Source organism: Myotis yumanensis, unplaced genomic scaffold (genome assembly GCF_028538775.1).
Source record: "Myotis yumanensis isolate MYYU_CA2020_CCGP unplaced genomic scaffold, mMyoYum1.0.hap1 SCAF_18, whole genome shotgun sequence".
Lineage (NCBI taxonomy): Eukaryota > Metazoa > Chordata > Mammalia > Chiroptera > Vespertilionidae > Myotis > Myotis yumanensis.
Window position 1 is genome coordinate 22,901,467 of NW_027223769.1, and position 490,323 is coordinate 23,391,789.

Sequence of the window (490,323 nt, forward strand, 5' to 3'; positions counted from 1 at the left end):
GAGTTAAAGCTGGCCAAGAATAAAATAAAAAAAAGAGAAAAAAAAGGAGGGGTTGGGAGCTTCAGTCAACAATCGCCAGCCTGAAAGCAGCCCTCAGCCCCTCACCCAGACTGGCCAGGCACCCCAGTGGGGACCCCCACCCTGAAGGGTGTGTGACCAGCTGCAAACAGCCATCATCCCCTCATCCAGGCTGGCCAGGCACCCCAGTGGGGACCCCCACCCTGATCCAGGACACCCTTCAGGGCAAACCAGCCGGCCCCCAGGCCTCTATCCTATATAGTAAAAGGGTAATATGCCTCCCAGCACCGGGATCAGCAGAGCCTCGAGGCCTCCTGGCACCGGATCAGTGTGACAGGGGGCAGCGCCCAAACCCCCTGATCGCCCTGCGACTCTGTGTGTGACAGGGTAGAGCCATAACCTCCCCATCAGCCCTGCCCTGAGTGTGACAGTGGCAGCGCCCCAACCCCCTGATCGGCCCTGCTCTATGGGTGATAGAGGGCAGCGCCCCAACCCCCCCACCCCACCCCACGGGCCCTGCTCTGTGTGTGATGGGGTAGAGCCATAACCTCCCCATTGGCCCTGCCCTGAGTGTGACAGTGGTGGCGCCCCAACCCCCTGATCCACCCTGCTCTGTGTCTGACAGGGGGTGGTGCCCTAATTCCCCTATTGGCCCTACTCTGTGAGTGATAGGGGGGAGCTCCTCAACCCCCTGATCGGCTCTGCTCTGTGAGTGACAGGGGGGAGCTCCCCAACCCCCTGATGGGCCCTGCTCTGTGCATGACAGGGGGCAGCGCCCAACCCCCTGATTGTCCCTGCTCTGTGATTGACAGGGGGCAATGCTCCAACCCCCTGATCGACCCTGCTCTGTGCGTGACAGGGGGTGGCGCCGCAACCTCCCCATCAACCATGCCTTGAGTGTGACATGGGGCGGTGCCCCAACCCCCCAATCGGCCCTACCCTGAGTGTGACTGAGGGTGGCATCGCAACCTCTCGATCTGCCCTGCTCTGTGCATGACAGGGGGCGGCGCCCCAACTCCCCAATCAGCCCTGCTCAGAGCCCGACCAGGGGCTGCACCTAGGGATTGGGCCTGCCCTCTGCCACCCAGGAGCAGGCCTAAGCTAGCAGGTCATTATCTCCTGAGGGGTCCCAGACTGCGAGAGGGCACAGGCCGGGCTGAGGGACCCCACTCTTCCCCCCCCCCCCCCCCCGAGTGCACAAATTTTTGTGCACCGGGCCTCTAGTAGAATTATAATGTTGTACACCTGAAATTTATATAATATTACTATGCAATGTTTCCTCAGTAAAAAATCAAAAACTAGATGCTGTGGGACATTTATTCTTTTTAAACATTGAACCACGTGAATGCATTACTTATTCGTATTACTTGTTTAATAATTAAACAACAAAAAAATCTTGAGGAAACAAAGAAAAGAAGCTGATGTTCACTAGCTAAAGAAACTTGCTAAGTCACCGAGTCAATGTTAGGACACACAGTAGATTTGGGGCTTCTGACTCAAAAACCAATGCTTCCACCACTGGTAACCACAAAGCTGATCTCTTTTTCTATGAGTTTGGGCTTTTTCTTAGATTTCACATATAAGTGAGATCAAGCAGCCAACAAACAAACAAAAAAACCACACAAAAAATAAACAATAAACCCAGGGTTTGTCCCACAATGAAGGAAGTACATATTCAATAACATGAAGAAGAAAAAGATACATATTACCTTCAGATTTCCTAATACAGGTAAAATATTTAGTGTTCAAAAGAGTGTTTAAGCCAAAACCGGTTTGGCTCAGTGGATAGAGCGTCGGCCTGCGGACTGAAAGGTCCCAGGTTCGATTCCGGTCAAGGGCATGTACCTGGGTTGCGGGCACATCCCCAGTGGGAGATGTGCAGGAGGCAGCTGATCGATGTTTCTCTCTCATCGATGTTTCTAACTCTCTATCCCTCTCCCTTCCTCTCTGTAAAAAATCAATAAAATATATATATTTTTTAAAAAGAGTGTTTAAATGTAAGCATGTATGTATGTTTTCTGTGTGTGCATGTATGCTTGAGGGGAATTTGTGTTTCTACTTACTGGTATAATTATTAGTAAATATCTGTGTGCTAAGTGCTGGAGATTCAAACTAACACCAGAAACATCTCCTACCCTCAAGCACTTCCAGTCTAGTTAAGGAGGGAGGGTGACAGGACTGGGCACCATATGCTGAGGCAATAAATGCGATGTTATAGGCAATAAAGGAATCAGAGAAGATTGAGGTGGCCCTTGAACCTAGGGGTCAGGCCTGCCAGGCAGAGAGATATAAGGATCTTTCCGTCGGAAGGAAAGGGGTGAGTTTGAAGAGGTAGTTAGGGTCGGCATCCCAGGTTCAATTTGGATCTCATCATTATTGCAAGAGAGAATCTCTGACAGTTTTGAACAGAGTGATGACATGTGCTAAACTGAGTTTCAGTTCTTCCGTGGTGTTGAAGACAGATGGAAAAAAGTGGAGCTGAAGGAAGGGAGATTGTTAGGCCATTGCACTAGTCTAAGCATGAGGGGACCATCTGAATTAGAGAGTGGAGTTTGATTTCAACAAATATGTATTAAGCGCTAACTATGTGTCAGAAGCTCTCTTGTCTTACCAGCATATCAAGATTTATTATAAAGCTACTAGAGGCCCAGTGCACGAATTTGTGGATAGGTGGGGTTTCTCGGCCTGGCCGGCGATCGGGGCCCATCAGGGTCGTCTCACCCAGTCCCAATCAGCCAATTGGGGCCGGCTGAGGGGAGGGACCGAGGGCAGTTGGCCAGCCGAGGGAGGTTCGCTCTGGGAGCACACTAACCACCAGGGATAGCTCCTGCATTGAGCATCTGCCCCTTGGTGGTCAGTGTGCATCATAGCGACTGGTTAACCGGTCATTCGGTCGACCAGTTGTAGCAGTCGCTTAGGCTTTTATATATAGAGATAATATAAAAACAATGTAGTATTGGCAAAGAGAGAGACAAACCCAATCTTCACAACAGTATAGATGCCCCCAAACTCATATAACTATACATTTAAAAGGCCAAATTTTACTGTATATAAATTATATGTCCATAAAAGAACAGAATGACCTTATGTGTGGGGGGTCTATTTCTGGACTCTATTCTGTCCCATTAATATATGATAATGATTAATCTATTTGTTGGTTTTTCTGTGAGTACCACACTGTCTTGAATATGTAGTTTTCTATGTATTAACTTGTGAAGTCAGGAAGTATAAGTCCTGCAACTTTGTTGTTTCTCAATATTGCTTTGAACAGTCTAGGTCCTTTATATTTCCATATAAATTTTAGAAGTCATTCATCAATTTCTTTTCTTTTTGGTGAGAATATTTAAGCTATATTTTCTTAGTAACTTTCAATTATATAATAGTTTATCAATTTCTTTAAAAACTCTCAACAAACCTAGTGGTATTATAATTGGGATTGTGTTGAATTTGTAGATTAATTGGAAGATTTGAGGTCTTAATATTGAGTCATCTAATCCATGACCTTGGAACTTGATATAGCCATGAACTCTTTATTTAGCTATTCTTTAATTTCTCAGCTAGACATCTTGGATGTTTCACATTTATTTTCACATGTTATGCTTTTGACAATATTATAAGTGGAATTTAAAATTTTTCATTTCCCTTGCCCTGGCCAGTGTGGCTCAGTTGGTTGAGCATCATCCCATGCACCAAAGGGTCACTGGTTCAATTCCTGGTCAGATCAAACCCCCAGGTTGAGGGTTTGATCTCCTGCCTGTGGGAGGCAGCTGATCAGTGTTTCTTTCTCACATTGATGTTTCTCCCCCCCCCCCCTCTCTCTCTCTCTCCTGCTCCCTTCCTCACTCTCTAAAATCAATAAAATACATATTTAAAATAAAATTTTTATTTTCCATTTGTTTGCTGCTAGTAATTAAAATACAACTGGCTTTTGAATTTTGACCTTGGATCCTGTGAACTTGCTACATTCACTTATTAGTTCTAGTTGCTTTAAAATTATTTGAGATTTTTCTATGTAAATAGTCATATAATCTATAAGTCGAGGATATTTTAAGCCTTTGATTCTTCCCTGTATGCCTTTCATTTCTTTTGTTTTGCCTTGCATCACTGGTAGGACCTCTGATACAATGTTGAATATAAGTGATAAGAATGGGTGTCTTTGCCTTGTTTCCAGACTTAGGGCTAGGGATGTTCATACATCTTTCATGGGGTGTAAAACAGTATAGCCACTTAGAAGTTGATTTACAGTACAGTTTCTTGTAAATGGGATACTTGCATATCTTATGACCCAACAACTGCATACCTAGGTATATAGGCTATAGAAACTTTTCTTCATATGGATTAAAGAATTAAAAATAGCAAGTTAATTGTTGCACACGATACACACCATTCTTGTTGTTTTCCATTTACAATGTTCTGGAGGTTATTCCTATCAGTACACATAAATCGATCTCATCCTTTCTAATGGCTAGATAGTATTTAACTGTCTGAATACACCACTTAGTCCTCCCTAATGAGGAATATTTGGGTTGCTTCTAGTCTATAAACAAGATTGCCATTAATGTTTTATGCATACACCTTTATATAGTGTATCTTTTAAAATGTACATATATTTCTTATTGATTTCAGAGCGAAAGAGAGATGAAGAGCAAGAGAGAGAGAGAGAGAGAGAGAGAGAGAGGGAGAAACATCAGTGATGACAGAGAATCATCAACCAAGGATCAAGCCCACAACCCGGGCATGTGCCCTGACTGGGAATCGAACCATAACCTCCTATTCATAGGTCGACGCTCAACCACTGAGCCATGCCAGCCGGGCTATACTGTATCTTTTTTTTTTTAATATATTTTATTGATTTTTTACAGAGAGGAAGGGAGGAGAGATAGAGAGTTAGAAACATCGATGAGAGAGAAACATCAATCAGCTGCCTCCTGCACATCCCCCACTGGGGATGTGCCCGCAACCCAGGTACATGCCCTTGACCGGAATCGAACCTGGGACCCTTCAGTCCGCAGGCCGACGCTCTATCCACTGAGCCAAACCGGCTTCGGCTATACTGTATCTTTAATATCAAATATGAAATGACCTATGGCAAGAAATGTATTACAATCCTGAATCAATAGCTAAATTGCTGCCGAAACCGGTTTGGCTCAGTGGATAGAGCGTCAGCCTGCGGACTGAAAGGTCCCAGGTTCGATTCCGGTCAAGGGCATGTACCTGGGTTGCGGGCACATCCCCAGTGGGAGATGTGCAGGAGGCAGCTGATCAATGTTTCTAACTCTCTATCTCCCTTCCTCTCTGTAAAAAATCAATAAAATATATATTTTTTAAAAAATAGCTAAATTGCTTAGTTGACTTGAGACAATGGGAGTTTAAGGCAATGGTGAGAAATCCAAATGGGGGTGTCCCACAGATACTGTCAGCAGGAAGAACCTGAGGTGTCTACAGGTGTGTGTATTTGACTGCTTTTGCACATGCAACGTATTTGGAACAGAGTAGGTGTGGAATTGGTGTAAGGGTGACTATGTATTTGCCATTTCACCTAAAGCTTCCAGGCCTGTTGGGAAGCAGTTCCATAGCAGATGCATAAACTGAGCCCAACTCTTGCCTACTCCCTGAGGGTGAGCCAGGAGAGGCCTGGAAGAGAGAGAAGGGAGAGACAACTCTCCTGATTTGGGGCATTGCTATGTCCCCCAGAGCACTGGCCCCAGGAGAGCATAAACAAGGGTGGCCCTGAGAATACCCTTTCCTGACAGACTAAGGCCAGCTGGATGGGGCAGCCTCAGTACCAGGGCCCTTTCGCTCTGAAATCAATAAAAAATATATGTCTATTTTAAAAGATACACTATATAAAGGTGTATGCATTTTCCCTTCCATCTAGCATAACCACCGGGCTTTTCTCCTTTTGGTCCCTATTTTCCCCTGTGTAATGGAGACAGCATCCTCTGTTCTCTCCTGAGGGGTGAGTGAGGCCAGAGTGAGAGGCAGGTGAGGCAGGAGTCCTGGGTACAAAACCCAAGGGCATGCCAACCACCCTCCCCCCTCCGTAATCAAGATAAAGAATATTTTAATGCAGGATTTTAAAAATTCAAAATTAATGCAAAAAAAATCATAATGAACAAAATCCCAAAACTTTATATATTAAAAACAAGATCTCACTCTTCACTTTCACCATCCTGCCTCACTCACCTCATTAGTCCCAAATCCAATAAAAGTTTATTTGCAGAAACAGGTAGCTAGCCTGCAGGCTGTGGTTTGCCAATATGATTTAAAAAAAAAAGAAATGATTTATAATATATATTTTTATTGTGGTAAAATATACATATTACAGAGTTTACCATTTTAGTCATTTTAAAATTTACAGTCCAGTGGCATTAAGTACATTCATAGTGTTGTGCAACAGCGATTTTTTAAATATTACGTTAAAATGTTCTCTATTGCCCTGGCTGGTGTGGCGCGGCTGGTTGGAGCTCCCTCCTGCGCACTGCAGGTCGCCTAGGATTCTCGGTCAGGGCACAAAGCTAGGATGCAGGTTCGACTGCATGCGGAAGGCAACCCATCCATGTTTCGCTCTGCCTGTGTCTCTGTCTCTCTCTCTCTCTCTCCGTTCCCCTCTCTCTAAAATCAGTGGAAAACATATCCTCGGGTGAGGATTTTTTAAAAAGTTATAGATTGTCATTACTGAGTGTGGAGGCGTCCTCATAAATTGTGCGCCGGATGCCAGTGCCTCACTCGCCTTACTCTTTCTAGCCTTCGCCCTGACTCCGGCCTCCCCCCCCCCCCCCCCCCGCCCCCTCCCGAGCCTGAGGATGGAAAACTGCAATTTTCTCCCATAGAGCAACAGCAGAAGAGTTATCCCAGCGGCGATCAGGCCACCGGGAACGTCCGTCCAGTCACCGGAGACAGGAAGACTTGCGCCGTCTGTAGGTGCCCGCCCTCTTGGCTCTCTCCTCCTGCGACGGGACACACCTGGCGGGCGGGCGCGCCCTCTACCTGCGCGGGGCCACGGGGCTGGCGGCCGGCAGCGCCAGGCCCGCCCCGCTCGGGTCTAAGGCTTCCTGCCGGGCCAATGGGGACGGGGGACCCCTCTGGCTCGGGCCGTGTCCCACGGAGTGGCCAATGGGAGCGCGGCATGCAAATGAGCAGGTGCGGTGGCGGCCGGCCCGTCAGGGCGTCCGCGGCTCGGGGCATGTTAGAGGCGCGCTGGCGGCCGCCGAGCAGACGCCCGGGCTTCGAGCTGCGAGCTCCGGTCTCCCGCCATGGTCCCCGCTCCGCCCCCCGCCGCCTCCTTCTCACCCGCCGAGGTCCAGCAGCGCCTGGCGGCCGGCGCTTGCTGGGTCCGCTGCGGGGCTCGCCTCTACGACCTCACCGGCTTCTTGCGGCAGCACCCGGGGGGCGAGCAGCTGCTGCGGGCGCGGGCCGGCCAGGATGTTAGCAACGACCTGGACGGGCCTCCGCACCGGCACTCGGCCAACGCGCGCCGCTGGCTCGAGCAGTACTACGTGGGCGAGCTGCAAGGAGACCCCCAGGTACGGCGGGGCCCGGGGTCACAGACCCCTCCCCCCTCGTCTGTCCTCCCCCAACTCTCCACTCCGCGCCAGCAAGCCCCGTTCACCCGCCCTCTAGGAGGACTCAAGGTGACAACCTCCGCCCTCACCTCTGCTTCTCCTCCCTTCTCTCCAGCAAGCAAGTCAGTGCCCCTGACCTCCTCGCCAGGAGTTTGCCCTTCCTCTCCAGCCCTGAAACCCTGACCCTCTTCTATCTGCTGCTTCCCCACCACCCAATGACCCCCGCCTTCCTATCTGTTCTTCCCGCAGCCTCTGCCACCTGACAGCTTGGACCACCTTTTCTCAGCCACTCGTCTGCCCAGTCTTTCCTTCCTGTTCCCTTATTGGCCTCTCCCTGTTTGCAGCCGCTCTTTATTTCGGTTTGAGTAATAGCTTCCAAGCTTACCTGTTCTCCCTTCCCCATCTCACCCGACTCCTGCTCCTAAAAGGCACAGATTAGCCACCCTTCTCAGCTAGTCGGGATGCCCTGGTGCTGCCCCAGTCTTGCTCTAGGCCTCCTCTGGGTGGGTGGAAAGGTCAGAGCAGTGGCTGGGGCGGACTGTGTCCTCCCACCCCTCAAACTTCCCTTCATTCCTTGTCTTGCCTACTGGTTTGGGTGTCCAAAAGGGTGAAATGAAAGGGCTAAGCCAGTTTGCTGGGGAGAAGGGATTAGCTCTTTGCACTGCATGCTGCTGTGCTGTATAGGTTCGTGATGGTAATTAAGCTTCTAAGTGAGCCTGGAGTAGGTTTTATTATTCCCATTTTAGGATGCGGAAACTGAGGCTTCAGGTGGCTCTGTAATTTATCCAAGGCCAAATAGCTAGGTATCTGATTCCAAAAAGTGTATCTGATTCCCAAATTGATACTGCCTCCATTCCAGGGCTCCAGGCAGGCTCAGGCCAGAGGTCAAGCTGATTCCCTGGGCCTTCTCCAGGCCTGGCTGTAGGACTAGTGACATCATGCTTGGACCACCATGCTTGGACATAAAGCAATAGTTGTTCCCTCCTGCTAGCTCTTGCTTTCAAGATGGCCCCAGCAAGTGCTTTTAGATCTTTGGATGAAAGGACTTGCCTCTCACTGTTCCAGGTAGCTCCTCACTGAGCCATGTTGCCTAATTTTTCAATCATCTATTCACTCACTCACTTGATCCCTTAATAGTTGGCAGCACCGAGTGAGGCACTGGGGAGGCACCAATGGGTTAAACCAATACCGGTCTTTGTGGAGCTAACAGGCTAATGAGGAGGGGGAGGGATGTACTAATTGCACGGTGATTATTTAATTATCTGATGCTAGCAGATAATGAATCTGGAGGGGAGGGGTTCAAGGAGAGCTTTCTTGAGAAAGTGACATTTACACTGAGAGGGGAAGTGTGATGGGAAAAGCATTCCAGCCAGAGGGAACAGCACGTGTGAAGGCTCTGAAGGGTAAGGCCTTGGCAGAGTCAAGGGACAGAAATAAAATTAATGTGACCAAAGCTGATGGGCAAGGAGATGGAAGTGGGAGGAGGCCAGAGATCAGCTGGAGCCACATTCTCCGACCTAGGCTGTGGTCTTGGAACTTGATTCTAATAACAATGAGAAGCCAGGGAAGGGATTCAAGCATGGGCGTGGCATGGTCAGATTTGCATCTTTGGAAGAGCACCCTGGCTGCAGTGCCAGAAGAAATGGAGGGAGCCCAAGTAGTGTGAGGAGACCGGGCAGGGGGGCTGCTGCATAGCCCGAGGTGAGAGGTCATGGTAGCTGCCACTGTGGAGGCTGCGACTGAGGGGAGAGGGGGTTTGAATTTGGGAGATTTCATAGGTACAGTGCCAGGATTTGGCATTCTGCAGTGGGAGCCCAATTTAATCTTGGAAGTTGATGTTTAGTGCCAGGTCATGCTGAAGGGGCAGAAGGTTTAGCCATAGATATCACTAAACCTGAGTGCAGGAAATGAGAGGTTGGAACCAGAGGACTAGAGGCTTCTAGGCTTGTGATGGCACATGGGAGCCACCCTACGCTGTAGCTGTGTCTACAAACAGGCGCCTTAGGGTGCGGCTTCTCCTCCCTGTGCCATCTTGAGCATCACTCCTGGCCAGCTGCCCTAGACGGCTCCACCTTCCAGCTCTGCTGACTTGATTTTGCGTTGCTTTGCAACCCTCAGAGGTTGCACTCAGAGAATACTGAGACCAAATTTGTTTCCTACCCCTGCACTTGGCCTCAAGAGCCCCACTGTGACCATGTTGCAGGCATCCTTATATCTGCCCCAACCTGAGGATGTGGGAAGGAAGCTAAAAACTAACAACACACAAACCTGTGGCCCAAACTTGGCCAGCAGCCATACGCACCCAATACTCCAGTTGCTGTCAGCTTCTGTTACAGATGTCTATTCTAGAAACTAGTATAGGGTTGTCTTTAAATTGAGGGAGAGAAGTAATTCGAGGAGAAATCTTTCAGGGAGAAGCCCTCTTCTCAAGGCCTGAGTGGAGACAAGACATTTCTGTTCTTCTGTCTAGCTAAGCCCTTCTAGCAACCTCCTTGCCTTCTACACCTCCCTTCGCTCCTTCTGCTGGACCAGGAGGTGAGAGCCCAGCTCCTGTAATGTGAGGACCAAGAGGGGTGTTGATGGGGAAAGGGAGTGTCATGAACCCACTCTGTTGTTTGGGGCTCATTTCTGATTGCTGCCCCTCTAGAGGTCTTTGGGGGGAAGCTTCCTGGAGCTCTATGAAATCTCCAGGGAGAAGGCCTGGCCCCATTGGTTTCCCCTGTTCCCTACTTTGCCACACCCATCTGTGTACACACTTACACACACATTCACACTCACACGAAGGCACACACACAAAACAAGTCAAACTCGTTTGAGCCAGCATACTGTGGGGATGAGACAAGGTCTGCTGTTGTCTTGACCTTGGACTTGAGAAAGCGAAGCTGCCCACCATGAGCAAGTGAGAGTCCCTCTTCTCACCTTGGCCTTCAAGGGCCAGTAGGGTGTTTTCCCAACTGAAGCTCACGTTGTCAGTGGGGCATGAAGTTCATTTATTGAGCTGAAACAGGCATTTAAAAAAGAAAGAAAGAGGAAAGGAAAAAACTTTAGGTCTAAACCTCCCAAGACCATATGCACTGTTTCCCAGATTTGAATCAGCCAAGAATCACTGTTTCTATTTTTTCTGAATTGGCATACCACTTGAACTATTTATTCTATTTAACATTTATCAGTAACTAGACTCACCTTTTAGCTTACCATTTAGTCATTGTAGGCAATACCATCAGTGAAATCAGTTTTTACGCACTTTAAAATAAATATTGACCTATTAAAATAAGAAATGCTTGTCTTCGCCCTAACCGGTTTGGCTCAGTGGATAGAGCGTCGGCCTGTGGACTGAAAGGTCCCGGGTTCGATTCTGGTCAAGGGCATGTACCTTGGTTGCGGGCACATCCCCAGTGGGAGGTGTGCAGGAGGCAGCTGATCAATGTTTCTCTCTCATCGATGTTTCTAACTCTCTATCTCTCTCCCTTCCTCTCTGTAAAAAGTCAATAAAATATATTTTTTAAAAAATGCTTGTCCTCATACCCCTCTAAAATCATCTTGGGCACCATCAGTGGAGTATATATCACACTTTGGAAAATACGGAGCAGAGCTTCTTTTTAAAAAAATATTTTTTTAATTTCAGAGAGGAAGGAAGAGGGAGAGAGAGATAGAAACATCAATGATGAGAGAGAATCATTGATTGGCTACCTCTTGTACACTCCCCACTAGGGATTGAGCCCACAACCCGGGCATGTGCCCTTGATCGGAATCGAACCTGGGACCCTTTAGTCCACAGGTCGATGCTCTATCCACTGAGTCAAACTGGCTAGGGCTAGAGCAGAGCTTCTTAACCCTGGCGTCTGTGGATCATTTCTTGACATTGATGAAAGAGATGAAGTTGTGTTTAAGAAGGCACAGGTTGTGCATTTTTCTGGTGAGAGAGCTACAGCTTTCATCACAGTCCAGCCAGAATCCTTCCCTCACCAGAAGCTGGCCCCCAAGAGGATAGTGCCTGGGAAAGGGCGTCTCACACTTCCCCATCTCTCACACACCTCGAGCGTCTTCCCCTGGGCAAACATCTGACCACACCCCAGATAAAGCCCTCTGTTTGAGAAGACCCTGGAGGGAGGCCAGCCTCAGCTCCCCACTACTGCCGTTGGCTTCACCATGATGTCTCTGAGTGCCATGGCCGAAGCCCACAGGGTGCATCCACCTCTGAGTGGCTGAGAAGTCCACAGATTCTGCCAGTCTTTCGGGTCTGGCCATCCACAGCTTTAGGGCTTGAGTGACTACATGAAGATGGATGATAGGGAGGGGATCTAAGTGCCGGAAGACTCGGGGTTCCCACCCCACCCCAGGCTCCAGAACATCTTGAGCACAGCCCAACTTGGAAAGTTTGTCTGAGCTGAGAATTCAGTTTTCAAAAAATGAGTCTTGGGGAACTTGCCAGACTGCCCCCACCTGTAGAGCACTGAGGACGTGAGAAGCCTGCTAATGGGAGGGGCTTGAGATTTGCTTCACTTGTAAGAGGGCTTCTCCATTGAGCCTGCCTGGCCAATCAGCAATCACCACCCTTTGGTACCTGCCAGGGACTTCCAAGCTCTGGCCTGCTGTGGTGCCAGGTGAGTCTTGTCTGGAGGACGAGCCTAGGGCCAGCGGGTAGAGCATCCAGGGACCCAGGTAAACACAGGCTTCAAGAGTGCTGCCTAGTGTCACCTCAGAATTCAGTGAAAAGGGGGCTTCGAGACCCAGACTGGGGGGAAGATCAGAAATTAGGATCCTCTGAGGGAAATAAAAAGAAACAAACAAGAATCCCAGACATACCCGAGAGTCGTTATCTTTGGGAACATTCCAAGGAAAAAACCCAAACTGATACCTGAGGAGCATCCATCATCTTCCCCTCCTGTGTTTATTTTTCTTAAGACACACACTCATCGTTGTCCGCATGCTGTCTTCATTCACTTAGCCAGTGGTTCTCAACCTTGGCTGCACATTAGAATCACCTGGGAATCTTTTTAAAATCTTGATTTCTGGGCCTCATCCTCCAGAAATTCTGTTTCTTTGTTATGGGGTGGGGCCACAACATTAGTAACAAAGAAACAATTTCCGGAGGATGAGGCCCAGAAATCAGGATTTTAAAAAGATTCCCAGGTGATTCCAATGTGCAGCCAAGGTTGAGAACCACTGACTTACAAACGGGTAACAAGCACCCTGTTCCTCTGAAACCTACTCTGGTGCTGAAAGCGCCCTTAGCAGGGTCATTAGGACCTTCACCTCACTAAACCTGATAGTCAGTTCTCACCTGGCCTGGCAGCAGCTCTTGGCATGGTGGTCACTCCTTGATACACTTACCTCACTTGGCTCCTGGACACCACACCCTTTTGGTTTTGCGCCCGCTCTAGTTTTCTATCGCTGCTCTAACAAATTACCACAAATTCAGTGGCTTAACCCAAATGTGTTGTCTTCCAGTTCTGGAGGTCAGAGGTCAAAAATGAGTTGGCAGGGCAGCCTTCCTTCTGGAGACTCTAGGGAAGAATCTGTGTTCTTGCCTTTTCCAGCTTTGAGAGGCTGCCCCTTTTCCTTGGCTCATGGCCCCAGCCAGCAGTCGCATCACTGGGACCTCTGCTCTCCGGCTCTGACTGTCCTGCCTCCATCTTTCAGTTTTAAGGACCTTCATGGGTACACTGAGCCCACCCAGATAATCCAGGATAATCGCCCCATCTCAAAGTCCTTACCTTAATCACGCCTGCAAAGTCTCTTTTCCTATCTATGTGAAAGGCAACATATTCCCAGGTCCCAGGGACTGAGACACAGACTTTGGCGGGGCGTATCATTCCACCTACCTCATGGCCGATACTCCTGCTCACTACTCCTCAGTCGCCATCACTACTTTCTCTTGCTCTTCATTTCTAAGAAAAGTGCACAAAGCTGAGATGGAAGCACATGGTGTATGCTCTGCTGTACAGCTTCTTTCACTTGATACTATGGGAGATTCTGTGGTTTCTTTACTCTTGACAAAAAAAGTCTCCATTGCCTGTTCTGTCCTAGATAATTCACAGGCTATAGAAGGGGGAAATGGGGATAACTGGAAAGAGCAGAGCCCATGGATTGGCCAGACCACATGCCGACCTTCGTGAGCATTTTTAGTCTTCCCTCCAGGACATCTCTCCATTCCTACCCTAGTTTGGCCAGAGCACCATTATGCTCATTGTGGCAGCACTCCCTTAGGTAGGTCTCTTCCTGCCAATGCCTCCTGCACCCCACTGCCTGTGAACTTTTCTAGAGAACTTGATTATGTTACTGCAGTACTCCTAAGTCTTCAATGGCTCCCCATTGCCACATCCTGTAAGTTGAGTTGAAATGCTATTTCTTCCACAGATCCCTGCCTTACCTCTCCATCTAGAACTGGTTTTTCTCCTTCTCCCAAATTCTCATAGCACTTTACCTGTACCCACAATTATAGCGTTCATAATGTTCTTCCTCATTTATTGTATTTTCACTATGTGTCTTATCTTCTCTATTAACATACATTCTCGAAAGACTAGAATTGTCTGATTCATCTGGGTTTCTCTAGGACACACTTGCACACTGGTGCATGCCAACAGGAACTAATAAATGTTTGAATAAAAGAATTAATGGGCTGCTTGGAAAACTGAGGTGTATGCATGACTGAAAAGGAAAGTGGTAATATTGGCACACACAAGATACTTCAAGAAGTAAAATATAGAAGTATCTAGTTCCTTCTTCGTTAAAAGGGGTGGGAGATGATGGAAAGGATGGGAGGCCGTCAATCGAGACACTCATTTCTGCCTTTGCCCTCAGTTATTTGCCATCAGAGGGAGAGGGAGAGAGAGAGAGAGAGAGAGAGAGAGAGAGTTGGCAAAACATCTTCCATACCAGGCTGCTGCAGTTTACTCCTGCCCGTGGAGAAGGGTAGAAGTGAAGTTAACCAAAGAAAATACCAATCGAGAGCCCTCATTGCTCTCAGAGCTGTGACCAGTCCCCTTGTGGCTGTCCATCGCTGAATGCAAAGGCAGGAGCGGGGTTGCCTGACTTCCTGCTCTCTTTACTCCTTCCTGTGTCTTTTCATGCGAATCTCTCTACAGCACGTAGTCTTAGGACAGACCAACCTTCACCAATTGCCACTCATCTAAGATGGGCAGAAGGCTTCTAATGTCCGTTCTCCCCACCTGCTCTTGCTCACCAATGGAAAAAGAGCTTGGTCAGAAAAATAAAATTGGAGAACAACAAACTTGATGCTAGCAATACTTAGAAAGTTTAGCATTGAGAAATAGAACCCTCAGACTCGGTATGTTTTGTCATGAAGCATTGCCCCAAACATACTTATCCAAGTACTTAGTTTTCTTACCTTGATAATATATTGCCAGGCATTTAAGTAGCAGTACCAGATAAGCAAATTAGGGGGAATTTGTTTTAATATATTTGAACGCCAATGCATACAGAATGTCTTAAAGTCCTGTTATAGGAAAACTGATAGCCAGAAATTCTGTTGATGCAAATCCATGTGACTACACACTTAGAGTGAATTACACAGTCTATACAAACTTGATTGATAATTGCCTAAGTGAATTAGTCATAATTTCTCCTTTAAAAGGAATAGAATTTAAAAGGAGTAGAATTCTAGTTCTCTACATTTTTTTCTGTGGGCAGTAGAACCTTATTTTAAAATGGAAAAGTTGTTTTATTAATGTTTAATATGTATACATTGCTTATTATTGCATGAGGCTCAGATTTCCCATTGGAAAATGGAATCAGTGAATGTAGGGATCTCTAGGAAGGGCTAGTTTTAGTTTCATAGATTCCAAATGTTAATAGTCTATAATAACCTACTTAGTCACTAATAAGCAGTCTTATGTAATAATCAAAGTCTATGAAATGGGCATCATTTATCCACAAAGATTAAAGGAAGACCTCAAATTTTAAAGTCAATTCAAGGGCCAACTTGGAGACTGGCTGCCACAGAGGAATGGGCTGATTAAATACAGCTTCCATGATCCTGTATCCATCACTGTAAACCAGGGAAAAGGCCAGACCAACTTGATTTAGTGCAGTGATGGCGAACCTATGACGCGCGTGTCAGAGGTGACACTCGAACTCATTTTTTTGGTTGATTTTTCTTTGTTAAATGGCATTTAAATATATAAAATAAATATCAAAAATATAAATCTTTGTTTAACTATGGTTGCAAATATCAAAAAATTTCTATATGTGACACGGCACCAGAGTTAAGTTAGGGTTTTTCAAAATGCGGACACACCAAGCTCAAAAGGTTCGCCATCACTGATTTAGTGCTTGCTTTCTCTTGTCCCAGGCAGGACCCTTTGGAGTGCCACACGTAATGACTTGTGTGGGTTGGAGACAGGGTGCCATAAAATATTCAGTTGTTCCTTGAACCTAAGTGGTAAAGTCCTTGACTCTCAAGATAAAAGGTCACTTAAAGTGAATCTGCTTTAAATAAAGACCAAAATGTTATAGAAAATGGGGCAAGGGGTTGGAAGAAGGAAATTGATTATCTTTAAAAAGGAAACGAAAACTTTTTTTTTGTTTTTGTTTATTTTACTGTGGCAGAAAAATTCAGATGACAATTGCACGCCAATTCATAAGTTGAGCAAATAATGAATCAAGTAGTGTTTTTGTGCACATGTGGTTTTTCTGATAAAATTGTATAAAGCATAATGTGACATTCTCAACTTCTCATTGGCTATTCATAGCCTGATCATAAAGATTAGCAAGAGTAATCCAGCCGACATGGCTCAGTGGTTGAGTGTCTACCTATGAACCAGGAGGTCACAGTTCGATTCCTGGTTAGGGCACATGCCCCGGTTGGGGGCTCAATCCCCAATGGGGGGCATGCAGTAGGCAGCCGGTCAATAATTCCCTCTCATCATTGATGTTTCTATCTCTCTCTCCCTCTCCCTTCTTGTCTGAAATCAATAAAAAAAAAATTTTTTTTTTTAAAGATGAGCAAGAGCAGTTAAGGACTAAGGGTCTCTCTTGATCCTTTGATAAACAGGTCATTGTCTTTTGAAGGCTCTCCTTGGTGACTGCCTGTATTTCCGTTTTAACTTTGCCAGATCCTTATTTGGCAATGGAGTTGTGAGTAAAACAGTTTTCTATCGCTCTCACTGACTTCAGAAAATTTTCTGTATTTTTGCTTTGATTTTCAATTGTACTTTACAGTCCATTTGCATTTTGTTGCATTGATAGCAGCCCCAACCATCACTTTGCCTCGGTGGACTGAGGGGACTTGTTTGAGTAGGAATGAACAGTTGCATGCGAAGGTGATTTTTGCTGTCCTTTGCAACTCAAATCTTAAAGGACTCAGATCCAAGAACACTTGGATAGCAATGAGCCCCGGACAACTAGTAGTAACACACCTAAGTGTGTATAGCCATTAACATTTTACAAGTATGTTCCCATATATTTCTATTTTGAGCCCTTAAAGTAGGTGGGGTAGATGTCAGTTCTCCCATTTAATAGATGAGAAAACGGTAGCTCTGGGAGATCCTGGAGTGTGACTCTCCGGGTGCCCAATATTTCCATTGCATACCCATTAGGGACGAATCTTAGGCATGAGATTAAACCATGGGGTCTTTTGCTTCTTGATTTATTATCACTCTTTACATATAAAGGATGTTTTTTATATCCTTTTCCCCATCGTATGTATCACTATCTGTCCCCCAGTTTTCATTTATCTTTTGACTTCTTTAATGTTTTTCCCTCCATGTAAACCTTTAAATTTTCCATGCAGAAAAAGATACCAAGCTTTATCATTCTTAGAAAGACCACCTCTAGTTTAAGAATTTTATACATTAAAAACAAAATATTTTCATATACTAATAGTTTTATGCTTAATGTTTTATTGTTTGTTTTTGCTCAAATGTTTTGCCTACCTATGATTTTTTTGATATAAGGAACAAAATAGAGATTATTTTAGGTTTATATTTTTCTGAATGACCAACTGGTTATCCCAGTAGATTTATGAAATATTCTATTTTTCCCACTGATTTAAAAAACACACCCCCCACCCCCCCAAAAAAACACTTTCTCACACATCAATCATTCACAGATATATTTTGGTCTATTTTTGGACTCTATTCCTTCCCAATGAAATATTCATTTTTTAAAAATTAGGCTTTGACCATTAGGTTTTTCTCCTGTTCCATTCCAGCCAGGATTCTGCTCCATCTGCTGCGTGAGAGAAAGTAAAGGGCGCCACAGGAGCTGAGTGTCATTTCAGGGCCGTGTTGCTGGCCTTGGGGAAACACAGAGAGTGACTTTCAGGGCTGAGGCTGCCTACATGCCATGACCCTGCGGTCCTGTGGCTGGAACAGGGAGGAAGCAGCTCAGGGAAGCCCACGCAGGCGACAGGCCCCAGTCAGCAAGCTCATGGGAGGGTCCGAAGTGGGTGTCCAAGCGGTCATGGAATGGTAGGGATTTCAGCAGGGAATGCAGGCATGGGGAGGGGTGAGGAGGGAGCGTTTGGAAGCAGCCTTGCTGCTGGCACTCAGCATGCAGCGGGGCCTGTGTACCTTTCCTGCACTGTGTCCACAGCCTGTGGTTGGAGGAGGGGCCTGCAGGTCAAGTTCTCCGTGTGTGTGAACAGCCGGAGGCTAAGAGAGCAGGGAAGCAGCCGTGTCTGCTAACAGGGAACCTGCCACCTCTCTTGCAAAGCCCTGCAAATCTCAAACTTCTTGTTCCTCTGGCCAAGGGAACTGCACACTTATCCCCTCAGCTTCCTTTCATCGTAATGGCATGAGCAGCTTATTAAAACAGATCCTTGAGACCTGCTGGCATGATGAAAATGTCCTGCATCTTGATTTGGACATTGGCTATCAGGAAGCATATAATTGTGAAAACTTATCAAACTAGCTCTAACCGGTTTGGCTCAGTGGATAGAGTGTCGGCCTGCGCACTGAAAGGTCCCAGGTTCGATTCCGGTCAAGGGCATGTACCTTGGTTGTGGGCACATCCCCAGTGGGAGGTGTGCAGGAGGCAGCTGATCGGTGTTTCTCTCTCATCGATGTTTCTAACTTTCTATCCCTCTCCCTTCCTCTCTGTAAAAAATCAATAAAATATATATTTTTTAAAACTTATCAAACTATATGCACTTAAGACTAGTAATTTCCCCCCATCACCATTATCCCCTTGATGCCCAGATCCACTCCCAAACCCTCTCCACCCATAAAGACTGTAATTTTATGATACGAAAATTATACCCATTTTTTTAAATGAAAGCAAACACATTTAATACATATTAGTAATCACTCCTAAGGATGTGACCTCATGACTACTAGAGTTAGATGCTGGTATACACAAATCTTTAAAGATTTCTTTTAAAAAATTGTCAAATGTGAATGTTAGAACGTGATATTGGGGATACAGGTATTCAAGGCGAGGTTCTTTCAGCTTGACTGTACGTTTAAACTTTTTCATAATAAAACATGGGCGAGAATACCAAGTCGTTACATTGTGGACATCACTCCCAGATATGTTCTCAAAGGATGAGTGGAAAAATAAAGTCAAGCAAAGCCACAGCACTGTGAATGGGTATGTGCAACACGGCATCACATTTCCTGTGATACTGATTTGTTTCCTAGAGCAGCTGTAACCAAGTACCAGGAACTGGGCGGCTTAAAGCAACAGAACTCTGTTCTCTCACAGGTCTAGGCAGGGGTCCTCAAACTACGGCCCGCGGGCCACATGCAAATACAAATATTGTATTTGTTCCTGTTTTGTTTTTTTACTTCAAAATAAGATATGTGCAGTGTGCATAGGAATTTGTTCATAGTTTTTTTTTAAACTATAGTCCGGCCCTCCAACGGTCTGAGGGACAGTGAACTGGCCCCCTGTTTAAAAAGTTTGAGGACCCCTGGTAGAGTTTAGAAGTCTGGACTCAAGCTGTCAATAGGGTTGGTTGCTCCTGGAGGCTCTGAGGGAGAACCTGTTCCTTTAACAGGGCCAGCCATCCTTGGCTTATAGATACAGCACTTCAGTCTCTGCCTCCAGCTTCACGAAGGTGCCCTGGAAGCTGTGTTATGTGTCCAAAAAAAAAAACAAAAAAAACCCACAACTCTAATAGCCACATAGATTCCAATATTGAAGACGGTGTGAAACGTTTGATGTTTCACTTGAGTGGGGAAAAAACACATGTAACTAAACTGAAGAATTAATTAGACTAAGGATTGGTATGTTATATGTGTATAAATAGATTCTTGGGAACCTCCCCAAACCAGTAAGATCAGAATCTCTGGAAGCAAGACCCCAGAAATCTGTGTCTTTAACAAGCACTCTGTGGGACGCAGCAGCACACAGAGTTGACAATCCATTGTTCTAGAAGCTAAGGGCAGAGGGAAACTGAGATGGAAACTGGAGGCACCAAAAGTGGCTTGGTGGTCAGGTCTCTCGGGATTTCTAAAGATCAGAGTCCCAGTGTGGGGCTCGGGGTCCGAGCAGGTGTGCCACGGGCACTGAACGGGTAGCCCCCCGTCTCTCCCCGGCTCCCACCTGCAAGAGGAGGAGCCTGGGTCTAGCTCTGGGTCTGGCTCTGTCTCATTGGCTGTGTGACCTTGTGTGAGTCATTTAACCTCTCCCAGTTTTGGTTTCCTTCTTCTCTACAGGGTTTTGTGTGGCTACAGTGAGATCTGTAAAACAGAACATGTGTAGCTTACACTGAAACAGGATAATTACAAGCCCCTTCAGCCCTAGCTTCTGCTAAGAAAAGGTAGACTCTGTTAAGTGGTGAGGATGGATGTTTTCAGAACATCCATGTGCTCAGACCCTCTTGGACTCAGTGGTGACATTCCAGTTCCTCAGAGTTGCCCGGTCCCCAGCCTGGGCAGGCGGAGTCTGCATCGACCTGCTGCCCTCATTCCATCTTCACCTGGATAAATGCAGCCCTGGGGACACTCACCCTGGTCAGGGACAGACAGTCTCCAACAATGAGGCTGGCAGAGACACAAGTGGTGCCAGGGGCGTGCAGGGCTGCCACCGTCTCCCCACTGTTCCTCTCTCTATTCAGCTGCAAACATAGTGGATGCCTCTTCATGCCCAAACTGCTGTTGGTGCTGGGGATAAAACGACAATTGGTCACTGCCCTCATGGGACACACCTGTCAGTGGAGGGAGGGAGACAGATGGGACAACTGCAGGTGGTGTATATACATATATATATTGTCTGTGTGCATATATTATATGTAACAGAATAGATCATATATATTAGAATAGGGGCCTGTGACAGAGTGGCTTAATCTAATGGATGAAAAAGAGCTATCATAGAACTGGGTGAGAAATATTCCAGTTAGAGGGAACAGGAAATGCAAAGGCTCTGGATATGGCATTGGGAACCCCAAAGGAGGCTCTGGTATTATTGGAGGCTGTGGGTTAGGGGAGCATGGCGTGGATGAAGTGTGGCGGTAAGCAGAAGCCCTGCCTCAATAGGGCTCATGGGTCATTGCAGGCGGGGGAGGGGGTTGGATTTTATTCTGAAGGTGGGTTGGAGGATTTTAAGTGGAAGGCTGACAAAGTTCATCTATATTTTTAGTTCGTTCTGGCTGCCATGTGGAGAGTACATTGAAGGGGGTCAGGGTGGAAGTAGGAAGAGAACTAAGAGGCCATTACTCTTGTCCAGGTAGGAGGTAGCCTGGATGGGTGGCCATAGGGATGGAAAGAAGTGGATTGAAGTTGGAAATGTCTTGGAGGTAGAACCAACTTGCCAATGGATTAGATGTTGGGAATAAGGGGAAGAGATATTGTGATGCCAGGGTTTTGATCTGAGCAAGCTGATTTATGGAAATGATGAATACTGGGTTGGGAGCCCAGGTTTGGAATGGGGCAATGTTTGCTGCAGCCACATTAGGTTTGAGATACAAGGAAACACCCAGGTAGAGATTTCAAATAGGGGTTGAATATATGAGTCTAGAGCAGCCGTGGGCAAACTACGGCCCGAGGGCCGGATCCGGCCCGTTTGAAATGAATAAAACTAAAAAAAAAAAAGACCGTACCCTTTTATGTAATGATGGTTACTTTGAATTTATATTAGTTCACACAAACACTCCATCCATGCTTTTTTTCTGGCCCTCCGGTCCAGTTTAAGAACCCATTGTGGCCCTCGAGTCAAAAAGTTTGCCCACCCCTGGTCTAGAGCTATGGTTTCCAATATGGTAGCCACTAGAAACATGCAGCTATTTAAATTCAATTAAAGTTAAATAAAATAAAGTTCAGTTCCTCCGTCATACTAGCCCAGTGATGGCGAACCTATGACACGCGTGTCAGAGGTGACACACGAATTCATTTTTTTGGTTGATTTTTCTTTGTTAAATGGCATTTAAATATATAAAATAAGTATCAAAAATATAAGTCTTTGTTTTACTATGGTTGCAAATATCAAAAAATTTCTATATGTGACACGGCACCAGAGTTAAGTTAGGGTTTTTCAAAATGCTGACATGCTGAGCTCAAAAGGTTCGCCATCACTGTACTAGCCACATTCCAAGCGCTCAGTAGACACACGTGACAAGTGACTACTCTATTGGGCGGCACCGATAAGAACATGCCCATCATTGCAGGGAGTTCTGTTGCACAGAGATGGTCTAGAGCCGTGGCCCAGGGTCACAAAGCGTTTCTCTCTGGAATAATGCATCCTCATTGGGTGGCTCTGGTCCCGGAGGCTGGTGTCCCTGTGTCATTCACGTCATTGATGTCATCCACACTGGCTCCTTCTTTTCCTCTCTGCTTGCCCACACCAGATGGTGTGTTCAGTGATGTCCCTGACCTGTGGCCATGTCAGAGAGGCTCTGACCACCCGGAAGGACACTTGTCCTGGGTTTGTTCAAGGACATCATTCCCTGGAGCCGATGCTTATTACAGTGACAAGTATAAACATGGGGTTGAATGAGGATCAAACATGGGGATAGGTCAGGGGTGGGGAACCTTTGTTCTGCCAAGGACCATTTGGATATTTATAACATCATCCGCTTAATATAATTCACTGAATATAAATTTATGTGGCTATGAAATAAAGCTCCTAGATTTATTGAATTTTGAGTCCCGCCTGCGGTGCCTTGTCAGGGCCAGACCAAATGATTTCGTGGGCTGGACATTCCCAACCCCTGCTCTTGGCAATAGCTCACAGGAGACACCAGTTTAGGGCTAACTGTGTGGACTTGGCCAGTTTAAGAAATGGGCAATGGGTGTGGAAGTTTGTCAGGTTAAATAAGAGTGGGAAAAAAGGCACAGGCTTAGAGTCCAGCCGTCTCGTCTTCTAGAACTAACCATGCACTGAGGCCAGCCAGTCAACCACTATGAGCAGAAACATCCCCAACTATTTCTTTTTCAATCCTCACCTGATGATTTTTAAATTTTTATTGCTTTGACAAAGAGGGGCGGGGAGGGGACATCAATGTTAGAGAGAAACCTCGATCGGTTGCCTCCCGTACATGCCTTGACTGGGGATTGAACCCACAACCTAGGTATGTGCCCTGACTGGGAATCAAACCTGTCACATTTCGTTGTACAGATGGCATCTGACTTATATTGTTTTTGACTATATAGTCATTTGTCATTTTGTAAACAATGATCAGAACAATTATTTTCTTTTTTAAGTTATGAGAGTATAAAAGGAAAATTTAGGAATACTGTTTCTGGAATAGTGGCATATGAGGTCATTTGTAAATCAATGGTCTTGTTTTTCCTTTAAAGAACAGCAAAATACAGTATTTTGCGGGTAATTCTTCCAAATTGGAGTGTTATGTGATCGATCTGAAATGTGTTTTATTATGAAGGCTGGGTCAGGGAAGAGACCATCTACTTGAGGTGGCTTAAGTGTCTTTTCCTGTGGATAGCACATTCCATAAGCCTACCTGTGGTGCCTTGAGGTCTAAGTCCTGAGAGACCACCATCTGGAAATGCCCCATCGATTCTACAAAAGGATCAGTCCTGAGGAACTCGTTTCCTGCATGCTGCGGGGGCTGCTCATCATTGAAACTCTGGTCCCACCCCTCCTACCACTGCATTGCCAAGTGGGACTGGAAGGCAGGACCCAGGAGGTGAGCCCCAGAGAGCTCCCCGTGTCCACCAGACCAAGCCCAGGTCACCCCCCAACCCGGGGGCTCCCAGATGGGATTGACCGCTCAGGCTGCTCCAAATCCCAGAGTCAGGCATTTATTGGAAAAAAAAGCCATGTATACCCTTGGTCCTTGGTGGCCTCCTGGAAATGGTGCCCTCCTGTGAGGTTAGACTCAGCAGTGGTTCTCAACCTTCCTAATGCCTCGACCCTTTCATACAGTTCCTCATGTTGTGGTGACCCCCAATTTCATTGATGCAAATTGAACATAATTAAAGCATAGTGATTAATCACAAAAACAATATGTAATTATGTATGTGTTTTCCGATGGTCTTAGGCGACCCCTGTGAAAGGGTCGTTGGACCCCCAAAGGGGTCGAGGCCCTCAGGTTGAGAACCGCTGGGTTTGAGGCTGGAGAGGAAAGGACCGGTGTGGATGCAGATGGCCGGTCCATGGCAGGATCTGAGAGAGAATCACATCAACAGTCTGAAACCGTGTGGGCGCACTCTGGCGAGTTTTGAGTAATAATGTATTTTCAATCCACCGGCCCCCTTTTCTGATGTCCGGGACCTCCCACCTCTGCTGGCTTCTACTTCTGGTGACAAGGTTGCTGGTGATGTCATCCAGGGGGGCTCATTTCATGAGTCGAAGCAATGTCAGTTCCAAGGCAAACCGGGGTCAGGGCCCCAAGACTGACCTTCTTGTCCCCCTCCCGCATCCCCTAAGTAGGAGAAGGTGGTCACGCTTTGCCTTTCTTCTTCCTGCCATGAGTACTGGGATGGAGGCTGGCAGAGCTAGTAGCCTTGTAGCGACGGTGGGCAGGTGAGGAGTGGCTTGTCAGTTGCCGCATATGGCTTTTGTCTTTTTGTTTGTTTTGTTTTTTTGCACACAGGGTTTGTTTTAAATGTTTTAAGGATAGGATAGGCCAGTGGTCGGCAAACTGCGGCTCAGCAAAGCACGGCTCGTGAGCCACATGCGGCTCCCTGGCCCCTTGAGTGTGGCTCTTCCACAAAATACCGATTTCTGCTCATGGGCCACGAAGTTTCAATCGCACTGTACGTGCGCGCCCGCACGTGGTATTTTGTGGAAGAGCCACACTCAAGGGGCCAAAGAGCCGCATGTGGCTCGTGAGCCTCGGTTTGCCGACCACGGGGATAGGCCACAGGACCTGGCTGGGCCTGGCTTCTGATTTGGACCTCGTCAGGCAGAGGGCGGCTTATTGGAAACGGAAGCAAGGAGCTCCTGCTGTCTTCATTTAACCCCAAATTCCTGGCTGCGGATAACAGCCAGCTCTGAGGAGTTTGCTCCATGGGGGCCTCAGAGGTGGGGTCACACAGAGGCTTCTGGCCAAGGGAGGTTCTAGGGGCAGCTATGGCTCCAGCACCATCCTCTTCCTGCTCCTTCCCACCTGCCCAGGTCCTGTGCCACCCAGGCGTCCGGGACACCCAGCGTCCCCACCTTCCTCTGGGCCACCATGGGCTGGGGGCAGCTGGACACGGGGCCTGGGGCCCCATCTCATTTCAGAAAAGGGGTTTTCAGGCCAAACCCAGGCTTCGGCATAAAAGGCCATCTGTCCATCCCTCGGTGCCCAGCCCTGGCTCTCCCAAACAACATTCCTTTATGCTGGCTCCCCCGCCCCCCGCAGCCCCCGCCCCCCAGCACACTGCCTCCTTTCACCGCCTCTGTGGTCCGCTTGTTTGTTTGCCTTGCAGAGTGCAGGCTCTCTGTTGTTCTTCTCTTTTCTCTCCCCCTCATGTACCCTCCAAGCAAGCCCTCTGTGGGGACACAGGGTGTGGGCCCTGGAGGGGGGCTGGGGTCGAAGGCAGAGCCCAGGCCTGGGGCTTGGAGTACCTGGTGGTCCTCCAGAGGGGGCGGCGGAGGACGCAGGAGGTCTCAGCGGGACAGCACTGGAAGGCGCTTCCCGTCTGGCTCTCCCAGCCATCATCTGAGAGTCCTTGAATCAGTGACTTGGTCCCCCCGTGCCTCAGTTTCCCCATCTGTGGAACCCCCTCGGGGAGAACTGTGTTGATATCAATGAGATGCCAGGGTGGTCATGACACTCACCAGGGAGGTGGCACTTTGTCCCAGGAGCCACATGGCTGGAGCCAGGGGGTATAAAGTAAGCCAGGAGGCTAAAGAGGGCTGCGGTTTGCCTGACCCCCCAGTTCAGCCTCCTCCCTCCCACATGGGGACAACTGGGGAGGGACTTCTCAGGCCCTGCAGGAGGGGGGCAAGGCCACCTTGGCTCCAGGACAGGAGACAGTGGGCTGGGGAGGGGGGTCCTGGATGCCCCCGCAGGAGCAGCCTCTGCAGACCTGGTGGGATGGCTGTGCTGATGAGCAGGCCCCAGTTTCTGACACCCCTCAGCCTCCGAGGAGAGGAAATCCTGTCTCCACGTCTCCCTGGACGCCTCCCGTGGCTGAAGTCCTTCTCCCCCTGCGGCCCTGTCTTAATCCCGGGGAGACTGGGTCAGGCCTAGGTTCGTTTGTAGGGCTGCCATAACAGAGAGCCCCAAATTGGGTAGCTTAGGCATCAGAAATGGGTGTCACTGTCTGGAGGTGAGAAGTCTGAGACGAAGGTGTGGACAGGGATGGTTCCTCTGGGCTGCGAACCAGGATCTCATCCAGGCCTCTCCCCTCCCTCCCCCCTCCTCGGGCCGCTCTGCTAGAAATCCCTGGCGTTTCTTGGCTTGTAGCTGCATCACCAACCTCTGCCTTCATCTTCACATGCCTTCTCTGTGTGTCTGTGTCTACATGCCCCCTTTTTATACAGACACCAGTCACACTGGGTTAGGGCCCATCCTCATGACCTCGTCTAACCAATTACATCGGCAATGACCCTATTTCCAAACGAGGTCCCGGCATGAGGTACGGGGGCTAGGACTTCCACAGATGGATTTGGAGGGGAGGCCTCTACACTGGGAAGTGAGACCCTGGAGGTAACTTCTTCGGAGCATGGCCTGCGTCTCCACTGCGATTCCTTCCCCTTCGTGGATTTCGTCTCCTTTCCGGACACCCCAAGGGGACGAGACCCAGTAAAACTGGCAGCCGCCACCCACTTCTGCTCCCTGACCCCCTGCTTGTCTTGCAGCCAACCCTCTCCGCTAGACTGGAGGGAGGAGGAGGCCTGGGGTCCCCCTTCATTGGACCTTGCTGGGGCTCTGGTCCCCCTGGTACCGGCCTGTCACCCCCCCACCCTCACCCCCTAAGCGTCTGGGTACAGCTGACCCTGCACCTGGTTGGCCCATGTGGGTGCAGTCTGGGATTCCATCTTTGTTTCTCTGTACCAGCATCTCTAGAGAAAAAGTACTTTGTGGTTTTGTTTGTTTTTGTTTCTTGGTTGCCTCATGCGTTAAGGAAAATGAATGTGAGCATCTTTCCTTGTGGAGATGAAGACTATGCCTACATGTTTGCTATGCAAACAAAATGGGTCCATATTAGGCACCACACCCCACCTGCCTCACTCATTGGTGTCACCCGCCCAACCTCTGGGGACAGAGCAGGAACTTGGGGTGCCCCTGCCAGAGAGAAGTGCCTTCTCTTTCCAAGAGGAAGATCCTCAGGGCGCGCAACATGTTGGTAATGGAGCTTGGCCGGAAGCTTTGTCCTGAATTGCAGCGTCTAAGACTAGACCCTGACCTTGGACTCTTCCCCTGACTCAGGCGGCCCTGAGCGACAGGAGTGTTCCATGGACTGGCTGGACCTCAGGGAGCCGGCGGGGAACAGCTCCTGGGTGCTCTGAGTTTGGGTGTGAGGGTGCTGAATGCAGTGTGAGAGAGGCGTGCGGGGGGCCGGAGCCAGGAGAAGGGGCGGTGGTGTTAACAGAGCCATCTCCACGAGAGGAGAGCAGGGGCTTGGCTCATCTGAGAGGAAATAATACCATGTGACCAGCCAGGCGCTGGCATTGTGCAGGGAGAAGCCACAGTTGGCGTTCCTGTCTCTCTGGCTTGTCTCCCTGCGGCTTGGGCTGTGGCTGGGGTGGGGGTGGGGGTGGGGGTACCTACGGAGATCAATATGCCTTCCTCGCTGCCCCACCCCGTGGTCCAGCATGTCTGGTGGTTCTCAGTGCTGAATGGGCAGCACCTGCTTCCCAACCTCCCTCTGTCTCCTGGCACACGCAGGCATTGGCAGCTCTCCTCCTGCCTGTCCTGCCCACACTTCGGGGTCCTCTCCAGGGCTGGGTCCCCAGAGGTTAAACAGGCCACCATCTGCTCCTTAATGATAATTCAGCAAGTATTTGAGTGCTGATCTTGTGCAGCTCCTGGGGACCTCACAGCGGGGCCTCTACCCTCATGGAGCTGCTATTCCAGCTTGGGAGACACTCTCAGGGAAATGTGTAAGATGCTTTCAGCCTGAGCGCTCTCCTCCTAGTCTCACCACAGTCCTCCCAAACAGCTTCAGGCCAGACCACGCAAGGGCTCCTAGCCAAGTCCCAGCCTTCCTTCCCAGAGTGGAGGGGCCAGAGGGGCCAGGGCGAGGAGGGGTCTTCATCTCTGTTTTTTTGCTGTTTTTGTTTTTGTTTTGTTTTTTGCCCCAGAACAGGCTTCTGTCCCTCATGTGGACCCTCTAAGAAAACTGCCACCTGACACAGGTGGGTTGGACACCCCACCTGCAGCCACACCCATGAACACTTGGGCTGGCCATTCTTGTGAGAGCCAGTGTGTCTGACCACAGAATTATTCACTTCCCTTACCATGTGAGATTATTAAGCTGAAGGCATCACCCGGATTGATTCTCAAATACTGGAAAAGAGCACACGTCGTCTTCGCTTTCTGGTGCTTTCTGGGTTTTAAAGCTCCCTGTGGCTTGCTTCCAGGGTCAGGAGAGTCTTTTAAATAATGCATTGTGGAAGTTTCCAAGAAACTTTTTTCCAAGTTTAAAGTTGGAGTAGTACCCTGGTTCCCAGGAATGACCTTTACACACGTCTGATTCATGCATGGTGTTTGCTTGTGGAATTCAAGGGTGAGCCTGGCTCAACCATAAAATAAACACTGGGGTGTAGAAGCCTGGAAAACGTGGCCCAGATCCTGCGACTCCCAGGAGGACTTGGTTCCTGAGACTCCAGGTTCAGAGATGAGCAGCCCCTGAGTGGGAATGGGAGACCTTCTTCAGGAGGGTCTTTGTCCCGTCTGCATGGGGGGAAGGTGGTTGGGCCTTTTGAAAGCTCACGACTAGACGCAAGAAAAATAGTCAATGGAAGATGCGTCAGAGGACACTTCCTGGTACCTGAAGGCAGTTCTGCTAGTGGCAGCGCCGGCGTGCTGCCTGCTCTCGCTCTCCTTGAAGTCTCCTCCTGCATTGGAGGTGTGTGCAATCATGTGACGAACAGCCTGGGCTTCTGCCAGGGCGGGGTGTAGTCCCCATGAGGCCACCCCAAAAGCACCTTGTTTATATGGTCAGTCTGGGGATTTATTTGCCAAAAGCCTGTCACCCATGACATTACTGCCTGGTGGCTCTAGGACTTTTATATTGTGATTAAACCGGGGCAGCAGCAGGAGGGAGGAGAAGGACGGGAGAAAGTGACCCCGACTTGCCTCTCTTCCTCCCCTCTGTTCCTCGGTGGGCAGCGCCCCAATGGTGTTGGTCCACAAATACACAAAAATGTTTGCATGAGAATGTTTACTTGCACATGGTTAATTACAGAGGGGAAATGAAACAGCCTAAGTGTTCATCAGTAGGGGATTGGTGTCCATTCGGCAAAGCTCAGTGGTTAACTTCTGGACCAGGAGGTCACGGTTTGATTCCCAGGCAGGGCACATGCCCAGGTTTCAGGCTCGATCCTCAGTTGGGGGCGTGCAGGAGGCAGCCGATTAATGATTCTCTCTCATCATTGATGTTTTTCTCTCTCTCTCTCTCCCTCTCCCTTCCTCTCTGAAATAAATGAACAATATTTTTTAAAAAAAGATTTTTAAAAAGAAAGTGACAACTGTCTTGAGAGCATCCCTGACTGCTCTGATGGCAGCCTGCGAGCCGCTCCCCATCCTCCAGGGCCCTCACACCACCTGGAAACTTTCCAGTTGAAGGAAAAAACCTCAAAAGTATTGTTTCCATTTTTTAGCCAACATCTCTCTGCTAAGCTGGATTTTTAGTCATTTTTAAAGTCAAACCCTAGAACTGGAACAAAGGGAACGTTTGATCTACTTTCTGTTACCCCTCGATTAGAGATGAAAGATGCGCCAGAGGACTCCAACCACCTGGAACCAAAAATAAACAATTATGTACAGCTCATAGTCACAAAAGAAAATGTTAGAGTGTAATTCTTTTACATTGATATTTTTAAGTAGAATCTTTTTTTAAAAAATGTCAATGTAGAGTTGCCAACTGCCCTTCCTTAGGAAGGACCAACTTTTACTCTGAAAGTATGCGTTTCCTACCTATTTGGTATTAAAATTTCCTTTTATTTTTTTTTAAATCCTCACCCTAAGACATTTTTCATTGATGTTGAGAGAGAGACATCAACCGGTTGCTTCCTATACACCCCCCAACCAGGGATCGAACCCGAAACTTAGGTATGTGCCCTGACCACAAATCAAACCCACAACCTTCCATTGTACAGGACAGCCCTCCAGCCAAAGGAGCCACACTGGCCAGGGTGAAATTTCCTTTCTTTTATGAAATGCTGCTGATGGTAATTAGGAAATATTTTTATTTGGCAAAATAAAATGCCTGCAATCGCGTATCAGTCTAACGTACTTTTCGTCCTGCTCGTGCCTGTCCTGGGGACTCGGCCAAAGGGCACTGAGAATATATGGCCCAAATTATTGGAATTTTGACCCTTGTTCCTGGACACTGTCCTCTCCAGCCCAGAGGGATGTTCTAAGACGGCGTGTTCAGTATCCTGGGCCACCACTCTCCTCTAAGCAAACGCGCCCACCCATTTGTTTTCTATTTCCAAGGAGGGCCAAGCCCCAGCCGCCCAGCCCACAGCACTGCAGGAGTCCCTGGCTATCTTCAAAGGTCTAGCACTGAAACATGGTCCGCTCGGGGAAATATGAATGGAGCATTTCATAGCATCTGGAGCCTCTTCTAGGCACCTGGGAAAAGGACACAGTAGTTTCCCACCCTGTTGGAATCTAATGCCATTGGACAAACAGGATAACTACCGAAACGTCCAAAGACGACAAGAGGCAGGAAATCATAAACACCAACTGTCGCCATGAGACACGCGGAAAGTATGGTTTTCTGAAAGTTTGAAAATAAAGAGATGTGACTGGCCAGCATGGTTAGGGAAGAAGCGCACAGTGGTCGAGAGAATATTCTGGAGTCTAACCTCTCACTAGCTATGGCACTGCCCCAGGCATAGGTCTCCTCGTCTCTCAAGAATAATAATCTTGCCTCCTTCAGACAGTTGTTCTGAAGATTAAAGGGCTGGACACGGAGTAAGCATTCGGGAATATTGGGGATGTGCCCTAAACCGCTGTCATCATCCTGGACAGGGTGACATTTGAGAAGGGCAATGCAAGGCATGTTTAGAAGGTGGAAAACCTTTGCTGCTGGCTAGAGGGAAACGTGGTTAATCCAAAGGCTTAACAGGAGAAGCGTTTGGAAATGCAGGGGAAAGACTTTACATAGAGGAGGCTACAGGGAGCTGGGCTTCCTGTCCCTGCAGACCCCCCTTGCTGATCCCATTTTTCAGGCTTTCTCTGCTTCCCAGGGCCCACTGCCTCCCGTTCATCACCATCCGGGTGTCCCAATCTTCCTCGCACATCTTTTGTGGCCCTCCAGGGAGCAGGCCCTCCGGGGGCACACAGCTCTCCGCAGCACGCCAGCAGCAGCCGTCCATGAAATAAGCTTCAGCTGGCCATGTGCTAAGAGGGCCAATGGGAGCTCAGTTCCCATGGCCTGAAATGTGGCCTTCCATGCGAGGGAGGCGCGAGCCCATCTAGCACTGGTCCCATCACACCCGCTGGTCACACCCGCTTTGGAAGAGGAACGTGGACCACCCACTATGCTTAGAGACCCTGGTATGTCCTAACAGAGTCTTAGGGAAAAGCAGATGGCAGAGGGTGGGGGTCTCGGCTGCCCACAAATATGTACAGTCCTGCAGATGAAGGAGAAAGCGCCTGTGTGGTCCTAAACCAGTGGTTCTCAACCTTCCTAATGCCGCGACCCTTTAATACAGTTCCTCATGTTGTGGTGACCCCCCAACCATAAAATTATTTTCATTGCTACCTCATAACTGTAATTTTGCTGCTGTTATGAATCGTAATGTAAACATCTGATATGCAGGATGTATTTTCATTATTACAGATTGAACATAATTAAAGCATAGTGATTAATCACAAAAACAATATGTAATTATATATGTGTTTTCCGATGGTCTTAGGCAAACCCTGTGAAAGGGTTGTTCGACCCCCAAAGGGGACGCGACCCACAGGTTGGTGACCCACAGGTTGAGAACCGCTGTCCTAGAGGGAAAGAACCAGGAGTGGTCCCTGGAAACCCGAGGCCGCCAGCTGAGCCAAGGACTAATGCTCTCAGAAAACAGTCCAGACTGGAGGGAGCGGAGGAGTGGGCTGCACGGATGGGTGCTGTGCCCCGTGCCAGAGGCGACCACCTTTTCTGCTGCTTCCAGGGATTTGTTTAGGTGGATGTACCCCAAACAGCTCTGTGTCTGCCACTCAGGGGTGTCTGGAAAGTGTAGCACAGACAAAACCATGAAAAGATAAAAGATAAGGCACATGAGAACCCCTTCCCTGCAGGCCCCAAAGTGAGCCTTCCGTCTTGTTGAGATGGTACCCTGGGGTGTTCTGAGGGTGGGACAGAACTAGAAGTGGCAAGATTATTATATGACATTTATTTTGGATGCTGAGGGAGTTTCATTGTATAAAGTTCACTCTTCTTTGTCCTTAAGAGATCATCAGAGATACTTTTTTTAAAGAATGCAGGTATTAGCACGGGGACACAGATGAAAAATACTGAGATAGCCCTGGCCAATGTTGCAAAGTGGTTAGAGCGTCATCCCAAGAACTGAAGGGTCTCGGTTTGATTCCTGGTCAAGGGCACGTACCTGGGTTGCAGGTCCACTCCCTGCCCCTGATTGGGGCATGTTCAGGAGGCAACCAGTCGATGTGTCTTTCTCACATTGATCTCTCTCTCTCTCCCTCCTCCCTCCCTCCCTCCCTACTACTCTCTGAAAAGCAATGAAAAAAAAATATTCTCAGGTGAGGATTAAAAATAAAAATAATACCAGACCAAGGCAAGATGCCTTGATTTGGGTTACTGATGAGTTTCCCCAGAAAATGCCAGTATCACTGTCACCATCAGGTTCTCTTGGTTCATCTGGAAGCAAAAATGTAAGAATCGGGAGACCAAGATGGCGGCGTAGGTAAACACCGGAGACGGCTGCCGCAAACAACCATTTCAAAAATACAACTAAAAGACGGAACGGACATCACCCAGAACCACAGGAAGGCTGGCTGAAGAGAGACTCTACAACTAGGAGGAAAGAGAACAGCAAATCGAGGCTCAGAGGCGGCGCAGTGTGGAAAATACAAAGGTACCGAGGTGCGCGCGCAAAGCGGGCTGGTGGCTGAGGGCGCGGTTGTCGTTTTCTGTCGGGAGTGAGTCTCAGACTCTGGGCTCCGGATCCGGGCGAGTCTCTAGGGACCCAGACTCAAACGGGAGAAGCAGGATTATCCGGCATCAGTTGGAACCTGAGGGCAGCTTTCTCTCCGAGGTTTGCAGCGGCTGCCGGGGTTCTGAGAAGCAGAGCCTCTGGGAACAGGACTGAGCGCGGCCATAACTGCTCCCTCCGCCCGCCCTGTTGATTCCGCCCCGCCCAAACCCTGCGCACAGCCATTTGCCGATCGCCTCAGGCAAAGGCTGGACTAGCACCTCCCCAGAAGGCAGACGTTTTCCATACAGCTGATTCCTATAGCCAGTCGGCCTGGTGGTCAAATCCCTCTAGTGTTAACTACAACAATTAAGGCTTGGCTAGAACAAGACTGTGCACAGAGACCACAAAGGGGTGCACCAAGAAAGCATAAAAGATGCAGAGACAAAAAAACATGACAGAAATGGAGGATATGGAGCTAAGAATCGCAATTTTGAGGGCTTGCCATAAATTTGTGCAGAGCCTCACGAAAACTAATGAGACCCTCGATGCTACGATAAAGAAATTAGAAAGTAAGCATACACGGACTGAAATAAAGAATATTATACCCAATAGCAGACCAGAGGAGCACAATAATCAAACCAAAGATTCGACAGAAAACACCCAATTGGAAAAGCAAAATGAAAAAAGAATCCGAAAGTGTGAAGATAGTGTAAGGAGCCTCTGGGACAGCTTCAAGCGCACTAATATCAGAATTATTGGAGTGCCAGAAGATGAGAGACAGCAAGATATTGAAAACCTATTTCAAGAAATAATGGCAGAAAACTTCCCCCATCTGGAGAAAGAAATGGACTTACAGGTCCAAGAAGCGCAGAGAACCCCAAACAAAAGGAATCCAAAGAGGACCACACCAAGACACATCATCATTAAAATGCCAAGAGCAAAAGACAAAGAGAAAATCTTAAAAGCAGCAAGAGAAAGAGGCTCAATTACCTACAAGGGACTACCCATACGACTGTCAGCTGATTTCTCAACAGAAACTTTGCAGGCCAGAAGGGAATGGCAAGAAATATTCAAAGTGCTGAATACCAAGAACCTACAACCAAGATTACTTTATCCAGCAAAGCTATCATTCAGAATTGAAGGTCAGATAAAGAGCTTCACAGATAAGGAAAAGCTAAAGGAGTTCATCACCGCCAAACCAGTATTATATGAAATGCTGAAAGGTATCCTTTAAGAAGAGGAAGAAGAAGAAAAAGGTAAAGATACAAATTATGAACAACAAACATGCATCTATCAACAAATGAATCTAAGAATCAAGTGAATAAATAACCTGATGTACAGAATGAACTGGTGATTATAATAGAATCAGGGACATAGAAAGGGAACAGAATGACTATTCTTGGGGGGAAAAGGGGTGTGGGAGATGCGGGAAGTGACTGGACTAAAATCATGCACCTATGGATGAACACAGTGGGTGGGGAGTGAGGGTGGAGGGTGGGGTGGGAGCTGGAAGGAGGGGAGTTATGGGGGGAAAAAAGAGGAACAAATGTAATAATCTGAACAATAAAGATTTAATTAAAAAAAAAAATGTAAGAATCATGACAATAGACACCCCACTGGCTGCTCCTGGGTTCTTGCCAATATTCAGCTTCCAGGGCCTCGTCCGTGACCACCAGCATCATGGTGTCCTTCAGTCACAGGGACTCAGAGGGCAAATGGTCTCCCCACCCTTCCTGCGAGGAAGCATGAGTTTTAGCTACGTGCCAGCCTGCCCTCTCCAGCCACCCCGGTGACATCAGAGCCAGCTGGGACCATGTGATTTCCTAGCGCATTCTGTTACCTTCTGACTTTGCCTCTTCGCCGCTGTGATTTAACCTTGAGCCCATTTGGGCACTCCTCTGCCAGTTTCGCCGTGTGTGGCCACTGACCCACACATGGGAGTTCCTGGAGGGACCGTCTCCCTCGCTCTCGGCTGCCCCTCCTTCCTGTGGGCACATGGACCTAGCTGGCCCAGCCTGTGACCCATGGGCTCTGTGGAATTGCCAGGGAGGGTAGTCACTGGGCGTGCTTTCCTGTGACTCCCTCTGCCTGACACCTGCCACGGACAGGAGGGAGGATGGCAGGGACCTCCTTGCCCAGAACACTCCACTAATAGCTCATTTTCCTACAGTCTCTCTGCTGCTGCTCCCCACCCTCATCCCCACCCCCACCCCCGGATCTTTCTGCCTCTTGTTTTTGCAGAAAATTTTTTTTTAAAGGAGAAGAAAAATGCAGAGAATAATACCACGCACATCATTGTCTACCCGTGTTCAAAATGTTCTCAATATCCTTGGTCTCCGTCCACCCTGCCCCACCGTAGGCTCTCACCACTCCTGGCTGCCTGAACGTGGGGCAGCTGAGCTCTCTGCCCTCACCCACTGTGAGTCATCACCTAATCGCCGCGTCCCTCCTCTCTCCAGGGTTCCATGGAGAACGGGGCTGCAGTCTCTGCGGACACGCAGAAGACAGACCCAGCGATGGAGCCAAAGCTCAAAGTGGTAGACTGGGACAAGGTAACTGGCACAAGATGGGGTGGAATGGTGATCGGGGGCTCCCATGGCCGAGGAGAGGGTGTGTGCAGCCAAAGGCTGTAGTTATTTGTGATGTTTGCCCAGAAAGATGAGGCTGGAAAGCAGATGCCCTCTGCGTACAAGCATCGCCTGGGTAGCACGTGTGACCAAGGCTGTGACGGGTGCAGGAGAACTGTGCCTGAGGAGGTTTGTGCAGAGCCAAGCCCAAGCACCCGTGGGAGGGTCCCCATGGGCCCCTGACACCGAGAAGGGCACAGTGCAGGGTCGGCAGGCCCAGACAGCCAGCTTGACCAGTGCCCAGGCAGAGCTGCCCAGGCACCAGCAATCACTCGCAAGGGTCACCGGGGGCCCTGCTGTGGCAGCGGGGGCAGAGCGAACTACCTGCAGTGTTCGTCTGCAGAGCCCGACACCAAACCTGGCTTGGTGTTCAGAGGCCAGCATCTCGGGGGGGTTAGGCAGGCCCCCTTTGTTGGTCCCAGGTGGAAGGAACCTCTCCATGTGTGTGTGTTTGGGGGCGGGGGGGTGGGGCCGGGGGAGAGAAGCAGCGTGGCCTGGGGGCCCTGGAGGGAACCAGATGTAGGAGCCATTTCCCTCCAGCCTAGGTCATAGGACGGACCCAATGTCATTTTGCCATTTCTTCCTGAAAAAGACACAAGTGGGTTATCCATACGTGTCCCTGCCTGTGTTGGACCCCAGGTGAGAGACAAGCAGGACAGGCCCCTGAGCCAGGCAGCTCACAATCTGGTGGGAGGACAGACCCTCCCCGACCCTGTCAACAGTTAGTACAACTTGGGGAGTTTCGAGAAGCATGCCCAAGGGACACAGGTGAGCAGAGGAAAGGCGGGGCCTCCGGAAAGCTTACTGTTTGCCGGGCCCCTTGGGCCAGGACTCCTGAGGCCCTGACTCCAGGAACTCGGGGATGGTGTCTGTCACAGGGGAATTGCACCGCCTTTGAGGGAGCCGTCAGCCCACAGCAAGGACATGCGTGTGTGCTCTGTGGGAAGGGCTGGGACAGGTTGTTCCATGCCCATCCCCTTCCAGGGGCATGTAACCAAAAGGGAAAGAAGACCGGGGAGGAGAAGGCTAGCCGGACCCGACAGCAGGCCCCCAGGGAGCTTGCCGGAACCTGGTGGGCTGGCTCTGAGCCCCAGGTTGGCCACGAGTGCTCAGTGCCCAGGCCAGGGCTGAGGCTGGGGGTCTTGCTACAAACGGCTGACTTCTCTGGAAGTTTGGGGACTTAGGCTGGTTCTGCATGTGGACAGGACGGAGGGGAAGATGGCCAGCTTGAATGGTACAGAGACCCCAAAGCTGTGGAGTCAGGACCTCGCCCTGGGAGAGGAGGAGCTTCAGAGGGAGATGAGGAGGGTGGGGCTGAGGGCAGGACAGAGAAGGCGCTGCGGCAGTCAGCTCAGGGCTCAAGGCCAGGGGGCGGGACTAAAAGGAGCCATGAAGAGGGATCCTTGGCACCAGCATCTGTGGGCTTGGAAAGAAAATACTTTACCGAGGGAACTGACCAGGGTTGGTTAAGTATCCTGCTGCGGGGAAGGAGCCTCCCAGTCAACCTGGGCTGCAGGTCCAAGGCTGACCCCAGCCCCGTCACTGCATGGGGGTTTGGGTGGGTGGGGATCAGGGCCACCAAGGCCTGTTCCACCATCACCTGTGCCCCGACCTGAGCTGAGCGGATGAGGGTGCCTTCCCTCCCCCTCCTCCCCCAGGGCCTGCTCCTGGCTCCTTGCCAGCATGTTCAGACAGGTCACGCCTGACTCACCTTCCCGGCCTCTGTCATTCTTCCACACAACCTTCTGTCTTCCTCCCCTCTGGGCTGAGAGAGAGGGGGACAAGGGCTGGACCTAGAGAGGGTAAGGAGAACCACCCTAGCAAGGAGCTCCCAGTCCCCCCAAGAGACCCAGCCTGGGGAGCTGGGCTTCCCAGGAAGAGGGAACAGTGCTTTCCTTGCCTTTTTTTTTACTCATCTACCTCTAGGGCAAAGGGATTTGCCAAAGTTAACCCTTCCTGTTTTGCATTCAAGGGGAGCCCCTCTGGGCACTGCTGAGGAAGGGAGCCTTGGGCTCCCATGGCCACGCCTCCCCTAGGAGGTGGGACAGGGTGGGACAGGGTGGGCCATGCTGGAAAGAGCCAGGGGACCTGGGGTGCTGGGGCACAGGGAGGAGGTACAGCAGAAGGGCCAGGAAACCAGCCCAGGGGCCCCCCACCCTGCTTAGAGGTGTGGTATACTCTGATTTTCAGGTTCTGCATAGAAGGTTATTGGAACCATTTCTTTTTTAAAAATATATTTTTTATTGATTTCAGAGAGGAAGGGAGAGGGAGAGAGAGAGAAAAAAAAATCAATAATGAGAATCATTGATCAGCTGCCTCCTGCACACCCCCTACTGGGGATCGAGCCCACAACCTGGTGGGGAATCGAACCCTGATCTCCTGGTTCATGGGTCGAAGCTGAACCACTGAGCCACATCAGTTGGGCTGTTAGCACCATTTCTAAGCCACCCCTCCGATCACTCAGGCAGGCAGGATCCAGGCTTCCTTGTGGGATGAGAATCCAGGTTCTAGCCCCTCACCCTGCACTACAGCCCACACGTCTCCCCTTCCGGAGCCCAGCCTGCCTGGGGCTTGCCCAGTACAGGTGGCAGGAGCTTCCCACTGTTCCCGCTCTGGACACACCCGTCCCTTTTGTCCCACCCGCTCTTCTCACTGCCTCACTGTGTCGGGCACAGAGACCTCCCCTGGCAGCCTCCTCCATCTGCCCACTTTGGGGGCCAGCTTTCTGATGCCAATGAAACGGGTGTGATTTAAAGTGCTGGCAGAAGTCCCTGCGCCAATCCCTCTGGGCAGCAGAGTTGGGGCCGAATGAACATTTCTTTTACTGAGCTCTTTCCGTGTGCCCGACACTGCAGGCCGAGCACTTTAAACTTACGATCCAGTTATCTAATTTAATCCTGAAGAGATAAGATCTTCAGATCCCGATTTAACAATGAGGAGGAGCTTCGGTCTCCTGCCCAAAGTCACTCTGCGGGTACATTTAGCACAGCCAGTGCTTGCGGCTGAGCCCCTCCCCTGCGGGTGCCCCTCCACGGGTCCTGCCCACCTTGAGGCCTGTGCTTGGGAGAGAGGGTGGCAGAGGGAGGGAGGAGGCTGAGCAGGTCCCCGGAGGGAATTGTCTCCAAAGCTTTGCACATCCTCTTCCCCATCCCGCCCCTCAGGCTAAGCCAGCCTCCAGCAGAACCCGCCCGCCCTCCACTGGGTGGAAGCCACTTTCTTCCCTTAAGAGACAGGTAGACTCATCAGGCCAGGTGTGTCACAGAGCAAAATGCAGCCGTGGGCTCTCAAAGTCCCCTTGCCATATGCCATTCCTTAGCATCGGGCTGCTCCAGGTGTCCCCGGAGCCTGGCAGATGTTGATATTGGCCGCTTGGGTGAACCTTTTGGGACCCTCAGTTAAGTCGCTTCTCAGGAAAATAGCCCCTGGATCTGCACAAGGGCCCTCTTGGCCTGCCCACCTCTGGGCAGCCCTGGCTCACCTCCAGCATCACCCCTCCATGTCACCTTGGCCTCCTTTCTCCCCTTGACCTGCCCCAGAGAGATGCCCGTCTACCTGGCTGCCCGGAGGGATCCACAGCGAACTCCCCAAGGCTGTCCTTGCTGGGCCAGGGTCTTGAGTTTTCTCCCTGTTTGCTCCCTGTTCTAGAGACCCTGGCCCCTCTGCCAAAGAGCTCAGGAGTGCTCAAAAAATACCGCCCCCCCCCCCCCCCGCCTCCCCCAGGGAGAAACCAGGCAGGAGGGCTGGGCACCGCTCTCTGGTCCTGCGAGGGCGGTGGACGGGGCAGGCTCAAGTCGGAGATGCCACTGGGTGACCATAGGCAGCTATGTTCTGTCTCTCCCTCAGCAAGTGGGAGGAAGTTATTCCCCTCCCTACAGTGTGGGGTTGTCAGGAGGACCCAGAAAAGGGTACACAGGGTATCAGAAAGCGAACGGCCAGTGCAAGACCAGCCCACTTCTCTTTAGGGCTGGGGGATGGGGGGGTGCGGCTGGGGGCGGGGAGTGGGGCGGCAGAGCCACTTTGCTGTTCTGTCCCAAGCACTGAGGTCACACTGGCATTCTGCATGGTACGTGGCGATCCTCCCTCGAAGGGGGCTTTGACCCCTTCACCCCCTGCTCCCGGCCACTCTCAGCTCCCTGAACCCTCACAGGGGGAGCCTGAGGCCTCCTCCCAGCTACCCCATCGCCTGGGTACAGGGAGGAGGATGCTGGTCCAGAACCGCCCCTGTAAACTTGAACATAGGCAAGGAGCCACCTCTGCAAGGCCACCACGGGCCCCCGTGGACCCCCACACTGAACACCCCTGCTGGGTCCCTCACAGCCTCTGTGCTGGCTGACTTTCACCGCAGGGTCCTGAGCCAGCTGACAGGCCTGCTGGTTCTGGGTTACGATGCACTGAGGTGCAGGTCCCACCTTCAGCACCTGCAGCTGAGCGTCTGACCTGTCTCCTCATCTGTAAAGTGGGGTCATTGCAGGCCCTAGTTCTCCGCATCACGGCTCACAAAGGAGAGTGGCCGTGAAGTCTGAGCCCAGGGGGCTGTGACCAGGATGCAGGACACTGTGTCCTGGGATTCCTGTCCAGCTCCTTGTCCTCACTCCCCTCCCCATCAACCCCCACAGGTTGGAAGCCCATCGCAGCCTTCCTGGCTCAGAAAGCTGCCCCGGAGCTGTGAGCTCTGGGGTCTGGGCGGGCATTTCTCTAAACAATTGCCTCAGCCTGCGACTGTGGTCGTGGGAGGCGCTGCTGGCACAGAGCAGCTGCCCCCTCTCCCTGCATGTTCCCCTGCTGCAGAGCAGTGGGTACCAGCTCCTGCTCCTGCGCTGGGGCTGCCCTTGGAAAGAGCTCTGTGCCACCTGGCTCCGTGCTGTCCAGGAGGAGGGGCACCTGGGAAAGGGGGAGAGCGAAGGAGATCCCCTCCCCAGCCTGGCAGCACGCATGCCCTTCCACCCACCCTCTGGGCGGCAGGCTGCCCTTTCCCCCTGCCTGGCCCTGCTGCAGCTGCATTCCTGGCATAGCCGGGAGAGGCCGAGGCCCTCCCCCTCCCTCCGGGGCAGGGACAGAGCTGGGTGGGGGAGGGGAATGGGACACACACAGTTGGCACTAGGTGCTTTAGCCAAACTCTCCCTGGACTTGCATGTGTTTTGGGGGACCCAGCCTATTGCTTGGGGTCTAGCAGTTCACCAAAAGACCCCTCACCCTCACCTATGCAGTCCCGCTTTAGCTGGGCAACCCTGAGTGAATCGCTTGCCTTCTCTGAGCAACAGGTTCCACAGCTGTGTAAAGGAAGATTTGCTATTGTGAGGTTTGCTATGGAAGCCCCCAAATGGCTGAGAACTGGAGGTGTGCCCTATTCAGAACCCCACCCTCCCCAACCTGACCTCCTGCAGAGGCTGTCAGACCTTTGTGGATGCCTTTGATGCCTCCCCAGCCCCCCAAGCCTTAGGAAGTAGGGGTGGGAAGAAGGCAGGACCAGGCATCAACTTGGGAGGAAGAGAGCCATTTGTGGGAGGGTTAACCAAGGGGTCCTCTGCGAGGAAGTGAAATTTACCCCGAGACCCTCCCCACTCATGGGATCTGAGCTGTCGTTTTTTGCATCCTCCCTTCCCCTGATGAGTTTCCAGCCAGCCGCCACGTTGGAAATGACCAGCAAGTGAGAGATGTTGAGCATATTAGCACCCCGCTGAGACTTCCTCTTCAATAATCAGAACTGGAAGAGAATTGAGAAAAGACACCCATCAGTATTTGTACCACCTAAAGCGGGCTGAGCACACAGTGAACGCCCCAGCTCCTGGGAGACTGTGTGGAAGGGAAGGGGAGAAAGGGGGCTCCCACTTCAGGGCCAACCAACCCCCTCCCAAGAATCACGTAAGCACCCTGGGCCTCAGTGTCCCCATCCATAAAATGGGGAAGAGTCAGTAGGTGGACTTCTCTACTTACATGGAAGCTCATTTTACTTCCCCTGGAATAGTGGGCTGAGGCTACCATGATAGAAGTACAGGTGTTGGCCTTTGGGGACTGAGGGAGATGTTTGCAGAGTAAGAGTGAGCCTTCCGGGGAGTCCTCCAGGGTGGTGCTTTAGCCCTCGGAGTGCGGTGGCCCTTCCTGGGCACCAAGGAGCGCTAGCTCACAGAAGTGCACCAGGGGCTAGACACGGAGCCTGGGTATGAGGCCCTCCAAGGCCAGCGAGCTGGTCAGAAGCAGCCTCCGGACCAACGCTACACTGCGAGTCCGCCATTTGTATGGTGACTGCCTACTGGTCTGTTCACGGAGGATCCAAAGTCATGTACAAAGGTCAGATGGGCAATAGGGCATCAACTGAAAGACCCTGTGTTCCAAGGGGCTGCGGGCCCAGGGGTGGTGCTGGCTCTGTTCCCATCACCCCTGTATACAAACGCTTCTTCAGCAATCTAGCTTCAGCTCTCTACACCTGCTCTGTCCTCCCGTTCTGTTTCCCTCACAGGAGGGTGGAAGTTCCAGGCTGGAGTCCCTGTTTGCTGCCTGCCTAGACATTTTTCCTGGGTCTCAACTGAATCAAGTTTATGAATCCTATGCTGTTTCTACTTTCTATAAAATAAGGGCAAATTGAATCAACAGGTGAAAATTTGCCCAAACCATAGCAAGGCTCAGAGAGAGGCCTGACTGGCCACACGCACCCCTGTTCAATAGCTGGAAGCATTCATTGTCTAAGGCAGTTAATTCGAATGAAGTGTACAAATGAAAACCAGGCATGGAGTGCCATGTGTGACATACAAAAGTAGAACATACGAAAACCTGGGTTTTCATTTGAGAAAGATGGTAATAAGTTAAGGATGCGTATGATCATTTGTAGAGTAACAATGGGGGGGGGCACAAAAGGGCATAGCTAAAAAGTCAATAGAGGAGATAATATAGAATATTTTTAAATACTTCATTAATACAAACAAGGCAAAAAAAGAATAGAGGAGACAAACAGAAAACAAATAGCAAAATGGTGGTACTGCCGCAACATTAAATAAAAATGGATTAAACACTTCAAATAAAAGGCAGAGATTGACTAGATTAAAAAAAAAAAAAGCAAGACCCAAGAGATGCACGTTAAATGTAAAGATGTACATAGTTTGAAAGTAAGAGGTTGGTGGGGGGGATAAGGACACATATGTAATACCTTAATCAATAATAATTTAAAAAAAGGTAAAAGAATGGGGAAAGATAGACCGTGCCAAGCAAGCATAAGAAAGCCTGGTGTGGCTCTATTAAGATTCAGGACGAGGAGTATTACCAGGGACCAAGATGGCTGCTTCCCAATGATTACGGGGCCAATTCATCAAACAGACATACCTGGGTAACCTGGGGCAAGTTCCTCTGCTTCAGTCTCCCCTTCTTCAAGATGACAGTAATGACAGTACTTGCCTAGTTAGAGGTATGTTGAAGATCAAATAATTAGGTGTTTAGAATCATGCCTGCATGTAACAGTTGCTCTGAGTGTTCGCTCTCCATGGTGTTGCAATTGGGGCAAAACCTCAAATTCTCCCCATGACCCTGGCCTCCCTTCTTTTGAGGTGGGGCTCTGTAGGCTGCATAAGATAATGTGTAAACACAGAGCAATAGCTGGTTCCTCCAGTTTTTTGTGTGTGTTTTTTCCTGGTGGTGGTGGTGGTGGTGCTGGGTATGTGTGTGTAGAGACCTGAGGCAGAGGAATGGAAGGAATGAGACAGCAGCCACCCAGTAAATCCATTTCCTGCTAGACCCAGGGGAAAAAGTCAAGGAGATGTGGGGACTGGAGAAAGTCAAGCGACTCAGTGGGGCTTGGGTGGCTGCCTTGTTTCATGGGTGCTGGATGGGATGCTTCTGGGCTGACCAGAGTCCTCTTCCAGCCTGGGAAGCAGGGAGACAGCCAGCACCCTGGAACTGCCAAGTTCACATAACAGGAAACCACAACCATCTTTGGGCCTTTTCCTCTAGTTGCAGGCACAGAGAGACCGCTCAGTGACCTGCCCTGTTTGCTCAAGAGCCCTACATCCCCGCTCCAAGGCTGTGATGGCAGGGCTAGCTTCGCCTCCAGCGGGGCTGAAAGCTTTGGTGGGGCGGCCTGTGCAAGGATGAGAGTCCAGCCGCGGACGAGGAAGGCAGGTGGCGGAATCACGGTTGACTCTTTCTTCCGGGCTCGGGGCTCCTCCTCCGTGCATCTCCTTCTCCTCTCCTTTTCTTCCCTGACACCACCCCCTTCTCACCCGCAGTAGCCATCTAACTCCCTGGTACTGGAGATCTGTTGACATCCACTATGTGCCAAACACAGAACATATTCTGCCCTCTCTCTCTTACGGGTGGTGGGCACATCGGCTTTAGGACAAGAGAGCTGAGGGGCTCTGAGAGGCCCAGGATCCCAGAGCTGATAAATGGCAGAGCCAGGCTTTGAAAGTGGCCCCTCGCTACAACATCACTGTCCTTTACTGGTTTTGGTTTCCTGATTTTGGTTCAGATTAATCTACAATACATTGACTCATCATAAATCTTCAGGGGCTTCCCATTGCCTAGAACTGCAGCTTCCAAACTTGTTGATCTTACATCCCTATAAGTAAAACATTCAGAGCATATTTTCCATTATATTTCCATTTTAGTTATGTATAAGTTATTTGCATGTGCTAATGTACTAGTAAATGATGTGCATTGCCCAGGCCAACACCAAGAAGAAAGCCTCTGGTAGAGGAGAAAGGACTTGTTTCATTCCCAGCACAGAATGTATTGGCTCCTGTACTTACAGTGTCCTGGGAAGGCCTTCAAGCTTCAGGCATAGATGAATCTGGGTGCTCACGTGTCATCACCTGGATTTGGTGTCTTTAGATCCCGGATTGGCCACCTTCTGGATTAACTGAGTCCTCAGGCAGGCTCATGCCCGCCAACTTAGCCACTCCAGCAGGAAGAGAGAGTGTCTGATGGCTTATTGCGCCAGCTTAGGTCATGAGCCTGTCCTGGATCTCATTTCTCTGGCCAGGAGCTGAGATGAGTGGCTTGGTTAAGTCCTGAATCACTAAAGCGAGAGGGCAGGTAACCTTATACCGACCACATGAGGTAAAGGATGGTGACTGTGATACTATAACCAGGAGACGGGAGCATGAATGTGTGCAGGTATGAATATCAAGTGTCCACTGACTTTGTCTCCTGCAGGACCTGGTTGACTGGCAGAAGCCCCTACTGTGGCAGGTCGGCCACTTGGGCGAGAAGTACGATGAGTGGGTCCACCAGCCGGTGACCAGGCCCATCCGCCTCTTCTACTCAGACTTCATCGAGGCCCTCACCAAGACTGTCTGGTGAGCCCCGCACTGAGCCCGTGGTGGGCTGTCCCTCTCTTCTGATGGTATCAGGCAGATACAATAGGGGAGGGGCATTCTCCCCCAATCCGAGCCCAGAGCTGTTCTGTAAGCTCTCCGGGATAGTGGAACATGCCGTAGGTATAATCCATTCCTATGCGTGGTTTGTTCATTGAGTGAGTGACACACCGACATACAGCCAGAAACCACTCTGAATGCCACCCCTGTTCTATTCCAGATTCCTACGAAGGGTTTCCAGCCTCTAATGCCCATGGGAACAATTTTGCCTGCAATTAGCTCCTTTGCCACAAGAGGTCAGCATCTATTCAGCTGCACAGAGTCTGTAGCCACAGGGACACAGTTCTTTTCTGCCAATAACTCATTTCAGAGACTCACGCAGATAGACTCACGGCCTTCCTTCTGTTTTCTCCTTCCCACCCGCCCCAGCAGTGCCCCTTTGACCCCAGGTCTCCACATGCTGTCTACACGTGCTTTGGTACCATGTCATCCCCCCTCTAGTCAAGAGGTGTGTTGGGAAAGCTGGCCCCGGCGAGCCCCTGAGCATGTCTGTCTCTCACCCTGGTGGCCCTCCTGCAGGTACAGCGTCCCCGTCATCTGGATGCCCCTGATGCTGTACCTCAGTTGGTCCCACTACCGAACCCTCGCCCAGGGCGATGTCCGACTCTTCGCTTCCTTCACCACAGGTAACGCTGGTCCCTTCCTGGTCTGCTCCCATGGCTCCTGGAGGTGGGAGACCTTGGTGTTCCTTTCGGCACTAGGTTTCTGCAAAGACAGAACCCAAAACCATATCACAAACATTGTGAAGTGAGACCTTTCTGTAGAAATAGTCTTCCAAAGAAAAATGTTGTCAGACTCCCTCAGCCCCAATCCTGAATGGATTATAAGAAGAAGAAAAAAAGAGGAGGAAGAGGTGGAAGAGGAGGAGGAGGAGGAGGAAGAGGAGGAAGAAGAGGAGGAGGAGGAGGAGAACAGCAATGCATTAGCAGAAACTAAATAAAATCATTTGTCAGGAGACAGCAATAAAGAGGTTTATCACTGAGTCTAATACTAGAAAAGGTATGATCTGGGATTGTCAAGAAACTAAATGAAATCATTCACCACGTGGCACAGCTGAGAGCTAGACTCAGAATGGCCTGTGAACACAGCACAGCTTAGAACCTGGAAGAGAAAGATCTGGGAATGTCCTGCAGTGTGTCCTGAGCAAAGGCCCAGGCAGCAGAACCCCTGACTCGGAGTCACAGCCCCACTAACCTCTAATGAGCACTTTCTACGTGCCAAGCCTGCTGTCTTCCAGGGACCATCTTGGTTAACCCTCCCAACAGCCTCATGAGAAAGGGACTATCATCCTGCCCTTTCGAGGTGAGGAAACGGAGCCTCAGAGAAGTCGGACAAGCGACTCGGGGTCATGTGGCTAGGATGTAGATGCCAGGTGTCCCCCAGCTTCAGGGATCAGGGGACAGAGAGCAGGGCTGCCAATGAGCCTAGGGGACTGAGTCTCTCAGGACAGCCATGGGTTTGGGTGTGGCCACTTCTGTCAGCCTGCCTCCCAAGCTTGCCGCCTCCCTTGGGCCTCCAGGTCCATGCCGCCTGCCCTGGTGGTCTGATGTCCTAGCACAGCCTGCCTCAGGGCGGTGGCGGGAGGCTCAGATGGAGGCCAGTGAGGGTTCAGGCAGGAGAAGGGTACTGGGGTAGCTCAGGTGGGCTTTCCTTTCCCGACCACGTGTAATGTTCCTGACTCTGAGCCCTTGGAGCGCCCCCTCTCTGCCAGATGCAGGCTCCTTCTGCCCTCACTCTGAGCTTCTCTCCTGCCCACGGCTCCTGGGAGTGGCAAGCAGAGGACCTGAATGGTGTAGATGAGAGGGGCCATCGCTGCCATAGAGATGGGAGCCTCCGTTTTCCTGCCTGGACCAGGATGTGGTAGGGGATGAACAAGATGCAGGACGTTCCCCGGAGCCCAGAGCTGCTCCCGGTCACCAAGGGTTAACACACACGCCCCGAGAGCCAAGGCTACCCTTTTCTGCCCACGCTGAATAGCTCAGGCACAGCACAGGGCTTGTTGCTCAGAAAGCCTGCTCGCTGAATCGCCCACTGTCCGCCCAGGGCTCCCCTAACAATCAGCAACAGTGGCAGGGCCGCCGGGGCTGGCGGCCGGAGGGGGAAGGGGCTGCCGGAGCCTTGGCCCAGGTCCCTCTGCAGGATTCCTCTAGAGATGCCACTCGGTACCAGCTCCGGGGCAGATGCGCCAACAGGGATGATGCTGGGGTGAGGGAGTGGGCGGAGACTTGACCTATAGGAGGAGGCTCCTCTGCAAGACAGGGAGGGTGATCTGAGGGCTTGGTCAGAACTGCAGGCCTCCACAGAGAGCTGAGATGTGCTGTTTAATAAAGGTCCAGTGTAGAGCCCGTGACCATGATGGCAGTGTAAGATATGTGTCCACAGGCCTCCCTTACCTCCCTGCTCGCCAGGCAAGGCAGAGAAAGTAAGAGCCACCGAGCTAGGCCCACACAGCTGCTGGGCAAGGGGAGCACTAGCATCCATCCGTGCAGAAGAGTCAGGGAGCCGAGAAGCAGTGGAGGCTGAGCAGAGCCACCAGCTCACGGCTGAAATTCCTAGACGTGTGCATGAATGTGTTTGGAAAAGCAGAGGGGTTCTGCAGTTCAGGATGTGCCCATGTGCAGTGCCTGGAAGCAGGTTAAGTGAGTGCTAGGCCAGAACCACATGGCATGCTGGGTGGGCATGGGGGCCTCCATGAGGATTGTGTGGGGGGAGCCCAAATAAGGTCAAGGCAAAAGTCTGTGGCCTCCCCCTCTCTCCTTCCCTTCCTTCCACTCTCTCTAAAAGTCAATGGGAAAAATACCGGGGGGTGAGGATTAACAACAACAACAAAGAAATGAACAAAATGGAGAAAGGAGATAAGAGCCTCAAGGACTGCGGGCTGGCATGAGAGGGTGGGTGTTGGGAACCTCACACTGGACAGTTACATCTCCAGTCTTCTCACCTCCGTGCTAACCATCTTCAGTTTTTTTCACATCGTCCCCATAGGCTATGATTTCAAGTCGTGCCCATTGAAATTTCTCTGTGTGTTTTCCTGTCCCTCTTGCTCTCCAGTCCCTGGTGGTTCACATTTTCCATCAATGACTGCCCAGCTCTCCTGGCTTAATTGGGATCATTCTTCCCTCTCCCCCATGCCACCAAGGCAAGGGGTCTTAGCCATCTGGACTTAGTTACAGCAAAACATCACGGACCGGGTGACTTATAAACAGCAGAATGTGTTGCTCCCAGATCTAGAAGCTGGGAGCTCAGATCAGGGTGCCAGCCTGGTCAGGTAAGGGTCCTCTTCCAGGTCATAGACTTCTTGTGTCCTCACATGGACAAAAGCGACAGGGAGCTCTGTGGGCCCTCTTTATTTCTTTTTTCTTTTTATCCTCAACCAGGATATGCTTAGAGAGAAGAAGAGAGAGAGAGAGAGAGAGAGAGAGAGAGAGAGAGAGAGAGAGAAACATTGATGTGAGAGAGAGACATTGATTGGTTGCCTCCCATACATGCCCTGACCAGGTCGAACCCACAACCCAGGTATGTGCCCTGACTGGGGATTGAACCAGCAACATACCTTTCAGCACACAGGATGATGCTCAACCAACTGAGCCACTCCAGCCGGGCTGTGGGCCCTCTTTTATAAGGGCACTAATCCTATTCGTGAGGGCTTCACCCTCATGAGCTAATCACCTTCCAAAGGCTCCACCTCTTAATACCATTACTTTGGGGGTTAGCTTTCAACATAAAAATTTTGAAGAGACACATTCAGATCGTAGTATCAGGCCCATGTCCATCACCGGCCACAGCTGCTCCTCTTAGTCCCCGTAAGGAAGATCTCAGATCTCTGGTCAGTGACCCCACTGTTCCCTGAGAGGACCCCTCCAAGGCCAGCATAGGTCCTCACGGCCTCCTTCCCATTTGGACCCAAGAGCCCCAGCAGTGTGGCCTGACCCCATAGCTGCTGGACAGAGGCCTGCCGGTTCCCAAGGTGATGGGGGCGGGGGGTGGGGGTGAGATGGGCGTCTAGAGCCGCCAGGCATTGTTGCCTGCTGGGGCCATCCGCCCTGACCTTCCTCTCTCTTGCCGCCCTGCAGAGTACTCGGTAGCCATGCCTAAGTCCGTGTTCCCGGGCCTCTTCGTGCTGGGGATGCTCCTCTGGAGCCTAACAGAGTACCTCCTCCACCGCTTCCTGTTCCACATGAAGCCCCCCAGCAACAGCTATTACCTCATCACGCTGCACTTCATCATGCACGGCCAGCACCACAAGGTGAGCGGGGCGGGCTCCCACCCGGGGCCTTGCAGCTCTCCCCGATTCACAGGAGCCGCCCCTCTCTCTGGGAGTCAGGGGCTGGGAACAAGGGACATCAGGGCATTTGCTGTTGCTCGGAGGAAGGACTGGGGCCTAACCTGAACCGGGTGTGGACAGAGTGAGCGTGTGTGTCCGTGCCGTCATTACTGACACCGGGCACTCTGCAGGTACCTTCCGTGGACCGTCTTTAACCCTCACAGCAACTCGTTCTTTCACTCAACGAGTGTTCACCGCGTGCTCGCTCTGCGCCAGGCACTGCTGTAGACACCACTGAACAAAAGAGTCAACAACCACTGCCCGTGTGGAGCTTCCTTCTTCCCGTTCCACAGAGCAGCCAACGGGCTTAGGGAAATTAGGGAACTAGGAACTCGCCCAAGGCCACACCTGTCACTGCCAGGATCTTGTGCCTCCTTCTGTGGATTCCAGAGTCTGTGCTCCTGACCACCCACCACACTGGGGCTCTTCAAGGCCAATATCATGGCCCCGGTGGCAGGGACTGGAAGCCAGGTCTGCCCAGAGGAAGTTGCATCCCACTGTCCCTACCCCGTGCTTTTCTCAACCTATCCCAGGTGCCCATCTCTCTCTCCTTCTCTCCCTCCCTCCCAGAGCTGGCTCTCCAGCATACTGCTGGTCCTGCTGCTCCTGGTCTGCGGGAGAGAGACCCTCATCGGCATATCGCTCTATGACTGCTGCCTGCTCTCTCCCTTTTCTTCCAGCCCAGAGAGGGTCTGTCTTTCTCAGAATCCTCACCATCAGTTACTAAAATCTTACCTCTGTGCCAGGCCTTTGGCTTTTAAAGCTCCAGAGCCTAAGGCCTATTTCTCTTGTTGTTAAATGTGACAACAGCCCCTTGGAACAAAGAAGAGCCCCCGTTAGGAAGAAGGGTGGGGAGAAAGTATGCGAACACTTCCGGCATCACCCCACCATGTGAATCCACATTAGCCTCCGTCGTCGGCATGTTGCCCTCCCAGACAGCATCAGGCCCTGGTCTAAGTGCCCCACCTGGTCATCGGAGGTGGGGCTCCTCTCTAGCATCTAACAAATTCCAGAGCCAAAGTGGCCCCTTGAACATAAAGCGGGACTCGAAACCGTGAACATCCTGCCCAGCCACATCCACCCCCGTGTTCCTGCGCAGTGTTCCAGGTCCTAGCCTGGCTTGGAAACCGGGAACAGGACAGTCTCTCTAGGACTCTCCGGCATAGTGGCCTGCCTTCCCCAAAGCCGCTGAGAGTGCCAAGTCGACCCATGATAATCACTGCCCCTCCCTGGGACAGCGGCGCTGCTCCGCCCCATGCTCCGTGGGGAAGTCTCTGTTGTGGCTACAGGCAGGCCCCCAGCTGCATTCTGACACCTGAGCCTCTCCATCCACAGGCACCCTTCGACGAGTCCCGCCTGGTCTTCCCCCCTGCGCCAGCTTCGCTGGTGATTGCCTTCTTCTACACAGCCTTGCAGCTCCTCCTGCCCGAGGCGGTGGGGGGCACTGTGTTTGCGGGCGGCCTTCTGGGCTACGTCCTCTACGACATGACCCATTACTACTTGCACTTCGGCTCACCGCACAAGGGCTCCTACCTGTACAGCATGAAGGCCCACCACGTCAAGCATCACTTTGCACATCAGAAGTCAGGTAAGGCTCAGCCAACACCTCCCAGTCTCACTCATTTCATCAATTGCTTATTTGACAGCTACCACTAAGCCCCTACCAAGGGCCAGGCACTGTTCTGGGTTCTGGGGATCCACAGACAGCAAGGCAAGCCTGGGGCTCCCATCCTTCTCTCTGGTGTGGGGGGCAGAGCAGAGACAAACAAGGAAATCACTCAATAGTAAAAGATCACTTCAGACAACAATGAGTGCCACAAAGAAAGTAAAGCAAGATGATGTTAGAGTAACCATATAAGTCAGGGGAGGGGTCCAGCTCTGTCTAATAAAATATGCAAGTCACAGATGTAATTTTTAAATTTCTAGTGGCCACATGAGCCAGTAAAAATACATGGATGAAATTAATTTTAATAGCATATTTTATGAAGCCAAATACAACCACAACATTATCATGTCAACTTTTACTCAATGTAAAATATTGTTAATGAGATATTTTACTTTTTTTTTCTTATGTTAAGTCTTCTATGTCCAGTGCGTATCGTGCACTTACAACACATCTCAATTCAGGTGCTAAATTTTCATTGGAAATATTTAATCTGTGTTTAAAGTTCATAAAATTTACAGTAAAAATTTTTTAAAAAGTAGATTCACATACCCAAATTGCTCCGATATGCTTGAAAGATTTCCAGTAATGGAACTGAGTATACATTTTTGTTTTTGTTTTTTTTTAATACATTTTTATTGATTTCAGAGAGGAAGGAGAGGGAGAGAAACATCGATGATGAGAGAGAACCATTCATTGGCTGCCTCCTGCACGCCCCCTACTGGGGATCGAGCCTGCAACCCAGGCATGTGCCCTTGACCAGAATCGAACCCGGGACCCTTCAGTCTGCAGGCCAATGCTCTATCCACTGAGAAAAACTGGCTAGGGCGAGTATACCTTTTTAAATTGAAATGTAAGTTAATTAAAATTAAGTGAAATTGGAAATCTAGTCCCTTTGTAGCTCTAGCCACAGTTCCAGTGCTGAGCAGTCACGTGGGCTAGTGGCCACCATGTTGGTTGGCAGAGCACTAGGTCAAGTGGTCCAGGCAGACGTCACTGCGGAGATGTCGTTAGAGCTGAGACCTAAATCAAAAGGAGCCAGCACCCAACATCTGGGGAAAGAGCATCTCAGGAGCAACAGGTGCAAAGCCCTGAAGCAGGAACGGACTTGGCATCTTCACAGAGAAGGAGGAGGCTGAGGCAGGCAGGGGCCAGGCTCTCCCAGGGAGTCCTGGAGAGAAAGGATTTGGGGTGAGTCTACAGGCATCCTTGGGAAACTGGTACCCTGCTCTGACTTCCGCCAGGATGGCCCTGAGAGTTGGGAAGGCCAGCGGGGGCAGATGTGAAAATCTTCCCTGGCTCCCTTTCCAAGCAGATTTCTGCCCCTCCTTGGACAGTGCCTCACCTTCTCCCTATTCGTCTCCCTCTCTAGGATTTGGCATCAGCACTAAATTTTGGGATTACATTTTCCACACCCTTATGCCGGAAGAACCCCACCTGAAGATCCAGTGACAATTCCCTGCCCTACTGTGGCCCCTGTCCCACCCCCGCCCCATCCAGACCCTGCGAGAAGGTTTGCCTGGCCAGGCAGGATGGGCTTTGTCCAGCTCTTGGGCTTGGTGAAGGGTGCTGGGGAGACCCTAAAGACTGAGACTTCCCTCCCGACCTACCACAGGAGGGTCACGTCCACTTGGTGGCCACGTAGCCCTCGGGGACTAGCTCTTTCCTGCAGCATCCCAGCCTTCCCACCGGCACCTCTGCCCAGAATCAGCCCACAGGACTGCTTGAGGACCCGGCCAAGGGGAATGACAGCAACGGACCCCTGTGGCTTCCGGGCAGGTCTGTGATCCACCTGTGTCTTAGCACCTCGGGCTCCCTGGGAGCCACCCCCACAGCAAAGAGTGGGGTCTGCAGGGCCTCTGCCCTAGTGTCCCCACCTTCCCTTCCTGGGGGCGGTTTGATGGCTCTGGCTTTCTCCCGATGAGTGGAGAACACTGAGGTGGATGAAGGGCTCTCACAGGAAGAGACAGCATGATGCCTCCCACAGGCCATCCCGGATCCCAGGGCAGTGCCTCCGTCCACTGCCAATCACAGATGCCAGCTGTACCGCCAGGTGCCTCAGGCTGAGACACAGGCCCGGCCCTCACCTGCCTGTGCAGACGGGGCCGAGGCTAGCTGGCATTGGCCTCAAGGCTGGCGGGAGCCCGGGCCCCTTTCTTTAGGAACCACCAGCTGCTCTAGCTATCTCCCTGCCTTCAGAATCACAAAGCTTTGCTCCAAGGTCGGCTAAAGAGGCCTCTCTATGGGGGGGAGCCCCACCCCATTCCCAGCCATTCTTGACCTCCACCTGGCACAGGTGGGCCCCTGCCCCCCACTCAGGACCCTTCCAGCCAGTGCCTCCTTAGGCCCAGAAGGAGCCTTTATTCGGTGCCTTATCTCCCTCCCCATTGGCTTCCCCATCCAGCAGATGAGGTTCCAGCCCCTTTTCCTCATAACCAAAACCCTCGCTGCTCGTGAGAGGGTCTTATTTATAAACTATATAAATGCTCAAGTAGCTGCTCAGATCGCCCTTTCTAATTCTATGTGTTGAGCTTATGTAAACCTTTGGTCCTATTTTTGTTCCCTTCTTACCCACAAACCATTACTACTTGAAACGTTTAAAACACTCGATGAGCATAAAGGCTAAAGAGAAGCAGTTTGACCGCTCCTGTGATTTGTACTGTTTACTGCGGAGTTATTTAAAGATTTTGGAATAAATATACAAACTACAGTTGTGAAATAAAGGTGTAAATAAATTGTATATTTTGAAAAATAAAGACATTTAAAAAGAAACCAACAAAGAGCGGTTGCTGCTACTTGGTGTTCATTCGCCAGACTTCATCACGGAAGGTGGGGGGTGGGTACGGTCCGTCCAGCAGGGAAGGGTGTTTATCCCTGACTGGGTTGTGCAGACTTGCTTGGCCATGGTGACAATAAAAAGCTGAGCAACTCTTATTTTCTGACTTGGTTTTATTGCTGTTTTAAAATGATCTGCAGACAGCCTTCCCCCTTACTGCCTGCCCATGGGGTGGGCATTTGGGACGTGTGGGAGTGTCACCCCCATCAACCGCCTTGGCACAGCACTGGGGAGACGTCCCTCTGGAACTTATCAGACCCCAGCTGAGATTCCAGTTGACTTTCCTAAAACAAAGGAGGAAAACTCTAGCAACCAGCGCCCACGGTGGGAACTAGAGCATCAGGCCGGCTCAGTCTGGGTGAAACAGATTCTCAGGATGTCTTCCCAGCTGCACATCAGAGCCACCTGAGGAATCTGTTAGCCTACAGGTCCAAGGTTGCCACACCCAGAGTCTGATTCAGCGGGCCCGGTGGAGGTGGGCTCTGGATTTTCCTCCCCAAGGATGGGAAGCAGAAGTGGGAGCAGAGGCAGAGGCAGATGCAGATGTGAACTGATGTTGGCAAGGTTCTGGCAACATGGAGGGAGCCCCCGGCCTCGCTGCCTCTCCCTGCTCTGGCCTCACCGCCTCTCCCTGCTCCAGCAGCCATGTGGTGGCTTTGTCCCTGCAACTCCCAGCCTGGAGATAAAGGCCACCGGTCTGAGCCAGCCATCGCTCAAGCTCCTGGAATCTATGCCTGGAATCTATGCCTGGAACCAGGCTGCTCAAGGAGCAGAAGTCACAACCTCCATTTCCAGGCACTGGAAACCTGACTGTGGAGCATCACACCCAGGGGGAAGGAAGGAGGAAAAGGGAGGAGCAAAGGAAGAGATCGGTGAGTTGTAAATATGCAACTCCACCAGAGAAGAGTCTACGTTGAGCAAAAATTTAATTGGGGGAAAAAACTTATTGAAAAAAAACTAGTAACAAATGGCAAAAATCTAAGCGAGCTTGTAACATGGCAATGAGAAGATTTGGGAGGGGGGAATAGTATGAAACCTCCTACACACACACACACACACACACAGCTAAGCCAACCTAAATGAAAAGATCCACTCAGTGCACACTGGATGGATTCCCCCAGAGCTTCCTGTTGAGCCCACAGTAATTCTCCAGGGGGTTCCACAGGCCTGTGGAAGAGAGTAAACTCCACCTTACAGGAGAGAGGAATATAGGAAGTGCCACAGAGCCCTTCATCTCAAGCCAGTTGGCAACCGTAGTGCGGTCCATACTCTGTGACCATCTGGTAGAGCTGGAGAATTTTATCAACAAGTGCAAGAGACATAAGAATCAAAGATTAGATGCTAAAGCAAGCATGGGATATTATCAAAATGCCAGCGCATCTAGCATGATGGGAAAGCCTGAAACTTAGGGCACAGGATTGTTTATTTCTGTGGTGGGAGAAGACACAAAAACCATCAGGAAAGTTGAACGCTCCCTCAGGTAAAGGCCATTTGAATTCTGATCGGTGTAAAGTGACTCTCAATGATCCTCAGCAATGTACCTTACCTGACTCCCCAGCAACCACCAGCTGCCCTGGCAGAGGACAGGCCCATCGCCGTTGCACACGTTTCTTTCTGGCGTTGTACTTCCAGACATGCTTGCTGTCTTTGAGCATTTCCTGGCTGACCTGAAGAACTGCCCTCTTTACTGGACTTCGTTCCGCTTCTCCATTGGCTCTGGCCTCCGATCCCTGCCTTTGAACTTTGTACGATTTCTTATTGCGCCAGCACAATGCCCAACTTGTAACAGGTGCCAATAAATATTAGTCTTGCCTCTATCAGATCTCTGGCAGTTTACCATTATTCGGTCTTTGCTTCTCCACCTGTTCCCTGGCCTCTGCTGCCCTCTGGTGATAGCAGGAGGCTCTGCCTTCTTGTGACTGCCCTCATAGTGACTGTTTTGGGATCAGATGGCTGTGATTGTAAAATTCCAGCACTTTTCCACCTGACCCGTCTCTTGACTTACTGTTTTGTCTCATCTACAGTTTAGGCTTCTGAGAGGAAGCTGAGACTGGGTATATGAACTTTCCAGTTCTAACTTTCTATAACAATATGGTGGCTGCAAAAGATTGACTGGATCTTCTTTACAGTGAGGTGATAACAGCACCATGAGTAAAACTGATCTATTAGAGATGCTATAGGATGGATGTGAGATTTGGAAAATGCTAGGACTGTCATCTTCACTCCATCTCAGACACCTTGTAAGCTGGTACTGGGGGAAAAAAGAAGAAATGGTAAGAAAAAGAAGAAAAGAATCTTATTTTGGCAAAAGTATAAAGTGGGGATCATGTCTTCATTCAGGTTCCCTAAAAAGCAAAACCTAGAATGGGAACGTGGATGCAGGTAGTTTATTTGGGAGGCAATTGCAGAAATAAGGAGTGTGTGATTGGGAAGGATTAGAAAGGAAAGCAGGGCAGCCATGTAAGAATGAGGATGTCAGTTTCCCCTACGGACTCTGCAGGGGCATCCTGAGAAGCAGACAGAGACCTGCCAGAATGGTCCACCCAAAAGACAAGAGCCTGGAACATCTGTCCACCAGCTTCCTCTCGTGTGAGTTGAGGGTTGTCTTCATGGGTGTCAACTTACGGGCTGCCCTGGCTTTGACAAAGGTCTTGGAGCAAGAGCAGAAAGATGGCTGTGTGCACCTGAAGTGGACGCAGTCAGCACAAGCTGCACGTGAGCTTGCTAGGAACCACGCACCAGAACTATGGCTGAAATTAAAGCAGAACCTTCCACCACACCTGAGGTGAAGACCAGAGCTGGACAGAAGGGATATGACAAGGATCATCAGATGTGTCTGCTACACAGCCCACAGTTCTATATCCTCAAGGTAATACCAAACCAGAAATAACCCACCTTCCAGGGCACTGCAAGTAAGATTGCCTGCAGGGAGCAGAGAAAGGCTCTTTTGAGGACATAGAACCACCATAGCCCTCATGGAGGTCTAAGGCCTGAGTTCATGCAAACTGGTTAGTCTGAAACACCTTGAGTTAAAAATTTGCTGTAGCCTTGCTGGCATGCCCCAGTGACCGGCTGCTCCCTGCACGCCCCACATTGGGGATCGAGCCCACAACCCAGGAATGTGCCCTTGACTGGAATCGAACTTGGGATCCTTCAGTCCACAGGTGTCGGCTGAGCCAAACACATCTGATGATCCTTGTCATATCCCTTCTGTCCAGCTAGGGATATATATATAAAATATATATATATATTTTTTAACTTGGTGTAAGATGTTCCTGGCTGGTAACGTCACAAGGCTCTCAGAAGAAGCATTTACAAATGTCTGTGGAGAAATGCAACTTCAATCCAGCCCTCAAAATATTCCCATGGATAAGATTCCAAGGGCTATATGCTTACAATAAAAATAAAACAAAAAATAAAATAAAACAAGACACAAGGAAAGAAGGCACCATGAGTAAAAGCTGATGGAAACAACATGCAACAGAAAAGCACCCACAAAGACATCAGATATTGAAATGATGAGATGTGCTAGGTATCTCCCATTTGCCCTCCAGATTCATCCTCCATCTTCCCCCATCCCACTCAGTGCTCTGCGAGGCTGATCTGTGTTCTTTGGCTCATTGGCAGCCGGTTCTACACATACAGGCACTGGCAAGAGGTTGGCGGGATGGAGGAGCGTGAGGTGGGTCCAGGTGTTTATTCCCAGAGCTCTTTGATTTCTTTCAGCAATGTTTTCTGTGCAGGTCTTTTCACCTACTTATATTAATTCCTGAGTGTTTTTTATTCTTTTGGCTGCTATTGTAAATGGAATTGTTTTCTTAATTTCTTTTTTGTATTTTTCATTGCTGGTGTATAGAAACATTACTCATTTTTGTATGTTAATCGTGTATCTTGCAGCTCTGCTGAATTCATTTATTAACTACAATAAAAACTTTTGTGGTTTATTGCATTTTCTTCATACAAAATTATGGCATTCGCTAACAGATATTTTAATTTCTTATCCAACTTGGATGTCTTTTTTTTTTCTTGACTAATTAATTGCTCTGGCTGGAAGTTTCAGTAAATGTTGAATACCTATAAACAGACACAACTTTACTCCTCCCTTTCCCACTTGGATACCTCTCCTTTCCCATTTTGATACCTTTTCCTTTTGGATATCTTGCCTAATTGCTCTGGCTAGGACTCCCATACTATGTTGAACAGAAGTTGGGAGGGTGGGCATCCTTGCCTTATTCTTGATCTTGGAGGAAGAGTTTTCAGTTTTTCATCATTGAGTATGACATTAGCTGTGGCCTTGTCATATAGGTTCTTTATTATGTTTAGACAGTTTCCTCCTGCTCCTAGTTTGTTGAGAGTTTTGTCACGAAGGAGTGTTAAATCTTGTGAAGTGCTCTTTCTGCATTCTGTGTCCTAGTTACAGTACATCTCTGGGCCACTATATTCTTTCCTGAATCCCCAGCCCCAAGCCAAGTGCCTGTCACCAGTGAGAACAGCAGACCCTCCAATAACATAGACTTGTTCGATGTGGTTTTGTTATAACATGGATGTGAAGAAAAGAAAAGAAAAAGAAAACACTTCGCAGCCAGGGCCACTGTCTGTGTGGAGTTTGCACCATCTCCCCATGTCTGCAGGGCTTTTCTCTGGGGCCTCCAGTTTCCTCCCACATCCCAAACATGTGCACGTGAGGTGAGTTGTCCCCGTCTGGGTGAGTGTGGGGTGTGTGTGATGAAAGCACTTCCTGGCATCCTGTCCGGGGTGGGTCCTACCTTGCGCCCTGAGCTGCTGGGAGAGGCTTCAGCCACCTAGCCCTGAACTGGAATGAGCAGGTTGGAAAATACGATCCTGTTTTTTTTTAGTCTTTCTTACATGTACATGGAGTTCACATTTTTTCCAATGTTTACTATAAGTGTTTGGGGTGTTTATCAGAAGTTTGGTGATTTTTTGTGACCAGAAATATGCTGTAGAAACTTAACTCTTGTGCATACCATGTAGCCTGTGGTCAACTTGGTTTCCTCATATGAGGTTCCCCTTAAAGTCAGTCCAAGAACCTATAGGGAGCCTTAAGTGAGGACTTAGTGTGTTCTAGAAATAGTTACCGAGTGAATGCGGGAAGGAGGGGGAGGGTGGAAAGCGCGGGAGGAAACTGCCAGGAGGAAGGGAGGAGACTCCGCTCTGAACTTTCTAGAAAGGGGCTCTAGGATCCAGGGCACCTGAGCCGTGGGCTCAGACTGGTCAGACTTCACTGTCCACGTGCCAGCCCTGGGTCGGTGGCCTCTGGAGGGCGCAGGACCGAACGGTTCAGGCACAACCCCAACCCCAACGACAGACAGTCCTGCGGCGGGAAAAGGGAGCCGGAGCGCAGAGCAGGAGCGCAGAGCGCGGAGTCCTGGAGGGAAGCGGGCACCGGGAGACTCGGGACTCCCCTGTGGCCTCACGTCCACAGACTTCTCCGCTGGGCACAGGCAGCCTCTGCTTGGCGGGAGCGGGCCTCCTGGACTGTGCACCGGGCAGAGTGGACGCCTTCCGGAGGGACAAGGGTGAGTCTGGTGTGGTCTCTGGGCGGGGCGCGGTCCGCCTTGCGGGGGCAGGGGGCTGCGGTGGGGTCCCTGGGCCGGGAGGGGAGATGGGGGAGTAACCGAGAGTGGGGTGGCCCCCTGTTCGATTTCCCGGAACTCGGGTCCGGGTTAGTTTCATTTCCTGCGCTCTGATGGTAGAGCTGCCCGCGCGCGGGTCTCTGAATGACTCACTGCCTTCTGCCAAAGAAGAGGTGGAATGGATGGGGGTTGGAGGGCCCTGGGAACCCGCTCAGAGGAGCCGTCCCAGAAGCCCTGGACAGAGGAACTCCAGGCTGTCTGTGGGTAAATTGCCTAAGAAGCCTACTGAGTGATAATGCCCTCATCAGGAAAGGATGTCTGATACCTCTTTTTTTATTTTATTTTATTTTATTATTTTATTTATTTTGAGCAGAAAAGGAAATGCCATTAGATTACTTATGGATTTATATTGTTATACCACTTAAAGATTTTTTCACTTTTAAAAATAGTAAATTTTCCCTCTCCTTGTTAGCAGCTTTCCATATTATAAATAGCACTGCAATGAACATCTTAGTATATATCTTTCTATACACATACAAGCTTTTCTACAGCATAAGTTCCTAGAAATTCACATTGTTGAGTCAAAAATATGTATATACTTCTATTCCCTCTTATCCTTTTGATATCTTTATCAATGGTTAATAAGCCCTAAGCAGTTTCAGTTATTGCAGTTTTTAATAGATTTGCATCTTATAGGTAAGTCCTCTTATTTGTTTTTAAAAATCTGGTTATTCCTACCAATTTCCTCTTTGAAATTAACTTTAGGATCATTTCGTTTCAATACCAAACTATACCATTGGGAGTTTTGTTGGAATTGCTTTAAATTGGGTTTAAATTGGAGAAGGATTGTCTGGCCTGTCATTTTTAATCTTCACAGCCAGAGATATAACAGTTCTCTCCATTTTCTTTAAGCTTTGTTTTGTGTGATTTTTTTCATACCACATCATCACTTCTGTAAAATGTATTGTTTTAAATTGTCACTTTTATGAGTGGGGTATTTCCCCATTATCTTTTCTGATTAATTATTGTGGAGATGTAGCTTTTTTATGAAGTTGGTAATAGGCTAATTGGAGCTTGAAGCTATGAAACTGAAATCTGCAAGATTCCTTGAGCAACACTTTCACATCTGATTCTGTCTTCAGTGGACCAGAGAAAAGTGTAAAGCCCATTGCCCTCATGGGTGCCAAGAAATGGCTTTGAAGGCATTTGCTTAGCAACTGGGAGTAGCTGGGTACTATGCAATCCACTGAGTCTTTTTAGACATGCCTTCATACCTGTCATTTCCTTTGCCAGGTCCATATAACTTTAAGGCAAGAAAAACAAAAGTGTACCCACTGGTTGCTCAGTTGGTTTCACTTCCGCTAGTTTTTCATTCATCAGATTTGTGTGTCAAGCCAGATTTGTGTGTCAAGCCAATGCAATTCTCCAAACTGTTATCTGATCTTTAACATGGTGATAATCGGTGTCCCACCTATTTCATGGAGCTGCTGAGATTAACTGTTTAAAAGTACTTTGGAAACCATCACCATGGTCTTGTACTTATTTAAATGCAACTTCCCTGAGCCTAAGTATCTCCGACTATAAAACAGTGAACTCATGGTTCCAAAGTTCGTAGCATATACTAACTGAATAGGGAGATTTGTGATCATTGTTCTTATCATCACTCATCACTGAAACAGGTTGCCTTTAGTTACAAGTACAGCAAGCATGATGCAAACTGGCTTAAATAATAAGAAAGGTCATTGGTTCATGAAACATGTAGTTGAGAAATGGGGTAGACTTCAGGGTCAGTTCAAACCTTTGCATTTTCTTTCCTTTTCTTTGCATTCTGTCATTTGTAGGTTGCTCATCCCAAGGCTTTAGGATTGGGGCTCCATGCTTTCTCACTCATTCACCCATATTCAGATGAAAGAGAGAGGGAGGGGGAGAGAAATTAAGAGTTAGAAGCTGGCTTCCTGGGCTGTCTTAGGGGATCCAGGAATCTCCCCGGCAACCATTCCCCTCCACTCAAGTTAGCCCGCGTGCCCAATTTTGAATCAATCACTGTGAAAGGCTATTAGGAATTATCTGATGGCTTAGATCACGTTTTCTCAACCCCAGCACTATTGACCTTTTGGGCTGGATAATTCTTTGCTGTGGAGGGGTTGTCCTATGCATTATAGCACCCTAACATCTACCCACCAGATGTAAGTAGCAGTCACATTGCCAGAAGTCCTCTGGAGGCAAAATCATCTTTGGTTGAGAACCACTGGCTTAGATACATCAGGTTTCACCTCTAGAACCAGAAGTGGGGCCAGCTCCCTACACACTCATTGCTGAATGGGGGAGGAGCAATAGCCACTTAAAATCTGGGCAGTAATAGGAGGTAGGAAAATGGGTGCTGTGAGGGCAACACAGATGTTCACCACGATTCCTTTGGGCCTGGAAAACCCGAGTCTTTAGTGCAAATGCCTCTGAGGGAGCGGCACTTACATAATGAAGTCTTATTGGTGCATAGACAATGGGTAGGCTATAACAAATGTACAGCTTTCTAAAAACGCAGCAGAGAGAGCTGGGGACGAGCACTAGGGAGACAGGGATGCTCAAGCATTGGGAAAAGAGATAGAAAGGAAAAGCTGAGATTGACAGAAGCCAAGTTCTGTTACAATCCTGAGTATCCTTGGCCAACCGTGGCCAAGGTTGCAAATTGGGGCCTCATGGGCAATATCCAGTTGGCAGACATGTTTTATTTGACCCACACAGTTGGACTGCACATTTTTTTACTTGGTTGCAAGATTTTATATTTTTAAAAGTGAGAGAGAGAGAGAGAGAGAGAGAAATATCTATTTGTTGTTCCACTTATTTATGCATTCATTGGTTGCTTCTTGTATGTGCCCTGCCAGGAAATCGAACCTGCAACTTGATGTATTGGCACAACGCTATAACCAACTGAGCTACCTGGCCAGGGGTGGTTGCAAGATTTTAAATTGAGAGATTTAACATAAAAATCCAGATTTCTGTCTGCTCTTTCTTTTTTTTAAATATATTTTATTGATTTTTTACAGAGAAGAAGGGAGAGGGATAGAGAGTTTGAAACATCGATGAGAGAGAAACATTGATCAGCTGCCTCCTGCACACCCCCTACTGGGGATGTGCCCGCAACCAAGGTACATGCCCTTGACCGGAATCGAACCTGGGACCCTTCAGTCCGCAGGCCGATGCTCTATCCACTGAGCCAAACCGGTTAGGGCTCTGTCTGCTCTTTCAAAACTGGAAGGTCTTCCACCACTGGACCATTTATCCTTGCTGGCTAACCCTTGCCTTCTTTAGACAGGGCCTGAGATTTCCAACTCACCATCCTATCGTCACCCCTATACTTTGGCAGGATATTTTTGTTAGAATAGGCTAAACCAGCCGTGGGCAAACTACGGCCCGCGGGCCAGATCCGGCCTGTTTGAAATGAATAAAACTAAAAAAAAAAAAAAGACCGTACCCTTTTATGTAATGATGTTTACTTTGAATTTATATTAGTTCACACAAACACTCCATCCATGCTTTTGTTCCGGCCCTCTGGTCCAGTTTAAGAACCCATTGTGGCCCTCGAGTCAAAAAGTTTGCCCACCCCTGGGCTAAACTGATATAATGACCAGACACCAAAATATAGTGGCTCAAACACAACAGAAGTTTATTCCTCATTCACTTAACAGTCCGTGGCAGATGGTCCAGGTCTGTGAGCAGCCCTCCTCCAAGTGATGAATCAGGGATCCAGGATTCTTCCTTCTTGAGACTCCACCTTCTTTCTCGGGACTCCAACACCCCTAGGGCTGTGTCATCCTATGCATCCAGCTGATAGTGTGTAAAGGAGACAAACCCGCCTCAGCCCAAAGTAGCATATATCCTATCCACTCACACCCCATTGGCGAGAACTAGTCATATGGCCACATCAAGCCTCAAGGACGGCTGAGAGATATAGTCCTAGGTGAGCCAACACTTCCCAGCCACAGCTCTGTTATTATGGAAGGGCAGAACAGATATTGGTGGGCGTCAAGCCATCTCTACCTTATATGAAATTGTGGGGAGAATTCTTCAGCCATTTAAATCACAGACACCCCTGTAGCCCAGTCGTAAATATGCAGGAGATTTCTGGGACTTGAACAGATTGCATCAGTTTCTTCCAGGTATGGATATATTGAAGAACGTCATCTCCTGGGCCCAGTATGTGTACGAACTATGTGAAAAGATGCAACACTGCGAGGGACAGTACAAACGTCTAAGGAACCGCATCCACGGCCTGCTGCAGCCTCTGCAAGAGCTCCAGGCCCGAGGAGAGGGGAACCTGTCCCCTGGGATCATCACTGCCCTGAACAATTTCCAGGCTGCCCTCAAGGAAGCCAAGAAGAAGATAGATAAGTTTAGCGATAAGTCCTTTCTCCATAAGTTTCTAACATCAGGGAAGAACAAAGAACTCTTTACAGATGTGAACAATAGGCTGAACGATGTCTACCAGGAGCTCTCACTGGCGCTTCAGGTGTATCAGGGGGTGTCTATTTCAAGCATCAGCAAAGAAGCCTGGAAAAAAGAGGATCAGCAGGATGCAGAGCGAGATTGGCGAGTCTTCCAGAGTCTAACTGGTAAGGCTTCTTTTGTCATGGGGAGTAAATGGGGGCATTTTAGTCTCGTTTTGATTTACCAGAGAAGCAGGAAGGCTGAAGAGGTTTGAGCAGATATCATTCATGTGACTCAGAACTCCTAACATCCATAGGCCCAGATATGGTGGGGGGGGGAGACCTGGTGAAATTTGGGCAAGCCAGAGTAGGAGAGAGGTTGGGGGTGTTGATACTAATGTCTTCTTTGCTTCTTCATTCTCTTTGATGTAATACTTAGAATTCCAGAAGCTAATTCCTTCCAGCCTTACTTTTTCCAGGACCTTCTGTTAATATGTAAATTATCAGGAGGAAGAACTAACTAATTAACTAAGCAAACATGAATTGAGTATAGTCACGTGCCACTCAATGGCAGGGATACATTCAAAGAAATGTGTCATTCGGCGATTTCAGCGATGTGGGAACATCAGCGTGCACTTACACAAACCTAGATTGTCTAGCCTACTACACACCTGGGCTATACGTTATAAGCTATTGCTCCTAGGCCACAAGCCTGTACAACATTCGACTGTACAAACCAACTAAAGATTAAGTCAAGAGAATATGATGCAACCAGAAGACATAGTAAACATGAGATATATGAGGTTGCTGCTGGCATAATATTGCATACAGTTTTACAGTAAACTTTTTTTATAAGTAGAAAGAGTATACTCTAAAGTGACAATAAAAAGGATAGTATAGTAAATACATAACCCAGTAACCTAGTCACTTATTATCAAGTATTATGTACTGTACATAATTGTATGTGCTATACTTTTATACTTTTATAGCAAGGTAGTAGGTTTGCTGAGACCAGCATCACCACAAACACATAAGTAATCACTGTGGGACATCACTCGGTGATAGGAATTTTTCAGCTCCATTATAAGCTTATGGTCCACCTTCATATATGCAGTCCATCGCTGACCTCAACATTATGAAAAACACAACTGTACCTACTGTATGCCAGCTAGTGTTCTACGTTTCTGAGACATAACACAGAGAAAAGTAGACAAAATCTCTGCCCTCTTGAAACATAAAGTCTGCAGATAGAGGTCTAAGTCATTTTATTTAAAAGCAATGAAAGCCATAAGCAGGGCAATGAAATAGAAAGTGACAGCAGATGCAGACTGAGTGTTCAGGGAAAGCTTCTCTAACCGGTGGCATTGGAATGGACGCCTTGAATAATGAGAAGGAGCAAGCCATATGAAGATGAGGGAGAGGAGCATTCCCAGCAGAGAAAACAGGAGATGCAAAGGCCCTGAGATGGGGAATAAATGTGGCAAGTGCAAGGAACAACCAGAAGGCAGGATGGCTTTGGTGGGGTAGACATGGAAGAGAGTAGTATGAGATGGATGTGGAGAAGTAGGCCGGAAGATACAGGAGCAAGGTCGTATGGGGCCTTGAAGGCATTAAAAGAAATATAGGTTTTATTCTGAGTCATAGGAGCCAGGAAAGGGAGGTCTTAAACGTGGGCCTGTCATGATTTGACTTGTATTAAAGAACATCACTTGGGCCCTAACCGGTTTGGCTCAGTGGATAGAGCGTCGGCCTGCGGACTGAAAGGTCCCAGGTTCGATTCTGGTCAAGGGCATGTACCTTGGTTGCGGGCACATCCCCAGTAGGAGGTGTGCAGGAGGCAGCTGGTCGATGTTTCTAACTCTCTAACCTCTCCCTTCCTCTCTGTAAAAAATCAATAAAATATATTTAATAATAAAAAAAAAAGAACATCACTTGGGCTGCCATGTGGCAATGGACTGTAATGATACGTATTAGTCAGTTGCTATACTAATACTGCAATAACAAACCATCTCAAAATCCAGAGGCTTGAAACAATAGTCATTCATTCTCCTGCTCACAGATCTGTGGGTCCATTGGGATTCTTCTGATCTCAGGGGCCTAGGCTGTGCTGGGCTCCAGGCAGCAGGTCTAATTTAGATCTGTTTAACCTGTCTCATTCTGGAGCCGAGGTTGTAGGAGCAGTGAGTCCTTGGAGAATGTTCTTTTGGCAGAATTGCAAGAAGGCAAGCTCCACAGTACCAGCACGATTCAAGCCTCTACTTGTTTCCACTAATATTCAAAGCCATCGATGTAGCCAAGCCCAACATGAAGGGACAAGGAAATACAGTGTGCCCGCTATGAAGCTATAATAGTGTGGATGTATAAGACTATTACATAGGAGTGAAGAATTGGGACCAATCATTCAACATACCCCAGAAGGCAAGAGTGGAAATGTGAGCCTAGTTAAGAGCCACTTTGAGACTAGGTAGAAGATGACGGTGGCTTGAACTAGAGTGGCCCTTGAACTTGGTGGACTTAGTGGAGGACAAGGCCTTAGGGATGAAACATGGGCTAGGTTGGAATAGGGGGTGACAGTGGGGCCAGGGCCACCAGAAGAGGGAACAGAGCAGAAGGATGGAAACAAATGTGGCCTCTTTACCCTTTTGCAGATCTTGGTGATAGGAATTCTAAACTCTTCCCTTTTGTAAGGACTATGGGTGGAGAGAGAGGAAGTGAGGAGAGGGTAAAGGACATTTGAATGAACCTTCTGGGCACTGGAGCCCAGCAAAATCACTGTTCTGCCACCTTGATGTGGAAGGCGGTCCATCCCCAATCAGGTCAGCAGGAGACACTCAACCAGGTCAAACCGCGCCTGGAAGAGACCTGTGGGCAAAATGGGTTCTTTTCTGGACGAGGGAAAGTGAGACATCTGTAATCCTCCAACCAAACACCCAAGAAAGAGAAACAGAATCAGGGGTTGGGGGCCAAGGGAAAGAGGTGTGTGCAGGGGCCAACCCAACTGAAAGACAGGACTGGCCCCCAGCCTTCCTAATCTTCAGCACTCAAATTGGCCCACTTCCTGGGAAAGGTGGGGGGCATGTTTGTGTCATCAACTTGGAGGACAGGATTTACCTTCTGCTCTTGCTTTTCAGTTTTGTTTTGTTTTTTATTGCTTAAAATATTACAAAGAGTAGTACATTTGTCTCCTTTTTTTTCCCCCTTGACCTTCCCCCGGCCTCCCCTACCCCCCCAGTGTCTTGTGTCCATTGGTTATGCTTATGTGCATGCATACAAGTCCTTTGGTTGATCTCTTACCTCCCCAACCCTCCCCAGCCTTCCTGCTGTAGTTTGACAGTCTGTTTAATGCTGCTCTGCCTCTGTATCTATTTATGTTCATCAGTTTATAATGGTCTTTATTATTCATAAATGAGTGAGGCTTTTCAGTTTTTAACACTTGGAGTGGGGGAAACGAGTTAAGTCGGCTCGCGTGAATTGCGCGTACTCCGCGGGAGCCGTCTTAACTCGGTTCATATAGATTTGCGGTGGAATGCGGGAAACGTGTAAACTCGGGCCGATTGTAACTGCGTATTACCAAATATTTGTTTGTTTGCCGTTCACAAAGATACCTACCTGCGTATGCGAACCGTTTCATACCCATTGGGGTAATAGGTATCATAAAAATCCCTGATTTTGCGCGGGAAACCTAAATAATTGCCCGCGCCATCTTATATTTTGGCGGGAAATTCACCCCACACCGGAGTGTTAAAAACACTTTTATCAAGTAATACATTCACAAGGTACAAAAAGGGCCCAGCATGAGAAGTAAATGTCCTTCTCACCTTGACCTCACAGGAACTGTTTCCTCCCCAGACATAATCTTCTTTACCAGTTCGTTGAATAGCCTTCCAAATATTTAAGAATATAGATTTTTTAATCAATGTTACACTATCACTAGCATCCTAAACACACTGTTCTGCTTCTTGCTTTTCTCACTAAATCTTGAATATTCATCCATATTAATTTCCATAGAGTTGCCTCGTATTCCTTGGTATACATGGGCCAGATTTATTTATTTATTTATTTATTTATTTATTCATTTATTTTAAAATATATTTTATTGATTTTTTTTTTATAGAGAGGAAAGGAGAAGGATAGAGAGTTAGAAACATTGATGAGAGAGAGAGAAACATCAATCAGCTGCCTCCTGCACACCCCCTACTGGGGATGTTGCCCGCAACCAAGGTACATGCCCTTGACCGGAATCGAACCTGGGACCTTTCAGTCTGCAGGCCAACGCTCTATCCACTGAGCCAAACCGGTTAGGGCGGGCCACATATATTTAAACAACTCCCTATTGATGAACATTTGAGTTGTGCCCAGTTTTTCACAATTGTAAGTAGTCCTGCCTTAAGCATCTTTGCATATATTTCAGGATATCTTTAGGAACAATTCCTATAAGTGGGTCAAAGAGTATGAGCACTTTACTTTTTTTTTTTTTACAGATGTCCCCAGCCTCCTCCCCTCCCCCTGGAACTTAAAATTTTGATAGAGATTGCCAGATTGTCCTCCACAGAGGTTAGATCAATATCATTCCTACCAACTATGTATGAGATTGTGTTTCTCCACACTTTTCTTCATTAGCTTTAGCACTGAAGGTCCTATCAGTTTTTAAACGTATTTCTGATTATATAAATAAGGATAGATGAGATTATGCTATGGTGTAAAAAAAAAAAAACCACACAACAGTGTCTCAAAGAAAGAAAACTTTTTTTCTTATTTAGGCAAAGTCCAGGAGACTCCGAGGTAGGAGCTGTCCTTTCCAGGAACTTTCAAGGTTATGGCACTTTCGCATTAACACAAACTTCCTTCGCATTTCTTTCACTTCATTTCTTAGTCAAAGCGAGTGACACAGCCGTGCTTCAAAGGCATTCACTATGTGCTTAGAAGTAGAAAGACAAGCCCTAACCAGTTTGGCTCAGTGGATAGAGCGTCGGCCTGCAGACTCAAGGGTCCCAGGTTTGATTCTGGTCAAGGGCATGTACCTTGGTTGCAGGCACGTCCCTAATGGGGGGTGTGCAGGAGGCAGCTGCTCAATGTTTCTAACTCTCTACCCCTCTCCCTTCCTCTCTGTAAAAAATCAAGAAAATATTTTTTTTTAAAGAAGTAGAAAGATGAATATTCGTGAGCAGTAGTAGTAATCCCTACTGCAATGAATATGATAAGTTAAAGAAAATGGGACGTCGGTGTGCTTTTAATTCGCATTTCTATTTTTGAGTATTTGCTACTCTTTTTTCCTGCAGCAAGTGAAATTATCGAAGCTTCAGTGGAGCAAGTGAAAAATGAAGTGGGAAAAATCATGAGGCGCCGTGAGTTACCTGTGACCTGCTGCTTCTGACTGCCCCCAAACCAGAGTCATTTGTTCAGTAGGAACTCCAGTCTTCCCCCAGCCCACCACTGCCCATTTTCTAGGCTGGATGGTTGGAAACAGCCCACAGGTTTGCGGATGTGCTCATAACTTAGCCCAGGCTTCTGTCCATGGAGTAGCATTTGAAGGGAACCTCTTGACCCCCAAGATACCTTCTAGTACCGGTCTAAGCGCTGACAACTTCCTCTAGGCCATCGGTTCTCAACCTGTGGGTAGCGACCCCTTTGGGGGGTCGAACGACCCTTTCACAGGGTCGCCTAAGACCATCGGAAAACACATATATAATTACATATGGTTTTTGTGATTAATCACTATGCTTTAATTATGTTCAATTTGTAACAATGAACATACATCCTGCATATCAGATATTGACATGACGATTCATAACAGTAGCAAAATGACAGTTACGAAGCAGCAACGAAAATAATTGTATGGTTGGGGGTCACCGCAACATGAGGAACTGTATTAAAGGGTCGCGGCATTAGGAAGGTTGAGAACCACTGCTCTAGATAGTATCGAAGCTTCTTTTGCTGAATTCCCAAGAACAAATGCAAATCCAATTTAAAATACTCATTCATCACTCATTTGACCAATCTGTATCTGCTGTCAGAGCCTTGTACATAGAGCCAAGTCAGATGCAGAGAAAGACCCTGCCTTAGGGGAGCTCACAGCCACAGGGTAGGAGGGAGGGAGAGGAAAGAGAGTCGTGTGAACACATACCAGCAGTGGAGTCACTCAGCTTGAACTGTGTCTCTCACTATTAGAGCTGAAATGACTAAACAAGGTGCTAAATGTTCAAGTGCCGAGCTCAAGTGGCAGTAGGCGTAGGAAGGGCTCCAAAACGAGTGAGACGGGTTGAGATGGAGGTTTAGGCTGGAGAGACAGACAGGACTTGAAGAAGAGGGGCAGGAAGTGCATGACACATTTTTGTTAACCATCCAGCTGTGTCTCTACTGGTCCTTCAGAGGCTCTGGAACCTCTTCCCCAGGCTGAGTGAGTCAGAAGGTCCTGCCAGGGCCAGCTTTGGGTCATGGCATAAGGCTTCCCACTTACATGTTTACAGAGACACGTCTTCCCTTAGGACACCTTCCTCAGCTCTTTGACTCTATTTCCTTCTGTCCTACGGTCAGAATTACAGAAATCAATAAAGGCGGCCCTAGCAAATAAAATCACGGAGATTAAGAAGGAGGAGCTTTCTGATTGGATCTCTCTAAAGAAAAATGAATTCAGCGAAGTTTTTAAAGGAAAATATTACCAATCTCCAGTGGCCATAAAAGTATTCAACAACGTCCAGATCAGAAACCCTGGGTAAGTGCTTTTGTGTAGTTACTATCTCATGTATCATTTCACTTCCTCTCTAAAACTCCCCAAGGAGAGAGGCGTATTGTCTCCATTAGGTGGGAGAACGGGGCCCCAAAGGGTGAAATGACTTGCCCTCTACTCTTAAGGAGCAGAGAGCCTAGACTTTAAGTGCATGTCTTCCAACCTCAATTCTAGAAACTTCTCTCTTTTATTCATACATTTAGTTATTTAAAAATTTGTATTCCCTTCCGTTCCTATTTCTCGGTCCCCCATCCCCTCCACAGGCAATAAAGTGTGTTTTGTTTGTAGGTGTTCTTGTAAAATGTTTGTTGTTGTTATACGTGCGTGCATCTTTTATTTTCACAAGTGGTAGTGTTATATGTCTGTTGCGTACTGTTCTTACCTTTTCCACTCAGCATCAGGGAACTAGTACTGTACTTGTAGCCCTTTCCTTCTGACTGCTGTCTGCGGTGTAGACCCACATTTTACCTATTTTTCCAATGATGGAACCCAACCTGTTTCCAACGTTCCCCCACCAAAAATAATGCCACTATAAGTACCCCCTTTTTGGACCTGTATGAGAATTTTCTTTGGGCTGTGTTGCCAGGAGGGGAAGCAATGGGTCATAGAGGAATCAATGGGTCATGCTTATATGAAATTGACTATGTAGAATGGGTTGCAGGTGCCTATACTCTCCCAGCAATGTGTGAGAGCTCTGGAATTACATATCTCTACCAACTCTTAGTGTTATCCAGCTTTCTCATTTTTCTCATGCTTATGGTTATAAAGTAACATCCTATCGCTATTTTGATTTGCATTTCTGTTTACTAATGAATTTGAACATTTATTCATATGGCTTTTAGCTATTTGGGTTTCCGCTTCTCTATATTGCCCTTCTTTCTGTCACGGTTGCTGTTTTTGTCATGTCCATGTGTAGAAGATAAACATGTATATTGTGGCAATTAATCATTTCTAAGTTTGAGATATTGCAAAGGTCTTCTCGCATCATATTTTCTATACTTTAATTTTGCCAGTGGTGTCCATCAACAGACAGCTTAAATTTTGATGTTATTAATTCTACCAAAATGTTACCTTATTATGTATTTGTGCTCTTGAGGTGCCCTTCCACTCCCCTAGGCATTCCAGATTTCTTCTATTAACTTTGAGTTTTATTTCTCACATTAGGCTTTAATTCTCCTGGAATCCACCTTTGATATTATGTAAGGCCTAGTTTTATTTTTTATCTATACAATGAATCCATTTTCTCTACACCAGCTATTAAATGTTTTCCCCCATTGACTTGTGGTGCCACATTTGTTGTACGTTAAGTTTCTATTTAGACATGGATCTGGCTCTAACCTCTCTATTACATTCCACTGGTCAATTTGTCTTTGCACCAATAACACTGTTTTGTTTTTATTATGACTTTTTAGTAATTCTCAGTATCTAGTAAGGTAACACCCTCCATCTTGGCTCTTCTTTCTCAGGTTGACTAAGCTAAATAAATATCACATTCCTCAACATACACATTGAGATTTTGATTGGGATAGTATTTTTAATAACTTTATTGACACATCATTTACATACCATAAGATTCACCCATTTAAAGTGTATAACTTACTGGCTTTTAATATATTTACAGAGTTGTACAACCATTGCCATAAAGTGATTTTTAGGACATTTGCATAATCCCACAAGGAAACCCTAGACCCTTTAGCAGTCACTCCCCATATACTGCTACCCCCACCTTCTCTAGCCCTAGGCACCTACTAATCTACTTTCTGTCTCTATGGATTTGTGTGTTCTGGATATTGCACACATGGAATGATACGATATGTGGCCTTTTGTGTTTGACTCCTTTCACTTAGCATGATCTTTTCAAGGTAAATCTATGTTGTAGCATGTATTGTGCATGCTAATTCTACTGCTAAACACTGCCATCAGTAGCCAAGCTCATCTCACCCCAGGATGCTGACAATCCCCCACACATGCACAGATGGTCCCTACACTATATGTTCTCAGAGGGACCCTCCCATCTTGAAATCCTAATTGTCCCTTTCATCCTCATAGAAGAGTGAGGCATGTTTTCAATAATGAGGTCACAACCATGAAGAAATTTGATTCTCCTAACATCCTGCGTATATTTGGGATTTGCATTGATGAAACAGGTAAGGAGTGCTTCTGGGGTTGGGCCTTCTTTTGGGGGTCTGTCATATATCTTATAATGCATTGCATTTTTAAAGAAGAGCTGGAAGGGTGGGATCTATATAGTGTGATTATGATCAGTGTTCTTTTTTCTGCATCCCAAGATGCAGGTTCCCATATCCTTTCAGGAAACAAGGGCTTGAATTTGGCTTTATCCTGAGGGCCGATTTGCACTAATGTGGCCACCTCCTCTCCTCCCAGTCTACTGGGGATCTTGTTCAGATACTGGCCTGAGTGATGGAAGCATCTTGTTGCAATAAAACATGATAAAGCTGATTGATCAGTATAAGGAATCTACCCTGGATCATCATTAGTGTAGATCAAACCCCAAGACTCAATTAACCTGCCCCTTTATCAAGAACAAGGAATCTATCCTTGCTCATATCATTAGTGTAGATCAAACCTAAAAACTCAATTAACCTGCCCCTTGACCAAGAACCTCATGCGTCAGATTCTTTTTCATTTTAATTTTTTAATGTGGCTGCATTTTCCCTCATAGCATGGCCTCTCCTGTGGGTTATACATTGTTGCTCTTGTCTACAGAGGGGACAGAGCAACCCCTTTAAATGTTTTATTCCCCTTTAGACGTTTCCCTACAGCCTCCCTCAACTAAAGGAAAACTTCCAGTGATATCTGGTCTCCTGGGTGATGGCTGAGGTGACTGATTCATTCTTTGTGTGTTGGTTCTTGCATCTGAGGGTGTGAACAAAACAGAGCCTGCCCTCTGGGGCTTGAACTTGAGTGGGGGAGACATTACTCAAATAACTAAGAGAATGTATAATTCCGACATGCCAAATACGACGACGAAGAGGTATGGGAACTCTGTGGGTATTTGACCCATTCAGTGAGGTCAGGATGCAAACTGTGTGAGATGGGGTTAGAGGGTGGGGGAGAAGCAGTGCAGCGCTGATTTCTGTGTCTGTAGAGATAGGGGGAGATGGGCTGCAGAGCAGCAGCTCTGAGTGGGGCTGATCTTCTTTCCATCAGTGACCCCACCTCAATTCTCCATTGTCATGGAGTACTGTGAGCTCGGGACCCTCAGGGAACTGCTGGATCAGAAAAAGGACCTCACATTGGCGGAACGCATCGTCCTGGCCCTGGGGGCAGCCAATGGCTTATGCAGGTACCATATGGGTTGAAAGGATGCTGAGAAGAACAGAATGAGTCTTCCTTCCCTACTGATATCCCAGAGAGGATGAGAGAACAGGCCAGAAGCCCAAGATAGTCTCCCCTTCCTTAAGTTTTTGTTGTTGTTAATCCTCACCCGAGGATATTTTTCCACTGATTTTTAGAAAAAGTGGGAGGAGGAGAGACAAAGAGAGAGACACATCGATGTGAAAGCGACACATCAATTGGTTGCCTCCAGCACTTGCCCTGATCAGGGATTTAGCCCACAACCGAGGTACAAGGGGGAGAGGCATGGTACTGACCAGCCTCCTTGTTCCGGTAATAACTGTCAAGCCCCCCGGGAAGGTCTTGCAAAGGTCACTAACGCTCCCTGCCTTTGGTCATGTCAGGCTGCACCATTCCGAAGCCCCTGAACTCCATAGAAACATCAGCAGCAGGAGCTTCCTAGTAACTAACGGCTACCAAGTGAAGGTGAGTGTGGCCTTCCAGGGGGCTCTTTGAGTTCAACCTTGGTGACTGTTTGGTGCCGGGAGAGGGACACCTGTTGCCCAGAAAAGCTGTGCCTGCTTGTTTCTCTGCCTTAACCTTAGAACTGAACTCAAAACCCTTTCCCTGCCTGGACAGCTTTCCGGGTGCCCACCCTAGGTCAGACTCAATCCTGCCTGCTGTTAGGATGCCTGTCTTCACTCACCACCTACTTAGCAGGGACGGGCTAAGAGTCATTTCCCTTATTTTTTAAGAGACTGGGACGAAATGATTTTTAAAATATGTTTTTATTGATTTCAGAGAGAGGAAGGGAGAGGGAGAGAGAGATAGAAACATTGATGAAAGAGAAACATTGATCGGCTGCCTCCTGAACACCCCCTATTGGGGATCGAGCCTGTACCTGGGCATGTGTCCTGACCAGGAACTGAACCAGCCACCTCCTGGTGCATAGGATGAGGCCCAACCAACTGAGCCACACTGGCTGGGCGAGAGTCATTTCCCTTTAGATTTCTGGACACCACTTCTACATCCCCCCAATGCCCACTAGGGGATCTTCTCAGGCCCAACTAGGCATTCAGACTTACAGGACTGACATAGGCCACACTTGGCATTTGGAGTCACTTAGAAGGGTATCATGCAGGAAACATAGCTTGCCAGCACGGCAGCGTCAAATCTTTCTCTCCAGTGGCGTCCCCACGGCTGTCCCACAGTCACCCAGGAGGTGTTCTCTTTGCCCTTTCCCAGGTGCTAGAGAAAGAGGCTCCCCTCGGGTGAGTGTGGGGCCCTCTAGCCTTAGAAGCCTCATGACCCTCAGAAGTCACATTATAACAACTTCTGAGGCATATCTTCAAGTGTCCCCACGGAGGCATGTCAGTTATAAGATTCACCACATGCCCTAACCGGTTTGGCTCAGTGGATAGAGCGTCCGCCTGCGGACTGAAAGGTCCCAGGTTCGATTCCGGCCAAGGGCATGTACCTTGGTTGTGGGCACATCTTCAGTAGGAGGTGTGCAGGAGGCAGCTGATCGATGTTCCTCTCTCATCGATGTTTCTAACTCTCTATCCCTCTCCCTTCCTCTCTGTGAAAAATCAATAAATTAAAAAAAAAAAAAAAGATTCACCACAAAGCCCAGCATCCCTATCAGCTCTTTATAGTCTGCATACCCTGTCAATAAGCTTTACCTGTCAGTGATCATTTTTTGTCATCAACATATTACTTAGGAGCATAGGTGACAGTCTGCTTTTATCAGGTTCCCAAGGGACTGGAGCTAAAAAGTCGGATTCTAATAAGGAAGAGAAAGGGTTTAACTCAATGCCCATAATTCCCAAATGCTGAAAGAGTATTTTCTTTGTCATCCATAGATGGCTCTCTTTCTTCCAGCATTATGAGTTTCAGAGACAGCCCCCCAAAAACAGAAGTTAGTTCTTTTCTGCCATTCCTCCTCGTCGGTGTGATGTAAGTGCTCCCAAAGCACCATGACTATATCACTCAGGGTCCTCATCCCGCCTGACTGTAACATGTGCTCTTCAGCCTTTCCTCTCTGGTATCTAGCATGGTGCCAGATGTCAGAGGATGTTAGTGCTCAGTAAACATGTAATGGAAAGGGGATGAGCCCGGCCAGTGCTGCTCAGTGGTTGAGCGTGGACCCATGAACCAAGCGGTCACTGGTTCGATTCCCAGGCCAGGTACATGCCTGGGTTGCAGGCTCAATCCCCAGTTGGGTGTGTGCAGGAGGCAGCCGATCCATGTTTCTCTGTCATTGATATTTCTACCTCTCTATTCCTCTTCCATCCTCTCTCTCTAAAAAAGTCAATGAAAACGTATTTTTAAAAAGGGTGGGGGATAAGCCCTCTACATGTCTTATCCTTTTCCTCACCTTGCCCCTAGACTTGCATATCTGGCCAAGTTTGGGGGTGGCACACCTCTGCACAATGATGGTACTAATGACATGTGTACATGGAGAAAGGAGAATATCTGCTCCCATTAATCGTGTTGTGGCTTCTTTAAGAGCATGGCATTGGCCATGCAGGGTCAATGGGGGTAACTCAGAGCTGTCATGTAAAATCCAAAGCAACAGGCTGGCTGTTCTATAGGGTCAGATCAACAAAGAGGGTGCCCTATGCCATTTTTTCAACTGCTTCTGAGAGAAAGCAAGCCATGTGGTAGCTCTATGCACCTCTTCCACCCTCACTTAGTGGAGTTGAGTCCTCAACTGAGAAAGCACTGCATCTAATACAGTGATACTAGAACAGCTACAACTTACCAAGTCTTACAAGTGCTTTATAACCATTATCTCAGGTAATCCTCATTGCCCCATTTTACAGAGAAGAAACCTCTGTGTTTCTCTTGGTCAATACACCATAATAAATTAAACCCATAATGCCAGCCAGTATGGTTGCCACACGGAGAGAAGACATCACTGGAAATACATTTCAAAGGTAAAAGACTCTCCCCGACAATCATGTGTAGCACCAAGCCCTTGCCCACTACTCCCAACCCAAGATCCTGTTGTTTCTTTCTATCTCTAATTCACCTCTCTATCTAGCTTTCAGGATTTGAGTTGACCAAAACACAGACTTCCATCAGCAGAACAACTAAGAGAAAAAAAGAAGGGACAGTCAATTCCGCAGCATATATCTCACCTCAAAGACTGGAAAATGTGTACAATATATATGACATAGCAGCTGAAATATACAGGTATGTTCATGTTCTTGCTCAGACTCTAACTCAGATGAACAGGACAGGAAAGCCCAAGTCAAACTCCACATCCAAACACCATCATACCTCTACTCTGTTAAATGGAATTGGGTGGCAATCCAAAAACTCACTGAAGTTTCTAGAAATGGCTAAGAGGTGTGGGAAAACAGGAACATTCTGATTGTTCAGCTTCTCGGTTTTCTTTCAGCTTTGGAATTGTCCTCTGGGAAATCGTCACTGGGAAGACCCCATTTGAAGGTAACCAGGGTGAAGGTTGGCTCAGATGGTGCTGGGATTGGGTCCTTTTCCAGAAGACTAGAAATTCCCCATCAGTGCTGTCCTGGGTGTTTTGTTCTCCAATGTGGGCACTGCCTGGGCTGGTCATTGAAGTCATTGGAAGCTCTTGTTTCTTCAGTACTTAAAGTCCCTAAGTCTGATGCCAGCAATCCTCATCCAGAGAGATGTGTGAGTGCCAGAGCAATATTTCAGCCTCTCATCCTCTTGTTTCCATGCCAGGCTGTGATTCTAGGAAGATCCGCCAGCTGGTGGCTGAGGACCGGCACCAGGAGCCACTGGGTGAAGACTGCCCTTCACAGTTGAAGGAGATCATTGATAGTTGTCGGGCTCACGAGCCCTCCAGGCGGCCCTCTATTAAGGGTAAGGTCCTCTCTGATCCGAACAATGTGAGCCACACGTGTTAGTTCACATTTGTGAAAGATTTCCTTTATGTTCACAAGCAGGGGTGATTTTGCCCCTCGGGGGACATTTGGCAATGCCTAGAGATGTTTTTTGGTTGTTACAACTCAGGGACGATGGGTGGGGTAGATCATACTACTGGCATCTAGTAGATAGATACTACTCAACATCCTACAATGCAGAGGACAGCCTCCTACAACAAAGAATTCTACAGCCCAAATATCAATAGTACAGGACTTCAGAAACTGTGTTAAGGGACAGTGTTTAGTCTAAAGTAGGTTGGTGAGGTAGATTATTCCAGCTTATATTCACTATATTCATATTCTCTCATTCTCTCTCTCTCTCTCTCTCTCTCTCTCTCTCTCTCTCTCTCTCTCTCTCTCTCTCCTCTCCTCCCCCCTTCTTTCCTTCTTCCCTCTTCTAGGCTCCCTTGCATCTCAGGGTCAGCCTGGTATTAGAGAATCTAAAACTGAGACTAATTCGCACTAAGATGGGAGTTTACCCCTCCTTTGTATTTGAGAAGCTACTTGTATTTGAGAAGTTGACCAAGTAAGAAGGAACATCATATCACTAAGGCATGAATGCAGATGGTGGTTTAGGCTCCATCCAACCAGACCAAAGGGAGCGTAGTTTATGCACTGTTGTGCAGTGTAGAAACATTTTTGTGCTTCTAGCTTGGCTTTAAGCTCCCTTTTATTGTCTAACTTTCTGCTCATTCATTCACAGAAATCTCAGAGAAACTGTCTATCTTTTACAATGCTGAGGATTGAAACAGAAACTAAGGAGTCGCTGGACAAGAAACTGGAAGAGGCGAAAGCTGGGCATCTTTCTCTCTCCTATCCTCGGCGTGGCGGATTTTTTTTATTTATGGATTTATTTTAGTTATTTATGGATTCAGGGAGGCAGCACTTCTCTGTTACAAAGATAAAACAGTTCCAGTCATGCAGAGCACATCCCCCTCCAAACGATATTGTCAAAAGTATGTCTCTGATAGTAACTGTGATAGATGTTTTACAAAAACGTATCCCTCTCTGTATGGACTCCTCTTAGCACTGTGACTTTGCAGCTCCTCCCATGGCAAAGTGGAATCTACACATGAAACTAACATATTATTGTATGTCAATTATATTTCAATTGAAAAGAAATACTCTCTCTTACAAACTGAAAGGTTTATAGATAATGCAATGATATATCTGGAGTTTAATTTAAAATAATTCAGGGGGAGGGAAAATAATCTTACCTAATAATAGACAAACATGTAAATTGACTGTCCCTCCGCTCTGCTCACAAGCCAATCAGGAGAGTATGCAAATTAACCTAACAAATATGGCGGTTAATTTGCATACGTAGGTGCGAATTGGCGGAGTGGGACGGAGCAGCAAAGACTGAAGGCGGCTCCAGCCAGAGCGAAGGCCTGGGTCCTGTGTGCCAGAGGAAAACCGGTGCCAGCAGGCAGGAGAAGGGAAGGCCTATTGCATGAATCTCTTCATGCAACAGGCCTCTAGTTATAAAGAAAAAAGTAAAATAAGATTAGCTATGAGTTGCTAGTTGTTGAATCTTGATGACGGGTACATATGGGTGAATATGCTTAAAACTTTCCACAATAAAATGATTTTTTAAAAGGGAGAAAAAATAAAGCCTACTTCTCCACTACTTGAATCTAGGCTGGTATTGTGACTGGCTTTGGCCAATAAAATGTAAAAGCAATGGTGTGCCCATTCCAAGCCTAGGCATCAAGAGGCCTTATACACTTCCACTCCCTCTCTTGGACCCTGATCCAGACATGAACTGGGCTACTATGCTGGAGAATGAGAGATACATGGAGCAGAGACAACCTAACCCAGCTGTCCCAGTCAACACCAGAAGAACCACACAGCTGAACCAGACCAAACTGTCCATTCAGCCCTAGCCAGTTTGGCTCAGTGGATAGAGCGTCAGCCTGCAGACTGAAAGGTCCCAGGTTTGATTCTGGTCAAGGGCGCATGCCCGGGTTGCAGGTTCCAGTAGGGGGTGTGCAGAAGGCAGCCAATCTGATTCTCACCAATGATGTTTCTCTCTCTCCTTTCCTCTCTGAAATCAATAAAAATATTTTGTTTTTAAAAACTACCCATTCACAAAATTATGATCTAAATTATTGTTGTCTTAAGCCACTAAATTTTGGGATGATTTGTTACACAATGGTAGTAACTAAGCAAACACTGTTCAGTCTTCCTCTTGACCATTGAACAAAATACAAACTCCCCATTTGGGTACCCAGGGCCTGTATCTCTGACCCTAACCTTACTTCCTATATGAAGTTCCAGAGTTCTTCTACCAGATACTGCAAACTCTAATGCCTATAGTGTCTCAGAGGAAACCCCCATGAGTGTGCTAGCCTGAAGCGGGGTTCGGTGAACAGATGAGCATTGTTCAGGACAGCCGCTGCTCACTTCAGTGTTTCCAGAGCTTTCCAATTTGTCAAAAGAAGCTGGATATTCAGATTTCTCTGTAAGTTGTCATATTTTTAAATGTTGGCATCTCATCAAAAATTATTTTAATGCCATATAGGGCAAACAAAATATGTTAGTCTGGGAACTCCCATATTTAATCTCTGCTAGATTCAAACCTGTGTCTCCTGAACGTGGTCCTCTTGTTCTGGAATTTTATACTTTTGCTCATGGTGAATGCTTTACATAGCATACACTAACCCTACCTCTAAATACCTACCCCCCCCCCCCACCCCCCAGCGGGGCTGCCAGCAGACAGGGGACCAGGGGCCGTTCCCAGAGGGGCCAGGTGGGGGTGTGTAGCATGGGCCAAGACCTACCCCCATGCCCACCACTGCCTTGCGGCCCACAGTTCCTTTCAAAGTGCACGAATTCGTGCACTGGGCCCCGAGTGATTTTATAAATAAAAAGTGTAGAATAAACGTGGGCAGTTTGAGCATTTAAAATTATTCTTTTTTTTGCCGAAACCGGTTTGGCTCAGTGGATAGAGCGTCGGCCTGCGGACTGAAAGGTCCAAGGTTCGATTCCGGTCAAGGGCATGTACCTGGGTTGTGCGCACATCCCCAGTGGGGGATGTGCAGGAGGCAGCTGATCGATGTTTCTAACTCTCTATCTCTCTCCCTTCCTCTCTGTAAAAATTCAATAAAATATAAAAAAAAAAGATAAAAAAAATAATAATAAAATTATTCTTTTTTTTTAGAGTTTTTCTTTAGGTTCTATTTTCATCTTTAAAATCCTTCGTTGCCTTTACTGTACGGCTTACAACGAAAATTCTCCCTTGTATATTAGTTATTTGTACTCTGGCAGACCTACAGGCAGAAGTGGATTTATTGTGAAACTAATAAAGTTTAATCTCCAGGGTCCTTTACTTTGCACAGAATATCTTCCAAGGCCCTGTAATTCATTCCCCCCCCCCACACACACACCATTTATTTATGAAAATTTTCAAATACACAGAAAAATCAGTATAATTATACTCTGGACAACTATATGCCAACCACCTAAAACAGCCGTGGGCAAACTACGGCCCGCGGGCTGGATCCGGCCCATTTGAAATGAATAAAACTAAAAAAAAAAAAGACCGTACCCTTTTATGTAATGATGTTTACTTTGAATTTATATTAGTTCACACAAACACTCCATCCATGCTTTTGTTCCGGCCCTCCGGTCCAGTTTAAGAACCCATTGTGGCCCTCTAGTCAAAAAGTTTGCCCACCCGTGACCTAAAATCTACAGGTAACGATTTACTATATTTAGTTTATCACATACTTATCCATCTATCCGTGACTCTCTCTATCCATTAATCCATCCTCGTTTTTTATGCATTTGAAAGAAAATTTCAAGTATCAGTACACTTCATTCCAAAACACTTCAACATTTATATTAAACTTAAGTTTAATATTTGTTTACGGGGCTTAGGGGGATAAGCAGTTAATATTTCTATGTTGTGAAATGCACAAATCTTAAATATCCCATTCAATGAGTTTTGACAAATGCATACACATGAATAACACAAACCCCATCAAGATAATGAACATCATCATAATAATAAACCATACACATTTAAAGTGTGCAATTTGCCCTAACCGGTTTGGCTCAGTGGATAGAGCGTCGGCCTGTGGACTGAAAGGTCCCAAATTCGATTCCGGTCAAGGGCATGTACCTTGGTTGCGTGCACATCCCCAGTAGGAGGTGTGCAGGAAGCAGCTGATCGATGTTTCTAACTCTCTCTCCCTCTCTGTAGAAAATCAATAAAATATATGAAAAAAAATAAAGTGTGCAATTTGATACGTTTTTTAATGTAGATACGACCACAATCAAGATAATGAACATATCCATCAAGTCCTAAAGTTTTCTCATGCTCCTTTATAATCACTCCCTTCCACTCCTGATTGGTCACCACGGGGCAGTTCTGATTGGGCAGGGCAGGTCTTAGGCGCTCCCTCACAGTCATCTAGGAAGACTTAGCAAGCAGAGCCTAGTGCCAGCAGCTCTGCTTGGTATACGGAGCACCTGAGAAGCCCCTGCCAGCAAACAGTGGCTCAGCTCTTATTATTTGTAAAATGTGGGCCCTTGGTTGATCATGGGAGTCCATCTCAGCAGATACATTCCTTCTCGTGATTCACATCCAATGAATCTTCTTAAGTTCCACCAGCCAATAGAAAGGTTGGTATTTTTCACCCATAAAGCTTGGAATTTCACTCCTAAAGGGAACACAGCCAACACATTTCTTTCTAACTATATGTAACCTTTGAAAATTGGAGACAAGACTATATATTTCTGGCTTTGTTTGTTCTCTTCCTCTGAACATGGCCATTAGGTGGACATGAATGAATATGCTTTCGGAACCATCTAGTAACATTCTGTAGAGTTTTCACTAAGCAGCCGTTAGTGTTGTACACATTTCTTTAGCCATGCGCTATATTACCTATTCATTTTTTCATTTAAAATCGTTTCAAAGAATGTTCAGTATTTGACAATGTGCCTATGTATCCATTAACATGGGAAGTCACTCAGATATATTTTAAGATTAAAACAGAATCCCATCTCTTTCTAAATTTAACCAGATGAAGATTTTAAACAAATTTTATGATGACTTCTCTGGATAGAGTTTTCCATTTTTTGCCTCTATAATTTTCTAATTAAAAAATGTTCTGCCGAAACCGGTTTGGCTCAGTGGATAGCGAGTCGGCCTGTGGACTGAAGGGTCCCAGGTTCGATTCCGGTCAAGGGCATGTACCTGGGTTGCGGGCACATCCCCAGTGGGAGATGTGCAGGAGGCAGCTGATAGATGTTTCTATCTCATCGATGTTTCTATCTCTCTCTCTCCCTTCCTCTCTGTAAAAAATCAATAAAATATATATTTTTTAAAAATGTTCTAATTGTTTTACATTGAACAAGCAACTTACATTAACAGTGAGAATGACTCAAAATGTCTTACACTCTACTCTGTAACTTAATGTGTTTGCGAAAGAAAAATCCTTTCTCCTGGAGTAGCCAGGCTAAAAGCTATAGCAAGAAAAGGGGGAAAAGTAAAAAAATGCTAATGCTGGTTTTGCAGGAGAAAAATATTGTAATTATTTGTATTGGCCAAGATTTTCAATTACTTATGCTCTCATCTGCTACCAATTCCACTGAAAATTGGCAGCGGAGTAAATAAAATTCTGGCAATGTGCAGTCTGTGCCCAGGTGTAGATTTTAGCGAGATTTCATCTTTCAGGGAGATGTTTGAAAAATATTAGCTGTTTAAGTGATGTGACAATAGTTGAGTAGCAGGCAATTTACTGCAGTGATTTGGGATTTTAGAGATCAGGTAAGCAAATTCGCATGCGCTCTCCAAACCCAAGAGAGAATATATACGAACGGGATGGGGGGTAGGGGAACATTTTGAAATTATTGTTATTAGTTACCAGTCTTTGGATAAAGACAGCTCCTTTACTAAACAGGGAGAAGCAGCAGGAGCCACAGTTTTAATATTGTCATCTTCTCCTCAAAATGTACCGAGAACCTCCTTTCCTACAACTTTTCTTCCGCCAGAAAGTTCAATAGCGGCACAAGCCTTCCTCCGGCCCGTTTGGGGGCTGAACGCGAGGGGACGGGCCGTAGCTTTTAGCCAATGGGACGAGGTCTCCTCGCGCGCGGTCCCGCCTAGTCCGTTGGCGAAGGACCAGCCAATGAGAGCGCCGCTCTTTTAGCCAGCGGCGACCAAAGGAAGAAGAAGAGAGGGTATTGGTCGACGGCCGGGACTGCTGCCCAATAGGAGCAAGCCGCGCCCGCGATTTAGGCGGGCAGCTTGAGCGGCTGAGGCGGGGAGGTTGGAATCGGGAGACGTGAGTTCTGCGGAAGAAACGGACTGCGGCGGCCTCGCGAGCCCGACCGCGTCTTTCCGGCTGCAGGTGAGGAGGGCTCTTACCTTTCCCCGGGCCTTGCGCTTCTGTCTCCGGGATGACTTCCGAGCTTGGTCTCTGGATGCGGAACGTAGGGGCGCCCCAGTGGAACCCCGCGCACTGAGAAGGTTCGGCTGCTCTCCGCGGCCCCAACCGTCAGGGCCGAGGCGCCGGAATCCCGGCTGTTGCGGGGTTTCTGTGAGGCCCTCGGTCGGGGTGGGGGCGGGGAAGACAGGAAGTTCGAGCGGTTCCGGAAGTTACCGAGTTCGGAGGCGAGTTCGCTGCAGGTCGGAGTCTCCCCAGCCCGTCTCCCGGGAGCCGAGCCTGAAACTTCGGTTGCAAATAATTGTTCTCCGTTTGAGCACCGGTTAGTTGCGTCACTTCCGAGGTGACCGAAGAACCTGATTTTTAGTTTAATTTAGCTTAACCTCACTGCAACACTGCGGCGTACATGCTTTTATTATTCTTTTACAGGCGAACTAGTGAGGGGAAACCCGCCTAAGGCCCCACCGGTAGAGTAGGTGTCGGAGCAAGGATCTAAGCCAAGGTCGGCCTGCTGGCCTGACTCCCTGGCGCCTCTTCTTATTTTGTTAATTGGGGGCCATCTCGTCCCTGCTAGTTGTGGACACGGATTGAAATCTGAGTTACAAAGCTTGGTAAGATGACTAGTGGGAGGTTAACATTTTAAACTCCCAACTCTGATGGCACAAATAAATAGGAAATCAGTCAAGGTCAAGGTTGCTTAAGGCTTGGGGTGGTAGTAGGACGGGCTTTTGCTCTAGGCCAGAGGTTTTCAGCTGGTGTGTGTGTGTGTGTCAAGGATTTTTAAAGGATGCAATACCTGACTATTTAGTCAGGGGCACTGGCCTTTTTTCCCCTTAGATTGTCAAATTTATTTTTTCTAAATATATTTTTATTGATTTCAGAGAGGAAGGGAGAGAGATAGAAACACCAATAATAAGAGAGGATCATTGATCGGCTGCCTCCTGCACACCCCACACTGGGGAATCGAACCATGATCTCCTGGTTCATAGGTCGATGCTTAACCACTGAGCCATGCCGGCTGGGCTAGATTGTCAAGTTAAAAAAAAAAAAAAATGACAATGGCCAACACAACATAGGGGTGTACATATTCTTTAGAACTAGTGTTGTGGGAGGTTTTTCCTATATATACCCGTAAGTGGAATCCCTGGGTTATAAGGCAGTTCCTTTTTTAAATTTTTTTGAGGAGCCTCCATACTGTTTTCCATAGTGGCTACACTCATCTGCCTCTCATGCTGATTTAAGCCTTTCTGGCTTAAACCTCCCGTTTTCCCACAGCATAGTGTGGAATCAGCTTGCTTCTTAAGGCACATAATCCCCTCTCTTGAGTTTCATCTTTCAGCCCTACCCCATCACTTTGGGGGAACTGCACTTTTCTAAGTTATCTGTCAGTTCCACATTGCTAAATCTAATGACCGTCTTTTCCCCTTAGTAGCAGTGGACACACTGGAGCATTATCTCCCTGAAACATTCTTTCAAGAAATGCTATTCATGGTTTCCTCCTCCTTTATATTTTTGTTTTGGGGTTCTCTTTCTATAACTCTTATCCTTTTCATGTTAGTGTCTATAGTTTTAGTCCTTGGCCTGCTTTTCTTCTGTCTCTCTTCCTTCTTAGATCATTTAATCTCTCCCATGTCTCTTCTGAGGATTCTCAAAGCTATCTACTATTTTGTCAGTCTTCACCCAAGGATATTTTTTTCCATTGACTTTTTAGAGAGTGGAAGGGAAGGGGAGAGATAGAAACATTGATGTGAAAGAGATACATTAGTTGCCTCCCACACACACCCTGACCAGAGCCACCAGAAATCCTTCAGTCCTAGGACTGACTCCTGGGACTGATGCTCTAACCACTAAGCAAACTGGTTAGTATTTTTTTTAGAGAGAGAGAAAAGCATCGATCCTTGCCTCCTGCATTATCCCTACTGGGGCGGGGGGGGGGGGGGGGGGGGGTGAGCCCAAAACCTGGGCATGTGCCCTGACTGAGAATGGAATCTTCAACCTCTTGGTGCATGGGTTGACGCTCAACCATACTGGCAGGGCAAAGCTGTCCACTCTTTTCCATCTCCATTGCTGCCACTCTTGTCCAAGCCTTTGTAACCATTTGTTTGCACTCCCATAGTAGCTTATAAACTAGTCACCTGGTTTGCAATCTTGCTTCCCTAAAGCCCATTCCTAACACAAGAAGAAGCTCTCTAACAAGACCTTCAGCGATAGTGTCCTGCCCCATCAAGTTCATCCCATGTTGTCTGCTCTTCCTTACTGTACTCGTTACACTTGTCTGCTTGGTTTCTCAAATGCACTAAATCCATGCTTGCCAGGGACCTGTGTACTGATTTCCTTCTGATACTTCCTTGGCTCTTATATGGCCAACTTCGTTTAATCCTTTACTCCTCAGCTCAGTTTTATTCTTTCTGAGAGGCTTTCTCTTACTATTGTGTCTGAAATTATGCTTTTTGCCTCCGACTCTCAAAACCAAATATCACAATGTCTAATTTTCACATTTACTCTCCCATTTTCTAGAATGTAAACTCTTGTTATACAGCGTCTTGTCTGTGGGGTGTCTACGTAACAATGCTTAATAAATATTTGTTAAATGGAATTAGAGATGGGAAACAATGAAAAGGATGGAGTAAATAAAGGTTGCTTAACCTTTTTGGAGAAATTAAGTAATTTCTACTTAGTAATTGAATTAATTTGGTAAATGTCCATATTCAGGTCATGACAAAGAACCGCAAGAGGTCTGGGATATTACTTTCAGACTCGATAGTTCAATCCCCTTATTTCTATTTAAGAAGATCGTACTATGGTCACATGACTTCATGTTTTCAAAGGATGACCTGGACAACTGGTTGTGCTTGTTATGGGGGGAAAAAGTGGATGATTACCAAAACTCCTCTGACTTAACTAAAATCTTCTCAGTTTTGCCAGGAATGATCTTAAATAGAATTCTGCAAAACTAGATATGATTATATCAACTATATGACATGTTTTATCTATTTTTACTAATACCTTTTACAAATGCTGCTTCCTCAGTGATGGCTCAAGAAGCAATGGAATATGATGTTCAGATGCAGTTAGATCATAATGCTCTAGGACAACTTGCTCCAGCTGAACTTGTCAGCAGCCTACAGGGACCACCCTTACTTCAGCCTGCTCCTGCTGAAGGGGTCAGCAGCCAAGAGGGACCACATCTGCTGCAGCCTGCTCCTGCTGAAGTGGTCAGCAGCCAAGAGGGACCGCATCTGCTGCAGCCTGCTCCTGCTGAAGTGGTCAGCAGCCAAGGGGAACCACACCTGCTGCAGCCTGCTCCACAGGTGCCCATTGACCTGACAGAGGAAGTGGGAGAAGAGAATGTGGAGAACATCAATCCAGGAACTTCAGAGGAGCATAGGCAGGAATCTGATGCTAACCCCACCATCCGAGTGGCTTCATTGCACTCAGTGAGCAGCTTCATTAATGGGCTACAGAGACTTCATGGCATGCTAGAATTCCTGAGACCCCCTTCAGACTACAATGTGGGGCCAGTAAGAGCCAGGAGGAGGAGAGGGACTGCTTCACGCAGAGCGAGAACCGGAGGGTCTCAGAGGACGGACAGTGCCAGGTAAATAATAATGTGTGGACTATGGGATTAGTACCAGATTGGGAATTTTGAACTTGGGCTCTGGCCATAACCCCAATACTGCTTAAGATAAGATAGGCATTGTGACTTTTGGCAAGTCAGGTAACTTTTCTGAATCCCTATTTTCTCACAGGTCAGATGAAACTAAAAGTGTTTGCTTTATTTACCTAACAAAGTAATTGAGGGGGTATGTTATACTTAATTTTTTTTCTCTCTCTTTTTTTTATCCTTAGCTGAGGACATGATTAGAGAGAGGAAAGGGGATGGGGGTGAGAGAAAGAAACATGTGTCAGTTGCCTTTCCAATGTGCCCCAACTGGAGATGGAACCTGCAAGCCCTTTATGTGTCCTGGCCGGGGATTGAACCAGCAACCTTTTAGTGCACAGGACAGTGTTTAACCAACTGAGCCAGTCAAGGGATAAGTTATACTCAAATGCTTTGAAAACTGATGGTAGTTTATTGGCAATGACTTCTGTAGAGGCTGTTTTTTCTTTAGATTATTTGCATCTTGTATATAAATATGTGTGTGTGTGTGTGTATTTCTTAATTTGCATGTTTACTCCACTCACCCAATATCCATTGTTTATTGGCACTCTACATAGTGGTGAAGGCTAGATTTAGAGAATCCTTGTGAAAAGGAGAATGTGAATTAAGAGCTTATCTGATGGAGTGGGAAGCATTCCAGTCCTCACCTGAGACTATGTTGAAGAGTTGAAAAATTTTTTTCATAGTTTTTGGTTTGAATTTACCTCTTGAAGGGCTAAGCTGTCAAGTCTTGACAGGATTATTATAAAGAATAACAATTGTTTATGTCTTACCTGTTTTTAAAGTCCCCCTGCTTTATTTGAAAGACTTTATTTCATATTTGGTCTTTTAAATATTTTCATGTTGAAAGAGGTCGAATTCATTTTATGGAGTCCAAGAATTTTTGTTCAAGGTCTCATAGCTACCACACAGAAGTAGAGCTGGTAATGAACCTGGATTGGACTCATTTTCTACATAGACATGGAGGGAGCTCAATCCTTTTGTCTTAACACTATGAGAATAGTGAGATGGTACTAAAAAATAGTGGCTAGGCCATCTATTCTTACAAATGAGGAAGCTGATGGGATAATTTGTGATTTGTCTGAGGTAACTCTGGAATTGGGATTGTGCCTTCAGGATTCAGCATCCTTTTCCATGGATCCTGCTGATTACTGAAGCAGGGCCTGCTATTAATGTGGTTCTAGTCTGTAGGGCCTGGTCACTTCTGGATGTGACCCATCAAAGATGGTGGGTGTCTAGTTCTGTATTAAAGAAGAGTTACAAATGCATCCAACTCTGTTATTTTAAGGTGTCATTCCTTCAGATTATGAAGGCAAAAATAAGACTTCACACAGTTGTGTGATAGGTGACAGTACCTTGTAGTGCAGTTTGGGGCCTCTGCTGAAGTGAGTAAATGGGTTGAGACTTGAGAGTGGTGTCCCCAGGGACTGGCTCACCAAGAGGCCTCTCACAGTATTCTTCAGCCTTGGTTGTTCATGCACTCAGTTGAGTGATTGCTCTTGGTTGGGGACACTTGTGTTAACCACCTCACAGAATGACACTTATAAACCAGGTACCAGTTTACAGAGAGAAATAGCAACTCTACAGAGAATTATCTAGTTGGCATGTTCAGCATGATTCTCCTAGAAGATATTTACACACACAGGTCAAACAATAATTAGAAAATTGCCAACATATGTAGAATCTGTGCTCAGGTTACAGAATTTAGATGCTGAAAGATATTAATCAAACTATTTGACTGACAGTCACATGTTTGTCTCCATAAAGTGGAATAAACCTAAAAGGCCAAGGACTGTGTAGTTCAGTGTAAAGAACATGGATTCTGGAGCCAGATAAATGTGCATTAAAACTTTTTTGCCACTTTGATTAACTATTGTACTGAAGGTTCCAGGTTAGGCTGAGAGACACACACACACACACACACACACACACTAGATTAGAGAAACAAGGCATTTGTATTAGAAAGAAATGCCCTGGCTGGTTTGGCTCAGTGGATAGACCATCAGCCTGTGGACTGAAGGGACCCGGATTCGATTGTGGTCAAGGGCACATGCCTGGGTTGCGGGATCAATCCCCAGTAGGGGATGTGCAAGAGGCAGCCAATCAATGTTTCTCTCTCATCATTGATGTTTCTCTCTCTCCCTCACCCTTCCTCTCTGAAATCAATAAAAATAAGAAAAAGCCGAAACCGGTTTGGCTCAGTGGATAGAGCGTCGGCTTGCGGACTGAAAGGTCCCAGGTTCGATTCCGGTCAAGGGCATGAACCTGGGTTGTGGGCACATCCCCAGTAGGAGATGTGCAGGAGGCAGCTGATCGATGTTTCTCTCTGATCGATGTTTCTAACTCTCTATCTCTCTCCCTTCCTCTCTGTAAAAAATCAATAAAATATATTTTTTAAAAAATATATTTTTAAATAAATAATACTATAGCTATTTGCAGATGATATACTCCTTGTATTTATCATCAAGTTGTGAAAAAAGCCAGACCCAAGAGGCCACATATTATATGGTCCTATTCAAGAAAATACAGAATAAGCAAATCCATAGAAACAAAGTTAATTAGTGGTGCCACAGACTGCAGGGGAAGGAGAAAAGAAAATGACTGTTTATAGGTACACAGTTCATTTTAGAATCTTGTGGTTATGCTAAAAATCACTGGTTCTCAAATTGTGAATCAAAGGCTTCACAATTGCTACTACTCATTTTAATTTATTCACATTTCTTATAAGGGTGAATCTTCTATCTATGGAATGGGATACCAAATGTGTATTTTGTTTCATTTAATCATCCATTTTTTTAATAGAAGGCCCTAGTTAGTCATAAATTTTAGCAATCCTATGAGAAATCAAAAGTTTTCCGTATGAGCAATCTCCAATAATGTTTCTGGGTAATAATATAAAATCAGTTATTAAAACTTAAAGTAGGTCACCTTTCACTAATACTTTGTGATTATTAGCTTGGTAGTATGTTCTAAAGTTCAGAACATTTTTTAGGTTTTTAATATCAAATGTCATTATTAATGGGGTGGAGTATGGCTTGCCACCTTGGAAATAAGGAAAACCTATAAAAGTGGTTACAGTTAAAACTCAGCCAGCCAGAATGAATTGGAATGTTAAATCTGCTCCCAAACTCTCCTTATCTTGAGTTCTTTTTTGATATGTTGTGTTTTTAACCTTAACCAGATATTAAGCTTGAGAAGAAAAATAATCCTAATGTATAAAAAGCCAGGGGCCGTCACGACCGAAATAACCAGACGGACAACTGAACAGCAGGCTGCGTGGGGCGAACGGGCCGGCGAGGGGGTTAGTGAGGGACAACCAGACAACTGAACAGCTGGTTGCAGGGGCAACCAGGCTGGCAGGAGGGTTAGTGAGGGACAACTGAACAGCAGGCTGCGTGGGGCGACCAGGCTGGCGGGGGCTGGGGGGAGCAGTTAGGGGCAACCAGGCCAGCAGGCAGAGGCGGTTAGAGGTGATTAGGCTGATGGGGCAGTAAGGGGAAATCAGGCAGGCAGGCAGGTGAGCAGTTAGGAGCCAGCAGTCCCGGATTGTGAGAGGGGTGTGATCGGGCCTAAACTGGCAGACATCCCCTGAGGGGTCCCGGTTTGGAGAGGGTGCAGGCTGGGCTCAGGTAACAGCTACACACACACACACACACACACACACACACACACACTGCACGAATTTTGTGCACCGGACCTCCAGTCCTATATAATAAAAGCCTAATATGCTAAGTGTCCAGTCATCCGGTTGTCCATTCAACCAATCAAAGCGTAATATGCTAAGGCTGCTCAACCACTCACTATGACATACACTGACCACCAGGGGGCACAGTGGACCAGTAGGTGAGCTTGCTGCTGGGGTTTGGCCAATCGGGACTGAGCGAGGTGGGCCAGACATGCCCTGGAGCCCTCCTGCGGTCCTTCCCCAGCTGGCCAACCTCCCGCATCCCTCCCTGGTCCCCATTGTACACCAGTGGGGTCCCTCAGCCTGGCCTGGGCCCTCTTGCAATCCAGGACCCCTTGGGGGATGTCAGAGAGCTGGTTTCAGCCCTTTGGCAGAATGATTGGTTGCTAAGACACGCACTGACCACAAGAGGGCAGATGCTCAAGGCAGGAGCTGCCCCCTGATGGTCCCATAGGTGGAGTACCGCTCAGCCAGAAGCCTGACTCCATGTCCCTTGAGGGCTCCCGGACTGCGAGAGGGCACCGGCCAGGCTGAGGAACTTCCACCATGCCCCGCGCGCCCCCCCCCCCCCCCCCCCCAGTGCACAGATTTCGTGCACTGGGCCTCTAGTGTCTAAGAGCTGAAACAATGATGACTGAAGCCAGACTTCATTCTGTATCCCAAAAGACCTGATCTGCCTAACTGTAGCAGCAGAATCCATGAGACCATATTTGACCAACAGGGCCCTTTTTCTTCACACCCATTTTCTCTTCCCAACCCCCTAATATTGACAGACAGATTGCTGAGTCATATCCTTTAAAAGGTATTAACACATGGCCAAAGAGGCCAGTAAAGTAGAATTAGCTTTTAGTAGAAGAGTTAGGCTCCAGTGTGGGCTAATATAATTAAGTGGAAGAAAGTATACAGACCAGCCATCATCTGCCTAATTCTGCTATTTTGTTCAAAGGCAGCATTTAAGGGCCTGGAGATGGGTTCAAATGACTAGGATTTACCTCCAAATTACATTGGGTTATTTTTATGATGGTGGTCTATTGTACATTCTATTGCCTTTCTTTGTAAATAGGTCCAGAGCACCACCATTGGATGCTTACTTTCAAGTGAGCAGGAGCCAACCTTCTTTGCCAACTACTTCTCATGATTCAGGGGCTAGCAATCCTGTATCTGAAGACTTGCAGGTACCAAGTAGTTCTGATTCTGACAATGAAAGTTCCATAGAGTATGAAGAGGTGGTTGTGCAGGCAGAACCTGAAGCTGCCATTTTGGAAGGTGAGTGTTTATCCTGGTTTGGATTCACAAGGCTAATATATAGAAAGCTTAGACTCCAGCCCGGGTTGGTGTGGCTAAGTGGTTAGAGCATTGGCCCGTGTACCGAAGGGTCTTCAGTTCAATTCCCAGTTAAGGGCACATACCTGGTTTGCAGTTTGCACCCCTGGCTCTGATCAGGGCACCTGTGGGAGGCAACCGATTGGTGTTTCTCTCTGTCTCTCCCCCTCCTTCCTTTCCACACACTCTAAAAATCAATGGAAAAAATACCCTCTGGTGAGGATTAACAAAAAATGCTCAGACTTCAAAAGGCTAGAGTCTCTGGATACGTGTTTTGATACTTTTTCTTTTTCCCCGCAAATGCTGTAGATTTCTGCTTTATAGTGCAGCTTTCACTGGCCATAATTATATAGAGAGGATTTGATCTGACTTGCAATTTAATATGATTTGTGACCCAGTGAATCATTTATTTTGTAATCACATTTTATATTCCCTTTCATTTCCTTAGACATCTGAGAAGGAAGTAGATGTTTGTTTGTTTGTTTGTTTGTTTGTTTTTAAAGAAAAGCTTTGTAAATTTAGCACCCTATCTAGTCTTCTACTTTTTTTTTTTTTTTAAATATATTTTATTGATTTTTTACAGAGAAGAAGGAAGAGGGACAGAGAGTTAGAAACATCAATGAGAGAGATCGATCAGCTGCCTCCTGCACGCCCCCTACTGGGGATGTGCCCGCAACCAAGGTACATGCCCTTGACCGGAATCGAACCTGGGACTCTTGAGTCCGCAGGCCGACGCTCTATCCACTGAGCCAAACCGGTTCGGCAAGTCTTCTACTTTTTAAGTCCTAGTATAATGTTATGTATTGTGCAAGTGGAACTTTGTTTAGCAACTGGTGGGCAGAGACCCCAAAAACATAGATCTTGCTTACATTTAAAACCCTCTGATACCCCAGATTGTGGGCTTTTCCCACTAAATGGACCCAGGGCCTTTTGGAGAAATGGCTTTCTAGGTCTGGGATAGGAATCTCAAATATGAGTCTAGGGCAGTGGTTTTCAACCTTCCTAATGCCGAGACCCTTTAATATAGTTCCTCGTGTTGTGGTGATCCCCAACTTCATTGTTACAAATTGAACTTAATTAAGCATAGTGATTAATCACAAAAACAATATGTAATTATATGTGTGTTTTCCGATGATCTTAGGCAACTCCTGTGAAAGGGTCGTTCGACCCTCAAAGGGGTCGTGACCCACAGGTTGAGAACCACTGGTCTAGGGCATTTTATTAGGCTAGAAAGCAAGGAGACAATCTAAGTCTCATAGAGTTATGTCATAAGAACAACCTAGAAAGGGTTCTTAGTAACCTAAAATAAAATAGGACAGTTTGAGCATCAGAAAGAATAATGAGTGTGAATTTGGGTTTAAATAGGTTGAAATGCATTATATCTATGAAAATATATAAATTCATAATTATGTATTTTTTAAAAACCTCATTTATTACCCTGGACAGGTAGGTAGTTCAGTTGGTTGGAGTGTTGTTCCAATATACCAAGGTTGGCAGTTCCATCCCTGGTCAGGACACATACAAGAATCAACCAATGAATGTATAAATAAGTGGAACAACAAATTGATGTTTCTCTCTCTCAAAAAAAAAAAATCAATAAAAACAAACTCGTTTATCAGTCATTTTATTTTATTTTATTTTTTAAATTAAATCTTTATTGTTCAGATTACATTTGTTCCTCTTCCCCCCCCCATAACTCCCCTCCTTCCAGTTCCCGCCCCACCCTCCGCCCTCACTCCCCAGCCACTGTCCTCATCCATAGGTGCACGATTTTTGTCCAGTCTCTTCCCGCATCTCCCATTCCCCTTTCCCCAAGAATAATCAGTCCATTCCCTTTCTATGTCCCTGATTCTACTATAATCACCAGTTCATTCTGTACATCAGATTATTTATTCACTTGATTCTTAGATTCACTTGTTGATAGATGCATGTTTGTTGTTCACAATTTGTATCTTTACCTTTTTCTTCTTCCTCTTCTTAAAGGATACCTTTCAGTATTTCGTATAATACTGGTTTAGTGGTGATGAACTCCTTTAGCTTTTCCTTATCTGTGAAGCTCTTTATCTGACCTTCACTTCTGAATGATAGCTTTGCTGGATAAAGTAATCTTGGTTGTAGGTTCTTGGTATTCATCACTTTGAATATTTCTTGCCACTCTCTTCTGGCCTGCAAAGTTTCTGTTGAGAAATCAGCTGACAGTCGTATGGGTATTCCCGTGTAGGTAGTTGACTTTCTTTCTCTTGCTGCTTTTAAGATTCTCTCTTTGTCTTTTGCTCTTGGCATTTTAATTATGATGTGTCTTGGTATGGTCCTCTTTGGATTCCTTTTGTTTGGGGTTCTCTGCGCTTCTAGGACCTCCAAGTCCATTTCTTTCACCAGGTGGGGGAAGTTTTCTGCCATTATTTCTTCAAATAGGTTTTCAATATCTTGCTGTCTCTCATCTTCTGGCACTCCTATAATTCTGATATTAGTGCACTTGAAGCTGTCCCAGAGGCTCCTTACACTATCTTCACACTTTCGGATTCTTTTTTCATTTTGCTTTTCTGGTTGGGTGTTTTTTGCTTCTTCGCATTTCAGTTCTTTGGCTTGATTCTTGCACTCCTCTGGTCTGCTATTGGGTATAACATTCTTTATTTCAGTCCATGTATGCTTAATTTCTAGTTTCTTTATCGTAGCATCGAGGGTCTCATTAGTTTTCGTGAGGCTCTGCTCAAGTTTATTGCAAGCCCTCAAAATTGCGATTTTTAGCTCCATATCCTCCATTTCTGTCATGTTTTTTTGTCTCCGCATCTTTTATGCTTTCTTGGTGCACCCCCTTGTGGTCTTTGTGCGCAGTCTTGTTCTAGTTAAGCCTTAATTTTTGTAGTTAATGCTAGAGGGATTTGACCACCAGACCCACTGGCTGTGAGAATCAGCTGTGTGGAAAACTTCTGTCCTCTGGGGAGATGCTAATCTAGCCTTTGCCTGAGGCGATCCAGCAAATGGCTCTGCGCAGGGCTTGGGTGGGGCGGGGGGCGGGGGGAGCAGTTATGGCTGTTCTCAGTCCGTCCCCAGGGGCTCTGCCTCTCTGTCCCAGCAACCGCTGCAAACCTCGGAGGGACCGTAGCCAGACAGTCCCGCTTCTCCCTTTTGAGTCGGGGTCCCTAGAGACTCGCCCGGATCTGGAGCTCAGAGTCTGCGACTCCCTCCTGATTGAAAACTAAAACTGCGCCCTCAGCCACCAGCCCGCTTTGCGCGCGCACCCCCCCCCCCCCCCCCCATACCTTTAAATTTTCCACACTGCGCCTCCTCTGAGCCTCCTAATGCTGTTGTCTTTGCTTCTAGTTGAAGAGTCTCTCCTCAGCCAGCCTTCCTGTGGTTCTGGTTGATGTCCGTTCCGTCTTTTAGTTGTATTTTTGAAGTGGTTGTTTGCGGCAGCAGTCTCCGGTGTTTACCTATGCCGCCATCTTCGATTCTCCCAGTCATTTTATTTTAATAAATTATAAGAGCCCTAACTCATTAGTCTGAAAGCTGGAAAATAAAGGAGTAAACATTTATCCTACCTTTCTTTGTGTGAACTGTATTCAGTAAAACCAAATAATTGATGAAGGAAGTTTTATTGTTGTGTTTTTAAAGACTTTCTTTTAGAGTAGTTTAAAAGAAAGGTTCACAACAAAACAGAGCAAGATACAGAGATTTCTCATATACCCTCTATCTCTGAACATGCATTGCCTGCCTCTCCATTATCAGCATCATTCACCAGAATGATGCATTTGTTATATACATCATAATTACCTGAAGTCCATAGTTTACTTTAGGGTTCACTTTTGGTGTTATACATTTTATGGGTTTGGACAACCATCATAATATACAGAGCATTTTCACTGCCCTTAAAACTCTGTCATTTTATCCCTCCCACCCACGCCAAAAAGAAAGACTTTTAAAATAGAAGAATTGCCACTCTAGCTAGTTTGGCTCAGTGGATAGAGCAAACCTGCAGACTGAAAGGTCCCAGGTTTGATTGCCCAGGGTTATGGGCTCGATCCCCAGTAGGGGTCGTGCAGGAGGCAGCCGATCAATGATTCTCTCTCATCATTGGTTTCTTTTTCTTTTTTTCTGTCGGACTATCAATGTACATGTATACATTAAAAAATAAATGTATTTTTCTTTTTTTAAAAAAAAATTAAATCTTTATTGTTCAGATTATTACATTTGTTCCTCTTTTTTCCCCCATAACTCCCCTCCTCCCAGTTCCCACCCCTCACTCTCCACCCACTGTCCTCATCCATAGGTGCACGATTTTTGTCTAGTCTCTTCCCGCATCTCCCACACCCTTTTCCCCCCCCCCCAAGTCCATTCCCTTTCTGTGTCCCTGATTCTGTTATAATCACCAGTTCATTCTGTACATCAGATTATTTATTCACTTGATTCTTAGATTCGCTTGTTGATAGATGCATATTTGTTGTTCATAATTTGTATCTTTACCTTTTTCTTCTTCTTCCTCTTCTTAAAGGATACCTTTCAGCATTTCATATAATACTGGATTGGTGATGATGAACTCCTTTAGCTTTTCCTTATCTGTGAAGCTCTTTATCTGACCTTCACTTCTGAATGATAGCTTTGCTGGATAAAGTAATCTTGGTATTCATCACTTTGAATATTTCTTGCCACTCCCTTCTGGCCTGCAAAGTTTCTGTTGAGAAATCAGCTGACAGTCGTATGGGTATTCCCTTGTAGGTAATTGAGTCTCTTTCTCTTGCTGCTTTTAAGATTCTCTCTTTGTCTTTTGCTCTTGGCATTTTAATTATGATGTGTCTTGGTATGGTCCTCTTTGGATTCCTTTTGTTTGGGGTTCTCTGCGCTTCCTGGACCTGTAAGTCTATTTCTTTCACCAGGTAGGGGAAGTTTTCTGTCATTATTCAAATAGGTTTTCAATATCTTGCTGTCTCTCATCTTCTGGCACCCCTATAATTCTGATGTTGTACGCTTAAAGCTGTCCCAGAGGCTCCTTACACTATCTTCGTATTTTCAGATTCTTTTTTCATTTTGCTTTTCTGGTTGGGTGTTTTTTGCTTCTTCGCATTCCAAATCTTTGACTTGATTCTTGCGCTCCTCTGGTCTGCTGTTGGGTGTCTGTATAATATTCTTTATTTCAGTCAGTGTATGCTTAATTTCTAGTTGGTTCTTTATCACAACATCGAGGGTCTCATTAGATTTCTTGTAGATCTCATTAAGTTTATCGGCAGTTTCTAGAAAATTCTTGAAAGACCTTAAAAGTGTGGTATCACTGGGAGGAATTGACCTCCAGGCCAATTGGCTGTGCGAATCAGCTGTGTCTGCAGTGGGAGAACTTCTGTCCTCTAGGGAGGTGCTAATCTAGCCTTTGCCTGAGGCTATCCGGCAAATGCCTCTGTGCAGGGCTTGGGCAGGGCGGGTCCCAGGGGATCTACAGGGCAGGCGGAGTGAGCAGTTATGGCTGCTCTCAGTCCCGTCCCCAGGGGCTCTGCCTCTCAGAGTCCCAGCAACTGCTGCAAACCTTGGAGAGAAAGCTGCCTTTGAGTTCCGACCGAAGCCAGACAGTCCTGCTTCTCCCGGTTGAGTCTGGGTCCCTAGAGACTCGCCGGGATCTGGAGCTCAGAGTCTGAGGCTCCCTCCCGATTCAACAGACAACCGCGCTTCAGCCGCCAGCCCTCTCCACATGCACTCCGCACCTTAGTATTTTACTTCAGCACTGCGCCTCCTCTGAGTCTCGGTATGCTTTTCTCTTTCCTCCTAGTTGTAGAACTTCCACTGAGCCAGCCTTCCTGTGGTTCTGGGTGATGTCCGTTCCATCTTTTAGTTGTATTTTTGAAAGGGTTGTTCAAGGCAGCAAACTCCAGTGTTAACCTATGCCGCCAACTTGGTTTCTCTCGATGTTTCTATCTCTCTCTCCCCCTGTCCCTTCCTCTCTGAAATCAATTAAGATATATTTATAAATAAATAAATAGAAGAATTATCTAGTAATGGCAGAAATGATGGGGGGCGGGGATCATTTTGTGGCTCCTAATAAAACAATGTATTCAGGTAAAGATCATCAGTGGATTCTAAAGTCATTAGGGTGAAAGGTTAATGGAATTCTTTTTATAGAGACCAAGCTAAAATCTCCAGAACTAATGTGCCTCTTGATATGCTATAGTCAGAAATATCCACACCACTAAGAAGTATTGTTGCAAAACAAAAAACATGAATTTATTTAAGACTAGATATAATAACTAATTCACACAGTTTACAGAAAGGAGTAGAAGAACAAGGTAAGCAGTATCTCAAAGATGCAATCATTCAAATCTAAAATGTATGACATTTGGAACATCTACAAAAATACCTAAATGTATATAAAAATCTAGTTTTGTAAAGGGAAAATCTCAAATCAGTGGGGATAAGAGACTTAAATTCTTGTTAAAATTGGATATCTAACTGAAAAACATTAAAAGTGGATTCATTCCTTATACTGTAAACCAAGATATAGTAAGTGGATTGGAAATCTAAGGTAAAAAATGAAATCATTTTGGTATTAGAAGAGTATATGAGTGATAAAATCCAGGAGTAAGGAGTACTTCAAAATCTAGAAGCAATTTAAGAAAAATTACATGAAAAATTACTAAAAATTAAAAATCACCATTAATGAAGGTGTGAAAGATTGATGAAGACGCTGATAGTTTAGGGGTCGGACTGACAACACCTGAACCCAATATGAGCCTCCTGGTGTGCTATAATAAGAGATGCACAACCTAAGAAGTATCTTGCTGCCCCTCCTCTTCCCCAAAAACCAGAATTGAACCTACTGAAGCCTCTGCATCTGTCAGTTTATAGGAAATGTAAGCAGTGCCACAAGAAAACAGTCAAATCCAGGATGTAGCACTTTTTATAAGACAAATGACCAAACTCCCCCAATATATCAGTGACAAGGAGGAGATAAAAATGAGTAAAGGAAAATTGTTATGAAGGAAAGACAAAGACTTAAAGAGACATATGACAATCAAGCTCATTTTGGAAACCTTGTTTAAATCCTGGTTGGAATAAATTCACTGTAGTAAATACGGTTGGGAAATTTTGAATAGGAACTGAGTGCCTGGGTATTAAAAGGTATTAAAGGATTAGTGTTAATTTTATGAGGTACAATAATAATGTTATATAAAAGTAAATCCTTACCAGTTAGTGTTACAAAAGTTTTTACAAGTGAAATGATATTTAAGAGTTTGTTATTAAGTATTCCAAAAGAAAATAGGGCTAAGCTGGAGCAAGATTATAAAAATAATTGATTATTTTGAAATGGGGTGATGGGTACCTATGGATAGTTAAGCTGTTCTATTTTTTATATATGTTAGAAAATATCTAAAATACGTGGGGGAAATTCACTGATGCTGCTTGAGAAAATTGTTATCCCTTTTACACTAACACTACCAATTAGAAATGGTGAGTTCAGCCTCTCCTAGCCTCTGATACCTTATGACACATGTCTTCTTTTGTTATTACCTATTCTGCTATTTCTGGAAACAACTTGGCAGAACAACCAGGAGGTGATTCAGCAGAGCAAGAAGTTATATGTAGTGGTGGAAGAGACACATTCCCCAAGCAGGTAATATGAACTTTTTTTTAAATGAAAAGGAGACTGCAGGCTAAAATGAAAAACTTGCAGGCTTTATAGACAGGAGATCTAGGAGTAGATCTTATCTAAGTTAGTCATTTGTGTGACTTCTTTCTCTCAGTTTTAAAAAAGGATTAGCGGGTGGGGGGTGAAGATGTAAGGGTAACTTGTCCTGCCTAACTAACAAAGTTAAGTATCAGTTAAAATAATATATAGGAATGTAGTTTATGAACTATTTGGCAGAAGGTGATAAGTATGTGATAAGCAATTTTTAATTTAAAAAATAACAAATTGTACTTAATATAAATTATTTACATAATTGTGGACTTGGCCAATCCCAAAACATCATTGATCTGCTTGTTGCATATTTGTGTATGGTCTCTGTTTTTATTCTTCCCTCTAGAAAAAAAATTTTATGTACATGTGAATTTATGTGTAAAAATGTTTTAAATTTACCCAAATGGGTTTATATTATATCTTGTTTTTATTCTTTTCCCCATCAACTACATTTTGGAGAGCTTTCTATTAGCACATAAAGTTAAACCTTATTTTTATTAATCCCATCTAATAAAGAGGTGATATGCAAATTGACAATCACTTCAACACAAGATGGCCATCCCCATGTGGTCAAAGATGGTCGGCCGGGAAGGGAGGGCAGTTGGGGGTGATCAGGCCAGCAGGGGAGGGCAATTGGGGGTGATCAGGCTGGCAGGGGAGTGGTTAGGGCCAATCAGGCAGGCAGGTGAGCGGTTGGGAGCCAGCAGTCCTGGATTGTGAGAGGGATGTCCCAGATTGGAGAGGGTGCAGGCTGGGCTGAGGGACACACACCTTCCCTTCTCCTCCTCCCCCCATGCACGAATTTTGTGCACCAGACCTCTAGTAACTTAATAATAGTGTTCCATCATATAAATAAAATTTTAGTTAACTCTTCCCTTGTCATGTATACTATGATCGTTCCCTTTTCATTCTTTTTTGTTTATTTATATCCTCACTCAAGGATATACATATTGATTTTAGAGAGAGGGCAAGTGGGGGTGGGGACAGCGGGACTTGAGGGGTGACTTTGATGTAGGTGCCCTGACCATGAATCGAACCCGAAACCTTTCAGTATAAAAGTTGATGCCCCAACCAACTGAGCCACACTGGCCAAAGGCTCTTTCTAATATAAACCATGCTTCACTGAACATCCTTGTTGAAATGTGTTGGCAAATTTTGTCTGTATTCATGACATATAATCCTAGCAGAGAGATTGCTGTATCAAAGGAAAAATACGTATTTTAGTTTTAATAGATAATGCCAAATTGCCCTCTGGAAAATTTGTGCCAGGTTTCTACTTGCAGCAACAATATGTAAGCATGCCCATTTCTCTCTCACTCTCAACAGTGCTTGGTGTCATCAGATATTAATTTATACCACTTAATAGATTTAAAAATTTGCATTTTTTTAATTACAAGTGAACAATTATTGACTATTTGTAATTTTTTGTAAGCTGTTTGTAGTTTGTTTTTCTGGTATTTTTCTTTGATTCACAAGAACCAAGTACTTTATAACCACTTGAGTTGATTATGAAACCTTATTTTGGAAAAGTAACAAACTTACTATTTCCTGTTGGTTATCTGGGTAACTGCTGGTGTGTGTGTGTGTGTGTGTGTGTGTGTAGCCCTTTTTCTTCATTTGAATGAAAAAAAAATCCAAGAGTTTCATAAGTTCAAAGGGTACTAATATTTTTGTGCTTTATGTTGGATTTGACTAGATTGCGTTCTAAAAAGAATGACAAGTGATTCATAGGTGTTATAGTTTTTCTGCAATGTTTTCAATTGGGTTTGTATCATTTTTGTGTGGTTTTGTTAATTTGATAGTTGTGCATCCTCTTCAAGACTGATTTTGCATTTTCTCTCATTTGAATGTGTTCTGGTTTTCATCCAGCAGTCTCCCCAGAAGTCCAGTTCGCTGCTGCCTTCAGCTTCTACAGATGAGGAAGAAGAAGGGGACACTTGCACAATATGTTTAGAACAGTGGACTAATGCTGGGGATCACCGGCTTTCTGCTTTACGCTGTGGGCACCTCTTTGGGTTTAGGTGCATTTCTAAATGGCTCAAAGGACCGACACGAAAATGTCCCCAGGTAAGGACTGTAGATAGGGACTGTGCATGTGCACAGTCATGTTAAATCAGGAGGATTCCTGGAACTCGACTAATTGTGTCCTGTTGGGCTCTTTAGTGCAACAAGAAAGCCAAGCACAGTGACATTGTTGTCCTTTATGCCCGAACCCTGAGAGCTTTGGACACTAGTGAACATGAGCGCATGAAAAGGTAGGTAAAAAGAACCTGCCTAGCTGGAATGTTCCCTTTTGGTTCCTTGTAGAAATAGGTTGTATGAGTCACTCTTAGTGTTTCTGATGCTTTACTTGGGTTGTGACTGGGGATCTCTAGGGATTGCTAGCAGTCTGTTTCATATTGTGATTTATAATATATATCTGATCATCTTCTCAAAGAGGTCTGCATTGTTTGCTTTCCATACAGCATTAAAAATGAGGATTGAGATGACAAATAATTGTGGTTTCAGCTATACCTGAATTAGACTCCAATGAATTTTCAATTATACAAGTCAATACATAGGTTTTTAATTTTAGTTTGCCAATTTAAAAAAGCTTCTATTTGCCCTGACTGGTTTGGCTCGGTGAATAGAGCATCAGCCTGCAGACTCAAGGGTCCCGGGTTTGATTCCAGTCAAGGGCATGTACCTTGGTTGCGGGCACATACCCAGTAGGGAGTATGCAGGAGGTAGCTGATCGATACTTCTCTCTCATTGATGTTTCTAACCCTATCCCTCTACCTTCCTCTGTGTAAAAAATCAATAAAATGTATATATATATATTTTTTAAAAGCTTCTATTCTTGTAATATACAGAGTACTAACCAGTGTTGCAAAGAGACATGAAAGGGCACCAGGGAGAAGACTCTACCACTACTCCTTCTATGTGCTTGGCACCTCTTGTAAGCCTCTGCTTTCAGAGCCTGAGTGTTGTGTGTTAATTGGAACAGGTAGGTTCAAAAGGAATGGAGTAGCTGTTCCTTCTGCAGGAGCACTTAGGTATTCCCATGAAATTGGAATCAACTCTAAGACTTCAGCCTTTGGTAAATATGACCTGTGGAGATCAAGACCATGGTGTCTTAAGCCCTCTTGAAATGAAAAGCCAGAGAGAAACATGCAACTCTATAATACCTTATACCTGGCTTGGGCAGCAGATCCAAGCAGAAAGATATTCTGGGTTTTTTGGTAGCCTGTCCAGATTCTAACCTAGGGATTAGATTTACTGCCCGTCTCTGTTGCCATTTTTTGCTTATGGTGTTCCTAAAACCCTTGACCAGATCGAACCCGGGACCTTCCAGTCTGCAGTCCAGTGCTCTAGCCACTGAACCAAACCAGCTAGGGCCAGACTTAATTTTGCCAGTCTCATGGTGTGAGGTAGTATTTACTTAAGTTGCATTTCCTCAGTTACTAATGAACATACTCTTTGTGAATTGTGTTCATATCTTTTGCTCATTTCTTTTGAGCAAAACATTGTTTCTTACTAATTTACTAGAGGCCCAGTGCATGAAATTTGTGCAGGAAGGGAGGATCCCCTCAGCCCAGCCTGCACCCTCTCCAATCTGGGACCCCTTGGGGGATGTCCAACTGCCGGTAGTCGGACATCCCTCTCACAATCCTGGACAGCTGGCTCCTAATCACTCACCTGCCTGCCTGGTCGCCCCTAACTGCCCCCCTCACCCCCGTGCCAGCCTGATCACCCCTCACTGCCTCTGCGTGCCAGCCTGATCACCCCTAACTGCCCTCCCTGCTGGCCTGGTCGCTCCTAAATGCCCTTCCCCCTGCTGCCAGCCTGGTCACCCCTCACTGCCCCCCCTGCCAGCCTAATCACCCCCAACTGCGCCCCTCCCCACCCCCGCTGGCCTGGTCGCTCCTCACCACCCACACCACCACCCCACCCCACCCGCCGCCGTCCTGGTCACCCCTACTGAGGATTGAGTCCAAAACCCAGGCATGTGCCCTGACCGGGAATCAAACCGTGACCTCCTGGTTCATAGGTCAACAGTCAACCACTGAGCCACACCAGTTGGGCTATACTAATTTTTTGTTATTTGTATACATTGCAAATAATTCTCCAATATGTGGCTTGTCTCTAACTTGTTTATGGAATCTTCTTGAACATGAGCTTTTAATTTTAATGCGATTATCAGTCTCTTGTGCTTTTTTTGTCTTTACTGCTTTAAGGTCATAAAGATAGAATATCTTCTAAGGGTCTTTAAAAGTGTTAATACTTTATATAGGCTTTTAATCTATTTAAAATCTAATATTTGGATAACCACTTGTGACAGCATGCTATATTAATAAAAGAGTCATATGCTAATTAGACCGGACATCCTTCTGGATGACCTTCCCAACAAAGCCGGGGCTGTGAGGGAAGCACAAGTCCCGGGTGCCAGAGGGAAGCCTGTGCCGGCAGCTGGGGGAAGAAAGGCCTACTCTTGCACGAATTTTATGCATTGGGCCTCTAGTTATTAAATAATATGTTCTTTCTTATCAACTCTATCATAAATTAAGTTTCTGAGTATGAATGGACTACTCTTTTGTTCTGTGATCTGATTGTTATTTCTCCAATATATAATTTACTGTAGCTTTAAAATATGTTCTCCTACTTTGTTCCTTAAAATTGACTTTGTTGCCTACCTGGTATGCCTCAGTGGTTGAGCATTGACCCATGAACCAGGAGGTCATGGTTCGATTCCTGGTCAGGACACATGCTGGGGTTCTGGGCTCAATCCTCAGTAGGGGGCATGTTAGGAAGCAGCGGAGCAATGATTCTATCTCATCATTGATGTTTCTATCTCTTTTTCTCCCTCTACCTTCCTCTGTCTGAAATCAATAAAAACATCATTTTAAAATTGATTTTGCTATTCTTTTTTTTAAAATATATTTTATTGATTTTTTTACAGAGAGGAAGGGAGAGGGATAGAGAATTAGAAACATCGATGAGAGAGAATTATCGATCAGCTACCTCCTGCACACCCCCTACTGGGGACGTGCCTGCAACCAAGGTACATGCCCTTGACCAGAATCGAACCTGGGACCCTTCAGTCCCCAGGCCGACGCTCTATTCAGTGAGCCAAAGCAGCCAGGGCGATCTTGCTATTCTTGGCACTTTGCTCTTCCATATTAATTTTAAAATTAGTTTGCTAAGTTCCAGGAAAAGCCCTTTGATATCTTGATTAAAGTTGCATTAAATTTTTAGGGTAACTTGAGAAATGCCATCTTCATGATTTTAAGTCTTTCCAGCCATGATCATTACTATATAATATCTTTCCAATTACTCACTGTTTTCTTGTGTCTTTTACAAGTGTACTTTGCTTCATAAAGTTCTTACATACCCTCTAACTTTATTCCTAGGTTGCTATTGTTAAAATTGCTGTTGTGAAAGAATTTTATTATTATTAATTTACCCAATCAGTTATATGGTATATGGGGAATGTGATTGATCTCCTTTTCTTGATATTAATTCTAGCACCTTACTGGATTCTTAATAGTTTGTAGGTTCTCCTGAATTTTGCATGAAATAAATAGAGCAGCTTTATTCCTTTCTTTCCAATTTTCATCTTTTTTTCTATCCTGTGTCATTGAAGTGGAAATCTCTCCCTTTTTTTGTATTTCATATTTTCAAATTGTCTTTAGGTACATGAAAATTTATGATTTTTATTTTTGGTGAATGTGCCTTTCATTATGCATTGTTTATCTTTATGCTTATTCATGCTTTTTAATTCTAATTGGTCTTTTGTTAGCATTTTTCCTATTACATGCATCCGATGTTTTTTACTTCAGCCTCTTTTTTGTAGTATTTTCTGAGTATCTAATCTTGTAGCTTGTTTTTTCTTTTACTCCAACAGATAACCTTAGTCTTTTAACGTGTCATTTTACACTTTCATAATTGGCTCTAATCAAGCAGTGAGCTTAGTTCTGATCCCTCATTTTGCATTTGTAGTCCCCATTGCTTAAGGAGCCAAAACTCCTGGTCATCACTGCCTACCTTAACACCAAACCTAGTAGGCTCATTAGTTTAGCCGTGCATGCTACATTTCTGTATTGTTTCTGGATTTGAGATTTTTCTCTTGTTATATTTTATTCAGTCATGACATATTTACAGCAAAGTGTTTGTATCATAGCATGAACTTACTATGCTACCTTGATGGGAAGTCTTCAGTAGCTTCCTAATTTCTACCTCTTGCTGGCTTTCCCCTCTAGTACCTTACTACAGGAGCAGATGTTAAGGAAGCAGGCAGAGTTAGAAACAGCACAGTGCCGCCTCCGACTTCAAGTCCTCACTGAGGAATGCACTAAGCTTCATAATCGTGTCAAGGTAAGTTTGCCCTTTCTAATCCAAATAACTTTTGGTATAGGAATTGAAAGGGAATCTAAATATTACTAAGGTTCATCTCAGATACAAATATGATTTATCAAAATTTTCAGCAAGTAAACATGACTAACTTTATTTTTGATTAAAGCATTTGTCCAAAGCTTACATGCTTTATCTTCCAAGATCAGACGAGATCCGGCGTGTTCAGGGTGTATGGCCGTAGACCAAAGCTTACATGCTTTATGATTAATTCTACTGCAATCTGAATTTTTAAAAAGATTAAACCAGATAATGCAAAACATAAGTTCTTTCATCTTCCTGCATCTACCAATAAAATGATGTTTTAAACAAAAACAATTTTCAACCCTGTTGTTTATGATTCTGTGCTCTCATTTTTTTCATTTGCTTGTTGTAACACTGCAAAAACTACAGCAATTCTCTAGGAGTTGTGTTAACATTTTCATATAATGGATAAGAAACCTTCTTATGCCAGGCTGGTGTGGCTCAGTGGTTGAGTGTAGACCCAGGAACTATAAGAGTCATCTGTTCCATTCCTTTTCAGGGCACATGCCCAGGTGGTGGGCTCAATCCCTGGTGGGGAGCGTGCAGGAGGCAGCCAATTGTTAATGTTTCTCATCTGTGTTTCTATCTCTATTCCTCTTTCTTCCTCTCTCTCTAAAAATCAATAAGAACATATTTTTAAAAAATTAAAAAGAAACCTCCTTGTATTAGATCAAGGAATTTTGCATAAGGGGAATAACAATCAAAAAAGCTACACGTGGCTCTGGCCAGTTAGCTCAGTTATTTAGAGCATCATCCCAACACACCAAGGTTGTAGGTTTGATCCCTTGTCAGGGTACATACTAGAATCAACAAATGAGTGCATGAATAAGAAGTGGTACAACAAATTGATCTCTCTCTCTCATCAATAAAGATTAAAAATTTTTTTTAAACAAAACAATACTAAACAAAAAAGCTTCACATTTATAAAATCTTTTTCATTTTAGGACTTGCAAAAACTTATTCTGCAACATCGGGATCAGATCTTACTGAACTCCCAAGGACAATTCCTAAGCGGCTCACCCTCCAAACGGCCTGAGCACAAGTACTATTTCCAGAAGACCTTCACAGTGTCTGAGAGTGGAAACTGCCGAATTATGACCTACTGTGATGCTCTGAACTGCCTGGTGGTGTCACAACCTTCTCCTCAAGCTACCTTTGTTCCAGGTGAACAGTCTAGAACAGTGGTTCTCAACCTTCTGGACCTTTAAATACAGTTCCTCATGTTGTGACCCAACCATAAAATTATTTTCGTTGCTACTTCGTAACTGTAATGTTGCTACTGTTATGAATCGTAATGTCAATATCTGATATGCAGGATGGTCTTAGGCGACCCCTGTGAAAGGGTTGTTCGACCGCCAAAGGGGTCTCGACCCACAATTGAGAACCGCTGGTCTAGAACAAGCATGTCAAACTTGAGGCCCACAACAAATACTCATTAACAATTACTCATTTATTTCAGCCCTTTGTATTTAGCATGTCTCTATTGAAATAAACCCACGTTTCTATAAAAATTGAAGCTTTTGGTTTTTTGCAGCCCACATAAACTTAAATCTTGTGTATTTGGTCCGTGTTAGCCTTTGAGTTTGACATGCTTAGTCTAGAACCTCAGTTTTCATGTACATTATTGAACTCCATTTATTTCTCCTCTCTTTTTGGAATATCCAGTGTTCTTGTATCCAGAACACTGTCCACAGCCGATCAAATCAGCTTTTCTTAGTCAGTTTCCTGCTCATATAGATACTTCAGGGTGCTGCAAAAATGTCTTTACTGTGTGTTAACTTCCTTCTGTAAATTCATCAAGAGAGCAGAAATACTGAAAATCCATGATAAAGTAAAGAGAAGATGAGGTACTTGGAAATGTGCATTATTAGTACAGTCCAAGAAGTACTGTATGTCCCACCAAAGTTATAGGTGCATTTTAGATTGGAAATATTTGGAAAAAAAACAAAACACTACCCTGAGGACTAATTCAAATTAAAACAAGATTTAATACTTATTTTTAGGTTTATTCAAATTGACAGATTCCTGCCTGGCTGGTCTGGCTCGGAAAATGAGAGTCAACCTTGAACTAGGAGGTCACGGTTCTGTTCCTGGTCAGGGCACATGCCTGGGTTGTGGGCTCAATCAATGATTCTCTTTCTTCACTGATACTTCTATCTCTCTCTCCCTTCCTCTCTGTAACCAATAAAAAATGTATATTTTTAAAAACTCATTGAACTTAGCATGAGTTTATTTTAGGGGGAGAAATGACAAATTCCAAATAAAGGAATTTTGGAATACATTTATTATTTTATTAATACTATACTAATCTTCACGTTTTGTGCTTTTTAAAAAAAATATGTTTTTATTGATTTCAGAGAAGAAGGGAGAGGAGGAGAGATAGAAACATCAGTGATGAGAGAGAATCGTTGATTGGCTGCTTCCTGCATACCCCACACTGGGGATCAAGCCTTCAACCTGCTCGTATGCCCTGACCGGGAATCGAACTATGACCTCCTGGTTCATAGGTCTGTGCTCAGCCACTGAGCCATGCCAGCTGGGCCGTTTGTGCTTTTTAAGCTTAATTTTACGTTGTCTTAATGTTGAAAACCAAATCTCTTTACATGACAAATTAAATCTTTACTAAATGTTGTAGATATTTCTATTGTCTTCATCATATGCTTTCTGCCAACTGTCAGGTCCCTTTGCTTCAGCCTGATATCTTCTGTTTCCCCACTTAGAAATTCCATCAAATGCATCAAAACTATATCCCTAAACTTAAGTGTATACAGGATAGGGAATGGAATTCCTACATTATCGTATATTTTTCTATTCACTGATACTAGCTATGAGTTAAGAAGCTATCAGGAGACTTGAATTGAGGGGAAAGTAAAAGGATTGTTTATAGTGTTCCTATATTCCATCCAGATTTTTATATATTTTTTTTTAATATATTTCTTTATTGATTTCAGAGAGGAAGGGAAAGGGAGAGAAGGAGCGAAACATCAATGATGAGAAAGAATCATTGATCAGCTACCTCCTATACGCTCCCTACTGGGGATCGAGCCTGCAACCCAGGCATGTGCCCTTGGTCAGAATTGAAACCAGGACCCTTCAGTCCACTGAGCCAAACTGGCTAGGGCCAGATTTTTAATTAAAAGATGTATCATCAGCCGAAACCGGTTTGGCTCAGTGGATAGAGCGTCAGCCTGCGGACTGAAAGGTCCCAGGTTCGATTCCGGTCAAGGGCATGTACCTGGGTTGCGGGCACATCCCCAGTAGGAGATGTGCAGGAGGCAGCTGGTCGATGTTTCTCTCTCATCGATGTTTCTAACTCTCTATCTCTCTCCCTTCCTCTCTGTAAAAAATCAATAAAATATATTTTAAAAAATAAATAAATAAAAATAAAAGATGTATCATCAATTAAACTCTTCCCCACAAGCTAGAAAAAATTTGTTCCTTTTTAAAATTTTTTTTATTTGATGTATCTGTTCCACTCTGCACAGCTAGCTCTTCTTGATAGCCTGCTGGTTCTAACTTTTTGTTTCCCTTGTTGACTTAATCAAGTAGGCAAGTATTCATGTTTCCTTGTTGATTTAAAGCTCATAGTTTCCCTCTTTGTCTCACTGGCTCTCCTAATTCTGTTTCAGGGAAAAACAATGAAATTTCTCCTATTTGGTTCTCTAGAGAAGCTTAAGTGTGATTCAAGGGTATTTTGACAAATTCTGTTAATGTATAATTAAAATAATAATAGATAGTAGCGCACCCTCCCTCTCCAGAGGGAGCATGCCTGCACCTTTCCCTTCCCCCTCTTCTTCCACAGGCAGGTAAGCTTTGCCTCTCTCTCTCAAAAACTTTATTAAAGTATAATTGATATACAGTAAACTGTACCTAGTTAAAGTATTCTATTGATGATTTCTTAATATATGTATATACCCTGAAACCATCTCCACAATCAAGATAGTGAATATCTGTATCACCCCAGAAGTTTTCTCGTGCTTTTATGTCATCTATCTTCCACTTGTCCCTTTCGAGGCATTCCCAGGCAACCACCGATTGACCTTCTGTCACTAGATTAGTATTCCTGTTCCCTTGTTGATTTAGTGCACTGAAGATTAGTGCACATGTTCTAGAATTTTATATAAATAGTCATAAATAGTATTGCTCTTTACTTTTTTTGGTCTGGCTTCATTCAGCATAAGATTTTTGAGGTTAATTTGTATTATAGTGTGTATTTCGTTTATTCCTTGTTATTGCTGGGTAATATGCCATTGTGTGTGTGTGTGTGTGTGTGTGTGTGTGTATAAAATGATTTATCATTTACCTGTTGATGGATATTTGAAATGGAATATTCCTTTTAAAAAATTTTTTTATTGCTTTCTGAGAGGAAGGATTGAGTCCACAACTTGGCCCTATGCCCTGACCAGAATTGAACCTTGACCGCTTGGTTCATAGGTCGATAACTCAACCACTGACACACACTGGCTGGGCTGGAATATATTTTTTATAATAAATTAAAACCACAGGAAATTTTTTTTTTTTTTTTTTAATATATTTCATTGACCTTCCACAGAGAGGAAGGAGAGGGATAGAGAGCCAGAAACATCAATGAGAGAGAAACATCGATCAGCTGCCTCCTGCACGCCACCCCACTGGGGATGTGCCCGCAACCAAGGTACATGCCCTTGACCGGAATCAAACCCGGGACCCCTGAGTCCGCAGGCCGACGCTCCATCCACTGAGCCAAACCGGCTCTGGCACACAGGAAATTTTTATTTTCTTTGTTTGACTAGCTTTTCCCCAGCAACTTACATGCCAAGAAAGGTAGACAAAGGAGCTGCTTGAAAAAGTTTGCTTTGCCCAAAGTTGACTATCAGTGACGTATCTCACTCTCCCTTGTCTTTGACAGGCTTTGGTGTTAAGATGTTCAGTACTGCCAACATGAAAAGCAATCAGTACATTCCCATGCATAGCAAACAGATCCGAGGACTGGCTTTTGACAATCAGTCCAAAGGCTTACTTCTCTCTGCTTCCCTAGATAACACGGTTAAACTGACCAGGTGAGTGCTTTGGGGAGGAAGATAGGACCTGGGTTGTTGAATGTTGAATAGCGTGGAAATTAATATTTGTGTTATGGTGACCTTAGCTTAGGGTTTTTGTTTTTATTTTGGTCTAAAGCATTGTCTTCTGAGACCTAGGTTTATTTAATTCAAACTGTATTGCTTTTAAAAGTGGACACAGCATGTAAAAAACCACTTATGTAATGTTCCATTTCTTTAAAATTATATGTTACAAAATACATCTTAATCCATGAAGATAAGAATAATGACAATATGGAGGCAGCCTTAATACCTGACACCATTGAGTTATCATACCAGCTTAAGACTGCTTATTGCTGGATCATTTTACCTAACAGAAATACTGGGAGCTCACTCTCCTTGGGTGCCATGATGACTTCTCTAATTGGTAACCCTCAGTTACTGCATTTTACTTTTTTTATTTCAGAGAAGAAGGAAGCGGGTGAGAGGTAGAAATATCAATGATGAGAATCATTAATCAGCCGCCTCCTGCACGCCCCCTACTAGGGATCGAGCCCACAACCTTGGCATGAGCCCTGACTGGGAATTGAACCGTGACCTCCTGGTTCATGGTTCATGGATTGATGCTCAACCACTGAGCAACACAGGCCGGGCTCAGTTACTGCATTTTATCTTTTACATGCTTTGTGAGTGCTGTGAACCAAATCTGAGAATGATCTGTGCCTTTATCTTTTAGAAATTATTCTGATTAGATATCTGATAGTTGGCTTCCTGTTTAATTCCTGCACCTAAATCTGAGGAACATCGTGATAGCGCTTTTCAAAAATGCTTCTGCTTAAATTTGCCCCAAAACTCAATGTATTATGTTTTGCATATGTATGTGCTGTGGGTTTTTTTTCTAGTAATGTTATAAAATTAGAATGGGGAGGGGTTAAATACCAAACTGTTATTAAATGACTCTCTAGATCAGTGGTTCTCAACCTGTGGGTCACAACCCCTTTGGGGGTCAAACGACCCTTTCACAGGGGTCGCCTAAGACCATTGGAAAACACATATATAATTACATATTGTTTTTGTGATTAATCACTATGCTTTAATTATGTTCAATTTGTAACAATGAAAATACATCCTGCATATCAGATATTTACATGACGATTCATAACAGTAGCAAAATTACAGTTAAGAAGTAACAACGAAAATAATTTTATGGTTGGGGGTCACCACAACATGAGGAACTGTATTAAAGGGTTGCGGCATTAGGAAGGTTCAGAATCACTGCTCTAGATGATATTTTCAACATGGAATATGATCACCTGTGTAATAAATAGGTAACTCTGGAGAAGGTAATGGAAATAAGATGGGAATGTACTTTGTATATGTCCCTTTAATTTACTCTTACTTCATTACAGCTCAGGAGGAACACGTGTGTCCCCCACCCCCCAAAAAAATATTTTGGAAGTAGGATTTATCTGGGCATTCCTTAGAGGAAATTGGAAATTCAAATAGTCTTAAATGTTTAGCATTGAGATGATGATCTTTACATCTTAGTTATATTTTTTATTTTTTTAATGCATAATTGTAAGAGTCTCTTATAACTTCACAGCCTGGAGACAAATACGGTGGTCCAGACTTATAATGCTGGACGTGCTGTCTGGAGCTGCTGCTGGTGTCTTGATGAAAACAATTACATCTACGCTGGACTGGTCAATGGTTCAGTTCTGGTATATGACCTTCGAAACACGAGTTGTTATGTCCAGGAATTAGTACCTCAAAAAGCCAGGTAGGGAGCCATTCACTTTTTTCCTGTGGGTAGCTTCTTTGGACAGTTATTGTATTAATTCTCCCTTTCCAAGAGTGTTTCACAGTTGATCACGATTCCTCACAGAGGGCAGTTCTCTCTGAGTCCACTGATTTATTCTCACTTAAATATCAGAAAGATCCTTAAAGTTTGTATTCATGATATTTCACATGGTAGAAAGCTCTGGTGCCAAGTATAACCAGCTTCATGGAATTACTCATTATCCAACATGGCAAAATGAAGTCAGATCTATGTTCAACACCCAGGTCCACTACATATGAGTGATCTCATTTAGCCTGTTGTGTTCTTCATCTATAAATTATGGTTAGCAAACACTTGCTTTTATAGCCACATGTCTAACACACGAAGAAAACAGTAAAAGGTAGCTCAATAAAAAGTGATTTAAAACTTCCCTAATGCACAATTAAACCAACTTGTTCTAAGGATACCATATTACTATGACTTATCATTTGTAATCCAATTACAGAGTTGGGAGGTTTATGAGGTCAGCTCAAGTTCTGAGGGTGGGTGGCCATCAGCATCACTGTGGATTTTCAGAATGTGTTGAGTACCATTTGGGCAGAATACTCCTGGACACAGAGTTTTCAAACCGAGAATGGGGTTTATGACCTGGGCCAAAATGAGAAGTGTCTTAAGAAAGAATTTCCCATTTCCAATTTGAATATATTTTAAAAGAGGGCAATAGGATCTAAATATAAAGATAGCACTACAATAATAATTATTTACTGAAACCTAGGTACAACACTTTGGGGTTTTCTTTTCATTTGGATGGGGTGGAATCATGCTTCAGTGGTGTGGTCTGTGGGCCTGAAGATGATTGATGTAAACTTACACAATTGTCAACCCCAGGCAAACAAGGTAACTGCCATTGATGTAGAGGACTACGTAGAGTAGACAATAAAATACAGCAAATGGCAAGGAAATAATATTTGTAAATATTGTTTATTTCTGTTTGAGTTTGCTTTGGTTAGCTTCATTGTAACAGGGAAATGAAATAAGGCAGGCAAAGTGATCGTTTTGGCAAGTTGAACAGAAACAAGTTCATAAAAACAATCTATAGGCTTATATTTCTGAGAGAAATCTTGACATAGTCCTGGATATATGCTTGCAAAAAGAGATTTAGAAAACCTATAAAGAAATAATTGTTTGAATTGACATTAGTTGCTTTAAGCTATATTTTAATTGAGAGGTCTGTCAGCTACAGCTTGGAAGCTTTATTTTATTTAGATGTATGAGCTGTGTTTCTTTTCTAACTTTATGTATGTGGCTAACTCTCTTTTCTTGTAATTGTGATCTTGTACTATTTAATTTCTTTGTCCATTTGTCTTCATTGCATTTAGAGCATGTGTTGTCTCTTCTGAAATTGGATATAGACTATTGTATGGATGGCCTTTTATTTCTACGGAGTGGGCTGGTCATTTTTATCAGATGTCAGGATAGTGACTCAGATGATTTTTAACCTATTTTATAGAGGTAGAAATGTGCTCAAGGAAGGGCTCCTGATAGTAGGGTCTGGAATAGTCCAAGTATTAGAATGTGAGGCATGGCTTCCTTTTTTTCCCTTCAGATGCCCACTGGTGTCCCTGTCATACATACCCAGAGCTGCCTCGGCTGTATTTCCATATGGTGGAGTGTTGGCTGGAACCTTGGAGAATGCTACCTTCTGGGAGCGAAAAACGGGCTCTTCTCATCAGCCTCACGTGCTGCCCATAGAGCCAGGGGGCTGCATAGACTTTCAGACAGAAAGCAGCACCCGACACTGTCTTGTGACCTACAGGCCTGGTGAGTTTTATGTCTTCTGCCTGCTCCTCACTTCACTTAAGAGAAAGGCCCCAGTGAAGGCAGCCATGTAGGGCTCTGACTAGGGCCTTAGCTGTTCCTTATTTGGGGCCAACAAAATTAAATGGAAAATAGATGAATACCCCTGGCTGGTCTGGCTCAGTGGATAGAGCGTTGGCCTGTGGACTGAAGGGTCCCGGGTTTGATTCTGGCCAAGGGCACATGCCTGGGTTGCGGGCTCGATCCCTAGTGGGGGGCATGCAGGAGGCAGCCAATCAATGATTCTCTCATATCATTGATGTTTGTATCTCTCTCTCCCTCTTCCTTCCTCTCTGAAATCAATAAAAATATATTTAAAAGAAAGAAAAGAAAATAGACGGCCCTAGCTGGTTTGGCTCACTGAATAGAGTGTCGGACTACGGACTGAAGGGTCCCAGGTTCGATTCCAGTCAAGGGCATGTACCTTGGTTGTGGGCACATCCCCAGTAGGGGGTGTGCAGGAGGCAGCTGATCAATGCTTCTCTCTTATTGATGTTTCTAACTCTATCCCTCTCCCTTCCTCTCTGTAAAAAATCAATAAAATACATTTTAAAAAAGAGAAAGAAAGAAAATAGACGAACAACCATTGTTGTGTGGGCCTAGCTAAATCAACTCACTGCCTCCAGAACCAAGTTGGAACCCCTGACAACCAACTCTACTTAAATTCATAGGTTCTTTTTAGCCTGAAAAGTATGAACCTACATTTTGGTGAGCTATACTGATGGTTAGGCAGATGTTTCATCAGATATAGTCACTAAGGTGCTATACTTCTGCTATTAGTGGCTATGTAGTCATTTACAATTTTGTTGGAGCTGTAGAGTTGCTTCAGAAGAGTCTTTTGGCCCTTTTGGTTCTTAGTCATCTCATGGGTCTCTTCTGACCCTTTTTGTTCTTAGTCATCTCATAGGTCTCTGTCTCCAAGAAAACTTGGGGGCTCTATTTTGTTCTCTAGTTTTCATTTGCCCCCCAGCAGAACTGTAGATATATGTTTCCTCTTCTATAATAACACATTTATAAAAATGTACAGTTCTGGGGCTAATAGAGTCCTCACTGGGGAAAGGGAAGAAAAATGTATTCAAAACTGTTAAGGAAGATAAAAACCCAAGCCGAGGTCTGCAGGATACAGTGATAGTACTAAAAAGGATAGATAGTCCATTCTCAAATTGTTTCCCTCATAGGCAAAACCTATGTAGATAACCTGCTTCATCCTAGGCTAGGGTTCTGAATTTCATTTGTGCTATATTATTTTTGTTGTTACTATGTGTTTGTTTGTTTTTTAACAACAGACTATTTCTGAATGTGTGTGTCTATGTTGTTTTGTTGGTTTTTGTTGTTAATCCTCACCAGAAGATTTTTTTTCCCCATTGATTTTTAGAGAGAGTGGAAGGGAGGGGGAGAGACAGAGGGAGAGAAACATCAGTGTGAGAGCAACACATCAATTGGTTGCCTCCTGCACGTGCCCCGACCAGGGTCAGTGATCGAACCTGCAACCAAGGTAAGTGCCCTTGACCAGAATGCAACCCTTCAGTCCACTGGCCAGAGCGCTAATCACTAATAAACCCACCTAGAGCTTACTGTTATGTTTGCTTTGTTAGCTATGCTTGATAGTTTAATAAATTGAGGCTTTTCCACTCAACTAGGTTGTAAGTGTCTGAGGTGCTTGGTTAATTTATTTGGACCATCTTCATGGAGCAATACATTTTTCTATCCCGTAGATAAAAATCACAACACCTTACGAAGTGTTCTGATGGAGATGTCCTACAAGCTGGATGACGCTGGAGAGCCAGTCTGCTCCTGCCATCCTGTACAGACATTCCTTGGGGGGCGCACTTGCAAACTACTGACCAAAAATGCTCTTTTCCAAAACCCAGAGAAGAGTGGCAGCATCCTGGTGTGTATTGGGGATGAAGCATCATATTCTGCCCTGGTGAGCCTTTTATATTTTTATAGAGAAATGTATAAAGCAAAAAGCCAAAGTTCTCCTTCATGATTATATACATCTGCATATGTGTGAGTGAGTATGTATGTTTGCTTAGTTTATTTTTCTTGTAAGTCACACTTTACTACTGCTTTCTATGGTTTGCTCTTTTTAACTTCCTGTCTTGGCTCTTTTCATTTCAATATCTGTAGACTCACTTCATTCTTTTTACATAAGCTAAAGTGTTACTTGGGCTGTGCTTTGAATCTAAATTTTAAAAAAAAACCCACTGCTGAAACCCCTATAAAATAATGATTCAGGCATCAGCTATATCAATAGATGAAAGGTTAGTGGGAAATTTCATAATGGGGGGAGGGGTCGGCCTGTTACCACCTGAACGTATCGATCAACCTTAGGTGGGTGAGCTTACCAGATAATGTCCCTCTTGATGTAAAGCAATATGAAGCAGAGGGCGCCTTCTGTGAGATGTTTTTGAACTTGAATCCAAGCCTTACCTAAGAATTTAAGGGATAAAAGGACATCAAATCAGAAAAAAAAAAAATAGGATCGGTGAAGCAGATATAGTAAAAGCTTAATCAGCTGTGTAATGGGTTTTAATACTTTAAATTTTTTATTTCTCAATAAAAAGTATTTAAAAGAAAAAGAAAATATCAATTAGAAGATGATAGGTTCCATGAAGACAGGAATAAGGATTTTGTCATATTGTTCCTATATTCCTAAAAGACTGCCAGCACATAGATTCAAGGGATGAATGCTAGCAAGGCTTGATTTTCAGATCTATGCACAGATAAACTAATTGTGGATTATAGTAGGTGATCATACTGCATCATATCAGGTGTGCTGATTTTATGCATCCCGATGAGGGGTAGGGGATTTGCTACCCAGGCAGTGCTCTCTTTGCATCTCTTTCAAAGTGGATGAGAAAGAGTCCCCTTGCTTAATTGAATGAGTTTTTACCTTTTATCTTTTTTTGTCTTCTATAGGTATGGGATGCTAGCAGCGGCTCCTTGCTGCAGGGTCTGCCGACTGATCAGCCTGTCTTGGACATCTGTCCATTTGAGGTGAACCATAGCAACCACGTGGCTACCTTAACAGAGAAGATGGTTCAAATCTATAAGTGGGAGTGACCATGGTCTTGAAACTTACATTGCATTGCCACTGATTAACGTTCAATGTTGTTTGCTAGCATCTAACAGCCTTGAGCAAGATCCCTCCTTATTGTCTGGCCTAGAACTTTTGGGAACATGATTCCTTTGGTTTAGTATGATTGTAAGACTCCAGGTTACTAAAACTACAGATTGTGTATTATGTCCATCAAAAGAGTAAGTGACTGTTATTGTCTACATTGTCCATTTCTTGGGTTAAAAGCCTTCATGAGTCTTTGTGGAGAATGGATACTTTCATTCAGACTGTTTGCTGGACCACAGAGAGTATCTTCCCAGCAGTCATTTAGGATATGATTGTGCACCAACCATGTTCTAGGCCCTGTTTGAGTGGTCTTGTCACATGGGCTATTTGGTTTGGGAATGCTTATGTCCCTAAAGGGACTAACCATTGGATGCAAGTGGATGCAGAATTTTTCAGTTGAACACAAGAGGGCATTATAGAACCTTGTGTAGGATTTTATCTATTTCTGACCTTGTGGGCTGACATTTTAGTAACTCAGTCTCATCCCCATAGAAGCGTGTGGTAGAGCACATCTGGTCTACTTTGTGGCAGCCACGGTTATGTTCCAGTTGTGCAGTTGCTAGAATATGAGCAAGCTCTATGATGGAGGCAGCTGTAATGAGCTATTGACAACTTTCCTAATGCTGAAGGCATTCAGCTCATTGCATTGTGAGAGCCAAGGAAAGAGGCCAGTTGTTGGAGCAGTGGGGAAGACATTTTTGTAGCCAGCCTAAGATCTCAGGGATAGTTTTATACAAACCAATGCTTTGAAGACCATTCCTTTTCCCTCTCATTAGGAAAAGATGAGCAAGCAATATGTTAAAGCTCTTGAATCTCTTAGTATCATATTAGGAGTAATGGGCTAACTTTGCAAAAGAGACTTACAAAAGAGAAGCTGCTCAGACTGCTGCTGAAAATAGGAGAAGGGCCTTTCACTTTCAGTTCTGAAAGTTCCCATCTGAATAAAGCCACCCCTTTGGAGTGAGAGGCTGTTCTTGAGCTTGTTTAGAATTCCCATGTAAAGCCTTCCCCATGTGAAAATGATGTCTGATTCCAAGTTTCATTCATATACATATATATATATCATATATATATATAGAAAATACATTTTTATTGATTTTTAGAGAGAGAGAGGAAAGGAGAGGGAGAGAGAGAGAAACATCTATGTAAAAGTGAAACATTGATCAGCTGCCTCCCGCAGGCCCCCCTTCTGGGGATCGAGCCACACCCTGGCTATGTGTCATGACCAGCAGTGGAACCTGCAATTCTTCTGTGCACAGGATGAAACCCAACCAACTGAGCTACACTGGCCAGGGCCCAAGTTTCTTTGATTTGCCTCTCTTCCTAAACTTTTCTAAGTGTTGGGGGAAATGATTATTCATTTTAACTCTGGATTGTCCACGTTTGAGTCCTGCACTTTTCTCCAGTAGAGGGCTCAGGAGTGTGATTTTTCTTAAAATAATTGTAGGAACGTTATTATTTTTATTTCAAAATAGTTCTGACCTGTCATCTCCTGAGCCATTTCCAGCATTTCTCACCAGGAAGGGGTTATTGCAGATTTCCCCAGAGTTCCAAATTCTACTTGTGCCTTTTAAAAATGGCGTCCTCCTATTTATTTAAAAAAAAAAAAAAAAAAAAAAAAGCCAGTTTCCAGGGTCTGGGAAAGACCCCACCCCCCCACCCCCTTTCCTCAGAGGATATACTCCTTTTGATATGTTGATGATTTGATTGCCCAGGCCTAAAGCTTCAGTGGCAGAATGGGATTTGAATTAAAAAGCAGAGCACATCTGGTTTCAGTAGATTGTCACTGAGAGGGATGCAGGTGGTCAGACCCTGTCTGCCTTTTGTCTTGGACAGCATTAGTATTTGAAGTACTCTCAAGGGATGCCGATTGATTGGCCTAAGCATAGGAACCAAGGGACTCATTACTAGGGAGGTTGGGTGAATCTCAACTCTTGCCAGTCCTTGGGTTCCTTCAGTAAATTTGTATGTTTTAGAAACAAATTCATGTGACTGGTTTCTCCAAAGGGAAAAACCTCACCTTTAGCCTCCCTGCCCCCCTGCACCTGGCAGGAGATTGCATTTGTTGATCCAGGCTCTGGTGTCCTGTATAGCGCCAGGCCCTGCCATGTTTCTTCATTCCTGTCTCTCAGGTTGTTTTCCCATTTGAGGATTTGGAGTTAAGCAAACTCAAAACATCTTGTTTTATATATCCTTGTACCTGCTTTGAAAACAGAGCAATGTTTGTGTTTTATATTTTATTGTTAATTTGAAAATAAAGAATTTGCTGTGTGTAACAGCTCCTGGTGTCTTTTGTCTTTTTGACTGTCAGAGGCAGGAACATGACTGCCTCTTGGGAGAATGCTGTGATCCCAGCCTGGTAGATTTCTTCATTTCATACAGTACAAGGTCTGAGTTACACAGTTTCCCTGGATCTGAAGTAAACATATTATTTAAATTGATGAGCTATTTGAACCTTTAGCTAGCAATTCTATTTTACTGTTGCTAGTAGGGAGCTGTGTGCTTGCCTCTTAAGAATCCCCCTTCACTGGTCTTTTGTTTATTCTGAGATCTAAGGGTCTAAATCCTGCAAACTGTATTTCCCAGACTCCCTTTGTCTGCTAGCTTCCTATTAGTTTCTTTGAAGCCAGGAGACTAATGTGGGGGAATATGAGAAGAAAGCTTTTCTGGTGGTGGCAGCAGCATTGGACAAGTATGGGCTCCTGGGTTCTGCTCACTACAGTTATGGCTACTTATCTCAGCTTCTTTGTTCTGTTCAGGAATTTCTATTGCCATAAATGATGGCGTGTAAGCATTAGACTGGAAAGGCTAAAAATGTTTTTCAGCTGAATAGCAAATGGAGTTTACTAGATTCCAGGAGGACTGAATCCATAGGTAAAGTTTACTGTTGTCTTGGAGCCTGGTGTTCCTTCAGAAAATGACAGAAGTAAACCCCAAATCACAAAAAAAAAAAAAAAAATACTGTTCATTGGTAATAATCTCTACTGTTTATCCCTTAATAGTTTACAAAGCCCTTTCCCAATATATTAATTTTTAAGCAATGTTATAGAATAAGTATTATTCTAATTTATAGGGGAAGAAATAGGTTAAAATATTAAAGGAAAATGACATTTAGGTATTTAATTTTACATATCCTTCCCACTTTATACTTTCCATTACTGTCAGCTAAGTAGGAATTGGGAAACCTGGGTAAAAGCTCACTTTCATTTTTTGATATCTCTGTCTCCAAAATAGCCTGGGATAATTTCCCATAACTTCTACATTTAAAATGAAAATAGCCTGCCTGGCCTGTGTGGCTCATGAACCAAGAGGTCTCTGGTTCAATTCCTGGTTAGAGCACATGCCTGGGTTGCAGGCTTGATCCCCGGGAAGGGGTGTGCAGGAGGCAGCTGATCAATGATGATGTTTCTGTCTCTTCCTTTCTCTCTAAAAATCAATAAAAACATATTTAAAAATGATAATGAAATTAAAATAGCCTGGCCAGAGTGGCTTAGTTTGTTGAGCATCACCCCTTGCACTCAAAGGTTGCTAGTTCAATTCCTGGTCAGGGCACAGGTTGTGGGTTCAATCCCTGGTTGGGGCGTGTACAGAAGGCAATCAGTTGATGTTTCCCTGTCTCCCCTTCCTCTCTCTAAGCATGTCTTCAGGTGAGGATTTAAAAATGAAATAAAAATAAAGCAGGTAATGATGCACATTATTGTGACTCTTAACACTCTTCCAAATGCCCTCATTTGTCTTGGATTTCTGGGTACTGAGGCTGGGAACATTACTCTTCAATGTGAGAGTCTGAGATGGTCTAGAGCAGGGGTCCTCAAACTTTTTTTTTTTTTTTTTTTTTACAGAGAGGAAGGGAGAAAGAGAGAGAGTTAGAAACATCGATGAGAGAGAACATCGATCAGCTGCCTCCCACACATCTCCTACTGGGGATGTGCCTGCAACCCAGGTACATGTCCTTGACCGGAATCGAACCCGGGACCTTTCAGTCTGCAGGCCGACGCTCTATCCACTGAGCCAAACCGGTTTCGGCCTCAAACTTTTTAAACGGGGCCAGTTCACTGTCCCTCAGACCGCTGGAGGGCCAGACTATAGTTTAAAAAAAAACTATGAACAAATTCCTATGCACACTGCACATAATCTTATTTTGTTTTTGTTTTTGTTTGTTTTTCACATATCTTATTTTGAAGTAAAAAAACAAAACGGGAACAAATACAATATTTGTATTTGCATGTGGCTTGCGGGCCGTAGTTTGAGGACCCCTGGTCTAGAGCTACCTGTTCAGTGCTCATCACAGGTCAGGCAAAGAGGTAGAACTGCTCTGGCTTGTTCCCAGATCCATGGAAACTAGGGAGTAGCTTAGTAACCCAACTTGTGTGGAGAAATAAATCTATGTGGTCATGAAAATATGCCTCAGATCTCCAACTGTGTGGAGTGTAATTGACCAATGTCCCAGTTGCTGTTCTCTGAAATCCATTGTGATCACTCTGAGGCCACACTCTCCAAGCCTTACTCCCAAGCAATGACTGAATGTAGCAGAGAAGTTAAAGCAGGCTTATTCCAGGAAAGCTCTCCTCTTAATAAGTCTTCCATAGCTAATCCTGTCTGAAGATTGCTTCTACAGAACCCAAAATAACCCACCAGAAGGCAAATAGTGGAGTAGATAATGAAACCCAGATAGTCTAGGCTGGTTTTCCTAACCACAGTGCTATCTCCAAGGCAGAAAATACATAGGAAGTGCTCAGAAGATAATCTATAATAATAAAAGCATAATATGCTAATTAGACCAGACGTCCTTCCAGGATGACACAGCCACTGGGGTTGTGAGGGAGGGACCCAGGCAGCTGCCGCCCACAGCTGCAACAGCCTACACTTGTACAAATTTCATGCATCAGGCCTTTAGTCCTATCTAATAATAGACAAAGATGGTAATTGACTGTACCTTCGCTATGCCTCCCATTGGCTAATCAGCATGATATGCAAGTTAGCCACCAACAAAGATGGCTAATTTGCATACTGTAGGCAGGGCGGGAGAACATGAGCCGCCATCCGGGCCCCGTGTGCAGCCCCGCCCCCAGCCAGGACCCCCGTGTGCCGCCTAAGCCCCGCGCCACCTAAGCCCCGCCACCAGCTGGGACCCTATGGCAATCCGAGAGCAGGAAAGTGCCGCCCCTGGGTTGCCATGGCGATCCAGCGATCGGTGAGCAGGAAAGTGTGGCCTGCAGGCAGCACCCAGCAAGGCCTGTTCCTGGGTCACCGTGGGAATCCCAAAGCAGGAAAGTGCGGCCTGCAGGCAGCACCCAGGAGGGCCTGCCCCCGGGTCTCTGCGGGGATCCAGCGATCCGTGAGCAGGAAAGCGCGGCCTGCAGGCAGCACCCCACCCTGGCCACAGCTCAAGGGAGAGTACAACACGCAGTGGAGGCCAGGAGCCTGAGAGATCAACACAGAGGGGCGCCTGCTCCAAGCCTCCACAGTGTGGCAGGGGGCAGGCCCCCAGCAGACACATACACACACACACACACACACACACACACACACACGGAGCGCCTGCTCTGAGCCTCCTACGCAGCTGGGGGCAGGCCCCCAGCGGGGACACACACACACACACACACACACACACACACACACACGGGACGCCTGCACCGAGCCTCTGCTGCCAGACTGTGGCAGTCAGTAGGACATCCACTGAGGGCTCCCGGACTGTGAGAGGGGCAGGCTGGGCTGAGGGAACCCCACCCCCCGTGCATAAATTTCGTGCACCAGGCCTCTAGTCCTATATAATAAAAGGCTAATATGCAAATCGACTGAACAGTGGAACAACCAGTCTCTATGACGCACACTGACCACAAGGGGGAAGATGCTCAATGAAGGAGCTGCCCCTTGGTGGTCAGTGCTCTCCCACAGCGGGAGCACCTCTCAGCCAGAAGCTGGGCTCATGGCTGGTGAGCACAGCGACAGTGGTAGGAGAGGCCCGTGGGGAGCGGGCCTAAGCCATCAGTCAGACATCACCCAAGGACTCCCAGACTGTGAGAGGGCACAGGCCAGGCTGAGGGACTCCCCCTCCCCCTGAGTGCATGAATTTTATGCACTGGACCTCTAGTTACTAAATAAATTAATATAAAAATGAGATATTGATAAAGGGTAAATTTTCCCAGGGAGGCTTCAAAATGTTGAGACTTTTGAGATAAGCATTAAAGGATAAATAATTTTAGGATGAAAGTGTTAGAACTTCATGGGTCAATGTTATTTCCAGTTTATCTTTTCATTAAAAGAATAAAGCATGGTTTTTAATGTTTTTATTTACCTTTTTGTTGAATTTTAGGAGCTCTTTATATATTCTGGATATTAACTTTTTATCAAATACATAATGTGAGAATATTTTCCCCCATTCTGTGGTTTGCATTTCCATTCTATCGATACTGTGTTTTGATGCATAAAAGTTTAAATTTTGATGAAGTCCAATTTATCTATTTTTTTTCTTTTGTTGCCTAATTGTCTTACAGCTTTAGTTCTCACCTCTAGGTCTTTGTTCCTTTTTCAGTTAATATTTGTTTATAAAGTGAGTTAAAAGTCCAACTTCATTTTTTTGCATGTGGGTATTGTCTTCCCAACATCATTTGTCAAAGAAACTGTCTTTTTACTTAAATGGTCTTGGCACCCTTATTGAGAATCATTTGTACATGTGAGTGTTTCTTTCTGGGCATTCTATTCTAGCCCATTCGTCTGTATGTCTTTCTGCCAGTACTACACTGTTTTGATTACTGTAACTTTGTAGTATATTTTCAAATCAGAAAGTGTGTGTCCTCATCTTTGTTCATTTTTTTCTGAGACTTTTTGGCTATTTTGGGCCTCTTAAGATTTCAAATGAATTTTAAGATGGGTTTTTTATTATACAAAAATATAATTGGGATTTTGATAGGGATTACACTGAATTTGTAGAGTGCTTTGGGAACTATTGATAACTTAACAATATTAAAGTCTTTCAGTTTACAAAGGTGTCATGTTTTTCTACTTATTTATGTCTTGCATTTCAGCACTGTTTTTCCTTAATATGTTTTTTATTGATTTTAGAAAGAGAGGAAGGGAGAGGGAGAGGGAGAGAAACATCAATCAGTTGTTGCCTCCTGCACACACTCCAACCAAGCATGGAACCCACAACCTGGGTATGTGCCCTGACTGGGAATTGAACCTGCGATCTTTCAGTGTATGGTATAACACTCAACCAACTGAACCACACTGGCCAGGGCCATCAATGTTTTATAGTATTGTGTACAAGTCTTTTGCCTCCTTTGTTACATTTATTCCTAAGTATTTTGTTCTTTTTTTAAAAAAATATATTGTTATTGATTTCAGAGAGGGAGGGAGAGATAGAAACATCAATGAGAGAGAATCATTGACAACCCCCCCACTGGGGATCAAGCCTGCAACCCGGCATGTGCCCTGACCAGAAATTGAACTGTGACCTCCTGGTTCACAAGTTGATGCTCAATCACTGAGCCATGCCAGCCGGGCAGTATTTTGTTCTTTTGATAGAATTGTTTCCTTAATTTTGTTTTGGATTATTCACTGCAGTGTATAGGAATGTCTTCATACATTGGATAAAAGATGCTTGCTAGGAGTCTGTATTATGTTTTAGCCTCAACCTTCATGTGACAGTGTTGTCTGGCCCCTGGCCAGGGGCTCCTGACTCAGACATTTCCTCCAGAGGAGAAGAGAGCTAGTGATTTCCACCATCCACCCAGAGGGGGAGGGAAGAACAAGAGCCTCTTCATGTCACTTTTTAAAAAATTGATCCATTGGTGAAATAAGCCAATCTGAGAAAGACAAATATCACATGATCTCACTTATTTATGGACTCTAATGAACAAAATGAATTGATCAACAAAATAAGACTCAAAGCATGGAGGCATGGAACAGACTAACATACCTTGATGTGGGGTTGGGAAAATGAGAAGAGATAAACCAAAGAACTTATATACTTATGTCCATAGCCCATGGACATAGGCAATAGGGTAGTGAAGACCTGGGGGGTTGGTAGGGGATGGAAGGAGGGAGCTAAAGGGGGGAAATGAGAGTGATCTATAAAATTATCAATAAAGTATCCCAGGTTCGATTCTGGTCAAGGGCACATGCCCAGGGTTGCGGGCTTGATCCCCAGTAGGGGGCATGCAGGAGGCAGCCAATCAATGATTCTCATCATTGATGTTTCTCTCTCTCCCTCTCCCTCTCTGAAATCAATAAAAATATATATTTTAAGTAAATAAAAAATCATTTTAATTGTCTTTCTTTTTCTTTTTTTTTTTTAGAGAGAGGAAAAGAAACATTGATTTTTGCTGTTCCACTTATTCATGCATTCATTGGTCGATTCTTTTTTAAAATATATTTTTATTTAAGTACAAATTCTTTGTATTTACCTACTTGGGGTTCACAGAACTTAATTATAGGTTGATATCTTTCATCAGTTTTGAGAAATTCAAAGCATTGTCTTTTCAAATATTGAGCTGAACCGTTATCTTCCTTCTCTCCTTTTGGGACATGAATTATACAGGGCGGGGCAAAAGGAGGCTTGCTATTGTCCATATAGAAAATAATACAATAATTAATAAGTAATAATACAAGAACAAATTCTGTGTTTCACATACTCACACCATAAACCTACTTTTGCCTCTATTTTTTTTCCTGTCCTTTTTTTTCTGTTTCCTTTTGGATGTTTTCTATTGACCTGTTTTTCTTCAGCAATTCTGTCCAGTGCTATAGAATGTTTGTTTACTCTGCCCAATTCATATGTTGAAATCCTGACCCCCAATGTTATGTTATTTGAGGGTAGGATCTTTGGGAGTGTGATCAGGTCATGAGGATGGAGCTCTTATGAATAGGATTGCTGCCCCTGGCATCCTTCCACCATGTGAGGTTACAGCAAGAAGACAGCTATGTATGGACCAGGAAGTGGGCTCTCACCAGACAGAAAATCTGCTGGCATCTTGATCTTGGATTTTCCAGCATCCAGAACTGTGAGAACTTAATTTCTATTGTTTATAAGTCACCCAGTCTATGGTGTTTTGTATAGCAACCCAAACAGACTAAGACGTCCAGTCTGTTGTTGGTCATCTAAGACATTTTAATTCAGTTCTAGATGTTTGTTTATTTGTATAGAATCTAATTTTCTGTTGACATTCTCTTATTTTTCATCTATTTTATCTTTTATTTTCTGTAACATATTAGTAACAATTATTTTTTTAATATATTTTATTGATTTTTTTACAGAGAGGAAGGGAGAGGGATAGAGAGCCAGAAACATCGATGAGAGAGAAACATTGATCAGCTGCCTCCTGCACTCCCCACTGGGTATGTGCCCGCAACCAAGGTACATGCCTTGACTGGAATCGAACCTGGGACCCCCTGAGTCCGCAGGCCGACGCTCTATCCGCTGAGTCAAACCAGTCAGGGCAGTAACAATTATTTTAAAGTCTCTATCTGATATGCCTAATATCTGAACCATAAGGAGTTTGTTTTTGTTGACTTTTTTCTTTTTGGTTTTGATTATTTAGTTCAAGTTTTGCTTTGTTTTTAGCATGCCTCATAATTTTTTAAAATATATTTTTTATTGATTTCAGAGAGGAAGAGAGAGACAGAAACATTAATGATGGAAAATAATTATTGATCAGCTGCCTCCTGCACTCCCCACACTGGGGATCCAGCCAGCAACCCAGACATATGCCCTGACTGGGAATTGAACTGTGACCTCTTGGTTCATAGTTCAATGCTCAAGCACTGAGCCATGCGGTGCAAGCATACTGGACGAAAGGGGCCATATGCTAACCTGACAATCACAGGGAAGGCCTGCATGGCAGTCTTGCAAACTCAAGACCTAAAGTAACCATAAAGGATGGTCTGAAATTAAACTTTAACTAAAAGCAGTTATGGTGGGTAGTTACTGTTAGGTCGAAAGGGGGTCCAGGAGCTGATGCATGCTTCCGCCAGGCAGATGGTAACGTAGATACTGGGCCCTTCCTAGAATCCGTAACAGGACATGCACCAGGTAAATGGTGACGCAGATACTGGTCCCGCCCTGGAATTCCTAACAGGTCAGCTATGAGACAGATGATGACACCTGGAAACTGCGATGACACCCGCAGCGGGAACTCCCACAGCTCATGCTCACCCACCCTCACTGAACAGCTGTATAAAAAAAGCGCCCCCCTCCCTGTTGGTGTGGATCCACGTGCCCTGTCTTTGGGGTTCGTGGGTCGCCCGAGATGCAGAATAAAACCTCTCCTTTCTTCCTTTTCTGATCAACTCTCTTTATTTCCTACGCCGCCTCCTGAGCCACCTTACCTAACAATTACATCCTAGGCCAGTATCTACACTGACAAGGTCAACCTTTACCTTAACTGAGCCTATTTGTCTTTTTGCATCTATAATAACATGCCCTTGAAATGTCTGGGTAACTTGTAACTTCCTTTTTCTGGACGGCTTGGGAGCACAACCTAATGTGCCTGGATGCCAGGACAGTTAACACATATATCTTCATTGTTATGTTAATTGTTCCTAAACCCACCTAAGGGTGTGTCTATCATTTTACTTTTTATCCAATCCCAGGGGTTTTCCCTTCCCCCTTTGCTTTCTCCTACCTCTCTAGCCTATCACCAATGGATTTCATGTAATCCACCTATGTCCCTTCCTTTGATTGCAATGTATAAATACAGATGAAACCCACCATTCTCCAGAGCATTATCTCAATCCATTGAGGTTCTGCTTCCTGACAATTGTCGATAGTTTGGCTCAAATAAACTCACAAAAATTCTTTACAGGTTTGAATGTTTTTATGTTAACAACTAGTGTCCTGGTGCACAGAATCGTGCACATTGAAAGGAAATTAATTAGAAGAAATATTTTTTAATATATTTTATTGATTTTACAGAGAGGAAGGCAGAGTAATAGAGAGCTAGAAACATCGATGAGAGAGAAACATCGATCAGCTGCCTCCTGCACACTCCCTAATGGGGATGTGCCTGCAACCCAGGTACATGCCCTTGACCGGACTCAAACCTGGGACCTTTCAGTCCACAGGCTGATGCTCTATCCACTGAGCCAAACCGGTCAGGGCTAGAAGAAATATTTTAATATTACTATTCACCATTTCTCTATAATAGAAGTGTCAACCAAAATCACGATTGACAATGACAGATCGAAACATACACGTTCGATTGGCACTAGCAAGAGCTTTATATGTATCGAGCATGCGCAAGTCAACTTAGCCTTTTATAGATATAGAATAAACTTGCTTAATTAGACTTCCTTTCTGATTTAGCTTAACTTTTTCCAGCCCAGTGAAGGACCCCTACTTCTCTTTCAGGTAATTGTCAACAACACAGCAATAAGTATCAACATGAAGCAGATTATTATTGTAGATCACACAGGGAGAACAAAGAGTAAAATATTTAACTGCAGCAGTGTTTGACTATATTCTGCACAGTGAGAAAACCTGCAGTCATTTTCAAGTTCCACCATTTCTTACTTCTTTTCAGTGAGGTCAAGTTTCTAAACTTTCTAAATCTCCATTTTCCAGCTAATGAAAAGAAAATAGAATTTCACTGAGTCTTCTACCTACCTACTTCAGGACTTCTGTGAGGATCAAATGAGATGAGGCGTGTGAAAACGCTTCACAGACATTTGGTTAAAGTGTAAAATGTTTGCACCTGGCCATAAAGCAAGTCGTATTCCTGGGCTGAAGAAACTGCAAGGAGGCTAGTCACTAGGAAGATGAAGCCAGGTGTTGCTATGTGATGTCATTACCCGGCACCCACAGCCACAATTTCTGGGCTGGGCGGGGCTGGGCTGTGGGCCACATTTTGCGCCAAGGGGTCTTGGCAGCATTGGCTCTGATTTGGTGGACTGTTGTTCCGGGGTGGTGGCAGGCCTGTGTCCCACTTGGGGGAAGTTGAGTATTGGTTTGTCGGCGCCGGGTCCGCGGTGCCGTTTCTTTTTAGATGGCCAGTGCATGTCATGGCAGCTCCTGTATTGAGCATCTGTCCCCTGGTGGTCAGTGTGTGTCATAGCTACTGGTCGAATAGTCGGACAAACACAGGCTTTTATATATATAGATACCTCATAATTTTTTATTCAATGCTGTACCATGCAGATTAAAAATTTTAGAGGCTTTGCATAATGGTATCTTTCTCTAAAAAGTTTTTTTAAATGTATTTTATTGATTTTCTACAGAGAGGAAGGGAGAGGGATAGAGAGTTAGAAACATCAATGAGACAGAAACATCAATCAGCTACCTCCTGCACACCCCCTACTGGGGATGTGCCCGCAACCAAGGTACATGCCATTTACTGGATTTGAACCTGGGACCCTTCAGTCTGCAGGCTGACACTCTATAGGCTCTAAAAAGGTTTTTTTTAAAAAGTTTATCTTTATTGTTGAAAGTATTACAGATGTCCCCTTCCCCGCCCCACCCCCACCCCCCACCCCTTGACCTCCTCCACCCTGCTCCCCCCACCAGGCTATCAACAAACTATTGTCTGTGTCCATGGATTATGTATATATGCATATAAGTTCTTTGGTTAATCTCTTTCTTTAAAAAGTTTTACTTCTTATAGCCAAAGTACTAGTGGGTCACCTTGACCCTACTGAGGCATATTTTAAACTTTATTAAAGTTGGTTTATGGTAGTTTTGCCCTTTCTTCAAGGGCAAGTTTCTTGTTCCTAGGCTATTGTCCTTTCTCCTAGAATTTGGCCTTTATTACTAGGGTGTAAACCTTCTGAGGCCTCAGTTAAAAACCCAGGTAGGCCTAGCTGGTTTGGTTGAGTGGATAGAGTGTCAGCCTGCAGACTGAAGGGTCCCAAGTTCAATTCTGGTCAAGGGCACATCCCCAGATTGAGGGCTCAGTCCCCAGTAGGGGGCATTCAGGAGGCAGCTGATTAATGATTCTCTCTCATCATTGATGTTTCTCTCTTTTCTTCTGCCTTCCTCTCTGAAATTAATAAAAACAAAACAAAAAAACACAGGTATTTGCCAAGGTCTCTACACCTCAGCAGGGTTTAACGCTAACTTGTATTTCCCTAGTACTTATGGGGCCACTGAAACCTCTTTGAAATTGTTGCTCTGTCAGCTATTATTTTCTTCTGGATCTGTTGGCTTCTCAACCTGTATATGCACAGCTTATGAGTCAGCCTGTGACTTGAGAGAAATTTGTTCAGATTTTTGGCTCTCTCTGTGGGTTCTTTCTCCAGTATTTTGACCCTTAAATCACAGCCACTTTGGGGTCTCTTGAACTCCTACCTGTGTATTTTAAGCTCATAAGATTGCTGCTAACGGCATGGGTTCAATTCTTCTGAGTCACCACTTGGAAAGTACACTCAGAAAACAATCTGGATTGGAGCTGCCCTGTATATTTTTCTTAAAGGTTATATGTAGCCCCTCATTTCCTAACTGCATTGGTTACTTTCTAATCCCTTCCAACGATAATTTATGTATCTTATCTAGCTTTTATGGTTTTTAGTGGAAATGAAAATTCTTAGGGTTAGAATCAGAAACCTCCCTAATGACATGTATATCTAGGGCCTCCAAGGCCCTATATGGTCTGACCCTTGACCAGTTCTCTTGACTCCTTTTAGTACCCTCTTTTCTCACTTCAACTCAGCCACTGAGACCTTCATGTTGAATACTTATTCCCACTTCAGGGCCTTGAACTTTTTTGTGAGCCTCTGTTTCTGGAATACTTCTGCTATGGTCTGAATTTTTTTTGTCCCCCCCTGCACCCCAAATTCATATGTTGAAATCCTAATACTCAATGTGATGGTATTAGGAGGAGATGGGGCCTTTTGGAGGTGTGGGATTATCATTCATATAAGAGACCCCACAGAGCTTCCTAGCCCCTTCCACTATATGAGGGCACAGTGAGAAGTTGGCAGTCTGCAATCTGGAAGAGGGTCTTTGCCACAAACCTACCAAGCTAGCACCCTGATCTCAGACTTTCAGCCTCCAGAACTGTGAGAAATGTTTATATTGTTTATAAGCCATCTGGACTGTGGTATTTTTGTTACAGCAGCCTAAACAGACTAAAACAACTTCAGACCTAGTTCTTTATGTAGTTGTTATCTTTATGCTCATTGGTTCACTGATAACTTGCTCATAGGCTCCTAGAGCCTTTCCCTAGCTGCCTTTATATAAAAGCCCCTCCCCAGCCAATAAAAGAAAATATCTTTTATTTTCTTCATAGCCCTTAACACTGTCTGAAATTATCTTGCTCTTTGATTACTGTCTTGTTGTTTATCATATAAGCCAGTTCTTAAGCAATGCCTTGGTGTGTAAAAAAAATGCTCAACCGATACCTATTGAATGAATTAGAAATGTGAAGATAAAAAAAACTAAGGGTACAATAAAGGGTAAAATGAATTCCTAGTCTGTGACAGAGGTAGTGTATTTTATCTTGAAAAGCCAACAAGGCCACAAGACCCAGATAGGTCACCCCTCTCCCCTCTGACTTGGGGGTTTGTGCCTTATGAGAGATCTAGGCTTGCTGTCACAGCCTGGCTGGCCAGGTTCCCAGATTTCTCATGATTTCTTGCTCCTTGGTCATTTGTGATTTCCAGATAGGCTCATATACGCCTTCCTATCTCCCAAGGCAATCTGTAGCTGGGCATAGGGTTTCCTTATTGCAGACTGAGAGATAGGCAACTGTTGGCTTCTCTTAGCAGATTGTCAATTTCTAGCCTTAAACTAGCTTGAAATAATCTCCCACTGTAAAAAAAATATATTTTATATTTTTATTGATTTCAGAGAGGGAGAGAGAGAGAATCATCAATGACAGAGAATCATTGATTGGCTACCTCCTGCACACCCCACACTGGGGATCAAGCCTGCAACCCAGGCATAAGTCATAGGTCAATGCTCAACTACTGAGCCATGCTGGTCCGGCATATCTCCCACTTTTGTCTGAGTACATGCAGATCCATCATTAAAAATTAATGGCCCCTGATGACTTTTAAAGAACTTCTGGTGATGCGTTTTCTATGCCTGATTGAGACTTACCCATGCCATGTATTTATTATTGAAAATGTACACTTATCTGGTCTCCCTGGGCTGCCTTAGTCAATCCTCAAGGTTAGCAGAAGTCTCAGGACCATTTTATGGAAGTAGCAGATGAGAGGTTGGTGGAGATGCCAACATGACCTTCTCAAAGATCAAAACCTGGAGTCAGCCTCAGTGGGCCCTTTGTATCCCCCATAATATTCAGTCTCAGGCATCTGACATCTCAGGCTCTAGTTATGTCTGAGATGTGGGTCGGCACAGCCAAAGCTGCATTTTTGAGCACGTTTAACCAGTTGGTATCACATGCTCCAAGATGCTATCTTCCCCCAACAAGCTGGATTGTCAGAGAGGGATAAAAGTGCACCCGGGCAATGGAAGTCACAGGGAGTCTGGTCCCAGGGTGGCAGAGTTTACCTTGGGCGGGTCATTTAATCCTGCTATGCAGAACTGTTGCCATTTCTATGCCATTCCGCAGTTTAATTAGAACCCAACCCAGTCCTGATGCACGGCTCAGATAGCACAATGAATGTGAAAAAGTTTCGTGAAGATAGCGCCTCTCCTAGGGAGAGGGAAGGGACCCTGGTGTGAGGAGAAACAAGCAATACCTGCGGAAAGTGCTGCATACAAATCAGCCAGCAAGAACAGTTATTCGGGCACAGACTTAACCTGAGGCCTCAAAGATGTTTTCTTTTCTTTTTTTTTTTTTTTTTAAAGATTTTAGAATTGAGTTTTAGAGAGAGGGGTAGATAGGAGGAGAGGGAGAGAGAAAGAGAGAGAGAGAGAGAGAGAGAGAGAGAGAGAGAAACATGGATTGGCTGCCTCTTGCATACCCATTGGGTGGGGGCCGGGGGGTCAAGCCTGCAACCTGAGCTTGTGCTCTGACTCATAATCAAACCGGAAACCCTTCAGTGCACGCGACAACGTCAACTGAACCACACCGGCCAGGGCTCTTTTCCTCTTTTAAACACGAGTTTCAGCTCTGGCTTACAATCAGGATTCGTGCACAGAGGGCTTCACAGTTTATTTATAATGCAGGTTGTAACTTTGAATTCCATAGTGTGGGCCAGGCACTTCACTTATTTCTAATCTTCACAATTATTCTTCACATCAGAGCTCTCCCTCTGCTTCCGCAGACGAGAATAACGAGGCTCGGAGAAGTTCAAGGACTTGCCCAGCCTGCCCACGAGTAAGGATTGTCAGGGGTCTTTTCTTATCCCGGAACCTGCGCTCCTAGCCCCGATTCCATGCTGCCTTCTCTGCGTCAGAAAGACTTTTGAGGCGGGTTGAAGGAAGCAGGGAGAGATGCTAGGAGAGGCTCTTCGGTGCTGGGATACACCCGATGGTGTAAAGTTCACCTCTATACCCAACAGGCAACATACTCTACCGGCCATCTTGGTTGTGGCAACCCCAATTCCTCTTTATTTTTCTGTGACGGCAACCAAGGAAATAAGGCCAAGCCGCTCAACCGCGGCTTTTAAAGGAGCACCGGCAACTCCCCCGGCAAGGAGCGCGGCTCGCGGGGCCGCCCCAGTCCCCGCGTGGCCGTCCCGGGCACGGCCTCCTCGCCGGCTCCGCTCCCCGCTCACGGTCGGCGCGGTCCGGGAGGGGCTCGTGTGGTCCGCCGCCCCCTCCCTTGGCCCCGCCCCCTCCGCCCTGGCCCCGCCCCTCATTTAAGTACGCGGCGCCGGCGGCTGCGTCGAGCTCGCCGCGGACCCAAGATGGCGGCGTGTGGACGTGTACGGAGGATGTTCCGCTTGTCGGCGGCGCTGCAGCTGCTGCTGCTGCTCGGGGCGGCCGGGGCCCAGAAACTACCGGGCCAGGCCGGCCACGGCCAGGGCCAGGGCCCGGCGCCCAACTTTGGGCCCGTTGCGGGGCAGGCTGGCGGCGGCGGACCGGCGGGGCAGCCGCTGCTCCAGCTGCAGCAACAGCAGCAGCAGCAGCAGCAGCAGCAGCAGCAGCAGCAGCAACAGCAACAGCAGCAACAACCACCTCAGCCGCCGCAGCCACCTTTCCCGGCGGGTGGGCCTCCGGGCCGGCGGGGCGGAGCGGGGCCCGGCGGGGCCGGCGGGGGCTGGAAGCTGGCGGAGGAAGAGTTCTGCAGGGAGGACGTGACCCGCGTGTGTCCCAAGCACACCTGGAGCAACAACCTGGCGGTGCTCGAGTGCCTGCAGGACGTGAGGGAGGTGAGGAGGCGGTCCGGGGCCGGGAGGGCCAGGCCTGGTGCGGGCCGGTGGGTGTCGCCAGCCCGGGGAGCGGCTGACGCTGGTCCGCTGCTCCGCTCGCCTCTGCGCCGCGCTGCGCTCGCGCCTTCCCTCCCAGCCCCTCGCCGGGCGCCTTCCGAGAAGCCGGCTCCTCCCCCACCCGCTCCCTCCCGGCGCGGGGACGTGGGACGCCGACCCCGGCTCGGCGCGCGGCCACGGTCGGCGGAGGCCCGGAGCGTGTTTGTGTTTGGTCCGGTCTTTTGTGTGATGCTCTCCGCGCAGTGGCTCCTCGCCGGAGACCTGTTCGCGGTTTTGCCTTCCGTTTGGATTTGACAATTTGTAGCCACCCTCCTTTAACCCGAAAATGGTTGGCGCTCTTAGGCTGTTCAGGAATGGGCCGTTTATTGCCAAAAGGTAGTGTTTGTTTAGGTAACTTGGCTTCGGTCTGATGGGTATTGTTGTCAGTGGCCGGATTTGCTGTCTTTACCCCATTCTTTTGTAATTCGAAAATTCCCGTGATCTGCCCGGTACTGAAACTAATGAATGGGTGCTCCCCCCTTCTTCTTCTTTAGGTCTTTTTGGACTGTATCGCAAGTTTAAGCTCTTAACTCCAAGGGATGTAGAGTCCAGAGCTTGGAAAGTTGGGGCAACATTGGATGCTGTAATACAGATGCAGTATTTGTGATTGGGTTGTGGGGTCCTGTCTTTCTGACGTCTGAATTAGATTTTAACTGTGCCTCTCAATGCAACCTAGATTTGATGTTATTTGATGTGATTCAGTTAGGTGACAGAACATTTCTCCTCTAGGTTTAATGCTGCAGACATATATGACAATTCTCAGTCAAAGTTTGAGAGCAAATCTGGTAGGGATACTTAAAAAAAAAAAAGGTTTAGGTATATAGTCTTAGGCCCGAGAGTGGACGAGGAGAATGAAGTTGCTGTTTGATACAGTTTTGTTTCGCAACTTGTATCGTCAGAGTTGCCCAAGGTGTTCATGGTCATAGGAAGAGGACTGGTTTGTAGAAAGGCGCTACTTTTGGCAGTCGTTTCCACCTCCACTCCCCAATCCCACGGCGATATTTGACCTATATATTATATACACAATAATTCATGGAGGAAAAGACATACATAATCAGGAGACAGAGAGAAAGGAAGTTTCCAGAGCCACCAGAAATGTGGGGCCTTCAGGTACTTCTCAGCCACAATATGAATAAGTAGAAGGATGATCATCTCTTGTTATTCTTTATTCTTCAGCCATTCCTAGATAGATACAGCTAAGGCTCTTAACTCTGTGAAGCTTTCTGGTTATTGGTTTGGTCATTGACAATATATAGTAGAAATTCCCTCAAACTAGCATCCTGATATTTGTGGCAAAACAGGACATTATGGGGAAAATGGTAAAAAGTGGCCCATCCGAGGAAGACATGTCTCTTTGTGTGCATCAGGGACATATGGAAACATCCACTTACAGGCACAGCCTTCCTTTGTCATGCATGTAGAAGTGTGTAGCAGCATGTGTAATCCACAAACGGATCTGATCACTTTCAGAGTCTGTTTAACTTAGTAGGTACTATCTTCCTGGCATTACTTACTTTAAAGAACCTGGCCTGGAAATGTAGTCCTTGCTCCATTTGCCTGTAAGATTCTCAACAAGGATATTGTTTCAGTAACTACATTTTTCTTCCTTTATGGGATGATATATAAACTCTTTGAGGGAGTTACTGGGTCCTATATTTCCTTTGTAACTTTCTAGAGTACCTAATTCAGTGCTAAGTCAGTTAACATTGTCGACTGATTGAGGATGAGTAAACTAATGGATTCAGTTTTATGCTCCAGAGGAAGAAAAGGTGTCATGTAAATTGAAGGTGGGGGTATTTTGGTGGTAAGAGGAAATCTAAATTTCCAATTTAATTAATTTTCCTCCACTTTTATATACATAAAAATAAAGAAGAATACCATGAACAACAAGGTATATTCTTCAGAAGGTGGAGCTATTTTTAAACCACTTTTTAAAAAAAGACAGCAGAGGAAATTTTATTTCACTTACTTTGAGAATTAGTTCAATCTGACTTATGTGTTTGAAAGAGGATAACTTAAAGAAGTAAACTAGCTAGGCAGATTTGAAGTGAAATTATGGAATATGCTTTGTATTTGCTGTTCAGTGAATAGGACTATTTGTTGGTAAAGTAGACATGTATGTCTTTATCCTTTTGGATACAAATTTGAGGAAGATTTTTCTCTGTGTACTTGCGATTAGAATTACAAAAAGGCAAAGCATGTGGGTATTTAAACAGTGCTGTATAGTAAACCACATTTTTTATTTTGGAATGACATGGGAATATATAGTGTTAGGTTAAGTCTATTTTTAAATTTATTTTTTGATTATAGCTTGCATTCAACATTTTTTGTGTTCCAGATGTACAGCACAGCGGATACACATTCATATAGGTTACCAGCTTAAATCTTAAATTTAAATATGTTAAGGTTCTCTGTAGCAGTTTTGTAGCAGTTCACTTACAAAATGTAAAGGCATTATAGTTACCTTTAAATAATTTCAACTGATACTTTCAATTTGACTACTCCATCATATGCCAACAAATTAAAAATCTATGTAGAAGCTGTAGTAAAACTAGGTACAGACTGTGGATTAGTTCACAGCTTTTTTCTTAATCAATTTGGCCATTATTTTGAAGGTGTGTTTTCTGTGGGGGATTTTTCCTTCTTTTTAACACTCTCAGATGAGTCATGTTTTTTTAAAAGGTCAAGTACCTAGTAGGCCCACTGTTAAACAGTAGGTGTAATAGTAGTATTGGTGGGATAGTAGAGTCCTGGTGTGTGTGGGGGGGTATGTTTGTGTGGGTGTAATTTAGTAGTTCTAGTTAATGGAAAAAAATAACTATATATTTTAGGGAAAAGGAAAAATACACTGTGGACTGTTTTAATAGATGGAGGAGTAGCAAGAGAAGGGTACTCTCTAGTAAGTATTTAAAGAGATAAGACATGCAACTGCGGTACGTGCCCTTGATGGGGAATCAAACCCATGACTTTTGACAGTAATTTTAAAATACTTGATGTATTTTTGGCTGAAATGTTGTATTTAGAAGTTTTAGATGGAGACATTGGTTCCTTAGAAGTTTATTAGTGCTGTGCATAGTTTTTCTTAGTTTTGTTGTTGTTGTAAGTTTAAAAAAAACTTTCTAAATTGTGAAATTTCAAACATGCACAGAAGTAGAGAGACTAGTATGATAATCCGTGTCTGATCACCCAGCTTGAACTATCTTTTGGGGGTGTGTCACTGGGTTTGGTATACTGGCATATTTTAGCAAATCCTAGACATTATGTCATTTTTCTTTAATACTTCAATGTATGTCTCTGATAAGGACTTAAAAATAGAAAAAAATAAAATAAAACTAGAGGTCCAGATGGTTAGAGCATCTTCCCAATACACCAAGGTTGCTGGTTTGATCCTCGGTCAGGGAACATGCAAGAATCAACCAATGGCCCTGCCAGTGTTGCTCAGTAGAGTGTGGGCCCACGAACTCAAGGGCCATGGGTTCAATTCCCTGTCAAGGGCACGTACCGTGGTTGCAGGTTCCCCAGCTCCAGAAGGGGTGTGTGCAGGAGGCAACCAATTGATGTTTCTCTCTCTCTCCCTCCCCCGCTCCTACTTCAATTGCACTCTCTCTAGAAATGGGAAAAATATCCTCAGGTGAGGATTAAAAAAAGAAGAAAGAAAACCTAGAACCTAAGTGTTATTTTTAGTAGTAAAAAGCATCATGCCCAGCCAGCGTGGCTCAGTGGTTGAGCATCGACCTATGATCCAGGAGGTCACGGTTCAATTCCTGGTCAGGGCACATGCCCAGGTTGTGTGCTCGATCCCCAGTGTGGGGCATGTAGGAGGCAGCTGATCAATTATTCTCTGTCATCATTAATGTTTCTATCTCTCTCTCCCGTCCTCTCTGAAATAAAATAAAAATATATTATTTTCTAAAAAAGCATAATGTGCCCTGGCCCATGCTGCTCAGTGGTTAGAACATCAGCCTGTGCACCAAAGGGTCTCAGGTTCGATTCCAGGCCAGGGGCGCATAACTGGATTTCAGGTTGGCTCCTCACCCCCACCCTTACCCCCTGTTGGGGTGCGAGCAGGAGGCAACCATTCGATGTATCTCTCTTATATCAATGTTCCTCTCTCTCTCTCTCTCTCTCTCTCTCTATCTCTATCTCTCTTTTTCCCTCTCCCTCTTTGCCTCCCTCCCACTCTCTCTGAAAAGCAATGGAAAAAATATTCTCCGGTGAGGATTAGCAAAAAAGAAAAAAGAGAGAGAGAGAGAGAGAGCGCATTATGAAATATTTCTTTTGAATTTCTTGGTATCTTCCCTTGATATATCAATTTCAGATTATAATGTTTGTGGACCACTATGTCTAGCTTATGCACAGAGTGTAAATATTTATTGGAGATGAACTATTTGATATATTGAACAGGAGTTAACATTTCAACATTATAAACTATAAACCCACTTTCAAACTCATAGATGAACATTTTTCTTACACTGTTCTTAACCATCCACTTAACTATGTCCTAAGATAGTATACCACACTATCTGTGTTATCTCATTTAATACTTTTGATAGCCCTGGAAGGTGGATAGTATTATCTTGGTTGAGAAACAAGGCTCAGAGAGATGAAGCAATTTGTCCAACATAACATCCTGAGTGGCAGTGCTTGTATTCAGGAAGTTCTTCGTAACTTCAAAGACCATCCTTTTTCCAATCTACCATGGTTGGTTGCAGCTGGGAAAATTAGTATGTGACTGTTGAGAATGCCAAGGGTTCATAAATGAACACAAAATAAAAAGGGTCACCTGGAATTAGAATCTTCTTTTCCTCATTACCAAAAACAGTTGGATTGCAACAGCTCCTATGCATTGAATTATTGTGGATTTCTTAGGCAGATAGGCCAGCATTATTAGACAAAGCTAATTCAATCACTAGTCTGAGTCTATGATGAGCAGACTTTCTGCTTAATGAAAAGATTTTTAAATTCCATCTTGCCTTAAGCAGGATTTGTGCTACTATAACGTAAGAATTGAGATAGGTCCTTCTACTCTTTGTATTGAATCCATGGAACGGCACAAAGAGTAAATGAGAACTGGAGCTGGCACTGTCATTCACTTAATTGTGTGGCTGTGGCAAGTCATTTTATCACTCTGAGTCTCGGTTTCCCTGTGTTAAATGAGAGATTTGGGTAATAGTACAATTTTAAGATCCCTGTTATTTAATCTGAGTTTTCCCCTGTATTATATTCTCTGTTTGTACCTCGGAGATATTGCAGGTTTGGTTCCAGACTACCACAATAAAGAGAGTGGTAATTTTTTTGCTGGTGGAGGGTCTTGTTCTCAATTTGTAAAAAATGCAACATTTGTGAAGTGCAGTAAAAAGGTGTGCCTGTAGTTTCTAGGATTTATGTGTGTACCATCTCCTGATTCCTTATTCATTCATGGGAGGAAATAAGTGATATGAATAATGCAAACAGCAATTAATCCAAACATTGTTTGGCTTCAGGATATGTTATGATTGCTATGTTTGAGCCATAGGAATTTCCTCCTACGCTAACTATCTCTCAGTGGTTGGAAACAGTCTAACCACATAATCAAGGCATTATTGATCTCCTGTTCTGCACCTGTTATTGTGGAGGAACACTTTAGACACCACCATTGCTTACAGTTGGTTTGATAAATGAGACTGTGATCAAGAAACAGTTATGTAAGAGAGTGTTAATCACTTGGTGTCATACAAACAGTAAGTTCTTTAGCGCAGCGGTCGCCAACTGGTGGTTCGTGGTCCGAAAGGTTGGTGACCGCTGCTTTAGAGCAATGAAAATAGCACAAAGTTAAGAGTTACACATGGGTGAAACTCAGCTCTACCACTCAGCTTAAAAATCATATCACTTTTTCATTCTTACATAGGGACTGTCTACTTTAGTCCTGTTGTAAGTGAAGATAATCCATGAATTCTTGAGCTTGATGTATTGTTTTTCTAATGTATATTAAACAAAATATATGGCTATTGAAGTGCACAGTTCTAACGCATACCATCTGAAATCATCTTGTTTACCACCTATAGTACATGCTTTGGAAAATACTAAGGCTGGATTGATTATCTCTTCAAAAAAAATTGTTATTATTACTAGAGGCCTGGTGCACGAAATTTATGCGGGGGGGGGGGGGGCGGCGTGTCCCCTCAGCCCAGCCTGCACCCTCTCCAATCCGGGACCCCTTGGTGGATGTCCGACTGCCGGTTTAGGCCTAAACCGGCAGTTGGACATCCCTCTCACAATCTGGGACCACTGGCTCCTAACTGCTCACCTGCCTGATTGCCCCTAACTGCCCCCCCCTCTGCCGGCCTGGTTGCCCCTAACTGCTCCCTCCCTGCTGGCCTGGTCACCCCCAACTGCCCCCGCCCCCTGCTGGCCTGGTCACCCTCCACTCCCCCCCCCACCCCCCCGCTGGCCTGGTTCACCCCCAACCGCCCCCTGCCCTCCCCTTCCCGCCCCCCCCGCCCCCCCCCCCCCCGGCCTGGTTGCCACACGCAGCCTGCTGGTCATCCCTCACTAATCCTCCTGCCGGCCTGGTCGCTTCACACAGCCTGCTGTTTGGTCATTACTGTGACAGCGTCCTGGACAATTTGCATATTCTTTTATTAGTAGTATAGATTTTTAGAGAGCGTGGAAGGGAGAGGGAGAGAGAGGGAGGGAAGAGGAAAGGAGGGAGAAACATCGGTTTGCCTCCTGCATGCACCCAGACTGGGGATCAAACCTGCAACCTGGGCGTGTGCCCTGACTGGGAATCAAACTGGTGCATGGGGAGATGCTCAACCAACTGAGCCACAGTGGCCAGGGCTGGATTATCTCTTAAGATGTTTCCAGCTCTGGTACTTTGTGATTCTGTGACCTGTAGAAATACGAAACATTGCAATGGAATCATAAGCACAAGTGTAAAAGGAAGATGTTTATGATTAAATATGATGAAGTTAAGGGGGCAATACTGACTAAAGTAGAGTTTGAGAATTTTTTCAGAATCCATATTATAAAGGGTCTTACATGCACCACTGGCTGGTTCTCTATGTAAAACCCAGAGATAGGATGTGTTTTTATCCCAACCTGAGATAAAAATATTCCTGCAGATAATTGAGAGTTACCTATAAAATAGTGCTGTCATTTATGGCAAATACTTTTTAACCAGCCGCTTGATAAAAAGTGCTTTACAGCATATAGTTGCTTAGTAATTCATTGTTTTTTGGAAGAAAAGAAAATACTTGAACAGTCCAAAAGAGAAATGGTACATTATTCTTTTGTACCATTTCTCCTAATATGTTCAAAACAAATTTAGTCAGCAACAATTGAAAAAGATCTTCTGTCTTTTTGAGATATTATATAGTATTTTTAAAAGAATAAGTTAAAATGACTTATAGGATGTCATGCAAATTAATTTTTCTTCAGCAAACATTTATTAAATAACTACTATTTACAAAACACTGCGTTTAGTGTTAGAGGATACAAATATATGATAATAGCTTTCTGTGTGCCTTTTCATAAGAGATCAGATGTTTTCTAGGCATTATATTGTATTTAATCTTATGAGATTTAATTGTATTATTATTTTTTTTGAAATATTTATTTTCATGAGGAATTTTCCTAGGGCAAGTAAGTAGTGGAATTAAGATTCAAAAGTAAGTCTGTCCAGCTGTAAAATAGCTGGACATTCCCCCTCCCCTATTCCTGTAGTCGTCCAGTGTGGTAGTCACCAGCTAAATGTAGCTATTAAACAGTTAAAAATAGGTTATCTGAATTGAGATCTGCTGTAAGTGTAAAATATGCACTTGATTGGGAAGACTTAGCATTCCTCCATGCAAATGCAGAGTATTTCATTAATATTTATATTGATTACATGTTTAAATGCCAATATTTTGGATATATTAGGTTTTATTTGTTAATGTGACTACTAGAAAACGTAAAATAATATATGTGGCTCACATTATATTTCTGTTGGACAGCACTGGCCTACAAGAAAAAGATATTTTAACTAAAAACCATAATGCAAGTTATAAAATAGTAAGTACTTTAAGAGAAGAACAAATTAAATGCTATGGGCATACGGTAGAGGAAATGGTTGGGAGAATTAGAAATAAAAGCTCTTTAGTACTTTTTATTCTTCTTAAGTTGGTGGTTCCTATGAATTTCTTAATTTAGTTACCTTAAGATGCCTCCCAATCTGGTTAATGCATGGATTTCATCTTCAGCATGCCTAATTTATGAGGTGTAATGGATTCTGTAGCTCGCTCTTTCAACTTGAGAGGAGCAATATTCTTATGAAACTGGAAGTCATAAGTGACTCATCTTTATTTGGTTGAATTAGATAAATTTGAAACTTAAGAAAGAATCTCAAGGATGGCCTTCAGAACTGTGCCAGTACTAACCCTTGTATCTGCATTAAAATAGTTTGTGGAGGAACAAGCAGTGTGGACTGGAATCTAAAAACAATGGATTAAAAGAACAAAGCATTTGTTTTAATTCACCTTTAATAACTGCTGAAATTAGAAAATTATGTTAGATTGAATAGATGGTATTTGCAGAACCTATAAATTCTCCTATTGAAGGCTTGAATAACATGTATAACTCTTTATAGGGAGAGTCATGGTGAAAATAGGTGCTGACTTAAATTCCTGTATTTGTACACCTGTAAAACAGGACCATACTCTTAAAATGGTTTGAGGTTCCTTTGAAAAAATAATAAATGTGACATATCTTTAAAATAATAAGTAAGATAAACAGTGAAGTGAATGTGAATATAAGTTATAAATCAAATGCAAAGTTACAAAAAAGAAAAGAACCAAAGAAAATCATATTTAAAGAAATGTCTGGTATCTAGGAAGGTTTCATTTGTAAATTAAGTTTAAATTAGCCTGTAAGTCTCTTACCAGAACTTCCAAAGTTCCCGCACTGACCAAATTAGCTCTGTAATATGATTAAACAACATGAAGTGGATAAAACCTACAGGGAGCTAGGAGGGGATGTAATAGAGAGTTTTAATCATGAACAAAACCTGCCACCTGTTAATTAGTGCCATCTACTGAGCACACCTATTACTATGAAATAAAAATCAGAAGAGGTAAGGTCCTATAGTCATGTGGAGCCATAGTGGTGAGTGGAAAAATAGAGTGGGCTTTAGAACTATAATGAAAATAGATCAAAATCTATGTGTAGATAAAACTGTGTGTAGATAAAATCCTACCTCACTTAATACTTACTGTGACCTTGCACAAGTTAATCTCTTGAATTTTCTTATTTATAAAACTAGTGACCCAGTGCACGAAATTCATGCACATTAAAAGGGAATTAGAGGAAATATTTTAATATTGCTATTTGCCCTTTCTCTATAATAGAAGTGTCAGAGATGAAAGAAAATTAGTAAAATGTATATGAAAATCTTTCTCCTGTCAGAGTCTGGGACGCACCACGGGACCCAAAGTCAAGTCCCCGCCACCTGTGTGCACCTCGAAATCGCACGAGGCCCAGACCCGGCTGGCCCCACCCCCATTGGGCGAGATCCAGACCCAGTCGGCCCCACCCACGTCAAGCCCCGCCAGGTGGGAGGGCACAGCCTCAGGTCCCCCGGCCCAGCGCCAGGCAGGGGGCGCAGCCTCAGTTCCCCTGTCAAGCCCCGCTGGGTGGGGGAGCGCAGCCTCAGGTCCCCCGGCCCGGCGCCACACAGCCTCAGGTCCCTGCTGAACGCTCGTTATGGCTCATTATGGGAACCCCGCCTCCACTGTGGGCGCAGTCATCTTGTGTTACGGGAACCCTGCCTCCACTTTGGGCACAGGCATCTTGTGTTGGTGTGACGGAGTGAGGGTCAATTTGCATATTACTGCTTTATTGTATAGGATTGAGGTATGAAATCTCCCAGCAGGGTTATGGAGTAGATGAAAACATTTTAAAATACAGGGTGTGGATGAAAACACTTTAAAATACAGGGTGTCCCAAAAATATGGAGATGTATACACACTTCGAGTAATTATAAAGGCAGTGTTAATAAAGTACATTTCATTTTCAAAATGTAATAGAATCAGCTGTTAACATGTGTATACATTTTTCTGGACACTGTATTTGCCCATAAATGGTCTTTCCTTTCCCTTTGTTGTTGCAGATGGAATCATTCAAGATAAGGCTTTATATGTTCATTGTCTTTTTTTTTTAAATCCTCACCCAAGGATATGTTTATCGGTTTTAGAGGAAGGGAAAGAGAGAGAAACATGGATGTGAGAGGGAAACATCAATTGGTTGCCTCTCGTACATGCCCTACCTTAGTGGTCGGCAAACTCTATTAGTCAACAGAGCCAAATATCAACAGTACAACGATTGAAATTTCTTTTGAGAGCCAAATTTTTAAAACAAACTATATAGGTAGGTACATTGTTATTAACTTAATTAGGGTACTCCTAAGCTGGCTTTGCTAAAAACGTCCTCAATCTGATTGAGGTATGTTCGCTGAGGTGGACCCCTTGGGGTCCACACTAGTCTTGTATACTTGTTTCAGATAGATGAGTGTGGATGGGAGAGTTGGAAGGGGTCGACCTCAGCGAACGTACCTCAAAACAATGTACCTCCCCTGCGCTTCGTATCCCGTGGGCGGCCCGCGCCGTGTCTCCCGTCGCCCGACTGACCGACACCCTCCACTTTTTCTGACGCCACTTCTTCAAAATAGACTCGCTCAGGCCGAAAACCGACTTCTGTGCATGGGCCACGAAGTTTCAATCGCACTGTACGTGTGTGCCCGCACGTGGTATTTTGTGGAAGAGCCACACTCAAAGGGCCAAAGAGCTGCATGTGGCTTGCGAGCTGCGTTTTGCCGACTACTGCCCTAACTGACCAGAACCCTCAACCTAGGTATGTGCCTTGATGGGAATTGAACGAACCCACAACCTTTGGGTGTGCAGACGCTTTAAGCAACAGAGCCACACTAGCCAGCTTTATGTTCACTGTCTTAAGAGAAATGTGAACGGAAATGCTGCATACCTACTATACAATCTTTCCAAGGCTCCTTCAAGAAAACTTTAGTTGGCCCTAGCTGGTTTGGCTCAGTGGATAGAGCGTTGGCCTGAGTACTGAAGGGTCCCAGGTTCGATTTTGGTCAAGGGCATGTACCTTGGTTGCAGGCACATCCCCAGTAGGGGGTGTGCAGGAGGCAGCTGATCGATGTTTCTAACTCTCTATACCTCTCCTTTCATCTCTGTAAAAAATCAATAAAACATATTAAAAAAAAAAAAAAAGAAAACTTTAGTTGAACTTACTCAAAGAGTAAGATCAAAAACATTCATATAGTTTTACCAGGTATTTAAGATGTGTATACTTTCAGATTATGGAGTATAATGGGGTGAATTCTCTGGGTAAAATAATTCAGTTCTACCAAATGTTTTTTAGTTCTTTTGGCCTACATAATACCTAAATTTAGGCTACACTGCTTGTCAGACAAAGGGAAACTCCATTTTCTCGTATAAGAGGGAAAAAATAGTTTTTACATTCTGGGACTGCACTACATAAAGCAGATCCTCCCTCCATTGAATGCACTGACTAAGAACATAGCTATTTTATCAGCTGAGAAAGAGCAGGCATTGATTGTATCTTTTTTGCCCTTTGTAAAACCACATAAAGCTAAGAATTGTTGACGTAAGAAATGTCCAAACCTGTAGAGATTTTTTAGGTTTATTTGAGCCAAATGGACAGTTGCTGAGAAGCAAAATCTCAGTCATTTAAGAAAATGCTCCAAAGAATAGAATTCTTTAAGAATGTGTCCTGTTTTACATGAAATTCATTGGTGGTAGATTAGGGAGATTGTATAAGGAGTATAAGGGAGAGACACATACTTCTTTTACATTGGTGGGTATAGAATAGTTAACATTTGCAGCACATGGGAAACAAGATAACAATGAGGGTTCTGAGATTTCATGCTCTGGTGGGAGGTGCACCCAGTGGGATCCAGAAAAGGGGGATTACTCTGACATTCCAAGGTATGTTTACTTAGATGCCAAAAGACAATACACAGACTCTTAAGTTAAAGATTGACTTTTATCAAGGAAGCTACAGACCTAGGATGTGCCTACCTGCCATGACCCACTTTTACTTAGGAATTTTTTTTTAAAAATATATTTTATTGATTTTTTACAGAGAGGAAGGGAGAGAGATAGAGAGCCAGAAACATCGATGAGAGAGAAACATCGATCAGCTGCCTCCTGCACATCTCCCACTGGGGATGTGCCCGCAACCCAGGTACATGCCCTTGACCGGAATCGAACCTGGGACCTTTCAGTCCGCAGGCCGACGCTCTATCCAGTGAGCCAAACCGGTTTTGGCTTACTTAGGAATTTTTATGTTCAGACAATCCTATGTGGTTACTTTTGGTCTCTGAGTTTATAGGGCCTGCCATGCAGGCCTGCCTTGAACTTGTCAGGTTTAATATGTGGCCCTTTTCATCCAAAAAAATCACTGAAGTTTCCCCAAAAGTTGGCAGTTTTTCAGAGGAAAAGTAATGTGTAAAAGATTTTTATTCTTATATTGCTAAGATTGGGACATGTTCTGTCTTATGAAGCAGTCTGTATCAGAGTATAAATAAGTTTATGTATTAAGGACAGCACAAAATATTTTCAGTATGTAAGCCTTGTTTCTGAGTTAATTATGTAGCAAAGTTAGTTTTTAAAAAAAAATATATTTTATTGATTTTTTACAGAGAGGAAGGGAGAAGGATAGAGAGTTAGAAACATCAGTGAGAGAGAAGCATTGATCAGCTGCCTCCTGCACAGCCCCTACTGGGGATGTGCCCGCAACCAAGGTACATGCCCTTGACTGGAATCGAACCTGGGACCCTTCAGTCCCCAGGCCAATGCTCTATCCAGTGAGCCAAACCAGCCAGGGCTAGTTTTTAACAGTTTTGAAACAGTTAAAATTCTATAATCATATTAAATCTTAAATTTGATAGATTTATTAGGACCTGGCTATTATGTATGTAGGTAAGAACTTTTGTCTGTTTTTTTTAAAAAATTATTTATTGCTTAAAGTATTACAAAGAGTATTACATATGTCTCCTTTTTTTTCCCCGCCCTTGACAATCCCCTGGCCTCCCCTACCCCCAGTGTTTGTTTTATGTCCATTGGTTATGCTTATATTGTCTGGTTGTTTTTTTCATTATGAGAAGTTTCAAGGATTTTTACGTGTGTGTGTGTGTGCATATAATATATATATAATACATTTTTATTGATTTCAGAGAGGAAGGGAGAGGGAGAGAGAGATAGAAACATCAGTGATGAGAGAGAATCACCAATTGGCTGCCTCCTGCACACCCCCCACTGGGAATTGAGCCCACAACCCTGGGAATCAAACAGACCTTCTGATTCATAGGTCAGTGCTCAACCACTGAGCCACGCTGGCTGGGCCTATTGTGTATTGATTTTTATCTTTATAGTGTACCTGAAATAGGAGAAATAAGGGCAGTGAAAGCAGATGTCAGAATAGATTGGTGTGGTTCTCTTCCTCTTATGGAAAAAAATTCGCATTTTTAAGCTTTAGGGTCTCATCCTACATCTCCAACTCTGCAGTACTTCCCACTAGCTCTTTACACAACATCCTGCTTTCCCACCCCCACAGACACAGGAAGGAAGTACTGGTGTGGGCTTCCAGAAAGTACCGAGTTGCAGCATTTGAGTTTACAGGGTTTATATGTAAATAGTAGTTGTTGGTAAAGATTTTAAATTTGAGAATTTTCTGCACCAAAATATTGTTCAATAGCTTTCCCTTTGTACAGCCCACTGCCCTTCTCCCCACTATCCTTTAAGCATTGTTTTCAGGCTTTCTTGCTTTTATTAGATTGAACCATAAGAAATTACCAATATTTGATTATGTTTGACCTATACAAGCAGCAGTTTCATATGGTTCAACCTGATTGTTCAGATTTTGAGTAAATAGTATCTCCTTTCCAGCAATTTTTTAAAAAAATATATTTTATTGATTTTTTACAGAGAGGAAGGGAGAGAGATAGAGAGCCAGAAACATCGATGAGAGAGAAACATCGACCAGCTGCCTCCTGCACACCCCCTACTGGGGATGTGCCTGCAACCAAGGTACATGCCCTTGATCGGAATCGAACCTGGGACCTTTCAGTCCACAGGCCGACGCTCTATCCACTGAGCTAAACTGGTTTGGCTCCAGCAATTTTTTTGCTGCCTTTTGTATCATCTTGAAATCTACAGTTATGAACTAGCAGATAGGAGAAATTAGTCATTTTAGTGTGGGGTTCTCACCTTGGGGGTCTTCCTGAAATTTTTTTTCCAGTTTCTCATGTGGCTTATTTGTCCCCAGGACCAAAAGAAGAGAAGCAGTTACTTTTATACTTTTTACTTAACTCCTTTACAATAGGGGAAATGTAGGACCAGGTGTAAATATCAGAGGGAAACTCACCAGTGGAACTCTTTGTATCTCATTTGCAGCTCTTGATATTGGTATATAGTAGCTGGACAAATATCAGCCTTATTTCACAGATTTTAAAAAAGGAATCAGATGGGTTGTGATTTGCATAAGTATTAAGAAACAGCTTAGACTCCAACCCAAGTCTTTTTAAATTCAAAGCCTCAGTTATTCCATGTACAAAATTGCTTTTCTTAAAACTTTTACATTTTATGTATAATGCAGTTTCTGTTTTTTATTATATACTAGAGGCCTGGTGCACAAAAATTTGTGCACTTGGCGGGGGTCCCTCAGCCCAGCCTATGCCCTCTTGCAGTCTGGGACCCCTCAGAGGATGTCCACCTGCTGGCTTAGGTCCAATCCCTGGGGGATCAGGCCCAACCTGGCAGTCAGACATCCCTCTGGCAGCCCAGCAGCCCTCGGGGGATGTCCACTTGCCAGCAGGGAGCAGACCTAAGCTGCAGTCGGACATCCTTAGCACTGCTGAGGAGGCAGGAGAGGCTCCTGCCACCACTGCTGTGCTGGCAGCCATCAGCCTGGCTTGTGGCTGAGCAGAGCTCCTCCTGTGGGAGCACACTGACCACCAGGGGACAGCTCCTGCATTGAGCATCTGCCCCCTGGTGGTCAGTGTGTGTCATAGTGACCAGTCATTCCCAGTCGTTCTGCTGTTAGGGTCAATTTGCATATTACCCCTTTATTATATAGAATAGAGGCCTGGTGCACAGGTGGAGGCTGACTGGTTTGCCCTGAAGAGTGTCCTGGATCAGGATGGGGGTCCCGCTGGAGTGCCTGGCCAGCCTGGGTGAGGGACTGAGGGCTGTTTTCAGCTGCCAAACCCCCTTCAGGGTGGGGGTCCCCACTAGGGTGCCTGGCCAGCCTGGGTGAGGGATTGAGAGCTGTTTTCAGGCTGCCCACACCCCCTTTAGGGTGGGGGTCCCCACTCTGGTGCCTGGCCAGCCTGGGTGAGGGGCTGATGACTGTTTTCAGACTGAGCAAGCCCCCCGGCGACTGAAGCTCCCAGCCTTTCTTTTTTTTTTGTTGTTTTTTATTTGCTCCAGCTCCGTGGCCATGGCAACTGGAAGCAGGTATCTGGGGTTTATTTATCTTCTATAATTGAAACTTTGTTGCCTTAAGAGGAGGCAGCAGCCGGCCTGGAAGCTTGGCTTCTTCTCTCGCCGGGGCAACCAAGCCTCCTGCTTGCTCCAGCTCCGTGGCTGCTGGCCACCATCTTGGTTGGTTTAATTTGCATATAATCACTCTGATTGGCTGGTGGGCGTGGCTTGATGTAGCGAAGGTACGGTCAATTTGCATGTTTTTCTATTAGGTAAGATATGTGTATATATATACACACACATATTTTCTTACTGTTTTTCATATTTTTATATCTTTAGCTGTTTTGTTTTTGTTAATTTCAGAGAGGAAAGGAGAAAGAGAGAGAGAGAAAAAGAAACATCAATGATGAGAGAGAATCATCGAATGACTGCCCCTTGCATGCCCCACCCTGGGTATCGAGCCCTTAACCCAGATGTATATCCTGACCAGGAATCCAACTGTGACCTCCCTGGTTCATAGGTTGATGCTCAACCACTGAGCCATGCCAGCTGGGTGCAGAATATTTTATTGTTACTCTTCACCCAAGGATATTTTTTCCATTGATTTTTTTAAGAGAATGGAAGCGAGGGGGAGAGACAGAGGAGAGAGAGAAAAACACATTGATTGCCTCCAGCATGCACCCTCAACTGGGCTCAGGATTGAGCCTGCAACTGAGGAAGGTACCTTTGACTGGAATTGAACCCGAGACCCTTCAGTCTGCAGGCCGGTGCTCATAACTACTGAGCCAAACCAGATAGGGCCTAGGATATTTTTTTCCATTGCTTTTTGGAGTAGGAAGGAGGGAGGGAGAGAGGGAGGGAAGTAAAGACATTGATGTGAGAGAGACACATTGATTGGTTGCCTCCCACATGCACCCTGGGGCCTGGGATAGAACTTGCATCCTAGGTACCTGTTCTTGGAATCAAACCTGAGACCCTTCTGTACTAGGGCCAACGCTCTAACCACTGAGCTGCATCAGCCAGGGCCCCTTTTGCATTTTTATATAAATCTGTCAACATATTTGAACACATACTGTGTGTCCATCATTTCTTCAAATATATATATATATATATTTGTTTCTTCTCTCCTGGGCTCTAACCTTATATAGATTAAGTTACTTGCTATGGACTCACAAATCATGAGGCTCTGTTCTTCACCCTCCTCTCCTCCCAAAAGTAGTTGCCCCACCCCCACCCCATCGACATTTCATTTTGGGTAATTACCACTGCTGTATCTTTATGTTCACTGATCTTTTCTTCTATAGTTTTCAGTCTGCTATTAATGCCATTCAGTGTTTTTTGAGATACTCTGTTTTTTTCATCTGTAGAAGTTTGATTTGAATAATACGTTCCATTTCTCTCTTCATTATGTTCATGTTTTCCTTTACATCCTTGAATGTATTTGTAATAGCTTTTTTAAGGTCTTCATCTGCTAATTCTTTCATTGGTCATTTCTTGTTTTTTTCCTACTCATTAATTTTTCTTCTGGTGCTCACATTCACCATTTGAGTACATCTTTTGAGTACTGAAAATTTTGAATTCCTTTAGAGTGTTGTATTTTGTCTGGTACACAGATCAGTTTGATCCTTAAGTGAACTGTTCCTTGCCTTGTGTGAGCTTCAGGAATTATTTGGCCTGTTGGCATTTGTGTTTCATTTTCCACTACACATACATAGGATAGGATTTGACTCAAAGGAATCTCTGAGATTTTTGTGCAGCTCTCTTTTCCAGGTCTCTGTCTTGCAAATTTTAGCATAGATCCCCTGAACTTTGATTTCTCTCTTCTACTCTGCAAGAATACCATTTTCTGTTTGGGTTCTCCCTCCCTGTGCTATAGCCTAGAAACCTGTCTCCTGACTGGGGTAATCATCAGGTTCACCTTGTTTATTTCCCTTCTTTCAGAATTCATAGTCCTAGGCTGCCTGTTGTCCAATGACTGAAAATTATTTCTTAAATTTTGTCTAGTTAATTACTATGAAGACAATTTCTGTAATAATCCTTCATAAGTGGAAGTAGAAGTCACCATCTCTTGAATTTTAACTTATGTCATATCAAATTGAAATTACTGGGGAGAAATTGTTAGAAAAGGAGATTGAGAATTATTTATGAAAATTGCAAATATATGCATATATCCTTTGACCCAATAGTCCTACTTCTGAAAATGTGTACATAACAGTATGATGAATATATCGGAGGTGTTTTATTGAAGCATTTTTTTGATAATAGCAAATAATTGGAAGCAACCCAACATCCTTCAGTAAGGGAGTAAATAAATTATTGTGCATCTATACAATGAACTATTCTATAGTTAAATAAATTATAGTGCATCCATACAATAAACTATTATATTGCTGTGGAAAAGAAGCTCTTTGTGTCAGGTATGGAAAGATCTTCAAGATCTCTTTTACCACTCAATATAGTATACTGTCTTTTGTGTAATCAAGGAGGAAGAATAAGAAAAAAATACTTTTTAATATTGAATATTCTGCATGGCTGCAGAAGAAACTAGGATAATGGAGGAATAAAGTAGGTGGGAGCCTGGCTGGTGTGGCACAGTGGTTGAGCATTGACCCATGAACCAAGAGACGGCTGGTTTGGTTCTTGGTCAGGCCACATGCCCTGGTTGGGGGCAGGAGCTATGGAAAGATTTGCAGGTTCCTCTTCCTTGTTTGAGGTTTGGAGGTGCCCAGATGAGGCCCAGCTGTGAAGCAATGCAAGCTGCTGTGGGGCTTTGGGCCTTCTTTTGGATGTTCTGGGTCTTTCAGACCCAGCTGCAGTTTGTTAGGTAATTTTAGATCTCAAAGGGCCAGCCCATTCATATGCAAAAGCCTCTGCGCACAGCTTGAGTGAGGCGTGGTCTCAGGGAATCAGCAGGGTGGAGCAAGCAGCTATGGCTGATCCTCAGTCCTGCCCTAAGAGGTCCCGTGTCTCAGTGTCCTGGTAATCGCTGCAAACACCTCTGAGAGAAAGCTGCCCTCGAGTTCTGCCCGCTGCCACACAGTCCAGTTTCTCCCCGTATGAGTCTGGGTCCCCAGAGACTCGCCTCCCTCCCGATTGCAAAAGACACCGGCATCCTCCGTTGCCAGCCCCTTTCCGCATGCGCTCAAGCCTCCATACCTCTGCACTTTACTTCAGCACCTCCTCTGAGTCTCAATGTGCTTTTCTCTTTCCTTCTAGTTGTAGAATTTCCACTCAGCCAGCCTTCCTGTGGTTCTGGATGATGTCTGTTTTGTCTTTTAGTTGTATTTTTGAAGTGGTTGTGCCAGGCAGCAATTTCAGGTGTTTACCTATGCCCCCATCTTGGTTTCTCCTATTATAGATTTTCCATACAAAAACTGTAAACCTCCTTTTGCCCCACCCACTATTTATATAACATATAATATTTCCCCTAGAATGGTTACTTATTTTTCTCGTAACACTTGAGAATTCATCAAATCTTTAGCAGAGAAAAAGAAAGAAGGCAGCCCTAGCTGGTTTGGCTCAGTGGATAGAGCGTTGGCCTGCAGACTGAAGGGTCTGGGGTTTGATTCTAGTCAAGGGCACATGCCCGGGTTGTGGGCTCCATCCCCAGTAGGGGGTGTGAAGGAGGCAGCCAATCAATGATTTTCTCTCATCACTGATGTTTCTCACTCTCCCTCTCCCTTCCTCTCTGAAATCAATAAAAACATATTTAAAAAAAAAAGAAAGAAAGCAAATTCAACCAAGGTGAATTTTTGCTATCAGCACAGAAACAGATTATTCTAGAAATAGTTGTGTGTATATTTTTTGCAGAAAAATTCGGTCATTTTGCACATATTAAAAGTGGTGATGCCTTACATTATCTAGTGTTTATATGTATTTGTGTTTTTTATTTTTCCCCAGCAAATTGAATAATTGCTGAGCAAACACTTAAAGTTATTCACTGAAATGGACTCTTAATATCCAATTCTGGTGTCATACAACCTAGTTTAGAAAATTACTGCTTGTTCAGGCTGATATGCCTGTTCTGCTAGTGGTGCCTTATTTGTTGATGAAGTAAAGGAGCATAAATAGTAACACTGACAAGATGGTGTTCTTCAGGGAACTTAGAAAAAGGAGAGTCAAAGAGAAGACTCAGTGTATTTCCAAGTCATGGCTAAGGAGAGGCTGCCCTGAGTAGCTGACATTAATGTTCTTGGCAAATAGAGTTCTTTAGTGAAATGCCTAAACATTAGCTTAGATTTATTTTGGGGGGAAATAGGAAGTCACTGAAGATTATTGGGTAGGAGAATGGCATGGTAAAGTAATTAAGGAAATTATTCTTGTGGCAATGTGGAATGAAATAAGGAAAATCTGAAGGAGCTTATTAAGTAAAATGCCTTTGTGATCCAACTGTGAAGTAAACATCTGAACTACAGTGGGCTAGTAGGAGTGGAGATGGAAATGGGATTGGTGGAAGATGTACTACCTAGGAAAAATTTAGTGTTTTCATTCATTCATTTGATAAGTTTTGGGTAAATATTATTTAATACATGTCTAAAACTTAATGGTAGGTGCTGGGGATATGGTAATTATCATACCCTTCACCTCCCGCTAGTAAAGGACATGCCCAGTTCTCTCAGTGACCCTGCCATCCATCTAGTGAAAAAGGTAGCCATTAAAGCAGTGATTCTCAACCTCTGGCCCTTTAAGTACAGTTCCTCATGTTGTGACCCAACCATAAAATTATTTTCGTTGCTACTTCATAATTGTAATGTTGCTACTGTTATAAATCGTAATGTAAATATCTGATATGCAGGATGGTCTTAGGTGACCCCTGTGAAAGGGTTGTTTGACCGCCAAAGGGGTGGCGACCCATAGGTTGAGAACCGCTGCATTAAAGCATCAGAAAATAAATGGAAAATTATAGCTCTGATAAGTGCTGTGAAAGAGAGGTGCATGGGCATTTGGCTAATTAGATTGTCAAGAAATTCCTTGAGAAAATGATGCTTGAGCTGAAGGAATGGTAGAACTTAACCAGGTGAAGAGAATTCAAAGTTGAACTGTTAGGCTACCTCTGGACATGTATAATCTTAGCTTGTGTGGAATTCTAAATGACAGCCAGGCACTTCGAGCAATTTCCTGTAAGATGATGTAAATTTGGAACTGAATCTTGAACCAAATCTAAATTTTAGAGTAATCCAGCTTAAGAGGCTATAGTTGGAGGTATGAAAATGGTTGAGCCCTCTTAAAGAATGTGTAAATAGAAGAGTATGATTCCAAGGATTGAGCCCTGGGGAATGCTCAGAATTAAGCGTTGGAAAGAGGCTTGTTGAGGAAATTACAGGGAACAGGAGTGGTTGAAAGTTAAAAGAAGATTTAGAGGAGTCTAGTTGTGGAAGCCAAGGAGGAAAATTTTAGCTGTGGGAGCCCAGGAAAGGGAAATTTGAAAGGAGGTGGTAGTGATCACTAGGGTAAATAGAATAACACAGTTAAAGTTAATGACTGAGTAAAGAGAATGGTTTTTGATAAATTAGTGGTAGAACAGTTTTTATAGAACCCAGATTTTGAGACTATTTTAGTGACTTGTCACTCTCAGAAGTTTGATACTGTCAAGAGGTAAGACTATTTGGAAGGAAGCACATCCCAGTTAAAGGTTTGTTAAGATTAAGGAAATCTATTTTAATTTAAAGGCAAAGAGAAAGCATCTCAGGCGAGGGTGAAAGATTGGAGATGGTGGAGAGGAATAGGGTGAATATAAATGCTCATAAAGAAAGAAAGGAGGAGGAGATTCAAATCATGTCAGACATATGATTTATAATTTTTTATGTACTTTAAGGCCATAGCCATGTTTGTTTTTAAATCTGTCAGTTCCCAAGAGAGTTGCTTGTTCTCTCAGGTTTCACTTAAGATTCACAGAGTAAAGATGCTCTGTTTTTCTTCTTTTTTCCCACCCTCAGAACCTTTTCTGACGTTAAATTTCAGTAAAAGTAAATATAGATGTTGAGCCTAAATTGTCACCATGTTAGTTAATTTTGAGGTAGAGCCAAACCCTTAGGACCTTTAGTGAGCCTGGGAGGCCTCAAGGAAAGTAGACCAGAAATGGTTTAAAGGCCATTCTGGAATAGATCCAAAGTGGTTAGGAAAAGCACCATAAATAGCTACTTTAAAGAAGAATTGTAGCTTTAAGAATGCAGGATGTCAAGATCACAAAGAGTGAACATTTTGGATCCAGCTAGAAGTTTTTCAATAAATTGTGTAATACCTAAACTTTATTCAGTGTGTCATCTAATATTGTGTTTGTGTAGGAACACCATGTCTCTTGGGCTCTGAGTATATAAGCATGCTTAGAGCAACACATTATATTTCCAGTTCCTAACCCAAGTGCCTCTTATGTGCTCAATAAATCCTTGATGAAAAAAACAAAGTAGCTTTCTACTGACTGAGTAATTAGAAACTTAATTACTTTAAGTTTCTCTGTTACCAGTACAGACAAGGAGAATCTGGTTTTGATAGCTTGTTTTCAAGCGTGGCATCTACCACACTCTTTGTTTTGTTTTGTTATTTTCCTAGAGGCCTGGCACAGGAAATTCATGCACGGGTCCCTAGGCCTGGCCAGCGATCAGGGCCGACTGGGGCCTTCCTTCGTTCCGCACCGCCCCTGGTGGTCAGCCCATGTCATAGCGAGTGATCGAACTCTGGGTCTCCCGGTCGAACTCCTGAGAGGACACTTTGCATATTAGCCTATTGTATATATAGATTACCAGCAGCATACAAGTTCAAAAACAACACAAAACTTATGCCATCCATTTTTTTCTTATTCTTTTTTTTTATCGTGGTAAAATATGCATAATACAGAATTTGCTATTTTAACTTTTTTTTCACCTGAGGATATTTTTTCTATTGGTTTTTAGAGAGCGTGGAAGGGAGGAACGGAGTGGCCGGTGGGTAAGGGAGGGGGAGCAGAGACAGAAAGAGAGAAACATTTATGTGAGATAGACACATCGATAGGCTGTGGGGGCAGGAGTGAACCCTCAATCAAGGTATGGCATGCCCTTAACTGGGACTCGAACCCTTGGCCCTTTGGTGCACAGGCCAATCAATGCTCTAACCACTGAGCAATGCAAGCCAGCGCTACTTTAACCTTTTTTAGGTGTACAGCAAGCATGTCAAACTCAAAGGCTAACACGGTTCAAATAAACAAGGTTTAAGTTTTTTTTTTTTTTTTTTTTTTTAAATATATTTTATTGATTTTTTACAGAGAGGAAGGGAGAGAGATAGAGAGTTAGAAACATCGATGAGAAAGACATCGATCAGCTGCCTCCTGCACATCTCCCACCAGGGATGTGCCCGCAACCCAGGTACATGCCCTTGACCGGAGTCGAACCTGGGACCCTTCAGTCCGCAGGCTGACGCTCTATCCACTGAGCCAAACCGGTTTTGGCAACAAGGTTTAAGTTTATGTGGGCCTCAAAAAAACAAAAGCTTCAATTGTCATAGAAATGTAGGTTTATTTCAATAGAGACATGCTGAATAAAAGGGCTGAAATAAATGAGTAATCATTAACAGAAAATAATAGAACATTTTAATAAAAATTAATATTTTTTCTTGAACATTAACCTATCAGACACTGAATAACTGCACAAATTAATAAGTGTAATGCAAATAAACCTACTTTTCTTGTTCTCCGAAAGCAAAATATTTCCTGTTGCGCACACCAAACAAGTCAGTACAAGACTAATGATGTGGCAATCGGCTGCTAAAATATTCGCTGCTAGTATTAGTGGTGCGCCTAGTATTAGGACATGGTGCGCCTTCGTGTGAGGCGTGTAAGGGAAACGAATGCAACACAATTATAGTAATCAGTCAGCGAACGTTGTAGTTCATTATTAATAATTATGTATAACAGGATTTTGTAAAAATGAAGTTATGAAATTTTTATTAAAACGTTTCTTACATACTGTTATATTTTCTGGGCCACAAAAATATTCGTTGTGGGCTGTGAGTTTGACATGCTTGGTGTACAGTTTGGAATGAATTGAGTACATTCACATTGTTGTAAAACCATATCCACCATCCATCTCCAGTAAATCTCATGATCCCAAACTGAAATTCTATGTACATAAAAAAAATAGCTCCCCATTCTCTTTCTCCCCAGCTCCTAGCAACCACCATTCTAATTTGTACCTCTAACTATGACTACTCAACTACCTCAGAGAAGTGGAATCTGCACTAATAAAAGAGAAACATGGTAATTAGCGTACAACCGCTACCCTTCCCATTGGCTAATCAACATATCCTTATGCAAATTAACTGTCAGCCAAGATGGCGGCCGGCAGCCATGCACTGAAGCAAACAGGGAGGCTTGCTTGCTCCAGTGACTGTGGACTCCAACGTTCCCCGCCTGAGTTGCTGGCCTCTCAGCTGCAACTCTAAGCAACTATGTACTATGTTGCAAATATAGAAGCTAAACAAAACCCCAGAAACCGGCTTTCAGTCAGCCTGCCTTCAGCCAGCCTGACCGCAACATTGTATCAATGTTTTCAGCAGCGAGGCCTCAGAGCTAAAGCTGGCCCAGAATAGAAAAAAAGAAAAAAGAAAAAAAAGGAGCAGTTGGGAGCTTCAGTGACCCACCAACGTGAAAACGGCCCTCAGCCCCTCAGCCAGACTGGCCAGGCACCCCAGTGGGGACCCCCACCCTGATCCAGGACACCCTTCAGGGTAAACCAGCCAGCCCCCACCCGTGCACCAGGCCTCTATTCTATATAGTAAAAGGGTAATATGCCTCCCAGCACCGGGATCAGTGGAGCAGTGAGGCCTCCCGGCACCGGGATCAGCGTGACAGGGGGCAGCGCCCAAACCCCCTGATCGCCCTGCAGCTCTGTGTGTGACAGGGGGTGGGGCCACAACCTCCCTATCCACCCTGCTCTGTTCGTGACAGGGGAAGGCGCCCCAACACCCTGATCAGCCCTGCTCTGTGCCTGATAGGGGGGAGCTCCCCAATCCCCTGATCGCCCTGTGGCTCTGTGTGTGACAGGGGGGGAGCTCCCCAACCCCCTGATCGCCCTGTGGCTCTGTGTGTGACAGGGGGCGGGGCCCCAACCCCCTGATCAGCCCTGCTCTGTGCCTGATAGGGGGGAGCTCCCCAATCCCCTGATCGCCCTGCGGCTCTGTGTGTGACGGGGGCGGGGCCACAACCTCCCTATCCTCCCTGCTCTGTTCGTGACAGGGGAAGGTGCCCCAAACCCCTGATCAGCCCTGCTCTGATAGGGGGGAGCTCCCCAACCCCCTGATCACCCTGCGGCTCTGTGTTTGACAGGGTAGAGCCATAACCTCTCCATCGGCCCTGCCCTGAGTGTGATAGTGGTGGCGCCCCAACCCCCTGATCGGCCCTGTTCTATGGGTGATAGAGTGTGGCGCCCCAACCCCCCTCCATGGGCCTTGCTCTATGTGTGACAGGGTAGAGCCATAACCTCCCCATTGGCCCTGCCCTGAGTGTGACAGGGTGCAGCGCCCCAACCCCCTGATCCGCCCTGCTCTGTGTGTGACAGGGGGCGGTGCTCCAACTCCCCTATTGGCCCTACTCTGTGAGTGACAGGGGGGAGCTCCTCAACCCCCTGATCGGCCCTGCTCTGTGCATGACAGGGGGGAGCTCCTCAACCCCCTGATGGGCCCTGCTCTGTGCGTGACAGGGTACGGAGCCCCAACCCCCCTGATGGGCCCTGCTCTGTGAGTGGCAGGGGGCAGCGCCCCAACCCCCTGATGGGCCCTGCTCTGTGCGTGACAGGGGGTGGCGCCACAACTTCCCTATCAATCCTGCCTTGAGTGTGACAGGGGGCAGTGCCCCAACCCCCCAATCGGCCCTACCCTGAGCGTGACTGAGGGTGGCATCGCAACCTCCTGATCCGCTCTGCTCTGTGTATGAGGGGGCGGCGCCCCAACTCCCCAATCGGCCCTGCTCTGAGCCTGACCAGGGGCTGCACCTAGGGATTGGGTGTGCCCTCTGCCACCCGGGAGCAGGCCTAAGCCAGCAGGTTGTTATCTCCAGAGGGGTCCCAGACTGCAAGAGGGCACAGGCCAGGCTGGGCCCCCCCCCCCCCCCCGAGTGCACAAATTTTTGTGCACCGGGCCTCTAACCATGCTATATATGTCCTTTTGTGTCTGGCATAGTCACTTAGCGTAATGTCTTCAAGGTTCATCCATGTGGTAGCATGTAGCAGAATCTGATTCCTTTAAAAGGCTGAATAATATATACCATTACATATAGGATATACTCCTGTTTTGTTTATTCATTCATTGATGGACATTTGGGTTGTTTTTACCTTTGGGCTATTGTGAATATTGCTGCTGTGAACATAGCTGTACAAATATCTTAAGACCTTGCTTTTAATTCTTTTGGGTAAACTCAGAAATGGAATTTCTAAATCATATGGTAAATCTATTTTTAATATTTTGAGGAACCGCCATACTGTTTTCCACAGTGGCTGCACAATTTTACCTTCCCAACAGTGCACAATCTCAATTTCTCCATTTCTTCTCCAACACTTATTATTTTCTGTGTGTTTTTTGTTTTAATGGATGTAAAGTGGTATCTCCTTGTGGTTTTGATTTACATTTCCCTAATGAACATCAGTTTTCATGTGCTTATTACTACTCATTTGTAAACTTTCTTTGGAGAAGTGTCTATTTAAGTCCTTTGCCCATTTTTTAATCAGGTGGTGTTTGGTGGTGGTGGTGTTGAATTGTAGGCGCTCTTAATATATCCTGGATATTAACCTCTTATCAGATAAGTGATTGGTAGATATTTTCTCCCATTCCATGGGTTGCTTTTCACTCTGATGATTGTGTCCTAGGATGCATAATTTTTGATTTTGATGTTGTCCATTTAACCTATTTTTTTCTTTTGTTGTCTGTATTTTTGGTGTCACATTGAGACACTATTGCCAAAATTCAGTGTCATGAAGTTTTCCCCAATGGCTTTAGGCCATTGGTCCATTTTTTAGTTAATTTTGTACATGCTGTGTAGGTAAGGATCCAGCTTTATTCTTTTACAGCACTATTTGTTGAAAAGACTGTTCTTTCCTCATTTAATGGTCTTGGCACCCTTGTGAAAAATCACTTGACCATATACAGGGTGGGGCAAAAGTAGGTTTATAGTTCAAATAAATTCTGTTTGGGTGCTCGTAACTGTAAACTTACTTTTGCCCCACCCTGTATATGCCAACGTTTATTTCTGGGCTCTTTATTGTATATTATTTGCCTGTATGTTTGTGTTTATGCCAGTACCATATGTTTTGATTATTGTAGCTTTGTAATGAGTTTTGAAATCAATAAATATGAGACCTCAAATATTGTTTAAGATTGTTTTGTCTATTCAGAATCCCTTGAGATTCTATCTGAATTTTAGGATGGCTATTCCTATTTCTATTTCTACAAAGAAATGACTTGGGACTTCGATAGAGATTGCATTTGATCTGGAGGTCGCTTAGGAGATTTGTATTGACAGTATTAAAAAGTCTTGAATATGGGATGTCTTTTCATTTATTTGTGTCTTCTTTAATTTATTTTAACAACATCTTGTAGTTCTCGTGTGCAAATCTTTCTCCTCCTGGGTTAAATTTATTCCTATGTATTTGTTTCATTTTGATGCTAGTATGAATGAGATTTGTTCATGTAGTTTTCTTTTCGGATTGTTAATTCCCCCTGGAGTTTTTAACTCTCAAGCTTGTCTACACTGAGTCTCGAGCAGTTGTCAGTTACAATTTAAGTGTTTGTATGGGCACTGCTCCAGCAGTGGTCTTTTGCCCTGGGCCTCAACTTCCAGTAAACTGGGATTCTGTGTATTTGCCTGTCTCTCCAATGTTGGGATAGGGCTTTTCCTGTGACTTTAGTTCTCTGATAGATCTAAGAAGAGTTGTTGATTTTCAGGGTTTTTTGTGTTTGTTGTGTGTTTTTAATGTATTTTTATTGATTTCAGAGAGGAAGGGAGGGGGAGAGAGAGATAGAAACATCAATGATGAGAGAGAATCATTGATTGGCTGCCTTCTGCACGCCCCCACTGGGGATCAAGCCCACAACCTGGGTATGTGCCCTTGACCAGAATCGAACCCGAGACCCTTCAGTCTGTAGGCCAACCCTCTGTCCACTGAGCCAGACCAGCTAGGGCAAGAGTGCCTTCTTTTTTTACCGCCGTGTAGTATCCCATGGTGTAAATGTACCACAGCTTTTTAATCCACTCATCTACTGATGGCACTTGGTCTGTTTCCAAATCTTAGCTATTGTAAATTGTGCTGCTATGAATGTAGGGGTGCATATATTCTTTCTGATTGATGTTTCCGGTTTCTTAGGATATATTCCTAGAAGTGGAATCACTGGGTCAAAAGTCTTTTATATTAGTTGCTGTTTTGCTAAATATACTATAGAAGAATATTTGACCATAAAACCTGTTTAGCTTTAGCCTTAGCTGATATTTTCTTGGATGCTTGCAACTGGGGACTCCCTGTGAATTTATAATTATATCCTGTTGACAGGAAATAAGTAGAATTTACATAGTAATTGTTTTTTAGACCTTTTAGTATCTCCCAAGGTGAGCCACTTTGCATTATAGAGACAATAATTTTCTTTAAGGCTTATTTCAATGGAGAATCATAAGTCAGTAACTTCAAAAAAGGCAAGCCAAATAAAAGAGGAAGGAAGATGGGGATTAATGCCAATCTACACTACTAAAAGAGAAACATGCAAATTGGTGTCACTCCGCTATGCCCACCAGCCAATCAGAGCGACTGTGCAAATTAACCAAACAAAGATGGCAGTTAATTTGCATATGCAGGCGCAGAGCGAAGACTGAAGACTGAAGAGGCTTGGTTTCTCCACTGCGGCCGCAGTGGAGAAGCCAAGCCTCGCTGCTGCTAGAGCAAAGGCCTGGGTCCTGGGTGCCAGAGGAAAACCGATGCCAGCAGCCAGGGGAAGGAAGGCCTATTGCGTGAATCTTCGTGCAACAGGCTTCTAGTTTTATATATATATACAGGTGTATGTTTTTTATTTAAATCAGTGGTGTAAACCTAGTTATATCAAGGTAGGGTGATTTTGATTGATAGATAGATAGATAGATAGAATATGTCTATATATGTATATTTGTATATATATAGAGATATAGATAGATAGATAGATTTTTTAATTGATTTCAGAGAGGAAAGGAGGAGGAGAGAAAGAGATAGAAACATCAATGATGAGAGAGAATCATTGCTCGGCTGCCTCCTGCACACCCCACACTGGGGATCAAGCCTGCAACCCGGGCATGTGCCCTGACTGGGAAACAAACCCTGACCTCCTGGTTCATAGGTCGATGCTCAACCACTGAGCCACGCCAGCCGGGCAAGGTAGGGTGATTTTTAAAAAAACATCAATACCTAGGTGCCTCAGGTAAATTAAATCAGAATATCTGGGAGTGGTTGCTGGCATTGAATATTCTTAATTATTTAAGGTACTGTTATTATTGTATTGCAAAAACAATGTTTTTATAGATTTATCCACATATTTCGCTCTTTTCTCCTCATACCTTCTTGCATCTTTGATCTTCCTGGTGGGATCCCCTTCTGCCTATAATACAGTCTCTAGAATTTCTTTTAGTGAGGGTCTCCTGGTGGCCAGCTGTCAGGTTTTGTTTGTCTGGAAATGTCTGTTATATTCTCTTTTTTAAAGATATTTTTGCTGGATCTAGGTATCACTTATCTATTTCTGGGTAACAAACCATCCCACACTTCGTGACACAAAAACACTGTGTGCCCATGAATCTGTGGGTCAGCAATTTGGGCAAGGCTCAATGGAATTACTTTTCTCTGGTCTGCATGGTATCAGCTGGGCTCATTCATACATCTATAGCCACTTGTCAAGTCAAATGGGGCTGGACAGTCCCAGATGGCCTCACATATATTACTGGTGGTTTACTAGAGTGAGAGAGGAAACTGGGCAACATATCTGTCATAATTCAGCTTAAACTTATTCACATGGTGACTGGGTTCAAAAAGCAGAATAGAAATGCCAAGCCCCAGTGCACAAACACTCTGCCATCCTATTTGCAAAGCACTTCAGCTGTCCAACCTCAAATTCCAAAGTGTGGAGAAATGAGGCGTCATCTGTTGATGGGAAGAATGACAATGTCATATTCAAAGGGGTGTGCATACAAAGTGGGGGAATTTGTGGCCTTAAAAATCTATCACAGTATTAAATTTTAGGTTGGAATATTTTTTTCTTCAAGCACATTTTCTTCTTTCCACTGTCTTTTGATTTATACTGATGCTATTGAGTACTTAGCAAATTCTTATTGCTTTTTAAATTTTCTGTCTTTGTGTTCTCTCATTCACTACAATATGTCTAGGTGTGAACTTACTTTTATTTGTCTGGCTTGGGCTTTATCGAATATCCTTGAGTTGTTATCTTTTATCTTTTCTAGGAAATTCTCAGCCATTATCTGCCTCTGCCCCCACTCTATCTCTTCTTCTAGAACTTCAATTAAGTTAGATTTTTTGCTGTTTTTCCATGTCTATATTTTTGTGTGTAAAGGTTTTATTATGTACAGAGTGGGAAGGGTGGGGACTCAGTTCTGGGCAACTGCTTTCCTCTTGGCAGCCAGGGCATTACTCAGCTCCTCTTGCTTCCTCTTGGCATGAATGTGTGTGTCCTCTTTCATTTCTTGATGAATTTGGCCTGTTTGTCCTTGGAGATCTTGAGCAGCTCCAGAGGACTGTGCTTGTATGAAGCAAAGCTGCATACCTCTCAGATTATGTCCTACACAAACTTGCTGTGCTTGGTGAGGCATTCACAGCAATGCTCAGCTTGCTCATGTTCTTGGTTACTTTGTGGCCCTTGTTGAGGGCCATAGCCATGGGGCAGTGCAGAGCCGTGGCTCCTGCTTTTCATTGGCTACTGCGTTGGAAGGCTCCATTTCTATTAACCTCTTCTAAATGCTACATTCTGGATAATTTATTTCTATTTATCTTCCAGTTTACTAATTTTCTCTTCAGTTATGCTTAGCTGCTTAACTCTTCTACTTTTTTTTTTTAACCAAATTAACCATAGATCATAATTTTTTTCTTTTTTTTAGAGCTAAGGTACAATTCACATGCAATAAAATTTGCTTTTTTTTTTTTAACTTGGTGTGCAGTATATGCATTTTAACATATGTATAGATTTGAAAGGTTTGGAGTGGACCAGCGTCGTGCACCTATGCCATGAGGCTGTAATATGTACCAAGGAAATTTTTATTTCCGTCTTGGTGCAGACGGGCTGAGACCAAAAAAGGAATCAGCGTTGACAGAAAGGGGGGAAAGGCTTTTATCAGCTCTTGCTGGCAGTTTCTGCTGGCGTAAGGGTCCTCTGGTTATCTAAGCTATGCTGTACTCAAGGCTGCAAGCTTTCTGCAAGATTCCTGCTAAACACAGCTAAGTTTCCTCTGCCCCATTTTATTCTCTTTAACCCTTTTAAGATTCATTCCTTTTGTGTGTGTGTGTGTGTATATATATATATATATATATGCTTTCATCAATATCACTCTTAATTAGTGTTGTTTTATAGTAAGTCTTGAAATCAGGAAGTATGAATCTTCTAATTTTCTTTTTCAAAGTTGTTATGATCTTCTAGTTCTAATCTGCTAGATCACTTTTTATATTTTCCCGTTCCCTGAAGATTTTTTTTCAAGTTTGTCTCATTTCTTTAACTTTTGTACCATGGGATTCAGCTTTAGTTTTTGAGTTTCTTTCTTGAACAATATTTGTGAAGATTGATATGTCATGGCTATCATTCTTTTTTAGAAATTTTTCAAACAACAAAGAAAACTTACTTTTTTAGTCTTGCAGTTATATAGATGCATTGAATCCTTTTGTAATTCTAAGAGACCATCTTTGTAGTTTAAGCTTTCATTGAACACAGTTGAAAATTCAAAATTTTTCATTTTCTGCCCTTCCTGGCAGAAAGGAGAACACTGACAGAAGAAAATATTTCATGATGATATGGATTAGAAGATAAATGTAAAGAGACAACTAGCAGCATCTTAGTCTTAATGCTTTCTAGTATGGTAGCTATCAACCATCTGTAGTTATGGAGCACTTAAAAAGTAGACTTGTTATGTGGTATAAATATAAAGTATATGTGGGTTTCAAAGACTTGGAACGAGAAAAGAAATTTAAAATAGCTCAATTTTTAAAATTTTGATTACATTGTTGAAATAACATATATTTTGGGTTAAATAAGATATATTTAAATTAATTGCACCTGTTTCTTTTTACTTTTTTAATGTAGCTACTAGGAAATGTAAAATTACATATGTTGCTCATCTTAAATTTCTTTGGGGCAGCATTGGTCTATACAACATCTCCTTTTGCTAGGAAAGAATGTGACAGTGTTTGTACATCTTACATGATGTTTTTGAACCAAAATTTATTAAACAAATGGACAAATACTGAAGTTAAGTGTATATACAAAGGTGACTAGAAGGAAATAGATGATGTAGAAATGAAAATATTCTTTGAATTTATTCCAGTTTTGTTTTTTTTTAATAATCTGAAAATCCTGGCCGGTATTTACTCGGTGGTTGAGTGTCGATCGATGAACCAGGAGGTCATGGTACAATTCCCGTTCAAGGCACATGCCTGGGTTGCAGGCTCCATCTCAAAGTGGGTGTGCAGGAGGCTGCCAATCTCTCATCAGTGTTTCTATCTCTCTTTCCCTGTCCCTTTCTCTCTCTCTAAAAAAATCAATAAAAATATTTGTGTGTTTTTTAAAGGAGGATCTGTTATGGGTTTAGCAAGGACCTTCAAAGGAAAAGTGAGCTTTTGAGCTCTCCTATTATCTGGGCACCCCTTTCCTTCAGCTTTGGCTTGGTAATGCCTACAGTATTGTTAGCTTTTTGTTGTTTTTAAGAGACTTTTTTATCTTTTAACATTTTCAGTTATTTATATTTTGAGGGTTATTCCAATAATCTAACCCACCCTTACCGGAAATGGATTACTACATCTTTTTTTTGGCTTCCCTATACACATGCACACAAGATTTAGGATACTATTGACTAAGCACTTTGCAAATAGAAGATAATATGTAGAACTATAAAAATTAAATAGGTGAAGAGTCACATTTTAGGAGGTAGAACCTGAGTTAAGTCAGTAGGCACTGTCCATTTCAATTTAAACACACACAACAGACAAAAACTTGCTTTTCTTAAGTTAATAAAAGGATGAAACAAAATATTTTTTGTTATCATTGGGGCTTTTGAGTTGGCCAGATCTGATTGTGGCTGTCATAAGGTTGAGTGCTTACCAATATGGAAAATTCAGGCTTGGTATGAAAAAAAAGTGGTTACCAAAACACTTACTGACGGCTGCTGTAGGGCCTGGATGACAGATCACCCACTCCATACTCATGAGTTGTGGCATGTCTAGTGGAAGTTAAAACTTTTACATCAACCTGAAGGTAGCGGAATTCAGTAATTTATTTATTTTATGGTTCAATTCTTTTACAATGAGCTGTTTTTCTAAGCTACCTTATGTGTATGTGGCAAAGCAATTGTAATTTGACATTCTCCAATTTAAATCTACAGGTGAGATATAAAAAGATATCTTCGAATTATTTTGTTTCCTAAATATTTGTTTCCTTCCACTAAAACAAATCTTTCTTACCCAGTTATTTTTATTACATTCACACACTGCTATAGCTAAGGAAATCATCATTTTTCTTAATAGTTAATAAGTGCCTTTGCTTGCCAGTCTTCTTTAAGGATGTGGTTTACTATGTTTCTCTGGGCTACACAAACTAGGAATGAAGGTATTTAAGTATTATAGGAAGATCAAATATTTTGATAATTTATAGTAGGCTGTTGCTGTGATTCTTGGATCTTGAGGTTAGCTGTTTCAGATTAGGTATGTTTTTTCTTGAACAGCAAACAAACGTTTTAGAGCAGTGTGTCAGCGACATGGCAGAGGTGAATCACATTGGTGTGATGGTGAATGAATGCCTAATAACTGGTACTTTTGTCCCCACTTATATTTAATCTTGTAGTTGATAAGGCAAAAGAAGAAATACATTAATAAATGTAGATGTGCCAAAAAGAACGAAATTTTTGCCCCTTATGTGATTTGACAACTGTGTGTGCCTTTTAGTATGCATTAAAATCAGCACTAATGTTTACATTTTGTGCAGTGAATTATGTCTAGGATCATTATCATCTGAGATAGTCACTATAAAGTCAAACTGGAGTTATGCCAAGCGTTAAATAGTTCAAAATGCTTTGAATTGCAAAATTGAGCGTGTTAATATTTACCAGTCTGTAAACATTTACCACATTTTTACATCAGCATTCTAGCCGCTTTGTTATGAAAACATGAGCAAATTCTCTTCCTACACTTGTCTTTTTGTTTAATGCACTTTTTTTTTTTTCTCTTTTCTCTCTTGACTCTTGTATCCTCATAGTAATTGTAGCAGCAACTACTACAGATCAACAGCCACAAAACTCTTTTCTGGTTGGTTTTGTTTCAGACCTATCTCTGAGATGACAAACAGGATGCCATCTTTCTAGGACTGCTTAAAGTCATCATCAGCTTCTGGGTCTTCCAGAGAGGCAGGCGTTTTATTTTTAACTAGAGGCCTGGTGCATGAAAATTTCTGCACTCTGCAGGGGGTGGGGGTGGGGATGGGGGGGGGCATGTACCTTGGTTGCCCTCTCGCAGTCCGGGAGCCCTCAGGAGATGTCCGATTGATGGCTTAGGGAGTGGGTCTAAGCCTCTGTCTGGCCTCCCTCTTCGGGAGGCGACTGGCAGGCTGGGGGACGGATGGCGCCAGCAGGTGAGTGGTGGGACCTGGCCCCAATCGCTCCGCTGCTCCCGCTTGTGGCTTCCCTCTGTGGGAGGTGACCAGTGGGGTGATGAGGGAGGGGGAGGACAGTACCTCCCCAATTGCCCCTTCGCTGCCACCGCAGGTCGCTGCCACCCCGCATCACTGTCCCCTCCCTCTCCCTGCTGGCACCGATCTTGGCTGGCCTGGCGCCAGCCCCGCCCCCCACCAACCAGTCATTCCACTGTTTGGTCGATTTGCATGTTAGCCTTTTATTATATAGGATAGTTCCACAAAGCTCCTGTTTGACTTGTTCTGTTGTGAGACCATCATTGAAATCCCCTTTAGGGTTTCAGCATACTGTAGCTGCAGCCAGGGATCTGATAATAGAATTTAATACTGAGATATAAACTCAAGTTCCATCTACTCATTAAAAAAACAAAGTGAAATAAAGAAGTGAAAAATTAGTAACTCTTCTAAGCCTTATTAAAAGATGGGATTTAGGCCCCACTGAGTGTGGCTCAGCAGTTGAACCAAGAGGTCACCAGTTTGATTCCCGGTCAGGGCATATGCCCAGATTGCAGCCTCGATCCCCAGTGGGGGGCGTGCAGGAGGCAGCCAATCAATGATTCTCTCTCATCATTGATGTTTCTATCTCTCCCTCTCCCTTCCTCTCTGAAATCAATAAAAATATTAAAAAGAAGGGATTGCCCTGATTGGTTTGGCTCAATGGATAGAGCGTCAGCCTGCGGACTGACGGCTGTCGATTCCAGTCAAGGGCTTGTACCTTGGTTGCGGGCACATCCCCAGTGGGAGGTGTGCAGGAGGCAGCTGATCGATGTTTCTCTCTCATCAATGTTTCTAACTCTCTATCCCTCTCCCTTCCTCTTTGTAAAAAATAAAAATAAAAAGAAGGGATTTAGGAGGCTGACAAATCCCATTGAGATTAGGTAATGTAGGATATGAAAGTGTGTCATGTTACTTTTGGAGAATATTAGAAGTTGCTGTCAAACGTGCTTCGGAATTAAACAGGCCCATTTGCCAGAGTATGGATAATTAGCTTTGGTGTTTTTAAAAATATGTTCTCTTTTCCCATATCTCCTTAAATTTGGGTGACTTCATTGCATTTAGCATATAGTGTGCATAATACCATTAGATTTCTTTAAAAGAAAAAAGACCTAGTTACTGTGTTATTGGAACCTTAAATAAACATGGGCTAGATTAAAGAGTAAAATTATTCTAATGTTTCTTTCACCTTGGTTTTATCAGAGTGAACTTTAAGTACAGGTATATGTTCCTCACTATATTTAGGAGATATAATTCTATTGAAGTCCTATCCAAACTAGCTTAAGCTAAAAGAGAATTTGTTTCATATGGCTTTGGGCGTAGCTAGATATTGGGGGGCTCAACCTCTTAGTTGAAATGATTTCTCCTTAACATCTGCTTCTGGCTGACTTCTTTCACAGCCTCCACGGGATGGCAAGGTGGTCAAAGTAGCTCTTACCCCCACGTAGCCATTTGTGCCAGCATTATTTGTAAATGTTTTATTTGTCATTGTCACAGTCCCTGAATCATTTAGGAATGCTATATGTGTATGATTGGAGTCATTTGCTGTACCCCTCTCTCAGGAATGAAGTCCCACCTAAAGCACTTAACCAAGAATAGGACTAAGAGTAGACTTTGTCTCTGGGGAGAGACAAAAGTTCACCACTTCTTTCATTAGAATAAAGACATACCTGTCAATCTGCTCATTTCACATTCTAAAGAGCTGGCATCACAAATTTCACTGATACTGTGAGCCAGGCTAGAGCTGAGGGAAATGTTCACAACACAGGTAACTGAACTTAATGTGTTCCTCCTACCAAAAACAAAAGGAGATCCTCTCCCTCCCTCCCTCTCTCATCCTCTCATCTTAGAGGTCAGTGCCCATGTTTCATAGCCTGAACTACAGATTCCACTTTATCATAGTCAAGTTTTGCTGATTTAAACAATTCTCAACATTAGGTTTAATCAGCAAAACAAAACTTCATTATTAAAAAGTTCTCAAGGTTATTGATGAGGACAAACAAATGGAATCTATGGACAGTAATTTGGTAAAGGCCAAGGAAAGGGGAGAGGTGGGGGGAGATGGGGGTAGCAATGGGGGGGGGGGGAATTCTGCAATAATATCAACATAAAAATTTTTAATAAAAACATAATGATTTTAAACCTTTCCTAGTCAGAAATGTTATTAGCATTCTGTGAAAGCAGAGAAAAGTAAATGATATTTAGGAAACTCACATTTTATTTCATCAACAAAGTAAGATATGCCCCTCACCCCCTTTGCCACTGTCCTACCATTCTTTATTTCTTATCTATAATAATAAAAGCATAATATGCTAATTAGACTGGACATCCTTCCAGACATCCTTCTGGATGACCTTCAGGATGAAGGTGGGGCTGTGAGGGAAGCCCAGGTCCCGGGTGCCTGCCGGCAGCTAGAGGGATATCTGGGTCCTGGGTGCCAGAGGGAAGTCGGTGCCAGCAGCTGGGGGAAGGAAGGCCTAAACTTGCATGATTTTCGTGCATCGGGCCTCTAGTACAGTGGTTCTCAACCTTCTGGCCCTTTAAATACAGTTCCTCATGTTGTGACCCCAATCATAAAATTATTTTCGTTGCTACTTCATAGCTGTAATTTTGCTACTGTTATGAATTGTAATGTAAATATCTGATATGCAGGATGGTCTTAGGCGACCCCTATGAAAGAGTCCTTCGACCGCCAAAGGGGTCGCGACCCACAGGTTGAGAACCGCTGCTCTAGTATTAAATAGTTGGAAAAGCTATATACCACAGTAGCTCCCACTCATAGATCAAGAGACAGGATTGGATTCCTATGGTATAACATATGTAGTTTTAGTCAAGATTTTTTACTATAAAAAGTTCAAAAACACCAAAAATTTTGTGGAGAGAAGTCCTTTTCTTCTAGAAAAAAACTTTAAACTTTCTAGTAAAAGAACTTGTAGTATTCAAAATCAAGGTTTATAAAATGATGAAATAACCTATAGGCTCTTATTGTTGCTTGTTTCCATCTTTTCTCCTATTGGATTGCTTTTGCTTTCTTATAGCAAAAGCAAAAGGGATTTTTTTTGTGATTTAGGAGAATTAACTCTTACTGCAATATAAAATTAAGTAGGTGAATTATCACTGGTTTATAATTGTCCCTGTATGAATTAGTGACTATTTTGTTGTTGTTAATTATCACCCAAGGATATTTTTCCATTCCTTTTTAGAGAGTAGTAGGGAGGGAGAAAGGGGAAGGGAGACGTAGAAATATCAATGAGAGAGAAACACATTGATTGGTTGCCTCTGCCCTGATCAGGGCCAGGGGTCGAACCTGCAACCCAAGTACATGCATGCCCTTGACCAGGAATAGAACCCTCGACCCTTCAATGCGTGGGCGGATGTTCTAACCACTGAGAAACACTGTCCATTAGTGACTTTTTCACATAAATCTTTTAAATCCTTGACTAATTGTTGCTGAGCCATTGGCCAACTTGTATTCAGGAATGGGAGCACATGCTAATAATTAGCTCAAGGGAAACAAAGTTAAATCTGTTGCCAATCCATATGTTTTGGAACATCTGATGTTCCAAAGCAAAATTCAAGAATGGGTTTATATATTCAAAACCAAGTTCCTTAGTTAGCAGAAATAAGTGAGAGAACTCCTGGGAATGATCCTTGTTCTTGCCATTGAAGGAAGAGTTAGCAGAAGACTTCTTTTCTGCCATTCTCTGCAGCCTGTGAAAAATTTGCCACTGCTGCACTATATTACAGAAACTGATTAACACAGTTATTAACAGTTGCCTTGGTGTTTTTTTTTTTTTTATTTTTAAATATATTTTATTTATTTTTTACAGAGAGGGAGGGAGAGAGATAGAGAGTTAGAAACATCGATGAGAGAGAAACATCGATCAGCTGCCTCCTGCACATCTCCCACTGGGGATGTGCCCACAACCAAGGTACATGCCCTTGAGCGGAATAGAACCTGGGACCTTTCAACCCACAGGCCGACGCTCTATCCACTGAGCCAAACCGGTTTCGGCTGCCTTGGTGTTTTATTCCTGGTTATTTTACACAGAAACACAAAAATAGTTGCAAGTCATTCTTTGGAGAATGGAATCACTTTTTTAAAAAAATTTTATTGATTTCAGAAAGAGGAAGGAAGAAGGAGAGAGAGTTAGAAACATCAATGATGAGAGAGAATAATTGATCAGCTGCCTCCTGAATGCTTCCTACTGGGGATGGAACCCGAAACCCAAGCATGTACCCTGACCCAGAATTAAATCGTGACCGCTTGGTACATAGGTCCATGCTCAACCACTGAGCCACACCCTCTATCTGAAATCACATTTTATTTTATTTTATTTTATTTTATTTTTTTTTAATATATTTTATTGATTTTTTACAGAGAGGAAGGGAGAGAGATAGAGAGCTAGAAACATCGATGAGAGAGAAACATCGATCAGCTGCCTCCTGCACATCTCCCACTGGGGATGTGCCCGCAACCCAGATACATGCCCTTGACCGGAATCGAACCTGGGACCCTTCAGTCCGCAGGCCGACGCTCTATCCACTGAGCCAAACCGGCTTTGGCCACATTTTAAATGTACTGATGGAGTTGATGGTTTAAATAAAAGTTGTGTTACATTTAAGCTTTTTGTTTGTTTTTTTTTTATAGTGGATCCTTTCATGGCATGAATAATTGATCTATTTTATCTTTTGTTAATTTGGAGCAAAGCCACTAAAAAAGGACAAGATTATGATTTGGGGAGTTTGGTAACCTGATTCAGTTTTCAAAGAAAGAAAAATTAAAATTTGTGAACATTTAAAAAACCACCACAGTGGTCATTTGATCAGTTTGTGAGAATAGTCCATCTAGTTGGTATTTTCAAGCAAGCTATAACTCATTTTTTAAAAAGTTTTTATTGATTTTTTTTCCCATTTTACCACAAAAATTTTATAAAATAAACAAAGATTTTTTTCTTTTTATATTAGCATCTCTTCTTTATTTGGGTATTTATCGGGGCTTGCTTAAAAACCTTTTGCTGAAGAAGTTATCAGTCTGGGGCATGACTACATAACATGACCTGCCCAATTAGGAATTTATGATTTATTAAAGCTCCCCGTTTTTGTCCACAAATTGTTTAACACTGAGTTAGTGTAAGAGAATCTGAGAGTTGATGTCACAAAGAGTCTTTTGCTCTAGCTGGTTTGGCTTAATGGATAGAATGCCGGTCTGTGGACTGAAAGGTCCTGGGTTAGATTCTGGTCAAGGGCACATGCCTGGGTTGTGGGTTCAGCCCCCCCATAGTGGGTGTGCAGGAGGCAGCCAATCAGTGATTCTCTCCTATTATTGAAGTTTCTATCTCTCCCTCTCCCTTCCTCTCTAAAATCAATAAAAATATAAAAACAAACAGAAAACAAAGAGTGCTTTGTTTGGGGCAAATTATGCTCAGAAAATAAAATTGTCTTTGCCAATAATTTATTTAACACAGGTTTACTGTGGGATTTATAATTTATGATAATTTACAAATCAATAACATAGGATAATGTCTCTTAATAAGTCAATAAATAAACAACATACTCCAAATGATAGATTAATGATATCATTGTTCCAGGCCAACAGGAGATTAAAGAAATAAGGTTCAAATTTAGTTGATGTGCACCTTCCTACAGATTGGTTCTTGGTAAAATCAATCCTTCCGGCTGGTGGCTTAGGTCTCTCGCCTTCTGGGGCACATAGCTAGCAAGCGAACGCACCAGCGTGGGCCGTCAAGGTGAGCTGCTTTGAAGGTTATTACTGCAGGACTTTACATGGCTTGCACCACTGCCTACAAGTAGTAACCTGGCCAAGGCAGGAACATGTCCCTTCTCTTCCAATAATGATCTGTATTTAGCATACTTTGTCTTTCTCATACCAAAGGCCCAAGTACTCTTACTTCAGTGGTTCTTGAACTTGAGCATCCATCAGGTCACTTGAAAGCCTTGTGAGAACACAAGATTCTCAGTAGTTTAAGTGTGGCGTCCAAGAATTTGCAGATGCTGATATTGACGCACTTTGAGAACCACAGGAGCTTGTGTGAATGATTTTACATATTTGTATTGTCCAGGCCAAAGCCCTCCATATTTTAATGTTATTTGAGTTTACAATTCACCTTACTCTACGTACTTTATGTTTATTGTGTACAAGGTATTGGGTGAGCAAGAAAATGGAGGAAGGGAGAAGGAAAGAGGAGCATCAATGTGAAAGTGAAACATAGATCAATTGCCTCCTGCATATGTATCAAGAGGCTGCCAGTTTGATTCCTGGTCAGGGCACATGCCTGGGTTGTGAGCTCCATCCCCAGCAGGAGGTGTGCAGAGACAGCCAGTTGGTGTTTGTCTTTCACATCCATGTTTCTCTCTCTCTCCCTCTCCTTTCCTCTCACTTAAATCAATAATAAAAACACATAAAATCTTTGTCTTATCACAAAGACAGAACTATTACCCAGTTGAGCCATGAATTATAAAAGTACAATCTTTTTGAAACCTTAAAATTAAAAAAGACTTTTTTAATTTAGAAAATTTGTATGTTTTAAATTTGGGATTTATCACGTTTCATGGCCCAAAATAGCACATGTGATTTTTGGCAGCTTCTGTCCTGCTCATGCCAATGAAAGCAGCACCATATGGTATGACTGCTGTTACATTAGGAAACGCACACCCTTTGGAGACATTGCCTGGCATAAAGCAGAGCCACTGCTCCTCATATGCTTAACCTTTCAGCCAAAATATTGACCAAGATATATTAAGATTTTAGGATATCACGGTATCCTATTAGCTGAGTCTTACAACTCTTTTTCCTACTAGCTTTAACATTTAGCCGCATTATGAAAACACATACTCAGAACTTCATGGAGTCTCTTACCCAATCTCAGAAAGAAGCTTTTGAATGATTATTGCAAGAAAAGAAAGTATGTACCTTTCAGAATGCAACCAATAAGTGTTTTCCCTTTACAAAAGAGTAAAGTTCCTTTTTATTCACTTATTTAGTAGCAAATTTTAGTTGAATAGAGAAAATTTAAGTTTTATGCAGAATCTTTGTTGACTTAGACTTTCATTTGTTATTTTAAGGACATAATCACCTTTGCTGTTTTATTCAGATTTCTTTTTCTTCACTTTTTCAGTTCCTCCCCCCTTTCAACATTTCTTCCCTCCCAGCAAACCTAAGAAAAATGCAGGTCCTTTGTGCTCCTTATATGAGGTTGACTGATACTCATCCATGGTCACTGCCATGCACCTCACCACCACTGCCCAGGATACTTATCTTCTAACTTTCCTAAATAGGCGCTTAAAGAAAAATGAAGCAGACCGAGATTTCACATGAAACTGATTGATTTATGAAGCAGAGAGTTACCTTTATATATGTTATAACCAGCTCCTATCTAATTTTTAGAAATTCTTTAAAGATTGTCTTTGGGGGCAGGGAGAGTTTAAAGAGACAAAGTTGGTCCCAGGTTGCAAGGCACCCTTCCACCAGCAGCCTCCGGAGAGGACGGGTATAAATGGACCAGTAGCTGCCCGGCCGCCTTTCTCCGCTTTGGGGCCCAGCAGACTGAAGAAAACAAGAAAAAAAGATTTTTTGAGTTGTTTTTTTTTTAAACCTGAAAATGCTTTACAATCTGAAAAGAAAAAAAAAAAGGAAAAGCAAATCCTCCTTACAGAACCCACAGGGAAGGGACTTTTGCAAGCTTCCAGCCTCCCTTGCCTGCCACCACCACTGCCTCATTTGGGCGTCTGTTGGTCCTATTGGTCCAGCAGTCATCCACATGCCTCCTCTCTGGCTGTGGGAGCCCCTCTGCGTGGCAGCCCCGCCCCCTCCTCGTGTGTTCTACCCCTGGGGTGGAGCTTAGAGTCAGCACTGACAAATATTTACTATTTCTCTCTTCCCCTGGCTGCTGTGATCTTAAACCATCAGAAGCCCATGGCCAGTATTTATAGAGAAATGCATGTCCTGAGGCTGTGTGGATACTGTTTGGTTGCTTCTTTTTTTTTTTTTTTTTTTTTAAATTAAATCTTTATTGTTCAGATTATTACATTTGTTCCTCTTTTTTCCCCCCATAACTCCCCTCCTTCCAGCTCCCACCCCACCCTCCACTCTCACTCCCCACCCACTGTGTTCATCCATAGGTGCATGATTTTTGTCCAGTCACTTCCCGCATCTCCCACACCCCTTTTTCCCCCAAGAATAGTCAGTCTATTCCCTTTCTATGTCCCTGATTCTATTATAATCACCAGTTCATTCTGTACATCAGGTTATTTATTCACTTGATTCTTAGATTCATTTGTTGATAGATGCATGTTTGTTGTTCATAATTTGTATCTTTACCTTTTTCTTCTTCTTCCTCTTCTTAAAGGATACCCTTCAGCATTTCATATAATACTGGTTTGGCGGTGATGAACTCCTTTAGCTTTTCCTTATCTGTGAAGCTCTTTATCTGACCTTCAATTCTGAATGATAGCTTTGCTGGATAAAGTAATCTTGGTTGTAGGTTCTTGGTATTCATCACTTTGAATATTTCTTGCCATTCCCTTCTGGCCTGCAAAGTTTCTGTTGAGAAATCAGCTGACAGTCGTATGGGTATTCCCTTGTAGGTAATTGAGCCTCTTTCTCTTGCTGCTTTTAAGATTTTCTCTTTGTCTTTTGCTCTTGGCATTTTAATGATGATGTGTCTTGGTGTGGTCCTCTTTGGATTTTGTTTGGGGTTCTCTGCGCTTCTTGGACCTGTAAGTCCATTTCTTTCACCAGGTGGGGGAAGTTTTCTGCCATTATTTCTTGAAATAGGTTTTCAATATCTTGCTGTCTCTCATCTTCTGGCACTCCAATGACTCTGATATTAGACCGCTTAAAGCTGTCCCAGAGGCTCCTTATACTATCTTCACACTTTCGGATTCTTTTTTCATTTTGCTTTTCCAATTGGGTGTTTTTTGTCGAATCTTTGGTTTGATTATTGTACTCCTCTGGTCTGCTATTGGGTATAATATTCTTTATTTCAGTCCGTGTATGCTTACTTTCTAATTTTTTTATCGTAGCATCGAGGGTCTCATTAGTTTTCGTGAGGCTCTGCACAAATTTATGGCAAGCCCTCAAAATTGCGATTCTTAGCTCCATATCCTCCATTTCTGTCATGTTTTTTTGTCTCCGCATCTTTTATGCTTTCTTGGTGCACCCCCTTGTGGTCTCTGTGCGCAGTCTTGTTCTAGCCAAGCCTTAATTGTTGTAGTTAACACTAGAGGGATTTGACCCCCAGGCCGACTGGCTATAGGAATCAGCTGTATGGAAAATGTCTGCCTTCTGGGGAGGCGCTAATCCAGCCTTTGCCTGAGGCGATCGGCAAATGGCTGTGCGCAGGGTTTGGGCAGGGCGGGATCAACAGGGCGGGCGGAGGGAGCAGTTATGGCCACGCTCAGTCCCGTTCCCAGAGGCTCTGCTTCTCAGAACCCCGGCAGCCGCTGCAAACCTCGGAGAGAAAGCTGCCCTCAGGTTCCAACTGATGCCGGATAATCCCGCTTCTCCCGTTTGAGTCTGGGTCCCTAGAGACTCGCCCGGATCTGGAGCCCAGAGTCTGAGACTCACTCCCGACAGAAAACGACAACCGCGCCCTCAGCCACCAGCCCGCTTTGCGCGCGCACCTCGGTACCTTTGTATTTTCCACACTGCGCTGCCTCTGAGCCTCGATTTGCTGTTCTCTTTCCTTCTAGTTGTAGAGTCTCTCTTCAGCCAGCCTTCCTGTGGTTCTGGGTGATGTCCGTTCAGTCTTTTAGTTGTATTTTTGAAATGGTTGTTTGCGGCAGCGGTCTCCGGTGTTTACCTACGCCGCCATCTTGGTCTCGATGTTTCTCTCTCCTGTTTGGTTGCTTCTTGAAGAATTATTTAATATGAAAGGGAGTCCCCATTTAATAATTTTTTAAAATTAAAAAAAAAATTTTTTTTGAAATTTGGAGGTTTAGAACAGGACAGCTGAAAATTACAAACTCCCTGGGAGAGTCATATTGTTTTTGAGAGCCTTTTGTCTACTGTCTTGCAGTCTGGAATAAGCCATCCCTGAACTCTGAGTTCTCTGCCTGCTCCTCTGTCTCTGAGTCTGTGCCAGCTGCTTTCATCTTTTTTTAAAAATATATTTTTATTGATTTCAAAGAGGAAAGAAGAGGGAGAGACAGATAGAAACATCAACGGTGAGAGAATCCTTGATCACTGCCTCCTGCACGCCCCCTACTGGGGATCAAGCCCGCAACCCAGACATGTGCCCTTGACCGGAATCGAACCTGGGACTATTCAGTCCATAGGCCGATGCTCTGTCCACTGAGCCAAACCAGTTAGGGCGCTTCTCTCATCTTCACCCTGCCACCTGTGAGCCCTGGTGCCGAGAAGAGCCCCCTTCTGTCCTGTGTGGCCTCTTACAAAAAGTCCTCCTGGTGGACTCAGGTGGTGGGGACTGATGAGATGAACACTGCAGCCAGCTTGTGTTTGTTCTTTGTTGTTTTATGTACTAAAAATATTATTTGTGTAGAAAGCAGGTGCATAGAACATCTACTAAAGGAAAAACATGAACTCTGGAAAGCAGTCCACCAGATGCTTCACAGTGTTGTGGCCGGGTGGGGTGATGGATGACCTGGTTTCTTTATTGTATTTTTTGTGCTTTCCATAATAAACATGTGTTGTTTTCACAATCTAAGTACATACCATGCACTCTCCACCCAGGAAATTGGGAATAATCTCTATCAATGTAATCAGCAGGCCTCCAGGACCCTGACAGTCATCCCCTGCATAAATAAGGAATTTCCTTCTGTTGTCATCAATGAATGGACAGACCAGTGTCCAGAGGGTGGGAAACACCTGGGGAGTCCACAGTCTAGTCTTGGGGTAGTTGGCATCCACCACCTTGATGATGCACAGCAGGGCCTTGATGCCAGTTCTCCACAAGTTGAATGCCTGCTTACAACTGTTTGGCCCAGTAACATTGAGGCAGTTTTTATTAAGTATAAGGCAATACCAGTATGCATTCCTGATTTACTATTTTTAAAAGCAGTACATCTTAGTTTAGACATTGACTTCTCAATGCCAGTGTTGCCTCCCAAGTCAGTGTGATAAGCAAGTGTCTCTACACATTTCCTGCACTCGCATGTCACCGAGGCCGAGCGATATGAAAAGTTCAGTCCTGCAGAGCCTGTGCTGTCTGTCCCCGTCTGCTGAGACAGGATCCCCTGCAGCTCCTGGGCTTTACCTATGTCAACTTCCAGCAGCTGGCTGACGCTGAGCAGGCCTTGAATACCATGAACTTTGATGTGATTAGGGAGCCCCATCATGTCGTCTCAGAGGGATATCTCTTTGAGAAAGTCTGATGTGGGAAACATCTTCATCAAGAACCTGGACAAACCTATAGATAACAACGCACTTTGTGTGACTTTTTCTGCTTTTGGAAACATACTGTTCTTCAACGTGGTATGTGATGAGAATGGCTGGGGGATTATGCCTTTATTCACTTCAGGACCAAAGAGGCTGCCAGACAAGGCCATGGAGAAGATGAATGGCATGCTCCTCGATGACCTCAAAGTGTTTGTGGGGTCTCAAAAGAGCAGGAAGAGTGTGGAGCCAAAGCCAAGGAGTTTACCACTATGTATATCGAAAACTTTGGGAAAGAGGTGGATGATGAGAATCTGAAAGCTGGTCAGACTCTAAGTGCCAAGGTGATGACAGATCCCAGTGGGAAATCCAAAGGCTTTGGCTTTGTGAGTTACTAAAAACATAAGGACGCCAATAAGGCCATGGAAGAGACGAATGGAAAGAAAATCAGTGGGAAAGTCATTTTTGTAGGCCATGCACAGAAGAAAGTGGAGCAATGGGCTGAGTTAAACCAGAAATTTGAAGAGCTGAAAGAAGAGAGAATAGTTGATACCAGGCAGAGGAATCTCTACATTAAGAACTTGGATGACACCATTGATGATCAGAATTCAAGGAGTTTTCTCCTTTTGGATCCTCATCAGTGCTAAGGTAATGCTGGAGGATGGGAGAAGCCAGGGGTTTGGCTTTGTCTGCTTCTCATCTCCTGAAGCAACCAAAGCAGTTACCGAGATGAACGGATGCATCATGAGCTCCAAGCCTCCATGTTGCCTTGGCCCGTAGGAAGGGAAAAGGCTCTGCATACCTGACCAGCCAGGATATGCAGTGGGTGGCCGGAAAAAGAGCACTCCCTGCTAGGCCCATCTTAAATCAGTTCCAGCCTGCAGCTGGTGGCTACTTTGTGCCAGCAGTTCTACAGGCTTAGGGAAGGCCTTATTATACACCTAACCAGTTAGCACAGATGAGGCCTATTCCCTGCTGCCAGTAAGGTGGGAGACCTCAAAGCCTCCAAGGAATGCCAAGTGCTATATGCCAGCCTGGGCCTTGTCCAACTCTTCACCACCTGGCTCCAACTGGTAATGCTCTGGCCTCTCGTGGCTTACCTCTCAGAGAATCAGTGCCCCCACAGGTGTGCAGAATTTAGCATCTAATGCTGCTGTTGCCTCCGCGGTCCGCAGCCCTCACTCTGCCTGCCATTCAGCCTGCTGTCCATGTGCAGGGGCAGATGCTGGGAGAACGTTTGCTTCTGCTCGTCAAAACCATGCATTAGAACCTGGCAGAAAATAGGGGCATGCTGCTGGAGATCAACAACATTGGGCTGCTGCACATGCTAGAGTTCCCTGAGTCTCTCTGCTCTGTGGTGGATAAAGCTGTCTATGTGGTTCTATAGTCTCATCATGCCAAGAAAAGAAGCTGTGCAGAAGGTGGGTGCTGTTGCTGCTGCTACCTCTCTCTCAGACAAGGAAAAACCGATTCAAAAGCCAAATAGCCAACCCCCCATGGAATTCAGCTCAAGGTTTGAAGGTTTCCCAGCTTGTTCCCAAGAACCACAAATTGCACATTTAATAGGTTATTTTGTATTAAAAAGATAATTATGAAGCATCTAGAAATTTTCAATTAAAAGACTGTATTCTCTGGGTTCTGTTAAGACAGTGTTAAGTTTTACTTTTTCTATTGTGAGTGTTGTCTCCCCACCCCAGAAATTGGTTTTATTTTATGTACCCAAGTCTTACGTTTCTCAATTTAGAAAAACAACTTCATTTAAAAAAAGAGAGATAAAGTTGTCCTCAAAAGACAACTAGGCTTGTAACTTCATTCAGAAGTTCTCTCTCTCTCTTTTCCCCTTCAGATCTAATTTATTGGTACTTAATTGTAATGAGCAGTTTCTCCTGGGGGAATTGGATTTGAATAAATAATGGTGATGAGTTCCTTTAGAGGTGTGCAGAGGAACTCCTGAAATATAATTCTTTTATTTTTAAATTTTTTTTTATTGTCTAAAGTTTTACATATGTCTCCTTTTTCCCCAATTGACCCCCTCCCCCAGCCATTCCCACCCTGGGCAAGCCCCTACCACCCCAGTGTCTGTGTCCATTGGTTATGCTAATATGCATGCATACAACTGAAATATGATTTTTGATAATCCTTTTCTCCATCTTAGTTCTTTTCCATAAAAAAACCAAAATAATAGATCGCTTCTCAGACCTTTGGCTATGATCAAATGTAAAATAGTGAACTTAATTTTCTGAGACTAGTGCTCTTTGACATCCTTATTTAGTAATTTATTGTCTTGTCAGCTTGAAGTCATTGCACAAGTTTGATCTTAATTTGGGACTATTTTAGAGAATTAATGTTAAAAGGAAAAATTTGGGAGAAGCTGTTTATTTCATTGTGACCCCAGTGACTGACAATTTGCCTTTGGAAACCTAGAGATCAGATAGAATTTCTGTCAACCAAATAACAAATGTGTATAGAATGTCAGTGTGTGTGTCTTGTATTGTGATAGCCCAACTTGTGATTACTGCCTTTTGGGAACGTCCCTAAATGTACCGTAGGAAGGAAAATTCTGCCTAGAGACTGTGGGTAGTTCTTGCGATCTACCAAGAATTTATTTCATTAGTATTCTAATATTTTCAGGAAAAATTCCAAGATATATGTAAATTGGAGCCAAATTTATGTTAACAAGACTAGTTGTGCTGTTGCAAGCTCTGTGACGTCATGGTTGCACCAACTAAGAATTAATTAAGAACATAGATTTGAAATTCTTGCTCAATTTCAGGTTGAATAAAGTGTCCCTTGTGAGATATTTTTAGAATCGTAGCACTGCTAAAGGACTTGCTGTGTGAGTCAGGTTCTCATTCAGAAACTGGTATTGAATATCAACTTTCAAACTTTGCATTTTTCATTCTGAATTAATTATTCTTCTGTTCTGAAAATGCAAGTTTAAGCTGTCATTCGTGGATTAAATACTTTATATGTATCACAAGAATACAACTTTTGGTATCAGAGACCATTTAAATGATCCCTCTGTTTAAAAGTGGATATTTTTCACAGATGTAAACTGTTGTGAGTTGGTAATTATGTTGTTGGAATTGTCAGAGAGCTTCAGAAAGATATTGCTCTAATTTTTATGAAAAAGGTTTGAAAAAATGTGTTTTTCTCTTTTCATTATAGTTCAAATTCAGAGCATTCTCATGACAGAGGATGGGATTCATGATTGACTATGATGAACAATTGCATAGTCTTACCCAGTCAGTTAGTTGCTTTCTTCATTATGCAGAAAGAAAGCTAATTATGAAAAAATGTTTGAATTTTGTCATAAATGGAAATGGTAGCCTGAAGTCAATACACAGATGCAAGACACTTTTGTTGTATCTTATCTATTTTGGTGGTAATTAATTATGTAATCCCTGTGTACTTAATCTTAAATTCTAAGGCAATGGTGATTAGTCATCTTTAGAAAAGAATCTTCTGTTCATTTTTTCCGTTTCTGTTTTTCTGATATTTTTAGAGCGTATTACAATTATAACTAAATTATTGGTGAAATAGGGAACAGCTTGAGGAGGTAACTTACATTTATAGGAATTGCTTTTGTTTTTTGTCTTTTTGTTGTTGTTAATCCTCACCTGAGGATATTTTTCCATTGATTTTTAGAGACAGTGGAAGGGATGGGGAGGGACAGAGAGAGAGAAACATTGATTGGTTGCCTCCCGCACATGCCCTGACCAGTACCGGGATTGAGTTTACAACCGAGGTACGTGCCCTCGACCGGAATTGAACTTGGACCCTTCAGTCCATGGTTTGATGCTCTATCCAGTGAGCCAAACTGGCTAGGACTTGATTTTTTTAAAAATATATTTTTATTGATTTTAGAGAAGAAGGGAGCGGGAGAGAGAAATAGAAACATCAATGATGACAGAGAATCATTGATCGGCTGCCTCCTGCACATCCCCAGCTGGGGATGGAGCCCACAACCCAGGCATGTGCCCCTGCCCCCTGACCTGAATCGAGCCCGGGAATCTTCAGTCCACAGGCCGATGCTCTATCCACTGAACCAAACCAGCTAGGGCTGCTTTTGTTTTTAATTGAAGCACCACCACCTCTAGGAGGCAGGGGGACAAAATAAAACTAGAAAAACTTTAGCCCCAAAATGAACTGATAAAGAGGCAGTTTTAAACCAGGGGAGTCAACTTTCTTATACACTATTTCTTTGTTCTGAAAACAGGGACAATTTTTAGTAACCAGTTGAATAATTATTTTGTAAGGCATGGATATTGAAATCATTTATTCAGTTTCAACCTTTTAAAACGGAAGTATTAATATATTTACTTCTTTCTTTACAAACTTTATTCACTTGAGCTTAGGCCAAAATTCCCCTATATTATTTTAAGTTTTAAAATGTATATTTGGTAATTTTTAGATAAAGTTTAAAAATTAAAATCTGGCCCTAGCCAGATTGACTCAGTGGATAGAGCTTCGACCTGCAGACCGAAGGGTCCCAGGTTCGATTCCGGTCAAGGGCACATACCTTGGTTGCAGGCTCCTCCCCGGCCTGGGCCTTGGTCAGGGCATGTGCAGGAGGCAACCAATTGATGTGTTTCTCTCACATTGATGTTTCTCTCTGTCTTTCCTTCTCTTCCACTCTCTCTAAAAATCAATGGGAAAATATCCTTGGGTGAGGATTTAAAAAGAAATTTGGCTAAGGTTTTTTTTTTTTAGTAAGTTACTTAATTAGATAAAATATCTGTGTGAGTTATGTCCTAAATTTTTATTTTTAAAAATCTGTCAGGAATTACATACATTGACTTGGATATATGCTTCTGAATTCTTTGTCAATAGCATAGCTAGTCTCCCACATTCATAATATTGTAAGAGTTCTCACCAGACAAATGACTCAGAGTAGACATATACTTGTGCATGGTACTGTTTACTAACCCTTTTACTTTATTAGAATTAAAGGGCAGTGAGGGTATTTTCATTTTAAAGGTATAAGACAGGGAAGTCTTGACCCCACCATAGCCCCATCCCTGCCCTGCACTTACCTGAGACTGTCTAAGAACCAGGGATAAGTGGGCCCTGGTTTGTGGGGGTCTTGCCTATCATCTTTTACCCCTTTAAAACTCAACATGTTCCTGTAGAACTAACCGTACATTATTCTTTGCATTGAGTTTTCGGGCTGCTCCTCAGAGCTGTGCCAAAAGTAGTATCCCAGTCAGTAGTGTGCTCCAGCACCTGGGACTGAGAGGAATATGACAGTAGTAAGAAGCCCCTCCATGTTTACTACTGTGTGCAGCCAGATGGTCCTGGTGTTTGAGCAAAAGGAGTCTGCAAGAGCTGGCTAAAACGAACCAAGAGAGATGCAGGGGACCTTGACTGACAACCAGCTGAAATGATCGGAACCTTTCTCTGAACCCGGACCAGAGACAAATATTTAGATCAGGAGGAAAAAGGATTTTTTCTTGACTATAAGAACGGGTTCCTTCCTTTATGTCCCAGCAAAAAGCTTTATATTGCTTCCCATTGATTCTTCTACATTCAGTGAGGTCTTTGAGTCCTGCTTTCTAGAGATGGATTTTTCCAAATCTTTCTGTGTTTAGGTATTTTGTATTATTTTTGGTTCAGTTAGTGTAAATTTCTTCAGCCGTTAGAAGATCAGTACTTTATAATTTCTGAAGTAGTGTTCTTATTCCTTCTTTAAATTAATAAATATTGCCGAAACCGGTTTGGCTCAGTGGATAGAGCGTCAGCCTGCGGACTGAAAGGTCCCAGGTTCGATTCCAGTCAAGGGCATGTACCTGGGTTGTGGGCACATCCCCAGTAGGAGGTGTGCAGGAGGCAGCTGGTCGATGTTTCTCTCTCATCAATGTTTTTGACTCTCTATCTCTCTCCCTTTCTCTCTGTAAAAAATCAATAAAATATATATTTTTTAAAATTAATAAATATTTAAAGATTTCAAAAAAGAAGATGTAACTATACAGTATTTCCCAGCTGTTACCCCACCACTCCCTGGGGAAGCCCATAGGTAAATAACAGTAAATGAAATCACCACTCCCTGTACTATGTTTAGCATAACATTAATTTGGATTATGGGAAATCATTACTGGACCAATGTTCAGATTTTTTTTTTTTAAACATATTTTATTGATTTTTCACAGAAAGGAAGGGAGAGAGATAGAGAGTTAGAAACATCGATCAGCCACCTCCCACACATCTCCTACTGGGGATGTGCCCACAACCCAGGTACATGCCCTTGACCGGAATCGAACCTGGGACCCTTCGGTCCGCAGGCCGACGCTCTATCCACTGAGCCAAACCAGTTTCGGCCCAATGTTCAGATTTTATTAAAACTTTGTAGGTACCCCATCACATATTAGGAGATGCCAAATATGTAAACCTAAGAATGGTCACCATAGGATTCCTCACTATCTCATTCAAGTCTCTGCTCTCTGCCCACAATGTGCCTTTCCAACGCTTACCCCTGTCTCATCTTCCACAACATACACAAAGCATCACAGCATCAAATCACAACCTCCTTTTAAGGCTCAACTGAAATGTACCCTCCTCCATTCAACTTATTGATTTCCTTTCTGTCTTACTCGTGGGGGTTGGTATTACTTTTTTCATGCTTTAAAATAGCAGGCTCTTCCCTACCCCTACAATCTCCACACTGCTTTGTATGATGGTAGGTACAGATTTGTGCTTTTTCTCTTCTACCACACTAATTTACTAGCATCTGTAACCTTTGTTTAATCTCCCACTGGACCTGATAGTAAATCCTTTTTGAAAAGATGGATGAATGTTAAAGAATCATACAAAAGAGCAACTCTTCAGTGAATCAGAACATAAAGCCTTTGTTGATCGCTGATGTTTTGGAAAAAACTATACCTGGATACAAATAGGAAAAATTAATCCTGAGCCCAGAATAAGGCACTAAGAAGAACTTAATTATGAATCTGAGTAAGATTCAGTGTATACTTAGTGAAAGTTTATCAAGACTAAAAGACTGGGTTTATCTAACATTACTAACTATATTATATTGAATTTGCTTTATTGATGGGTAGAAGTGGGTGGTTTGGAGCAAGTTAATAAATGGATTGCTTATATGGTTTCTTATAAATAAACTCCCAGGAGAATTTATTTACTACTGCAGTAGAATGTCTCATCAGAGGGAGGCATCTGGTTGTTGCCCAGCCTTCAGATTTTGTCAAGACCATGAAAGCACTGACACTATTAGCATTTTCTTGGTTTGTTTTCTCCCAGGCGATTAATAAACAGAGTTTATTGTCACTTAATTTAGTGCCAGGTATGATCTGCTGGGTAGTTCAACTTCAGTGTATGTAACTTTAGAATGTCCCATATTTTAAGACACAATCCAACTCCCAAGCAGAAACAGACAACATCCAAGTTAGTTTTGTGAATCTTTAATATCTCCTGCCAAACTCATTAACTCAGCCTGCTTACCTTGGGGAAATCATAGTTCCAGACCTGTACTTTCTGTAAAAACCATCCTCTTAAATGAATGTGATGGTTGAACATTCAGACTCGAACTTTTCAGTCGTGTATTCTGAAACCTGTTTGCTGTGACTTTGACCAGCAGAGAATGATTAAGATGAAGAAGGAAACCAAAATCATAATATGCAAATGATCAGCATTAAAGGATGTGGAATTCAGTAATATTTCTACTTTTATATTCCACACCTCAGATTTTATAGACTCATAAAGCTAGAAAGAATCTCAACCATCTTAAACCAATATTTCTTCATCTTTTCTTGTCTTGGATTTTTTTGAGATTATGATGATGGCTGTGGATCTCTTGTCAAAAAAAATGCACTCACATATAAAAGTTTATATTTAGATTTAAGACATTTTCTCTCCTAAAGTCTGTTAATAGCTCCTAAGGGGAAGAAATCCCTTTTCTAGTCCAATGTTCTCAGGGGTCTGGAGAAGTTAAGTGACCCACCCAAAATCAAACTGCTTCTCTGCTGACTACTTCAGTTAGCCGGTCATTCTCCCACCATTCTGTTCCTTTCCTTAAAACCAATTCTGTCCCTGGCCGTTGAGTGTAATCCTGTGCAACAAAAGGTTGCCAGTTCCATTCCTGGTAGGACACATGCCCCGGTGTGTGCAGGTGGCAGCCAGTTCACATAGATGTTTCTCTCTCTCCTTTTCCCTCCTTTCTCTAAAAAAAATCAATTTAAAAATCTTAAAACAAAACAAAACAAAAATACCAATTCTGAATTTACAAAACTTAAAGGAAGGACTGGGGGTGTTAAGCTTTAAAATCAACTGTTTCAGCTTTGGCTTACTCAACTAGGAGATTAAAGTACTGTGATACCCAAAACATTTAAATCATTGATTTAGAAAAGCCAAATGAAGTTAGCAAAGTTGTTCTTTTTTAAAAATCCTCACCCAAGGGTCTGTTTTTACTGATTTTAGAGAGATAGGAAGGGAGAGAGGGAGATAAAAACATTAATTGATTGCCTCCCAGGGACCAAACCCGCAACCCATGTATGTGCCCTGACTGGGAGTTGAACCCAAAACCTTCCAATTTACGGTACAACACTCCAACCAACTGAGCCAGACTGGCCAGGTAGGAAAAGTTTTTTATAACTTGCTGTGGTTATTCAAAGGCTAATCCAGAATTTCTAATTGATCTAATTATTACACCAGTTTCTTACCTGGGCTACCTACATCTAAATTCATCATATATCTGTCAAATCACTCCAGAGCAGTGATTTTCTTTTCTTTTTTTTTTTTTATAAATAATTTTTATTTCTTAAATTATTACAAAGAGTATTACATATGTCTCCTTTTTCCCCCCCCCTTGACATTCCCCCGGTCCCTACCCCCCGCCCCCCTCCCCGCCCCCCCGCCCTGTGTCTTGTGTCCATTGGTTAATCTTATATGCATGCATATAAGTCCTTTGGTTGATCTCTTAATCCCCACCCCCACCCCAAACCCTCCCAAGACTTCCCACTGTAGTTTGACAGTCTGTTCAATGTTGCAGAGCAGTGATTTTCAACCTTTTTCATCTCATGGCACATATAAACTACTAAAATTCTCGGACAGCTATTGGGTTGCCTGTTGTCATATTTTTTATTTGACAATCTAAGGGAAAAGAGGTTGGTGCCCTTGACTAAACAAGCATTACATGTTTTAAAAATTCTTGCAGTACACTTGTTGGAAATTGCTGTTCTAGAGCACTAGTTCTGTTTATTCATCATGTCTGCCTTTCTTTTTCTTGTAACTCCCAAAGGCCCCCCAGCTCCCCATCACTGTGCTTAACCTGACCTATCGAGCCTTTTGGAGGAGGTACCAAACTGAAAGCATAAATCCAGTTTTATCTCCTAGGAGTGTGCCTTTCATCACATTACTCAGTTTCTCTGTATTGCAATATCTTCACCTGTAAAATTGAACACATTACCACTTATCTTCCAGCCTGTCATGTTGTAAGAAATAAATGTAGCCCCTAGCTCAGTTAGTTGACAGCTTTCACTATTTCTTGCTATAACCATCACATTCTTCATTGGAATCAGGTAGGTGTCTCCCTTTCTCTCTTCCTCTCTCTAAAGACAATAAGTTAAAAAATGACAACAGCCAAAAACAATAGCTATTCAGTGCAAATGAATCAAAATTATATCCTTTTGTCAGATGGGCAAAAAACATTATATATTTCTTGGTGTGCTGAAGAATTTTAGTAATTAGTTTATGTGTGCCATGAGATGGAAAAATTTGAAAATCACTGTTCTGAACCAATAGTATGTCCTTTGATTGTAAAAGCCCTTTTAAATTCCTAAGATTAATTATTTGCCATTAAACTTAGAAATTCTTCATAGCTCTTTAGTTCTATGAATATCAATGGCTTAACATCATAACCTTGTTCTTAAAGTATTCCTATGTTGTCATCTTCTCGTTCTGAATCTAGAATGAAAGAAAAATAAGAAAAGTTGATTGTTGATTGCAAATCAAAGCAACAAAAGTGATGAAAGCCAAACACCGGTCTCCAAATTTGCAGTTCATTTGTCTCTGTGGATTAGGTCATTCCTTCATCAAAAGTACAGTACTCTGTAATTAATAAAGAAATTCATTAAATAAGATCATAATTGTTACCAATTGCAATTTAAAGGTTTTGGAATTTGCTTGATAGGTATATTAGTCACTTTTTTCTTTAAAATTTCAAGGGCTTATAATGACAAATGTTTATTTTTCTTGCTCATGGCTATGTGGGTCAGTTAGCATGGCTCTGCTCCGGGCTCCTGGTTGGATTTAGGTCTGCTCCGCGTGTCTCCTTGTACTAGCAGCATCCTAGACATGTTCTCAGGAATGTGAGAGCACAATTCAACCACCCAAGCACATTTAAAGTTTATGCTCATAATATCTCCTTAGCTAAAGCAAGTCCTAGCCTAACGTCAGTAGAGCAGGGTGTGTGTGCCAAGTCCACAGCAGGAGGCTGTGCAGTTACAGGGTAAAGGATCCAGATATCAAATCCTATAAAGAGTGACAACTGAGGAAAATAACTCAGTCTACCACTATATAGGGAAGCAAGTCATTAAAACAATCATATATTTGCTATTATAGGTTCCTTTGGACTGTAAACATGACAACACTTTTTTCCCCATGATAACTCACATGTTATTTGAATAGGTTATTTTGAAAATTCCCCAATGCTCTGAATTTCTTTCAAGAATGCCCCTTTAATATAAAGTTATTTAGTAGAAATGAATAGGAGTAAAAATTTATAGTGATATTAATTGCCTTCCACGTTTTGTTTGAGAAAGAACTAGGATTGCTGATTGGTTGAAAAATCTAAAGGAGGGATAAAGTAGAAAACTGCCTAAACAAAAAGCATTCTTGCCTGGCCAGAGTGGCTCAGTGGTTGAGCATCAACCTACGAACCAGGAGGTCACAGTTTGATCCCGGTTAAGGCACATGCCTGGGTTGCAGGCCTGATCCCCAGTGGAGGATGTGCAGGAGGTGGCCAATTGATGGTCCTCTCTCATCATTGATGTTTCTATCTCTCTCTCCCTCTCTGAAATAATATATATATATTTTTTAAGTTAAAAATAAAATAGATAAAGGAGATGTGTATTTCAAAGCTATGCAATATTAGGCATAACCTAGTCCAGCTTTTTTGTCATGAAATCGGAAGTGTATTTTATCTCTGGTACATGTACCTGGCTTTACAAAACAGATGTATTCATGGGAATATACTAGTATATATAATTTCTGTTTTTTTAACTTTCTATTTTTAATTATAAACTTGCAAGATTATAGACGTTACAAGATTATAGAAGGTACAAACATAGTACACAGAGCTCCTGTGCACCCATCACCCAGCTTCCCCTAATAGTGACAGGAGACTAATTTTTAAATCATTGATGGACCTCCTTTGCTCTCTTAAATAAGCCTGTTTTCTTAGATATTTAATTTTCTTTAAAGAAAGGACATCCTTATTGTGCCTGATCCTCTTTAGCTTTCAGAATTATGAAATGTCACATAAGGACCCTATGTCACTATTGCTTTATCTCTAGTACATTCTTCTTCAGTTTCCCCGTTTTCAGATTGTACCATTGGTGGGGAAAGGATTATATCTCACCTACTTTTCTGTTGTATTTTTCAGTAAAAGCCCCATTTTACTCCTTATTTTGAAGAAACATATTTAGTTGAATATTCAGACTTCTTGTTTTGAGTTTATTTTGGTGGTGTTTGAAAACTTGAGATTTGAGATTTTTTTAAAACATCATCTCTCCTTTTTTCCTTTTAGCCTGAAAATGAAATTTCTTCAGATTGTAATCATGTAAGTATGACTTTTCATAATTCACCATATGTGCTTTATATATATGATGAGAAAATTTGGGATGCTTTCCCTGATGTTTTAGGAAGCATTATGTTTTTCTTAATTCTCTTAATCTTAAAAAAAGGCTGATAAACCTGTATAAGGGCCATGATAAATTTATAAATATCCCTCTTCTGTAGAAACCAACAAGTTCTGCCAAATAATATTTCTGTACTTGAACTTAAAATTTTTTACATATGAAATAATTGTTTCTGTGTTTATCAAGTTTACAAGTTAGATTTCTGTATTTTGAAGTTGTTTCATTTAGTTATTATAAAGTCATCCAGTAGTTGCAGAAGTGACTATAGGTTCCTCAAAGCCTAAAATATTTACTTTCTGGCTCTTTGCAGAAAAAGTTTGCTAAACACTGCTCTGGCCTATGGATAGAAATATAAATTTTAAAAACTTAAAAAAAAAACCCAGTCATCTTAAAATGCATATGCTTTATTTCAGCATTTCTACTTCTAGGGATTTATGTGTAGTTAGTTATAATTAAAAGAATGGATTAAAAATGTGTCTATAAAAGGCTATTTGTTATGGCATTATATATAAAGCAAAAGATTGGGGGGGAAAAACCTCAAAATTCATCTGTAGACTCAATTTGGCAGAGGGGAAGCCCAAAAAGAAGCTGATACATGCCTTAGAACCCCAAGGGCTGGAGAATAGTAAGTATATGAAAGGAAAACAGGGACAAATAGTGTACAGAAAACAGGAGAATTGATGTCATAAAAGGAGAAGATTAGGACCCAGACACAGAGGGAAGAATGTGAATATTTAAGGAGAAGATGGCTGGCCTTCTACAAGAGGAGAGAGGCCTCAGAAAAAAATCAGTACTATTGACACCTTGTTCTCAGACTTCTAGACTCCAGAATTGTGATAAAAATAAATGTCTGTGTTTAAGACACTCAGTCTGTAGTATAGTGTTATGACAGACCTGGCAATCTAATAAAACACGTGGGTTGGCATTATAATTTTCCCCATTATTGGTAACGGAACAAATTTTTAAAATTGAATAACTTTCTACCTAGTAGAGAGTTCAGGGATAAATTAATGTCATTAAAGCAAGAGATAAGATAGTTATGAACAATTTTTTTGGCCAGTGAAATTGAAAATGATGCAATGGACAAATTCCTAGAAAAACAAACTTACTAAAACTAACATAAGTTGAATATCTAAATAACCCAATGTTTATTTTAAATCAATAAAGAAAAAAAAAGATTATGATACCAAAAAAAAAAATTGGATCTGTAAATAAAAATCTTCCCAAAAATGAAACTTCCAGGACCAGATGGATTTATTGGTTAATTTTTACACATCAGTCTTTCACACAGTAAAAACGTGGAAACATTTCCCCGTTTGTTACAAGGCTATCATAACCTTAATATCTCCTAACAAGTATATATCAAGAAAAGAAGCACAGGCCAATGTCAGTCATGAGTTATAGATGAGACAATGCTAAGCAAGTTAGTAGCAAACTGAATCCAGTAAAATATAAGAAGGGAAATACATCAAGACTGAATTGGTTTTACTCTATAATTGAGGTTAAGTTTAATATTTGAAAAATAATCACAGTGAAGAAGAAAAATAATGTTAAATCTCAATAGACACATTAAAAAGCATTTGGTTAAATTCAATACTAGTTTTTTAAGCTTTTATTATGGGAAATTTTCTAAAATGCATAATTAGACTAAAGATTTCATGGATAGGTTAATTTACAAAAATCAGTTGTATGTTCTGTTGACCAGCAATGAATAATTGAAAATGAAATTAAGAAAACAATTTAATTTATAATAGCATCAAAAAGAATCTAATACTGAGGAATAAAGTGTAATAAAAGGAGTGTAAAGTCAACCTTATGGTGGGTGTCAAGGGTTTTAAAGGAATGAAGACAGATATACCTGGAAACTAGACTCTCGGTGACTCTCCTTCATAAACTGATTTATGAAAGTTCTGTTGATTGTGAAATCTGTGACTAAACCCCAAAATCTCAGCTTTTGGATTAGAGTTTTTGGGCTTAAGCAGAATTTAGCTTATACTACCTATTTATATTTTCTCTGAAAACTACAGCAGGGATTTTGGTTTTAGTTTTTTTCTTGACTTAAAAAAAAATGTTTAGTAAAAAAAAAATATATCTGAATGGTAGTTTTATTTTGTCTGTACCTTTTTCCCTTTGTATCTACAAATGCAGTGGCATTTTGTTCCCCTTTTCTGTTTGTTAACTGAAGTCTGAATATGCTTTATCTGACTCTGTACAATGAACTTTTATCATTTATTTGTGTCATAATTTATCATAAATCACTTATATTTATGAAATTGATGGTAAATTTCATACAAGTCTAACTGAAGTTTGTTTCTTCTCTTGTACCTAGTTGTTGTGGAATTATAAGCTGAACCTAACTACAGATCCCAAATTTGAATCTGTGGCCAGAGAGGTTTGCAAATCTACCATATCAGAGGTAGGTTGTAAAAGAATTTTGTGGGTGTTTAATGGCATAGAAGAGAAAATTACATCTCTATCAGACTAGTCATTAAGGAAGGAATGACTCATTCAGTTACTTTACTTTTCTTGGAATTCACATCTGTATTGGTTGAGAGATAGGCCAAGGCCAGTGTAATTAGACTTCTTTTTGTTAATGTTCACCTACACTTACAGTAGGATGCTGTTGATTCAGGCAAGCTGATAATCAGGCTCTGTTGGTACCCAGAGAATACAACTGCTTCTGTCTTCAGCTCTGCTCTCACACTTTCACAGTCTGCTTATGTCTGAGGCATACCAAAATGGTTTCCCCAGGAGGCTTATAAATATTCCTAAGTATTTTGGCTATATAGTTGGATCAATGGAACCACAGAGGCATATGCTTCAAATAATAGGAGTTAGCCTTAAAAATATGTGTAAAAAGATTATGTCAATTGTTATAAATGGATGTTGAGACTAAAGACAAAAATAATGAAAATGTGTAGTATTTGTATGGATATTAATTGGGGAAATTTTTCAATTCTCTTGGCTTAATGTGAACAAATAATATTAGTGAAAATTGCGATATAGAAATTCTTATTTTATTTTTTGTAATCAGTAATAGAAATTCCAGAAAGCCAGAGATTTCTGTATATTGAAATATACAGAGCACACAGTTGCTATTTTTCCACCTCAAACATAATTATCATAGATCTTGCAACATGTAGATCTATCCTCAAACTACCCTATTTGGTGACTAAAGTCGGGAATATTTTCTCCTGAGCTTTTAAGGAAGACCCTGCTCCAACCATTAAGCCTTCAGCTTGTGTTCCTCACTTAATCCTCATTATGGGATTTTGTAGAACCTATTTCTTCCTCAAACCTTCTAATCTTGGATCAGATATGTTTTATTCTTTTATAGCAGTGACCTTTCTTCATATTTACTCTTAGGCTTCAGAATAGAATGACCTATCTTTGAAACATTGATCTTCAGCTTCTAGCTTCAATATTCTTCTTATCACATTCCCTTAGGTAGCAACAGAGCTATACATACCAGTTTGATTGCCATGTGGAAATTTAGCTTAGAGTATATGCAGATACATCAGAATGATTTCACTGTGCTTGCTTATTTTATATATATATTCAAAGGTTTTAAAGGAAGAAGATCGCTGGAAACTAGACTCTGGAATCACACATACACACACACACACACTTTTTTATAATGTGTATGTAATGATGGCCCTCTTGTAACTTTTGGGGGGTTCTTTGATTCTGTAAAAGATTCAGGTGACACGGACACTTCTCCTTTCCTTGAGGGAGATTATATCAGAGTCAAGAAAATTAAATATCAGGAAAAACATAGTTGCCAACTAAATATTTTATCCTACATCTCCTTCCTGTCTTTCTTAATTTTGGAATCCTACTTCCAAGGAGAAAACAATATCCCAAGAATACCTGCAAATTACAAACCAAATTTTTAATATACCCCCATGATTGAGCCAAATACTGCTTGCTTTCCCCAAGCCTTCATGTCAGCAACAGAGTGGATCTGCGCCCCAGCCACTTCAGAGTTAACGCCCACCCATAAATATATTGATGATTTAATGCTGTTTTTTGCTCTTAATCTTAGAAATTTCCCTTCTGTCATATTAAACTTTTATCCAATAAAATGGTTGAAGAAAAGTATAAACTTCTAATTCAAATACTAAACATCCTATTGGAATTGGCAGTGAACTGAAATACAAATAGGTATTACATCTCTGTGTTTCAGTAAAATCTCAAGTGATTAAAAGTAAATATACGTTTAATTTCTTCTTAGGGTTCAATTCAAACTGTGCTCTTGTTCTTTCTTCAGATTTGTAAACCTGCTGATTTCCCAGCATTAGAGCCTATCTGAATATTTCTACTTCATTAAATTTTCAAACCCAGGTGTCTACCACTACCCTGTTGTGTGTTTTTTTAATACATGTTTTTTTCAGGAAGGGAGAGGGAGAGGGAGATAGAAACATCAATGATGAGAGAGAATCATTCATCAGCTGCCTCCTGCACGCCCTATACTGGGGATCAACCCTGCAATTGGGTCATATGACCTCCCGGTTCATAGGTCGACACTCAACCACTGAACTACACCAGCCCAGTGAGATTTTCAAGGAGCTGTTCCTCCTTTACTTTTGAAACTGAACACTGTTTTGCTCACACAAAAAATATCCTTTTCCTGGGAATAATATTGATGGCCATCTTTTTAGGCATCATAAAAAAAGAATTCCAGGTTAGACTGAAAGAATTGCATTCATCTTGACTGTTGAAGAACTATGCTCCCTCTTGAAGCCAGTGTGAGACTGTTTACTTAAATTCCAAAGTTTGCTTTTTTAAAAGTAAACACAACTTTCTGTCTTGAACTGAGTCTTTGACTTGCTCTGGAGTTAGACATAGAGAGACCCAGTGGCCTATAGGATAATAAGTGTATGGTATGTCCTTCACCCAGCACCTTTTGGGAAAGAGATTGTATTTGTTTTGCCCTATGTACACATTTACAGTAAGTGGTGTAATAGTGGAGAATGGTCTCCATAGGCTTATAAAAACCAATACAACCAAAATATTCCCTTCTCATTTCTTTTCAGAATAGATATTTACATTTATCTCCTTCCTCTTGTCAAAACTGCCATTTTTGTTTGCTTTTTTATTTCTTTAAATGTAATAATAGTCTTTTCCCAAACAATCTTCTTTGCTTTATAATTCAAGCTTGTAGCCCTATAAGTAGATTTTGCTTTTTTATGCCTGAATTTCAGCATTTTTTGGCTAGTTTGCTTCAGTGGCATTTGTGGTTTGGTATGCACTTTGCAGGCCACTAGCCATGTGGAATCATTGTGTGCTTGATCCGCTAGATCATATATCTAAACCTCCCAAATTAAGTTTACAGTGGCCTCCTCTTCCCAGACTTCTTGCCAAGCTGCACTGTATATCCTTTTAAACATGATTCCAGTCCAGACCATAGTGGTAAAGTTGAGATTTTACTAAATTCAAAAACACATGTCCACATTTATAGTTAGTTCAGAACTCATTAACGTCATGTCAAGAAGTAATATTATGCCTTTCCTCCTTCCTTTGACCATTAGGTTTACTTAATGGTAATAGTTTGCTGTGTAGCTTGGCTTGGGACATGCAACCTGACTTCAGTTCTACACCTGTTTTCCAGACTTATTCTCTAGATTAATCTCCTTACATCTATTGCATTCTTTGCATGCATAAAGGGATTTCTCAGTAGAACCATTTAGAATATTTAAAGCTCCTTTTAATTATATGTCAATAAAGCTGAAATATGTCAATAAAGCTCTTTTACTCCATTTGGACATGAGTTCTATCTAGCATTTGTATGTCTGTATTTTCTTATGAAACACATTAATCAGGTATTTCCTAGAGGGCACAAACAGTATGAGTAGGCATGACACACTATCAACAGGAAAATATCATTCTTTCTTTCTTAAAAGCTGTTTGATGTGAGCATAGAATACTGTGTAAAACAGCCACTGTCTTTTGAGCAGATTAAAGAATGTGCTGATGAACCAGTAGGAAAAGGTTACTTGGTTTCCTGCTTGGTGGATCACAGAGGCAACATCACTGAGTACCAATGTCACCAATACATCACCAAGATGACGGCCATCATTTTCAGTGATTACCGTCTAATCTGTGGCTTCATGGATGACTGCAAAAATGACATCAACATTCTGAAATGCGGCAGCATTCGGCTTGGAGAAAAGGTATGTACTACGCTGGTTTCATCAGGGGTTTTAGGAACTTGAGAAATGAAAAGCTTTGTATAACTAGCATGCAAAACATTTAGGGCTAGAGGTGACCTTAAAGTTGAAGTCCAGTCAGCCCCAAGGTCTAAGGCTAGTTGACCTGTGAGTGCATTTTATCTGTTTGTGACAAAATGTTCCAAAAGTATGGAAAGTAGGGGAATTAATATCTGCTAAGAGTAGTGTTACCTTCAAAATACTAAAACACTTGCTGGTTCCCTGTAACATTCTCTGGCAAAGCATTTTGTAGTCTTGTGGGAATAGTAGTTGGGTTAGGAGAGACTTGAATTCTCAAAACTTTCTCTGCATACACCTCACTGTTGCCATAAAAAAATCACTCAGGCCCAGCCAGTGTAGCTCCGTGGTTGAGCGTCAATCCATGAACCAAGAGGTCACCGGTTTGCTTCCTGGTTAGGGCACATGCCCCGATTTCAGGCTCAATCCCCAGTGAGGGTGTGCAGGGGCAGCCAACCGATGTTTCTGTCTCATCGACATTTCTATCTCTCTGTCCCTCTCCCTTCCTCTCTCTCTGAAAATCAATGAAAACATTTTTTAAAAAGTCACTCAGCACACCAGTACAAAAGACAATATTTATTTATCTATCTATTTATTTACGTATTTTTAAATATTAGAAGATTTTAAGATATATGAAAGTACTTCTAGCTTGTCATAAGAAAGGTACTCTACAAATGTTTAGGAAATGTGAAGAAAAATAAAGTCCATTTGTCTCTTTGCCCCTGTTTGTTTAGTGCACCAGGCCTTGCAGGCTTCTCTCACGGAGGGAAGGGGCATAGTATTGTATGCCAGAAGGTTTTAGTGCTGGTTCTTGTCTGGCTGTCACCGAGTAACCTTTCTTTCATGCCAGCACAGGGCTCTGGCCCTTTCACAGGGCACCTCTGAGTCTATCCTGAGAGCGCTGTGAACTTGGCAGGCAGCTAAAAAAAGGCCGGTTTAATAAAGAAGGCAGATTTTTTTTCCTTTCCCAGCAGATTTTATAAGTGGCACAAAAGCACTAAGTCACCCTGATAATGCAGGGTATTGCATCGGGTATTGGAGATTATGTCCAATTCCAACCCTCACTCTTTACTATCTTCACCTATGTGTTCCAAACACACTGTTCAAGAATCAGTGATGACACTTCTTTATATTTGTGATTAGTGGTCCAGGCGGTAGAGTGGACCATTACAATTCACCTCTCTTTGTAGTAGTTCTTCCCTGTTGACTCCAAGAGAATCACTAGTTAGCTTCCCACTAGCAATTGGAATTGTCAATATAAAACCTACTTTCAATGGCATGTACGAATTAAGTCTGCAGTGATTGAAATGACTGCAGAAAATGCTAGAGCCCAAAGACATGATAGTGAGGGCTGTTTTTAGCTTTGTTAAAATAACAAAAGATGTTTCTATGAACCATCAACATGCATATTTTGGTCATTTTTATCTTTTGCTATAGTGACCAGTTAGGTGAATCTCTGTTTATACCAGGCACCCCAACTCTGGCATCAAAGACTTGCTTGTATTTTGGGGACAGTAAGATGACTCATGCCTGCACTTCTGAAAACATGTTCTTTCCTATATAATCCACTCTGGTGCTACAGCCAAATTTAAAAAAGGAGGCATGTCCTCAGCCCTTTTCTGCCTTTCTAACTATAGTTTACTTCTATGTAGCTGGTTATTTAGATATGAAAATTATCCTGGAAAATTAATGAGTCAGCTTCTGACCACAGAAGAGAACAGGCTCATCAATTTCAAATTTGTTGCCATTGAAGCTTGCAAACTCCTCTGTGACTGGCTTTGAACTGACCTGCTCTAAAAGTCAGAAAAAGGGTCATGGTTAACCTGTTTGTACCCTTCTTTGTATGAACATATAAATGTCATGATTTCAAAATTATGATAATGTTTTCAAATGTTAATATATATAAAATTTAGAACAAAGACTATATATTAAGACCTTTAGAATTTTCTAAATAAATATTGTAAAAATGAAAGTGCAGATCTCTAAAAGTAAAATGTAAATGATTTCCATTGTCTGCAGAGAAAGTGGAATGTGGCATCCCATACAGGAACTTAATATAGACATGTGCCATATTATTACTATTATACTTTTTACTCAGTAGTTGAGCATCCCCTGCTTTTAACCAATTACTTTGAATAATTCAGACATTCTTTTCTTCTTTGGGTAATGATGTAGATCACAAAAGACACCAGAAACATTGAAATAGAGAATTCATAGCAGAGATGAAAGCTGAGTTCTTGCCTACTTTTTCTTTTTAATCCTCACCCAAGGAAATGTTTCTGTTGATTTTAGAGAGAGTGAGAGAGAGGTGGGGAGAAAGGAAGGGAGAGGGAGGGGGAGAGAGAGAGAACGGAGAAGAAAAAGAAAGAAACATCGATCGGTTTCCTCTCGTACGGACCTCAACAGGGAATCGAACATGCAAACTGTCGGTCTCAGGATGATGCTGTATATAATACTTACGTACTGTATATAATAAGTGCCCGATATGTTTCTGTCCAACTCTGTGTGATCATTGGTTTGTTTCTCCTTTGGGAGGAGGAAATGGTTAGGCCTTGCCTAAGTGGGTCATAAACAGACTTGACTGTCACTTATAAAGTAGGAATTAAAAATAAGCCTTACTCCAGATTTCTGGGGTTTGTGTTCACTTTTCTCCCTGTTGTCATCTTTTTGTCTCTTGTCCCTGAGAGTTTTATCTGTTCAGAATTAATCTTCAAAAATCTTTTTGATTATCTCAGGTTTGTAAACATTACATAGAATCATAAAGGAAGTTCCATAGAACCCCAAGGTCTTAACTAGGCACCTTACATTCTGCAACTCGCATGAGTTGATAAACCCTCTAAGCCTCTGTTTGCTCATCTGCCCAATAGATACACCACTCTTATCCCCTCTTCACAGGTGTGTTAGGAGAGAACATGAACATTTCATGCAGCTACTTGGAAAGTAGTGTGCTATGGAACAAACTCTATCAAACAAATAGAAAAAATACTATACTCTTTTTGTTGAATTGAAATTTTACTTAAAGTAGATATTCCCCTATCTGGTTTAAGGGGTCTTTTTATTATGTACAGATGATTTCATAGACCTGGTATCTTACTATAACAAGATTTTATGTGTGTGAATGTGTAAATAAGTGATAGCACTATATTTTCTTCTGCTTTGACTTACTGTATTAATGGTTATACCTCTCAAGTTATTGAAGCATATCTTTTGAGTATAGAAGATTAGGATGCTTGAATAGAAAATATTTAGGGGAAATTTCTCATATTTTGAATGAATGAATGAATGAATGCTTGTGGATGCAATGTACAAGTAAAGGTAATTGGATGGCTTTAGGAAAGCTCTCAAAAGCAGTTTGAATAAAGGGTGGTAATCTTGTTAAGATTGCAATAAGATTAATTCAAAACATAAAAGTGAATATTATACTACAGATTGTATATATTTGCATCTTTGTGGGCAGTGTAGAATAGAAAAAAGGAGAAACAGGATCTCTATATATTTTCTCAATGGATTCTGTGACTTGTTTTCGTGACTTGACTAAAAGCACTATTACTTGGGAAATACCCTTCCGAGATAAATGAACAGAGATTTCTGCAATGTTATTTCAGTATGGACATCAGCTATGATTGAGCATTGGGCTAATGTGATTCTTTTAAGTGTTTCTGACATTTTAAACTTTAAAAACTCAGGTTTCTATTTCCAGTGCTAACTAAACTATACTTAATTTCCCAGGATCTCTGTTTCCATTTGTACCATGCAAGTATTATATTCTAACCAAAGATTATTGAGGACATTTTCTACAATATGTGGTTGGTTCCCACCTGATTTCTCAATAGAACATCAATAAGCTAACTATATGTTGAAGTGTGTTGTTGTTTTTAACCAAATGATGTTTAGTAGAAAGTCATTGTGGTGAGAGTTTTAAAATTAGTATCCTCACTATTTTAGGATGCACATTCACAAGGTGAGGTGGTATCATGTTTGGAGAAAGGCCTGGTGAAAGAAGCAGAAGAAGGAGATCCCAAGATTCAAGTCTCTGAAGTTTGCAAGAAAGCCATTCTCCGCGTGGCTGAGCTGTCCTCAGATGACTTTCATTTAGATCGGCATTTATACTTTGCTTGCCGAGATGATCGGGAGCGTTTTTGTGAAAATGTAAGTCAGCTCAGAAACTGTTCTTTTCTTCCTTTTCTTTTTACATATTTTTAAATACTCTGTTCCAGGAAACAAACAAACAAAAACTTAACACAAACATCACATGTAGAAAAGCTACTAAAACTGGAAGGTGGAGTTGGTCTCAGGGTAACAGAAAATGATGCTGGATGCTCAGCTTTGATTTAACATCCAGTTAACATTTGGCTTCTGACAATCTCCACACTTATTTTTTCTACTTTATCTAACTTCTCATCAGTTCTTGGGAGTTTATTTTATCTATAGGAATCCTAGTTTACCAGGGAATTCCATTCACATCTATTCCATGACTAAAACTTTGCCGTGTTACATGTTTATGTTTCTGGCCAAGATTAAAAAACAACAACACAGCACCACACAGGTTAAACCAAATCCCTTATTGCTACCCACAGACCCTACAGAACAACTCCCTAACACTGTAAATAGAAGAATCTCCATCTTTACATCGAAGAACTGAGCATGACTTGTGTACATTCCCACTCTGCCTGCTATTTTGATATAACAGCTTTCACTGTCAAAGCCATTAATTACAAGTTGTTTTTTTTAAAATATATTTTATTGACTTTTTACAGAGAGGAAGGGAGAGAGAGAGTTAGAAACATCGATGAGAGAGAAACATCCATCAGCTGCCTCCTGCACATCTCCTACTGGGTATGTGCCCGCAACCAAGGTACATGCTCTTGACCGGAATCGAACCCGGGACCTTTCAGTCCGCAGGCCGACGCTCTATCCACTGAGCCAAACCGGTTTCGGCTAATTATAAGTTTTACGTTGTAAAAAGGAAGGCTCATTGCCACTTCTCTTGATTCCCTAATTAACACTATATCTGGGACTAAATGACAGTAGTCAAGACATCTAGGAAACATATTTTTACCTTTTCTGCAGGCACTATTTTCTTTTAAAGGCTACTAAATTTTATAAATGGCTGAGCCATTTGTTCAAATGTACTCACATTATATTAATTTAACAGAAAGTTCTATATAGGATTATGGATACTGTCTAGCATAACTACTTACCTAATAATCAAAACAATGGGTATGTTTCACCTTGTAGACACAAGCTGGTGAAGGCAGAGTATATAAGTGCCTCTTCAACCATAAATTTGAAGAATCCATGAGTGAAAAGGTAAGTATTACTTTAAAACAGACCAATATTTTATTCATTTCTTTTACACACACACACACACACACACACACACACGAGGCCTGATGCACAAAATTAGTGCAAGAGTAGGCCTTCCTTCCCAAGGCTGCTGGCACCGGCTTCCCTCCAGCACCCAGGACCTGGGCTTCCCTCAAAGAGGGGCGATCATGGGGCAATGGCCAGGCCCCTGATCAATTGCATTGCACCCACCTTGGCTGGCCTGGCACCAAAGCATGGTCCCGGATGGTCGTTCCACTGTTCAGCCATTTGATCAATTTGCATATTATGCTTTTATTACATAGGATATTTTTTATTGATTTCAGAGAGGAAGGGTGAAGGGGCGGGGAGAGAAAGAGAGAGAGATAGAGAGAGAGAGAGGTCAATGATGAGGGAGAATCATTGATTGGCTGCTTCCTGCACGCCCCTACTGGGGATCGAGCTCGTCATTTGGGCATGTGCCCTTGACCAGAATCAAACCCAGGACCCTTCAGTCTGCAGGCAGACGCTCTGTCCATTGAGCCAAACTAGCTAGGACTTATTCATTCTTAAAAGCTTTCTCAAATCATCTCAAATAATATTCTTATAAACTAATATCAAAATAAATGACTGGTAAAGCTAACCCTTTTCAGAGGCGAGACACTGGCTTTTAGTAGGGAACCAAAGCATATTTTGCTTAAGCCAAGAAAATGAAGCGTTATTTGTGATATCTGGACATTTGAAAGCCAATTTGGAATCAGTTTGGGGAGTAAAATTGAAAAAAAATTTTTTTAAGTGATTTTTAAAATTTTAGTGATTTTTTTAGAGAGTGAGGAAGGGAGAGGGAGAGAGAGAAACATTGATGTGAGAACAAAACTTCAATTGGCTGCTTCCTGTACCGTCCCTACTGGGGACTGAGCCCAAAACCCAGGCATGTGCCCTGACCGGGAATTGAACCAGCAACTCTCTGGTGCATGGGCCAATGCCCAACCAACTGAGTCTCACCAGCCAGGGCAAAATGGAGAATTTTATATCAGAATTACACTGAAGTCAGTCTTACATACTCAGGAAGTTTAGGCTAACCAAACCAATGTACTTCATAGATAATTAGCTATTTAATTTTTCAGCAGATGTTTCATTAAGCATTTTCATTACTCTTAGTATTCTGTTCCTGGATGAATGCAAAAAAAAATTTATTACCTTTAAAAGTAATTATTTTTGTGTGTGTTTTTTTAATTCTGTCATTTTCTGTGCAGCTGAAATGTTTTTCATTTTCAGTTCCTTTACTATTGAGTAATTATATTTAAAAAGTATAGAATGGAACTTCTGAAGTATTATGTTAGTTTCTACTTTGATTCTGGTGAAATTTACTTTAGGAATATTGTTAAATAGAAAAAGAATACTTTGTCAAGATCTTGTATTAGAATCTACCAAATATGTATGTGTTTAGGACAGCTATTGCAGCAACCATCAGCAGTTCACTGTAGAAATCTAGGGGTCCCCACCCATTTACCTCTGCCTCTTGTCACGCTAGTTTAGCATGCTTGTGTTAAATTTTAACCAAGCTTAAAAGAGGCATCTTGGTAACAACGGCTGTTGTTGTTGACATGTACTTGGCCATGAGAGGTACATGGGAACAGCTGAACCACTTGAGCAGTGTTACAACTCTCTCGCTGTCTTCTTTACTCAGTGTCGAGAAGCACTAACAACCCGCCAGAAGCTGATTGCCCAAGATTATAAGGTCAGTTATTCATTGGCCAAATCCTGTAAGAGTGACTTAAAAAAATACCGGTGCAATGTGGAGAACCTTCCCCGGTCCCGTGAAGCCAGGCTCTCCTACCTTCTGATGTGTCTGGAGTCAGCTGTGCATAGAGGTGAGAGTTTATTTCTTTTTATCCTTTTAATTCCTTTTTGGATTTACATTTTAAAGCTTCATGTACTGTTACTGTTTGCCTATATTTGCTCTTTTGAGTACACCTGTGCCTTGTTATTTAAGAGTCTTTTTTTAAGAATTGAAGGGTTGGCATCCCTACACCTTGTTGAAGGCCCTTCCTCTTAGCTCATTAATCTCCAATTTTGTTTTTCTTTATATCTCTGCTTGCTGCTGCTTCTTTTTTTTTTTTTTACAAAGTAAAGAATATTTCTCAAATCCAAATATTTTAGCATTTTAAAATACCTACAGGGTGTGGCAAAAAATAGGTTCACAGTTGTTTGTATGGAAAAATAATACAATAATTAACAAATAAGCCCTGGCCAGTGTGGCGCAGTTGGTTGGAGCACCATACCCCAAAAGCTTGCCAGGTAGATTCCCAGTCAGAGCACACACCCAGCTTGCTGGTTCAATCCCCGTTGGGGTGCACACAGGAGGCAACCAATAGAAGTTTCTCTCTCACATTGATATTTCTCTGTCTCTTTCTCTCTCCCTTACTTCCTCTCTAAAATCAATTAACATACACTCAGGTGAGAATTTAAAAGTAATATAAATAAATAAATAACAATACAAGAATGAACTCTGTTTTGCATACTCACAACTGTAAACCTACTTTTGCCACACCCTGTACTGTACCACATTTTTAGGACAGAGTAGTATAATGGTTTACAGCGGTTCTCAACCTGTGGGTCTAGACCCTTTTGGGGGTCGAACGACCCTTTCACAGGGGTCGCCTAAGACCATCAGAAAACACATATATAATTACATATTGTTTTTGTGATTAATCACTATGCTTTAATTATGTTCAATTTGTAACAATGAAATTGGGGGGTCATCACAAGAGGAACTGTATTAAAGGGTCGCGGCATTAGGAAGGTTGGTTTAGCAGATGAGCTTGGGTCAGAGAGAGATGACTTCCAAGTTACGGTTCTATCACCAAACTAACTGGCTAGGTGTCCATTGTTTCCATTTTTTAATTTCTCTAAACCTCATTTTTCTTATCTATAAAAAATAATATTACCTATGTTCCTATGTTGAGTTCATATGAGGATTGAATGAGGCTATTTGGCATAGCACTTAGTATATAACAAGTGATAGGTAATGTTATTATTATTATAACAATGATGATGTTAAGAAATTAAACAGTAAAAGATGAAAGGATTATCCCCCGTAGAGTCAGACTCACGGTCTGTTTAGTCCAAATGTCAACCCCTGACAGAGGATCCAAGAAGGATGTATGAAAAGCCAGGGTTGTCTTTAATACTCGCTATAGACTACAAAAATGAAATTTCTTTCTCTCATTGAATAAATGGTGCTGGGAGAGTTGGTTAGTGATTAAAAAGTTAAGTGGGGGAAAAAATCAGTCATTAAAGAAAACTCAGAACTTTTTGGTAATTTTTTTTTCATATCTGGATGTTTGAAAGCAATGAAATAGCAACTAGAGGCAATGCATGGTCTTGGACTGAATACCAAACAAAGGGCATTTTGGAGACAGCTGGAGAATATTGATTATGGTCTGCATATTAGGTGAATCCTAAAATGAAAAGTAGAGATTATTGACTAGTAAAGGCATATTATAAAACAATATGCATAATGTAATCTAATTTTGGTATTTGAAAAATAGAGAGTTAATGTCCTTAAACTGCAAATTGACAAGAAACACAAAAAAGACTCAGTAAATAAATGGCCAGAGGATATGAACAGATAATTCAGAGAAGTTATACAGATTGCTAAAAAAAGACTGATCATAATAAGTGTTGACAAGAATATGGAAAAACTGGAACTATTGTACATTGCTGATGAGAATTTAAAGGGTACAACCACTTGGGAAAATAGTTTGCCAGTTTCTTAAGAAGTTAAACATACATCTCCCATATGACCCGGACATATGAAAGCGAATGTCCATGTAAACTCTTACACGTAAATACTAATAATAGCTCTATATGTACCAGTAATAGCCCCAAACTGGAAATAACCCAAATGTTCATCCGTAGTTGAAAGGGATAAACAAATTGTAGCATATCTACATTATGGAATAGTATTACTTAGCAATAAAAAGGAATGAATTGTCAATACATGGATAAATCTTAAAATAGTTATGCTGAGTAGAAGTCAAACAAAAAAGAGTCCATATGATATGATTCTATTTATATAGACTTCTAAAAATTACAAACTATTAAACTAATCTATAGTCACAGAAAGCAAGTCAATGGTTGACTGAGGTTGAGGTTGGGGGTGTGGATAGGAAAGGAAGGGAGGGATTACAAGAGAGCACAGGGAAACTTTTGGAGTTGATAAGTGTGATCAGTATCTTGATTGTGGTGATGGTTTCACCAATGTATATGTATATGAAACTTACCCAGTTGTATACTTTGAAAGTATAGTTTCTTACATGTCAACTGTACGTCAATAAAGCTGTGTTTTAAAACATTACTTAAGTTTTCCCAGTTGGCATTTATAGCTGACGGAAGGTGGGAAGCTATAGTGAATATTTAAATGGTAGTCTTTCCACAAGCTTTTACTGTGGGCCAATAGAGATTGTTCTAGGCTTTCGTTTTTACCCACATAGTTATCTTGTTGATAAGACTTTCATTGGTAAAACATTTGCATGATTAGTTTAGTAATATAAAATCTGTATAATGCAGAACACTGACAGGATAAACCCTAGTCTCTGGAATCTTAAACTCATTTTATGCTGATAAAGTTTTTGCTAAATTCTAAGCTTTTCAGTCTAGATAATAATGTGACTGGTATATTCATATGTGGTGATACTTGATCCTAATGCTCACCATAATGTTATGGCTTAAATCCTAACTTAGGGCGACAAGTGAGCAGTGAGTGCCAGGGGGAGATGTTGGATTACCGACGCATGTTGATGGAAGACTTTTCTTTGAGCCCTGAGATCATCCTGAGCTGTCGGGGGGAGATTGAACACCACTGTTCTGGATTACATCGAAAAGGCCGAACCCTGCATTGTCTGATGAAAGTAGTTCGAGGGGAGAAAGGGAACCTTGGAATTAACTGCCAGCAGGCGGTAAGGAAAATATTTCTACTATTTTGAATGTCACATTTTATCAGCTGAAGAGCCTCTTCCTGACACTGTCCCAACTGTATCTGGATCATTTATGATATCACAGTGAGTATCAGACATGGAATATTGTTTCTTCAGGCATTTCATTGTAAGAATGTGGATTTTGCTGCAGAGCAGAAGTTTGAGCTCATCTATAATAATAAAAGCATAATATAGACCAGACATCTTTCCGGATGAAGCCAGGGCTGTGAGGGAAGCCCGGATCCCAGGTGCCTGCTGGTGGCCAAAGGGAGGCTTGGATCCCAGGTCCTGGAGGGAAGCCAGTACCGGCAGCAAGGGGAAGGAAGGCCTACTCTTGCACGAATTTCGTGCATCGGGCCTCTAGTAATCAATAAAAAGAGCTGTATACTTAAAGAAATAGATAAAATGCATTGTTTGCTAGAATTTTTTTAAGGTAACTTGCTAGATTGGATTGACTAAACTCATAATCAAGGCAAACCAACTTCTAGTACCTCAGCAAAGGTCCTCCACCAAAAGAGAATTTTCCTGTCTCAGTGGGTTTAATTGAGTTGAGGCTGAAAGAGATCTGAAATGAATTGGACTTTTCTGTTTCTTTTTATTGCTGATGTATGACAGGTCATGAATTCCAGGCCTGAAGGATAAAGAAAGCATGTTGTTTTCAAATTATACTACCTTTTCTTGTTAGACTAGGGCCGTGGTCAGCAAACTGTGGCTCGCGAGCCACATGCGGCTCTTTGGCCGCTTGAGTGTGGCTCTTCCTAAGCCTTAGGAGTACCCTAATTAAGTTAATAACAATATACCTACCTATATAGTTTAAGTTTAAAAAATTTGGCTCTCAAAAGAAATTTCAATCGTTGTACTGTTGATATTTGGCTCTGTTGACTAATGAGTTTGCCGACCAACGCACTAGGGTAACTGTATGTGGAAGGGCCTTTCTTTTTACCTCCAAACTCTACAATCAGTTCTGTAAAGATAGTTAGAAAAAACTAGCATACTTGGCTTGAGGAGATAAAGTTATTCTTGTGCAGGATTCATAAGCAGTTAATAACTAGAATTCCAGTACATAATGCAAAGTTAAGCCCTCGCCACTAGTTCAGTTAGTTAGAGCGTCTTCCCGATATGCCCAGGATGTGGATCCGATTCCTGGTTAGGGCACATACAAGAATCAACCAATGAATGCATAAATAAGTGGGACAACAAATTGATGTTTCTCTCTCTTTCTAAAATGAATAAAAATTTTAAAAATAATAATAAATAAAGTTTAAAATATTATAAATACAATGCCTCTGTTTCTGTTTCATTAAATTTGAAAGTTGAGGCTTTGTCCTCAGAGAAACTTTAAAAAACCATAATTCAGTAGTCTTATTTTTCTGTTTGCATTTTTATTAAAAATTGAATATTACTTGTATTTTTCTGCTAATCATTAAAATCACAATTTTTAGTCCAAAATGCCAAATTTCCATAGAATTTTGATTTGGAATAAAATTTCACCTTAGCCCCTATTACCATGACCCAGAGTAGACTGTAATTGTACCTCCCATGGTGGGAAAAGTAGACAAATGTAGTCTCTTCCCCCATATACCAAGCCTAGCGATACAGAAAGCTAGCTTCTGGATATAATTCCTCAGAAGCAGTCCTTGCTGGTGATTGTCTGAGGAAAGAAACCTCTGTGACAGTGTATGTGCCTAGGCCCCAGACCAAGAATTGATCAAGATACCCTATATTTGCATTTTATCCTTAATGCTGCATGGGAAGGGGAGGGGGTGGTTAGGAATAAACCTATATATTCTTTACTTGTACTAAGGTGTACAGAAAAAAGAAAATAGATTGGTTAGACTTTATTTCGAAGCACCAAGCTAACCTCCAGGGATTTCTGAAATTTAGCTTGATGAAAGAGCTAGTGAGTGACTCAGCACCTGGAGGATAAGTAAGCACGCCTGCCTCGTCCTGTGCCCAGAATAAACGTGCTTTCCCAGCCCAGCGCTCAAGCCTTCAATAGTGAGGTAGTGGCTTTGCCCACATTACGTTTAGCCAACTGGGTTTTTATGGATTCGTGGTTTTTAGGAATTGAAGGAAAAGGAATAATTTTTTCTTCATTTTCCACCACATTATCCATCCTCAGTCATAGGGAGGAATGCTTTGAAATAATATATTTTGGATGGGTTTCTTTCTTTTTCAAAGTTTTCTTCCCTGATACAGTAGACTTTTATACCTGTCTGTGGTTAACCATCGATTTTCCCTATTCTGTGCTTTGATTTAGTGATCTCTTAACAAATAGTAAACTGTGAAGCATAAAAGCAAGTGTTACCTTAATGAGTACATACTTTGCCAAATGCACCATAATCATGAGCTTACTAAACTCTCTGTGGTTATGGCTGAGTGAGTCTGGGCCCAGTGTCTCCCAGGCCAAAGGTGACTGTCCAGTCTGTTCTCTAGACTAATCATTTCCCAGAAGCACTTCCCCAGGTTTTTCCTAAGCAATCAGGTGCTGGAGTAGATGTACAATTATGTAGAAATTTACATTCTTAGCGTTAATTTCCCACACTGTTGTCATTGGATTCCAGAGTGCAGTAATCTCTTGAGTCCTTAGCCTACTAGAATCTGTAGGGCATTCATTGCCTCCTTTTAGTAGCTGCAATCTGGTGCATTCATTGTGAATTCTCCAGGTTTGTCTGTCAGTCATGAATCATAGATATTTAATACAGTTCTTGCAGAGACTTTCAGACTCCCATGATGCTTATAATTTCCCTCAGAAAAAGATAAAAATATTTGTTCTTTGTCAATAAATGTCATTACTAAAATCAATAATCCTTTGACAGTAATCTTCCTACCAACTACCCACAGCATTTTGTAGCTTTTCTAAATTGCCACCAAGAATTGGTATAAATAACTTTCATCCCAGAGTACTGGAAATCTTTCATATATCGCTCATCTTGAGTATTGACTTATTTTAGAATAGATAGGATGGGGTTTTCTTTGTTCATTTCCTTTTGTTCTGTGTTCTGATCAATATGTGATGGGGTTAGTACTTTCCTAGAGCCCCTGTGGTATTATAGGTCAAATGTATGGGGATCAGAGAAAGCTCCTACAAAGAAAGGCTAAATCTGTGACACAAAAAGGGCTCCAGGTCTTTAACTTGGAAAAAAGGAACCCAAACCAGGATTATAGTTTTCAGATGTGCTCTCTGTTATTCAAGATTCCCACCCCAAAACACCATCTGCTACCCATCTGTAGTAATAATGATCTTTTATACCTGTCAAATGCTTGCAGTTTATATAACCTTCTATATATTCTTATAATCCTCTGCAGTTAAATAAACTGAAACTTAAAGGTTAATCAACGTGCCCACGTTCTCAACACTAATATCTGGCAGAGCCAGAGCTATTAATAGAACTCAGGTCTCTGTTCCTTAATTTAGAACTGTTTCTTCTGCACCCCAACTGCTTTTTCCTCAAAGAAAGGGGAAAAATCCAGGGCACATCTCATACTTTTGATTTATTTCATGATAAAGCATGGACCAAGCAAAAGTAAGTGTTAAAGACTGTACTCTCATTTTCAGCTGCATAATGACAAATATTTTTCTGTATACTTATTAGCTCTGGATTACCCCTTTGTTATATAAATGAGAGTTGAGGAAAAACAAGAGATCATAAGTATTATATTCTTTTTTTTTGTAATGAATATTTCTTGCAAGCTAAATGAAATCTCACATCTATCTTTAATAAAGCAGAGTATGCTTGTTGTAATGCCAGTGTCTTTGTAGCAAAATTTAAATTTTAGATTCTTGGGGCCAAAGTAGGTTTCTAACTGGAAATTATTTACTCTTCACTCAATTCTTGCTTGGCCTCTAAGTGTCAGATTTAGTCATCTGATTACTACATAGGCAGATATAAGGGAAAGGGTAGCCTTTATATTGTAAAGACCTTTGGTTTTGCAAATGTCCATTGATGGTTCAGACTGGTAGGCAAGTAATCCTTACAATTGCTTAAATAGGAAAACTCGATCAACGAGGTAGAGAAACCAGTTGGAAAGGATTGGGCAAGAGCTCTTTTACTTGGCCAGTGACACTTGTAGGACCTTGTGATATGCCAGGCTTAGTAACTGATTGTATGAAGTGGTAACATTGCTCTTCCCTGATGTGTAAGTGACTTACTTTCTTCCTTCTTCTTCTTCTTCTTTTTTTTTTTAATCCAGCTTCAAACACTGATTCAGGAGACTGACCCTGGTGCAGATTACCGCATTGATAGAGCTTTGAATGAAGCTTGTGAATCTGTAATACAGACCGCCTGCAAACACATACGATCAGGAGACCCAATGTAGGTTATGTGGTTTGTGGTATTTATCCATATTGCATTTTATTTGGCAGTGTAGCACAGGGAACGTTCCCTCAACATCATAACTGGAATTTTGTTAAACAGCAACACATACCAACCTTTGTTAAAACTAGTATGGGAATTAAGACGTCAGCTCTGGGGTGGGAATCTTTTTTTAGGGGCCTGATGTGGAGGCCCCTAAACCCAGCATTGTGATGATATTGTTAACAGTGACTGAGCATAGGTGGGCTTGTACGTTAGGTCACTCTATACTTTTCATCCTGTTTGTATATTGGCTACTTGATCACCATCAGAGAGTAATTAATTTTCATTGAAATATAAAACAAAATGTGGTGGTTGGATAGGGGAATCATGGGCAAAATGAACTCTGAGGTTGTATACAAGACCTAGGAAAGCTGTAAAATTCTATAATGAAATATTTAAATCACATGCATTCGTTTTCTTCCATATGATATGCAAAGAGCTCTTAAAAGCAGGTTGCAAGTGAGAACAGGTTTCCCATTCTTAAAAAATCTTTATACCCTACAACGGGCAGTTCCCAACAGTAAAATGAATGCAGACCTGTTGTCATTGTCCTGCTGTGCATGCACTCCTGCTGTGCGTGCTGTGGGAGGGGATTAAAACAAGATAATCTTCCGTAAAGGTTTTTGTGTGGTTGGAGAAGATAGACAAACACACTTAAGACTAATTAAGCATATTTACCAATATAAAAATAATTGCATTAACTATACAGGGGGCAAGGGAGAGGGAGGAAGAAGTAAACTACTGCAGATTAAAATAGATTTAAGATACTATTAATTAAATCCAATGTGTGGACCTTTTCTGCGTCCTGATTTGAATGAACATGTAAAAAGGAATGAAATAATTGGAAATTTTAAAAAATTAATTTATTTTGGTAGGTAATGCTATTACATTCTCATTATAGAAAAACATGCTAAAGTACTTACAATGGAATGATTTGCTTCAAAATATCAGCAAGGGAGGACAGTTAAAACAACCTGGGCCATAGGAAGATAAAGCTATGCGAAGGAAAGGTGTGTGTGTTGGAAAATGTTCATAATCAACAGTTAAAAATAAAGCAGCTGCACATGGATCTTGTGCAGGCTGAGTCCTAAGTGCTAAGTGACTCAAGCTGATAGAAGGCTTAATCTCTGTCAGGGCGAGTAAGTGCCTGATTGCCCTAGGAAATGGCAGAATGGCTTTTCCTAGACCAAGGGAATACTAATGTGAGAATTCTGCACATATTGTCAGAACTCTTCTGTCTCATGTTGCAATTTCACCCCTGTTTTATGCCCAGGATCCTCTCGTGCCTGATGGAACATTTATACACAGAAAAAATGGTAGAAGACTGTGAACACCGTCTGTTAGAGCTACAGTATTTTATCTCCCGAGATTGGAAGTGAGTATTTTGAAACCAGTGTAAGTGTAAAATCTCAGCCTGTTCTCCTGTGTAGTCAATATCCCTTGTATTTTTTTTTTTTAATAATCAATAGGAATTTGTTTATGTTAATTTCTGGAATAGCCAACAACTTTAATCCCTAAAAAACCTCTTTCTTACTTTCAGAACAGTATCTAAAAACAGAGGCAGCCCCTGCAGTTTGTCCCTAAGTGTCCCCATTCACTGCTACTTTGTGTGTTGTTGTTTTTTTAATACATTTTTATTGATTTCAGAGAGGAAGGGAGAGGGAGAGAGAGATAGAAACATCAATGATGAGAGAGAATCATTGATTGGCTGCCTCCTGCAGGCCCCACATGGGATTGAGCCTGTGCCCTGATCAGGAATCATACCATGAACCTCCTGGTTCATAGGTCGACACTCAACCACTGAGCCATGCTGACTGGGCTTCACTGCCACTTGGGAAGTCAGAATCAAATGTTTCTGATACCACAGACATCATCTATCCAGAGAGAACTTGGGCACCTTTGGGGCAGCAATAGTGTCTTCAGATATGTTTCTAAGTAGACAATAGTAACATTTTTATTTTTATTGATTTGTACCTGGTATGGGAATTTGCTTTTATTTCTTTAGCTATTCAAAGTTATTGAATTTCTTCTATCTTAAGAGGCTCTTATCAATAAGTAACAACTTTATTCTCTTCTGATCCTGTTAGCCAAAAAATAGGGGGAAGAGATGAGATAGAAGAAGGATCTATTACCATCAGAACCACTATAATTTATTGGCTGCAATTCCCTCCTCTCTCCAGGTCTTATTCTCCCTTCCCACCTCTAGAGCAGCCAGTAGGATCAGGCTGCTTCTGCTTCCCATGTTCAGCTGCTTCCTGATCCAGTTGTTTAAGCCACTGTACTTTGGTCATCAACTTTTTCTGGGGATTAATAGATGCTTTACCCACATGCTTTACTAGAAAGACTATTTGAAAATTCAGTGTGTTTCTGTTTCTGTTTCCTGAAATTTGCTCTGGAAAATACTACAGAAAGCTGGGTGGGAATTTCCTTGTGCTTACTCAGGCCATCTAAACTGAAAGAGCAGAGTTTACTGAGTTTACTACCTTAACAAAATCATGTTTTTTCCTCTTTTGTAATTCCTTCAGCCATGGTCAAAAGATGTTTCATAGTCATAAAAGCTGCTCATTAAATATTATTAGCCTTTTTCCTTCCATTAAGTAGCACTCCCTCAAAATTGACTTTATGACGTGGACAGAATTAAGCATTCATTGATCTCAGTCGGAGAAGCAGCAGGCTCATTGCCTAATGCACTGTCTCCAGAGTCCAAGTTAAATGTCAAGTTTTTTTAATTGATAAGCATATTCAGGTAAACTAAATTTTAATGGCCTTACCTTGCATAGGGAATAGAAGAGAAACAGTTTTACTAGAAAGGAAGTTGAATGAGAGATTCTGTTTATCTTACCATTTCCTGCTCTTACCAAATCTAGTATATCAGGTAGGATTGAACTTCATGTACGCTTAGAAAAAAGTATTGAGTAAAAAGTTGTGGGTTGCCTGCTGACAGCTACAACCCTTATTTTCTCACTTTAGCCAGGGCATGTTAGTGCTGAGTCTGTTACTGAAATGTTGTGTGCCTTTCATAGCCAAGATAACCTCTTTGAGGTAGAACTTAAATCTTCTGTACTAAGGTTAGCAAACTTCTGCACATTGACCACTGTGTGTTCAAAAGAACAAATTCAAGAATATAGTTTTGCTTACCTGCTGTTTCCGCTACCCTGGAGATGATTATTAAAATTATTATTTTTTTAATCCTCGCCCGAAGATATGTTTTTATTAATTTTAGAGAGGAAAGAAGAGAGAGAGACATTGATCAGTTGCCTCCCATATGCACCCCGACCAAGATCAGACCTGCAGCCTTTCAGTGTATGGGACAGTGCTCCAACCAACTGAGCCACCCGGCCAGGGCTGGAGGTGATTATTAATGCGCATACAAGCACATTGTAAGAGCCTTAGCATGTGCTAGAAGGAAGGGTATAGTAAGAGTGGTTATCTTTTAACTCTTAACTCTACAGACTGGACCCTGTCTTATACCGCAAGTGCCAGGGAGATGCATCTCGTCTCTGCCACACCCATGGCTGGAACGAAACCAGTGAGTTTATGCCTCCTGGAGCTGTGTTCTCTTGCCTGTACAGACATGCCTACCGCACGGAGGAGCAGGGCAGGAGGGTATGCGTCACTATTGACTTCATTTCTTCTTCTTGTCATTTGTTTTTTAATTAGTTTGCTATATATTGTTCTGATTTCTGGCATCCTAGGAAAACTTTTGTTATTCGTGTATCTGGGGGGAGGGGTTGCTGCACTACCCAAAACTTCTTCATTCAGTGAGTGCACGCAGAGTGTCCTACCAGCTTCTTTCTGCCTGATTTTATGTTTTTAACAAAGTGAGTCAGGATATTTCCATTTTTTTCTTTAGATTACCAAAATCTAAATCACAAATACACACTTAAGTTCTGCTGCCCCCAACATTATTTAGCTTTAAAGATCCATTAGAAGCTCTTAGCCAAGATACAAATTGTTTTTCGTCTCCTGCTCTTGGCATGAGAACACATATCGCCTATATTAATAGGCTTCTCTCCTAGCACACTGGTTGTGTGGAGCAGAAGCCGCCATAGCCCAGGCTCCTGGTATTTGTCTGCCCTGGATGCCACCTCTTGTCGGGGTATTTGTGTGGGTTTGGCTCTCGGGCAACGTTTACTGCCTTCTGGTGCCACTTGACGTGCTGCTTGCTCTCCCAGATGACCTTTTAAAGCCATCTGAGGTACTGATTGCATTTCAGTCCTGCATTTGTTACAGGAAATAGAGATGGTATTATTTCACATGCATGTTAACAAATATTAAGAATGAGGAGACCCAGGTAGAAAGAAAGGTTGTACTTCAGTTAACTGCAGTCTTAACCCAGCTTTTATACTGCTGTGTAAGAAAATATGGGAATTGTTGTTACCTTTTTCTTCATATGATGAGCTTGCCATTAATCACAGGAGCTGGCATGTTGGTAGTCACTATGGAAAGAGGTACCTGTCTTACAAACAAAGGGTTGGAAGCTGTCTTTTTAAAATATATATTTCTTTTAAAAATTGAGGTGAAATTCATCTAACATAAAATGAACCATTTTAAAGAGAAAAACTCTTTAGTATTTAGTATATTGACAAAGTTGTGCAACCACAATATCTAATTCCAAAACATTTCCATGTCCCCAAAAAGAAACCCATGCCCGTTAAGCAGTTACTCTCCATCTCTCCCCCGCCACCCCAGGCACATGGCCCTTTTAGGAAGAGAGAATATCTTTACCTGTCAATGACCGCTTTCTCACAACCTTTCCAAAAATACTAGTTTTCATCTATTTCACCCTCTTCTAATTCTAACTCATCTGGAAGAGTCTGATTCTAACCTGTGGTGACTGTTGGTTCTGCTGTTATCTGCTTGTCTGAGTTTAGGTAAATTTGAACTCAGTTCTCCTAACCTGTGTGTTTTCCCTCCTGAATTGGACCCAACATTCTCTACATTCTTGGAGTCATAGCAAATTAATCTTGCTGAACAGAAACTTCCTAATGTAACCTAAACAAATTCAGTTCACTTTTTATTAGGATATTCTGAAAAAAGGATGTTGTTTCATATAATATATAGAATAGGCCCAATGTATAATCTCATTCCAAAAAGGGTAGGTTTTTAGAAACCTCCTAGAACATTTAATTATTATTCTGGAAAAGATTTAAGGTATAAAGTTATTTGTCAGTTTCCTGGCATTATCAGGTGTCTTGGTTTTGGTACCTTTAGAATGCTTTGCTTGTTCTTATGTAGCTCTCACGGGAGTGCCGAGCTGAAGTCCAGAGGATCCTACACCAGCGTGCCATGGATGTTAAGCTGGATCCTGCGCTCCAGGATAAGTGCCTGATTGACCTGGGCAAATGGTGCAGTGAGAAAACAGAGACCGGACAGGTAGGTGACATCATCATCATCATCATCATCATCATCATCATATTCATGATTACCATGTTATATAGAGTACAAACCCCCCAAAAATCCATTTCTCTTTACTTCATGGACATAATTTGTTAAATTACTTAATGATCTCTCTATAAGAAATCCTTGGGAAAATTTTCTGTTTGGTCTCTGTAATCAAGAATAACTATACTTTTTCTAAGCATTTAGTTTGTTTTTATATTACTTTGTAATTGATTGTTTTCCCTCTTTGTGTTGCCTCTTAAAAAGCCTAGAGTCAAAGAAAGGTATGGCCTGCCTCTAGCAATATGTAAGATTTTGTGGTAGGCGTCTTATGTACTAACTTACTACTTGCTCCATCCTACATTCTTTAACATAATTTCCTCTCCTTTCCTCTTTTTTTTTAAAAATATATTTTATTGATTTTCCACAGAGAAGAAGGGAGAGGGATAGAGAGCTAGAAACATCGATGAGAGAAATTGATCAGCTGCCTCCTGCTCGCCCCCCACTGGGGATGTGCCCGCAACCAAGGTACATGCCCTTGACCGGAATCGAACCTGGGACCCTTCAGTCCGCAGGCCGGCGCTCTATCCACTGAGCCAAACCGGTTCGGCATCCTTTCCTCTTTTTTGACTAATCTTTATTCATTTTATTTTGTGGTTTTCCCCCCCTCATTTTTACAAGCCACATTAAGCCTTTTTGAGGGAGGAATACATGTAAATATTTGTATGCATGAATAGTGTGCGTGACCTACAACAGTCCTACAGGATATGTAGGAATGGACTTTCTCCATCGGGTAATTGATGAAATTGAGGCTCAGAGAAGTGAAGTATATTGACTCAGGTCTATTCCTAGCCAGGCATTTGTTTCATTATATTATAACCTCTTTCCATAAGGAAGTATAGAGAAGGAGCAGCCCCCAAGAATTACATGCATGCTGTAAATGGTTCCTTAGGGTTTTGTGCCTAGTTAAAGAAAAGAAAAGAGGTACATTATTACATTCTGTCAAATTACGTGGGAAAGTGGCTTGTCTTTTATCTCAATGCAGGGAAACCAAGCAGTGAGGAATAGCTCCTTGTTTAAAGCCCCATTGGTACTTGAACAAGCCGTGAACCCAGGTCTCCAGGTCCATTTGCACCACTCCAGAACACTCTCTGGGATTAAACTGGTGCAGGAATTAGACGTTTTCAGGAAGCAGTGGCTGCTTACGCAGATCTGTTGAGCCTGGAAATGTCATTTTTAGCAGTTTGCTTTCTGGGCCTACTATAGCTCTGTCTAGTTTATTGTTAGAAAATGCTTTTTGTTTGCTTTCTGCTGCCTCTGTCTAATGAAACAAGGGATATAGTCATACCGAATCCCAGGAAACAGTTTCCTTTCTTACTGCCTGTAAAGTAACATTGAGAAAGCTGCATTGTGAAGCTAAACTTAGGACATGGTTCCATGAATGGGATTTTTCCCTTAGCCATTTATTTTACTCCCAAAAGTATTATGCATTTTCCTTTAGGGTTGTATAATTCCTACAGCCCTTCTCCTTCCTTCCCATTCTAATTTCAAAGTCGAGATTCTTGCAAAATAGTAAGTTAAACTTGGTCGTTTAACTGAGAAATAGCTGTTGGTGTGCTTTGAAAAAATGAGCTGGTGTTATACTTAACAGCCTCTAAATTTCTAAGAGAAATGGTAATAGATTGATGCTACAAGGTAGTTCCAGCTCAGTTTCCAAAGCCCAGACAAGACAGCTTTTACAGAACCAAGCCCTAGTGTGCTCACTTGTTTGGCACTTTCCCTCAGAGGGTCCCTTATGTGGGCTAGAGTTAGAATCCCAGACTTGCAGGAACTTCCAGCTCTTTGTTGTGTTGAAGATGCTGGGTCTCAACATACTTTGCCCATAAAGAGTCTTAAAATAGTTCATATCTTTCACTGTGAATTTATTGTCCAATGATCATAATCAAAACACAGTAATTAATGGAGTGACAGGGTGTTGATGGAATGGAATAAAGGCCTGATAAGATTTTTAGACTCTGAGGACACCTGAACATTGATTCTTGCTGGTTGTCTCAATTTGGTCTTCTGGAGGATTCACATGGCTGACCCCTCTTAACCACCCTGTTACATCAAGTAGTTATCTTTCCAATCATCCCAATTTGGGAAATAAGTAAAACTTTAGTGTTCTGTTCAGTGAAGTAATTTTAAAACAAAAAGAAAAGAAGGACCACTGAAAAGGAAGTAGACACTGATATCTCAGCTTCCCTTTATCATTTATGTAATTGACAAACCCGAAGGGATTGCCTTTTTGTTTCCAGGAGCTTGAATGCCTCCAGGATCATCTGGATGACTTGGCTGTAGAGTGCAGAGACCTGGTCGGCAACCTCACCGAGTTAGAATCGGAGGTAAGCAGTTTGCAGCGCTTAGAAGGAAAGTGCCCTGTCAGCAGCCTTTCCTTTGTTCTTCGTCCTATGTTTCTAGGGTCTTGAGAATACAGATTCTCTGGAAAACAAAAGAAACCTGTCACTTTCTGTTTGCTTTATAGCGAAGAATATTGTGATACTTCCTGAACTTTATCCTTTCCTCATTTCTCCAGAAAAACTCTCTATCTGTTTAGCTCTTTGGTTTACTTCATAAATTCAGTTTATCACTGTGATTAGACCAATCTTTTCTTTCCCCTCTAAGAAAAGATAGCTATATTTTAAATCTCTTAATCATATTCAAGAAGAGTATAACATTTCTGTTATCTTCAGCTCTTTCAATTAGGTCATTTGCTAATGTTTGTGTGTTTAATAAAATTAAAGCCTGGGATTTACAGTTAAACATGGAAGATTGAATACATATGTTTTTCCCTGTTCCATCCTGAAATCCACTAAAATAGACAAAATAAAATTTAAACCTCATAAGCTTAGGTATATTATTTAAAATTCAGAGCTTATTACTGGGAAGAGAGGCAGCTAAAAATGTTTAAATTGTTTTGTGGGGCAGAGACCCGGGAAACAGAAAACTGCTTTTTTAAAAATTTTTTAAATTTTCTTCAGAGAGGAAGAGAGAGGGAGAGAGAGATAGAAACATCAATGATGAGAGAGAATCATTGATTGGCTGCCTTCTGCACACCCCACACTGGAGATAGAGCTCACAACCCGGGCGTATGCCCCGACCGGGAATCGAACCAGTGACCCCTTGGTTCCTGGGTCGACACTAAACCGCTGAGCCACACTCAGCTGGGCAAAAACTGCTTTTAAAAACAAACAAACAAAAAAAAAAACAAGCCTTTTAGAACTATTTAAATGGTCAATACATAAAATTAGACATTTCTCAACTAGTCTTTTTTCTTTCTATTTTTCAAAGGTTTATTGCTTTCTTTCATGTTCTGACAACTCCTCTCCCATTCACGTTGTTCTTGTGGGCTTATGAGGACATTCTGGGGTGTGTAACTCTTTAAAGGAAGCTGTTATTTCAGCAGCTAGTACTGTCCAGTGCTTACTCTCTGCTTAAGGGCATTGAGTGTGTGTTCCAAGAGGCAGTGGTTTCTCACTTGGTTTGAGGACAGTGATCTGGTTTAGGAGCTCATAAACTAAAGATAGGTGTCAGTTGCCCTTGTTTTCATTTTGAACTGCTTAGCTTTTTGGAAAAACTTGAAAGACTTTATCTACTCTGGTATTATTATTAAATGCTTTTTTTCTCCTCTCTTCTTAATTCTGCTTCTAGCAAACTTACTTGCCTTTCAATGTATAATGGAGGTGCAGTTAGTTCTATCTATGCTGGGGCTCTCTAACTTAAAGACTAAAATAGTCTCCAAATGTACATAACAGATTATTTGCCCATCAGATGCTACTAAATTCAGAGAAAGAAACTGCTCCTTTTCCACCCCTGGTTCTTCCTAAGGCAGAATTAATATATTTAATCTTCTACAGGATATTCAAATAGAAGCCTTGCTGATGAGAGCCTGCGAGCCCATAATTCAGAACTTTTGCCACGTAAGTGATGTCTGGAGAATCAAGGGTTAGAAACAGAACTGAATTCACTAGGACTCTGGCCCCCAAGTGTGTTGTATCATCTCTGTCTTCAGCATATGTTACTCCTGAGTGGCCAACTTTGAGAAGTTGAAGATGTAAACAAAATCAAGAGGGGATGCCACCATCCTGGGAAGCCTTACTTGGTCATCCTTTATAGGTGTCCAGATGTGTGCTTCGCAGCAGATGTTGGGATGCCCTTTAGAGAGGGACCGGGAAGGCCCCGTGGGCATGGCTGAGTTGCTTCCAGTACATCAGTGCAGGACTTGTTAGCAGTAACAGTGGCTTCCCCTTCCAACTGTCTTCTTGTACCTGGATATTGAGCAAATTCTGTTACTTTATTACTTTATTCAAGTATTAGATTATCTAATTGTGGGAGCAAAACACACCCAGGAACCATGAGGACCTGACAACCAGGAAGCAAAGGAGTAAAAGCATTGACTGCGTAGTGCATGTTCTTGTTGGAGCTTCGCGCAGGGCCGCTTGCTGTGTGAATTTTATTCCCTAGATGTTTGTCCCTTGTAACTTCTCAGGCTTATTTTGACATAATTTAATATATACCCTGTTTGCATTTTTTATGGACTAGACTATAAGATGTGTTTATTAATTGTTACAAATGAAGTGTAAATGTGCACTGCCTTTTCAGGATGTGGCAGATAACCAGATAGACTCCGGGGACCTGATGGAGTGTCTGATACAAAACAAACACCAGAAGGACATGAATGAGAAGTGCGCCATTGGCGTCACCCACTTCCAGCTGGTCAGTAACACTGGGCAGAGCCTTCTTGCCTTGACTGCTCTTGTGAAAAATTGTTTTCTCCAAATACATGCCCTATTTTGACTTGTTTTCAATAAATGTGTTTTTTTCCTGCTATGGCCAGATGCTTTGTTAGGCTCCTGAAAATTCAGTGATAAATACAATGGAACCTCAGTTCTCAAACTTAATGCATTCCTGAAGGCTGTTCGAGAAATGATTTGTCACAAACCAAATCATTTCCTCCCAGTAGAAAAAATATAAATTGAATTAATCCATTCCAGACCCTCCAGTGATTCCCTGCTTTAACCTTTCTTATATATAGTACATGTCTAATGTACTGTTTAATCTTTTTAAAAAACACTTATTTTCTTAAATTTATCGAACCATCCCCTATTAGCTTTGAATGAATCACTTTAGCATTCATTCCAGTGGTGTCTTTCCAGTCAGCATGCAGCATCTTTGTTTGTTCATATATTACTGCCTCAGAAATGGTTGTCACTGGCTAACTGCTTTTTGTTTATCAAAATCAACAACAGTTTTTCTACCTCTCCAGTTGTCTGTGATCATTGTTTCTTTCACACCATTAGCAATATTAGCACTCTTGATGGTCTCTTTATGTTTTAAAACTGTGCTAATCATTGCTTTCCCCAGCAACAAAACCATTCTCTCCTTTGTTTGTTGCCTGAGAGACGCTTTTTGTCATGCAGAGGTATCAGCATAAAGGGTTGTCAGTTTGACAACAAAGACATTTTTTCTATGAACAACTTGGTAGAGAACTGAGAGGGAGAATTTCCAGAAATGAGGTTTGACTGTATACAGTTGGTACCCTTAGGGAGTGTGTAATCCATTGGGGATAGAGACAGTAAGGAGGCATTTCCTGCCTCAGTCACATTCCTTGCTTTCATGATGTATTTTAGCCTTTCCTTGAACAGTCTCAGTGAGATCTGCTATTTTGGGTCACTGTTCATTGCAGCCCAAATATGTATCAATACACTGGACTCTAAGCCTTTTTTCCCCCCCCTTAATCATGTTACCCAGATCTGTCATAATAAGAAGGTTAAGTCATGCTCTTCTTTGTTACCACATGTCTAACGGAAGTGTTTCTGGTAAAGCAAGCATTTTCTTGCCAGGAGGATGCAATCCAAGCATCTGTGTAAAATTCCCCTCTTCTGGGGCATATAGCCTTTGACAAATGGGTTCAGGGCCTCTGGGGTGGAACACACAAACCCTGCCCTGTGGACTATGTTCTAGTAAGAGGAAGACACAGATAGAATCAGGTGAGCCTATGAAGAAAAATAATGCATGAAAGGGTTGGAGGATGAAGGAGACAAGGGACTGTAGAAGGAGGTAGTTGAATAGAAACGCCAAGGCAGTGACAGAAAACCAGGGGGAGATCTGGGAGAAGGGTCCTTTGGCCGAGGGAACAGCATGTGTGTGACTGGAATGGCAGGGGACTGCTGTGCGTGCAGCAGAGGGAGGAATGGGGAGGTTAGCAGTTCACAGAGGCTGTGGAGACAAGGACCAGTCATGCAGAGGCCGGAAGGCTGGCTTCTGCAAACTACGAACACAGTGTCACCCAGCACTGCTGGTTAGGACTTGCTTCCAAGCCTCTGACTTTCTTTTTCATTGTTGTTTTTAGGTGCAGATGAAGGATTTTCGGTTCTCCTACAAGTTTAAAATGGCCTGCAAAGAGGATGTGCTGAAACTTTGCCCCAACATAAAGAAGAAGTAATGTAGCTTTTAATTGATTCATTCTGCTTCTCTTAAATGCTTTTTAGCTCCTGAATGAATATCCAAGCTGTCAGGCAGCCTCCCGCTGTCTGGTAGCCCAGGAGGCCTCCTGCTCACCCTCTGAAAGTGTGGCCAAACACTGCCTTGTCTGGACATCATCCTTATAGCTGCTGAGCCACCACTGGTGGTGGTAGTTCTGATGTGGGAACCTCGTAGACTAAGGAAGCATTTTTAATTTTCCCAGTTGGGGCTATGTCACTGGTGGAGCAGATGGAGGTTGTGTACTTGGGATCAAGTAGCACTGTGACGACGAGGTTAGCTGACTTCCTCCCAACATAACTCCACTCAGTCGTGTCTTCAGGGAAGGAGTGGCTTTACTGAGTTAGAGATATAGTGAAAAACAAAACCTTATTCATTTAGGAATTACATCTTAATGAGGAGAGTGATGCGTTTGTGGAGCATGACTACCTGAATCCTTCCCTGTCACTCTTTGCAAAGGCACATTTCTATTTCTATTTCCCCTCATATAAACCAATTTCCCATTTTGCTCCGGTTTCTATACTTTTCAGGAATCAGTTTCACAGGACGTACATCAAAGCCATGGTTCAAGTTAAGAGCAGCCTTCCTCTCTGATCACATGTTTTTTAACAAAACAAGTGTTGAACTGTCCTCGCCTCTGTGGCCTCCCTGCCACTCAGGAATATGGTCAGCATTTGGGCTGTGGCCCAACTTTTATGACATATACAGTCAAATTGTTGCTTTTAGAGTTCTGAGAACACAGACTTAAAGGAAAGGCATTCAAAACATGGTAAAAGGGTCGTGAGTTCTGGGAGGGGGTGTTGTGCTGGCCCAGCCCAGCTCTCAGCCGCCTGCCCTTGGGTGGCTCCAGCCAGTCCCAGGCCTCCTCCTTCCCTTGGCAGGGTGGACGTGGTGATCTGCCTGAGCACCACAGTGCGCAACGACACTCTGCAGGAAGCCAAAGAACACAGGGTGTCCCTGAAGTGCCGCAAGCAGCTGCGGGTGGAGGAGCTGGAGATGGTAATGCCTCAACCAGAGCGGCAGACCCAGAAGCCCTGGGGCAGAGGGGAGGAAGTGGGTGAGGGGTGAGGGCTAATTGAAAGGTTTTAGCCACTATTGGGCTAAAGTTTTACCATATGACAGCTTCTTGTTTTACCTTGTATTTGAATGAGAAAATACTTTTACTGTGTGAAACAAAGTCCAGAGCAAGACACAGCTGTAAGCATGCAATACTGTCATTGCATAGTAATGCCCGCGGGATCAAAGGTCTCTCCTTTCACTCTGCTGTTCTTGCCCCAGCTTTGCCAAAGGCTGCTTTCCCTCATGATGGCTGCCTGCAACCCTGGGCCACCTGCCCCAAATTTATCTCCAGCAGGAAAATAAAAACAAGAGAAACCTCCCCCAGCATGAAAAAAAGATCTTTCCCTTCAATTTGATAGTGTCAGTTTGAGGTCTGTGCCCAACCCCTGGACAACAGCCGTCTCCAGGGGAGTGCCAGGCACTGATCACCACGGTGAAGTGCAAGTCAACCACAGTGTGCACTATAAGAGGAAAATTCTATTGTGCAAAGAAAGTCCAAGGCCATGCAGCTAGTTAGTGGCAGAACTGAAACTAAATCCCCATTCTCCTGCCACTTTGCTGTGGAGAAGTTGTGGTTACCAGACAGGATCCAATCAAAAATATGTAGAACATTTGACATCTCCAGCTCAGAGTAACCTCCCTTTTCCATGCTGGTTCCCGCTCCTGCAGACAGAGGACATCCGTCTGGAACCAGATCTGTATGAAGCCTGCAAGAGTGACATCAAGAACTACTGTTCCACGGTGCAATATGGCAACGCCCAGGTAACTTTTTGTTGTTTTTTAACTGCAAGAGTAATGTGAAGGTGACATTTTACTTTATTTATTTTGTGTGTGTGTGTGTGTGAAGATGACATTTTAAAAATTAATTCTTTAGTGGGATAGGCCTCATCACATCCTATCCAACCTAATCATCCTCTCACGAGTTACGCCAGACTTTTCCCAAAGTTTCTCTTTGTCTCCTGTTTATTCTCTTTCCTCTTTCAGTTTCCATGTCTGCCTAATAATCTCTTAATGATCCTTCATATGCCTCCTCCTCTCTCTCGCTTTCCCAGCACTCTGCACCTCTGTAGTTAGTCATTCCCTCACCATGTTCCCCTTGCAGTGCCTCACTAAAGGCCACACAAGTATCACCTAAGAAACTTTTTAAAAAAATACGTGGAAACAGGGACCTACCCAGAATCATCAGGAATGCAGTGCAAGCAAATAACTTTTTTTAGGAATAGTCCAAGGATTTACTTTATTTTTTTCCATCACCATGTATCTCCTTTATGCCCTCTTCCACCTCCGCCCTCTGCCCCTTGCAATCACCACACTGTTGTCCATGTCCTTGAGTTCTCTCTCTCTTTTTCCTTTTTGTTCAATCCCTCTGATTTTTTTTTTTTTTTTCATGTTCTCCCAGTAACTCAACTGCCCCTTCTAGTTCAGGGCATCGCCATGGAGCTTTCCTTTGAGATAGTGGCTTCATTGTCTTCTTGTCCCTGGTGTTGTTGACGCAGAGTCTTAGGGCAATCTGATTCTCACTTCTATTAGTTAATCTGCCTCTGAGTTTTCTCTTTATCTTTAATAATCTGTATTTTCACTGTGATATAATTAGGCATTCTTTTTTTTTTTACTTCTTTATTCTGGTTGGCTTTTTCAGTCTCAGAATTCATGCCATTCTGCTGTTTTCATTCCCAAGATCTGCAGTTGGTTCTTTTCATAACCTGTTCTTGCTTATCATTTAGCATTTCCTTCTGTGTTGTTCTGAGGCTATTAAACAATATGTTTTGATTGTGCTGTTACCTTTTCCCTCAGTTATTTGATGATTCTTGGTTGTGCCTTGAGAATTTCACAGAAGTCTCGTGGCTTTATACTACAGCCCTGGCTACTGCAGCTTTCCATCTGCATCGTTCACAGAGGATAGAGGGAAGGAGTCAGGATATACTTAATTCACTACCGTAAATCCATCCTGTGCTACTCCATGCACCCACTCTTCCCTCTGGCCATCACCTCACTGTTGTTTGTGTCTGTGGGTTACTCATATGTGTTCTTTGGCTAATCTCTTCACCTCCTTTCATCCAGTTCCCCCTCTGACAGCTGTCAGTCTGTTCCATGTAGTTATGCCTCTGACTCTAGTTTATTTGTCAGTTTATTTTGTTCGTTAGAGTCCACATATAAGTGAGATCTTATTTTTCTTTCTCTGACTGGCTTATTTCACTTAGCATCATATACTTTATGCTTTTATGTTAATCCACTCGTCTTTTTTACTGTACTTGTTTGTTTATATAAAGTTTGCCCTGTGTGGGGTAAGAATTGGGTCTAATTTATACCTGGCCTCTAATGCTCTATTCTCTTGTGGTAACTGGTGAGTTGAACTGAACCTCCTGGCTTGTGCGTGCAGTCTAGTCAGGGTTATTGCTCTAGAGAAAGCCAGAGAGCCTCCTGTTTGCTTCAGAAGGAATCTTGACAAGGATCAGCTGGAGAAAGCAAAAGAAGCCAGGGATCCTGAGTGGGTTTCCTTTCCTTTAGAGCTCAGTGCAGCCTGCTATTCATTATTTTTAAAAATATATTTTATTGAATTTTTTACAGAGAGGAAGGGAGAGGGCTAGAGAGTTAGAAACATCGATGAGAGAGAAACATCGATCAGCTGCCTCCTGCACACTCCCTACTGGGTATGTGCCCGCAACCAAGGTACATGCCCTTGACCGGAATCGAACCTGGGACCCTTGAGTCTGCAGGCCGGCGCTCTATCCATTGAGCTAAACTGGTTAGGGCTATTCATTATTTTTATATGGTTGGTTTACTATGAGCTCTGAAGTTATACATCTATAAATATAATTCTCCTTGGTAAGGAAACTCTGATTCCTATTACCTAGGAATTAGACATGGAAGGTACTTGGATAGAAAGGGGGATGTACTAAGATCTGAATGCTTCAGTCGGAAGACGTGGATTATCAATCCTGGTGCACCCCTTAACTTGACCATTACCCTACGCCCTAGATTATCGAATGTCTGAAAGAAAACAAGAAGCAGCTAAGTACCCGTTGCCACCAGAAAGTTTTTAAGCTGCAGGAGACAGAGATGATGGACCCAGAACTAGATTATACGCTCATGAGGGTCTGCAAGCAGATGATAAAGGTAAGAGGTCCAAAACCAAGCACTAAGCACAGGGTGAGTAAAAATGACAGCATAAACCTCTTTAAATGTCAGAGGAAATTCATATGATCTTCCCGTTTTCATTGTTTATACAGCTAAGACGTGGTTCTCAAAGTCTGGTCCCAGACCAGCAGCATCAGCATCCCCAGGGAATCTGCAGATTCCTGGGCCCCACCCAGATCTGCTGAATCAGAAACTGGGAGTGGAGCGTCTGGTTTAAAGCTCTCCAGACGATTCTGATGTACGTCAAGTTAAAAAAAACCAACCCTGAGCTAAGATAACAGACCTCACTTAGACCTGAGCCACGAGTAACTAGAGGTCCAATGAATATATGATTGGTTTTGGGGGCGATTCATGGTGGTATACTGAGAAAGCCACCTTCAGAATGTCCTGACATTAATCCACCACCATGGAAAGGCTTTTCCATTTGACAAGTTTTTTGGTTCATTTACTTCTGCAGTGAACATTCTCTACAGCAGGGCTGACTTGAGAACCTGGACATCAGTTCCTGGATCTACCCATTTATACAGAGATTAAACTTAAGGTTCTGACCACTTACTTCCGCTTCCCTTTAAGATAAAATGCTACTTTTCAACCTAGCAAATAAATTCCAAAGAGAATTGTGAAAGTTAGAAGTCTTTTGGTGGGCCTGGTAGAATTGAGTCCTCTGTAAAAATGGAAATATCAGGGTTGGGTTTGCAGAAACTTGATATTACTTTTATAAAGATCAGTCAACAGTTCACATTCCCATATTCAGATGTCATCCCCATACTAGAATTAGCAGGTAGAGATGGAATTTTTTACTAGTCCAAAATGGAGCTCTGACTTCAAGGACACTCACCAGTGTATAGGGACTGGCCCTGTAGTTAAGAGATAAACCAGATGGGTCCTTTCCACACATCCCTGTTCACATTGGTTACTGGGTAATTCCTGAGTTTCCCATTGGAATTGGGTAGATATTTGGCCACCTGGTACAATTAAATTCATGCTTGATAATACTTACGCTCATGAGATGCCACGTAATGTAACAGCCATGAGGGTAGGGAATCAATCCTATGTATACTAGGAGACACTGAGGTAGGAGAAAGAAATGTGAGAGCTACAGTGGAAAGTAGGTACAGAGTAGGGCTTGAGGCTGAATGCTTATTCACGCTTAGTCATTTCTCTTGTACCAAGTGATACCTGCAGGCTGCTTCTGTCATAAGCTTCTCAACAGATGTTTGAGTAATACAGGTGATGCAGATGGTGTTAATTGCCATGTTTGAATAGCTATTTTTATAAAACTTTGATTCTTTGCAGAGATTTTGTCCAGAAGCAGATTCCAAAACCATGTTGCAGTGCTTGAAACAAAATAAAAACAGTGAATTGATGGATCCCAAATGCAAACAGATGATAACCAAGCGCCAGATCACCCAGAACACAGGTAACATCCTGGCTTGGCTTTCTGGCCCGCACGTAATGGAACTGAGTGGGCGGGTCCATGCCTCATAAAACTAGGTGCTTTGTTGCTTGGGAATTTTCAGGGAGAGCGTGGATGTAAGCAAAAGGGCTTAATCCTCCCTTGAATAGTATCCAGGAAAACAGAACAAAAGCCATGGGAAAGAAGAGGCTGAAAAAAATAGAAAACTGCCTTTGAAGGGCTTACAAAAGAAATCAGGGCTAGATTTCTTGAAAAGTCTAGAGATTTAATAAAACTTCACGCATGTGGCAGGTGAGTATATGGGTCATTCATTTTAGAGCAGAGAAGTTTTATCCCTGAGTTACCTTGTAACTAAATGGCCAAGGTGAGTTGGATATTCTGTTCTCAGTATTTTCAAAGCTAACTGTATGGGGAAGGTTGATGTTTGTGAGGACTGCTCAGAAGATCAGTCTCAGACTCTGAGCAGCTGCTACGCCGTAGAGGGATTCCTGGTTTGTATTTCTGACTAAAAACAAATAGAGCTCAGCATATATACATTCATTGAATAAATACATCAATGGTTTATTTGTGGTCATTGATATAATATGTCCCTTTTTGGCAGGTGGCTCTCTAAAAACTTGTGAATCCAGTTGGAATATTTTATCATGTTCTTAACACTTTTTGCTCTAGATTACCGCCTAAACCCCGTGTTAAGGAAAGCCTGTAAAGCCGACATTCCTAAATTCTGTCACGGTATCCTGACTAAGGCCAAGGAGGATTCAGAACTGGAAGGCCAAGTCATCTCTTGCCTCAAGCTGAGATATGCTGACCAGGTAAATTGGCCCGGGCTCTCCACAGAGGTGTGTTCATGGAGCCGCCTCTGTTCCTGGCACTGGTTCTCGTGGGAAGGCCTCACTCGCTCCTACTGCCCCAGGACCTTTTTATACCTTCCCCACGTCAGGGGCCAAGTAAAAGCTGAAGTTGTCTAACAGCCTGACATGTTCTCCCGTTGTCACATGTAGCGCCTCTCTTCAGACTGCGAAGACCAGATCCGGATTATTATTCAGGAGTCTGCTCTGGATTACCGACTCGATCCTCAGCTGCAGCTGCACTGCTCGGATGAGGTAGAATTGGGGATGAAACCGGTTGTGAACAGAGTTGGTCAGAGAAGTTTCAATGGAGCAAAGTTCTTTACTCTCTTTCCCTGAGCCCTGGCTCCAGGGTGAGTTGAAGGGACACCTTTAGGCTCTCCATGGTCCAAGTTCCTGGTTCTCTGTAACTCGGAATTAGTCCTGTCACTATGCAGGGCTGATTCTGTAGTTCTCTATTAAACAAAATCATTCTGCTATTATGTCTCTACATACAGTTTACTCTTCCCTTCTCCTGGTTCTGATAGGGAACCCAGAACAGCCCAAGACTTGGCAGAAAGATGGACATGCTCCTATAATAGCTCTAAAGAAGTGCCAGTCCTTGGAAATCATTTGATTTCCTAGCTAGAAAGGGCCGAGTGGAGAACCTTGTTCAATGTATGTGAACTTGAGGGGGGTCGTAGCTAAAAATACTTCAAAAGATTAAGTTTTTAATCTGTGCTGCAGGCTATGTTCCTGGATATCTCTCTCTCTCTCTCCCTCTCTGTGTGTGTTTGAGTTGTGAGTCTGGGTTGACCCTGAACCTCTGGAAATGTGAAGCACTTGCTTTTAGTATGAACTTGGCTGCATGACCTTCCTCCTGTGGAATCAGGGAGTATGTTTGATGCTAGTCCTTGAGCAGTCCTGGGACAGTCTCTCAGGTCTTAGGGTTGACGAAGGAAAAGGAAAAGCCAGTAAAATTGGATACAAAGGGAAAGCCAGTCCTTGTGAAGGAAAACAAAAAACGGAGGTTGGTATCTCGTTCTGGAGGGAGGGGAGGAGGAGGAATCCGTTTGAGTGGAGCTCTGGGCACGTGTGTGGGAGGATCGCCAGATCTGCACATTTCAGAGACCGAGGTTTCCGGTGAGAGTGGGGCGGCCTTGTTTTGTGTGTCTCCTGGACAGATCTCCAATCTGTGTGCCGAGGAAGCAGCAGCCCAGGAGCAGACAGGTCAAGTGGAGGAGTGCCTCAAAGTGAACCTGCTCAAAATCAAAACAGACATGTGCAAAAGGGTAACCGCCATCATCACTCCCCCACTTGCTTTTCTCTCCTCTTCCCCCTTTTTCCTTTAATGCTATATTCTGCACCTTTTAGTGATAAAATCTAAACCTTCCTTCCCAGAATGCTATGCTGTTCTCTCTTACCAAACTTTAATTTGATTCTTGACCATCAATGGCCTATAACTTAAATATTCTGTCACATGTACTAATTATTTGTGAATGTCTCATTTCCATGACTAGGCCATTGTTTAAAGGGCACTCTGAGTGGAATACCAGAGCAAAATGTCAATTCCAATATATCAGTAAGTGCATTGCATTCATAAAAATCAAACTAAAAATTTAATTCATTTCAGAAACATCACATAAAAACAAATTTATCAAAATATGATTTTAAGCATACAGTATACTACAAAATTGAAAATTTGACCATTTTTTTAAAAAGCGTTATCTTTTTTTAAAAGTGCTTCAGTGGCCTGCTGGTTTGGCTCAGTGGATAGAGCGTTGGCCTGCAGACTGAAGGGTCCCGGGCTCAATTCCAGTCAAGGGCACGTGCCTGGGTTGCGGGCTTGATCCCCAGTGTGGAGACTTGAGTTTTATTTTTGGGTTTTTGTTTTTATTGTTGTTTTACAGGAACCACGGTCTTTATTGAGAGCAAACTAATTTTTATTTAACAAATCATTTCCAGACTGTCTTTACCTCCTATAATTTCATCATATATAATTGGAGGGTTTGCAGAGTTGATTTTACTTCTATTATGCTTATATGTCTCTTGTTCAAAACTTCTTTAAACTCAAATAAGAATTGTTGTTGCAGTAGCATTATGCTTTGTGAATTAATTTTTTCCTTTTGAGGATAATGGAGGTAAAGTGAAACATTTTGCAGACATCTACTTTTGTTTGGGAATTTTCGTATAGCGTATTACTCTGATTTTCAGAATTCACATTTTCTGACTTCTTAAAGTAACAAAATAATTGTATTACATCAATATGAATACTAGCATTTAGTATTTAATAATAATGTCAAAAATACAAATCTGATCTTACAATCTCCTGCTTTGTTTAGCAAACAGCTTTTCATTCACTAGGTAGGTCCCCAAGTATATTGGTTGAATTCAATTTTGTTGGATACTAAAATGCCCTGGCAGTGTGGCTCGATTGGGCATTGTCCTGTGCACCAGGAGGTTGTTGGTTCAATTCCCTGTCAGGACATATGCCCAGGTTGCGAGTTGATCCCCGGTAAGGGGTGTGCAGGAGGAAGCAGATTGATATCACACTCTCACATTGATGTTTCTCTCTCCCCCTCACCCTCCCTCTCTCTCTCAGAATCAATAAACTATTCTTTTTAAAAAATTGGATACTAAAAATCTGTACTCTCTGCATCATCACCACATTACCGCCTGTCTCAGCTTTCTCTCCTTGACTTCTTTGTACCTAAAGTATTTGCAGACAGCAGATCTGATGCATTGTCTCCACAAAAGCTCTCTCTGCAATGCTCTTCCCTTTCCAGGAGGTGTTAAACATGCTGAAGGAAAGCAAAGCAGACATCTTTGTGGACCCAGTTCTTCATACAGCTTGTGCCCTGGACATCAAACACCACTGCGCAGCCATCACCCCTGGCCGCGGGCGTCGTAAGTCACTGTACACACTGACCCTGTCTGAACTGTCTTGGGAGGAGCAAAGACTCCCCCTGAGACATTAGGTGCAGCTACGCTGTTCTGTAGCTGCAGCTCAACCACAGACGACATCCTCTGAGAGCCTTTGTGGCAAAATGAACTTTGGAATAAATCTGCAGTGTGAACGGACCTCGCTGCGAGAGTTGAGTTTGAGGAAGCATAAGTCAGGCCACCATCATGGATCTCTTTCCCATCTTGTCCAGCTTCAGCTTCGTCAGTTTCCCCAGTGGCCACATTAGGCTCAGTGCACAGGTTTTGTGTGAGGTAGAACCAGGGCAGGTGGGGAGTTGTTTCTGTGCCATGTGTGCCCAGTAAATATAAGAGAGGTTTTAGGAGAGACTGGACAGTCCATGTGGGAATGAAATATCATCATTCTCCATGTTACATCTTGGGTCAGGTTTCCTAGAATGGATTTAACTTTGTTCATCCAACAGATCTGAAGTCTCTGGTGGTTAGATAGCCTTCCCCCCAACCTTACCGAAATCTCTCAGTTCTGTAGGTTTCAGACTGTTCTTATCCCTTTTCTTCCACAGAAATGTCCTGCCTCATGGAGGCCCTGGAGGACAAGCGGGTGAGGTTACAACCGGAGTGCAAGAAACGCCTCAATGATCGGATTGAGATGTGGAGTTACGCAGCGAAGGTAATGACCAAGAGCATCTGCTGAAGTGGCCATCTGTTCTGTCAGTTTCCAGTCTCTTCAAGGCACTTCACTGGTTTTCTAGTCCTTGTGAGGCCAGCAGTACGAGTATTAGAAAAATCTGTCAGGGTACCTTTGAGCCTCCGTGGCTGTCCATGAGCCTGGAACCGTCTTGCTTTGCATTGGGCTGTGTCTGCTAGGGTTTGCCAGGGCTGTTACTTCTGCCCTCAGGGGCCCACAGTCCACCACTGAAAAGTGAGTCACCCAAAGGAAGGATGTGACTTAAGCCAGCTGTGCAAAGAGAAACTAGACATCATGCCCATGAGAAAAGAAAGGTATCCAGCCACTCCTGCTGTAGCTTGTTTTTCTAATTTTGCACAGTCTATAGGAGCAAAATACAGATGTGAGACTGGCCCTCGGCTAGCCTGGAACACGGAGCTCATAGGATGGAGAGAGACATTAGGACACCGGTGAAAGTGTATGGTACCCAGGCAGACTTGGCCGGGGGGGGGGGGGGGGGGGGGGGGATTTTTTCCTATAAAAACTCAGACTCAGTGAGAGAATGATAACAGTTCTTCTCATGTATACATTGCCTTGTAGTTCACAAATCACTTTGATGGATATATTACCTCATTTAAAACTTGAAACCTATGAGGTCAGTGGAATGATGATTCTCTTATTTTATGGTGGAGGGAACTGCGACTTCCTAAATTATGACTTGCCCAAGGCGAAAAGGTCAGGTTTCTAGATCCACGCTCTTTCTATCTCCCTCGCTGCGATAGATGATCCTTAGATGGAGAGAGAGGACTTCCCGTCACCCGTGTGCTTAAAGGTCAAGGGTAACAGGCAAGCGGGAAAGACCACAGGAAGTTTTCATACCTAGACATAAGGGACTATAACTGTCAAAATAGCAAGGGATTAAGCACCCCTTACTCCTTCTCCTGAGGGAACATCAGCTTTGACGTCCTTGGTTAGTTGAGGCCGTAGAGACGAAGTTACCCTTTTCTTTTCGCACTGGTTTCCACTTTCGAACTGCTAAGAATTGCCACTGTTTGCTTTGGATTGACAAGTATTGGCGCTCAGATTACATTAATCTGAAGCCTCCTGCTCTGTTTTGTGTACATGGGCTGAGCATAGAAGCAGCCCAGACACCTCGGGGCCAGCCCTTTTCAGGCACCCAGCTAAGGTGAGACTCAAAAGAACAGTTTGTGCCTGGGAGCCTTCCGGTTCTGATTCTGCCGTAGCAGCTACTAGAGGCGCATTTGAGAACGCAGTGAGGAAAACTGAGGGTGAAGATTGGTTACATGGCAGTGCCCACAATGGGGAAGTGGGGAAGTATATTCAGCCCCTGTCCATCATGTTTGCATGTTACTTTTTTTTTAAATATATTTTATTGATTTTTTGTGTGTGTGTGGTTTTTTTTGTGTGGTTTTTTTTTTTTAAGAAATCACTTGAGTTGCAGGTCAGATGAGTTGGTTCTGGAAGTACCGGGTCCCCAGGCAAACAGTTAGAAACATCGATGAGAGAGAAACATCGACCAGCTGCCTCCTGCACACCTCCTACTGGGGATGTGCCCGCAACCCAGGTACATGCCCTTGACCGGAATCCAACCTGGGACCTTTTAGTCCGCAGGCCGACGCTCTATCCACTAAGCCAAACCGGTTTGGCTGCGTGTTACTTTTGATGTGGGGGAGTGCTTAAGATATAATGGTGAGTGCAAACAAGTCAAGATAAAGAATTGGCATATAACACAATTTGACTTGTTTTCTAAAAGGCAGCAAACATGATGAATAAAATGAATCAGAATACATAAGAACCTGTGACCTTTTGCAAGTCACTAAACCACCACCTAGTCCTTGGGCCTCCAAGTCTCCATCTGTAATATGGGATAATAAAACCCACTTGCGAGGTGGTGTGAGGGCTAACTGATTGCAAACGTGCTGAGCCCTTTCCAAGGCCCAGCACGTCGCCCAGTCCTCAGTGGGCTGTTATTTTGTTGGGCTTAGAGATTGCTGTGATGAGACTCCCCCTCTTTGGATTTGGCTGTATTTTCTAATCTTTATGTTCTTAACAGATCCTTTATTTTTATTTTTAAATAGAATTTATTGGGGTGACATTGGTTCATAAAACCATACAAGTTTCAAGTGTACAACTTAACGAAACATCACCTGCACACTGCGTTGTACACCTGTTCCCAAAGTAATGTCTCTTTCTGTCCCATTTATCCCCTCTCTATCCACCTCCATCTGCTCCCACCTCCCTTTCCCTCTGGCTATTACACTGTTGTCTGTGTCTGTGTGTTATATATTTGTGTGGGGTTTTTTTGCTTAATCACTGCACCTTCTTTCATCCAGTTCCCCAGCCCCCTCCCCTCTGACAGGTGTCAGTCTGTTCCATGTATCCATGCCTCTGTTTCTATTTTGTTCTTCAGTTTATTTTGTTCATTAGAGTCCACATATAAGTGAGATCATATGGTATTACTCTGGCTAATTTCACTTACATAATCATCTCCAGGTCCATCTAACCTTACATAGTAGATACATACAATATTATGATCAGAAAAAAGAGTTGTAGCTCTTGTCCCTTGCCCTTGCTCCTCAAAAGAAATAACATAAATTAAACTAGGAATCAAGGTAGGGCAAGTTAGAGCTAGCACCACCCCAGCCCGGTTCTCTCAGAGAGTGATGCTGTCATATGTTACTCCAGGTGGCCCCCGCGGATGGCTTCTCTGACCTCGCCATGCAGGTGATGACATCCCCATCAAAGAACTACATTCTCTCCGTGATCAGTGGGAGCATCTGTATATTGTTCCTGATTGGCCTGATGTGTGGACGTATCACCAAACGAGTGACACGAGAGCTCAAGGACAGGTAGAGCCACCTTGACCACCAAAGGAACTGTCTGTCCAGTACCTAGTTTGTACAGCCCTCCTGTATAGCGTACCCACTCACCTCGTTCTTCTCAGAGGTGCCACCAACAAACACCCATGTTAGAGCAGCAGCAGGTACCACTGCATTGTCCCATCTCAGACTTCACCCATGTCATGGTGTCCCTCCTTCCGACCATCTGTGCAGCATCAGCCGCTGGCCACTTGGTTATCGCCATTGTTGGCAGACTTAGGTTTACCTGTAGACAAGTCTCTCTCATACCAATGGAACCACAGGTACTTCCAGAACCAACTCATCTGACCTGCAACTCAAATGATTTCTTAAAAAAAAACAAAAAAAAAACACAAAAAAAACCACACACACACAAAAAAAGGAAATAAGTTTTTAAAGAAAGGAAAAAATGTATATAGTAGCACACCTCCTCCAAGCTTGATTTGGGCAGTGGGTTCTTTCTTCTGTGTGACTGTGTATAATGAAGACAGGACGTTAAAGGGGAAACACTCCACCCAATATGCTACAGCTGGGATGTCTTGCTCATTTCTCAAAAGCACCTTTGGGCCATGTCAGGGCCATGGACTTCACCAAGTGGTGGGAAACCACTAACCAGCCAACTTCGGATCCTGTTTTCTTCTGCTGAAACAGTGATGCCTTCCAGTTTCCACCCTAAAGAGCGACTGCTGGTCAAGACCCCCATGGCCATATGTATTCCTACGATCTCCTCACCTCAGTGAAGTAAAGCCGGAGCCTCCCTAGGCCAGAGGCAAATGGATTGGGGAGAAGATCAAAACTCTGTGATGCTGATCTGCACTGAGAGGCGGGACCCGGGACCCCAGGCAGCAGAATCCCAGTGCCGTCCCTCTTCCAGGCTAGTGCAGGGCTCGGCTGCCTGGGGATCGCCCTGCTGGGCAGCAGGTGCTGGGAAGCAGCACATGTGAGGGAGGGGCTGGGGGAGGAAGGAGGAGCCAGGGCTTGATTCACTTTGCTTTATTTTTCAGGCAACGTTGCAGGTCAGGACAATGGCTTAGAAAGATGTAGCATGGTCTCAGGTGTGACTGCAGTCCAGCCTGACCTTTTTGCAGGCTCTGAGCCACCTTCCTAGACAGCTCCTTTATGCCTCTACATGCAGGGGGGTGGAACGTTCTCACATTAAAAGATGGAGGCTTTCTCCATTCTTTTCCTTTCTCTCCGTTTGCTGCATACACCCACGGTAGAAGGCATTGGCTAAATGTTGTACTTTGGGGATTCGTCAGTCTTTTCAGAATCTGAGCTTAATGGGAGCAATATTCCTGGCCACCCTCCCTCACCCCGCGGTGTGGAGGTGACAGGTTGGAGCGTACAGAGGGAGGACGCAGGCATCATGGTTCTACCCAGCACTGCTGGCTTGACTTGGGGCATGGAGTCACAGTGGCTGCCTAGAGGGCGGCGTGTACAGTAGGAGATATATTTATATAATATATATTTTATTAACCTGTTAGACGTCCACAAAGTGTTATAAATCATGTGCCTAAAACTGTCTGCATAGACCATGGCGCCCTTCCCCCCGCCCCCTTGGCCACCGTCCATGTGTGCCGTGGACCTTCACATTCGTCTCCCCTGAGATGTGTTCAGTACGGAGTGGGTCAGTTTATGGGTGAGTTGGTCCACGTTGCTCCTGCTCTGACCTGACTGGCGTGTATTTGATACTGTGGTCTTTTTCTTTCATTTCTCCTTGCAACCTTTCCTGGAGGCAGTGGGTTCCAGAAGCCAGCTGTGTGTTGCCCCTGCTTGGGCTGACAAGTCACCGAGGGAGCCACTCAGCGACTTGGCTCCCTCAGTCCTGCTCTTAGGTCTTCCTGATGCTCAGCAACTGAGACTCTTCCGTCTCATAAAACTTGAAACTCTGGGAGTCTGAGCAACACCCCTACCACCTCCACTGTTGGACCAAACTGAGCTGGTCCCAACCATTTCCCCAGGTGTTCCCGCTTGGGTGGTGGAGGTTGCTGAGGCTTGGGATCGAGAAGTGGGATGTCCTCTAAATGCAGGCCCCCTGACGTGTCTGGTGTTGTTTACAGGATTGGATTGATGTTCACCATTTGGAGGGGCTGGTACCATTCTCATCTCTGCAGTCTCCCTCCCTATACATGTCAAACATCTCCATAATTTAATGCCTCGAGATTTCTGTTCTTTCTGAGCTGGGGCGATCTCCTTCATTGTCTGCAGCAGATCTGGAAGTTTGAGGAGTTTGATTCTTGAAACTTTTGTCGCCTTTAGAGACGGTCGGAATAGAAGGGGGACTCTGCCTGTGTCCGCAGTGGCTCGTAAGAAAGCATTTCCCCAGCCTCCCGGAGCAGTCTGATGTGATGGTTCTTGGGGCTCCAGGCAGATTTCCACGCCCAGCACCGCCTGCACCTGCAGCTGTACCTCTGCTGCTCTGCACTTGGTGTCACAAAACAGATACACAGGCACCTCTGGTTGCCAGCCTCCGGTCAGTAGAGAGTAAGTCACCTAGCCTAGAATTAGCCAAGGAGGAACCATGGCCCTAGCGGAGGAGCTGATGACAGACCTTGGCATTTATCTCTTCTGATGTCCAGCCCCCGAACAATAACATAAGCAGCAGGTGGGGGTTTGGCCAAGGCCAAGGCTCCTGGCAATTGTTGAAATGACAGTAGCCAGGTAACTCCCCTGCCTTACTAGCTCGCTCCAGTGTCTCAGGGACTCATACCTGGTGTGCTCCACGATGTTCCAGAAGCACCAGGAGGGCAGCCTCCTGGGCTGGAGGCACTGCGTACAGGCGGAAATCAGAAATCTGGGCAAAATGTCAAGAACAAGACAAATGCCCTCTACTGGAGCGTCTCCCGCAGAGGGTGGCTCCAGGAGGAGACCACCTGGTGCCCCCCTGGCCCTCCACTATTCCTGCTGTCCCAAGAGAAGCTGCTAGCAAGGTGCGCCGAGATGGGTGTCCTCGCAAAGGCTCCAGATCCCTGCCTTCCCCAGATGCGTCTGCCAGCACTCCCAGCCCCAGTTCTGTGGGTCCAGTCAGCTCGTTCGGAGCCTGTGCATCCTTAGAAGCCAGGGGAGCTCTAGTGTTCAGTGAGCAGATGTTGACCTCATTGCCAGCCTTCAGGGATCTCCATCCTGCACTTTTCTGGGGGACAGCAGTGCTGCTGGCGGGGGGAGAGCTGCTTTCCTGGAGGAGGTGACAGAACATTCCTGAGATCCCATCTCTTCCCATTTCCCGAGGTCACAGGATAGAGGGTGGATGTTCTGGCCTCACAGTCAGGTTGTAGCGTCCATTTACAGCTGTGTCAGCTGTGTGCTGACTTCCCTACTTTCTCCCAAGAAAAGAGTCCCTCATATGAGTGTGACTTCCGGAATTGTCTCCCATCCTCCCTGCCCCCAGGCTGTGGTACTACTTCTAGCCCCAAGTCCCCACCTCAGCGATTCACCAGGGAGGGTAGATTGCTTCCTGGGCTCCTTTCTTAGCTGACCTCCAAGGCCTTCACTTCCCATTTCTTCCTCTCCCTCACATATAACTCACACTAAGCAAGCAGATGTGGAGAAGGAAGCTAGAATAGGTACCCCTGGAAGCAAGCCAGCCCAGTCTGACACGTTCAACCAAAATTTTGGCCATAGAACAAAAATAATATGGCTTTTAAATGATGTTTATTTGTATTTCAGGTTCTTGTAAATTTGAAAAACCTCAAGGATCCCTTTTATATTTCCCACCATTTGTGCAGCACCAAAGTAGTTTTGTGAAATGCACCACCCCAGTGCCCTGGCTTTCCAGGACACTCCTCCGCATTGGTCTCTGACTCCCCAGGCCCTGGGCCAGAGCAGAAGTTCTCTCGTTTGTCTGATTGGCTGCTCCTCTAACTGCACTGCTCGTCGTCCTCCTCCTCTCCACTAGGCAATCAAGAATCACATTTTAGGGCAACCACGTCAGCAGATAAGTCATGACTCTCCAGTGACCGGTTCCCCCAAGCCATCTAGTGAGGTCACTGGAGACCCAGGTGGATGTTCTGCTCGGGCTGGTGGTGACAGGATCCTGACGGTGGTTTCCTCCCCTTCCCCCTTCCCAAAATCCATTGTGTCGCACAGGTAGGGATGTTGGGATACGTGCAGTAGAGAACTCTCCCTGGGCAAGGAGAAAATTCAGATAGTGCCTCTATATTCTGTTTTTGCCTTCCCCCAACGTAGAATTGACACCTGGACCCAGAGCCCAGCAGGCCCTATGCAGACATGCTGGGGGGTTGAGGTCAGACTGCAGTGCCCTGGACAGAGTGGCTCCTCCCAACAGTGCTCCCAGGTCAGTCCGAGCAGGAAAGCAGACTGTGCAGCACATGCTGTGTGAGATCTTAGGCCTTTACCTTTTTTTTTAAGAAAGAAAGAAAAGTAAAATGAACAAGCCTCTTTTGTAAATGGTTTTCCTTTCTATGTATAAAATCCCTGCAGTTCCTTGTTTTTACATGTTCTTGCTGTGTAATTTTGAGATGTTACTGAGATTCTGAACATAATGTGCATTTTTTTTTCTGTACAGATGAAATGGGAGAATTTAATAAAGAGTTTGCAGGTTTTTACTTGTTAAATCTTCTCTGTGGTGATTGGGAAGACTCTCCAACCACCTGCTCCGCCTGTAGAAGCCCATGGAGCCATGAGCACCAACTGTGAACTTGTCACTGATGCTCACAGACCTTGCTGTTAGGCTCTTAGTATTCATGGTTCAGTCAAGCAGAGGAAGACCATGGGACGCTTAGAGGAGAGATGGAAGTCAGATCCGGGTTTTTGTGACTCTCAGGCCGATGTGTCCAGAATTATTCATCCTAATGATGTGTTTAAGCCATAGCCTGAGGCTCCTTCCTGGGAAAGGCACCTGCCTGGCCCCTCTCCTTACAGATACGGCACATGGATGCCACCTGGTCTAGTGGCCACCTTCCAGGTGAGGTCCAGAGCTGGGCCGCACTTGCTTCCTGTGCCCTGCCCAGTTCTGGGGTCTGACCGCTGTGCCATCCTTGCTGGGCCTTTTCTTTGACCTCTTCATTCAGCAAAGCTGATTTGCATCTGGGTGTTTTCAAAGTAATAGCTTAATGAATTTGCACGGTAGCAAAGATGTCTTAAAGCCGTAATGGCCATACTAGGATTCGAGTAACGGGATGTTCTGTGAGAAAGGAATGGGTAACCCGGGACACAAGGTTTCTTCTTAGAACTTCCAATCCATCTCGGCAGCTGTCACCGAGGAGGTGGTGGGCCTGGGTATGAGTGGAGGCCGGGAGAAGGTGAAGAGTGGAAGGAATCCCAGCTGCAGATAGTCCTCTATGTAAGGAGCTCTGGGCAGCCATCAGCCCCGAATGGGAGCAGCCTAGTACCTGGTGCTCTTCAGTGTCCTAGAGAAGCCGCCTGCTTTGCTGTAAGTGCGGGAATTGAGATGCAGGGTTTAAGCTCTCTGTCCCAGGCCCCACAAGGGAGAAGTGGCGCACCTGGCCCAGCTGCACTCAGCCCCTCAAAGAGATGCTCAGCGATGATAGGGAACATGCTGCCAGCCGAAGCCTCAGCCGCCTCAGGATCATCGCCCACCCAAATGTTGCATGTTTGGTTTTTCTGGTAGAAGATGCTTGAGCTCCCGCCCTGCCAGCCGTCCACTCGTCAGAGCCCTCCTCTTCTGCATCACCACCAACCAAAGCTTCCTCCAAGGGGCTCCACCATCTCCACCTTTCTTCCCAAGCCACTGCCACCTGCTCCATTGCCGTCCTACACAGCAGGGGCCCTCAGACTCCCTGATAGAGCAGATGGGTGCCTTCCCAAAGATACACAGGCCTGAAAACATGGCACAGTAGTAGGTGCCCTCATCAGCAGGGCTGGCATTGCCCACAGTAATGTATGTGGCATTCTGGGCCGGGTCTATGCCAAGAAGCAGGGTTCACACCCAAACCATAGTCGGGGGAGCCCTTTCTCGCTGACTCGGCCAGAAACCGACCCATCCATTGCTGGTACCAAGACAAGACATGGTCCAGGCAGCACTGCCCTGCACCACACACCAGATCTGCGGGTTACCTCGTCCACTCATCACAGAAGGCTGAGGCCGGAGGCACCTGAAGGGGCAGAGAGAATAGTGACCATTCGAAATTACTCATGGTCATTTATGAGTCATTTACTCTCAGCTCAGACAAATGTGAGGGCTTTCTAGAGAGCCACTTGGCAATACCTGTGAAAATTGTAATTCATCGTACCCTCTGATCTAGCAATTCTATTTTCATATTAACCTGTAAAAATAGTAGAACTCCGGTATATTGGCATGCCTACAAGGGTGTTATAATAATCTTTATAGTAATGAGAAACTAAACAACTATAAATAGAGCAGAGGTTAAATTTTAAAGTGAGACACCCATAACACGCAATACTATGCCGCCCCCAAAAATGAAAGTGTAGGACTTGCATTTCTGGTAGGATGGAGTATTTTGTAGCTGAAAGATTCTCCCCGTGAGAACAACTAGAAAAGCTAGTGAAACTGGTGATTTTTATGGCTTAAGGGAGTTGCAGAAGCAACAGTAACCCAAGGAAGTGAAGATTATAGAGAGGCTGGTGCAGCTACTGTGGAAAACTATGGAGCTTCCTTAAAAAATTAAATATGGAACTGCCATTTGACCCAGTGGTCCCACTTCTAGGAATATATCCTAAGAAACCCGAAACACTCATCAGAAAGGATACCTGTGCCCCTATGTTCATAGCAGCACAGTTTACAATAGCTAAGACTTGGAAACAGCCTAAGTGCCCATCAGCAGACGAGTGGATTAGAAAACTGTGGTACATTTACTATGCGACAATAAAAACAAAGAACTCTTACTATTTGCCACAGCATGGAAGGACCTGGAGAGTATTATACAGAATGAGATAAGCCAGTCAGAGAAAGATAAGTATCACGTGGTCTCACTTATATGTGGAAACTAATGAACCAAATAAACTGATGGTCAAAAATAGACCCAGAGACATAGAAGCATGAACAGACTGTTGAACCTCAGAGGGAAGGCAGGGGAGGCTGGGTGGGAAGAGAGAAACCAATGAACTTTATGCATATATACATAAGCCCTGGACACAGTGGGGTGGTGAGGGCCTGGGGGTGGGGAGAATGGGAGTGGGCTGGAACAGGGTAATGGGGGCGGGGGAGGACCTATGTAATACTTTCAACAATAAAGATTTTTTTAAAAAGAAAAGACTGCAGAGAGGAGAGAACCATGGAGAGGCAAGATGACAATCTGCAGCCACTTGCATTTGCCAGTTCTGGCAGGAGGCCGAGGATCCAGGTTTTCCCCAGGCACAAGACTTCAGGTGGAACAAGAGAAATTAACAGTTTTTTAAAGTCTTGCAGCCTAGAGTGACAAAATTGAAGGCTTCTGGGACCTTAAAAATAGGTTCAGGTCTCCCTCCATTTACTGAAGTCTGAAATATTACAAGATGCAAACCTACAAAGCTAAACCCGAACTTCTGTAAAGCAGGCCAGAATTTTGCAGAATCAGTGCCAAGAAGATAAAGATCAGAGCTCAAGACTGCTCAAAAGGAGACTCCCTAGTGGATACACCAGGATTTCAGTTGAAAGCCCTAAAGAACCAAACCCTGGGGACCATTTGACAACCACCATAGTAATAACTGCTCAGGTGAAAAGCATCAATAGGCAATAAAAACTCAGTAAACGTTTTGGGGTGTGTGTGTGTGTGTGATGAGAACAGGGTACTCATTCTCAAAGCACCTCCCCCCAAATTAGTTATCTATATATAGAGAGAAAGAAAATAGTAACTTACGGAAAAACCTGGCTGGCTCAGCTTAACCGTATAGAATGGGACAAATAGACATCATGTGCCCTGTGCTAGAATACATTAAGGACACAACATCCCTTTTGTGGTAATCCTGTCAAACATGCATAGCCTGAATCTAATCATGAGGAAACACCGGACAAGCCCAAACTGAGGGACATTCTATAAAATAACTGGCCTGCATTCCATCATGAAAGATAAAGACTATGAAACTTCCAGATGGAAGGAAACTTAAAGAGACGTGATAACTAAACGCAGTGTGTGATCACGGACTGGATCCTGGACCAGAAATTTTTAAAAACTCTTGCTCTAAAGAATATTGGTGGGAGAATTGGTGAAATTTGAATAAGATTTGTAGATTAAATAATATTTTATGGTTCATTTCCTGATTTTGATCATTGTACTGTGTTAAACTAAGACTGATGTTTGTTTGATTTCCCATCAGAAATGATGGAAGGCCCTAGCTGGTTTGGCTCAGTGGATAGAGCGTCAGCCTGTGGACTGAAGGGTCCCAGGTTTGATTCCAGCCAAGGGCACATGCCTGGGTTGCACGCTCGATCCCCGGTGGGGGGCGTGCAGGAGGCAGCCATCAATGATTCTCTCTCATCATTGATGTTTCTATCTCTCCATCCTTCTCCCTTCCTCTCTAAAATCAATAAAAATATTTTTTTAAAAAAAGAAATGATGGAAGCCAGAAGACGATGAAAAGACATATTGTGGTGTGAAAAAGCTGCCAATGTAGAATTTTTTTACCTAATGAAAATAGCCTTTAGCTGAAACCGGTTTGGCTCGGTGGATAGAGCATCGGCCTGCGGACTGAGGAGTCCCAGGTTCGATTCCGGTCAGGGGCATGTGCCTTGGTTGCGGGCACATCCCCAGTGGAGATGTGCAGGAGGCAGCTGGTTGATGTTTCTCTCTCATCGATGTTTCTGACTCTCTGTCTCTCTCCCTTCCTCTCTGTAAAAAAGCAATAAAATATATTTTTAAAAAAATAAAAATAACATTTAAAAAAAGAAAATAGCCTTTAAAATAAAGGTGTTTTCAGATAAGAGCTGAAAGAATTTGTCACCATCAGTCTTGTACAAAAAGAATCCTAAACAGCCGAAACCGGTTTGGCTCAGTGGATAGAGCGTCGGCCTTCGGACTGAGGGGTCCCGGGTTCGATCCGGTCAAGGGCATGTACCTGGGTTGCAGGCACATCCCCAGTAGGAGGTGTGCAGGAGGCAGCTGATCGATGTTTCTCTCTCATTGATGTTTCTAGCTCTCTATCTCTCTCCCTTCCTCTCTGTAAAAAATCAATAAAATATATTTTTTTAAAAAAAGAATCCTAAACAAAAATCCAGGGAAAGGAGAAATTATCCTAGTTGAAAATATGGAAATACATGAAGAGTACTAGAAAGGGTAGTGGTTAAACAAAAATAAATGTTATCTGTACAAAGATATAGAAATGTCTTTTTAAATGAAGGAGAGAGAAAAAGGAGAGAGAAACATCAATGATGAGAATCATTGATCGGCTGCCTCCTGCACCCCCCCCCCCCCCCATTGGGGATCGAGCCCACAACCCAGGCATGTGCCCTTGACTGGAATCAAACTCGAGACCCTTCAGTCTGCAGGCCAACGCTCTATCCACTAAGCCAAACAGACTAGGGCAACATTTTTTAAATAATCCAAAAGAAGACAAGAAATAAGAGAAAAAGGAACAAAAAACAAGTAATACAGTAGGTATAAATATAAATATATTAGTAATTACACTAAATGTAAGTGGACTAGATTCTACAATTAAAAGACCAAGATAGTTAGAATGGATTAAAAATTTTAAATATATTCTGCAGTTATTTATTAGCCTTGGAGATGAAAAATGAGACTATGGATTAAAATGTAACAACTTTATGCCACTAACAAAAGACACATTTTAAATATTAGCACATCAAAAGATTGTAAGTAAAAATATGAGTAATTAATTAGTGTAGCTAACTAAAATCAGACTTAGTAGACTTTAAGGCAAGAAACATTACTATAGATAAAGATGTACACTTAATGATGTAACGGCGAATCTATAGGAAGACATAAACCTAACCATACCAATGATCATATTAAAAGTAAATTATCTAAATGCCTCCAAAAGGTCTGGTTGGGTTAAAAACAACAACAAAAAAAAGGATCCAACTGTATTTCACCCACAAGAAACTCAAAGACAAAAATAGTTGAGAAAAAGGATGGAAATGCTATACCATGCTACTATGAATTTTTTTAAAAAACTGAAATGGCAGTATCAAAATCAAATAAAGTAGATTTCAAGGCAAAGAATATTACTGACTGTAAAAAGGTTTGTTTCATGTTAAAAGAGTTCAATTAATAAAGTGTAATAATCTGAAACATTTATGTACATAACAAGAGTTTCAAAATAAAAGAAGCCAAAGTAATAGAACTGTGTGAAAAGACAGATTAATCTAAAATAACAGCCAGCGATTTCAGTACCCATCTTTCAATATTTGATAGAAGTAGACAGAAAGTCACCGAGCACACAGGTGACTTTAATAATACTATTAGCCAATTTGTACTAAGTGGTACTTATAGAACGCTCCACCCAACAACTGTCAAAGTGTACTTGGCTTTTCAAGTGCCCATGGACATTTATCAACTTAGACAATACGCTAAGCCATAAAACAAGTCTCAATACATTTGAAAAGATTCAATTCACACAACTATGTTCTTTGTTTACGATGAAATTAAATTAGAAGTCAGTAGCAAAGATATTTGGAAAATAAATAGCATACTTCTAAATAACCTGTGGGCCAAAGAATCGATCAGGAAGTAAATTGGTATTTTGACCTGAATGAAAATAACACGGTGTGTCAGAAAATGTGTGGATGCTGCTGAGGCTGTCACTGTAAACAGGCACAGGGATATTATCCAGGTGATAAAATGTTCTAACTAGATTATGGTGATAGTTGCACAATTTGGTAAGTTTACTAAAAACAAATTGTACACTTAAAATTAGTGAATTTCATGCCTTTTATATTTCTTTATTTTTCTTTATTGATTAAGGCATTACATATGTGTCCTTATCGCCCCATTGCCCCCCCACCTCCCCAATCATGCCCTCACCCCCCTGGTGTCTGTGTCCATTGGTTAGGCTTATATGCATGCATACAAGTCCTTTGGTTGATCTCTCCCCCTTACCCTCACCCTCCCCTACCTTCCCTCTGAGGTTTGATGGTCTGATCAATGCTTCTCTGTCTCTGGATCTGTTTTTGTTCACCAGTTTATGTTGTTCATTATCTTCCACAAATGGGTGAGGTCATGTGATATTTATCTTTCTCTGACTGGCTTATTTCACTTAGCATAATGCTCTCCAGTTTCATCCATGCTGTTGCAAATGGTAAGAATTCCTTCTTTTTCTTTTTTTACAGCAGCATAGTATTCCATTGTGTAGATGTACCACAGTTTTTTAATCCACTCATCTACTGATGGGCACTTAGGCTATTTCCAAATCTTAGCTATGGTGAATTGTGCTGCTATGAACATATGGGTGCATATATCCTTTCTGATTGGTGTTTCTAGTTTCTTGGGATATAATCCTAGAAGTGGAATCACTGGGTCAAATGGGAGTTCCATTTTTAGTTTTTTTGAGGAAATTCCATACTGTCCTCCACAGTGGCTGCACCAGTCTGCATTCCCACCAGCAGTGCACGAGGGTTCCTTTTTCTCCGAATCCTCACCAGCACTTGTCATTTGTTCATTTGTTGATGATAGCCATTCAGACAGGTGTGAGATGGTACCTCGGTGTTGTTTTGATTTGCATCTCTCAGGTGATTAGTGACTTTGAGCATGTTTTCATATGTCTCGGCTTTCTGAAATGTCCTCTTTTGAAAAGTATCTATTAGGTCTGTTGCCCATTTTTTTATTGGGTTGTTTATCTTCCTTTTGTTAAGTTGTATGAGTTCCCTGTAAATGTTGGAGATTAAACCCTTATTGGAGATAACATTGGCAAATATGTTCTCCCATGCAGTGGGCTTTCTTGTTGTTTTGTTGATGGTTTCTTTTGCTGTGCAGAAGCTTTTTATTTTGATGTAGTCCCATTTGCTTATTTTCTCTTTAGTTTCCATTGCCCCGGGAGCTGTATTGGTAAAGATATTGCTTTGGCATATGTCTGAGATTTTGCTGCCTGTGGATTCCTCTAATATTTTTATGGTTTCCCATCTTATGTTTAAGTCCTTTATCCATTTTTAGTTTATTTTTGTGTAGGGTGTAAGTTGGTGGTCTAGTTTCATTTTTTTGCATGTATCTGTCCAATTTTCCCAACACCATTTATTGAAGAGACTGTCTTAACTCCACTGTATGCTCTTGACTCCTTTGTCGAATATTAATTGAGCATAGTGGTTTGGGTTGATTTCTGGGTTCTCTATTCTATTCTATTGGTCTATATGTCTGTTCTTGTGCCAGTACCAGGCAGTTTTGAGAACTGTGGCTTTGTAACAGCTTGATATCTGGTATTGAGATCCCTCCTACTTTGGTCTTCTTTCTCAGGATTGCTGCAGCTATTCGGGGTCTTTTTTTATTCCAGATGAATTTTTGGAGAGTTCATTCTAGGTCTGTGAAATATGCCGTTGGTATTTTGATGAGGAGTGCATTGAATTTATAGATCGCTTTGGGTAGTATGGACATTTTAATAATGTTGATTTTACCAATCCGTGAACACGGTATGTTCTTCCATCTGTTTATGTCTTCTTCTATCTCTTTTTTTCAGTGTCCTGTAGTTTTCTGAGTACAGGTCTTTTACCTCTTTAGTTAAGTTTATTCCTAGGTATCTTAATTTTTTTGGTGCAATGATAAATGGGATTGTTTCTTTAATGTCTCTTCTGTAAGTTCACTATTGGTGTTTTAAAATACCATAGATTTCTTGTATGCCTTTTATATTTCAAAAAAGGTTGTTTTTAAAAACACATACTACTAGAAAGAAAGAAAACTTTCATTATTTATAGACAACCTGATGGTGTATGTATAGTAAATTTTAAAATGGATCAACTATTAGAATTAATAAATGAGTTTAGCAAGCTCACTGGATATTGAAAATAAATTGTATTTCTGCATATCATCTACAAATAGACAAAACAAAAAAATCATTCATGATAGCATCAAAAAATGTCAAATACCTAGAGATAAATCTAACGAAATATATGGAAATCCTCCATAATGAAATCTACATAACATTATTGAAACAAATTAAAGAAAATGTAAATAAATGGAGGGATATACTATATGCATGCATTAGAAAATCAGTATTTTTAAAAAATATATTTTTATTGATTTCAGAGAGGAAGGGAGAGAGAGATAGAAACATCAGTGGTTTAGCACTGACCTATGAACCAGGAGGTCGCGGTTCCATTCCAGGTAGGGGCACATGCCCTGGTTACGGGCTCAATCCCTGGTGTGGGGCATCCAGGAGGCAGCCGATCAATGATTCTCTCTCATCATTGATGTTTCTGTCTCTCCCTCTCCCTTCCTCTCTAAAATCAATAAAATATATATGTATTGTTTAAAAATGACAGGTTACTCAGGAGAACAAGAATGGAGGGTGACTTTTCAATGTATATTTTTTTAATTTAAATTTTTTTGTATTATCTCAATTGTTTCAAACTAACATTAAGCAGAAATTGACCAACCAGGACAGACTTTCCCTGGGACGCAGTGAGGATTGAGAGCCAGTGGTGAGGGAAGGGAGAGTGTGGTGGTGGTATTGGAGTCTTCCTGAAGAGGTTAGTTAGTGCAGCCACTTAGCGGAGCATGGTAAGAGACACAGGAAACAAAGACAGAATCCCCCTCTACCCCTGACGTCAGAGCTCAGTGTGGGCTTCCCGAGAGACACCGTGAAGAAAGCAAACCCATACAAGCTAAGGAGAAAGGCCTTGCCACAGACCAACCCTGACAACGCCTTGATCCTGGACACCTAGCTACCACAACTGTGAAAAAATAAATGTCTGCTGTTTTAAGCCAAAAAAAAAAAAAAGCTCAGTGTGGGGCATCCGGTTGTCTGGTGAGGGCGGAACAGATTGTGTTCGATGACACAGCAGCAGCATAATCCTAGAAGGTCCCAAAGTACTCACAGGAGCAGCAGTGCAATGGATTCGATTACACTTTGAAGGGAAAAGAAGATTCTGAGAAGTGAGCACTGCCGGGTGTGGCACCGGAAACCACAGCCAGGAGGGCTGTTCTAACTGATCCACCGCAGATAGCTGCCCGTGGCTTCACCTCAACACCCCTCACAGGCTGTCATTAGAGAGCGTGAACCCTGACCCCCAGGAAAGGCGGAGAGGAAAAGCAAGAGGTTGTATCTTTTAAAAGAGCAAAATGGCCGGAACCGGTTTGGCTCAGTGGATAGAGTGTTGGCCTGCAGACCGAAGGGTCCCAGGTTCGATTCCGGTCAAGGGCATGTACCTTGGTTGCGGGCACATCCCCAGTGGGGGGTGTACAGGAGGCAGCTGATCGATGTTTCTAGCTCTCCATCCCTCTCCCTTCCTCTCTGTAAAAAATCAATAAAAAAATATATAAAAAAATAAATAAAAATAAAAGGGCAAAATGTAAAAGCATTGCTTTAAAGATAAAGCACGTCTGGGCTGTGTGGCCAGACGGCTACACTCAGCCGCAGCACTTGGGGGAGCTCAGGGGTCATCGTGCTCCTCGGAACAATCAAATCAACCTTGAGTGACTGGTAAGGTGCGCGGTTTCCTGTGTCCCTTGCACCTGCTTATTCTGCCCCCACACTGAGCCCCAGCGACAATGGATCCGCTTTCCCTGCCCCTCTAGGGAGTCTGTGTTAACATGGGCTGCTGCGAGTAATCTTCACATTCGGTTCCTCCCGTCTGTGATCTGACATGAAGAGAATCTGTAATGTAAGTAAAGCCCACCCCCTACCAGTGTCCGGCTTTGGGTCTGCATTAAACGTGTAATCCATGTTCATGTGGGGGAAAAAAAAGAAGAAAGCACACCCCGGCCAGTGTGGCTCAGTGGTTGAGCGTCGACCTATGAACCAGGAAGTCACAGTTCAGTTGCTGGTCCTGACACAGGCCCAGGTTGCGGGCTCCATCCCCAGAGCAGATCCTCATGGATGGTTCTCTCTCTCTCTCTTCCTTCCTCTCTGAAATCTATAATAATAAAAGTGTAATATGCTAATAGTTCGGACATCCTTCCAGACCAGAGGGAAGCCGGTGCTGGCAGTCGGCAGCCGGGGGAAGGAAGGCCTACTCTTGCAGGAATTTCGTGCATCGGGCCTCTGGTCAATAATAAAAATATATATATTTTTAAAAATAATAAAGCACACATATGTCACTATGTCCTCAAAAAATTGTATAAAAAAGGAAATAGAACATGCATGTTTTTCATTATAAGTAAATTTTACCAATAGAGAAAAAACACCTTTAAATAAACATCGAACTCTAGCTAATGCTACATAAGCAGACTAGGGCCTTAGCCCCATTTCACAGATGAGCTTTTGCTTTCTATTTTTTCCAATTCATTTGATAACCTAAAAATAAAAAATGCCTTTCAAAATGAGAGGCAACAAACATTTTTTTAAATAAAAATTTTTTAAAAATAAAGAATAACTATTTGGGATACACTGATTGAGGCAGACACTCTAACAGTTTTCTATTTAGGAAGCAAAGGCAATGTGTATTTATGAGAAGTGGAAGGGGAATAACTACATCAATAGAAGGCAGAAATTTCTATTGGTGCAGATAACATAACAGTGATAGTCATTCTAAATAGTGTCTTAAATTTACAGTCCACTAGTCATAATGACTGCTTTCTTGTTATGTTTGCAAATAATTATTTGGAAAACAAGGTTACTTTAGGCCCAGTTCAAAGGTTACTTTGCCCTGTTTTAACATTCCAAGTTTTGTTTTGTTAATCCTCACCTGAGAATATTTTTTTCATTGATTTTTAGAGAGAGTGGAAGAGAGGGAGGAAAGGAGAGGGAGAGAGAGAAACGTTGATGTGAGAGAGATATATTGATTGGTTGTCTCCCACATGTACCCCAGGGTCAGGATCAAACCTGCAACCCAGGTATATGCCCTTGACCGGGAATTATACCTGTGACCCTTCGGTGCATGGGCCAACATGCTAACCACCTAGCCACACTGAGCTTTGAGACATAAGACATGCCATGTAGTTCCTCTAGCATGACAGGATGTCAAACCCAGTGGCAGCCGTGGTAACTTAAGAAGAAGGAACAGAGGCTTTCTCTCTCCACCCAGGCCACCACTGCATAATGCCTGTATCTATTTTATCTAGGTTTCCAAATTCTCTTTTACACTCCGTAACACAAGTTGTTGTTTCTTTAAAAATATATTTTTATTGATTTCAGAGAGGAAGGGAGAGGGAGAGAGAAATAGAAACATCAATGATGAGAGAGAATCACTGATTGGCTGCCTCCTGCACACCCCCTATTGGGGATTGAGCCTGCAACCCAGGCATATGCCCTTGACTGGAATTGAACCTGGGACCCTTCAGTCTGCAGGCCGACGCTCTCTCCACTGAGCCAAACTGGCTAGGGCAACACAAGTGTTATATATTATGTCTATCTTTTGTGATGGCAAACACATACAGATGAATATTTCATGGACATGGTAAGAGTAATTAAAGTGTCTGTTTATTTGTTTATAAACCTGGTAATATGAAAAGAAAAACTTAATTGAAGTCCGGCTTGATAGAAATACAGTGCACAACGTTGATACCGTGTTCATGGAGGCAGAAAGGCTCGGTCACCCTGTGCCTGTCAGCGGGGCCCTTGAGAGAAGATCCCGTTTACCTAAGTGCCTCAAATGGCTTCAGGACCACCTGCTAACGCTACACAACAAAGGGACAGAAAGGGGCGGGACAGACTGCACAGTTATAGGTGCGGATAATGAGCTAATGCACTTGACAATCATTGCAGTGGCGCTTTGACACACCCCGAGAGTTGACCGGAGAGGAAGGTGTGAGTGTGCTGCTGGAGAACCCTCACTGAGACGAGCTGGGGCAGCCTCTACCCACACCCACCTGCTCTGGGGAAGGAGAGGTGAGCGGGTGAAGGAACCCTCAGCCTGAAATGGAGTTACCTTTGCCTCCCTCCTGTCTCCACCCACCACGGGACACTCTGGAGTGTAAGGCACGAGAACTGGCGTGGAGAAAAGATGTGGTCCAAGCCCCCGTTCTTGGTGTGCAAAGGGATTCCTGGCTTAGATCTTTTGAAACAGGTGCTAAAAACATCCTTCCCACCTCTCGTAATTTCTGTCCTTGAGAGACAGAAAAGAGAAGGCAGAAGGATTGCAAAGGATAAAAATAACTACATCTAAATACCATGAGAAAAATGGCCCATGAGAAATGTGTAATTTTGCCCTGGGAAGTCAATAATCACCCAAGGAATAATTCTGACATTTTATGGAAAAAGAAAAGCCTAAAACACTCATCTTCTTGAAAAAACAGAGCACTGGTGCTTATGGGAGCCTACAAAGTACAAGTCAACACTGACAAGGAAAGGAGCTTTTGGCCTTAGCATTTGAAAGCGGAGGCCCAAAAGGTGACAGGCGAGGAAGCAGGCAGAAATCTATACAGTTTGTTCACAGCCTTCTGCATGCAAACAGAATGTAATTAGCACATGAAATATCACTTCACCCACCATTTCCTACAGCCAGGTTTTCCCCAGATTCCTGTGCATGGACACGGCATGGGCCAGATGACTGATTCATCAAGAAAACCTGTGAAGTTCTTTTTTACTGAAATGGCCACATCTGGGCATCAGCAAAGGCTTCCCCAAGAGTATACCTCAGATTTGTAAGTTTAACACCTCTTCTTTTTTGGGGGGCCAGGTAGGTGACCCCAAGCTTTAAGTCTTTAGCTAAAGTGCATATAAAGTATGCAGGTTGTGGGCTGGCATGGTACACAGGGGTCCTGGAACTGTACTGCCACTCCTAAAGGCAGAAGCCCTGTTTCTTGTGCACTGCTGAACCCTATCACCCAACAGCACACCTGGCCGCAAGATGACATCGATAAAACAAGACTGGCTTGTGGTGACATGGGCTTGACTCCAAAGCACTGAACTTGTGTGTATGGCCCAATACTCAGGGTCAGCTACCCATTCAGTCAAGCTGGTTAGGTTCAGTGGATAGAGCATCAGCCTGCGGATTGAAGAGACCTGGGTTCGATTCTGGTCAAGGGCACAAGCCCAGGTTGCAGGCTTCATCCCTAATTGGGGTAGTGCAGGAGGCAGCCGATCAATGATTCTCATCATTGATGTTACTCTCTCTCTTTCCTCTCTGAAATCAATAAAAAATATTTTTAAAAAATGCTATTCATTCAAAGAAATATTTACTGGGCAATGGCCCAAACACTGTTCTAAATGTTGAGAATACCGCTGTGCATTTGATTAAGGTTCTGCCGTGAGAGGGCAGGGCTTGCACGCAGTGGGAAATACAATCAGCAAACACAGATACTTTACATCCTAAGTAATACAAGCATAATATGCTAAGTGTCCAACTGACTGGTCCACTGCTCAACCAGTCGCCATGACATGCACTGACCACCAGGGGGCAGACACTTCCATCGGTAGGTTAGCTTGCTGCTGGGGTCTGGCAGATCCGGACTGGGCGAGATGGCCCCCATCGGCCCCCATTGCTGGCCAGACCGAGGGACCCCACCCCTGCAGGAATTCCTGCAAGGGCCTCTAGTAGTTCTATAAAGGGAAGAAATGGGGCCACGTGATAGTAAGGGAGCGTACGGGGGATACTTCTCAGAAGATCCTGTGGTGATGGATCCCTTTTCCTCTGGCCCAGACAAGCTGGATCGGTGCAGAGTAAAATGCGGCCAGGGCCCTAGCTGGTTTGGCTCAATGGGTAGAGCGCCGGCCTGCGGACTGAGGGGTCCAGGGTTCGATTCTGGCCAAGGGCACATGCCTGGGTTGGGGGCTCGATCCCCAGTGGGGGGGGGGGGCGTGTAGGAGGCAGCCAATCAATGATTCTCTCTCATCATTGATGTTTCTCCCCCTCCTTTCCTCTCTAAAATCAATAAAATATATTTAATTAATAAATAAATAAAATGCGGCCTGGAGCTCGAGTCCTCTGATCCTGCATTCCAGGGAGTCAGCACAGCCAACCAGATTTCCGATCAGCTCAGCTAGAGCCTCGCCCTGGAAGACCCGAAAGACTTCCAAGAAAAAAGGCGACTGTCAAACCAAGAAGCCTCTTTAACGCCTTGGATTAGAGTGGTTTGGGGTTCCAGACCCACGAGGGGCAAGACCTACACACACCCTCGAGGGTGGAGAGAACCCCGCCTCCCACACTCCCGCGGGGCTGCCGCCACCTCGGCCGTCCCGGTTGCACGTGCAGAAATTAACAGCGTCTGAGGCTGCGGTTCCAACGGGGCCTGGAGAGGAGACGCCTCCAAACCGCCTTCACCTGGGCTGAGGCAGAGGCGGGGCACAGCGAGGCCCAACAAGCCCACGTGCAGGGGCGGGGCCGCGGCGGTGACGTCATGGCGCGCGTGCGCGCGGGGGAGGTCACGCGCGGCGTCCCCTCGCTCGGGGCCGTAAAGCGCGGAAGGTCGCGGCCCTCTGCCCCACCCCCTCCCGTTCCCGGCCCCCGACCCCCTTCCCGGCCCCGAACCGGTGACCGTGGAGGCTGCTGCCGGTCCCCCGCCGGGGGCTGCTGAGCGCGGAGCCCGTGGGGCCGTGAGGTGAGGAGACGGCGGCGGGCGCTCTGACGTCCCCGTCCGCGCGGCCTTAGCCCCCGGGACCCCGGCGCCTCTTTCCGCTCTGGTCTGGCTCAGGGCTGTTCCCGGCGGCCCCTGGTTTCCCGTCGGTTCTGCCGGGTTTTCCCGGGAAGCCGCGGGCCCGGGCGAGAGGGGGGGTCCGCCTGGTCTCGCTCGGTCTCCGCGGCGGTGCTCGGGCCGGCGGAGCTTGTCCCGGCCTCGGGGACCCGTCAGCGGCTGCCGCGCACCCGCTCCCCGCGCGCGGGGTGACCTCGCTGCTGGCTCCCCGCCTCGGGCTCGCACCGCCCCGCCGCGCAGAGGAGGCGTCCCGCCCGGTCTCCCCGCTGCAGGTGGCGGCGTGGTCCCGCGTGGGACGTGCGGCCCCCTGGGCTTGGCTCGCAGGTCGGACTCCGCAGCGCCCTGCGGGGCAGGCACCTGGGGACGCCGAGGCCGGCGGCGGCTCCCGTCGGTCCCCTCGGGTCTGATGCGGGTGGCGCTCGGGTTTGATCCCCGAATCTTCAAGTCCATGTTGCCCCGGCCTGTGAGCCCGACGCCGAGGAGGCAGCGGGGCTCGGGGGTCGGGTGAGGCGGCCCAAGGGGCACCCTTTTCCGGTGCCAGGGATTTGTACTGATTTCTTAAACTTGCCTGATCACCTGGCTCACTCGTTTGAGAAACACAGCGCCCCGAACCAGGAGGCTCAGACCCTCCAGAGGGGGAGCGGGGGAGTGTGTGTGTGTGTGTGTGTGTGTGAGTGTGAGTGTGTAAAGGAGTGCGTGAATGAGTGTCCCAGGTGGCTCCTGTGCGGAGGCAGGTGTGGGAAATGCTCCCCGGGCCTCCGTGGGGCCCGCAGCGCCGTGTGCACGAGGCTGTGTCCCAGGAACAGCTCAGAGGGAGTTGGAGCTCTTGTTGGTGTGAGCAGATCTGAACCAGCCCAGTACGGAAGCTGTTCAGCAGAAATTACTCCTCTCAGCAGAAAGTGTTATACAGTCAGTTTATATTTTGTAATGTAACTTATTTTAAAGGTGATTATATGTTTTATTTACCTTCAGTTTCTTCTCTACTGGCCTTACCTCCTCTGCTATCAAGCTTTCTACTAGAATAGACTCTGGTACCTTCCTTTCCTCACAGTCGTATCCACTTTAAACAAATTTTTACTTTCACCTCATTATTGACTTGTTCTTTGTAATTTTTTTTGTTTTTTAAACATTTTTATTGATTTCAGAGAGGAGGGGAGAGGGAGGGAGAGAGAGAAACAGCAGTGATGACAGAATCATTGATGGGCTGCCTCCTGCAGGCCCCACACTGGGGATCGAGCCCCCAACCCAGGCTTGTACCCTGACGGGGAATCGAACCCTGATCTCCTGGTTTGTAAGTGGACACTCAACCACTGAGCCACACTGGCTGGGCACTGACTTTTTTTTTTTTTTTTTTTAACAGACCCACGAGGGGCCAAACCTATACACACCCTTGAGGGTGGAGAGAACCCCGCCTCCCACACTCCAGCGGGGCTGCCGCCACCTCGGCCGTCCCGGTGGCACGTGCAGAAATTAACTGCGTCTGAGGCTGTGGTTCCAACGGGGCCTGGAGAGGAGACGCCTCCAAACCGCCTTCACCTGGGCTGAGGCAGAGGCGGGGCACAGCGAGGCCCAACAAGCCCCACCTGTATATTACATTAGTTTCGGATTAAACATGTAACTTACTGATTACCCCAATAAGTCTAGTACCCATGTGATACCATACATAATTATTACAATATTATTGACTATATTCCCTGTGCTGTACTTTACATCCCTGTGACAATTTTTATTATTGGCAATTTGTACTACTTAATCACTTTTCCTTTTTTAAAGAAAATATATTTTATTGATTTTTCACAGAGAGGAAGGGAGAGGGATAGAGTTAGAAACATCGATGAGCGAGGAACATCGATCAGCTGCCTCCTGCACACCCCCTACTGGAGATGTGCCCGCAACCAAGGTACATGCCCTTGACCGGAATCGAACCTGGGACCCTTGAGTCTGTAGGCTGACGCTCTATCCACTGAGCCAAACTGATCAGGGCAATCACTTTTCCTTTTTTAAAAAAATATATTTTTATTGATTTCAGAGAGGAAGGGAGAGGGAGAGAGAGAAACATCAGTGATGAGAGGGAATCATTGATTGGCTGCCCCACACTGGGAATCGAGCCCGCAACCCAGGCATGCGCCCTTGACTGTAATTGAACCTGGGCCCCTTCATTCCATAGGCCCACGCTCTATCCACTGAGCCAAACCAGCCAGGGCAATCACTTTCCGTTTTTTACCCATCCTCCTCTCCCCTCCCCCAACCTTTCTGCCATCTGGCAACTATCAATTTGTATCTATGAGTTTGTTTCTGTTTTATTTTTGTAGGTTCCACATATAACTGAAATCATATGGTATTTGATTTCTGACTTATTTTACTTAGCATAATATTCTCTAGGTCCATTCATGTTGTTGCAATGACAAGATTTCATTTTTTTAATCCACTTACCTATCGATGGACCCTTGGGTTGCTTCCATATCTTGGCTATTGTAAATAATGCTGCAATGAACATAGGGGGGGACATATATCTTTTCAAATTAGTACTTGGGATTTCTTTGTATAAATACCCCGAAGTGGAATTGTTGGGTAATGTGGTAGTTCTAGTTTCAAATTTTTGAGGACCTTCCATACTGTTTCCCATTGTGGCTGCACCAAGTTACAAGCCCACCAACAGTGCCGGAGGGTTCCCTTTTCTCCGTGTCCTGGCCAAAACTTGTTGTTTGTTGTTTTATTGATTACTAGAGGCCCGGTGCACAAAAATTTGTGCACTGGCGGGGGAGGGGTGCCCCTCAGCCCCACTTGTGCCCTCTCACAGTCTGGGACCCCTCGGGAGATAACGACCTGCTGGCTTAGGCCTTCTCTCGGGTGGCAGAGGGCAGGCCCAATTCCTAGGTGCAGGCCCTGGTTGGGCTCAGCAGGGCCAATTGGGGAGTTGGGGCGCCACCCCCTGTCATGCACAGAGCAGGGCGGATCGGGAGGTTGCGATGCCACCCCCAGTCACGCTCAGGGTAGGGCCGATTGGGGGGTTGGGGCGCCACCCCCCGTCACACTCAAGGCAGGGTCGATGGGGAGGTTGCGGCGCCACCCCCTGTCACCCACAGAGCAGGGCCGATCAGGGGGTTGGGGCGCTGCCCCCTGTCACGCACAGAGCAGGGCCCATTAGGGGGGTTGGGGCTCCGTACCCTGTCACACACAGAGCAGAGCCAATCAGGGGGTTGGGGAGCTCCCCAGGTCACACACAGAGCAGGGCGGATCAGGGGGTTGGGCCGCCGCCCCCTGTCACCCACAGAGCAGGGCCCATCAGGGGGTTGGGGCGCCGCTGCTGTCACACTCAGGGCAGGGCCGATGGGGAGGTTGCAGCTCTACCCCGTCACACACAGAGCAGGGCCCATGGGGGGGTTGGGACGCCTTCCCCTGTCACACACAGAGCAGGGCCAATCGGGGTTGGGGAGCTTCCCCCTATCAGGCACAGAGCAGGGCCGATCAGGGGGTTGGGGTGCCTTCCCCTGTCAGGAACAGAGCAGGGCGGATAGGGAGGTTGTGGCCCCGCTGTCTGTCACACACAGAGCCGCAGGGTGATCAGGGGGTTTGGGCGCTGCCCCCTGTCACGCTGCTCCAGGGGCCAGGAGGCCTCGCGGCTCCGCTGATCCTGGGTTCGGGAGGCCTCACAGCTCTGCTGATCCTGGTGCTGGGAGGCATATTACCCTTTTACTATATAGGATAGAGGCCTGGTGCACGGGTGGGGGCCAGCTAGTTTGCCCTGAAGGGTGTCCCGGATCAGGATGGGGGTCCCGCTTGGGTGCCTGGCCAGCCTGGATGAGGGGATGATGGCTGTTTGCCGCTGGTCACACCCCCTTCAGGGTGGGGGTCCCCACTGGGGTGCCTGGCCAGTTTGGGTGAGGGGTTGAGGGCCGTTTTCAGGCTGGCGGGCGACTGAAGCTCCCAACCTCTCCTTTTTTCTTCTTTTTTTTTTTTTATTGTGGGATTTATTTACCTTCTATAGCTGTCACTGGAGCTGAGAGCCGGCTTTAGCTCTGAGGCTCGGCTCCAGCTTGAGGCCTCGGCTGCTGAAAGCAGGGATCTGGGTTTGTTTGGGTTCTATAATTGTAACACTGTTTTGGTCCTGCTTACTCCAGCTCTGATGGCTGAAAGCAGGTTTCTGGAGTTTTGTTTAGCTTCTATATTTGCAACAATGTTTCTTAGAGAGCAAGATCAGAGGCCGGCAAGGCAGGCGGGGAACCTTGGCTTCCTCCATCACTGGAGCAAGTAAGCCACCCTGTTCACTTCAGCTGCCTGGCTGCCGGCTGCCATCTTAGTTGGCAGTTAATTTGCATATCGCCCTGATTAGCCAATGGGAAGGGTAGCGAAGTTATGGTTAATTACCATGTTTCTCTTTTATTAGATAGGATTGCCTTTCTGGCGTGTGAAGTGATATCTATTTGCGGTTTTAATTTGCATTTCCCTGATGATGAGTGATGTTGAGCATCTTCCCATATGCCTTTTGGGCAGCTGTATGTCCTCTTTGGAGGAATGTCTATTGAGGTCCTCTGCCCATTTTTAAATCAGATTGTTTTTTGTTCTTTTTGGTGTTAAGTTGTGTAAGTCCCTTATGTATTTTGGATAGTAACCCTTTATCAGATGTATCATAGACAAATATCTTCTCTTAATCAGTAGGGTATCTTTTAATTTTGTTGATGGTTTCTTTTGCCGTGCTAAAACATTTTCATTCACAGTAGTCCCATTTGTTTATTTTTTCTTTTATTTCCCTTGCCTGAGGAGACATATTTAAAAACATACTATTAAGCCCTGGCCGGTTTGGCTCAGTGGATAAGAGCGTTGGCCTGCGGACTGAAGGGTCCCAGGTTCGATTCCGGTCAAGGGCATGTACCTTGGTTGCGGGCACATCCCCAGTAGGAGATGTGCAGGAGGCAGCTGATCGATGTTTCTCTCTCATCGATGTTTCTGACTCTCTATCTCTCTCCCTTCCTCTCTGTAAAAAATCAATAAAATATATTAAAAAAAAAAAAAGCATCGGCCTGCAAAGTGAAGGGTCCTGGGTTCGACTTTGGCCAAGGGCACATGCTCGGGTTGCAGGTTCAATCCCTAGTGTGGGGTGTTTAGGAGGCAGCTGATCAATGATTCTTTTTTTTTTTTCAGAGGTTTTTTTTTTTTTTTTTTTTTAATATATTTTATTGATTTTCCACAGAGAGGAAGGGAGAGAGATAGAGAGTTAGAAACATCGATGAGAGAGAAACATCGATCAGCTGCCTCCTGCACATCTCCAACTGGGGATGTGCCTGCAACCCAGGTACATGCCCTTGACCGGAATCGAACCTGGGACCTTTCAGTCTGCAGGCCGACGCTCTATCCACTGAGCCAAACCGGTTTCAGCGATCAATGATTCTTTCATTGATGTTTCTATCTCTCTCTCCCTCTCCCTTCCTCTCTGAAATCAATAAAAATATATTTTAAAAAATAAATCTATATTGTTGAAAGTATTACATATGTCTCCTTTTCCCCCCCATTGACTCCTTCTACCCCTCCCTCATCCCCCGCCCCAGGTCTTCACCACCCTATTGTCTGTGTCCATGGGTTATGCATATATGCATAAAACTTCTTTGATCTCTTCCTACCCACCCACTTCCACCTTACTGCTGAGATTCCATAGCCTGTTCCATGCTTCTATGTCTCTGGATCTATTTTGTTCATCAGTTTATTTTGTTCATTACATTCCACATATGAGTGAGATCATGTGACACTTGTCTTTCTCTGACTGGCTTATTTCACTTAGCACAACATGCTCCAGGTCCCTCCATGCTGACTCAAAGGGTAAGGGATCCTTATTTTTTACTGCTGCATAGTATTTCATGGTATAAATGTACCACTGCCTTTTGAAACACTGATCTACTGATGGGCACTTGGGCTGTTTCCAGATCTTAGCTACTGTAAATTGTGCTGCTCTGAAGATAGGGGTGCATATGTTCTTTCTGATTGGTGTTTTGGGTTTCTTAGGCTATATTCCTAGAAGTGGGATTACTGGGTCAAATGACAGTTCCATATTTAATTTTTTGAGGAAACATCATACAGTTTTCCATAATGGCTGCACCAGTCTGTATTCCCACTAATGTATTAGGGTTCCCTTTTCTCCACGTCCTCGCCAGCACTTGTCTTTTGTTGATTTGTTGATGGTAGTCATTCTGACAGGTGTGAGGTGATACCTCATTGTCATTTTAATTTGCATCTCTAATGATCAGTGATTTTGAGCACTTTTCAATGTGTCTTGGCCATCTGCACACTTTGGAGAAGTGTCCATGTAGGTCCTTTGTACATTTTTTAATTGAATTATTTATCTTCCTTTTGTTAAGTTGTATGACTTCCTTATATACTTTGGATATTAACCCTTTGTCAGATATATCATTGCCAAATATGTTCTCCCATACAGTGGGCTCCCTTTTCATTTTGTTGATGGTTTCATTTGCTGTGCAGAAGCTTTTATGATGCAGTGCCTTTTGTTTATTTTTTCTTTAGTTTCATAAATATATTGTTTCAAGAGGTGCCCAAGATTTTGCTGCCTATAGTTTCTTCTATGATTTTTATGGTTTCCCGACTTACATTTAAGTCTCTTATCCATTTTGGGTTTATTCTTGTGTAGGGTGTAAGTTGGTGGGTCTAGTTTCCTTTTTTGCATGTACCTATCCAATTTTCCCAACACCATTTATGGAAGAGACTGTCTATGCTCCATTGTATGTTCTTGCCTCCTTTGTCAAATATTAATTGAGCATAGTGGCTTGGGTCGATTACTGGGTTCTCTGTCCTGTTCCATTGATCTACCAGTATATGCGTGTTCTTGTGCCAGTACCAGGCTGTTTTGAGTACAGTGGCTTTGTAATAAACTTGATATCTGGTATTGTGATCCCTTCAACTTTGTTCTTCTTTTTTTCAAGATTGCTGTGGCTATTCAGGGTCTTTTTTGATTCCATATAAATTTTTGGAGTATTTGCTCTAGATCTGTAAAATATGTCATTGGTTTTTTTTAAATATATTTTTATTGATTTCAGAGAGGAAAGGAGAGGGAGAGATAGAAGCATCAATGATGAGAGAGTATCATTGATCAGCTGCCTCCTGCATGCCCCACACTAGGGATCGAGCCTGCAATTCAGGCATGTGCCCTTGACTAGAATCGAACCCAGGACCCTTCAGTCCACAGGCTGACGCTCTGTTCACTGAGCCAAACCAGCTAGGACTGTCATTGGTATTTTCTTAAAAATATATTTTATTGCCGGAACCGGTTTGGCTCAGTGGATGGAGTGTCGGCCTGAGGACTGAAGGGTCCCAGGTTCGATTCCGGTCAAGGGCATGTACCTGGGTTGCGGGCACGTACCTGGGTTGCGGGCACGTACCTGGGTTGCGGGCACATCCCCAGTGGGAGGTGTGCAGGAGGCAGCTGATCGATGTTTCTCTCTCGTCGATGTTTCTGGCTCTCTGTCTCTCTCCCTTCCTCTCTGTAGAAAATCAATAAAAATATATTAAAAAAATATATATATATATTTTATTGATTTTTTTACAGAGAGGAAGGGAGAGGGATAGAAAGTTAGAAATATCGATGAGAGAGAAACATTGATCAGCTGCCTCCTGCACACCTCCTACTGGGGATGTGCCCGCAACCAAGGTACATGCCCTTGACCGGAATCGAACCTGGGACCTTTCAGTCCGCAGGCCGACGCTCTATCCACTGAGCCAAACCGGTTAGGGCTGTCATTGGTATTTTAATAGAGATTGTATTGAATCTGTAGATTGCTTTGGATAGTATGGACATTTTAATGATGTTTAATCCTACCAATCCATGAGCACGGTATATTCTTCCACCTGTTTATATCTTTTTTTTTTCCAATGTGCTATACTTTTTTGAGTATAAGTCTTTTACCTCCTTGGTTATGTTTATTCCTACGTACCTTAATTTTTTGTTGGCAATGGTAAGTAGAATTGTTTAGTTTCTCTTTCTGAGAATTCATTATTGGTGTATCAAAATGCCATCAATTTCTAGGTGTTAATTTTGTATCCTGCTACATTGCTAAATTCATTTATTAAATCTAATAGCTTTTTGAGTTTTCTGTGTACAATATCATGTCATCTGCGAATAATGAGAGTTTTACTTCCTACATTACAATTTGGATGCCTTTTATTCCTTCTTTTTGTCTGATCACAGTAAATAGGAATTCCAGTACTATGTTGACAAAGAGTGGTGAAAGCGGACATCCCTTTCTTGTTCCTGTTCTTAGGGACAATAGTTTTAGTTTTTGCCCATTGAGTATGATGCTGGCTGTAGGTTTGTCATATGTGGCCTTTATTATGTCGAAATATGATCCCTCTATTCCCACTTTGCTAATAATTTTTATAAAAAATGGGTGTTGCATTTTGTTGAATGCTTTTTCTGTGTCTATTGATAGGATCATGTGATTTTTGTCTTTCAATTTGTTTATGTGATATATCATGCTTATTGATTTGGAAATATTGTACCAGCTTTGCATCTCTGGAATAAATCCCACTTGATCATGGTGTATGATATTTTTAATATATTGCTGGGTCTGATTTGCTAATGTTTTGTTGAGGATTTTAGCATCTATGTTCATCAAGGATATTGGCCTGTAGTTCTTTTTCTTTGTAGTGTCTTTATCTGGTTTTAGAATTAGGATAATGCTAACCTCATAAAAAGAACTTGGAAGGATTCCTTCCTCTTGGACTTTTTGGAATAGTTTGAAGAGGATAGGTGTTAGTTGTGAAATATTCTTAACAGCTCCCATCTTTAAAAAAACAACCAGCTAGGCCCTAGCCAGTTTGGTTCAGTGGATACAGCATTGGTCTGCGGACTGAGGGTTTGATTCTGGTCAAGGGCACATGTCCAGGTTGCAGGCTCCATCCCCAGTGGGAGGCGCGCAGGAAGCAGCTGATTAATGATTTTCTCTCATCACTGATGTTTCTGTCTCTCCCTCTCCCTTCCTCTCTAAAATCAATAAAAATATTTTTTTAAAAATAAACCACCACCACCAACAAAAAAAACCCAGTAGCCCAGCCAGAGTGGCTCAGTGGGTGAGCATTCACCTGTGAACCAGGAAGTCTCTGTCAGGGCACATGCCTGGGTTGTGGGCTCAGTCCCCAGTGTGGGGCATGCAGGAGGCCACCAGTGATTCTCATCATTATGTTTCTATCTCTCTCTCTCCCTCTCCCTTCCTCTCTGAAATTAATAAAAATATATTTTAAGACCTAGCTGGTTTGGCTCAATGGATAGAGCCTGCGGACTGAAGGGTCCCAGGTTTGATTTCGGCCAAGGGCGCATGCCTGGGTTGCGGGCTCGATCCCCAGTAGGGGGCGTGCAAGAGGCAGCCAATCAATGATTCCCTCTCATAATTGATGTTTCTATCTCTCTCTTCCTCTCCCTTCCTCTCTAAAATCAATAAAATATATTGAGGGGGGAAAAAAGAATTAAAAATATATATATATATGTTAAAGAACAAGTAAAAAACCAGCTAGCCGTCTCTGGCCAGTGTGATTCAGTTGCTTGGGTGGTGTCCCAAGCACTGTGGTGGGGGGTGGGAGGGGCGTGCAAGAAGCAGCTGATCAGTGTTACTCTCTCACATCCATGTTTCCTGCTTTTCCCTTCCTCTCTCTCCAAAAATCAGTAAACTATTCTTAAAGAACAAAACAGCCAGCTAACCTTGCTGTACCCCACATTCTTCCCATGCTTCTGCTCTGCTTTTCTGCTCCCCATAAGAGCAAACTGTGAGTTGTCCCCACTCCCACATCTCGCTTATTTCCAATTTGCTCTTGTCTATTTCCTGCCTTCCTCTCCCTGAAAATGTTCCTCTTGAGGACATCAGGAGCTGTCAGATCCCAGTGGACACTCTGCCACCTGCTCCACCCTCAGCACTGTCTGTAGTTCACCACTTTTTGGAACACTTCCCTCTCTTGGCTTCTGTGATACCTCTGCCTGGTTTTCCTTCTACCTTACTAACTGCTCCTTCTTCGTCTCTTTAGTCACTTGCCTTTGTCTGTACACTCTGATTCTGCCACTGCGTCTAGTCCTGTCTTTCTCTTTCCAGTCTAAATGCTGGGGAGTCTCAGAGTTTTTGTTCCTCAAAATGTTAGGGCTTTCAACACCGTGCATATGCTAGACTCGCAGCCTACTTCCCCTTTCACACACGCGTATCCAGCTGCTGCTTACTGTTTCCACATGGATGCAGATGGGTATATTGTACTTAACTCTAAAAGTTGAATGTTCAAATGTATTCTCTTTCTCTTTGTCTCTCTCTTACCCTCAGCATCCCAGCTTCATCCCCTGTTCCTTCCTGCTCCTTCACACGATAGTAAGTGGCCCAGTAAGTGCTTAACTCAGACACATAGGCATCGTCCTTAATTCTCCCTCTTTGCATGTACATCCAGTTTGTTGGCAAGTAAGTTCTGTCATTTCTACGTCCAAAACGGTCTAGTCATGTCTCTGACTCCACTGCCCCCTCCTTGTCTAAGCCACCTGACGTCCCCCTGGAATACTGCTATAGTTTCCCAACCCATCCCTGCGATTCCTCTCATTCTGCAGTCCATCTCCACCATGGAGCCACACTGATCTTGGAAAGTAGATCAGATCATTTCGTTCTCTCCTTTAGTATTTTCCTGGGCACTTAGAATAAAATCCCCACATCCAGGGCGGTGTGTAGTGGCTTTCTGCCTGCCTCTCCAGTTTTCTCCTAGATCCTGGCCCCTTGCTCCTCACGCTGGGGTCAGGCTGGCTTCCTCTCTGTGCTTGGGCTCATCAAGGTCTGTCTCCCATCAGGGCCTTAGACACTTGTTCCTCTGTCTGGAACACTCTGGTAGCTGCTTCCATTTAGTCTGTCACATCTTTTCACAATGTCACCTTCTTTCCTGACCACGGTATTAAAATTAGTTACTCTTTGTGACTTACTTTGTTTATTGCCGCCACTTTCGCATACACACTCATACAGTCTCATCGTCTCTCAGATGTAAGTTAGTAAAGGCTGGGACCTCCTCATTATTGCTCGCTGCTGTATCAAAGTTAGCACAATGTATGGGACTCAGCCAGTCTTCACCTACTTGCTAAATGAACAACGATTGTTTTTATTTCATCCTTTTTTCTCATGAATCGTATGCACTCAGCACAGTAGAATGAAATATGTTTGGTTTTTCTGTCTAGGTCAAGTGCTTGGGAACTCCTCCTGACTGAGTGAGCGCACGCCTCCCATTGCTGACAGACGTGATGTTTTACCGGTTGCTATCGGTGGCCCAGAGACAAAGAACCAGCCGAGGATGGCAGAACTGGCCCTCAGCCAGAAGCGGTGCATCAGCGGCCGAGGCGCATTCTGTCGCCCTGCCTGCCCAGGCGCAGGTGGTCATCTGTGGCGGGGGAATCATGGGCACATCCGTGGCCTATCACCTGTCCAAGATGGGGTGGAAGGACATTGTCCTTTTGGAGCAGGGCAGGTAAGGATCCACTGGGCATGATTCCCTCCTTCCCTCTCCTCCTTTTGGTGATACTGTCTCACCACTAGCTAATCAGTGTTGCTAGCAGCATGAGAAGAATCACAGGTAGAAATCCTGTACTGGGCTGTTTGGTGATGCTTAAAACTCATGTTTCCTGGTTTTGGAGAGCTGGCAGAGTCCCGCAAACCAAGTGTCTGAAGCATGCGTTTATTCATGTTCAGAGCACATCTTGCCATCTGTTCTCCTTCTTATAGTCAGGCAGCAACACAAATCCTGGGGCCAAGAGCTCCCTCTAGGAGTCAGAATGAAATTGCCTGCATCCTGCTCTATTTGTTTTTGTTTTTCATTTAAGTAACTTGTTTTGAAAGAGTTTTAGATTTACAGAACAATTGAGAAGACAGGAGGAAGTTCCCATAACTTACCTCCAGTTTTACTTGTTATTAACATCCCAGTATTAAGATTATTGTCTCACTAATGAACCAACATTGACACGTTATTGTTAACTATAGTTCATAGTGATTTTGTGTGTATTTTAAAAATATCTTTATTGATTTCAGAGAGGAAGGAAGAGGGAGAGAGATAGAAACAGTGATGAGAGAGAATCATTGATTGGCTGCCTCCTGCATGTCCCACACTGGAGTTCGAGCCCGCAACCTGGGCATGAGCCCTGACTGGGAATCGAACCATGACCTCTTGGTTCACAGGTCGATGCTCAACCACTGAGCCACGTCAGCCAGGCAGTTCATAGATTTTTTGAAATTCTTCATTTTCCCACTAGTGTTCTTATCTGTTTTAGGCTTTTGCCTATAACAAATTGGAGATTTAAAGGAATTTATTATTTCTTGAAAGGCAGTAGATTCACATGAGTCAGAATAGAAAATTCTAGGCCGAAACGGCCCCGGTGAGGTTGGGACGGCCCCAGTGAGGTTGGGACGGCCCTGGTGAGGTTGAAACGGATAATGGGGACCAGTATAGACTGATGAACGGGTAGATGCAGAGGCAGAGCAGCATTGAACAGACTGTCAAACTACAGTGGGAAGCCTGGGGAGGGTTTTGGGGGTAGTGGTTAAGAGATCAACCGAAGCCCTGACCGGTTTGGCTCAGTGGATAGAGCGTCGGCCTGCGGACTCAAGGGTCCCAGGTTCGATTCCGGTCAAGGGCATGTACCTCAGTTGCGGGCACATCCCCAGTGGGGAATGTGCAGGAGGCAGCTGATCGATGTTTCTCTCTCATCGGTGTTTCTAACTCTCTATCCCTCTCCCTTCCTCTCTGTAAAAAATCAATAAAATATATTTAAAAAAAAAAAAAAGATCAACCGAAGGACTTACATGCATGCATATAAGAATAACCAATGGACACAAGACACTAGGGGGTAGGGGAGGCCGGGGGAATGTCAAAGGGGGGGAAAAAGGAGACATATGTAATACTCTGTAATACTTCAAGAAATGAAAATTATTAAAAAAAAAAAAAAAAGAATAGAAAATTCTAGAAGTGTCCAGGGAAAATTTCTCCCCTATCTCTGACCTCTGGCCTCAAGTTTCCCTTGCTGAAGGCAAGTTAAGTTCCTGGTGTATTGATCCAGATGCTCTCTCCACATAGAAACAGACGTGTATTCGTCAGTATGTACTGGTGTAATGGGTGTTCATTCATTTATTTATACAAGCGGTAGCATTCCTTACTGTTCCTTGCCTTGCTTTTCTCAATAGGATTATTCCACATTGTAGCATATAAACTTTCTCATTCCCTTTTTTTTAAAAATGTTTTTAATTTTTTGGTTGTTGTTATTAATCTTCAGTTAAGGGCATTTTTCCATTGATTTTAGGGAGAGTGGAAGAGAGGGAAAGACAGAGAGAAACATCTATATGAGAGAGAGACATCAATTGGTTGCCTCCTGCACCAGGACCCCAGGCTGGGGAGGAGCCTGCAACCAAGGTACCTGCCCTTGACCGGAATTGAACCCGGAACCTTTTGGTCTGCAGGCTGACTCTCCACTGAGCCAAACCGGGCTCTCATTCCTTTTTCATGGCTGTATAGTATTCCACTGTGTAGGTGAACTCCAAAATTTGAAATCAGTGTCATGTTGATGGACATGTAGGTGTTTCCATCTTTCGACAGACAGAACAGTGCTGTAGCTGGAACTTGAACTGGCTGCATTCACAGGTATGAGTCCACCTAACAGCCTTGTGATCCATCCTGCAGGCTGGCTGCTGGCTCTACGAGGTTCTGTGCAGGCATCATAAGCATTGCCAGGCACTTGGGCATTGAGCAGAAGATGGCAGACTATTCAAACAAACTGTATCAGCAGCTGGAGCAAGAAACAGGGATCCAAACAGGTAAGCAGGGGTCTGCCATTTACTGGTGTGCCTGTCCCCAGACTCTGTTGCTGGGACTGTGTGTGGTCCCACAGAAGTTGGCCTGGTGAGTGGTCATTCAGACCTGAGTTGTAGTTTGGGCTCTGCCACTAGTCAGAGTATTACTTTGGGCAAGTCATTTTGCTTTTGAGCCGTCTTTGTTTCCCTATTTTTATTTTATTTTAAAAATGTTTTTATTGATTTCAGAGAGGGAGGGAGAGGGAGAGAAAGAAACATCAATGATGAGAGAGAATCACTGATTGGCTGCCTCCTGCACACCCCCTACTAGGGATTAAACCCACAACCCTGGCATGTGCCGAGACCAGGAATTGAACCTTGACCTCCTAGTTCATGGGTTGAATGATCAACCACTGAGCCACACCAGCCAAGCTTTGTTTCCCTGTTTTTAAAATGAGGAGATTGAATCATCATTCCAGACCCTTTTCAGATGGTATAATTCTTATGATATTAAGGTTTTCCTGGGCCATTTCCTGTATATTTCACTTGTTGAAGTGTAGTAAGTGGCAGCATTGGCTCCTACAGGAGGAGGAGGAGGAGGAATTTAAGTTAGGTGCTTGGAAGCTAAATCAGAGTTTGACCCATTGAAGTACCAGTCACTAGTAAGGATGTTCCTGACTCTACAGCATTCACACGTTTCTCCTTACCTGTGTAACTTGGGGAGAAGGACTAGCTAGCTAGCTCTGGAGTGAGTAAGAACTGTCCCAGGAAGAGGAGGACCCATCTACACAATGGTCCCGTACGATCGAAGGCAGAAAGAATGGCTGTCAGTTTGTTGTAAGGTGACGGATTAGCAGAAGCCCAGCCTGGAGCCTGCTCTGGTGGCTGATGAGAATGTGGTGAGCGCACTAATCATCGTGAGTGGATAGCGAGGCCCAGTGATGAAATTCCACACTTGGCCTATGTCAGGGTCGTTCTTTTGAAGACATTGCATAAAATGAATCAGATAATTCGAGACTAATCCTGACAGAGGGTGGTAGCTTTGTCTTTTGCCGGCTGCAGTGGCTCTGCCATGTGATCAGTAGCAGACTATTCAAACAAGAGTCTAAGCACAGTGTGTGGTTTACCTCGCCAGCCCTTTTAGAAATCATGTGACCGCTGACAACATTTTCATTCCGGAAAAAGAGATTTGAAATTTTGATCACAAGTAAGGGTTTATCACATTTCCGTTTTATATAGTTCATACTGTCAAGAAGTGTAACTTCATTTGTAAATTGTAGAGGAAGACTGATTGTCTAGTAACTAGGATTTGATAGCCGTGGAAGGAGAGAGATGCCAGGAGAGGATCCAGAGTCCTGGAAGAAGAGGCTGTGTATTCTCGGGCACATGGCAGGGCCAGGCCTGGGTGAGACCAGTATGCATCCTGGTTGCCCCTCACACGGTGTGCCCTGGGCGCCGGGACCCCATGGTGTCATTGCCCTTGGCCAGGCCTCCTGTTGAAGGGCAGGGCTCTCCAGTGAACGTGGTAAAAGTGCTTCCTGCTGCCGCACAGTCTCTGGCTTTTACTAGGGAAGATGCTGCTACAGGCAGGACAGGAAGGAAGCAGTCCCTTCGTTGGGTTTAATGATGGCAACAGGTACTTGAATCAGACATTAACTGGGTTTGAGTCAGAATAGGGTCCACATAATAGGCTCCTGTTCCATTGGGCCAGATACTAGTGCATTGCCCGGCCTTGCATCACTCAGGTGGCGCGATTCCACAGGAATCAGGGTTACAGGTTCTTTTCTGTAAAGTGAGTGAGCTTAGCTTGCTTTCTGGATCACCATCTGGAACCTTGTAGGCGCGACTTCTCCTTGGTACTTGTGGGCAGTGAGGAAGCCAGGTGAGCGAGAGAAGGGGACCAGCCTCCGTCTCACGCCTGTGGTCGTTCACCAGTGGTGCAGGGAAAGGTGACAGGGCCCCGAGGAGGAAGGAGAGGCCGCCTGTCCCGCGTTGTGCAGGTGCCTGCCATGGTCACTTCACTCATGGACTGCTGGTGGGTCATGAAATAAGAATGAAGTGACATACGTGCACCTAGATTTAAGGGGAGATATTACCTGCTTCTCCTCTGAAAACAGCCCATTTACTCGAGATGTTCGTTCACTACCTGCTAATCAGACTCAGCAGATGACCCCGAGTCCTCATCCCCGACTGTGATGTTAGTGTCGGCAGTGCTTCAACCTCAGTGTGACTTTTGTCAAGTGAATGAGAGGTAACATAATGGCTTTTATAATCTTTGGAAAGTATTCCATATAGTCCTTGATCTTATAATAAGGGTCATTCTTTTACAGCTGAAGAAACCTAGATTCAGGGAGTTGAATTGTTTTTCCAAGTCAGTGATCATTCATTATAAAAAATTTAGTGGGATAAAAGGAACATATATGCAGTGGTACTCTGCTCTATGTAATCTATGGTAGTGAGTAGAAAATGACTTCTGAACCTTTTTCTGAAATTCAGGCTGTGTTAAGCACAAGTCATTGGACTACTCTGGTAAACATACTATATCTAAATACCAATCTCTGAACTTTCAGTTCTCCAACTAGACATTCAGTGTGCTTAGTACCCTTCAGACTTCAGGGACTCCTTCCCCTCCTGAACTGAGAGGCTCCAAGGTTAGTACACACCTTGGGGATTTAATCCACAGCTCGGATCATGTCCCGGGTTTGAGTGAACGAGGGAGGACACCTCAGTGTCCATGGAGTTGTGCAATTTGAATGAACTGATTCATCATGTGGGTAGATAGGATGTAAGCTGTCCTATTTGAACTTTTCTCCCCTGCCCCTTTTATGATTCCTGGAATTGAACTGTGCACTAAAGTCCCTTATTAAATTTGCCTGCCATTTTTAACCTGGGGAAAGTCTCATTTACAGTCTCAGGGTGTGGTCCTTAGGGGTGTTTTGTTTTTTAAAATTAACGCTTTGACCTGGCCTTTTCAGTATTTCTTATGAGTTGAGAATCTGCTGCAGATGCCTTAATTGTGGACCATCTGAGGATCGATGCCCAACTCTTTACCTTGAACAGGTGTACAGATCTATGACCGGACAAGTGTTATTCACGTGATGATCAAAAAAGGTGAAGTTACTGGCGTGGAGACAGATAAAGGACAGATCGAATGCCAGTATTTTGTCAATTGTGCTGGTCAGGTAAGTTAGCAACAATAGCGGGATCTCTGGTTTTCTTATTTACCTTTTATCTCCGGGACTTTTGGTGTAGAGACTTAAGATTATTTAGGGACAAAGTGAACCCATGTCAGGGGGCACTGTTTTTTGTGTGGGCTGGAGCACTCCGATGAGGAAACCTGCACTGCTCCTCCTGTGGAGCGTCGGTGACCTCCTTCCTCCTCCCTCTGGGTGACTGGTTTCCCTGTCCGGGCCCTGGAGGCACTTGTGCATTTACAAATATAAAAGATGCGAAAGGGTCTATATGAAGAGTTTCCCTCCCATCTTTAATATATTTTTAAAATACAGGTGTGGGCAAAAGTAGATTTATAGTTATAATTCAAATAAGTAAATGAGAATAAACTCTGTGTTTTACATACTCACAACTGTAAACCTACTTTATTATGAGAATTATCAAGCTTACCCACCAGCCAGCTCCACAGTCTGGTGTCGTTGGTGACCACTGCCCCACTGGCCTGCTCCCAGATGATGGACTCACCTTTAAACAGGTTGGGCATCTGTCTTTGCAGCCATGCCAGCACACGGAACCTGCCCTTCATTGCATCTCCCTCGGGCGCCCTGTGAGAGCTTTAGCACCGAGCCCTTCGAGACCCTTATCTGTAACGTGTTTGCTCTTCCATAGCTCCTCTCCTTCCCAGAGCATCTTCTTTGTCAGTCTGCATGCCAAGCACCTCATAGGTGTGTTCCCTGATTCCCGCAAGGGCTCTGCTCTCTGATAAATGTCCCCGTTGCTGTTCTTAGAAAACCTCTTCCAAAAGATTTTATGAAAGGAGAGGGAGGAGTTAGAAAGTATGAGGAGTTGGAAGGTTTGAATTCCCTGAAGCTGAGGACTCTGTTTGGCTGTTTTTATTGCTCAGAGCCCCTGTTGAGCTCCCTCCTGCGTAGGATGCCAGACCTGGACACATTGGAGATCATGAAGTTGGTCAACTGCCCCGAGACCTTCACACCAGACATGAGGTGCATCATGGACGAGTCTCCTTTGGTTAAGGGCTACTTTGTCCTGGCAGGAATGAACTCTGCTGGCCTTTCGTTTGGTGGAGGAGCTGGAAGGTAAGTCTTTGTCACTCACACTCAGCTTGCTGGGCTTCTTTTTCCCTAGAATGACTTGTTAACGTACTAGATGAAGTGTATTGTATACCTTACTAAGAAGAAGGAGGTACATGTAATTTAAAAGTATCTCCCTCAAAGCATTCAGTTTGGGAGGCTTTCCTGACATTTCAGAAATGTCACTGCAAATTCTTTCTGGAACTCCTCTTTTGGAGTTAGCCACCTAGCCTGTGGGATGTTCTCTGTGTTGTAAAAAATGTTGGTCAATAATGAAACTGGACATTAAAGGAGGAGGTTTAGAATATACGATGAATTGTTACAGACCTGTTACCTTACCTGTGGATTCCCAGATGCCGTTCCTCAGAGAGTAGTTGGATAAACAGAGTAAAAATAAAGTCCAGTGACTACATTCTGATGGTAGCTGAGTCTAGTAAAAGGTCGCTGGCTGCTTCTCTCATATCTTCTTTTCTTTCCACGGGTGTGACCAAGAACGCACACACGCTGTTTCCACATAAACATGGGCTCACAGGCACGTGAGTGACACATCAAGTGCCAGGCTTCTAGTGTGAAGTCAGTTGTAAGGCAGGATGTCGAGCCCAGTGACCGGCGGTCACTTCAGGAGGAACGGGGGCTTCTCTCTCCAGCCAGGCCAGCACTGCAGGGAGGGGACAGAACGCCTGTACCTACTGCCCCTCGGTTTCCACGTTCTGTTTTACACTTGGCATCACAGGAATCAACGGTTTTATGTGTGATGTTTATCTTTTGTGATGGCAAACACAGATGAAGAATATTTCACGGACATGGTAAGAGTAATTAAAGTGTCTGTTTATTCATTTATAAACCTGGTAATATGAAAAGAAAACCTTAATTGAAGTCCGGCTTGATAGAAATACAGTGCACAACGTTGATACCGTGTTCATGGAGACAGAAAGGCTCGGTCACCCTGTGCCTGTCAGCAGGGCCCTTGAGAGAAGATCCCGTTTACCTAAGTGCCTCAAATGGCTTCAGGGCCACCTGCTAACGCTACACACAAAGGGACAGAAAGGGGCGGGACAGACTGCAGTTATAGATGCGGATAATGAGCTAATGCACTTGACAATCATTGCAGCGGCGCTTTGACACACCCCGAGAGTTGACCAGAGAGGAAGGTGTGAGTGTGCTGCTGGAGAACCCTCACTGAGATGAGCTGGGGCAGCCTCTACCCACACCCACCTGCTCTGGGGAAGGAGAGGTGAGCGGGTGAAGGAACCCTCAGCCTGAAATGGAGTTACCTTTGCCTCCCTCCTGTCTCCACCCACCACGGGACACTCTGGAGTGTAAGGCACGAGAACTGGCGTGGAGAAAAGATGTGGTCCAAGCCCCCGTTCTTGGTGTGCAAAGGGATTCCTGGCTTAGATCTTTTGAAACAGGTGCTAAAAACATCCTTCCCACCTCCCCTAATTTTTGCACTTAAGAGGCAGAAGGATTGCAAAGGATAAAAATAGCTGCATCTAAATATCATGAGAAAAATGGCCCATGAGAAATGTGTAATTCTCCAAGGACAATGTTCAGAAAAGTCAAGAATCATATTATGAAGAAACAACTCTGGTATGTAATGGACAAAGAAGGCAACACATACAAAAATAGTTCTCTTGTAAAATAGTGCATTTGTTAGTGATGAGGGGCTGTGCGTGTGAGCCCCACACTGACAATGAAGGAGCCTTACAACTCAGCACCTTACAGTGGAGGCAGGGGGAGGTGCTGACTGGCAGACCTACAGCTTACTCACAACTTACAGTTGGATGTCCTAGTTAATGCAGGAAACACTGTTACACCTACCATTTCTTCCACTCAAGTGTGCTTCTCCTGAACCCATGTGCCTGGAAATGATGTGAGAGGTGAAAATTCTTTCCTCACAAGAAAATGTCCCCTATATTGTGTTGATAAAATGCTGCTTATATCAGAGTTTGTGAGGGACAGGAGGGGGAAGGTAATAGGGGGAAAACCCCAGAAGGTTATTCTTTAGCATTAAGCACTGCTGACCAAACCTCTGCCTTAGACACTAGGGAGGATCCTTGCTGCCTACCCTGTGCAAGGAGCCACAGAGAAAAGTGAGCCTCGCAGCTTACCCCTGAAAGCGGGCCAGTGAGCTGTCCTACTGAGCACAGCCTTCCAGGTCAGAACCAAGACCACAGGTCACAGAAGGGTCCCTCTCACCTGCCTCAGGTTCTGAAAGGATGGTGAAGACACTCAGATGCCCCACGTGTCCGTGAGTCAGAAATCAGGGCAGGGAGTCCTCTCTTAGTGACTGCTCTACGCCTGCAGAAATGGGATCTTTGGGCCAAAGTGAAGCAGGTTAATCACTGGGCTAAGACCTTTGGCCCTAGCCAGGTTTCGGGGTACAGGGACTCCCCAGAAGAGCACTAGCACTGTGGTGGGAGTTGTTCCCCTGTGCCTCCTGGAGCATGTCCTGCACATGCAGATATGAGACTACATCACAAGTTAAAGGGCAGCAAACAAGTTATCCAAGTGGGTGCTTTTTGTTCTTAAAACTTTCTTAATTAGTGCTTTTCTGACTTCAGTGACAGTATCACAGATGGGAATCTTTCTAATAACACACTTCAATTTAAGGCCACGACCGTGGCAAGAAACAGGACAGATGCGTGCAGGAGGGGCTTAGAAGGTATCAAGGGAGGCGGCGGCGCACGGGAGACTTGCAACCCCTGGGTCTTCATCTGCTTGAGGCTAACACACCTTGTGCTTTTAGGTTAAAAAAGATTCCCTCAATTGAATATGCTGACAAGATAGAAGAGCCCCCCCTCCCCCCTACCACCGCTCCCCAAGAGGTGATGATGGATCCTTTCAGAGAAGAAAGTACCAACCATCTTAAAGTCCATCCCCCCAGGCACAGGAGTCCAGAACCCCTCGAATCCCTAGAGAGAGGTAAGTGGTCACACAAGACAAACACTTGGGGCCTCACTGCCCCAGAGATGGAAATGACACACACATTAGGTGTTGAGACTGTCATTTATGCTAGAGGTGGGAGTCAGTCAGCCCCTCCAGATTTAGGACCAAATGGAGAAAACTACCAGATTCACGCTGCCTGTATCTGAACAAAAAGAGACTTCAGGGATAAACTGTGAAGTGCCCAAAACTAATGTGTGCTGCAGGGCGCTCAGTGAACAAGTGACGCCCTCTGCTGTGGACAAGAAGACATTTATGCGTAACTAGAAAAGGTGATGGGGGATGGTGCAGAGCGTGTAATTCCTGTAGCCCTCTAGCACCTGTTTCCATCTTCTTGGGCCAGTTGGCTCCCTGCTGGTTACCTGCATTGGCACAGCTCCTGTTCTCCCGCGGGGCACACCTCTTTCTCCTCTGTGCCTAGGAGCAACATCTCTCATCCATTACATACACATCTGCACCAGAATAGCAAGGCCCGCCAAGCAATTCTAATCACATGCTCCCTTAACAAATCAACTAAGACCTCCTAAAAAGGTGGGCACTGGCTGGGGAAATGGCAAGACATGCCTAGAGGCAGACAGTCTGATTAAGGGGGTAAATAGCAGCCAGAGCAGGCTGGCACCTGGAGCACCTTCGTTATTAGACTTACAGACCTAGCAGAGCTAATGTGTCTACGATGTCAATACAACAAAGGCTGCAGTTAATTAGTTACATCTCTACCAACAGTTTATACTTTTAAGAAATCAGCTTTGGGATGAATAGTATAGTCTGATGTCACTCAATTTTCACCCTTGAAAGACACTTCTGAACTGTGCGTGACCCTCTTGGAAGCACTCCAGTCACTTTCTATTCCAGACGAGACGGAAAGCAAGGATGGAAAGCAGTCTGCTAGGCTCACACAACAGACACCCTCCTCGCTCAGAACCCACGTGGGTCACTGTGGATCTGTCCTGCCAGAGGAAGCAGAACTTGGCAGTCCAGTCCTCTTGAACTCAGTATGTGTGCTGCCCTACCTTCCCCTCCCTCTTCCTAAAAGGAAGAAATAATTGCTGAGCTAGTGAGCCTACCACGGAAGGGACAGGAAGAGAAAGCAGCACTGTTTGGTGTTGGTACTTTCTGAGGTTAAGACCCTTTCCTTTCATCTGAAAAAAGCAACATGGTTTTTCCCTTTCAAATACTGTGGCTCACTTGTTTACTCAACCAAACAAGCAAAGCCCCTCATTACAGAGATTAACAAGCGATGAAGAAAATTATAGGCAGGTGTCCCTGGTCCTCTGGTCGAGAACTAGTTGTTAGGGAGGCTGGGAATAATGTCAGCTTGACTTTCTCTCTGCAGCCCACCCGATGCCTCTCGTCAGTGAGGTAGATGGTCATCTTGCTCGAGGTATCACGGTGCCAGCCCACAGCACAGTGGAACAGGAACGCAGCTGCCTGGCTGAAGGCACAACTGCCTCAGGGCCGTAACAAGCACACAGCAACTCATCACCGTCAGCAGGCGGCTCTGAGAACACCTGGCCCACGGAGATGGACTCCTGCCTTACACACCACCAGCTTCCCTGGCTTCCCAACACAGCATGTGACATCCGACTGCCACCACACACACTTCTACAAGTGGGGCTTGCTCCTGTCCCCATGGGAATCTGAGACGGGTGGACGGATGGGACAAACAGCTCAGACTGAGTGTGAGATGAAAGGACAAGAGAGGCTGCAAAGCAAAAAGTTTAAAATGATACCAAGGAGATAAGAAATGGAAGGTAAAGGTTAAATCGAGAAGAGGGACAGGATCAGGACAGAGGCTCCTAAGACGGTAAGACTGCCTGGCATTACTTCCCATGCAAGTCACTTAGCTCCACGTCTTCCTTTCGGCGCTTATGGGTGTAGAGGGAGGCGACCGGGTAGAGCCGGGCCTTGGCCTGGAACCGCTGTCCCGCGATGTCAATCTCATACTCTCCCCGGTTGATGAAATCTGCCGTCACCACCTGCTCTTCCCCAGTGTCCTCGGAGAAATTGTGCACGAAGCCCAGGCAAACGTGGCGCTCCAGGGTGTAGCTATAGGCACTGCTGGTGGTCTTGCCAGCGTACAGCCCGTTTCGGTAAATGGGCTCTCCCCACCAAGGCCAGAGGTCCAGGTCTGTGTCGTGGTCGTCCAGGACGAACATAGCCAGGCGTTTGTACACCCCGTTCTGCCTCTGCTGCAGCAGGGCATCTCGACCAATGAAATCCACCCCCTGGGGAAGAAAGGCAACACTGAGTCATCCTCACGAGCAGCACAGTGGGTGGGTCCCCTGTGTCACTGTGTGGAGTGCAGCGCTCCCCCCACCCCAGAGCAGGCTTTGGGGACATTGCGTTTGTCCACCATGTGAAAAACTGCATTCACAACATAAGAGATGCCTTCAGAGGATATTTGTAACACAGGTACCCATATTTTTTTTCTATTTTATAAACAGGGATTTCAATAACAAGACCAAATAGAACAAAATATTTAGGAAGAAACCACTTGCTAGAATATTTTAGAAAAGCTGCATTTTTATATAATCCCAACAAAAAGTCCATGCATATATATCTGTATGCAATGCATACATGTTTATATATGCATATATACAAAAACAAGAGCAGGATAAAAACTCAAAGTATGAATCACTTTAGTTTTCTTGACATATTTTATTTTCCAAAATGAATATTCATTAGTTTTATATCAGAAAAATTGTTATCTATAATTTCTCAAAAAGAATACTGTAGATCTATACTGGTAGGGAATGATTGTTAAAATAATATAGCAAAGCCCTGGCCGGTTTGGCTCAGTGGATAGAGCGTCAGCCTGCAGACTGAAGGGTCCCAGGTTCGATTCCAGTCAAGGGCATGTACCTTGGTTGCGGGCACATCCCCAGTAGGAGGTGTGTGGGAGGCAGCTGATTGATGTTTCTCTCTCATCAATGTTTCTAACTCTCTATCCCCCTCCCTTCCTCTCTGTAAAAAAATCAATAAAATATATTTAAAAAATAATAATAATATAGCAAGGATGTAGTATCCAACCATCTAGGTTAAAAAGAGTGGCCAGGGGCCCTAGCCGGTTTTGCTCACTCAGTGGATAGAGCATCAGCCCTTGGACCTAAGAGTCCTGGGTTTGATTCTGATCAAGGGCACATACCTCAGTTGCAGGTTCCTTCCTGGCCCAGTCCCAGGCCCTGGTCAGGGTTTGTGCAGGAGGCAACCAATCGATGTGCTTCTCTCACATCGATGTTTCTCTCTGTCTTTCCCTCTCTCTTCCACTCTAAAAAAACCAATGGAAAAATATCCTCGGGTGAGAATTAAAAAAACAGAAGGGAAAAAGTGGTGAGGAGAGCACACCCGTGCCATCCCCTGACCTCTAAGGGACTCCACAAGACTTGCAACCAAGGGAGCAATAGGCAGCGGCAGCTCATCCTGGGCTAAGGCTCCCTGTTCTCCAATTTCCCAGTGAGCTAAGGCAGCCCAGGCTCCTGTTACTTCTATGCCCTTGTCTCACCTTCCTAAGTATATTTTTGCTCTCGTCAATAAACACTCATTGGTTCACAACACACTGAAATTCTAAAGGAGAGACAAGAAACTGCTCCTGGCAAAGGTGGCAGTGAGACAGGTGGGGTTCAGAGGTAGAGAAGTCACAGTACATGCTCTTCAGTTATGACTTTTTAAAAACATCATGTTCATGTATTACTTTGAAAAGAAACTAAAAATTAGGCAATTGAGTGGAAGATAACTAATTTGTACAAATAATCATGGCATGTTCATGTACCACTACATTCTACTCAGAAAAACTTCCCCAGAAAGCACTCAGTCTAAAAGAGAGCAAAATGCTGAAAACAGGTGCTGGCGGTTTCTTGTTCTCATATTAAGATGTTTTATCCTATAGACACACTAATCATTCTAAGGACATCCTAATCATCACTGTTCACCTGACGCTATCATCGAGGTCTCGGCACTTCCACCCTTTCCTTCCACATCAGCCCGCTTCCTGCTCTAACACAGATGCCCTGCACGGGCAGGTGAGTGACAGGAGTGCGCACGGACACAGTACCTTCTCGAATTTCACCCGAGACTCTCGTCCACATTCCAGGGGGGTGGTGAGGGTATTCAGATCCTGACCCCAGAAGGCAAAAAACTTCTCAATTCGGAGACTACGAAGAGCATAATACCCAGCATTCCGGATCCCGTATTTCTGCCCCACACTCATCACTTCATTGTAGACATGTAGGGCATACTAGAGGGAAAGATGAAAGGGTGGTAAGCAGCAGACCTTCAGATTTCAACCTGGAGTGTGTCTGGCGTGCCTGATGGCTGACACTATTAATCTGGATGGGGAGTTTTGTATAAAATTCTCAGGACGCCTCATCAACAAACCAAAGTGCTACAGCCCAGGAGTATGCCAGGGTCACCCCTACCTCAGACATAAGCTCCATGAAAGCAGCATCCATGTCTTTTCATGTCTCTAAAATGTCCAGGAGACTAACCTCAGTACTGACTAGAATATAGCAATTATTAGATAACTCATAGCAGCACTCAGCACCCAGTAATGACTAAGCTCAGCTGCTGCTCAAATAGCCCGCTCACCCTCTGCTGGCTTTGTTCCCTGCCCCAATTCCCTATGCACTGGCCCACGCTACGAAACGTGGTACACGTCACTCTAACGTGTGCCCATAACGTGATTTTTCACAGATGACAGCATATCGTAGAGATCCAGAGTGAGTTGCAGAGGAAGGAGTCAGGGAAGCAGAGCTCTCCTCCCTGGCCCACACCATCAGCCTCTCACAAGGGAAACTAACGCTGCACTGACCAACTGTTTTGCACCTATCAGCCTAGAGTTTGGCACCTCCATGTGCTGGTACACTCTTGCACACTGCCGAATTTTCATAATAGTAAAGGATTAGAAACACCATAAATGTCTATTAGTACCAGGCTGGTTAAATAAATTATGATGGAATAATATGCCACTATAAAAAAAGAAAGGAAAAAAGAAAGAGGAAGTTCTTTCTCTAAGATAAATTGTTAAGAAATACAAAATGAACGCCCAGCTGCCGTGCCTCGGTGGTTGAGCGTCCACCTGTGAATCAGGAGGTCACAGTTCGATTCCCAGTCAGGGCACATGCCCGGGTTGTGGCCTGGATCCCCAATGTGGGGCACGCAGGAGGCAGCCGATCGATGATTCTCATCATTGATGTTTCTAACTCTCTCCCTTCCTCTCTGAAATTAATAAAAAATATATGTATTTAAAAAAAAAAAGATGAACAGTATGCTTCTGTGGGTCTAAAGAGGGTTAAAAATATGTCTTTGAACTTCCATATATACAAAAATTTCTGACATGACAAAAAACTAAGATCACAGAAACTGGTCAAATGGAACTGAATACTTTGGGGTTTTTTTAAACCATGTGAACATATCTATTTTTTAAAAAAGTAAATACCTTAGTTAAACATGCTAAAATGTCTTTAACGCAGCCTCTTCAATTACCAGGCACAACAGACTCTCCCCTGCCAGTGCTCAGCAGGTGTGGGACACCAGCACACCTTCCTCGCTTCTCACCTCTATGGGGATGTAAAGCATGAAGCCCGGCTCTCCCGTGTGAGTCATGCTCATCACCCGGATCCCGTTGGCATAGCCCACACTCATCTCCTGTGGAAACAAAGGGAGATAGTCAGCGTCAAAACTCCAAGGGAAGTGGATGGTGTCTGAGGCAAACCCCTCTCCTTAGCTCTGCACCCTTTGACCCTAAAAGAGACATGTGAATGAAAGACTTCCATCCTCAAAATGATCCGCTTTCAGGTCTCCAGGTCATTAGGGATGGAACAAAGCCTTTACAATGTCTTTTCTTTGAATATCACCAATATCAGGAGTGCTAGCCAAGCTGCTGATGGAAGTGGAGGCAAAGTCTTGACAAACAGGAAACATTACTTTTTGCAAAGTCCAGCTAAAGATTTCTTTTAGGTGCATAGGGAGCAATGAAGACCAGACGAAGTCTCCTCCGGGGCACTGGGAAGACAGTCCTAGGTACCTGCCCACAAAGGATGATGTCTGGTGCCCAGAGAACAAGGTTCACCTGTTATCCTGGGGTCTGATGTTCAAAACGTGTTCACAGCAGCTCCGTTACTTCTGTCTCAATTCCTGTTCCTGTGAAGGAAAGTGCTAAGTCCCAGGTGGCACTAAAGCAAACTTTCCACAGGAAGTCGGGCATCACATGGTGCTCTGCAGGCACACACGGATGGATCACTCATTAAGAAGCAAAGACATGCCCTGACTGGTTTTGCTCAGTGGATATAGTGTCGGCCTGCGGACTGAGGGGTCCCAGGTTCGGTTCCGGTCAAGGGCATGTGCCTTGGTTTTGGGCACACCCCCAGTGGGGGGTATGCAGGAGACAGCTGATCGATGTTTCTCTCTCATCCTTCTCCCTCTGTAAAAAAAATCAATAAAATATATATTTTTTTAAAAAGCAAAGACAACCCTAGCTGGTTTGGCTCAGTGGGTAGAGCGTTGGCCTGCAGACTGAAGGGTCCCGTGTTCGATTCCGGTCAAGGGCACATGCCAGGGTTGCTGGCTCAATCCCCAGTGTGGGGCATGCAGAAGGCAGCTGATCAGTGATTCTCATCATTGATGTTTCTATCTCTCCCTCTCCTCCCTCTCTGAAATCAATAAAAATTTTAAAAAGAAGCAAAGACACTGTGAAGGAGTTAGTAATGGCTAACAGTGAGTTTTTTGTGGCTTTCACTCTGCCATGGAGGAAAAGGAAAACTAAAATCCATTAGTAGGTGGATCCCAATTTTGGTTTGAATATCAAAGAGCCTCCTTCAATAACTGTCTCCAAGCTGCTTGTTACAGGTTGACAAAAACATCTCTCCATTTGGACCTCAAATCAACCACTTGGAGAGTACGCAGTTATTTCTTTTATTCAGTTACAATTTGTTTCACTCAGCTATAGTTGCCAAGTATAAGAAAGAATCTTACGTAAGTTGTTTAGGGACTCACCTACACCAGTGGTCGGCAAACTGCAGCTCACGAGCCACATGTGGCTCCTTGGCCCCTTGAGTGTGGCTCTTCCACAAAATACCGACTTCTGTGCATGGGCCATGAAGTTTCAATCGCACTGTACATGCACGCCTGGATGTGGTATTTTGTGGAAGAGCCACACTCAAGGGGCCAAAAAGCCGCATGTGGCTCGCGAGCCGCAGTTTGCCGACCACTGACCTACACCATTTATTACCTGAAGATGCCACATACACAGAAGCTGCTCTGCCTCTGGGCATGGGAGAGAGGAAGAGCTACTGGAGAGAAGGGACCTAACCCTGACTGGCGTTTTATATCCTATAACGTAGAATCTGCTGTTATAGAAAGCAATAACTACATAGAACTGATACTCAGAGAAGTTAAATCCACTTCAAATATATCCTAATGCTTATTAAGTAAGGAGAACATGAAGGGTGAAAAATAAAGAATTTATTCTGTCACTTTATTAATAAGTCAGCACATTTTGTGGGTGTTACTGCCAGAGTAAGAACATGCAATTGCCATTTCTTAAAACGATATTCCCTGCCCATTCAAACACTAGAACCTTACTGGCACCCACCTTGCAGAAGAGGCTTGGGAAGTGGTCTGGAGTTATCGGGGCATAGGACAACTCGGACAGCACATCCACAGCTCGAGGACCAATCAGGTTGAGGGCTAAACAGAAAAGAACAAGCAATGTCTGGCCACTCCAGGTAAACAGCTGAGCCAATGGGAAAGGTCTGTTGTGGACTTGCTCACCTATAACCAGGCCTGGCTGGCAAGACCACAAGAACATCCCTTAGTTTAGGCGATGCAAGGTGCACCTGATTCTGACAGATAGACCTCTCCCGACAGGCCTGCTAAATGCAGCTACTGACTGCTGGCAGGAGAACTAACGGGAGTGTTTCCTCTTCCTAGGGACACAGGAAGGCAACATTCCATAGCCTCCTTTGCAGTCAGATGGGACCGTGAGACCAAGTCCCGGCTGGACATACTCTCGTGCATATTTCCCAATCCCCTCATCTTCCCAGTGTGGCTACGTGATGGGAAAAGCCCCAATCCCAAATCAGGACCAGGAGGAGAGCTGCCCGATCACTGGATCTGTCCGTTTGTGACAGCAGCCTGTGCTAAGTACACTTTAACTATCTTCATTCAGCCATAAAACAACTCTGGTTCAACAAGATTCTGTAGTTTGCCAATCTGGTAGCAAGGGTTTGTAATATTTGCTGCTACAATGAATTGAGAAAGAGGGCCTGCTGGAATGAAGGGCAGGGGTAGGTTAAGTAGGGGGAGGGAGGAATTACACCTAGAATGGTGGGATGGCATTAGAGGAGGGCTGCTCCCCTGACTGAACCACTGAGACCATCAGGAAATTTAAGCCATCCTTAAAAATTATTTACTCATTGCCCAGCCAGTGTGGCTCAGTGGTTGAGCATCAACCTATAAACCAGGAGGTCAGGGTTCAATTCCCAGTTAGGGCACGTGCCTGGGTTTCGGGCTCAATCCCCAGTAGGGGGCATGCAAGAAGCAGCCGATCGAAGATTCCCTCTCCCTTCCCCACGCTGAAATCAATAAAAACATATTTAAAAAAATTATTTACTCATTTAAAAAAAAAGCTAAGGAAAATTTTTGAGGAAAATAATACTTAGATAATAAATATAAAAATGCTTTAAAATTACTTATTCTAGAAAACAAGAGAAAATAAAAATTATTTACTCATTCACTCAACAAATATTCACACTCCTAACATGCTGGCTGCAGGGGACATAGTGAACAAAACAGTAATTGAAGAACTCATTCCACATTTTCCTTAAAAAACACAGGAAGTGCCCTAGCTGGTTTGGCTCAGTGGATGGAGCGTCGGCCTGCAGGCTGAAGGGTCCCAGGTTCGATTCCGGCCAACGGCACATGCCTGGGTTGCGGGCTCGATCCCCAGTAGGGGGCGTGCAGGAGGCAGCCAATCAATGATTCTCATCATTGATGTTTCTATCTCTCTCTCCCTCTCTAAGATCAATAAAATGTTTTTTAAAAAAACTACAGGAAGTATCAGAGACCAATTTTCTATAACCAGCGAGCCTCTTCCGCTTCTAATCCTGACAAATCTGGATCAGCTCCCCTGGGGGACCCGGAGAGAAGTACCTGTGTATTTCCAGGTGACGTCCTCCAGGAGCAGGTTGCTGTCTAGCTGCATGTGCTTCTTAAGCCAGGCCCAACTGTGGACCTGCTGGTCGGTTGGAGAAATCATGAAGAAACTGAAAGTGAGACCCACAAGCAATCAAAACCAGGCAGCAGAGAGGAGGATCGGGAAGCAATCAAGTTCTGAGCTAGTGTCAAAGCAGTGGGTAGAATACTGGCCAAAGAGCTCTTAGCCTCCAGAGGGCCAGGAGCACGGAACTTGAGGATACACCATGTAAGGACAATCGAAGGCTGACTTCTGTCACTATACAGACCTACTAATACAAGGTAAGACGTCTCTTCCCAGTAGGGTAACTAATTTTCCCATCGAGTTTTGCATAACTGGTGAGTTTTTTTCTTTCAGGTGATTTTTTGTCCTATACTGCTAATGGACTGGCCATGAGGTAGTGAGGTGTTCTGTCCTTCCTGGGGGAGCTGGGAGCTCTGCTCTGCCGCAGTACCCGGGGACCAGTGCCGGAGGGAGTCAGCAGGCAGCTGGCCTCACCTGCGCTTGTTCAGGCGCGCTATGCTGCAGTCATTTTCATATCCTCCGCCCTCATTGAGCATGCCGGTATGCACGATGTGGCCCACGGGTACGTCAAGGTCATTGGAGAAGAGGTACTGCAGAATTTCTAATGCCTGATCTCCGGTGGACTGCAGAGTTAAGACACAAAGCAGAGAGAGCACAAGAACAGTTGGCTGGTAACACGGACACATGAGCAACATGACTTGCTATGAAAATTCAGTTAGCCAGGACTCCTGCAACAATATTTGCAGATTTACGCCACTGTAGGAAGCACCAGAGAAAGCTAGCTATTGATTCTAATGATAAATGGGCCTCTGTAAGCAGATTAAAAACCAGAAACAAAGAGCTAAAAATTCAGAAAAATGTAATAAAGATACGGTATTAAAATATACCAGAGTTCTTACAGAATCAGTTTTAAAGAGACAGATGAAAAAAGGAGGCACCGTCTCCTAGTCTGTTATATTGGTTTCCAATTACTTACTGTTATTTCAAACTTTGTGAAAGAGGACATGTCAATGACACATACGGCTTCCTTACAGCACTTGACTTCAGACTCCACAATGTCAAACCAGTCCGGCTTATAGAAAGTCTTGCTCTGCTCCAAAGCCAGGAGGTCTGTAGACCAGAAAAACAAAAGGAGAAGATTTATACTGGGGAGTCTCCTGTATAGTTAGGTTTTTATTATTTATTCTCCCAGGAACACATTCTAGCCATATACATTTAAAAATAAATTATATTAATTCTCAAAAGCAAAAAAGTGAACAAAAATGAGAATGTGCCTCTTTACCCTTGTCTGGTGGCACAAAGTACTTTGGCCTCTCGAATCCATGCTTTTCCATCCACCTGGCTCCTTGTGCGTCCAGCCGGTCATAGAGAGGGGATGTGCGTAACTGCCTCCCTGTCTGGAAGTCCCAACGAGGAACCTTTAACTCATACAGCAGAGCTAGAACAGATGAGAACAGTCCATGGAAGCCCAAGCCACTGAGCTGCGTGCACACTAACCACTAGACTCTGGAGTTGCTCCCATTAAGAAGAGTATCCTTTTCAGGCTAATGTAGCGTAACTTGCCAAACGGCAGCCAGTAGAACAGGCATGCTCCAGGAGAAAGAAAAATACTGCAAGATCTGGTATCACCCCTTCATAGTTATACAGCTGTGAGTCACATGACACCTCTACATCCCTGTTTGCAATTATGGTTCCAAATTCGTAGGTAGAAACAATGGGAGACAGGTCATAGATCTAAACTCTGCTAAGTTCTGTAGGAGAGATGTAGGAGATATCAAAGGTCACAGGTGGTTACAAAGTATGAAAAAATGGCTCTTGATTCTTTACATTACAGGGCCTGTGCTGTGGGATCTCAGACCCATCACAGACCTTTCCTCACCCATTTCTGAAGTGAAAGGGCACACAGCACACCTGATTTGGTAGCTCTGAAACCTGGCAGCTTGCACAGTATTGTCCCAGTGACAAGCTAGGGTCAGAGTTCATTTCTCCTAATGTCCAATCTGCAACAGCAATGAGTAACAATAGCCAGAAAGAGTGTGACCTCTAGTCCCTTCCAAAGAGACCTGACCTCACACCATTCCACACAGGAGGTACCTTGGGGTATTGGGGAGGTTGGGAAACTAAAAATCAGGAAACTAAAACGCTGGTTTTCTTATATTGTGACAACTTGCCCATCTCTGGTATTTTAGGTTGTACTCTCCCCATTTTCTATCATGCCTGCAATTTCTATTTTATGAGAATAAGAAAATGCCATCTAACATGTCATGGCATCAAGGAGAAATTCAAGCTCTGTTATGATTTGCATAGGTTCTAAAGTAACTATGGATGGGGAAATCTGGACTTATGATAGTTCAACATTTTAATCAAAATATTTGCTAAAAAGAAGGAAGCTTAGCAATTACACATACTGCTGCCAGGTCCCAAATCTCCCCCAGATATGAGTTCTCTGCCACAGGTCATACAGGCGTTAAAGGTCACCAAATGCTCATGATGAATGGAACCACCAGCTGCTAAACCAGCAGTTCATTCTTTAAAAAAAAAAAAAAAAAGTTTTTATTGATTTTAGATAGAGGGAAAAGGGAGAGAGAGAGAGTGAAAGAAACATCGATGTGAAAGAGAAACATTGATTGGCTGCCTCCTGCACACCCCCTACTGGGGATCAAGCCCACGACACAGGCACATGCCCTGACCCTTAATCAAACTGGCTACCTTCTGGTGCACAGGACAACGCTCAACCAACTGAGCCACACTCGCCAGGGTGAGCAGTTCATTCTTAATCAAGAACAATGGTCACAGCCAATGTAGAAATTTAGTCCTGAGCATAAATATGCCCAAAATATCTATATCTATATCTATATCTATATCTATATCTATATCTATATCTAATCTATATCTATCTATCTATCTATATCTATGCTAATAAAAGACAAACATGCAGAGAGAAACCAAGATGGCGGCATAGGTAAACACCGGAAATTGCTGCCTCCCACAACAACTTCAAAAATACAACTAAAAGACAAAATGGACATCATCCAGAACTACAGGAAGGCTGGTTGAGTGGAAATTCTACAAGTAGAAGGAAAGAGAAAAGCACACTGAGACTCAGAGGAGGTGCGGAAGTAAAGTGCAGAGGTACGGAGGCGCACGCAGCAAGGGCTGGCAACTGAGAACGCGGCTGTCTTTTTGAATCGAGAGGGAGTCACAAGCCCCCGACTGCTTTGAACTCCAGTTCCGGGAAGTCTCTGGGGACTCAGACTCATACGGGAAGAAACTGGACTGTCTGGTAGCGGGCAGAACTCGGAACTCGAGGGCAGCTTTCTCTCAGGTGCTTGCAGCGATTACCGGGACACTGAGACGCGGGGCCTCCTAGGGCAGGAGTGAGGATCAGCCATAGCTGTTTGCTCCGCCCTGTTGATTCCCTGAGACCCCGCCCCACTCAAGCTGCCGCAGAGGCTTTTGCATATGAATGCCCTGGCCCTTTGCAATCTAAAATTACCTAACAAACTGTAGCTGGGCCAGACAGACCCAGAACTTCCAAGAGAAGGCCCAAGGCCCTACAGCAGCTTGCATTGCTTCACAGCTGGGCCTCATCAGGGCACCTCCAAACCCCAAACAAGGAAGGGGAATCTGCAGATCTCTCCATAGCTCCTGCTGGGTAGCCTCAGGCAGAGGCTAAATTAGCACCTCCTTAGAGATCCAAGAGCCAGTGTACCCAGTGGTCAGAGTGGGACCATCCAGATTACAACTCCTCAGATCCATAAGGGATACACTCAGGGGGCAGACTCAGTGAGCACCAAAGCCCCACTGAAGCAAGTCTTGCCCCATAAGGGTGTCTTCAGCACAGAAGTTCTCCCACTGCAGACACAGCTGATTCTCACAGCCAATTGGCCTGGAGGTCAATTCCTCCCAGTGATACCTATAACAATCAAGGCTTAACTACAACAAGACTGTGCACAAAGCCCACAAAGGGGTGCACCAAGAGTGTCCACCTCAGGTGATTGGGGAGGCCGAGCCACTGGGCCCTATAGGACACCTACCACACAAGGCCACTCTACCAAAACAGGGAAGCATAAAAAATGTGGAGACAAAGAAACAGGTCACAAATGACAGAAATGGAGGAAAGCAAACTATTCGATATAGAGTTCAAAACCACGGTTATAAGGTTTTTCAAGAATTTTCTAGAAACCGCCGATAAATTTAGTGAGACCCTCAAGGATATGAAAAAAGACCAACTAGAAATTAAGCGTACACTGACTGAAATAAAGAATAATATAGAGAGATCCAACAGCAGACAAGAGGATCCCAAGAATCAAGTCAAAGATTTGAAATACGAAGAAGCAAAAAATACCCAACCGGAAAAGCAAAAAGAAAAAAGAATCCAAAAATATGAAGATAGTGTAAGGAGCCTCTGGGACAACTTCAAGCGTACCAACATCAGAATTATAGGGGTGCCAGAAAAAGAGAGAGAGCAAGATATTAAAAACCTATTTGAAGAAATAATGACAGAAAATTTCCCCTACCTGGTGAAAGAAATAGACTTACAAATCCAGGGTGCACAGAGAACCCCAAACAAAAGGAATCCAAAGAGGACCACACCAAGACACATCATAATTAAAATGCCAAGAGCAAAAGACAAAGAGAGAATCTTAAAAGCAGCAAGAGAAAGAGACTCAATTACCTGCAAGGGAGTACCCATACGACTGTGAGCTGATTTCTCAACAGAAACTATGCAGACCAGAAGGGAGTGGCAAGAAATATTCAAAGTGATGAATAGTAAGAACCTACAACCAAGATTACTTTATCCAGAAAAGTTATCATTCAGAATTGAAGGTCAGATAAAGAGCTTCACAGATAAGAAAAAGCTAAAGGAGTTCATCACCACCAAACCAGTATTATATGAAATGCTGAAAGGTATTCTTTAAGAAGAGGAAGAAGAAAAAGGTAAAGATAAAAATTATGAACAACAAATACATATCTATCAACAAGTGAATCTAAAAATCAAGTGAATAAAAAATCTGATGAACAGAGTAAACTGGTGAATATAATAGAACCAGGGGCATAGAAAGGGAGTGGACTGACAATTCTTGGGGGGAAAGGGGTGTGGGGGTGCAGGAAGAGACTGAACAAAAATCGTACACCTATGGATGAGGACAGTGAGAGGGGTAAGGGCAGAGGATGGGGTGGGAACTGGGTGGAGGAGAGCTATGGGGGGAAAAAAGAGGAACAACTGTAATAATCTGAACAATAAAGATTTAATTTAAAAAAAGGACAAACATGCAAATTGACCATACCTTCGCTATGCCTTAAGCCACACCCACAAGCCAATCAGAGCAACTATATGCAAATTAACCCAACCAAGATGGTGGCCAGCAGCCATGGAGCTGGAGTGAGCAGGAGGCTTGGTTGCCCCAATGATGGAGGAAGCCAAGCTTCCCGACTGCTGCAGTGGGCTCTGAACTCCACTCAAAGCAACAAAGTTTCAATTATAGAAGGTAAATAAACCCCAGATACCTGCTTTCAGCCAGCCATGGCCACGAAGCTGGAGCGAGCAGGAGGCTTGCGTTGCCCCTGGCAATGGAGGAAGCCAAGCTTCCCTCCTGCCCGCCCTGACTGACTCTGAGCTCCTCTCAAGGCTACAAAGTTTCAATTATAGAAGGTAAATAAATCCCAGAATAAATAAAAGAAAAAAGAAAAAAAGGAGAGGCTGGGAGCTTCTGTTGCTGGAGGGCTTGGCCAGCCTGAAAACGGCCCTCAGCCCCTCACCCAGACTGGCCAGGCACCCCAGTGGGGACCCCCACCCTAAAGGGGGTGTGGCCAGCCTGAAAGCCATCATCCCCTCACCCAGGCTGGCCAGGCACCCCAGTGGGGACCCCCACCCTGAAGGGGGTGTGACCAGCTGCAAACACCCATTAGCCCCTCACCCAGGCTGGCCAGGCACCCCAGCGGGACCCCCACCCTGATCTGGGACACCCTTCAGAGCAAACCAGCCAGCCTCCACCCATGCACCAGGCCTGTATCCTATATAATAAAAGGGTAATATGCAAACTGACCCTAACAGCAGAACGACTGGGAATGACTGGTCACTATGACACACACTGACCACCAAGGGGCAGACACTCAATGCAGGAGCTGCCCCCTGGTGGTCAGTGTGCTTCCACAGGGGGAGCTCTGCTCAGCCACAAGCCAGGCTGAAGGCTGCCAGTACAGCGGTGGTGGTGGGAGCCCCTCCCGCCTCCTCAGTAGTGCTAAGGATGTCTGACTGCTTAGGCCTGTTCCCTGCTGGCAAGTGGACATCCCCCGAGGGCTCCCGGGCTGCCAGAGGGATGTCTGATTGCCAGCTTAGGCCCAATCCCCCGGGAGCGGGCCTAAACCAGCAGGTGGTCATCCCTTGAGGTGTCCCAGACTGCGAGAGGGCACAGGCCGGGCTCAGGGACCCCCCCTCCCTCCACCCCAGTGCACAAATTTTTGTGCACCGGGCCTCTAGTATACTTATAAAAGCCTAAGCAACCTGCCGACCAGCCGACTGGCTGGTAGCTATGACGCACAATGACCACCAGGGGGCAGATGCTCAACACACAGGCATGAAAACATGGAACAGACTGATGAATCTCAGAGGGAAGGGGGAAGGAGATAGGGTGGGAAGAGATTAACCAAAGATCTTCTATGCATACTAGGCCTGGTGCATGTCCCTGGGCCTGGCCTGCGGGAATCGGGCTGAAACTGGCTCTCCAACATCCCTGAAGGGTCCCAGATTGTGAGAGGGTGCAGGCCAGGCTGAGAGACCCCACCGGTGCACGAATCTGTGCACCGGGCCTCTGGTTTTGACATATTTTGGCAAAGTCTGAAAATAGTTCCCCAGGGTAAGAAAAATGAAATTACAGCCCTAACTGCTTTGGCTCAGTGGATAGAGCATCGGCCTGCAGACCGAATGCTCTGATCAAGGACATGTACCTGGATTGCAGGCACATCCCCAGTGAGGGGTGTGCAGGAGGCAGCTGATCGATGTTTCTCTCTCATCGATGTTTCTAACTCTCTATCCCTCTCCCTTCCTCTCTGTAAAAAAATCAATAAAAATATATTTTAAAAAAAGAAAAGAAAAATGAAATTACAACCTGATTTGGTTTAATTCCTAAATAAAAGCTAGAAAACAAATACAAGACAAGGAAGAGTACCTAGTTAAGTTAAAATGAAGAGCTGGATACTTCAAAGTTGGAGGGAAGCAAGAACAAGGAGAAAGAGCAGGGACAAATGTTTTGTATGCACATGAGAAGTAGTTTTCTATCTTGCCAGAGTATCATGGATTAATGACAGAAGTCACTCAGAGAAGCTTGAGGCTTTCAGAATAAGTTGGCAAGTTCGCTGCATTGGAAAGCAAATCGTGATCCCAAAGACCAGGTGGGGAGCTGGAGCACTCACTTTGACATCGGCTTTCCAGGCACAGTGGGAAGCAGGCAATGCTGGGAACATACTAGAAGCTGCTGCCCGAGACTGGTAGGAACTACCACCTGAAAGTCAGTCCACTGTCCTGCCCCCGAAGTAAACAGGTACAAGATGCGAGAGAAAACGTTCCACAAACATCACAGGGACACCATGTCCCTGACACAAGCCTGAAACAATTAAACATCAGAAGCTCAGCTTGAAGCATTTACTGAAGAACTGAGGAAAACCTGCCCTCTGAATGACAGAAGAGGCACTAAAGAAGACACCTGCAAGCAGCTGCGAGAGGATAAAGCTCCACTTACGCATGACTTCCATGACCCGGTGACGCAGAAAGGTGCGGCTGCTCTGCAGGGCTCCGAAACGCTTCAGGTCCAGCTCCCAGACGTTTTCTGAGGGATAACCATACACCATCCACTCAGCGAGGTACCTGTTGTGGGGGGAGAGGGGCAGTGGTAGTTGGGCCTCAGATGGGATTCACTCAATACTGTACCAGGAATCAAGAACCAACATGATCAAAGATCCTGTCTTGTCAGGGACTGGGTGAGCAATTCCGGGCAATTTCCTTAACTTTCTGGAAGAAACAAACATGGATCCATCTGCTGTGCTCACAAGACCACTATGAGGATTTTAGCTCTAATGATGATTCCCTAGAAAGTGTTTAAGACACAGGGACATCTAGGAAGAAGTAAGACTGAAAGGTACACAGATGTACTGTAATTTATACATCCGTGTGTTTATTTTTGTCTCTGTAAAACAGGTTATAGTTATCTGAACACATCTCTGCTCCAAAGGTTTTTTATAACTCCACTTCCGTAACTGTTTTCAGAGCCATTCTACAAGTCACTCAAGAAAAATGGCCTCATTAATTTTTTAAATTGTGAATACACATAACTAAGCTGACCATCTTAATCACTTTCAAGTGTACTGTATACTAGTTCAGTGGCATCCGACATTCACATTATTGTGTAACCTTCACCACCTTCCATCTTCCCAAACTAAAACTCTTTATTAACCAATCACTCCCCATTCCCTGCCCCAGCCCCTGGCAACCAGCATTTTACTGTCTGTACCATCCATTATGAATTAGACTACTCTAAGTACCTCGCAGAGTGAACCACACAGTATCTGTCCTTTCATGACCAGCTTGTTAAATTTTTATTAGTATCAATTCAATAAAACTAGTGATACTCAGCATGATCATTTATCTCACTCACCACACTTGGATGTTCCCAAATTTAAATACACAAAGGACCCACATTTGTTACAGCTGAAAGAGTACACAAGAATCCCATCCCACAGGCTTAGTGACTAACTCCAAAATAGGGGTTCCAAAGACACTCTGCACATTTCAGGAACATCAGGAGAGCCTTCCATGGTAATTACTTTGAAGGGACTTTAAAATTACATGTATCTTCCTATAATAAGATACCAGATTAAATATATTATTTGCCATTTAACAAATCATTCTAGAAAGAAAGAAGCCCAGTGAACTGAGTGTGAGTGACAAAGACTTACCTTCCAGCTCCTCCACCAAATGAAAGGCCAGCAGAGTTCATTCCTGCCAGGACAAAGTAGCCCTTAACCAAAGGAGACTCGCCCATGATGCACCTCATGTCTGGTGTGAAGGTCTCGGGGCAGTTGACCAACTTCATGATCTCCAATGTCTCCAGGTCTGGCATCCTACGCAGGAGGGAGCTCAACAGGGGCTCTGAGCAATAAAAACAGCCAAACAGAGTCCTCAGCTTCAGGGAATTCAAACCTTCCAACTCCTCATACTTTCTAACTCCTCCCTCTCCTTTCATAAAATCTTTTGGAAGAGGTTTTCTAAGAACAGCAACGGGGACATTTATCAGAGAGCAGAGCCCTTGCGGGAATCAGGGAACACACCTATGAGGTGCTTGGCATGCAGACTGACAAAGAAGATGCTCTGGGAAGGAGAGGAGCTATGGAAGAGCAAACACATTACAGATAAGGGTCTCGAAGGGCTCGGTGCTAAAGCTCTCACAGGGCGCCCGAGGGAGATGCAATGAAGGGCAGGTTCCGTGTGCTGGCATGGCTGCAAAGACAGATGCCCAACCTGTTTAAAGGTGAGTCCATCATCTGGGAGCAGGCCAGTGGGGCAGTGGTCACCAATGACACCAGACTGTGGAGCTGGCTGGTAGGTAGATGGGCCTTGAAATTTTCTACCATAAAAGTTTACTTTAAAAAAATCCATTAAGGCTAGAAAGGAAACTTCATTATAGATCCTTTCATATCTTTTATATTTGGAACCATGTGAATATATTAACTATTCAATAAATAAAAAGTATTTTAAAATTGAGTAAAGGACATTAACACAATAATTCTGCTTTCTAAAAATGTCTTTAGTCTTCTATGAAATCCTAAGAAAAGGTTTCCTCCTAGCTTAAAATTTCAGCAGCAATTTTAGGTGAATAAGTAATAAGCCAAAAGTCCATTAACCAAGAATAGTCTCCTGAATCTGCTACCGAGTAACTGTCCTGAGACCCAGCAAACTCTGTAGCCTGCCCTCTCTAACCTCTACACGGGGCTGTTACAAAGATCAAGTGAGATGCTGTTCTTGAAAATACTTTGAAAATAACATTCTAGATAAGTACAGGACATTATTATTACTACTAGAGGCCCGGTGCACGAAATTCATGCACAGGGAGAAGGAGGTGGGCCCTCAGCCTGGCCTGCACCCTCTTGCAATCTGGGACCCCTCAGGGGATGTCTGACTGCTGGAACTGCTGGCTCCTAATCGTTGGCCTGCCTGATTGCCCCTAACCCCTCTGCCTGCCTGCCTGATCGCACCTAATCGCTCGCCTGCCTGCCTGATCACCCCTAACTGCTCACCTGCCTGCCTGATTGCCCCTAACCCCTCTGCCTGCCTGCCTGATCACCCCTAACTGCTCGCCTGCCTGCCCGATCGCCCCTAACTGCTCGCCTGACTGCCTCATGCCCCTAACTGCTTGCCTGCCTGCCTGATCACCCCTAACTGCTCACCTGCCTGCCTGCCTCATGCCCCTGCTTGCCTGCCTGCCTGATTGCCCCTAACCATTCTGCCTGCCTGATCGCCCCTAACTGCTCACCTGCCTGCCTGATCACCCCTAACCACCTCTGCCTTGGCCCCCGCCACAGCGGCTTCGTCCAGAAGGACGTCCAGAAGGTCATTCGGCTGTCTGGTCTAATTAGCATATTACGCTTTTATTTTTATAGATACAGTTCACACACCAAAGTGGTCCCAGTCTTCCTGTAGGTTGTGAATCTCCAGCTGGTTCTTGCCCTCAGTGAAAATTGGTTTCGGGGTTTTCTCAAAGCCCCCAGACAAGATGCCGCCCTGCCAGTTGCGAATATAAATTCTGCCATCTGCGTCCACAATATCTGAGGAGAGGAACAATAAGGGAGTGGGAGTGGAAGAGAAGAGCAGGGGTTAGATGTAAGCCAGCTTTCTAAATGGACAGAAAAAAGCAAAGCAGAAACACCGGCTCGCTGTTGGCTTTGCTAATGAACAGCGTCTCATGAACACATCAGCTTTAAAATACCTTTCCAGGCCATCCGGGAGGTTTCCCCTCGCAGATTCACAGTGGAGACTTTCTCTGATTACCCTTTACCCCATCAGTTATGTAGAAGCTTTGACTAGTCCTCACAACCAAACTACGTAACTGCCACTGTGCCACATAGAGCCTAAGAAAAGGGGGCACTGCCGAGCCCACTGCAGGATTCAGACCTTCCACGTGAAATCAGCCCTCTCCACAGCACTCGGGGTCACAGAATACCCTGAGTTTATAGCATTCAGGTAAAAAACTCCAGGTTATATTCCAAATATTGTCAATTTAGACCTCTGTCTGGGACTACAATTAGCTTGCAGAAAAACTGCTTAAGTAGAATGCCCGTTTGACCATCCTTTCATAAAGAGTTCTTGAAGGAAAGTCAGAACTGGGCCCCTCCCTGTAACATGCTCTAGAAAGGAAAAGCTCTTTCAGACACAGCCTGTCCTTCGCAGAGAGTCTTCCTTCAGAGGACAGAACAGCGGCAAGGAAACAAGATTAAAAACAAAGTGCAGGTCCTCACTTGGTGTGTTGCTCTGCAGAGGGGTCTCCAAGGGGCGAGTCAGGAGGTAGAAGTGTTCGCAGGCATGTAACGGGATACTAATCGGCTCCTCGTTGGACAGACCCAGCTCGTATGCCCACTACAAATGGACAGATTGATTGTGGGTGGAAGAGGAACAGAAAGACACATGAGCAAGTTCAGCCGCTTGAAGAGTTTAATTTCAAGTGGCCTGTGTGTGCTCTTGCAACAATGTCAGTGAGGGAAGCCAAGACTCAGCCTGCTTTAGGTTAATTATTTGAATGGGGAACAACACTAGACGTTTTAAGTCATAAAACTTACTTTTAGACCAAAAGAAGGCAGGTTTCCCATAGTAAAAGGAGCTCATGGGGAGCAAAGGAGGCCTTCTAACGAAATGCCTGGCTTCAAGACAAACCCCAAGTACCATCATAAATGAGCTTCACAGAACAGGAAGTATCCCTACATCACCTTAAACTGGAGAGTGGACAGAAAGGACCAATGTGTCTTCAAAGCACAAGCAGCTTAGTGTTCTGGAAATTGAATCTATGCTCCTGACACAACAGAACAGCCTAATACTTTACCTGCTAGGTTGTTGAATGAAACAAACTATCACAGGAAGATCCAATGCCAGGGATTTATGTCAATGCACAAGTGCTTCCAGGGCCCGGACAGGGGAGCACCAGTTCACCAGGGAGGAGGAGGAGGCACCGCAGCTCCACAGGGGAGCAGTGCAGGTTTCCGAGTTCCAGCCCTCAGTGTGCCCCCTGCATCCCTTTACTTTGTCCCTAAATAATCTTAAGTCTCTACACCAAAAGTCCCGGAGATAAAAGGTAAATAAGAAAACCAGAGATCCCACTATTGTTGCTAACTTACCTGACCAGCACAATTGACAAAATACTGGCATTCGATCTGTCCTTTATCTGTCTCCACGCCAGTAACTTCACCTTTTTTGATTATCACGTGAACTACACTTGTCCGGTCATAGATCTGAACACCTGTTCAAGGTAAAGAAAGAGTTGGGCATCAATCCTCAGATGGTCCACAATTAAGGCAGCTGCAGCAGATTCTCAACTCATAAGAAATACTGAAAAGGCCAGGTCAAAGCGTTAATTTTAAAAAACAAAACACCCCTAAGGACCACACCCTGAGACTGTAAATGAGACTTTCCCCAGGTTAAAAATGGCAGGCAAATTTAATAAGGGACTTTAGTGCACAGTTCAATTCCAGGAATCATAAAAGGGGCAGGGGAGAAAAGTTCAAATAGGACAGCTTACATCCTATCTACCCACATGATGAATCGGTTCATTCAAATTGCACAACACCATGGACACTGAGGCGTCCTCCCTCGTTCACTCAAACCCGGGACATGATCCGAGCTGTGGATTAAATCCCCAAGGTGTGTAGTAACCTTGGAGCCTCTCAGTTTGGTGGGGAAGGAGTCCCTGAAGTCTGAAGGGTACTAAGTCAGCACTAAACCAGGGTTCCTCAGGACTTCAATAAGAAAAATGTGGCCCCGAGGAAAAATAGTAACAGATAGTGTATTAAAACAAAAAGAGCCAGTGTAGCCCAGCTGGCATCGCTCAGTAGCTGAGCATCGACCTTGAACCAGGAGGTCGTGGTTCTATTCCCAGTCAGGACACAGGCCTGGGTTGCAGGCTCGACCCCCAGTGTGGGGCGTGCAGGAGGCAGCCGATCAATGATTCTCTCTCATCATTGATGTTTCTATCTCTCTCTCCCTCTCCCTTCCTCTCTGAAATCAATAAAAATATATTTAAAAATAAAAGAGCCAGTGTACAACACAGTAGCTGAGTTGGTGTCGTTGCCTATTGTGAGACAATTTCTTCGACAACCTCTTCCTCCCTTGTCCCCAGTCTGCTTACCATTTTGGGAGGCAGCACTTGCCAGGGCAAGAGCCACATCAGCAGAGGACACCACCGCGTCCTCAGGGACGTGCATGGCCCCCGCCAGGTCATGCACGTTGAGCAGAGGGTGCAGCTCGGCCACTTTCTTGGGGGAGATGATCTCAGAAGGGATGCCTATCACACTGCCACGGAACAAAGGGGACAATGACGTCACTGGCCTCTGACAGAGGGCGGGGGCAGTACAGCCAGCACAGGCTTCTAGCCTCACACATACTTCAGCCTGGAGTTGATGCGCTTCAGGGAGATCAGCCGGTCCTGCGTCTGGGCCAGAAAGATGGAGCCTGTCCGTATGTAACCTGTAAGAACAATCAATCAGCCGGACTGAGACCGACCAGGACAAACGTGGGGTGGCGAAGAGGCAAGCCCCCGGGATTGTAAGTGAGAAGACCTGTGGTGAGTCCTGGCACTGCCACCATCCAAACATTCTTGGCTCAGAGTTTTGTGAAGATGAAATGAGATTTTAATGCACATGAAATCACTCATAAAATAAAAATGAAAGATGCCACGGCTAAAAAATACTTGGGGGGCAGGTGGAGATAACCCAGATGCATATTCTTCACTCTGTTTAGATTTTCTCCCCAGAGTTTGGGGGCATGTAACCCCCTGGAATACTCGGTCTTGAGCAAGCAGGTGAATGGCTGGAGGTCACTCATCTTGGATGCAGAGCATCCAGATGGCTCCTGTTCCAGCTGAGGCCCTGCCTGCTGTGGGGACTCATGTCCTGGCCTCCACGCTGCCTCTGGCAACGTCCTGACAAATGTATAGGCACCCAATAGCCTTCCACAAACTCCTTGTACCCACTGCAGCCAGAGTCATTTTCTGTTGTTTGAAATCAACATACCAGACACCACCTTATTACATCTGGGTCAATTTCAAGTCCCCTAAAATGCCATGTCTCTTAGTTCTTATGAAGAAAGAGTTGAATCAGTTATCATTTCAAAGGAAGTATTAATGAGAATAATTTGTTTTCTTAGTTTCTTTAGAAATCATCATATGAATATACCCTTCACTGACAAAAGAATGTCTCAGTGTGGAGAACTGAAAGTTCAGAGATTGGTGTTTAGATATAGTATATTTACCAGAGTAGTCCAATGACGTGTGGCTAACACAGCCTGAATTTCAGAAAAAGGTTCAGAAGTCATTTTCTACTCACTACCATAGATTACATAGAGCAGAGTACCACTGCATATATGTTCCTTTTATCCCACTAAATTTTTTATAAATGAATGATCACTGACTTGGAAAAACAATTCAACTCCCTGAATCTAGGTTTCTTCAGCTGTAAAAGAATGACCCTTATTATAAGATCAAGGACTATATGGAATACTTTCCAAAGATTATAAAAGCCATTATGTTACCTCTCATTCACTTGACAAAAGTCACACTGAGGTTGAAGCACTGCCGACACTAACATCACAGTCGGGGATGAGGACTCGGGGTCATCTGCTGAGTCTGATTAGCAGGTAGTGAACAAACATCTCGAGTAAATGGGCTGTTTTCAGAGGAGAAGCAGGTAATATCTCCCCTTAAATCTAGGTGCACGTATGTCACTTCATTCTTATTTCATGACCCACCAGCAGTCCATGAGTGAAGTGACCATGGCAGGCACCTGCACAACGCGGGACAGGCGGCCTCTCCTTCCTCCTCGGGGCCCTGTCACCTTTCCCTGCACCACTGGTGAACGACCACAGGCGTGAGACGGAGGCTGGTCCCCTTCTCTCGCTCACCTGGCTTCCTCACTGCCCACAAGTACCAAGGAGAAGTCGCGCCTACAAGGTTCCAGATGGTGATCCAGAAAGCAAGCTAAGCTCACTCACTTTACAGAAAAGAACCTGTAACCCTGATTCCTGTGGAATCGCGCCACCTGAGTGATGCAAGGCCGGGCAATGCACTAGTATCTGGCCCAATGGAACAGGAGCCTATTATGTGGACCCTATTCTGACTCAAACCCAGTTAATGTCTGATTCAAGTACCTGTTGCCATCATTAAACCCAACGAAGGGACTGCTTCCTTCCTGTCCTGCCTGTAGCAGCATCTTCCCTAGTAAAAGCCAGAGACTGTGCGGCAGCAGGAAGCACTTTTACCACGTTCACTGGAGAGCCCTGCCCTTCAACAGGAGGCCTGGCCAAGGGCAATGACACCATGGGGTCCCGGCGCCCGGGGCACACCGTGTGAGGGGCAACCAGGATGCATACTGGTCTCACCCAGGCCTGGCCCTGCCATGTGCCCGAGAATACACAGCCTCTTCTTCCAGGACTCTGGATCCTCTCCTGGCATCTCTCTCCTTCCACGGCTATCAAATCCTAGTTACTAGACAATCAGTCTTCCTCTACAATTTACAAATGAGTCTACACTTCTTGACAGTATGAAGTATATAAAATGGAAATGTGATAAACCCTTACTTGTGATCAAAATTTCAAATCTCGCCCTGACCGGTTTGGCTCAGCGGACAGAGCATTGGCCTGCGGACTGAAGGGTCCCAGGTTCGATTCTGGTCAAGGGCATGTACCTTAGTTGCGGGCACATCCCCAGTGGGGGGTGTGCAGGAGGCAGCTGATCAATGTTTCTCTCTCATTGATGTTTCTAACTCTCTATTCCTCTCCCTTTCTCTCTGTAAAAAATCAATAAAATATATTTTTTAAAAAATTTCAAATCTCCCTTTCCCGAATGAAAATGTTGTCAGCGGTCACATGATTTCTAAAAGGGCTGGCGAGGTAAACCACACACTGTGCTTAGACTCTCGTTTGAATAGTCTGCTACTGATCACATGGCAGAGCCACTGCAGCCGGCAAAAGACAAAGCTACCACCCTCTGTCAGGATTAGTCTCGAATTATCTGATTCATTTTATGCAATGTCTTCAAAAGAACGACCCTGACATAGGCAAGTGTCTGGAATTTCATCACTGGGCCTCGCTATCCACTCACGATGATTAGTGCGCTCACCACATTCTCATCAGCCACCAGAGCAGGCTCCAGGCTGGGCTTCTGCTAATCCATCACCTTACAACAAACTGACAGCCATTCTTTCTGCCTTCGATCGTACGGGACCATTGTGTAGATGGGTCCTCCTCTTCCTGGGACAGTTCTTACTCACTCCAGAGCTAGCTAGCTAGTCCTTCTCCCCAAGTTACACAGGTAAGGAGAAACGTGTGAATGCTGTAGAGTCAGGAACATCCTTACTAGTGACTGGTACTTCAATGGGTCAAACTCTGATTTAGCTTCCAAGCACCTAACTTAAATTCCTCCTCCTCCTCCTGTAGGAGCCAATGCTGCCACTTACTACACTTCAGCAAGTGAAATATACAGGCAATGGCCCAGGAAAACCTTAATATCATAAGAATTATACCATCTGAAAAGGGCCTGGAATGATGATTGAATCTCATTTTTTTTTTTAATATATTTTATTGATTTTTTACAGAGAGGAAGGGAGAGAGATAGACAGAAACATCGATGGGAGAGAAACACCGACCAGCCGCCTCCTGCACATCTCCCACGGGGGATGTGCCCGCAACCCAGGCACACGCCCTTGACCGGAATAGAACCCGGGACCCCTCAGTCCACAGGCCAACGCTCCATCCACTGAGCCAAACCGGTCTTGGTGAATCTCCTCATTTTAAAAACAGGGAAACAAAGCTTGGCTGGCGTGGCTCAGTGGTTGATCATTCAACCCATGAACCAGAAGGTCAAGGTTCAATTCCTGGTCTGGGCACATGCCCAGGTGGTAGGCTCAATCCCCAGTAGGGGGTGTGCAGGAGGCAGCCAATCAGTGATTCTCTCTCATTATTGATGTTTCTTTCTCTCCCTCTCTTTCTGCCTCTCCTTTCCTCTCTGAAATCAACAAGAACATATTTTTTAAAAATAAAAATATGAAACAAAGACGGCTCAAAAGCAAAATGACTTGCCCAAAGTAATACTCTGACTAGTGGCAGAGCCCAAACTACAACTCAGGTCTGAATGACCACTCACCAGGCCAACTTCTGTGGGACCACACACAGTCCCAGCAACAGAGTCTGGGGCCGGGCACAGCAGAAAATGGCAGACCCCTGCTTACCTGTCTGGATCCCTGTTTCTTGCTCCAGCTGCTGATACAGTTTGTTTGAATAGTCTGCCATCTTCTGCTCAATGCCCAAGTGCCTGGCAGTGCTTATGATGCCTGCACAGAACCTCGTAGAGCCAGCAGCCAGCCTGCAGGATGGATCACAAGGCTGTTAGGTGGACTCATACCTGTGAATGCAGCCAGTTCAAGTTCCAGCTACAGCACTGTTCTGTCTGTCGAAAGATGGAAACACCTACATGTCCATCAACATGACACTGATTTCAAATTTTGGAGTTCACCTACACAGTGGAATACTATACAGCCATGAAAAATGAATAAGAAAGCTTTTATCCCACAGTGTGGAACAATCCTATTGAGAAAAGCAAGGCAAGGAATGCTACCACTTGTATAAAACAGGGAATAAACAAATGGACACCCATTTACACCAATATATACTGAAGAACACAGATCTGTTCCTATGTGGAGAGAGCATCTGGTCCGATTCATCAGGAACTTAACTTGCCTCCAGTGAGGGAAACCTGAAGCCAGAGGTCAGGGATGGGAGAAAGACTTTCCCTGGACACTCTTCTACAATTTTCTATTCTGACTCATGTCAATGTATTGCCTTTTAAGAAATAATAAACTTTTTAAAAATGTCCAATTTGTTGTAGGCAAAAGAACAACAAAAGCCTGAAACAGATAAAAAACACTAGGGGTAAAATGAAGAATTCTAAAAAGCTATGAGCTATAGTTAATAACAACATATCAATGTTGGTTCATTACTGAGTTGGTACCAGTAATATAGGATGTTAATAACAAGTGAAAGTGGGGGTAAGTTCGATGGGAACAACCTCCTGTATACTCAATTTTTCTGTAAATCCTAAATTCTTTCAAAATAACTTACTTAAATGAAAAACAAAAACAAATAGAGCAGCCTGGCCTGCATGGCTCAGTGGTTGAGCGTCAGCCTATAAACCAGGAGATCATGGTTCGATCTCCAGTCAGGGCTCATGCCCGGGTTGTGGGCTCAATCCCCAGTGTGGGGTATGCAGGCAGCAGCCAATCAATGATTCTCTCTCATCCCTGATGTTTCTATTTCTCTCTCCCTCTCCTTTCCTCTTGGAAATCAATAAAAATACATATATTAAAAACAAACAAACAAATAGAGCAGGATACAGGCAATTTCATTCTGACTCCTAGAGGGAGCTCTTGGCCCCAGGATTTGTGTTGCTGCCTGACTATAAGAAGGAGAACAGATGGCAAGATGTGCTCTGAACGTGAATAAACGCATGCTTCAGACACTTGGTTTGCGGGACTCTGCCAGCTCTCCAAAACCAGGAAACATGAGTTTTAAGCATCACCAAACAGCCCAGTACAGGATTTCTACCTGTGATTCTTCTCATGCTCCTAGCAACACTGATTAGCTAGTGGTGAGACAGTAGCACCAAAAGGAGGAGGAGAGGGAAGGAGGGAATCATGCCCAGTGGATCCTTACCTGCCCTGCTCCAAAAGGACAATGTCCTTCCACCCCATCTTGGACAGGTGATAGGCCACGGATGTGCCCATGATTCCCCCGCCACAGATGACCACCTGCGCCTGGGCAGGCAGGGCGACAGAATGTGCCTCGGCCGCTGATGCACCACTTCTGGCTGAGGGCCAGTTCTGCCATCCTCGGCTGGTTCTTTGTCTCTGGGCCACCGATAGCAACCGGTAAAACATCACGTCTGTCAGCAATGGGAGGCGTGCGCTCACTCAGTCAGGAGGAGTTCCCAAGCACTTGACCTAGACAGAAAAACCAAACATATTTCATTCTACTGTGCTGAGTGCATACGATTCATGAGAAAAAAGGATGAAATAAAAACAATCGTTGTTCATTTAGCAAGTAGGTGAAGACTGACTGAGTCCCATACATTGTGCTAACTTTGATACAGCAGCGAGCAATAATGAGGAGGTCCCAGCCTTTAGTAACTTACATCTGAGAAATGATGAGACTGTATGAGTGTGTATGCGAAAGTGGCGGCAATAAACAAAGTAAGTCACAAAGAGTAACTAATTTTAATACCGTGGTCAGGAAAGAAGGTGACATTGTGAAAAGACGTGATGGACAAAATGGAAGCAGCTACCAGAGTGTTCCAGTGGACTGAACATTGTCCTTCTCTTGGCTTCTGTGATACCTTTGCCTGGTTTTCCAGGAATAGGGAATGCACCTGGCAGGCTGAGGGTGAGTGTATAAAGGTGAGAAACTGTGGCTCAGTGGATTGAACATATAATCCCATGCACAAAGAGGTTGCTGGAACAAGTGTCTAAGGCCCTGATGGGAGACAGACCTTGATGAGCCCAAGCACAGAGAGGAAGCCAGCCTGACCCCAGCGTGAGGAGCAAGGGGCCAGGATCTAGGAGAAAACTGGAGAGGCAGGCAGAAAGCCACTACACACCGCCCTGGATGTGGGGATTTTATTCTAAGTGCCCAGGAAAATACTAAAGGAGAGGACGAAATGATCTGATCTACTTTCCAAGATCAGTGTGGCTCCATGGTGGAGACTGGATTGCAGAATGAGAGGAATCGCAGGGATGGGTTGGGAAACCATAGCAGTATTCCAGGGGGACGTCAGGTGGCTTAGACAAGGAGGGGGCAGTGGAGTCAGAGACATGACTAGACCGTTTTGGAAGTAGAAATGACAGAACTTACTTGCCAACAAATTGGATGTTAACATACAAAGAAGGAGAATTAAGGATGATATCTATGTTTCTGGGTTAAGTAATTAGGACCACTAAGGAGCAGAAAGGAACAGGGAGTGAGCCTGGGAGGCTGCGGGTGGGTGTGTACATGTATGTGTGTGAGTGTGTGTGAAAACATTTGAACGTTCAACTTTTAGAGTTAAGTACAATATACCATCTGCATCCACGTGGAAACAGTAAGCAGCAGCGGGATACACGTGTCTGAAATGGGAAGTAGGCTGGGAGTCATTAGCATTCGCACGGTGTTGAAAGCCCTAACATTTTGAGGAACAAGAACTCTGAGACTCCCCAGCATTCAGACTGGAAAGAGAAAGACAAGACTAGAGACAGGACTAGACACTGTGGCAGAATCAGAGTGTACAGACAAAGGCAAGTGACTAAAGAGACGAAGAAGGAGCAGTTACTAAGGTAGAAGGAAAACCAGGTACAGGTTCCAAAAAGTGGTTAAGAACAGAGGGTGCTAAGGGTGGAGCAGGTGGCAGAGTGTCCACTGAGAGCATGGAGGTGAGAAAAAGAGGAAATATAGACCAGAGCAAACTGAAGATAAGCAAGACGTGGGAGTGGGGACAGCTCTGTTAGTTTGCTCTGACAAGGAGCAGAAAAGTGGGGCAGAGGTGAGGGAAGGATACGGATAGAGCAAGGTTAGCTGATTGTTTTTAAAGATGGGAGTTAAGAATATTTCATTGGACCAGCCAGCGTGGCTTAGTGGATTGAACATCATCCCATGCACCAAGAGGTCACTGGTTCAATTCCCAGTCTGGCGATATGCCTGGGTTGTGGACTCCATCCCCAGTAGGGGGCATGCAGGAGGCAGCTGGTCACTGTTTCTCTACCCTTGATGTTTCTATCATCTCATCCTCTCCCTTCCTCTCTCTCTAAAGAAAATCAATAAAAACATATTTAAAAAATATATTTCACTGCTATGGGACGACCCAGTACAGGCAAAGAGATGGATGAGAAAGGAGAGTTAATTAGAAGACTTAGGTCCTGGAGAAGGAAAGAGAGACAGGGGCGCAGGCCTAAGTGAAGGATGGCCTGCCTTGTGTTTCTACAGGTGATGTGGTGCAGATTTAAGGCAGATGTTTTTTCCAGAAAAGCAGAGGATGATTAATCAGGTTGATCAGTTACACATGAGACACAGGTTATAACCAAGCACACGTTTCTACAGATGACTAAATGTAAGTTAGAGAAGGGAGAGTAGTCATATAAGAAGTAGGACTTGCCCTAACCGGTTTGGCTCAGTAGATAGAGCGTCGGCCTGCGGACTGAAGGGTCCCGGGTTCGATTCCGGTCAAGGGCATGTACCTTGGTTGCAGGCACATCCCCAGTAGGGGGTGTGCAGGAGGCAGCTGATTGATGTTTCTCTCTCATCGATGTTTCTAACTCTCTATCCCTCTCCCTTCCTCTCTGTAAAAAAATCAATAAAATATATTATCAACAACAAAAAAAAGAAGTAGGACTTAAGCTGAGCCTTGAAGGGGTAAGATCTGGACAGAGAGGGACAAGAAGCACACACAATTGTTACAGCCAAGTCCGACCACGGGTACTTGCGGACGAGAGTAAGGGACCAGGCTTGGAGGCCTCGGTCTCTGAGTGCTGGTAGCAGGGACTGAAGTCAGGTGGACCCAGACCACGGAAGACTCTGGATGCTCGTCCGACTTGGCCCACTCTACTGTAATGGATTGCTACAGGTTGAACGGGACAAGGCAGGGTTTGAACAGAACTGCAAAACAGAATTGAAGTAAGACCCGCTGGCGGACTGTGCAATCATTGAGGTATAAGATGAGGATGTAAGATGACAGGGGGCAAACAAGTGGACATCAGGGCAGCACATGGCTAGTAAACTCACCACTCCCACCTTCCATACCAGCCTTAGCACCCACAGTCAGCTCCACATCAGCCCAAACTCTCTAAGGCCAAGATGTTGACACCCAACCATCAGAGAGGACTCCCAGAACTGAGACAGTGTCCCAAGAGAAATCCTATCCAACTGGGGACTAATTATTTTGGCCACCATGCCTCCCATCCATGGTCCCTGTGAAACTGTCTCAAGAAAGCCACTTCTCCACACAGCTAGTCTCCCTGTAAGCTATAATCTGGGGCCACTTCACGTGTACCAACAGTCTCATCATGGGGGTGCCAGAACAGGAGAGAAAGAAATTAAAAACCTATTTGAAAAACTAATGACAGAAAACTTCCCTAACCTGGTGAAGGAAACAGACATACAAGTCCAGGAAGTGCAAAGAGTTCCAAACAAGATGAACCCAAACAGGCCCAAACCAAAGGTTAAAATACCAAAGGTTAAAAACAAAGAAATAATTTTGAAAGTAGCAAGAGAAAAGTAGTTGGTTACGTGCCAGGGAGTTTCCATAAGACTATCAGCTGATTTCTCAACAGAAACTTAGCAGGCCAGAAGGGATTGGCACAAAACAACCAAAGTGATGAAAAAAAGCAAAGACTTACAACCAAGATTACCCCACCCAGCAAGGCTATCATTAAGAATAGGAAAGAGAAAAAGTTTCCTAGAGAAGATAAAGGTAAAGGAGCTCACTACTTTACCAGCATTACCAGAAGTGTTAAAGATACCTCTATAAGTAGAAAAGATAAAAAATATGAATAAGAAAATATAGGAAAGAGGCAAACATTTAGTAAAAGCAATCCATCAACCAACTATAAAATATAAAGGTAAAAGTAGGAAGTGTAGGAAGGGCTCATGGCTGGCGAGCACAGTGGCGGTGGTGGGAGCCTCTCCCGCCTCCAAGTCAGTCGGACATCCCCCGAGGGCTCCCGGGCTGCAAGAGGGCACAGGCTGGGCTGAGGGATCCCCCTCCCCCCAGAGCGCACCAGGCCTCTAGTCTGTCTGTGTATCTATATCTATCTATCTATCTATCTATCTATCTATCTATCTGTGTGTGTGTATATGTATGTGTGTGTGTATATATGTTTGTGTGTGTGTGTCTATATATCTAATATGCAAAGTGTCCCCTCGGGAGTTAGACCGGGAAAACGGGAGTTCGATCGCTCACTATGACTTGTGCTGACCACAAGGGGGCGGCATGGAACATGGCAGGCGACCAGTGGTGGATGGCACTGAAGAAGCGAGGGAAGGAGGTGGCCACCATGCCTCCCGTGCGGGTGGAGATGAGGGGAACTGTGTGGTGGCGGGTGTGCGGGTGGCAAGGGGAGGAGGAGGCAGGGAGGCAGGGAACCTGATTGGCCCTGATCGCCGGCCAGGCCTAGAGACCCTACCCATGCACGAATTTTGTGCACCGGGCCTCTAGTACAAGAAATAAAGAGAAAGGAATCCAAGCACAACACCACAGAAAGTCACCAACTACAACAGTGGTTCTCAACCTTCCTAATGCCGCGACCCTTTAATATAGTTCCTCATGTTGTGGTGACCCCCAACCATAAAATTATTTTCGTTGCTACTTCATAACTGTAATACTGTTATGAATCGTAATGTAAATATCTGATATGCAGGATGTAATTAGGCGACCCCTGTGAAAGGGTCGTTCGACCCCCAAAGGGGTCGCGACCAACAGGTTGAGAAACGCTTAACTACAATATAAGAGAGCAAGAGAATAAGAAAGGAACAGAGGACTACAAAAACAATCAGAAAACAATTAAAATGGTAATAACTACTTACCTATCTGTAATTACTTTATATATCAATGGACTAAATGTTCCATTTAGAAGCTATAGGGTGGCTGAATGAAAAAAAAAACCAAGAACTGTACATATATATGCTGCCATGAAGAGACCCATTCAGATAGAAAGACATACATAGACTGAAAGGGATAGAAAAGATATTTCATGCAAATGGAAAATGAAAACAAAGCTGAGGTACCAATACTTATATTGGGCAAAATAGACTTTCTTTTTAAAAATGTTTTTATTTATTTCAGAGAGGAAGGGAGAGGGAGAGAGACAGAAACATTAGTGATGAGAGAGAATCATTGATATGCTGCCTCCTGCACACCCCCTACTGGGGATCGAGCCTGCAACCCTGGGCATGTGCTCTGACTGGAAATTGAACTGTGATCTTCTGGTTCATGGGTCTATGCTCAATCACTGAGCCATACCAGCTGGGCAAAATAGACTTTCAAACAAGGAATGTAACAAGAGACAAAGAAGGGCATTCCATAATGATAAAGGGCTCAATCTAATAATAGTTATAACTCATAAACATCTACACACCCAATGTGTGTGTGTGTGTGTGTGTGTGTGTATCTACATATATAAAAGGCTAATATGCTAAGTGTCCGACCGTCCGACCGGTTGCTATGATGCACACTGACCACCAGGGCACAAACGCTCAATGCAGGAGCTGCCATGACATGCACTGGCCATTTATAGAGAAACAGCACCGTGGACCTGGCACCCACAAAGCAACACTCGGCTTCCCCCAGGTGGGACACAGGCCCCACCAACATCCCAGAGTGACAGCCCACCAAATCGCAGCCAATGCTGCCAAGACCCATGGCACAAGATGCAGCCCACAGCCCAGCCCAGCTGGGAAATGGTCACTGTGGGCGCCGGTTAATGACGTCACGGAGCAACACACAGCTTCCTCTCCCTAGCGACAACTAGCCTCCTTGCAGTTTCTTCAGCCCAGGAACATAACTTGCTTTATAGCCAGGTGCAAACATTTCACACTTTAACCAAATGTCTGTGTAGCATTTTCCCGCACCTCATCTCATTTGATCCTCACAGAAATCCTGGAGTAGCTAGATAGGAGACTCAGTGAAATCCTATTTTCTTTTCATTAGCCGGAAAACGAAGATTTAGAAAGTTCTGAAACTTGACCCGAATGAAAAGAAGAAATGGTGGACCTTGAAAATGACTTTAGGTTTTCTCACTACACAGAACATAGTCAAACACTGCTGCAGTTAAATATTTTACCCTTTGTTCTGCCTGCGTGATCTACAATAATAATCTGCTTCGTGTTGATATTTACTGCTGTGTTGCTGACAATTACCTGAAAGAGAGCTTTGGGTGCTACACTGGTCTGGAAAAAGTTTAGCTACATCACAAAGCAGGTCTAATTAAGCAAGTTTATTCTATATATGTAAAAGGCTAAGTTGACTCATGCATGTGTGTTTCCATCTGTCATTGTTGATCGTGAATTTGGTTGACACTTCTATTATAGAGAAAGGGCAAATAGGGATATTAAAGTATTTTTTCAAATTAATTTCCTTTCATCAACCGAAGGACTTGTATGCATCCATATAACCATAACTAATGGACATAAGACACTGGGGGGTAAGGGAGGGCAGGGGCTTGTTAAGGGCGGGGGGGAAAAAAGGACACTTATGTAATACCCTTTGTAATACTTTTAGCGAAAAATAAAAATTAAAAAAAAAATAATAATTTCCTTTCAATGTGCATGAATTCGTACACCAGGCCACTAGTGTGTGTGTGTGTATTTAAATATATAAAACAAATATTCACAGATATAAAGAGAAAGACGGACAGTAATACAGTCATAATATCACCCAATTGATATCAATGGGTAGTCATCCAGGTAGAAAATTAACAAGGACACAGTAGCCTTAAATGACACAGTAGACCAGGTAGGCATGATTGATATTTTTAGGACAATTCACCCAAAAGCAGCAGAACAGACATTCTTTTCAAGTGCACATGAAACATTTTCTAGGACAGACCACAAAACAAGCATCCATAAATTTAAGATGATTGAAATCATCAAGCATTTTCTCTCACCACCATGGTATAAAACTAGAAATCAATGACAAGAAGAAAACTGAAAACACACACACACACAAAAACACACAAACACATGAAGACTAAATAACATGCTGCTAAAACAATGAATAGGTTAACAACAAGATCAAGGAAGAGCGCCCTAACTGGTTTGGTTCAGTGGATGGAGCATCAGCCTGTGGACTCAAGGGTGCCGGGTTCAATTCCGGTCAAGGGCATGTACCTTGGTTGCGGGCACATCCCCAGGAGGGAGTGTGCAGGAGGCAGCAGATCGCTGTTTCTCTCTCATCGATGTTTCTAACTCTCTATCCCTCTCCCTTCCTCTCTGTAAAAAAAATCAATAAAATATATTTTTAAAAAAGATCAAGGAAGAGCCCTAACTGGTTTGGCTCAGTGGATAGAGCGTTGGCCTGCAGACTGAAGGGTCCCAGGTTCGATTCCGGTCAAGGGCATGTACCTCGGTTGCAGACACTTCCCCAGTAGGGAGTGTGCAGGAGGCAGCAGATCGATGTTTCTCTCTCATCGATGTTTCTAACTCTCTATCCCTCTACCTTCCTCTCTGTAAAAAATCAATAATAGTAATAAAAAACAATCAAGGAAGAAATCAAAAGATACCTTGAGAGAAATTTCCTCAACAAAATATTAGCAAATCAAATTCAGCAATACATTATAAAGATTATACACCATGATCAGGTGGGATTTATTCCCAGGATGCAAGCTTGGTTCAATATGAAAATCAAGTAACATGACACACCACATAAGCAAAATGAAGGATAAAAATCATATGATCATATCAACAGATGCAGAAAATGCACTTGGCCGAAACCGGTTTGGCTCAGTGGATAGAGCGTCGGCCTGTGGACTGAAAGGTCCCGGTCAAGAGCATGTACCTGGGTTGCAGGCACATCCCCAGTGGGGGATGTGCAAGAGGCAGCTGATTGATGTTTCTCTCCCATCAATGTTTCTAACTATCTATCTCTCTCCCTTCCTCTCTGTGAAAAATCAATAAAATATATTTTTTTTAAAAGTGAAGCTTATTAAAAAAGAAAAAGAAAGAAAATGCATTTGACACAATCCATTATTTATATTAAAAAAAAATCTCAGCAAAGTGAGGATAGAGGGAACCATGCCTTAAAATAATAAAGACCATATATGACAAACCCACATCTAATATCATACTCAAGAGTGAAAAGCTGAAAGCTTTAAGTTCAAAAACAAGACAAGATGGTCCACTTTGACCATTTTTATTCAATACAGTACTGCCTAGCCAGAGCAAACAGACAAGAAAAAAAAAGAGAGAGGCAGTTAGGGGTGACCAGGCCAGCAGGGGGAGGGCAGTTGGGGACAACAAGGCTGGCAGGGGGGGCAGTAAGGGGCGACCAGGCTGGGGGGGGGGGGGGGTAGTTGGGGGCGATCAGGCCGGCAGAGGCGGGGCAGTTGGGGGTGACTAAGCCAGCAGTGGGGGCAGTTGTGGGTGACCAGGCCAGCAAGGGGGGCTGTTAGGGGCGATCAGGCAGGCAGGCAGGTGAGCAGTTAGGAGCCAGTGGTCCTGGATTGTAGAGACGCAGGCTGGACTGAGGGCACCCCCCTCCCCCGTGCACGAATTTTGTGCACTGGGCCTCTAGTATTAATAACTATGCATGATGTCAACTGGGTACTACACTTATTGGGGTGATCACTTCATAAGTTATATAAATGTCTACTCACTATGTTGTACACCTGAAACTAATATAATATTGTATATCAAACTATAATTTTGAAAATTTTTTAATTTTTAAAAAGACATCCAAATTGGAAAGAAGTAAAACTGTTATTACTTGTAGTTAGCATGATATTGTATAGAGAGAAACAAAGAACCCACCAATAAACTGCTAGAATTAATAAATGAATTCAGTAAAGCAGCAGGATACAAATTAATATTCAGAAATTGATTGCATTTTTTTAATCCTCCCGAGGATATTTTTTCCATTGCTTTTTAGAGAGTGGAAGGGAGGGAGAGAGTGGTAGACAGGAAGGTGGAGATGGAGGTGGAGAGGTAGAGGGAGAGAGAAACATCACTGTGAGAGGCACAGCAATTGGTCCCCACCCCCCCACACAAGCCCCGACCAGTCCCAACCGACCAGCCCCAACTGGGGGCCTTTGAGTGGAATTGAACCCTCTCCGGCCACTGCTCTAATCACTTAGCCACATGGGCCAGGGATCAGTTGCATTTTTATACACTAATAATGAACTATCAGAAAGAGAAATTAAGAAAACAATCCCATTTACAATTGCATCAAAAAGAACAAAATAACAAGGAATATTTTTAAATATGTATATGTATACATTTTTTATCGATTTCAGAGAAGGGAGCGAGAGATACAGTGGGGCCTTGACTTACGAGTGTCCCGACTAACGAGTTTTTTTGAGATACCAGCTGTCTCTCAGCCGATTTTTTGCATTGAGTTGACAGAGTAATTTGAGTTAATGAGCTACTTAACGAGCTCCTTAAGGAGCTTGGTCTTGGAAGGAATTAAACTCGTAAGTCAAGGCCCCACTGTATAGAAACATCAAACTGCCCCCCATGCCGGCCTGGTTGCCCCCAACTTCCCCCGCCCCCGCCGGCCTGGTCACCCCTCACTTTCCCCCCCATGAGGGCCTGGTCGTCCCCAAATGCCTCCCCTGCGGGCCTGGTCGCCCCACGCAGCTTGCTGCTCAGTTGTTTGGTCGCCCCTCACTAACCCCCCTGCCGGTCTGGTCACCCCACGCAGCCTGCTGCTCAGTGGTTGGTTGCCCCTCACTGACGCCCCTGCGGGCCTGGTCACCCTATGTAACCGGCTGTTTGGTCGTTTGGTCGCCCCTCACTGACCTCCCCCTGCTGGCCTAGTCGCCCCAAGCAGCCTGTTCGGTCGTCCGTTCGGTTGCAATGGTCACTTAGGCTTTTATCTATTTGGATTATTGACTATATTTCCCATGCTGTACTTTACATCCCCATTACTGTAAATTTGTACTTTTTTGTACTTGTTGTTGTTAATCCTCATCTCAGGATATTTTTTCCATTTATTTTTTTTATTTCATATTTTTACTGATTTCAGAGAGGAAGGGAGAGGGAGATAGAAACATCAGTGGTGAGAAAGAATCACTGACTACCTGCCTCCTGCACTCCCCCGACTGGGGATCGAGCTTGCAACCCAGGAATGTGCCCTTGACTGGAATCAAACCTGGGACCCTTCAGTCTGCAGGCTGACGCTCTATCCACTGAGCCTAACCAGCTAGAGTTCCTTCCATTTATTTTTATCTTTTTCATGCTTGGGTTGCAGGCTCAGCCTCCCCAGTAGAGAGTGTGCAGGAGGCAGGGAGGGAGGGAGGGAGAGAAAAAGTAAAAAGGAATTGAAAAAGATAAAAATTCTCATCTGAGCATATGTCCTCAATGATTTTATTTTTTATTTTTTAGAGAGAGGAAGGGAAAGAAAGAGAGAGAAAAACATTGATGTGAGAAACATCTCTTCGTTGCCAACCCAAAACCTAGGTATGTGCCCTGACCGGGAATCAAACATGCAACTGTGTGGACATGTTTGCACAGGGTAATGCTCCAACCAACTGAACCACCTGGCCAAGGCTAAAAATTTTTTTAATTAAAAAAATAAAATTAACCCAGCCAGTGTGGTTCAGTGGTTGAGTGTAGACCCATGAACCAAGAGGTCTAGGTTCACTTTCCTGTCCGGGAACCTGCCCAGTTTACGAATTCAATCCCCAGTAGAAAGCGTGCAGGAGGCAACCTATCAATGATTCTCTCTGATCATTGATGTTTCTATCCCTCTTTCCCTCTCACTTCCTTTCTCTGAAATGAATAAAAACATACATATTTTTAAAAGAATAAAATTATGCCCTAGCCGGCTTGGCTCAGTGGGTAGAGCGTCAGCCTGCAGATTGAAGGGTCCCAGGTTCGATTCCGGCCAAGGGCACATGCCTGGATTGTGGGTTTGATTCCCAGGGGCGTGCAGGAGGCAGCCAATCAATGATTCTCTCTCATCATTGATGTTTCTATCTCTCTCCTCCCTTCCTCTCTGAAATCAATAAAGAAATATATATATATATTTTTAAAAGAATAAAATTAGAGTAAAGAATGGGTAGCTACAAGTACAGAACCACATGACACATCCCCAACAGAGAAAAGAGAATTGCAAAGATGACAGAAGAAACATAATAACAAATGAGTTCATCATGACCTTCAACAGAATCAGTAAAATGCAAGGGGGAGAAGGGGAGAAAGGAGGGAGGAAGGAAGACAGATTCAAAACAGATGCAAACAATGAAGGAAAAGAAGGAACTAGAGTCTATTCTAGTAGGTTTGGTAGCAAAAGCAAAGCGAGGATTGATAGCAAAGGAGGGAAAGCCAGTGGAGAAGACACTTAAGATGTCAAAGGCAAAATACATTGTATTAAAAAAAATAAACTGACTGTATAATACTTTCTGCCGAGAGGAGTAATTTCTGCTAAACAGCTTCCGTACTGGGCTGGTTCAGATCTGCTCACACCAACAAGAGCTCCAACTCCCTCTGAGCTGTTCCTGGGACACAGCCTCGTGCACACGGCGCTGCGGGCCCCACGGAGGCCCGGGGAGCATTTCCCACACCTGCCTCCGCACAGGAGCCACCTGGGACACTCATTCACGCACTCCTTTACACACTCACACTCACACTCACACACACACACACACACACACACTCCCCCGCTCCCCCTCTGGAGGGTCTGAGCCTCCTGGTTCGGGGCGCTGTGTTTCTCAAACGAGTGAGCCAGGTGATCAGGCAAGTTTAAGAAATCAGTACAAATCCCTGGCACCGGAAAAGGGTGCCCCTTGGGCCGCCTCACCCGACCCCCGAGCCCCGCTGCCTCCTCGGCGTCGGGCTCACAGGCCGGGGCAACATGGACTTGAAGATTCGGGGATCAAATCCGAGCGCCACCCGCATCAGACCCAAGGGGACCGGCGGGAGCCGCCGCCGGCCTCGGCGTCCCCAGGTGCCTGCCCCGCAGGGCGCTGCGGAGTCCGACCTGCGAGCCAAGCCCAGGGGGCCGCACGTCCCACGCGGGACCACGCCGCCACCTGCAGCGGGGAGACCGGGCGGGACGCCTCCTCTGCGCGGCGGGGCGGTGCGAGCCCGAGGCGGGGAGCCAGCAGCGAGGTCACCCCGCGCGCGGGGAGCGGGTGCGCGGCAGCCGCTGACGGGTCCCCGAGGCCGGGACAAGCTCCGCCGGCCCAAGCACCGCCGCGGAGACCGAGCGAGACCAGGCGGACCCCCTCTCGCCCGGGCCCGCGGCTTCCCGGGAAAACCCGGCAGAACCGACGGGAAACCAGGGGCCGCCGGGAACAGCCCTGAGCCAGACCAGAGCGGAAAGAGGCGCCGGGGTCCCGGGGGCTAAGGCCGCGCGGACGGGGACGTCAGAGCGCCCGCCGCCGTCTCCTCACCTCACGGCCCCACGGGCTCCGCGCTCAGCAGCCCCCGGCGGGGGACCGGCAGCAGCCTCCACGGTCACCGGTTCGGGGCCGGGAAGGGGGTCGGGGGCCGGGAACGGGAGGGGGTGGGGCAGAGGGCCGCGACCTTCCGCGCTTTACGGCCCCGAGCGAGGGGACGCCGCGCGTGACCTCCCCCGCGCGCACGCGCGCCATGACGTCACCGCCGCGGCCCCGCCCCTGCACGTGGGCTTGTTGGGCCTCGCTGTGCCCCGCCTCTGCCTCAGCCCAGGTGAAGGCGGTTTGGAGGCGTCTCCTCTCCAGGCCCCGTTCGAACCGCAGCCTCAGACGCTGTTAATTTGTGCACGTGCAACCGGGACGGCCGAGGTGGCGGCAGCCCCGCTGGAGTGTGGGAGGCGGGGTTCTCTCCACCCTCGAGGGTGTGTATAGGTCTGGCCCAGGGAGGGACCGCAGCCGCAGCCGAAAGTCACTCTAGTTCAGGGCGTAAGAAGGCTTCTTGGAGTAACAGTCACTTTGTTTCTTGGCATCATTCAGGTCTTCCTGGGCAAGACTGCTGCCTGCGACTGAAGGGTCCCAGGTTCGATTCCGGTCAAGGGCACATGCCCGCATTGCGGGCTTGATCCCCAGTAGGGGGTGTGCAGGAGGCAGCCAATCAATGATTCTCTCTCATCACTGATGTTTCTATCTCTCCCTCTCCCTCTCTGAAATAAATAAAAATATATTTATAAATCAACCAATCAAACAAGTCCGGCCTGCTGCCCTGCTCCATCTGGGAGGCAGGGTCTTACTCTGCACCTTTCTAGCCTGGAAAAGAGGGATCATTCACTCCGTCATCTTAGAAGCCCCCCACCCCCTACCCCTTCCTTACTATCACATCGCCTTGTTTTCTTGCCTTTATAGAGTTCATCACTATGGAAAGTGTTTGTTGACTGCCTTACCCTGCCCTGTCACACCGAACCTTAATCTAATGATGGCTGTATCCGCAGCACTTAGAACAGCATTTGGCACATCGTTCAGTAAAACTTCCTTTGCATGGAAAGCAATCTAATGGTATAGCCGCCCCTGAGTGTTGGGCCACACTCTCCTGTTCCATTTCTTGGATTCAAGCCCATCTCACCACAAGAGCCAATATATATATACTAGAGGCCTGATGCACAAAATTCATGCAAGGGGCTTGGCCCCTGCCGCCAAGGCAGCTGCCTCAGCCCCCTTCGGGGCTTTGTCCCAAAGGTCATTTGGAAGGATGTCCAGTCTAATTAGCATATTACGATTTTATTATATATTATATATTACGATCACGTAATATGTATTACGAATATACACACACACACACACACACACACACACACACACACTAGAGGCCCAATGCATGAAATTTGTGCACAGATAGGGTTCCTAGGCCTGGCCAGTGATCAGGGCCAATTGGGGCCCCTGGCAACCAGCCAGGGCCTTCCTTCATTCCACGCCGCCCCCTGGTGGTCATCGCACATCATAATGAGCGATCGAACTCCCAATCTCCCAGTTGAATTCCCGAGAGGACACTTTGCATGTTAGCATTTTATATATATAGATTTTTTAAAAATATATTTTATTAATTTTTTTACAGAGAGAAAGGGAGAGGGATAGAGAGTTAGAAACATCGACGAAAGAGAAACATCGATCAGTTGCCTCCTGCACACTCCCTACTGGGGATGTGCCTGCAACCAAGGTACATGCCCTTGACCAGACTCGAACCTGGGACCCTTGAGTCCGCAGGCTGATGCTGTATCCACTGAGCCAAACCGGTTAGGGCCATATATATAGATTTTTTTTTAAGAGAGGGAGGAAGAGAGAAAAAAGAGAGATTGAGAGAAACATGGATAGGCTGCCTCCTGCATGCCCCCTACCAGGGGTCGAACCTGCAACCCGGGCATATGCCCTGAGCACAAATGGAACCAATGACCTCTTGGTGCATGGGACAATGCTCAACTAACTGAGCGACATTGGCCAGGGCACACAAGCCAGTCTTGTTTTACTGATGGCCTCTTGTTTTATCCCAGGCACTCTGCTGAATGATGGGGTTCAGCAGTGCACAAGAAACAAAGGGCTTCCACCTTTACGGAGTGTCAGTAAAGTTCCAGGGACCCCTGTGTCACCATACCAGCCCACAACCTGCATACTTTATTTTTGTTGTTATTAATCCTCATCCGAGGATATTTTTCCATTGATCTTTCTTATTTATTTTTTAAAATATATTTTTATTGATTTTAGAGAGGAAGGGAAAGGGAGAGATAAAACATCAATGATAAGAAAAAATCATTCACCAGCTGCCTCCTGCACTCCCCCCACTGGGGATAGAGCCCATGACCCAGGCATGTGCCCTTGACCAAAATCGAACCAGGGACCCTTCAGTCAGCAGCAGGTCAACGCTCTATCCACTGAGTTAAACCAGCTAGGGCTTCCATTAATCTTTTTTAGAGAGAGTAGAAGAGAGAGGGAAAGACAGAGAAATATCAATGTGAAAAAAACACGTTGATTGGTTGCCTACTGCATGCACTCTGGGGCTAGGGAGGAGCCTGCAACCAAGGTACATGCCCTCGACCAGAATCAAACCCAGGACCTTTTGGTCTGCAGGCCGATGCTCTATCCACTGAGCCAAACCGGCTAGGGCAACTTGCATACTTTATACACCACACACTTGCCAGGTAACTCACACAAGACAGCCCACATGAGGTCTGGCTGCCTGAGAACAGAAACTCTGCCTCTTGCTAATTCTGCTTCATGAAAAGTTCAAGCCATTCTGGGCTTCTGTCCTAGATAAATACCTTAATATTTTAGCTAAAGGCTTAAAGCTTGGAGTCATTTAGCCCAAAACTCTGCCCCAGAAGAGAAGAGGGGACAGACTAATGAATCTGAGGTATATTCTTGGGGGAGCCATTCCTGGTGCCCAGAAGTGGCTCTTTCAGGAGAAAAACTTTACAAGTTTTTATGTGTGTTTTTTTGTTTTGTTTTTTTAATAAGCCATCTGGCTCATGCCATTTCCAGACATATGAATTTGGGAGAAAACTAGTTGTCTATAGGAAATGAGGATCAAAATGGTATTTAATGTGTTGATAGTCAATGTGCTTTCTTCCTCACCCATCACCATTTTTGGCCTCCACTTTGAAATGCGAAGTAAAAAAAAAAAAAAAAAAAAGCTAAGTCCTAAAACGTCTTTCATTGTCACTGTTGACTTGTACTCTGGTAGACTCTCATAAGCACCAGTGCACTATGTTAAGAGCATTAAGTGTGTTTACGTTTTTGGCCTTCCTTTTTCCATAAAATGTTAGAGTTATTCCTTGTGAGATTCTAGACTTCTCAGAGCAGAGCATCCCTTGAAGAATTAAACGTTTCTCATGGGCCATTTTTCCCATGATATTTAGACAGCAGCTATTTTTATCCTTTGCAACCCCTTCTTGTTTTCCTGTCTCTCAAGGACAGAAATTACGAGAGGTGGGAAGGATATTTTTAGCACCTGTTTCAAAAGATCTAAGCCAGGAATCCCTTTGCACACCAAGAACGGGGGCTTGGACCACATCTTTTCTCCACGCCAGTTCTCGTGCCTTACACTCCAGAGTGTCCCATGGTGGGTGGAGACAGGAGGGAGGCAAAGGTAACTCCATTTCAGGCTGAGGGTTCCTTCACCCACTCACCTCTCCTTCCCCAGAGCAGGTGGGTGTGGGTAGAGGCTGCCCCAGCTCGTCTCAGTGAGGGTTCTCCAGCAGCACACTCACACCTTCCTCTCTGGTCAACTCTCGGGGTGTGTCAAAGCGCCACTGCAATGATTGTCAAGTGCATTAGCTCATTATCCGCATCTATAACTGTGCAGTCTGTCCCGCCCCTTTCTGTCCCTTTGTTGTGTAGCGTTAGCAGGTGGTCCTGAAGCCATTTGAGGAACTTAGGTAAACGGGATCTTCTCTCAAGGGCCCTGGTGGCAGGCACAGGGTGACCGAGCCTTTCTGTCTCCATGAACACGGTATCAACATTGTGCACTGTATTTCTATCAAGCCGGACTTCAACTAAGTTCTTCTTTTCATATTACCAGGTTTATAAATGAATAAACAGACACTTTAATTACTCTTACCATGTCTGTGAAATATTCTTCATCTGTATGTGTTTGCCATCACAAAGGACAACATCACACATAAAACCGTTGGTTCCTGTGTTGCCAAGTGTAAAACAGAACGTGGAAACTGAGGGGCAGTAGGTACAGGCGTTCTGTCCCCTCCCTGCAGTGCTGGCCTGGCGGGAGAGAGAAGCCCCCGTTCCTCCTGAAGTGACCGCCGGTCACGGGGCTCGACCTCCTGCCTTACAACTACTTCACACTAGAAGCCTGGCACTTGATGTGTCACTCACGTGCCTGTGAGCCCATGTTTATGTGGAAACGGGGCGTGTGTGTGTGCGTTCTTGGTCACACCCGTGGGGAGTTTTCAGAACATTATCTGTGCGAAGCAGCCAGTGCTCTCACTACACCAACTTCCATCCACAAATCCTGGTGTGTTTATGCAGTAAAACACCTGCTAGGGACTGGTGCTGTGCTGGGAGCTGTGGAACTATTTCATATAGTCTGAGTAAGACAGAGTAACACTGCAGCTAGCTACTGTGCCCGGCACTGTGCCAAGTGCCCTAACTGCATTACCTCATTGAAATGTCACCACATCTGTGTCATAGAGATGAGAGTATCGCTGACTCACCCATGAGGGAAACGAGGCGTAGAAGTACATTCTCAAGTTGCAGATAATAAAAACCAGGACTCACATCTAAGTCTTTTCACGCATGAGATAGTGACCTATTCAAGTAGGTGTTAAGTGATGGGCTAGAGACGCTAACACATTAGAATCACTTGGGGAAATTTAAACCAAGACGCTCCAAATGAAGTGAAATCGACAAGGCTGGAGGGCAGATCAGTACTTCCAAATAACTTTCCAGGAACTTCTCTTGTATCAAGAGAAGTTGCCTAGATGCCAACTAATGAGAAGAAGAAATGATAGTTATTTAAAGCTATGTGGATGAGGGAGAACTTAAGCTGTTTTTTTTTTTGTTTTTTTTTTAATCCTCACCCAAGGATATTTGTTTTTCCCATTGCTTTTTCAGAGAGAGTGGAAAGGAGGGAGGGAGGGGGGGGGAGAAAGAAACATTGATGTGAGAGAGCCACATCGATTGGTTGCCTCCTGCATGCCCCCAGACCTAGGATCCAACGTGCAACTCAGGTACATGCCCTTGACCATGTCCTTGACTGGGAATCGAACCTGTGACCCTTCAGTGCGTGAGACAACACTATCCACTGAGCCATGCCAGCAAGGGCCTTAAGCTGGTTCTTTAAGAGTGTGCTTTACACGGGACAAGGGTTTATCACATACAGCATCCCTTTCAATCTTTATGACAATCTTATGAGGTAAGTTTTTAGTAGATGATGTAGACTCAGATGTAACGTGACTTTTTCTTTTCTTTTTAAATATTTTTATTGATTTCAGAGAGGAAGGGAGAGGAAGAGAGAGATAGAAACACCAATAATGAGAGAGAATCATTGATCGGCTGCCTCCTGCACACCCGCTACTGAGGATCGAGCCTGCAACCCAGGCATGTGCCCTTGACCGGAATCGAACCCCGGACCCTTCAGTCCCCAGACCAATGCTCTATCCACTGAGCAAAACTGGCTAGGGCTGTGACACGACTTTTTCAAGATCACACAGCTAGTGGGAAAGTCTGGGAATGGAGCCAAGATTATATATCTGAATCCAGTGATCTCTGCAGTTTCCGGTAGAACAGGTGGCCAGGAGGGCATTTAAGGCTGAGTTGAGCCAATGACTGGAAACAGAGAGACAGAAAAGAGCAAACAATGTGAGGAGCTTGGCTGGCCGCAGTAGACTGAATATTGTTTTCAATTCCTTATTCCATCTGCCATGTGACCTTGCAGTGCATGTAGGGCTGTAATATATATTTTTAAATATATTTTTGTATTGACTTCAGAGAGGAAGTGAGAGGGAGAGAGAGAGAAACATCAATGATGAGAGAGAATCATTGATTAGCTGCCACCTACACGCCCCCGACTGGGGATCGAGCCCAAAACCCAGGCACGTGCCCTGACTGGGAATTGAACTGTGACCTCCTGGTTCATAGGTAGACACCCAACCACTGAGCCACACCGGCCGAGCTGTAGTATATTGTTGTCCCACTGAGGTCAGTTGGCTTCAGCCATTCACGTGACATTTTTTAAGCTGGGCATTAGCCATAGCGTACAAGTGTGGAGCCAGGCCTTACGAGGCATTGCACATTTTCACTAGCCCTTGTGGGCTCTGACCATTCACCATAAGAAGATGAGGGCATCATACTCATGGCCCTGGATCATGAAGGATGAGAGGTGTGTGAAACAGACCTGAACTCTGCCTGAAGCCACGCCCACTGACCCACACCCTGCAACAGAGGTCCCCGCCAAACCACAGTCACCTGCAGGCTCATGAGCACGAGACTAAACGCTTGTTGAAAGGCACTATGGTTTTGGTTGCTTTATTATGCAGCCTTTTTGCACCTCAAATAAAGGAGCTTTGAATAGTGTCATTATATAGGAATTACAAAACCAAGACCTACGTCCCCTGAAGGAATTCTTCGCTGACTGCAAACTTTGAAGTCAATGGTCGTCATTGATGAATATTTGAACCGCTACATATGGGAGTCCCACAGGCTAATATGTCAAGAACAACCTCACCTTCCAAACCTGCTCCCTTATTATGTCCAGTGCATGAATGGCCAAGAATCCTGGGAGTCAGCTGGTCACCCCACTCGCTTCTCCCTGCACCTCCAGTTCCCCCAGCCCCACACAATCCGTCTCCTCCCTGCCTCCTGTCTCTCCTGACCTCTTTCCCCACTTTCGTTGCTGGGGTTCAGAGTTAGCATCCGTGCTTCGGTGATAATCTCTTAAATGATTTCCCTGATGCCCAGCTCACCCTGTCCTCAATCTACAGGGTTACTTTTCTGAAACACATCAGATAATTCACTGGCTTAACACCCTCATGTGACCCCTTGTTGGGGAGATAGTGTTCAGACTCCTTACCATGGCAGACAAAGGTCTTCACAGTGGGAGTGGAGGAGGCTGACCATGGCTCACACTGTGCTTTGTGCTGGAGCCTGAATCCTGGGCCATTCTCCACCCCCACCCCCACCCCCACCCCCCACCCCTGTGCAGCTGTATCTCCAGTCGCACTAACACCTTTGCCATACCCACCTTTTCTCACCAAGATGCCCTTCCTGGCACCCACTGTGCTGTGCTTGTGGGATCGTTCTGAATTTAGAATCAAATGACCCCTCCACAACCCCCCCGCCCCCCGCCGTCAGCCTGGCAGACCCCTCCTGGATTTCAAACACTCAGCCTGGTATCACCACCACCTCCTCAGGGAAGCTTTTTCTTCCCCAAGATGGTTTGCCTCCCTTTGGTGTCCCCACTGTACCCTTTTCGGTCACAAATGTCGTTTTTCTCCCCTACTGGTTCCATCAATCCCTCTAGTGAGGACTCGGCATCTTTAAAGCCCCAACACCTAGCATTTTGCCTGGCATTTAATCTATGATTAAATGAATTGGGAAAAGAGAAGAGCAAAAGCTCTGTTTGCCCATCTGTGAAATGGGGCTAATCCTGTAGTGATGGGTTGAGTTTACCGCCTTTGGCCATATTAACTGACCAGTAGGTGGCGCTGTGGCATATGAATTAAGATTTCCTGGGTTCACAGGCCCCTCCTACGGGGTGCAGGATGTCAGGGTTAATTAGAAACCTATGTCAGGCTGATCAAATCTCCCCCAGAGGAGATAACCCAGCGTGGTTCCTGTGCGCGGCAAGGGCTGAGAAGCCTTGAAGGAGGGATGGGCCAGTCCACTCCCACTGTCCTTCCCAAGCGAGGCTCCGTGGCGTTAGGGACCCTCAGACACTTGGATCTGGGGCATCCTTGGACTCAAGGCCCTCAGAGGCCAAGCTGGAAGGGTTGGTTGAGGTTGGTCAAGAGAATGACTTTGGAGCTGACCTGGCCTGGTCTGAATGCCAGCATTCAGGTATTCAGTATTCAGATATTCTCTCCTGACCTGGAAAATGATTGGCTCTCATACCACACACCCTCTTTTTCCCCACTTGCCACCTATTTGTTAACTTTGTTTTTATTTTCCTTTTGGGATTAAATCATTATTATTTACATTGTCTGACTTCATAAAAGCTATTCTCAACTGAACCATGTCATGCCTATAATTACATTTCTCTCATTTTATTTTATTTTTTAAAATATATTTTATTGATTTTTTACAGAGAGGAAGGGAAAGGGAGAGGGATACAGAGTTAGAAACATCGATGAGAGAGAAACATCGATGAGCTGCCTCCTGCACACTCCCTACTAGGGATGTGCCCGCAACCCAGGTACATGCCCTTGACCGGAATCGAACCCGGGACCCTTCAGTCCGCAGGCCGACGCTCTATCCAGTGAGCCAAACCAATTAGGGCTCTCTCATTTTATTTTTAAAGATTTCAAATATACTGCCAAGTTGTAAGAATTTTACAGTGAACACCCAAACACCTAATTCTGGATTTTATCATTTTACTAAACATCCTTGATCACAAATTAATTTATCTATCAATTCCTATATTCATTCATGAATCTATCTTGGTTTTGGTTCATTTCAAAGTACAGTGTAGACATCAGTATACTTCACCCAAAATTCTTAGAATATTTTTGCTTTAGGTATCAGTGTACTGCTGGACTCATAAAATGAGTTGGTCAGTGTTTCCTATGTTTGTTTTTTAAACAGCTTCACTGGTATATAGTTTGCATGCCATGAAATTCACCTGTTGTCTGCGTGTGATTGGCATTATTTCTTCCTTAAGTATTTGATAGAATTCATCAGAGAAGCGATTTACACCTAAGCTTTTCTTTGTGGAAAGACTTTTAATCAATCATTCAATTTCTTTTATCGTGATATGTCTATTCAGATTTTCCATTTCTTCTTGAGTCAATTTTGGTAATTTACCTTTCTAGGAATTTGGCCATTGTGCTTACGTTGTTCATTTTGTCGACATTTTCTTACAACTTTTTGTTTTCTGGAGTATCAGTTGTGATGATGTCCCCTCTTTTCTTCCTGATTTGGGTAATTTTGTCTTTTCTTCCTTTTCTAGGTGTTTATTAAAAGAAAAGAAGCCCGGCTAGTGTGGCTAAGTTGGTTGCACTGAGAGGTCGCTGGTTCCATTCCCAGTCAGTGCACATGCCCGGGCTGCGGGCTCGATCCCCCATAGGGAGTGTGCAAGAGTCAGCTGATGGATTTATCACTTTCACATAGAAGTTACTCTCTCTCCCTCTCCCTAAAAATAAATAAAAATACTTTTTAAAAAGAAAATTTTGTATTGTACACTCACAGCAACTTTATTGACAACAAAAGCTTAAAGCAGTTCAAATGTCCATCACTAGGAGAATGGAAATATGAAATACTATCAGCAATGAGAAACAAATAAGAACAACAAAAACAACCTATTGATACAGGCAACAACATGCAAGAATCTCACCGACATGATGTGAAGCAAAGGAATCCGGGCCTAAAGGTGTGCATATTCTATGAGTCTGTGTATATGAAATTCAGAACAAATAAAGCAAATCTATGCTGACAGAGACCAGAACGAGGTTGCTGCCCTGGCCAGGTAGCTCAGTTGGTTAGAGCATCGTCCAGATATGCCAAGGATTCAGGTTTGATCTCCAGTCAGGGCACAAGGGCACATACAAGAATTAATCAATCAATGAATGCATAAATGAGTGGAATAACAAATCGATGTCTGTTTCTGTCTCTCTGTCTCTCACTCTCTAAAATAAATTTAAAAATAATACAATAAATATGTAAGGATTTCAGCCTTTTAAAAAAAGGAAGGACATTCTGACAAAAAAAAAAAAATAGAGATTGCTTATTGGGGAAATTTGCCTTACAAGAAAGGGGATATCCAAGTGCCCATCAGTAGGTGAGGGGATCAAAAAGCTGTGGTACCATTATTCCATGGAATACTATGCAGCAGTAAAAAGGAAGGATTTCTTACCCTTTGAGACAGCATGGAGGGACCTGAAGAGTATTATGCTAAGTAAAATAAGCCAGTCAGAGAAAGACAAGTATCACATGATCTCACTCATATGTGGAATCTAAGTAACAAAATAAACTAATGAACAGAGTGGATCCAGAGATATAGAAGCATGAAACAGAGTGCAGAATCTCAGAGGGAAGGCGGGGGAGGGTGGTTGGGTAGGAGGTAATCAACCAAAGACCTTGTATGCATGACCCATAGAAACAGACAATAGGATGCTGAAGGCCTGGGGCTGAGGGGGTCAATGGGGGGAAATGGGGGACATAGGTAATACTTTCAACAATAAAGAATTATTTTAAAAATAAAAAATAAGTTAATGCACTAAACTCTATTTTTATTTTATTTTATTTTTTTTTAATATATTTTTATTGATTTTTTACAGAGAGGAAGGGAGAGAGATAGAGAGTTAGAAACATCGATCAGCTGCCTCCTGCACACCTCCCACCGGGGATGTGCCCGCAACCCAGGCACATGCCCTTGACCGGAATCGAACCTGAGACCCCTCAGTCCCCAGGCCGACGCTCCATCCACTGAGCCAAACCGGTTCCGGCGAAACTCTAAAAATAATAAAATAAATAAATAAAAATACTATACAAATATATTTTTTAAAAGCAGGGCGGGGGATACCCATTCTCAAAACCCATCCCAACCACACAGCAGGATCCTGTAAGAAGTCTGGACCCATGAGGAAATCTCATGTAAACTGAAGTGCAACGCCCTGGTGAGGGAGTCCCACAGAGGATGTCATCCCTGCTTCACGCCACTGGGCCATGAGGCCCAGGGTTGGAAGTGACAACCCAGTGTCATACAGAGTCTGGGTTAGAACCCAGGCCCTCAGATGTCTGGTCTGCTGTTTTATCCACCCTGACCTCCTCTTGCAGTGAGCCAGGGCCCCTCGAAAGTCGCTCCACCCCAGGCCCCAAAATATACTTTCCTACCACCTGTCCCAAGTGCCTGCATTGTGCTACGAGAGAGCTAGCCACATTGGTCATCGAAGCCCAGGGGCGGGAATTGTGTCCTTTGTTACCGTAGAGCAGGGCTGCGGAAATTGAACTCACGGGGCCAAGAGGTGGATTAAATCAGATCTTCACCAGCGTCTGGGAATGTGAAGACAAAGACTCCGGTTAGCTGGCACACACCACGCGCTTGCCGGGTGCCCTCGGACACGTCCCTTAGACACGCTGAGCCTAGCTTCCTCATCTACAACATGGGCACCGCGTCTCACAGGGTTGTTGTGACAATTCCATGAACTCACATATGTGAACATGCATTGTCAGCTCTACCGGAAAGGTTACAGTTATTCAGCGCTGCTGGGATCTGGACGGGATACGTTTGAGGTTGTCTGGTCGTGCTTTGCGGGAGTAGAAGCTCCTGAGGTCCTGGGTATTCGGGGGGACTTGCAACCCCCAGCTGGCTTCGGGGTCCTTGTGCCTGGCCTGGCCCCACTCCCCGGTACCCACAATGACATCCATGTTCCATCAGCTTCCCCGGGAAGCCAAGCCCACTTGCATCTCAGCAAAGCTCCCAGGAGTTGACATCTGGCTCTTAGTGCCAGCCAGCCCAGGGGCCAGGGGTCGCACAAACTCCAGAAGGAAGAGGCAGTTGGCTGGCAAGGCTGTCCCTTGGCCCGGCTGAATAACCTTTGATCCGCGCTGTGGGGAACGTGGACATTTGCCTGTGGCCTGCAAGACGGCCTTTTATTTTCTAAGAAATGTGAGCCGTGGTGCAGATCTGCTTCAATATACTCTTGTCGGATTGTGTAGCCGTGGCCAGACCCCGAGCATCATGGCCATGTGCTGCCCCCTAACCACACCGCCTGTTTGTCTAGGGGCCAACCTGTTCCCTGCAGGACTCAAGTCAGCCAAGGGTGTCACATGCTCTCCTGCCTCTTGCCTTGCCTTCTCCTGTCCAGTAGTCACATGAAAGACGTGGGGGAGGGAGGGGGTGTCGGGGAGGGCCCAGCCCCCACACTGCCCAGACAGACTCTCCTACAGCACCCTTTCCTCCCAGCCCACTTCCCTCGAGCCTATGGCCCCCATGCCCACCCACCGATGGCACCTGTCCGGTGTACAGTTACCACCTGCCCATGTTTAATTCATGGCTGGGGGTTGGGACTAGCTTCCCGAGAAAAGAAAGAACTCCCCTGGGGTCTTGCCCAGTTCCTGCCCGCACGCAGGGCACACGGCTGAGGCCCCAGCCTCCTGCCTGGGCTGGGGGCTGGGAGTGGAAGCCGCTGATGAAGGACACTGTCCCGGCCAGGACACCGCCATCACTTGTTAATCCGCAGCCCTGGAATGTCTGTGGGCCAATCAGCAAGGTCTGCGAGGGCTCCCAGAGGGCTCTAAGAACCCTGCAATGATTAGCAGGGGCCACGGGGTCAGTGCACACCGCTTGGCTGGTAGGTCGGCTGTCGGAGGGGCGGCCGGGATTGCAGCTGTCTCTCCTTTTTCATGCCAGCCTGGATGGGAGGCTTGTTTGGACACAATGATTACTCACCAGCCTCCTCCTTTTGTCTGCCAGCCCAGCCTGACTCCTCGAGATTGTGAATAGCTCCGTCCAGCCTGTGAAGCGAGCTGGACGTGGACGGCGGAGCCCGGCTGCTCCCAGGTCGCCCTACGGACCCATGCTCCAGCTGGAGCCCTCCTCTGGGCTGGGGGGCCGCGGGCCTGGCCTCCTGTCCGTGCTCCTGGCTCTCCTCTGCGTGGCCTGGGCAGAGGTGCGGCCGCTCCAGCTGCGGGGGGAGCAGGCGCCAATGCCCGGAGGTAAGGGGCCCTGGGTGAGGCAAGGTGGAGGAGCTATGATGTGGTACAGGGGGGCTAGGGGGCTTCTAGAATCCAGTTTGAGGCCTGAGCCCTGGGCAGGCTGATGTGGTCTAAAGAGCAACCTTCGGCCAGTCCAGGGGCCGAGATGAATGGGGGAGGCTGGGCCGGGGAGGAGGACGAATGAAGGGGAGTGGGCCCAGGCTTGGGGGCCAAGGAGGAACACAGCCTAGAGTTTGCAGTTGGGGCCCTAGGAGAACCACAGTGGCCAAGAGGAGTTGGAGCCAGGGGGCTGCTGGGAGCCCAGGGCTGGCGCCCTCCCCACACCCAACCCCCAGCCCCATTGCCCTCTATCTCGCCACGCCCAGCTCTCAGCCCAAGCTCCTTTACACCTGTCCACTCACCGGACTCTTCCCCACCTCTTAGCCCCCCATCGCTCTGCTCCGGGTCCTCCCACACATGCTCCTGTCCAGCCTTAGGTCGTGCTTCCTAAGGGCAGGACTGCATTCTCACCTTGCCGTGGTGACCCCACCCTATCAGCCAGGACACGGGCCCGCCACTCAGGTGCCCTGACCTTGTCTCCCCTCCCAGCCCTGAGCAGGAAGGAGGGTTTCCTGCTCCTCTCCCTGCACAACCGCCTGCGCAGCCGGGTGCACCCCCCTGCGGCCAACATGCAGAGACTGGTGAGTGCCCGGCCCAGGGCCCAGCTCACAGAGGGGGCGGCTGGAGGGGCAGTCCCGAGAGGGCTCAGGAGGCCATGCTGGCACCAGGCGCCCTTCCACCTGAGCAGGGCAAAAGGGGCAGCCAGTCACCTTGCCCGGAGCGGGCCGGGTCTGGTTGCTGAGGCCTCCACAGCTTCCTGCGTCCCAGAAGGGCAGTCCTGTGGCCTTTCCTCACATCCCATCCCGTTGTCCTGGAGACCAGGAGGCATGGAAGCAGCTCACAAAGGAGTCCCAGCAGGATGGAGGGAGAAGCATCCTGCTCAGGGAGGGGCTTGTGTGGGGCCGGGACCCAGTGCTCGCTTCCTCACGGGCTTGTCTGGGTGAAGGGGCCCCTCCAAGTGCCCTGCTCATTCACGGGGGCTGCGGAAGGCGGTGGAGGGCTTCCCATCAACCCTGACGGGGGCTCTGGGGTTGGAGGTGTCATCCTGGGGCCCAGAAACTCGGCCCCGTGGTGTGGGACCTCCGCTACCCCAGCCCCTGCTGACAGGCCTGGGAGCGAGGGAGGGGCAGGGTGGGAGCGGGCAGGGTTCCCCATGACTGCCTCCCACAAACTCCTCCTCCGCTGGCTGAGCACCGGTGACCTTGAGAGCTCCTGGGTCAGTTTCCCAGGAGGTGGGGGTGGGACAGGCAGATGGGAGGGGTCGCTTCTCCCCCTTTCCCTGCGCTGCAGCGGCTCTGCCCCTCCTGGCTCCCCCTCCCCCTCCCCACACTCTGGTGGGAGGGCACCCCCCCTCGCCCCCCCATCAGCTGTTTCTACACGTTTCATGCCCTCTTTGCCAAACTCTTGGAAAACAGCACTTCATAAAAGGTGCAAAAAGAAGTCCCCAGTCAGCCTCCCTCATACCTCTGGCTTGGTCCTAGGCACCCCTGTGGGCTTCTACAGCTTTTTCCCGTGGGGTTGAGGCCCTGGGGGTGGCTCGGGGCTGCTGAGGGGCCCCAGTGGGCCCTGTTGCTCCCAGCTCTAGCCCCCATCAGCAGTAAAGTCACTATGGCCCCCTGCCCAGGGCCTGCTGTGAGTCAGGCCCTCAGCAATGCACTCTCCTCCCTGCATCCATTTATTTTACTTTATTTTTTAAAATATGTTTTTATTGATTTCAAAGAGGAAGGGAGAGGGAGAGAGAGATAGAAACATCCAGGATGAGAGAGAATCATGGATCAGCTGCCTCCTGCACGCCCCCTATTGGGGATCAAGCCCACAACCTGGGCATGTGCCCTGATTGGGAATCGAACCCTGACTTCCTGGTTCCTAGGTCAACGCTCAACCCCTGAGCCACGCCGGCTGGGCCCTGCACCCATTTAATCCTCACGACAATCTCAGCCTACAGGTCCCTTAGTGTTCCCATTTTACAGATGAGGATGTTGAGTCTTAGGCAGATTAGGGGACTGCCGGAGGTCACATAGCTGTGATGAGGTGTCTAGGTGGACCAGGGCATGGCGACAGGATCATATACCTTATCCCGCCTGCAGAGGGCCTTGTTTCAGAAGAGGGGGTGCTTCAGGACCGGGGTGCGGGGACGTCAGCTGGTGCCTGGGTAGGGAGAGCAGATTACACCTGCTCCAGAAAACTCTGCTCTCTGGGACCAAAGCCCTGGGACCAGGAGACCTCCAACACCCTCGCTGGCCCCTTCCCTGTGGGTGCCCTACACACGCCAAGGCCGGGGTGGGGAATAGGGTACAGAGGCCCGGCTGCTGCAGCTTTTGGCAACACAGAAGGGAAGCGGAGGGGGAGCAGCTGAGCATGGCCAGGGCCAGGAGTACCTCATGGCAAACACGGAACCAGTGTGAAAGGCGTGGGCCCTGCCAGGGCTCACCTCCCCGGGTGGAAAAGATTACCGCAGAAACCCATCCCATCACCTGGATGACAGTCCTCCCTCCGGGGCACCTGTCCCCCCAGACGGTGGTGCCATGATCAGGGCTAAGGGTGCCCACAGGAGTCAGGAGGATGGAGGCTCCCAGTTCTGGGTGGAGCAGGCTCTGGGCTGGGGGTCCAGACAGCACCAGGGCCTTTCCCAACACACCTTGGAGCGCTCTGTGCCGGTCCTATCTGACCTTCCCCAGCCCGGTGAACTGGGAAAAACCCGCTCAGAGTGGTCAGGCAGCCAAGCAAGACACCCGGCCCAGTGCTCTCTGCAACTAGCAACCCGGGAATGTGTGGGAGATGGCAAGGGAGGGCCCTGCTGATGTTTCTGTGTGTACTGCCCCCAGGACTGGAGTGAGAGCCTCGCCCGACAGGCTCAGGCCAGGGCAGCCCGCTGTGGCGCCCCGGCCCCAAGCCTGGTGCCCACTCCGGGGGCCACTTCCCAGGTGGGCTGGAATGTGCAGCTGCTGCCAGTGGGCTCGGCATCCTTCGTCCACGTGGTGGGCCTGTGGTTTGCAGAAGGCCAGCGGTACAGCCATGAGGCGGCGGCATGTGCCCTCAATGCCACCTGCACCCACTACACTCAGGTGAGGCCAGCGTACGGGCTCAGGAGGGCTAGAGTTTGTCCTAAAATTAGTGGTTGCTTTTCCTCCAATTTGTGTGGTTTTACTTTTTTAAAAAATATATTTTTGGCCAAAACCGGTTTGGCTCAGTGGATAGAGCGTCGGCCTGCGGACTGAAAGGTCCCAGGTTCGATTCCGGTTAGGGCATGTACCTGGGTTGCGGACACATCCCAGTGGGAGATGTGCAGGAGGCAGCTGATCGATGTTTCTAACTCTCTATCCCTCTCCCATCCTCTCTGTAAGAAATCAATAAAATATATTTTAAAAACTTATATATATATATATATATTTTTGTTGTTGTTGTTGTTGTTGTTGTTGTTGATTTCAGAGAGGAAGGGAGAGGGAGAGAAAAACAGAAAAATCAATGATGAGAGAGAATCATTGATCGGCTGCCTCCTGCACGCCCCACACTGGGGATCAAGCCTGCCACCCAGGTATGTGCTCTTACTGGGAATCGAACTGTGACCTCCTAGTTCATAGGTTGACACTCAACCACTGAGCCACGCCGGCCGGGCGGTTTTACTTTTTTCAGGGCACATACGTAGGTTGTGGGTTTGATCCCTGGTTGGGGTGCGAACAGGAGGCCACTGATTGATGATTCTCTCTCTCTCCCTTACTGTCTCTCTCAAAATCAATAAAAATATATCCTTGGGTGAGGGTTAAAAGTTTCATTACAGAAAATGTCAAACATATACAAAATGGTCAGAATGATTAATGAACCCCCATGTACCCGTCACCCAGCTTCAACAATTATCATCTCGTGGTTTCATGGCTCATCTTCTTTCATCTATGTCAGCGGTTCTCAACCTGTGGGTCACGACCCCTTTGGGAGGTCGAACGACCCTTTCACAGGGGTCGCCTAAGACCATCGGAAAACACATATATAATTACATATTGTTTTTGTGATTAATCACTATGCTTTAATTATGCTCAATTTGTAACAATGAAAATACATCCTGCATATCAGATATTTACATTACGATTCATAACAGTAGCAAAATGACAGTGATAAAGTAGCAATGAAAATAATTTTATGGTTGGGGGTCACCACAACATGAGGAACTGTATTAAAGGGTCGCGGCATTAGGAAGGTTGAGAACCACTGAGTTAGATGGTGACAGTGAGAAAACAAATACTTCATAAGTTGTTCATTATTTAACAGAGATTTTTAAAAGTAGAATTAAACAGAGATTTTAAAATATTTACTGTGTAGCTAATGTTCTCTTAAAGGTTCCACATTTACTTGTGCCTCCTCTCTTTAAGTCTTGACCAATTTCCCCAGAGGTTTCTCTACTTGAACAAATCAGCTTTTTCTTTCTCTTCATTTTAAAATGTTCGTTCATTTCTGTTATTTTTATTTTCTTTCTTCTATTTTATTTGACTTACTCTATTATCTCTTTTTATATTCGTGATATGGGTTCTTAGCTCATTAATTTTAAGTATTTTTCATTACTGCTTTATGCATGTAAAGCTATAGATTTCCCCCTAAACTTTGCTAGCCACATCCTATAAGTTTGATGGTGTTTTCATTGTCATTTAAGTTCTAAATGTTTCCTATTTTCCATCATGACGTTGCCTTTGATTTTAAAATGTATATTTAAATTTCCAAACTATGCTTTCTTCTTTACTTACTTCTTAATTACTTACTCTGATTTTATTGCATAGAAGTCATAGAACATGGCCTATAGGATATTGATTCTTTTTTTTTTTAATATATTTTATTGATTTTTTACAGAGAGGAAGAGAGAGGGATAGAGAGTTAGAAACATCGATGAGAGAGAAACATCGACCAGCTGCCTCCTGCACATCTCCCACTGGGGATGTGCCCGCAACCAATGTACATGCCCCTGACCGGAATCGAACCCGGGACCCTTGAGTCCGCAGGCCGACGCTCTATCCACTGAGCCAAACCAGTCTCGGCAGGATATTGATTCTTTGGTAATAGATGAATCTTGCTTTGTGGTTTACTGAGGGGTCAACGTTTGGAAAAATTCCATGAATTCCTAAAAAGAATGCATATTCTACCCAGCCGGTGTGGCTCAGTAGTTGAACGTCGATTTATGAACCAGGAGGTCATAATTGGATTCCCAGTCAGAGCACATGCCTAGGTTGTGGGCTGGATCCCCAGTAGCGGGCATGCAGGAGGCAGCCGATTAATGATTCTCTCTCATCGTTGATGTTTCTCTCTCTCCCTCTCCTTTCCTCTTTAAATATATATATTTTTAAAAATGCATATTCTTTCATTGTTGGACACGTATGTATGGCCACATGTTCATCTCTCCCTGCCTTATACCTGTCTTTTGTTTGTTTGTTCCATTGTTTGTTAATCCTCACTCAAGGATATTCTTTCATTGATTCTCAGGGAGAGTGGAAGAGAGAGGGAAAGACAGAGAGAAACACTGATGTGAGAGAAACACATTGATTGGTTGCCTCCTACATGAGCCCTGACCAGGGCCCAGGCCGGGGAGGAGCCTGCAATCAAGGCACGTGCCCTTGACCGGAATCGAATCCGGGACCCTTTGGTCCTTAGGCCAATGCTCTATCTACTGAGCCAAACCAGCTAGGGCCACACCTGTCATTTTTAATGGCTACCAATTTGCTTAGCTCTTCCTGTGTTTTGACCATTTGTTCTATTTCCACATTGTCACTGATTCTAAAACTTTAAATCTAAGTTTTGAATACTGTTAACAACCTGTATCCATTAGCTTTTGATGCACACACACTCCCAATGTAGCATCTTACAATTCTGCAGGTGGACAATTTGGGTGGGGATCAGCTGGGAGGTTCTTCTGGTCTTGGCTGGACCCACTCATGCAACTCAATCAGCTGCAGGGTTGGCAGAAGCTGGCTGTCTAGAGTGGCTCTAACTGGCTCCTCTCCGCCCTCAGAGGTCTTTCAGCCTCCAGGAGGCTTGCTCAAGTGGTGGCTTAAACACAATGTTATAAGAGTGAGTAGAAAATGCAGGGTCCCCTGAGGCCTAGGTTCAAAACTGGCTCAGTATCATCTCTGCTGCAAGCCACAGGGTGTGGGAAACAGAGTCCTTCTCTTGATACCAAGAACTGCAGAGCCACATTTAAAAGGGAGCCGGAGCGAGAAGTGCAGCCGTTTTTCCAATCTGTCACAAGGTTTTCATGTCCAAGTCTTTCTGTAGCATCTCTCCTGCCCCCATCCACAATCTCCCCTCCTTTCAGGTGTCTGCCTGCCCTCACCCTCCACTCCCCCGAACACCCACACAGCCTTCCTAGACTATTCCCACCCATCCGTACAGCCCTGCGCATCACAGCTGCTACTCTGGAGGCCCCCGGGGAGGTGAGGGAGCTGCCTGCTTGCCTCGTTTGGGGCCAGAGCTATGTTCTCCCTCCCAGTGAGCATCACTTGTGCTGCTGGCCCCAGTCTGGGGGTGGCCCAATCGGACTTCTGAGCCACTGTGTCTCCCACAGCTCGTGTGGGCCACCTCGAGCCAGCTGGGCTGTGGGCAACATCCCTGCTCTGGGGACCAGGCCGAGATGGAAGCCTTTGTCTGTGCCTACTCTCCTGGGTAAGCCTCCGCCACTCCTGGGCTGTCAGCTGGGGTGAGGATACTTTCCCCCTGGGAGAGGCGTCTACCCACTCACCCAAAAGGCCTTTACCTCTAGATCTCCACCCTGTGGGAGAGGGAAGAAGGGGTAAGGGATTGGGTGCAGAGGTGGCAGCACTCATGGTCCTGGCAGTGCAGGATGTGCAGTCCCCTTGGATGCCTCCTCCTGGAAGCACTCCCTGCTTGGAGATTTCTCAGGATTCGTTGGGAGGCCCTCTCTTCTTTTCTAGGGAATCTCCCCATCTCATCCAGCTCCCCGACCCCCTGGCTGAGCTGAGGGGCGGATGGGGCAGGCAGGCGGCCAGGTCCTTCCAGCCCCCTCTGGTGCTTGCTCCCACAGAGGCAATTGGGAGGTCAACGGGCAGACAATCGTCCCCTACAAGAAGGGCGCCTGGTGCTCGCTCTGCACGGCCAGCGTCTCGGGCTGCTTCAAAGCCTGGGACCATGCAGGAGGGCTCTGTGGTAAGTGCCCCCGTACCTGCTTCCTCCTGTGGGAGCGGGTATCGGAGAGCTTGATGGGTGATTAGAGGAAGTGGCAGCGTCCTGAGGGGCTGTCCCAGAAGCCTGGGCCCAGCACCCAGGAGGCACCTGCCTGGAGGAAGCCCCTTTCAGAGGTCCCTGCTTATCTGACCAGAGGTCCCCAGGAACCCATGTCGCATGAGCTGCCGGAACGGCGGACATCTCAACGTCAGCACCTGCCACTGCCACTGTCCCCCCGGCTACACGGGCAGGTTCTGCCAAGGTGAGGAGCCCTGGAGTTGCAGACCACAGCGGCCTGAGGGACCCAGCGAGGGGAGTCCAGGCCCGGCACACCCGCAGGCAGCCCCTGGGGGTGAGGAGGGGCTGAGCCCAATGCATGTGGGCGCATGCGTGCACACAGACGCTGTGTGGTGCGTCCAGGGGCTGTGTTGCTCTCAATGAATGCGTTTTGAGGGAGTATCAAATGTACTAGGGGGGCGCTTGCTGATCTGAGCACTGCATATCGTCATTCAACAAGCATCCATTGAGCACCGACTGTCTGCAAGGCCCTGAGCTGCGCAGGGGGTTCAAATCAGAATCAGGAGTGGCCCCATACATCCTGAGGTGGTGGGAGACAGAATTAGGATTCAGAGGTGGATTCCTCTCCCATTGTCTCCCGCCCCAGCTCTGTGACCACGGGCAGGTTACTTCCCCAGCCCCAATTTGCTTCTCTCTACACGATCAAACCAAAGATGCCAAGAGGGGCAGCAGGTGGGAGCCCGAGAGGGGATCTCTCTGTGGTTGGCCAGTCCCTGCATGTCCGCAGCCTGGCCTGTGAGGGGCAGCACGGGGTCCAGGCTTGTGGCTGAGCGCAGGCCCCTCCCGCCCCGTCCTGCAGTGCGGTGCAGCATGCAGTGCGTGCATGGCCGGTTCCGGGAAGAGGAGTGCTCCTGCGTCTGTGACATCGGCTATGGGGGAGCCCAATGTGCCAGTGAGTCCTGACCCAAGGCCCCCAACAAGCCGGGCCCTCCCAGGATCCCCTCGATAGGGTGCTGGATCTGGGCTACCTCACAATTGCCTGTTGCACACATCTCTTCCCAGTTCCATGTTCAGTGATATTGGTAGCCTGAAATGGGCTGTGGTATGGGCATTTACACCATGGGAATTGGCAAATGCTACAAACCATAGATTTATTTATGTATTTTTTGAGGCAGAGAGCTGGCTGTTACACATTTACCAGCACATCACTGACACCACCACCACCACCACCACCACCACCCCCACCCCCGCCTCTCCGATGGGTGGTACCTTGAGCTCAGCTCCCTGGCAGGGTGGGAGGGGTGACGATTTTGACGAGAGATGCTTACACACAAACTCACGCTCCCTCTCCCCAGCCAAGGTGCACTTTCCCTTCCACACCTGTGACCTAAGGATCGATGGCGACTGCTTCATGGTGTCTCCGGAGGCAGACACCTATTACGGAGCTAAGATGAAATGCCAGGTGACAGCTGGCCCCTGCCTTCCCGGGAAGCCCCTCTCCTCTAGGGTCAAAAGGACTAAGGAGGGATCCTGGACTGAGATGGTTCCTTCGACACCTTCTCATCATTAGCATAAAGCAGGGGTCCACTCAGAGGCCCACGGAAACCAAGAGGTCACGTACTGAGCTGAGGGACCAGGAGCGAGGCCCCCACCCAACCCCCATCTAAGGAGCTGTCCTGACTCAGCTCCAGCTGCTGGCTGCCACAGGGATACGAGTCAGGGAGGCCAGAACTCGGGATTTTTCAGAACCAGAAATCCAGATTTTCATTGGCCTCTCTAGACTTATTAATGTTGGCGGCCAACTCAAATGTGTGTAAGGCACTGAGCAAGTAAACCAAAAGCCTTCCAGTGGCAGGACCCAGCCAGGCCGGGCCCCGGCGCAGGCAGGGGAGAGGGATGGGGACCCCTCGTCTAAGAGGCAGGAGGCTGTGGGGTGGGGGACGAGGACAGCACAGCCAGCACACGTACTTGTCACTCATGGCCGCGGTGGGGTGGCAGGAAGGGCTGCCTGAGCTCTGGGTCCCTGCCGGCATGACCCAGAGTGGGGGTTACAGGGAAAGGGCGGGGTCCTCGCCCAGATCGAGAGCCAGAAAGTACAGGACATCCTCGCCTTCTACCTGGGCCGCCTGGAGACCACCAACGAGGTGACTGACAGCGACTTTGAGACCAGGAACTTCTGGATCGGTGAGTGTGGGGACTGGGATGCCCCCAGGAATCTGGGCCGTGGAAACCAGAGCACCCACCGGCAGTCAGTCAGGCTGGGGTGAAGGCTTGGAGCCCAATGGAGCCGCAGTCAGGCTGGCTCCCCCTGCCCCAGGGAGAGAGTGGCAGGGAGAGAGAACCACCAGGGGAGCGTGAGGGCTGGGGAGGGGCTGAAGGGCAGGGACCAGGCAGGCAGGAGGCAGCAGGCTGAGGCTCCCGCCCTCCTTTCTCGGGTCGTGGGGCCAACCTTGACTGCCCGTCCCAGGGCTCACCTACAAGACCACTAAGGACGCCTTCCGCTGGAACACCGGGGAGCACCAGTCCTTCACCAGCTTTGCCTTTGGGCAGCCTGACAACCAGGGGTGAGTCTGGGTGCCCTCCCTGCCTGGGCCCACCTTCTCCCCTGGGCCAAGCCTTGAGATGCCATTGAAGAGCCTCGCCCAGCCTGCTGCCTGGCCGAGCCCTCTGAGGGTCTGAGCCTCCCCTGCTACCCAGTGCCCAGGAAGTCAGGGAGGGCACAGCTGGGTGTGGGCATGGTGCTGAGATGAGGCATGCTCCAGGGAACCCGAGAAGGCTTTATCCGTCCACCCATCCACATGGTCCCCTCCATCTATCGTCTGTTCCCCCTCCCCAGCCCTGTGTCTGTATCACTACACTGATTCCCGGATTCTGTAGCCATCCACCCGCCTGCATCCATTCACACAACATCCACCCACCAGCAGCCTGTACGGAGGGTCTTCTGGTTACGTGGCCCCGCCCTGGTCTTCAGAGCCTAGGAATGCCCAGGGCAAGGTGACAGGGGTGGAGGTGGTCAGGCTGGGTGGCCACCCAGGGCTCCAACTATCTCACCCAGTGCCCCCTCGACCTCCTTGACGGCAGCCAGGTCTATGCCCCTGGCCCATCAGGAAGGCAGCCTGGCTGGTCTCCCAGGCACACGCTCCCTCCCGGGAGGGAGGGCCTGCCTGTTCCAGGTCCGCTCCCCACCCCGTTGGCTGGCGTGGCTGGTGTGGCTGATGTGGTTGGTGTGGCCGGTGTGGCTGGTGTGGCCGGTGTGGCTGGCGTGGCTGGTGTGGCTGATGTGGTTGGTGTGGCCGGTGTGGCTGGTGTGGCCGGTGTGGCTGGCGTGGCTGGTGTGGCTGAGTGCCGGCAGTAGGTAGGTGGAGTTGCTGTCCCAGGTAGGCGGTGGGCCAGGACCTCCCAGCTCCCCTGAGAAGCACTGCAGTGGTCGGGGGCAGGGATGAGAGCTTGGGTTGGTCTGGCTCCCAGAAGCCTCATATACAGGCCAGAGGCACCGAGGCCTCTTACATGCAGGTGGCCTGTGGGGGAGGAGGATCTGAAACTCCCAGACTCCTAATATCCCACCTGAGCACCCGACATCTTGGCCTGGCAGGTTTGGCAACTGCGTGGAGCTGCAGGCCTCGGCCGCCTTCAACTGGAACGACCAACGCTGTAAAACCCGAAACCGCTACATCTGCCAGTTTGGTGAGGGCCCTCCCGGCTCCCCTCCCGTGGTGCCTGTCCCCGGGGGTGGCTGCTGGCCCGATCCAGGTGCCTGGATACGCAGATCGCAGGCCTAGAGAGCGTCTGAGCTCACAGGGCCTTGGAGGACGCCCAGCAGGGAAGGTGGGCCAGCCTCACACCGCACGCACGTCCACCAGCGGCAGGACCAAGTACACCCTGGCGGGGGTTTCTCCAAGGTCCCGTCCTCCTGTCACTAGAGCTGCTATTTGAGGGCCTGTCGGGTTCTTCGATGTTACCTGATTCTCTAGAGCCCAGTGGTGGGGGGAAGGTGAAGCCAAGCCCAGAATCGGCTCCCGGCAGCGCCTGCTGGGAGGGTCCTGAGCTACCCAGGGGACCACGGCCCTGGGTGCTTCTGGACCCGGTGCAGCGGGTCCCCATCCCAGGGTGCCCTGGGCTGCCAGGGACCCTCGCTCTGTTCTGCTTCCTTCCCAGCTCAGGAGCACATTTCCCGGTGGGACCCAGGGCCCTGAGACGCAGCCAGGCCTCTCCCCTGCCACTGCCTGGAGGCGCACCAGCCCTGCCTGCCTGCCCATCGGTCCGGAACCTGGGCCGGGCCAGGACCTCAAGCCCAAAGAGGTCTCAGACCTTACAGGAAGTGGGGCAGGCCCAACAGGAAGCCTGGCATAGGGAGAGGGGCCCCTCAGCCTGCTTTTGATTGGGGAGATGGGCCTTCATTAGGTGCTGAAACCGGAGCAAGGCCAGGGGTCAGATGAGACCGCTCTTCTCCATCTGGGATGGACCCTCTGGGGCAGATGGAGGTCCCTCGCTGACCAGGATGCACCCCACAAGAGATTAAACTAAGTTATGAAACAGCCAAACTTGTGAATGCTCCTTTTGAAGGGGATTCAGATGAGCCGGGCGGTCCCTGGGAGACCAGAGAGCCCGAGGCTCCACTGCCGCTGCCTCCTGCCGGGCCTAGTCCCTTCCCTGCTCACCCGAGCGATGTTCTCAGGCTCTTAGCCCCTGAATAATGCACAGATTTAGAAGGCTCATGTGTGTCCCTCATGTCCTGCTCCAGCTCCTCTCATCACGCCTCTGTGGCTTTGTGTGTCGATCACACCCTCTCCCTTTATTCTCTTTGCAACTCCACGCATTTCTTTTTTCTTTGTGATTATCTCCACCGGGGTCTCTGTCGCCCTGTCGCCCTCCTCTCCCCGCAGTGGTGCCAAGACCCACGCAGGCACTGCCGTTCGGGTCCAGAATGTTCCACGGCCCATGGGCACACTGCCCTGTGCCCACGTCGAGTTGCTTTGCTGGTTGGAGGTTGGAGTGTGGCCTGGGACCATGGATGGGGAGAAGTGTATCCAGTTGCAACCAATAGAAACAGCTCTGGCTAATCCTGGCAGAAAAAGAATGTACCCTAAGGACAGTGATTTAGAAATGGGTGCAGGACTTGCATAGGTAGTTCTTCAAAATGATAGACGAAGATGTTCAACATCACTAGCCATTCGGAAATCCAAACCAAAACCACAAGGAGGCACCACTTCACACCCATTAGGGTGGATGTTTCCAAAGAAACAGGCAATCACAAGGGTTAGTGACGATGTGGACCAACGGGAACCCCCATGCACTGCTGGTGGGACTGTAACATGGTGCAGCCACTGAGAAAAATAGGTCAGCAATTCCTCAAAAGTTCAACGCAACGGCCATATAACCCAGCAATTCCACTCCTAGGTACGTACACAAGAGAATTGAGAACAAGAAAATCCCTGTACACAAAGTTCATAGCAGCACTGTTCACGATAGCCAAACGTAGAAAAGTCCCAAATGTCACCAATGGATGAATACATAAGAAAACTGGCCCCGCTGGTGTGGCTCAGTGGTGGAGCATCAACCCATGAACCAAGAGGTCGCCGGTTCCAGTCAGGGCACATCTTGAGTTGTAGTGGGGGGCGTGCGGGAGGCAGCCAATCAATTATTCTTTCTCATCAATGTTTCTATCTCTCTATCCCACTCCCTTCCTCTCTTTCTAAAAATCAATAAAAACATATTCAAAGAAAATTGTGGCGGATACAGCCATTAAAAGGAATTAAGTACTGACACATACCCCAGGTGGATGAACCTTAAGAACATTTTAAGTGAAAGAAGCTAATCACAACAGGTCACATCTTGCATTATTCCACTTATATGAAATATTCAGAACAGGAAAATCCACTGAAATAAAAAGGCCGGAGCCGAAACCGGTTTGGCTCAGTGGATAGAGCATCAGCCTGCGGACTGAAGGGTCCCAGGTTCGATTCTGGTCAAGGGCATGTACCTGGGTTTCGGGCACATCCCCAGTAGGAGATGTGCAGGAGGCAGCTGATCGATGTTTCTCTCTCATCGATATTTCTAACTCTCTATCCCTCTCCCTTCCTCTCTGTAAAAAATCAATAAAAAAGAAAAAAAAAAAGAGGCCGGAGAATGGGAATAGCTGCCTACTGGGTACAGATTTTACGTCAGAACGATGAAAATGCTGTAGGACTTAGGTAAATGTGGAAGTTAGGTAAATCTCAGCATTGTGAATGTACCAAATGCCACCATATTGATTTCATGTTACAAAAATTTCACCGCAATTTAAAAACAAAAGGATAATGATTGGTCGCAGGATCCCGAGGAGAGTCAGAGAGCCAGGCTGGGTGTCTCTGTGGCCAGAAATAGTGGCCCAGGTTCTGCTGCACAGCCCATCTGGGGTCTCCCGTCACCTGCTGCAGCCACGTGAACGCAGAGTGGACTCCAGCAGCCGCGACTCTGGCGCCACCTTGTGGCAGCCCCACCTCTGCTGGGGCTCTGACACTGGCAGTCCAGTGCCCCTTGGAGCCACAACCGCACGTCCTGCAGTGCCACGGCAAAGGACGCACCTGTGGGGCCTTCTCAGGGCTCGTGGGTGGGGGTGGCCGTCAGCTGGTCCTACCTGAAAAGTCCGCGGCAACCTTGGGCACGTCAGCATAATGCGTGGTTCTCCATGTCCGTCCGCCAGCCAGTAGCATCGGCATCACCTGGGAACAGGTGAGAAAAGCAAATTCTCAGCTGCCCCAAACCTAGCTTTGTCTCCGGGAAACTCTGACGGCGAGGAGGGTTATCTGGGCTTTAACAAGACCTCAGCTACTTCACACACAGGCTCTGGCTCGAGAACCACTGGCAGAGAGAGGCGAAGAGCTTGAGTCTAAAGTCAAACCACCTGAAGTTGAGGCCATGCTCTGCCACTTACTGTCTGACTCGGGCCCGTTACTTAACACCAAAGGGGGACCAGTTGTCCCAATTTGCCCGGAACTGTCCCAGTTTGCTCATTCAAAGTCCCACATGCTGGGAAACCCCTCCGTTCCAAGCAAACCAAGGCAGTTGGTCACCCTAAAACAGTAGTTCTCAACCTGTGGGTCGCGACCCCTTTGGCGGTCGAACGACCCTTTCACAGGGGTCGCCTAAGACCATCCTGCATATCAGATATTTACATTACGATTCATAACAGTAGCAACATTACGGTTATGAAGTAGCAACGAAAATAATTTTATGGTTGGGTCACAACATGAGGAACTGTATTTAAAGGGCCAGAAGGTTGAGAACCACTGCCCTAAAACATCTCTGTCTCATGTCCTTCTGTAAAAGGAGGACAAGAAAATGAGTGAGTATATTCAAGTGTTTGGAACAGTGCCTGGTGAGGCAACGCTGATGACTGTTAGCCATGAAAACTTCATTTGTTAACTAAATACATTTTAAATAAGAACAGTGCTTAGAACTGTGCCTGGTGGATAGCAAATGTTCAATAAGTGTTAGCTATTCTCCTTCTCCTTCTAATGACCTATCAGCCAATATTATTTTATCACAATTGAGTCCGTTTCAAGCAACCGGCAGAGCAAACAACAGAACCATCCCAGCTACTCAAGCCAGCTCCGTAGAATCCTAGATACCAATATAGTCAACCCCACTGACGTTATTTTCTTCCTTCCCCGGAATCCATTCCTGGGTCACTTTGCCAGGTTTTTGCCAGTATCAATTAGCAAAATCTCAGTTCTTTTGGCGATTCAATCCTCATCCCAGATTGGAAGTCACTGGCCCCCTGGAGCCTGCAGGGATCTGAGCTGTTATCTGGAGACAATGGAGGGTGGTGGGGTAGGGCACACTGGGGAATGCTAGCTGCTGGCCATGGTCACACATGTGCGATGGGAGACGGGGGAGCCCAGGCCGAGCAAGGCCCTGTCACCTGCAGCACCTGGCTTCCCCGCGTACCCAGGGCATTCGCATTCAGGTGGTCAACTGGGGAGGCAGAGGGTGGACGCTCGCTCGGGGGATGCTACAGGCCTGGCAGTGGTGCACATCCCACCCACCCACAGCCACTGGCCACCCCTCAGCCGTGCAGCACACTAACTACAGCTAGATGTGTGCCCAGGAGGGAAGGGATGTGGATTTGACAAAGAGCTGGTGAGTTTCTGCCACCAGGACCTTCAGAATGACCAAGAGGAGTCACTTTGGCCAGCAAAGAGGGGGGGGCTCCGTGCGGGAGGGGGTAACCAAGTCCCCCACACCTTCCCACAGAGCCCCATTCGGATGGTGGCCTCTGTTCTCCACTCTTTCCTGATTAGAGACCTAGCAAGAGTGTGAGGCTACCTGATGGTGTCATTTTATAACCGCTGATCAAGCTTCACGTCTGGTTTGGTCTCTCAGCCTTGTAGTTAGTTGCAAGTTGCAAAAATCCCCGGGTTTTCTAACCATGCCTTGAGGTGAGAATGTGGACAGTGAACTTGTCTATCTGTCCTTTAAGCTGTGCGGTGCCATTAGCACAACACCCTGCCCAGCAGCCCTTGACTTCAGGGTTATCTTTATCCTCTTCTATGGCAGGAGGCACCAGGCCCCCCATGCCTTGCCTTTGATGGGTACTTTGTTTGGGGGCACAGGATTAACTGCCTCACCACGCAGGCCATGGGCTGCTGGCGTTCTGTCCTTTAATCAGAGCTGGATTTTCACTGTCTGACCACCTGCCAGCCTTACATCACCCCCCACCCTCAGGGCTTCCTGCTCCATCCACTCCAGGTTCTATTTTTGTTTCAATCAAGGTTCTTAGTTTTAAGCAACAGAAACAGGTTCTGGAGACTCTACGCAGAAAAGGAATTTGTTGAAGATACTGGTTAGTTCCCAGGAGACCCAGAACGTCGGCGGGTCAGATCTGAAAGCGACCTACTGCCTCTGCTGGGCACACGCCACAGTCAGCCCACCAGTGAGGGCCGGAGGTCCAAGCACCTTTGAAAGCTGGGGGGTGGCTGCTGCCACTGCTGAGAGGTGCTTCTTCCCATCAGCAGCTGTCATTCAAAGTTGGGCGTGTGGGTCTGATCGGAGTGACCAGGTGATGTGCCCAGGCCCTAGCTGCAAGGGAGGCTGGGAAAGGGAGGCAGAAATGGGGCATTTCTAGCTTCTTTCATGGGAGGCAGGTTCTGTCTCAAAGCTGGGGATTCCTCTAATGCAGGAGGGGGCTCAGATGTGGAGTGGCCAAAAGAATGATTCATGTTTACTGCTAGAAGCCACCTGGTGTGCAGCCAGTACTCCAGCCTACAATGCTGACCTGGTCAGCCCCATGCTCTAGCCAGGGGCCTCACAGCCATTGGGCTCTGTGCAGGGTAGAGCAGGTAACGAGCAGCCCTGTGCAATGGCAGCATGGCCTGGAGGCGCCAACAGAACCAGGCTCTGCTTGTAGCTGCGTATCTTGGAGTATCTAAGTCCTCTAACTTCTAGGAACCCTGCAGTGGTTGTGAGGCAGGGGACTGAAATCCCACTGGCCTCCTGAGTTGCTCTGTTCGTGACCCCGGATGCATACAGTAGCCTTTCTATAGACAGGGGTACTATTAGCATCTACCCTGCCAGGTTGCTGTGAGGATTTCATGAGATGTTGGATGTGAAGTCTGTAGCACAATGCCACCGGTTGGCGACTGCTGCCCAGGAAGATGCCACCATACACCTGGACATGGCTTGCCATCGGTGGTGAACTTCCCAGACACTCCACCAGCCCCTTGTGATCACCGGCCCTGATTGGCAACCTGGTGGCCAGGAATGATTTTTCCCATTTGACCCGAAGGTTGGTCTCATGATGGATGCCTCTTGAGTATTTCTGGCTTTTGGGGGTAGTGATGATATACAGCCCAAGGGGATGGCAAGCTTTCCTTAATGCTGGGCCTTCTGACCTTGGGCGTAGCAGGCTTTCGTGAGAGCCACGCACTGCTGCCCTGTGTGGTGGACATGGACGCGACTTTCTGTCCCTCTGGACGTTGCAAATGTGAAAGTGCTCACAAGTATGAATATAGGCTAAAAGGACAGACAGAAAGGCAGGCAATAGGGAAGCGCAGGTGCTTCCCTTGGTGCCCGGGTTCGTGAGCGGATGAATCCTGGTCACGGAAGGAAGAGGGGGCTACGGGGGGCGGGATGCCGAACTGCCAGCTTTCTTCCAACTACTCGGATGGTCAGTGCCTCAGGGTATCGTTGCCAGTCTCTGCACCACAGCAAGTGGGCGGGTGCTCCTGGTGACTGTGTTGCAGGAAGTCTTGAGAACAGAACAAGAAGGCTACCATTCATGACTGTCTTGCCAGCCAAAGGGGGCCCTGGATGATGGCCATAGATTCAGGTAGAAAGGGGTGGGTTCCAGGAGGGGCCTCAAAGTCACAGGCCACACTCTGGGGTCTGATCCAAATCCACAAACAAAACCTAGAACTGATTGAATGGACTCCATTCACATACTCAGCAGACATCACCTGAGCACCTGCCTACTGCGTGCCAGGCCCTGGTGGGCCGTGGGGACCCAGCAGGAAGCAGGATTCCCCTCATCGTCCTCCATCTCTGGGGTAGTAGGCGCGGAAGGACCCCAGAAATGAGACAACCTTCCATGCCTGGTGCACAGATGGCTACATTGCTTGACTTCTCAGCCCCCCATCCCCTGAATTGGGTTCAGCTGCCTCTCGACTTCTCACTGTCAGAGGGCAGTGGGGTGTCCGCTCCCCAGCCCAGGCTGGCTGTTCACTTGGTTCTCACTCGGAGCATTCAGGCCATTTCAGGCGCAGCCAGGCCAGGGGCTTAGCCCAGAGGCAGCTGTGGGGCGATGGGGCAGGCAGGCAGGGGGAGAACACCGAAGAATTAACCCCGACCAAGCCTGGGTGTCTCCTCAGAGGACACGAGGACCACAGATGGTACCACCCCAAACTCCAGGGCCTGGGAGATGGGGTTGATACCCAAGGGCGGGGTTTCATCTCCGTGCCATGGTCCTCTGAGGATGAAGATGGTCCCTCTGGAGCCTGAGCCCAGCCCTGCTAGGTGGACCCAGGGTCCATAGGAGGCCAGGCTGGGCTGCCCATTACTGTACTGCCCACCTCAGAGCTGAGGGGCAGGGAAGGGCCAGCCCAGGAGGCAAACAGGAGCCCCCTGGCCCTTCCTCCTGCACCCCCCTCCCTCCCTCCTCTCACGCTCTGCCCACTCTCTTGCTCTCTTCAGATTCAGATATGGCTCGGGAGCCCACACCCAGCCCTGTCCGGCCCGGCCAGAAGAGGCAGCGGGACACAGCCGTCTCCTGGTGAGTCTGCCTGCTAGAGAAGGAGGCTTGTCTGGGGCGCTGGGTTCCTCAACAAGGAACAAGGACCCCAGCTCAGGCTGCGCCCTACTCACTGTGGCACCCGAGGAGGGCCTTCCTCCCCGGCCTCAGGTGCGGTCTGTATGCTGAGGGAGTCGACCGGCTCATTCCCAGGCCCCTTCTCACTGTGTCACCAGCCAGCATCCTGCCTGCAGACCAGGGTGCCCCTCCTCCCAGGGGAGCCTCGCTGTGGGGCCCTGGGGGCCTTTTCCAGGTTTAGGTGTTGGAGAAGTAATAAGTAAGTACCTTTCTGGATGAAATCTTGGCTGTAAACTTGGGAAACTTAAAGAAATCTTCAAGAAACCTTTAAATACTTTCAGAACAGAGGTGACCAACCTCTGCCAGCCAACGGGCCACTTCCACAGGCATGAGGTGTGTGTGAACACGCTGGCCCCTGTGGCTGGGCATCTGTGTTGGCTGCGCTGAGCTCCGGGCCCTTTGGTGGGCAATTGGGTGCTTCTGTCTGGCGGGCGGGGGAGGCGGAGGCAGCGGGTGGTGGTTGCTCTTAGGAACAGCATCCGTGTAAACACCCCGGGGCCTGCCCAAGGTTCCGGCTGCCTTTGGGTTCTGCCCGGCTCCTGTCCCCGGAGGTGGGATGCCAGGTGTGATGGCAGGGCTGGGCGGGGCTGCTCTGATGAATCTCTGCACTTTCAGGTTGACCTAGAGAGAACAGGCCAAATCTCTCCCTGCCCGCGGCAGCCTGAGGGTCTGTGTGGCCAGCTGTGGACAGTGTGGGCAGCTGTTTCACTGCGGTTTTTTTTTTGGTTCTGAGTAGAGGTGTACTCGTGGGTAACCCGGTTTTTTTTGTTTTTTGTGTTTTTTTTTTAATATTTTAATAATTTTTATTTCTTAAAGTATTACAAAGAGTATTACATATGTCTCCTTTTTTCCCCCCCTTGACATTCCCCCGGCCCCTACCCCCGCCCCCCCCCCGCTCCGTGTCTTGTGTCCATTGGTTAATCTTATATGCATGCATGTAAGTCCTTCAGTTGGTCTCTTAATCCCCCGCCCCAACCCTCCCCAGGCTTCCCACTGTACTTTAACATTCTGTTCAATGATGCTCTGCTTCTGTATCTACCCCTGTTCATCAGTCCATACTGGTCCCCTTTATTTGTCCCAACCTCACTGGAGTAGTCTCAACCTCACCAGGGCCGTCTGAGCCTCACCAGGGCCGTTTCAACCTCACCGGGGCCGTCCCTACCTCACGGGGGCCGTTTCAACCTCACCGGGGTCGTCCCTACCACACCGGGGCCGTTTCAACCTGACCGGGGGTAACCCGGTTTTTTAACTTGTGTTTCTCCAATGATGCAGAACTGCACGTGGTGTGTTGGTTAGCTCTCGTGTGTGAGACTCTTACGCCTGTTTTGGGGGAGGTACCTGTTGGTGCAGTCGTTAATTATCTGTGGTGGGAGGTCCGTGGTTCTCTCCCAAAGTTCTCTCTCTCTCTCTCCCTCTCTCTCGTGTGTGTGTGTGTGTGTTTAAATTGATTTCAGAGAGGAAGAGAGAGGGAGAGAAACATCAATGATGAGAGAGAATCATTGATCGGCTGCCTCCTGCACGCCCCCCACTGGGGATCAAGTCTGCAACCCAGGCCTGTGCCCTTGACTGGAATCGAACCCTGGACCCTTCAGTCCGCAGGCTGATGCTCTATCCACCGAGCCAAACCCGTTAGGGCTCTCATGTGTTTTTTAACGCGGCCACTTTGGAGGCCACGTTAGCTCTTCAGGCCCAGTTGCGGTTTCCAGGTCTCCTGTTCCTCCACCACCGCCCCCTTGCCCAGCAGGCTTGGACCCAGTCCTGGTGGCCCTCTGAGGTGCAGGTGCAGGAGCAGCACCAGGGAAGCAATGGGGGCTGGGACTCCATTTAGAAAGGCCCTGCATTCAAGGCCGGGGGCAGGGGTGACCCCAGGGGGCTCCAGGGGGGAGAAGGAAGCCTTCCCCAGGGTTTGGGGCCACAGGGGGTGGGGATGCTGCCCCGAGGAGGCACAGTTCGGGATGGGGTTTGGTGGCCTCTTCCTGAGAACTGGTCACGTCCAGGCCACGTGCTTTGGGCTTTAAAAGGAAGCTCGGCAACCTGGAGGGAAAGGTTTGTGGGGGAGGTCCCCTCCCCCGCCCCACCTTCTCCCACCCCCAGCCCTTGCCTCTGACCCTGAGGACACTTGAGGAGGCGACTTGACCTCTGCCCCTTGCACCATTCCAAATGTGCATTCATTTATCTTTTTTGGGAAGCCCAGGCTTGCAGACTGCAACCATTAGCCCAGACCAGGGGGACTGATGCAGCTGAGGACCTACGACCAGGCCGCTGCCTGGTCAAGTCCAGGGCACACCCTTCAGCCCTGGCCGATGACTGAGGGAAGGTGGGGAGGAGGCAGAGCAGGGAGACCCCAGGTGTGAGGGACCGCCCCCCCACCCCCCCCCCTCCGTCTGCAGCAAATACTGCTGTAACAGTGCCATGCACAGAAGTCCTAACCCCGAAACCCACCCTGCCTGTTTCAGTTGGGGTAGCTCCCAAGCCTGGCTCAGCGGCCAGTGAAAGACCATTCCTTTACCATTCAGTTAAAATGTCATTTTAGGGGACATGTGATAAAAGAGTGGGGGTAGGGGGAGAACTAACCTTTGCATTGGCCTGGGTTCGAATCCAGGCCTCTCGTGTGACAGGCAAGAATTTGCCGAAACCGGTTTGGCTCAGTGGATAGAGCGTCGGCCTGTGGACTGAAGGGTCCCGGGTTCGATTCCGGTCAGGGGCATGTGCCTTGGTTGCGGGCATATCCTCAGTAGGGGGTGTGCAGGAGGCGGCTGATCGATGTTTCTCTCTCATCGATGTTTCTAGCTCTCTATCCCTCTCCCTTCCTCTCTTTAAAAAATCAATAAAATATATTAAAAAAAAAAAAAAAAAAAAAAAAGAATTCTACCACTGAGCCATCGGTGCTGCAGCGAGTGCATTTTGTGCGGTTCAGGTGGTGGGCCACACTGGGAAGGGAGCCCCGGCCAGCCTGAGGGGCCTGAAACTTTCCCTAAAATAATGTGCTCTGCTGAGACTGGTCACCTTGAGCTCTGTCCCAGCCGGGTCATTCCTAGACGTGGGGGAGGGCTGCCTGTGTCCTGCATCCGGGACCCAGACCCCGACCCGCACCCTCCATTCGCTCAGCTGGGTGGTTCCTTTCTCCAAGGACCTGCCTCCCACCACCGAAGTCAGCGTCCTGCTGTTCCAGACAGCCCACCCAGGCTGCGGAAGCCAGAAAGCAGAGGGCAGGGGTGGCGGAAATCTCACCACTCCTGGAGTCTTGCCTTGGGCTCTCCCTATCTGCAGGGCTCCCCCCAACACCCCTGCCTCTGGCTGTTCCTGTGGCTTGAGGATCCTTGTGGCTTTAGGTTGTCCCATGACCCCCACTCATTCAGTAGACATCTGGGGCCACAGGAGTGTCCCAGCCCAATCTCATGTTGTCCCCTCAAGAGGATACTCTGGATCAGTGCTGGACGTTGAGGGGCCTCTCTGGGCTCAGCTGGGGCTTCAAGCCATAACCGGTGACCTCCCTGCACAGGGACAGGACAGCGAGAACAGGGGCCCTGGAATTAAGGGCTCTTCATGCAGAACCACTGAACCCCAGCAGGAGCCCAGGAGCCATAGGGTGCCCATCCAGGGACAGGCAGCTCTGAGAGGAGCACAGACCCAGACGCAGTGAGTGGCCTGGTGCGCGCCCCCCCCGCCCTGCTACTCCTCGTGTCTGGGTCCTGAGGTCTCTCTGTGAGCAAGGGGGGTAACTAGGGTTTGCGTGGGAGCCCACAGTGGTGGATGGGGGAGGCTTATCATCCACCACAGGCAAAGCCCAGATGGCCTGTGCCCTGCTTATATCCCCTCAACTCAGGCTTGGTCGACTCAGCTGGGCCAGCTCTGGGCTGAAATACCACCTCCTGGGAGGAGGGAGGGCTTTGAGTAATGTCACAGGTATCCCCCATGGTCCCAGACCACTCACCTAATAACCACCTGGCAAGCTTGTTAAAACCCAGATTCCTGCCCTTTTCCTGCCCCTGCCCCCACTTGCTGCCTGTCTTTAGACTGTCCACATGGTACTATGCTCCCCGAAAAGCTGTGGAAACACACCTTCCTGGATGAAGATCCAAACCTGGATCTGCTAACAGCCCTTTGTGCAGCCTTAAAGAGCCCGAATGTTCCCTGCCCTATCGTATTCTCCTCCCCTACTGGTGGTCCCTGAGGCGGGCCAACCCCAGTGCTGTTGGGCCATCTCAGCAGAGCTGGGGCTGCTGGGGAGCAGGCAGAGCCCAGCTCTACCCCTTGGCCTACTGGGCTCCAGAGGGCCCTTTCCTGCTCAGGCCTCGGTCGCATCTGGGAAGACTGGGCTGGATGGAGAGAACACTCTTTTGTCTGGTGGTTTGGGGTTCCCAGGTCTCGGGAAGAACCTGAGCTGCCAAGAAAGGGAGGTGGGGGTGGGGAAGACTGGGATGTGTTAGTGGATGGCCCTCTTTCCTGGCCATACCATGCTTCCCAGCCCTCTGGGCCAGGGTCCTGCTTGTTTTCCCTACAAGTGAAGAATCATGCCTCACACCAGGGCAGCCAGTAGGTTAAAACCCCTCCAGGGCTCACCTGCTCCACCACCTTCCCAGGTGGCTCCCTTCCTTGCCTTGTGTTAAAGGCCCCCCACTAGCACCTGTCACTGCAGGCACCCACTGGGAGTGAGGGCCATGACGTGGAGGCACAGCTGTGCCAGACCAGCTGGGAAGCCTCCTGTTATGTGGCTTTAGCTTTGGAGGTCATGCTTCCGGGTGAGTCTGGGAACTGGCAAGGATGGGATGGGATGCGATGGAGAACAACTGCTCAGCACCAGCTCACCATCCTCACGAAGCCGAGGCCATCTTGCAAGAGGAAGCTGGACAGGGACCCCGGAAGCCCCATCAGCCCTCTCCGACTGTAGGTACTGTTTTGGATGCTCCTCCCCTCCAGTCCTACCTGAGCGTGGAGCACCCACAGCAGTGGGCCCACACAGCCTTCTCCAGCCACAGTGGGGTACAGGAAACATCCTACCGTTCCCCTTTGTCCGAAACTGAGCTTTAAGGTGCTCAGGATGTGCCCCATATAGGGGGAGAGTACAAAACCATCCTTCAGAATAGCGGTGTCTTTATGTCCCCTTTCTACCTGGTCTCTTGCTGATGTGATACTTTGTATATCAGATCTGCTCTGGAAATGTGTCAGAAGGGGAAAAATTGAATTTGTATTTTTCCCTGGTCACCAAGGCTGTCTCTGAGCTTCACTCTGGTCCTTGGGCTGCTCCAGCCAAGCCCTTCCAGAGGAGCTGAGCAGACCCAAGACACTCAAGTTCAGAGGCTCATACCAAACCCAGGCACAGACAGGGGACTACGCTGCCCTGCCTTCCTCCCATAGAGACATGAGCACAAACCCCTGGGGCTCAGGAGCCACCAGGGAAGATCCTGTCCTTGTGGCCAGTCAGCCAGGCAGCTTGGCCCTCGGGAATGGCCAGGCTGCATCTGGACCCCCAACATCCAGCTCTCACTCCCGGCAGCTCACTGCCCTCTCCCAGGGGCCGAGACTGGGTACGAGACACCAATAATGAAGCCAGTCCAGGCCCTCACGCTGGCTGTGCTGCTCTGCACGAGGCCAAGAAAGGGTGGGATCTGGCTTCCGCGGAGAGCCACACCCTTCCCGGCACCAAAACAGGCTGGTGTGCACCCAGAATGCTCCTGGAGGCACCCAGCCCGCCCCACGCGCATCACACCTCAGCGGTGGCCCCGACGCCGGCACTTGAAGGGCAGCTTCTCTGCCAAAGCCCCGTTTCCCCACATGAACCCCCGCAGCTCCTTCCGTTCCAGCCTGTCTCTTCTGCTCCTGTTACACTCAGGGGCAGAACACATTTAGACCTTGCTGCCCGCAGCCCTGACACCGGGGGTCCAAGAACACACTACAGAGCTCGAGAGAGCCTGGCTCTTCTAAATCCTGCACCAAGAACCACGACAGAAGGCTTTGCAGATAGAAAAGGGTTTTTTGTTCTGTTGCAGCTCAGATATAAGTGAGAAGGCACAGCCCCCTTGTCCGCTCTCTCAACAGCAGCCCAGTTACAGAGGAGGGAGTCGCTGGCCCGCCTGCACAGGGTCCATCCCTCACAAGGCAGCAGTGGCGTCGGGTCCCACTTTCCACCTCTGCCCGGCCGACGTCCTTTCCAACGGGGGTCGGGGCGAAGAGCCAGCTTCAGTAGAAAAGGATCGCAAACCAGTCCGTGCGCACAAAACTGTTCCGGCACAGCTGTCCAGTGCGTCAGTCCCGGGCGCGTCTCCCCAGAGCCTCAGGGGCTCCGAGTTCTCAGGGCGGCGCAGCCTGGAAGTCGACGGGCGGCGGCGGCGGCGGCGGCGGCGGCAGCAGAGTCCTGGGCGTCCGTCCTTCCTCCGGCTTCTGATTCAGGACGGGGCCGCGGCGCCCCTCCGGCGGGCAGCCCGCACCAGGCACTGCTGCAGCACAGGATAGAGGCGCTGGCAGCCCTCGAGACCCATGCGCACGGCTTCGACCCAGCTCTCGGTCGGGCCCCCCTCCCCACTGCCCAGCAGCCCGGCCACTTGGTTGAGCACCGGCATGAGCGCCACCGTGAGGCCGGCGGCGGCGCGCTCCTCCTCCAGCCGCGTGGGGTCCAGCAACCAGGTGGGCGCGGGCCCCGGCGTGCGGCTCAGGCCGCAGCCCACCACCAGGTCGTACATCTCGATGCCCGCGTCGGCCAGCGCGAGCGCGGCAGCCGTGAGCGCGGCGGCCAGGGCCGAGCCGCCGTCTTCCAGCAGCAGGGCGGACACCTCGAGCTGCGCGCGCGGGTAGCGGCCCAGGCGCACGGCGGGCTCCAGGGCTTCCTGCAGCGCCAGCCCCAGCTCGCGCTCCTCCCCGCCGCCCTGGGGCGGGCGGCGCCGGCGGCCCGCGAAGGGGGCGCGGCGGAAGTCGCAGAGCAGGCGTCCCCGCAGCGCAGCCGGGGCCTCGCCTCCCGCGCCCGCCGGGCCGCCGCCGCGTTCGCCTCCCTCGACCTGGCGCGGGCCCGACACGGCGCACAGCACCTTGGTGCCTCCCGCCTCCAGGTAGGCTGAGCCCTTGGCCTGGCTCAGCAGCCCGGCGCGCGCGTACACGGGCCGCAGCCGAGAGGGGTCGCGGGGGTCGAGCGCCTCGTCCTCCTCCGCTGCGTACAGCTGCGGCGGCTGCGATTCCTCGGGTCCGCGGATGCGGCGATGGTCCCCGGGCATGGCGGCGCCAGGCGTGCGAGCCGCTTCCGCCGCGCGCCTCGCGAGGGCTGTCGGGATAGCAGCGAGCGGCGCCGCACTGCCCCCTGCCGGCCCGGAGGGAGAACGGCGAGCGCTGCACAGCCCCGGGCCCGCCGCAAAGGACGTTTAAGGCTCCAGGGGTGGACTCACCCGGCAGGCCTGCAAAAGTGGGACCTGAGCTCGCCGGGCTGACTTCTAGCTTCCTGGACCAGGGCAATCCCAGGGCGTGTGTCTTCTTCCTTTCACTTGTGAAGATTGTATTTATTTAATTAATGTTTTAAAATATATTTTTATTGATTTCAGAGAGGGAGAGAGATGGAAACATCAATGAGAGAGAATCAGTTTGGGTCCCTCCTGCACGCCCCCTACTGGGGATCAAGCCCACACCCGGGCATGTGCCCTGACTGGGAATCTGTGACCTCCTGACTCATGGGTTGATGTTCAGCCACTGAGCCACACTGGCGGGGCAAGATTGTATTTATTTTAATTCTACACTTACTTGTGTGACTGTTCTGTATTCCCCACTGCCTTACCCAAGAGGGCAATGACTTTTTGTCTTGCTCACTCCTGTACCCTCGGTACCTGGCTGCCACTTGTTGAATGATTGGAATGTTCTCCCTGCTGCCTGGATTGTGAAGCTCTTTCTATCCCCAGCATGTGCTTGAATCCAGGGTTTTGGCACCCTCCTCCTGCCTGTGACACTGGCCTCTGCTGCTTCTCCCAGCACAGACCTGCTTTTCCTCCTCCCTCCATGTCCGCCAGCCTGCTGTGCCCAGGAAACATGAAACCAGCTGAAGCCAGTGTAGGTAAGCAGTACACTTAACCTCCCAGCACACGTTTCCAAACCCAACTGGCTTCATCAGGCTTGGGTGAAGTGGTTCAGGGCCAGGTGGGGTGTCCATGCTCACTGTCCACCTTTGGATTAAGGAAACAGGAATGATGGTGCAAAGGAGTTGGGGGAGGCAACTGATATACCCTAAATACCTCCTGTATCAGAGAACACCCCAGAGGGGAAGGGAAGAGGGACATGGGCCAAAAAAATGGGGAGGTTCTCCCACAAGAGGCTCCAAGAAAGGAGCTTCTCTCTGCTTCCAGTATTTCTGTGGATCTGCCATTGGTTCATGTCTCTCTCCATCACTCCTGCTCCATCCTGTGGGCCACCTCCACAAACATCTGAGGCAATCCTGGGGGCCATTCCCAAAATTCAGGGGTCTGGGGCTGGACTCTGCAAGGACTGCAGCCAGAACCATAGTGTTTATTCTTCACTCAGGGAGCCTCAGGCTGTCACACAGGGGCACCTATTGGTGGTGGTGGGAGGGTGGCTAGTCATAGAAATCACAGGGTATCAAGTATTGCACATGGTCCTTTTATTTTCTGCAGCAAAAATGGTTCTTTCATGCAGACCTAGAGCCTTGGGTCTGCAGAAAACTGTTTATAGACATGAGCATGACAATGATTAGTAGCAATACTGGGATAGTGGTTCTACACAGATGGTGCTCAGGTGTAGGGCTCCAGGCAGAAATGTAACGTGGGCATTGAGTCACAGGCTGGCACCTAAGTGAGTTCCAGTTACTGCTGAGTTAGGAGGAGAAATGGGGCTATTTAAAGGTCCCAAGATTCCAATGTCCGTGTGGCAGATGGAGATCTCCTGGCTGGACGGATACATCTGGGTGCGGGGGAGACGCTTCCAAGTGGAAGCCACCCCTACCCTCAATTCTTCACATCTCCCAGGCGGAGCTGGGCAAAGGAAGTGGCCAGCTGCAGCGCCTCCTGCAGGCAGCCCACATTCTTGCCTGTGGCCTGAGCAGACACATCTTTGCCACCACCTTTGCCATCCATCAGGCCTGACACCTGCTGCACCCACTCACTGGCTTTCAGGCCCCGGTTGGCTGCATTCTGGAAGACAGGAAGGAGAAGTGGGAGTCAGGACAGAGGATGGAACTGAGGGAGGCACTGAGAGGGGAGGGAAAGAAAAAGGATGGGGGAACCACAGTCACCCACTCCTGCCCTGGGTGATGCTGTCGAGGCTGAGGCAGACCCTACAGCGGTACCACGGTTAAGATAGGCATATTGAGCGACAAAACCAGGTATCAGCCAGCAGTTAAACACATCCACCAGGAGAGGGCTTGACAGTAAGGGATGCTGGAGGGGACCAACAGGAGGGCAGGAGAAGGGCTATTTCTTTGCCCTGGTCAGTGTGGCTCAGTTGGTTGGAGTGTCTTCCCGTGCACCAAAAGGTGGCAGGTTTGATTCCTGGCCAGGGCACATACCCAGGTTGTGGGTTCGATTCCCAGTTGGGACACATGTGGGAGGCAGATGATTGATGTTCCTCTCTCCCTCACCCTTCCTGTCTTTAAAATCAATTTTTTTAAAAGAGAGAAGGGTGTCTGTGGCTTTTCTAATGGGGGTTGCACAAACACACTTGGGGGTTGGGCAAACAACCGTAAGAACTGAGCTCCCTCAGAAAAGCTACAGACCCCCACTGGCACAGGGCTGCAGGGTATTCTGACCTGAGGGACTTGACACAAGCACGTGATCTTGCCAGCCTCATTATCCACTGTGAAGAGCATGGCCGACGTCTGTGGGGAATGCGTCTTGAAGAGCTTCAAGGCTTCGTTCAGGGCCTGTGGGAGAACCTGGCATCAGGCCATGGCCCTGGAGAAGGGGCCAGGCTCCCCATAAGCACAGCGAGTTTGCAGAGCTCAGTTCTCGGAGCTTTTCCTCCCCCCTCTCTTTGCCCCCCCACCTTCCTAGACCAGGTGCTGGTCCTAGCTCTCCAATCACCAGATCTCTCCATGGCTTAGCCTAACCTCAATCCCAGAGAATGGGCCCTCAGATGACCACTCCGCTCTGAGCCACAAAACTCAGACTGCAGCCACCAGAGGGTTGATGATCCCCCGAGAGGAGACAAGTAGCGGATAGGCACCGAGCAATGCCTGGAGACCCAGCCCCTGGAGCCCTGCCCCTGGGTTGCCTTGGCTGACGCGCCGCTCTCCATCTCCAGGATGACGAGGGGCTGGTTGGGGTTGCTATCAATGAGCTGCTTTGTCTTCTCCAGCACCTACAAGGGAGGAAGGTCCATTAGAGAGGTGTCAGGTCCCAGGCCCAGACTGACACCCAGACAGCGGTCTTTCCTGGGTAAATCCTCTTGGTTCCCTTCCAGCCACCAGCTCTGCCAGGACTCACTCGCTTCTGGACATCAGCTTTGCTAGCCCGGTCGAGGTCATCCATGATCTTCTTCAGGGATTTGAGAGTCTCCCGGAATTCATCCTTCTGCCATTGGGGGATGACTGCAGTGGCCAGGGCCTGGAACCAGCACCAGAAGACCATTCAGATATGAACCACAAGGAGCTAGGATGTGAGGTTCCAGCCCAGCCCACCCCACTCTTCTAGCTTTGAACACTAAAGTCCTCCCTGATTAGGGGGAGACCAGGATGGCGGCGTAGGTAAACACCGGAGACCGCTGCCGCAAACAACCATTTCAAGGATACAACTAAAAGACTGAACGGACATCACCCAGAACCACAGGAAGGCTGGCTGAAGAGAGACTCTACAACTAGAAGGAAAGAGAACAGCAAATCGAGGCTCAGAGGCGGCGCAGTGTGGAAAATACAAAGGTACCGAGGTGCGCGAGCAAAGCGGGCTGGTGGCTGAGGGCGCGGTTGTCGTTTTCTGTCGGGAGTGAGTCTCAGACTCTGGGCTCCAGATCCGGGCGAGTCTCTAGGGACCCAGACTCAAACGGGAGAAGCGGGATTATCCGGCATCAGTTGGAATCTGAGGGCAGCTTTCTCTCCGAAGTTTGCAGGGGCTGCCGGGGTTCTGAGAAGCAGAGCCTCTGGGAACGGGACTGAGCGTGGCCATAACTGCTCCCTCCGCCCGCCCTGTGGATCCCGCCCCGCCCAAAGCCTGCGCACAGCCATTTGCCGATCGCCTCAGGCAAAGGCTGGATTAGCGCCTCCCCAGAAGGCAGACGTTTTCCATACAGCTGATTCCTATAGCCAGTCGGCCTGGTGGTCAAACCCCTCTAGTGTTAACTACAACAATTAAGGCTTGGCTAGAACAAGACTGCGCACAGAGACCACAAGGGGGTGCACCAAGAAAGCATAAAAGATGCGGAGACAAAAAAACATGACAGAAATGGAGGATATGGAGCTAAGAATCGCAATTTTGAGGGCTTGCCATAAATTTGTGCAGAACCTCACGAAAACTAATGAGACCCTCGATGCTACGATAAAGAAATTAGAAAGTAAGCATACACGGACTGAAATAAAGAATATTATACCCAATAGCAGACCAGAGGAGCACAATAATCAAACAAAAGATTCGACAAAAAACACCCAATTGGAAAAGCAAAATGAAAAAAGAATCCGAAAGTGTGAAGATAGTGTAAGGAGCCTCTGGGACAGCTTTAAGCGGTCTAATATCAGAATTATTGGAGTGCCAGAAGATGAGAGACAGCAAGATATTGAAAACCTATTTCAAGAAATAATGGCAGAAAACTTCCCCCATCTGGAGAAAGAAATGGACTTACAGGTCCAAGAAGCACAGAGAACCCCAAACAAAAGGAATCCAAAGAGGACCACACCAAGACACATCATCATTAAAATGCCAAGAGCAAAAGACAAAGAGAAAATCTTAAAAGCAGCAAGAGAAAGAGGCTCAATTACCTACAAGGGAATACCCATACGACTGTCAGCTGATTTCTCAACAGAAACTTTGCAGGCCAGAAGGGAATGGCAAGAAATATTCAAAGTGCTGAATACCAAGAACCTACAACCAGGATTACTTTATCCAGCAAAGCTATCATTCAGAGTTGAGGGTCAGATAAAGAGCTTCACAGATAAGGAAAAGCTAAAGGAGTTCATCACCGCCAAACCAGTATTATATGAAATGCTGAAAGGTATCCTTTAAGAAGAGGAAGAAGAAGAAAAAGGTAAAGATACAAATTATGAACAACAAACATGCATCTATCAACAAATGAATCTAAGAATCAAGTGAATAAATAACCTGATGTACAGAATGAACTGGTGATTATAATAGAATTAGGGACATAGAAAGGGAATAGACTGACTATTCTTGGGGGGAAAAGGGGTGTGGGAGATGCGGGAAGTGACTGGACAAAAATCATGCACCTATGGATGAACACAGTGGGTGGGGAGTGAGGGTGGAGGGTGGGGTGGGAGCTGGAAGGAGGGGAGTTATGGGGGGAAAAAAGAGGAACAATTGTAATAATCTGAACAATAAAGATTTAATTAAATAAATAAATAAATAAATAAATAAATAAATAAAGTCCTCCCTGATTAGTGTCCAGAAGGAAAGAGAAAACAAAAAAATGGTATTGCAGTCAGTCACTTATGAATAACCACAGCACTTCATTTTTTTGTTAATCCTCACCTGAGGATATTTTTTCCATTGATTTTCCGAGATAGTGGAAGGGAAGAGGGAGGTGGAGGAGGGGAGCAAGAAAGAGAGAGAAACATCAATGTGAGAGACATCGATTGGTTGCCTTCTGCAGGTGCCTTGACCAGGCTGGGGATCAAACCTGCAACCAGGTATGTGCCCTTGACCGGGAATGGAACCTGAGACCCTTCAGTGCGCTGAGCCACACCAGCCAGGGTTAACTACAGCAGTTTTAACAAGCAGGACTGGAGAGAAAGAGGCAGAATAAAGAGATGGGAACCCTGTAAGACCTGGTCCCTACCAAGCAGTGAACACAGCCTGTGAAGGGCTATTGGAAGTCCCCGAATATTAACGAACACCGGAAACTGGAAACTGGGCACCCACAGCACCTCCCCAAACTCCCTCCACACCAGTGTGCACTCATGCTTGGGACGGGCCCTCCTGCTACTGGCACTGGGGGCAGCAGGCAGGTTCCGGGATCCATGGACTCCCTATTGCAAGGCTGCGTGACAGCAGAAGTCAGTCCCAAGGCCCACAGCACTGAGAGCCAAGACTTGAGGGTTCAAGAAAGGGTGTGTCTGGTCACCAGGCCTAGGATCCAGCACTGAGCAGGCCCTGAGGAGCGGGAAGCTGCCCTACCTCTCCAAGGTCAGCGATCTCCCTCTGCACGTCCTTGTTGGGCGAAGTCTGGGCCTTCACTTTGGCCTCCATGACAGAGAGAGACTTCTTCAAGCTCTCTGCTTTCCTGAGGGCCTGGGAGGGGACAGTCAGAGCTGTAAACTCCAGGTGCCTTTCAGCTTCACTATTCTGTCTATAAACAACTGTGGCCAACACTGACGGCAGGCGATGGAACAACACATCCCTGAGACACCAGAAGTTTCTCTTCCTTCAGGGAGCAAGTGTTTGCAGCCTCTTGACCCAAAAAGGAGCACCTTCCTCATATGCCTGACCAGGGGAAAGGCTGCACTAGCTCAGGGTCGGGGGGTAACCGAGAAGTCATAAGTTAGGAGGCTTCAGCACACATCAGGCACAAGCTAGTCCCCACCCCACACAATTGTTCCCATCTCAAACTAGGCACGTACCCCCAGGGGGATGTGGGTAAGTGCTGGGGACACTGGAAATCACAGCAAAACCATGGCTAACCTTCCTAGACACATATATTACTGGGAACAAGGTGGGATTTGCATGTATTGCACAGATTAAAAGTAAGATAGCTATGAAGTCTTCTGCACCGGTGGCTTGCTTCTGCCAGGTAACTGGGGACATTTGGGGGCAGCCCTGTACTTCCTGCTTCTGACTGCAGCAGCCACATCACCATCTGTGGATCTGCAGACTAAGCTCTTCTTGCCCTGTTCCATTTAAGCCACGAACCACCCAATCTGCTCACCTTCTGGGCTTCAGCGCCTGTGACAGCCACGATCCTCCGGATGCCCTTGGCAATCGCTTCTTCACTCACAATCACAAAAGCTCCCGCGTGACTCGAATTCTGCAAGTGACTGATGGCAGAACACAAAGCCCGTGGTTATGAGGAAGCCCAGGTGCCCTGGTCCCCACTGCACCCCTGAAGCCCGTGGCTCTGCAGCCCTGAGCCCTTCGAGGTCAGTCCTAGGGAAGCTCCCTAAAGGGGACAGTGGGAAAAGGCCCTGCATGTTTAAAGGAATTTCAGAATCCAGCTTGGCCAGGAAGGGGCTGAGAGCTCTGTGACACTAAGCAAGACGCCATGTTTCTGAGCCTGTTTTCTCATGTATGAGTAAGTGTTATGCTCCCTCACAGGGCTGTCGGGAAAATCAAATGAGATCAAATGAAACTGTAGTCCCTAATACCCAATACTATATAACTGCTGGCAGGCTCTACATTCATTCACGTTTTTGGTTCCCTCTGGTGGAACATAAGCTACATTCTTCTATCCCAGTTCACTAGTTGAGAATATTGGAGATTAATTTAAAATCCTACAACCCTTTAAACAAACAGGCTTTGTTCCCTGTTGCTCAGAGAACCTCAAATTCTCATTATCTCTCAGTCATCCTGGGAGGCACAGAGCCTTTGAAAGCTGCTTTCTGTGCTCTAAAGAGTGTTGTGCAAAGTGTCAAGGCAGAATTAGGCCTGGAACCTGGTCCCCATATACTCCCTCATCCTCCACATGCTCTCCTGCTCCCTGCCTGCCTGAGGCCTGCAGGAGGTCCTGGAGAGCCCTACCAAGGCCCAAATGTTTCACCAGGCTTCCTTCAGAAGCAGGAACTTCCCAGGTCACCAGAACCATCCCCGGAAGACCCCAGGGAGGTACCAGGTGCTATGGAGGAATTCAAGTTGGCGGAAATAAGTGGCTATCCCAAGCCAAAATGAGCTGGGCCTACCGTGGGGCCTGACTCGGGCTGAGACAATGAGATTAACAGCTCAGATGCTGTTCAAGCAGCAAAGGGAGTGAAGTGAGGCCCCCGGAAGGGAAAGGGGCTGGGACCAGACCAGGAGCTGGATGAGCACTCTATGGCCTTGCTGAATCCTGAATTCACAGGCCAAGAATCCCAATGCTTATGGGATCAGCACAGGAAGAAGAGCAAACAGTGTGTGGGAAGTGCCTCACACTGCCATGCTGGGATTCTTGGGATGCTGATTGCCAACTGCGCTTCTGGGGCTTTGTTCAAACCTTAGATAAACTACAGTTGGTCTGGGACCTATATCCACCAGCAGTAATGCCACTGGCCCCCCTACTGCTCCCCGAGGTACTCACGTTCCCCCACAGAACTCAACAGAAGTGAGTGAGCCAGCAGGACCGGAGGGGTCGTCTAGCAGCTTGGACACTGGGACCCCAATAGAGACGACGCGCACAGGGTCAGGATAGGTTTCATCGAACACAGCCCGCAGGCCCTGGATGGCTTTAGCTGCTGCCAGGGGACAATCCTGGGTATAGACGGGCTGCGGGGAAAGAAGACAGAACAGAGGCTGGGAAAGGTCTCTGGAGGTCAGCAGGGAGCACTATGACGACTGTGGTCCTGCAGGCAGAGCTCTGGGTTTCTAATCCCGGCTCTGCCTGCCCACAGCCTCCTGAAAGAAGGTACTATGTATAGTTGAGGGAATCAAAACAGAAATTTCCAACAATGTCTTGTTAAACTGTGAACAAATCTTACATGGATGTGCTTTATGTAAAACAGACGTACTAGAAGAGCTCTGGTTGTCCTAAGCAGGGAGCGGAGCAAGGACCTCTCCCTGCCGCTCCCCAGAGGCCCTCAGACTCTCTGCTGAGCACCAGCACTGCCCCCACTGAGCACAGTTTGAGAATCACTGCTTTAAGCAAACCTGCGTGCGGGACAGAATATGGTACGATGGAGCGAGAGCATTTGGGTTGACACTCTGTGGACAGAAAGTGATGGTGCAGGAAGGAGTGAGGTTCATGACCCAACCTACCTTGGCTGCCTCAATCATCTCATTAACAATCTGCTCAGCCTTCTTGATCTGTTGGGTGGACATGGCTCCCTTGGCAGTGAAGTCAAACCGAAGGCGGTCAGGCGCAACCAGGGAGCCTCTCTGGTCAGCTTCCCCAAGCACGGAGCGCAGGGCGAAGTTCAGAATGTGGGTAGCTGTATGGTTGCTCATGACAGGTCTACGTCGGGGCTGTAAAGAGAGGCAGCTATGGAGGGATCTGCAACAGATTGCTGGTTGTCCCCCAATACTTGCTCTCCCCATCTTCCCAAGTACTAGAATTTTCAGTTAGACACATGGCTGCCCAGAATAGACTACGTTGCCTAGCTTCTCTTGCAGCTACGTGTAGCCGGGTGATAAGTTCTGGTTAATGAGTTGTAAGCATACCCTTCACGGGAAAGGGCATGTCTTCCCCCTGCCTAGAACAGGAGTTGGTAAACCTGGCCTATGAGCCAAATCTGGCCTGTCACCCATTTTCATAAATAGGTTTATGAACACAGCCACACTCATGTGTGTACGTATCGTCTATGGTGCTTTTGTGCCACAACGACAGAGTTGAGTAGTTATGATAGATACAGTTATGTCCCAAAATGCCAGAAGTATTTACAATCTGGCCCTTTCTAAAACAGTGCCGATCCCTGACCTAGAAAACCAATCTGATAGCTACCTTCTTGGACCATGAAATCAAGGGCAACTCCCCAGGAATGATGGCAAAGCAACAAGCAAGGAAGGAAAAGCTGGGCCCAATAACTTTGTGGGGCACAGCCTCTATATAAGCCTGGACTTTTAGGTAAGAAACACATTTCTATCTTGTTTAAAGTCACTGTTATTTTGGAGCTCTGTTACATACAATAGAATCTATTTCTTTTGTTGTTAATCCTCACCCGAGGATATTTTTCCCCATTGATTTTTAGAGAGAGTAGAAGAGAGGGAGAGGAAGAGAGAGAGAGAGAGAAAGAGAGACATTAATTGACTTTTGCATGAGCCCTAACTGGGGCTGGGGATGGAACCTGCAACTCAGGTACATGCCAGGTCTAAAATCGATTTCTTTCTTTTTTAAAAAAATATATATTTTATTTATTTTTTACAGAGAGGAAGGGAGAGGGATAGAGAGTTAGAAACATCGATGAGAGAGAAACATCAATCAGCTGCTTCCTGCACACCCCCTACTGGGTATGTGCCCGCAACCAAGGTACATGCCCTTGACCGGAATCAAACCTAGGACCCTTGCCAAAACTGGTTTGGCTCAGTGGATAGAGCGTCGGCCTGCGGACTGAAAGGTCCCGGGTTCGATTCCGGTCAAGGGCATGTACCTGGGTTGCGGGCACATCACCCGTGGGAGATGTGCAGGAGGCAGCTGGTCGATGTTTCTCCTCCATCGATGTTTCTAACTATCTCTCTCCCTTCCTCTCTGTAAAAAATCAATAAAATATATTAAAAAAAAAAAAAAAAAAAAAACCTAGGACCCTTGAGTCCGCAGGCCAACGCTCTATCCATTGAGCCAAACCAGTTAGGGTTAAAATCAATTTCTTAATTAATACAGGATCCTTGGGTTCTGAAGGAATATTTGAAGTTAACCTGGAGAAAGGCAATTCATGAAAACAAGTCTATAGGATCACAATGGAAATCACTGTGGTCTGACATGGGAACATATATATAGATTTAACTCTCATTCATCCCTTATGTTTATGGACCAATTTATAGCAAAGGAGGAGATGAACAGTAAATACATCAAATCACTGTGATGTACAGTCATGTGCTGCACAATGATGTTTCAGTCAATGACAGGCCACATATACAACAGTGATATACCATGCAGCCTAGATGTGTAGTAGGCCATAACATGTAGGCTTGTGTAAGTGCACGCTCTGATGTTTGCACAATGATGAAATCACCTAACAACGCATTTCCCAGAATATATCCCCACTGTTAAGTGGCGTATGACTGAACTTTAAAATACCTTATAACTTTATATGTCAATTATACCTCCATAAAGCTGAAATTAAAAAAAAAAAAAAAAAAAAAAGGATGCCCTGGCCAGGTACCTCAGTTGGTTAGAGCATGGTCCCAAAATGCTAAGGTTGCAGGTTCAATCCCTGGTCAGGGCACATACAAGAATCAACCAATGGATGCAGAAATAAGTGGAACAACAAATTGATGTTTCTCTCTCTGTCTCTCTCCCTTCCTCTCTCTCTCAAATCGATAAATTAAAAAGAAAGAAAAAAAGAGGTGAGTACTAACCAGATTCAATGCTGACCAGCATAATTCAACTCACCTCATCAATAAACAGTCGGACCTGATCCCCCACTTTCAGGTTGCCATAGATTGTTCCTATGTGTAGCACATACCCTCCTCGCACCTGAGTATTCTTCACTGTAAACTCAGTTTTCTGAAGGGAGTCAAGAAGGAGACCAATAAATAAACCAACAAATGTATATACACCATTAATGCCATGTGTTTGTTATCTATACATAACATGCACCATTGTGTACACATTTACATTATATGCACACGCCATCTTATATATGGACCCATATGTAACTAGGACACTCATCCAAGACCACAGAGTCAGCAGTGGCAGAGCTAAAGGCTGAGACTCTGACAAGGATGCCTGCCCCCCCGAGCTGCCTCTCCCTATTTTAGGAGGAAAGCACAGAGGAACCGAGGGTCAACCCAGGCATCTGGCGGTGAGGATCCTGCTACAAGGGGACCTCATGGCTATGAAAGCAACATGGTGCAATAAGCAGCTCCCTCAGCTTCAGAAATACAGACTGTGGAACACAACCCAAAAATCAGGGTGTCCGCTCCCCAAGGCCGAGTGCTGAGGAGCCAGCAAAGCCACCCCGGACCAGGCCTGGCACTTTGTCAGACCCCCTCTCTGCTAACAACGAAGCAGGCATGTTGGCTCACGTCTTCACTGCTGTCATCGACCTTCACCAGGTAGCCTTCGTCGTAGATCTGCCCTCCTTGCTCAGCATAGAAACAGGTCTTGTCCAGCACCACTCCACACTCCTGGCCTGTGGACACTTCGTCCACGAACATCTTATCCCTGCGCAGAGCCATCACTGTAGCCACTGTGCTCTCAAACGCTGCACAGGAGGGGAAGCAGGGTCAATGACTTCGGTCACACGTTCTTACCAGGCTTTAGCTGCATTCTATTTCTCAGACTCTCATTGGGGCCTAATTATCTAATTTTGTTTGAAAGCAAGCAAACTCCACGAAATCACCAGACTCCACGAAAAGGCTTAACACACTGGCTTCCCACCAGAGAATGCAGCATTCACAGGGTGTCCAAATTGGCCTGGTTTGCTTGGACCCAAGGGTTTCCCGGGATGCGAGACTTTCAGTGTCAGCACTGGGACAGTTCTGGGAAAACTGGGGCAGCTGGTCACCCTAACTCAGCTACTGAGCAGAAACTCGGTGAATGTGATGAGTAGTTCTTAAACAGTAGTAATAAATCCCCTACTTCAAGGTCAATTCACAAAGAATATACTCTTTTGTGAGCTTGCTTGGATAGATTTAGATATCTCTGCTGGAGCAAAAGAGGAAAAACGTAGTGCCTGTTTGATTTTTTATAACTTAGAATATTACTATCCCCAATGCCAAATTCAACAGCCACCGTGAATCATATAATGTGCATTTCCTGATTTCCTATTAGATATTACAATGAGAGGCAACTGGGTGAAGAGTACAAGGAATCTCCCTGTAAACTAAAAACAAAACACTCCCTATGAACCTAGAATTACTTCAAGAGGGTTAAGAAAGCCAGCCAAGAGTCTCTGAGTATGAAATTACACAGCGTGACTATACGGCACCGACGGAGAGGCTACCACAGACACCCTAGGTGTCTCTTGCAAACCCCCCAGACAAGCTCAGTAACATACCGTAGCTCCCACTGGAGTCTGAAAGGTAACTGTACTTTGGAGAGTCGTCTGTAGCCTCCAGACTCTTTCCCCGAAGCTCTTCGATAGCATAAATGTCCAGCATAATGTGGTCTTCCCCTCCAGCTCCCTTGCCCTGTGACTTCAGCTGCCAGTAAGAGAAGCAAGCACAGTTACCCTAACGCAGAAGAACTCAAAGCTGCTCAACTATGTCCCATGTCAAACTCTAGAACAGGGTTTTCCATCTCAGCAGGTAATTCTTTGTTATGGGGCCGCCTATGCACCGTAGGGTGAGCAGCATCTCTGGTTTCCACCCACTACACGAGCAGCATGCCCCTGTTGTGTGAACAACAACGTGTTCAGACATTATTGCCACTGCCCCCTGGGGGCCAAAATGCCCCCAGCTGAGACCCACTGGTCTAGGGAAAACGGGATTTCAAACACTTTAATAGATGGAAACTCTTCCTTGCTTTGCAGCCAGGTCCTGCCTTGGTAGGTGCTGGGTCCCTGCTCACTCCCCGAAGTCTTTACCTGGGCCAGCTTCCTCTCCTCTTCAAAGCCGTCCATATCTACCACCAGGCCCTTCTCTTCTGCAATCAGACCGGTGAGATCCACTGGAAAGCCATAGGTGTCATAGAGCAGCCAGGCAGTGTCCCCTGCACAGCACGAAGGAAGTGTGTCAAGTAACGTGGACGGCCCCTGCCTTTCGCCCCCAAGCCCTTCCCAGGAGGACCTGACAGTGACAGAGGGATTAAAGAGACAAGGTGAGTACTGGGTCTATGCACTTGTCAGAAAAGCCGTCAAACCTTTTGGAAATGACTTGGAGGAAGCACAAGAAGTCTCCCAGTGAAGTTCTGTTTCTTAACCTAAACAAGTGTTCAGTTTGTGAAATTCATCAGCCTTTCCCCTTGTAAATTATATCATATTTCAAAAAGAAAAAAACTTTTAGAATTAATTTGTTCTGCCTGGTAAAAAAATAAAGCAATTTTCAAAAACCAGTATGTATTATATATTCCTATTTTTGCTGGAAAACACACACACACATATACATTTGTATGCAAATAGAGAATCGTCCTGAATACACCCAGCCCTTAAGAGCTGTTAACTCTGAGAAACATATTTGGGAAAAAGGACTTTCACTTTTACTTGTATGTTGTTTGGATATTTTATCATAATAATGTATTTTATAATTTTAATATAAACCCCATTTTACACCACAAGCAGTCTAACCAAGCCATGCTCAGCCTCTGGAGGCATGGGAGTCCCCTGTCCGTTTGTGAAAAAAGGGCTTGCCTCTTCCAGGAAGACAAAACAGCCTCGTTGGAGAAAGGAAAAAACTAAACTGGTCCTCACCGGGAATGGTCTTGCTGTCTCCCAGGCTCTGAATTTTCCTGTCCAGGATGCGACGCCCCCTGCTGAGAGTCTTGAGAAATTGCACTTCCTCTTCATTAATGATGTCCTTCACCATATCTGGGTCCTTCTTTAGTTCAGGAAATGCATCTCCCTGGCAAAGAGGAAACAGAGATGTGGGCCCAAGGAACCAGGGACTATTCCATGACCCCCTCTAAAAATGCTCATTAACAGTATGCTACCTCCCTCCCGGGCCCCCTCAAGGTATGTGCTTGGTATAGAAGAAGCAAACGGGGAAATAGACCTACCAGGGACTGGACGACGACGTCTACTAATGTAGCAAAAAAACCCTTGCTGGCATTGAGTTTCTCATGGGAGTATCGCACAGCCCGGCGAAGAATCCGTCTCAACACATACCTATAAGAGGTAGAACCCAGTCCTCCGTTAGATATGGTCCAGCTGAATATTTTGTAGTAGTTCTTTGGAATTCAACCCAACTTTTTGTCTTTCTCTTTCAAAGCCTTTCTTTTATCCTATGATTGCTACTTTTTGCATTCCCCAAGCTCATTAACATGAATTCCAGCACAAAACTCAGTAACATATCCACAAATATGCATCAAGGATGACCTGGGGTAATCGTAGTTTGTTTTCCCGACCTCAGAGATGGAGGCAAGTACAGACCAAATGGTGGACTTGATTCCCCCATCCCAGGCCCTGCCTGTCAGTAAAGAAGTTGACTGGAGCTAGTCAAGACCTACCCCTATCCCACTGCTGCCAATATTCTATCAATCTGTATCATCTGTACTTAGCAGCAAAGAATTAATAAAGTGACAACTCTTTAGTGTGATCTGAAACTCCCTTCATCCCTAAACAAAGTTTCCCGCCAACTACCTAGAAGACAAAGAGAACAATAAAACATAGCTCTAAGTTCCACAGAGTCCTAACATCGCCCCACGTGTAACATACCCCCGCCCTGTGTTGTCAGGTCGGCCGCCATCGGCTAGAGCCACAGTGATGGTCCGAGCATGGTCAGCCAGCACCCGGTAGGCCATGTCAATCCCATCAGCATCGTCAGCACCAACTTTCCCAGTGTATGGCCGGGCACCTGTGCCCTACAGATAAAATCCAGGAGGCAGCACATGAGGAAACAGCCTTTCTGGCCTTGCCGTGCCCTAGGACAGCGGTTCTCAACCTGTGGGTCGTGACCCCTTTGGTGGTCGAACGACCCTTTCACAGGGGTCGCCTAAGACCATCTTGCATATCAGATATTTACATTACGATTCATAACAGTAGCAAAATTACAGTTATGAAGTAGCAACGAAAATAATTTTATGGTTGGGTCACAACATGAGGAACTGTATTTAAAGGGCCAGAAGGTTGAGAACGACTGCCCTAGAAGGTTCCAAGAGGACTGAGGGGCATTAGGAGAAAGAACGAACCTCTTGCCAAGAAAGGTGAGAGCAGTGGGACTAAAGAGCCGCCAGCCAGCCCCTTGCTCTCCACAAATTAGAGTGCCTTGTGCCCAGAGCCTTGTGTTATTAACAGTAAAGTTGGCAAGATGGTCACAGGACCCTCAGCTGGCAAAGCATCTGGTTATTCAACTTTTGACAGCACTGCTAAGAGCCCAGCCTGAAAACTTCCACACAAGTTGGCAGTGTTTGCAAAGGGCCAGTACCTTCTGAATGGCTTCAAAGTAAGGGACAAAAAGGTCAGTGTCGTAGTTGGACATCTTATTCTGCAGCACAGACACCAGTCGCTCCAGGCCCATCCCTGTGTCAATACTTTTCTTAGGAAGAGGTTTCAGAGTTCCATCGGTTTCCCTGCATGATCAGAGAAAAAGGAAGTTGAAATGAGGACTCAGACCTCTCCCTGCCAATTAAAACTCATTTACACAGCAGCTTGCAGATGGAGACTTTTTGTCATTTGCCCCTGCCTGATTTGGGGGAGGAGGGGAGTGAAGGGAGAAAGGTAAGAAGTACTCTGGGGTCCATCTAGAAGGGAGGCAAAGCTTCAGAAAAATTAATTTTTTCTAGCAGGTTTGGCTCAGTAGATAGAGCATTGGCCCACGGACTGAAGAGTCTTGGGTTCCATTCTGGTCAAGGGCATGTACCTCAGTTGCAGGCTCTATCCCCAGTCCCAATTGGGGTGTGGGTGGGAGGCAACCAATCGATATGTCTCTCTTACATAGAAGTTTCTCTCTCTCTGTTTCTCCCCTCCCTTCCACTCTCTCTTAAAAAAAAAAATCAATGGAAAAAATTATTCTTGGTTAAGGACTAAAAAAAAATAATTTTTCAAAAAAATAAAATAATGGCCCAAATGACATTACAGAAATAGCCTTCAAGTAGGTATCATGGGGAATAAAGCTCACTTATAAAAGAACAGCCCCAGCTCTGACCCAGAGATCAGCGGGAAAACCTGAGAAATAAAAGAATGGCCACAAGATGCCATGATGCCTTTGGTGCCTGCATTAGCACTGCCCCACAGTCCCCAGAGACCAGGATGAGAAGACAGCTACACGCCTGATTCCTCTTTCTCTGTGCAGCCCAAGGACATAAAACCAAAAACCCAAACTTCCTTTGTCCTAGACCTGTTTGACACCATTACATTTCCGTAAGAAATAAACTTTTATATGAAGAATAACACTGTCGAAAAAGATACACACAGGGCTACAGAAATATGAGAAAAGCCTGGGAGAGTATATATGGGACATCTCAGCAGGAATGGTCCACGTCCCCAAGGCCACCTGTTATACTGGATGAACACGAGGTTCCAGATCTCCAGCACGTTGGGGTCATCCTGGTTGACAAGATGTGCAGCATCCCGCCCTCCGATCCGGTCATAGTGGATCTCACTGCAGGGACCGCACGGGCCTGTGTCACCCATCTCCCAGAAGTTATCCTTCATGTTGCCGGGGAGGATTTTGGCGTCATCCACCCTGCACACAGTGGGGAGGATAAGCCCGGTTATAACCACGGACAGGATTTAGCACAGACTTTAATCCGCTGCAAAAAGAGATCCTTATAAATTTCTACAAAGATGGACCACTCTCTGGCAATTACTAATGCCAAGCCTACATACAGACCCTGCTAAAGAGGCAGAACATGATTCTTCTCAAGAGTGATAACAATAGGATACAAAATATACATATGCTCCAAACATGACTAAATAAAAATATGCAAAGATATGGATAACACCTAGAAAGGAACACATTAAAAATGGAAACCTTGCCCTAACCAGTTTGGCTCAGTGGATAGAGCGTCAGCCTGCGGACTGAAGGGTCCCAGGTTCAATTCCGGTCAAGGGCATGTACCTCGGTTGCCGGCACATCCCCAGTAGGGGGTGTGCAGGAAGCAGCTGATCGATGTTTCTCTCTCATCGATGTTTCTAACTCTCTAACCCTCTACCTTCCTCTCTGAAAAAAAAAAAAAATCAATAAAATATATTTAAAAAAATAAAGGAGACTTGAAGGTTGAGTGACATCGACTGCATATAAAGAGGAGCAAAAATATAACCAGGCAAAAAAAAAAAGGAAACCTTTATGCTGCATACAACTAGAATCTAAGCAAATATTTTCTTGACAAATGGTTCTTCATTTTAAAAAATGACTATATGACAGTATGTGTTAAAAAAATAAAAAACCCTGCTGATTAAAGTTACCTCTCAATACCCTAATTTAGTCATCTATATTTTACCTTAAAATGATACCAAAAAGAATCTAATAAGATTAAAACATTTAAAAATAGCTGACTGCTGAAAGTTGCTTAGATAATAAAGCAATCCAAAAAGATTGTGCTTACTTAATAAACAAAGCACAGACACAGAGAAAGCCAAGTTAAACAGGACTCAAGAAGTCAAGGTCAGTATTTAAGTTTCACATATGTTACTGCCCAAAATGCCCAAGTACATTAGACTATAGAGTCTAACCAAGTAGGAATTTCAGGCCACGCACAAGGGGAAGCTGGATGGAATAATATACCTGAAGTAAAAGTTAAAAAAGGAAAGAAAGAAAGGCTGCATTGCTTAAGTGTAGTAAAAAGTTATGCAGTAGCCCAGCTGGTGTAGCTCATGAATGAGGAGGTCGAGGTTCAATTCCTGGTCAGGGCACATGCCCAGGTTGTGGGCTCAATCCCCAGTAGGGGGAGTGCAGAAGGCGACCGATCAATGCTTCTCTCATCATTGATGTTTCTATCTCTCTCCCTTTCCCTTCCTCTCTCTGAAATCAATAAAAACATATTTTTAAAAAAGATAGGCTTGTGCTCGCTTCGGCAGCACATATACTAAAATTGGAACCATACAGAGAAGATTAGCATGGCCCTGCGCAAGGATGACACGCAAATTCGTGAAGCGTTCCACATTTAAAAAAAAAAGATAAGCTTAGCCCTAGCTGGCTTGGCTCAGTAGAGAGCGTCGGCCTGCAGACTGAGGGGTCCCAGGTTCGATTCCAGTCAAGGGCACATGCCCGGGTTGCGAGCTCCATCCACAGTAGGGGGCGTGCAGGAGGCAGCCAATCAATAAGTGATTCTCTCTCATCACTGATGTTTCTATCTCTCTCTCTCCCTCTCCCTTCCTCTCTGAAATCAATTAAAAAAATTTTAAAAAGAGAAGAAAAATATCCTTGGGTGAAGATTTAAAAGAAAAAAAAGATATTAGCTTAAGGCCATTGATAGTATTTTTTAAAAAAAAGCTATGTACTAAAGAACAGAGTTCAGTAAAAAGAACAAGAAGATGAGACAAGGACACCATGGGCACCCCAGCTGTCTACAGGGTACATCTCTCCACAGATTCCTTTTGATACAGCACTTCACAAATTCTATTCAGTCTGAAGCACAGAACACATACAGCTCATCTATCATGTTACCTTTTATGCTACATGATTTTACTTTAGAATTATATTACATTTTTAAAAACCCAAATGGCTTTTACTACTCCTCTCCTGCATCCCTAACCAAGCTCTCCACCCCTCCTCATTCCACATCCCCAAATAAAAAACAAAAAACAACTTCCTTTGTCCTAGACCTGTTTGATGCCATTACATTTCCATAAGAAATAAACTGTTTCATATTAAGAATATCACTCTGGCCGAAATCGGTTTGGCTCAGTGGATAGAGCGTCGGCTTGCGGACTGAAAGGTCCCAGGTTCGATTCCGGTCAAGGGCATGTACCTGGGTTGCGGGCACATCCCCAGTAGGAGATGTGCAGGAGGCAGCTGATCAATGTTCCTCTCTCATCGATGTTTCTGACTCTCTATCTCTCTCCCTTCCTCTCTGTAGAAAATCAATAAAATATATTAAAAAAAAAAAAAAGAATATCACTCTGTTGAAAAAGATACACATAGGGCTACAGAAATATGAAAAAGGCCTGGAAGAGTATATATGGGATATCAAACTATTAACAATGGTTAATCTTAGAAAACTTCTAATTCCTATTTTTTTTTTAAAATATATTTTATTGATTTTCCACAGAGAAGAAGGGAGAGGGACAGAGAGCCAGAAACATCGATGAGATAGATCAGCTGCCTCCTGCTCGCCCCCCAGTGGGGACGCGCCCGCAACCAAGGTACATGCCCCTGACCAGAATCGAACCCGGGACCCCTGAGTCCGCAGGCCGACGCTCTATCCACTGAGCCAAACCGGTTCGGCTCTAATTCCTATTTTTACATTTCTATGTAGTTTGGATTTTTACAACACGTGAATTATATGCACAATTTCTAAAAATATACAAAAATTTAAAAATATGACTTTATGTTGGCTTTCCAAAATAGAATGACCAATCAAACCTACTAAGAAACAATGTGGGTACCAAAAGATAATTACTCACAGTCACCCCACCTCCATCATGAAATGGGAAATGGCAATGTACTCCGAGTCCTAAAAGCCTACTCTGGCACCAATCACTTTACTCCTCCATTCTCATCAAATGTGAGTTGCAGTCTTACCCCAAGTTTTGCCAGATCTGTTTGCACTCCAAGTCGGGTTCTAAGCCAGCTGCTTCATCCCCACCAAAGTAAGTAACATAAAGTCTTTCCACCGGAATGCCAAACTCTTGGGTGAGAAGTTCCAGAGCCATCTTACATGCCAATTCCTACAAAAAGGAACGAAAAGGAAGATGTGGAACATGGCCAAGCCAATGTTTGGTTTATTCTATTTAGTATGAGGACAGTAAGTCCAGATCCTGAGAACACAGATAGAAAACAACAACATCTTTATTATATACTCAGCAGATACCCGGGCAGCATGGTTCAGTGGTTGAGCATCGACCTATGAACCAGGAGGTCATGGTTCAATTCCTGGTCAGGGCACATGCCTGGGTTGCAGGTTTGATCCCCAATGTGGGTGTGCAGGAGGCAGCCGATCAATGTTTCTCTCTCATCATTGATGTTTCTATCTCTCTCCCTTCCTCTCTGAAATAAATAAAAATATATTTTTAAAAATAAACTCAGCAGAATTCAGGATTGATTATTGACTTATGAAAGAAATCCAAATGTGAACTGTAATCATCAAATTATAGGTATTGCCAGCAGGAAGTCTTAAAATATCATTTAGAAGATTTACTCCTAAGTGACAAGCAAAATTAGAATCTGCTTCCCTCAGTGGTAATGACTATTTTGCTCAAAACCCCAACAGACCTCCTGCTTTGATCTTACCTTGAAGTAATCTCCAAAAGACCAGGATCCCAACATCTCAAAGAAGGTGTGATGATAGACATCCTTGCCCACGTCGTCAAGGTCATTGTGTTTGCCCCCGGCCCGGATGCATTTCTGGGTATTGGCAGCTCTGCTCAGCTTTGCCATGGGGTGAGACGGATCAATAGTGTTCAGGAAGATGGGTTTGAACTGAAAAAAAGAAGGGCACATTTCAACTTTTAAAGAGCTGTAGGTAGACTAGGTGGCCACACACTGACAGGAAGAGAGAACACACAAACTGTTCCATTTGTGATTTTTTTTTTTAATATATTTTATTGATTTTTTACAGAGAGGAAGGGAGAGAGATAGAGAGTTAGAAACATTGATCAGCTGCCTCCTGCACATCTCCCACTGGAGATGTGCCCGCAACCCAGGTACATGCCCTTGACCGGAATCGAACCTGGGACCGTTCAGTCTGCAGGCCGACGCTCTATCCATTGAGCCAAACCGGTTTCGACCCATTTGTGATTTAATTAGCCAGGAATAGAGAAGCTTCTCAGAGGCAGGTGGCCCTGCAAGGCTACAGCAGGGCAACCTATCTTGGAGCAGCTTCTCCCCGATTCTAGTTCTCTAATGGTCCCCACCAGTAACACGACCCGTGCAGGAGAAAGGCCTGCCAGATCTAAGGTAACAGCCAAAGGTGGATGCGCTGAAACGCAAATCTGACAGTCAGGGTTTGTATCATCTTTCTGGAAGAACTTATTCTAAAAGTGATGGACTGGCGCCCTAGCCGGTTTGGCTCAGTGGATAGAGGGTTGGCCTGTGGACTGAGGGTCCTGGGTTCGATTCTGGTTAAGGGCACATGTGTGGGTTATAGGCTCAATCCCCAGTAGGGGGAATGCAGGAGGCAGCCGATCAGTGATTCTCTCTCATCATTGATGTTTCTATCTCTCTCTCCCTCTCTGAAATCAATAAAAATATACATATATTTTTAAAAAGCGATGTACTAGCTTGGTAGTAAAGGTGAGAAGGAAGAAAAAAAATTGAGACCTTCATTAAGAGAGTAAAATCAACATGACTGGATGTGTAGGAAGACAGTATCTATCACCTTGCTTTGGTATACCATTGTTATATGTGTAACTCTATCTTATTTTTCCCACTAGACCTCTCCAATTTGGTAACTACCAGCCACTTGTGAATATGTAAAATTGAGTGAATTAAAATGAAATAATTAGTAATTATAATTTTTTTTTTAATCCTCACCCGAGGATACTTTTCCATTAATTTTTAGAGAGAGTGGGAGAGGGAAAGACAGAGAGAAACATCAATGTGAGAGAAACACACCGATTGGTCGACTACTGCATGTGCCCTGACCAGGGCCTGGGCCGGGGAGGAGCCTGCAACTGAGGTATGTGCCCTTGACCAGAATCAAACCCGGGACCCTTTGGTCGCAGGCCAATGGTCTTATCCACTGAGCCAAACTGTCTAAGGCAATAATTATAATTTTTTAAAAATGAAAATTTTTTCTTTTTAAAAAATATATTTTTATTGATTTCAGAGAGGAAGGGAGAGGGAGAGAGAAATAGAAACATCAATGATGAGAGAGAATCATTAATTGGCTGCCTCCTGCACACCCCCCACTGAATGCCCAGGAGCCTGCAACCTGGGCATGTGCCCTGACCAGGAACCGAACTGTGACCTCCTAGTTCATAGATCGATGCTCAACCATTAAGCTATACTGGCCAGGCATCATCATTGATGTTTTCCTCTCCCTCTCCCTTTCTCTCTGAAATCAATTTTTAAAAAAAGAGAGAGACTATAAAAACCCCAATAAAACTGCATGTCCTAGAATGAGGATGAAAGCAAAGCTTTGAAAGAATCATGAAGCACTGACTTGTTTTATAAAGAAAAAACAAAGATAATGAAGATATGAAGGAGAAGCGCAATAGTTAACAGCTCTCTTCAGGGCTCAGTCAGGTTAACCCAGCTTCTTATTCTAAGAAAACAGCTTTTTCCTTAGGGGAAAACAAAGGCAAACTTAACAGACTAAACACAGGATGAAACTGTTTACCCATGTCCTGCTTTGACTTGGCCTGACATTTTTACTTTCAGTTGCATTTTTCTTGAGAGGCATACAAGTTTTATCTGTGGATATTGGAGCCTCTTATCACAACTAAAAATAATAGCTAATATTTGAGTACCTACTCAAATACTGTGCTAAACATTTTTAGTGCATTAACTTTATTTACGCCTTTCTTCAATCTAAAGGCAAGCACTATTATTATTCAACGACATAAAGTAAGTTCCACAAGACAACACAGTGAGTGACAGATCCGGGATTCTGTTGGACTCCGAGAGCCTTGCTTTTATCACTGCTCTGCTGCCTCCTATGTGGACAAATAGCCAGAAAGAAGGGAGAAAAGCCTTACCTGGTTCATGCCCGCATTGGCAAAGAGCAAAGTGGGATCATCCAATGGGATGGTAGCAGATGAGTGAACATAGGTGTGCTCATTTCTCTTGAAGAAATCTATAAATCGCTGCCGAATTTCACTTGCTGTGAGGGTTGAGTCCATCTTGAAAGTAACCCTACAGAAAATAACCAAAGAAAAAAATGAGGAAAAAACTAAGAGATAAGTAGGCATTACATAAGACTCCTGGCTTCTTAGGCCAAGTCAAAGCAGGACACGGGTAAACGGTTTGATCTAAAACCTCTCTGTTGCCCTAGCTGGTTTGGCTCAGTGGCTAGAGCGTCAGCCTACAGACTGAAGGGGCCCAGGTTCGATTCCAGTCAAGGGCACATGCCCGGGTTGCGGGCTCAATCCTCAGTGGGGGGTGTGCAGGAGGCAGCCGATCAATGATTCTCTCTCATCATTGATGTTTCTCTCTCTCCCCCTCCCTTCCTCTCTCTAAAATCAATAAAAACAGCTCTAACCGGTTTGGCTCAGCGGATAGAGCGTTGGCCTGCGGACTCAAGGGTCCCAGGTTCGATTCCGGTCAAGGGCATGCACCTTGGTTGCGGGCACATCCCCAGTGGGGAGTGTGCAGGAGGCAGCTGATCGATGTTTCTCTCTCATCAATGTTTCTAACTCTCTATCCCTCTCCCTTCCTCTCTGTGAAAAATCAGTAAAATATATTTTAAAAAAATAAAATAAAGTCAATAAAAACATATTTTTAAAAAATTTTTTTAAAGGTTGTATACAGTGAACATGAAACTCTCTCAGATTTTGCTTTAACCAATTTCAATTGATTTATTCACAACTCAATCAACTCATTATTCAAACAAAAGCCCTTTGATCAAAAAGATGGTGAAACACTGGTTGATAGAGCCAAATCAATAGCTGACTGCAATTTCTACAGGCGAGGACTTTGTGTCCATGGTAAGGAGTCAAGGCTGGGGTTTTTCGAAACTCTGTCACACCGCATTCTTCCTTACCCCTTCTCATCGTGCTCTCAATGAATCTCAATAAAGGTGACAAAGATGAATCTACGGAGGCAATTCTGCGCGGCACCATGTTAGCTGTTTTGCAGTGTTCACTGCTCGCCCTGTACATGGGCTACCTGAGGCAAGTAGGCAGGAACTTTCCATTTCTGCTTCTTCAGCCAACTTACTGAGTGCGTACCATGGTACTAGGAACCAAGGTGAATGGGTCTATGTCTTTAATGGGGAGACCGTCATACACAGAAATAACCTCAGTATGATGTAAAAGAATCCACTACATTGGACAGTAATAAGCCCAATAAAGCCTGGGGCTGTTAAAAACCGTGTCCCCACCACCACCACCACTCACTCATCTGCGCAATATAAAGAAGCTGGCAGCCCTGACCGGTTTGGCTCAGTGGATAGAGCATCGGCCTGCGGACTGAAGGGTCCCAGGTTCGATTCGGTCAAGGGCATGTACCTTGGTTGCGGGCACATTCCCAGTAGGAGGTGTGCAGGAGGCAGCTGACCCATGTTTCTCTCTCATCGATGTTTCTAACTCTCTATCCTTCTCCCTTCCTCTCTGTAAAAAAATCAATAAAATATATTTATAAAAAAAAAAAAAAAAAGCTGGCAGGCTCTATGGGCTACAGAGGCAGGTGCTCAGATCCCACTTCCTGGCAGGAGCTGTGAGTCCTGAGCACCCTAAGTGACACCAGCCTTCAGGGACGTTTCCCCAAGCCCTTCATCTGCCAGGTCAGCTACCCATCCTACTCCCACGCTTCCCCTCTTTCTAATTTCTCATGCTGGATCTCTTAAATTCAGAGACTTATCTAAGGAAGCCTCCTCCTGGTTGATCAGATTCTCCTTGTTTTATTCTCCCAGCCCCGGGCCCCTTCCTTCAGTCTCGTGCCTTTGCTGGCTTGTGTGAGCCACCTCCCCATCAGCCTGCCAGCGCCACACCAGTGGGCACCATGCCTGGTTTTTGCTCCCCGCGACAGGTGTATCCTCAGCATCTAGAAGAGTGGTCGCTAACAATTTCATAACCAGGTATGAATAAGTCTCTAAGAGCAAACTCGGGATGAACTTAAAAGCACACCAGGAAACGCAGACTGTCCGAGAAAGGAACAGCTGAACATGATGGGGCCCGGACCGCTGTCAGTTCTTCAGCTAATTTTAAGAATTCAGAGAACGTGCCGAAACCGGTTTGGCTCAGTGGATAGAGCGTCGGCCTGCGGACTCAAGGGTCCCAGGTTTGATCCCGGTCAAGGGCATGTACCTGGGTTGCGGGCACATCCCCAGTGGGAGGTGTGCAGGAGGCAGCTGATCGATGTTTCTCTCTCATCGATGTTTCTAACTCTCTGTCTCTCTCCCTTCCTCTCTGTAAAAAATAATAAAATATAAAAAAAAAAAAAAAAAAAAAAAAAAAAAAAAAAAAAAAAAAAAAAAAAAAAAAAAAAAAAAAAGAATTCAGAGAACGGTTCATACAGATTCCACCCTGGACCACCAACGTTCCGCTCACCCCTAGGAGATACAAACTTAAGAGAAAGAAAACCTCCGCTTTGGGTGGGTAGTCAATGGCAACCGGGATCCTCTTAAGAGCTTGGTCCTCGTTCAGGCCACCGGAGGCCGCTCCACTCCAGCGCTCGGCTGCCGTGTCCGCTGCCCGGGCCCCGGCTCCCGCCCAAGGTCCAATTTCAGAGGCCTCGCGAGGCCTGGCCAAGCAGCCAATGCGGCCGCTGCGCTCGCAGACGCCGGCCCTGCCGCCCTCGCGGTAGATTTCCAAGGCTGCCTGCTTCCCCCGAGGGTCACCGGGCCTCACTCCTCGCTCAGCCCACCGCCAGCGGCCCGCGAATACCTGTGGGCGCACACTGGGCAGATGCACAGCCAGAAACCACCGCCGGCCGCAACGCGCAGCGCCCCGCCCAATCAGAGCGCGCAGATGGAAAGCGCCCCACCGCGCCTCACCTCTACGGGACTTCATTGGTCAATGGGTATGCCAATCAACCCGGGCTTCTCAGCGGGTTTCTGGGAAGGCAGCTCTAAACTGGCTGATGCAACGGCGGGGAAAGAAGGAAAGGGGTGCGTCACGTGACAGAGTAGGGTGCGGACTCCCGGGTGCTGACGTTTTGGTTTCCATAGAAAAAGTCCCAATAGCTGACATGGTTAATAAGGGGAGACGGTGACATGTGTTTGATACAAGTCACAGCTCTTGATATATAGTTTTGATCATTTTAGTTACAGAATGGTATGTAGTCCTGAAAGATTCCGGTATAATGTGCCCATGGATACACTTGTCCTTGTCACTTTCTTGGATTTAGTTGTGGAAGAAGTAATTCAATATTGAATTTCGCATCTGCCCCTTGATTTGCCTTTGAAAAACAACAGTTAATATTTACATGTGAGGTATATTGTATTAAAATTTTCACAGAGATGACTGGCCTGGCCGGTGTGGCTCAGTTGAGCTTCATCCCAGGCACCAGGAGGATTGTGGTCAAGGCACATGGCCAGGTTGGGGGCTAGATCTCCAGTAGGGGGCGTGCAGGAGGCAGCCCGTGGATGTTTCTTTCTCATGGATGTTTCTCTCTCCCTCTCCCTCCCTCTGAAACAATAAAGACATATTTTTATAATTTCATATAGATTATTTCTAATATTTAAATTTTAAACTGTATGAGGCTGGTCAGCTGCCCTGCCATTTTTACTGATGAGGTAACTGCCTTGCCCAAGTTCACATTGAAGAGTATGGTGCCAAGCCAGGATCCAAACCCACCTCTAATTCCAAAGTCCATGCTCTATAACCTACAGCATCCGATATATCAAAATACCCTGGTATACAATTGTACTACTGTTCAAAACAGAATTAAAGATATTGCAGAAAAATTTTGCTTTTTAAAAAAGATATATTTTTATCGATTTCAGAGAGGAAGGGAGAGAGGGAGAGAGGCAGAAACATCAATGATGAGAGAGAATCATCGAGCCTGCAACTCTGGCATGTGTCCTGACTGGTAATCAAACTGTGACCTCCTGATTCATAGGTTGATGCTCAACCATTCAGCCATGAGGGCTGATCAGAAAAATTTTACTTTTTAAAGAAATATAGCATCGTATACAAATAGATAAAGTTCAAAAGCCAGTTTTTTAAAAAAAAAAAAAATCACCTGAATTAACTTTCTAGATCACAGCAATTCAATAATCTTCATCATATCTAACATTTATTGAACACGCACTGATCTAAGCTTTTGCTCCTCATAACAACCTTATAATGAGTTACTATTATCTGCTTTTTAAAAAATTATTACCTGCTTTTAACAACTGAGGCACTAAGAGGTTGAGACAGTAAAGGACAAAACCAAGAGACAAGTGTTTGTTCTGGCCCAAATGGGCCCCAAAAGAGTAGGCATATTAAACCTAAACAATCTGCAATATGGGTCAGACTGCCGAGCCACCACAGTGAATATGAGAGCTAAAACTATACAAACTGCATTTTTTAAATAAAGTATATAGGTTGTCATCTCAAAAACTCTGCTATGTTGCCAGAGTTATTGTTGTTAGCACAGCACCTATACTGATGAAAGAATGAGAGACAAAATTTTTTAAAATTTTATTCACTTAATATAGGAGAGGAGCATGAGAACTATATAAATTAATAAAGTCAAACAAAGTTAAGTCAGGGGCCTGTTACATGCTGCCTGACACAGAACTCGGCTGGCCAGAGTTGAAAGCAGACCATAAGGAGCCTCCAGAACAAAGATTAATAGCTACTCACCATACCATATCCATACACAAGGATACAAAATACAACTTATAAAGGTTCAAGTTATTCCCAACTCCCCTCTGCCCCCCAACTCTCTTATTTCCCCATGGCAGGAATTTGCCATAGAAACTACAGATATAAACTCAATCTCAAGAGACAGTTGGCGTCTCTCTTCCGTCTCTTGTGAGGAGGGTCCACTACTCGTTCAGTGGAGTGGCTTTTCTTGCTTATCCTCTCTGCTCAATAAACTGGCTTCTGTTTTAACCTCTTGTTGGGCTCGCTTCTTGAATTCTTTCCTGCTCAAAGCCAAGAACCCTGCTGGCTCAGGGTCTGAGTCTCCCTTTGGGACTTCACCCGCTGGTATCACATTCAGTGGCAATGAGGAGAGATTGTAATTGAGGTCCAAAAGTCACATTCTCCTAAACATGAATTTTCTACATGAATTATTCAGATAATTACCCAGTTCTCTATGATATTTGTCTTTTGTAAATGTCAACTACATAGTGGAAGGAAAGCTATCTCAATGCCACGTGTGAATTGTGTATTTTAGAAAACTTCTTATTCTGGGCTAAGCAAATAGGCCTATTATAAGAGTAAACGCTATACACACGGCCTGCTCTGCAACAGAACATTTGTAGACCCTCACCTTGGAGCATGAGGAAGATAACAGGGGCTCAAAATAAAATACTCAGTTTTGTAAGGACTGGTCCTAGATTCTGATGCTTCCATCGCACCTAGGCTACTTTTAGCATCTACTATGGACTTAGAATGTTCATTTATTTGCTCTCAGATCAAACGGGAGTGACTGAATCGTTGTTTTCAGACGATACGATGCTGTAGTAATCAGCTGGGACATTAAAATGTCGATCCTGACTTAGTAGGTCTGGAGTGGGGCCTGAGGTTTTCCCTTTCTAATAGGCTCCCTGGCGACAGCTGTACTGCTGGGGATCACACCTGGAGTAGCAAGGGCCTGAACTCCAGAATGAACTTTTTCACCTGTTTGTTCAGAGACAAAGATTTAAAAGTTTGACCTACCGAGGGGTGTGCATTCCGCATCTATCTATTCACCAAATGAGTGTCTATTACGCAGTAGTCCCTGAAGATCAGCATTAAAGAAAGCAGATACTGCCCTGCCCTTGGGAGTCCCCGAGTCCAGCCAGGCAGCCGGACATTTAGCGAAAAGTGACAAAACTCACACCGAGGCGCCCCCACTGGAGCCTGGACTCGGCCTTTGCCCGCAGGAACCTGGCGCGTTGATTGGCTGGCGGGTCCCCCGCTACAGCCAATGAGCTGGGGAGGCCGTTGGTGGGGGCAACGGCCATGCTGCCGCGCGATGGCCGGGGCCGCTGGCCGAGACCAAGGTCAGGCCTGGAGGTGCTTTCTGCCTCCCTGCCCGTGGGCGCCGTGAGTATTTCGGAGGGTGGAGGATGGCCCTCTCTCCGACATCTAGGTGTCTTCCTCGCCTCGCCACAGGGCGTGGGGCACGAGCCTTCGCCATAGGCCTGGCCCTGGACCCATGGCCTTAACCTGGTGATCTCATTGCATCCTTGAACAGTGAGATGATTTACGGTGATTTCAGAGCAGAGGCTGCCCAAGGCCACGTGGGAGTAAAATGCATTACTCCTGGCTGAATTCAAATCCAGATGCTCTGTATTCCTCTGAGTCCTCTCCACATTCCATTTTGGAGACCGGATTTCTCCTTAGCAGGAGTCTCATATTGTGCAGGTTTGGGTAGGTGGACGTAGGCGAGTCTAGAATCCTGATGCTTATTTTTAAGTTGTTGCTTTTAAACATGTTTTTATTGATTTTAGAGAGAAAAGAAGGGAGAGGGAGAGAGAGATAGAAACATTGATGAGAAACATTAATACCCATGGGCTGCCTCCTGCACGTCCCCTACTGGGGCGGGGGGGCGGGTCCAGCTCGAAACCCCGGTATGTGCCCTGACTGGAAGCCCAACCGGTGATCTCTGGGTGTATGGGTCTGCGCTGAACATCGAGCCATCTCGGCTAGGCTGTTGTTTTTTAATAGAGAAACAACATATACTAAAAGCATTTATGGGGAGGATGAGCAGCAAATTCAGGAGAACTGCTGTCTCTTAGGATGGCTATGGAGGGGCTTCAATTGAGTCATAATTGTTTTATTTCTTAAGCCGTGAGGGGGTAACCTAGATGTTATATTATTCCCTTTCTTGTTTGTCTGAAATACAATTTTAAAAGGAAAACATGCACATGGAAAATAAATTTCAGAGGATCAAGTGTACATAACAGAAAGGAAGTCTCTCCCACCCCAGATTTCTAGAATCCCTCACGAGAAGCCACTGTATCAGTTTTGTGTATCTTAAACATTTTGTATAGTAGGTACTAGTGTATATCTGAGTTTGTTTTGTTTTGGGTGTGTTGGTTTATGGTTTTTTTGTGTGTTTTTTTTTTTGCACAAGTGTATCCTATTATATACAGTCAACACCTTAGATGACTTAATTTTAAAAAAATATATCTTTATTGATTTCAGAGAGGAAGGGAGAGGGAGAAGGAGAGATAGAAACATCAATGATGAGCCCTAGCCGGTTTGGCTCAGTAGATAGAGCATCGGCCTGCAGAGTGAAGGGTCCCTGGTTTGATTCCAGTCAAGGGCACATGCCTGGGTTTCAGGCTTGATCCCCAGTAGGGGGCGTGCAGAAGGCAGCCAATCAATGATTCTCTCTCATCACTGATGTTTCTCTGTCTCTCTCCCTCTCCCTTTCTCTCTGAAATCAATAAAAAATAAAATAAAAAAAGAAACATCAATGATGAAAATCATTGATTGGCTGCCTTCTGCATGCCCCCATTTGGGGATTGAGCCCACAATCCTGTCATGTGCCTTTCACTGGAATCGAACCCAGGACCCTTCAGTCCACAGGCCAATGCTCTATATACTGAGCCAAATCAGCTAGGGTTAGATGACTTAATTTTTAACCTCATTAAACTTAAAAAATCCATTAACCTCCATTAGTCCTGTGATCATCAGTATAATTTCTCTGGCAAAATATTCCCAGGGTTGTTTCTGACATGATGAAATGTAGGTCATGACTTCCAGGGCTGTGTGTTTGCCTTTTTCTTTTTTTATGTCCTCATCTGTAGTATAAAAAAAATCTTCCCCAATTAACTCTTTAAATGGTGCAGGAGAAAAAAGAATCATGACAGGTAAAGGACTGCTGGGAACTGCTTTATCCTTTCCCAAACATTTTTATTCATATTCTCCAGGTAAAGTTCCACATAGAGCCCACTACTGCTTGAAATTAATTTATTGTATGTAGTGGAATATTGGCAAAGTGAGAGAAGTGGGGATTCATTTTCTCTGGTGCAGGAAAACGCCCAGCTTTTTTCTAGTGAAGTAGCAAGGGGAGAGAAGCTTATATGACATTAGCAGGAAGCATCTGCACACTTAACCCTTATTTTACCTTTTCTAAAAGCACACGATACTTTTGCCTCTTTAATAATTCTCCCAGTCACACGATCCTTACATGGGAGAGCTGGGATTCTAACCTAGGCACAGTTAACTTCAAAAGTCAAGCCAGATGGGAGGGGTTCCCTGGAGTGAAGTCATTTGCTCATTAAGCTATTCTGCACTTTTCTTTGACCATCTACCAACCTCTTCTTCCCTGACTCTTGTCAATCCCCACTGAAACTGTGTCTGTTCGGCTCTGCAAACATCCTTGCTCTCTCCAGTCTCTGGTCCTCTATCTGGAACGCATTTCCCTAGCACCTTCCTTGAGTATCTTTTAAGGTGAAATTTCTCTCAGTGGCGTTGGCTTTGGGACAAATTTTCAATCAAACGGTGTTTGAGAGGGCTGATTCCCAATACCCTGGCCAACACTTGGACATCTGAAATTACCAACCTGAAAAGTGAGGAAAAAAACCTGCTTGTTTCAGTATGCATTTTGGTGACTATTTGTAATGGTCTTGTGCTTCGAGATCTTCAGTCTGTATGAGCCGCTTCTATGCCACTATCCTGAGCGGGAATGTGGTTTTGCTCTTCCGTTAGAGAGGCAGTTGACAAGAGCTTAGACTAGTTAAGGTAACTACGCCAGTTCGGGTCTAGCTGTTAAATAATAAAAGTGTGAGCCCAGCCGGGATGGCTCAGTGGTCGAGGGTCAACCCATGAACCGAGAGGTCATTGGTTCGATTCCCGGTTAGGGCACATGTCCCAGCAGCAGGCTCCATCCCCAGTAGGGACTGCAGGAGGCAGCCAATCAATGTTCCTCTCTCATCAATGTTTCTATCTCTCTATCCCTGTCCCTTCTTCTCTCTCTAAAATCAATAAAAAAAATATGTTTAAAAAAGAAAAAAAAAGAGCCTGAACTAAGCAGGGCTGTGGGTGGGGGTCTGAAGGCGACAGCCCCAAGGGGGCCAGGGCCGACGCGGACTTCGACGTCACTGCGGCGCGCCGCTTCCGGTTCCCAGCGCCGGTGCGAATGACTTACCCCTCCGTGGGGCGGGAGCCGGGCTCACCGCGTCCCCGGGAGCCCACGATCGCGCCGCGCCAGCCGGCAGGTCCGCCAGCACCAGCGTCCCACTCGCGCCCGGGACCATGGCCACTGACTCGTGGGCCCTGGCGGTGGATGAGCAGGAAGCGGCGGCCGAGTCGGTGAGTTGGCTTCAGCCATAAAAGGGTCAGAATCAGTTCTAGCCGGGGCTCAGCTCCATGGGATCGGACACTCCCTAGTTGGTCTGGGGCGGATGGGATGCGCGCGGGGATGGGCATGGACCCTGAACTATCTTTGTTTACCCACCTCCCATGTTATGTAAGCACAGGTGAGCGCTCCCATCTATGAAGAGCCCAGCCACCTGTCTATCTTCCTGGAATCCGGGTTGATCATAGATTGTAACCACTTTTGTAGGTGTTATTTTCCACCTCCCGATTCTGAGGTTTTTGGGCTTACGGACCGGGGGTTACTCAATCTGTGTGCTTCCTCAGCTTGCACACAGATATGCCACTCAGTAGGCCTGGCAGTTAGTAAATCCTCTCCTGATCTGCTTAACTTTGTTCTGGGCCTGACACCCAGGAAACAAGATATGTGTTAAACGTTACTACGTAGAATTTAATTTCTCTCACCTAGGCACACTATATTCTGATATTGCTTTGAACCTACTTCTTTTATTACTTTTTTCCTCTGAGTTCAAGAACAAGGACTTTGTCTTATTTTTTATAACTAATAAGTAATATGCACATAGTTCAAAGAGTCAAATATTTAATTTTAAACACTGGTTCCCACCACCACCAATTTTTAAATTAGTAAGTGCCATACTGTTTTCCAAAGTGGCTGTACCATTGAGTGTCCCCAGAATGTTCCTCCTGACTGGCCAGATTTTGCAGAGAGGATCTTCAGATTTCCTGCCTGGAGGGTAGAGGTCTGACTAGTGTTAGTGGATTGGGAGGAAAATGTGGAGGTCTCAGCACTCAGTATACTTGGTTCCATTTAATACTCCCATTCTCATCATGGCATCCCCTTCCTTTACGATAGCCCTTAGCTTATTCATTTCAGCATTTCTCATGCCTAGCCAGCGCTGTTAATTGAGTAAATAAGCTGTATAGTTTGTTTTATATTACATGGCTCTGTCAGAAACTTTTGGACATGCATTCTCAATATATACATATTTAGATATTGCATGCTGTACTGTTTTGCTAAATATATACATTATAAAGCATACACAAAAGTAGTAAAAGCTGAAATAAAGATAATGTTTTTAAATATTTTACTGTACTTCCTTTTGCTGGCTTTATACTTTCATTAATGTCTCAAGGTACAATATATACATAGGAAAAAAATCATATTAGCCATTGCAAATATGAATATATATTTCAAATAGTTTTAAATTTTTTTTACTAACTTGTTAGGTCAGATTATATTGTCATTCTCATAATCTATTAATATGCCTAAAAGAGTTTGTTAGGAGTCGGTAGCTTTGTCATTTTCTTATTTGCTTCAGTTTGCATTGTTAGAATTATCTTCTTTTTTAAAATATATTTTTATTGATTTCAGAGAAGAAGGGAGAAGAGCGGGGAGAGAGAGAGAGAGAAACATCAATGATAAGAGAGAATCACTGATCAGCTGCCTCCTGCATGCCCCCTACTGGGGATCAAGCCCACAACTCAGGCATGTGCCCTTGACTGGAATTGAACCTGGGACCCTTCAGTCTGCACGCCAACGCTCTATCTGCTGAGCCAAACCAGCTAGGGCATAGAATTATCTTTTTTTTTTTTAATATTTTTATTGATTTCCTACAGAGAAGAAGGGAGAGAGATAGAGAGTTAGAAACATCGATGAGAGAGAAACATCGATCAGCTGCCTCCTGCACATCTCCTACTGGGGATATGCCCGCAACCAAGGTACATGCCCTTGACCGGAATCGAACCTGGGACCCTTCAGTCCGCAGGCCGACGCTCTATCCACTGAGCCAAACCAGCTAGGGCATAGAATTATCTTTAAGACAGAACAGAAACTCATAATACACCCTGTGACAATGAACATTCAGATATGATTAGCTCCTATAAATTTCAGCAGATATATACTAGCCATTTTACTTACCTTACAACAATAAAACCCGGAATTAATTAAATCTTGGGACCCTATTTTTAGAGCATTATGGTGGTACTTTACCCTATTATCTCTTTTATATTTTTATCATTTATTTATTTATCCTCACCCGAGGATAATTTTCCATTGATTTTTAGGGAGAGTGGAAGAGAGAGGGAAAGACAGAGAGAATCATTGATGTGAGAGAAATACCGATTGGTTGCTTCCTGGGCCCAGGGTAGGGAGGAGCCTGTAACCAAGGTACATGCCCTTGATGGGAATCGAACCCCGGACCCTTTGGTCTTCAGGCCAACACTCTATCCACTGAACCAAACCGGCTAGATAGCTAGAGCTATCTCTTTTTTTAAATAGCAGGTTTATTGAGGTATTACATACCATATACTTTATCCATTTAAAACATACAGTTCTCTGGTTTTTAGTATATTCACAGAGTTGTGCAGCCATCACCATAATTTTAGAATTTTTTTTATCACCTCAGAAAGAGACTCTGTATGCCTTAGCTGTTACTCCCCATTTCCCTCCAACCTCTCACCCTAGACAACCACTAATGTCCTTTCTGTCTGTTTAGATTTGCCTATTCTTGACATGTCATATAAATGGAATCATATAATATGTGGTCTTTTGTGTCTGGCTTCTTTCACTTAGCATAATGTTGTCAAGGTTCATTCATGTTGCAGCGGGTATCAGTATTCATTCCTTTTTATTGCCAAATAATATTCCAGTGTATAGATATACCACATTTTATTTATCTGTTCATCATGTCCACTGACTGATGGACATTTGGATTCTTTCTACTTTTTGACTATTATGAATAATGATGCTATGATCATTTCATATACAAGTTTTTATGTGAACATGTATTTTCAATTCTCTTGGGTACATATCTAGAACTGGCATTGCTGGGTTATACGGTAACTGTATGTTTAACTTTTGAAGAACTGTGAGACTGTTTTCCAAAGCAGCTGCACTTCTGTATCATCTTTACATTATTATTTTCTCTGAGATTGGTATTATCTATGAGGCACTACTATGTAGAGATTAAGACCTGAGTTCTAGCTAGACAGACTTGGAATTGTATCCCATGTCCCTCACTTACTAGTTATATGACCTTGGGCAAACTGCTTAACTTCTGTGCCTCAGTTTCCACATCTGAAAAATGGGGATAATCATAATAACTACCTCATTGAGTTATAGACATGCCTGATATAAGTGCTATATAAGTGATAGCTATTATTATTGTTATTTTTATCAATAATTCACAGTTTCTTTACAGGAACCTTTTAAATTACTTGTCCATATTATGTGGATTAGTTAGTTGACCCTGAATAAGATTTGTGAATCTACCTAACCATGCACAGGTAAATTATAACATCACAATAAAACTGAACAAATGACTAAAAACACCTCTGTTGCCCTGGCCTGTGTTGCTCAGTGGTTGAGCATCAACTTATGAACCAAGAGGTCACAGTTCAATTCCTGGTCAGGACACTTGCCCAGGTTGTGGGCTCGATCCGAAGTAGGGGTAGTGCAGGAGGCAGCTGGTCAATGATTCTCTCTCATCATTGATGTTTCTATCTTTCTCTCCCTCTCCCTTCCTCTATAAAATCAATAAAACTATATTTTTTTAAAAAATACTTCTGTTACTCTCTGCCACTATGAAACTCTCACTGAGGATCCCCACACGCATTGTATGACATGTGACTATAACATGCACAGTGCTAGGTTACTATATTTTAAATATTCATTAAGCTTCATTTCTTATTCATTGTAGATAAGAAAATATTAGATTCTGTTTATATTTATTTCCTCAGTCCCAGTGGCTCCTTTGTTCACCCTTTGTTCCATGGGAGATTTCAATTTAGAGGAGGGAGAACAGAGAAGAAAACTAATGAATAAGATTCCTACTTCACCATTTTGCCTAAGAGCCTCCCTTTTCAGTATAGTTCACTTAACATTAAATCTTCTTTCTTATTTCTCAAGCATCCTTTTTCAGATAATGTTTGAATAAAATGCAGTGGGTAACTATAGTTTTCAATGATCTTAATGTATCTTGAAAACTAAAATATGAATTAAAGACATTGAAAAATGTGGATATTATAAGGTAGGTGTTTTACTTTTTTGCCTTTTGGTTAACTTTCTGAATTTTAAGGTGGTTTCCAATGAAGACACCAGAGAAATTGGTTTTTCATTTTTGGTCCAAATAAATAGAGCAAAGGAAGGTATCTGAACTAACTGCTTTCAACATAAGTTTCAGTGTTCAGTTAACTCACTGAAGTGGATAATAGAAACTTGTCCTGCTGCTTTTGCCTTATGGGCTTTGAGATCCTTGTTGTCAAATGAGGGCTATGTTTTTAGATTCTGCTGGAACCTCTCCAGAATTCTGATACATTTAAAAATATCTATTTGTTTCATTTACATTGTTGCTACCAACTTTCACTACACATTGTATTTTATTTTTCTCACCCTACACAGTGTATTTTAGCTATTTTAACTACTTACTCTTAACTTTGATTTGAAAAATCTATCAACAAAAGAATACTTTGTCCTCTTGATACTGAATATTTAAATGCTTTGCAGTAATGGACATTTCTAATTCTTTTATACCTCATTAACTTATTTAGACCTCAGCCCTAACATTTAAGTAGCTCTTATGACCCTAGGAGTGAATACTATTAACCTTACTCTTGTAAATATTGCCAGTAAGTCAGTTAGTCTCTCTCTCCTTTAACAGCGCTGAATACTGCTGGACTTAAACTAGGTTCATTGGCAGGATGTGAAGGAGGAATACTTCAGTGAAGACTAAAATAACTGAATACCTAAACTATTTATATATTATGTACTGTGCTGATTGCTTCATTTCATTACCTATTAATGTATTCTCTATTCTTCAGAAGTAATGAAGATTTTTACTGCTTTATGATGATTTTTTTTTGCCAATTTCCTTTCTTGCCAAGCTCTCTAGTGTGTACCCTCTTCCCCACACCAAAGCAGACAGACACCAGAAACCCTCTTTTCAGTTTCCATCAGAAGTTCCTCTATTCCTAACTAACCACCCATTAAAACAAACAACTTCTTCATTCCTCCCTTTCCAAACCCTTCTGAGATTTAGAGGAAAGACAGAAATGAGCCTCAAGACATAAAGAACCTGTGTTGGTGATGCTTTAAGACAGTGGTTCCCAAACTTATTTGGCCTACCGCCCCCTTTCCAGAAAAAATATTACTCAGCGCCCCCTGGAAATTAATTTTTTTAAATTTTAATAGCAATTAAACAGAAAGATATATGTATTAATGTTTCTACCTTTTTCGTAAAATATAGTAAAGAAAGATGTAAATTAGAAACATTGAAGTTTGAAATTATGAAACTATTTATTGAACTCAGAATAGAAAGGTAATACAAAAAAAGTTAAAACAAATGCACCTGTGGCCATCACTGCCCCCCCTGGATCGCTGTAGCGCCCACCAGGGGGCGGTAGCGCCCACTTTGGGAATCACTGCTTTAAGAAATACCCTTTATTATGATTTTCATACTTTTACCCTGCACTAGGTTGCCTTTGGCACCATTTAATATTTTAAGAGTATAGCACCTGCTTAGTATATCCAAAAATCAATTAAAAATAACTCCTGTCTTTAAGGTATTTTTCTTTTTTCAGCTTTATTGAGGTATGATTGACAACTAAAAGGGTATTTTCATTCTAGTAGGGGAAATAAATCCTGCCAGGATATCCCTAATTTACAGTGTCTGATCAAAGTCCTGATAATTCTTTCTTTGAAATGTCTCTGCTCTGTCCCTTCCTATCTATTCCCACTTCAGCCTGCTGCGTATTTTGATTACACAGCATGCAACAATCCTCCAAGCTGTTCCAACTTTAAAATATCAGACATCCAGCACAAGGCGACCTGAATGTAAGGCTGCATATCAGTATGCTTTGGTCCTGTGGCTCAGACATATCCTTGTAACATAACTGATTCTTACTTACAGATGCATTTTCCAAAATCTCTTTAAATTTCCTCATGTTTGGAATATGAGAACATGACAACTCAACTGATATTCTATTAAGAGGTCTTTGTAATCAGAAAATTAAGCAAACTCATAAATTCATTTTCTCTAGAGATTGTAATTAGGAATTTAGGGATTATAATTAGGGATTACAAAAGGAGCCCAGCAGAACAATCTAATGAATAGGTCTTGAGAGTGGCTCATGTTTCCCCAGCTACACTGGGGAGGCTCTGTTGATTTAAAATCTTATACTTGATTTTCCTGACACTTTCCATCCTCCCCTATATTCTCCATTTAGTTGAGCAACTTGCATCTTAAGGAAGAGAAAATCAAACCAGATGCCAATGGTGAGTAACTAAAAGCTAGTTTGAAAACAAATGAGATTTATTCTAGTATTTCTGTTTTGACATAACTGTCTGGAAAAACATTATATATGTAACCAGACCAGGGGCTGGCAGATACTGGCAGTCATTTGATTTGGAAATCAATAAACTGAATTGTTTTGTTTATATTGTGTTTAATATAAGCATGAGGATGCCTAATTGGCTTATCATTATTGAATTTATTACTAACCATGAGACTTTACTGTCAAAGATTATTTGTTATTTTTAAAAATAATCCTCAATTTGAGATGGACTAGACAAAGTATGAGCAATCTGAGAGTTAACCTATTATAATTATTCTGAAATCATGTACCCCAAATCTAAGATTTCCATTAAAATTTTGTTGATGTACTTATTATTAGGAAAAAATTGTAACATTTACCTTACAGAATTCACTTACAATATGTTTTGTGTGTATTTTCACAAAGCTACAACAGTGTTTGAGTATAAATTTCTATTAATCAGCAATTCTATTAATCAACAATTCATATACATAGACTTAATAGCATTATTGTATTCATATATGGATGAAATTCGACTTGCATAGGTGTTGAGCATCAAGGTGATTTCTGATCAATGACTTCTGTAATCATTCTACAACATTTCATAAATATTGATGCTATGAGGGAAATTAACATTAGTTTTTCAAGTCTGGTGAGAGGACTAAAGTTTTAAAATATAAGCTACAGTGTTTCATACCTTTGTTTATGTAGGAACCATAAAATGTTTTTATCTGTGGCTTGGTTTCCTCATTGTTTTTTTTGCTCCTCAGGCCTTTACATTTCTAGTGTCTAGTAGAATTTGAATTATCTCAGCTGTTGGGTTTGGGATGTGATTCTGAATGCCACTTTGTGTCTGATAAAGGTGCTGTTGTCAAGACCAATGCTAATGCAGAGAAGGCAGATGAAGAAGAGAAAGGTAACACAGTCTGAGAGCTACATACTAAGATTCTATAGCTTAAGAGAATGGATTGTTAAGAGGCTTCATTTATACACCCAACTTGGCTTTACTTTAATAGGAATCACAGTGCTAACATAGTCGTTGGTGAAGGAATTCTAATTGTTTACGTTTTACAGAAATTTTACTTTGAAAAGTGATGAACTTCAGCAGCAGCAGGAAATATTCCCTGAATGATTATTTTTTACAAGGCAATAGAAAAGAAATTTTACTGCCTTTGGAAAAAAGAAAAAAAACACATTTTAGTTGCATCCCATAGTCTAATAAAATTAAACTTAATGACATTTCAGTATATTTAAGATGCAAGCAGCTTATATGTTATCAAGATACAGATTTTAATTTTTTTCATTGTGATTATATTTATTAAGTTAATCATCTATAATAATAAAAGTGTAATATGCTCATTAGACCAGACGTCCTTCCGGACAAAGCCACCAGTGGGCAGGGTCCACGGCAGAGGCCCCCAGTGGCGGCAGCAGGCAGGGGCCGGGGCCAAGACCCTTGCACAAATTTTGTGCATCGGGCCTCTAGTTCTAAGATTATATTAAGCACAAATTGGGGAGAAATATTTGGGTCTAGATAGGAGGGAAAATCTCAGGAAAGGATAGTTAGGAATAGAGTTCTGAAGAAGAATATGAGGCCCAATGGATGCTATGAGTATTATAATCTTTCTTGTTAATAAAACAAACTAATCATATTTATAAGTAAAAACTATGATATACCTTGAACTAGATGTCCCAGTACAGTCCTGGCCGGTGTGGCTCAGTTGGTTGGGCTTCATCCTGTGCATCAAAAGGTTGCTGGTTCAATTCCAGGTCAGGGCACATGCCTGGGTTTTGGGCTTCCTCTCCCTTCCTCTCTAAAAATCAATATAAAGTATTCTTTAAAAAAAAGGGGGGGGTCCCAGTACAAATATTACTGCATAATGGGGGTATGAGGAGGGGGTCAATGGGGGAAATGGGGGGACATATGTAATACTTTGAACAATAAAGAATTATTTTTAAAAAATATTACTGCTTAAAATACCATTGGCAGTTAAATTCAGATGGGCTCATGGTAGATTTCATGGATTTTTAAAATTATTTGCTCTTTTTCCTGACAGAGGACAGAGCTGCCCAGTCCTTACTTAATAAACTCATCAGAAACAACCTGGTCGACAACACAAACCAGGTGGAAGTCCTGCAACGGGATCCAAACTCCCCCCTCTACTCAGTGAAGTCCTTTGAGGAGCTTCGGTTGTAAGTATTTGTTTGCTTTCTCCCTCTCCCCTTTGTGTTTAGATAGCTATCCTAGACTTGTTGTATTTTTTTTTTTTTTTGAAATATATTTTATTGATTTTTTACAGAGAGGAAGGGAGAGAGAGATAGAGAGTTAGAAACATCGATGAGAGAGAAACATCGATCAGCTGCCTCCTGCACATCCCCCAATGGGGATGTCCCCGCAACCCAGGCACATGCCCTTGACCGGAATCGAACCTGGGACCCTTCAGTCCGCAGGCCGACGCTCTATCCACTGAGCCAAACCGGTTTCGGCGACTTGTTGTATTTTTTATCATAGTAGAAAACTTTTAGCTAAACAAATTTTTTTTTTTTTAAATATACATTTTATTGATTTTTTACAGAGAGGAAGGGAGAGGAATAGAGAGTTAGAAACATCGATGAGAGAGAAACACCGATCAGCTGCCTCTTGCACACCCCCCACTGGGGATGTGCCCGCAACCAAGGTACATGCCCTTGACCGGAATCAAACCCGGGACCCTTGAGTCCGCAGGCCGACGCTCTATCCACTGAGCCAAACCGGTCAGGGCATAGCTAAACAAATTTAATTTTAAAACATTAGCTGCTTTGAGCTATTTAGTAAAATTTCCAGGTAATCTATAAAAATTTTATCTGCATTTACACATTGGACTCAGTTCAGCACAGTTCAAGTTTGTTAGTTCTAAGCTGTGGGTAACACCAGTTAAAAAGAGAAAAAAATTCCCCATATATTTGGCTTCTTTCCTCAACCAAAAAGACTGACTTAAGAACTTAATTGCCCAGTCACAAATTCTACCTTGTGACTTTGCAGCTTAAAAACAATCATTAATTGTTTTTCCAGGAAGCCACAACTGCTCCAGGGAGTTTACGCCATGGGCTTCAACCGTCCATCCAAGATTCAAGAAAATGCATTGCCTTTGATGCTTGCTGAGCCGTATGTGTCCTGACATAACCCTATTCCATTTTTAATTTTTCATTTTAAAACTTTTATTTAAAAAAACTATACTAATATATGCTCATTTTAGAAAAATTAGAAAACAATAAAAAAGAAAAAAACCATTTGTAATCTCCCTCCTCCACATACTATTCATATTTTGAGTAGAGACTTCTGGATTTTTTTTTGGAGAGAGAGAGAGAGAGAGATATGGGGAAACATCGATGTGAGAGAGGAACATCAATTGGTTGCCTCCCACATCTGCCTCAACCAGGAATCGATCCTGCAACCTGAGTATGTGCCCTGAGCAGGAATTGAACGCACAGTCCTTTGGTGCATGTGACAACACTCCAATCTACTGAGTCACACTGGCCAAGGCAGACATTTACATATAAACTTTTATATGCTTTTAAATATTTATATGATCATCTTTCTATGTTGGGAAATACACATTCATATCATTCATATACAGTTCAGGGGTGGGAAACGTCCGTATGAGGCCCATGAAATTATTTGGTCTGGCCCTGCCATGCCATTAGGGGTGAGTTAATTAAACATTTAACCAAATATAGCAGGCTAATTTTTAAGGTGATAATTTTGTATGGCCTACGAAAGATGTTATAAATATCCAAATGGCCCTTGGCAGAAAAAGGTTCCTCACCCCTGATACACACCATGATTTCACTATATGGATATATAAAGTTTATTGTGTCAAATATATAGGCTAAAAAGTGTTCTAGGACACCAGAATGGTGCAGTGCTTCTCACACTTTCATAGCCTATGAGTCTCATAGGAATTTATCAAAATGCAAATTCTGATTTCAGTAGATTTGAGGTGGGATGGAGGTTCACGATTTCTAGTAAGCTATTTGTCTAAAAATACATATTTTAAGTATTTTCTCAAAGTGTTCTTTGTTCTGTGTTATAATAATAACATTACTTCAAGATGGAAATCTTTTTTTTTTTAACTTGAAACGTTATTCATTTTTATTAACTGAAAGGATACTTGAGATTTAAGATACTGAACAGCTCGTTTCCTTGTGCAGCCCACAGAACTTAATTGCCCAGTCTCAGTCTGGTACTGGTAAAACAGCTGCCTTTGTGTTGGCCATGCTCAGCCATGTAGAACCTGCAAACAGATACCCCCAGGTAAGGACTTGGTGAATTTGGGTTTTCTGCTAATGCATAGCTAGCAGGGAAGTGCCATTTGATGGATTAAAAGCCATGTCTTATATTACCTTTTACATAAACTAGGGCTCCTTAAGTTGGGTACAAACAACATAGTTGATCTAGTAACAAAAATCCTGTTCTCTTCCATGGTTTGCCGATTCTAGGATACTGCTGATAGGCTTGGCTCCTTTACTTGCAGGAAAAACCTCCTTCATCTACAATTATTCATCCATTAGAAAGTTGAGAACTTTCTGAGAAAGTGAAAAGGAAGCTAATCTCCCATTTGAATTTCAGATCCTTGCTCACTTGTAGGTTTTGGTACCCTACTGGCCAGTAGCTGTTTCCAAGTGTCTTTACCCTGCCAGAGTTCTGGCCCCTAAGAATTCTACCTTGTGACTTTGCAGCTTAAAGAATCAAATGATGTACACTTTATATATCCTTTCCTTCACCCTTAGCTGGAAGAATAACTATTGTCTTGACTTCTCACTCTGCACTCTTTCTACCAGTGTCTGTGCCTCTCCCCAACGTATGAACTTGCCCTTCAAACAGGAAAAGTGATTGAGCAGATGGGCAAATTTTACCCAGAGCTGAAGCTAGCTTATGCTGTTCGAGGCAATAAATGTGAGTATGAATATGTAATCCTAATTCATTGTTAATAATTTTTTAAAAAATTTTACACAGTTAAACTAATACAATGAACATGTGTACCCTTCACCTAGATTTGAAAACTTAACATTTTGCCATATTTGCTTTATGTTTATATAGATATTTCTGGTGAATCATTTGAGAGTAAATTGCAGACATTGTGGCTTTTTTTTTTTTTTTAAATATTTTAAAAACAACATAGTTCTTTTTTTTTTTAATATATTTTATTGATTTTTTACAGAGAGGAAGGGAGAGAGATAGAGAGTTAGAAACATCGATCAGCTGCCTCCTGCACATCTCCCACTGGGAATGTGCCTGCAACTAAGGTACATGCCCTTGACCGGAATCAAACCTGGGACCTTTCAGTCCGCAGGCCAACGCTCTATCCACTGAGCCAAACTGGTTTTGGCATTGTGGCTTTTTATTCCTAATACTTTAGTATGTATTTCATGATGAGGACATTCTTCAGCATACCCACAATACCCTTATCACAACCAAGAAAATTAATAGATTCTCTAATGACTAATACCCAGTCATTTTCATTTTACCCCAATTGTCCCAAAAGTGTTTCCTTATGGCTCTTCTGTTTTGAATCAAGATTGAGGGAGTGTATCCACATTGCATTTGGTTATTGTATCTCCTTACATTTCTTTTAATCTAGAATAGTCACTTCAAATTACATTTGACTTTTTGAACACACCTTTTTGCTTATAAAATATTCCAAGTTCTGGATTTGTTTAGTTGCCTAATTTCTTTTTAATGTCATTAGAAGAACAAAAATGTTCTAGAATGTTCATGGCAGTTAACTCTGGTAGTTTATTTTTATTTTTTACATATTTTCTACCTTTGATTTACAACAAACTGACAATATTTAAGTAATTTAAATTTTCTTAGAAGTTTGGTTGAGTCCTATGGATCTTTAACACAAACTTCTAACTTTATGACTCGCAGAAATCTACTCTGTGTACAACATCCTTTTGTGAAGTTAGTTCTGAAAAGTAAGATAATAAAACTTGGTGAAAAATCGTAAGACGTTTAAAATATTAGTTTGGATTTGAATTAGAATGATAGGATTTTGAATAATTTTTTTATGAGGGGCAGTAATTGTTTGTTAACTGAAATTTTTTTTTAATATATTTTATTGATTTTTTACAGAGAGGAAGGGAGAGAGATAGATAGTTAGAAACATCGATGGGAGAGAAACATCGATCAGCTGCCTCCTGCACATCTCCCACTGGGGATGTGCCCGCAACCCAGGTACATGCCCTTGACCGGAATCGAACCTGGGACCTTTCAGTCCGCAGGCCGACGCTCTATCCACCGAGCCAAACCGGTTTCGGCTGTTAACTGAAATTTTTAAAAAGGCAGCATTTGTTAGCTTTGAATTGATTCAAAATTCACATTTGGGCAAAATTTTGGCTGTGACTAGAAGGAAATTGCTTATGTCTTGTCAATAGTACAAATAAGTGCTAAAATCTGAATCAATAAATACCATCTAATTGAAAATGAAGAACCAAATTATCAATTTCATACTGCACAGGGCCTAGAACGTGTCATGGTCTGCCAGGCCTAGTCTGGGAAGCATTTTAAGGGAGGTAGATTGTGTTTGAAAAGACAAAGTCTTTCATTATGAACCCTATTTATTGATCCGGGCATGAGGCGTATAAAAGCAACTGACTTGTTTGATGTGAATGCTAGAAGAGTTAAGGAGCAGAGTACACTAGAGTGAGGAGAACTTTGAAAATGTCTATTATGAGGAAATGCAATCCTCATCCAGAGGGAACCATGCTGACAGAGAAGAAATAAAGATAACAGGTCCTTGCTCTGACCGGTGTTCTCAATGGTTAGAGCATTGGCCCGTGCACCAAAGGGGGTTAAGGGTTCAATTCCCAGTCAGGGGCACTTACCTGGGTTGCAGGTTTAATTCCCCAACCCCAGTTCAGAGCATGCAGTTGGGGAGGGTGCAGGAGGCAATTAGTCAAGTTGTCTCTCTCACATCAATGTCTGTCTGTCTCTCTTTCCCTCCCTCCCTTCCACTCTCTAAAAATCAATGGAAAACAGTCCTCCTGTAAGGATTAACAAAACAAATTTAAAAAGGTAACAGATTTTTGAAAGATAATATAAAATGGGTAAGAATGCCACAAAGAGTTTTTTTTTATCTTCTCATTGTTTCTATCCTTAGTATATCTTTTCAGCATTGTCTTTTCTGTGTGTGTCCATGAAATATTGTAATGATATCCTAACCTTTCCTTAAAATATTAATGCAAACATCAAAAAAATTGTATTAAAATACATCAAAGCTTTAGAATTTCTCAGAAAGGAGAGCTGGTTTGCCATGGACATACCTATGAAAAACATCTTGTCTCCACAGTGGAAAGAGGTCAGAAGATCAGTGAGCACATTGTCATTGGCACCCCTGGGACTGTCTTAGACTGGTGCTCCAAGCTCAAGTTCATTGACCCCAAGAAGATCAAGGTGTTTGTTCTGGATGAGGCTGATGTGATGATAGCTACTCAGGGCCACCAAGATCAGAGCATCCGCATCCAAAGGTAGGACTCTATTGGGAGGAACTTCTCAGCCTTGTACTGGGTTCTCTGCTTCAGAAGCTTGAGAAGCCTGTGATTGATGGGCCATGTTGGCACTGACCATACTCCCGCCTGGGTCAAGGAAAAGACTTAGGAATCTAATACCACCCTGTCCCTGCCCCATGTCTGGTCCCACCTCTTCCCCACAGTGCTCCTCCACCTCTGCCACCTTCCAAGGGACATAGCCCATCCAAGCCTGGGGAGGCTGTGCTGCTGCTCATTCCAGTGAAACACTCGGGCTCGTGCCAAACACCTGGGCCTTCCCTTGCAGGATGCTGCCCAGGAACTGCCAGATGTTGCTTTTCTCTGCCACCTTTGAAGACTCTGTATGGAAATTTGCCCAGAAAGTGGTCCCAGACCCAAACATTATCAAACTGAAGCGGGAGGAGGAGACATTGGACACCATCAAGCAGTATTACGTCCTGTGCAATAACAGAGACGAGAAGTTCCAGGCCTTGTGTAACCTCTACGGGGCCATCACCATTGCTCAGGCCATGATCTTCTGCCATGTGAGTAGCAGCAGGAGCAGCAGCAGCAGCAGCAGGCCAGCCTGGGGAGGAGTTCCATGGGAAGGTGTCCAGCCCCCTCCCTCTCAGCCAGCTCCACCTTAGTGCTGAGGAGGACCAGCTTCTCCTGTGGGACTAGAAAGAAAGTGAATCACTTCTACCTGCCCTAGGGCATATTCTCCTCATAATGAAATGAGTTATAAGGGGAAGACTGAAAATGGAACCATCTTGAATCCCACTTCTTAGAGATAACTTGAAAAAAACTCCAAATAACACCCAATGAAATAATGTTAAAATATTAAGACAGACTTTTTAGGAATGAAAACTTTGAGTAAAAATCACATTCTTCTTAGATGAACACTAAGATCATTTAAGTAATTCATCCAAAATATATTAGATGGCTAAAATTCTATTTGAAAAATTTTAAGTCTAACCTGCTGGCTGAATGCTGCAGGTCTTCATGTATATAAATGGCAAAAAGCCACTTTTCTGCAGATGTTTTCATTTTTTTTTTTACAGGTATCTTCATTTAAAACAATTCTTTTCACTCCAGACCCGCAAAACAGCCAGTTGGCTGGCAGCAGAGCTCTCAAGAGAAGGCCACCAGGTGGCTCTGCTAAGTGGGGAGATGATGGTGGAGCAGAGGGCTGCGGTGATTGAGCGCTTCCGAGAGGGCAAAGAGAAGGTTCTGGTGACCACCAACGTGTGTGCCCGTGGTGAGCAGAGAACTTGTCCTGGTCTGCCAGCCTCAGGGTAGCAAAAGAACAACTCAGGTGGTTTGAGAGAAGTCATGTGGGGTTGGTGGTGACATCCTTTTCTAGGAGAGACTGGATTCCCTCAGCAGATAAGAACTTTCACAGAAACTGAGTCCTGATTTGGTGGAAGGACATGTACAGGCTTCTGACTGATTCACAATGGCGCCTGCTCTTCTTGGGGCAGCCATTGAGGTTTCAGCTGCATCTCCTGACACTAGTGTCTAGCAGAGGCTCTCTTACTGAGTTTTTAATTTTGTTAGCACCTGCCAAAGTCCTGTGGTTTTCCTCTGGATTCTGCTCCGTGCTCCTTGTCCCGGAATCCCAGAGCTGGCCAGCCCTGACTCTCTCCAACCAAAGTCGGTGTATGTGGCCTGACTGACTCCCATCCTTACTCTTCTCCATCTCTCCTTCATGCAGGTATCGACGTTGAACAGGTGTCTGTTGTCATCAACTTTGACCTTCCTGTGGACAAGGATGGGAACCCAGACAACGAGACTTACCTGCACCGGATCGGGCGCACTGGCCGCTTTGGCAAGAGGGGCCTGGCAGTGAACATGGTCGACAGCAAGCACAGCATGAACATCCTCAACAGAATCCAGGAGCATTTTAGTGAGTCCTGGGAGCGTCCTGCCTTTCCTTATGGGGCAAGTCCGGGGGTGGGTGGAAGGGTAGGTAGTCCTGTGGCCCCTAGAGAGGCTTTGTCCCTTTGCACATTCCCCTCCTCCCCTACAATCGGGACGTCCTCAGAGAGCACACCCGGGAGTTCATTGTCAGGACTCGAGTGTCAGTTCCCCTGGCCAGGCTGAGGGCCTTGGACTCGGACTGCTGTTGTCAGTGTCTGTCTCAGGCACCAGAAGCCTTTGGGTTTAACCGGAGGATGGATGTGGGCAGAGGCAGGGCTCGTTCCTAGCCAGGGCAAAGACCTGTGTGTTTTCTCTCCCTGCTGGGCTGCCCCTTCCCTAGGTGTGTCTCTCCATGTAACCCCATGTTGATTTATTTGAATATTTTTTTTATTCTCAGATAAGAAAATAGAAAGATTGGACACTGATGATTTGGACGAGATTGAGAAAATAGCCAACTGAGAAGCTCCACCAGGCCCTGCTGCCCACCCTTGGCTCCCCCTAAGTGGGAGACTAGTGCTTTCAAGTACAGGCCTCAACAGTCGCCACAAAGATGAAGGCACGATTAGAGAGAAACTACCTACCTCATTTTAAATTACGTTTGGACTTGACAAAAATTGTGCAAATGATGGGGGAAGGTAGATAAAATTATTTACACAACTTTTGGAAGATTAGGCGTGAATACACAGAAATTTACCTTTTGGAAATTCTGTCTGTTTTTTGGCCAGTGTTTTCCCCATGGTTACACTAATCTAGATGCTGTACTAAATGAGCACTTGCTCGGGATCTGTCCGGCAGCCTCTGCCTGTTGTCTGGGTAGGAGTGTTCAGGCCCACACCAGCTCTACTGGAAGTGACAGAACAGAGGTGAAGAGGGAACACAGAGAGAAGCCCCAAGTAGGACAGGTGTGTAAGGCACCCATCATGTTTGGAGTAAGATGTGAGGCAGCAGAGGAGAGCTGTGAGCTGCTGGTTTGGATTTGGGGTGGGATAGCTCAACTGAGTGTTGTCAGCCTACTCTGTACTGAAACCCACAGGAGGAGGGGATTTGCTAAACACGAACCAAAATGCTAAGCATGGACCAAAATGCCAACCAGGGATTTTTTTTGGTGGGTGCCAAGTTTGTGTTGTAGGACCATGACCTGTTCTTTTCAGCACGTGCAATCTGTGTGCAGTGCACATCTGATTACTGGTACATCCCTTGCCTGTGCTTGAGCAAGACCTGTTAAGTCATCGTGGAGAATTAGTGGTGGCTCTAGCTTGCCTAAAACCTGGTCTCGCAGGCATTTGCAGCATCTTTTTTACATCCTTGACCCCCCTTAGGAGTCTTGAGTAAATATAAGGTGATGTGAGATTTGTATCCTCGGTGAAAATTGTGGTTTCAAGTCACGAATAGCCAGCCTCAGGGCAGTTCCAGAAGTGATCCGCAGTAATCACAAATCCTTGCTTTGTCTTCAGATCCCAGAAGACAAGTGTTGTAACAGCTGATGAATGAGTTCAGGTATTTGGCACCTTGACTGTGAAAAAATACTGGACATCTTTGTGCAACTAAGTACAACTAAGGGACTAGGTGGAATACAACTATCTGTACAAGGCAAGAGTAACTGCCAAGACCTTTACTCCATCTTGGCATCTTTGTGCAGAGTAGTCGGAGCAAATAATAGTAATGAACATTTCATGTCTGACCAAGGCTGTTGGTACCCACGAAGTGACAGAGCAAAGATGAGATGAAACTGAGTTACAAGAGTAATAGGAGTCCCGCCAAAAGGGGCCCTCTTCTGCTCTTAGAGTCTGATACAGAATGGCCACTTTGCCTAGGACCAGGCGTGGAAGAGGGGTTTTCTGTGATGAGAACTACTCAAATCCCAGACCTTCCTTGTAGGTGTTTCTGTTTTAGGACTAGCTCTGGTCTTGGGAAAGGAAAGGGACTCTACCAGCTTCCAGGTGGTTACCTTAATCTGACATTACAGATACTGCAGAGAGACTAACACTCTGCCAATCCTGCTACATTCCTCCACTGGGCACTTGACTGTATAGTCTTCTCTGCTTCTGGCCAACTCTGACCTACTCTGGGAGTCATATAACAGAAGAAATTTAATCCCCCCACCGAAGTCCTGTGGACCAACCCTGAAATAACTAAAGACAAAGGCAATAATTAAAGGACTATAGATTCCTCATGAGGCTGCACCACCACCTCCTCACAGCACGTATAACCCATCTTCTGAGGAGCCCTAAATCTGGGCAGCAAAATGGGAAGGGATGTTTCAGACTCTTCAATAGTAGGAATAAGTGGGTATATGGTAGAAATCTAGATAAATGGTTTTTAATCTGACCCCAAAGAATTCACTGGATGGGTTTTATGGAATCTGAAGTATATGCAGTATTGAGTTTAAATGCTTTTTCCAGGGAGAGACTCCCAAAGGAGTGTGTGTGTGTTTTAAAAACGTCAGACTCACTGTTATGGATAGCTCTGGAATGTCACCCCAGTGTCACTGCAGTCCATATGCCTTCATAGACCATATTCACTGCGACCAGTGCTTGGCTCCCAGGGCTCAGTAGACCAAAGCTGCCTCTGTGACCTTGTCCAGTTTTGAGACATCAGTGATGTAAAAATATATTGAGCCCTTGGTGAACTTGTCCCCAGAATTTCTTTTACTGTTCCTAGATATAGAATGATAAACTGTGCCCTAGAACAAAAATTCACTTGGGAAAAGGAGATTTTTTGATCCAATGGCAGATTCTAGATATATTCATTATCCATAAACAATTGATTTTATTGGTTTTTTTGCGTGTCGTTCATTGGCTATATGCATAAAAACTAATCAATTGTTGATGTATTCTTTACTAATATTAACTGAACCTAATTGTGATATATTCATATTACTAAGATATCATTAATGACTGTAAGAAGAAAACAGCATGTTTTGGTTGCTGATATTAGTAATCATACATAAGTGAAGACTCACCTATTATTCTATATGCTAGTCATCACCTTATATTACTGTTCCATTTCAAAGTTGACATTGCTCCAACATGAGTAGTTGGGATGGCTCCATAGGCCAGGGGCCAGCCCTACCCAGTTGCCAGAGGTCTGTTCACATTCCCTTTTTTCCTGCTGGTAAACCAGAGGACGCTGGCTAATTAGAAAGAAAGTAGATGCTAGCAAATACAAAGTTCTTACATTCAATTTTTCTAGTCCTAGGAAAGGAATAAAAATGGGATTCAGAAAGAGGTCTTCTCCCTTTGTTGTTCCCATCTCTTGTTTTTGTCTTGTTTTGGTCAGTCCTTACCCGATGATATTTTTTCCTTTGGTTTTTTTAGAGTGGAAGTGGGGGAAGGAGAGGAAGGGAAAAGAGTGACACATCCATGTGAGAGGGACACATTGATTGGCTGCTTCCTGATGCACCCCGACTGGGGCTGGGGATTGAACCAGCTATGTGCCCTTGACCAGGAATAGAACACTAAACCTTTCGGTGCCCAGACTGATGCTCTATTCACTAAGCCACACAGACCAGGGCCCCATGTCATTTATTATTTAACTTGAAGGCCATTTCATTCAAAGTGCCTTGGTATTCAGAAAGTAAGGCTTTCCTCCGAGCTGGTGTAGCTCGGTGGTTGAGCATCGACCTGTGAACCAGAAGGTCACGGTTTCCGGTCGGGGCACATGCCCTGGTTACCAGCTTGATCTCTGGTGTGGGACTTGCAGGAGGCAGCCAATCAGTGATTCTCATCATTGACGTTTCTCTCCCTCTCCCTCTTTGAAATCAATAAAAATATATTTTTTTAAATTTTTTTTTATTTTTTTAAATATATTTTATTGATTTTTTACAGAGAGGAAGGGAGAGGGATAGAGAGCCAGAAACATCTATGAGAGAGAAACATCGATCAGCTCCCTCCTGCACAAACCCACTGGGAATGTGCCTGCAACCAAGGTACATGCCCTTGACCGGAATCGAACCTGGGACCCTTCAGTCCGCAGGCCAACGCTCTATCCACTGAGCCAAACTGGTTAGGGCAAAAATATATATATTTTTAAAAAGGTAAGGATAACGAAGGTTAGGGAAGATTCATGAAGGAGTTTGCTTATGAGGGAAAAGGGATTTCAAGTGACAAGAAGAATGCCTTAGACCAGTGGTCGGCAAACTGCGGCTTGGCAAACTGCGGCTCGCAAGCCACATACGGCTCTTTGGCCCCTTGAGTGTGGCTCTTCCACAAAATACCGACTTCTGCGCGTGGGCCACGAAGTTTCAATCGCACTGTATGTGGTTGCCCCAATTGTAATAGTATTTCCTGCACGTGGTATTTTGTGGAAGAGCCACACTCAAGGGGCCAAAGAGCCACATGTGGCTCGCGAGCCGTGGTTTGCTGACCACTGCAGACAGACTGGTCCTATGAAGACTAAAGTAACTTCACCAGGATAAACACCGTATACAGGAAGGGTGATAAGGTAAGCAGCCTAGCCATGTGGGCAGAGAAAAGCCACAATAGGTAGAAAAGGGAGAGTTGATTGTTTGTTTGAACAGGATTTGGATTTATTAGTAAATTATCATAGATTCTTAAGACACAGGAGGTGATGAAATTGTGTTTTTTTGGGAGGGGCGGTTGGGAAAATTGGTCTAGTAGAGGTGTACAGGATATACTGAAGCTGGAAAGGCTGGCTTCTGAGAAACCAGTTAGAAAATTATTCCATCATTCCCATCACACAGCAAGTGCCAGGATGTCACTGGTTGTACTGAGAATGCAGGGGGGAAAATGGACTGGAGGGATATTACAGAGGAAGAAGGGCAGGCTTACATACCTATCTACTATTTTTATTCCAAAGATGATTTGTAACTCAATAATTAGATACACTATACAAAATAATTCTGGGGAGAAACGCAAAGGGAAGAAAAGATTGGATCAGTGTTGAGTCTCCTACACAGCCTGTATGATGTCAGGCCTGTCATCTTTAAAGAGGGACTGGCCCCTCTCCTTCACCAACACCTCCCAAGCTGTTGTAGATTTCAGAGACTTTCTTTAGGTTTCTCCTGGTCTGGGACATAGGTAGCAGGTTCTTAGGAACCCCTGTCATTTTACCTGACTTTGCTTTTCTGATTGAGAATAAATGTTCCTTATTCTGTTGACTCAGATTACAGCAACTTCTAAAAATGATACAATGGAGGTGAGGAGACTGAAGGGCTGATGGTAGACGGCTCCAGTGCCCTAATCCTGGATCTGGGACAGAGTTTCCCCAGAGTAGCTTCAAACACCTAGTGGCAAGTGCGAGGCCAGGTGGGGATCTGCTTGGAAGATGTTACACTCCTACTTTATGTCTCTTCCTCGAGCCACTATTGTTAGATGTTTCTTCCTTGGCTTAGAAATTGTTCTGGTTAGTATTCAGGAGAGCAAGTAGATTCTCCAAAGTAGTTTTGAATACAGATAGTTCTAAAAGTAAAATGGGGCCCAGCATGCGTGGCTCAGTGGTTGAACGTCAACCTATGAAGAAGGAGATAATGGTTTGATTCCTGGTCAGGGCACATGCCCGGGTTGGAGGCTCGATCCCCAGTGTGGGGCATGCAGGAGGGAGTTGATCAGTGATTCTCATCACTGATGTATCTATCTCTCTCTCCCTCTCTGAAATCAATACAAAATTTTTAAGTAAAATGGGGTATAGGAGTAGGTGGAGGAAAGAATATTAAGTGAAGTCTGACGGTGGTGGCTGGTATGTCAGCCGCTCAAATGAGATACTTATCGCCTCTGCTTTATCAATATCTAATAGGCAGAGGTGGATGGGTAGCCTTATCGCCCAGGACTACAGCCATTTCCTTCTCCCAGAGGAAATGGGAGGAGGGGTTGTTTAGATAGAACTCTCTGGGAAGTACTAGTACACATTTTGTGAGTCTTTATAACTTTTCTGGTATATCCTCATTTATATGCTTCCAGTCCAATTGAAGAAAAGCCAACTAGTCTTCTGTTCTACTTCTGAAAGCAAATGTCTCCACGCTTAAGACTTGAAAGGATGCGAGTTAGGCCCTGGTCAGGTTGTGTGGCCATGACCAGGTGTATTGTTATCTGGTCTGCGTCCCTCTCAGACACCAACAACTTCATTTGCACGGAAATCATCCTAATAAACCAATGCCATTTGAGTCCAAGTTTAACAACAAAACAGGTCCCAGTGTTTCAGTATTGCTTTGTTAATTTCTAAAGCAAGTAGGTCTATACTACAGGAACAAAATAAATATTGTCCTATTTATCTGACTTCATATTCAACATCAGTGGAGGGGACAACTTTAGGAAAAGCTGCAGTGCCTCTAACCTACGGGTCATCAGTCCTTTCTGGTTAACTCCCCCACTCTGTTCAGGGGTCATTAAAGACTCACCTCAAACTTCCCACCCCATCATCTCCCTCAGGGTTCAGCAAAATCTCTCCCTAATCCGAGGAAACAGCCAACACAGGAGACACCCTCAGCCTTTCACCACCAGACTTACCGCCAAGCACACGTCTTCCCTCCTCCTGTTACAACAGGAGGGATCCTTATTGTCTAAATTTTCCTATCAGTGCACTAAACTCTCTCTCCTGTGGCTTTTAAGGACTTGTTCTATCGGCTCTCCCTCTCCTATTTTAATCTTTCCCACTCCTAGGCCCCAATTTTTCCAGTTGTGTTTTATTGTGGTAAAATATAAAATTTACCATCTTAACCATTTTTAAGAGTACAGTTCAGTGGTGTTAAATACATTCAGAATGTTCAACCATCACCACAGTCCATCTCCATGAACTCTTTTTAAAAAATATATATTTTATTGATTTTTTTACAGAGAGGAAGGGAGAGGGATAGAAAGTTAGAAACATCAATGAGAGAGAAACATCGATCAGCTGCCTCCTGCACACCCCCCACTGGGGATGTGCCCACAACCAAGGTACATGCCCTTGACCGGAATCGAACCCGGGACCCTTCAGTCCGCAGGCCGACGCTCTCTCCAGAGCCAAACCGGTTAGGGCTGAACTCTTTTTAAAAAAAAAAAAATATATATATATATATATATTTATTGACTTCAGAGAGGAAGGGAGGGGGCTAGAGAGAGAAACATCAACGATGAGAGAGAATCATTGATGGGCTGCCTCCTGCACACCCCACAATGGGGACAGCTCACAACCTGGGCATGTGCCCTGACCGGGAATCGAACTGTGACCTCCTGGTTCATGGGTTGACGCTCAAGCACTGAGCTCGCCGGCCGGGCTCTATTCACTCTTCATCTTGTAAAATGGAAACCATACCCAATAAACCATTCCCATGACCTTTCCCTGGGAACTATCACTGTACTTCCTGTCCCTGGGATCGTGGCTCTTCCTCGGTACTTTATGTAAGTGCGATCGTACACACTTGTTTTCCTGTGACTGGCTTATGAGCCTCCGACTGGGATCGAACTGGTGACCTTTTTGGTACAAGGCCCAGGCCCAACCCACGAGCCGCACCGGCCAGAGGCCTACGTTGCTGTCTGAGGAACATTCCTTCCCCTTCTGTTGCCTGGTGCATATCTGAGAGCCTACTGTGTGCCATGAACTCTTCTAGGTTCACTAACCAGCTGCGTGACCGAGACATAAGATTTTTGCTCTTGTTTAAAGAGTTCGTATTCTAGTGGGGAGAGACGACGGGAATCAGGCAGCAAACAGGTCAGATACCTCTGACGGTAAGCGGATGTCTGCTGAAGGGTTACCAAGTGATAAAACGCCAGGAAGGAGATGGGCAACTGACGTGAGACGAGTGTGATGGGCCATTCTGCCGGTGCATTGATAACTATGACATTAAAAAACATTTAGCTGTATGACAAACAGGTCGACGTTTACATTGTACGCCTGCTTTGTGTCGGACTACATAAAACACCTGTGCTGCGACGGGTCCGGACCAGGGCTGGAACGGCCGAAGAGAAGGACAAGGCCGCTGTGTTCCGGCGGGTGGGGCTGAGGGCGGGGAGGGAGGTCAGGGCTTTGGTTTCTTTGGTTTTTGCCGTCTTACCTGTCACCGCGTTCCTAACAGTGGAAACCGGCATCGTGTAGTATTCTCAGGGAACTTTTCTTTAGAGTTCAGAGATTTATAAACTCCACGAGACGTGGCAGGTTTGAAAGTAAAACTTGGGTTACTTCAGCGTGAAGTTAGGCAAAGCGAGGCTAAGAGTTTCACCTCACAGACCTCAGACACATTGAGACACCGAGAGGCTAAGCCCGCGGAAACCCGCGGAGGCCTCGGCTTGGCGCCTGACGGGAGCGGGCGCGGCGCGGAAACGGCCGGCGCGGCGCGACGCGGAATGGTGACGTTCGCGTCCTGCCGGAATGACGTCACGTTTAAGCAGCGCCACTTCCGGTCCGCGTGAGTTACCTTCTCGCGCCGGCGGCGGGCTCGGGATCTGTGCGAGCGTGTGCATTTTTCGCGAGCCGGCCTCCCTCCCTCCGCGCCATGGCCTCCGACTCGTGGGCCCTGGCCGTGGACCAGCAGGAAGCGGCTGTCAAGTCGGTCAGTGGCTGCAGCTCCAGGGGAGAAGGAAGTAGGAGGGCCCCAGCCGACCCTGCCCCAAATCCAGGGAGCCCACGGGGAGCGGGGGGGAGGGCGCAAGCCGATGGCCCGCCGAGGAATCCGTGCTGATTCGAGCCTTTTGTCTCCCTCTGGGCCAGTTTAAGGCTTTTATCCGGTGGCAGTCTGTTCCCGCTACGTATGCTGTCTTTTCTGTATCGCATCTCCCAGTGGGGATGTCAAGGAGAGGCAAGTTTAGGCCGGTTCTCTTTCTCATCAAGAGGAGAACGACAATGTGCTTCCCTTATTTTAACATCGTTAACTTTGATTTTGAGAGTACTTATATTAAAGCTGGGGCCAGTGAAGCAAAGGAAGTGCTTAGAATAGAACAAGCAACAGGAGAGCCGAGGCGGGACTGCGTGGGCTCACTGGGAAGTCAGAGAAGAGGGGCCTTGGAGGCAGGTTCAGCGGTGAGCCTGGGTGGAGCCGCCGCTGCCCACTGCTCCCCTGGTTGCAAGTCTCTTGGGGATCGTCAGTCTCTAGGAGATGCACTCCTGAGAGGGAAGATAGGCTCCCAGGAGGGAGAGTGCCTTGTTTGAACATTTTTTAGGTCCACGCTTAACATGGTTGGTAGTTTGTAGCTATGCAGAATAACAGATTTCGGTTTTTATATATTTTATTCAAAAAGTATGATATGGCCCAGATGGTATGGCTCAGTGGTTGAGCATGGACCCATGAACCAGGAGGTCAATAGGAATCAAATACAGCCAGGGCGAATGCCAGGGTTTGGGGCTCAGTCCCCAGTGTGTTTGTGTGTGTGTGTTGGGGGAGGGGGGTGTGGCGTGCAGGAGGCAGCCCACCAGTGATTCTCTTCATTGATGTTTCCCTCTCCCCTTCTTTCCTCTGTGATACCAATTTTTTAAAAAATATATATTTTGTTGATTTTTTACAGAGAGGAAGGGAGAGAGATAGAGAGTTAGAAACATCGATGAGAGAGAGACATCGATCAGCTGCCTCCTGCACATCTCCTACTGAGGATGTGCCCGCAACCCAGGTACATGCCCTTGACCGGAATCGAACCTGGGACCTTTCAGTCTGCAGGCTGACGCTCTATCCACTGAGCCAAACCGGTTTTGGCTGATACCAATTTTTAAAAAAAGTATGATACAGTATATGGTTCTGGTGCTCTCGAGTTTAGAATCTATTGTTTAGCATCAGATCTTTCTTAAAAGACAGTTACTGAGAATTTGTTTCACATCTTTTTAAACCTATTTTCCTAATCTAGATGAGATAGGAATATACTTGGTATCTGGTTCTAAACAATTTGCTTATCAGGAGGCTGATGTAACTTAATGTTTTAAAACACTGCTTCCTGATAGTTGGTAAAAGCCCTCCCCTCTTTTTATTTTACCATATAGACTTGTGTACATTAGCTTAATACATAATTTATAGTATTAAGTTATCCTGTGGCTCTGCTCTCAAGTGTTTTCTTTTATTTCCATTCAGATCAGTAATTTGCAGATCAAGGAAGAGAGAGTCAAACCAGATACCAATGGTGAGTCATGAGCAATTGTAAGCTGGTACAAGTTATAAGTTTGCTTCTGCTTTGTACTCATAGCTGTACTGTGAAAAGGAGCTTTCGTTTAGCATGTTCGGCAAATGTTCGCTCTGGATTTCACAGCCGGTAAAGTCGGTTTCACACTGAAGGGGATATGTTATTTTTCCAGATTTGATCTAACCTCTGTCACTGTTCACTTGATAATGTTTCTTTAAAATTTTTAAAGGTTAATCTGGGTTCAAAACTCATAAAGTACCCGGTCGGCATGGCTCAGTGGTTGAGCCTTGACCTATGAACCAGGAGATCACGGTTAGATTCCCGATCACAGCACATGCCCGGGTTGTGGGCTTCATCCCCAGTAGGGGATGTGCAGGAGACAGCCAATCAATGATTCTCTCTCATGGTTGATGTATCTATCTCTTTCTCCCTCACCCTTCCTCTCTGCAATCAGTAAAAATATTTTAAAAAACCCACAAACAACTCATAAAGTATGAACAGGTGAAAGGCCTTTCCATCTGGCCACCATTTCCCCAGTTCCCAATCTCCACCTATTATTAGTTTGCTAGGGCTGCCATAACAAAGTATCACAAACTGGGTGGTTTGAACAATAGAAATTTATTTTTTAAATATATATTTTTATTTATTTCAGAGAGGGAGGGAGGGAGAGAGAGAGAGAGAGAAACATCAATGATGGAAGAGAATCATTGATTGGCTGTCTCCTGCATGCCCCCTACTGGGGATCAAGCCCACAACCTGGGCATGTACCCTTGACGGGAATCGAACCCAGGACCCTTCAGTCCACATGCCGACACTCTGTCCACTGAGCCAAACCAGCTAGGGCTGAACAATAGAAATTTATTGTCTCACAGTTCTGGAGGCCAGAAGTCCAAGATCAGGCTGTCGGCAGGGTTGGTTCCTTCTGAGGGCTATGAGGAAGGACCTGGCAGTCTTTGGTGTTCCTTGGCTTATAGAAGCATCACCCCAATCTGTCTTCGTCTTCACATGGCATTTTCCCTGTGTGCATATCTATGTTCAAATTTCCCCTTTTTAGAAGGACATTAATCGTATTGGATTGGGGCCCACCCTAATGACCTCATCTTAGCCAATTACATCTGCAATGACCCTATCTCAAAACAAGGTTACATTCTGAGGCACATTCTTAGGACTTCAACATATGAATTGGGGGTCGGTCCACAATCCACATTTCAACCCAGCAATTTTACTGTTTGATTTGTTTGTCCCCTTATATTTTGTTCTCTGCCTCTTTTCCTGCCTTCTTTTGGGTTAAGTAAATATCTTAGATTCCCATTTAAATTTATGGGGGTTTTTAGCTGTACCTATTTGCATTATTTTGTACGTGATTTAAAGTTTTCTTCATCTAAGTCTTGCGTATTTTTGTTAATTTTATTTCTAGGTGCAACATTTTATCTTTTTAGTTGCCATTATAAAGTCAGATTTTTTCAATTATATCTCTCTATATAATTATGTAAACTACTGATTTCTGTTTACTTAAGTTGATACTTAGCCCTAAAAGTTTACAGTCATACATTCTATAAAAAGTGATCATTTTACCTCTGTCTTTTAATTTTTCTTTCTCATGTTTAATTATGTTTGCTAATATAAAGCTATAGTTTATTTTAGGGTAAGTCAGAGGTGACATTCTGCTGATCACTTTGAAGTCAGCCAAAATTTCTAGAAAATTGAAATTTTCTTATGCACTTAAAAATTTCATAGGAATAAAAATTTATTAAACACAAAGAAATGCCAACTATTTACATTTTGATCACATAAAATAAATTTTAGTATTTACATTGTCCCACCTTTTGGGTGGGTTTGATATTTGCCTTTCTGATTATGACAACTGTTTTCTTGTGTAGGTGTTATCAAAAGCAATGCCACTGCAGAGAAAACAGATGAAGAAGAGAAAGGTAATTACTCATTGAAACCCTGTAGCAAGAGACACAGTATGACCCAGGACTTGCCTTTCTGGAGCCAGAGGTATACTTAGTTATAAGATGAAGGGGAAGAAGAGGAATCCACAAAGGAGATTGAGAAGACACAGTCAGTGAAATAGGACCAAAAGAGAGTGCTGTCCCCGAAATCAGAAGAAGGAAGTTTTTCCAAAGTAGGGAGTCAAATATAGGTAACAAGTTGATTAAGAGAAGAACTAACAATTGCCTTTTGGATTGATTTAGCAGCGTAGGCATCATTGGTGAGTTTTACAAGGGCTGAGGTTAAGTGGAGAGATTAAATAAGAACCCTATTCCATGTACATTCAACAGAAGGGGAGGGAAGGAAGTGGAGATTAACATAGATAGCCTTTTTAGGGAATGTTCTATAAAGGGGGGGGGGTAGTGTCACAAGGATGGAGTTTGACAGATGAGTGTGAAGAAAATCAACTGGTGACCCTGGCCAGGTAGCTCAGTTGATTAGGGCATCATCCTGATACGCCAAGGTTGCGGGTTCGATCCCTGGTCTGGGCACATACAAGAATCAACCAATGAGTGCATAAATAAGTGTAACAACAAATCGATAGTTCTCTCTATCTCTCCCTTTCTCTAAAATCAATAAAAATTTTAAAAATGAGAAAAAGAAAATCTACTGGTTTCTTTCTGACAGAGGACAGAGCTGCCCAGTCCTTACTCAACAAGCTGATCAGAAGCAACCTGGTCGACAACACAAACCAAGTGGAAGTCCTGCAGCGGGACCCAAAGTCCCCCCTCTACTCAGTGAAGTCCTTCGAGGAGCTTCGCCTGTGAGTATTTGTTTCTTTGAGCTGTTTCTTATCCATCCCTCTTTTATAAAACTTAGCATCACACAGATTCTTGTGGGAATTGTACTTTTATTTTTAAAAACCCTGCTTGACCGGTGTGGCTCAGTGGTTGAGTGTCGATCCATGCACCAAGAGGTTGCTGGTTCGATTCCTAGTCAGGGCACTTGCCCAGGTTGCGGGCTTGATCCCCAGTGGGGGGCGTGCAGGAGGCAGGCAATCAATATTGATGTTTCTTTCTCATTGCTGTTTCTATCTTTCCCTCTCCCTTCCTTTGTCAAATCTAAATAATCAATAAGATATATATTTTTTTAAATCTTAATATATTGATCTCTTTGACTAGTTAATAATTCACATGATTCAAAAGTCAAAAAGTATGAAAAAGGTGACAGTGATGGTCTCCCTCCTACCCTTGTCTCTTTGCTTCCCGGTTCTCCTCCTCTTGATAGGGATTTTTAAATGCCACAGATTTATTCATCATAGCTGAAAGTCTTTTTTCTTTTATGCTCTTAGAACTTTCAATAAAATATTGGCTGACAGGTGATTTCTGGATGTCAGGAACATTTCTTATTAGGTAAGCTCTCTCGTTAGACTATAGGGTTTATGGTCTTAAGAACAGTTTATCTGCTTTTATCAAATGTGTCAAAAGAGCCTGTACAGGATTCCCAGGACCTACAGTGCAAAGCAGCCTTCAACATTCTGGAATTTTTAAAAAGTCCAGAACCCAGAATTGAATCTCAGGGGAGCACATGGATGGCATTGCGCTAAGAATGACTTCTAATGTGTCAGTATTTTAAAGAGATAATTATGAAAGGATATACCAAGTTTTTTGTTTCTTCAGTAAGTTAGTAAAGAGGTGTGCATGGCTCATAGGTTTATGTACATGCCACTGTGCTGGGTGTTATGAGTGACAGAAGATAAACTAACATTCTTGCTGCCTGCCAGGACCCAAATCATAGACAGGAAATAGCTGGTAAATAAGAAAGTGGTGGAATAAATGGATTCTTTACCTTTATTCAGCAAAATCTGTAGTATGCCCACTGTGAGCAAACAGAGGCTACATTTCTGCCAGCTGTTAACACTAATGAAAGTGGCTGTTTTTAATGATTTCAGGAAATTGTAATTTTCTGTATTTTCTCTTAAGGGCTTCATTCAAAAAATCTGTCATTTCTGCTCTGTTTATAAACTGCATTAGGGCAGCTAGATGTGCTCTACTATTTCCTGAACTCACAGTTTGCTTTTCCAGGTTTTTTTTTTAAGTTTCTTTCACGTAAAGGATTCGAACTCTCAGTTCAACTAGTGATGAATTGTCCTCTGAAAAGGCAAGTTCTCTCTGATTTAGCTGTTGGTCGCCAAAGGAAACAAAGAATGAAACCTAGGTCACCTAGTATACTTGGTCTGTTTTTGTATTTAAAAGATTTGAATTAATCTGCAAAATGAAAGAAAAAAAAATTGAGCCACTGGAAGCTCTTAGATCACTTGAAAATCCTCATTCAATAGTGACTGTTTCCTTGACAACCAAATCAGAATCTGCTGGCATTACAGCCTTTCTTCCAAATGGCAGACACCAAAGGTTATGTTCTCAAAGTTCTTTGTGTCTGAGAACCAACATAGGCCAGAAGAATTTGCCTTTGAGAGAGTCTGTTGAACTCCAAGAAGGGCTTAGGACAGAAGTCTTGACTTGGTTTGACTTTTTTGGGAAATAATCTAGTATGATTTTTGTTAAACACCCTGTTTAAAGGTAACAGCTAATTGTAAATGCAATGTAAGAGCAACTTATATAAGAAGTTGGTGCTTTTCTATTCTTGATTTTGACTAGACATAAATAAATCTGAGCATTTGTAAAGTTCAGGATGATAACTGAACCCTCTCTTACTGTATAGATCAGCTACTAGAAACTGGCTGAATCAGTCTTCTTCTTAATTTTTCCAAGTATTTGCACTTGACTTTTCCAGGCTGGCTTTGGAAGGACCATTGAACACAGAATGGCTGGTTCACTTTAATATCTGTGCTGAGAAATTCCCATTGAAATCCCATTCTCCTAAGGGATTTCTATTTCTTAGCAGCATAGGAAGCAGTTTTACTTTTAAATATGTCTTTTATAATTTACTTTGCACCATGAATTAATAAATACCACTCTTGCAGTATCCAGGGAACATTGGTCACAGAAGGCCAATTATATTTGTGGATGTGCTAAAAGCATGAATTTCTATGAGAAAGGAAACTAATCTATATTTTATGAATTGCATAATAGTTGCAGATTAAGATCTAGTAGGAAAAGATGGTTTCATCATCATTCTTTGCTAGATATAGGGAAAGATAAAAATCTAGGCCTTTTAAACAGTCTCAACAACTAGAGATTCCTTTTCTCTCTCCCTGGCCTCCCAGGAAACCACAGCTTCTTCAGGGAGTCTATGCCATGGGCTTCAACCGACCATCCAAGATACAAGAGAACGCGTTACCCATGATGCTTGCTGAGCCGTGAGTATGCACATCTTCAGAATTTGGTTTAATGTCACCCATCAACAGCTGTTACTGTCTGGAGACCAAGATGGGACGTTTGGGGCAACATGTTTCTTCAGAGGAATAGCTTGAATTGGGTTTTTACAAATTATTTTGAAATATTTGAGACCTGCAAAAAGGTGTCAAGAGCAATACCAAGAACACCTGCCAAGAAATAAAACATTTAGTCGTTGGCAGTTGTATACCCTTCTCCGCTCATATCCTCTCCCACCAAAGTAAGCATCATCCCGAAGTGGGTCATCATTTCCTCATTTCTTTATACTTTTATTAGGTTTCTGTGTGCCCTAAGCATCTAGAGTAGTTTATATATTTTTAAACCTTAGATAAGTGATATACTTTTGTGTAGCAACTTTTTTTAAAAAGACATGTTTTTATTGATTTGAGAGAGAGAGAGAGATCAATAATAAGAGAGAATCATTGATCGGCTGCCTCCTGCATGCCTCTTACTGGGGACCGAACCCGCAATCCAGGTATGTGCCCTGACTGGGATTCAAACTGTGACCTCCTGGTGCCGAAGCCGGTTTGGCTCAATGGATAGAGCGTCGGCCTGCGGACTGAGGGGTCCCAGGTTCGATTCCAGTCAAGGGCATGTGCCTGGGTTGCGGGCACATCCCCGGGGGGGGGGGGGGGGGGTGTGTGTGCAGGAGGCAGCTGATTGATGTTTCTCTGTCATCAATGTTTCTAACTCTATCTCTCTCCCTTCCTCTCTATAAAAAATCAATAAAATATATAAAAAAAAAAAAAGAAGGCAAACTGTGACCTCCTGGTTCATGTGTCGATGCTCAACCACTGAGCCACTCCGTCAGGGCTTGTTTTTCTTTTTTAATGACAAAAATGCCACCTATTTCCATGACATTGGGTTACACGAAGTGAAATGTGAAAGTTCCCTCTAAAGTATCTGTCTGACTTAGAATCTTACATTTTCTATAAAGATGGGAAAGGGAACACACAGAAGGAGCTGAGTGCTAGAGGCACATTATGGCTCAGCAGAAAACATTCTCGGGGACTTGTCTTATTGGCACAGACCTTACTGTGCTATCTTAGTTTCTGCGGGACCCCTAAGGTTCAAAACTAGGGCACTAGCTGTGCTAGAGTCTAGAGTAAGGACTTCTCGATGTGAACCCATCTAAAACAATCATTTTCCATAATATTTAAGCAGTTTTATAACAATATAAAAACATTTGTCTACCTAACTGGTTTGGCTCAGTGGACAGAGCGTTGTTGGCCTGCGGACTGAAGGGTCCCAGGTTCGATTCTGGTCAAGGGCATGTACCTTGGTTGCAGGCACATCCCCAGTGGGGAGTGCGCAGGAGGCAGCTGATCGATGTTTCTCTCTCATCGATGTTTCTAGCTCTCTATCCCTCTCCCCTCCTCTCTGTAAAAAATCAATAAAATATATTTTTTAAAAAACACAAAAAACATTTGTCATTGTTCTCAATGCAGAAAATCTGGACTAAAGAAGGAAATCCATATTCCTACTACTCAGAAAGAACATCTTGACACCTTTGTGTGTGTTTAACCAATCTTATTTTCATCTCTCTTCTTCCTCCATCCAGCCCACAGAACCTGATTGCCCAGTCTCAGTCTGGTACTGGGAAAACAGCTGCCTTTGTCCTGGCCATGCTCAGCCGAGTGGAGCCAGCAGAGAGATACCCTCAGGTGAGGGCTGGGGGATCCTGGGTCCTCACTTGCCTGGGCACTGCCATCTGGTGGGGGATTGACGAGGGTTCCCCTGGAGGGTTCTGAACATTCCCTGTGCTTCAAACTGTGACTCAGGCAGAGCAGGATGTGGGTAAAATTCATTTGAAAGCACCTTTAAACAATAGCTCCCAAAGGCATCCCCCAGCCAAACTGAAAGGTTGGCCTGGTTGAAAGGATGTGGTTCCCTGCACTGTTCAAGTGCTAATAACATCAGCATACTTGTTGCTTTAGAGCCTGTTGTGTTACTGAAAGGGTCTCCTAAAGTCATCCTTTATGATCCCCCTGTCAGTGCCTTTGCCTCTCCCCAACATATGAGTTGGCGCTTCAAACAGGAAAAGTGATTGAGCAGATGGGCAAATTTCATCCAGAACTAAAGCTTGCTTATGCTGTTCGAGGCAATAAATGTGAGTATAAAGAGGTGAGCCCTAAGCAGTGAGTAGGGTAGGGTGGTTGGGTGTTTGAATGCTGAAACATGATGATGATTATTTAACTCTGGTTCAATCTGACCTTAGAGCCCAAATGCATTGATTTTAGCCAATGTATTTAATTACTTGCTAATTTGTTAACAGTTCTCTCCACCCTTAACATAAGATTTTGCATTGTTAGAAAATGCCTGGGTCCAGGCGTTCTTCACTGACAAGATAGGGTTTAATTTGGCATCCAGAGTTCTGGAAGCTGCTTACTAGAGAGGGATGGCAGCACTGAGGATGCGGGGTGGAGGTCAGATACCTTTCTTTAAAAATGCCCAGCAGGCATGGCTTACTGGTTGAGTGTTGGCCTATGAACCAAGAGTTACTGTTCAATTCCCAGACAGGACATATGCCCAGGTTGTGGATTCGATCCCAGTATGTGGCATGCAGGAGGCAGCCGATCAATGATACCCTCTCCCTTCCTCTCTGAAATAAATGAAAATACGTAGTTTTAAAAAGTAAGCACAGCTTTAGTAAGAGTAAACTAAGAGCATGTATAGCTCTCTTGGTCTTATCAGAATCAGAAATCCTCCAGCAGTTCTTTCTTCTGTGTATTCTGCAGAATGTAAGGTAGAGAAAATGGTTTAAAATGAGGTAGGGCAGGTAGAAAGTGGGTCATTAGAAAGTTAATGGAATATTTAAAAACTACAAATCATTAAGAAAAGACAAAAGAGCCCTAGCTGGTTTGGCTCAGGGGATAGAGTATCAGCCTGTGGACTGAAGGGTCCTGGGTTTGATTCTGGTCAAGAACACATGCCAGTCGGTTATTCTCATCATTGATGTTTCTATCGCTCTTTCCCTCTCCCTTTCTGAAATCAATAATATATATATATAAAAGAGATACATAGTTTTAAAAAAAGACAAAAGAGGCCCAGTTGAACAGACACTTCACAAAAGAAGGAATTCAGATGGTCAGTAAACATGAAAATGAGCCTCATTAGTCATCACAAAAATGTGAATTAAAACCACTATACACATCTCAGGTGGGCAAAAATGAAGAAATCTGACAATTACCAGCATTGGTGAAGACACAAAACTGGAATGCTCACACATTTCTGGCAGGAGTATACACTGGCACAATCACTTTAGAAAACAGTTTGACGTTACCTAGAAAAGTTGAAGAGAGACATCCCTTTGACCCAAAAGTTTGTAATTGCCTACAGCAGTGCTTCTCAAGTTTTTTGGTCTCTTACACTCTTTTTTTTTTTTTAATTTATAGATTTAGGGGGGAGAGAGAGAAACATCGATTTGTTGTTTCACTTATTTATGCATTCATTAGTTTATTCTTGTATGTGCCCTGGCGAGACTGAACCCACAACTTGGGCGTATTGGGATGACCAACTGAGCTACCCATCCAGGGCCAGTCTTCTACACTCTTAAACATTATTGAGGACCCCAAAGTATTTTTGCCAATTTGGGAGAAAATCAGTGAATCATGAGTGAATGAATGGCATGAAAAGAACAAGATAATGCTAAAGAGAAAGATTTGGATGGTGTTGAATTATAGAAGGTAGGAAGGAACTAACACTTACTGAGGTTTCACTGTGTAGGATTTTATCCTGACCACATGCAGTCAGGTAGGTGTCATTATGCCCACTTTACAGTAAAACCAAGACTTGGGAAACAGTCCTGTATCCTTTGAAATCTGTAATTAACTTGTTCTAAAACCTCTGGAAGAATGGGACAAGGCTTTGCTTTCCAAAGCTGGTTTTGCCATGGAAATAACCACAGAACACCTCTTGTCTCCACAGTGGAAAGGGGTCAGAAGATCAGTGAGCACATTGTCATTGGCACCCCTGGGACTGTCTTAGACTGGTGCGCCAAGCTCAAGTTCATTGACCCCAAGAAGATCAAGGTGTTTGTTCTGGATGAGGCTGATGTGATGATAGCTACTCAGGGCCACCAAGATCAGAGCATCCGCATCCAAAGGTAGGACTCTATTGGGAGGAACTTCTCAGCCTTGTACTGGGTTCTCTGCTTCAGAAGCTTGAGAAGCCTGTGATTGATGGGCCATGTTGGCACTGACCATACTCCCGCCTGGGTCAAGGAAAAGACTTAGGAATCTAATACCACCCTGTCCCTGCCCCATGTCTGGTCCCACCTCTTCCCCACAGTGCTCCTCCACCTCTGCCACCTTCCAGGGGACATAGCCCATCCAAGCCTGGGGAGGCTGTGCTGCTGCTCATTCCAGTGAAACACTCAGGTTCGTGCCAAATACCTGGGCCTTCCCTTGCAGGATGCTGCCCAGGAACTGCCAGATGCTGCTTTTCTCTGCCACCTTTGAAGACTCTGTATGGAAATTTGCCCAGAAAGTGGTCCCAGACCCAAACATTATCAAACTGAAGCGGGAGGAGGAGACATTGGACACCATCAAGCAGTATTACGTCCTGTGCAATAACAGAGACGAGAAGTTCCAGGCCTTGTGTAACCTCTACGGGGCCATCACCATTGCTCAGGCCATGATCTTCTGCCATGTGAGTAGCAGCAGGAGCAGCAGCAGCAGCAGCAGGCCAGCCTGGGGAGGAGTTCCATGGGAAGGTGTCCAGCCCCCTCCCTCTCAGCCAGCTCCACCTTAGTGCTGAGGAGGACCAGCTTCTCTCTGTGGGGCCAGGAAGGAAATGGTTTGTGAAGATGTAAGAGGCAATTTTTAGTGTCCTGAGGTATACATAGCCTAAGCATAGAGCACCTTGAATTTTATATTGTTTGTATGTGATGTATTATTAGAAAACCCAAGAGAATCAACTGATAAGAAATTAAAATGATTGGTTACAAAATTAATATAAAACAACTAGTTTTCTAGTTTCAAGTGCAAAAACATAGAAAATTGAGGGATATCATTTATAATAGCAAAAAAATTTTTTTCACCAGTAAATAAGATATCTGAAGAAAATTTCAAAATGCTATTTAAAGGATATAAAAATGAGATAACTCTTACTCTGTTGTTAGAAGACTTATAATTTAGAGTGGCATCCCTCTCCCAACCTCAAATTGAAACTTTCACACCTATAGAAAATAAAAAAATAAAACGAATAACATGTCCTTCACCTATTGTCAACATTTAGCCACATTTGCTTTATTATTCATATCCATGTGTGTGAAATACCTGTACTTTTTCTTTTTGCTGAGTCATTTTATTTTAATTTATTTAATTAAAAAAAATTTTTGTTTTGTTACTCCTCACCTGAGGATATTTTTTCCATTAACTTCTTAGAGTGGAAGGGAGGAAGAGAGGGGGAGAGAGAGAGAAATATTGATTGGAGAGAGACATCGATTGGTTGTATCCCCCCACCAGGGCCAGGATTGAACCTGCAATACCAGGTACACAGCCCTTGACAGGGAATCAAGCCTGTGACGCTTTGCTCTAACCATTGGAAACACTGGCCAGGGCTTACTGAGTCATTGTTAAGGTAGTTGTAGACATGATGACAAATTCACAGCTAAATATTTCCCAAGAATGACCATAATACCATTACCACACCTTGAACAATGATACAGTGATAGTAATGTTATCCCCTAAACAGTTCATCTGTATTCCATTTTCCCCACTTGTTACCACAAAGGTTCTTTATTGCTTTTGGTTGCTGTTGCTAAACCAAAGAGCCATTCAGAGATTATTGCATTTAGTTGTCATGTCTCTTGAGGACTTAATCCCACCAGTTTCTCCACCTTTCATGACATGGATATCTTAGAGAGTCCAGGCTAGTAAGTATAATTTCTCTGATTTTTCACCCTTTTGATTATTTTTAGATCAAATATTTTTGACCCAGGTGACATTGTTACTTCCTGGTACACTATCAAGTTAACAATTTTAGGAAATTTAACCCTTAGCTGCTAAGTTTCAGGTAGAGTTTTCTAGATCAAAAATATTCATCGGGGACTTTGATGTCTCAAATGTTTTCTTCCTTCAGACCCGCAAAACAGCCAGTTGGCTGGCAGCAGAGCTCTCAAGAGAAGGCCACCAGGTGGCTCTGCTAAGTGGGGAGATGATGGTGGAGCAGAGGGCTGCGGTGATTGAGCGCTTCCGACAGGGCAAAGAGAAGGTTCTGGTGACCACCAACGTGTGTGCCCGTGGTGAGCAGAGAACTTGTCCTGGTCTGCCAGCCTCAGGGTAGCATATGAACAACTCGGGTGGTTGGGAGAGGTCACGTGGGGTTGGTGGTGACGTCCTTTTCTAGGAGAGACAGGATTCCCTCAGCAGAGAACTTCCACAGGAACCGAGTCCTTACTTGGTGGAAGGAAAGGTACAAGCTTCTGACTGGTTTACAATGGCGTCTGCTCTTCGTGCAGCCATTGAGGTTTCAGCTGCATCTCCTGACACTAGTGTCTAGCAGAGGCTCTCTTACTGACTTTTTTTTACATATATATTTTTGTTTATTTCAGAGAGGGAGAGGGGGAGATAGAAACATCAATGATGAGAGACAGTCATTGATTGGCTGCCTCTTGCATGCCCCCTACTGGGGATTGCACCCCTAATCTGGGCAAGTGCCCTTGACCTGAGTCGAACCTGGGACTCTTCAGTTCTCAGGCGGAGGCTCTATCCACTGAGCAAATCAGCTAGGGCTCCTACTGAGTTCTTAATTTTGTTAGCACCTGCCAAAGTCCTGTGGTTTTCCTCTGGATTCTGCTCCGTGCTCCTTGTCCCGGAATCCCAGAGCTGGCCAGCCCTGACTCCCTCCAACCAAAGTCGGTGTATGTGGCCTGTCTCCCATCCTTACTCTTCTCCATCTCTTCTTCATGCAGGTATCGACGTTGAACAGGTGTCTGTTGTCATCAACTTTGACCTTCCTGTGGACAAGGATGGGAACCCAGACAACGAGACTTACCTGCACCGGATCGGGCGCACTGGCCGCTTTGGCAAGAGGGGCCTGGCAGTGAACATGGTCGACAGCAAGCACAGCATGAACATCCTCAACAGAATCCAGGAGCATTTTAGTGAGTCCTGGGAGCGTCCTGCCTTTCCTTATGGGGCAAGTCCGGGGGTGGGTGGAAGGGTAGGTAGTCCTGTGGCCCCTAGAGAGGCTTTGTCCCTTTGCACATTCCCCTCCTCCCCTACAATCGGGACGTCCTCAGAGAGCACACCCGGGAGTTCATTGTCAGGACTCGAGTGTCAGTTCCCCTGGCCAGGCTGAGGGCCTTGGACTCGGACTGCTGTTGTCAGTGTCTGTCTCAGGCACCAGAAGCCTTTGGGTTTAACCGGAGGATGGATGTGGGCAGAGGCAGGGCTCAATCCTAGCCAGGGCAGAGACCTGTGTTTTCTCTCCCTGCTGGTCTGCCCCTTCCCTAGGTGTGTCTCTCCATGTAACCCCATGTTGATTTCTTTGACTCTTTTTTTATTCTCAGATAAGAAAATAGAAAGACTGGACACGGATGATTTGGACGAGATTGAGAAAATAGCCAACTGAGAAGCTCCTGCAGGTCACAGCACAGGCCTGGACGTCACCGAAGGACAAAGGCACGAGTGGAGAGAAACCACCTGCCTTATTTTAAACTACGTTTGGCCTTGACAAAAATTATGCAAATGATTGAGAAAGGTAGAGGACAATTTTGCATTTGAGAAATGTAGTCCTTTTCCCCCGTTTTTTTAAGCCAAGGTTTCCCCCATCTTTATAGTAATCTGGTTGCTATTGGTAATCACTGGCCCTGGGATTCCATTCCTGTTATCTGGCTAGGGATGCTGGGACCTGCATCCAGCCCCTACAGAAATGGTAGAGGTAGAGTGTGGGAGAGGCCCACCGCATGGATGGAGTGAGGGGAGCTGCAGCAGAGGCCTGTGAGCTGTTCTTGACTGGGACCAGTCACAAATGTCTCCTATCTTTGGAGCCATCTTCTCCTAAAATCCAGAGACGTTCCAGTTAATCTTTTTAACCTCTGCTCTCTGTGCCAGAGGATATCCCTGTTTCTCCCTGGGTGAGCATCTTGGATACTTTGTGAACCTGATTGGGAAGAAACATGGATGTCAGTGAATTTTCAGAAGGATTTGTCTGGCAGGGGCTATGACTCCTTTGAGAAACCAGGCCTGACTTCTCTTGCATTTGCTCTGTCTGCTTGTGCACCCAGTAATTATTCATGGCAGCCAGGAGACACCGGGCAATTGTCTGACACATGCCCTGCCAAGTGAGATGGCTCTTATCCGTGGGGGGTCCACACTATGCCTGGAGGGGAGCAGCACAGTTTGGAAAGGAAGTTATGACCAAGTGAAAACTTGGGATTATTCTGTCCATCTGTAATAGTGGATCTATTGGTCACTTTACTTCATACACAGTGTGAATGTGGACGTATAAACTAGAGCTGTGCCCATCATTCATTATGTTAAGAAATTTTAAAATAATTATGAAACATTTTACTTATCTTGATTTGTCTTTATTTGTATTTTTCTGGTTATTAGACTAATAGGTGCACATTAAAAATACATTTGGGTGTGTAACTATGAAGTGCAAGTAATCTCTATCCTCACCTCTCTGGGGTCACCATGGCTAGCAGCTTGGTGAACATTCAATATATTGCCTTCTGTTTGCATATATCAACCTACTTTGCTTTTAAAAAATGTGAACATTCTACTCCCACTCTTGGGCAACTCGCCATTTCACTTACCAGCATATTTTGTTGATTTTTTTTGTCTTTGTGACTCTTTTACCAGCATATTGTGGACATGTGACATGTCCAGCACACGTAGATCAGTCTCGCTGTTGACAGTGGCATCATTCCAGCATGTAGCTGCCTAGCATTCATTTCATGGCTCCTCTAGTGAAGGCATATGGGGGTTCCACTCTGTTGTGTCGCCACAGTGCCTCATCACTATCCTCGGTCACCTCTGCCCTGCCGAGACTCATTCTAGGATGTATTGTTGGAAGTAGAGTTGTTGGGTCAAAGACTGGGGACATTTAAACTTTTAATACATTGCTAACTTAGTTTGCCAAAACATTTTTACCAATGTATGTTATTGCAGTTATACAGAAATACTACTATTTTCTTACCTGCTTGCCAACACTGTACATTTATTAATTTTTAAAACTTTGCCAGACTGTACAGCAAAAGTAGATTATATCATTGCTTTTTTGTTTTGTATTTAGTGAGGTTTGGCAAATTTTCAAGTTTATTGGATATTTGTATTATTCTTGTTTCACCATTTTACTACTGAATTGTCAATCTTTCTGTTTTAGGGAAATTAAACTTTGTCTTGAGTTGTAGATGTTTTCCTAGTTTGTCTTTACAAACTCATTTTTTCTTAACTACTACACAAAAGTTTAATTTTAATGTTTCTCACATTTCATTTTTATTTTAAGAAATCTGAATTTTATGTCATGGCTAGACAAGCTTTCCTCATGCCAGCATTATAAATTATTCACTCCCATTTCCTGTTCTGGCAGTTCTTGGGCAGTTAATTTTCTGAATTATCGTGGGTCTCAAAATGTTTTGCCCTGCTCATTGGCTGTGAGTGATTATGATACCTTAGAAGGTGAGTGGTGACATGGCTGTGGTGTGTGGGCTAGAGCCATGGTGACTGAGTGAATGGGAAGGAGCTGCACTGAACTTGGCCTGCACCCTGGCTGGACGTGAGAGTTATGTTAAAACCTGGGCCCAGAAATGGGGTGGGAGGACTTGGACAGGAAACTGACACACAGTTCTGTTGACTCTGCTTGTCTGGTCTGTGATATCCCATTAACTGAATGTCTACAGACTTGGTTCTAGAATAAGGGCCAAAGGAGTGAGGAGTTAGATGGAGTCAACTGCTAAATCCATTTGGAAAGAAACCTAACACTAAGAAAGACTGCAAACATCAATAAATTAAATTCACCCCAGATAAAATTAATTTTATGGAATGGTCTGATAAAAGACTTTACATATGTTTGTGTGCTCAAAGAGAAAAATACATTCACTAAAAAAGAGCAAGAGCCCTGGCCAGTGTGGCTTGGTTGAGCATCATCCCATGTACCGAAAAGTCTCCAGTTCTATTCCCAGTCAGGGCACATGCACAGGTTGCAGGTTTGTTCCCTGGTCAGGGTGCCTACAGGAAGCAACCCAATGTTTCTCTCATCGATGTTTCTCTCCCTCTCCCTTCCTCTCAATAAATCAATAAACTTTTAAATAAATATATATTTAAGTTACACACACTAGTGGCCTGGTGCACAAAATTAGTGCACATTAAAGGGAATTAATTAGCAGAAATATTTTAATATTGCTATTTGCCCTTTCTCTATAATAGAAGTGTCAGAGATGAAAGAAAATTAGTAAAATGTATATGAAAATCTCCCTCCTGTCAGAGTCTGGGGCACACCACGGGACCCAGAGTTGAGTACCCGCCCACCTGCGCGCACCTTGAAATTGTGCAAGACCCAGACCCGACAGGCCCCAGTCCCGTCAAACCCCATAGGGCGGGGGGCGCAGCCTCAGGTCCCCCAGCCCAGCGCCAGGTGGGGACACAGCCTCAGGTCCCCAGCCCCGGCGCGAGGGCACGAGGGCATGGTGACCATTTGCATATTAGCTCTTTATTATATAGGATAGTCAATACCACATCCCTGCAGGATTCGCAGAGATTGGTGCCGCCATCAAACTTGAATTATGCAGGGATGGATGTTTTCTTCCTAGTCCTATTTATTCACCATCCGAGTCATGGGGAATGACAGTAGTTTATTGCAAATGTAATCAAGTGGTAATGCCAACCTGTGTATTCAGATGTGGTATCTTTGCTGGATCAAAGCAATATAGTCCTCAGCCAACATCGAGGGGGGAAAAAAAGACACGGTTTCGTGGAACTCTTGATTCTTAACATTTGGGAGTGCTGCTGCAACCAATCCTATATAAGAAAACCCTAATATGCAAATTGACCAAACTGCAGAATGACCGGTCGCTATTATGCACACTGACCACCAGGGGGCTGATGCTCAATGCAGGAGCTGCCCCCTGGTGGTCAATGTGCTCCCACAGTGAGAGCACCGCTCAGCTGACCGACCCATCCAAGCGGCCTACCAGCTTGGCGGCAGCCACTCACTCCCTCAGTAGTCCTGCAGGTCCAATCTCTGGAGAACGGGCCAGACACTGATGGACCAGTGCCACCAGCCTGATCCCGACAGCACCACTGGCCTCCTGGAAGTTGGCCTTGGGCACTGCAGCTGCTTCCCCTCCTAGATGCTCCGCAAGGAAGAAATGATATAAAAGCAGCGTCCAGGTAGCTCCCGACAACCGGCGCAAATGTCAGCGGGTCGGATCCGGTTCCCAGGCTGGCAAGGGCATCCCACCACCCGCCTAGAGGGCCAATCGCATCCTGGTCCCCCTACCTCCCTCAGGACGGGTGCCAGATGCAGGGCTCACGGCTGGTGAGCACCACTGCAGCTCGAGGCTCTCCCGATCAGTACTGACTGGGCGTAAGCCCGCGGCAGGCACAGCAGGGCTGGGATGAGCAGGAGCAACAGGTGGCATTGGACTGTGGGTTTCAGCCAGATCCCCACAGGCCACCCCTAGGGACCCCACCTGTGCACGAACTCATGCACCAGGCCCCCCCACCCCCCCCCTCTCTCTATATATATATAAGTAAAAGCCTAAACGACTGACTGACGGGTCAACAGGCTGCTATGATGCGCACTGACCACCAGGGGTCAGACACTCAACACAGGAGCTGTCCCCTGGTGGTCAGTGTGCTCCTACAGTGGGAGCGCCACTCAGTTGACCTACAGGGCGCCAGATGCCAGGCTCATGGCTGGCAAGCGCAGCTGCCAGCTGCGGTGGCTTGAGCCTCTCCCCCATCCAAACCGGGACTGGGATTGGGACCGGCATCGGAATGACTGGGCATGAGCCGGCTACCACGTGAGGAGCGAGGCTGCAATGACAAGCGGCGGCTGTGCAGTCATGGGTGCACCAGTATCGCCCTAGGATGGGCACGTGGAGGCCGCAGCAGAGCGGCAGAGTCTACCAAGTGGCGGTGGTAGGTGCAGCGGGGGCTGGGATGAGCGGGAGCAGCATGGTGCCCAGCTCGCATTCATGCTCCTCCTTGGCCTCCTGCCGCTTCGTGCACTACTTTGTGCTGTGCGGAATTGACAAGCTGGCGGGTAAGGCTGGGCAGCAGACTAGGCCAAGGGACCCCACCGGTACACGAATTCATGCACCGGGCCTCTAGTTATGACATGAGGCAGCTGGCTTTGAGTTGGGAGGCCTCCTGTATAAGGGTGTTGGGGAGTTGATACCCCCCACTTCAAAATCTCCCCAACATTCTTAGCCTTTACTTAGTCACAGCTCCCCACTGACACATTTCAAAACAGATTAATGACTATATAGTATTTTTGTCCTTTTTAATTTAGAAAGAGAGAGAAAGGGAAGAAAATAATACAAAAAAAAACATGTTTAAATAACTATTGCAGAAAAGGAGATCTGGGCTGGATGCTGGGACCTACCTCTTCCAGAATGGGGGTTTATTATTGTTTTAAACAAACAAACAAAGAAAAACAAAATAAATTATTCTGCTCAATACTGTTTGGCATAATTGCATTGTTTTTTTTCATCTTCTAAACACTCAAAACAGCCTCTTCAGGAAGCACTGAGATGAGACTGGCAAGAATGGCTGGTGCCCTGGCTCTCCAGAACGGTGGGAGGAGGCAATCCATCAAACCCCTACTTCCCCCAACCCACCCCCATTCTTTATTTCACCTACTTTGGGAATTAGGAAGGTACAGACTCAAGCTAAATTCTCCATATATTAACTTTTGGGGGTGCCCACTGCTCCACCCCAAGCCTCCTCTAATACTCTTCTGGTTACCGTCCCCCCAGCCAGCTGCAGGAACTACACCCGCAGCCAGGAGGCTGCCTGGTGGTACCAACTCACTAAGAAAATGGGTGGTATGTGTGTTGTCACTGCTGGAGAGTGGGGTCCTTTCAGTGGTTTGGAAGCTTCACAGAAGCTCTTGTCCCCCCTAAAATCCCCTGCCCTTGAAGGCTGAATACCACCCGCAGCTTCCTCGCGGGGGTTAAGCTGGGTTCAATCATGCAGGTAGTAGCTTCCAGTTGTAATCCCTGGTTGTTAGCTTCCCAGCCCACTCCGGAGCTGGAAATGGAAAGTGAGAGAGAGCGAGAAGGCAAGAGGTGAGCCGGGGGAAAGGGACCCATGGGCAGGGGAGGAGGCATGCAGAGGGGCAAGTCTACTCCTCCCCAGCTAGGCTCCCGGCTATTTCCACGGGAGTTTGTGTTGGTCAGCCATACCTGGTCATTGTAGGTTAACTAAATTATGAGCCCAAAGCAAAAACCACCCCCAAGCAAGAGGTTTCTTACTCCTCTTTGGGGTGATGTGTGAGGGAAGAAGGTGCATGCACCAGGCAGCTGGGCTCCCCATCTCCAGCCTTCTTTGCCACGAGTTGCTCCCTCTCCATTGAGCCAGCCTAAGACGTGTTTGTGCGAGAGAGAGAGAGAGAGAGAGAGGAAGAGAGAGAGAGAGAGAGAGAGGAAGAGAGAGAGAGAGAGAGAGAGAGAGAGAGAGAGAGAGAGAGAGAGCAGCAGCGCCCTAATCCATCCCAGGGCATGTTTTGATTTTTTTTTTCTAGAGCAAGTAGGCTGGTGAGGAGGCCCGGGGCCTAAGGAGACACTAGAAGTTGTAGCGAACAGTAGGGGCCAAGGGTACACGTGAGTGAGAAGCACCTTACATTGGACGTGAGGGGGCTTCCTGGTCCCCCGCCCAGTTCCGTACACCCGAGTTCGAGTTGGGCCCTGGGCGAACCCCGCCCCCAAGCAAAGGGTGAGCACAGTCCGTTTTCTGGTGAGACACTAGATGCCCTGGTCAGAAAGGCCATTCCATAGGGTGGCCAAAGGCGGGGAGGGAGGGGCGGTCGGGTGAGGGCCACTCGCCCTCTGGATTCTCACTGCCTTTCTTTGGTGGGTTAACACCCATCTCGGACTAAACAATAAAAGAAATGTGGGGCCTGACATTCTCTCGGAAGCCTGGAGAGGTTTGGGAGGGTTCCGGCTTTGCCTCTGAGGTGCAAGAGCGCTCCCCCCTCCCCGCCCGGTAAGTCACATGGACCGTTCCTGGACCCACGCGGGGCCCCGGGGAGGGGAAGCCGAGCCGCCACGCCCCGGTCCGCGCTTCCCTTTCCTTCTCGGCGTGGTCAGGCCCGCAAGCAATTGCGACAGCCCCGACCCAGCTTGCAGACAGTACTTCTCCGAGGCCAGAAGCCACCTCTTCTCTTTAAAAAAGCGTGAAACAAAATCCTACCCAAGAGCCTAGGGCTGTGGGGGTTGGGTCGGCCGGTTCGCCCCGAAGGCCATTGATTGGAGGAGACGGGCCCAGCGCCGGAAGTCGACTCGACTTGAGGGGCACGATTGACTGAGATAAAGAGGCTCCGCCCGACCGCCGCGTTGATTGGGTGCCAGGCCCAGTCTTGTGATTGGCAGGAACACCCGGCGCTCGCTGGGCTGCAACATGATTGGTCCAGACCGCGGCCGGGCGCGCTCAGCGTTGCCCGGAGACGCCCCACGCCCGGCGACGAGCGCAGGCGGAAGCCGCCAACCAGGGGCTGGTCTAGGGTCCCGACCCAGAGCGCGCACAGGCGCTGGGCGGCTAGAGTCGCGGCCAGACCTTTCTCAGTTGCCTCGGTAGACCTCAATCTTGCTGGCCTTGGCCAGCATGTCGATGATGTGGGCCTCGAAGTCGGCGTCGTGCACGCCGGTCTTCCGGAACTCGCCCGCGTACCGGTTATTCTCCCAGTAGTGGTGCCAGTTGCCCCGGCTGTCAGCCCCGAACCCGTACACGTTCACCTGCAGGGGAGGGCGGTGCAAGTCACCCCACGTCGGACCTTGGGAGACGGGACGCGGGGGAGCCTTGGGTAGTAGTGGGGAAGGAGAAAGGAGCCGCAGCGACCCGACAACCCGGGAGGCCGGCAGCTAATCGATTCCCAGAGCGCGGGATGCATGGGAAGAGGGGACACCCAAGCCTGGGCTAAGGACACTGACCGAGGGGGACTGCTGCTCCCTTTCAGCTCCTTCCACCCGTCTGATTGATTCAAGAACAAATCTGAAGCAATTTAGGGCTAGCCCAACCCTTGCTAACTTTTTTTTTTAATGGAGTACTTTTATTTGAAAACTGGTCAAGTACCCCAATACCCTACATTAAAGGATTTCCTGGCAGAAGTGGGTGTAAGCACTGAAGTGTATGGCAGAGCACCCCTGCCCACTAGCGAGATGCCTTCTTGAATGACTAACCTCCGTTTTTAACAACAAGAGAGCAGGCCTGGGGCCCACAGCTATGGGAGATAACCATCCCCCTGAATCTTAACTACACTATCTCCATTCTATTCTATTTATGTCTTTTATTATTTTTTTCTTTATGGCAAGTAATATGAATTATGGAAGTAGTATTCTATTTCCTTTGTGAATAAATTTAACTTTTAAATGAAGTGATTTCAGATTTGGTCAAATTAAAGTAGTAAGCTTGGGAAATAGCAGAGCTCCACCGCCTAGAAACGGGGAGAAATCAAAGCCACTTGGTTTCTGCCTATAAAAAAACATTCCTCTTGAAGCACTACTGAGCCCTGAGAAGGGCTGCTTTCCCTTGCTCCATGGGTCCCACTGTTTACCCCCAGACTGGGCTACCCACCTCATCACACACATGCAGGGCAAAGAAGAGCACCAGCATCCCTGTGGAAGGGTACCGCCCATGATGCTCTGTCCACCTGTCATGGATGTACTTGAAGAAGGCTGGGTTGTAGATCTGGACCTGGAGGAGAAAATGTGACAGGCACATGAGGGTTTGGGGGGCCTAGAGGCACAGGGACAGGCTCTGAGTAGCTTGTGCCAGTCCCTCCACGCTTGCCCTTGGACCTGTTCATCTGTGTTCCCTGATTCCTTGCAACCTCTGTGGAGGTCAGGCATCCCAGCAGATGGGGACACTGAAGGTTCTAGAAGGGCACTAAGGGATACCTGAGCCACAGGACCAGGCACACCAGGAGGTCAGGTCTGCACTGTTTCCAATGAGGTGGGGATAAAGAAGGGGGCAGAGGAGGAAACTTACCTTTTCTTTGTCTACTCGAAGGAAGGACTTCACTGGAGCATAGGTACTGCAAGCAAACAAAAACACACAAAACATTTAGATGCCTTCCCTCCTGCTCAGGCCTGAGTGATGATAGCCTCACCACAAGACCCCCTGCTTCCAGACTGCTCTCCCACACCATATCACTGCAGTACCTCGCTCAGAACCTTCAATGGCTCCCCATGCCCTTCAGGATAAAATAAGGATGTTTTACTAGACATACATTGGCCCTACCATATTCCAGCCCCAACTCTTCTCCCACAACTCTCTTCTATGAACTCTCCGCTTGAGTTCGCCAATCATCTCAAACCCACCATGTATGTGCTCCTACCTGTGCCCACCTGACACTCGTGCTACTCTCCTCACATTTGGCACAAATCCCTCCTTCCCTATTAGCCAGCCATGGCACCCGTAACCTACACTCTCTTTTCTAATCCCTTTTAAATCTATGGGATTTAAACGCTACAGCATTTATTTTAGCTTTTAGGTCTCCCAAACATAAAGTCAGGACACTGTGACTTACACTTCTGTGTTTAAAAATACATGATGAAAACAGGCAAGAGGTCGCAACAACTCAATTTTCCATTATTGGATGAATGGATAAACAAAATGTGGCATGTCCATTCAGGGGAATACTATTTAGCCTTTAAAATGAATGAAATCTGCCCTAGCTGGTTTGGCTCAGTGGATAGAGCATTGGCCTGCAGACTGAAAGGTCCCAGGTTCGATGCCAGTCAAGGGCACATGCCAAGGTTGCAGATCCCCAGTGGGGGGCGTGCAGGAGGCAGCCGATCAATGATTTCTCTCTCATCATTGGTGTTTCTATCTCTCTCCCCCTCTCCCTTCCTCTCTGAAATCAATAAAAAATATAAATAAATAAAATGAATGAAATCTGAGACATGCTACAGCATGGATGAACCTTAAAAACATCATGCTAAGTGAAATAAGTCAGATATAAAAGGACAAATACTACATAATTCTACTTATATGAAGTACCTAGAATAGTCTTAATCATAGAGACGGAAGTAACAGTGATTATCAGGGTCTTGGGGAAAGAAGGAATGAGGAGTTATTACTTAATGGCTACAGAGTTTCCATTTGAGATGATAAAACAGTTCTGGAGATGGGCAGTGGTGATGTTTGCACAATAATGTGAATGTACTTAATGCTACTGAACTGTACAATTAAAATTGTGAATTTTAAGTTACACACATTTTGCTGCACACACAACTAAAACCATGGTTAAGACAGTTGATTAGCCCTGGCTGGTTTGGCTCAGTGGATAGAGCGTCGGCCTGCGGACTGAAAGGTCCCAGGTTCGATTCCAGTCAAGGGCATGTACCTTGGTTGCGGGCGCATCCCTGGTGGGGGGTGTGCAGGAGGCAGCTGATCGATGTTTCTCTCTCATTGATGTTTCTAACTCTCTATCCCTCTCCCTTCCTCTCTGTTAAAAATCAATAAAATATATTTAAAAAAATAAAAAAAGACAGTTGATTAGTGGTTGCCTTGGGGGGTGGGGGTTAAGGGAGTGGGGGTGATGGCTATGGTGTACAGGGGTATCTTTAGATCTGTAGATTAAAGGTTTTCATTTTTAGAACATGACAGTGCTCTAAAGTTAATTGTGGTGATGGTTATACAACTCTGAACAGGCCAAAAGCCATTGCATTATATACTTCACGTGGGTGAATTGTATGGTATGTGAATTATATCTCAATAAAGCTGCTAAAAAAAATACTTGGTTAGCCCTGGCCGCTGTGGCTCAGTTGGTTGGGAGTCATCCTGGGCACAAGGGGTTGCTGGACTGATTCCCAGGCAGGGCACATGCCCGGATTGCAGGCTCGACCCCTGGTCGGGGGTGTGCAGGAGGCAGCTGATAGATGTTTCTCTTAAATCAATGTTCTCTTTCTCTCTCCCTTCCTCTCTTTCTAAAAATCAATAAGCCCTAACTGGTTTGGCTCAGTGGATAGAGTGTCAGCCTGAGGACTCAAGGGTCCCAGGTTTGATTCCAGTCAGGGGCATGTACCTTGGTTGCGGGCACATACCCAGTAGGGGGTGTGCAGGAGGCGGCTGATCGATGTTTCGCTCTCATCAATGTTTCTAAATATCCCTCTCCCTTCCTCTCTGTAAAAAAATCAGTAAAATGTATTAAAAAAATAAAAATCTTAAAAACAAACAAACAAAACCTTGGTTCACTGAATTTCCTGAGATTTCAAACGAAGCCACTGCCCCCAAAGAAAATTCTCAGGAGGCAGAGCTCCCACAGTTCGGAACCACCCCCTGGAAAGGAGACCAAAACCAGACTGTTCTTTCCTCACCTTTCCACCATCACTATGCTGGCTGTCACCATGCGGGAATTGACAAAAGAACATGCTCAGGCCTCAGCTAAAGCACCACTTGGGGCCCTCCCTCCGCACCAGCCCCTCCTGGCTAAAACAGTTAAAGGAATTCTAAGATCCAGTCCCCAGGAAGACTCCTCCCAAGGTGCTCCTGTCACCCATAGTGCACTCCCAGTCAGCAGGGCAGCTCACAATCGGATCTGTCCCGTGGACAGGGCGCTCGCGATCCAGAGCAGGTCCAGGGCCTTGAAGGGCACCAACACAAAGCTGACGTTGGCGGGCAGGTTCTTGGCACTCTCAGGGTACATGAAATGGTGGGTGGTTCGGCTGCCAACATCCTGCTCAAAGCCCACAGTTGGTGCCTGATTCATTCTGCAGGGACAAGAGGTTGACATGAGAAGAAACTGCCACAGAAACTGGTACACACAAAGGAAAAAGGAAAAAGAAGCTGGTACAAGATTTTTAGAGGACGATTTGGTGCTAGCCAAAAAATATATATAAATACACTCTGATCTAGCAATTCCATTACCAGAAATCCATCTGTAAAAATAGGTGCGGCCTGAGAGTGGTGGCTCAGTGGTTGAGCTATGAACTAGGAGGTCATGGATCGATCCCAGTCATGGAATATGCCCAGGTTGTGGGCTCAATCCCCAATCATGGAGGAGGCAGCCAATCATTGATTCTCTCTCATCATTGATGTTTCTATCTCTCTCTCCTTCTCACTTCCTCTCTGAAATCAATAAAGATATATATATATTTTTTAAATAGGTGCATAAGTGTGCAAAGACGTGTGTACGAGGATATTCACTGCAATATCACAATAGTGAAAAGTAGAATCAAGCAATAAAGACTGGTTTATACATTTTGGCCCATTCACATACCATGTGGCCATCAGAATGAATGAAGTAGATTTACATGTGCTGGTAAGAAATAAGTCCAAGAGCCCTGGCCTGTGTGGCTCACTTGGTTGGGCATCATCCTGTGCACCAGAAGGTTGTGGGTTTAATCAGGAGGCAATCAATTGATGTTGTGCTCTCACATCAATGTTTCTCTCTCTCTCCCTTCCTCTCTCTCTAAAAAATTGGTAAACTATTCTTTAAACAAAAAGTCCAAGAGTTATTCAGTGAAAAAAAACAAGTGGTGTGAGGTATCCCACGTCTTTCCTTATAATACATAGCTCTTCAATACCTACTGTGTGCAGCAGGAGGGGATTACAACACAGAAAAGGAAGACTTAAAATGTTATAGTATGATAACCATTTTTCATTAAAAGAAAGAAAAAGAAAAAATACTTTTGTATACAAATAGAAAAAAATCTGGAATGGTATTAAATTTATTAATAATTCTTACTCTAGCCGAAACCGGTTTGGCTCAGTGGATAGAGCGTCGGCCTCCGGACTGAAGGGTCCCAGGTTCGATTCCGGTCAAGGGCATGTACCTGGGTTGCGGGCACATCCCCAGTGGGGGGTGTGCAAGAGGCAGCTGATCAATGTTTCTCTCTCATCGATGTTTCTGACTCTCTATCTCTCTTCCTTCCTCTCTGTAAAAAATCAATAAAAAATATATTTAAAAAAAAAATAAAATAAAATAATTCTTACTCTTGGGAAATGAGACGTAGGAGAATTCATTTTTATTGTGTACATTCTCTCCTCCCCCCCCCCCCCTCCCAAATAATACTGCACTTCTGGGAGGAACAGAGCAGGTTGGAGAGGAAGGCTTAATAGGGATGGTGTTTCTCAGCTGCTGGGGCACAGAAGGGTAGCAGGCAGTGGAAGTCTTGGCTGGGCTCTAGGCTAGACAGGAGCTGGGGTCAAGGCTGACTCTTGTAAAGACCCAAGAAACAAACCTCATGTCACCAATGGTGAGACCAAGCTGGTCCTGCAGATCAAAGGGCTACAGCTGCCCCAGGTTGGCTTCTGAAGACAGCCCTCCACCTGCCTTTCCCACTGAATTGGCAGCCAGAGCTTTCACAAAGTCCCTTCTTAGACCTGTCACCCAGCATCACTATGCCTCCCTCCCTTCAGTGGGCCCTGCTGCAGAGCCTCCACCTCCTTGAGGTTCCTCCCACTTGCTGGGCAGGTTGACTGGAGTAATGGACGCTTCATTCCCCAACCTCAGCCACTGTCTCTGGGTAAATAGAGGCCCCTTTAGCTCCCAGCTTGCCTCCTTTGCCAGCAACTGGACGATGGGGAGAATCTCAGGGGCTCTGGGTTCCTGGATGGGGCCTGGCACCCCGCTCCCCCTTACCGCACCATTCTCACCATAAGAAGGGTTTTGCAAGGAACGAGGAAAGCCTCAGAGACATTGCTGTCTCGGTGTTGCTATGGAGACAGCAACAGATTCTAAGATAAAGCCCTTCCTTCCTCCTCCTGGGAAACCCGGTCTTTCTGCAACGCTCATCCTACGAGATACTTCGTGAAAACTGGGCATTTTCAGTATCTTATTCTTAAGGGCTCTTCCTCCACGGGGTGGGATGGCATTTCCTGCCTCCAAGTCTAGTGAAGGAGTCAGAAAACAGGTCCAGGGCAGGAGCAGCCCGCACCCGGCTCACAAGTCCACTCTTAGTCCCTGTCCATCCCCAGACTTCTTGCTCTGTGCCCCTGTCTGGAATGAATGCCCGTCCAACCCTTCTGTCCTCAAGGCTGGGCACTGATGTCTTGTTGAACGAGTGAGCCCCCTCCCTACCCCCCAATCTAAACCTTGTGACAAAGGACAGCAGCCCAGAGCAAGCACCAGACATCCATCTGCTTGTCTGATTGATTCTACTTTTCTTCTGCCCAGGACATCCGTCTTCTGTGAGTTCCAGGAGGAATCACACCTGTGACTATTAAGCAAGATGCTGGTTTGGTTTGGGCCCTCACCCCTGGTGCAACTACTGAGGAAACCAGGCAGGTAGGAGGGTCGCTGGTGGGCGTTTTCACCCGCAGCCAGCTAGGAGTCTAGTTTCAGCTCTTTTCAGACTAATTCAGAGTTGGAGACTGAGTACAGGCCTCAAGCAAAGTCTTGAATGGGAATCCTGCCTCCTTATCCACCCCACCAAAGGCGAGACCCTATCGCAGGTCTGGGTGTTGGAGACCGATAGCAGCCCCAGCCGCTGGCAGCTCCTACACTGCCAGACAAGGCCACGGAGTCCAGTCCCCTCTCCAGGAGGCTTGGGGTCCCCGCGGCTCACCTCATGATGAAGTTGTGCCTGTCCACATCTGGCCCATAGCCGGAGCCCCGCAGGTTGCCGGAGTTCCCCACCACAGCACAGCGCCGGCACTGCTGGGGGTCCCGGAAACGGTAGGGGTTCTCGCCTGGTACTATCTGGAACAGCTTCTCCAGCACCTCATTGGTATTGTGTGACTTGAACTGGGGCTGCAACATCTGCAGAGCGGAGGGGAAGGGAGTGGGTGTGAGCAGAGAGGGACTCCTGCCTGCCTCCCCTCCCCCGCCCTCACCCTCCAATGTCCAAGCCACACAGGACCCCTAACCAGGCTGTCAGGGAGCAGGAATTCTCTGAGCAGTGAGGACCCTCCCCTCAACCACAGTAAAGTCTCCCTTCCAGCTGCTCTGATGCACTGGAGGGGGGTTGGGGGTCAAGGCACATTCTCCAGGGACCCGTAGGCCTGTGCCAGGAGCAGAGAAACTTCTTGGGTGGGCGCTCACGCATGAAGAGGCCCCTGCTCAGCTGTCCCCTCGGGGCAGCTCTGAGTCACATCAAGAGGTCATCTTGAGGTCCAGGTAAGGTGGAAAGTCCCGTGAGCTGCAGGGGTTCGTTTGAATCAGTCTACAGGGAGTGGAGGTGACAGAAGCTGCCTGGGGCAGAATTCATGGGATAGGTGGAGCCACTCCCTGAGCCTTCAGGGAAGGCAGAGAAGCGCAGACATTCTTTCAAAGCCAGACTAGCCAGAATGAAGCTGGTCTCCTCCATGTCCCAGCACCATGCAGGTGAAAAAAAAAAACCCCACACAAAATGAGGCCCAGGTAGCATTCTAATGCCTTCAGAGCCGGGCAGGTGACACACAGGAATGAAGTGGCAGGCGGGGCTCATGGCCAACAGGAGGCCCCATCCATCAATAAGAGGCAACTTCAGTCAATTGTTGCCGCGTGAGATTGTGAGCCCAGAAGGACTACATTGTCTAACTTTTCAAGAGAAGCTGAAAGTATGGATTTCATGTGCAATATCCTGATTCATAAATGCTGATAACTAACAGTAATATTTTATTTTATTATTATTTTAAATATATTTTTATTGATTTCAGAGAGGAAGGGAGAGGGAGAGAGAGATAGAAACATCAATGATGAGAGAATCATTGATTGGTTGCCTCCTGCAAACCCTACTCTGGGGATCAAGTCTGCAACCCGGGCATATGGCCCTACTGGGAATCGAACCATGACCTCCCGATTCATAGGTCGATGCTCAACCACTGAGCCACGCCAGCTGGGTCACTAATAGTAATATTTTAAAAACACTGAGTGGGCTGGCCGTGGCCCACAGGCCACCAATTGGTAAGGTCAAACTAGGCCTTTAAAATGCCCTGTGTGCCTGTTCAGTACGGCTTAGTTGGTTGGGCATCGTCCCATGAACCAAAATATTGCCAGTTCCATTCCATAGACCCCCAGTAGGGAGCGTGCAGGAGATGGTCGATCAATGCTGTGCTCTCACATCGAGGTTTCTCCCTCTCTCTCTCTCTCCCTCCCTCTTTTTCTAAAAACCAATAAAAAAAACCTTTAGCCCTAGCTGGTTTGGTTCAGTGGCTACAGTGTCCACCTGCGGACTGAAGGGTCCTGGGTTCTATTCCGGTCAAGAGCACTTGCCCAGATTGTGGGCTCCAACCCCAGTAAGGGGCATGCAGGAGGCAATGATTCTCTCTCCTCATTGATGTTCCTATCTCTCTCTCCCCCTCTCCCTGCCTCTCTGAAATCAATAAAAATATATTTTAAAACAAAATAAAAAAATATTTAAAAAATAAAAAATGCCCTGTGGTCTGAGCCATATACCTGGCTTTGTGGCTGAGCAGGAGTTGCTCAGGGGACAGAATACGTGGAAGGAATAGGGGATAGGGGGTCTGCTTCTCTCACCTCTTCTCAGCACAGGAAGGACCCCTGGGAACAAGAACACAAACTCAGAGCCCTGGCTGGTGCAGCTCCGTTGGTTGGAGCTTCGTCCCATACACTGAAAGGTGGCGGGTTCAATTCCCAGCCAGGGCACCTAGGTTGTGGGTTTGATCCCTGGTTGGGGCACAGACAGAAGGCAACTGATCCATGTTTCTCTCACACATCGATGTTTCTCTCTCTCTCCCTTCCTCTCTCTCTCTAAAAAAAATCAAATAAAAAAATTTTTTTAAAAAAGAACACAAACTCAGTGAACACAAACTTAGCTATGTGTATTCCTAAGTTCACGGTTAAAGAGAATGACTGTAGGGGGCAGAGGAGAAGCGGCTTCTACTGCTTGCTGCTTAAAGAGCCCCGAGTTCCATCCCTGTGGGCTGGAAGTCTGGCCTGCCCATAGGTTTACCTCTGTCTGGAGTCCTGTTCTGGACCGAGGTGGCCACCACTGGGACCTGGGACCTTGGGCAAGCCCTGTGAACTCTGAACTTTGGTATTACCCATGAAAGGAAGGCTGTGACTATGAGCAGTAGGCAGGACCCTTCAAGGGCTCCAAGCTGTCACAGGAAGGGCCGTGGGACTCCTGGTGAACCTCCTCTGTATATCTCCCTGTCCTTAGGAACTCTGACAGTCCGGGCCAGGAAGCAGGATCTGTAAGGCAGAATCCGACCACTTCTCTCGTCTGTGTCAGAGCCTGGCCCAGTGGGAATTTCTGTTCTATGCTCAGCCCCTATCAGCCCTAGGGAAGATCAGTTCTCTCTCCTTCCAGGCCAAAGCTCACTCTGCCTTTCAGATTCTGGGATCCTATTAGATAGCTCTGGTTAAATGGGCCTCTTGCTTTGTCAAGACTCTAGGGCCAGAAGACAGCCCCAAATCCCCGAGGGGGCTCTACGAGCGACTCCCAAATGGGGTGGGGGAACAGATCCCTGGAGAGGAGCAGCAAAGGTAGACAGGAGGGGCCATGCCTCTCTCACCATCCACCACTTCTGGACATCAGGGGGCAGATCCATGTTCTCTCGGGTCCAGACAGGGGAAATGTTGCTGTCGAAGTGGCTGTCAAACCAGTCGGAGGTCCCGGCGTCGCCCATGCAGCGGCGGCAGGCGCAGTTCTTGCCAGCGAGCCCCTCCTTGCTGAGGCGCTGCAGGCCGGCATAGCCTGGCACCAGCTTCACCCGGTGGGTGCCCCCCAGGGCCCCCGAGTCCAGGTAGGGCAGGGTGGCCATGCTGTGGTGAGAGTAGGTGAAGAGCAGTGACATGATGAACACCAGCAGGAAGGCCACGGAGAGGAACCACACCCGCAGGGAGCACTTCATGGTTCGAGGCCCCGGGAGGCTGGACCACCAGCCCGGAGGGCGGCCGGTGTCCCTACGGCCACTCCTTTCCCAGCCACTGGCAGGCCTGCCTGTTCTAGGTCATAGGGACGTGTGCTGCAGAGCAGATGGCAGCAGGCGTCCCAGGCCACGCCCGATCTCAAGGTCAGGAGAAAGCACGTGGGCAAGAGTGGCTCCCCTGTCCCTGAGCCACTTGGGCCGCTGCTTATGGCTTCATTGGGTCCCTCTGTCACTAGCTGGGCCACAGATGCTCTGCCTCTCCCGCTGCCCTGGCAAGGGGGAGGTCAGTCCATTCCAGCCTTCTAGTCCATCGGGCTTGCTGGCTGCCAGTGCTGGGGGTCCCCCTCTTTGGCGGCTTGAAATGACCCAGTCTGGAGTAGTCGAGGTCCTTGTGGTTCATGAGCAGACACCGAGGCAGCCCCTCGCCCCCTGCAGCAGGGAAGCCCTTGAACCCCAATCGCAACAGAGGACATGTGGGCTTCAAGCAGCCTTGATTCCATGCAAGAGGCAGCCACCGCTCAGATGGTCCTCCAGCCCCAACCCCTCTGCCAGGGGAGGGGACCCGGGCCCCAACCCTGAGGGAAGAAACCAGGACGCTCTGTGGGTGTCACAAAACCCTGCTGCAGAGACCAAGATCCTCCTTGCGTCAGGTTCTGTCCTTCCACTTCCCATCGAGGTACAGGTCCCTTCTCCCGACGGTCCCAGCCCCACTGCAGTGTCCTAAGGGGGTGCAGAGCTCTTGCAGCAATGGAGTCCTGGGGCCTGGGCACAGCTGCTGCTCAGCGGTGTGCTGCTTTGAACGCAGTCTGGGTCATCTGGGTCAGCAGAGCGTGTGCCAGGCTCCCAGCCAGAGCCCAGGCCTCCTTCCTGGTGCTGCTGGCCCGAACTCAGAGGCTGCTCTGCCCATCCCCGCTCCTCAGGGGCCAGCCGTCCTGCCGTCTTGCTGTCAGCTCCTGCTAGCAGTAATCCCTTGGCAGGTTCCCCTCGCTTGTCAGGCGCCCGGCTGCCTCAGCATGACCCTGAAATTGCAGAGAGAAAAAATAACGTGCAGATAAAAATGGCACACGCCAGAGGTTCTCAACCTGTGGGTCGCGACCCCTTGGGGGTCGAACGACCCTTTCACAGGGGTCGCCTAAGACCATCGGAGAAAACATATATAATTACATATTGTTTTTGTGATTGATCGCTATGTTCAATTTGTAACAATGAACATACATCCTGCATATCAGATATTTACATTACGATTCATCACAGCAGCAAAATTACAGTTATGAAGTAGCAACGAAAATAATTTTATGGTTGGGGGTCACCACAACATGAGGAACTGTATTAAAGGGCCGCGGCATTAGGGAAGTTGAGAACCACTGGCACACACCTTCTCCCACAGCTCTGTCCCCAAGTCCCAGCAGGGACCAAGCTGGTAGGAGAGGCAATGCCCACCTAACCGAAGGGTAAAGAAAAGAAAGGGCTCTGGCTTCTAACTATCCACAGATAGCCGCTGCTCTCCTCACTTGGGGCCTGAGGACGAGATGAGCCCACCATCCTCACTTCTTGGCCAGAAGGTAAACAAGGACAGAAAGTGATCCCCTCGAGTCACAAGGCAAGTCCCTGCAAGAACCAGGTTTAGAAAGCTCCTAGCCCAGTTTCCCTTACAGGCCCCCTCCCTAACCCCAGGCATGCGCTCACCGAGGCCCAAGATTCATCCCGGCCCTCCTCGGCTCCCCGCCTGCTTCCTGCAAGGCTGCGCCTAGTCCTTTTATTACCTTGTGGCCTGTGGAACAACTTTATAACAAACTCTTAACAGAATATGTTTTTTAAATGTTCCTAGTTCAGGTATGTGAGGGTAATTTCAGGTAAAACTTAATTGAACAATATCCCAGGGGACTGAGGATATGACTCCCGTCCTGGTGCCTGTGAGAAGCCCCTCTAAGTAACACAGGAGGCTGGGCCCCGGCCCTGAAACTTGCCCTCTTCTCTCTCAATGTGGATTATAGATGAGGCATTCCTGGGTTAGCTCAGGAATTAACAATCCTTCCAGGCCTGGTGTCAGGGACAGGACATGACTGTGTCTGAACACAGGGTGCCAAGGCTCAGCACCACCACCACCCGGCCCTCTGGGCATTGTCTTCATCTGTATGTTATGGATGAAATGAATGCCAAGGCCCTTGGGGGCACTGACAGCCTGAGCCCTGTGCTGCCCTGGCTGGCAAGAGCAGGGAGAAGAGGCCACTCGCCAGCGGTTTGGCCTGAATCCATGCCATCTGCAAAGGAGCTGGGGCAGGGTCAAGGCAATGCTGAGGGTGCGGCCTCCGGGCCCTGGTCCCAACACCACAAGGATTACTTAATCCTGGCTCCCTGCCTCTCCCCGCCAGCTCCTGCCTAATCTGGTCGCCCGGTTCTGACCTGAGCCCTGGGCCTCACCGCCGCTCACTGAGAGCCCCAGCTGCAGCCAGCCCTTCCGGGTCCCCTGGCTGCAGAGAAGGCCTCTCCGCCTCTGTGTCTAAGAACCTCAGCTGCCCCTTCGTGGCAGTTCAAATTTCTGGGGTCAAAGCCATCAGGGAAAGGAACCAGCACATTCCAATAAGGACGGCATTATCCAGCAGGGGGGCGGCAGTGGGCATGGGGAGAAGGCACGACTCACAGAAGCGAAGGAACTTGCATAACACACGACCTCAAGAATGGAGGCAAGATTTGAGTCCAGGTCTATCCGGTCCAAAGCCTGTGACTGGCCAGGGGCCAGGGATGAGAGACAAGGAGACACAGAAGCTGGCTTCCCAGGGTCAAGAGTGAAGCTTCCCCCACACGCCTCACCCAGGGCTCCTGGCTCTCCCCCGCTGGGGCCCCAGCAGCACTGGCTCTGGTGTGCTCCCTCCAACTCTGCTGCCGTCTGGCAGGCCCGACTCCAGGTATGACATTTGGCTGAACGGTCTCTTCCAGTCCCCCCTGTGCCCATTTCCATGCCCAACATCTAAGGAGGAGAACTTGGTTAGACAGAGTCCCGCTCTCAGCATCCCGTGACCTGAGTGTCAGCTGTGAGGCAAGGGGGCCCTGGGAGGCGGTGACGGTGCAGACTGAGCAAAGGATGGGAGCGAGGGGCCTTCCTGGGGAGACCTGGTTTCTGGTGGGCAGCCTATGGTGGCCACTGAAGGCACAGGAGGCTCTAAAGGAAACATCCCCCATCAGGGGCGTCAGAACTCCTGGGGATTCTAACTCAATGAAGAGGCACCTGACCGCCTTGGTGGGGAGAGGAAAAGCCCTAGTTTCAACAACATGTTAGGAAAGAGCACAGAAATAGAGTGGCCGGCAAAAGCCCAGCTTTGGGAACCCCACGGCCAGGCGGCCAGGCTGCTCCCGGGAGCTTGAGCTGCTCGACTTGCATTGAGTGCAAATGGAAGCGCAGGTTGTTGCTAATTGGGACTAAAAAAGATCAGAGGTCCCCAGGCATGCATTAAAAACCCCAGAAGTCATCCGCTGCTGACCCTCACTAAGTGCTTTCACTTGTCTCGTTTTTTCCTGGGAACCCCCAGTCCCTCCAGGAGCCCACTGACTACTTCTGACTTCTCCCCTTCACAGCTGCTCTGACCATTCACACTAAGCCCATGCATATACCCGGATATAAAAAAAGTCGGGGGGTGGCGGGGCGCACGCACACACTTTGGCATCAGTCCCCACCTCTGTTTTTTTTTTCAGTCCCCACCTCTGTTGCCCACAAAAGGAAGCAGGCTAGCTTTCTGGGCCTCCCGGCTCATGAGGCTTCTTTATTCTTCCAGTAGACACTTAAGGGGCCAGTGGGATGGGGTGGGATAGGACACCCCAACCCCCAAGTCTTACCTCACTTGGAACAATTTTTTTTCCCAGTAAGGCTTGATTCATATATAATAAAATGCAGAGCTCTTTCCAGGTAAAGCTTGGTGAATTGCCATGTATGTGTGCATCTGTGTAAAATATAGAGCACTGCCATCAGCCCAGAAAGTTCCCCGTGCTCCCTTCCAGGCAAGACCCACCGCTCACACTTCTCTGAGTTGTCACCACAGACTGGATTGACTTGCTCTTGAACCCCATACTAACACACAGTATGTATGTACCCTGGCGCCTGGCTTCTCTTGCCCGGTGCGATGTTTTAGAGATTCATCCAGCAGTCTGTGTGCATCAGCAGGTAATCCTCCTCCATGTCTGGACATTTAAACTGCTTCCCGTTTTGGGTCATTAGGAATCTAACGGCCATGAACGTCTTGTGCAAGGCCTTTTGTGGACACCCCGCCTCATGGCCCTTGGGTAAATGCCTGGGAGTGGAGCTGCTAGCTCTTAGGATAGGTGTGTGCCTAACTTTACTAGAAATAACCGTATAGTTTTCTAAAGTGGTTGTAGCATTGTACATTCCCACTAGTACTGTATGAGAGTTCTATTTGTTGTTCCACGCCGCGATCTTTTCTATCTTTTTAATTTTGGGTATCCTCGTGGTATATGGCAAACTCAGGAATTTCTACTACTGCCAGGTACATAGGAACATGTGCACGAAGAGACGTAAAAGAATGCTCCTGACAGCGCTGGGTAACCGCTGAAAACTGCAAGCGAAAAGGCCGTCAGCATAGAATGGATAAATTGTGGCACATTCACGTCATATAGTAAAAATGAACGAACACCAGTTTTAGACATCAACAGGAATGAATATGAGCAAAAAAAACTATTATGTTGAGCAAAAAGAATAAGTCATGGATAATGCCTAAAGTATGAGTTCGTGAAAGTTCAAAAGTACCCAAAGACAAGTAAGAAACTGTTTAGGCCTCTATACATAGATGATAAAACAAACAGATACAATCAAGACAACAGAGCCAAATTCAGGAAATTCCCTCTGGAGGGGAAGGAAGGCAGATACGATCAAGGAGGGGCCGACAGAGGCTTCTGAAGTATTGGGTCAGGAATAGAGTACAGAGTGATTTTTGATTTTTGTTCTTAAAGGAGTATAGATGTGATATGTAAGATGTTGAATGTGTGATGTATTTCATAATAAAATCTAATGTTTTTAAGGTTAAAACATTTTTTTTACTAAAAAGTCACTCTGGCTGCTATGGGAGCCTAACATGGAGACCAGAGAGGCGCTCCTGTAATACCCCAAACAGTGCTGGTGGTGAGCAGCGGCTGGCTGTGTTCTGAAGGGTTTAACTGATGGGCTGGAAGGGGATGGGGGATGGAGAGTAAGGCCCAAATCAGAGTGACACAGAGGACTGTGACCTGAGCAACCTGGTGGTAGGGGTGGCATTCATTCACACAGAAAAGGCAGGAGCCCTGGCTGGTGTTCAGTGGTTGAATATCATCCCATGCACCCAGAGGTCACAGGTTTGATTCTCCGTCAGGGCATATGCCCAGGTTTCGGCCTCCATTCCAGTGGGGGTGTGCAGCAGGCAGCCGATCAATAATTCTCTCTCATCATTGGTGTTTCTATCTCACTCCCTCTCCCTTCCTCTCTGAAATCAATAAAAATATCTTAAAGAAAAGACAGGAAAGGAATGGGTTTGGGTGGGAAAAAAGCAAAAGCTCTGCTTGTGGCTGATTAAATGTGAGATGACCTTTAGGCGTCCACATGGAAATGGCAAGAGGAAATTGGACACACAGATCTGAAGCTCATGGATGAGGCCAGAGCCGAAGGGATCCGTATGAAAGTACAGTTTATTTTTTAAAATGACAGGACCAGAAGAAATTATCTAGGGAGGGTCTGACACAGATAAGAGAAGGTGGCCCAGGAGAGAGCCCTGAGGCACTCCAATGTCTAGAAGTGGAGGCCAGAAGACAGAAAAGAAATGGGCCGTTAAGCAGGGGGCAGAAACCATCCCTGTATCTGGGAAGCCAAGAGAAGAAAGTGTTTCAAAAATTAAGGAGAGGCCTGGCCTGTTTTGCTCACTGGATAGAGCGTCGGCCTGGGGACTGAAAGGTTCCAGGTTCGATTCCGGTCAAGGGCATGTACCTTGGTTGTGGGCACTTCCCTAGAGGGGGGTGTGCAGGAGGCAGCTGATCGATGTTTCTCTCTCATCGATGTTTCTAACTCTCTATCCCTCTCCCTTCCTCTCTGTAAAAATATCAATAAAATATATTAAAAAAAAAAAAAAGAAAGAATGAAGGAGAGTCCAGCTGGTGTGTCTCAGTGGTTAAGGGTCAACCCATGAACCAAGAGGTCACTGGTTTGATACCCGGTCAGGGCACATGCCTGAGTTGTGGCCCGATACCCAGTGAGGGGTGTGCAGGAGGCAGCCGATGGATGCTGTTTCTCTCTCATTGGTGTTTCTGTCTCTTTATCCCTCTCCCTTACTCTCTAAAAATCAATTTAAAAAATATTTTTTTAAAAAGAAACAATGAAGGAGAATTCACTGTGTCAAATTTTTCTTAAAAGGTAAGATGTGACTGAGAACCGACCATTCTGTGGCTGGTGGGAAGTCAGCGGTGACCTTCACAGTGGCTGACCCAGAGAAAGATGGGGTGAAAACTGGACAGGTGAGAAATGGCCAACAAGCAGACGAAAAGAGGCTCAACATCATTGGCTATCAGGGAAATACAAATCAAGACCACAATCAGATATCACTTCCCAACCACTAGGATGGCTATAATGGAAGAGATATTATACTCACAAGAGTTAGTGAAGAACGCCCATACATTGCTGGTGGGATTATAAAATGATGCAGCCACTTTGGCAAAGAGTCTGGCAGTTCCTCAAAAGGTTAAACATGGAACTATTATTACCATATGACTCAGCAAGAGAAAAGAAAAACACATGTCCACACACAAATTTGTACACAAATGATTATAAGCCGCATTATTCCTGTGAGCTCCAAGGTGGAAGCAACTCAAAGCTCCATCAACTGACGAACTAACAAAATGCTGTCCACCCATACAATGGAATCTTACTCAGCCAAAAAAAAAGGATGACGGATTGACACACACTAACTACGCCATGAAGGAACTTTGGAAACAGTGTGCTGAGTAAAAGCAGCCGGTCACAGAAGGCTGCACATGATATGATCCCATTTATGTGCAATGTGCTGAAGAAGCAAATCTCTAAAGCAGATTAGTGGTTGCCTAGGCCTGGGGGGTTGGGGGAGATGGGGTGTGATTGCTAATACATAGGGAGTTCCCTTCTAGGGTGATGAAATATTCTAAAATTGTTTGTGGTGATGGTTGCATAACCATGTGAACAGACTAAAAACCACTGAACTGTACACCTGAAATGTGTACAGTATAATTCACATACTGTATGGTATGTAAATTATCTATAATAATAAATGCATAATATGCTAATTAGACTGGACAGCTGGATGTCCTTCCTGACGAAGCCTGGGCTGCAAGGGCCGAGCCCCTTGCAAAATTTCATGCATCAGGTCTCTAGTCTATATAGATAAAAGCCTAAGCGACTGAATGACCAGTTGACTGGTCGCTATGATGCGCACTGACCAACAGGGGACAGACACTCCATGCACAGGATCGGGCTCCCTCCTTACTGGATCGGGATGAAACCAGCTCTCTGACATCCCCCGAGGGGTCCCAGATTGCGAGAGGGCACAGGACAGGCCGAGGGACCCCACGAGTGCACGAATTCGTGCACCGGGCCTCTAGTATTTTAATGAAGATGTTACCAAAGAAAAGGGAATGGGATAAAGTGGAAAGGGTATTAAGTTGGGAGATATTACAGAATGTCTGGATCCTACTGGGAGTGGCTTAGCAGAAGGAAAAGTTCACTCTGCAGGAAAAGGGTGAATTGAGAAGCAAAGTCCTTGAGGAACAAGAAGGGGTGGGAACGAGTGCCTACATGGACAGGATCTCCTCCCTGCGAAACAGGAAGCAAAGCAGAGCACAGAGCACAGTCCCAGGGAGTGATGCCTGGGTGGCAGACAACGAGAAGGTCTTTTTATTGTTGGGGTCGGAGACCTTCAGAGAGCCGCTGTGGAAGAGCCCTCTAAGAGGGACGGGGAGTAATGAGGAAAATTTAGCGGGTGGCAAGGCAATGCTGTGGTCTTCCAAAAGGTTTTTGGTCACACATTACGCAAATCTGGGGAGACCACTTAACCATAAACGCTCCCCGAATGGCCGGGCAAGCCTGAAACGCCAGACAGAGCACCAGAACTGGCGACCAGTATCCAAAAGGTCAGGGGCAGCGAAGGCTTTGAAGAATAGCTGGTCTCCCTCCTCCGACAGCCTTCTGCCACTCAGGAGGTGCACGCCTGAGCAGATACGAGGAGCCAATGGAAGCTGACGGGGGCCCTAGCCAGCTCTCGGGTAAAGGAGAGAAGAGGCAAGTGTATGGGGCTGAGCGCAAAGGCTGCCCCCAAAAGGGGAGGCTAGGGTGGCGTTACAGCCCGTCTCCGGTCAGTTCCCAGGAGACAAACCATCAAACTAACCCGATGAAGCACAGGATACCACAGCCTCAGACCAGTGCAGCCGAACACAATATTCTTGGCAGGCAGAGAAAAGAAATGTCAAAATAAGATGCAGAGGATGGCGGAAAGGAGGCTGCTTAAATCTGAAAGGGGTGGGGAGAAGGAAAAAACCCAGCCTAAGCTGCTGATAAAGCCACCCTCCTTCCACCCGCTGACACCCAGCCCGAGGATGTGTCCCAGAGCCACAAGGAAAGGCATCAAAGCACAGATTATTACTCACGTCGCATGCTGCTTTATGAGTTTCTGAGCCCTTGGGGGCACAGCCTCCGTTTGGTATTCACAGAAGTCCGGACTGGCTGAACGAGGTCAAGCTGAACGAGGTCAGCCAGGCAGTAAGTGATGTCGCTTTGATGCCACTCCAGGCCTGACAGCTCCAAGGCCAGTGCTCCTCCCACAAGCATCTACTGCCTTTCAGAGTGGCTTTTCCCACTAACTGGGGTATAAGCATGGAAGGGTTCCCTGTGCCCCAGATCCCTACCAGCCTAGCAACTCCCTGCGTCCTGGGTGTGGCGATGGCAGAGAGCAGAAGGTGCCCTGGGGGAGGGGGCAGTGCCGGTCATTCCTTGAGGAAGGAACTGGACAGCCCTCCCTTACACGCATCTCAAACCCATGAGGCCTGTCCTTCAAGGGGCTGAGAACAGGTTGCTTCGCCTCCACAAGCTTGGCTAAAGGAAGTCACCGCACGACAACATCCTGGCACCGGCCTCTGGCAGACCCTCATGGTCAACCTCTCTGTTTCCCAATTAAAGGTCTTCGGGCAGCCTCTGCCTCTTTTTATTTTTTTAATTGATTTCAGAGAGAGAGAGAGAGAGAGAGAGAGAGATATCAATGGTGAGAGAGAATCATTGACCAGCTGCCTCCTACACACCCCCCACTGGGGATCGAGCCGGAGACCCAGGGCATGTGCCCTGACCGGGAATCGAACCGTGATCTCCTGGTTCATAGGTTGACGCTCAACCATTGAGCCACACTGGCCAGGCAGACTCTGCCTCTTGAGCCTCTGCCTTCCTGCCGGACACCTCGCCTTCATCTGACATCCAATCTGAGATCTCAGCTCCAGTACTTCTGATACTGCCCAGAAATAGCAGCCAGGAAACCAGAAAGCAAGCGCTAACAACGTTTTTCAAACCTGTGATTGTCACTCTAGCTAACTTTCAATTAAGTCCTAGAGAAATAAGTCTTTATTGCAAGAGAATCAATGGTGTACCCTAAGAAACAGGCTGCAAGGGGAGGAATGCTGGGCTCTGAGGCATTAGTGGGAGTGGCCCAGGGGGAGAGTTGAGATGTGGGGGTCCCTGCTCTGTTCCACACTTGCCCCCCTGTGTCTTTTGGGGGAAAAGTCCAGGAATATCTATATTATAAAAGGCCAGTGGCCGTAACACCTGAACGCCAGAATGACCAAACGACCAGTCACTAGGAAGTGCATGGTGCACCTCTCAGTCCCTCCCCCGCGGCCCATAGACTGGCGGCCAGTGGGTGGGCACAGTGGGGTGGTGGGTGGGTGGCAGGGCGTACGCGCTCGGCCCCTAGTGTTATACATAACTACTCTAGGTCAGGAAGCAAAGTTCAGAAAAACAATGTTATCTTAAGAGCTAGGCAGATAAGGCCCCACTGAAATGTTTGGGGAGGGGGAAGTGGGGCAAAGGAAGAGAAAGTCATTTAAAGAACAGAACCACTGTGATAAGGTCAGGGAGGCTCTTATTAAGTCTCTCTGTCCTGCTGACTAGTCTCTAGGCTCCAGACCACTCCTTACTTGGTTTTTATCCAATCTGAGAGGTTTTCTTTTAACACGTGCATGTCATCCATTACACTTACTGGTATTACGTACTTGGACTTATGTTACTATCTTACTTTGTATTTTCTCTCCACTAATTTTACTTTAGTTTTGATTTTCTTGGCAATCCAACACTCTCCCCACTCCAAACACTTTTCCCCCCCTCCCGACTTGGAAATTATGTTCCTATTCTTTCAGTGGTTATCTCAACACATTGTGCACCAATCGTTTCATTGCTAGTTTTACCCAGTGGCCAGATAAGTTCCTACTGAACAAGTACAAAAACATGTTTTACAAAGTATCAAACTTTAAAAAGATATTAGCTTATAAGAACATGTAATAAATAACTTCGAAATGCAATGGGTATTTAATTTTAAGGCGTGCCTTTAACATTGATGTAAAACACTGTGTAATATGAAAACACGAGAATGCTCATGATCCGCCCGCAATGTGTTAAACTGTCAGCATATATACATTTTTCAAATGAAGACTACAGTTTTCAGCAGCACTAGTCTCTTCAACAAGGCAGAAACTTGGTGTGATTTAACAATGAAATTCCCTACTTTACTGTACCTTATTCTTCCTTGGTAATGTGGTCAACAATTTTAGTTTTCATTTTTAAAGTATATATCTATATATTTTTTTATTGATTTCAGAGAGGAAGGGAGAGGGAGAGAGAGATAGAAACATCAATGATGAGAGAGAGAATCATTGATCGGCTGCCTCCTGCACACCTCCTACTGGAGATCAAGCTGGAAACCTGGCCATGTGCCCCTGACCGGAATCGAACCCAGGACCCTTCAGTCCGCAGGCCGACGCTCTATCCACTGAGCCAAACCAGCTGGGGCTAGTTTTCATTTTTTATAAATTAAAAAACAAATCAGACGCTAGATTTTTGTTTGTGTTTTGCCGTTTGTGGCAGACGCTGTTGGTTGCCTACCAGCAGCCACTCCCCCTTCTTTCCTGCCAACAGAATCCTGATTTTGTTCAGACAGTGAAGAAACCCGTCCTAGGAGATGAGGCAAGCCTCATCGAAGCCAACCACAGTAAGCCTGTTCCCTTTTACCAGGAATTGCTCTAAGGATGGACCAGCTCAGGCATGAGACATACAGAGATGTCTGCTGGGGCCTTCTTAGAAAGATTCTTCTTCCAGAAAAGGAGGCAGCTTCCTTCTTTTTAAAAAAGATAGCTTCCTTCTTTTTTAAACAAATATTTTATTTTATTATTTTACTAGAGGCCCAGTGCACGAATCCCCTGGCCTGCGGGGCCAAAACCGGCTCTCTAACATTGCCTGAGGGGTCCCGGATTGTGAGAGGGTGCAGGCCAGGCTGAGGGACCCCACCAGTGCACGACTGGGCTGGGGAGAGATGCGGGAAGTTGGCCAGTCGGGGAGGGACCGCAAGAGGGCTCCAGGGCATGTCTGGCCCATCTGGCTCAGTCCCGATTGGCCAGACCCCAGCAGCGAGCTAACCTACCAGTTTGAGCATCTGTCCCCTGGTGGTCGGTGCATGTCATAGCGAGCGGTTGAATGGCCTTAGCATATTATTAACATATTTCGCTTTGATTGGTTGAATAGACGACTGGACACTTAGCATATTAGGCTTTTATTATATAGGATTTTTTTGTTTTAATCCTCACCTGAGGATATTTTTCTATTGATTTTTAGGGAGAGCGGGAGAGGAAAAGACAGAGAGAAACATCAATGTGAGAGAAATACATGATTGTTTGCCTCCTGCATGCGCCCCAACCAGGGCCTGGTCTGGGGAGCAGCCTGCAACCAAGATACGTGCCCTTGACCAGAATCAAACCCAGGACCCTTCAGTCCACAGGCCGATGCTCTATCCACTCAGCCAAACTGGCTAGGGTGACAGTTTCCTTTCTTCTAGCATCTCCCTGCTTGGAGTGCAATAGGGTGATGATATGATGCCTGGAGCTGCAGCAGCCAACCCACAGCCATGAGGAGAGAGGGACATCTTACACCCTGAGGACAGCAGAGCAGAACGATGGAATGATTCAGGGTCCTTCATGTCAATCCTGGACCACTGCCCCAGCCCCGGAGCTTCCTACCGCCACACTTCTCATCATAAGCTGATTAAATATTTTTTAGCATTTAAGTCACTGTGGGTTATTCTATTACTTGTAGCAGAAAGCATCCTGATATACTACTGTCTATAGTTAATTAAATTTTCCAATGTAATATCAGTTTCTGTGCTGTGTTGGTGCAAGCAACCTGTTCCTTCTCCAATTTGCTTTTCTTCTTACTGACGTATACCTTTAGTAGTTCTTTTAGCAAGGGTTTGTGGGTGATAAAGCTGTCTTTATATGTCCAGAAGTATATTTACCTCATTCTTGAATGATAACTGGGTATAGAATTCTAGCTTCCCTATGATACTCCTCTGTCATCTTTGGGCATCTAGTGTCATGTCTAATTGTCAGCTGGTTGAATTCTTTTTTTTCTCTAGTAGTTTTTAATATTTTCTCTTTATTCTTATCTGCAGTTTCACTATGTTATGTCTAGGTATCTATTCTGTGTGGCATTCATGTTGTTTGTTCAATTCTGGAATTCTCAGCCATTATCTCTTCAAATATTATTTATTTTCCATGTTCTTAAAAAAAAATTTTTTTAATTGATTTCAGAGAGGCAGGAAGAGGGAGAGATAGAAACATCAATAGACTGGCTGCCTTCTGCAGACTCCCCACTGGGGATTGAGCCCACAACCCAGGCATGTGCCCTGACCAAGAATCGAACCAAGACCACCTGGTTCATAGGCCTACGCTCAGCCCCTGAACGACGCTGGCCAGGCATATTTTCCATGTTCTTGCCACACATCTGGAATGCCTAGTAGACACATGTTGAAGTCTGTCAATCTATCCTCTGTGCCTATGCTGCATTCTAAACCAATTCCTCAGTATTTGCTTCCAATTCATGTATTTTCTGTTCTAGCTATTCTTTCAAATTCGAATGACACTATTTTCCACTGCTAGAATTTTTTATTTAAAATTTTTATGTTCATGTATTCTTGTTTCCTTTTTCTTTCATAACTTCCCTTTCTCTAATGGATTCCATATCTCTTTGAGGGTCCAAGACCTAACTTATATTAAAGACTTTTCTGATTACTCTTATTTTCATTTCTTCTTGGGTAAATTTTTCTTTGGAACTTCAGCTCATCTTTTCTCTTATATTTTTCACTCCCCGTCTAGGGGTTCATACCTTTGCTTCCCCAGGTCTTTGGGTCTCCCAATCTAGAATCAAATCTTGTAGCAGCAGCTCAGTTGGGTCCAGGCTGTGAAGTTCCGTCTCCCAAGGTAAACATCTTTATAAGAAGCCATAACCCCAGGGAAGAGTTGGAAGCAACTTTTTTTTCAGCCTATTTTCCCAGGCCCTGGGTTCAGGCAGGGAACTACCTCAGATTCCACACTCCATGTGCAGCACCTATAGCTCTGCTACCCCAGATTTCCAGCGGCTTCTGCCTGCTTGCAGCTTCTCTCTGCTCTCTTTGTGTTCCTGTCCCATTTCTCCTCAGAGATGTTTATCATTTTGTGTGTGGGGAGGTGGGGGAGTGCATGACTATGTTTTTAGAATTTTATCTTTTTATGTATGACTGCTCTGTGTTTAGAGTATAAATTTACAGTGCCATCTTGACTGGATGAGTTGGATTAATCTATCTGTACTGGGGAATGAGGGATCCCTGCCAATACTATCTCCTGGGGAGGCATATCAAACCATCTCTAATGAGATTCACAGAACTCCAGCCAGCACACTGAAGGAAGCAGACTTAGATAGCCTGGGGTAAGCTGATCAAAAGCCCCAATTAAAACTGCTCTCCCACGCCCACCCCTCTCTTCATTCCAGTGCTGAGTGGGCGGGGGCAAGGGTGGGCAGATAGGCAAACAGGCTCTTTCAGATGCAGTCTGACCAGACCTTCCGTGGGGAAGGCCATCCCAGCCTTCAGCCCCTCTTCCACGCCAGCCACCTGACGACTTCACAGACTTGTACCTGGCCAGGGGAAAAGGCATCCTGGCCATATGGACACCCTTGGAAAGGCCCATCTGATTCTCTTCAAGTCCCCAACCTGCCCTGCGCAGCCTTTAGTTTCCATTCTATCAGAAGAACAGTGGAATGGGGAGCCAAATTCTCGTCCAGGCTGTCAGCAGGCCACAAGCCATTTTCTTCCCAGGCCAAGATTCTTTAACCATTAGAAAAAGGCAATCCTGCCTCCACCCTCTTCCTCTCTGAAGATCTGTTTGCTCCTGCTGACCTCCACTTGGACTTCCACGTCTCTGACATCTACTTTCTGGACTCAGACCTTCCTGGTCTCTTTGAGCTGCTGAGGCTCCTGAATGTTCTGCCCTCAGCCCTTCGATTTTTGCGTCTCTACTCTACACCATCCCCTTCCAAACCTAAGAGCTGCCCTTCTACTCTGGGTTCTAGACCTACATTCTCAACTGCCTCTTTAGAGTGCCCATAGGGTGCCTCAGACTTAAACGCATCATCTTCCTGCATTCAAAAGCATACGAGATGGGGTGTCCTTATTCATGGGGCCAAGGTCAGGCTCCTTAACCCATACAGTACATCCAGAGATCCCCAAATCAGGACACCCTCCTAAGCCTCATCTCTCACAATACCCTACCCTCTAGGGGTTATGAACTAATTTGGACCATGGGCACAATCTGGCCCATATATATTATGATCCTACACAGAACCTAAAAAGACATGTCACTCCTTCACTGAGTACAGAGATCGTGTTATTTATAATTCACCATTCCTGCCCGGCCGGCATGGCTCAGTGGTTGAGTGTTGACCTATGAACCAGGAGGTCACGATTCCATTCCCAGTCAGGACACATGCCTGGATTGCGGGCTTGATCCCCAGTGTGGGGTGTGTAGGAGGCAGCCAATGATTTTCTCTCATCATTGATGTTTCTATCTCTCTTTCCCTCTCCCTTCCTCTCTGAAATCAATTTAAAAATATATATTTTAAAAAGAGCCCTAGCTGGTTTGGCTCAGTGGATAGAGCATCAGCCTGCACACTGAAGGGTCCGAAGTTTCATTCCAGTCAAGGGCACATGCCGGGGTTGTAGGCTCAATCCCCAGTAGGAAGCGTGCAGGAGGCAGCTAATCAATGATTCTCTCTCAACATTGATGTTTCTCTCTCTCTCTCTCCTCCCTTCCTCTCTGAAATCAATAAAAATATATTTTAAAATAAATAAATAAAATAAAAAATAAAGAATTCACCATTCCTTATCAGAAGAAATATGGTAATGAAAAAAATGCTTTGAAGCCACTTTTATAAATCGTTACATAAGGATGCAGATGAAAGTGATCATTACATTTTGCCCCTACTCTTCCAGCTCTGACATTCTAGAAGTGAAAGCTTTCTCTAACTTCTCGTGGACCACCAAGAAACATGAGGCCTCCGGAATAAACCGATTTAACTAAGCGGAGGCAACGGGAAAGGTGTGTGTGCTAAAGTGATGGAAGTTGTCTGGACCGTGGGAACGGCTGAAGTGCCCCCTCTTAATTTCCTGTCAGCAGAGACACCAGGGCCGCTAACATGGACCTCTCTCCGGATACTCCCCTAAGCACTGCAGGCTACTGGCTGCGCCCTCCCTCGTTAGGACTTGTCAGATCTCACGCCTGTTCACCCCGCTCAAAGCCCCTTTCCAGTCAAGCCACCCAAAAGACGAAAGCAACTAGAAAAACTTGGATTCCCATTTTGGCACTGCCACTTGCCAGCTATCAACAATTTAACAGCTCTGATCTGTGTCCTTATCTGTACAATGGGAATATCACCCATCTCAGAGGCATAAAGCTCCCAGCTCAGTGCCTATGCTCCAGGTTAAGGACCACAGTTTTGTTAGCCCCGAGCCCCAGCTTGGGCCACCCTTCTGGGCTGGAGTCCCATGATCTTGGATAGACATCACGGGTTCCTCAGCACCCACAGCCTCCCTCCAGCCTCCCCCAGGCCAGCACCACCAGGGTCTGGCTCCAGAGCCTCCTTCCTGGCTACCCACAGGCTCTGCCTCCCCTTGGCCCCAGTGGCAAGCAGCAGCTCCCAGCGAGGTGGTGGACAGCACAGACCTGAGGCCTCAGCACCAGCTTGGCCCCGGCTGACCCTTACCCCCAGGCTGCGCGGAGGAGTGCCGTGTCCATCCTGTGGCGGAGCTTGAGGGTCACAGAGCCTGCCACCTCTCCCACAGCTGTCGCTTCCCAGACTACACGGAACAGAGGCCTGCCCGGAGCTGGTTCCAAACCAGCTCGCCAAGGTCATTCCCATGGTGGCCCTCAAGCCACAGTTTGGCAGCCAGATTCGAGGAAAGACAAAGTTAATAAGGGGTTTCTCCACAGGGCTGAGGGCCTCAGACATTGCGACGCAGGAGACAGGTGGAAGGCCCTGAAGCTAGGAGACTGGGAAACAAATCTAAATTTGTTTGTTGTTAATCCTCACTGAGGGTATTTTTTCCATTGATTTTAAAAATATATATATATTTTATTGATTTTTTTACAGAGAGGAAGGGAGAGCGATAGAGAGTTAGAAACATCGATGAGAGAGAAACATCAATCAGCTGCCTCCTGCACAACCCCCACTGGGGATGTGCCCGCAACCAAGGTACATGCCCTTGACCTGAATCGAACCTGGGACCTTCCAGTCTGCAGGCCGACGCTCTATCCACTGAGCCAAACCAGTCAGGGCTTTTTCATTGATTTTAGAGAGAGTGGAAGGGAAGGGGAGAGAGAGAGAGAGAAACATCAATGTGAGAGAAACACATCAATTGGTTGCCTCCCATACGTGCCCCGACCAACACGCCCTTGACCGGCATTGAACCTGAGACCCTTCAGTCCTTGGGCCGACGCTCTAACCACTGAATAAAACTGGCCATTGCGAAATGAATCTAAATTTCTTTGCGGACTTTTAAAGGAAGTAGGGAGCGGGATGAATAAATGGTGGCCCAGGGCAAGCCAGGGGGGATTCTGGAGAGCTGGGGGTTTAGACCTTCTTGCCCACCTCTGCCGCCCAGGGTCAGGGAGCAAAGATGCTCATAGTCAGCTCTGATCCTTGAACGGTAAGTTCAGAGCACCAGGTGGGCGGGCTATTCATCGCCTTTATGGTTCAGATCTCATGCCATAGGTGTCCAGTGAAGAGCGGCAGAGAAGCTGCTCTGCTCTCCTTCTCCTCTGCGCTTACCTGGGTGTCTGGGCTACGACTGGAATCTCAAGAGAAGAACAGGGGATAGGTCCATTCAACAACTAGGCACTGTCACCCAGCAGGGGCAGACAGAGTGGGAAGAACCCAGCCCTCGCCCTCCCGGTACAGCTGCGTCCCTGCCCTTAGCACAGCCCTTCTTTCTGAGGCCTTGAAGCTCCTTCTCTGTCAAGAAGCAGAGCAACGGGCTGGGGCTCCCCTGCTCTGAGAGCTCTCCCAGCCCCTCCAGCCTGCCCACCACCCAGGGCTCCCCTAGGAGGACTGTGCTTCCTAGGATATCAGGGGGCGATTAGCCTCAGAGACGGGCATCTCAGGTGCCAACTGTGGGCCTTGCCTTCTAAAGAGTTTGGAGCTGGTGATGTGATTCCATGGCCTATCCGAGGCCTTCAGGGGGACACAGCCAGCCAGAGCGCTAGCGAAGGGCAGAGCCAAGGGCTTCGGGATCACTCCTCAACTTACAGCCCCCCTTGGGGAAAAGGGCCATGGTCCCCGACAAACTCACTCTTATCAAAGGGACTCTCCTTGCTCTTCTCAGAGAAGAGTCAGTCCACAGGTTAATCCAATCCTTCTCAAGGCTGGTTCCCCCAAACACACACACACACCCCTTCCCCTGGAGTGGGAGGCCCAGGGTGGTCTAAGAGCAGGTTTAGAAGAATCATTGCATTCCTTCACTCTCTTTGGAAAAGGACTGAAAGAGAAGTGGTTTCTCCAGGTAACCTTCAGCCCTCTCATCCCCACCATGAGCACCCACATGGCAGGGAAGCAGCCGGTGAAAACATGGCCCACCACCCCAGACAGCTCCCTGGAACAAGCAGGGCAAAGGCACTGAGAAGAGAGCTCCAGGGGCTGGAGGCAAAGGGCAAATGCTCTCCTCAAGGAGCTGTGACACGTGCAAGATGGCAGAGAAGGGCAGGGCTTTCCCCTCCCAACTCCCAACCAGCCCTCTGCCTCCCAACCCTTGGAGAATTCCTAATCTGATCGCTCCTGCCTTCGCCTGGGGGAGAGGAACAGGACTGGTGTTTCTCCTCTCTCGCCCTTCCCAAGTCTGGACCACGGCAGGAGGCCCTGGACTGGACTCCCCCTCCCTCCACCTGTGAGCACTGGAAGTCTGGCCACTCCGACGAAGGCTAAGGCCTGCTAGATCCCAGCAGAGGCTGATGGAGAAGGCTGAGCTGGGGCACATACACTCCCACCGATACACACCTAGGGAAGGGAGAAGCTATGCCTCTAGATTACAGGCCACAGTCTCTGTGACTCAAATTCTAGCCAGGCCTTAGCCCAGGCCCAGAAGGGAAGGACTCAACTTAAAACTCTAGTATCTGCCCTAGCTGGTTTGGCTCAGTGGATAGAGCATTGGCCTGCGGACCGAAGGGTCCCAGGTTCGATTCCGGTCAAGGGCACATGCCTGGGTTGTGGGCTCGATCCCCAGTTGGGGATGTGCAGGAGGCAGCCAATCAATGATTCTCTCTCCCCTTCTCCCTTCCTCTCTGAAATCAATAAAAATATATTTAAAAAAATAAAAATAAAATAAATAAAATCCATCAAACAGTTTCAAAAAGAAGTGTTCCTGCTTTAAAAAACAAAGAAACTAGTATCTATTCTCACATCCTCTTGGGAAGGTCAGATAGGGAGAGAATGCCAGGGGAGAGGTCATAACCCAACCCCCAGGACTGTGAACCTGCGAGAAAGGGGCCCAGGAAGCAGGGTGACTGGTGGCGTCAGGAACGCTGCGGACTGGGGTCTGTGCCGTCATTGCAGACGCACAACCCAACAGAATTCTAAGGCCTTCAGCAAAGCAGACAGCAGACCCCCCAGCGCTTCCCAGGTGGCATATACTAGGCTGGGCTGGGCCCAAAGCTCCGACACACAGGACAGCCCTGAGAATGCTGACAGAGCTGCTGGGACCTGAGGGTCCAGAAGTGCCCTCCCCCTCAGAGGACAGCAGCCCTGGTTCTGGGACTCTCCTCTCTCCCGGCTCGGCAAGGGCCAGTGCCAGTGCCTCACTGGCAGGTGTAGGTGAGAACAAGGCTGGCTGATCAGCCCAGTGATGACCCACACCTCTTCCACTGCGCTGGTAAGACCTCTGGCTGAAACTTTTCAGTCTTTATGGCCCAGCCAAGCCACTCAGGTGGAATGTCTGCCAGAGCCTCTGGGACCAGGGAGTACCCTGAGAGTGACGGCCTGGGCTGCAGGCATGGAGGCCTCCATTGCACAGGGCAAAGTTCTCTGTGGGGTCCCAACCTTCTTAGCAGGGTAGGGACCGTGGGCTGTAACTGATGACAACCTCCCTTTTTCTATTCCACCCTCTATCCCCCACCCCCACACTTCCTTGTGAGGCGGTGGCTCTTCTGATTTTGTGTGTGGTTTCACCTGAACATTTGGTATGAAATGGGAGTATTGTGGGCGCTGGCAGGGAGCGATTTGGAGTGTGGGGACCTGTCTGGCTCCAGGGCACTCACACGCTAGAGAGGACGCAGAGGCAGACTGCAGGCTGGAAACTCCATTTTGTGGTTCGACCCAGAGGCAGACTGCAGGCTGGAAACTCCGTTTTGTGGTTCTTATCTACATCCTCCATCAACACTAGGTACAAAGTGTTCTTTTTGTTTTTTCAAAAAACACACCGCGCGATCTTTCCCCCAACGCATCCCCAAACTTCCACCAACCAGGCCAACTTATTAGTTTCTATTGTTGTGGCCAGTGAGAGGGAGGAACCAGGTGGGGAGACGGGTACAGATCCTGCCAAGATCAGATGTTGTAGGACCACCAGCCCTTCTATGGCACCTTGTGGGCTAAGCTGGGGCCTGAGCAATGTGTCAAGAGATGGGTCCTGCCCTGACCAGTTTGGCTCAGTGGATAGAGAGTCCGCCTGCAGACAGAAAGGTCCCAGGTTCAATTCCAGTCAAGGGAATGTACCTTGGTTGAGGGCACATCCCCAGTAGGGTGTGTGCAGGAGGCAGCTGATCGATGTTTCTCTCTCATCAATGTTTCTGACTCTCCATCTCTCTCCCTTCCTCTCTGTAAGAAATCAATAAAATATATTTTTTAAAAAATTAAATAAAAAAAAAAGAGATGGGTCCTAACAGACAACAGGGTGGTAAAGGCTTGGGGTGGGGGGCAGGGGTGGGTTAGACGGGGTCGATGGGGAAGAGAAGGGGACATATGTAATACTTTCAACAATAAAGATGTTTTTAAAATAAAGAGATGGGTCCTAGTACAAGGATTACTTAGAATAAGATGGCACGCCTAAAAGGTACGGTCATGTGGGTGCCAATCCCCTAAGCTGCCTAGGTAAGGGCCCATGCCCTCTACCACCAATGAACCCTGAGTAAAGAGGAGGGAGGGACAGGCGGTTGACCAGAAGGTGGACCAGCTGTCTAGAGAGGATTCATGGTGTATGTGTCGTAGGGGGTGCCTGAGACAGGAGACAGGTCAGAGACTCTACATGCAGAGGGATGCTGGCCCTAAAAGTATTATCTCCAGTGAGCAGAGAGCCCTGGGAACAAACCAGCAGCCTGTATTTCATGAGCCCGACTCTCTTTATCCTTCATCCGCTCTCTTTCTTTTCTTTTCCTTTCATATTCAGTCATGCCTTTTGGAAAGGTCAGCCTGTGGTCGCTATGCTAATGGCACCCAAAGGTGCCTGCATCCCTGCTTGGACCAGGACATTTCGTAAAGGAAGAAATGTGGCCTCTTTCCCCCCAGGAGTGGAGGTAGAAAGACGCGAAGTAAAAAGATAGAGGGGCTCAGAGTCAGCCCGTTGCTCGGCTGCTGTGTCCTCCGGATGTCACCTTTCCTGGTGCCGAGTAACTTCTGGTTCCAACCCCTGCCCTGTGCCCCCACTTTTCCTTGTGTCACTAGCATTCGTATCCAGGAGGCAGAAAGCAGGTGGCCGGTGAACTGGAGAGCCCAGCTGCCAGGCGGGGTCATGCCCAACACACACCTGCTCTCATTTCTCCCTTGTTCTGGCTGAGCAATCTTCCTCTTCATTGAGGAGCTGATCCTGTGCCAGGACTGATTCTGGCAGGGCCCCTGGGAGGAACAAATATCCCCAAGGTTGCTGGGTAATCCACTTCACCACCTCTGGAGAGTGGCAGTAACAGCTGCTATGAGTAGGCACAGAGAGCCTTCCCCTTGCACTGCCTGTGACCCTCACCCCCAGGGAGAGGGGAGCGAGAGAGTGTGGGGTATGTGTGGGGGGCGGGGGGAGGGGAGGAGGGGGGAAGACTCTTCCCAGTCCTCTCCTCAAGGAGTGACTCATCCTCCCGGAGCTGGCCTAAATTACATGCTCCCTGCTAAGATGATAGCGACATGACATGCATTATTGTCGTCAACTTTGGGGGGACAGGGAGGGGAGAAATACACAGACCAGGGACCATGATGATGGTCCCCAGGGAGTGGTCTCTGTTGTTCGGTTTTATTATGTATCTTGGGGTCACACGGGGATGGCCAAGGTGATGGTGCTTGTTGGAGACTGGGGCTGTGCAGGGGAGACCTGGGATTGTGAAGAGGTGGGGCCAGGGCCTGCTCTCAAGCCCATGGCCTTCCTGGTGAAACTGAGGCATCCCCACCCCAATATGTGCCTATGAGTTAACATTTTACAGTGAACTCTGGACTAAGCTCAGAGGACCTCAATTCCAGGACTGGCCCTGCTGTTCACAGTTGTGTCTTTGGGCAAATCATACCTCTCCGGGCCTCAGGCCCTCCATCTGTACAATGAGCATGAAAATGCCTGCCCTACTTATATCTCACAGTCCCTGCCAAGCGGAAAGGAGCCATGGCTGTCACGGTACCACACTATGTGTCCCAGGGCCTGCTGCGTTGCAGCCTCACAGAGGGGGCAGGGGGCAGGCACCAGAGCAGACACTAGCGAAGCCTCAGGGAACAGGGGGGTCTGGCCCAGGCTGGGTAATCACTTAGAACACAGCCACAGACAGAAACAGGCCGAGCAGGGGACCTCTGGGAACCAAGCAGGAGGGGCAGACAGAGCACACTGGTCAGTCCGGGCTGGCAGACAGTTCAGGAGAGAAGAGCCAGCTGTCAGCAAATATCTGAAGGGCAGGAAGAAAGATGCCTGAGGAGACGGTGAGACTGAAAAAGGAATTCAGTCCCGAACCCGGCAGAGCCCTACCTCACGCCCTGGGCACTGAGGAGCTGGTGAGAACCGCCTGCAAGCTCCCAGGACCTCCAGCATCTCGTTTCTCTGTAACTCAGCTCCTCAGCTCGCCCAAAGCCCCTCACAGGGTCAGCCTTCCCCTTCTGGCCCAGAGGCCCAGGGGAGTGACCCACCCCGTGTGACACAGGGAGCATGTGTCAGACTGAGGTCTCCTCGTGCTAGTTGGAGGCTCGAAGCCCAGAGCTCTTTCTACAAAACCCCATTCATTCCTGGCTCTGCCAAGTTCGGTCAAATATCTGGACGCTTACAAATTAGAGGTGACGGGAACTGAGGCCAAAGTCGTGCTGTTTATCTGTCCCTGAAACTGGTACCACTGTCCTGGGCATTCTCTTCCAAGGGAGAAGACAGAGGGAGGGGCATAACTCTCCCCAACAGGAAACACTCCAACATCATCCAGAGGGCGCAGCAGCCCTGGAGCCACGTTCTTATCCAGACCCCCAGCTGGAAACAACACAGAGGAGGGACGCATTCAAGAAGCCAAGATGACAGGGGAGACGGACAGGGGGCGGAGGCAGCATCGGGCGGAGGCCAGCCAGAGCGGGGCCCATGCCTCCTCTGCTTACTGGGACAGGTTAAGATGAGGAGGGTCTCCCTCATCTCAGACCGACCCCTGCATAACACCAACCACCACCATGCAGGGGGCCCTGGGCCACCACAAGGAAGTGACCATTTGCCATAACCTGCCTATGTCAACTTTGTCCTGAAGTCCAGGGGATGGCAGTGGGGGTGCCTCAGGGGCTCCTCCCTAAAAGATGCCACTTCATTCTGGAAGGAGCCCCCAGCCTGCACGTCAGATGACCTGGGTTCTGCTCTCAGTTCTTCTATCTGCTGGTTTGAGGATATCAGACAAATTTCTCAACCGCCACTTCCTGATCTGTAAGTGGAATGACTCAATGAGTCTAAGTTCCATTACCCATTCTAGCATTTTGTTTTCAACAAGGTAAATTAATACATGGCAACAAATCCTGATTAGTGGCGTTTCTGAAACGTAAGTCAGGCCAGGCATTATTGAAAGGTCTCCAAGGGCCCTGGTGCACACCTCGCATATGACGCCTTTAGGTTGGATGACACCCCATTTCCCTTTGGGGAACCATCTCTGAACCATGAAACCCCAGGCCTGGCCAACCAGAGCGCCCAAAGTTAGGCATGGGCCCCAATTCCAAGTGAACCCATGACTCCTGTGGGAACCCTGGCAAGGGATGCTGAGAGGACGGAGGCTGGCACTGCTGGCAGGCACCTTCTACCACGGGGGAGGGAACCGAGGGGCACGCCACAGAGAAGGGCAGGGTGAGATGGATGTTGTTTGAGCCCCTCATCCTCCCTGCATGTGGCCAGCAATACTCTTGGGTATGAGTCAACAGGTTCCCTTTTATCAAAGGGCACTCTGAGTGAGGTTTGCGGCCTTTGTCCTTGAAGAAGTCCAACTGATACAATCTTGGATACATCATAACCATTTTCCATTTCATTTAAAAGAATTTTTAGAAGCCACTTAAGACAGTCCTGCTTGCTATCTGACGCAGAAGGGCTTCCCTGAACTTGTCCCTAAAAACCCCATCCTTGATAGGTCAACCCAGCTGGGAGGCCCACGAGCCCACAGGAACAGAAGTGGTTCTGGGGTTCCCGGCCGTGGCTGAGTTCTGGCCAGGATCCAAGACCTTCTCCAGCCAGGGATTCTGCCCAGGTGGTGAGGGAAGCTCTGAACGCACATCCTTCCTGGGTGGCCTGGCGTCCGCACTGCCCACCAACAGAGCCCTCCAACCACAGGCATGACTCCACAGGGGAGGGCGCCATGTCTTTTGCTGCCTGGGCAGGGTTGGAACCAGCTTAAGTGGCCAGGGAAGGGACGATGACCCGGGACATGGAATGCAATGGAAAGTCATGATCCTGGGTTCCATTCCATCTGGCAGTGGCTTTTTAGGGAACCCTTTCCAAACCTATTTCTCAACCTGGTAAGAGTAGCGCCTGGCTTTTCAAATGATGCCCGACACTCCCCTAACCTCCAGACTCATCTATCCCACTCATTTCTGGATGCTGCCCCCAGATGACATACCTTAGAGGTACCCCAAGATATCTCAAACTCAACCTGCTCCAAACCAAACTCATGCATGCTCTAAGCCCACCTAAACCCAGTCCTCTTTCTATATTCCCAGTTTCTGGGATAGGGACATCATTCATGCAAACCTGAGACGTGGGAATCATCTATGTCCCCTCCTTCCTTCGGCCTCCCTCAGGCAACCTATTACAAAGTCCACCTGATTTTTTAAAAAAATATACCTTATTGATTTTTTACAGAGAGGAAGGGAAAGGGATAGAGAGTTAGAAACATCGATGAGAGAGAGAGACATCGATCAGCTACCTCCTGCACACCTTCCACTGGGGATGTGCCTGCAACCAAGGTACATGCCCTTGACTGGAATCGAACCTGGGACCCTTGAGTCCCCAGGCCGACGCTCTATCCACTGAGCCAAACCGGTGAGGGCTGATTTTTTAAAATATATTTTTACTGATTTCAGAGAGGAAGGGAGAAAGAGAGAGAGATGGAAACATCAATGATGAGAGAGAACTATTGACCGACTGCCTCCTGCATGCCCCCTACTGGGGATTGAGCCCGCAACCCAGGCATGTGCCCTTGGCTGGAATCGAACCCAGAACTCTTCTGTCCGCAGGCCAACGCTCTATCCACTGAGCCAAACCAACTAGGGCTCCACCTGATTTTTATCACCTAAATCACTTCTCTTTCTACTTCTCTCCACGTCTACCACCATCATATTATCCAAGGAACTGTCACCCTTCACCGACAGTAGCCCCGGATCTACTAAAGAGACCCCTCCAATTCACTCTCCAGAGGGAGGCCAAAGTGACCACAGAAATCCCATCAGATCCCCATCCCCACTCTTTCCAGCAAAACAGCGGGATCTCCCAATACTCTGGGGCAAAGGTGGGGCTCCTCCAAAGCCCTGTGGCCCCAGGACCAAAATGGACCAGACAGGCCTGGGAGTCCTGGCCCCACCCTAAGTGGCTTCCCACCCTGAGGTCCGGCTCACAATTGGCTCAGTCTCACCAGGACTGACTCTCCCCTAGGGCAGACCTCATCTGACCACAGATGGGAAGGGAGCTGGCCCAGAGTCAGGGGAAACCCAGCTGGGCTGATGCCAAGGCTCGTGCACTTCAGGAAGGAGAGGGGATAGAGCAAGAGCAGCACCACAAAGGACCCTCGGTGCCCGGGGCCCGCCAGAGAAGGCAGCTGTCAGGAGGATAACACTCAAGGAGCCGATCTCTTCCCTCTTATCAGACTGACCCAGGGCAGCCTGTGGAGAATAAACAGTCATTAACAACTCCTGCCACACTTTCTGCCAGCACAATCCTGTGTGCCCAGCCCAGCTCAGGGCCGAAAGCCTGGGCCTTTCCTCCCTGCCAGGGCGAGTCTTCGAGCCCATCTCTGGACCCGACCACCCCATCTTGCCTCCCCTTCTTAGGCAGTGATCCAAGAAATCATATACTCTGCCCAAACGAGTCTCCTCAAGGGAGGGTGCATAATCATTAAACAAAGGTGGACAGGTTCATTTTCTTCTTACAACTTTTAAAAATCAACATACCGGATAAACAAAATGTAGTGTAGCCCTACACTACAGATGGGGTAAGGGCATGTGCCGGCGGGTAGGGGAGGCCGGGGGAAGGTCAATGGGGGGGAAAAAAAGGAGACATATGTACTACTATTTGTAATACTTTAAACAATAAAATAAAATTTAAAAAAATAAAATACATCAGCCGGGTTTGAAGGGAGAAGAGGTGTCTTCTGTGTTAAGTACAGGAAATGCCACTGGAGAGATCAGAGCTCACATTCATCCTGTAAGTTTGCCTAGGGTCAAGCATGAACCGCTTTTCAGGCACTGAGGAAAGTCCTTCATCAACCAGTTGCCACTCTGGTCTTAGGCGAAACCTCCTTCATATAAACTGTTTACCCTGCTCCCCATTTGACAGCACCTTCCTACCTATGGAAGTGCCCATGTTAGATCCCCAACACTGAAAACACCTGAAGGGGGTCCTCATTCTTCTCCTCCCCCCCTTTAGGCTTTCCTGTCTCCCCTCCCTGTGGTCCGGGGGGGTCTCCTCCTGAGCTATGCTGGAGTCCCCAGGAACCAGCCAGACGCTGAAAAGGCACTGGTCCAGAGAAATACCACCCACTCTGGGACAGGATGGAACAGAGAGAAGGCCGATCCCCTGGAAACTCCCTCGTGGCCAGGCATCCCCAGATGCACACACCTCCCCACAGAGCCCAAGAGAAACAGGGAACCAGGAGGGGCTCAGAGGCTCTCCCCTCTCCCGCCTGGTCCCCTCAGCCTCATTCCCTTTGGCGGCTGAGACTTTCATATCCTCCTGCCTCTGGTTCCAGTTCACCATCAGTACGAAATGACTGGCATTTGTTCTGTAACTAAACTTGAGTGGCAATGAGAATTGTTGGGGAACTTGACTCACAGGGAGGGGAGAACCAAATTTCTACTAAAGTCCCTTTCAAGCCTCCAGGAACCCCGCAGAGGAAGGAGGGAGGGAGTGGGGGTGGATGAGGAGAGGAAAACTGTAGGAGCAGGAGCAGCGGCGGGGGGGGGGTGATCCCCACTCCACCCCCAATTCCCTCACCTGTGCCTCTTCCTGTAATCACCCCTCGGCTTCCCCTCTTTACTCCCCCTCCCAATTCCCTGTAGCCACACAAATAAATAACTTGTTGATTTTTCCTCACCAGAGCAGCTCCCTCTGGACCAATTAGCTATTTGCATTTGTGGCTGATTTTCTTACTCAGTGGCTGCAGATCTGCTGGGGGGGGGGGCGGGGGGGGGGATAGTTGCCTGCCCGCGGTGCTCGGACTTTACAGCCGAAGGACTCCTTAGAGAGAGGGTACAGCAGGGGGAGGACCGCTCGCTGGGGTCCCTGGGTCCTGCCCTGACACCGCAGGGTCCCCTGCCTTCTCCTGAGCCCTGCAATGTGGCCCTTTTGAGAGCAGTTACAGTCCTCACCAGAACTATTTCAACGTCCCGTACCAGAACTATTTGTTTTGTTTTAATACTACTATTAAACAAATAAAAATGTAGCACTGATATCAACATAAAGAAAAGTTATACGTTTGTCTCCATTTCCCTTTATTGCAAATGGTGTTAGTATGCACTGCCTTCATCGATGGCAACACATCAGGTATACTGAATGCCAACAGCTGGAATGGAAGGGGACAGTCCTCCTGACCCCGGGAAGATGGCCTTTCCTCTGAGCATCTGCGGGGATCAATGACCCTTCAGCACGGCTCCCCCTGCTCCCACCCTGGAGAGGACCCCGTGCCCTTCCTCCCACTCCTGAAGGAGGAAACTTCTCCAGTTCTCAGCTGAAAAGCTGACCCAGCAGAGCGGGGCAGGGGTCTCCGGATGGCGCGGACGCCGGGAGCGCGCGGGGTGGGGGCAGGCACGGAGTAGGGGACTGTCCAGCGGGACCGGGCTCGCCGCGCCTCCCGGGCTGGGGCTGGGGCTGGGGGCTGGGGGCGCCACCCGGGAGCGGAACAGTCGCGCCCAGGGGACTGGGAGCGGCTGCATGTGCCAGAGCAGAAGGCCGGGCTGGGGATCGAGGCCAAGGCGAACAGACCCGCGCCTGCACGGGGGAGCCCAGCCCCCTGACCTGGGGGAAGTTGCCGGGGTGGACCCGGCCGGTTCCGGAGCCGCTGGGCCGAGCCCGCTGCCCGCGCACGGAGGGCTCGGAGCAGCCAGGGGCCCGGGGCGCACCGCATCCCGCCCGCCCGCCCGCCCTCATGCCTCCCGCGCACCTCACTCAGCGCCGGGCGCCGCGGGCCACGCTCGCCGCTCCTGCCACCGCCTCCACCCGTGCAGAAAGCCGCCGCCGCCGCCGCCGCCGCCGACGTCCGGACCCGTTAGCTCTGCCGCTCCCTGGTTCGCCCGCGGCGGGCCGGTCCCGCCCTGGCCGGCCCTGCCCCACCCGAGCGAGCTGCCGCCGCCTCAGCCCGGCCCCTCCCCCCACCCGGCCCGGCTGGAAGGGAAGGGTGGGGGGGGAAGCGGGGCGGCTGCCCCCTCCCCATTCACATCCTCTGGGCTCTCCCCTCCCTCCTCCTGCCGCGCGCGCGCGGGCATGCTGGGAGGTGGAGTCCAGCTGCTGCTGAGTCCATAGGGGCGCCCCGCATTCAGGACTACGACTCCCCCAAAACAGCGCGCCTGCGCCCTAGGGATTGTGGGCTTTGTAGTTCGGCCGGGGCTCCGGGGGTCTGCCGCTCTTTAGGGGGTGGGGGATGGGAAATCCCCGTTCCCAGAAGGCCGGGCTCCCAGTGTCGGATGTGGGGTGTGAGGTACCCCGGGGCCCGGGTATTGCATACCTTGGATTCCCAGGAAGGTGCCAACCAGCCCAGGTTGTCTCCTAGACGCGGCTGTGCCGGCTGCAGCCGAGCCCGGCTGCAGGAGAAGCCTCCGCCCCGCGAACCGCGCCGCACCCCGGGTACCGTTTCCATCCGTGCTCGCGAGGAGCCCTGACCTGGGGCTAGCCTGGCTTCATGCCCGGCTCTGCCATCCGGAGCTGCAGCTGGGCTGCTGCGGCCAGGCCCGAGCCGAGAGCGTCCGGGGAGCTGCGTGGGCGTCGGGGGGGGGGGGGGCCCCCTCCTGGGGAAAGGGGCCCCAGTGTCTGCGGGTTTGCTGGAGCACTCACCTGATGGGGCACCTTCTCATGCCATTCTCATCTCTTTTTCTGTTAGATGCCCTCGGTTCCTTACTGTGTAGGGGAACGTGCACACATTTTAAATATGTTTCCACCTCTTCTCCTTTTGCCCCACTCCTACAAACCGAGCTCAAATCCTTTAGGAAGCTCTAGGTCGGCCTCAGTTTCACCCTCCACGTTTCGTGTCACCCCCTCTAGCACAGGGAAGGCCTGCACATCAGTAGTTCTCAAACTTGGGCCTGTGTCAGATTCTCCAAGAGAGCTTGTTCAAACAAAGGTTGCTGGCCCGTCCACCCCGGGTTCTGTTTCATCAGCTCTAGAGTGGGCCTGGGAGATTTCTAACAGGTTCCCAGGTGCTGCTGAGGCTGCCGGGCTGGGGAACCACTTTGAGAACGGCTTCTGTTGGTGTTGGTTGGGTAGAGTTCTCCCAGCTCAGTAGCATCTGCTGCCTCTGGGTGAGCTCTGACCTAAAATGGGTCCGTGGCAGGGAGTGAGAGGTGAGGAGGTGGGTTCCTGGCCTGTCAAGTACCTGAGAGTCTCTTAAACCTACCTGGGCAAAACCTCCCGACCACCTCTGTCCTGATGTTCTGGGAGCTGAGACCTCCGAGGGGGAAACGTGGTGGCCACCACCCAGACTCTAAAGCTGTCAGGTGAGAAAGATTCTCTGCTGGACCAAACTTTAGCTCCTCTGAGACCTCTTCGTCCATAGGCCTCAACCTTGGTCTAAAAATGACACTCGCAACACAAATGATTCCATCCACCCCCTTCCCATAAGTGAAAAGACTTACACACAATAGCGTAGTTTCTAACAGCTCAAGGCCACATCCCAAGGAAGACCCTCGCTCCCTTTAAAGTTCATAAAGCGCAAGGCTGCCAAAAGAATTGGGTGTTTATTCTAGCCAACACCCCCGTGGTAGGCTCGTGACCACCCCTTGCTTAGAGGATTTACTGAAAAGGGTTTGTAATTGTGACTCCTGCCTCTGTCCCTTTGAGATGTATATGTATCTCCTACAACTCAGGAGTGTCTTTCCCAAGGATCTGAGAGCCATGCCCTTGAAATGTAATCCCTGGGAAGGAATAGAGCCTCTGTCTCCCAGTCTCCGTGGGAGGTTAAGATCCTGACCTCAATAATTTCCCGCAAGCAGACACAGCTGGCCTAGTCAGCATTTACACGGACCAACCCTTTGTAATTTTTTATTTCCCTGACTCTACTGAGCCCCTGCTCACCTCCCTCTGGACTCCCTCTGGACTCTCTCATTCTCCATCTATTTATTTATTTATTTATTTACTTACTTACTTACTTATGTTAATCCTCACCCGAGGATATTTTTCCATTGATTCTTTTTTCCCCGTTGCTATTTATTTTTATTATTATTTTATTTTTTTATTATTTTTTAAAAAATATTTTTTATTGATTTTTTTTACAGAGAGGAAGGGAGAGGGATAGAAAGTTAGAAACATCAATGAGAGAGAAACATCGATCAGCTGCCTCCTGCACACCTCCCACTGGGGATGTGCCTGCAACCAAGGTACATGCCCTTGACTGGAATTGAACCTGGGACCTTTCAGTCCGCAGGCCGATGCTCTATCCACTGAGCCAAACCAGTTAGGGCATTATTTTATTTTTTAAGTAATTCTTTATTGTTGAAAGTATTACATATGTCCCCCTTTACCCCCTTTAATCCCCTCCAATGATTCTTTTCTTTTAATATATATATTTAAATTGATTTCAGAGAGGAAGGAAGAGGGAGAGATGGAAACATCAATGATGGAGAGTCATTGATCGGCTGCCTCCTGCACGCCCCCTGCTGGGGATCGAGCCCGCAAACCTGGGCATGTGCCTGTCCGGGAGTAGAATCAGCGACTTCCTGGTTCTACATACTGAAATCATATTTATATCCTGATAAGATATCTAGGGTTTGGTTCAAAATAATCTAGGGTTGAGGTGAAGGTATAGATACAGGGTTGGCTAAATTGATAATTGTTGGAGCTGAGAAATGATGGTTAGTTGGGGTTCATTATAAAATTTTTTCTACTTTTGCATGTATTGACGTCTTCCATCATAAAATGGTTTAAAAAAATTTTCAGTCAGAGCTCTACCTCAAACCTGGCTAAAAACCAAAACCAATAAAAACCAAAACCAATAGCCAACAGAAACCAATAGAAAAATGGTAGAAATGTTTGCAATTTACATCAGAGGTAAAAGGCTAATACAAAATGCTTTTGCAAATCAGTAAAATGATCAAGAAACCAACAGGAAATGTGAAAAGTATATGAACAAGCAGTTCACAGAAAAGGAGACACAATGGCTCTTACATGAGAAGATGCAGAGCTTCATTTTTAAAAATTTATTTTAAAAATTATAAAAAACATAAAATTTTATCATCTTAACCAATTTTAAGTGTACAGTTCACGGCATTAAATACATCCACATTATTGTGCTACCATCACCACCATCCATCCACAGAACTGTTTTCATCTTGTAACACCGAAATTCCGAGCCCATTAAACAAGAACTCCTCACATTCTCTTCAACCGCAGTTGCTGACAACCACCATTCTACTTTCTGTCTCTGTGGACTTGACTGTGACATCATATGAGTATGAATACAGTATTTGTCCTTTATGTCTGACTTATTTCACTTACTATAATGTCCTCAATGTTCATCCATGCTGTGGCATGTGTCAGGATTTCCTTCCTTTTTGAGGCTGAATAATATTTCATTGTTTGTGTATACATTATATCCATTCATTCCTTGGTGGACACTTGGGTTGCTTCATCTTTTGGCTGTAGTAAATAATGCTGCTACGAACATGGGTGTACAACTATCTCTCCAAGTCCCGCTTTCAATTCTTTTATAGTTATATACCCAGACATGATACTGCTGGATCCTATGATAATTCTGTTTCTATTTTTTTGAGAAACCACCACAATGTTTTCCATGGTGGCTATCCCATTTTACATCCCCATCAACAGTGCACAAGCGTTTCAATTTCTCCACATTACCTCCAATACTTATCTTCTCAGAGCTTCACTTTTTTTCTTTTAAATCTTCACCCGAGGATATGTTTAGAGAGAGAGAAAGGGAGGGAGGGAGAGAAACATTGCTCCGTTGCCTTCCACACGTGCCCCAACTGGAGATCGAACCTACAACCTAGGTATGTGCCCCAAACAGGAATCAAACCCGCAATCCTTTGGTGCACAGGATAATGCTCCAACCAACTGAGCAACCCAGCCAGGACTCAGAGCTTCACTCTTAATAAAAGAAATGTAAGTTAAAACCACACTGAGATATCAATTTTCGCCTATCAGATTGGCAGAAATAAAAAAGCTTGATAACTATCTTGGCAAGAGTGTGTGGGACAAGGATTCTTGTACACTGCCAGTGTGACTGAAATTGTACAGCCTCTGTGAACAACAGCTTGCCAATATCTTACAATTACACATGTACACACCATTTAACAGTTTATAAAAAAGTATCCTATTTGCACATGTTCTTGGTTACATATAGAAATAGATAGTTGTTAGACCATTGTAAGAGCAAAGATTAAAAATGATCTAGCCCAGTCGGTGTGGCTCAGTTGTTGAGTGTTGACCTATGAACCAAAAGGTCAGGGTTTGATTCTCGCTCAAGGCACATGCAGGCTCAATCCCCAGTGTGGGGCATGCAGGAAGCAGCCAATCAATGATTCTCTTTCATTGTTTCTGTTTCTATTTCTCCTTTCCTCTCTCTCTCTCTCTCCTCTCTCTCTCTCTCTCTCTCTCTCTCTCTATATATATATATATATGATCTAAATGTTGATGTTCAAATTAAAGATTGAATGAATGGAATTGGGGAAGCTTCAATTGATGATGTCTTTTGTTGTCATTATTTCACTAGGTAATAAACTATTGGAAAGCAGGGGACTGGCTTTTGTAGGTCCAAACAGACCTTCAAGAATATATTAATTAAATCAATGAAAAATTACTTCTTGGCCTCTGGCAGGAACCCCCGTTGAAGAGGGAACTGGCAGGCAACTCCGGGAGGTCAAGTGGCTTGCCCAAGGTCATTCATATAATATGTGTCACCTATTCCTTTTTTTTTTTTTTTTTTTTTCGTTTAGAGGTCTTTAATCCATTTTTATAAAATCTGAGCTGGCTGTGAGCAACAGGGTGACAGCAACAGCTCAAGGAAGGGGTAGGATTCTCTGCTGGTCCTCGCCTTCCCCGGGTCAGGGCGAAGGAGGTTTCATGGCAACAGCTGCAACTTCTCTCGCTCCCAATCAATGCTCATGGCTCAAGCGGGGGCGGGGGTGAAAACAGAGCGGGAGGGGAGCTTCTGAGGACCAGACACTGCTTGCTTCTCCCTTCTCCATTCTCCCCATTCCCTTCACTTCTCAGAGCCCCGCTGGCCTGGGACAGAGCAGAGTCCAGGAGCAGTTGGAAGAAGGTGGATGGGACAGAGCACCAAGGGAAGGGGCCCTCGGCCCAAGGAGGGGGGGAACCTAGCCCTCCCCCCACAGCTCCCCACTGAGTTCACAGCACAAAAAACACCTCTAGTCCAACAACTCCATGTGGAGGTATACCAGGGTCCAAAGGGGCAGGCGGGTGAGACAGGCAGGGGCAGTGAAGACAACAGCAGGCTCAGGAGGGATGGCGGCAAAAACTTCCTTCTACCCATGGGAGGAGACGATGGGGCGACTGATATTGCTGTTGGTGGTCATGGCATTCAGCTCCCACCTGATGTCATGGGGCAAACAGGACTGGTCCAGGTTATACTGAATGACAGCCAGTTTGCACAGGGTCTTCAGACTAGGGCTAAAGTCCAAAATGTGTAAGTCAGAATGATCTATGAGGTCAAACTCATCTCCCAGGCCTTCCTCAGGAGACGGACTGGTACCCCCAAAGAGGACAATTTTGTCACCAACAATACAGCAGCACTGGCGCCGGCGTGGACATGGCCCCTTTCCCTTCGGTTCAATCTTTTTCCAGGTAAAGGACACAGGGTTAAATTTCCACAGGTCATGGAAGTGCCGGTTCAGCCTTGCATTATAGCCACCAAAAATGTACAGCTCCCCATTGTAGCCAAAGGCTGAGTGGCTCCGCCGCCCCTCAGGCAGCACCGGAGTGGTTGGACAGTCCAGCCAGGCCTCAGTCCTGGTGTCAAAGACTCGGATGCGGTTGCAGTAAATCTCATTGTTGGAATGGAACGGCCCAAATCGGTCAGCGCGACCCCCAAAGACATACATGCGACTGCCCAGCATTGTGGCTGAGTGGAAGTCCCTCCAGCGCGCAGGATTGCCCTTTGTACAGATAAGGGTCCATGTCATGATGCTGGTATCCAGCTTGTGAATGTCATTGGAAAAGCAGTCCGCCAGTTGCTCGTAGCCCCCGAAAATGTACATGGTCTTGCCCAAGACACAAGCCGAATGTCCGTCCCGAGCCCCAGGAATTGTTCCTAACACTCGGGGTGTGGACCACTTGTGAGTATTGACGTCAAAGGCGTAGAGCACATTTCAGGCCCCTTCCGTGTCATTCCGCCCGCCCCAAAGGAAGACCGTGTCATCGATGAGGATGGTTGAGTGTCCATACCGCATGTATGGTACCACAGGAGGCTGCCCTCGGATGTTGGGTCTCACCGGGGGCAGCTTTGTCCAGCGCAAGGACACTGCATTGAAAATGTGCACATCAATCTGACGCAGTGTCTCGTAGTCTTCACCAGAGCAGTAGCCCCCGAAGGAGAATACCCGGTGCCCAACAGCCACTGCAGCATGGTTCACCCTGTGGGGCCCGCCCTCCAGGTGCACTGTCCACCGTAACATCCCCTGGGCCACTGGTTACAGCAACATGGCCCCCCCCCCCCCCCCCCCCCCCCCCGGCACAGCCTGCTGCCTCTGCTACCTTGTCAGGCCGGGCCGGGGCGGGGCCGCGGGCAGCCTGGAACCCGTTGAGCGCCAACCGACGACTCGGTCCCCAACGAGATAAACACAGCCAGGCTCGCTTCTTCCCGCCTATTCCTTATATGCAAAGCACAATGGTAGGCACCTTGAAGTATACAGAAATCAAAGAATTGGACCCTCGTTTCTGAGAACTTGAGATCAAGTAAAACCCTCTGGCAGATATTAAAAATACCAAGCTTTTTAAGTTGTCCTTTTGATTATATCAATGGAGACCATTGTGCTGATGGATAAGTTGATGCACAGATCAGAGAAGCAGTTTCTCCAAGGACAGAATAAAGGTGCTGGTTAAAGCGGAAGTCACCCCTTCATGTGTGCCCCATCCTTAGCACGCTGGAGACTCATTTCAGAGCACCTACTTCCCACAATGTCCCCTACACCCCATCAACCTTCTCCAGGTTGTGCTGCATTACAGATCCTGAGAGAGGCTCTTCTAGAAAAGAGTTCCCTAACTTAACATGCTTGTTAAATGCTTTATATCTTGGCCTACGTTTCCCAAGTATATAGGTATTTTCCCCTCCCCTACTGTTGTCCATTGAGAAGGCCTGAGAGCAGGGACACCCCATTAGCAACAAGCACACTGAGTTTTCCCCCACTTAATCCTCACCCGAAGACATGATTTTTACTGATTTTTGTAGGGGAGGGGAGAAAGACAAACATCGATGTGAGAGAGAAACATTGATCGGTTGCCTTCCACACACCTGCTGATCAGGGATCAAACCCACAACCTAGGTATGCGATCTGACCGGGAATCGAGCCCGAAACCCTTTGGTGCATGGGACAATGCTCCAACCAACCCAGCCACCCAGCCAGGATGAGCTTTTTTTTTTTTTTTTTAATTGAAGTGAAATTCACACACATAAAATTAACATTTTAAAGCATACAATTCAGTGTATTTAATAGTCTATTGTTACAGTAGACCAGAGACAAACCAAGCAACGCCCAGAGAAATGGACTTACACTGTTTATTATGCCGGCGGTCTCAGTGGAGTCACCTCCAAGAATCTGAGCAAAAACATGGAGGAAGCTCTCCCCTTTTATATCTTTCCAGCCCTTTGTCTCCCAAATAAGGGTTTTTCCGGCCTCCTTTGCAAGTTCTTAAAGAGCCTCGTGTGCTGGGGCCTCGAGACCACAACTAAAGGCCTGGCCTGGTGCCAGCACTGATAACTCCATCTGGGGATGGTTTATGGCCTCTCTAAAATGGGAGTAAACAGGTCTTGCAGGACCAGACAATTAAAGGGGCAGTGCCTAGACTATAGACTAATAAGAATGTGCATTAGGTTAATGGCACAGATTCAGATTGCCAGCCCCCCAAAATGTCTCATTTTCCCTATCACTGTCTGTCTATCTATCTATCTCCTAAATTCTACCTACCCTGAGTTCTTCTACAAATGAACCTTGATAGCTTGTTTGGAGGTTCTAGCAGGGCAGCACAGCTACTTGTATACCCTTGACTGAAGACCGGTCCTCTCCTCCAGGGGGAAGGCCATCCTCTTTGACAGAGCACACAGCTTGCAGCTCTGGGAGGGATGCGCGTGGATAGGTGAGGGAGGAAGGGGACACCTGCCTAGTCAGCCAGATCAGCCTAATCAACCCTGCAGATCAGTGGGGTGACAGACCGCCCTCACATCCCATTCACAATATTTTGGAACCAATATCTCTAGTTCCAAAACATTTTTGTCATCCCAGAAGAAAACTCTGTATCCATTAAGCAATCACTCCTCATCTCCCCATCCCAGTCTCTGGCAACCATCAATATTTTTGGTCTCTATAGATTTATCCATTCTTGATACTTTATATCAATGGAATCATACAATCTATGGTCATTGTGTCTGACTTCTCTCACTTAGCATAATGTTTTTGAGGTTCATTCCTGTGGTAGCATATATTAGTATGTCATTCTTTTATGGCTGAATAATATTCCATTGTAGGGCTACACTACATTTTGTTTATCCGGTATGTTGATTTTTAAAAGTTGTAAGAAGAAAATGAACCTGTCCACCTTTGTTTAATGATTATGCACCCTCCCTGTGGCAGCACTTGTTAACATCCTATAGAAGCACTCTTTGGAAAATACCGCACATGATATTTGCCAATGGTGATGGTCAGGCTTAAGGGGAGAAGGGCCACTTAATAATAAAGTCCAGCCCGGCCGGTGTGGCTCAGTGGTTGAGGGTCGACCTATGAACCAGGAGGTCACGGGTTCTATTTCCAGTCAGGGCACATGCCTGGTTTGTGGGTTTGATCCCCAGTGCATGGTGTGTAGGAGGCAGCCAATCAATGATTCTCTTTCATCATTGATGTTTCCATCTCTCCCTCTCCCTTCCTCTCTGAAATCAATAAAAATATATTTTAAAAAATAATAAAGTCCACTTAATAGCTCTCTGGAATGAGTTCACTGTTTGGTTATTCTTTCAAGTCTGTGCTGTAATTTTTTAAAAAGAAATTTTGTTTTATTATTTTTGTTGTTAATCCTCACCTGAGGATATTTTTCCATTGAGTTTTAGAGAGAGTGGAAGGGAGGGGGAGAGACAGAGAGAGAGAAACATCTATGTGAGAGAGACACATCGATTGGCTGCCTCCCGCATGCAGCCGGATCGGGGCCAGGATGGAGCCTGCAACCAAGGTGCATGCCCTTGACCGGAATCGAACCCAGGACCCTTCAGTCCACAGGCCGGCGCTCTATCCACTGAGCCAAACCAGCTAGGGTCGTGCTTTAATTTTTAAAAACATGCCAGCTGTTTCATTTTCTCCTTGGAAGACCCAAGAGGAAAGTTTAATATCCTCTTCCATTGTCTTCACCCAGTTCCTATCTCTTCACCAGTCCTCCTGTAGTAAATGCTGGTGCTCACATCGCTTTCCATTCTCCAGCAGTTGTGTTGGTGGCTAGTGGCTTACAACGTCACCCTTCTCCGAATTGTGCTCAGTCCGCATAGCCCGTGTTCCTCCCAGAAATGCCTGGGAAATCATGCTCCTCCCTTCCCCGCCTCCTAGTGGCCTACGGCCCATGAAGGACTGAGGGTGGTACGAAGCCCAGCTCCAGTGCTTCTGAGAGGGATACACCTGGTGGTGCATTTTCTGTTCCAGAGTTCACTGTAGGATCAGACTGAGGCAAGACTTAGATGCAGCCACATCTTTTGGCTTCTTCCCCTATCCTGCTTCCCTCCGTCTTAATAAATCATTTGCACTGGAATCCCTGTCTCAGGCTCTGTCTCTAAGGAACCCAACTTAAGATACCGCGTGGGCAGTCCTGGCTCCCAAGGGGGTTTCCTGCTCCCATCCCATCCAGGGCCCTGCGGATGGGACCTCCACCAAGAAGCCTTCCCGGACCCTCACTCATTGGCAGCATGTTTGTTTAATTAATAAGAAGGAAGTTGGACGCCTACTCTGGCCAGGTACTGCGCTAAGCTCTTTTTTTTTTTTTTTTTTTTTTAATATATTTTATTGAATTTTTACAGAGAGGAAGGGAGAGAGATAGAGAGTTAGAAACATCGATGAGAGAGAAACATCAATCAACTGCCTCCTGCACATCTCCCACTGGGGATGTGCCGGCAACCCGGGTACATGCCCTTGACCGGAATCGAACCTGGGACCCTTGAGTCCGCAGGCCGACGCTCTATCCACTGAGCCAAACCGGTTTCGGCTAAGCTCTTTTTTTAAAAAAAAAATATTTTTATTGATTTCAGAGATGAAGGGGGAGGGAGAGAGAGATAGAAACATTGATGAAAGAGAACCATTGATTGGCTGGCTCCTGCACGGCCCACACTGGCGATCGAGCCTGCAACCCGGGCATGTGCCCTTGACCAGAATCAAACCTGGGACGCTTCAGTCTGCAGGCCGATACTCTATCCACTGAGCCAAACCAGCTAGGGCTGTGCTAACCTCTTTATGTGCGTTAGCTCATTGAAGCCTTCCAAAACTCCGATTAGGTAAATACAGATGAGGAAACTGTATTCTTAGAGATGAGGAAACTGAGGCTCAAAGAGGTGCAGTGGCTTGCTCACACAGTGAGAGAATGATGGGAACTGGGGAGGATTTGTCAGATTTCAAATCCTTGTATTTAACCACTAGGTTCTACCCTAGATGATAACATCAGAACATTTTTTTTTTTATGGCTCTGTCTTCCCTACCCCATACAGTGGGGTTATACACAGAGCTGAGAGCTTGGCGTTTTTGTGTCTGCTGCTGACAGATTGCACGGAGGGCTTCATGTTATCAAAATCCCTCGAGCATCTGTGCCTCTCAGTCTGAAAAGTGCAAGTGGCCTTGGAAGCACGCCTTACCCCTCCAGCATGCTGGCCCTGGGAGGTGGGGTGAAGCCCTTTGCTTCTGAGCTCCTGGGGGGCACATTGTTTTTCTTGAACCCTTCCACCCCCAAAGCTGTAGCTGCAGGGATGCCTCCCACTCCACTGCAGAGAGGGATCTGCATTGATGAGAAGAGCAGCAGTGGGAGGCAGCTAGCTCATCACTCCCCTGGAGGCCTCCTGGGTTCACAGAAGAAAGCACAGGCACTTCAGTGTGCGAAGGAGGGTGAGACCTGGGCCGTGTGAAGAGGGGGAATGACCCCAGTGGGAGAAGACTGAGGGAAGGAGAAAAATTTGGGAGAGGAGGTGGGTAGTGGAAACTGGCAGGGGATGGCTCATTCATGCAACAAACTGTTTAAACCACCTACAATGTTCTAGGCACTGTTCTAGTGGACAAACCAAAGACCCTGCTTTAATGGGGCAGCGTAAGCATAACAACAATAAACACAGTCATAATGATATGTTAAACAAAAGAACCTTTGTGGCCTAAAGCTTTTCTGAAAGAAAGGGTTTATTGAGTCATATGCCAGCCAGAAAAAGGACCATGTCCTGGGACATATACAGTTTAAATCACCAGTAGCAGGGCTAGATGGAGAAGAACATGGGCCCAGTCCTGGATCCTTTATACGAGGGGTTTGGTGAAGAAAGATGTAAGCTGTTTTGAAAGAACTTACACTGGCTCTGTTTAAAGAGGGGTTGGGAAAAGGTCAAGCCGTAGCCGTTCCGGGACAGGTGCATAGCCGGTAAGGAAGAACTATTTCCAATTTCTGGATTGGTTGTGGGCAACAAGCCAGAAAGCTCATGCATAATCAGGATGAGGTGGCTCTAGTGGTTCGCTATTTTTTCTTCAGATAGCTCTCTGGAAATTAATCGAAAGTTTTAACAGACATTCAAGAATGTGAGTTGTCTTTTGTCGGTTTTGGCCTGTGGTTCTGTTAACTGATTAATCTCTTCCCGCTCCTCCCACCCTCTAGCCTGCCATAAATCAATTTAGGACATCTCAGAATTTTTCACTTGTTGAATGGTTAGTACTTTTTGATCATTTACTATACAACAATCTCAGCATTCAATCCTATGATTAACTCATTTTTACAGATGGCAGGTGACAAGGAGACGCAGAGTAACCAAGTGACTGGCCAAGGTTACACAGAGGCAGAGTAGGGTCCCCCATCTCCTTTGAGACTGAAGGCAGGGCCTCTCTGGCTCCCTGTTAATGACAGTAGATTTGGAAAGTACCTTCTTGTAAGAAAAATTCCAGAAATACAGATAAGGCTTAAGTTCTCCTTGCCTCTCCCCGTTCTTGGCAGTCTCTGCTCCAGAGTGTTTCCTTCCAGTCCTGTTCCCACACATACTGTGTGTCCATATACATTATTTTAAATAGAAATTTGAGTAGAAGCTTGTTTCTTTTTTTTTTTTTTGTTAAAATATATTTTATTGCCCTAACTGGTTTGGCCCAGTGGATAGAGCGTCAGCCTGCGGACTGAAGGGTCCCAGATTCGATTCCGGTCAAGGGCATGTACCTTGGTTGGGGGCACATCCCCAGTAGGGGGTGTGCAGGAGGCAGCTGATCGATGTTTCTCTCTCATCGATGTTTCTAACTCTCTATCCCTCTCCCGTCCTCTCTGTAAAAAATAAAAAATATATATATATATTTTATTAATTTTTTACAGAGAGCAAGGGAGAGGGATAGAGAGTTAGAAACATCGACCAGCTGCCTCCTGCACACCCCCTACTGGGGATGTGCCCGCAACCAATGTACATGCCCTTGACTGTTTTTTTTTTATTGATTTTTTGCAGAGAGCAAGGGAGAGGGATAGAAAATTAGAAACATGGATGAGAGAGAAACATCGATCAGCTGCCTCCTGCACACCCCCTACTAGGGATGTGCCCGCAACCCAGGTACATGCCCTTGACCGGAATCGAACCTGGGTCCCTTCAGTCCGCAGGCCGATGCTCTATCCACTGAGCCAAACCGGTTAGGGCTATATACATTATTTTTGACACGAGTGGCTTCCCGCGTACATAGGGTTCTAACTACTTGCTTCTTGTCCCTTAACACAATGTCTTGGACACGCTTCCTATTGTACATAAAGTTCTGCGTGGTTCTAACTGCTGCATAGTATTCCATTGCATGGATATGCCTTTATTTCCCCAGTGCCCTAAAGAGAGAGCGTTTCCAATCTCCCGCGATTACAAACAAGGCTGCCATTCAGAACTCTGCTGATCCTCTTTCCACTGCAGAGTTGCGAAGTGTCTTCCGTTAGTACCCACGTGCGTAAAACCCAGAAAGCACTACCACCAACTGCTAATCCAACGGCAGCCGTTCAAGCTCAGGCAACATCTAGGCTTCACCCTTCCCCCGCCCTGCTCCAGGATTTTTTTTTCCTTCTCGGGAGAAAAGCAAGTCCCGGCCAGAAGGTTAAACAAACAAACCCAAACCTGAAAGCGCGAGTCCCAGAAAAGGAGCCTATGTCTTTAAGACGCATTGGTTCCTCTGGGAGTTGTAGTTTTGTTGGCCCACGGAGCCACCTTCTCTCCTCACCTTCTTTCTGGATCTGATCTCTGACTGTCCTTTTGGAAAGTGCTTGCCCTGCGATAGGTGGGAGCTGTTTTTTTTGTTTGTTTTTTTTTTGTTTTTTTGAGAGGACAAGCCCGGGCCGGCGGAGAGGTGAAACTACATTTCCCAGGGTGCGCCGCGAAGGGACGCGCAGCCCCTCATAAAAGCCGGCTGAGCCCAGCACCAGGCGGAGGCAGGTACGTGGGTCCACGCGTTTCCGCTTCGCGCACCTCACTCCCCACTCGCCAATTCTTGGCCTCATCTCTGCGAGGCGCAGGACCGAGGCAGGGAGTCCCCGAGAGCTCCGCTGGCGCCCCTGGGCACCCCCTGGCTGTAGGGGGTGGGGGTCAGCAGGTCCTGCGTCCCTTTTGCTGGGGTCTTTCAATGGGGGTTCCGAGACTTGG

The 490,323-nt window shown here is 45.7% G+C and overlaps 12 protein-coding genes, 1 non-coding gene and 2 pseudogenes across 30 annotated transcripts; 10 read left to right on the forward strand and 5 right to left on the reverse strand.

The window, feature by feature from the left end:
* Positions 1-7,212: 7,212 nt before the first annotated feature.
* On the forward strand, positions 7,213-54,039 carry FA2H (fatty acid 2-hydroxylase). The gene is made up of 7 exons (XM_070398388.1): positions 7,213-7,544; positions 35,666-35,758; positions 44,975-45,117; positions 45,715-45,821; positions 49,269-49,441; positions 50,855-51,107; positions 52,555-54,039. The coding sequence occupies exons 1-7, from the start codon at positions 7,275-7,277 to the stop codon at positions 52,632-52,634; spliced, it is 1,119 nt and encodes a 372-aa protein (XP_070254489.1). The 5' UTR covers positions 7,213-7,274; the 3' UTR covers positions 52,635-54,039.
* A 5,250-nt stretch (positions 54,040-59,289) lies between these two features.
* On the forward strand, positions 59,290-80,060 carry MLKL (mixed lineage kinase domain like pseudokinase). Of its 3 annotated transcripts, none has more exons than XM_070397758.1 (11): positions 59,290-59,555; positions 63,760-64,222; positions 69,316-69,381; positions 70,571-70,748; positions 72,813-72,910; positions 73,935-74,070; positions 74,465-74,546; positions 77,107-77,258; positions 77,467-77,516; positions 77,775-77,915; positions 78,681-80,060. In XM_070397758.1, exons 2-11 carry the CDS (start codon positions 63,772-63,774, stop codon positions 78,722-78,724), a joined length of 1,398 nt encoding a protein of 465 aa, XP_070253859.1. In that variant the 5' UTR covers positions 59,290-59,555; positions 63,760-63,771; the 3' UTR covers positions 78,725-80,060. The 3 variants fall into 3 exon arrangements, with proteins under 3 accessions (XP_070253859.1, XP_070253858.1, XP_070253857.1); XM_070397757.1 differs by having other exon boundaries at positions 59,481-59,555; positions 63,750-64,222; XM_070397756.1 differs by lacking the exon at positions 59,290-59,555 and adding an exon at positions 59,806-59,876.
* A 4,207-nt stretch (positions 80,061-84,267) lies between these two features.
* Positions 84,268-121,173, forward strand: RFWD3 (ring finger and WD repeat domain 3). 4 transcript variants are annotated; one of them, XM_070397752.1, is made up of 13 exons: positions 84,268-84,336; positions 87,403-87,970; positions 92,782-92,984; positions 100,565-100,635; positions 102,571-102,768; positions 102,865-102,956; positions 106,941-107,055; positions 108,060-108,279; positions 112,004-112,154; positions 113,737-113,913; positions 115,520-115,734; positions 117,486-117,697; positions 118,693-121,173. In XM_070397752.1, the coding sequence occupies exons 2-13, from the start codon at positions 87,405-87,407 to the stop codon at positions 118,834-118,836; spliced, it is 2,364 nt and encodes a 787-aa protein (XP_070253853.1). In that variant the 5' UTR covers positions 84,268-84,336; positions 87,403-87,404; the 3' UTR covers positions 118,837-121,173. The 4 variants fall into 4 exon arrangements, with proteins under 4 accessions (XP_070253853.1, XP_070253856.1, XP_070253854.1 ...); XM_070397755.1 differs by having other exon boundaries at positions 102,574-102,768; XM_070397753.1 differs by lacking the exon at positions 84,268-84,336 and adding an exon at positions 84,635-84,694.
* A 14,476-nt stretch (positions 121,174-135,649) lies between these two features.
* On the forward strand, positions 135,650-244,024 carry GLG1 (golgi glycoprotein 1). Its single transcript, XM_070398267.1, has 26 exons — positions 135,650-136,114; positions 193,668-193,700; positions 196,109-196,195; positions 199,737-199,952; positions 203,952-204,155; positions 205,245-205,316; positions 207,001-207,184; positions 210,060-210,274; positions 214,487-214,608; positions 215,924-216,025; positions 218,103-218,256; positions 219,889-220,026; positions 222,330-222,416; positions 223,929-223,991; positions 224,674-224,787; positions 226,424-226,512; positions 227,436-227,553; positions 228,283-228,375; positions 230,593-230,730; positions 232,048-232,171; positions 232,838-232,980; positions 233,170-233,271; positions 234,180-234,287; positions 235,782-235,902; positions 236,481-236,587; positions 239,291-244,024. Exons 1-26 carry the CDS (start codon positions 135,650-135,652, stop codon positions 239,456-239,458), a joined length of 3,567 nt encoding a protein of 1,188 aa, XP_070254368.1. The 3' UTR covers positions 239,459-244,024.
* On the forward strand, positions 170,487-182,689 carry LOC138997278 (polyadenylate-binding protein 4 pseudogene; annotated as a pseudogene).
* Positions 244,025-258,817: 14,793 nt separating the features above from the next.
* On the forward strand, positions 258,818-286,902 carry LOC138997015 (pyruvate dehydrogenase phosphatase regulatory subunit, mitochondrial-like). 8 transcript variants are annotated; one of them, XR_011468881.1, is made up of 10 exons: positions 258,818-258,962; positions 260,416-260,669; positions 270,244-270,530; positions 272,730-272,863; positions 275,900-276,021; positions 276,915-277,107; positions 277,749-280,026; positions 281,381-281,851; positions 283,934-284,066; positions 285,532-286,900. XR_011468881.1 is itself a non-coding variant. In XM_070398377.1 (10 exons), exons 2-4 carry the CDS (start codon positions 270,307-270,309, stop codon positions 275,007-275,009), a joined length of 411 nt encoding a protein of 136 aa, XP_070254478.1. In that variant the 5' UTR covers positions 258,818-258,962; positions 270,244-270,306; the 3' UTR covers positions 275,010-275,090; positions 275,900-276,021; positions 276,915-277,107; positions 277,749-280,026; positions 281,381-281,851; positions 283,934-284,066; positions 285,532-286,900. The 8 variants fall into 8 exon arrangements, 6 of the variants coding, with proteins under 6 accessions (XP_070254478.1, XP_070254475.1, XP_070254476.1 ...); XM_070398377.1 differs by lacking the exon at positions 260,416-260,669 and adding an exon at positions 274,957-275,090; XM_070398374.1 differs by lacking the exon at positions 260,416-260,669 and having other exon boundaries at positions 277,749-278,691; positions 279,851-280,026; positions 285,532-286,897.
* PDPR (pyruvate dehydrogenase phosphatase regulatory subunit) lies at positions 277,909-320,783 on the reverse strand. 2 transcript variants are annotated; one of them, XM_070398369.1, is made up of 18 exons: positions 320,639-320,783; positions 308,223-308,509; positions 306,743-306,876; positions 302,906-302,987; positions 302,650-302,813; positions 301,643-301,764; positions 300,773-300,890; positions 299,933-300,082; positions 298,217-298,409; positions 297,004-297,128; positions 290,544-290,699; positions 290,238-290,371; positions 289,736-289,884; positions 289,195-289,307; positions 287,636-287,730; positions 285,601-285,690; positions 284,099-284,281; positions 277,909-282,272 (listed from the first exon to the last, which is right to left on the reverse strand). In XM_070398369.1, exons 2-18 carry the CDS (start codon positions 308,444-308,446, stop codon positions 281,868-281,870), a joined length of 2,637 nt encoding a protein of 878 aa, XP_070254470.1. In that variant the 5' UTR covers positions 308,447-308,509; positions 320,639-320,783; the 3' UTR covers positions 277,909-281,867. The 2 variants fall into 2 exon arrangements, with proteins under 2 accessions (XP_070254470.1, XP_070254472.1); XM_070398371.1 differs by lacking the exons at positions 299,933-300,082; positions 300,773-300,890; positions 302,650-302,813; ... (2 more) ...; positions 308,223-308,509; positions 320,639-320,783 and having other exon boundaries at positions 301,643-301,758.
* Positions 320,784-333,051: 12,268 nt separating this feature from the next.
* Positions 333,052-345,330, forward strand: LOC138996713 (C-type lectin domain family 18 member A-like). Of its 2 annotated transcripts, XM_070397858.1 has the most exons (13): positions 333,052-333,150; positions 333,273-333,514; positions 334,103-334,194; positions 336,439-336,678; positions 340,155-340,252; positions 340,632-340,753; positions 340,926-341,033; positions 341,649-341,741; positions 342,145-342,251; positions 342,844-342,973; positions 343,257-343,353; positions 344,382-344,473; positions 344,945-345,330. In XM_070397858.1, the coding sequence occupies exons 2-13, from the start codon at positions 333,376-333,378 to the stop codon at positions 344,980-344,982; spliced, it is 1,356 nt and encodes a 451-aa protein (XP_070253959.1). In that variant the 5' UTR covers positions 333,052-333,150; positions 333,273-333,375; the 3' UTR covers positions 344,983-345,330. The 2 variants fall into 2 exon arrangements, with proteins under 2 accessions (XP_070253959.1, XP_070253958.1); XM_070397857.1 differs by lacking the exon at positions 333,052-333,150 and having other exon boundaries at positions 333,187-333,514.
* A 12,757-nt stretch (positions 345,331-358,087) lies between these two features.
* EXOSC6 (exosome component 6) lies at positions 358,088-359,346 on the reverse strand. Its single transcript, XM_070397933.1, has one exon. It carries the CDS (start codon positions 359,336-359,338, stop codon positions 358,520-358,522), a length of 819 nt encoding a protein of 272 aa, XP_070254034.1. The 5' UTR covers positions 359,339-359,346; the 3' UTR covers positions 358,088-358,519.
* A 1,360-nt stretch (positions 359,347-360,706) lies between these two features.
* Positions 360,707-385,349, reverse strand: AARS1 (alanyl-tRNA synthetase 1). Of its 3 annotated transcripts, none has more exons than XM_070399092.1 (21): positions 385,303-385,349; positions 382,456-382,612; positions 380,048-380,236; positions 379,340-379,485; positions 376,148-376,339; positions 375,080-375,224; positions 374,371-374,516; positions 373,713-373,821; positions 373,408-373,558; positions 372,586-372,710; positions 372,058-372,202; positions 371,084-371,262; positions 370,449-370,562; positions 368,159-368,365; positions 367,485-367,669; positions 366,144-366,252; positions 365,396-365,509; positions 362,543-362,662; positions 362,331-362,417; positions 361,867-361,980; positions 360,707-361,252 (listed from the first exon to the last, which is right to left on the reverse strand). In XM_070399092.1, exons 2-21 carry the CDS (start codon positions 382,597-382,599, stop codon positions 361,067-361,069), a joined length of 2,907 nt encoding a protein of 968 aa, XP_070255193.1. In that variant the 5' UTR covers positions 382,600-382,612; positions 385,303-385,349; the 3' UTR covers positions 360,707-361,066. The 3 variants fall into 3 exon arrangements, with proteins under 3 accessions (XP_070255193.1, XP_070255192.1, XP_070255194.1); XM_070399091.1 differs by lacking the exon at positions 385,303-385,349 and adding an exon at positions 385,000-385,292; XM_070399093.1 differs by lacking the exon at positions 385,303-385,349 and adding an exon at positions 383,460-383,778.
* LOC138997486 (U6 spliceosomal RNA) lies at positions 377,658-377,763 on the forward strand. Its single transcript, XR_011468950.1, has one exon. It is a non-coding gene; the product is annotated as a U6 spliceosomal RNA (small nuclear RNA).
* A 6,289-nt stretch (positions 385,350-391,638) lies between the features above and the next one.
* Positions 391,639-408,287, forward strand: DDX19B (DEAD-box helicase 19B). The gene is made up of 12 exons (XM_070397724.1): positions 391,639-391,821; positions 398,068-398,116; positions 399,017-399,070; positions 400,212-400,347; positions 401,207-401,299; positions 402,346-402,448; positions 402,976-403,090; positions 405,486-405,663; positions 405,971-406,208; positions 406,759-406,921; positions 407,378-407,569; positions 407,981-408,287. The coding sequence occupies exons 1-12, from the start codon at positions 391,765-391,767 to the stop codon at positions 408,040-408,042; spliced, it is 1,440 nt and encodes a 479-aa protein (XP_070253825.1). The 5' UTR covers positions 391,639-391,764; the 3' UTR covers positions 408,043-408,287.
* Positions 408,288-415,931: 7,644 nt separating this feature from the next.
* LOC138996734 (ATP-dependent RNA helicase DDX19A) lies at positions 415,932-432,274 on the forward strand. 2 transcript variants are annotated; one of them, XM_070397884.1, is made up of 12 exons: positions 415,932-416,068; positions 417,572-417,620; positions 419,501-419,551; positions 420,243-420,378; positions 422,782-422,874; positions 424,473-424,575; positions 424,907-425,021; positions 426,839-427,016; positions 427,324-427,561; positions 428,996-429,158; positions 429,828-430,019; positions 430,428-432,274. In XM_070397884.1, exons 1-12 carry the CDS (start codon positions 416,012-416,014, stop codon positions 430,487-430,489), a joined length of 1,437 nt encoding a protein of 478 aa, XP_070253985.1. In that variant the 5' UTR covers positions 415,932-416,011; the 3' UTR covers positions 430,490-432,274. The 2 variants fall into 2 exon arrangements, with proteins under 2 accessions (XP_070253985.1, XP_070253986.1); XM_070397885.1 differs by lacking the exons at positions 415,932-416,068; positions 417,572-417,620; positions 419,501-419,551 and adding an exon at positions 420,907-420,967 and having other exon boundaries at positions 420,295-420,378.
* A 3,079-nt stretch (positions 432,275-435,353) lies between these two features.
* Positions 435,354-476,443, reverse strand: ST3GAL2 (ST3 beta-galactoside alpha-2,3-sialyltransferase 2). Its single transcript, XM_070398093.1, has 7 exons — positions 476,227-476,443; positions 447,493-448,868; positions 444,600-444,793; positions 441,621-441,800; positions 439,075-439,120; positions 438,661-438,780; positions 435,354-437,822 (listed from the first exon to the last, which is right to left on the reverse strand). The coding sequence occupies exons 2-7, from the start codon at positions 447,829-447,831 to the stop codon at positions 437,649-437,651; spliced, it is 1,053 nt and encodes a 350-aa protein (XP_070254194.1). The 5' UTR covers positions 447,832-448,868; positions 476,227-476,443; the 3' UTR covers positions 435,354-437,648.
* Positions 476,444-481,216: 4,773 nt separating this feature from the next.
* LOC138997432 (kelch domain-containing protein 3 pseudogene) lies at positions 481,217-482,927 on the reverse strand (annotated as a pseudogene).
* Positions 482,928-490,323: the final 7,396 nt, after the last annotated feature.

Coding starts and splice junctions, on each gene's coding strand:
- RFWD3 (XM_070397752.1), top strand. CDS start 87,405: ATGGCTCAAGAAGCAATGGAATATGATGTTCAGATGCAGTTAGATCAT. Junction 108,280..112,003: donor TCAAGCTACCTTTGTTCCAG/GTGAACAGTCTA, acceptor TGTCTTTGACAG/GCTTTGGTGTTAAGATGTTC. Junction 117,698..118,692: donor AAGCATCATATTCTGCCCTG/GTGAGCCTTTTA, acceptor TGTCTTCTATAG/GTATGGGATGCTAGCAGCGG.
- EXOSC6 (XM_070397933.1), bottom strand. CDS start 359,338: ATGCCCGGGGACCATCGCCGCATCCGCGGACCCGAGGAATCGCAGCCG.
- FA2H (XM_070398388.1), top strand. CDS start 7,275: ATGGTCCCCGCTCCGCCCCCCGCCGCCTCCTTCTCACCCGCCGAGGTC. Junction 45,118..45,714: donor GCCCTCACCAAGACTGTCTG/GTGAGCCCCGCA, acceptor GCCCTCCTGCAG/GTACAGCGTCCCCGTCATCT. Junction 49,442..50,854: donor TGCACGGCCAGCACCACAAG/GTGAGCGGGGCG, acceptor CTCCATCCACAG/GCACCCTTCGACGAGTCCCG.
- PDPR (XM_070398369.1), bottom strand. CDS start 308,446: ATGTTTTACCGGTTGCTATCGGTGGCCCAGAGACAAAGAACCAGCCGA. Junction 300,891..301,642: donor TTGTCAATTGTGCTGGTCAG/GTAAGTTAGCAA, acceptor GTCCATTTGTAG/TGGGCATACGAGCTGGGTCT. Junction 285,691..287,635: donor TCCCAAGCCTCTTCTGCAAG/GTGGGTGCCAGT, acceptor TTGTTTCCACAG/GAGATGAGTGTGGGCTATGC.
- LOC138997015 (XM_070398372.1), top strand. CDS start 275,991: ATGCCAGTATTTTGTCAATTGTGCTGGTCAG. Junction 277,108..279,850: donor TTTGGTGGAGGAGCTGGAAG/GTAAGTCTTTGT, acceptor TTGTGCTTTTAG/GTTAAAAAAGATTCCCTCAA. Junction 280,027..281,380: donor CCTCGAATCCCTAGAGAGAG/GTAAGTGGTCAC, acceptor TTCTCTCTGCAG/CCCACCCGATGCCTCTCGTC.
- GLG1 (XM_070398267.1), top strand. CDS start 135,650: ATGGCGGCGTGTGGACGTGTACGGAGGATGTTCCGCTTGTCGGCGGCG. Junction 228,376..230,592: donor TGCAATATGGCAACGCCCAG/GTAACTTTTTGT, acceptor CCTACGCCCTAG/ATTATCGAATGTCTGAAAGA. Junction 233,272..234,179: donor AGCTGCACTGCTCGGATGAG/GTAGAATTGGGG, acceptor TCTCCTGGACAG/ATCTCCAATCTGTGTGCCGA.
- MLKL (XM_070397758.1), top strand. CDS start 63,772: ATGGATATATTGAAGAACGTCATCTCCTGGGCCCAGTATGTGTACGAA. Junction 64,223..69,315: donor AGTCTTCCAGAGTCTAACTG/GTAAGGCTTCTT, acceptor TTTTTCCTGCAG/CAAGTGAAATTATCGAAGCT. Junction 74,547..77,106: donor CTAACGGCTACCAAGTGAAG/GTGAGTGTGGCC, acceptor CTCTCTATCTAG/CTTTCAGGATTTGAGTTGAC.
- LOC138996713 (XM_070397858.1), top strand. CDS start 333,376: ATGCTCCAGCTGGAGCCCTCCTCTGGGCTGGGGGGCCGCGGGCCTGGC. Junction 340,754..340,925: donor CCATGCAGGAGGGCTCTGTG/GTAAGTGCCCCC, acceptor TTATCTGACCAG/AGGTCCCCAGGAACCCATGT. Junction 341,742..342,144: donor TGGGGGAGCCCAATGTGCCA/GTGAGTCCTGAC, acceptor CCCTCTCCCCAG/CCAAGGTGCACTTTCCCTTC.
- AARS1 (XM_070399092.1), bottom strand. CDS start 382,599: ATGGACTCAACCCTCACAGCAAGTGAAATTCGGCAGCGATTTATAGAT. Junction 376,340..379,339: donor CAGATCTGGCAAAACTTGGG/GTAAGACTGCAA, acceptor CACTGTGTGCAG/GGTGGATGACGCCAAAATCC. Junction 375,225..376,147: donor GTGTTCATCCAGTATAACAG/GTGGCCTTGGGG, acceptor CTGATCATGCAG/GGAAACCGATGGAACTCTGA.
- DDX19B (XM_070397724.1), top strand. CDS start 391,765: ATGGCCACTGACTCGTGGGCCCTGGCGGTGGATGAGCAGGAAGCGGCG. Junction 399,071..400,211: donor GGCAGATGAAGAAGAGAAAG/GTAACACAGTCT, acceptor TTTTCCTGACAG/AGGACAGAGCTGCCCAGTCC. Junction 400,348..401,206: donor TCCTTTGAGGAGCTTCGGTT/GTAAGTATTTGT, acceptor TTGTTTTTCCAG/GAAGCCACAACTGCTCCAGG.
- ST3GAL2 (XM_070398093.1), bottom strand. CDS start 447,831: ATGAAGTGCTCCCTGCGGGTGTGGTTCCTCTCCGTGGCCTTCCTGCTG. Junction 441,801..444,599: donor AGGCACAACTTCATCATGAG/GTGAGCCGCGGG, acceptor TTGTCCCTGCAG/AATGAATCAGGCACCAACTG. Junction 437,823..438,660: donor CCCTGCATGTGTGTGATGAG/GTGGGTAGCCCA, acceptor CCTCCCCTGCAG/GTGAACGTGTACGGGTTCGG.
- LOC138996734 (XM_070397884.1), top strand. CDS start 416,012: ATGGCCTCCGACTCGTGGGCCCTGGCCGTGGACCAGCAGGAAGCGGCT. Junction 424,576..424,906: donor CAGCAGAGAGATACCCTCAG/GTGAGGGCTGGG, acceptor TCCCCCTGTCAG/TGCCTTTGCCTCTCCCCAAC. Junction 425,022..426,838: donor TGCTGTTCGAGGCAATAAAT/GTGAGTATAAAG, acceptor TTGTCTCCACAG/TGGAAAGGGGTCAGAAGATC.